The sequence below is a fragment of the Sorex fumeus genome, unplaced genomic scaffold, assembly GCF_029834395.1.
Source record: "Sorex fumeus unplaced genomic scaffold, SorFum_2.1 ptg000050l, whole genome shotgun sequence".
NCBI classification, from domain to species: domain Eukaryota; kingdom Metazoa; phylum Chordata; class Mammalia; order Eulipotyphla; family Soricidae; genus Sorex; species Sorex fumeus.
Genome location: NW_026606107.1, coordinates 18,796,123 through 19,353,189, shown reverse-complemented (window position 1 = coordinate 19,353,189; position 557,067 = coordinate 18,796,123). Strand labels below are relative to the sequence as shown.

Below are 557,067 nucleotides of genomic sequence, written 5' to 3'. Positions count from 1 at the left end.
TAAAAGGAGAAGGAGAAGGAGAATGCGAAGGGGAGAAGGAAGAAGAAGAAAGAAGAAGAAGGGGGAAGAAGAAATAAGAGGAAGGAGAAGGAGTAGTAGAAGAAGGAGTAGGAGGAGAAGGAGTAAGAAGAAGAAGAAGAATGAGAAGGAGTAAATGGAGAAGAGAAGAAGGAGAAGGAGAAGAGGAAACGGAAGAAGAAAGAATAAGGAAGAGGAGAAGAAGGATGTGGAAAAGAATGAGAGGGAGAGTGAAGGAGAAGGAAGAAGATAACAAAGAATCAGCAGAAGGAGAAGAAGGAGGAGGAGGAGAAAGAAGAAAGAAGTAGAAGGAGGAGGAGGAGAAGAAGAAGATGAAGAAGAAGGAGGAGGAGGAGGAAGAAGACAGAAGTGGGAGGAGAAGGAAAGGAAGAAGGATAGGGCGAAGGAGAAGAGACTATGAAGGAAAAAGAAGAAAGAATAAGGAGAAGGAGACGATGAAGAAGAAGGTGGAGAAGGAGAAGAGAAAGAGAAGAAAGAAGAAGGACGATAAGGAGAAGAAGGAGGAGAAAGAAGAAAGAAGAAGGAGAAGAGAAGAATAAGGAGAAGAAAAAGAAGGAGAAAAAGAAGAAGGAGGAGGGGAGGAGGAGGAGGTGGAGGAGGAGGAGGAGGATAAGGTTAAGGAAAAGGAGGAGAAGGAGAAGGAGAAGGAGGATGAAGAAGGAGGAGGACAATGTGAAGGAGAAGAGGAGAAGGAAGGAGAAGTGTAAGGTGGAAATGGAGAAGAATGAGGAGGAGGAGGAGGAGAAGAAGGAGAAAGAAGAAGAAAGAGAAGGAGAACGAGAAGGAGCGGAAGAAGAAAGAAGGATGCAGAGGAGGATGAGGAGAAGGAGAAGGAGAAAAAGAAGAGAAGAAGTAGAAGAAGAATCAAAAAAGGAGGAAAAAAGGAGACGAAGAAGGAAAATGAAAGGTAAGAAAAGGACGAGGAAGATTAAGAATAAAAGGAAGAAGAAGAAGAAGAAGAAGAAGAAGAAGAAGAAGAAGAAGAAGAAGAAGAAGAAGAAGAAGAAGAAGAAGAAGAAGAAGAAGAAGAAGAAGAAGAAAGAAAGAAAAGGAGGAGAATGAGAAGGAGACGGAGTAGGAGGAGGAGGGGAAGAAGAAGAAGGATAACCGGTAGGAGGAGGAGGAGGAGGAGGAGGAGGAGGAGGAGGAGACGGAGGAGGAGGAGGAGAAGAAGAAGAAGAAGAAGAAGAAGAAGAAGAAGAAGAAGAAGAAGAAGAAGAAGGAGGAGGAGGAGGAGGAGGAGGAGGAGGAGGAGGAGGAAGAGGAGGAGGAGGAGGAGGAGGAGGAAGAGGAGGAGGAGGAGGAGGAGGAGGAGGAAGAGGAGAAGGAAAAGGAGAAGGAGAAGGAGGAGAAGGAGAAAGAGAAGGAGAAGGAGAAGGAGGAGGAGGAGGTTGAGGAGGAGGAGGAGGTTGAGAAGGACGAGGAGGTTGAGAAGGACGAGGAGGTTGAGGATGAGGAGGAGGTGGAGAAGGAAGAAGTAGAAATCAGAGGAAGGAGAAAGAAGCTGAAAGAGAAAAAGAATGAGGAGGACAAGAATGAGAAGGAACTTCCCCTTTTCACTCCTCACGCTGCACCGATCTCGTCCCAAACCCCGGTCAGTTCACCTGCCGGTACTTGAACCCGGGATTTGGATGTCTCCCTGCAAGATCCCAGGCGTCCTCCAGACGCCTGGAGATAAGCAGTTCTGAGCGTCTGCTTTCCCCTCTTCACTCCTCATGCTGCGCTGATCTCCTCCCAAACCCAGGTTTCCATGGGGGGTGTGGCCTCTTCACAAGTATGCGTTGTCTTCTGTAGAAGTGAGCGTGGCCTATTTTTCAGCGGGCCAATGCTCACCAGGCAGCAGGTAGTTTAGCCATACTAAAGAACCTGGTCCCCAAGGAACCTAGTCCCCAACCTACACAGCAATATGAAGAAACAACACAAATCCCCACCATAAGGGGAGGACAACGAAAAGAATCCAGAAGACTCTGTCGATACTGCTCACCTAAGGGACCTCTCTGACATAGAATTCAGATACAAAGTCATGAAGATATTCAATCAACTCAATGAAACAGTCAGACAGACATCCAGTAACATGACAGAAAAAATCGACAAATTATGCGAAAAAAATGAGAGCAGAAATGTCACGATTAAAAGATTCCGTGGTCCGCCCTTCACGCCCTACCGAGGCTACCAGTTGCCCCCCCACTAGCGGCTCTCCAGCACGGCCACGACTCCAGAGCACAGAAACCAATTTCTTAACTATCTGACTTTCAGTAGAAATACTTCCAGGGTCAATAAGTAAAATAGCAGAAATCCAAAACCAACATTTAATTCTTGAACCCAGCTGTAGAAAGCAAATCACGTCACAATGCTTTTTCAGCATGTCTGATTGGGGGGGGGGGGGTAAACTCTAAATAATAGTGGTGCATCTTTTATTGAAACAATGAATCTAATCAAAGCAGATAGAGTGTTAACTAGAATTCATCTGCCCCACAGGGACTGGGAGGGGTGGGGGGTGGGGTTTTATTGGGGTTCTTCATGGTAAAAAAAAAAAGTATTGGTAAAGGGAAATGTGTTTGATATTTGCATGACTGAGACCTAAACCTGAAAGCTTTGTAACCTTTCCCACGGTGATTCAATAAATAAATAAATAAATAAATAAAAGATTCCGTAGATGAAAAACTCAGTCTCTTTCCTCAACAATAGAATGACCACTGCTGAAGAGAGAATCAGTGAGCTGGAAGATCAGCTGCACCAAGCCAACAGTCAACAACAAACAGTGGGAAGGGACCTCAAAATAGCTCTACAGAGAATCAGAGTCCTAGCAGATGATTCCAAGAGGAACAACATTAGAATCATTGGACTAACAGAAGCTCAGGGAAACAATCCCAACGAAAAAATAACACGGTTAAACAAATCATTACTGAAAAATTTCCAGAGCTCCACAATGCAGTCATTCAGGTTCAAGAAGCCCGAAGGTTACCAGCTAAAAAAAGACCCTAACAAAAACACAGGAGAAAGTGGCACCTCTAGTGAATTTAGTTCTAATATCTCCTTTGTTTTACTAGCATGTGATAATAGTGTGTTAAATCCTGCTATTATTTATTTATCATCAAATTTTACTTTGTCAACCAACTGGCACTCTACCTTACTTTCTAATGCCCCAGTGCCAATTTTATCTTTGCATGGGTGTTCGAAAGCTTCAAAAATGTTATCTGGATCATAAAATGTACTTGGTTTGGTATCAATAATGTTTAAATCCTTTTCAATACTTTCAGAGAGTTCATCTGTCTCTGGTTTTATATAGAGTATTTTCTGTTGCCCAGCTTTACTACTCGGTTTCTTAATTCCAATATTAGGACTGGAAGGACCACAAGCTCCCTTTATCTCCAGGCCATTTTTCTCATAGGCTGGATCACTATTACTAATCCTAGAATATTTCTTCATTTTCTCATTAATACTTTCACCTTTGCTTTTCACATCAACAATGGCTAAAGGGATATACAAACATCCTTTTTGATGTCTAATATAGCTATCTCCAACACATCTTCTGTTACTATTTTATAAAAATAGTCATTTCCCTCTTGAGGGCAAACACCTTCGGAAATATTAAATCCTGAGAGACAACATGGGAAGGCTTGCATAGGAACTGACAAAAGTTCAGCAGGAATGTTCCAGAGCACTTTTAGGTCTACACAGTCTTCAACATTTCCAAAGTCCACAAGTCTGACAGATACAAGATAATCTTCACAAATGTTGGTAATAAGTGCCCTATAATAATGTCCATCTTCTCTAAATTTTACTATGCATGGATCTCCAATATGAGGACATGAAATGCGACTTTTCAAATCTGTTACATGTTCTACAGCAGTTTTTACTTCTACTTCTAAATACTGAAGTTTCTTAGTATCTGCAAACTGACACCGAAAATATTCAGGCCCATCAGTGACAGTGGCATAAGCTCTTATCATCTTCATTTTTGGATTATACCAGTTAAGAAACACTGAGGTATCAAGGTCTGTTTTGCTGATGGCCTTTGAACAAGCACTTTTAATTATTTGGGTAGAAAGTCCAATTAGAGATTTTTCATTGAGAGCGTACCTACTGATCATATCTTCTGCTATGACTCCACATTCATCTGCAAGAATAACTTCCAATCTGTCCTGAAATTTAACAAATTCACATCTTATTTGAGCCTCATCTGTCCTTTTGGAAAAGGAATGCATCATTTCCTTAGAGTTTAACATCTCTGGAGCCCAGAGTCCCCTTAAAGAACAATGAATGCACAATCCTGGTAATAGTTCATTAGTAACATCAAGCTTGCCTATCTTGTTAGTATGAACAACAGAAACATTGCTATAATCTATAAACTGTACAGAGAGGTAATTGGTTGATTGTTGTTCTCTGACCACAGCACGATACCATAAATTGTCATCTGGGAAAATGGCAAATATTATATCTCCTTTTTGCAAAGGTGGACCTCTGTAATATTAAGGCTTTGATTTTATATCATTTAAACTCTCTGAAAAATGGTTAAGTTTAGCTTCATCTTCAGTTAGTCGGACATAAAAGTCTGAAGGGTCATTTATATGAGAGATATATACAGTTGTTTTAAAGCCAGGCACTATAGTCTTCGGGGGAAATCAGATAGATTTAGAGACAAAGCATCGTTATATGAATCTCTTATTTTTCTCCCCAAATGAGTAACTTGTAGTTTTTCAGCTTTCAAAGATGGATCAAAAAAAAACATTCTTCTTTCTTTTCTGTGAAGTGAGACACTTGGTTATTTTTTTTCCTAGAGAGGCCTCAGGAGACTGCACTGTGCCTGGCTGTCCTCGCCGGGGTCCCTTGGAGGGGAGCGGATTGAGCTTCCCTCCCAGCCCTGACCAGGGCTCCGGCAGCCGAAGACCTCCAGGCCCAGCCACCACCATGCTGAGACCACTCTCCACACACCTGAAGGTACCGGCAAAGGAACAAAGGCAAGCGTGTCCCGGGGCTAAGATCTCCAAGCCTACTCAGATCGGTGCTGAGCATCCTCCACCAAGATCCTCCGAATTCCAGTAAGCAAGGGTCACGCCCAACAACTGGCCCCCTGGCGCCGTGTAATCCCATCAACGGCCAAGACTCAGAGACTATAAAAAACAGCTCCCGGAACCACGCGGCCGCATTCGCGGCCACACAACATCTTATTATAACATCTCATTATCTCATTCCTACTTTGCACAAACTGGCAGGCTACTGAATATGACCTGCCCACACGTCAGAGTCTGGCAAACTCCCCGTGGCATACCCAATATGCCAAATACCAGTAACAATGATGGGTCTCATTCTCCTAAAGAGCCTTGAATATAGCACTTTCTTAAAAATCTCAGGGCTAGGATGAAGGAGACGTTACTGGGGCCTGCTCGAGGCAATCGACAAATAACAGGATGGCAGTGAGGGGCCTCATATTGAGGGACTAAGTTTGAACTTGCTGAACCTTGTAAAAGTTTGAGTTCTGCCGCCATACTCCATGACGATTTCCGGATCCAAGTGGCCGCAAAGTGGCTGCGTGACACATTATAAGACACTAAATACCCATCTTCCAGAATTGCCGTACCATATATGATAGGGTTCAAGTATGGTAACACCTACGAGGGCGATTAGTGGTCGCCCCAAAAGCCTCTATCCCTTTCAGAAAGCCTGGCAAGCTACCGAGAGTATTCTGCCCGCACAGCAGAGCTCAGCAAGCTAATCCATTGTGTACTCAATAAGTCAAAACCAGTAATTACAATGGGTCTCATTCACCTGACCCTGAAGGCTTCACCAACATAGCAGCATTGAGAAAGATGAGAAAGGAGAGGCCGATAAAATCTCAAGGCCGAACAAGGCTGCCACAACGAAGGAAGACAAAAATGATCGTCTGTACTTTCAATGCACGTACGCTAGCATCAGAGGCATCCATCAAGGACCTGATAGTACAAGCGCGAAAGACCAAGTACGACATCATTCATCTGACCGAGACAAGAAGGCACCAATCTCATGCCATTTTGGACACTGGAGAAGAATTGTTCCTCGGAATATGCGATAAAAGAGGTGTCGGAGGGGCCGGTGTCCTTCTAAACACAAACTTGGCCACGAGCATTGATTCATTCAAACACCTAACAACCTGAATCGGACGTTTACATTTGAAATGATGTGGCGCACTGCCAGCAGTTTCTATCTTCGTTGTCTACACACCAACATCTAATTATGATAAAGGAGAAATTGAGAAGTTCTACATGGAACTGGAGAAGTTCTATAAAGAAGACCACACCTTCTACAAGATCATTGTGGGTGATTTTAATGCCAAGATAGGACCGGGAATATCAGCTGAGGAATTTCACATCAGGACCGATGGCCTAGAATGGAACGAACAGGGTGAGAGAGTGTCTGAGTTCATCATGTCGACCAAGACCATCCATGGTAACTCACAGTTCCAGAAGGCCGAATCTAAATGTTGGACATGGGAGTCTCCTGGTGGATGATTCCACAACGAAATAGACCACATAATATTCAATCAACGGTTTTGCCTGACTGATGTCGCTGTTGTCCGAAAATTCCAAATGGTATCGGACCACCGTCTCCTTCGTGCAAAATTCTACTTCACAGAGCGGGGAGAAAGGGCTGCAAAGTTTAAAAAGAGAACTCCCAAAACGACCACCAACTGGGAGCTCTTTGGCACTATTGCGGCAACATGGCAAGATGCCATTTTTGACATTGATCAGGAATACGATCGACTGGTTCAGCGCCTCCATGATTGTGCGAGGAACGCCAAGACAGAGACAGCCACAAAAAAACGCCTGTCTTCGAAAACTCTTGAGCTTATTCGCCAACGTGGTTTGGCGCATGCCTCAGGCAACCGCAAGCAAACATCTGAGCTGTCAAAGCAGTGCAGAGATGCGATCAAGGAAGACCTCAAAGAGAGAAGAGCAGAAGTGTTGGTAGATGCGGCAGAAGCCGGGAAAAGTATTCATAACGCCCGCCTGTCCTTCGCCAACTACAAGACCAAAATGACTGCCCACCAACGTCCTGATGGATCTATCACATCCGCCAGAACGGAAATGGAGAAGATTATCCATGACTTCTACTCAAATCTCTTCGATAGCCATGTTCACTTGCCGACATACCAAATTCCACAGGATGGATATGTCGTCCCCAATGTTCTCCCTTCCGAAATCTGACACGCCATTTCATCAGTAAAGAGACGAACAGCGCCCGGCCCAGACAAGGTCAGGCCTGAACACATGAAGAACCTGCCGTCAGTACTCATCAATACACTGGCTTGGCTCTTCACACGCTACCTGTCTGAATGCAAGGCTCCGTCCCAATGGAAAACCAGCAGGACTGTACTACTGTTCAAGAAGGGAGACATCCATGACATTGGCAACTATCGCCCGATCTGCCTATTGTCTGTCATCTACAAGTTGTTCACTCGAGTCATCCTAAATAGGATTGGCAGAACACTAGATGAAGGACAACCATGCGAGCAAGCCAGGTTCCGCAAAGGATTCAGCACCATCGACCATATCCACACGATAACCAAGCTCATTGAGGTCTCTCGGGAGTTCAAGATACCGCTCTGTCTAACGTTCATTGATTTAAAGAAGGCCTTTGATTCTGTAGAGCGGAAGCGGTCATTGAAACCCTAGCTAATCAGGGCATTCAAGATCAATACATCAAGATCCTCCGTGAGCTGTATTACGGATTCACTGCCAGGATCTCACCATTCTACAAAGAAGTAATCATTGATGTCAAGAGAGGGGTTCGGCAGCATGATACCATTTCACCGAAACTCTTTAGTGCCACCCTCAAGAACATCATGCGATGACTGGAATGGGAAGGAATGGGGGTGAAGATAGATGATCGGCAACTACACCACCTCCGCTTTGCTGATGACAATTTTTTAACAAAAGCAAACATCAGCCAAGCAGCACAAATGCTGGCCGACTTCGACCGTGAGTGTGAAAAGGTCGGACTACAGCTGAATCTTACGAAGACAATGTTTATGAGAAACAGCCTCGTTCCTGATGCCCCATTCACTCTCAATGGAACGATCATCTCCGAATGCAACAGCTATGTGTACCTAGGTCGAGAAGTCAACATGACAAATGACCTGGCACCCGAGCTAAGCAGGAGGAAGAGAGAGGCTAGGAACGCCTTCAAGAGCGTCAAAGAAATAGCTCAGAGGACGAAGAACCTCTGGCTCCGGGTACATCTCTTTGATTCCACTGTTCTTCCTGCATTAACATATGCCTCAGAGACCTGGGCCCTACGCAAACAGGATGAGAACGCTATTCGGGTCTCCCAAAGAGGAATTGAAAGAGCTATGCTTGGAATATCACGTTTCACTCAAATGAGAGAAAAAATCCAGAGTTCCGACCTCCGTCGACGATCAAGAATCAGGGACGTTGCCTCATTTGCCAAGGTGTCAAAAATCAGATGGGCTGGTCATGTAATGACATTTAAAGACGACCACTGGACTAGAGCTGTTACTGACTGCATTCCACGAGATGTCAAAAGACCGCGTGGCTTCCCACCTACCAGATGGTCAGACTTCTTCATCAAGTTCATGAACGATCGGTTTGAGGCTCTTCATGTTCCTAGAGCGAACAGATGCCCTGGGCTACACTAGCATGTGACAGGGACGAATGGAGACGTTAGTGGTTCCCGCTTGAGCAAACCGACGATTAACGGGAAGTCAAGTGATCAAGTGATCAAGTGAACAAAAACACTCCAAGATATATCATAGGTCGAATGATTGATGCTGCAGATAGTGATACAATACTGCAAGCAGCAAGGGCAAAGAAGGAAATCACATACAAAGGAGCACCCCTTACATTCACAGCAGACCTAACCGAGGAATCCCTCCAAGCCTGAAAGCAGTGGCGAGATATAGTGAAAAAACTCACTGAAATGAATGCTTTATCAAGAATACTCTATCCGGCTAAACTCTTACTCAAAATCGAAGGAACAGTACACTTTTTTTCTAGACGAACAGCAGCTCAGGAACTTCATAGACTCAAAACCAAACCTAACTCAAGGGCTAAAGGGGCTACTATAAGACAAGACAAACCCTAAAACCAAAACACACCCTTACAGAAAGATAACACGAAATCCCATAACTATAATCTCTCTCAATGTCAACATTCTAAATTCACCAATTAGGAGACACAGAGTGGCAAAATAGATTAAGAGAGAGAACCCAACATGCTGCTGCCTACAAGAAACTCATCTCAACAGCCAGAGCAAACACAGACTCAAAGTAAAAGGATGAAAAACAATCATGCAAGCAAAGAGCTCCTTCAAAAAAGTTGGGTGGCCATACTAGTAACCAACAGTATTAATTTCGCGTTAAAATATATTAGAAGGGACAGTGAAGGCCATTTTCTCTTTATCAAGGGATACAAACAACAGAAAGAAATCACACTCTTAAATGTATACGCACCTAATGAGGAAACAGCTAAATATTTAAAACAACTGCTAACAGATTTTAAGGAGGACATCGCTAGCAACACAATAGTAGCTGAAGATTTCAACATCGCCTTAATCACCCCTGGATAGATCAACAAGAACAAAAATCAGCAAGGAAAAATTGGCTTTGAAAGAAGAAATAGAAAAGAAAGGGCTTATAGACCTATACAGGGCTTTACATCCCAAAAAGAAAGAATACACGTTCTTCTCCAGTGCACACGGAACATTTTCCAAAATAGACCATGTGCTAGGACACAAAACATACCTCAATAGAATCAGGAAGATAGAAATAGTATCAACAATCTTTTCAGACCATGACGCACTGAGAATAGAAGTGAATCACAGACAGACACGGAGAACCAAATCAAACACCTGGAAATTAAAAAACTCAATGCTTAACAATGAGTGGATCAGGAAGGAATTCAAGGATGAAATCAAAAGATACTTAGAAACAAATGAGAATGAAGACACGAGGCACCAGAACTTATGGGATGCAGCTAAAGCCGTTTTAAGGGGGAAATCTATAGCTCTGCAAGCATATCTCAGGGCATATGAAAGGATGCACATAAACAACTTGACTTCACAGCTCAAGATCTTAGAAAAGGATCAACAAAAAGAGCCCAAATTGTGCAGAAGGAAAGAGATCATAATGCTTAGAGCAGAAATCAACAACATGGAAACCAAAGAAACAATCAATGAAACCAAGAGCTGGTTCTTCGAGAAAATAAATAAGATATATAAACCAATTGTAACACTCACAAATATACAGAGAGAGAGAACCCTAATAAATTGAATCAGAAATAAGAATGGGGACGGCCCGCCCCCCAGCGCCATCTTTACAGCATACAGCCGCAGAGAAGAAGGGCCACATGGAGGGGTGGCTCCACAGCTCCCGGAGAAGACACCAGGTTCCAAAAAGAGTCGAGATCTCTGGGAAGTCCCAGATGGGGTAGGTACTGCATCCTGCCTCCCCCAGATGGAACCCCGGTGACCAGAAGCCTCTACAAGCATAGCTCGAGTATGCTGGAACTAGGACTTTTCCTCCAAACTGCCGGGACCATCCCGGCTCCCAGTAACGTCTGATTCCGGAAAAGTCCCACCCACGGCCCACCCCCCAGCGCCATCTTTACAGCATACAACCTCAGAAAAGAAGGGCCACATGGAGGGCTGGCTCCACAGCTCCCGGAGAAGACACCAGGTTCCAAAAAGATCACCAGGAAGTCCCAGACGGGGTAGGTACCGCATCCCGCCTCCCCCAGATGGAACCCCAGTGACCAGAAGCCTCTACAAGCATAGCTCGAGTATGCGGGAACTAGGACTTTTCCTCCAAACCGCGCAGACGCTTATGCGGCCATGTGACATCTCTGTATATACAAAGTAATCAATGGGAAGTAAATCACCCAATGTTTCTCCCTGAAAATCAAAGTTAAGTTTGGAGCACAGCCACAGCCCCAGAAGCACAAGGACTTAATGCAGAACCCAGCAGCTTGGAGCAGAAAAGTGAATGGACTATGCATTAATCCAGGCCATCATGTCTGCCCGGAGGGGAAAGGGTGTTGCCCCTTTCGCCCTCTCCTCTCTGGAAAGAAAGATAGCGGCCGCATGGGAGGCTTGTGGACAGCAGGTATGAGCCGGGGGTGTGGGGGCGACTAAAACGTCATGGGAAGGGGGGCATTCTGGTCCGTCCTTCACGCCCTACCGAGGCCACCAGTTGCCCCCCACGAGAGGCTCTTCAGCACAGCCACAGCCCCAGAAGCACAAGGACTTAATGCAGAACCCAGCAGCTTAGAGCATAAAAGTGAACGGACTATGCGTTAATAGAGGCCATCATGTCTGCCCGGAGGGGAAAGGGTGTTGCTCCCTTCCGCCCTCCTCCCTCTGGAAAGAAAGATGGCAGCCGCATGGGAGCCTTGTGGTGAGCAGGTATGAGCCGGGGGTGTGGGGGCTACTAAAACCTCATGGGAAGGGGGGCATTCCAGTCCGTCCTTCACGCCCTACCGAGGTCACCAGTTGCCCCCCACGAGCGGCTCTCCAGCACGGCCACGACTCCAGAGCACAGAAACCAATCTCTTAATTATCTGACTTTCAGTAGAAATACTTCCAGGGTTAATAAGTAAAATAGCGGAAATCCAAAACCAACATGTAATTCTTGAACCCAGCTGTAGAAAGCAAATCACTTCACAATGCTTTTTCAGCATGTCTGATTGGGGGGGGGGGGGTAAACTCTAAATAATAGTGGTGCATCTTTTATTGAAACAATGAATCTAATCAAAGCAAATAGAGTGTTAACTAGAATTCATCTGACTCGCAGGCACTGGGAAGGGTGGGGGGTGGGATTTTATTGGGGTTCTTCGTGGTAAAAAATAAGTATTGGTAAAGGGAAATATGTTTGATATTTGCATGACTGAGACCTAAACCTGAAAGCTTTGTAACTTTTCCCACAGTGATTCAATAAATAAATTAATTATTTAAAAAAATAAGAATGGGGATATGACAACAGAAACCAAACAAATTCGAAAGATCATCCGAGACTACTTTGAAAGTCTGTATGCCACGAAACAATTGAACCTAGAAGAAATGGATAAATTCCTGGATTCCTATCATCCCCAAAGCTGAATCAAGAAGATACAGAGCACCTTAATAGACCTATTCACATCAAGGAAATTGAAACTGTAATTAAAGGTCTTCCCCAAAAAAAGTTTGTCTCAAGCTTTTCCAGGAAATTAAAAAAAGACAAACTCTCCCAAACAGTTTCTATGAAGTCCATATCTCTCTAATAGTAAAGGAAACAAAGACACCACAAGAAAAGAAAACTACAGGCCGATATCCTTCATGAACATGGATGCGAAGATTCTCAACAAAATACTAGCAAATATAATTCAACAACTCATCAAAAAGATCACACAACATGACCAAGTGGGATTCATCCTGAGGATGCAAGAATGGTTCAACATTCGGAAATCAATCAACATGATCCCTCATATAATGAAAGAAAAGACAAAAATCATATAATCATATCAATAGATGCAGAGAAAGCATTTGACATAATCCAGCACCCATTTATGATGAAAACCATAGAAGGAGAAGGAGGAGGAGAAGAAGGATAGGAAGAAGAGGAGGAGAAATAAGAACAAGAAGAAATATGGAGGAGAAGAAGGAGGAGGAGGGGAAGGAGAAAGAAGAAAGAAGGAGAAGAAGAAGAAAGAAGAAGAAGAAGAAGAAGAAGAAGAAGAAGAAGAAGAAGAAGAAGAAGAAGAAGTAGAAGAAGGAGGAGGAGGAGGAGAAGGAGGAGCAGGAGGAGGAGGAGGAGCAGGAGGAGGAGGAGGAGCAGGAGGAGGAGGAGCAGGAGGAGGAGGAGAAGAAGAGGAAGAAGAAGAAGGAGGAGGAGGGAGAGGAGGAGCAGGAGGAGGAGGAGGAGCAGTAGGAGGAGGAGAAGAAGAGGAAGAAGAAGAAGAAGAAGAAGGAGGAGGAGGAGGAGGAGGAGGAGGAGAAGAAGAAGAAGGAGGAGGAGGAGGAGAAGTAGAAGGAGAAGGAAAAGGAGGAGAAGTCGAAGGAGGAAGAAGAAGGAGGAGAAGGTGAATGTGAAGAGAAGTATAAAGAAGAAGAAGAATGAGGAGGAGATAGAGTATAAGGAGGAGAAGAGGGAGAAGATAAGGAGTATGAAGAATAAAGAATAAGGAGGGGGATGAGTAGGAGGAGGAGGTTATGGTGAAGTAGAGGAGAAAGAGAAGTGAAATATGGAAAAATAATAATGAGGAGAAAAAGAAGATAGAGGAGGAATAGGAGATCGAAGAGGAAAGAAGGAGGAGGAGGAGACAAAGAACAACAACAACAACAGGGAGAAGGAGAACGAGAAGAAAGAGGAAGGAGAAGAAGGAAGAGGAAGAGAAGGAGATGGAGAAGGAGAAGGAAGAAGAAAGTAGAAGAACAAGGAGGAGGAGAAGGAGTAGGAGGAGGAGGAGGAGAAGAAGAAGAAGAAGAAGAAGAAGAAGAAGAAGAAGAAGAAGGAGAAGAAGAAGAAGAAGAAGAAGAAGAAGAAGAAGAAGAAGAAGAAGAAGAAGAAGAAAAAGAAAAAGAAGAAGGAAGAGGAGGAGGAAGAAGAAGAAGCAGGGGAGGAGAAAGAGAAGGAGAAGAAGGAGCAGGAGAAAAAGGAGAAAGAAGAAGAAAGGAGGTAAAGGAGAACAAGAAAGAGAAGAAGAAAAGAAAAAGAAGAAGAAGGAGGAGGAGGAGGAGGAGGAGGAGGAGGAGGAGGAGGAGGACGAAGATGAGGACGAGGAGGACGAGGACGAGGACGAGGAGGACAAGGAAAAGGAGAAGAGAAGAGGGAAGTAGAAGAAGAAAGAAGAGGAAGGGTAAGAAGAAGGAGGAGGAGGAGACGAAGGAGGAGAAAGAAGAAGAAAGAAGAGGGAGAGAGGAGAAGAGAGAAGAAGGAGAACGAAGAAGGTAGAAGTAAAAGAAAAAGAAGGACGAGGAGCAGGAGAAGGAGAAGGACTTGGAGAAGGAGAAGGAAGAAGAAGTAAAAAGAAGAGGAAGGAGAAAAAAGAAGAATGAGGAGAAGTAGGAGGAGATGACGGATAAGTAGAAGGAGAAAAAAGAAGAAAGAAGGAAACAAGAAGAAGACAAAGAAAAGAAGAAAAAGAAAAAGAAAGAATAAGAGGAGGATGAGGAGAAGGAAAAGGAGAAGCAGGAGGAGAAGAAGGAGAAGGATAAGAGAAGGAGAAGAAAGAAGAAAGAATAAGGAGAAGTTGAAGAAGAAGGATGAGAAGGAGAAGTAAAAGAGAAGGATAAGTAAGAAGAAGAAAGAATAAGGAGGAGAAGAAGAAGATGGAGGAGGAGGAGGAGGAGGAGAAGAAAGATAAAGAAGGAGAAGGAGAAGAAGAATAACAAAGAGAAGAAGGAGACGGAAGAAGGAGAAAAAGAAAGAAGAGGAAGGAGAAGTAGAAAAATGAAGAGAAGAAGGAGAGGTAGAAGGAGAAAGAACAAGAAAGAAGAAGAAAGAGAAGGATAAGGAGGAGGAGTAGAACGAGAAGATAAAGAAGGAAAATAAGTAGAGAAGAAGAAGGAGGAGGGGGGAGGAGGAGGATAAGGAGAAGCATAACAACATGGAAAATGAGAGAGAAGGAAGAAGAAAAGGATAAAAGAGGAAGGAGAATATGAAGGAGGAGGGAGAAGGATGAGGAGAAGAATAAGAAGGAGAAGGAGAAATAAGAAAAAAGAAAGAAAAGAAGGAGAAATGAGGGTCAGAAGAATAAGAAGTTGAAGAAGAAGAAGAACAAGAAGAAGAACAGGGAGAAGGAAGGAGAAGACAGAATTGGGAGGATGAGAAGAAGGAGGAGGAAAAAAGGAAGGAGAAGAGAAGTAGAAGGAAGAGGAAGAAGGAATAAGGAGGATGAGAAGAAAAAGAAGAAGAAGAAGGAGGAGGAGGAGGAGGAGGAGGAGGAGAAAGAGAAGAGGGGAAGAGAAAGAGAAGAAAGAAGAAGAATAAGGACGAGAGGGAGAAGAAAGAGGAGGAGGGGAAAGAGGAGAAAGATGAAAGAAGGAGGAGAAGCGAAGAAAAAGGAGGAGAAGAAGAAGAAGATTATGATGATGATGAACATGAAGGAGGAGGAGAAGGAGAAGAAGAAGAAGAAAGAAAGAAAGAAAGAAAGAAAGAAAGAAAGAAAGAAAGAAAGAAAGAAAGAAAGAGGAGAAGAAGGCGGAGGAGAAGAAGGAGAAGGAGGAGGAGAAGGAGAAGGAGGAGGAGAAGGATAAAGAAGAAGACGGGGATAAAGGATAAAGAGAACAAGGATGGGTAGGAGAAATAAAAGAAGAAGGAGGAGGAGAAGGAAGAATTCGAAAGAAGAAGAAGTATGAGCAGAAGAAGGAGGAGTAGGAGGAAGAAGAAGGAAGAAAGAGGAGTAAGAGAAGTAGGAGGAGGAGGAGGAGAAAGAGGAGGAGGAGGAGGAGGAGAAGGAGAACAGGAGAAGTAAGCAGAATAAGAAGGAATTAGGGGAAAAGAAGAAGAAATGTAGGAAGAGGAGGAGAAGAAGCAGAAGGAGAAGAGAAGGAGAAGAAAGAAGAATTAGAAGGACGGGGCTGGAGTGATAGCACAGCGGGTAGGGCGTTTACCTTGCATGCTGCCAACTCGGGTTCGATTCTCAGTATCCCATTTGATCTCCTGAGCAGCACCAAGGGCAATTTCTGAGTGCAAAGCCAGGAGTAACCCCGGAGCATCGTCAGGTGTGACCCAAAAAGCAAAAAACAGAAAAGAAACAAAGGAAGAAAGAAAGAAAGAAAGAAAGAAAGAAAGAAAGAAAGAAAGAAAGAAAGAATGAATAAGGAGGAGAAGAAGAGGAATGAGGAGGATGAGATAAAGGAGAACGACAAGAGAAATAGAACTAAGAAGAAGAAATAAGCAGGAGAAGAAGGAGGAGGAGAAGGAGGCAGAGTAGAAGGAAAAAAGAGCAAAGAAAGCAAAGGAGAAAAAGAAGAAGAAGAAGAAGAAGAAGAAGAAGAAGAAGGAGGAGGAGGAGGAGGAGGAGGAGGAGGAAGAGGAGGAGAAGGAGAAGGAGCAGGAGGAAAAGGAGAAAAAAGAAGAAAGGAGGTAAAGGAGAATGAGAAGGAGAAGAAGAAGAAAAGAAGAAGAAGAAGAAGAAGAAGAAGAAGAAGAAGAAGAAGAAGAAGAAGAAGAAGAAGAAGATGATGATGATAATGATGAAGAAGGAGAAGGAGAAGGAGAAGAGTAGAGAGAAGTAGAAGAAGAAAGAAGAGGAAGGAAAAGAGGAAGAAGGAGGAGTAGACGAAGGAGAAGGAGAAAGAAGAAAGAAGAGGAAGAAAAGAGAAGAGAAGGAGAAGAAAGAAGGTAGACGGAAAAGGAAAAGAAGTATGAGGAGGAGAAGAAGGAGGAGAAGAAGGAGGAGGAGGAGAAGGAGTAGGACTTGGAGAAGGAGAAGGAAGAAGTATAAAGAAGAGGAAGGAGAAAAAAGAATAACGAGGAGGAGAAGTAGGATGGGATGACGGATAAGGACAAGGAGAAAGAAGAAGAAAGAAGGAAACAGGGAGAAGGAGAAGAAGAAGAAGAAGAAGAAGAAGAAGAAGAAGAAGAAGAAGAAGAAGAAGAAGAAGAAGAAGAAGAAGAAGAAGAAAGAAAAGAAAGAAAGAAAGAAGGAAGAAGGAGGAGGAGAAGAAGAAAAAGGAGAAGAAGCAGGAGGAGGAGAAGGAGTAGGATAAGAGAAGGAAAACAAGAAGAAAGAATATGGAGAAGGTGAAGGAGAAGGATGAGGAGGAGAAGGAGAAATAGAAGAGAAAGATAAGTAAGAAGAAGAAAGATTAAGTAGGAGAAGGAGAAGAAGGTAGAGGATTAAAAGGAGAAGGAAAAGAAGAAGAAGCAGGAGGAGGAGAAGGAAAAGGAGAAGAAGGTAGAGGAGTAAAAGGAGAAGGAAAAGAAGAAGAAGCAGGAGGAGGAGAAGGAAAAGGAGAAAGAGAAGGAAGAAGAAGAATAAGGACGAGAAAGAGAAGAAGTAGGAGTAGGGGAAATAGGAGGAAGAAGAAAGGAGAAGGAGAAGCAAGAAGAAGAATAAGGACGAGAAAGAGAAGAAGGAGGAGGAGGGGAAAGAGGAGAAAGAAGAAAGGAGAAGGAGAAGAGAAGAAAAGGAGAAGAGAAGAAGAAGAAGAAGAAGAAGAAGAAGAAGAAGAAGAAGAAGAAGAAGAAGAAGAAGAAAAGAAGAAGAAGAAATAAAAAGAAGAAGAAAGAGAAGAAGGAGGAGGAGAAGGGGAGGAGGAGAAGAAGTAGAAGGAGGAGAAGGAGAAAGAAGATAGGAGGTAAAGGAGAAAGAGAAGAAGGATGGGCAGGAGAAGTAAATGAAGAAGAAGGAGAAGGAAGAATTCGAAAGAAGAAGGAGGAGCAGAACAAGGAGGAGTAGGAGAAGGAGAAGGAAGAAAAATAAAGAAAGAGGAGTATGAGAAGTAGGAGGAGGAGGAGAACAGAAGTAGAACTAAGCAGAAGAAAAAATTATTAGGGGGAGAAGGAGAAGAAAATGGAGGAGGAGGAGAAGGAGCAGAAGGAGAAGAGAAGGAGAAGAGAAGAACAAGAAAGAAGAAGAAAAATAAGGAGGACGGGGCTGGAGTGATAGCACAGAGGGTAGGGTGTTTTCCTTGCACGCGGCCAACCTGGGTTTGATTCCCAGCATCCCATTTGGTCTCCTGAGCAGTGCCAGGGTTAATTTCTGATGGCAAATCCAGGAGGAGGTACACCTGAGCATCGCCAAGTGTGACCCAAACAGCAAAAAGAAGAAAGAAAGAAAGAAAGAAAGAAAGAAAGAAAGAAAGAAAGAAAGAAAGAAAGAATGAATAAGGAGGAGAAGAGGAATGAGGAGAGATAACGGAGAATGACAAGAGAAATAGAAATAATAAGAAGAAGAAATTAGCAGGACAAGAAGCAGAAGGAAGAGTCGAAGTAGAAGGAGAAAAAGAAAAAGTAGCAGAAGAAGAAGGAGGAGGAGGAGGAGGAGGAGGAGGAGGCGGAGAAGTAGGAGAAGGAGAAGGAAGAAGAAAACCAAGAAAGAAGATGAGGGAGTGGAAGAAGGAGAAGAGGAGATTGAGAAACCAGAAAAAGATAGAAGGAGAAAGAAGTAGGAGAATAATAATAATAATATGAAGAAGAAGAAGAAGAAGAAGAAGAAGAAGAAGAAGAAGAAGAGGAGGAGGAGGAGGAGGAGGAGGAGGAGGAGGAGGAGGAAGTAGTCGAAGAAGAAGAACAAAAAGAAAGAGAAGCAAAAGGAGAAGAGGAAAAGGAAGAAGAAGGGGAGGAAATAAATGGAGGAGTAGAAGAAGAAGGAGAAAGAAGAATAAAGAAGGAAAAGGAAGAATGAAAAGGAAAAGTAGAAGAAGAAAACAAAGAAGAGTAACGAGGAGGAGGAGGGGGAAGAAGGAGAATAAGTAGGAGAAAGAGAAGTAAGAAGAAGAAAGAAGAGGAAGGAGAAGAAGAAGAAGAACGAGGAGGGGAAGTTGGAGGAGAAGAAGGATAAAAAGGAGAAAGAAGAAAGAAGAAGGAATAAGGAGAAGAGAAGATCAAGAAGACAAAGAAGAAAGAAAGAAGGAGGAGGAGGAGACGGAGAAGGAAAAACGAAGGAGAAAGTAGAAGAAGAAAGAATAAGGAGGGGAATGTGAAGAATAAGGAGGAGGAGGAGAACTTGAAGTACAGGAGAAAGAGAAATAAGAAGAATGAAAAAGGAGGAGAAAGAGAAGAAGGTGGACGAGGAGAAAGAGGAGGAAGAGACACAATAAAAAAGGAAAAGGAGAAGCAAAAGAAGAACAAAAAGAAGGAGAAGAATGAGAAGGAATAAGAAGAACAAAGAGGAAGGAGGAGAAGAAAGCGGAGGAGAAATAGGTGAGAAGAAGAAAGCAGAAGAAAGAAGAAGAAGAAGAAGAAGAAGAAGAAGAAGAAGAAGAAGAAGAAGAAGAAGAAGAAGAAGAAGGAGGAGGAGGAGGAGGAGGAGGAGGAGGAGGAGGAGACGAAGGATAAGAGAAGGAGAAGAAAGAAGGAGAAGAGAGAATAAGGAGGAAGAGAAGAATGCTGAAGAGGAAGAGAAGTAGGAGGAGAAGAGAAGGAGAAGTAAGAAGAAGAAATAAGGAGGAGGAGGAGGAGGAAGGAGAAATTAAAAGACAGAAGGAGAAGGAGAAGAAGGAGAAGGAGAAGAAGATGAAGGAGAAGGAGATAAAAGAGAAGGAGATGATGACTATGAAGGAGGAGAAGAGGAGACAGAAGAAGAAGGAGGAAGAGGAAGGAGAATAAGGAGGAGGAAAAGGAGAAGAAGGACAAGAAGAAGAGGAGGAGGAAGAAAAAGGAGGAGAAGCAGACGGAAAAGGAGGAGAAGGAGAAATAGGAAGAAGAATCAGGATGAGCAGGAGGAGGAGAAGGAGAAGAGAAAGAGAAGGAAGAAGACAAATGAGGAGAAGAAGAAGAAGAAGAAAAGATGATGATGAAGAAGAAGGAATAAGGAGGAAGAGGTGGAGAAGGAGGAGGAGAAGATAAAGAAGAAAAAGAAGAGAAGTAGTAGAAGAAATGGAAGAAGTAGATGACAATGAAAAAGAAGAAGGAGAGGAAGAAGGAGAAGGAAGAGGAGAAGTAGAAGGAGGAGAAGGAAAAGGGGAAGGAGAAATGAGGAAGAGGAGGAGGAGCAGAAGAAGAACAAAAAGAAGGAGATGAAATAAGAAAGAGGAGCGGAGAAGGAGAATGAGAAGAGAAGAGAAGGAGAAGGAAGAAGAAGGAGGTAGAACAAGGAGGAGGAGGAGGAGGAAAGGAAGAAGGAGGAGGAGAAGGAAAAATAAGAAGCAAGATGGAGGAGAAGGAGTAGGAGAAGGAGAAGGAGAAGAAGAGGAAGAAGAAGAAGAAGAAGAAGAAGAAGAAGAAGAAGAAGAAGAAGAAGAAGAAGAAGAAGAAGAAGAAGAAGAAGAAGAAGAAGAATGAAGAACGAGGAGAAGGCAAAGAAGGAGGAGAAGGCAAAGAAGGAGGAGGAGGAAATAGAGAAATAAGAATAAAGAATGAGAAGGAGAAGGATAAGGAGATGAAGAAGAAAAACAAATAGACAAAGGACTTGGAGTAGGATAATGAAGAAGAAGAAAGAGAAGAAGAAGAGGAGGGAGAAAGAGAAGGAGTGGGAGCAAAAGGAGGAGAAGCAGAAAGAAGAAGAAAATAGAATGAGGAGGAGGAGAAGGAGAAGAAGAAGGAGAAGAACGACTAGGAGTGGAAGGAGAAGAGAAGGAGAAGGAAGAAAAGAAGAAAGAGTGAGGAGGAGAAGGAGAAGAAGAATAAGGAGAAGGCAGAGTAGCAGAATGAGAAAGAGGAAGCAAGAAGGAGAAAGAGAAGAAGAAGATGAAGAAGAATAAAAAGAAGAAATGGAAGAAGGAGAAGGAGAAGGAGAAGGAGTAAGACCAGGAGAATAGGAGAAGGACTAAGAAGCAGAAAGAAGAGGAAGGAGAAGTAAGAGGAGGAGTAGAAGAAGGAGAGAAGGAGGAGGAGGAAAAGAAGGAGCAGGAGAAGAATGAGAAGGAAAAGGAGAAAGAAGAAAAGGAAAGAAGGAAAAGGAAGAAGGAGAAAGAAGAGAAAGAAGAAAGAAGGAGGAGAAGGAGAAAGAGATGGAGAAGGAGAAAGAAGCAGCAGGAAGAAGAAAGCATAAGGAGGAGAAGAAGAATAAGGAAGAGGAGGAGGAGAAAGAAGAAGAAAGAAGGAGAAGGAGGAAAAGAAGTAGTAGAGACACAGCTGAAGAGAAGAAAGGCCGCGGGGGGTGGGGGGGGGGCTCCACAGCTCACAGAGAAGGCACCAGGTCCCCAAAAGAGCCGAGATCACCGGGAAGTCCCAGATGGGGTAGGTGCCACATCCCGCCTCCTCCAGATGGAACCCCGGTGACCTCTACAACCTCTACAACCATAGCTCGAGTATGCGGGAACTAGAACTTTTCCTCCAAACTGTGCGGCCGCCTACGCGGCTGAACGACATCTCCGTATATACAAAGTGATCAATGGAAAGTAAATCATCCAACGTTTCTCCCTGAAAATCAGGCTTAACTCATATACAAACCACAACACCCAATAGGAGAGAGAGAACAAAAGGGAATGCCCTGCCACAGAGACAGGGTGGGTTGGGGGGGTGGGGGTGGGAGGGATATTGGAATCCACGGTGGTGGGAAATGGTCACTGGTGGAGGGAAGGGCATTCAAAATAGATTTAAAAAATATTAAAAAAGAAAGAAAAAAAGTAAAAGAAAATAAAAAATAAAAAAATAAAAGTCAACACAATGAATAAAAAAAGAAGTAGTAGAAGAAGAAGAGGAAGAAGAAGGAAGAGATGAAGAAGAAAACGAAGAAGGAGGGAGAGGAGGTGAAAAAGGAAAAGAAGCAGCAGCAGCAGCGAGAAGAAGAAGAAGAAGAAGAAGAAGAAGAAGAAGAAGAAGAAGAAGAAGAAGAAGGAGGAGGAGGAGGAGGAGGAGGAGGAGGAGGAGGAGGAGGAGGAGGAGGAGGAGGAGGAGGAGGAGGAGGAGGAGGAGGAGGTGAAAAAGGAAAAGAAGCAGCAGCAGAAGCAGTAACAGAAGAAAAAAGAAGAAGAAGAAGAAGAAGAAGAAGAAGAAGAAGAAGAAGAAGAAGAAGAAGAAGAAGAGGAAGAAGGAGAATGAAGAGGAAGAAGAAGATGATGATGATGATGAAGAAAAGAAGTAGAAGAAGGAGGAGGAGGACGAGGAGGAGGACGAGGATGAGGACGAGGACGAGGAGAAGGAAATGAAGAACGAGAAGGAGAAAGAGGAGAAGGTTAAAGAAGAAAAAGAAAATTGAAAAGGAAGGAGAAGAAGGAAGAGAAAGAGAAGAAGGAGAAGGAGCAGAAGGAGAAAGAAAAAGAAGAAAGAAATATGAAGAGGAGGAGAAGAAGGAGAAGAGAAGGAGAAGGAAGAAGAATAAAGAATAAGGAGGAGAGGAGAAAAAGAAAAGAGGAGGAGGAAGAAGTAGAAAGAGGTAGAAGAAGAGGAAGCAAAAAAAGAGAGAAGAGGAAGGAGAAAAAGAAGGAGGAGGACAAGAAGGAGAAGAAGGAGAAAGAAGGAAGAATGAAGTAGGAGGAGGAAAAGGAGGAGAAAGAAGAACTAGTATAAAGAAGAGGAAGGAGAAAATAAAGGAGGAGGACAAGAGAGAGAAGGAGAAGAAAGAGAAAGAAGAGGAAGAGAGAAGAAGGAGGAGGAGGAGAAGGAGAAGGAGGAAGAAGAAAGAGGAAGGAAGATGGAAGAACTAAAAGGAAAAGTAGAACAAGAAAACAAAGAAAAGGAACGAGGAGGAAGGGGGAGAAAGAGAATGAGTTGGAGAAAGAGAAGGAAGAAGAAGAAAGAAGAGGAAGGAGGAGAAGAAGAAGGAGGAGGAGGAGGAGAAGTTGGAAGAGAAGGATAAAAGGAGAAAGAAGAAGGAATAAGGAGAATAAAAGAACAAGAAGACGAAGAAAAAGAAAGAAGAAGAAAGAAAGAAAGAAAGAAAGAAAGAAAGAAAGAAAGAAAGAAGGAAGGAGAAGACGGAGAAGGAGAAGCGAAGGAGAGAGTAGAAGAAGAACGAATAAGGAGGGTAATGTGAAGAATAAGGAGGAGTAGGAGAAGCTGAAGTAGAGGAGAAGGATAAATAATAAGAAGAACGAAAAAGGAGAAGGAGAAGATGGATGAGGAGAAAGAGGAGAAAGAGAAACAAGAAAAAAGAATGAGAAGTAGACGGAGAAGTAGAAGAAGAACAAAAAGAAGGAGAATAATGAGAAGGAAGAAGAACGAAGAGGAAGGAGGAGAAGAAGGAAGCGGAGGAGAAGAAGGTGAGAAGGAGAAAGCAGAAGAAGGAAAAAGAAAGAGGAGGAAGAAGAAGAAGAAGAAGAAGAAGAAGAAGAAGAAGAAGAAGAAGAAGAAGAAGAAGAAGAAGAAGAAGAAGAAGAAGAAGAAGATGATGATGATGATGATGAGAAGAAGGAAGAGGAGGAGGAGCAGGAGGAAGAGGAGGAGGAGAGGAAAGGGAAGTGAAGGAGAAGAAAGAATAAGGAGGAAGAGAAGAAGAATGCTGAAGAGAAGTAGAAGGAGAAGAAAAGGAGAAGTAAGAAGAAGAAGAAATAAGGAGGAGGAGGAGGAGGAGGAGAAGGAAGGAGAAATTAGAAAACAGAAGGAGAAGGAGAAAGAGAAGGAGAAGGAGAAAGAGAAGAAGAAGAAGAAGAAGAAGAAGAAGAAGAAGAAGAAGAAGAAGAAGAAGAAGAAGAAGAAGAAGAAGAAGAGGAAGAGGAAGAGGAAGAAGAGGAACATGAAGAAGAGGAACATGAAGAAGAGGAACATGAAGAAGAGGAACATGAAGAAGAAGGAGAAGAAGAGGAAGAAGAAGAAGAAGAAGAAGAAGAAGAAGAAGAAGAAGAAGAGGAGGAGGAGGAGGAGGAGGAAGAAGAACATGAAGAAGAGGAACATGAAGAAGAGGAACATGAAGAAGAGGAACATGAAGAAGAGGAACATGAAGAAGAAGGAGAAGAAGAAGAAGAAGAAGAAGAAGAAGAAGAAGAAGAAGAAGAAGAAGAAGAAGAAGAAGAAGAAGAAGAAGAAGAGGAGGAGGAGGAGGAGGAGGAGGAACATGAAGAAGAGGAACATGAAGAAGAAGGAGAAGAAGAAGAAGAAGAAGAAGAAGAAGAAGAAGAAGAAGAAGAAGAAGAAGAAGAGGAGGAGGAGGAGGAACATGAAGAAGAGGAACATAAAGAAGAGGAACATAAAGAAGAAGGAGAAGGAGAAGAAGAGGAAGTAGAAGAAGGAGGAGAAGGAGAAAGTAGAAGAAGGAAGAAGGAAGAAGAGAGGAGAGAGAAGAAGAAGAAGAAGAAGAAGAAGAAGAAGAAGAAGAAGAAGAAGAAGAAGAAGAAGAAGAAGAAGAAGAAGAAGAAGAAGAAGAAGAAGAAGAAGAAGAAGAAGAGAAGAAGAAGAAGAAAGTTTGCCCACCATAGAGGGCAGGCGGTGGAGGGTGTAGCTGGAGTAAAACTGGGAACTACATTCGTTGTGGGAAATGTACAATGGTGAGGGGACAGTTTTTGAAACATTTTATGACTGAAACCCAATCATGAACAACTTTTTAACTGTGTATCTCATAGTCATTCAACAACCAAAAAAATTTTATTTCCAATAAAAATACATTAAATTTTTTTAAAGAAAAAATAAGTGGGGGGGGGGACACCTGCTGCAGCTCCGTGGGACAGTCCATCACCTAATCGGCCCCTCCCCTCCAGGCGGGTAGGGGGAGCCTGAGCAGTGACCGCAGCTCCTTCCCCCAACGCAGCCCAGTGCCTTTTCCCGCTGAACCCGACACCCTCCAGCAGGGGACACCTGCAGCAGCTCCGAGGGTCTGTCCATCACCTAATCGGCCCCTCCCCTCCAGGTGACTAGGGGAAGCCCGAGGCGGAACCACCGCTCTTCCCACCCAGACTCGCGCCTTTTCCTGCGAACCTGACACCCTCCAGTGAGGGACACCTGCCTCAGCTCCGCTGGACTCCCCATCGCCCCTCCTCCATTCCAGGATCCTGGGTGGGAGTGACCTGGGACTGGCCAGAGACGTGGCTAATACGTAGGGGCGTGGCCTTCAAGAAGTGGGCATGGCCTTCTCCTGGGCGGGCAGCAGCCGCAGTTATATTTCCTAATCCAAGCACTCAGGACTTTCATCCCACACATTATCACCTAATACCCACCAAAAATTTCTGACCACCTCTACTACAATACAACAACATCCCAGTCACTTACTCCATTTCTAACAAAAGACCAGTATAAAATAATCTGTACAAGCTCAATACTAAAAAGCACCTACCCCAAAGCTTCACTCAATGTTGGTTATAAAACAAAGAATAATGCCTGATTGAGAAGATGGTTGGACTCTAGAAAGGGAGAAGGGTGGCTATCATCGACCAACCTTATCCAAAATCCTTTCCCATGATAAGAGGGAATAGAACCTGTGATCTCAGGGTTCTACCTCTAAGCAACCAAAACAACATGAGGAAACAGCTCAAATCTCCACTACAAGGAGAATACGAAGAAAAGAATCCCGAATCCTCAACCGAGGTTGTCCACAATTATGCTCTCTTAAATAAAGAAATCCAGGATGAAATGCAGAGGGTGTTCAAGGATCTACTCAAAGAATCAATGGAAGAGATATCCAGAAAACTAAAAGAAGAAATGAAAGAAACAGTAGAACAGATAGTCGAGAAGATATAGGAAGAAATGAGAGCAGAAATTAAAAAGGTACAAAAATAAGTGTCAAAAAGGATTCAGTAGGTGAAATTAAAAAGTCAGTAAGTGCGCTTAGCAATAGGATAAGTGCAGCTGAAAAGAGGATCAGCGACCTTGAAGATGAGCAACAAAAATCCCATAGGGAACAACAAGCTATAGGAAAAGACCTCAAAATGGCTCTAAGGAGATTCAGAGACCTAGGGGATGACGCCAAGAGGAACAACATTAGAGTCATTGGAGTACCAGAAGGACAGGGAGACAACCCCAATGAAAAAGCTACAGTCAAAGAAATCATTGCTGAAAAGTTCCCAGAGTTAAGGAATGCAGACATCCATATCCAAGGAGCCAGAAGGGTGCCAACTAAAAGAGACCCCAGTAAAAACACTCCAAGGCATATCATAGTCAGAACAATGGATGCTGTGGACAGAGACACAATATTACAAGCAGCAAGCTCAAAGAAGGAAATTACATACAAAGGAGCACCCCTTAGATTCACAGCAGACCTATCAGAGGAAACCCTGCAAGGCTGAAGGCAATGGTGGAATATAGTGAAAAAACTCAATGAAATGAACGCCTCACCAAGAATACTCTATCCAGCTAAACTCTCACTCAAATTTGATGGAACGATACACCACTTTGTAGATAAACGACAGCTCAGGAACTTCACAGACTCAAAACCCAATCTGAAAAAAGGACTAAAGGGGCTCCCGTAAGATAAGAAGGAAAACAATCATAAACACAGCCAACTCCTACAGAAAGATGGCACAAAACCCCATGACAATAATCTCCCTTAATGACAATGGCCTAAATACACCTATCAAGAGACACAGAGTGGTAAAATAGATGAAAAAAAAAACCTGAAACCAACATTCTGCTGTCTACAAGAAACTCATCTGAACAATCAGAGCAAATACAGACTCAAAGTTAAAGGATGGAAAACAATCCTGCAAGCAAACAATTCCCTCAAAATAGCTGGGGTGGCCATACTAGTAACCAACAGTATTAATTTCGCGTTAAAAAAGATTAGAAGGGACAGCAAAGGCCATTTTCTCTTCATCAAGGGATACGTACAATAGGAAGAAATCACACTCTTAAATGTGCACGCACCTACTGAAGGAACAGCTAAATACTTAAAAAAAACTGCTAACAGATTTTAAGGAGGACATTGCTAGCAACACAATAGTAGTTGGAGACTTCAACATCGCCAACCCCTGGATAGATCAACAAGAACAAAAATTAGCAAGGAAAAATTGGCTTTGAAAGAAGAAATAGAAGAGAAAGGGCTTATAGACCTATACAGGTCTTTACATCCCAAAAAGAAAGAATACACATTCTTCTCCAGTGCGCACGGAACATTTTCCAAAATAGACCAAGTGCTAGGCCACAAAACATACGTCAATAGAATCAGGAAGATAGAAATAGTATCAACAATCTTTTCAGACCACGAAGCACTGAGTATAGAAGTGAATCACAGACAGACACGGAGAACCAAATCAAACACCTGGAAACAAAAAAACTCACTGCTGAACAACAAGTGGGTCAGGAAGGAACTCAAGGACGAAATCAAAAGGTACCTGGAAACAAATGAGAATGAAGACACGAGCTACCAGAACTTATGGGATGCAGCTAAAGCCGTATTAAGGGGAAATTTATAGCCCTGCAAGCATATCACAGGAGGTAAGAAAGGATGCACATAAGCAACTTGACTTCACAGCTCAAGACCTTAGAAAAGGATCAACAGAAGGAGCCCAAATCGGGCAGAAGGAAAGAGATCATAAAGCTTACAGCAGAAATCAACGACATGGAAACCAAAGAAACAATCCGAAAGATCAATGAACCCAAGAGCTGGTTCTTCGAGAAAATAAACAAGATAGATAAACCACTAGCAACAATCACAAAGAAACAGAGAGACAGAACCCTAAAAAAACGAATCAGAAATAAGAATGGAGATATCACAACGGAAACCAAAGAAATTCAAAAGATCATCAGAGGGGCTGGAGTGATAGCACAGCGGGTAGTGTATTTGCCTTGCACGCGGCCGGCTCGGATTCAATTCCCAGCATCCCATATGGTCCCCTGAGCACCGCTAGGAGAAATTCCTGAGTGCAGAGCCAGGAGTAACCCCTGTCCATCACCGGATGTGGACCAAAAAGCAAAAAAAAAAAAAAAGATCATCAGAGACTACATTGAAAGTCTGTATGCCACAAAACAAGAGAACCTAGAAGAAATGGATAAATTCCTGGATTCCTATAATCTCCCAAAGCTGAGTCAAGAAGTTATAGAATACCTGAATAGACCTATTATCATCAAGGAAATTGAAACTGTAATCAAAAGATATCCCAAAAACAGAAGCCCAGGTCCAGGTGGATTCACTAGAGAATTTTTTCAAACATTTAAAGAGGACCTACTGCAAGTCTTTCTCAAACTTTTCAGTAAATTGGAAAAACAGAAACTCTCCCAAACAGTTTCTATGAAGGTCATATCTCTCTAACACCAAAAGGAAACAAAAACACCACAAAAAAAGAAAACTACAGGCCGATATCCCTGATGAACACGGATGCGAAGATTCTGAACAAAATACTAGCAAGTAGAATTCAACAACTCATCAAAAAGATCATACACCATGAACGAGTGGGATTCATCACCGGGGATGCAAGGATGGTTTAACATTAGGAAATCAATCGACGTAATCCTTCATATCAACAAAAGTAAAGATAAAAATCATATGATCATATCAATAGATGTATAGAAAGCATTTGACAAGATCCCGCACCTGTTTATGATGAAAACCCTAGCTAAATTGGGGATAGAGGGGACTTTTCTCAATATAGTTAAAGCGATCTACCACAACCCTACAGAAAGCATCATCCTCAATGGGGAAAAACTGAAAGCCTTCCCCCTAAAATCAGGAACGAGAAAAGGATGCCCACTGTCTCCACTACTGTTCAACATAGTACTGAAAATATTAGCAATAGCGACTAGGCAAGAAAAAGAGATAAAGGGCATCCAAATAGGAAAGGAAGAAATCAAGCTCTCACTATTTGCAGATGATATGATATTATACTTAGAGAACCCTAAAAACTCTACCAAGAAACTCCTAGAAACAACAGACTTGTATAGTAAAGTTGCAGGCTATAAAATCAATACGCAAAAGTCCATGGCTGAATTCCAACAGGTACAGCCCGCCCCCAAGGGCCTGGGTTTCTTTCTGGGCACGCGCAGCTAGAAACAGCCCCTAGACAGCCGGTTTTCAACCCCTGATCTGCGTGGGACGGGCACAGAGGCCCAGCTCTGGGCAACAAAGCTGAACGGCTCCAATTCCAACAGGTACAGCCCGCCCCCAAGGGCCTGGGTTTCTTTCTGGGCACGCGCAGCTAGAAACAGCCCCTAGACAGCCGGTTTTCAACCCCTGATCTGCGTGGGACGGGCACAGAGGCCCAGCTCTGGGCAACAAAGCTGAACGGCTCCAATTCCAACAGGTACAGCCCGCCCCCAAGGGCCTGGGTTTCTTTCTGGGCACGCGCAGCTAGAAACAGCCCCTAGACAGCCGGTTTTCAACCCCTGATCTGCGTGGGACGGGCACAGAGGCCCAGCTCTGGGCAACAAAGCTGAACGGCTCCAATTCCAACAGGTACAGCCCGCCCCCAAGGGCCTGGGTTTCTTTCTGGGCACGCGCAGCTAGAAACAGCCCCTAGACAGCCGGTTTTCAACCCCTGATCTGCGTGGGACGGGCACAGAGGCCCAGCTCTGGGCAACAAAGCTGAACGGCTCCAATTCCAAACAGGAGACCTTCCCAACTCCTCGCCCAGTGCCAGGGACTTTTTCCGGAGCCGCGGCCGCTTTAGCTAGCGTTAGTTAGTTAGTGGGAAATATTTTCCCACTACATATGCCATAGGAACCATAAGCTACCTTCTTAGATGGAAACTTCTCTATTTTAGCTCAGCCACTAGAAACACAGTAGCCAATAACTCATAAGCCTATCTTAACTCACACTGCATATCAAGCAGAATAGTAACAGTGAACATGAAGGACTAAACCACACCTCTCACAATGGTAAAGCAACGCAAAAGCCCATCAAACTTTCATATTGAAGAGTCTAGCCCAGATGACACCAACAGTACTGTAGTGTTAGACAACCTCTCTGACAAGGAATTCAGAAGGGAGCTACTTAGGATGCTTAGGGAATTAAAAGAAACAATGGAAAACAATGCCAATAGAAGACAAGAGGATCTGAAGGCAGAAACGAGGAAAATGCAATCAGAAATGTCAGACCTGAAAAATCTTGTAGGCGAATTGAAAAGCTCAGTGGAAGGCCTCAGCAGCAGAGTAAGAGCGGCTGAGAACAGAATCAGTGAGCTCGAAGATGAAGTTCAGAGACTATCCAGAAAAGAGCAGAAAATGGAAAAGAGACTCACAATTCGGGAACAGATGGCAAGAGAAGATCGTGATGAAGCCAAGAGGGGTAACATAAGAATTATTGGAGTCCCAGAGGGACAGGAAGAAAACCTCGATGAAGAAGAAACTGTCTAAGAAATCATTGTTACAACATTTCCAGAGCTGAAGAAAACTTGTGACCACATTCAGGAGGCCCGAAGGGTACCAGCTAGAAGAAATCCGAATAAAAATACCCCAAGACACATTCTGATCAAAATGACCAAAACCTTAGACAGACACAAAATTCTGAAAGCAGCAAGATCGAAGAAAGAAATCTCTTACAAAGGAGCATCCTTAAAATTCACAGCTGATTTTTCTGATGAAACCCTCATGGCCCGAAAACAGTGGTGGGACATAGTAAAAAAACTCAATGAAATAAATGCCTCCCCCAAAATACTTTTCCCAGCAAGACTCTCATTCATAATAGAAGGAACAGCACACAGTTTCACAGACAAACAACAGCTCAGGAACTTCATAGACTCAAAACCATGGTTACAAGAACAACTAAATGGGCTACTTTAAGGCAAGAAAGGCCCCCAAATACACCAAATTTTAACAGAACAATGGGACAAAATCCCATAACAATAATCTCTCTCAATGTCAATGGGCTAAACGCACCAATTAAAAGACATAGAGTGGCAGGATGGATTAGAAAATTGAACCCAACATTCTGCTGCCTGCAAGAAACGCATCTCAATAGTCAAAGCAAACACAGACTCAGAGTCAAAGGCTGGAAAACAATCCTACAGGCAAACAGCTCCCATAAAAAAGCTGGGGTAGCCATCCTTATATCAGACCACATCGATTTCAGAGTGAGGAAGGTCATAAGAGACAGTGAAGGCCATTTCTTATTGATCAGAGGATCTGTACAACAGGAAGAACTTACAATAATAAATGCATATGCACCTAATGAGAGACCAGCAAAGTACTTAAAACAACTACTCATAGATTTGGAAAAAGACATCAATAGCAACACAATACTAGTGGGAGACTTCAACACTGCTTTGTCACCTCTTGATAGATCAACCAGACTCAAGCTTAGCAAGGACATACTTCATTTGAGGGAAACAATGGAAGAAAGGGACTTAGTAGATATATACAGGACACTTCATCCACAAAAAGCTGAATACACATTCTTCTCAAGCGTACATGGAACATTCTCCAAGATAGACCACCTGCTGAGCCGCAAAACATGCCTCCATAAAATTAAGAAGGTAGAGATTGTATCAACAATCTTCTCAGACCATAATGCGCTGAAATTAGAAGTAAATCACACACAAAAACAGAAAACTAAATCAAACACCTGGAAATTAAACAGTGCACTATTGAACAACGAGTGGATTAGACAGGAAATCAAAGAGGAAATCAAAAGATTCCTAGAAACGAATGAAAATGAGAACACGAGTTACCAAAACTTATGGGACACAGCAAAGGCTGTGTTAAGAGGAAAGTTTATAGCTCTACAAGCATTCCTCAGGAAGGAGGAGCGAGCACAAATAAGTAACCTAACCTCACAGCTTAAGAGCTTGGAGAAGGACCAAAAAAAGGAGCACAACCCGAACAGGAGAAAGGAAATAATAAAACTCAGAGCAGAGATTAATGAGATGGAAACCCAAAAAACAATCTGAAAGATCAATGAAACCAAAAGCTGGTTCTTCGAGAAAATTAACAAGATCGATAAGCCTCTAGCAAAACTCACAAAGAAAGGGAGAGAGAAAACCCTAATAAACCGAATCAGAAATGAAAAGGGGGTCATTACAACAGAAACCACAGAAATTCAGAGGATCCTCAGGGAGTACTTTGAGAAGCTTTATGCCACGGAACATCAAAACCTCGAGGAAATGGATAAATTCCTAGACTCCTACAGACTCCCAAGGCTGAACCAAGAAGACCTGGAATACCTGAACAGACCTATCACCATCAAGGAAATTGAAATGGTAATAAAAAGTCTCCCCAAGCACAAAAGTCCTGGCCCGGATGGATTCACTAGTGAATTCTTCCAAATCTTTAAAGAGGACTTACTCCCGATGCTCTTTAAGCTTTTCCACGAAATTGAAATATCAAAAACACTTCCGAACAGTTTCTACGAAGCAAATATCACACTGATACCAAACGCAGACAGAGATACCACAAAGAAAGAGAATTACAGGCCGATATCCCTGATGAACACAGATGCAAAGATCCTCAACAAACTACTAGCAAATAGAATCCAACTACTCATCAAAAAGATCATACACCATGACCAAGTAGGATTCATCCCAGGGATGCAAGGATGGTTTAACATTCGGAAATCAATCAACATAATCCACCATATCAACAAAAGAAAAGATAAAAAGCATATGATCATATCAATAGATGCAGAGAAAGCATTTGATAAGATCCAGCACCCCTTTATGATGAAAACCCTAGCCAAAATGGGTATAGAGGGGACCTTCCTCAACATAATTAAAGCCATCTACGACAAGCCTACAGCAAGCATCATCCTCAATGGGGAAAAACTGAGAGCCTTCCCTCTAAGATCAGGGACGAGACAGGGATGCCCACTCTCTCCACTGCTGTTCAATATAGTACTGGAAGTACTTGCAATAGCGATTAGGCAGGAAAAAAATATTAAGGGCATTCAGGTAGGAAAGGAAGAAATCAAGCTCTCACTATTCGCAGATGATATGATACTCTACTTAGAGAACCCAATAACTTCCACCAAAAAACTCCTAGAAACAATAGACTCGTATAGTAAAGTTGCAGGTTATAAAATCAATACCCAAAAGTCCATGGCTTTCCTATACGCAAACAGTGAGAGAGAAAAAGCAACATGAAAAAAACAATCCCATTCACAATTGTGCCCCAGAAAATCAAGTACCTAGGAATCAGCTTAACTAAGGAAGTAAAGGACCTGTACAAAGAAAACTACAAAACGCTACTTCAGGAAATAAAAGAGGACATGAGGAAATGGAAAGATATCCCCTGCTCATGGGTCGGGAGACTTAACATTGTCAAAATGGCAATACTACCGAAAGCATTGTATAAATTCAATGCAATCCCTATAAGGATACCCATGACATTCTTCAAAGAAATGGAGCAAACACTCTTGAAATTTATATGGAACAATAAGCCCCCACGAATAGCTACAGCAATTCTTGGGAAAAAGAAAATGGGAGGAATCAACCTCCCGAACTTCAAACTGTACTACAAAGCAGTAATAATTAAAACAGCATGGTACTGGAACAAAGGCAGAACTGCAGACCAATGGAACAGGGTTGAATACACTGACATCTCTCCTCAATCATATGCTCATCTAATCTTTGATAAAGGTGCACGTAATGTGAAGTGGAGTAAGGAAAGCCTCTTTAATAAATTGTGTTGGCATCACTGGACGGCTACATGCAAAAAAATAGGCTCAGAACTCTGCCTAACACCATGTACAAAAGTAAGATCAAAATGGATTAAAGACCTCAACATCAGACCAGAAACCATAAGGTACATTGAAGATAAAGTTGGCAAAACCCTCCATGACATTGAAGCTAATGGTATCTTCAAAGATGCCACGCCACTGGCCGAGCAAGTGAAAACAGAGATAGATAAGTGGGACTATCTTAAACTAAGAAGCTTCTGCACCTCCAAAGAAACAGTGACCAAAATACAAAGACAGTCTACAGAATGGGAAAGGATATTCACCGAATACACATCTGACAAGGGGTTGATATCCAGGATATACAGAATACTGGTTAAACTCCACAAGAAGAAAACATCCAACCCCATCCAAAAATGGGGCAATGAAATGAACAGAAACTTTCTCAAAGAAGAAATCCGAATGGCAAAAAAGCACATGAGAAAATGCTCTACATCATTAATCATCAGGGAGATGCAGATCAAAACCACAATGAGATACCATATCACACCTCAGAGACTGGCCCACATTCAAAAGAACAAAAGCAACCGATGCTGGCGTGGATGTGGCGAGAAAGGGACACTCCTTCACTGTTGGTGGGAATGTCCACTGGTTCAGCCCTTCTGGAAAACAGTATGGACGATTCTCAAAAAATTAGAAATTGAGCTCCCATTTGACCCAGCAATACCACTCCTGGGAATATATCCCAGAGAGGCAAAAATGTATAGTCGAAGTGACATCTGCACTTGTTTGTTCATTGCAGCGCTCTTTACAATAGCCAGAAACTGGAAGAAACCTGAATGCCCAAGAACAGATGACTGGTTAAAGAAACTTTGGTACATCTACACAATGGAGTACTATGTAGCTCTTAGAAAAGATGAAGTCATGAAATTTACATACAAGTGGTACAATATGGAAAGTATCATGCTAAGCGAAATGAGTCAGAAAGAGAGGGATAGACATAGAAAGATTGCATTCATCTGGGGGATATAAAGTAACAAAGTATGAGATTAATACCCAAGAATAGCTGAGATCAGCACCAGGAGGATTACTCCATAACTTAGAGGCCAGCCAGGTATCCTAGAGGAAAGGGCAGTTCAGATAGAGAAGGGAGCACCAAATAAAGTATGTTTGGAGGATCCTCCCAGGAGGGGAGATGCATGTCGAAAGTAGACTATGGACTGAACATGTTTGCCACTCAATGCCTGTTTTGCAGACCACAACACCCAAAAGGAGAGAGAGAACACAGGGGATTGCCCTGCCACAGAGACAGGGGGGATGGGGGGATGGGGGTGGGAGGGATATTATCCATGGTGGTGGAAAATGGGCACTGGTGGAGGGATGGGTATCTGATCATTGTATAATTGAAACCAAAGCACAAAAAATTGTAAATCTACAACTTTAAAAAATAAAATAAAATAAAGGGGAAAAAAAAGTCCATGGCTTTCCTATATGCAAATAGTGAGAGAAAAGAAAATGACATGAAGAAAGGAATACCGTTCACAATTGTACATCAGAAAATCAAATACCTAGGAATTAGTTTAACTAAGGAGGTAAAGGACCTGTACAAAGAAAACTACAAAACGCTGCTTCAGGAAATAAAAGAGGACGCGAGGAAATGGAAAAATATACCCTGTTCATGGATGAGGAGAATTAACATTGTCAAAATGTCAATGCTTCCCAAAGCACTGTACAAATTCAATGCAGTCCCTATTAGGATACCCATGATATTCTTCAAAGAAATGGAGCAAACACTTCTGAAATTTATATGGAACAATAATCCCCCATGAATAGCTAGAGCAATTCTTGGGAAAAAGAAAATGGGAGGAATTAACCTCCCGAACCTCACACTCTACTACAAAGCTGTAATAATTAAAACAGCACGGTACTGGAACAAAGGCAGAGCTGCAGACTTATGGGAGAGAGTTGAATATACTGACATCTTCCCTCCAACATATGATCATCTAATCTTTGATAAAGGAGCAAGAAATGCGAAGTGGAGTAAGGAAAGCCTTTTTAACAAATGGTGCTGTCAAAACTGGACAACTACACCCAAAAAACTGGGCTTAGATCTCTGACTAACACCATGTACAAAAGTAAGATCAAAATGGATCAAAGACCTCAACATCAGACCGGAATCCATAAGGTACATTGAAGACAAAGTTGGCAAAACCCTCCACGAAGTTGAAGCTAATGGTATCTTCAAAGATGTCACGCCACTGGCCAAGCAAGTGAAAACAAAGATAGACAAATGGGACTATCTTAAACTAAGAAGCTTCTGCACCTCAAAAGAAACAGTGACCAAAATACAAAGACAGTCTACAGAATGGGAAAGGATATTCTCCAAATACACATCCAACAAAGGGTTGATATCAAGGATATACAAAGTACTGGTTGAACTCCACAAGAAGAACACATCAAACCCCATCAAAAAGTGGGGCAACGAAATGAACAGAGATTTTCTCAAAGAAGAAATCCGTATGGCTAAAAGGCACATAAGAAAATGCTCTACATCATTAATCATCAGGGAGATGCAGATCAAAACAACAATGAGATATCATTTCTCACCACAGAGACTGATCCACATTCAAAAGAACAAAAGCAACCTGTGTTTGCGCAGATGTGGCGAGAAAGGGACCCTTCTTCACTGCTGGTGGGAATGCCGACTGGTTCAACCCTTTTGGAAAACAGTATGGACAATTCTCAAAAAAGTAGAAATTGAGCTCCCATTTAACCCATCAATACCACTCCTGGGAATATACCCCGGAGAGGCAAAAAAAGTATAGTCAAAGTGACATCTGCACTTGTTTGTTCATTGCAGCACTGTTTATAATAGCTAGAATATGGGGGAAAAAACGGAGTTCCCAAGAACAGATGACTGGTTAAAGAAAATTTGGTACATCTACACAATGAAGTACTATGTAGCTGTTAGAAAAGATGAAGTCATGAAATTTACATACAAGTGGTACTCCATGGAAAATATCACGCTAAGAGAAATGAGTCAGAAAGAAAGGGACAGACATAGAAAGATTGCATTCATCTGGGGGACATAAAGTAACAAAATAAGAGACTAACACCCACGAACAGCTGTGATAAATACCAGGTTGTTCACTCCATGGCTTAGAGGCCAGCCGCACACTCTTGGTGCGAAGGCAGCTCAGATAGAGAAGGGAGCACCAAATAAAGGATGCTGCGAAGATCCGCCCAGGATGGGAGATGCATGCTGAAAGTAGTCTATAGACAGAACATGATTGCCACCCAATGTGTCTTCTGCAGACCACAGCACCCAAAATGCGAGATAGAACAAAAGGAAGTGCCCTGCCACAGAGGCAGGGTGGGGTGGGGAATGGGGTGGTGGGAGGGATACTGGGATTGGTGGGGGTGGAGAATGGGCACTGGTGGTGGGATGGGTACTCGTTCATTGTATAACTGAAACCCAAGTACAACAACTTGTAAGTCTACAACTGTACCTCATGGTGTTTCACTAATAAAACAAAAACAAACAAATAAACAAAACAAAAAAAAACAAAAATTAAGGATGGGAATCTTCTTTTTTCTTTTTCAGTTTTTGGGACACACCCAGCAATACCCTGGTCTACTCATAGCTCTGCACTCAGGGAACACTTTTGTGGTCCACTACGAGGTACCATGTGGGGTTCCAGGGATCAAACCCTGGTGAGGCACATGCGTGTAAGGCCTACTCACTGTACTATCACTCTGGTTCCTGAATTTTCTTTTTTCAATATAATAGTTTTCCCCCTTATTCTCTCACTTTATTGCCTTTAATGGAACTTCTAATACAATGTCCAGCAGCAGTTATAGAAGAGCTTCTTTCTTTTTCGTGATGGTGGGGAGTTTTCCCAGCAATATTAGGGCCCTTGAGGCTACTATCTTCTATAATCAGCTTGCTTGTGCAGTCCTGGTGGCCGACTCCTCAGACCACAAAACATATTGTAGAACAGGTTCAGTGGTACAGGGCATTACTCAGAAAATCACACATAAGGGGTGTCAAATGCCTTCTCATAGCAAGGATATGAGGTTCAGTGGTATAAGGATATGAGGTTCAGTGGTACAGGGCATTACTCAGGAAATCACGTATCAAGGGTGTCAAATTCCTCCTTATATGAAGGATGAAAAGAATTTAGTAGTGATACGTATAACTGTTTATCAGGAGCACAGGTCTCAGATAAAATTCAACAAGGTGCAGCTCTCCTTTTGTTCAAAATAAATATCATCCATTATCATGATTAATGATGGGACCACTCTTCACACACTTGGATGAGCCTCACGCTAAAAGAACTGGCAGAGGAACCCAGATGTGTGGGACCTGGGGCTGACATCTCCAAGCCTGCACGGTTTGGGACTGGACCTGCCAGTAACTAGACAGTTACACCCACCAACTGCCGTGTAACTCCAACAATGGCCAGGATCCAGAGATTATCACACTCAGCTCAAAGGAGAGAACAAGGCAGAGTCTCCTACCCTGTGCCTGACTGTCTCCACCAGGGCCCAACAGCTGAAGACCTCCGGGGCCCAGCCAAGGCCATGCTGGGACCACTCTCCACACACTTGGATGAGCCTCACGCATAAAAGAACTGGCAGAGGAACCCAGGTGTGTGGGACCCGGGGCTGAGATCTCCAAGCCTGCACGGTTTGGAACTGGACCTGCCAGTAACTAGACAGTTACACCCACCAACTGCCGTGTAACTCCAACAACGGCCAGGATCCAGAGATTATCACTCAGCTCCCTGGAGAGGACAAGGCAGAGTCTCCTACCCTGTGCCTGACTGTCTCCACCAGGGCCCAACAGCTGAAGACCTGCGGGGCCCAGCCAAGGCCATGCTGGGACCACTCTCCACACACTTGGATGAGCCTCATGCATAAAAGAACTGGCAGAGGAACCCAGGTGTGTGGGACCTGGGGCTGACATCTCCAAGCCTGCACGGTTTGGGACTGGACCTGCCAGTAACTAGACAGTTACACCCACCAACTGCCGTGTTAACTCCAACAACGGCCAGGATCCAGAGATTATCACACTCAGCTCCCGGGAGAGAACAAGGCAGATTCTCCTAGGCCGTGCGACATCTTATCATCTCATTCCTACTTTAGACAAACTGGCAGGCTACCAAATGTAACCTGCCCACACGGCAGAGTCTGGCAAACTCCCCGTGGTATACCCAATATGCCAAATACCAGTAACAATGATGGGTCTCATTCTCCTAACCCTGAAAAAGCCTTGAATATGGCACTTTAAAAAAAATCTCAGGGCTAGAACGAAGAAGACGTTACTGGCACCTGCTCGAGGCAATCGACGAACAACAGGGTGGTCGTGATCGTGATCGTGACGTATAACTGTTTATCAGGAGCACAGGTCTCAGATAAAATTCAACAAGGTGCAGCTCTCCTTTTGTTCAAAATAAATATCATCCATTATCATGATTAACATCAACAGGAAGCAACCATATGCTCCATAAGTAACATGAAGCAGGCTTTGGGGAAAAGTTTCTCAAGGAATCTTGTGGGAACTATTCTGCAATACCATTGAACAATCTGTTAAAAGTGGTAGCAAAAGTCATTTGTCTGGGGGTAATGGTGCCGCCAGCAGGTCAATCTTTACCTGTGAGGCAAGTGCATCAGCAGCCTGATGGCGCCTTCAGACTTCCATATACCCCAAAAGTGCTGCTGTACCTTTGATCAGACCCCAAAAACTTGGGGCAAAGTTTACCAAGAAAGTAAATGGCCAAAAGTTAGATATGTGGGAGACACACCCAGAAACCACCTCTGGCTCAGCTATATAATTGAAGGCAAGGCTTCTCTGGTTCCTGATCGAACTGCTTAACAGCAAAGATACCAGAAACTTAGAGACAAAACTTAGAGACAAACCCAGCGGCTTTTGGCAGAGATGCGTCTGGTCCCAGCAGTGGTTTACTGGTGTGGACCACCCCATGGGGGAAAGGGTGTAGTATCTCTGCCTGCTCCCCCTTGGAAGCTCAGTGGCCACTATCCTTCAGAGGCCATTGGACAGTCAGGTTTGGGCCAGCAGTGAAAAGACACTTGGGGTCTCATGGGATGGGGGTGGGAGCCAGCCTTTTGCTGCCAGCCCCAAGGAGACCCTGAGTCGCTGCCCACAAAAAGCCTCTCTAGCTCCTGATCAAGCTGATTAATGGCCATGATCCCAGAGACTCAGAAACAAATCTCGGAACTCATCTGCTTTTAGCAGAAATGCGTCCAGACCCCGCAGTAGGTTACCAGCATTGGGCCACCCATGAGGGGAAAGAGTGCTATCCCTCCACCTGCTCCCCCTTGGCAGCTCAGTGGCCACCATCCTCCAGTGGTCATTGCACAGTCAGGATTGAGCCCACAGTGATGAGACACACGGGGCCTCGCAGGATGGGGGTGGAGCCAGCCCTATCTTCCCCACCCCAATGACATCCCGAGTTGCCACCCACAAACGGCCTCTCTGGTTCCTGATCAAGCTGCTTAATGGCCATGATCCAAGAGACTCAGAAACAAATCTCGGAACCCAACAGGTTTTGGCAAAAATCCCTCCAGATTTAATTGTTAAAATTTTGAAATTTCAAAATTGTGCAGTCACTACTGCAGCTGTGAAACATCATATGTTATTCATAACCAACAATATAAAACAAATTGTCTATGGTTGCCTTTTTGGCATATCTGAGTGTTGGAGTAAAATCCCAAGTAATAATTTTGGGTCTGGTGTTGAAATATTGAATGTAATCAAAGTAGAGAGAGAATAATGTGGAAATCATCTGCCCCACAGGTAAGGGGAGGGCGTGAGATGGGGGGTATACTGGGGATTTTGGTAGTGGAAAATGGGCTCTGGTGAAGGGATGGGTGTTTCATTGTATGACCAAGACTTAAACCTGAAAGCTATGTAACTGCTCTCACAGTGATTCAATAAATAAAATTATAAAAAGAGGGGGGAAATGGATCAAAGACATTGAGATTAAATGTTCAAAATTTTAAGCATTCTCAAACTATTTTTCAAAGTGGCTATAACTTTTCCTTCTCATAAGCAGTATCTGAATATTCCAACTTTTCTATGTGTTCACCAATACTTATATTCTAGTATTTTCAACATGTTATGGTTAACTTCATGGGTGTAAAAAGATATCACATTGTAGTTTTGATTTTTTTATATTTTTATTAGTGAAACACCATGAAGTACAGTTGGAGACTTACAAATATTTGTGCTAGGGTTTCGGTTATACAATGATCAAATAACCATCGCTCCACCTGTGCCCATTTTCCACTACGATGAATCCCAGTATCCCTCCCACCCCCATCCCCCCATCCCACCCTGCCTCTGTGGCAGGGCATTCCCTTTTGTTCTCTCTCTTTTTGGGGGTGTTGTGGTCTGCAAAAGAGGCATTGAGTGGCAATCATGTTCGGTCCATAGTCTACTTTCAGCATGATTCTCCCATCCTGGGAGGATCCTCCCAAAACCCTTTATTTGGTGCTCCCTTCTCTATCTGAGCTGCCCATTCCCCTAGAATGCCCGGCTGGCCTTTAAGCCATGGAGTAATCCTCCTGGCACTGATCTAGGCTACTCTTGAGTATTAATCTCCTATTTTGTTACTTTATGTTCCCCAGATGAATGCAATCTTTTTATGTCTGTCCCTCTCCTTCTGACTCATTTCGCTTAGAATGATACTTTCCAAGTAGTACTACTTGTATGTAAATTTCATGACTTCATCTTTTCTAAAAGCTAAATAGTACTCCATTGTGTAGATATACCAAAGTTTCTTTAACCAGTCATCTGTTCTCGGGCACTCAGGTTTTTTCCAGATTCTGGCTATTGTAAAGAGTACTGCAATGAACAAACAAGTGCATATGTCACTTCGACTATACATTTTTGCTTCTCTGGGATATATTCACAGGAGTAGTATTGCTGGGTCAAATGGGAGCTCAATTTCTACTTTTTTGAGAATTGTCCATACTGTTTTCCAGAAGGGCTGAACCAGTCGGCATTCCCACCAACAGTGAAGGAGTGTCCCCTTCTCGCCACACCCGCGCCAGCATCAGTTGCTTTTGTTCTTTTGGATGTGGGCTAGTCTCTGAGATGTGAGATGGTATCTCATTGTGGTTTTGATCTGCATATCTCTGATGATTAGTCATGTAGAGCATTTTCTCATGTGCTTTTTTACCATTGGATTTCTTCTTTGAGAAAATTTCTGTTCATTTCATTGCCCATTTTTTTATGGGGTTGGATGTTTTCTTCTTGTGGAGTTCAACCAGTACTTTATACATCCTTGATATCAACCCTTTGTTGGATGTGTATTTGGCGAATATCCTTTCCCATTCTGTAGACTGTCTTTGTATTTTGGTCACTGTTTCTTTTGAGGTGCAGAAGCTTCTTAGGTTAATATAGCCCCATTTATCTATCTCTGTTTTCACTTGCTTGGCCAGTGGCGTGACTTCTTTGAAGATCCCATTAACTTCAACTTCGTGGAGGGTTTTGCCAACTTTGTCTTCAATATACCTTATGGTTTCCGGTCTCATGTTGAGGTCTTTGATCCCTTTTGATCTTACTTTTGTACCTGGTGTTACGCAGAGTTCTGAGCCCATTTTTTTTGCATGTAGCTGTCCAGTTTTGCCAGCACAATTTGTTAAAGAGGCTTTCCTTACTCCACTTCACATTACTTGCTCCTTTATTAAAGATTAGATAATCATATGATTGAGGGGAGATATCAGTGTATTCAACCCTCTTCCATATGTCTGCAGTTCTGCCTTTGTTCCAGTATCATGCTGTTTTAATTATTACAGCTTTGTAGTAGAGTTTGAAGTTAGGGAGGTTGATTCCTCCCATTTTCTTTTTCCCAAGAATTGCTTTAGCTATTCGTGGGGGCTTATTGTTCCATATGAATTCCAGGAGTGTTTGCTCCATTTCTTTGAAGAATGTCATGGGTATCCTAATAGGGACCGCATTGAATTAGTACAGTGCTTTGGGAAGTATTGACATTTTGACAATGTTAATTCTCCCCATCCATGAACAGGGGATATTTTTCCATTTCCTCGCATCCTCTTTTATTTCCTGAAGCAGCGTTTTGTAGTTTTCTTTGTACAGTTCCTTTACCTCCTTAGTTAAACTAATTCCTAGGTACTTGATTTTCTGGCGTACAATTGTGAACGGGATTGTTTTTTTCTTGTAGCTTTCTTCTCTCTCTCTGTTTGTGTATAGGAAACCCATGGACTTTTGGGTACTGATTTTATAGCCTGAAACTTCACTATACAAGTCTATTGTTTCTAGGAGTTTCTTGGTGGAGGTTATAGGGTACTCTAAGTATAGTATCATATCATCTGCGAATAGTGAGAGCTTGATTTCTTCCTTTCCTATTTGGATGCCCTTAATAACTTTTTCTTGCCTAATCGCCATTGCAAGTATTTCCAGTACTATATTGAACAGCAGTGGAGAGAGTGGGCATTCTTCTCTCGTCCCTGATCTCAGAGGGAAGGCTCTCAGTTTTTCCCCATTGAGGATGATGCTTACTGTAGGCTTGTGCTAGATGGCTTTAACTATGTTGAGGAAAGTCCCCCCATACCCATTTTTCTAGTGTTTTCATCATAAATGGGTACTGGATCTTGTCAAATGCTTTCTCTGCATCTATTGATATGATCAAATGCCTTTTATCTTTTCTTTTGTTGATATGATGGATTATGATGATTGATTTCCGAACGTTAAACCATCCTTGCATCCCTGGGATGAATCCTACTTGGTCATGGTGTATGATCTTTTTGATGAGTAGTTGGATTCTATTTGCTAGTAGTTTGTTGAGGATCTTTGCATCTGTGTTCATCAGGGATATCGGCCTGTAATTCTCTTTCTTTGTGGTATCTCTGTCTGCTATTGATATCAGGGTAATGTTTACTTCATAGAAACTGTTCGGAAGTGCTTTTGATATTTCAATTTCGTGGAAAAGCTTAAAGAGGATTGGGAGTAAGTCCTCTTTAAAGATTTGGAAGAATTCACTAGTGAATTCATCCAGGCAGGGACTTTTGTGCTTGAGGAGACTTTTTATTACTATTTCAATTTCCTTGATGGTGATAGGTCTTTTCAGGTATTCCAGGTCTGAACCAATGGGAGCCTTGGGAATCTGTAGGAGTCTGGGAATTTATTCATTTCCTTGAGGTTTTCATGTTCTATGGCATAAAGCTTCTCAAAGTACTCCCTGAGGATTCTTTGAATTTCTGTAGTTTCTGTTGTAATGACCCACTTTTCATTTCTGATTCGGTTTATTGTGGTTTTCTCTCTCCCTTTCTTTGTGAGTTTTGCTAGAGGCTTATAGATCTTGTTAATTTTCTCGAAGAACCAGCTCTTGGTTTCATTGATCTTTCAGATTGTTTTTGGGGTTTCCATCTCATTAATCTTTGCTCTCAGTTTTATTATTTCCTTCCTCCTGTTTGGGTTGTACTCCTTTTGTGGTCCTTCTCCAAGCTCTTAATCTGTGAGGTTAGGTTATTTATGTGGGCTCGCTCCTCCTTCCTGAGGAATGCTTGTAGAGTGTAGTTTTAATTTAAGTTTTCTTAATGATGGTGATGTTTATATGCTTTGACTGTAAATTTATTTTTGAGGGAAAATGTATATTTATTGCCTAGTTTTAGTCAGATTTTCCTTATTATTGAGTCTCATTCTTAATATATTTTGGATACAAATTTCTTCTCGGATATAATATTTAGAAACATTTTATAATATGTGTAGTGTAAAGACATTTTCAACCTTAATAGACCTCTTAAAATATTTTAATATTTTAAATTATTTAAATTATTTAATATTTTACTATTATTAATGCTTTAGTGTTTTATGTTTAAAATGTTTTCTTATTCAATGCCACGAAGATGGATTTACCTATCATAGTCTAAGTAGCTCTTATATTTAGTCTATGATTCAACAAAATGAAATTTTACAAATGGTCTCACTGTCACTTTCCTCCTGTTGTTCATTGATTTTGCTCGAGCGGGCCCAGTAACATCTCCATTTTGAGACTTCTTGTTACTGTGTTTGGCATATTGGATACATCATGGGTAGCTTGCCAGGCTTTGCTGTGGGCGAGATAATCTCGGTAGCTTGCCAGGCTCTCCAAGAGGGGCGGAGGAATCGAACCCGGCTCGGCCAGGCTGGTTGCGCACAAGGCAAATGCCCTACCCACTGTGCTATCGCTCCAGGCCACAAATGGTGTAAAATAGTTTAATTTTAATGGTTGCTTATGTGTATATATTTGATTCAGAACTATTTTTATAAACATTTTCTTTTTCCATGAAATATTCTGACAACCAAATCAAAATTCTATAGAAAATAAGGACAACTACTTATGGATCTGGGTGCAATTTTTTTCATTGATATAAATGTACATCCTTCTGTGTGTAGAACTTTGTCTTTACTCCTATAGCTCTTTTATCAAGTATTAGATTCAGGAACTAAGTTGTAAGACTCTTTTCCTGCTCAGTCTTGTTATTAAGATTGCTGATACATTTTTTAATGGACTTACCCTCATGTGGGGCTGGAGCGATAGCACAGTGGTAGGGCATTTGCCTTCCATGCAGCCGGCCCGGTCAAGCCGGTTTGATTCCTCTGCCCCTCTTAGAGAGTCCGGCAAGCTACCGAGAGTATCTCGCCCACGTGGCAAAGCCTGGCAAGCTACCCGTGACGTATTCAATATGCCAAACACAGTAATAACAAGTCCCACAATGGAGACATTACTAGGCCCGCTCAAGCAAATCGATGAACACCGAGAGGACAGTGCAGTGCAGTTCTACCCTCATGTGTTCCTAAAGAGAAAGAAACACTGGCGCTTAATGCATAGCCACTGGGGAAATTAGTTCTGCTTTTTGTGACTAAGATGACAATAAAAACTTTAGTAAACAAAAAAAATTATTTGTCTCAGTTTTCTAGAAATTAGGTAGTTTAGTCCTAGAGTTGTTCCAGATTCTGGCAAGTGCAAGTTGTCCCAGTAATTACTATGCAGGTGTGTTCAGTGTTACAGATGCTATTGGGCACTGGTATCCACAAAATACCACTCACATCCAAGGGCCACTAACTTAAACACCACAGTCACTGCCAGCCTCTGGCATTGTGAAACTAATTTATAGATTAGACCCACAAGATTTTAGTGCCATAACTCATGAACATACATTTTTAGTGATTGTTTGGGTCCACATTGTCTCAAAGCTATTGTCATAGTCTGGAATTTGTGATCATGAACTCTTTTCACTATGTGAGCCAATAACTGCCCCTCCTTTTTCAACACAGACCTCACCTCTAGCCCTCAAATACCAGTGGGAATAATGAAGAAATTAATTGATTCACGTGGACTGATTGGGTAAAGACAAAAGCCTGGAAAAAAGAAGCATAGGCATGTCAGAGTTTTCTAAATTTCTTGATGAAGTTTTCAAGACGTAATCCTAAGGAGGATCACATAAATTAGGAAAACACTGAAAGAGAATTTTAACAATTATAGAGAATGTGTAACAAAAATCTTAACAGGAATGACGGAGCTAAAGAATAGTAATTGATATTTTTAAAAAAAAAAAAAAAGCAAAATACAGACTCAACAACAGATCGAAAAGTCAAGAATAGAAGCACTAAGATTGAGGATAAGAAAGAGGAAACTATCAGAAAAGAACAGAAAAGAAAAGGAATCTTAAAAGACTGAATAAAGTATTTATGGGGGAGCATCGAGAACCATACATCTTAGGGTTTCAGAACGACAGAAACTTGAGAAGGGGGAAGAAGTCATTGGGTGTTTTGATTTTGGGTTTTGCCCAGGAGCATTCCCCAAGCACTGCTAGGAGTGGCCCAAAAGGAAAATAAAAAGGGAGGTGCACAAGTAGGAAAAATTCCCTAGCATCTAAAACTATTTATTCATTACTATAAGAAAAAGAAGCCACAAGAAAATTTCTTATTTCATGGTCATCCACTGGAGATTAGACTTGATCACTTGATCACTTGACTTCCCGTTAATCGTCCATTTGCTCGAGTGGGCGCCAGTAACGTCTCCATTTGTCCCTGTCACGTGCTCGTGTAGCCCAATGGCATCTGTTCACTCTAGGAACACGAAGAACTTCACACTGATCGTTCATGATCTTGATGAAGAAGTCTGACCATCTGGTAGGTGGGCGGCCACATGATCTTTTGACATCCTGTGGAATCCAGTCAGTAACAGCTCTAGTCCAGCGGTCATCTTTAAATCTCATTACATGACCAGCCCATCTGATTTTTGACACCGTGGCAAACGAGACAGCGTCCCTGATTCTTGATCGTCGACGGAGGTCAGAACTCTGGATTTTTTCTCTCATTTGAGTGAAACGTGATATTCCAAGCATAGCTCTTTCAATTCCTCTTTGGAAGACCCGAATAGCATTCTCATCCTGTTTGCGTAGGGCCCAGGTCTCTGAGGCGTATGCTAATGCAGGAAGAACAGTGGAATCAAAGAGATGTACCCGGAGCCAGAGGTTCTTCATCCTCTTAGCTATTTCTTCAACGCTCTTGAAGGCATTCCAAGCCTCTCTCTTCCTCCTGCTTAGCTTGGGTGCCAGGTCATTTGTCATGTTGACTTCTCGACCTAGGTACACATAGCTGTTGCATTCAGAGATGATCGTTCCATTGAGAGTGAATGGGGCATCAGGAACGAGGCTGTTTCTCATAAACATTGTCTTCGTAAGATTCAGCTGTAGTCCGACCTTTCCACACTCATGGTCGAAGTCGGCCAGCATTTGTGCCGCTTGGCTGATGTTTGCTGTTGTTAAAACAATGTCATCAGCAAAGCGGAGGTGGTGTAGTTGCCGACCATCTATCTTCACCCCCATTCCTTCCCATTCCAGTCGTCGCATGATGTTCTCAAGGGTGGCACTAAAGAGTTTCGGTGAAATGGTATCACCCTGCCAAACCCCTCTGTTGACATCAATGATTACTTCTTTGTAGAATGGTGAGATCCTGGTAGTGAATCCGTAATGCAGCACATGGAGGATCTTGATGTATTGAGCTTGAATGCCCTGATTGGCTAGGGCTTCAATGACCGCTTCCGTCTCAACAGAATCAAAGGCCTTCTTTAATCAATGAATGTTAGACAGAGCGGCATCTTGAACTCCCCAGAGACCTCAATGAGCTTGGTTATCGTGTGGATATGGTCGATGGTGCTGAATCCTTTGTGGAACCCGGCTTGCTCGCATGGTTTTCCTTCATCAAGTGTTCTGCAATCCTACTTAGGATGCCTCAGTGAACAACTTGTAGATGACAGACAATAGGCAGATCGGGCAATAGTTGCCAATGTCATGGATGTCTCCCTTCTTGAACAGTATTACAGTCCTGCTGGTTTTCCATTGGGACGGAACCTTGCATTCAGACAGGTAGCGTGTGAAGAGCCAAGCCAACATATTGATGAGTACTGACGGCAGGTTCTTCAGGTGTTCAGGTCTGACCTTGTCTGACGGGCGCTGTTCGTTTCTTTACTGATGAAATGGCGTGTCGGATTTCGCAAGGGAAAACATTGGGGACGACATATCCATCCTGTGGAATTTGGTATGTTGGCAAGTGGACATGGCTATCGAAGAGATTTGAGTAGAAGTCATGGATAATCTTCTCCATTTCTGTTCTGGAGGATGTGATAGATCCATCAGGACATCGGAGGGCAGTCATTTTGGTCTTGTAGTTGGCGAAGGACAGGAGGGAGTTATGAATACTTTTCCCAGCTTCTGCCGCATCTACCAGCAGTTCTGCTCTTCTCTCTTTGAGGTCTTCCTTGATCGCATCTCTGCACTGCTTTGCGAGCTCGGACGTTTGCTTGCGGTTGCCTGAGGTATGCGCCAAACCACGTTGGGAAATAAGCTTAAGAGTTTTCAAAGACAGACTTTTTTTGTGGCTATCTCTCTCTTGGCTTTCCTCGCACAATCATGGAGGTGCTGAACCAGTCGATCGTATTCCTCGTCAATGTTGTCAACAATGGCATCTTGCCATGTTCCCGCAATAGTGCCAAAGAGCTCCCAGTTGGTGGTCGTTCTGGGAGTTCTCTTTCTAAACTTTGCAGCCCTTTCTCCCCACTCTGTGACGTAGAATTTTGCATGAAGGAGACGGTGGTCCGATCCTGTTTGGAATTTCAGGACAACAGTGACATTGGTCAGGCAAAACCGTCGATTGAATACGATGTGGTCTATTTCATTGTGGAATCGTCCACCGGGAGACTCCCATGTCCAACGTTTAGATTCGGCCTTCTGGAACTGTGAGTTACCATGGATGGTCTTGGTCGACATAATGAACTCAGACAGTCTCTCACACTGTTCATTCCATTCTAGGCCATCGGTCCTGATGTGAAGTTCTTCAGCTGATCTTCCCAGTCCTATCTTGGCATTAAAATCACCATAATGATCTTGTAGAAGGTGTGGTCTTCTTTATATAACTTCAGTCTATATTCAGAATATTCAGTCTGGGTCGAAAAGTTAGTTCAACAGGCTGAGAACATGCTTTGTCTGCAGAAAATCCAGATTATATCCCTGGCATTGCATGGTCCCCCAGCACTTTTGGAAGTGACTCCCCAGTACCAATCTGGAACAGCTCCTGAGCACTACTGGGGGCATTTCCAAAACAAAACAATGCCCACTTTTCCCAAAGCATTGCACAAATTCAATGAAATCACTATGAAAACTTAAGAAAAACATTGGTTATGAACAGAGAACACATACTATTAAATTTTCTGTGAAACTACAATATCCTCCCACTATCCAAAGCAATATGGAGAAAAAATTTCCTGATTTTAAACCATACTATAACTATATAATTATCAAAAAAGATTGTGGTACCATAATAAAGGCAAGCACTAAGATCTATAATAGATTAGACTTGAGAACCCAGAAATGAAACCTTAGGTATATAACATCTAGAGGTCAAGAGTATAAAATGAAAAAAATAATTAAAAATTATAAATTAAAGAAAGAATCCTCAATATTCAATATTCAATGCTGGGGAAACTGCATTGTCACAGTTGTCACAGGTAGGATGATTAAATTACACCACTATCACACACCATGCAAAAAATTAAACTCAAGTGGTCCAAAAGGAGAGAGAGAAATTGAGAGAGAGAGAGAGAGAGAGAGAGAGAGAGAGAATAAAAGTGCCTGGCATAGAGACAGGCTGGGGCGGGAGGTGGAGGGGACAAGAGGGATACAGGGAATATTGGTTGTGGGAAAGACACACTGGTGGAAGGATGGGTCTTGGAACATTGTGTGACTGAAACTCGATCATGAAAGCGCAGTGGCAGTATCTCACGGTGATTCAACTAAAAAAATTAAAATAGATTCGACTTAGATGTTAGACAAAATTCCATCAAGTGCATTGAAGAACACATGGGCAAGTAACTCCATGATATAGGTTTCAGTGGTTTCTTCAATGATTTTACTCCATTTACAAAGAAAAAATCAAAACTAAAAGCATCCTTATCAAAAATAATTGGGAGAAGAAATAAACAGAAACTTTACCAAAGAAGTCATACCAATGACCTATAGAGGCACATGAAAAAATAACACCACTGATTATATGGGAAATTCAAACCACAATAGTGAGGTATCTTCCCAAATCAGTTAGAATAACCTATGTAAAAATCTAGACACAGTAAATGCCAATGGGAATATGAAGAAAAATATGATCCAGTTTACTGCTGGTGAGAATATAAACTGGTTCAGTCTTTGTGCGAAACAGTATGGAGATTCTCAAAAAATTAAAAACAAAGCTACCATAGGATCCAGAAATTCCACACTATCTAACTCCCAAATATGAAACACTAAATTTGAAAAGATATATTCACACCTATGTTCACTAAGATGTTATTTATAATTACCAAAATCTGGAAAGAACCCAAATGTCCAACAACAGATGAACGGATAAGATAGTTGTGGTATACTACTTGGCTACAAAATATATAATAATTTGCCTTTTGCCACAGCTTTGATAGAACTAGAAAAGTTATGATAAATAAATAAGTTAGAAAGAGGACAAATGCAGGGTAATCTCACCCCATTCAAACACTGTGATTTACAAAGTTGTCCACAGTTCAGTTATTTCAGGTATCCAATTTTCTAACACCAATACCCCTACCAGTGTGACCCTCCCTCCACAAATATCCCCAGTTTCCCACCCCCTCTCCCAAGCCTGCTCCCTTAGCAGGCACAAAATAATTTACTTTATATTGCTTGTTACAACATATATCTCACAATGTTGTTTCTAAAGTCATTGAGGATTTACTGAGCTGTTTGGTGCTAGTTGCACCTTCTGTGCTATTGCTTTCACTCATTGAGCTTAGTGGGCACAAAATCCCCATCTGCATTCTATACAAATTTCCTGTGCTCTAACTGAGCTATCAGTACAGTGAAATTTCTAGCTATGTGGGACTGTATATGCTGCAGAACTGGATAGAATCAGTAGCAGGGTATCTCTTTGAGATTAGTCCTGGAGCTAGGACTTTTATATGTCAGAGGAAGTCGGGTGTGAGTGGGGTGCTGGGCCTATCAGCAGGCCAAAAATTGCCTTACCCCCATCTCAAGTAGGCTCCAGAGGGCCGGAGCAATAGTATAGTGGGTATATATGGAGCGATAGCACAGCGGTAGGGCATTTACCTTGCAATCTGCCGGCCCGGGCTGAGCCGGGTTCAATTCCTCCGCCACTTTGGGAGGGCCTGGCAAGCTACCGAGAGTATCTCGCCCGCACAGCAAAGCCTGGCAAGCTACCCGTGACGTATTCGATATGCCAAACACAGTAACAAGTCTCACAATTGATTTAAAACAAAATGATAAAATGCTTAGAATAATTAGAGATAACATTATTATTACAAAAATTGAAATGTCAAGTAAATAGATTAAAAAGTGCATTAAACATTTGAAAAAAGTGAAAGTTTATTATGCAAAGTGAAATATTTGATGAATATTCATTAGAAAAATAAAATACTTGCTAAGGAAATATGATTGCTTCTGTGGTGTACAATACAAGTGAATTTAAAAAAATCCCTGGCAACACTTTGATCCACGAGAAATGATCCCTGATCCAGCAGTGATCTGAGTGCAGAGCCAAGAGTAAGGACTGAGCACAGCCAGATTTGGACCAAAAACAAACAAAAATTAATGATATATCTGAAAACAAAAAGAAAATTGGACATTAAATCTAAGTCAAAGAAAGAATTAACATAATCTTTACAAAGAATAACATTTTCAAGATATAACACACAATAATCCTAACATAAAATGTGATGAATATATTAAGTAGGTCTTAAATATACCAAGAATATAAAGAGTTTCTACAAGTCAAAAGTAAGCATGAAACATTTATATTAATAAAACTCATGGGAGATGTGAACACCAATTAAAAATCGCAGGTTTAGAAGATGTAAGGTTCATCTTGCCGACAAAGAAACAGCCCAGCGCCATGTTTCCAAAAGAACACAATACCACTGAACACTCCCAGTAGACTGGTCTGGGCTGTGAACTCTGAGGCCTCCTCAGAATATGGACAGGCAGATTCACTTTTCTTTCAAAGACACAGCAGCCTGCATCCACACCAGACACCTTCCGATGTAGAAATGGTCCAGTTCCAACTTTAATCTCAGAAACATGGTAGAACTTTACAAGAAAAAAATCCAGTCTCAACAAAAAATGGGGAGAAGAAATGAACAGACACTTTCTCAAAGACGAAATTAAAATGGTCAAAAGGCACTTGAAAAAAATACTCTACATCATTAATCATCAGGGAGATTCAAGTGAAAACAACAATGAGATATTATCTTACATCACAGAGATTGACACACATCAAAAAGAACAAGAACAACCAGTGCTGTCAAGGATGAGGAGAGAAAGATATTCTCATTCATTGTTGATTGTACTGTCAACTAGATCTGACATTTTGGAAAACAATGTGGGCAGTTCATAAGAAACTAGAAATTGAACTTCCATATGACTCAGCAATAACACTTCTGGGAATAAAACCTGGAGACCAAAAAACACACAGTAGAAATACCATCTGCACTTCTATGTTCTTTTCAACACTATTCCCAATGGCCAGAATCTGGAAACAACCCAAGTGCTCTAGAACAGATGACTGGATTTTAAAAAATTATAGTACATCTACAGAATGGAATACTATGTAGCTGTTAAGAATAATGAGGTAATGAGATTTGCTTATAAATGAATGGACATGGAGAGCATCAAGCTGAGTGAAAGGAGTCAAAAGGAGAGAGAGAGACAGAATGATTGTACTCATCTATGGGATATTTTTTTTAAAGTAGTATAAGACTAATACCCAAAGACAAGTAAAATAAGGGCCAGGAAGAATGTTCCATGGATGTGATCTTTGCCACAAGTGGAAGGGAGCAGAGAGGGCAGCTGGGATAGAGAAATTACCAGTAAGACAATGATAGTTGGGAATTATCACTCTGGCTAAAAACTGAGTGCTGAAAGTAGGTAAAGGGATATATATATACATATATATATATATATATATATATATATTGCACAGTGGTAGGGTGTGTAAACACACAAAAAATAAAAGGTCGGCGGTTAAGCCGCTTCCCCACTCCAGGGAGGTCGATGGCGATGGTCAGGCGAAGGAAGGAAACGAGGCCAAGCTGGTTGGTCTTAGTAGCCGTTTATTACATGGAAGAGATGTATGTCATGGAGGCCTCAGGAATCCTCGAGCACGTGCGCGCCTGAGAGCCCCAAAGATCCCCTTATATAGATCATAGACCCTCTAAAAGGCGCGGTACAGTGATGTCATCAAAAGGAGTTACAGAAAGAAAGTTGAGGCGGCAAACCATACATTGTTTCTTTACATCCACATTGTTTCCTTACATCCCAGGCCAGTAATACTGGCCTCCGGAAAGAAGATACAAAGCCAAGCTGAACCCTTTCACAAGCACTTTCACAAGCTGCAAGCACCTTGATTTGCATCCCAAAGACCAGCCTGGCTAGAGCTGGGAATCTACATCCCAAAGATCAATCCTGGCTACCACCTGAGATCTGCATATCTAAGACCAGCTAGGGCTCTGAGAGAAAGGGGAAACTGTCTCAATATACTGGAATCATTTACTGAAGACAGTTTGAAGGGGAGAAAGCAGTCTCATCCAAGCTAGTCAGGACACACAGGAAACTGCTTCTAGGACGTGTTTCTCCTCTCCTTGTCCAACCAACGTATAAGCATACATAATATTAATCATTTTGTATGGACACAGTAAGAAATACTTTGGGCTTATAGAATTGCTCTCCTAGGGCCATCTCGATCTCAGACTGCAGTGCTCAGGCCAGATATCTTTCGTATTCCTAGCAGCAGGGCCCTAGTCTCATCGTTACTATTGGATCATGACATAATGCCTATGATCAACCTCTTAACTTATAGTTAAGAATCGTGGCGCCTTGGCCTGGCCCATCGCGATGCCAGGGTAGCACATAACTTACCGGCTTGCCCTGGTTCCATCCAGTCCCACGTCGGGACCCTGCCCTTGGAGTGCTAGGAAGTGAGGGCAACTGAGGCTTAAACTGAGAAGGCAGATGCCCAGGGGTGAATAATATTCAAGGCCAATTAAATTCTAAGTTATAAAGCATAATATTAATTAATTGTCTTCCTGTATCCATACAAAAGGACATTACATTAAGGCAAACTGCTCAAAAGACATAAGGAGAGGAGAAAGGCAATATTAACTTACAGTACAGCTTCAGTGTCTAAGAAGGATGAGACCTTACAAATTGGTTGGGGAAGAGAGGATAGAAGTGGTTACAAGCAGACAAAGTAATGGGAGTGACTCGGGAGCACTGTGATGAGTGTGATTCCGATAAACCTAAGCTCCGTGTACTCCAACAGTAGGGCATTTGCCTTGCACACAGCCAACATCGCCGACTCGAGGTCGATTCCTCCACCCCTATTGGAGAGCCCGGCAAGCTACCAAGAGTATCTCACCCACACGGCAGATCCTGGCAAGCTATCCGTGACGTACTCCATATGCCAAACACAGTAACTACAAGTCTCATGGTGGAGATGTTACTGGGCCCGCTCGAGCAAATCGATAAACAATGGGAGGACTGTGATATATATATATATATATATATATATATATATATATATAAAACAACCTCTCTATGACCATGTTGCAAACCATAATGCCCAGAAGAAAAGAGAGAACCTCAGTCATTAACAAACTTGTAACTGTGTAACTCACAGTGATTCCATTTTTAAAAAAGAACTATGACCACAAAAATAGATGGCAAATCAAATCTGATGGCAAAGTTGAATTGAAGACCAACAAGGTCAATGACCCTAAAGGCTCAAATACCACTAACCAGCATAGTACTTCAGCAGACAATGACTTTAGTAACAACTTTGTGAGATATAACAACTAAAAAAATTGGCTTTTATTGACCTAAGTTTTGAGAATTCCATCTGCATTTGTGTTGTAGCAAAAAAAATGAAGTATATTTGTTTGTACCTTCAAAGTGGAAGACTGGGATAGTGGGTGGGAAACTGGGAACATTGCTGCAGCGAAGATCACACTGGTGGTGGAATTGGTGTTGGAACATTCATGGAATGCCTGGAACATATTATGAACAACTTGGTAAATCACGATCTTATAGTAAAAACGTTTTAAAGAAGATGTTAAATTCAAATTAAGTAGGCAAAGTAATGACCAAGTAAAATTAGAAAAATATTGGTAAAACTACTATTGACTAATAATAGTATACCCTTGATTCCTATTACAAGGCAAAGGAATACAAAGACTCTGACAGAAAGAAATATTTCATGTACAGTGAACACATAGACAATTCTTTAGGAAGTCCCCATATACCACTTTTTAAATATTTGAAATAGTAATATTCTATCTGTACCACTTTAAGATAGAAAAGGTTGAGAAGTTGTTTGAGCAACTCTTCATATACTACGCAGCTCATTATTAGTAATATAGGAAAAATAATATTATTTATTTCACTGTTCTACTTCTTAATTATTTTGTATGGACACAGTAAGAGATACATTAAGCTTATAGGGTGGCTGTCCTGGGGACATCTTGCATATTACAGTGCTCAGGCCAGATTAATATTTCCTAAGCCTATCAGGATCTTAATCTAGTTGTTACTTTTTGAGCTGGAGCAAGAGCACAGCGGGTAGGGCGTTTGCCTTGCATGCAGCTGACCCGGGTTCGATTCCCCTGTCCCTCTCGGAGAGCCTAACAAGCTACGGAGAGTATCCCGCATGCACAGCAGAGCTTGGCAAGCTCCCCGTGGCATATTCAATATGCCAAAAACAGTAACAAGTCTCACAATGGAGACGTTACTGGTGCCCACTTGAGAAAATTGATGAACAACGAGAGGACAGTGCTACAGTGCTATATAAGGGTGGTTGGTCACAACCTTGGTATCTGAGGTTTACTCCAAGCTGTGTATTCAGGGGTCACTTCTGACAGTGCTTAAGGGACCATATGTGGCCATAGATCCAATAGGGTCAGTCAAGGTAATGCAGACACCTTATACCCTATTCTATCTTTCCAGCCCCATATTTATTGCACTTTTAGTTTATACGTATGAGAGCAAATCCTTTTTTCCCTAAAGTTCCACTGAAAAATCTCAAATACAGTTTTTATGTGAGAAAATACTTTTTAAAAAATATTTTATTAGTGAAGCACCAAGAGGTACAGTTGTAGACTTACAAATATTTGTGCTTGGGTTTCAGTTATACAACAATCGAGTACCCATCCCTCCACCAGTGCCCATTTTCCACCACCAATGATCCCAGTATCCCTCCAATGCCCCCAACCCCTTGATCCGAACCCGCCTCTGTGTCAGGGCATTCCCTTTTGTTCTCTCTCTCCTTTTGGGTGCTGTGGTTTTCAAAAGAGGCATTGAGTGGCAATCATGTTCAGTCTATAGTCTACTTTTAACATGCATCTCCCATCCTGGGAGGATCCTCCCAACAACCTTTATTTGGTGCTCCCTTCTCTTTCTGAGCTGCCTTTTCCCCTAGCACGTGCGGCTGACCTCCAAGCCATGGAATAAACCTCCTGGTACTTATCTTGGCTATTCTTGGGTTTTGTCTCCTATTTTGTTACTTTATGTTCCCCAGATGAATGCAGTCTTTCTATGTCTGTCCCTTTCTTTCTGACTCATTTCACTTAGCATGATACTTTCCATGTAATACCACTTGAATGTAAATTTCATGACTTCATCTTTTCTAACATCTACATAGTACCCCATTGTGTAGATGTAACAAAGTTTCTATAACTAGTCATCTGTTCTCGGGTACACAAGTTTTTTCCAGATTCTGGCTATTGTAAACAGTGCTGCAATGAACATAGAAGTGCAGATGTCATTTCGACTGTACTTTTTTGCCTCTCTGGGATAGATACCTAGGAGTGATATTGCTGTGTCAAATGTGAGCTCAATTTCTAATTTTTTGAGAATCGTCCATACTGTTTTCCAAAAGGGCTGAACCAGTAGGCATTCCCACCAGCAGTAAAGGAGGGTCCCTTTCTGGCCACATCCGCACCAACACGTTTCTTTTGTTCTTTTGGTTTTTTTTAATTATTTTTATTAGTGAAACACCATGAGGTACAGTTATAGGCTTATAAATTTTTGTGCTTGGGTTTCAGTTATACAATTATCAAGTACCCATCCCTCCACCAGTGCCCATCCTCCACCACCACGGGTCCCAGTCTCTGTGGTGTGAGATTATATTTCATTGTTGTATTGATCTGCATCTCCCTGATGATTAATTATGTAGAGCATTTTCTCATGTGCCTTTTTGCCATTGGGATTTCTTTGAGAAAGTTTCTGTTCATTTTGTCACCCAATTTTTGATGGGGTTGGATGTTTTCTTCTTGTGGAGTTCAACCAGTACTTTGTATATCCTTCATATAAACACCTTGTCAGATAAATATTGGGCCAATATCCTTTCCCATTCTGTAGACTGTCTTTGTATTTTGGTTACTGTTTCTTTTGAGGTGCAGAAGCTTCTTAGTTTATGATAGTCCCATTTGTCTATCTTTGTTTTCACTTGCTTGGCCAGTGGTGTGACATCTTTGAAGATACCATTAGCTTTAATATCATGAAGGGTTTTGCCAACCTTGTCTTGAATGTACCTTATGGATTCCGGTCTTATGTTGAGGTCTTTAATCCATTTTGATCTTACTTTTGTACATGGTGTTAGGCAGAGATCTGAGCCCATTTATTTGCATGTAGCTGTCCAGTTTTGCCAGCACAATTTGTTAAAGAGGCTTTCCTTGCTCCATTTAACATTTATTGCTCCCTTATCAAAGCTTAGATGTTCATATGTTTGGGGGGAGGTGTCTGTATATTCAACCCTTAGGTTCCATTAGTCTACATCTCTGCCTTTGTTCCAGTACTGTGCTGTTTTAATTATTACTGCTTTGTAATAGTGTTTGAAGTTAGGGAGGTTGATTCCTCCCATTTTCTTTTTCCCAAGAATTGCTTTAGCTATTCGTGGGGGCTTATTGTTCCATATGAATTTCAGGAGTGTTTGCTTCATTTCTTTGAAGAATGTCATGGGTATTATTATAGGGATCGCATTGAATTTGTACAATGTTTTGGGGAGTATAGCCATTTCGGCCATGTTAATTCTCCCGATCCATGAGCAGGGGATATCTTTCCATTTTTTTGTCCTCTTTTATTTCCTTAAGTAGTGTTTTGTAGTTTTCTTTGTACAGGTTCTTTACTTCCTTAGTTAATCTGATTCCTAGGTACTTGATTTTCTAGGGCACAATTGTGAACAGGATTGTTTTTTTTATGTGACTTTCTTCTCTCTCACTATTTGCCTATCGGAACCCATGAGCTTTTGGGTATTGATTTTATAGTCTGAAACTTTACTAGACAAGTCTATTGTTTCTAGGAGTTTCTCGGTAGAGATTTTAGGGTTCTCTGAGTATAGTATCATATCGTCTGTGGAGAGTGAGATCTTGAGATTTTCCTTTCATACCTGAATGCCCTTAATATCTTTTTCTTGCCTAACTACTATTGCAAGTACTTCCAGTACTATATTGAACAGCAATGGAGAGAGTGGGCATCTTTGTCTCAACCTGATCTTAGAGGAAAGGTCCTTAGTTTTTCCCCATTGAGGATAATGCTTGCCATGTGTTTTTCATAGATGGCTTTGACTATCTTGAGGAAAGATTCTTCAAAACCCATTTTGGTGTGCTCACTTCAGCAGCACATACACTAAAATTAGAATGATACAGAGAAGATTAGCATGGCACCTGCGCAAGGATGACCCTCAAATTCGTGAAGTGTTTTATATTTTTAAGGCCACCGCTGAGCACGGAGCAGCGGGGGTAGATGCCTTCTCTTCCTGGTAACGGTACCACCTCTGTCTGAGGCCACCTTCACTGGAGGAAGTGTGGGCTGCCTTGTATGAAACATGGCAAGCATGTAGGCACCTTCTTGATTTTTCTTCAGTTTTAATATTGACTAAAATTTGCTTCCTCTCTTCTGGAGAATACAGACAGATAATGTAGTTTTATATGGAACAAATTGTCAGTGGTCGCCCCTGTCATACTCTATTATTTCTCGAACAAAAAATAAAATTATGTTGCAAAAAAAACCATTTTGGTGAGATTTTTCATCATAAACGGGTGCTGGAACTTGTCGAAAGCTTTCTTTGTATAAAGTAACAAAATATGAGATTAATACCCAAGAATAGCTGAGATCAGCACCAGGAGGATTACTCCATGGCTTAGAGGCCAGCCGGGCATTCTAGGGGAAAGGGCAGCTCAGATAGAGAAGGGAGCACCAAATAAAGGGTGTTTGAAGGATCCTCCCAGGAAGGGAGATCCATGTTGAAAGTAGACTATGGACTGAACATGATTGCCACTCAATACCTCTTTTGCAGACCACAACACCCAAAAGGAGAGAGAGAACAAAAGGGAATGCCCTGCCACAGAGGCAGAGTGGGATGGGGAGGATGGGGGTGGGAGGGATATTATCCATGGTGGTGGAAAATGGACACTGGTGGAGGGATGGGTATTTGATCATTGTATAATCGAAACACAAGCACAAAAAATTGTAAATCTACAACTGTACCTCATGGTGTTTCACTAATAAAAATTTTTAAAAAAGCATTCTCTGCATCTATTGATATGATCATATGGTTTTTACCTTTTCTTTTGTTGATATGATGGATTTTGTTGATTAATTTTAGAATGTTAAACCATTCTTGCATCACTGGGATGAATCCTACTTGGTCATGGTGTATGATCTTTTTGATGAGTTGTTGAATTCTATTTGCTAGTATTTTGTTGAAAACTTTGCATCCATATTCATCAGGGATATCGGCCTATAGTTTTATTTTCTTGTAGTGTCTTTGTTTCCTTTTGGTATTAGAGAGATATTGGTTTCATAGAAACTGTTTGGGAGATTTTCTGTTTCTTCAATTTCTTGGAAAAGCTTGAGAAGAACTGGCAATAGTTCATCTTTTAATGTTTGGAAAAATTTGCTAGTGAATCCATCTGGACCTGGGCTTTTGTTTTTGGGAAGACTCCTGATTACAGTTTCAAGTTCCTTGATGTTAATAAGTCTATTCAGGTACTCTAGAGCTTCTTGATTCAGCCTTGAGAGATTATAGGATTCCAGGAATTTATTTATTTTGTCGAGGTTCTCTTGTTTTGTGGCATAAAGACTTGCAAAGTAGTCTCTGATGATCACTTAAATTTCTTTGGTTTCTGATGTGATATCCCCCTTCTCATTTCTGATTCGGTTTATTAGGGTTCTCCCTCTCTATCTTTGTGAGTCTTGCTAGTGGTTTATCTATGTTATTTATTTTTTCTAAGAACCAGCTCTTGGTTTCATAGATCTTTTGGATTGTTTTTTTGATTTCCATGCCATTGATTTCTGCTCTAAATTTTATGGTCTATTTTCTTCTGCCTGATTTGGGCTCCTTTTGTTGATCCTTTTCTAAGATCTTGAGCTGTGAAGCCAAGTTGTTTATGTGGGCCCTTTCTTCCTTCCTGAGAAATGCTTGCAGAGTTATAAATTTTCCCCTTAACACGGCTTTAGCTGCATCCCCTAGGTTCTGGTACTTCATGTCTTCATTCTCATTTGTTTCTAGGTTATCTTCTGATTTTGTCCTTGTGTCCTTCCTGACCCACTCATTGTTCAACATTGAGCTGTTTAATTTTCAGGTGTTTGATTTGGTTCTCCGTGTCTGTGTGTGATTCACTTCTATTCTAAGTGCATCATGGTCTGAAAAAATTGTTGAAACCATTTCTATCTTCCTGATTCTGTTGAGGTATGTTTTGTGTCATAGCACATGGTCTATTTTGGAAAAAGTTCCGTGTGCACTGGAGAAGAATGTGTATTCTTTCTTTTTGGGATGTAAAGCCCTGTATAGGTCTATAAGCCCTCTCTCTTCTATTTCTTCTTTCAATGCCAATGTTTCCTTACTGGGTTTTGTTCTTGTTGATCTATCCAGAGGAGAAAGGCAATGTTGAAGTCTCCAGCTACTATTGTGTTGCTTGCGATGTCCTCCTTAAAATCTTTTAGCAGTTGTTTTAAATATTTAGCTGTTCCCTCATTAGATGCATATACATTTAAGAATGTGATTTCTTCCTGCTGTACATATTGCTTGATGAATAGAAAATAGCCTTCACTGTTCCTTCTAATCTTTTTCAACCTGAAATTGATGTTGTCGGATACTAGTATGGCCACCCCAGCTTTTTTGAGGGGCTTTTTGCTTGCAGGATTGTTTTCCATCCTGTAACTTTGAGTCTGTATTTGCTCTGAGTGTTGAGATGAGTTTCTTGTAGGCAGCAGAATGTTGGGTTCTGTCTCCGAATCCTATCCAAAGAAATTTCATTCTGAACTTTAACAAAGACTGCCTGTTATTCTGAGAGTATGTGTAAAGCCTCAGAAGCTTCTTAAGGGGAATTACCAGAAGTAAACTTTCCAGGATAATGGTTTACTTGGGACCCAGGTCTGATCTCCAAGTCTAGAGCAGAGCTCCTCAGGCTTCTTGAGTAATTGTGATTCAAAACTCAGGAAAAAAGTAGAAAATTATCAAAGATTGATTTCATATGCTCTGGAGACCTCACAAGAAAGAAGCATCCTGTGTGGTTCTAGAGGTCTTCAGCATTTCCTATATCTCTCATTTTGTATTGTAAAAGTAGGTAACTACCTCACCAGGACAATTTGAGAAATGGCTTAACAGGTGCCTAATATGAAAACCCAGCCCTATGACCATAGGACCTGGATCCACCATTACTTATTTCCACTGAAGCTTGGAAAGTTACATCCTAAAATGTAATGTATCATCCAAATGGCGCCCATTAATTCATTAGTATTGACTATCCAGATTCAGTGATAAATCAGCCTAAAAAAGATTCCAGGTAGACCCAGCCTCCACCAGTCCCAGAGCTTTGAAGCTTTAGCAGAGGATAGAGCAGACTGAGTCCCAATCATGCCAAGGGTCCAGCACTTCACCCATCCACATTAGGCTGTCACAAGTGCTAAAGAAAGGAATCTCTGAGAGATGCCAGCAGTTGAGTTATTCTAAGTAGGCCTGGACACCACCAGGCCCAGATTTCTGGAGTCTTAGATGTGTGGGGTCAGGCTAAGTCCCCACCCTGCCAAAGGCCAAGCACTCTACCCACCCACATCTCAGAGAAATGCCAAAGAGACACTGACAGCTGATCATCCCAGCCCCAAAGCCCCTGAAGCGTGCAGCCATACAACGACTCCAAATTTCATAAGGCTGACATCCCCGTAGAAGCACAGAAAATTAGATAGGAAAATTGAGTAGAAACCCACTAAGCTCAATGAGTGAAAACAATAACACAGAAGGCTCAACTCTCACCTAACAGCTCAGTATATCCTCAGGACATGACTTTAGCAAGAACATTGCGAGATACAAGTTTTAGCAAGCAATATAAAGTAAGTTATTTTGTGCTGCTAAGGAGGTGTGCTTGAGGGGCTGGGAAACTGTGGACATTGGAGGAGGTAAGGGCACATTGGTGGTGGACTGGTGTTGAAATATTTAATACATGAACTGTATTGTGCACGACTTTGTAAATCTGTAGTGCTGCACTGTAGCACTGTCCTCCCGTTGTTCATCGATTTGCTCAAGCAGGGACCAGTAACGTCTCACAACTTGTGAGACTTGTTGTTACTGTTTTTGGCATATCAAATATGTCACGGAGAGCTTGCCAGGCTTTGCCGTGCTTTGTAAATCATGATGTTTGAATAAAGTTTCCTTCAAAAATAAAAGTAGACTTAAAAAGAGAAAAGTTTATGTAAATATTTGGACACTGGGGTTTGGGAAAATAGCTTGAAGAGCATCAACAATCGTTCTCAACATTGTAAAGTCTTGAGCCTCACTATATGGGCAATACCGAGCTCTGTACTCAGGTGGTGCTGAGGGAAACATACACCGTACCTGAATCTAACCAAGGTTAACCACATGCAAGGCAAGTAGCTTAACCCTTGTACTATCTCTTAATTCTTCAAATGTTCTTTATCTATCTTCCTCTTAAAGATTTTGTTATCGAAAAAAAGAACTGAATAAGAGTCGGACTTTACTAGGGAGGATGCCTAGATCACCTTTGATCCCAGAGTATAGGGAAGAGAAGGAAAGAAATTAGTGGGGGTAAGGAAGAAGATGATAAAGAGAAGTAATGGAGAAACATGGGCCAGGGTCCTCTGGTGTACTTCAGATGCAGGAAAGTGGTATAGCTATATATTCAAAGTATAGACTCAGCAACACTCCTAACATGAAATCTAAACTACAGACACTAAACTTTTATATGTGCCTGTAAAGGTGACAGGTAGGAGAGTGGGGGGCTTGGAGGGAATATGGAAACATTCATGAAGATAAATTGACACTGGTGGTGGGATTGGTTTTGGAATGTTGTGTACCTATGATTCATCTATTAATAACTTTGTAAATAATGGCTCTTTAAATTAAAAAACTTTAAAGATAAAAATAGAGACTATACAGAAAGGAAAACAACAAGTTCAGAAGGATATCTACCATCATAGTCTGGAAAACAACTTCCAAGTGAGTGAAAATTGGTCTGGTCTTATGCCCAGCAGAGCTAGGATGATGTAACCATTTATACATATTTACACATATTCTTTTTCAGGAAAATCATGCACATTCATGAGGGGAAAGGGTGAGCATACACTGTTGAGGTCATGAAATGGACATACATCACATGTACAAAAAATGGTTTAAAAATGTGATTGGGGATATGTTTTAGCATGGTAACAAGAAGAGTGGCTGGAGATCAAGACTATGACATAGTCTCCACAAAATGGTACTATCCAGTCAGGGTCCTGGGGTTCAAATCATTACAAAAGTATATTGATGTTCTGTACTGGCCCAGTCAGAGACAAGAGAACACAATGAGATGACTTGTCTGAGCAAGAATCTGTCACATTCTCCAAACTACAGGCCTCAAAGAGTAATCTGCCTTAGTTTTTTCCCAACCTCAGATAATTAACCTTTGAAAGGTTAATCAACTTGCACAAAGGTAATCAGTGACTATGCTCGACAGTACATAAACTCACCATGTGAGTTGAACCTAAACATTTCCTGCACATCTGCTTCACTCAGACAATATGTTTTTCAACTAGAACATAGAAACAGTGAAGACACCATCCTCTCTCTCAAGGATCTCAGGCTACTTTAAATATGTAGATACTGTCAGGAACAAGTGACAGCAGAAGCAAATACTATGATAATGGAAACAAGCACAAAGATAACTCATGTAAAATGAATCTTAACCAGACTGGGAAATGAAATTACAGCAAGATAAAGAGGAGCATCCTGAAGAAATATTTGTTTATTTATTTTTTTACTCTAAACCCCATGCTATCAATATACTCATGATGGTAAACTTCATAATTCTTTGATGCTTTGGATTTAGCAGCCCACGAATAAAATATAGCAGGTTCAAGATTCCAGCCCATCCATCTTTCCCAATTTCTAACTGAGACCCTTACAGCTGTGACTATAATACTGGTCAAGCTTTCAAGCCCTGATCTCATAGTCAAAACCTTAATGGAATTAACTTTGATAATTCTTCCTCTTCAATTTATGGGACATTGGAAAAGAGGGAGACCCAAGTAATCTGGGAGTGTTTAAGTTCAGGTTCTGCCTCACTGAAAATGATATATTCTCGTTGGATTGAAAATACCTAATCAAAATCAAAGATATTAAGTGTTTACTATGTGCTAAATACTTGTTTACTATGTGCTAAATACTGTGCTAAACTTTTTGTAGATATCGTCTCATTTCAGCCTCCAACAGTAGATACTATTAACAATTCTAACTTACAGATAAGGAAATGGAGAGATCATATGACTTAGCAGAGCCTGGGATTCTAATTAACATTCAGATCCTCTATCCTTGAATTGTAAGTTCAATTAATATAAGCTTGTCATTTCTATAAGTGAAAGATTATGTTAACTAACTACTTTATCCTATAATAAGGAAACAGAAGCCCAAAGAGAAAAAGTGAGTCATTCAAAGTACCATAGCTTGTTAGTGGCTGAGCTAAGATTAAGATGAGACTCTTAAATCCCTTCTCTCAAACTCAGTATATCAGAAAGTTTTTTCAAACACATAATCCAGAACCCTAAACCCATACTACATGAGTGATTTAGCATAAGTACCCTAAAAAGATTCCTAGCTCAATTCCCAAATCCAAAATGTCTGACAGGCTGAGACTGTCCTTGCAAACAAAATCAGCTGTTTCCAGAAGACTCTAGCAGTCCCTTTGCAACACAATTCTTAGAACTAATCCAGCTACACTCTCCCTGGTATAGGCTCAATTTCTTTTATATGCATCTCACTTCCTTGTCATGATTGACTCAGAATATTTTCATATACAACTCATTCCCTTTCCAAAATTGGCTACAGGTTTCTTGATCACCCATTTCCCAAAATTAACTTATCTCTAGAAATTAGAAATTTCCCACCTAACAGTACTAGAGACATATAATATTCTATCCCAAGACTTCTCTAGGAGGGCTCTCTCTTTGGAAGCCCCACTATGTCAGTATGACAAGCATACTCCTTTGGGGATGAGTGATTTATGGACCACAAAAAACTGGTAATCAGGGTTTACTTAAGACTCTATTCTCAGGTATCAATCCTGGTGGTGCTCAGGGGACCTTAGGTAGTACTGGGTCTGTCTCAATGCATGGCAAGTGCCTCCAACTCTGTACTATCTCTCAACTTCTACTCTTTTAATAAACTTGCTTTGTTCTTATCTAAACCACCACAAACTGATAAATTCTCTTACCTCCGTAATGTTCAGAATGGTTGCCTGTGTTCAACCTTGTCCCCCTTCACTGCATATTCTAAATCTGTGGAGGTAGTACCTGAGAATATGAATTTAAAGAAGGGGCATTCCCCAGACGCCAGGAGACAAAGCTGATCTGAGCCTCTCTGTCTCTCTCTTTCCGCCACCCAAGCCGAGCTGGTCTCTTCTCCCCACCCAGTCTTTACTTCCCTGACACACACCAGGTATCCGTGGGGGTGTGGCCACTTTAGAAGTGGGCGTGGATTTTAAAGTGGGCGTGGTCTAATTTTCAGTGGGACAATGCTCACGTGGCCGCAGGTAGTTCACTCAAATCAAGAAATCTCACCCCTACTCCTACACAACAACATGAAGAAACAACATAAATCCCCGCCACAGGGAGATGACCAGGAAATAAGTCCAGAAGCCTCCGTAGGTGCTAGCCATCTTAAGGACCTCTCTGACAAGGAATTCAGATATGAAGTCATTAAGATGTTCAATCAACTCGATGAAACAGTCAGACAGATATCCGCTAAATTGAAAGAGGACATGAAAGAAACAATCGGTCGCACAATTGACAAAATACAGCAAGAAATGAGAGCCAAAATTGGAAAGCTTCACACAGAAATGGCACGCATCAAAGATTTCATAGATGAAGTCAAAAATAGAATGCCCTCAAAAATAGAATGACCACAGCTGAGGAAAGAATCAGTGAGCTGGAAGATCAGCTGCACCAAGCCAACATGCAACAACAAGCAGTGGCGAAGGACCTCAAAATTGCTCTACAGAGAATCAGAGTCCTATGAGATGACTCCAAAAGAAGCAACATTAGAATCATTGGACTACCAGAAGCTCAGGGAAACAATCCCAATGAAAAAACCATGGTTAAACAAATCATCGCCGAGAAATTCCCAGAGCTCCACAATACAGCCATTCAGATTCAAGAAGCCTGAAGGGTGCCAGCTAAAAGAGACCCCAACAGAAACACTCCAAGACATATTATAGTTAGAATGATCAATGCTGCTGATAGAGACACAATACTGCAAGCAGCAAAGGCAAAAAAAGGAAATCACACACAAAGGAGCACCCCTGAGATTCACAGCAGACCTATCAGAGGCAACCCTCCAAGCCGAAGGCAGTGGCGAGATATAGTGAAAAAACTCACTGAAATGAATGCTTCACCAAGAATACTCTATCCGGCTAAACTCTCACTCAAAATCGAAGGAAAGCTACACTATTGTCTAGACAAACAGCAGCTCAGGAACTTCATAGACTCAAAACCAAACCTAAAACAAGGCCTAAAGGGGCTACTACAAAACAAGACAAACCCTGCAACCAAAACACACCCGCAAAGAAACATGACACAAAACCCCATAAACATACTCTCTCTCATTGTCAACGGTCTAAATTCACCATTTAAGAGACACAGAGTGGCAAAATGGATACAGAGACAGAACCCAACATTCTGCTGCCTACAAGAAACTCATCTCAACACTCAGAGCAAACACAGACTCAAAGTCAAAGGACGGAAAACAATTCTGCAAGCAAAGAGCTCCTGCAAAAAAGCTGGGGTGGCCATACTAGTATCCGACAACATTAATTTCACCTTGAAAAAGACTAGAAGGGACAGTGAAGGCCATTTTCTCTTCATCAAGGGATACATACAGCAGGAAGAATTCACACTCTTGAATGTACATGCACCTAATGAGGGAACAGCTAAATATTTAAAACAACTGCTAAAACATTTTAAGGAGGACATTGCAAGCAACACAATAGTACTTGGAGACTTCATCATTGCCTTATCACCTCTGGATAGATCAACAAGAACAAAACCCAGCAAGGAATCATTGGCATTGAAAGAAGAAATAGAAGAGAGGGCTTATAGACCTATACAGGGCTTTATACCCCAAAAAGAAAGAATATACATTCTTCTCCAGTGCACACAGAACTTTTTCCAAAATAGACCATGTGCTAGGACACAAAACATACCTCAACAGAATCAGGAAGATAGAAAGAGTATCAGCCATCTTTTCAGACCATGATGCACTGAGGATAGAAGTGAATCACACACAGACACGGAGAACCAAATCAAACACGTAGAAATTAAACAACTCGATGCTGAACAACGAGTGGGTCAGGAATGAAGTCAAGGACAAAATCAAAAGATACTTGGAAACAAATGAGAATGAAGACACGAGCTACCAGAACCTATGGGATGCAGCGAAAGCCGTATTAAGGGGAAAATTTATAGCTCTGCAAGCATATCTTAGGTCTGTAGAAACGATGCACATAAACAACTTGACCTCACAGCTTGAGACCTTAGAAAAGTATCAACAGAAAGAGCCTAAATCAGGCAGAAGGAAAGAGATCATAAAGCTTACAGCAGAAATCAACGATATGGAAACCAAAGAAACAATCCGAAAGATCAATGAAACCAAGAGCTGGTTCTTCGAGAAAATAAACAAGATAGATAAACCACTAGCAACACTCACAAAGAAACAGAGAGAAAACCCTAATAAACCGAATCAGAAATGAGAAGGGATATCACAACAGAAACCAAAGAAGTCCAAAAGATCATCAGAGACTACTTTGAAAGTCTGTATGCCACGAAGCAAGAGAACCTAGAAGAAATGGACAAATTCCTGAACTCCTATAATCTCCCAAAGCTGAATCAAGAAGATCTGGAGTATCTGAATAGACCTATTAACATCAACGAAATAGAAACTGCAATCAAAAATCTTCCCCAAAACAAAAGCCCGGGTCCAGATGTATTCACTAGCGAATTTTTCCAAACATTTAAAGAGGACCTGCTGCCAGTCCTTCTCAAGCCTTTCCAGGAAATTGATAAAACGAAAACTATCCCAAACAGTTTCTATAAGGCCTATATCTCTCTAATACCAAAAGGAAACAAAGACACCACAAGAAAATTACAGGCCGATATCCCTGATGAACAAGGATGCAAAGATTCTCAACAAAATACTAGCAAATAGAATTCAACTACTCATCAAAACGATCATACACCATGACCAAGTAGGATTTATCCCGGGGATGCAAGACTGGTTTAACACTCGGTAATCAATCAACATAATCCACCATATCAACAAAAGAAAAGATAAAAATCATATGATCATATCAATAGACGCAGAGAAGATCCAGTCATTTGACAAGATCCAGTACCCATTAATGATGAAAAACCCTAGCCAAAATGGGGATAGAGGAGACTTTTCTCAATATAGTTAAAGCCATCTACCACAAGCCTACAGCATGCATCGTCCTCAATGGCGAAAAACTGAGAGCCTTCCCTCTAAGATCAGGGACGAGACAAGGATGTCCACTGTCTCCACTGCAGTTCAATATAGTACTGAAAGTGCTTGCAATAGCGATTTGGCAAGAAAAAGATATTAGGGGCATCCAGGTAGGAAAAGAAGAAATCAAGCTCTCACTATTTGCAGATGATATGATACTAAGAAAATCCTAAAACCTCTACCAAGAAACTTCTAGAAACAATCGGCTTGTATAGTAAAGTGGCAGGCTATAAAATCAATGCCCAAAAGTCCATGGTTTTCCTATATGCAAATAGTGAAAGAGAAGAAAGTGACATGAAGAAAACAATCCCATTCACAATTGTGCCCCAGAAAATCAAGTACCTAGAAATCACCTTAACTAAGGAAGTAAAGGACCTGTACAAAGAAAACTACAAAACGCTTCTTCAGGAAATAAAAAAGGATACGAGGAAATGGAAAAATATCCCCTGTTCATGGATCAGGAGAATTAACATTGTCAAAATGGCAATACTTCCCAAAGCACTGTATAAATTCAACGCAATCCCTATTAAGATACCCATGACATTCTTCAAAAAAGTGGAGCAAACATTCCTGAAATTTATATGGGACAATAAGCCCCCACGAATAACTAAAGCAATTCTTGGGAAAAAGAAAATGGGAGGAATCAACCTCCCAAACTTCAAACTCTAATACAAGGCAGTAATAATTAAAACAGCATGATACTAGAACAAAGGCAGAGCTGTAGACCAACGGAACAGGGTTGAGTATACTGACATCTTCCCACAAGCATACGAGCATCTGGTCTTCGATCAGGGGGCAAGAAAAGTGAAGTGGAGCCGGAAAAGCCTCTTTAACAAATTATGCTGGCAAACCTGGACTGCTACATGCAATAAAATGGGCTCAGATCTCTGCCTAACTCCATGTACAAAAGTAAGATCTAAGTGGATTAAAGACCTCAACATCAGAACAGAATCTATAAGGTACATTGAGGAAAAAGTTGGCAAAACCCTTGATGACATAGAAGCTAATGGTGTCTTCAAAGATGTCACACTGCTGGCCAAACAAGTGAAAATAGAGATAGATAAATGGGACTATCTTAAACTAAGAAGCTTCTGCACCTCAAAAGAAACAGTGACCAAAATACAAAGACAGTCTACAGAATGGGAAAGGATATTCGCCAACTACACATCGGATAAGGGGTTAATTTCAAGGATATACAAAGTACTGGTTGAACTCCACAAAAAGAAAACAATCAACCCCATCAAAAAATGGGGAGATGAAATGAATAGAAACTTTCACAAAGAAGAAATCCGAATGGCTAAAAGGCACATGAGAAAATGTTCCACATCATTAATCATCATGGAGATGCAGATCAAAACCACAATGAGATATCACTTCACACCACAGAGACTGGCCCATATCCACAAGAACAAAAGCAACCCGTGTTGGCGCGGATGTGGTGAGAAAGGGACACTCCTTCACTGTTGGTGGAAATGTCGACTGGTTCAGCCCTTTTGGAAAACAGTATGGACGATTCTCAAAAAAAGTAGAAATTGAGCTCCCATTTGATCCAGCAATACCACTCCTGAGAATATATCTCAGAGAGGCAAAATAGTATAGTCGAAGTGACATCTGCACTTGTTTGTTCATTTCAGCACTCTCTACAATAGCTAGAATCTGGAAAAAACCTGAGTGCCTGAGAACAGATGACTGGTTAAAGAAACTTTGGTACTTTTACACAATGGAGTATTATGTAGCTGTTAGAAAAGACTAAGCACAAAATTTACATACAAGTGGTACTACATGGAAAGTATCATGTTAAGCGAAATGACTCAGAAAGAAAGGGATAGACATAGAAAGATTGCATTGATCTGGGGAACATAAAGTAACAAAATAGGAAACTAACACCCAAGAATGGCCGAGATTAGTACCAGGAATTTTACTCTATGACTTGGAGGCCAACCACACATACTAGGGGAAAAGGGAGCTCAGATAAAGAGGGGAACACCAAATCAAAGTGTTGGGAGAATCCTCCCAGGATGGGAGAATCATGCTGAAAGTAGACTATAGACCAAACATGATTGCCACTCAATGTTTCTTTTTCAAACCACAACACCCAAAAGGAAAGAGAGAACAGAGGGGAATGCCCTGCCACAGAGACAGGGTGGGATGGGGGGGTGGGGGTGGGAGGGATACTGGGATCCGTGGTGGTGGGAAATGGGCACTGGTGGAGGGATGAGTATTTGATCATTGTATAATTGAAACCCAAGCACAAAAATGTGTAAGTCTGCAACTGTACCTCGTGATGTCTCACTATTAAAAAAATTTTTAATAAAAAAATATAAATAAATAAATAAAATTTAAAAAATAAAGAAGTTACTTTATTTGCATACGGTTTTTGGACCACACACAGAGAAACTGTTTCATCTGTCCTGTGGCATCATCTATATTACCAAATGAGCACTATGAATCTCATTTTCGTCTGGAGGTGAGACAGACAAGCTGGACCTGATAAAAATTTGGGGGGAAATATGGTCAAATCTCCTTAGAGAGGTAAGACAAATACAAAGGAAATAATTGGTAAGGAATATGAGATACTAATAAAAAATAATCAAATGCATAGCAAAAAAAGACAGTCATGTCTGTAGCCATCAGAATATTAAAGCTCTCTGTGGACTAAGGTGAACAGAAAGACCATTCTGGAAGAAACTGAATTTGACTACAGCATTTTTGGGGGGTAAAGGTGAATAAAAAAGAACACATTCCAGGGATCACAAATATTTTGTGCACAGGTATATAGGAAGAGTGATATGTATGGATTGAATTCAAGAGTTTGAGAAGGGAGCTGCCCAATTCTTTCAGATTGTAAGGATGTAATGAGAGATCAAAAGTAGTTGACCCACACTTTCGTGGAACATACATGAGAAAGGAGATAGGAAAAGGACAAGAAACAATCAGTCAAGGAAAGAGCTGAGATAAATATAGCTGCTGTAAAGACAAAAGTCCGAGCTATATGGAAATGGGAGGAACAGTAAACTAGAAGAGTGAGGAAACCTCTGAGGATGTATCATTCTTGCTACAATTGCTGATAGAAATAAGAAAGCGAAATTCCAACAGGTACAGCCCGCCCCCAAGGGCCTGGGTTCCTCTCTGGGCACGCGCAGCTAGAAGCAGCCCCTAGACAGCCGGTTTTCAACCCCTGATCCGCGTGGGACGGGCACAGAGGCCCAGCTCTGGGCAACAAAGCTGAACGGCTCCAATTCCAACAGGTACAGCCCGCCCCCAAGGGCCTGGGTTCCTCTCTGGGCACGCGCAGCTAGAAGCAGCCCCTAGACAGCCGGTTTTCAACCCCTGATCCGCGTGGGACGGGCACAGAGGCCCAGCTCTGGGCAACAAAGTTGAACGGCTCCAATTCCAAACAGGAGACCTTCCCAACTCCTCGCCCAGTGCCAGGGACTTTTTCCGGAGCCGCGGCCGCTTACGCGGCCGCGAAATATTTTCACACTACAAATGCCATAGGAACCATAAGCTAACTTCTTAGATGGAAACTTCTCTATTTTAGCTCAGCCACTAGAAACACAGTTGCCAATAACTCATAAGCCTATCTTAACTCACACTGCATATCAAGGAGAATAGTAACACTGAAAGTGAAGGACTAAACCACACCTCTCACAATGGTAAAGCAACGCAAAAAGCCCACCAAACATTCATATTGAAGAGTCTAGCCCAGATGACACCAACAGTACTGTAGTGTTAGACAACCTCTCTGACAAAGGAATTCAGAAGGGAGCTACTTAGCATGCTTAGGGAATTAAAAGAAACAATAGAAAGCAATGCCAATAGAAGACAAGAGGATCTGAAGGCAGAAATGAGGAAAATGCAATTAGAAATGTCAGACCTGAAAAATCTCGTAGGCGAATTGAAAAGCTCAGTGGAAGGCCTCAGCAGCAGAGTAAGAGCGGCTGAGAACAGAATCAGTGAGCTCGAAGATGAAGTTCAGAGACTCTCCAGAAAAGAGCAGAAAATGGAAAAGAGACTCACAATTCGGGAACAGATGGCAAGAGAAGATCGTGATGAAGCCAAGAGGGGTAACATAAGAATTATTGGAGTCCCAGAGGGACAGGAAGAAAACCTCGATGAAGAAGAAACTGTCAAAGACATCATTGTTACAACATTTCCAGAGCTGAAGAAAACTTGTGACCACATTCAGGAGGCCCGAAGGGTACCAGCTAGAAGAAATCCGAATAAAAATACCCCAAGACAGATTCTGATCAAAATGACCAAAACCTTAGACAGAGACAAAATTCTGAAAGCAGCAAGATCGAAGAAAGAAATCTCTTACAAAGGAGCATCCTTAAAATTCACAGCTGATTTTTCTGATGAAACCCTCATGGCCCGAAAACAGTGGTGGGACATAGTAAAAAAACTAAATGAAATAAATGCCTCCCCCAAAATACTTTTCCCAGCAAGACTCTCATTCATAATAGAAGGAACAGCACACAGTTTCACAGACAAACAACAGCTCAGGAACTTCATAGACTCAAAACCATGGTTACAAGAACAACTAAATGGGCTACTTTAAGGCAAGAAAGGCCCCCAAATACACCAAATTTTAACAGAACAATGGGACAAAATCCCATAACAATAATCTCTCTCAATGTCAATGGGCTAAACGCACCAATTAAAAGACATAGAGTGGCAGGATGGATTAGAAAATTGAACCCAACATTCTGCTGCCTGCAAGAAACGCATCTCAATAGTCAAAGCAAACACAGACTCAGAGTCAAAGGCTGGAAAACAATCCTACAGGCAAACAGCTCCCATAAAAAAGCTGGGGTAGCCATCCTTATATCAGACCACATCGATTTCAGAGTGAGGAAGGTCATAAGAGACAGTGAAGGCCATTTCTTATTGATCAGACGATCTGTACAACAGGAAGAACTTACAATAATAAATGTATATGCACCTAATGAGAGACCAGCAAAGTACTTAAAACAACTACTCATAGATTTGGAAAAAGACATCAATAGCAACACAATACTAGTGGGAGACTTCAACACTGCTTTGTCACCTCTTGATAGATCAACCAGACTCAAGCTTAGCAAGGACATACTTCATTTGAGGGAAACAATGGAAGAAAGGGACTTAGTAGATATATACAGGACACTTCATCCACAAAAAGCTGAATACCCATTCTTCTCAAGCGTACATGGAACATTCTCCAAGATAGACCACATGCTGAGCCACAAAACATGCCTCCATAAAATTAAGAAGGTAGAGATTGTATCAACAATCTTCTCAGACCATAATGCGCTGAAATTAGAAGTAAATCACACACAAAAACAGAAAACTAAATCAAACACCTGGAAATTAAACAGTGCACTATTGAACAACGAGTGGATTAGAAAGGAAATCAAAGAGGAAATCAAAAGATTCCTAGAAACGAATGAAAATGAGAACACGAGTTACCAAAACTTATGGGACACAGCAAAGGCTGTGTTAAGAGGAAAGTTTATAGCTCTACAAGCATTCCTCAGGAAGGAGGAGCGAGCACACATAAGTAACCTAACCTCACAGCTTAAGAGCTTGGAGAAGGACCAAAAAAAGGAGCACAACCCGAACAGGAGAAAGGAAATAATAAAACTCAGAGCAGAGATTAACGAGATGGAAACCCAAAAAACAATCCGAAAGATCAATGAAACCAAGAGCTGATTCTTCGAGAAAATTAACAAGATTGATAAGCCTCTAGCAAAACTCACAAAGAAAGGGAGAGAGAAAACCCTAATAAACCGAATCAGAAATGAAAAGGGGGTCATTACAACAGAAACCACAGAAATTCAGAGGATCCTCAGGGAGTACTTTGAGAAGCTTTATGCCACGGAACATCAAAACCTCGAGGAAATGGATAAATTCCTAGACTCCTACAGACTCCCAAGGCTGAACCAAGAAGACCTGGAATACCTGAACAGACCTATCACCATCAAGGAAATTGAAATGGTAATAAAAAGTCTCCCCAAGCACAAAAGTCCTGGCCCGGATGGATTCACTAGTGAATTCTTCCAAATCTTTAAAGAGGACTTACTCCCAATGCTCTTTAAGCTTTTCCACGAAATTGAAATATCAAAAATACTTCCAAACAGTTTCTACGAAGCAAATATCACACTGATACCAAAAGCAGACAGAGATACCACAAAGAAAGATAATTACAGGCCGATATCCCTGATGAACACAGATGCAAAGATCCTCAACAAACTACTAGCAAATAGAATCCAACTACTCATTAAAAAGATCATACACCATGACCAAGTAGGATTCATCCCAGGGATGCAAGGATGGTTTAACATTCGGAAATCAATCAACATAATCCACCATATCAACAAAAGAAAAGACAAAAAGCATATGATCATATCAATAGATGCAGAGAAAGCATTTGATAAGATCCAGCACCCCTTTATGATGAAAACCCTAGCCAAAATGGGTATAGAGGGGACCTTCCTCAACATAATTAAAGCCATCTACCACAAGCCTACAGCAAGCATCATCCTCAATGGGGAAAAACTGAGAGCCTTCCCTCTAAGATCAGGGACGAGACAGGGATGCCCACTCTCTCCACTGCTGTTCAATATAGTACTGGAAGTACTTGCAATAGCGATTAGGCAGGAAAAAGATATTAAGGGCATTCAGGTAGGAAAGGAAGAAATCAAGCTCTCACTATTCGCAGATGATATGATACTCTACTTAGAGAACCCAATAACTTCCACCAAAAAACTCCTAGAAACAATAGACTCGTATAGTAAAGTTGCAGGTTATAAAATCAATACCCAAAAGTCCATGGCTTTCCTATACGCAAACAGTGTGAGAGAAGAAAGCAACATGAAAAAAACAATCCCATTCACAATTGTGCCCCAGAAAATCAAGTACCTAGGAATCAGCTTAACTAAGGAAGTAAAGGACCTGTACAAAGAAAACTACAAAACGCTACTTCAGGAAATAAAAGAGGACATGAGGAAATGGAAAGATATCCCCTGCTCATGGGTCGGGAGACTTAACATTGTCAAAATGGCAATACTACCAAAAGCATTGTATAAATTCAATGCAATCCCTATAAGGATACCCATGACATTCTTCAAAGAAATGGAGCAAACACTCTTGAAATTTATATGGAACAATAAGCCCCCACGAATAGCTAAAGCAATTCTTGGGAAAAAGAAAATGGGAGGAATCAACCTCCCGAACTTCAAACTGTACTACAAAGCAGTAATAATTAAAACAGCATGGTACTGGAACAAAGGCAGAACTGCAGACCAATGGAACAGGGTTGAATACACTGACATCTCTCCTCAATCATATGCTCATCTAATCTTTGATAAAGGTGCAAGTAATGTGAAGTGGAGTAAGGAAAGCCTCTTTAATAAATTGTGTTGGCATCACTGGACGGCTACATGCAAAAAAATAGGCTCAGAACTCTGCCTAACACCATGTACAAAAGTAAGATCAAAATGGATTAAAGACCTCAACATCAGACCAGAAACCATAAGGTACATTGAAGATAAAGTTGGCAAAACCCTCCATGACATTGAAGCTAATGGTATCTTCAAGGATGCCACGCCACTGGCCGAGCAAGTGAAAACAGAGATAGATAAATGGGACTATCTTAAACTAAGAAGCTTCTGCACCTCCAAAGAAACAGTGACCAAAGTACAAAGACAGTCTACAGAATGGGAAAGGATATTCACCGAATACACATCTGACAAGGGGTTGATATCCAGGATATACAAAATACTGGTTAAACTCCACAAGAAGAAAACATCCAACCCCATCCAAAAATGGGGCAATGAAATGAACAGAAACTTTCTCAAAGAAGAAATCCGAATGGCAAAAAAGCACATGAGAAAATGCTCTACATCATTAATCATCAGGGAGATGCAGATCAAAACCACAATGAGATACCATCTCACACCTCAGAGACTGGCCCACATTCAAAAGAACAAAAGCAACCGATGCTGGCGTGGATGTGGCGAGAAAGGGACACTCCTTCACTGTTGGTGGGAATGTCCACTGGTTCAGCCCTTCTGGAAAACAGTATGGACGATTCTCAAAAAATTAGAAATTGAGCTCCCATTTGACCCAGCAATACCACTCCTGGGAATATATCCCAGAGAGGCAAAAATGTATAGTCGAAGTGACATCTGCACTTGTTTGTTCATTGCAGCACTCTTTACAATAGCCAGAAACTGGAAGAAACCTGAATGCCCAAGAACAGATGACTGGTTAAAGAAACTTTGGTACATCTACACAATGGAGTACTATGTAGCTCTTAGAAAAGATGAAGTCATGAAATTTACATACAAGTGGTACAATATGGAAAGTATCATGCTAAGCAAAATGAGTCAGAAAGAGAGGGATAGACATAGAAAGATTGCATTCATCTGGGGGATATAAAGTAACAAAGTATGAGATTAATACCCAAGAATAGCTGAGATCAGCACCAGGAGGATTACTCCATAACTTAGAGGCCAGCCGGGTATCCTAGAGGAAAGGGCAGTTCAGATAGAGAAGGGAGCACCAAATAAAGGATATTTGGAGGACCCTCCCAGGAGGGGAGATGCATGTCGAAAGTAGACTATGGACTGAACATGTTTGCCACTCAATGCCTCTTTTGCAGACCACAACACCCAAAAGGAGAGAGAGAACACAGGGGATTTCCCTGCCACAGAGACAGGGGGGATGGGGGGATGGGGGTGGGAGGGATATTATCCATGGTGGTGGAAAATGGGCACTGGTGGAGGGATGGGTATCTGATCATTGTATAATTGAAACCAAAGCACAAAAAATTGTAAATCTACAACTTTAAAAAAAATAAAATAAAATAAAGGGAAAAAAAAAAGAAATAAGAAAGCAGAAAATAATGTTACAGGGGAAAAAAACTATTGTTGATACCATAACCGAGGACTTTCCACCCTAAATTATCTGTATTCTTCTAAGCTCAGGTTAATGACACATAGAACTGAATTGGGCGTGTTCATTGAAAGAGAAACAAGAAAAAGCCAAGACATACTTTTGGGATACTGGGTAAAACTAAGTTGAAGATCTAACCTGACAGAGCAGGCTATAATCTAAGGGCACAATTTGCCCTAATGTTCAGGTTTCTCACTGACCCCAAATCCTGCGTATTCTCTATCTCCTTCAGACACCTAGCAGTTCCCAAGTTGGTTTAGCGCTCTCAGTTCTGTTTTTCTGTTTTTATTTGGTTTTATGACAACACACAGCAGTTCTCAGGAGCCACTTCCCTCAGTGCTCAGGGGACTACATGTTGCCAGATATTGAACCCAGGGCTCCCGCATGCAAAGCCCTTTGAGATAGCTGCATCACCTCATCTTATCACAAGGGAACTGAAGACCCTGCAACTAAGAGCTGACCCACAGACAGTGCCAAGTGCCTAGAGGCTCAGTCTGAAACTGACCAAACACGTGATCAGGAACCTTTTCATTGTGGGGGGGAGGAGGAGTTATTTTTTAATGCAGTGCCAGAGAATGGACTAGGTTTGGTCACGTGAAAGGCAAGTACCATAACACCTGTACAATCGCTATGACCTACACCTCCTTTTTTAAGGATCGAATTTGCTGCTCCAGGACTAAAATCAAACGTCCATGTTGGGAAAAAGGCCCATTAAACTTAAGAAAATCTTCTGACCTCTCCTTTATCTTCTCCTCACCCACCCTACTCTAGCCCCAGCTACAGAAACTCTGCAACAGTAGCCTTAACCTACGGTTTACAAGCGGTCATGGAAAATCTGTTAGGTTGGCTATTTGCTCAATGTTCCCAAACTCCCTCTTTCTATAGAAGCAATCTGGTTCTGCTCATAAATCCAGACTCTCATAGTGTTTCCTTTCATCCCACCTCTTCCTATCAGAAAATAGTAAAGGCCTAGTGTTATTAACATAGAATTAATGAGTCATTTTTGTTGATATGGGGTCACACCCAGTAGTGCACAGAGCTTACTTGTGTCTCTGTGATCAGGAATCACTTTGGGGAGGGGGTTGGGGGACCAATGAAGTAATGGGAATTAAACCCAGATTGGCTGTGTGCAGCACAAGTGCCCTTCCCACTGTACTATTTCTCTGCTCCCCAGAATTAATGAATTTTAAGGAATATTTGCTTTTTGACAGAATGGAGTTGTTGATTTTAATAAATGGATGTGAGTCTTTTTTAAATAGGTATTTTATAGGCATCCTTAAAACATATCAGGAAGTCATTTTGACAATATGGAGTTAAACTCGGGTTTCCCGACACAGAAGCTAAAATAAAGACAATGCAGGGGCAAAGAAGAGCCAAGACAGATTTGTCATAACTGCGGGTTGAGTTTGTTTTTAACCATAATAATGATTAATATTATGGCAACACCCTACATTGCGGGTATAAAAACACAATTCTCTCCCAAAATATGACTCAGCCTCTGTGCTCCAAGATACACTGGAATTCCTTGGAAGGCAGCTTCAGGCCTCGTGGAGGCTCTCAATCTTGTTTCTTTCATAGTTAGGCAAACCAAAGCAGACTCACAACTCCACTGCTAGGTATTCAGTCAAGGAAAGAGGATCTGGGTCCATAAATTCCCACATAGTATATTGCCGAGTATGTCCTGTTCAGACAGTTTACCCGCCCCCAGCTACCACCTGGAAACAAGCCGAAGCTAAACCAGACTCACTGTTTAACTGTCATATGAACACTTCATCCTAGACTTTTGTGAGGAAGAGCTTGGGAAAGTTCAGGAAATTGTTTGCTTTTATCCACAAAATAAATTCTTACACTTCCAGAATCGTATTTTTGTCCTCTAATACTTGGGATATTTTGTGATAATATCTTTCACACTTCGAAGCAAAGAAAATAAAAGCTTTATTCCTCCCACTCAGATCATATACTTGGGTGTGGCTCTTCTGTTAACTCAGTGTTTCCCAACGTGGGTGATATCCCCCCCCTTCTCTGACAGGGGGCAATGGATAAATCTAGGAACATAGTTGAGAAAAATTGGGGGGGGGGGAGTCTGTCTGCTCACTTAGAATAGGAACATTTTCAGGCAGATGTTGAATAAGTTATTTTCTGAGAAGAAAATAACTGGTCAAATAAGTCTGGAAGCTCTGTGTTAACTGCTTTCTGGTAGGAGGAGAGGGAGGAGAAAAGAGGGAGTGGTGCAAGGGCTAGGAAGGTCTTAGAAACCCAAACATTCTAATTAGCATCACTTTTAGTATAAACTTCAAATGTTTCTCTTTCATCTATCATATATATTTAGGGAAGTTAACATCCAAAAGAACTTGCCCAAGATCACACTAAAAGTATAGAGCTTGGGAACAGAAGCCAGGTCCTTTGCCTCCAGCCAAGTGCTCCATCCAAAAAGATGTGTGATTCTCCCCAGTGAGTCAGGGGAAAATACAGAGAAACAGGGTTGTGTTTGGAGAGGAGAAGGTTCTGGTTTGTGGATTTTCATTCAGCTCCCAGAATGAAAAGGAAAGAGAGATACACACATGACCTGGGTGGATGAATTAGAAGTTCCAGAACTGTAAAGAAGGAGGGGCAGCATGATGATGGTCTGTCCCATTTTCAAAGATGCTGTTTCAGTACTAGGTCACTCCAGCTATCCAGTGTCCTTCACTAGGCTTGGAATAGAAAAAGATTGTTGTGAGAAAAGAGAAGGGAGAGAGAAAAAGAGAAGGAAGTGGGAGAGAAAATAAAGGAATAAAGCTAGAGCAAGAGAGATCATTCAGGGGTTAAGGCATATTTGCCTTTTGTGCAGTCAACTCCAGTTCAATCCCCCACACCACAGGTTCCCAAGAAACACCAGGGGAGGCCCAGGTAATATCTCACCAGGAAAGTCCCCCGGGTCCTCTAAACACCACTTAGGAGGCTGCCCCCTGAAAGGAAAGAAGCTGATGAAAATGTATGGGAGGGAAAGGGATAGTTGAGGACTGAGGATGTAGTTCAGTGGTAAAGCACTTGCCTTGCATTTGTGAGACCCTAGATTCAATTCCCAGAACCACAAAGCACTGTAGCACACTGTCCTCCCATTGTTCATCGATTTGCTCGAGCGGGCCCAGTAACGTCTCCATTGTGAGACTTGTTGTTACTGTGTTTGGCATATCAAATACGTCATGGGGAGCTTGCCAGGCTTTGCCATGTGGGTGGAATACTCTCAGTAACTTGCCAGGCTCTCTGAGAGGGGCAGAGGAATCGAACCCAGGTCGGCCTCGTGGAAGGCAAACGCCCTACCACTGTGCTATTGCTCCAGCCCAGAACCACAAAAAAGGAAATAAAAAGTATAGCTGAATTAATGCTTGAAAATGAGTGATCTGCCATACAAAGATGATTTGGGGGTCCTAAGTTATAGTGCTGGTTGGGTTTTCTTCTGTTTTCCCTCCACCCCATTCCAATTCTGCATTCTCTTAATCACAGATGTACACACACATTCATATACTTCTCATTAGTATTTTTTAAATCACTTATCTTTCATCTCAGGCATGCTGATCCAGGCTCTGCAGTCTCTGAGCTTCAACTGCTTGTAAAAGATTTGCAAGGCCAGTCATGCTTATTTTGTGACTTGACTTATATATTTCATATTTATTAGTTACCCAGGAGAAGGGAGCAAAGAGTTTAGCGATAAGATGTGTTTTACAAATGGCTTATTATATTGTAGGGGAACAAAAATCTGCTACTCCAAATTATATCTTAAACAAAATGAAAGACCCAGAAGGTAGAATGGAGATTGGATTTTAAAAAAAGTTTTACATATGAGCCTCGCTCCCTTAAAATTTTTTCTTGGCCAGGAGAGAAACAACCCAGCTCAACTAATCTCAAAAAGAACATGATACCACCATATCTTCCCAGGTAGACTGGTCCAGACTGACAACCCTGCGGCCTTCTCGGAATGAGGGCTGGCAGATTCCCCTTTTGCCTGAAGGCATGGCAGCCCTCCAACCTGAAGGTATGGTAGCCCAGCTCCACACTGAACATCATCAAACTGCCAGGTCATGAAATTGTTCCAGCTCTATAGTTCCTAGACGGCAGTACAAGGTCACAAAATAACTACAAATTTTATAGTGTTGTCAGCCCAGTATTATTCCAGAAAATATGATGAGGAAACTTGGTAGAAGACTACCAAGCTCAGTGAGCAAAAACAACACAGAAGGCTCACAACAATCACAAATTTACTTTTATTGATCTAAGTTCTGATAATCCTAACTGTCTTTGGGTTGTGACAAACAATATAAAGTATATTTGTGCCTGCAAGGAGGGAGACCAGAGTGGTAGGTGGGAAACTGGGAACATTGGTGAAGGGAATTTTGTACAAATGGTGACATTGGTATTGAACTTTAATGACTGAAAAACTGTATTATGAACAACTTGGTTAATCATGGTATTATAATTTTTTTAATTTTAAGGTTTTTCTTACTTGTCTCCCTCACATTTATGTGGAAGACATAATCTTCTTATCTTGACAATGGAGAAGGCAGAACTTAAATCTTCAGAACATTGTTTTATTTTGCTTTCCTTGGAAGTTTTCCTAATTAACCTTTCCATTCTTTCCAAAGTCATCTGCTGTAAATGAGTTAATACCGTCATCCTAGAACCCTTGAGGAGTTTTCTGAGGCCATTGCTTCCATTTTTCCTATTTCATACCTGTGGAAAGGATTTAGAAGTGAAGTTTTGACAAAACATTTAAGCTTACTAGGGAAGAAAAATAAATTTTAAACAAGTCCAAAGATCAATATTAGACAAGGACAACTGTCCTAGCCCCAAAGCCTAACAATCAGCACAATTTGTGCTCATTTTACCCTCCTTACTCAAAAAAGTATAAAAATTTCAAAAGTCTTCATTTTGTCCTTCCCCAAAAGTTTAAACCTTACTTTATTTAGGTTTATAGATTAAATAGGATACGTCTCAATGGACCATTCCAGGAAGGGATTTTTGATTGTTAATTCTGGGACCCACTTGTCTGCAGCCCACCCTTTTTTCCTATTTTTCTTTTAAAATCCCTTCTTGTGACCCTACTCTCAAGATGGTAACTTTGAGAATATGAGTCCCTGATCTTCCGATCTGCGGGCTTGTTGCTGAATTGGTACTCATTACCACCCATTACCTTGTCTCTCTTATTTGATTAGCCCGTTTTCAGTCACACACAGAGAAATAAATAGGGAGTTCTCTTTCCCAACCAAATTTCACGTTATTTAGGTTCCTGGGTTGGTGGATTTGGAGGAAACTAAAAATCAAGGTTTTTGCCTTGTCCATATGTTTACATGCTGAAGACAAGTGGTTAAGGCAGAACTGGTCTTTTGTTCATAGGTAGGGGAGTGTTTGTTGACCATTTAGTAGTAAGGCAGATTATAGTGTTTATAATGTTAGACGGGCAAGATTTTGCTCCTACCATCACAGAATTAAGTGGGAGTAGAACCTTTCTTGATTTTTCCACTTTGCTTAGGACCAAGTCCAACTTTAGCCATTTGTCCTATCTCAAAGAATTCAGTTTGGGGGAGTTTCTCCCATATACTTTATAGGCACTCATTTATTCATAAATTTCTCTTTACTGGAGTTAGTAGGTAGTTCAAAGAGGTGGAGTACATGCTTTGCATGTGGGAGATCAAAGTTTAATCTCTGGTACCCTGAGCACTTCCAGGAGATACACCCAGAGCACAGAACCAGAAGTATCTCCCAGCACCACTGGATGTGACCTAAAACAAAAAATATTTTCTTCTTAGTTTTTCTTATCAATATGTCTGATGCTTATTTGATTATTTTTCCAGCCTCTAAAGAAACAAGAGAAGTACAAAATGGTTGCTTTGTGCCCCAACAATATTCAAAAGAAAAATCCACATTTTCTAACTCTATCTTCATCTAGAACCAAAACACCTTTTCTGAATGCTCCTTTAAACAATCCACATCAAGTAGTTTAGTTGAGTATGTCTACAGCTCTACAACATGACTGCTATGTTTGGCCTATAACAGAGGGATTTGTTTGATTCAGGGAAATGGAGCCTGAGATAATGATAGAAGTGCTGTCACAGGGTGAGAATTATTCTCCAGAATAACTAAATGACATTCTACTCATCCAGAGGTCATTTCTCTGCAAACTAATATATCTAGAACAAATCAGAAGAACGTTCTCTAATAAATAAAGAGGTTAGAAGTGGATGTAGTAGTAAAGCCTCTAGAAAGTCAAGATAAATGTCAACACCCATCCACACAGTAAAATTTTATGGGTTTTATTTATAGTATATCTTTACCAGAACCAATTTACTTAAGAATAGACCCTTATTAATAAGTGTTTTAGGGTCTGAAGAGATATCACTACATGTAGAGTGCTTGCATTGCATGCAGATGATGCAGATTCTGTCCCCGGTACCCCATATGGTCCTTGCAAACACACCAGGAATAAATCCTGAGCACTTCACTGGGTGTGGCCTCCAAAACAAAAAAAAAGTGTTTTTATTTTCATAGTCACAACAAATTAACAACATAGTCACAGCAAATTGTTGGGCAGAAACACTGATAACAGCATAAGTGAATATTTGATATAGTTATAGACAGTGAATCAAAAGTTTAAGATTTCAGGTCTGGCAAGAAAGAAGAGGATGTAAAGCAATTGCCTTGCATGTGACCAACTGTTCAATACCCAGCCATGCATAGGATCCTTCAAGCACTGCCAGCAGTGATCCCTAAGCACAGATACAGGAATAGCACTTGGGCACAACCAGCTGTGGCACACAAAAAAAGAAATATCTTAAGGATTTGTCCTTTAAGAAATATCACAGGACTGATTTCTATTGTGACACATGAAGCATCTTGCTGAGCAATGAGGAACTGTGAAAGTCTTTGGTCTACCTTGCCAAACTATCTGCCTTAGAGCATTGTCAGTTATTATAGGAACCATCCTTTCAGATCGATCATGTGCTTGAAAGCAGTAAGTTATGATTGTTATAGCTCAGTTAGACTCCTTCCTTAAAAACAACAAAAAATCTATAAGTGCAGCTAAAGTAAACTCCATATCCATTGCCAGAAATTATGGGGCACAACGGTGTGATTTAAGATTGTCTAGGCTGGTATTTAGAGCACCAGGCTCTCCTCTCAAGAGAAGGAACTACCACAGATAAAAGTCTTTTCTCTGGATTAGTTCTACCAAATCATTGTTGATCGCTTTTTGGTTTGGTTTGGTTTGGTTTGGTTATTTGGGGACCACATTCTACAGTAATCCAGGCTATTCCTGACTATTTGCTCAGTGATCACTCCTGGCAATGCTCATTAGACCATATATAGTGCCAGAAATTTAAATGGGGTCACAGCTATGGAAGTTTTAACAAGTACAAGTATGGGTGTTTTAACAAGTACCATCTCTCAAGTTCCCATTGTGTTTTCTTGAAGGGAATTTCTCAGGTATTTTCATGGAAAAAATAAGTGCCTTTTGAAAGATGGACCGGGAAATCTCACCTACTTCTCACTCTTCTGTCTATATTACTTTTAGTGTCCAAATCTCATCCGTGGCCACCAAGTTCGACTAGTATCAAAAGTCTGTAGATGTGCTCTTTGCAGTATGGGTAAGGTGGTGAGACTGTCAATTTTAACTATCATTTGTGTGGATTTTGTGTATGAGGACCAGTGGGGAGGAGACAATATGAATAATAGAAATAAGAGCTAGGATACAGGACTGATCATTTGTGCCCTGAGGGAGGAATCATAAATAATAATGCACCCCAGTTAATAAACTCTAGGGCCTGCAAAGGATAAGTTGCAAGGTCTCAGAGGATAGGCAGGTCCTGTAGAAAACCCAAGGTCACAGCCACAAAGTTTAGTAGCATGCAGCAATCTTCCAAATTAAAAAAATGGTAGCGTTGAGTCAATTCATAGCTCCTGGAAGGGGAGGACAAGAAAAAGCATTCAAGCTCCAGGGCAGGAATTTGGCAAGAGCTAGTCAGGGAACAAGTGGTTCTTAATTCAAGATAAAGAGACACAAAGCCCATGAAGATGAACGGGGCCATATAGTATAAAACAGGAAAAGGCTGTGATGAGAGCTGAAAATACCTGTCTTCCTTGTGTCTTACCCCAGTCACCAATGGACTAAGGAAACTGATTCCTAAGCTTCCTTATTCAAATAACTAACAAATTCAATTAGCAAACTAATTCAAGATTGACTCAGGGTAAGAACAAGTGAAAGGCTGAGGGAGGTAGGGAATTAGAGTTATCTTTACAAACAAACAACCAACCAAAAACCCCCACTAATTTCATACTCAGGTATATCCTTTGAGGGACAGAAATTCATCTCTCATTCTTTTTTCTCTATAAAGATCTTTCCACCCATTTGAAAAATAGATCTATTGAATTATCAGAACTCCCACATGACCCAGAAATAACACTTTTTGGCAACTCTTCCCCAAATACAAAAAAAAACATTAATTCTAGGGGCCAGAATAATAGTAGAGTGGGTAGGGCATTTGCTTTGCAAGTGGCTGACCAAGGTTTGATCCCTGGCATCCTTTATGGTCCCCCAAGCACAACATGAGTAACCCCTGAGCATCTCCAGGTATGGCCCAACCTTCCCCTCAAGTAAAATATTAATTTCAGAGGATATATGCACACCTCTGTTCATGTCCGCACTTAGGACAAAAGTCAAGATATGTAAACAACCCAAATGTCCAACTACCAATGAATGGATAAAGAAGTTGTGGTATATTGGGCTGGAGAAATAGTACAGTGGATAGGCTGTTTGCCTTGCACACAGAAAACCTGACTTTCATACACTGTACCAAATATGGTCCCTCAAGCCTACCAGTATTGATCCCTGAGCACAGCACCAGGAATAAGCCTCGGTTACAGCCAGTTGTGGCCCAAAAATCACTGTCACTGTCACTGTCCTACCATTGTTCATCAATTTCCTTGAGCAGGCCCAGTAAAATCTCCACTGTGAGACTTGTTGTTACTGTGCTTGGCATATCCAATGCGTCATGGGTAGCTTGCCAGGCTTTGCTGTGCAGGTGAGATACTCTCGATAGCTTGCCTGGCTCTCTAAGAGGGGCAGAGGAATCAAACCCAGCTCAGCCGGGCTGGCTGTGTGCAAGGCAAACGCCCTACCGCTGTGCTATCGTTCGATAGCACAGTGGGTAAGGCATTTGTCTGGCACGCAGCCTACCCGGGATCGATTCTTCTGCCCCTCTTGGAGAGTCCTGCAAGCTATCGAGAGTATCTCGCCAGCATGGCAAAGCCTGGCAAGCTCCCCGTGACTTATTTGATATGCCCCAAACAGTAACAACAAGTCTCACAATTTGTTGTGAGATGTTACTGGTGCCTGCTTGAGCAAATCGATGAACAATGGGAGGACCCAATATCTAGGCCCAAAAACAGCAACAACAACAAAAAAAAACAACAAAATATAAATTGTGGTATGAATATATGATGGAATACTATGCAACTCTAAGAAAGAATAAAATCATGAGATTTGCCACAACATGGATGAAACTCGAGGATATTATGTTGAGTAAAGTCAGTCAGAAGGAAAGCAATCTGTATCTTACGTAGAACTCAAAGATAAACAGAAAGATAGCAACAAAGGGACAAGGGTAACATAATGGGAGAACTGACACACACAATTTAATTGGGGGTGAAGTTGAAAAAGAGGGACATTGTTTTCCTTGGGTGAGGGAAGTGAGTACACTGGTGATGGGTGTGGTGCTATAATGATGTGCATGGGAAACCATAGTTAACAGTATTGTAAGTCATAGAACCTCAATCAGTAAGAAAAGTTAAATTAAATGAAATAAAACAAAATAGTTTTTGGTTTTGGAATTTTCTTGTTTGGGAGCCACATTCAGTGGTGTTCAGGAGTTACTCTTGGCTCTACACTCAGGAATCACTCCTGGTGGGCTCAGGAAACCAAATGGGGTGAGAGGGATCGAACCTGAGTTGGCTGCATGCAAATCAAGAGCCTTACCCACTATACTATCTTTTCAGCCTAAAACAAAATAGTTTTGTTGAGATATACTCAGTGCCATAAAAATGCCACATAGTTTAATGTGTATAAGATGGAACCAGGAATGTGGCTCAGTTGTTAAATACATGCCTTGAATGTTCGATTTCCTGATTTCCATCCCTGGTGCCACAAAAGAAATAAAATTAAATTTTAAAATAAATTCTACAAGCCAATGTTCTCTAATACATGCATGAGGTTAATCAACCATAGCCATGTTTTCTTTTCTTTATTTCTTTTGTTTTGGGCCCATATCCATCTGTGCTCTGCTATTACAGCTCGGTGCTCAGGAGTCATTCCAGGCATTGCTCAGGGAGGCCCTGTAGTGCCATGGTTCAGACCCAATCTCCATGCATACGAAGCATGTACTCTGGCATTGAGTTATCTCTTTGGCTGTCATTTACTGTTTTAATTAAAATTTTAATTTTGAGATTATTATAGATCAGGGATAGGGAATTTTTTCTCTGTCAAGGGCTATTTTATATTTACAACATTATTTGCAGGCCATACACTAGAGGTAGTCATGCATCAGGTGTCCAAGAGAAAGATATATGTCTATAAGAAGCACCAGGACAAGACCACATGATTTTGTGGGTTTTATATGGACTCGCCCCTGTTAGATAAATGTAATACTTACAATAAATATTAAAGAGACATCTATATATTTTTAGATGCTGAAAGTATATCAAGAATATCCCTTTACCTCTTTACCTACTTTTAACACTCTGATCTTGTCCAGCGTGACCAACAATGAGATATCATCTCACACCACAGAGACTGGTACATATCCAAAATAACAAGAACAACCAGTGCTGGCGTGGATGTGGGAGAAAAGGACTCTTCTTCATTGTTGGTGAGAATGCCGACTGGTCCAGCCATTTTGTAAAACAATATGGACGTTTCTCAAAAAACTAGAAATTGAGATCCCATTTGATCCAGCAATACCACTCATGGAAATATACCCTGGGTCCCCAAAAACACATAGCATAAACACCATCTGCACTCCTATGTTTATTGCAACACTATTCACCATAGCCAGAATCTGGGAAAAACCTGAGTGCCAAAGAACAGACGAATAGATAAACAAAATATGGCATATTTACACAATGGAATACTATGCAGCTGTTAGGGAAAATGAAGTCATTAAATTTACCTATAAATGGATGGACATGGATAGTATCATGCTGAGTGGAATGAGTCAAAAGGAGAGGGACAGATATAAAATGGACTACATTCATTTGTGGTATATAAAATTATAATGGTAGACGTCTAATATCCATGGCCAGGGAACACAGGGGTTAGGAGATCTGGTCAATGGCTGGAAATAACCATAAGCGTGTGTGGACTGAAGGTAGGTAAGATAGAGAAGAGACCAGTATGACAATAATAGCAGAGATCTGTATTTTTGCACAGTTTTCCACAACATCTTACAAAACAAGAATACACATGCCAAACTATTGAAATTGAAGCAGTTCACCTATATTTTCTGATTTCTCCAAGTTTACTTGTATTTATTAGTGTGTGTATTTTCGTGGGGAGCACTCCCAGCAGTTCTCGGGACTTCCTCCTGGGTCTGGACTTGGGGATCAATTGTGGCAAATTTAAGGAAACATATGTAGTGCTGGGGATTGTACTCTGGCAAGAAAAATGAAAAAATGAGACTTGCCAATTATACAATGATTAAAAAATGGATTCTTATTAGTGAAAAATTTTAAGTGACTGGAGAGATAATCCAGCATGTAGGTCACTTTCCTTGAATGTTGCAGAGCCCCAATATAGTACCCCACACCCACCAAGAGTGATCCCTGAAGGCAGAGTCAGGAGGACACCCTAAGCGCAGCAGGGTCTTCCCCAGCAAAATAATTTGCTGGGACTAGAGAGATAGTACAGTGGGTAAGGAAGGTGTTGCTTTGTTTGTTTGCCACCATCCCCTGAGCACCATGAGGAATAATCCCCGAGTGCAGAACCAGGAGTAACCCATGAGCATCATCAGATGTGACCCAAAAAAAAACAGAAAACAAAAATATTTAATATGTGAACAAACTAGATATTTTAGCTTGGCTAAGATATAAAAAGTCAAAGTAGAGGGACACAAAGATAGTGGAAGAGGTAAGGCACTTGCCTTATACATGAGTGATCCTGGTACAATCTCTTGAACCCTGTAGACTCCCAGGAATTGTCCCTGAGCAAAGAGCCAGAAGTAAGTTCAGAGCGTAGCTGGGTGTGGTCCAAAATTCCCCCCAAAAATAAATTTTATAAATAGTCTAAGTGATCTTCCATTTAGGAATGGCACTCCTCTGGGGGTGAGGTTACATACACCATTATTTGCCGCTTCAGGGTAGTGCTTGGAAAACCATGTGGTGCCAGGTATCCAACTTAGGGCTCCAAATACCTAAGCATGTCCTCCAGTCCTTTGAGTCACCTGTCCAGTCTCTAGAAGTGGTATTCATTTTGTTTGTTTTGGGATCAAACCCAGCTATCCATAGGTCTTACTTCTGATTCCAAGCTCAGTGATCACTCCTTGCAAGGTCAGGGAACAATATGGGGTTCCTGGGATCAAACACTGGTCAGTCGCATGCAGGGCAAGCTCCCTACCTCTGTACTATCTCAGGCTCCAGAAATGGTATTCTTGACATGATCGCTATAGAGTTCAGAGACCTGATGCTGTATCTCCAGATAATTATTTATCCTCTAATCTCAATGAACAGTTAGCTGAATCTGTCACAGGAGTATTGTTACGTTTGCCTCCAGTGAATCTTTCATGAAAGACAAACCAAAAAAGACAGAGCTCTGAACCATCACTAAGCTTTTAAAACATATTTCAGGGCTATTTTATACCTGGTTTGCTATATTCATGTGTGGCAACATTTAGTCTGATACTTGTTTTTTTGTTTTGTTTTGTTTATTAATTTTTATTAGTGAAACACCATGAGATACAATTGTAGACTTACAAATTTTTGTGCTAGGGTTTCGATTATACAATGATCAAATACCCATCGCTCCACCAGTGCCCATTTTCCACTACCATGGATCCCAGTATCACTCCCAGCCCCATCCCCCCATCCCACCCTGCCTCTGTGGCAGGGCATTCCCTTTTGTTCTCTCCTTTTGAGTGTTGTGGTCTGCAAAAGAGGCATTGAGTGGCAATCATGTTCGGTCCATAGACTACTTTCAACATGCATCTCCCATCCTGGGAGGATCCTCCAAACACCCTTTATTTGGTGCTCCCTTCTCTATCTGAGCTGCCCTTTCCCCTAGAATGCCTGGCTGGCTGTTAGCCATGGAGTAATCCTCCTGGTACTGATCTCGTGTATTCTTGAGTATTAATCTCCTATTTTGTTACTTTATGTCCCCCAGATGAATGCAATCTTTTTATGTCTGTCCCTCTCTTTCTGACTCATTTCGCTTAGCATGATACTTTCCATGTAGTACCACTTGTATGTAAATTTCATAACTTCATCTTTTCTAAAAGCTACATAGTACTCCATTGTGTAGATGTACCAAAGTTTCTTTAACCAGTCATCTGTTCTCGGGCACTCAGGTTTTTTCCAGATTCTGGCTATTGTAAAGAGTGCTGCAATGAACAAACAAGTGCAGATGTCATTTCGACTATACATTTTTGCCTCGCTGGGATATATTCCCAGGAGTGGTATTGCTGGGTCAAATGGGAGCTCAATTTCCAATTTTTTGAGAATCGTCCATACTGTTTTCCAAAAGAGCTGAACCAGTCGGCATTCCCACCAACAGTGAAGGAGTGTCCCTTTCTCGCCACATCCGTGCCAGCATCAGTTGTTTTTGTTCTTTTGGATGTGGGCCAGTCTCTGAGGTGTGAGATGGTATCTCATTGTGGTTTTGATCTGCATCTCCCTGATGATTAATGATGTAGAGCATTTTCTCTTGTGCTTTCTTACCATTCGGATTTCTTTTATGAGAAAGTTTCTGTTCATTTCATTGCCCCATTTTTTATGGGGTTGGATGTTTTCTTCTTGTGGAGTTCAACCAGTACTTTATATATCCTTGATATCAACCCCTTGTCAAGTGTGTATTCGGCGAATATCCTTTCCCATTCTGTAGACTGTCTTTGAATTTTGGTCACTTTTTCTTTTGAGGTGCAGAAGCTTCTTAGTTAAGATAGTCCCATTTATCTATCTCTGTTTTCGCTTGCTCGGCCAGTGGCGTGACATCTTTGAAGATACCATTAGCTTCAATGTCATGGAGGGTTTTGCCAACTTTGTCTTCAATGTACCTTATGGTTTCCAGTCTGATGTTGAGGTCTTTAATCCATTTTGATCTTACTTTTGTACATGGTGTTAGGCAGAGTTCTGAGCCCATTTCTTTGTATGTAGCCGTCCAGTTTTGCCAGCACAATTTGTTAAAGAGGCTTTCCCTACTCCACTTCACATTTGATGCACCTTTATCAAAGATTAGATGATCATAAGATTGAGGGGAGATGTCAGTGCTGATACTAGTTTTTAATCCCAAAACTTTCATCAGAGTTGTAGGTAACCAACCCCTTACCTTCCTTCACTTTGGTGAATACAAAGACATATTCATAAGGGCCTGTTAGATGGTTACATGTTAAAAGGTCCTGCCTTGCAAGTGTGAGGTTATCAGTTCAACTTCCACTTCTGCTAAATACAGTCTTGTTAGTTCTACTGTCTGGGACATGTTGTATCACAAGAGAGGGTACAACCTCCAGCACCCAAACTGGTATGTGAAAGCAGTGCATCTAGAACATGTACAACTTAAAAAAAAATGATGGGATAGCTGTCATCCCCAACGCTGCAGCTGGTTTTCTCCCTCTCCCGGGTTAGTGAATAATCGACCTCTGGACACCACCTTCCCCGCACACAGGCCCCCCGCGTCCTCTCGGAACCTGGGCCACCCAACCTACCCAGGCACATTCCTGTTTGTCCCCAACACCGGGCCTGTTTTCTCCCTCTCCCAGGTACCCATAGGGGGCGTGCCGCCTGCAGAACTGGGCATGGCCTCTGCAGAAGTCAGCTTGGCCTCCGCAGAAGTGGTAAAGGTAAAGGCCCTCCCGTTGATCGTCGATTTGCTCGAGCGGGCCCAGTAACGTCTCCATTGGAGACTTTGTTGTTACTGTGTTTGGCATATCGAATACTCTCGGTAGCTTGCCGGGCTCTCCAAGAGGGGCAGAGGAATCGAACTCGGGTCGGCCATGTTGGCTGCTTGTAAGGCGAATGCCCTACCATTGTGCTATCGCTCCAGCCTGCAGAAGTGGGTGTGGCTTATTTTGGGGTCGAGGCCACAGTTATTTTATCCATACCCAGAAATCTGGTGTCACATATCAGTCTCCATAACACTACAACAACATGAAGAAACAGCATAAATCCCCCACCACAAGGAGAGGATGATGGAAAGAGTCCAGAAACCTCAACAGGCATTACTCACAAATGTGAGCAGAATTAAAGGAGGACATGGAAGAAACAATGGATTGGAGAATCACGAAATTACAGGAAGAAATGACAGCAGAAATTGAAAATCTATGCACAGAAGTGTCAAGAACAAAGGATTCGGTAGATGAAATTAAAAAAACTCAATGTGTGCCCTCAACAGAAGAATGGCTACAGCCGAAGACAAAATCAGTGACTTGGAAGATGAGCTGCAGGGAGCCTACAGGCAACAACAAACAATGGGAAGAGATCTCAAAATACCTCTAGAGCAAATCAGAGTCCTAGGGGATGGTTTCAAGAGGAACAACATTAGAATCATTGGAGTACCAGAAGTCAGGGAAGCAATACCAGTGAAAAAGTCACAGTTAAATAAATCATTGCTGAAAAGTTCCCAGAGCTGGAGAATGCAGGCATCCAGATTCAAGGAGCCTGAAGGGTGCCAGCTAAAAGAAACCCTAATGAAAACACTCCAAGACATAGTTAGAATGATGGATGCCATGGAGAGAGACATATTACTACAAACAGCAAGGTCAAAGAAGTAAATCACATACAAAGGAGGATCCCATAGATTCACATACAGAGGAAACCCTCCAACCCCGAAGGTAGTGATGGGATATAGTGAAAAAAGTCAATGAAATGAATGCTTCACCAAGAATACTTAATCCGGCTAAACTCAAACTCAAACTCGAAAGAACCGTACACTATTTTGTGGATAAACAGCAGCTCAGTAACTTCATAGACTCAAAAAAACCTAAAAGAAGGGTTAAAGGGGCTACTGTAAGACAAGACAAACCATACAAGCACAACAAACCTTACAGAAAGATAACACAAAACCCCATGAGAATAATCTCTCTCAACGTCAATGGTCTAAATTCACCAATTAAGAGACACAGAGTGACAAAATGGATTCAGACACAAAACCCAACATTTTGGTGCCTATAAGAAACACATCTGAACAGTCAGAACAAACACAGACTCAAAGGCAAAGGATAGAAAACAATCCTGCAAGCAAACAATCCCCTCAAAAAAGCTGGGGTGGCCTTACAAATATCAGACAACATAGATTTCCGGTTAAAAAAGATTAGAAGGAACAGTGAAGGCCATTTTTTATTAATCAAGGGATATGCATGGCTGAAATAAATCACACTCCTAAACGTATATGCACCTAGTGAGGGACCAGCCAGATACCTACAACATCTGCTAACAGACCTTAAGAAGGACATTGCGAGCAACACAATAGTACTTAGAGACTTCAACACCGCCTTATCACCTCTGGATAGATCAAGAAGATTAAAACTCAGCAAGGAAATAATGGCTCTGAAGGAAGAAATAGAAGAGAGAGGGCTAATAGATCTATACAGGACATTATCTCCAAAAAAAAGAATACACATTCTTTTCCACTGCACATGGAACATTTTCTAAAATAGACCATGTGCTGTGCCACAAAGCATACCTCAATAGAATCAAGATGATAGACATTGTATCAACTATCTTTTCAGATCATGATACACTGAAGATAGAAGTTAATCAAGTACAGACTCAGAAAACCAAATCAAATACCTGGAAATTAAACAAGTCAATGTTGAACAATGAATGGGTAAGGAAAGAAATCCAGGAAGAAAACAAAAGATACCTGGAAACAAATGAGAATGAAGACATGAGCTACCAGAACCTGTGGAAAGCAGATAAATCTATGTTAAGGGGAAAATTTATAGCTCTGCAAACATTTCTCAGGAAGGAAGAAAAGGCCCATATAAACAACTTGAATTCACAGCTAAAGATCTCAGAAAAGGACCAACAAAAGGAGCCCAAAGCAGGCAAGAGAAAAGAGATCATAAAACTGAGAGCAGAAATTAATGGCATGGAAACCAAAAAGAAATCCGAAATATCAATGAAACCAAGAGATGTTTCTTCGAGAAAATAAACAAAATTGATAAACCACTAGCAAAACTCACAAAGAAAAAGAGAAAACCCTAATAAACCTAATCGAAATGAGAAGAGGGATATCACAACAGAAACCAAAGAAATTCAAGATATCATCAGAGACTACTTTGAAAGTCTGTATGCCACAAAACAAGAGAACCTAGAAGAAATGGATAAATTCCTGGATTCCTATAATCACTCAAAGTTGAACCAAGAAGATCTGGAATACGTGAATAGACCTATAAATATCAAGGAAATTGAAACTGTAATCAAAATCTTCCCCAAAACAAAAGCCCAGGTCCAGATGAATTCACTAGCGAATTTTACCAAACATTAAAAGAGGAACTATTGCCACTTCTTCTCAAGCTTTTCCAGGAAATTGAAGAAACAGAAACTCTCCCAGTTTCTAGGAGGTTCATATCTCTCTAATACCAAATGGAAACAAAGACACCACAAGAAAAGGAAACTACAGGCTGATATCCCTAATGAACATGAATGCGAACATTCTCAACAAAATACTAACAAATAGAATTCAACAACTCATCAAAAAGATCATACACCATGACCAAGTAGCATTCATTCCGAGGATGCAAGGATGGTTTAACATTCGGAAATCAATCAACATAATGCAACATATCAACAAAAGAAAAGATAAAATATATAGGATCATATCAGTAGATGCAGAGAAAGTTTTTGACAAGATCCAGCACCCGTTTATGATGAAAACTCACCAAAATGGGTTTTGAAGAAACTTTCCTCAAGATAGTCAAAGCCATCTACGAAAAACCCATCGCAAGCATTATCCTCAATGGGGAAAAACTAAGGACCTTTCCTCTAAGATCAGGTATGAGACAAGGATGCCCACAATCTCCGTTGCTGTTCAATATAGTACTGGAAGTACTTGCAATAATAGTTAGGCAAGAAAAAGATATTAAGGGCATTCAGTTATGAAAGGAAAATATCAAGCTCTCACTCTTTGCAGACGATATGATACTATACTTAGAGAAGCCTCTACAAGAAATTCTTAGAGACAATAGACTTGTATGGTTAAGTTGCGGGCTGGAGCAATAGCATAGCGGGTAGGGCGTTTGCCTTGCATGCAGCCAACATGGCTGACCTGAGTTCTATTGCTCCGCCCCTCTCGGAGAGCCCGGCAAGCTACCGAGAGTATCTCACCTGCACGGCAAAGCCTGGCAAGCTACCCGTGACATATTCAATATGCCAAACACAGTAACAATTGTCACAATGGAGATGATTACTGGGCCCACTCGAGAAAATTGATGAACAACTGGAGGATGGTGACAGTGACAGTTAAGTTGCAGGCTATAAAATCAATACCCAAAAGTCCATTATTTTCCTATATGCAAGTAGTGAGAGAGAAGAAAGTGACATAAAAAAATACTGTTCACAATCGTACCTCAGAAAATCAAGTACCTAGGAATCAGCTTAACTAAGGAAGTAAAAGACCTATACAAAGAAAACTACAAAACGCTACTTCAGGAATTAAAAGAAGACGCGAGGAAATGGAAAGATATCTCCTGCTTACGGATAGGGAGAATTAACATTGTTAAAATGGCAATACTCCCCAAAGCATTGTACAAATTCAGTGTGATTCCTATAAGGATTCCCATGACATTCTTCAAATAAATGGAACAAACACTCCTGGAATTCATATGGAACAGTAAGTCCACACGAATAGCTAAAGCAATTCTTGGGAAAAGAAAATGGGAGAAATCAACCTCCCCAACCTCAAACTCTACTATAAAGCAGTAATAATTAAATCAGCATGGTACTGGAACAAATTCAAACCTGCAATGGAACAGGGTTGAATATTCTGACACCTCCCCCCCCCCAAATATATGATCAGCTAATCTTTGATAAGAGAGCAAGAAATGTGAAGTGGAGCAAGGAAAGCCTCTTTAACAGAGTGTGCTGGCAAAACTGGACAGCTACATGCAAAAAAATGGGCTCAGATCTCTGCCTAACACCATGTACAAAAGTAAGATCAAAATGGATTAAAGACCTCAACATCAGACTGGAATCCATAAAGTACATTGAAGACAAGCTTGGCAAAAACCTACACGACATTGAAGCTAACGGTATCTTCAAAGATGACACGGCACTGGCTAAGCAAGTAAAAACAGAGATAGATAAATGGGACTATCTTAAACAAAGAAGTTTATGCACCTCAAAAGAAACAGTGACCAAAATACAAAGACAGTCTACAGAATGGGAAAGAATATTCACCCAATACCCATCCGATAAGGGGTTGATACCAAGGATATAATAAGCACTGGTCGAACTCCACAAGAAGAAAGCATCCAACCCCATCAAAAAATATGGTGACAAAATGAACAGAAACTTTCTCAAAGAAGAAATCCCAATGGCTAAAAGGCACATGAGGAAATGCTCTACGTCACTAATCATCAGGGAAATGCAGATCAAAACAAAAATGAGATATCATTTCACACCACAGACACTGGCCCACATCCACAAGAACAAAAGCAATCTGTGTTTGCGTGGATGTGGCGAGAAAGGGACACTCCTTCACTGCTGGTGGGAATGCCGACTGGTTCAACCCTTTTGGAAAACAGTATGGACGATTCTCAAAGAATTAGAAATTGAGCTCCCATTTGACCCAGCAATACCCACTCCTGAGAATATATCTCAGAGAGGCAAAATAGTATAGTCGAAGTGACATCTGCACTTGTTTGTTCATTGCAGCACTCTTTACAATAGCTAGAATCTGGAAAAAACCTGAGTGCCTGAGAACAGATGACTGGTTAAAGAAACTTTGGTAAATCTACACAATGGAGTACTATGTAGCTGTTAGAAAGGATGATGTCATGAAATTTACATATAAGTGGTACTACATGGAAAGTATCATGCTAAGCGAAATGAGTCATAAAGTGAGGGACAAACATAGAAAGATTGCATTCATCTGGGAAACATGAAGTAAAAAAATAGGAGACTAACACCCAAGAATAGCTGAGATAAGTACCAAGCGATTTACTCCATGGCTTGGAGGCCAGTTGCACACTCTAGGGGTAAAGGCAGCTCAGATAGAGAAGGGAGCACCAAATAAAGGGTGTTGGGAAGAGCTGCCCAGAATGGTAGATGTATGGTGAAAGTAGACTATAGACTGAACATGAATGCCACTCAATTCCTCTTTTGCAAATCATAGCATCCAAAAGGAGAGAGAGAACAAAAGAGAATGCCCTGCCACAGAGGCTTGGAGGCCAGCCGCACACTCTAGGGGTAAAGGTAGCTCAGATAGAGAAGGGAGCACCAAATAAAGGGTGTTGGGAAGATCTGCCCAGAATGGTAGATGTATGATGAAAGTAGACTATAGACTGAACATGAATGCCACTCAATTCCTCTTTTGCAAATCACAGCATTCAAAAGGAGAGAGAGAACAAAAGAGAATGCCCTGCCACAGAGGCTGGGTGGGTTAGGGGGGTGGGGGTGGGAGGGATACTGGGATCAGTGGTGGTGGAGAATGGGCACTGGTGGAGGGATGGATACTCGGTCATTGTATAACTGAAACCCAAGCACAAAAATTTGTAAGTCAACTGCAAATGTAAGACTTCTGTAAATGAAAGTAACTTTGAAGGTAAAAAAAAATTTGTAAGTCTACAACTGTATCTTATGGTGTTTCACTAATAAAAATAAATTTAAAATAAATAAATATATAAATAAAAAGAAAAGATGAAGTCATGAAATTTACATACAAGTGGTTCTACATGGAAAGTATCATGCTAAGTGAAATGACCCAGAAAGAGAAGGACAGACATAGAAAGACTGCACTCATCTGGGAAATATGAAGTAACAGAATGGGAGGCGAATACCCAAGATTAGTTGAGATAAGTACCAGGAGGTCTGTTCCATGGGTTGGAAGCCGGCAGCACATGCTGGGGGAAAAGGCAGCTCAGAATGAGAAGCGAACACCATGTAAAGGATGTTTTGAGAATACGCTCAGGATGCAAGATGCATGCTGAATGTAGACTATAGACTGAACATGATGGCCACTCTATACCTGTATTGCAAACCACAGCATCCTAAAGGAAATTGAGAGCACAAGGGAATGCCCTGCCACAAAGGCGGGGCAGGGTGGTGGCGGATGGGGTGTGGGGGTGGGAGGGCTACTGGGATCATTGGTGGTGGAGAATGGGCACTGGTGGAGGGATCGTTACTCGATCATTGTGTAACTGAAACCCAAGCATGAAAGTTTCTAAGTCTACAACTGTACCTCATGGTGTTTCACTAATAAAAAAATTTTAAAAAATGGAATATGTACTACCTCCTCAAGTACCACTATTAAAAATGTTCTGTAAGAACCAAGAGCAGATAGCAAGCACATGTGCGAGTAGTATTTCATCCATAATAAGCACCATAAACAGAATGTGCACGAGTACAACTAATGAGTACAACCCTGAGCAGACACATGTACAAGCACCACAACTTAAGTGTGAACCCCTCCCCCCACAGCAATGTATGTGAGCACCGTATCTAAGAATTTGAACCACCAGTCATTGCAACAACAACAGCACCAAGGGAAGAAAAGAAAGAGCTAGAAAAAGACATGCCCATAAAACCTAATAGTTGTACATGATCTGTTTAGGTCAGTTCACCAAAGGACTCTAACAAATCTGGGGCCCCTAAAGATAGAAGCTACATAAAACACTGAAAATTCCTGAGTCACAAAACTTCAGAAGATACCAAACTCAGCAGAAAAGGATAATCTTTGCAATGGGAGCAAGCAAGATACCCAGAGGTCAAGTTAGGAAATCTTCAACTTGTCGTTCTGCATCTTCACCGGGAAGGACCTTTTTATGCTGTAATCAATTTCTCAAAGTAAATCTTCTTGAAAAAAATCTACATTTAAATCCTTGAAGTAAAGAAGTATGAAGTCTTTCACAGCCTCATCTAACTCAAACATCTTTACAAAGCTAAAATCTCTGAACAATGGTTGATAGTATAGAACTTATCCAAATATTTAAAGCTTTTGGGGAATAAGCCACCCCTGTTTCTGTACTTAGGGGTCATTTCCTGCAGTGTATGTAATCTACTACATGTAAGGTGTGCATCTTAACCCCTGTGCTATTACTCCATCCTAGTATCTCTTTTAATTAAGAAATGTTTTTAAATGGAATACTTTGCAACTATAAGGAATGATAAAATCATGCCATTTGCAGCAACCTGGATAGAATTGGAGGATATCATGCTAAATCAGAAGGGAAAAGGTCAGATGATCCCACTGATTTGTGATATACAGATCAAGGATATACAGCACAGACAGGACAAGGGAATGCAAGGTATCAAAGGGGCATCATAGACTACCCCAGACCCTAGGTTGCCTAGGTTATAGAAATTAGAAAGACCAGGAAGGAAAAAACTGAGTAAAGAGGAAAAGTAAGAAGTGAACTGGAGCTAAAGTGGCCTTGGATACATCTCTGTTGTAGAAGTAAGGTATATGTGTATATATAAACTGCAGAGCCAACAACACTGTAAGCATGAGACCCAAGCTACAGTAACCAAACCTAAAAGTGTGCCTGTTATGGAGGCAGGCTGGGTAGTCAGAGGGAACCTAGGGACATTACTGGAGGAAATTTGACACTGGTGATGGAATTCGTGTTGGGAATTGTATATCTGAAACTCAACTATGAATAACTTCATAAATCAGTGCCTTAATAATAATAATTTAAAATTTTAAAATAAATAAAAAGTGTCTTGGTTTGGAAAGATATACAAAGGTTAAGGCACTTGCCCAGTATGTGGCTGTGACCTTGCTCATGGTTCAAATCTCAGCACCACATATTGTCCCTTGAGCACTGCCAGGACCACCAGGGTTGGCTGTTGAGCTCAGAACCAGATGTAGTCCCTGGGCAATGCTGGATGTGGCCCAAACACCAAAAAAAGATGAATGAATAAATGAATAAATTACCTTCAAGGGAACTGAACTTCAGTGAAGTTAATGCTATTCATCTGGGGTTCTATGGCCTATGGGTTTCATATGCAGGTTTCAAATATTCTTTGACTCTACACTGACCATATAGCTTTTCTCTCTGTGTTTCTCTGTGTCTCTCTCTGTGTATCTCTCTCTGCATAGTTAGGTCACTCCCAGTGGAGCTCAGAGCTTACACCTGACTCTGCACTCACGGATCATTTCTGTCAATGTTTAGGGGACCATATGTGGTGCTTGGGGTGGAACCAAGATCGTTCATATGCAAGATAAGTGCATTATCCCTTGTACTCTCTCTCTCTCTCGTACTCTCTCTCATACTCTCTCTCTGGCCCTGATACCCATTTTTGAACAGAAAATGGTTGGATAGAAGGTGGAAAATCAGGCAAGGATATAAATAGGCATTCACCAAATAGTTATCTATTGCTGCAAAGTCACTCTGCTTTCAGGGCTAAAGGAGGCTCATAGATAGTGCTCAGGTGGCTCTAGAAACATACTCTGTAATTCTCAGTGAGTAGTTGAATAATTCAGTGAGAAAATATGAGCCTGTGGTGCTGCTCAGAACATGTGGTGCTGGGATTACCCAGGTTTATTGTCCTCTAGAGACACACTCAGCGGTGCTCGGCGGGTCATGTCATGTAAAGGATTGAACTGGGATTCCCTGTACTAGGTCCCTGGCACCTGAAAAATCAATCTAATCCCCCTCAAAATCCAGTTCTATTTGCCCCTCAAAACATTCACAATAATGAGAAATTATAGAAATAAAAATAGAATAGAATCAAAAGACCCACTAATATCTAACCACATGGTCCCTGGCATACTGATGATAACTCACTAGGAGACCCCTCTCTCTCTTACACAGAGAGAGAGAGAAAGAGAGAGAGATTTCAGTCTCACAATTACCTAAGAGCTAGGTACAATTATGTTTCAACCTTATAACTGAAGAGGCAGAATTAGAATTAAATTCCTGATTAAAGGCACAGTGAGTAATAGTGCCAGGAGTCAAAAACAGATCTGTTTGCTTGCAGATCCAGCAAATTCCACTGTTTCACTGATAATTCACACCTTCTATAAATTCATCCCTGAACTCAAAGAGAGCCATACATCCACCACTTGGACTTGGAATTAGTGTGACTAATTCCAAGACTGTCAGCCCTCAGGATGGAATGCCCCACACCTTTGCTGGAGGGTAAATCATCTGCCCTGCAAAGAATAGCCAGCTGACCCCATTATGATTTAACGGCTAAGCAGTATCCTAGGCTCTTTCTTCTATATATATTTTTCCAATTTGGGGTCATTAGGTTAAGCATCCTATGCTTTAGAAATCTTCAGAGTACTTGAATCCAAGCTTTTTACTTCTATAGATAGCATTAAAAGAAATTCTGGGGGCTGAAGCAATAGCACAGCGGGTAGGGCATTTGCCTTGCATGCAGCCGACACGGGTTCGATTCCAAGCATCCCATATGGTCCTCTGAGCACCACCAGGGGTAATTTCTGATGCAGAGCCAGGAGTAACCCCTGTGCATCACCAGGTGTTACCCAAAAAACACTGTTAGCACTGTCCTCCCGTTGTTTATCCATTTGCTCGAGAAGGCCCAGTAACTTCTCCATTGTGAGACTTCATTGTTACTGTGTTTGGCATATCGAATACGCACGGGCTCACAAAATGCCGCCTCCCATCCCTTCATGCAATTGACCCCAAAAGCAACAAAAAAAAAAAAACAGAGAGAGAGAGAGAAATTCTGTAGCATTAGGAGAAACCGTTAAGTTAGCCCCATCCTTGAACTTTTTGGGGTCTTTCTGCCTCTGCCCCCACACTCCTATCACCATCCCCTAGTTCGTACTTGCTTTGGGAGAAAGTCATAATTTTACAAATAATTTCTTTGTTGTTGCTTTGAATTACATAACCCCTTGGGTGAACTATAAAATTACAAAATTTAGCTTTAAAAGCTGTTGTTTTATAACCAGCCAAGTCATGATACTGTCCTCTCATCTCACACCAGGATGACCTCATCCTCCACTGTGGGCCTGAGATGCTAATCAATAAAGGCCTGGACTTAGGGAGGTTCAGACTGTCAAGAGCCAGTGAAGTCAACGCCCTGAAAGAACAATCTTGCATTGCTTTCTTGTGTTCTTGAGGAGGAGGCTATAGTGGAGGCGGAGAGAAAGGGTGGGAACTGAAGAAAAATCTATGCCTCTGGACTCTGATGCAGAGGTTTTGAGCAGTAGTATGGATATTGCATTCCCTCATCCTGACTCCATGGCAAGCACTTCTCCTCCTCCTCCTCCTCCTCCTCCTCCTCCTCCTCCTCCTCCTCCTCCTCCTCCTTCTCCTCCTCCTCCTCTTCTTCTTCCTCTTCTTCCTCTTCTTCCTCTTCTCCTTCTTCTCCTTCTTCTCCTCTTCCTTCTCCTCTTCCTTTTCCTCCTCCTCTTCCTCCTCCTCCTCCTCCTCCTCTTCCCCTTCTCCTTCTTTTCTTCTTTTTCTTCTCTCTCTATCTATCTCTCTCCCTCTCCCTGATCCCCCCCTCTCTCTACTGGGAAATTATGGTTTTCAATACAGGTACTGACAGGTTACCATGTATATCCCTTTCCTACTTTCAGCACTCAGTTCTTATCCAAGTGATCATTTCCAACTATCAATGTCATAGTGGTCCCGTTTCTATCCTAACTGTCTTCCCCCCACCATTCCACTTGTGGCAAGCTTCTGTCAATGGACCAGGCCTCCTGGCCCTTGTTTCTATTGTCTATGGGTATTTGTCTCATACTACTTTTTTATATCCCACAGAGATTTCATTGTTTCATACAGCTGTGTAGTACTCTATTTTGTATATATACCTCATCTTCATGATCCACTTATCTGTAGTTGTACATCTAGGTTGATTCCAAATCTTATCTATTGTACTGAGTGCAGCAATGATTAATGGTGTGCATACACTATTTTGAAAAAAAAAAGGTTTTTTTGTCCTGGGGATAGATACCCCAAAATGGTATTTTTAGGTCATATGGGAGTTCAATTCTGAGTTTACTGAGTACCCTCCATACTCTTTTCCACCGGGGTTGGACCAGATAACATTCTCACCAGCAGTGGATAAGTGTTCCTTTTTCACCACATTCCCACCAACTACGTAACTTTTAATTTTGGATTTATTTCCTTTTTATGTGGGATGAACACCAGCTGTGCTCTCAGGGCTTATACATTACTCTGTGCTCAGAGGTCTTTCCTTGCAGTGTTCAGGGAACTTGTGGTGTCAGGAATAAACCTGGGTAGGCTCATGCAAGATAAGTACGTTACTCTCTATACTATCTCTCTGGCCCTATTTACCTGGATTTTGATCCTACTGGCAACGTGTGTTCCACCCACATACAACTGTCCCTTATTTAAAGTCTTTTGTAGGTAAACCAAGTTTTGCTGAGTTCAAATTATATCCCCTATCAAGTACTGTGATACTCTGCTGCTGTGCTTTCCCAACCTGAGCATAAACCTGACCACCAGTCTACAACCTAGTTTTCCCTGAGCTTTTTGCTTATACATACCCTGCTACCAATTCTGCTCCCCTTGCCTATGTCTCTCACCTTAGGATTCCCTCTGAAGCAGTTTAGCACCACCATTCCCTGACACTAGCAAGTCTTATAATGTTTTTTACCCATCTCCAACTCTACTTTGAGGTAGGAGCAACAGGGGTGCTAGGGGCTCCATTTCCCTATAGGCTGTTATGAATCATATATGCTGAATGGGGATTACCCATGCTCCCTTAAAATGAACTTTTACCAGTAAATTCAAGAAAATCAAAGTAACTGACATTCACAAAAATTAACCTAATAGTTGGGGCTGGATCAATAGCACAGAAGGTAGGGCGTTTGCCTTGCATGCAGCCGACCTGGGTTTGATTCCCAGCACCCCATATGGTCCCCCAAGCACCACCAGGAGTGATTCCTGAGTGCAGAGCCAGGAGTAACCCTTGAGCATCAGCTGGGTGTGACCCAAAAAGAAAAAAAAAGTAACCTAATAGCTTACAGAATTAACCTGCATATAGCTGCATGTTGTATTGAATGACAGTGTATGAAGTAACTCAGATATATTTTGCTTCTTTACTCCCCCCCCCAAATCCCCTTCTGAGAGTTATTTTATTTTATCCCAGGAATTTCCTACTTGATAAAATAAAGTGATTCAATCCTAGCCATAACTTCCCATTTAAAAGACATAATTAACTGCTAGGTAGCTCGTAATTCATACTCATAATTCCATTTTGGCTTTCTGTGCCTTGTGTCACTAAGCAAAACTCTGTGTTAGGCCTAAGCAGGATATGTTTTAATGTCCTCCAGAACACTACCCATTCTCTCTTTCAAGATGAAATGCTGGTACTCTTCTACTTCATTTATTTGAACCATGCACATTTTTCCAAACCTTATTCTCAAAGTCCTATCATCTCCTCCAGAAAGCACATTTGGATTCTGTTTCTCTTCCTTCTACAGTACTTACTATATGTATGTGTATCTGCTTCTCTTCCTTCTAAAGTATTGACTATATATATGTGTGTGTATAAATTATGTGTATATATGTATGTAACAAGCAATATAGTGCTTACCTTAGTAATTTATAAGCCTACCGCTTCATGTATGTCAATTTATGCTTGACAATTGATGCCAAAAACATTCTTGGATGGGAACAGAGAGATAGTACAAGGGTACACCACTTGCCTTGCATGCAGTCAACCCCAGTTGAATTCCTAGTACCACATGTGGTCCCCCAAGCATCTCCAGGAATGATTCCTGGGCACAGAGTCAAGAGTAAACCCTGATCACTGATTGATGTGACTCAATATTCCCCTCGAATCTTCTTGATGGAAAGGAGAGACAGATCAATAGGCTGAGTGTGTGCTTTGCATTCAGGAGGCCTGAGTCCATCCCCAGCACTACACAGTTCCCAAAACACCATCAGTAGTGACTACCAGCACTGAATCAGGTGTAGATCCCAAGTGCTGCTAGGTGTGACTACCAAACCAAAAGAAAATTCCTTGTAGATATCCCCAGGATACTCAACAATATGCCTGAGCCTGTAGTTGGAACTCAGCAAAGACACACTAGAAATACATGTTCTAGAAACAACATAAGTTTCCATTTTTGCATAAACCAATATAAGATATAGTATTCAGGTGGAACCTGTGTTTATATGCAAAAACAAAAAGCCTAAGGACCAGAATGATGGTACAGTGGATGGGGCACTTTCCTTGCTTATGGCCAAACCAGGTTTGATCCCAGCACCCTGTATAGTAACCTGAACTTACCAGGAGTGATCCCTGAGCATAGAGCCAAAAGTAAACCCTGAGCAAATCTGAGTGTAACCTCAAAACAAGCAAACAATAAACTCCAGAGTCATGGAAGCAGCAACCAAAGACATCATAGGTTGAGGCTGAAGCGATAGCACAGCGGGTAGGGCGTTTGCTTTGCACGCGGCCGACCCAGGATCAATTCCCAGAATCCCATATGGTCCCCTGAGCACTGCCAGGAGTAATTCCTGAGTGCAGAGCCAGGAGAAACCCCTGAGCATCGCCGGGTGTGACCCAAAAAGCTAAAAAAGAAAAAAAAACCAAAGACATCATAGGCATGGACAAATCATTGATTCAGGATATTGGGTTGAAAGGAATGTATTTATCCTTCTCTTTTCTTTGTTGTTGTAATGAGTGGGGTCTCATACATGTTTGCTTTTAGTGCCCATGCACTTTTGTTTGCAGATTTCAAAGGCTCACACGCCTGGATGAAGTTTCTCTCCCTCCTCCTCAGTTATTAATGGGAGTCACACATAGTTTGTTAGTTACACATGGCACTTACACATGTGCTTGCCAGCAGTTGAATTCTCTTAGTTGTGGTGCTCTCACATATTCTAGCTATAGTGATTACCAGGGGTAATTGTGATGACTACATAATGACACCAATCCTGGGTGTAATGCTTAGTTGCAGTACTTGTGGGCATTTGCCTTGCACGCAGCTGACCTGGGTTCAATTCCCAGCATCCCATATGGTCCCCTGAGTACCGCCAGGAGTAATTCCTGAGTGCATGAGCTAGAAGTAACCCCTGTGCATTGCCAGGTGTGACCCAAAAAGCCAAAAAAAAGAGAGAAAATAATGTTTGACAACAAGCAGTGTTGTCGTGGATGCAGGGGAAAGCAGACCCTTAATGTCGAGGGAATTTTGACTGGTCATCCTTTTCGGAAAACAATTTGGTCATTCCTCAAAAAAGTTAAAGATTGAACTTCCATTTGACTCAGCAATTCCACTCCTAGGAATATACACCAAGGGCCCAAAATCCCTATTCAGAAAAGACATTTGCATGTTTATATTCATTGCATCACTATTCACAATAGCCCCAAACTGGAAACAATCCAAGTGCTCAAGAGCAGATGACTGGATAAATAAATTATGGTACTTACACATAACGGAATACTACTCAGCCACAAGAAAAGATGAAGTCATGCAATTTGCAGCTACGTAGATAGATCTGGAAAGTATCATGTTCAGTTAAGTTAGACAGAGGGAGGACAGACATAGAATGATCTCTCTCATGTTTGGGGTATAAAGAAACTTAGTTGTGGAATAACAAATGCTCAAGGAAATAGAAATGAAGGGACTTTAATAAGTATCTTACCAATGGAAGGGTGGGGGAGGGAATAGGTCAAGAAAGGGATCACTACAACAATCGTAGAGGGATGTGGTCACCTGGAGGAAGATGGGGTGCTGAAAGGAGATTTACAAAAACATGAATAATATCCTATGTGACAGTATTGTAAATCATAGGCCTTTAAAGGAAAGAGAAAAAAGTGCCTACCATATAGGTAGGTTGAGAGTGGGGGCAGGAGGAAACTGAGTATATTGGTGGAGGGATGTGGACATTGGTGAAGAGGTTGGTGTTGGAACATTGTAAACCTGGGACTCAATCATGAATAACCTTGTAACTTTGTAATTCTGACAGTATCGATGGAATGATGGAATGTTGCATGTCAAAAATCCAAATATGAATAACTTTGTAACTCCCAGTGCTTTAATAAAATAAAATTTGGGGGAAATAATATTTGAGGGCTAAATAAATAATAAAGCAGGTAAGGCATTTACTTTATTGCGGGTGACTGGGTAACATCCCTGTCACTACATATATTCGCTGAACACTGCCAGAAGTGACCCCTGAGCACAGAGTAGAAGCAGGCTCTGACTACAGCCAGGTGTGAAGAAAAGGAAGGAAGGAAGGAAGGAAGGAAGGAAGGAAGGAAGGAAGGAAGGAAGGAAGGGAGGGAGGGAGGGAGGGAGGGAGGGGTGGAGGGAGGGAGGGGAGAGGTGGAGAGAGGGGTGGAGGGAGGGAGGAAGATCAGTCTGGTCCAGTCACACTCTTTTCACAGTAGGAAAATTGTGACCCAGAGACTTAAATCTCTGTGACCCAGAGAGACTTATGTTAAATCTGACATAATTTGCCCAAAGTCCCAGACAATAAAACTTGGACCACTGTCCAACCCTGTCACAATGCACATATTTTCCCAGAGACTTGTTTAGGTGACAACTAACTACCTCACCTCTTATGCCCTTTGTTTTATTTTTTCTTGGCCAAGGATCTTATATAACTAACCCTTTGGGAAATTTGTAGTAGGAGTAATTCAGAGAGCAGGTCAGAATCTTTATTACCTTTCTATAACTTCAAACACAGTGAATAATGTTACATGTACCATAAATCAAAATGCGGTTGAGGAGATTCAACCCCTCACAGAAACAGGATGAAGGTTGAAGCTTCAGGGAGAGAGACAAAGCTAAAAGATATCATAACTAGGAATCAAATGGCTAATTTTTAAGATCTTGCTTTGGGGTTGAAGAAATTGTACAGAGGGCAAAGCTCTTCCTTTGCATGCAGCCAACCTGGGTTCAATCCTTGGCACAGCATAAGATTCCTCCAAAACCACCACCAACCAACCAACCAAGAGTGGTCCCTGAGTGTAGAACCAAAAATAATCCCTGAGCACAGTTTGATGAATCCACAAAAGAAACAAATATCTTTTGGGTTGGGGGGGGAAGAGACAGGGGAGTAACTCAATGACTTAGAATAGCTGCTTTGCAAACAAGGCCGAGAATTCAACCCACAATGAAGATGTGATGTCTATACACACTTGGAATATATGCACAGTTACAAGTAATGACAAAAACACTAAATTTTCTGCAACCTGGATGGAAGATATGTTGAATGAAGTATATATGAAGAAGATATAGAAGATATAGAAGATATGTTGAATGAAGTAATCCAGAAGAAGGACAAATACGGGGTGATGTCACATAACCATAATAGATAGAAAAATTAGATGAAGGAACACAATATTTTAAAGGGCCTGCCTCATCACCCTTGACCCCAAAATAAAGAATAAAGGAAAGAAATCAAGGGGATAAGGAAGAAGATGAGAAAGGGAAGTAACAGGAGAACAGGAGTCAGGAGCCTCAGGTATATCGCCACTATCATCCAGCCATAGCATAACCAGATGAATGTGAGCAGCGCAGAAAAAATGGGATTGGAGTTGGGAACACTGTATGTCTGAAACCATTGTTAACAACTCTGTAAATCACAGTGTCTAAAAATGTGTGGACATCGCTGATCATCAGGGAGATGCAAATCAAAACAACAATGAGATATCATCTCACACCACAGATACTGGCACACATTCAAAAGAACAAAAGCAACCAGTGCTGGCGTGGATGTGGGGGAAAAGGTATGCTCTTTCACTGTTGGTGGGAATGCCCACTAGTCCAGTCTTTCTGAAAAACAATATGCACTGTCCTTCAAAAACTAGAAATTGAGCTTCCATATGACCCCACAATACCACTTCTAGGAATACATCCCGAGGTGGCAAAAAGCACAGTAGAAATGACATCTGGCTAGAGCGATAGCACAGCGGGTAAGGCCTTGCATGCGGCCAACCCGGGTTTGATTCCTTCGCCCCTCTTGGAGAGCCTGGCAAGCTACAGAGAGTAACTCGCCCGCATAGCAAAGCCTGTCAAGCTCCCCATGGTGTATTCGATATGCCAAAAACAGTAACAGCAATTCTCACAATGTGTTGTGAGATGTTACTGGTGCCCATTTGAGCAAAATCAATGAACAGAAGGACAGTGCTACAGTGCAGTGCTACCTATATATTCATTACAGCACTGCAGCACTGTTCACAATAGCCATAATCTGGAAACAACCCAAGTGCCCTAGAACAGATTGCTGGTTAAAGAAACTTTGGTACATCTACACAAAGGAATACTATGCAGCTGTTAGGAGAGATGAAGTCATTTGCTTATAAATGGATAGACATGGAAAGTATTGTGCTGAGTGAAATGAGTTATAAAGAGAGGGACAGAGATAGAAGGACTGCACTCATTTATGGAGCATAATAAAAATAAAATAATAAAATAAAAGGCCCTCCCGTTGATCGTCGATTTGCTCGAGCGGGCCCAGTAACGTCTCCATTGGAGACTTTGTTGTTACTATGTCTGGCATATCGAATACTCTCGGTAGCTTGCCGGGCTCTCCGAGAGGGGTGGAGGAATCAAACTCGGGTCGGCCATGTTGGCTGCGTGTAAGGCGAACGCCCTACCCGCTGTGCTATCGCTCCAGCCCTTATGGAGCATAAAACAACATAACATGAAGATGATTCCTAAGTATAGTAGATACACAGGACAGGAAGATTGCTCCATAGCTGGAAGCCTGCCTCATGAGCGGAGGGTAGAAAGCAGCTGGAATAGAGAAGGGATCACTAAGAAAATGATAGCTTGAGGAACTGGCCGGGATGGGAGATGTGTGCTGAAAGTAGATAAAGGACTAAACATGATAAGCTCTCAGTGTCTGTAATACAAATCATAATGCCCAAAAGTAGAGAGTATGGGGAAATTGTCTCCCATGGAGTCTAGGGGAGGGTGGGAAAGGGGGAGTATACCGGGGACATTGGTGGTGAGGAATGTGCACTGGTGGAGGGATGGGTGTTTGATCATTGTGTGATTGTAACCCAAACATGAAAGCTCACAGTGATTCAATACAATAAAAAATAAAAAATTTAAAAATTTAAAAATAAAAATGTGTGGACCCCAAAACCAGGAAGTGCCTAGTAAGCATCACAGCAACATTAAGTAAGCATTACAATCAGAATATTATGAAGCAGCCAAACTAAAGGAGTGTGACTTCTAGTGAGAGCCACCATGGCTGAGTGTGTTGGCAACAGTGTGCAACCTGATATGCAATGCCCAATGAGCACCACAATGAAAATATTTGAGTTCAGCACTGAAGAGATAATATAGTGCCTTAAGGTGCTTAGTTTGTATATGGCCATCCCTGGTTCAATAACAGGAATCTCCAAGTGCCATCTGGAATAAACTCTAAGCACACAACCAAGAGAAGCACCTGAGCACTGCTGATGTGACCTTATCCACCCCAAAATGTTCAAGCCCTTGAGCCAAGTGTGTAAGTGACCCCTGGTCATTGCAACTATAGAAGGAAGTGAAAGGGAGAAAATAAAATTTTAAAAAGAAGGAGTGCACTGAATCCATAAGGTACATACAGGAAAATGTAGGCAGGACTCTCCATGACATTGAAGCTAAACGCATCTTTAAGGATGAAACATCACTCACTATGCAAGTGGAAACAATCATAAAAAATGGGACTACATTAAATTAAGAAACTTCTGCACCTCAAAAGAAACAGTGACCAAAATACATAGAGAGCCCACGGAATGGAAAATATTATTTAAACAATACCCATCAGATAAGGGTTAATATCCAGGATGTACAAGACATTAGTCGAACTGTACAAGAAAAAAATCACCAATCCCATCAAAAAATGGGGAGAAGAAACTTCCTCAAAAAAGAAATACAAATGGCCAAACGGCACATGGAAAAAATGCTCTACATCACTAATTATCAGGGAGATGCAGATCAAAACAACAATGAGATATTATCTCCCACCACAGAGACTGTTACACATCAAAAAGAACAAGAACAACCAGTGATGGTGCAGATGTGGGGATAAGGGACTCTTTCATTGTTGGTGGGAAGGCCGACTTGTACAGCCTTTCTGGAAAACGATATGGTCGTTCCTCAAAAAGCTAGAAATTGAGCTTCCATATGACTCAGCAGTATCACTTCTGGGAATATACCCTGAGGGTGCAAAAAAAGCAAAGATAAATGACATCTGAACCTGTATACTCATTGTAGCACTGTTCACAATAGCCAGAATCTGAAAACTACCTGAGTGCCTTAGAACAGATGACTAGTTAAAGAAACCTTGGTACATCTACACAATGGAATACTATGCAGCTGTTAGGAAAGATGAAGTCATGAAATTTGCTTATATGTGGATGGTCATGGACAGTATCTTGCTAAGGCAAGATACTGGGTCAGAAAGAGAGGGACAGACATAGAATGACTGCACTCATTTGTGGAATATGAAATAACATAATATGAGACTGACACCCAAGGACAGTAAAGATACGGGCCACAAAGATTGCTCCATAGTTCAAAGCTTGCCTCATGAGCAAGAGGAGAAGGCAGCTGGAATAGAGAAGGGATCACCAAATAAATGATGGTTGGAGGGATCCCTCAGGATTGGAGATGTGTGCTGAAAGTAGATAAAGGATCAAACATAATGGTCTCTCAGTATATGTATTGCAAATCATAATGCCCAAAAGTAGAGAGAGAGTAAGAGGGAAATTATCGAAATTATCTGCCATAGAGGTAAGGAGAGGAGTGGGATGGGGGCGGTGGTGGATACTGGGACATTAGTGGTGAAAAATGTATACTGGTGGAGGGATGGGTGTTCGATCATTGTATAACTGAAACTCAAACATGAAAATTTTGTAACTGTGGCTCAGATGATTCAATAAAAAAGGGGTCCAGAGAGCTAGTATAGGAGTTTAAGAACTTTCCTTGCATGCCCCCAACACTACATCCATCCTCAGCACTCTGAGCAATGTCAGGAGTGTTTCCTGAGCACAGAGTCAGGAGTAAGCCCTGAACACAACTGCATATGGCCTGAAACCAGAAGAAAAAAGAGAATCCTACTTATTCCCTTCATTTATATAAGAAAGAAATGCTTTACGGTGACCTCAGCAAGGATTCAAAGATACTGACCCCACAGAGGAGCTCTATGACTGCTTTCTTTGGTTCCCACGGTGAATATGCCCTTAGGCACTGAACTAAAATCATCATGCATTTAAAGAATTAAATGAGCTTGCAGTAGATGGGGCTGGAGCGATAGCACAGCGGGTAGGGCGTTTGCTTTGAACGTGATCAACCTGGGTTCGATTCCTCCATCCCTCTCGGAGAGCCCGGCAAGCTACCGAGAGTATCCTGCACGCACTGTAGAGCCTGGCAAGCTCCCTGTGACATATTCAATATGCCAAAAACAGTAACAACAAGTCTCACAATAGAGACGTTACTTGTGCCCGCTCTAGCAAATCAATGAACAATGGGAGGACAGTGCTACAGTGCTACAGTGCAGGTAGATGAACTCACTTTCATGTTTTTTCATCACAGAATGAACAGAGACTGCCTTGGCTTCTTTATACCTTAAATCTTGTAATAGTCCAGGACTCTCGCTATTACAAACACCTGCAATTTTTTTCTGAACACTGTCACAAATACAAACCTAGCATACATTTGCACTAAAAACAATAACACAGAAGGGTCAACTCAAACCTAACAGCTCATTAAATCCTGAGGCTATGATTCTAACAATATCATTACAAGATATATGTTGTAATAAGCAATATAAAGTAAATTAATTAGTGCCTGCTAAAGGAGCAGGCTTGGGGGTAGAGTGGGAAAGGCACATTGGTGGTAGAACTGGTGTAGGAATATTGAATGCTTGAAACAATAGTATTGTGAACAATTTTGTAAATCACCATGTTTAAATGAAGATTTAAAAAAGGGAAAAAAGAGAAGTGACAAAGGGGCCAGGAAGAGAGCTCAAAGGGTTAAAGCACATGCTTTGCATATGAGAGACCTAGGCTCAAACCCCAGCACTGCATGATTACTAACATGAGCGACCCCCAAGCAAGGGGTTCTCTGCAGGGATAGCCACAAGTACCACCAGTTGTAGTCCTGCCTCCAAAAAAAGTGAACCTGGTTGCCAGGGTTAGAGCCACATTCAAATGTATCTCATTCGTCTCGAGAACTCACAGATGATTAAATAAAAATATCATCATCTGCTGATTAATGGCAAGTAAAGTCAGAATAAATGTTCCTAATACAGGAACAGTTTCAGGTAGGCCCACAGAAAAATGACAAGAGAAACAAAGGAAACTTGTGGCTCAGTGTCACTGCAAGAGATTATTCAGACACATAAGAAGGAGGCTCATTCTAGCCACAGATATTTCCTTTTTGTTTTAGACCTAGAACTAGGGATGGAGAGTGGAGAATGTAGATTGACATTGGGTAGACTTTTGAAACCAGCAATGAATCATCTAGGGTATTACAAAAGAATAGGAAACATTTTAAAAAGTAACACTGCTCAACTACAACACCCAAAAGGAAAGAGAGAACAAAAGGGAATACCCTGCCACAGAGGCAGGTGGAGAGGGGTTGGGGTGGGGGTGGTGGGAAGGATACTGGAATCATTGGTGGTGATTCCTAAATGCAGAGCCAGGAGTAAGCCCTCAACACCACTGGGTGTGGCCTCAAAATAAACAAGTGAAAAGAAAGTTCCTTTTTGAACAAAATGGGTGGATCTTGAGATGATTATATTAAATGAAATAGTAGGTGAAATAAATTATAAGACTATTTCACTCATATCTGGAATAAGAAAAGCAAAAGCAATGAGTTGGCAAAACAAAACCAAAACAAACTCCTAAATTCAGTAGAAAACTATAGTGGTTACTGGAGAGAAATTGTGGGGGTGGTGGAAAGAATAAGGAGAAGGGTATTTTTGTCAGAGAGTGACACTGGAACTTTGGTTGTGGGTGTAGTGACAGACATATAAAGAGAGGTGTGAAACTAGGGGCTTTAAATTGCATGATGTTGTAAACCAATGATAATAATAATATTAAATGTAAGGAAAGTTTAATAATGTTAATTTTTATACCTTTAGATTTTTTGTTTGTGGGACAATACCCATTGGTTCTCTATGCTTGGGAGTCACACCCAGCAGTACTCAAGTGACCATGAGGCGCCAGCAATCAAACCTGGGCTTCCCACATGCAAGTATGCACTCAGACCATTGAATTACCCTCCAGTCTAACACTGGTGTTAATGTAAGAAAAGTTATTATTGTCACTTATTAATTAGGGAAAAGTGTCTGGCACTTGAGATGCTGATTAAATGGAGTTATGCAAATAAGAAGCTTCCTATTTTTTTTAGACCTCTGCACCCTTACAATCCGCTTTCCTACACAGTGCTGAGAGTTCTTTTATTCCACTTCTGAAACAAGCTTTCTAGAGGCAAAGAGAACAAGATTGGCCCAATATTAAGCAGAAAGAGTAATGGGAATAGAATTGATTGCTTTGGGGTGACTCGGCCAGTGTTCTTATCTATTTCATCTCTCCCTAAGGAAAACATGAGCACAGTTTGAAGAAACCTGGAGAGTAAATATGGTTGGATCTAGACAGGATACAAATAATATTAAAAACAGTAAACATTTTATATGTGTCAGGCAAATTTTTAATTACATTCTGTATATTATTTCATTTAAACCTCATGGCAACCCTATGAGATGATAACTATAATCATCATCTGCATCATAAAGAAGAGAAAACTGAAGCTCCAACACCTTAAATGACCTCCAAATGGGGTCTGAACCCAGGCCCTTGTCAACACAGAATGAGTAAGCAGCCATTATCCTATTCACAGAAAAGCAGGAGATCAGAAGAGGGGAGATAATAATAAAAGACAAAGGATCAGTAAGTTTTTTTCATTTTTCCTAGTATTTGGGCCACAATCCACACTATTCCAGTATTTTCTGGATCATGCTACTAGGGAGGCATGTAATGCTGGAAATCAAATTCAGGACTTCAATAGGCAAAACATGAAACCAAGCCTTTGAAGGTTTCTCTCTCGCCTCTGCAAACTTTATTTTAATTATGGGTGGAAATGATAGTACAGCAGGTAGGGTTTGATCCTAGCACCTCGTATGGTCCCCCAAGGCAGAACAGATCCCTGAATGCAGAGCCAGGACTAAGCCCTGAGTACTGCCTATGTGGCTCCAAAACCAATAACAAAAATAGATGGAAGCAGTGCCGTGGTAAGGTTATGTCCTAATTTAAGATCAAGGGTTTAAGTCCTATTTTTTCTACTAGTTTTTTACACTTCTTTAGTCCTCAATTTCCTCTTATGTAAAAGGGAAATGAAACTATTTCTTAGAGTTGTGATAAGGCTTACAGAAGATAGTTCATATGAAGTTCTTGGTCAGGGTCAAAGATGTAGTAAAGGGCTCACTTTTTATGTATGCTCTTTGATACCTAGCACCACAAATAATTCACTGTCACAGCCACTGTCCTCTCATAAGAATTACTAAAGTGCTCAGGGCAATGCTTAACTGAAGCTAAGTGGTCCCCAAATAGGAGTGACTGATTTTATTACTGGCACTCCCTGCAGGATTTACCTAGAAATACAATTCCATGCTATCTCTTTTGAAGGGGACAAAGGTCAAATTAATTAGAAATGAAAAAACATTTTGAGAGCCAGATAGATAGCACAGGAATTAAGACACTTTCCTTGTATGAAAACAACCCTGGTTTGAATCCCAGCACCACATATGAGCATCATATCCCTGAGCACCACTAAGAATTATCCCTGAAGCACAGAACAAGGAATAAGCTCTGAGCACTGCTGGGTGTGGCCCAAAAGAACAGCAATAAGAATCATAAGTTGTAGGATAAATAAATAAATAAAGAAATAAAGAACTTAAGAAAGCAACCATTCCAATCTTCAAAGATGTCACACCACTGGCCACGCAAGTGAAAACAGAGATAGACAAATGGGACTATCTTAAACTAAGAAACTTCTGCACCTCAAAATAAACAGTTACCAAAATACAAAGACAGTCTACAGAATGGGAAAGGATATTCGCCAAATACACATCTGACAAGGGGTTGATATCAAGGATGTACAAGGTACTGGTTGAACTCCACAAGAAGAAAACATCCAACCCCATCAAAAAATGGGGCAACGAAATGATCAGAAACTTTCTCAAAGAAGAAATCTGAATGGCTAAAAGGCACATGAGGAAATGCTCTACATCATTAATCATCAGGGAGATGCAGATCAAAACAACAGTGAGATATCATCTCACACCACAGACACTGGCCCACATTCACAAGAACAAAAGCAACCGGTGCTGGCACAGATGTGGTGAGAAAGGGACTCTCCTTCACTTCTGGTGGGAATGCTGACTGGTTCAGCCCTTCTGGAAAACAGTATGGACGATTCTCAAAGAATTAGAAATTGAGCTCCCATTTGATCCAGCATTACCACTCCTGGGAATATATCCCAGAGAGGCAAAAAAGTATAGTCGAAATGACATCTGCACTTGTTTGTTCATTGCAGCACTCTTTACAATAACCAGAATCTAGAAAAAACCTGAGTGCCCAAGAACAGATGACTGGTTAAAGAAACTTTGGTACATCTACACAATGGAGTACTATGTAGCTATTAGAAAAGATGAAGTCATGAAATTTACATACAAGTGGTACTACATGGAAAGTATCGTGCTAAGCGAAATGAGTCAGAAAGAGAGGGATAGACATAGAAAGATTGCATTCATCTGGGGGACATAAAGTAACAAAATATGAGATTAATACCCAAGAATAGCTGAGATCAGCACCAGGAGGATTACTCCATAGCTTAGTGGCCAGTCGGGCATTCTAGAGGAAAGGGCAGCTCAGATAGAGAAGGGAACACCAAATAAAGGGTGTTTGGAGGATCCTCCCAGGAGGGGAGATGCATGTCGAAAGTGGACTATGGACTGAACATTTTTGCCACTCAATGCCTCTTTTGCAGACCACAACACCCAAAAGGAGAGAGAGAACACAGGGGATTGCCCTGCCACAGAGGCAGGGGGGATGGGGGGATGGGGGTGGGGGGGATATTATCCATGGTGGTGGAAAATGGGCACTGGTGGAGGGATGGGTATCTGATCATTTTATAATCAAACCCAAGCACAAAAAATTGTAAATCTAGAACTGTACCTCATGGTGTTTCACTAATAAAAAAAATTTTTTTTTTAAATTTTTATTGGTAAAAAAAAAAGTATGTTAAGCGAAATGAGTTAGAAAGAGAGGGATAGACATAGAAAGATTGCATTCATCTGGGGAACATAAAGTAACAAAATAGGAGACTAACACCCAAGAGTGTCTGAGATTAGTACCAGGAATTTTGCTCCATGGCTTGGAGGCCAACCACACATGTTAGGGGAAAAGGGAGCTCAGATAGAGAAGGGAGCACCAAATAAAGGGTGTTGGGATGATCCTCCCAGGATGGGAGAAGCTGCTGAAAGTAGACTATAGACCAAACATGATTGCCACTCAATGCCTCTTTTGCAAACCATATCACCCAGAAGGAGACAGAGAACAAAAGGGAATGACCTTCCACAGAGGCATGGTGGGATGGGGTTGATGGGGGATAGGAGGGATACTGGGACCCGTGGTGGTGGAAAATGTGGACTGGTGGAGGGATGGATACTTGATCATTGTATAACTGAAACCCAAGCACAAAAATTTTTAAGTCTACAACTGTACCTCATGGAGTTTCACTAATAAAAATTAAAAGAAAAGAAAGCAACCATTCCAGACACCTTTCCCCACCTATAAGGTATGCTTATTGGGGTGTGGAGGAGTTACACCAGCACTGTGAACACTACTATAACCTCTCTCAAAAAACAACTCTCGAGGGTTGCCCCTAGACTCTAGCCTCTTACAGCCTGAATCAAAGCTCTCCTTTTATGCGGCATGAGAAATAGTACAACGGCTAAGGTGTTTCCCTCTCAAGTGGCCAACCTGGGTTTGATACCTGGACCCTGTACAGTCCCTAAAGGCCACCAGAAGTGATTCCTATGCCCAGAGCCAGGAATATGCTCTGAGTTTAGCATGTGAGGCCCCAAACTCCCCCTTTTTCTCAAGATGTTTTATTTCCGCATCTTCTTATACATTAACCCTATGAGATATTGAGAAAGGAGACTTGAATTTCAAATATGTCGTGTGTTTCATGTACTAGATGGAATGCTGAGCACTTATCACCTTCACACAGCTGCAAAGAGATACAATTACCTTCATCTTATAAGTGATACCCTGGATCTAGTGAGGATTGCTTTCCTTTCTTATGTACATTTCTCTCTCATGCACATGCCAGCACCGCCTAAGCCTAAAGTATCTTGCTGAGGATTCTCTGAAAACCACAATATTCTGAAATCTCACTATCCTCAATACACTGATCTTTGCATAATCCCAAAGTCAATAAAGTGAGAATAATTTGCTTCCAGTAACTGTGAGATCTAATTATGATTCTGTTTCTTATTAGCTCTATGATTTTGTACTTGTCACTTAACTTCACCTCTAAAATAGGGACAATAGCACCTCCAACTCCACAAGGCTGTGAAATTTAAATCACTTTCATGAAAGTGCTCTGTCCATTAGGACACTTCTTGGAAACATTTTTTATGCTTGCATATTTTAACCATTTTAATTTTATTTTCTCATTAACATTTTCATTGAAGTAGTATTACATTGTAACATTATATTGGCTTCATACATACATCACTGGAAATAAGCATATGTATATATTACATTAAATATGATACTAAAAGTCCATTGATATCTTTTTTACATTTTTAAGTTTATTGAATCATCATAACTGACAACGTTACAATATTATTAATGATTGAGTTTCTGGAATATATTTAAAGACCAATCCTATCACCAATTTCCAATTCCTTCTATCAATGTCCATACTGCCTCTATGGCAGGCAATTCTTTCTTATCATTTTCTTTTTCTCACCCTTTTTTGACATTCTGTTTTACAATAATATTACTGATAGGGTATAAAGATATCACTTTTCTACCTTTCAACACGCAGTTCTTGTCCAGAGTAACCTCTTGCCTCTATCATTGCTGTAGTGGTCCCTGCCCTGACATATCCCCACTCCCCCTTTCTCAGTGGCAAACTTACTACTAAAGACCAATTCTCCTGCTCTTCATTTCTATTGCACTTTTACTTTAATTTTTCCCTATGTTTCTTTATACCACTCATATGAGTAAGATCATTCTATGTCTGTCACTCTCCCTCTGACTCATATCACTCAGCATGATACTCTCTAGATCTATCCATATAACAGCAAGTTGAATGACTTCATCTTTTCTCATGGCTGGATAGTATTCTATTGTGTATATGTACCAAAGCCTCTTTATCCACTCATCAGCTCTTGAGTACTTGGGTTGTTTCTAGATTTTAGCTATCCTTAATTGTACTGCAATGAACACGGGAGTGTAAATGTTCTTTCTACATTGTAATTTTTGGTCCATGGGGCATATTCTCAGAAGTGGAATATCTGGGTTGTATGGAAGCTCAATTCCTAGTTTTTTGAGGAATGTTCATATCATCTTCCAAAAAGGCTGGACCAGTCAACAACCCCACCAGCAGTAGATGAGTAGATGAAGGTCCCTTTTTTCCCCATGCCCATGCCAACACTGGTGGTAGTTGTTCTTTTTGATTAGAAACAGTTTTTATGGTATGAGGTGATATATCGTTGTTGTTTTTATTTGCATTTCCTTAATGATGAGTGATGTAGAGCACTTTTCCTTAGGCCTTTTGTCCATTTCTATTTCTTCTTTGAGGAATTTTCTGTTTATCTCTTCTCCCAACTTTTTTATAGGGTTGGATGTTTTATTTAGATCTTTCACAATGCATGTTTCCCTTCATTCCAGTACCCCTAACCCTACACCTTCACTTCTAGTAACCACTAAGAGGTCTTATAGTCTGAAAGTTTAATTTTGCTTTATTTAGTTAATCTGTTTGCTTACTCTGTACAACAATATGAGAGAAAGCATATGCTAGCTGTTTTTCAACATCTGGCTTATTTCACTAAGTGTGATACCCTCTAGGTTCATCCATGTTGCTACAAGTGGAAGGATTTCATCATTTTTAGTAGTATTCCATTGCCTATATATACCACATCTTCTTTACTCATTTATGATTTCTTGGGATGTCTACTGGAAATATGTGAAACAGAATCATAAATCTGTTTAACCTCAAAAGAACCCCCAGAAAGGCAATGGAATGTGATATCTTTTGCATTAAATCAGGTAGGACTCCAGATCTACAACTGTGGTTGGTGACTTTGAAGTTGTTGGGGAATACAGAAAGCAGAAATCCCATGAAGTAATGATGGTTGGAGGGATTGCTCAAGATGGGAGATATGTGCTAAAAGTAGATAAAGGACCAAACATGATGACCTTTCAGTATCTGTATTGTAAACCATAATGCCCAAAAGTAGAGGGAGTAAGAGGGAAATTGTCTGCCACAGAGTCAGGGGAAGGGGTGGGACGGGGGCATTGGTGGACACTGGGGACATTGGTGGTGGAAAATATACACTGGTGGGGAGATGGGTGTTCTATCATTGTATGACTGAAAGTCAAATATGAAATCTTTGTAACTCACGTTGTTTCAATTTTTAAAAAAGTCCAGTTAGGTACATGCCCTTTCACCTTCATCACTGTGCAATTTATTACATCATAAAGACACATGTATTATTTACTTCCTATCCTTCTGAAACCAATTATATATATTATTTTATTTGACATTCACAAAGCAACCCCAAAGCAGTATGCACTGATTAAAATTATTCACTTGCTTTATCATTATTTTCCTCCTCCCAGAAGTGACCAACTGAATTTGCAGAAGCATTCCCATCTTCTTTTCAAGGTCCATCCCATGTCACCTTGCTCCACAACCCAACCTTATACTCCCCAGATCAGTCTTCTCATTGCTTTCTGAATCCATGTAGCACTGTGCACCTTAAACTACTTTGTGTATAAATACTTAAACTACTTAAACACCTTAAACTACTTTGTGTAAAATACTTTGTGTATTAGTCATTTTGTGTATTAGTATTTGTGTATTAGTCACTTGTATTAACACCTACCCTCTCTGCCACATCTTTTCACTAAATCCAAAAACTCTTCTAAAGGGAAAATGAATGAAGGAATCGTTACTTTGCATTTACAGTCTTATTTTTAAATCTGTTTAATTTGTTATGGAAAATCTTTCTGTGCATGTTTATACGAAGAGAAAAAAGGAATATAAAACCCATCACTCAACTTCAACACATGAACAATATTGTCACATATTTATTCATTCTGACTTCTTGCACTGCATCATTTTATTTATTTGTTATGCTTTTAAAACCTTCCCCTTCATTTTTATAGTTTTGATTATGATATGGTTACACACATACATGACTGTGAAGGTTTCCCATTTAGCTGTGATGCTAGTGAGTGGGGTTAGGTGGTGGAATTTTCAAATCAAGTTGAGGTCGATGAACAGTGAGCTGAGGTGCTCATTGAAGTTTTCATTCCTTTAGTGGTGGTGCTTACAAAATGATACAGGGACTTAAATGGTACTGCTCGGGGGGAGGGGTGTCACAGTGGTTCTCATACATGAGGTTCACAAGGATCACACTTTCTAGCTGTGGTGCTCACACATTTTGTTTGTCTGTTTGTGGATACACATACAACAATGCCTCATGATACTGCCCAGTAGAGCTTGGGGGACCATGTGTTCAAATAGTTTTTGCTGCGTTGCTAGCAGAGAATCACATACCTTTCTACTGCTTACACACATGACTGTAGTAACACCAGAAATTGCTTACAGCACCAAGGATGGAAGACAACAGAGATGCTGAGCTCTTGCTGGGGGGCATGTAGCAGTATAGTGGACTTGAATTAAGCCACTGAGCTATTCCTTCGAACTCCTAAAGAAAGTCACTCCCTTCAGTCCCAATTTACCATGTGTGTTACTACTGAACCACATGTCTGACTCCACTGAATTACTTGGGAAGGAGGTTGTTTGCTTTGGGGGGCACACCCTGTGGTTCTCAAGGCTTACTCCTGACTCTGTGCTCAAGAATAATTCCTAGCAGTAATTGGGATACCATATGTACTCCAGGATTAAATCCTGGTCAGCTGCATACAAGGTAAGCACCCCACCTGTTGTACTACATCTCTAGTTTCATGTATTATTATTATTATTATTATTATTATTATTGTAGCACTGTACTGTCCTCCCATTGTTCATCGATTTTCTCAAGTGGGCCCAGTAACATCTCCATTGTGAGACTTGTTGTTACTGTGTTTGACATATTGAATACCTCTCAGGTAGCTTGCCAGGCTCTGCCGTGTGGGGGAGATACTCTCAGTAGTTTGCCAGGCTCTCCAAGGGGGAGGCGGAGGAATCGAACCCAGGTCAGCCATGTTGGCCGCGTGCAAGGCAAACGCCCTACCAGCTATGCTATTGCTCCAGCCCTTATTATTATTATTATTATTATTATTATTATTATTATTATTAGGGCTGGAGCGATAGCTCAGCAGTAGGGCGTTTGCCTTGCACGCAGTCAACATGGCCGACTCCAGTTCGATTCCTCCGCCCCTCTAGGAGAGCCCGGCAAGCTACCGAGAGGATCTCACCCGCTCGGCAGAGCCTGGCAAGCTACCCCTGACGTATTCGATATGCCAAACACAGTAACAACAAAGTCTCACAATGGAGACATTACTGGGCCCGCTCGAGAAAATCAATGAACAACGGGAGGACTTTATTATTATTATTATTATTATTATTATTATTATTATTATTATTATGCAGAGCCTGGCAAGCTCCCTGTGGTGTATTCGATATGCCAAAAACAGTAACTAGTCTCACAATGGAGATGTTACTGATGCCCGCTCAAGCAAATCGATGAACAATGGGAGAACAGTGTAATGCTATTATTCTTATTAGTTTTGGGGTCACATAAAATAAGCCTGTGCCCCAGCTCATTGAGTTCTCTCCAGTCATCCACTAGATTATTTTAAAGCAAAGTCTAGATTGCCTGCCATTTCATATGTAAATACTCCTATATAGACACTATATTTTGCATTTCTGGGTCCTCCACAATGGGAAAACTATTTGCATCTGTATTCTCTGCTAGTCAGAGCAGTTAGAAGCTGCTTTCTTTGCACCAATTGTGTGGCCGACCTTGTACTTATTCTGGAGGCTCTGATCTAGCAGGGCATATCAGTAACAAGCCATTTTGTTTCAAATCAAGAATAGTTATTTTTCCAAGGTATGAGCACAATGTACATGTAGGAGTAGATGAGAAAGTCCTTAAATTGTTCTAACTCCCTTGAGTTTTTGAGTTCGAACTCACTGGGGTCACGAGTTGTCCAACAGGAGGTACTGTAAAGGCGGGGTGGGTGGGAGTGTGCTGGTACTCCCTAGGCTCAGTTTCTGCAAGAGCCAGGAAATTGGATCAAGGTCGCTGGTCGTGCATATTGCAGTTCAATAGACTGGCTGGATCCTGAGCTCCAGGGCTTAGAGGGGCCCGAGGTTTCTCGTGATCAGCAGCGCTACGGGAGTCGGAACACCTGCCTCCTCAGTCTTCTTGACGCTGCCATTAGCCCTGACTACCGCCAGTTCCCGCCCCAAGTGCTGGTCTCCCTGATAGAAGATCGCTACGCTGGACCTAAAGAGGACCTAGTGAGGAAACACCTGTTTCTAACAAGTAAAGGGGGGGGGAGCCCCCAGCAGGCCTCTCATCGAACTTGCTCCCGAGAACCTTGTAAAAGCGCGCCTAGAAAGCCTTGTGTAGATCGTTTTTCAAAAAGATCGCTTTCAGTGTTTTATCCCCCACCTACTCCCTCCCAGCTGTAAAGTCCCTTTAAAAAAAGTCTTCTGTGGGGGTTCCCCCTCCTCCCAAACCCCTTAAGCGCACCACTCCCGCCTTGGTGCCTGCAGGGACCAGCACCATCTCAATCCTAAATTTTGCAGCTGCATTCGCTTCCGGATTTTTCACTTCCTCAAGTCTCCTGCCGACCTACAGGTGGGGAGTGGGGAGGAGGGTGGGGAGCAATAGAACAAAGAAACCCGGGATCCCCTATCCCAAGCCAGGCACCCCTCCTTCAGACTCAGATGAACTGAGGAAAAAGAGTGGCTCCGCAGCGCGTGTACCGGCCCCCTAGCTGGACCCTCACTCCACTTTCCCAAGACTAGGAACCCAAAGACTGTGAGCGGCGGGGACAGCCCCCGCGCAGCACACAGACCTCCACGCAACAGGCCCGAGTGGCCGTGGACGCCAACAGCCTCCCCGCACTGGGCTCCGTTATTTCATCAGCAGTTTCAGAAAAACCTGCCAAAAGCAGTTATGCCTCACTGCAATGTGTAGCTTTTTCCTGCCATTTTTTCATAATAAAAGGAGTGAAGCTTGTTCGCCCGTTCGCCCCCTCCTTCCTCCACCCCCTCCCAAAAAGAGCCAAAAGGATAGAAGTGGGGGAAGAAACCCACACGCCAATCTCCAAGGGGATGCCAGTGAGGTGTGGCTTGTATTTAAATATCCAATATGTCAATGTAAGGGGAGTGGGTATGTATATAAAGTGCCGTTGCATCCGATAGCGCTATGAGAGGCCTGGGGATGCAGAGGGGACGCGGCACTGTGACTGAGAGCAAGGTCAAGAGCGCGCTGCACCACGCTCCCTACAGCTGAGAAGTTCCTTGGACGCGAACAGACTTCGACTGCTGCTAGGCAGAGCGCGGAGCAAGCCAGCGAGCCAGGAGCACCGCCGCCGAATCGCCCGCGCCCGCTGCGGGGAACGACAGTTCGCGCCCCGTAGTCCCGGCTCAGCCCTGAGCGCCCAGCCATGGCGGAGGTGGGGGGAGTCCTTGCCTCTTTGGACTGGGATCTGCATGGCTTTTCCTCATCTCTGGGGAACGTACCCTTAGCTGACTCCCCAGGTTTCCTGAACGAGCGCCTGGGCCAGATCGAGGGGAAGCTGCAGCGCGGCTCACCCACAGACTTCGCCCACCTGAAGGGGATCCTGCGGCGGCGCCAGCTCTACTGCCGCACCGGCTTCCACCTAGAGATCTTCCCCAACGGCACGGTGCATGGCACTCGCCTCGACCACAGCCGCTTCGGTGAGGACGCGGCCGGGAGGGACTGTAGGCGAGCAAACGGCGCACTCCGCTCTCCCGCTTGGGGCCTGCGGACAGCCCCCCCACCCCCCATTCGGTGCTTTCTGAGTGCGTCGAGGGCGGAGGCCGCTGGGGCGCACCGCAGGAGGGATGCGAAAGTGCGGAGTTGAGCCGCTCGGGTGTCAGGACGCCTGGCACCCCTAGATGCTCTCGGGAGGGGCGGGGGCTCCTAGCGGTGTGACCTCGCGTTTCCCCTTGCACCCTCCCTTCCCCTAAGCCTAGGGGTGAAGGGCTGCTTCTTGGGGACCTGGGCGCTGAGCATTGGGCAAAAGCAGGTGAAACTGGGGGAAGGAGGCCGGCTGGTGAGGACGTCAGGGACCGTGGATGTAGCAGAGGACGGAGCCTCGAGAGCTGCAGGGTTGTCGAGGCCTGTTGCCTGGAGCAGGAGTCTTCAGGGCCATGGACTTGGTGGGTTCGCGGCTTGCTACCAAGTCTCTTTTGGTGGGCAGGGACTCGGCTCCTGGCACATGACTGCTTCTCAGTTCGGGGTTAGGGGGCGGGAGCTCAACAAAGCAGGCAGTGCCACAATAAGGGGTATCAGAATCTAAGAAAGCCTCTCGGTGTCCTCCCTGTAACAGAAAAAGTCTGGAGGCAACTTCTGCTGGGAGCCAACTCTGCACTCCTTGCCTCAGAGAGGAACCGGTCCTCGGTCCACTCCCTAGATAGAACTGGGCCCAGGACATAAAGCCACCAAACTCCACTCAGGATTTTCTCTGCCTGACACTCTGCAGATTGCTCAAAGGTGTCTGTTTCACAGACAACAACAGATTTCAAAGCAAATCTATTTTTCAATTCCTCCAGTAATTTGGCCATTTTTTATTTTCGGTTTTCTATTCTCCAGTTAACTATTATTCTGGTGAAGTGATAGTTACTCTTTCTAGCCCTGTTTACCTCCCAATTCCCTCTCCCTTCTCCCAAGGATCATAAGACCAAGGAAGACCCTTTCTCTCCCAAAGACAGTAAGAGATTTTACCTAGCCACAGGCAGTACACCATTCCTTTTTCTTTCCCACTCCCCCAAATCTCCCCATCCTCCTATTCCCCATGCCTTCCTAAAGCTCCTAATGTGTATCTGGAATGCACAGCAAAAAAAGTGGGAGGGGGAGCACTCAGGACTGTTGCTGGGCAAGGCAAAGTCTAGCAAACAGCTTAGGGCCAGCACTGATCTTCCTAGCTGGGAGCAAGCAGGAAACCTAATGAGGTCTATGTCATCTTGGAAAAATGCACTCACAGAGCTGGAGTACAGTAGGTTGGGTGTGGGGTGTGGGTAATGGAGGGGTTCAGGTGTCTATATAAACTTGCAGCAGGTCCTCAAAAGGGTGATAAGGTGGGGTAAGGGGAGAATATTAACTTGGCTCCCATCCCTCACTCTGTGGTCCCCTTTTGTTCCTCTTCAGAAAGAATGGGAGTTCCACCCAGGCTTTAGAGCCTGGCAGAGGCTTCCAGAAACAGCCTGAATACATTGCAGTAACTTGTTGCTGATCTATAAAAGAAAAGTCATGAAATGATGAAGAAATGTGGGATGGGGGCAATAGAAGGGGAGAAACTATGAGCTTGAGTCCCTTCGGCTACCAGTGTTAGTCTCTCTACCTAACCTCAGCCCAATACCCTACAAGCTCAGTGTAAATCAGTAAAATATTTTGGGAATAAGTGGTCTTTAATTACCACCATAAGGAGGACTGTTCTCTTCTTTCTCTCTTCCTCTCTCTCTCGGCTTGCTAAGGGGGTTATGTTTAGGGAGAAATCAAAAAAATAAAACTGGACAGAAGAGATGTTTCAACTGTTGCTGAACTGGCTACTTATTTTGGGGTTTGTCTTTTAAAAAAAACAGTGCCTGAGACCACCTCTGTATCACCTTTTTCTCTTTCCTCCTTCCCTGACTTCCCAGCAGTTTCATGTCTTTCCTGTAAAGTAAATGATAACCAGTCAAAGCTGTCTCTTTGAAACCCTCCCGACCAACTCTCAAACACACGTTTACTCTTTCTCAGTTTAGCTTTTGGCAGAGAAAGAGGTGGTGTTTGAATTTGCTAACTCTCTCCTCCCTCCACATTTCAGTTAATCAGCCAGGGTATTCAATAAATCGAAACTTTAGCATTCCACGAGTGCTTTAGCAGTCAACATTCCAGCAGGGTAAAGTAGGCCAGACTTAAGAAATAAAATATTATAGATTTCTGCTTGGGGGGAGGAGGTAGTCTCTAAAGGCCATGTAAAGTAAATAGCTATTTGTTGTAATTGGAGAGCAGGGTCCCCAAGGATTACCCTGGAATTCATGTGTTCAGAACAAGTCAGGCTGAGCCCAAGAGCAGCCCCAACTCTAAATAATAACCTGTTGGCACAGCATATACTCCCCCTCCCTCCCATTCTGTATTCAGTAGCCAGAAGTATTTCAATGTCTGCTTGGCTGAGGCATTTACATGAGGTTCACAGGAATACTGACATTCCTGAGGGGGCACCTGTGGACTTAGAATTTGGGAGCCAGACTGGAAGAGAGGCCTCCCGCCAGGTGGGATAGTGCAGGCTCCTGCAGCTGCTTTGATTTTTAAGCAATCTGATTCTTTTTGTTTGTTTGTTTGTTTGTTTGTTTGTTTGTGGGAAGGCACCACCGGTGGTACTCAGGGGTTACTCCTGGCTCTGCACTCAGTGATCACTCCTGGCGTTTCTCAGGGGACCATATAGAGCCATCAAATCTGAGATGGCCGCATGCAAGGCAAGCCCCCTACCCACTGTACTATCATTCCAGCCACAGTGATCTGATTTTTATTTAGCAAGATGCCAAGGTATCATTGCCTTATCCCCAAAAAGTCTGAAAAGATGATTCAAGGAGATCAGGAGAGATTAATTGGAACCAGATTAAATATCACAATACCAAACATTCAGCTAGATTTTTGAGCAGTGGACCCTAGGACAGATCAGTTTTGACTGAGTCCATAGGGAGAAAGGTCTAAGAAAAGTTGTCTGGAAATTGTCCAGCAAAGGTCAAAGCCTAAAGAGGACAGGTGAAGATGAGGCAGAGAAGAGGGAGATCCTGGGCCTTGAAGTGAGAGCACTGAGGATAAACTTTGTCTACTTAATACTGTGTCTCACCGCTTTACTGTTAACACCCTTCTCCAGCTGTAGCTGGGAAAATGTGAAATGGTTGCTTTCTCTCTCCCTTCATGTTGGCTGGGACTCAGAAGGCTTAGGAATATCTGTTCTCTCATCATGTACTACTGGGTTCCCACAGTTCAAATCAAGCTAATAGGAAAGTTGGAAGAGGGAAATAGTGCCCAGAGACAGCTGAGCAGGGATGGTTCCAGCTTTTAGAGACCCCTGTTATTGGACACAACCCAAGTGACTTCCTGTATGATTTGTCCTTTGGCATGAGGGTTAACAGAGAGTTGGAGTAAAAAACTGGTGACTCAAATGGCCACACCTCTTGGGTTTCATGATTTGTTCTCACAGCAGGTCTTGGATGGTGAGATCACAAACTGCTCTTTGCTTCTAAGTGATCTCAGAGTGGTCAGAGATATGAGATAATCAGAGAATGAAAGAACTAAGTTTTGAAGGTCCTGAGTAATCAGTCTAAACAGAACACTGAAGACTCCATCAGGTTGATACTTCTCAACATTTAGCACCCAGAAGTGAGTCATGACCTGATTTCTAATTTTCTTGCTATATTAGTTCCTCTTCTTTGAATATGCTTTTGTTTTTCTATAAGCCCACTCTAAAATATCATTCTTGGGGCTGAAAAGATAATGTTTAAAGTTTTTGCCTTGCATACAACAAAACATGGTTCAATCCCCAGCATCATGTATGGTCCCCTAGGCAGTAGCATGAGTGATCCCTGAATCATAAGTAAGCCCTGAGTCCCACCAGGTATAGGAACTCCCCCCACCCAAAAGGCACACACATACATAATGTTCATTGTGGTCTACCCAAGACAGAACATAGTGGGACAATCCTTTATGCCAGTTACTAGACTTCTGTCAATGCAGTCTTAGATCACCTTAGCTTTTTTCTTACTTTATATTAGTTTATCTTATTTTACATTAATAGTTTAAAAATTATTTTATATGACTAGTTTTACATTAGTTTTTAAATTTGTGCATCAGTCATACTTACCTCATGCCATAAAATCTGTTAAGCCTAAATTTTATGCCCCCACTCTAGAGATGTGCAGACTTGCACTTAATTACAATTCACAGAAACACAAAATAAAATTGCATTTTTCAGAAAATAGAAACATGACTGCCTAAAGTGGGAAGGTGGATGGAAGAAAAATGTGGGAGCAAAAAAAATAGATAAATTGGCCCTTACACAGACCAATTGTGATAGTAGACCATGAACTAAGGAAAATGATTAACTCAACTGCGCACTTGAGGCTCACTCTCCCCCAACAAAACCTCAAACAAAATGTATTGGGTAATTGGTTTGGGAACTAAAATGTTGAACTTTACATTAATTCTATCTCATTTAACTCATTTGGTATAGTCAGCCCATTTTTCCATTCTCTTAAAGTCTCTTTGGATTTTGGTTGTGTCACCCTTCCAGTTATATGTCTTTTGGAACTAAAGTAAATGCTCCCCTTCGTGTCCTCTTACAAGTCATATATTAAAGTCTTGAACAGAGTAGACCAGAAAATAGAACCTTGTGTGCAGTTAGTAAAGGGTTGGTCCATTAAACCAGTAGTTACTTTAATTTTTTCACATTTGGCAATAGATATTTTCTCTTTCCTTCCTATCACCTTTTGTTCATGTCTTTCCCCCAAACTCCTTTCTTTGTCTATAAAACTTAGTAATTGGACTCACAATAAAACTCGAAGCATTTCTATGCTGGAAGCCAAAGGTCACACTCTGAGTGTTCCATACAAAGTCAGCCTTAAGGTTTCATGCAAAGTCGACCTTACATTCTTCCAGTTACATCCCAATCGAAGAAAGATGTGCCCTGAAGCAGCTAGACTCACCCAGCAGCCTCAATCACAGGGATCTTCTGAAGTTTTCCTACTGGAGGTTTTTGCTTTTGTTTTGTTTTGTTTTCATTTTCGTTTTCATTTGTGTCTCTCTATTTTATTTTATTTTTATTAGTGATACACCATGAGGTTCACTTGTAGACTTACAAATTTTGGTGCTTGGATTTCAGTTATACGATGATCAAGTACCCATCCCTCCACCAGTGCCCATTTTCCACCACCAATGATCCCAGTATCCCTCCCACCTCCCCATCCCCCATCCCACCCCACCTCTGTTGCAGGGCATTCACTTTTGTTCTTTCTCTCCTTTTGGGTGCTGTGGTTTGCAAAAGAGGTATTAAGTGGAAATCATGTTCGGTCTATAGTCTACTTTCAGCATGCATCTCCCATCCTGGGAGGATCCTCCCAACACTCTTTACTTGGCGCTCCCTTCTCTGAGCTTCTTTTTCCCCTAGTATGTGCAGCTGGCCTCCAAGCCATGGAGTGAACCTCCTGGTAATTATCACGGCTATTCTTGGGTGTTAGTCTCCTATTTTGTTACTTTATATACTCCCCAGATGAATGCAATCTTTCTATGTTCCTCTCTTTCTGACTCATTTCACTTAGCATGATACTTTCCATGTAGTACCAATTCTATGTAAATTTCATGACTTTATCTTTTCTAAGAGCTGCATAGTACTCCATTGTGTAGATGTACCAAAGTTTCTTTAACCAGTCATCTGTTCTCTGGCATTCAGGTTTTTATTTTCCAGATTTTGGCTATTGTGAACAGTGCAGCAATGAACAAACAAGTGCAGATGTCATTTCGACCGTACTTTTTTGCCTCTCTGGGATATATACCCAGGAGTGATATTGCTGGGTCAAATGGGAGCTCAATTTCTAATTTTTTGAGAATCGTCTATGCTGTTTTCCAAAAGGGCTGAACCAGTTGGTATTCCCACCAGCAGTGAAGGAGGGTCCCTTTCTCACCACACATCCAAAAGAACAAAAGCAACCGGTGTTGGCATGGTTTTGCTTTGTTCTGAAGCCACACCTGACAGTGCTCAGGCCTTACTCCTTGTAATGCTCAAGGGACTATATGTAGTGCCCATGCAAGGGATCAAACCAGGTCTGGCTGTGTACAAGGTAAGTGACTTAACCTCTATTCTATCTCTCTGCCCCCCTTATTGAGTTTTTAAAACTTATTTCAAAATTTGCCATTTTAAAATGGGGGGGGAAGTAAGAAGTGTATGCAAGGTTATAAGGGGCAAGGGTCAGGGCTTTGGATACATCAATGGTGTAGAGGTGACGTATGTGTGTGAAACTAAACCACATTGGCTCTGAGTGAATGAGACCCAAACTACAAATTGGCTCTGAGAATGAGAACCAAACTATAATAGTTAATATTAAAATTTCATCTGTTAAGAAGGAAAACTGGGTCAGGGGAAGGGAAGCGGGGAACATTGGTGGAGGGAGGTTGACACTTATGGCAGGATTGTTGTTGCAACATCATATACCTGAAAATCCAGCATGGACACAATTGTAAATAATGGTACCTAAATAAAAATTTTATTTAAAAAATTAATTAAATATCACTTTATTTTGAGTGAACTTTAAGGAATCAGTCTCACTATATATGTGTGTGTATATATATTATACAGAGTATTATTACCATTACAATTGCATTCTTGGACTAACAAAGAACCAGATATGAGTTCATTTCATGCCTGTTAACTATATCAGGTTTTGGGCTGTATGTTGAAAACATGGCTAGAGCTGGAGCGATATTACAGTGGGTAGGGTATTTGCCTTGCACGCAGTCGATCCGGATTAGACTCCCAGCATCACATATGGTCCCCCGAGCACTGCCAGGAGTAATTCCTGAGTGCAAAGCCAGAAGTAACCCCTATGCATCGCTGGATGTGATCCAAAAAGAAAAAGAAAAAAGAAATAAAAGAAACAGCTGTTTCACTTAATACCTACAATGCAAACCACAACATCCTAAAGGAGAGAGAGAGTAAAAGGAATTTTGTCTGCCACAGGTGGGGGGGGATGGGAAGGGGGTGATGGGAGGGATATTGGGAACATTGGTGGTGGAGAATGGGCACTGGTGGAGAGACGGGTACTCGAACATTGTATGGTTGAAATGTAAGAACAAAAGTGTATAGATCTGTAACTGTATCTCTTATGATTCAATTAAAAAATTTAAAAAAAAGAAAACATGGCTAGAGACCAGAATACCAAAGAAAACTCAAGTTCACCATTATTTCTGTGCCCTTATGATAGGGGTGCTATTTTAGAACAAAATTGTAACGTATTCAGAATCACCAGGATTTCAGTTTGAGCTTCTTTATCCCCTCTTGTTTATTTCTTTTTTTTTCCTCTTGCTGCTAGACAACTGAAACTTTTTTCAAATTCTCACCTCTAACCTTGTCAGTGAGAGGGATAATTCTGAATTTCTTCCCATTCCCTTAAGGTTGCAACATCTAAAATCAGCGTCAAGTCCAATGCTACCTGCCAACTTTTTGCCATAGAAAAACATAAAAGTCTAAAGGGGAAATGACAAGCTTGTCAGCAGTGTGTGGGGTGGGGTTTCGGGGGGTCGGGAGGGAGGCTTACTGGCTGAGAGCATTTTTTAGGAGATAGATCTCACCAGGCCAAGTTTTGCCTCCTGCCACAAGCAGGAGGAACAAACTTAGTGAGTAGCCTGTGTGGCTTTTGTTAGAGTCAGCTGCAGAGAGTTGACAGCCTCATGTGGCTTTAAGGGCACGGGAGCTCAAAAGATACAAAACAAGTTCAGCTTGGAGAACAATAAAGCAATGAATGCTGTGTGCTCTGGATAGAAAGGATGTAACTTTGGGGAGATACAGAACTGGCATTCAATGATATTTAATTTTACCTTGCCCTTATGGAGCTTTTGTAGCCAAAACCAGGTGAAGGCCTCTTCCTAGTGATATACCTGAGTGTTGAGTAGAGACAGATTGTTTCCCCTATTTTACTTAGAGAACTGAGACAGAGTCAGTGACTTTTCCAGTATTCCATTCTTAACTGAAAACAATGGCTTTACCAGGTAATTTACCAAAGGCACATAAGGTCTATCTCCAGCTGGAGATAGATGACTGGGTGATCAAATCACCTGCACAGCTTCCCCTTAGTTTGATGACAGTAATGAAAATGACATTCACTTTATTTTTCCTTCAGGGATCCTGGAATTTATCAGCCTGGCTGTGGGGTTAATAAGCATTCGAGGAGTGGATTCTGGCCTATACTTAGGAATGAACGAGCGAGGAGAGCTCTATGGGTCGGTAAGTTTAAGGTTTTCTTTCATCATAGGATATTACCACCAGTGTTTGGAATACCTAAGGCAAAAGTAGAATAACATTTATTTAGTATTGGAAAGTACTTTTGCCAGTTGCACAAGATTAGTGTCTTCTAGCCACATCTTGGATGCCCAGGAACTTGCCATGTAACACTTTTAGCTCCCAGAAAAACAAGATTTTCTGTATTCCATTTGCTTTTGCCTTTTCCATTAGCTTTCCAGTTAGTCTGATACTAAGAGGAATCTGTACTGGTTTGTCAGTGGCAATGTTTGGGGCAATAACCATCCCAAGGAGCTCTCACCAAGGAAAGTTTTAACACTTGCCCAGACGAGTCACAGGCTATCTGACAAGAAAACAGGCACTGGTTGGGGAGGAGTGATAAGACTGTGGGTAGGTCACACAGCGAACCCTGGTTTGATCTCTTGCATGGGCACTACATATGGTGCCTTGAGCATCTCTAGGAATAAGCCCTGAACACAGTCAGGTATGTCCAAAAGGAAGAAAAAAAACAGGCAAGTGTAATAACTGGCCTTCACATTGAGGGGTTTTATTTCCCTTTTTGACCCACATCTAGCAGTGCTCTGGGTCATGGTACTTGGGGAAACTTGTGGTGCCAGGGATTGAACCTGTGACTCCCGCACACAAAGCACATGCTCTAGTCCTTTGAGCTATCTCCCTGGCCCTACACTAAGGATTCTAAGATTAACAACATAGTCCCTGATTTCCAGATTGCTTCAGCTGAATTCCAAGGGCCAAATGAAATAAACCAATGAAGAATGAGGGTTCCAGGGTCTGTTGACAGTCCTAAGTTCCCAGCTAGGACTGGGCAGGCTGCAGTGCATGTTCTCTATTCTGGAAGCTAGCCCGGAGCTAGGGAATGGTGAGTGATTTTGCTGACCTTAACCCTTTCGGGGTATCCCAATTCCTGGCTTTGACTTTTGAGTCACATAGCATGCTTGTACCCCATGAAATCAGAGCACATTTTTTTCTGACACCTAAGAGATAGGCCTGTCCCCAGCACTCAGTATCGTCAACCCCAGCAAGTAGTATGGCGTCCAGATTAAGTGTGAGAAGGGACAGAGGCAAGAGACCTAGGAGCTGCCAGCTTGAAGTAGCTAGATTGGGGGAACTTTTCAAGGAGATCTTTTCTGAGCTTCCCCTCTGACAGGCCTGAGATCCTTCATTAGGCAAGATCACAGCTCACCTCCCATGGAGCTTTATATAGAACAGGCCTTTGCCTGTCAGTTGACATGGTTGACTGTAATCTCAATGGATTTGAACATCATTAGCCCTAAGTAGGGGGAAGCACAAGGGTGTCAGGGGGGCATTGGGAGGCCAGAGCAGAAATTCTTGAGCCTGAAGGGCCAGGTAAGGCCATATCCCCTAGTCTCCTGCCTTCAAAATACATCTCACCTAAAACATGTTTGTGTCTTCTGAAAGAGGATGAAGGGAATACAGATATTGTCAGTAAAACTGGCAGATACAACTGAAATTTTCTCATTGAAATATGCTGTGCTATTTCAGAGTTTCTCCGCTAGTAGCTGGGATGGGAGAAATTCATATAATGGGCTCTGCTTTATTTTCTCACCCTCACAGAAGAAACTCACACATGAATGTGTTTTCCGGGAACAGTTTGAAGAAAACTGGTACAACACCTATGCTTCCACCTTGTACAAACACACGGATTCGGAGAGACAATATTATGTGGCCCTGAATAAAGACGGCTCACCCCGAGAGGGATACAGGACTAAACGACATCAGAAATTTACTCACTTTTTGCCCAGGCCAGTAGATCCTTCTAAGTTACCTGCCATGTCCAGGGACTTCTTCCGCTATAGGTAACGAACCCCTAGTGTAACCCCTGTGACCCATGTACTGCGGGGCAATGACTGTCTTTACAAGCACCATACTCATAGCTTTGTCTATCAATTTAGATAACTGAGAAGCACTTACTGTTCAAACCAGCTGTTACTCCTGTTCAAAGTGTATATCAGAGTTGGGTTATTTTGGGGAGGGATATGGGGGGAGGGGCGTGCTAAAGGGAATCTTGTATATACTTCTTACTTTACTCATCTTATTTCCTCGGAGGTGGCATGAGAAGGAATAGCCCCCCTGCCAAAGGCCTGGGATGTCTTGCCGCACAATCTACCCAAATACTTTGACAATGGGTAAATGAAAGACCAAAGAATCTGCCATAGATGCTACCTAAAGAGCTTTGGGAAAGTCTCTTTCAAACAATTCTTGAGGCTACAGCCCTGCTGCAAGTCATATCTGCATTGGCTCTGCAGATTTCTCATCTGTCCTGACATGCAGTTTTCCTGCCATTGGAAGTGAGATATGGGTTTGTTGTAAGGAAACAACATTAAAGTGTAAGCATGGATACTGTGCATAAGGACAAACTATTTATGAAATGTATATGCTATTTATTTTATATATTTATTTATTTCAAAATAATTTTATTTTTCAAGAGATGTTATGACTGGATTTTCATCAGAAAGAATAAGGTCCTACTGAAACAGGATAAATGAGTCACTAAAGTCTTCTAATGGCAATAAAATTGTCTTTATACTGTAAACACTGGCTAATTCTATTGATGTGTACATTTTTTATGTAGGAGTACTGCTATTTATTCAGCCACTGATTAGCTGGTTGAATTGGGCACGAACTCCACCTTACTTTTTTTCATAATTTTATTTTTTCTTCTTATATTTATTTATTGAATCACTGTGGGAAAAGTTACAAAGCTTTCAGGTTTAAGTCTCGGTCATACCATGATCAAACACCTTTCTCTTCACTCATTTTTCACCACCAAGAACCACAATATACACCCCCTCCCACCCCTCCCAATGCCTGTGAGGCAGATGATTTCTACTTAACTCTTCTCTACATTGATTATATTCATTATTTCGACAAAAGATGCACCATTATTGTTTAGAATTCCCCCCCCAACAATCAGAATTGCTGAAAAGGTATTGTGAAATACTTTGTTTTCTATAGGTGGTTATGAGAATTATATAATGTTGCGTGGCCACAATAGTGGGCACGCGATTTTGGATTTCTGCAAAGAGCCAGATAATTACGAGATTGGTTTCTGTGCATCTGGTGCCAGAGAGCCACTCGTGGGGGCCAACTCGTGCCCTCAGTAGGGTGTGAAGGATGAGCCGGTACCGCCCCCCCCCTTCCCATGAGACTGCAGTTGCCCCGTCACCATCAGTTCATACCTGGCTTTCCTATAAGCTCTGAGGCAGCAGGCAGCCTGCTGCTGGAGGGGAAAAAGGCAGAAGGGAGCAACACCCTTTCCCTCCCAGGGAGGCATGGCGCCGTAGTTTAATGCATGGTCCATTCACTTTTCTGCCGCAAGCTGCTGGGCTCTGGATTAAAAGCTGGCAAAAGCTGCTGGGCTTTTGCCTGTGGAACCATGGCCGTGCTGAAGAGCCGCTCATGTGGGGCAACTCGCGATCTCGATAGGGCGTGATGGACAAGCCGGTACCGCCCCCCCTTCCCATGAGACTGCAGTTGCCCCGTCACCACCAGCTCATATCTGGCTTTCCAATAAGTTCTGAGGCGGCGGCCACCTTGCTGCTGGGAGGGGGGAGGGTTGATGCGTACATTTAACAGGGTTGAGGGGTGGTTAGCTTCTTTATCTTCAACTACAGCTTTATCATATTGCCTAGGATGGATGACTCATCATCCATAAGGTAAATATTATCTAAAGTCCAATTTTTTTTGGTTCTAGTGAACCAAAGCTTCAGGAAAACTTGGCCCATCAGCTCTTATTGAAGCTCCCATTTGTGATAAGAACTGGGCATAAAAAACCCTCCTTATGGCCCAAAGCCTGAAAATCAGGAGCCCTAATTGTGACCTCTAATTTTAGATATGAAGATGAAAATTAACATCAGTAAAGAGACTGATTATTTAAACCATACAACTTCCTTTGTGGAGGTGTTTTCCCACTCTTTTTTTAACTCCCCACACCCCACCCCCTTTCTATTTTTCTCCTAGAGTGTTCTGGGAAGCTGTCAGTATAACCTTCTGATGTAGTAGTTCTTAGAGTATATGGTTTCAGCATCCTCACCTGGGAACTTGTTAGAAATGTAAATTATCAGGCTTTAACCTGGATCTGTCAAATCAAACTCTGGGGGAGAGAATAGGGGCAACAAATCTTTGTATTATAAATCTTCTGTGGTATTCCTATACAGGGGATTCCATTTCTAAAGGAATAGTTGGTTTTTAAAAATTCTTTTTGAGAGGGCTGGAGAGATGGTATAGGAGGGAAGGTGTTTGCTTGCATGCTGCTGACTATAGCCCAATCCTTGCTACCAAATGTGGTCCCCTGAGCACTGCCAATAGTCACTCCTGAGCACAGAGTGAGGAGTAGCCCCTGAGTGTGCTAAGTGTGGCCCCCGAACCACAATAAATAAAATTATTTTCCAGTTAAATGTATTATAAGTAAAGTTTTAAGATAATTTATAAAACAAAAGTATAATGGTTCTTATTGAGGTCGAGGTGGCACATCTGGAGTTCCCTCTTCCTCAAGAGCCCCTGAGGTAGATTGGTTAAATTCCTTGTCTCTTGATTGATGTTTACTGAGGTTGCAAATTGCATTATTTATATCTTGTATTTTTGGTTTTGGGTCACACCCAGCAGTGCTCAAGTCGTACTCCTGACTCTACACTCAGTTATCTCTCTTGAGAGTGCTTGAGGAACCATATTTGGTGCCAGGGATTGAACCCATGATGGCTACATGCAAGACAAATGCCCTACCCACTGTACTGTAACTCGGACCCATGAAGTTATTTATATTTCAAGGTGAATTCTGTTAGAAAATAATCAAAGGACTAAAACTTCTATTGAGTAGTCAGGTACAGTGAAGGACTATTGGAGGGAAAAGTGGAAGAGACTGTGAAAGGACTATGTAAGTTTGGGATTTGGGTTAGTCCTTCCTTCCTAGTGCTCCTCTGTCAAATTGTGCAGGCAGCCATTACTTTTCCAACTGATTGTAAGAATGGGTGAAGCTAGGTAGATCTTAATTAGGAAATATTAGGTAGAAGCTCACTTAAAAATCAAAACTAAAATATCTATATAAGGAGTCAAGAATATAGCAGGATGATAATGTGTTTGCCTTGCGTGTATGAAGGCCTGAGATTTATCCTCAGTATAGAGAAAATAAGAAAAAATATATGAATAAAAAGCCAGTGCTTTTTATAGAAGTCTACCACAGGTTATCTAAATCTAAGTATCCAAGAGAGAAACCACACAGATGAAAATATATACTTGAGATAGGATATAGACTGTGACTAAAGTAGCATATTGTGTTAGTGAGATAGTACATCAGGTAAGACTCAGCAACACAGGTTGAATCCCTGGCACTGAATATGATCCTGTGAATACCACCAGGTGTGATCCCAAGTAACAATCCAAGAGTAAGAACTGAGCACCACCAACTGTTGTCCAAAGCCCTCTACAAAAGAAGTTACTACATTGCATGGTGTATATAACCACAGACTAGAATGCTCAGCAATGGAACCAACAAAAAAGAGATATCAGAGGACTAGGGTGAGGAGGGGGAAATTTTCTGGAAGGAGTAATACCTACAGTAGAAAACCAACATGATTTGAGGGAGTGACAAACAGATATTTGGTGGCAATATCTGTTTCAGGATATCTAGGCAGCTCTGGGAGAAGGGTAAATAATTAGCAACAATTTTATTATCACATTTTAAGGGTAATAAATCACAACATTTTTATTATCACATATTTAATAAATGTCACATTTATTTACTTAGGTTATAGTTCTGGGGATCAAACTCAGGATTTCACACACATAAGGCAAGTATTCTACCACTGAGCTTCTTCCCTAGCCCCTATCAATCATATCATTTAAAATTAAAATTTTGCCTACCTTGTTTATGTTAAGCTACTTATTTTTTCACAGCAACAAATACTGATGTGCGTGAGATATGCACATTTTTAATCCATAGGATTAAAGCTCTGTTTTAATCTATAAGACGCTAGTACTGCCTTGACAATGTGTCTTGCTAGTGTCATTCTAGTGAGGCATTTGCCATAGGAACCATACTACTAGAGAAAATTTACAAGGAAAATGCCACTGTAACTAGAAAAAGGAAAGACTCCAAATTCTAGAGACAGTTTTTATCTTTTTCAATTATGGTGCAAGAAGAGGGTTAAAGTCTAGAAGAATGAGTACAAGATCCCTAGGGAAGACTGCATAGAGTAAAACAAGTAAGACACTTATCTTGAATATGCACCAGACATGGGTTCAATCCCTGATTCTCAACATCATGTATTGTTCCCCAACCCACCACCAAAAGTTGTTCCTCACTGCAGACAGGGCCAGAAGCAAGCTGTGAGCACTGTGGTGCGTGATCCTAAAACCAACCCCCATGAAAAACCCAGGGTGTGGGGGCAATTTATTAGGGAGGCACTCTTAGAATTGAACTTTGAGAAATAACAATGAGTGAAATGTAGGGCAAGAAGATATCAATGGGCAGCTATTCTCATTTTCAAACATATCAATTCTGGAAATGAAACTGTAAACTGGATGACTTAGTCCCATTACAGCAACTGACAGCTGATTGACACCATATCCCCAAAACACTAAAGAAAAGGATTTTGTTCCAACTTAAAGATAATTTTAGAATATGTTCCAGATCTCTGGTTTTGAATGAAAACGTGCACAGAGACTATTTCTGATTTATCTTTTCATATCCCCTCCTCAGTGCTTAGGAAGCTCCTGGAATAAAGCACTTAGAAAATGTTTGTTGAATAAATAGATTGTTGAAAACACAAATGAGCAACTTAGTGATCAAAAAGTAGACACTTTCAGCAAATGTATACCTATGATACAAATGTTGAATTAGAAAGAAACGCATTATATTAGCAATCACATAAGCTGTTGCTCTGAATGTACTTGTGGGGTCAATGACAAACTCAAACTGCATCTTGGGAAAGAGAGTGAGTTTCCAGTTGGTTTCTCTCTTAGTTGTGTAATTGAATGTGGGTTTTTTTTAATTGGCAGCAGTGAAAGGTTTCTAAATGTACAACCAAAAATTAATTCAAACACAACAGAACACTAAATCTGAGATGTTTCTGGTAGTATTTGATTGTGTTACATTTTCTTCAGTAAAAGGAAGTCCCCAAATGGAAAGTTTAAGCTGTTCTGGGATAGGCAACTCAGTAGCAAGACTCTCACATTACTTAGAGAGGTAGGATAGATGCTAGATTTTATTTTTTTATTTATTTTTTTTAATAATTTATTTATTTATTGAATCACTGTGGGAAAAGTTACAGAGCTTTCAGGTTTAGTTCTCAGTCATGTATATACCAAACACATTTGCCTTTACCAATACTCATTTTTAGCCCCGAACCCCAATAGACCCCCACCTCCCACCCCTCCCAATTCTTGTGAGGCAGATGAGTTCTAGTTAATACTCTATATACTTTGACTAGATAGATTATTTCGATAGAAGATGCACAATTATTGTTTAGAGTTTACGACCCACCCCCCACAATCAGACATGCTGAAACAGCGTTGTGAAATGATTTGCTTTCTACAACTTGGTTTAAGAATAAAATGAGGTCGCGCGGCCGCAATAGCGGCCGCGCGGTTTTGAATTTCTGCTATTTTACTTATTGACCCTGGAAGAATTTCTATTAAAAGTTAGCTAGTTAAGAGATTGGTTTCTGTGCCCTGGAGTCGTGGCCGTGCCGGAGAGCCGCTCGTGGGGGGCAGCTGGCGACCTCGGTGGGGCGTGGGGGACGGCCCACAAAGCCCCCCTTCCCATGAGGTCCCCGCCGCTCCCCCAAGCCCGGCTCAAACCTGCTTTCCACAAGGCTCCCGTGCGGCCGCCATCTTTCTTTCCAGAGAGGAGCGGGCGGGCCGGTCAACGCCCCTTCCCCTCCGGGCAGGCTTGGTGGCGCGTTTTAACACAAGTCCATTTGCTTTTCTGCTCCAAGCGGCTGGTTCTCTGTGCTAAGTCCTTGTGCCTCCGGGGGCCGTGGCCGTGCCGGAGAGCCGCTCGTGGGGGGCAGCTGGCGACCTTGGTGGGGCGTGGGGGACGGCCCACAAAGCCCCCCTTCCCATGAGGTCCCCGCCGCTCCCCCAAGCCCGGCTCAAACCTGCTTTCCACAAGGCTCCCGTGCGGCCGCCATCTTTCTTAGATGCTAGATTTTAAAAGGCAGAATATGACATTAGTTTACGAGCTGTATATTCCATGGGAACTCTAGATTTATCCTGATCACCAACTGTGTTCTGACAAATAATATGTGAGACCTGGAAGTGCTACCCAACCACTCTTCCAGGCCAAGAATAACAGCGTAGGCCAGAGGCCACAAATCTGAGCTTCAAGAGGTCCTCAATGGTACAGAGAAGGGCCTCTGCACCTGAACTCCACAAATAGTATGTAAAGTTTTTATATATACATTTAATCTTTCATTGATTCTCAAAGGGTCCTCCAAAGTGTTAGGTACAATAGAAGTTTCTACAGCATCAAAGCAGCTAGTATAAAACTGGTGACCAGGTTGGAGAGAGAGCTCAAAAAATGCAGTACATTCCTGGGACGCACTCTCCCTGGGTTCAATCCCTAGTACTGCATGTCCTCCAAAGCACTACAAGGCATTGCCTTGAAGTGGCCTCCGAAAGCCTGCTTGCCACTGTGAGCTTTTATGAAAACCCTGACACTCAAAGATATAGACTTTACAAGACTTTACATCAACGATGTAGACTTTACAAGTGAAAAATTTGGTTACTCTCAGCTTCAAATTGGGCAGTAGGGGTGTGGGTGGTAGTGAGAGGAGTTAGAATAGTGCTCAATGATTCTGTTTTTTTCTTATTGACATATAACTTGGTTTAAGATACTGTTAACTTTTATGCTGGAGGTGTATGATGTTTCTGCATCACACTTACCACCAAAGTGCCAGTAGCCCTTCATCTGCTCAGTGATTTGAAACAAAGCTAAACCCTAGCCAGCCACAATAGCAGTTCTGAGAGCAAGAGTTCTCCTTTCTCTCCAAAACCACCCTTCTTTTCACCTCCCTGTAGTGCTCAATATTGCTCAGTTCAAAAAGCAACCTGAAGGCCAGAGCAATAGTACAGTAGGTAGGGCATTTGTCTTGCATGGGGCTGACCTGGGTTTGTTCCTTGGCATCCCATATTGTCCCGCAATCATGGCCAGGAGTAATTCCTGAGTACAAAGCCAGGAGTAACCCCTGAGCATTGCTGGGTATGGCCCAGAAAACAACAAAAAAAGCAACTAGAGACTGAACCCTTTAGGAACAGACACAAAGGAGATTATCAGAACCATCAGGCAGATTCCCTCCCCAATTAAACCTAATCATGCAAATGAGGGCTTTATAAACCTAAGTTTATCTTAATTTCAAGTCACTGTAGTACTCACCCACCCTGGTGTCAGAAATCCTTGCAACTCATAAGGTTATGCCAACGTGGTTTAAGTTGCCCAGAGTTCAAGCCTAACCTTTGTTCTGAAGAGGTTGAATCTTAGGGACTGCTTATAGTCCCTAAGCAGGATCTTGAGTAGTTTGAACTACATTGACATTCACCAGCATTTCAAAAACCGAGATCTGTTGATGAGAGATGGGGGAATCTCAGGAGGAAAGGAGCAGAGAAAAGATAAGTGCTTTTATGGAAGAACTTTTTCACCCTCAGTCATCTAACTCCCTTATTCAGCAAGAAGGATCAGAATTCGATTTAGTTTCTCCTTAGAGCTCCCTCTATTTTCAGAAAATGGATGACCTTTCTAACATGTCTCTCTATGGCCAGAATGATAGTACAGTGGTTAAGGCATTTGTCTTGCACGTTGCCAATAAGGGCTCCATCCTAGGCCCCATATAGGGTTCACTGAGACTTCCAGGAGAGAGAACTGAGCTCAGTCCATGAGTAAGTCCTGAGCACTGCCAGATGTGGCCCAAAATTCAATAAAAATAAATAAATAAATCTAATAGGCCTTTATATACAAGGGGTCTGGTAGCAATTGCAAACTCTATTGTCAGCCTTCAATAGTCTCTTTCCATTCTTCCATCACAATATAGATTGTGTTTGCTTTCTGAATTTATTTCCAGTTCCCAGACAAGGTATGTTATCATTGGCAGTGGAGCAAAGCACATACAGATAATATATTTTCAGGTCCTGGAGTCAGACCAACTTTATTGCACACCCAGATTCTTTTCTATCCTAACTTGATACTGAAGAGATTCAATTAATTCATTCAACAACTTTTTATTTAGTGTATGTCACAGTTTCAAAGCTATAATAGTTAATAGAATATAGTTTCTCTTATGATACATTATAATCTGGAAGAGAGATATAAAAAAGTAAAACTATATATTGTAACAACTGCTGTATAGAATGAGTGCAAGGTGCTATAAGAGTATGACGAGTCTATTAGCTTATTGATCCAGAAAACATTACCTATTTAGGCAGTTAGAAAGGAGTTTCTTGGAAACATGATGCTGGTGCTCAGGGTGAGACCTGAAGGATAAAAAGAGTTAACTTAGTTGAGAATAGGAATAAATTTTAAGAGGAAACAGGAATATTGTGGAGAGAAGAAGTTAATTATCAAAAAGCAATACTAAAGTAATACAGCTGTATTATAGTAACCCAGTGTCCTCAGCTATACGTCAGCAGTGATCATTGTACCTGTTGCCAAGGGCTGTTACTCTCAAGATTAAATAAGAGACTGTATGGGTAGTATGAAGTGCTTATCAGAGTAACTAGTGTAGAGTAAGCACTCAATAAATGGTATCTATTGCTATTAACCTTAGATCATTATCAATAGTAGTATAAATTTGAAAACGTGTCATTTCCTTCGTTCCGCCGAATGTATGATTCAGTTTTCTTTTTTAGGTCACACCAGGGGGCTAGCAAAGGGTACTCCTGGATCTGTGCTGAGACCATGCCTGGCCCTGGGCTCAAGGGTCACATGTGGCAGTGCTCGGTGAGGACCATTTGTGGTAGCAGGATTCAGATCATTGTTACAGCTACAGCCTCACATTTGAGGCAAGCACCTTAACCTCTGTATTATCTCTCCAGTCTTCTGTGGTTTTATAAAGCATAGGTATGAGAAAGCAAGATGACTCATAGGACAGAGAGGCCATACAAATGCCGACCTTTTACTAAAAACAAATTTGGAGAACACACACTTGAAAACTACATTTTCTACTGTACCTGGTATGGAACATCCAGTGAAATCTCTCAGCTCTCTCTCAAATTCCATTTCATTTGTAATTTAGCAATGCATTCTAAGATCCCTAGGATCCTCCCTTCTTCAGACTTCCATAAATACACCATACACAAGGCAATGTACACTGGATCTTATAACCAAAATTTCCAACTATAGTCATCCATATCACTGGTTCTCACAATTTTTGATCGGAAAAACTCTTACACGGTTAAAAATTAAGTACCTAAATGATATTTTATGTGGTTATAGCTTTTATAGACACTTTTCCATCATCACTACAAAACCTTCATCAAATACTGAATTAAATACTGAATTCTGCCTGAGTACAACTGAAAAAGACACTGCAGAGTTCAGTGATTGTCCCAGGAGAGGAACCCCTCTGTGAAACAACCAGCAGTCCTCTAGGAATTAAAAGCTAAGGAATTAAACAGAGCAGCTGAGAGAGAAGGTGGGGAAGAGATGAGAGAGAGGGGGACTGAGAGAGAGAGCATAGAGGTGGAACAAAGTCTAACAGCCTATGAGAGATTTCTAAGATTTTAAAGTCTGTTAAAGGGAGCAGGTGTTTCTAACCAAAAACATGGCACTCCAACCTTACAAATCTACTCTACTCTTACAGCTTAATTCTGCAGCAAGGCACAAGATAGTCATGGGCCTAAGCCCTCTAAGCCTTGCCAGGAGATTCCATCTATGATCCATCTTTGAATAAGATAAAACCAGAGGGCAAATCTTGCCATCCCAAGCCATGAGCTGAACAGTGGGGACCCACTAACTTCTTTTTTTCTTAAAAATTTTTTCTACTGAATCACTTTAAGATACACAGTTACAAAGTTGTTCTTGATTGAGTTTCAGTCGTACTATGTTCCAACACCCATCCCTTCACCAGTGTACATTTCCCTCCAACAATGTTCCCTGTTTTTCCTTCACCCACCCCCAGCCTTCCTCTATGGCAGACACTTTTCTTTTCTTTGTCCTAGTTTTCCTTTTAGGCACTATGGTTTGCAATACTCTTACTGAAAGGGTATCATACATTTCACTTTACCTCCTTTCAGCAACAAGTTCTTGTATAAAGTGCTCATTTTGAAATATCATTCTCATACGGTTCCTTCTCTGTCCAAACTTCACCCCACACACACACACATTCTAGCAACTTTGTAACTAGTCCTACCACAGACCAGTTCTCTGGGCCCTCATTTCTATTGTCTTTGGGTATTATTCTCATACCTTTTTTATAATCCCCAATTGAGTGCAATCTTTCTATGTCTGTCCCTCTCCCTTTTACTCACTTCATTCAGCATGATATTCTACATGTCCCTCCATGCATAAGCAAATTTCATAACTTCGTTTTTTCTAAAGGCTGCATTCTATCCATTGTGTAGAATTATCATAGTTTCTTTATCCAGTCATCTGTTCTCAGGTTGTTTCAAGTTTCTGGCTATTGTGAATCATGCTGCAATGAACATAGGAGTGCAGATACCCTTTCTACATTGTGTTTTAGGGTTTGTAGGCCATATTCCCAGTATTATAGATTCCCACCAGCAGTGAATGAAAGTCCCTTTATCCAGGCATCTGTTCCAACACTGGTTGTTCTTGTGCCAATCTCTGTGGTGTGAGGTGATATCTCATTGGTGTTTTAATTTGCATCTCCCTGATGATTAATGCTGTAGAGCATTTTTGTATTTTGGCCATTTGTATTTATTCTTTGAAGAAGTTTCTATTCATCTATTCTCCCCATTTTTAATGGGGTTGAATGCCTTTTTCTTTTAAAGTGCTAGCAGTGCCTTATATATCTTAGATATTAACCCCTTGTCCAATGAGTAAGTAACTTCTCCCATTCTGTGGGCTGTTTTTCCCGGGTTATATTTTCCTTTGAGGTACAGAAACTTCTTAGTTTCATGTAGCCCCCTTTGTTAATCTTTGCCTTGCATATTCTTGGTGAGTGGTGTTTTGTCCTTGAAGATTTCTTTAGTTTCTTTCTATGCCATGGAGACTTCTGCATACATTTTCCTCTATGTATCTTCAGAATTAAGGTCTGATATCAGGTCTTAAATCCATTTTTATTTATTTTTGTGCATGGTGTTAGAGAGAGTTCTATGTTCTTTTTTTGCACGTAGCTCACCAGTTTTCCCAGCACCACTTGTTGAAGAGGCTTTCTTTGCTCTACTTTATGTTCTTTGCTCCTTTTTCAAAGGCTAACTGATAATATACCTTAAGGCCTGTCCCAGGATATTCCCTTGATCTGAATGTCTGTTTTTATTTCAATAACATACTGCTTTAATTAATACTGTCTCATTTTCTTTTTCTTTTTTTAGAGATGCTTCTCTATATTTTTTTATATTTTTTATTTATTTATTTTTTTAATTTTTATTAATGAGACATCATGAGGTACAGTTGTAGACTTACAAATTTTGTGCCTGGGTTTCAATTATACAATGATCAAATACCCATCCCTCCACCAGTGCCCATTTCCCACCACCACGGATCCCAGTATCCCTCCCACCCCCCATCCCCCCATCCCACCCTGCCTCTGTGGCTGGGCATTCCCTTAACAAGAGAAAAATAAACAAAAAATGGCAGTCTCCCAATCCACATTTGCAAACCTCGCATTGCGTACTGTGCCCACATTCACCCCCTGGTGACTTGTTCTGTGGCTAAAACACCATTTCCTTCTTCAGCACTCCCTTATTACAACACAGTTTACTGAGCTACATTGCATGCCTGAGTGACCATCACATCTTAACAATTAAGGGGCACTGGTGAAGTATTACACCTGACATTATGGACATTAACATTGGTTACAGCCTAGGCCTGTTCTAACTTGAGGTTACAGGCCTTACACCACGCAGCCTCTAGGGCTACAAGATGATTCCCAGGTCTGCATAAGGATAGCAGTATAGTTGCTGCCAAGCACTGGCAAACAAAAATACCCTAATAGTTATGTGGGTCTGCTTGATGCTGCAGTTGCTATTGGGCATTCATGATTGTGACTATGATCAGTGTGATAGTCACTGTCAAACACCAATTGTAACTTCTGGTAAGCAGCCCATGTTTGCCAGATACTGGTACTGTTGCTGCTGCATTACATTTGTGATTACAAATTACCAGCAGTTGTTTGGAGTGACACAAACTCAAAGCAATAATCTCTGTCTGGAAATAGCATGACACCCAAGTGCGCAGAATGAGATTGTCACCCTACCTCCAATCACAATAAAGAAGCAAAGAAACACACCTGCTTTGGGACAGGAATGGTAGTAGTGGGTAGAATACTTGCCTTGCAAATGGCCAATCCAGGTTTTATCCTTAGCACCCCATATGATCCTTGGAGCTTGCCAAAAGTTATCACTGTGCATAGAATCAGGAGTAAGCCATGAGCACAAGACACTGGGTATGGCCAAAACAAAAATGAAATATACCTGCTTTGATGAAGACAAAAGTCCGGAAAGGACCCACAAGATCATCAAAGATTTTTAAAGCCATGATAAATATTTCAATTCAGTGTCAGAATTGAGGAAATTACTATAAGAAAAAAACAAGAAAAGAGAAAATCCAATCAGAAATTACTTAGTTAAATAATATAGTAGTTGAAGTTAAAAAAAAGAACCACAATTGCTAGTAAGGAGACTGTAACAAAAGACTCCCCTTGCTAACAAAACTCAAGTCCAGATGGGCTTACTAATAAACTCTACAAATCTTTCAAGGAGGACCTACAATTACCCTTCTCAAGCTCTTCTACAAAATTGACATATTAGAAATTCATCCAGTTTTTATAAGGACAATATTATTTTAAAAGTAGATTTCATTATCACACTATGATTTACCAAGTTTTTCATAGTCTAGTTGTTTTAGGCATTTAATGTTCCAAAACCAGTTCCACTGCCAGTGTGATCACCCTTCCGCCAATGTTCCAGTTTACCACTCACCACCGAAGCCTGCTCCCTAAGCATGTACAAACATATTTACTTCATATTGCTTGTTACAACACAAAGGCAAGTCCAATTATCATTAATAGATCAATGAAAGTCAATTTTTGATAAATTGTTATTTCTCACCATGATATTACTAAGATCACTGTGGATTTACTGGGCTGATTAGTGTTCATTGAACCTTCTGTGTTATTGTTTTGCTCATTGAGCTTGATGGTCTTCTATGTAACTTCCACATCATATTTGCTGTGGTCATACTGGGATGACAGTATTATGAAATGTGGACGTGTCACACAGCCACATATGCGTGCTCCAGGAGCTATGAAGCAGGAACTATTTGGTGGCTTGGCAACTTGATGAGATTGAATTGTGGAGCTGGACCTTTTCTATATCAGAGAAAGTTGAGTGTAGCTAGAGGCTATTTAGTACTTTCAGGCAGAAAGGGGAATCTGCCTGAACCTATTCTGTGAAGGCTGTAGAGTTTTCAGCCCAGACCAGTCTACCTGAAAAGATTTATCATATTCTTTTATAGATTAGTTGTGGAATTAAGCCATCTCTATGCTGGAAGATGTCTGGGCAGGGGGTACAGGGCTTTCCATAGCCCTTTGAGTGGAGGACTGGTATGGGATAATCTGTCTGCTCCCATTCCAAGAAGTCTCCTAATTTTTCAGTCCCACCTAGGAAGATTCAGTCGTTTATTGTTCATTTGGAGCTAGACTGTTTGTGTGAGGAAAACAATACGTTAATACCAAAAGTAGACCGATATCACTAGGAAAGAAAACTACAGAACAATATATATATAAACATAGATAAAAAGATCCTCAATAAAACTTTAGTTAACTAAATTCAGAAATATATTAAGGACCACACCGTAATCAAATGCTATCTAAAGAGTCGAGACTTCTTCAATATCCACCTATTAATGCATTTGATTCACCACATCAACAAAATAAAAAATTAAAGTCCTATGATCATATCAATAGAAGCAGAAATTTTTTTTACAAAACTCAACACTCATCTGTGAGTTTTAAAAAAACTGTCAAAAGGGGGTATGGTGCCACCAGCAGGTCAATCTTTACCTGTGAGGCGAGTGCATCAGCAGCCTGATGGCACTGTCAGACTTTCAGATACCCCAAAATTGCTGCTGTGCCTTTGGCCAGACCCCAAAAAACTTGGGGCAAAGTTTACCAAGAAAGTAAATGGCCAAAAGTTGGGTATGTGGGAGACACACCCACAACCACCTCCGGCCCAGCTATATAATTGGAGGCATGACCTCTCTGGTTCCTAATCGAACTGCTTAATGGCTATGATCCCAGAGACTCAGAAACGAATCTCGGAACTCAAAGGCTTTTGGCAGAAATGCGTCCTGTTCCTGTAGTAGGTTACTGGCGCTGGGCCACTCCAGGTGGGAATAGGTTTCGTGCCTTGGCCTGTTCCCCCTGGCGGCCCGGTGACCGCCATCCTCCAGAGGCCACAGAACAGTCAGGTTTGGGCCTGCAGTGAGAGACACGAGGGGCCTCACAGATGGGGGTGGAACCAGCCCTTTCCTCCCCATTCCAATGAGACCCCAAGTCGCCGCCTACAAATGGCCTCTCTGGCTCCTGATCAAGCTGCTTAACGGCCAGGATCCCAGAGACTCAGAAAGAAATCTCGAAACCCAGTGGCTTTTGGCAGAAATGCATCTGGACCGCATACAAGGTGGCCGCTGCCTCAGAGTTTATTGGAAAGCCAGGTATGAGCCAGCAGTGACGGCTGATGGGGCAACTGCAGTCTCATGGGAAGGAAGGCGGCACTGGCTTGTCCTTCATGCCCTACCGAGGTCACAAGTTGCCCCCACGAGTGGCTCTCCAGCACAGCAATAACACCAGATGCACAGAAACCAATCTCATAATTATATGGCTCTTCGCAGAAATCCAAAATCGCAAGGCCGCTATTGTGGCCACACAAGATTATATGATTCTCATAACCAGCTATAGAAAACAAAGTATTTCACAATGCCTTTTCAGCAATTCTGATTGTTGGGGGGGAGGGGGAAATTCTAAACAATAATGGCGCATCTTTTGTCGAAATAATGAATGTAATCAATGTAGAGAAGAGTGAAGTGGAAATCATCTGCCTCACAAGCATTGGGAGGGGTGGGAGGGGGTTATATTAGGGTTCTTGGTGGTAAAAATGAGTACTGGTGAAGGGAGAGGTGTTTGATCATTGTATGACCAAGACGTAAACCTGAAAGCTTAGTAACTTTTCCCACAGTTATTCAATAAATAAATATAAGAAGAAAAAATAAATAAAATTATGAAAGAAAAAAATTAAGGTGGAGTTCATGCCCAATTCAATCAGCTAATCAGTGACTGAATAAATAGCATTACTCCTATATAAAAAAAACTGTCTCGATCTCAGACTACAGTGCTCAGACCAGATAGTCTTTCCTCTCCCTAGCAGGGTCCTAGTCTTGTCGTTAGTTTTGGATCATGACAACATTTGTCTATGATCAAGCTCTTAACTTATAGTTAAGAATTGTGGCACTTTGACCTGGCCCATTTTGATGCCAGGGTAGCTAGCTCACAGCTTACTCTGGGTCCATTCAGTCCCTCGTCGGGACCCTGCTTTTGGGGTGTTAGGAACTAAGGGCAACTGAGGCTTAAGTTGAGAAAGCAGATGCCCGGGAGTGAATAATATTCAAAGCCAATTAAATCCTAAGTTACAAAGCATAATATTAATTGTCTTCCTGTATCTATACAAAAAGGACATTGCTTTAAAGTAAACTATTCATAAGGAGAGGAGAAAGGCAATATTAACTTGCAATACAAGTTCAGTGTCCTAGAAGGATCTGACCTTACAAATTAACAGAGTATGATTAGGGGGAAAAGCTGATTAACTGGTTGGGGAGGAGAGCATAGTGAAATGGTTACAGATAAACAAAGGAATAGGAGTGACTCGGGAGCACTGTGATAGGTGTAACCTGATCAACATAAGCTCCTTGTGGCAAGGGAGAAAGGACAAATCAATTGTTATCCTACAGTTTGTATTCAGGAGATCTAGATTCAATCCTTGATACCACATGGTTTTCCAAGTATTGATAGATGTGACCCTGAGCACAGAGCTGGTAATAATCTGTGAACACTGTCAAATGTAGTCTCCCCCCAAATAGTTAAGTTGTGGTTAACCAATTTAACAAAGGAGGTGAGGCCAGAGAAATAGTACAGGGCTTGGGTAAAGCTCTTGCCTTGCACATGACTAACTCAAGCTCAATCCCTGGCACAATCAGAAGTAACCACTAAGCATAGAGCCAGAAATAGACCTAAGAACAGAGCCAGAGTAACCCCTGAGCACTGCCATGTGTGACCCAAACACCCCCACCCCACGAAAGAAAACTATAAGTCACTATGAAAAGAAATAGACTAGAGGGATAGCATAGGGGTTAGGGCACATGATTTGCATGTGGCAGACCTTGGGTTGATTCTCAGAAACATATAGCCCCATAAACATTGCTGGGTGTAGCCTTGGAGGCCCCCAAACTCCACCTAATAACCTGGTAAATCCTCAACACTGCAAGAATTAAGCATCACTACATCCCTGGGCATTTGCATTGAACGACTAGACCAGACTTCATGACCACTGTTTGAGAGCACCCTCCTCAAAAAAAAAAAAGCAAAGTCAATAGGAAAAGATATTAAAAATGAAAAATATTCCATAATAATGGATTGGAATAAATGATATTGTTAAAATAACGATCCAAACCCAAAACACTTTACAGTTTCAATGAAGTGTCTACAATAGAGGTAGGCTGTGGGGGGAGCGTGGGCAGGAGGGAAACTAGGCACATTGGTGGTGGGAAATGTGCACTAATGAAGAAATGAGTGTTGGAACATTGTATGACTGAAACTCAATCATGAACAACTTTGTAACGGTACATCTCGTGATGGTTCAATTTAAAAAAATCCAATGGCATTCTTAAAAAACATAGAATTACTACTAAAATTTCTTTGTTTTTGTTTTATTCTTTGTGCCAAACCTGGCAATGCTCAGGGTTACTCCTGGCTCTGCATTCAGTAGTCAATTCTGGTGGTGATCAGGGGATCATATGGGATGCCGTAAATCAAACCCAGTTTGGCCTTATGCAAGTAAGTGCCTTAGTAAAATTTGTGTGGAATTATAAAACTCCCAAAATTGCTGATAACAATCCTGAGAAAAGGGATGGGATGCATTGCATTCCATTAATTTGAATTATACTATAAAGTTATAGTAATTAAAAAGTGTTGCAATACAATAAAGGCACAGTGATCCCAGAAGTATACCTTTGCTTGTAGGGACAGTTAACTTATGACAAATAGCCAAGAACATAAGTTGGATGAAGGCAAGACTCCAACAAACGACAGAGAGAAACTGGTTGACCACATTAAAAATAAATGGACGCCTATTTTACACCATACCCAAAAATTAATTCAAAGTTAGATTCCTTGTTCCCAAATTCATAAAATGTGTTGAGGAGAACACAGGCAGAACTCTCCATGATATTGACCTGAAAAGTGTTTTTCATGGTTTGACTTCACTAGCAAAAGAAGTAAAAGCAAAAGTAAGCAAGTCAAACCACATCACTTTAAAAAGACACCCTACTGAACCGGAGAAAATATTTGCACGCCACACATCTGACAAAAGACGTATCCAAGATATACAAAGCACTACAAAACTCAACAACAACAAAAAATACAAATTAAAAAATGGGAAGAGCTGAAAAAGAAACTTCACCAAAATAAACACACAGGGTTCAGAGAGATAGTACAAGGGTTAAGGTGCTTACTATGCATACAGCTGACCACAGTTGGATTCCCGGCACCGAATATAATGTCCTGAGCATGCTAGGAGTGATCCCAGATCACAGAGCCAGGAGTAATTCCTAAGCACAGCAGGGTGTGTCCCCAACCTGTCCCTGCTCCCCCCAAAAGGAGATATACAGATGGCCAACAGCCATATAAGAATGCTCATTGTTAGGGAAATGCAAATAAAAATGACATGAGATATTACCTCCGACAACTAGAATGATCTGTATCCAAAAATGGGAAACAAGCAGTATTAGTGGGGTTCAGTGAAAGAGGAACCCTCATCAATGTTGGAATTATAATCTGAATCAGACTTTATATTACTATCAGGAGTTGTCTTAAAATGTTAAAAATATAACTATCATGTTCAAGCACTATCATTCTTTGGCATCCCAATAACACAAAAACACTAATTCTACAAGGCATATATACACTTACACTACTCAGCTATAAGAATAAAATCTTCCTTTTGCTGTAACTTGGATGGATCAAGTTGTTATACTGTTAAGTGAAATAAATCAGAGGAAGAAGGACAAATGCTAGATGTTGTTTTTCACCTAAAGAAACAAATCCAGGGACAAGATAGTGATAAATGAAAACAAACCCTTGAACTCTGACTACAGAACTGAGGTTGCCAGGTGGGAGTGGGGCATCGGTTCATGGGGAAAAAAGGGTAGGAGTGGAAGTGAAGAGAACTAGGAAGAGTTGTGGAAGGATATTGGCAAGTTGGGCACTGGTTTAGTGTATCTAAAGCATCACTGTCACTGTCACTCTCCTCCCTTTGTTCATCAATTCGCTTGAGCGGACCCAGTAACATTGTGAGATTTGTTGTTACTGAGTTTGGCATATCGAATACGTCAGGGGTAGCTTGCCAGGCTTTGCCTTGCAGTTAAGATACTCTCAGTAGCTTGCTGGGCTCTCCAAGAGGGACAGAGGAATCAAACTCGGGTCGGCCCGGTCATCTGCATGCAAGGCAAATGCTCTACCCGCTGTGCTATCGCTCCAGCCCATCTGAAGCATCACTTATCACTTAATCACTTAACTTCCCGTTAGTCGTCGATTTGCTCGAGCAGGCGCCAGTAACGTCTCCATTTGTCCCTGTCGCGTGCTAGTGTAGCCCAATGGCATCTGTTCGCTCCAGGAACATGAAGGGCCTCAAACCGATCGTTCATGATCTTGACGAAGAAGTCTGACCATCTGGTAGGTGGGCGGCCACGCGGTCTTTTGACATCCCGTGGAATCCAGTCGGTAACAGCTCTAGTCCAGCGGTCGTCTTTAAATCTCATTACATGAACAGCCCATCTGATTTTCGACACCTTGGCAAATGAGACAGCGCCCTGATTCTTGATCATCGATGGATGTCAGAACTCCGGATTCTTTCTCTCATTTGAGTGAAACGTGATATTCCAAGCATAGCTCTTTCTATTCTTCTTTGGGAGACCTGAATAGCGTTCTCATCTTGTTTGCATAGGGCCCAGGTCTCTGAGGCATATGTTAATGCAGGAAGAACAGTGGAAGCATAAATATTAATATTACCTGAAGCATAAATATTAATAATATTAATATTAATAAATATTAATATTACCGAAAACTATGTTGCCAGAATAATGATCATAAAAAAGAAATTATCTTGGAAATTACCATAAAAGTAAATTTCATTTAGGTGGCCAGAGAGAGTTACAGAGATTAAGGCACTTAAATGACTTGCTTAAAATTTTTACAGTCAGGGGCCACAGAGACAACCTTGGTCAACCTTGGTTTAATCCCTAGCACACCATATGGTACCCTGAGCATTGCCAAGAATGACCTTTGAGTTCAAAGTCAGATATGGCCCAACCCTCTGCCCTCAAATACCCAATTCAAAAATAAAACTTAGGACTTTTTTTCTGGGTCACACCTGGAAGTGCTTGGCACTACTCCAGGTTTAGTTGTCAGAGGTGATTCCTTATAGTCCCATGGAGGCCATGTGGTAGTGGGGATCAAATAAGGCTTACAGATGCAAAAATGGAGCCATAGCGATAGTACAGCTGGTAGGGTGCTTGTCTTGCATGCAGCCAACCCGAATTTCATCCCAGGCACCACATATGGTCTCCCAAGACCCACAAAGAGTCATCACTAAAAAAAAAAAGAGTCATAACTAAGTGCCTAAGTGCAGAGCCAGGAAGAGTTTACTGAGCAACACTGAGTTTGCCTCCCCTGAAAAAATAAAACTAGCCAAGTGATGTAAAGTATGCATTCCAGCTGAGCAATCTCCCTGACTCCAAAACTAATTTTTATTATCTAATAATTTATTTGTAAAACAATGAATAATGTCCTCCCGTTGTTCATCTATTTGCTCAAGCGGGCCCAATAATGTCTCCATTGTGAGACTTGTTACTGTGTTTGGCATATCGAATACGTCACGGGTAGCTTGCCAGGCTTTGCCGTGCAGGCAAAATACTCTCAATAGTTTGTCAGGCTCTCCGAGAGGGGCGAGAGGGGCAGAGGAATCAAACCCTGCTCGGCCAGGCCAGTGGCTAAACGCCCTACCGCTATTGCTCCAGTCCAATGAATACATTAACATAACAAAATATCTTTATATCCCCCAGATGAATGCAATCTTTCTATGTCTATCCCTCTCTTTCTGACTCATTTCGCTTAGCATGATACTTTCCATATTGTACCACTTGTATGTAAATTTCATGACTTCATCTTTTCTAACAGCTACATAGTACTCCATTGTGTAGATGTACCAAAGTTTCTTTAACCAGTCATCTGTTCTTGGGCATTCAGGTTTCTTCCAGTTTCTGGCTATTGTAAAGAGTGCTGCAATGAACAAACAAGTGCAGATGTCACTTCGACTATACATTTTTGCCTCTCTGGGATATATTCCCAGGAGTGGTATTGCTGGGTCAAATGGGAGCTCAATTTCTAATTTTTTGAGAATCGTCCATACTGTTTTCCAGAAGGGCTGAACCAGTGGACATTCCCACCAACAGTGAAGGAGTGTCCCTTTCTCGCCACATCCACGCCAGCATCGGTTGCTTTTGTTCTTTTGAATGTGGGCCAGTCTCTGAGGTGTGAGATGGTATCTCATTGTGGTTTTGATCTGCATCTCCCTGATGATTAATGATGTAGAGCATTTTCTCATGTGCTTTTTTGCCATTCGGATTTCTTCTTTGAGAAAGTTTCTGTTCATTTCATTGCCCCATTTTTGGATGGGGTTGGATGTTTTCTTCTTGTGGAGTTTAACCAGTATTTTGTATATCCTGGATATCAACCCCTTGTCAGATGTGTATTCGGTGAATATCCTTTCCCATTCTGTAGACTGTCTTTGTATTTTGGTCACTGTTTCTTTGGAGGTGCAGAAGCTTCTTAGTTTAAGATAGTCCCATTTATCTATCTCTGTTTTCACTTGCTCGGCCAGTGGCGTGGCATCTTTGAAGATACCATTAGCTTCAATGGCATGGAGGGTTTTGCCAACTTTATCTTCAATGTACCTTATGGTTTCTGGTCTGATGTTGAGGTCTTTAATCCATTTTGATCTTACTTTTGTACATGGTGTTAGGCAGAGTTCTGAGCCTATTTTTTTGCATGTAGCCGTCCAGTGATGCCAACACAATTTATTAAAGAGGCTTTCCTTACTCCACTTCACATTACTTGCACCTTTATCAAAGATTAGATGAGCATATGATTGAGGAGAGATGTCAGTGTATTCAACCCTGTTCCATTGGTCTGCAGTTCTGCCTTTGTTCCAGTACCATGCTGAGATCAGCACCAGGAGGATTACTCCATAACTTAGAGGCCAGCCGGGTATCCTAGAGGAAAGGGCTGTTCAGATAGAGAAGGGAGCACCAAATAAAGGATGTTTGGAGGATCCTCCCAGGAGGGGAGATGCATGTCGAAAGTAGACTATGGACTGAACATGTTTGCCACTCAATGCCTCTTTTGCAGACCACAACACCCAAAAGGAGAGAGAGAACACAGGGGATTGCCCTGCCACAGAGACAGGGGGGATGGGGGGATGGGGGTGGGAGGGATATTATCCATGGTGGTGGAAAATGGGCACTGGTGGAGGGATGGGTATCTGATCATTGTATAATTGAAACCAAAGCACAAAAAATTGTAAATCTACAACTTTAAAAAAAAATAAAATAAAATAAAGGGAAAAAAAATAACACAGAAAAAAAAAAACATAACAAAATATCTTGCTACAGGGGGTATGGTGCCACCAGCAGGTCAACCTGTACCTGTGAGGTGAGTGCATCAGCAGCCTGATGGTGCCTTCAGACTTCCAGATACCCCCAAATTGCTGCTGTGCCTTTGGCCAGACCCCAAAAACTTGGGGCAAAGTTTACCAAGAAAGTAAACAGCCAAAAGTTGGATATGTGGGAAACACACCCACAAACCACCTGCGGCTTAGCTATATAATTGGAGGCATGGCCTCTCTGGTTCCTGATTGAACTGCTTAATGGCCATGATCCCAGAGACTCAGAAACAAATCTCAAAACCCAGCGGCTTTGGGCAGAAATGCGTCCAGTCCCTGCAGGTTACTGGTGCTGGACCAACCCAGGTGGGAATAGGTTTCGTGCCTTGGCCTGTTTCCCCCGGCGGCCCAGTGGCCGCCATCCTTCAGAAGCCACTGGACAGTCAGATATGGGCCCCCAGTGACGAGACATGCAGGGCCTCACGGGATGGGGATGGAGCTGGTCCTGTCCTCCCCACCCCAATGAGACCCCAAGTCATCGCCCACCAACGGCCTCTCTGGCTCCTGATCAAGCTTCTTAATGGCCATGATCCCAGAGACTCAGAAACAAATCTCAAAACCCAGTGGCATTTTGCAGAAATGCGTCCGAACCCCACAGTACGTTATTGTCGCCGGGCCACCCCAGGGAGGAAGGGTGTTGTCCCTCCGCCTGCTTCCCCTTGGCGGCTTGGTGGCCGTCATCCTCCAGAGGCCATCGGACAGTCAGGCTTGGGCCCACAGTGACGAAACTTGTTGGGCCTCACGGGATGAGGGGGGAGCCGGGCCTGTCCTCCCCACCCCAACATGACCCCAAGTCATCGCCCACGAACGGCCTCTCTGGCCCCTGATCAAGCTGCTCAACGGCCATGATCCCAGAGACTCAGGAGCAAATCTCGAAACCCAGTGGCTTTTGGAAGAAATCCCTCCAGATTTAAGTGTTAAAATTCAGAATTTCAAAATCACATGGCCCTACTGCAGCCATGTGACATCATATGTTATTCATAACCAGCAACAGAACACAAATTGCCTACTGTTGTCTTTTCAGCAGATCTGAGTGTTGGGGTAAAATCTCAATAATGGTGGGTCTGGTGTCGAAATATTGAATGTGATCAAAGTAGAGAGAGAGAGTAATGTGGAAATCATCTGCCCCACAGGTAGGGGGAGGGTGTGGGATGGGGGTATACTGGTGTTTTTGGTGGTGGAGAATGGGCACTGGTGAAGGTACGGGTGTTTCATTGTACAACCGAGACTTAGACCCTAAAGCTTTGTAACTGCTCTCATAGTGATTCAATAAATATAATTATTTTAAAAAATGAAAAAAAATAAGGTGGAATTCATGCACTATTCAATAAGCTAATCAGTGGCTGAATAAATAGCAGCACTCCTACAAAAATAAATAAATAAATAAGTAAAATAAAATAAAATAAAATAAAAGTACAGCAGGCCTCTAGGGGAGGAGAAAGTACCACTGTAGAATGAAGACATTAAGAAGCGACAGACTGGGGCTGGCACAACAGCACAGCAGGTACCGTGTTTGCCTTGCATGCGGCCGACCTGGGTTTGATTCCCAGCATCCCATAGGGTCCCCTGAGCACCGCCAGAGGTAATTCCTGAGTGCAGAGCCAGGAGTAACCCCTGTACATTGCTGGGTGTCACCCAGAAACTTAAAAAAAAAGCGACAGACTGAGTAGCACTACTCCTAGTGGCAGATATAAAGGCTTTATCACTAGTGAGCTGTTTTTGTAATTTTTGCATATACCTGGTAAAATTAAACAGCCTTACACATAAAAAAATCTTGGTGCAAGTAAATATATTTGCAAAAACTTAAGTGAAAAGAGTGGTATTATTTTACACTTTTCCAAACCTCATTGATGTCTGTATAAATAGAAGATAGCTGGATTATTTTTTTCTGCTTTTTGTGTTCAGTCTGCTGTTCTAGGTTTTTTTGTGTGTGTTTTTCCTTTTTTGGTTTTTGGGTCACACCTGGCTGTGCTCAGGGCTAACTCCAGGCTCTATGCTCAGTAAAGCTCTTGCCTTGCACATGACTTGTAATGGACTCTGGGGATGATATGGTGCCAGGGATCGAACACAGTTTGGCTATGTGAAAAGCAAATGCTTTGCCTGCTGTACTGTCACACTGACCCAGCTAGGCAACTCCTTCTGCCTCCCTGCCTTCCTGCCTCCCTCTCTTCCTCCCTTCCTCCCTTCCTTCCTTCCTCTCTCCCTCCCTCCCTCCCTCCCTCCCTCCCTCCCTCCCTCCCTCCCTCCCTTCCTTCATTCGTCACTTGCTCTTTTTTCTCTTATTATCTTTTTCTTTCATCTCTTTTCTTTCTCTTTTTTATTTTTTCTTTCATTTCTTCTTTCTTATGAAGTATAAGGAGGGAATTACATATCTCCTAGATCTCTAATTAGAAAAGACCCTCAAGATCCTTAAACCACACTTTGAAAATCACTGATGTGCATGTTTAACAAGTCCCTTAGTAAATCTTTTCATATTAGGTATCAATGACTGTATTATTTCATGTAAGATGTTGAAAACTCCCATTTATCTCTAGATTTCAGCTCCAATTTGTTCTAGATTAAGTACTCTCTGGCCTTTCAATATGAACTTTCCATCAAGTTTTACCATGACCCAATGCCGCTAACAGTAGCTATTAATAATTTTGGTGTTATAGTTTTGATATATTTCTATAGAAAACATTTAAAAATTTTTGTGTAATATGTGACAAAATTTGTGATTTTTTCCCTTTTCCAAGGGGAGGAGTACATCTGGAAAAACTCAGGGACCACTCCCAGTCGTTCAGTACTTGTGGCACTCCTGACAGTGCTGTGGACCATGTGGTGATGGGGATCTTTGCTTGCAAAAGCAAGTATGCTAGCCCTTTGAACTTTCTCCCAGTCCAATTTTAATCATTTTAAGAGTACAGTTCAAAGGCATTAATTGCACTCACACTGTGCAACTATCACCAGTATTTAGAAAATTCTCATTCTCCCAAATAGTAACTCCCATTATCATTTCTTCCTAGCCTCTGGTGACCAATAATTTACTTTTTTCCTATGTTTTTTCCTATAGACATTTCAATTAAATGTAATCATACAATATCTGGTTTTTTATGAGTGGCTACAAAACAAAACGCTTTGAAAATTCATCTGCATTAAAGCGTATGCTGATACAGTATTTTTAACGGATTAATAATAGCACCCCATTTGGGGCCAGAGAAACAGTATAGCGATTAAGCTACTTGCCTTGCAAGTGGCAGACCCTCGTTCAATTCCTAACACTGCCCAAATACCACCAAGAGTGATTCCTGAGCACCACCTGATTTCGTCCAAAAACAAACCAAAAAATAGTACTTCATTGTATAAATATACCACATTTATTTACTATTTGCTTATTATTATCATTTCTTATCATCTGTAAGATATTGGATTGTTTCCACTTTGAGATTATTATGAATAATAGTCTATGAATATTCTGGAATAAGTCTTTTATGGAATTTGTTATAAACCTGGGTATATATCTAGAAATAGAACTGCTGAGTTATATGGCACTGCTCTGGATAATCATTTGAGAAACTGTCACTTTTTCTTTTCCCTTTTTTGGGGGGAGCACATCCACCCAGCTGTGCTCAGGGTTTACTCCTGGCTCTATGCTCAGAGATCACTCTTGGAAAGTCTCAGGGGAACTATTTGGGGCGCCAGGAATAGAATCAGGGTCGGCTATGAGCAAGGAGAGTGTCCTACCCGTTGTATTGTTTCTCTGGCCAATAAAACTGCCACTTTTTAAAAGAAATGGTGCCATTTAAGGGGTGAAGTGATAGTACAGCCAGCAAGACCCTTCCTTGCATATGGCCAACTTGGGTTTGATTCCAGGAACCCCATATGATTCCTGAGCCCTACCATGAGTGAGCCATGAGTAAGCCCTGAGCATTGTCAGGTGTGGTCCCCCAAACAACAAAAACAAAAACAGTTGAGTAGATGGAGGTTGAGGTATTGGAGAGTATGAGGATAATAAATAAAGTTAGATCTCTAAGGAGAAAGAAGAGACTTGACTTCATAGCACAGGTGGAAGAATTTAAATATTTTGTGTGAAAGGAGAAACATTGAAACACTGGATAAGGGAAAGGGAAAAGTAAGTATGTGAAGGAGACTGGCTGGAATGGGTTCTGATTTGACATAATCATTATCAGCAAATCTGCACTGTCCTCCCGTTGTTCATCGATTTGCTCGAGCGGGCCCAAGAACGTTTCCATCGTGAGACTTATTGTTACTGTGTTTGGCATATTGATGTTTTGCATATTGAATATATAGCTTGCCACGCTTTGCCATGTAGGCGAGATACTCTTGGTAGCTTGCCGGGCTCTCTGAGAGGGGAAGAGGAATCGAAACTGACTCGGCCGGGCAGGCTGCGCCAAGGAAAACGCCCTACTGCTGTGCTATAATAGTTCACTATCACTGGAATGATAGCACAGCAGTAGGGCATTTGCCTTGCACGCGGCCAACTCAGCTGACCTGAGTTCGATTCCTCCGCCCCTCTCGGAGAGCCTGGCAAGCTACCGAAAGTATTTCGCCCCCAAGGCAAGCTACCTGTGAGGTATTTAATATGCCAAACACAGTAACAACAAGTCTCACAGTGGAGACGTTGCTGGGCTGCTTGAGCAAATCAATGAACAATTGGAGGACTGTGCTGTGCTATTATCAACAAATCAGTGAACTGGGAACCAAAGTTATGTAAGCATGGAGAGGAGGGTATCCTCTGGAGGGTGGCCACTTAGAAGATATTTTAGAAAGCTAAGTTTAGAAAGTATGAATCATTTGTAGTTCCAGGCCACGGTCACGGTCCTCCCACTGTTCGTCTATTTGCTCGAGCGGGCCCAGTAACGTCTCCATCTGAGACTTCTTGTTACTGTGTTTGGCATATTGGGAATACGTCACGGATAGCTTGCCAGGCTTTGCCATGCGGGTGAGATACTCTCGGTAGCTTGCTGGACTCTCCAAGAGGGGCGGAGGAATTGAACCCGGCTTGGCCAGGCTGGCTGTGAGCAAGGCAAACGCCCTACTGCTGTGCTATCGCTACAGCCCATTTCCAGGCCATAGTGTAGAATTCTATTTTATTTTTTTCTGGAAGGAAGGGGCTCCTCAGCACTTCAGAGGGGGTCTGGGAATTACACCTTGTGTTGCTTGGACCAAGTGATGATGGGGGGACCTGTGCTACTGTTGTTGGTACTTGAGGGTCATGAAGTCTATTCCTGGAAGTAATTGGGGGTCATGTGGTATTGAGAATTGAACTAGGGACCTCACATATTCAAACTGTAAGTTCTATTCCTGAGCCATATATGTTCCTAGAATGTTTCTTTTTTACAATAACAACAAGTCACATAATGCAGACATTACTGGGCCCGCTCGAGCAAATCGTGAACAATGGGAGGACAATGGCTACAGTGGATACAAGTAGTTTATTCTATTTATTACTGTCACTGTCACTGTCCTCCAGTTGTTCATCGATTTTCTTGAGCGGGCCCAGTAACGTCTCCACTGTGAGATGTGTTGTTACTGTGTTTGGCATATCGAATACATCACGGGTAGCTTGCCAGGCTTTGCCATGTGGGCGAGATACTCTCGGTAGCTTGCTGGGCTCTCCGAGAGGGACAGAGGAATCAAACTCGGGACGGCCATGTTGGCTGCATAAAAGACAAACACCCTACCCGCTGTGCTATGGCTCCAGCCCATTCTATTTATTAATATTATTTAATATTTATTATGATACTGTGACTTACAAAGTTATTCATAGTTGATTCTCAGACATACAATGTTTCAACACCAATGTCAACTTCCTTCCACCAGTGTTCCCAGTTTCTCTCCCACCCTGTGCCTGCCCCCGTAACAGGCACATTTTTAAGTTTGATTGTTGCAGTTTGGAAACATCATAGGTTTGGGTGCTTTCTGTCAACTAAGTATACCTTGAGGGTGAGGGTCAATGATAAGAGGCTAGTGGGCATGGATGGTGGAGGCATAGGTAGACTCTCTAAGACCAATGTATGAATTAAGACCAGAGATAAACCCTCAGATTTATGGAAAACTAGTCTATGACAAAGGAGCTGGGTATGGGAAATGTAGCAAATGTTGGTATCTATCCCCAAACACAAAGACATTAATTCCAAAAGATATATGAAAACTTAAAGTTCATTGTTAGTGGTCAGTATAATAGAATATGGAAGACCAAACATCCAGAGACAGAGGAACAGTTAAAGAGGCTGTGGCATATATATATATATATACATATATATATATATATATATAATGGAATAATAAGCAGTGTAAGAAAGACAAAATCTTGGCTTGCTCTTCAAACCCGTGTTCTCTCTTGAACATGCGTCTTTCTCTTTCCTCACATCATTTTAAGTAAGCTTTGTTCAGTAAAGACTATTTTGCTTCATTGAAAATAAAAGAAAAATGAAATCTTACAATTCTCTACAACTTGGACTGAACTTACAATTCTCTACAACTTGGACTGAACTAGAGGGCATCATATTAAGAGGGAGGGTGGGGCCAGAGGGATAGTACAGTCTTGCATGCTGCCAACCCAAATTCAATCCCCAGTACCACAAATGTTACCTTGAGCTCTACCAGGAGTGAACCCTGAGTAAGTCTAAGAACCACTGGGTGTTGCTCAAAAAGCAAACAGAAAAACAAAGGAGACAAACACTAAATGATCTCACTCATCTGTGGTATATAGTAAAACAAATCAAGAAAATAGCACTAATGACAAATTCTTCAGTTTTGATTTTGGCAAATCAAAACTGAAATTACCTAGCAGTATATGTGTGTGTTGGGGCGGGGGAGAGGTTGACAGTGAGAGAGAAAAGTAGAATAGAAGTAATATTAGGACAGTGGAGTATAAGCGTATGTAATTTGGCGGTAGTAAAAATGCAATACATTTGCACATCAAAAACTTCAAATGGGGCTGGAAGACAGTAGAGCAGCTCAGGAGATAGCCATCTCACATTTGGTCTGGCATCACATACAGTCCCCCAAGCACCACCATGAGTATTAGTGAGAGTGTGGATGGGTGTGACCCCAAAATCAAAAAAGGTATCTTCTGTGGAGTACGAACATAATTTATATTTTTGTGCTTATGAAGTAAAGAGGAGGGTTACCAGAGCTTAGGCAAGCATAAAACACACTCTTGGTTTCTGTTGTTGTTCTTGTTGTTGTTTGTTTGGGGGCCACACCTGGAATTTCTCAGGGCTTACTCCTGGCTCTGTACTGGGATTATTCTTGGCAGGGTTTGAGTAACCATACAGAGTGCCAAGGATTGAACCTGGGTCAGCCACATGCAAAAAAGCACATCTTTATGCGGTTTCAAAAAAAAGAGAAAGTGGACAATAGGGTCATGGTATCAAGAAAAAAAAAGACATTTCATATTTATTTTGAGGGTAGAAGAGACTTTGCAGTCTACTTTAAGAAGAAGCTATGTCACTACTCTCACGAAAGTAATATGAAGTAGTATTTAAGAGCACAGCTCCAGAGCTACCAGTGCCTGGGTTCAACCACTTACATTAAGATAAAAAAAAAAAAACAAAGAGTAGTAGCTTCTCCATGCCTCACTTGCTCAACAACAACTTGGGAAAACTCCAGTACTTATCACAGAATTTTTGTAAGTACAGAAGATATAACAGAAAAACTGCTCTATAGTCTAACTTCTTAAACTATGAGTCACTACCCCACATGGAATCTCAGAGTTAAATTCGGGGGTGGGGAAAATTTTCCAACAATGTGGCTGGAGAGACAGTACAGGGGCTAAGGTACATTTATTGCATGTGGAAAACTCCTAGCTTGATCCTTGGCACTGTATGATCCTAAGCACTGTAAAGGTGGCCTGAGTAATTCCCAGCACCTAAGCCCCCATCTTTAGCAGCTCACACACTGAACCACTAGCCTGATAGGCTTGGAAGTCACCAGGGGCCTCCTAAACACCACTTGGTAGAAAGGCCTGCACACCAAAAAAACAAGTATAAAATTTGGCAACAGAAAAAGTTTTGTGAATGCAAAATGACCAAAAATTAATTCAAAATCAACCACATAATGAATCTAGTGTTTCTGGCAACACTCTCCTGAGTTGCATTTCTCAGGCGAAAACAGGTATCAAGGAAAAAAAGTTTAAGAAGTCTTGGTTTATAGATAAGAGCTACATAAAAGATACCAAAGATACCATTGTTTCAGCAAAAAGCACATGCTGGATATGACTAGATTTTGTTTTTATTTGGGAAAATATTTTTCTTTAAAAAGATATATATATATATATATATATATATATATATATGCCTGTTTCATTTCACTCACTTGCCAAACGAATTCCCTGATAACACTGCTATTGTGAGCACAACTACGTGACCTCCATTGCACTATAACCAAAAACCAAATGTGCTATCCCTGGGCCTGGTAACAATGGAAATGGGAGAGGGAATAAAAAGTAGTTTTTTCACTCACAAAGAAGGGGAGAGAGAAAACCCTAATAAACCGAATCAGAAATGAAAAGGGGGTCATCACAACAGAAATGACAGAAATTCAAAGGATCCTCAGGGAGTACTTTGAGAAGCTTTATGCCACGGAACATCAAAACCTCGAGGAAATGGATAAATTCCTAGACTCCTACAGACTCCCAAGGCTGAACCAAGAAGACCTGGAATACCTGAACAGACCTATCACCATCAAGGAAATTGAAATAGTAATAAAAAGTCTTCCCAAGCACAAAAGCCCTGGCCCGGATGGATTCACTAGTGAATTCTTCCAAATCTTTAAAGAAGACTTACTCCCAATCCTCTTTAAGCTTTTCCACGAAATTGAAATATCAAAAACACTTCCGAATAGTTTCTATGAAGCGAATATCACACTGATACCAAAAGCAGACAGAGATACCACAAAGAAAGAGAATTACAGGCCGATATCCCTGATGAACACAGATGCAAAGATCCTCAACAAACTAGTAGCAAATAGAATCCAACTACTCATCAAAAAGATCATACACCATGACCAAGTAGGATACATCCCAGGGATGCAAGGATGGTTTAACATTCGGAAATAAATCAACATAATCCACCATATCAACAAAAGAAAAGATAAAAAGCATATGATCATATCAATAGATGCAGAGAAAGCATTTGACAAGGTCCAGCACCCCTTTATGATGAAAACCATAGCCAAAATGGGTATAGAGGGGACTTTCCTCAACATAGTTAAAGCCATCTACCACAAGCCTACAGCAAGCATCATCCTCAATGGGAAAAAACTGAGAGCCTTCCCTCTAAGATCAGGGACGAGACAAGGATGCTCACTCTCTCCACTGCTGTTCAATATAGTACTGGAAGTACTTGCAATAGCGATTAGGCAGGAAAAAGATATTAAGGGCATTCAGGTAGGAAAGGAAGAAATCAAGCTCTCACTATTCGCAGATGATATGATACTATACTTAGAGAACCCAATAACCTCCACCAAAAAACTCCTAGAAACAATAGACTCGTATAGTAAAGTTGCAGGCTATACAATCAATACCCAAAAGTCCATGGCTTTCCTATACGCAAACAGTGAGAGAGAAGAAAGCAACATGAAAAAAACAATCCCGTTCACAATTGTGCCCCAGAAAATCAAGTACCTAGGAATCAGCTTAACTAAGGAAGTAAAGGACCTGTACAAAGAAAACTACAAAACGCTACTTCAGGAAATAAAAGAGGACATGAGGAAATGGAAAGATATCCCCTGCTCATGGGTCGGGAGACTTAACATTGTCAAAATGGCAATACTACCGAAAGCATTGTATAAATTCAATGCAATCCCTATAAGGATACCCATGACATTCTTCAAAGAAATGGAACAAACACTCCTGAAATTTATATGGAACAATAAGCCCCCAGGACTAGCTAAAGCAATTCTTGGGAAAAAGAAAATGGAAGGAATCAACCTCCCTAACTTCAAACTCTACTACAAAGCAGTAATAATTAAAACAGCGTGGTACTGGAACAAAAGCAGAACTGCAGACCAATGGAACAGGGTTGAATACACTGACATCTTCCCTCAATCATATGATCATCTAATCTTTGATAAAGGTGCAAGAAATGTGAAGTGGAGTAAGGAAAGCCTCTTTAACAAATTGTGCTGGCATCACTGGACAGCTACATGCAAAAAAATGGGCTCAGAACTCTGCCTAACACCATGTACAAAAATAAGATCAAAATGGATTAAAGACCTCAACATCAGACCAGACACAATAAGGTACATTGAAGACAAAGTTGGCAAAACCCTCCATGACATTGAGGCTAATGGTACTTTCAAAGATGCCACGCCACTGGCCGAGCAAGTGAAAACAGAGATAGATAAATGGGACTATCTTAAACTAAGAAGCTTCTGCACCTCCAAAGAAACAGTGACCAAAATACAAAGACAGTCTACAGAATGGGAAAGGATATTCACCGAATACACGTCTGACAAGGGGTTGATAACAAGGATATACAAAATACTGGTGGAACTCCACAGGAAGAAAACATCCAACCCCATCAAAAAATGGGGCAATGAAATGAACAGAAACTTTCTCAAAGAAGAAATCCGAATGGCAAAAAAACACATGAGAAAATGCTCTACATCATTAATCATCAGGGAGATGCAGATCAAAACCACAATGAGATACCATCTCACACCTCAGAGACTGGCCCACATTCAAAAGAACAAAAGCAACCGATGCTGGTGCAGATGTGGCGAGAAAGGGACACTCCTTCACTGTTGGTGGGAATGTCCACTGGTTCAGCCCTTTTGGAAAACAGTATGGACGTTTCTCAAAAAATTAGAAATTGAGCTCCCATTTGACCCAGCGATACCACTCCTGGGAATATACCCCAGAGAGGCAAAAATGTGTAGTCGAAGTGACATCTGCACTTGTTTGTTCATTGCAGCACTCTTTACAATAGCCAGAAACTGGAAGAAACCTGAGTGCCCAAGAACAGATGACTGGTTAAAGAAACTTTGGTACATCTACACAATGGAGTACTATGTAGCTCTTAGAAAAGATGAAGTCATGAAATTTACATACAAGTGGTACAATATGGAAAGTATCATGCTAAGCGAAATGAGTCAGAAAGAGAGGGATAGACATAGAAAAATTGCATTCATCTGGGGGATATAAAGCAACAAAATATGAGATAAATACCTAAGAATAGCTGAGATCAACACCAGAAGGATTATTCCATAGCTTAGAGGCCAGCCGGATATTCTAGGGGAAAGGGCAGTTCAGATAGAGAAGGGAACGCCAAATAAAGGGTGTTTGGAGGATCCTTCCAGGAGGGGAAATGCATGTTGAAAGTAGACTATGGACTGAACATGTTTGCCACTCAATGCCTCTTTTGCAGACCACAACACCCAAAAGGAGAGAGAGAACAAAGGGGAATGCCCTGCCACAGAGGCAGGGTGGGAGGGGGGTGGGGGGAAATGGGCACTGGTGGAGGGATGGGTATTTGATCATTGTATGACCGAAACTCAAGCACAAAGATTTGTAAATCTACAACTGTAGCTCATGGTGCTTCACTAATAAAAAAAAATGTTATTATAAATAAAAAGTTTTTTCAAGAATCACAGAAGCAGTTTTTATTACAGAAAAAGTTGAAAAATAAAAATAAAGATAAGTAATGGGCAAGAGAGATAGCTGAATTGGCTGGAGCACTTGTTTTACATGCCAGAAACCTGGGTTTGACTCCAAGGTCAGCGGTTTAGCAGCCTGAGTTCTCCTTCGCAATGTAATTGAACAGATTCACAGTTTCTGGGAATTAGAATTGGACATCAACATGTAAAGGATAATTGCCAACCCACTACTTTGCTACAGATTGCACATTACAGAAATGATGGACTTTTCATGCCCAAGAAACATGGAATTGCCCAGAACATTCCTATTTTGACTTCTTTGCATCCCACATGAATTTGTGCTTGCTGTTTCCTCTAAGCCATTCTCTTTAACCTCTACACATCCATATTCTACATATTTTTCCTTTGAGCGGGGATATGCTCCCTAAGAAGTGCTCGGGGAGTCCTGAGAGCCACTCCCTGCAATAATACTTGTCCAACTCGGCCGAAGTTTCAGTGTTCAGACTGGCAGGTGATAAAATGCTGCTTAGGCACAGTGATGCACAGAGGCCACAGGGGTTACACCTCGTCGCGCTGAGTTGAGCTGGAAGGGAGTATAGTGTCAGAGACAAAACTAGAAGTCTAGCACACAAGAACCAGCCCTTTGAATTATTTACATGACCCATCCTTAGCTGTATAAGACTTTGCTCAAATGATACCTTGAGTTTATTAGGTGTGAAATAAAATAACGTAGGTGCTGGAGAGATAGTAAAGCAGGTAGGGTACTTGTCTTACACAAAGCTGGTATAGATTTGATCCCCAGAACTCCATATAGTCTCCTGAGCCCACCAGGAGTGATCCCTTAGCACAGAGCTAGGAGTAAGCCCTGTGTATTGTCAGGTGTGGCCCCAAAAGCCAAAATAAATCTAATGAGATCAGAGAGACAATATAGCTGGTAATGTGCTTGCCTTGCATATTACTGACCTAATCAGATCTTCAGTATCACATATTGTCTCATAAGCACCACTAGGTGTGATCCCTGGGCACAGAGTCAGCAGTAAGCCATGAGCATTGTCAAGTGTGACCCCCAAACCAAAATAAAATTACTTCAAAATGCTTCTGCCTTAAAGATTCTCAATTGGTGCTTAACTGAACTTGAAAGGAATCCATTCATTAAAAAAATGAGTTTCGATCTTTAAACATATCTTTAAAAATTAAGACTGAATTCTTCAGATATTTCTGCTTGAATCACAAAAGCAAAAAGAGAAAGTAAAACCCTCTAGTTACCCCAGAAGAAGAACTGAATTAAATTCCTTGAATACACCAAGAGAATCATTTCTTTAAGTGCTTGCTTAAATTAAAAGCAGACAAGTGAGAGCTGGCATACAAAAGAACAAAATAATAAGGTACTCCAGTGATTTCCAAAAGGCTGGGATAAAATCATGGTTCTAGGAAGAGTTACAGACTTATTCAATGGCAAAAAACATAGAATCAAACACATGCTCTAAAATCCTGCTTCTCTTTAGTTGGGTGACACTGGGAAAATAATGTAATTATTTTGAAACTATTTCCTCACCTGTAAAACAGAAATTATGAAAATGACCATTACAGTGTCTTATGCATAATAGACACCTAATAAATCATTGCTGTGTGATGGAAGATTTAGAGAGCTGAGGGAACTTTTCCAAACTCATAGAGGTAAGTTCATACTAAGCCCTAAATTCTAGCACACCAAAATATTTTGCTTACTGTTCTTCAGTTTTTTGAAAACATGTGAACTGTTCCTGGTTGTCATGGTACATCTCTAAACCTTAATAGTCATCTTGGGGCTGGAGTGATAGCACAGCAGGTAGGGTGCTTGCCTTGCATGTGGCCGACCCGAGTTCAATTCCCAGCATCCCATATGGTCCCCCGAGCATCGTCAGGAATAATTCCTGAGTGCAGAGCCAGGAGTAACCCCTGAGCATTGTTGTGTGTGTGAGACCCAAAAAACAAAAACAAAACCTTAATAGTCATCTCTATTTTGAGTGTTCATAAACTAACACAGAACTTTGTTTTTATGTAAATAAAGCAAACTTTCTAATTTGAAAGAGAATGTCTAAGTATTGGAACATCAACTGGCTTCACCTGAGGAAGGCTGAATGTTTCCAAACTGGGACTGAAGGATACTGAGTTCCAGAAAGTGGAACAGTGCTTTGAAGAGTCCAAGCATGTAAGTTTTAAAGGTTGAAAACCACTAATCTAAACCGCACTGAGCATGATACAAAGAACCTTTTAAAGAAATATCACTCTAAACAAGATCCTGAAGCCACACTCTAGGTATCAAGTTTAAGACTTTGGCTCACTCTCGATTCTCATTTTAATGTTTAATTCAGTATCCATCATTCTAAAACTTTGCTTAATGTAGTCTGGTAGACGGAAAAAAAGATTTGGAAAATAAAGTGAAATAGGAAGGATCTGTATGGAGTGGAATGAGAAATAGTGTCAAAATATAGAAGACTTAGAGACCTTGAACTCTTCCCCTCAAGGAGTTTTTGTTTACCAGATTATTAGGGCCAAGGGCTGGGCTACAGAGTCTCAGCCTCTTATCATATCCAGCATTCTTTGGTTCTATTTTTTCTTTTTTGGTTTTGGAGCACACCCCAGAAGTGCTCAGGGCATACTCCTGGCTCTACATTCAGGGATCACTCCTGGGCTCTGGTGCCAGGGATTGAATCTGGGTTAGACTTGTGCAAAGCAAGCACCTTACCCACTATACTATCCTTAGGCCCCAGCATTCTTTACTTCTAAAAGTTTCCTTTACCTAACTTCTACCACACACTGAGGTATTAGAATATATGGGTATAGAATGTATGAATTTAGGGGGGCAGGCAGGCATTTCATTTGTGTCTAGCACATTCAGGAGTATATACAAGAAATGAAGAGGGTCAGAAAACTTGCTAATAAATGGTTTACATTGCTAAGAAAGACAGGATCCAAGCAAGTCTAACTCACTAGAGCATTTGATGGCCAAACTTTATGCCATAATGTAAATCTACCAAGAAATGGGAATGAACTAGATCTTATGTATTACCCAAGTTTCTTTTTCATAAATTTGGTTTTATTGCCTTTGAAATGTACCAAGCAGGCTAGACATAGGTAACAGGAGTGTGGGGACACACACACACACACACACACACACACACACACACACACACACGTATTTCATTTTCTTTGTTCCAATAAGTTTTTCTTTTTATAAAACTCACATCTCAAAAAATGCCACGTTATTATCTAAATATAAACAAATATTGCTTCCAAATCCAATATAAGGGCTGGAGCGATTGCACAGTGGGTAAGGCGTTTGCCTTACACACGGCAGACCTGGCAGACCCGAGTTTGATTCCTCCGCCCCTCTTGGGGAGCCCGGCAAGCTACCAAGAGTATCTCACCCTCATGGCAAAGCCCGGCAAGCTCCCCGTGATGTATTTGATATGCCAAACATAGTAACAACAAGTCTCACAATGGAGACGTTACTGGGGAGCAAATCGATGAACAATGCGAGGACAGTGCTATAGTGCTAATCCCATATAAACTTCATTCAGACCAATTTAAACATTGACCCAATCTGAGTTTTATAGTTATGAATAGAATGTGAAGTTAAAAATTTATTAAAAATGTGCCATACTGATTTATATTTACCCTTGTGTTTTACATATAATAACCTAATCAGGCAACCAAAATATAAGAATCAAATCCTTAAATGTGTTTTTTCCCCTCAGATTTTCTGCAATGAATTCTAGAAGCAGTAAAGAAACAGCTCTGGGAGTGCCTCTGGGCAAAAGATAAAGGAGCTTACAGAGAGTGGAAGTGGTCATTATAGTCAATTACAACTTGACTTATCTGCTTTGTCATTAAAATGCCTGTCGGACCTTTCATTTTACTAAATCTTGGTAAAGAGAAGATGTGTCTTAGGGGGAGAGGGTTAACCCAAATGCTTTCTAATGCTGCTCACAAATTTACCTTGTAACTTCAGACAAACACATAGCCTTTCATCTTTAAATTGTGTTGCTTCAGTTAAACCCTCTTTGGCTAAAAGGGACCTGAGGAAATCACCTGGTCCAGTCTCCTGACTTCAAGAAAGCAAAGTATTATTATCATTTCCAAATGACATAAAGACTCAGAGAATTGGACATATATCTCAGAGAAATGGACATATATCATTTCCAAATGACATAAAGACTCAGAGAATTGAACTAGAATATGTCCTTCTGCCACTTAAGTGCAATGGATTTTATTTTGGTCTCACTTTAACTATCATGAGAAAAATATAATTATTGTTCTCACAGATATGTTATATACAGGTTAATGTATAATAACTACAAGGCACACTGAAAATGCCAAGGGAAGCTCATAAATATAACATTACCAGCAGAGATACTGGCACTTGGAATGGATGGGTCTCAAGGAAAAGCAGGAACATAGGGTTTAGTCCTGAGCTTGAAGAGCAAAGAATTACACTCAACTTAGTTATATAGAACAAATATCGTTTCTACAAATATGTAAAAAGATATTAAATAGGAATAATCATAAATTGAGAAAGAATAGGACTTATCATTATAAGTTTGAGAATGTAAATAAGAGTAAGATATCTTGACTGCAAAATCAGGAACCCTAAACAGTGGATTTTTCTTCACTGTCACTGTCCTACTGTTGTTTATTGATTTGCTTGAGCGGGCCCAGTAATGTCTCCATTGTGACACTTGTTACTGTGTTTGGCATATCGAATACATCACGGGTAGCTTGCCAGGTGAGCAAGATAGATTGCCATACAAATCTCGGTAGATTGCCATACTCTCCAAGAGGGGCGGAGGAATCAAACCTGGATTTTCTTATAATTAAAAAAAAAATCATGGGAATAATCTTTCAGTAGTAGTATTGCAAACCACAGTGCCTAAAAGGAGAGAGAGAGAGAGAGAGAGGAGGAGGAGGAGGAGAAGGACGAGGAAGAGGAGGATGAGGAGAAAAGAAGTGTAGGCTGAGTAACAGGGCAGGAGGGAAACTGGGACATTGGAGGCTGGAAACATACATTAGTAAAGAGTGTTGGAACACTGTATGACTGAAACCCAATCACGAACAACTTTGTAACTGCACTATCTCATTGTGATTCAGTAAAAATCATGGGGCAAGAGAAATAGTATAGGGAGTAGAGTGTTTGCCTTACATGTGGCCAACTTGGATTTGATCCCTGGCATCCCATATGGTCCCCCGCCAGCAGTTCCTGGGTACAGAGCCAGGAGAAAACCCTGATCATCAGTGGGTATGGCCCCAAAATGCCCAACCCACCAACTCAAATTTTCATCTGTAGCCAGAGAGATAGTAGCAGGACACTTGCCTTGCATGTGGCCAACCTGGGTTTTACCCATAGCACTCCAAAATGTTCCCCAAGCACCATAACCTGATCTTTCCCCTTTTGTCTTTAAACTGTCTGTGGCCGGATTGCTGAATGGCTGAACATGGGACCTATCTCCAACCTTATATTACGAACTATTCAAATTACTACTGCCCAAATCACCATCCATACCTGTACTTTGAACACATCAGCCACCTCATAAACCCTCATTATGCTCCATATTGAATCATTCAGGATTTCAAGGCCTTATGTTCACTCCAATCTAGTCTCTCTCTCAATCCTTCTTACTTTTGTTCTCCTTATTTCAATATTTCTTTCTTCTGAAATACCTGAAACAAGTCTCATTCATGCAGCTGGTAAACCATCTCTCTTCACCTTACTTAAAAGCAAACATGCATCTATGATGAAGACTCTAGAGGATCAGGCCTATTTAATAGGTAGAAGTATTTTAGTCACTTGATAATGATTAGCTAAAGGATACTTAAGTCAAAATTCCCCTCCCTGATAGAGAACATAATGTGAAGTGTGGTGGGCATAGAGATTGCTTAAGATATGTATTAAAGAGTATTAAAAAGGTCATGCATTATTTTAGGATTTCTCTCACCCTTTATTTAAGTTGTATCTTTATTATCCTCAATAAAGGAAGCAATTCATAACGTTTCTGCCTTGTTAAAGGCATACAATAGTTTTTTTTTAAAAGTCCTTATAATCGAGAGGAGGAAGGGTGATTCGCTTAGCCAAGTTAAGAACAATGATGTCAGGAAGGTTATATCCAATGAAAGGGTGAGCAGAATATATCATAAAGGAATTTTATGGCAGAATACACACTGGAGAGTAAAATTCTTTTTCCCCTTTTGATTTAATTTTATTTAAGGCACTGAGAGTAAAACTCTTCGGCAGGGATAGATCAGGGTCAATTTCATTATTAAATCCAACACAAGTGATGTGGACAGAGTTTGGTTTCCTGGCAGATACTAAACTTGGAAACGGTCTGGTTTGGATTTTTAATTTTTATTCACCTCCATATAAAAACATATAAAAAGTTGTGCAGATAAAAAGCATTTTCTGAAAATAGTAAATTCATTGGGACTGGCACAGATTACAGACTTCTAAAAAATTTAATGGTGGAATAATTTTCCTCTTTAAGAAGAGAACTAATTGGAAGTGGACCAAAGTCATTTGAGATAAAGTCTGGTGAAATAAAGGTGGGCAATAACCTGAACTAAATGTTTAGTAAAATCAATTGTAAAAAGTTGACCTATTTTATGTTTTAGAATAAGTATCTATATATCCTGTCACCATCAAAGAAACAATGATTAATGGGATAAGGTTAAGTAATTGCTTTAAAAGTTTTGTTTGGAGAACAGAAATGTGTATTTGATTTTATGATGGGTACTAAAGGGAGAAAAGATATAGTTATGAATGATTACAAATATTCAGAATCTTGAAAGCCAGGTAAGGTTTCCAACACCCTGCTCTGACTTTGGGATGACAGCTTTTTTAAAATCAAGTATTGATTAGTAGCCCTCCTTGACTTGACACAGCAGTTAGGAAGCAAGAAATGATGCTAAACTGCAAAACTAAAAACTAACACAAATGCACACAGGCTTCCTGGTATGTACATTCTTTTTGAGGACAGAACTCTCCTTTACAGAATTCAGCACATAACAGTTTCAGAAATCGAACTTCTTGACCTCCCAATATTAAATAACTAAATGTTGCAAAAGAACCACCATTAAAAGGACATCAAAAGCTATACATTTTATATGAAACAATATGTGCACAGATTTTCAAAGCTGTGAAAATGCAATAAAGAGCACAACACATTTTGGTCACTTTATTAAATGACATTAAATAGTTTCAACTACTAAACAGCACTTTGAATGGTGAAAACACAGATAGTATTATTGTCATACTTGAATGCTTTTCTTTAAAAACACAATTCCAGTCCTCATATATATTATAAAAAAGCCTTAAAGGAAGAAGTGACATATTTTCTACAGTACTTAATATACTCAATACAGAACTAAAAAGCAGTCTAACAGAAATAAAGGCAAGTCTTCACAGCTGTATGATTTCAGCAGCCAAAGCTGGATGATGGACTGAAACATTACTATACAACTGGGACAAAACATATACATCACAATACTAAGCAAAAACGCTTTACACCCCCAAAAATAAAGCAGGTTACAAAATGTGGAGAATTTAGCAGGCAAAACTGTTTTACAAGCAACATTTTAAATCATCATTTAAGCCAATGCAACTATTTAAAGCATCTAAAACAAATATAAAAATGAGTCTTTTAGTATCTTATTGATATGATTTCAACTTTAAATATTTGTTAAAGCTTGATGTTATACTCAAAGTACATATTATGTAGCTAAAATGTCAAGTGAGTAGAGTGTACAGTGGTCCAAGTTTTATTTCAAACTCTAATTTCCAATTAACCCTTCTATGTATTATCTTTTAAGTCATAATTTCATCAAAGGTGAAAAGGCTTAGAAGATTGTGGAAATTTTTCACATCTCTATCTTTGAGCAAGTAAGTAAGTAGACCATATTGAAAATTCCCAAGTCTAGTAAACCAGGTTTAAATTGTTTTGGACTTGTAGAAATACCAACTGATAGCAGCTGGCCAGAGTGTACTGCCTTCAAATAAGTATCTAATAAATGCTGTTTTTTTTCCATTTATTCTAAAACGCAAACACACATCTCCCCCCCACCCACCCATAGCAATTAAATAGATTTTGTTGATTGTATGTCTGCCATAATATCCAAATGTATGGCATCTGTTAGTGATAACTTACCATAAGAAGGTGGGGGTGAAGCCAGCAAACTGCACAAATTCTCTATCACAAACCTAGTGTTTCTGGATGTTATACAATTTTTTCTTTCAAGATAAAAATGGAAATTCAATAATCATATATACAACTCAAAACAATTTTAGCTACTGTTAAATTCACTCTAATCCAGTGATACTTAGAGCAAATCCTCCACCCACCTTCCGTTTTTTTCTGGATTCCTTAGCTCTTTCTACTACCTGTTACTTTATCTCAAAAATGTTTTTGCCATGTTGATCCCTAGAGTTTAACAATCATTCTGAAAGGAAACTCAAGCAATCAAATTGTACATGAATAAAAATAGGTAATTTTTACAGGCCTGGGTTAAAAAAAATGACAATGTAAATCTTTTCTAGTAAAATGTCATTAAGGGTATTGGATAAATTACTCAATCAGAAAATCAAACCACAGATAAAAATCAAATTAAAAGAACTTTGAAACATAACTTAACCAATAAAATACAAGGAAATTGTGGGAAAAGAATATAATGATGAGCTAAAGGAATAACACAAAAGGCCGGTGATCTTTTAAGAGGAATTATTTCACAATACTGACAGTACTGGGAATTGTTAAAGCACATTCCTCATTGAGAACTTAAAGTCAGCAATAGTTCTGCCATTCTGATGTTGTTCATAAAAAAGGGTGTGAACATAACAACCACAAGTCAGCCTTGACCTCCTAAAATGCTAGAACTTGATTTTGTCATCCACATCCCACTGCCAGCAACAGGATGAAGCCTAGCACTGGCACCAAGCAGTTAAAAGTGTCTTTTAATATATTAGTGCCAAGTGAGAGAAAGTTCATGTATAGAAGATAATCCCCAACTCTGAAATTTTACCAGTAATTATTTCAGCACATGAAACTGGAAAAAATGGCAGAAAGACTAAAGTAAAAGGAATTCTCTTCTTAGGCTATACTTAAGGCTGTTTATACAATGCTAAGATAACTGCAAGACTCCTCCAATATTTAGAGCAGTAGTATTTAAGAATATTGCACACAATTTGTGTCAAAGATAACACTTAGTTTCTAACTTTCACAGAGATGATATAGCAGGAGCCCAGTTTCAGATTTCAGTCAAAAGAATATTAAAACCATTTCAATCACTTTAAGCAAGAAATGGATTAAGTACAAAAGTATCTCATAACTTGAGGAATCAACTTTAAGAACTCAGCTGTGCATTTTTATGTAAAGAATGAATATGTAAATCTGCATTCCTTCCTAAATTTATTAATTTTATGACAATTTTATGGTTGCTAAAGCAGGCATAAAAATTTAGAGAGGAAATCTGTAGAGTTGTTACTGTTATGGAAGAACTTGTTTTCACTGAAAACAATTTGAAATATCTTCTGTACTCAATGTGTGTAAGAAGATTCTAGGCAACATCACTGACAAAGGTCAGGAAGAAATGATATGCCTATTAAAAAAATTTTCAAACTAATATGGAAGATTAGCATTTAAGGGGACCAAACTATTTATACAGTTGAGTTCTGTTAAGTCATTGATTCCTAAAAAAATAAAAGATCTTTCTATGATTTTACCAATCCTTTAAGCTTTTAGTGCAAAATCACATTGATTTCCCTTGGGAAGGTCCTGGATTTTTGCTTCTCATTGGTGGTGGTGCACGCTGTAATGGTGGTGGCTGCATACCACCAGCCACTGACTGATACATTCCTCTCATATCAATCTGCTGGTAATTAGAAGGATTCATTATTAAATTTGGTGGCTTTGGCATCATGAGGTGACTCAGTGTCGCTTGTTGGTAAGTCATCTGTTGCTGTTGCTGTTGCTGCTGCTGTTGATTGTACTGCTGCTGAAGCCTTCGGTTCATAAGAATTCGCTGAACACAGCTGATTAACTAAAGAGAAAAAAGGGATCTGTTAGAAGTGCATGACCTGTCTCAAAGAGGCAAGTATCAAGTTTTGGGTTAAAATCAATTTGTTAAGGGGGTACCATACCAAAAGGAAAACATGTTATTGTTATCACCATTACTAATCTTATGGCATCCACAGGACCATTACTGTAGAAACCAGTTAGTAACACCATTTATGGCTAAATTCTCTTAATGATTTGACTATTATATTGCAACCAGCATTTAGGTTAGTTGCCATAGTAACCTGTCCAGCACTGTAATTAGTCTCAAGTATTAGTTACAGCACTTTTTGTCAAGTCTCCTTCCTTTGTCATTCTTTTGAATATTTCACATGATGAAAACTAAATATTTTTAGTGACAAACACCAAAGGGAGAAAGCACTTGCAGTGGGAACAATTCCTACAAAGAATGTCTCAAATTTCCCAAGATAACTTAAAACCACAGTGATTTCTAAGTAAAATTCCTACCACAGGAATGGATTCTCTGGTGTCAAAAGTTGAAATTTCCCAGTTCAAGACAGATGACTGGCAAACAAATGTGCTGGGAAAGATGATTAAAAATGCTGGAATACGCTGCCCTTCTAAAGAATTATGTAATTTAGCAGGAACATGCATCAGATGCTATTTCATTTCTTCGCTTCCAAATCACACCCATTGATACTCATGGCTTACTCCTAGCTCTGTGTTCAGGGATCACTCCTGGAAGTGCTCAGGAGATCATATGTGGTGTCAAAGATAGAACCCAGGTTGACTGTATGCAAAGCCAGTTACCCCTATCAGATACTACTGGTAATTCTATTGTTCATTCTCAAATTAAATACAATAAAATTATACTTATTTGGGAGAGTTGTTCAAAATAGTAAATGGAAAAATAGTAAAATTAAAATGGTAATCAGGGGCCAGAGTGATAGTATAAAGGTCAAGGTGCTTGCCTTGTAGGCAGCTATCCACACCGTTTGATCACCCATATTGCTTATCATTCCCCAGTACCATAGGAATAAACCGAGCACAGAGCCAGGAGTATCCCCAGAGAACCTTTGGCTATAGGCCTAACAACCCACTCCCAAACATAAATGTGTTTTTGTAAAAATAACACCTAGATTCATTTCTGGATGTCCAGAATATACAAAAAAACATTGTATGGAACAGCTCTTCAGGACCATTTGGCAAGTTGTTGCTTATTTTAAACAAAGGATATTACCTTACTAGGCTTTTGTTTTTTATGGGGGGGGATGTGTAATCCACAATCAATGCTCAGACCTTGGAGTCACTCACAGCAATATTCAGCCCAAGATGGCATTTGACAGAACAGTAAGGCCCTGTTGATACAGTGCTGCTGGGGCCTTGTAGACTAGGACACCATCAGGACCACATTTAGTAGTGCTCAATGACTTTCAGGGCTACATCTGATGTGCGTGGGGAGATCATGTGATGTTAAGGCTCTATCTTGGTCCCACAGAGGTAAGGAACGTACCCCAGCTCCTGTGCTAACTTCCTAGTCCTACTTGGTTTTTTTGACAAAATTTCTTCTGGAAATAAATGACCAACCACCTAGATGTCCATATGAGGGATAGTGTGTGTCATTAACAGACATTATACAACACCAACTATTATAAATTCGAGACAATGAAACATAGAAGAGAGAGAGCTTACCATCTGCTGTTTTGTCAAAACATCATTGTAGATTGCTTCTCTTCTTTTAACATCAAGTTCCTGGCTGGCTTGTCTACTTAATGCTAATGCTTGAACTTGGGTCTCTGTGAGACTCATGTTTTCCTTCCACTGAAAAAGAAAGTTTTTATTTACTCTGTGCTGATGTAGAACCAAAGAGCAATAATTAAGGTTTTTAAAGACAGTCAAGGTTTTTTTTCATGGGGAGTTGGGGGGTACACCCAGTGATGCACTCAGGATTTACTCCTGGCTGTGCTCAGAGTACTATATAGGGTATCAGGGATCCAACCAACTTTGCTACATACAAGGCATGCACCCTACTGACTGTATTATCACGCCAACACCAAGATATTCAGGTTTTCAAAAATGTCCTCCCCCATACCCGCTTCATGTCATTCTTTCCCAAAGAAAACAGTGATGCTAAGGAAAAGCAAATGAAAACAATAATGAGATTATCAGCTCACATCACAGAGACTGGTACTAATCAAAAAGAACAACAACTGGCCTTTCTCCCCGCCCAGATGAGAACCGAGTTGCCGCCCATGAACGGCTCCTCCACTCCTGAACGGCCATGATCCCAAAGGTACACAAACCAATCTCAGAACCCAGCGGCTTCTGGCAGAAATGCTTCTGGACTGTGAACTAAGCTACAACCCCGTGCCGCCTTGGGAGGGGAAGGTGTTTGTCTCTCCGCCTTTTCCCCCTTGGCAGCAGCATGGTGACCGGCAATCTTTCAGAGCCTATTGGACAGACAGGTACGAGCTTGCAGTGATGGGGTACTCAGTGCTCTCCGGATTGGGGGGGGGCAGAACCAGCCCTTCTCCCCGCCCGGACGAGACCCCGAGTTGTTGCCCACGAACAGCTTCTCCACTCCTGATCCCAAAGGCACACAAACCGATTTCGGAACCCAGTGGCTTTTGGCAGAAATCTCTTTGGACTTAATTACTAAAATACCAGAAAGCAGCCCTGCGACATCATATGCTCTTCAACATCAGCACTAGAAAACAAATTATCTTAATAATGCCTTTTCGGCAGGTCTGATAGTTTGGGGAGGGGGAGAAATTCCAAATAATAATAGTGGGTCTTCAGTCGAAAAATGGAATGTAATCAAAGTAAAGAGAGAGTAAAGTGAAAATCATCTGCACACAGGCTGGAGGAGGGGGGGATGGGGCATATACTACTACGGTTCTTGGTAGTAGAACATGTGCAATGGTGAAGGGATGGGTGTTTGATGATTGTATGACCGAGACTTAAACCTGAAATCTTTGTAACTGTTCTCATGGTCATTCAATAAAAAAAAAAAAAAGAACAACCACCAATGTTGGTGAGGATATGGGGAAAAAGGGACCCTCATTCACTGCTGGTGAAAATGCTGACTGGTCCACCTTTTGAGAAGACAATATGGAATTTCTAAAAAAAAAAAAAACTAGGAATTAAGCTTACATATGACCCAACAATTCCACTTCTGGAAAATGTATCCCAAGAGTCCCAAAGCACAATGTAGAAAAGACATCAGCATTGCTATTGTTTATTGCAGAACTCCTACACACTCCCATGTTCATTTACACTCCTATGTTTATTGCAGCACTATATGCCAAAATATTGGAACAACCCACATGCCCATGAACAGATGACTGGATAAAGAAAACAATGGAATGCTATACAGTCTTAAGAAAAGATAGTCATGCAATTTGCTGTAATGTAAATGAATCTGGAGAGTATCATGTTGAGTGAAGTCAGACAGATGGAGAGGAACAGATTCAGAATGATCTCTCACATTTGAGAGATACAGAGAAAACTTGCAGGGGAATATTAAATGCCCAATGGCAATAGAAATGAAGAACAGAGCAGGAAAGTTTGGCACTGGGGGAAGGGTGAATGGGAAAAGTTAAGGAATGGAACATGAGGATAGTGGGGGATGGTAAAAGGAAGTCTGGGGGTGAGAGGAAACTGGTGACACTGGTGGAGGGTAGTGGGCATTAGTTAAGGGACTGCTGTTGAAATAGTGTACACCTGAAAAACCAAAAATGTCTTTGTAACTTTTTTCTTCTTTGTAACTTTTTAATTCACAGTGATTTAATTAAAAAAAGGGAAAAAGTGATGTAAAAGGAGGTCTACTGTTGTACATAGGTTGGCTAAATCTAGAAAAAGGTATATGGATTTAATTTGTATAACATATAATTAATATATATTTATATAAATAATGCATACATTCCCTTTCAAGTGTGGTCTTCTTTATAGAACTTCTCTAGCTCCATGTAGAACTTCTCGATTTCTCTTTCATCATAATGAGATGTTGGTGCTTAGACAACGAAGATAGAAACTGCAGGCAGTGAGCCACATCTATTCAAATGTAAACGTCCGATTCGGGTTGTTAGGCATTCGAATGAATCAATGCTCTTGGCCAAGTTTGTGTTGACAAGGACACCGACGCCACCAATGCCTCTTTTATCGCATGTTCCGAGGAACAATTCTTCTCCAGTGTCGAAAACGGCATGGTGAGATTCGTGCCTTCTTGTCTCGGTCAGACCAATGATGTCGTACTTGATCATTCGCGCTTGTACCATCAGGTCCTCGATGGATGCATCTGATGCTAGCGTACGTGCATTGAAAGTGCAGACGATCATTTTTGTCTTCCTTCGTTGTGGCAGCCTAGGTCGGCCTTGAGATTTTGTCGGCCTCTCCTTTCTCATCCTTCTCAGAGCTGCCATGTCGGTGAAGCCTTCAGGGTCAGGTGAATGAGACCAGTTGTAGTTACTGGTTTTGGCATATCGAATACACAGCGGATAGCTTGCCAGGCTCTTCCGTGCGGGCGGAATACTCTCGGTAGCTTGCCAGTCTTTCCGAGAGGGATAGAGGCTTTTAGGGTGACCTCTAATCACCCTTGTAGGTGTTACCATATTTGAACCCTATCAAATATGGTACGACAATTCCAGAAGATGGGTATTTAGTGTCTTATGATGTGTCGCGCGGCCGCGCGGGTCCGGAAAGAGTCCTGGAGTGTGGCGACGGCTGGGTAATGGAAGTAGTGAAGTAGTGCCGTCAGTACTCATCAATACACTGGCTCGGCTCTTCACTCGCTACCTGTCTGAATGCAAGGTTCCGTCCCAATGGAAAACCAGCAGGACCGTACTACTGTTCAAGAAGGGAGACATCCATGACATTGGCAACTATCGCCCGATCTGCCTATTGTCTGTCATCTACAAGTTGTTCACTCGAGTCATCCTAAATAGGATTGGCAGAACACTAGATGAAGGACAACCATGCGAGCAAGCCGGGTTCCGCAAAGGATTCAGCACCATCGACCATATCCACACGATAACCAAGCTCATTGAGGTTTCTCGGGAGTTCAAGATGCCGCTCTGCTTAACGTTCATTGATTTAAAGAAGGCCTTTGATTCTGTTGAGACGGAAGCGGTCATTGAAGCCCTAGCCAATCAGGGCATTCAAGCCCAATACATCAGGATCCTCCGTGAGCTGTATTGCGGATTCACTACCAGGATCTCACCATTCTACAAAGAAGTGATCGTTGATGTCAAGAGAGGGGTGCGGCAGGGTGATACCATTTCACCGAAACTCTTCAGTGCCACCCTTGAGAACATCATGCGACGACTGGAATGGGAAGGAATGGGAGTGAAGATAGATGGCCGGCAACTACACCACCTCCGCTTTGCTGATGACATTGTTTTAATAACACCAAACATCAGCCAAGCGGCACAAATGCTGGCCGACTTTGACCGTGAGTGTGGAAAGGTAGGACTACAGCTAAATCTTACGAAGACAATGTTTATGAGAAACAGCCTTGTTCCTGACACCCCATTCGCTCTCAACGGAACGACCATCTCCGAATGCAACAGCTATGTGTACCTAGGTCGAGAAGTCAACATGACAAATGACCTGGCACCCGAGCTGCGCAGGAGGAAGAGAGCGGCTTGGAACGCCTTCAAGAACGTCGAAGAAATAGCTATGAGGACAAAGAACCTCCGGCTCCAGGCACATCTCTTTGATTCCACTGTTCTTCCTGCATTAACATATGCCTCAGAGACCTGGGCCCTATGCAAACAAGATGAGAACGCTATTCAGGTCTCCCAAAGAAGAATAGAAAGAGCTATGCTTGGAATATCATGTTTCACTCAAATGAGAGAGAGAATCCGGAGTTCTGACATTCGTCGACGATCAAGGATCAGGGACGCTGTCTCATATGCCAAGGTGTCGAAAATCAGATGGGCTGGTCACGTAATGAGATTTAAAGACGACCGTTGGACTAGAGCTGTTACTGATTGGATTCCACGGGATGTCAAAAGACCGCGTGGCCGCCCACCTACCAGATGGTCAGACTTCTTCGTCAAGATCATGAACGATCGGTTTGAGGCCCTTCATGTTCCCGGAGCGAACAGATGCCATTGGGCTACACTAGCATGCGACAGGGACAAATGGAGACGTTACTTGCGCCCGCTCGAGCAAATCGCCGACTAACGGGAAGTTAAGTGATTAAGTGATTAAGTGATCCCTTTCAAAAATTTTTTCAATAAAAAAAAAACAGTGCTAAGGGTTTATTCCTGGCTCTGTGCTAAGGGATCATTTTTGGCAGTGTCAGGGGACTATATGCAGTGCTGGGTACAGAACCAGAGACAGCTGTTTGAATTATATCTTGGCACTACTATCCATATATTATCAGACTATTTGTACTTTGCTATTGCAAATCAAGTTATCAAAATTATGCTCTCAATTGCCCATTAACTTACTACAGCAGAAATGATGTCTTCAAGAGGCTGAATCCTCACGGCTGTTACACTGTTGGTTGCTTCCACAACTTTTTCTCTTCCTTGATTAATGAGGTCCTAGAAAAATATACAGAAAATAAGTTAAAAAGGGCATATAAGGGGCTGGAGCGATAGCACAGCTGGTAGGGTGTTTGCCTTGCAAACAGCCGACCTAGGTTCGAGTCCCAGCATCCCATTATAGTCCCCTGAGCACCGCCCAAGGGTAATTCCTGAGTGCATGAGCCAGGAGTAAACCCTATGCATCGCCAGGTGACCCAAAAAGAAAAAAAAAGGCATATAAAAGAAAGCATGATCTTATTTTTTTCATGTTCTTTTTGAGTCACTCCTGGAGGTGCTCGTAAGTTACTCCTGGCTCTGCACTCAGGAATTAATTACTCCTGGTGGTGTATAGGGGACCATATGGGATGCTGGGGGTGTCAAACCTAGCATGTTGCATGTAGGTCATGTGCAAAGGACAATATGAACTTTAAAACATAGAGAACCCTCATTTTCCCAATTTATAGCAGTTGGTTTAAAACTCTTTAAATAATTGAAAAGAATAGAAAACTTTAACATCAATAAAGCTCAAGGGGCTCGGAATATACAGGGTTTAGGGCTAGAGTGATAGTATAGTGGGTAAGGTATTATTTTCCATTCTGCTGCTCTGGGTTTAATTCCCGATGCCATGTAAACTCACCCCAGCCCAACAGGCGTGATTCCTGAGCACAGAGCCAGGAGTAAGCCCTGATCACTGCCAGGTGTGGCCCCCCCCAAAAAGCACAGGGTTTAAGGTACATGCCTTGTATGCGGTCAACCTTATTGATCTTCAATATCATATTGTATCCTTGTATAACCAGGTGGAGTCCTAAAGGTTTCTGAATACTGATGGTGTGACCTAGGTAATCCCTGGAATGCAGGACCTGCACAGAACTACATCCTTGGGTACTTGCACTAAAAAGTGTGTCTTGTTGGCCAAGAATAGCCAGTGGCACCCACAGACTTCCTGAGCACCATTTTAGTTGGGTGCTCCTAAAAGGTAGAAAACCCCCTTCAAAATTAAAAACTAAAGCTCATTAAGAATTAAATAAAAAATAAAGCTCACTAATAATAGACTTACTAGGAAGATAAAAGTTTGGTATTAATACATCAATAACTTAGTAATTTAAGTGATTCCTTATTTACATTTTAAAAGTACATTACAAAAAATATAAAAAACATAAAAGGACATTACAAATTCAATTAAGTTATTAAATTACTGGCTTAATAAAACTTTCTTTAATTCATAGTTGATGCTAGTTTTCCATCACTTCCATCATTTAATATTTTACATTTCATCTCTATAATTAAATTGCAGATTAAATTTAATGCTGCATCTACACTGTATAACAAAGGTATTTATTTATCCTACTTCTAAATATTAAGAATTTATTTATGATATTTTTAACTGAGAAAACTGCTATTTTCTCTAGATGCTCAGCTGCTCAATTATGCCTTAGCTAAAATAATTCAAATTACATTAATTCAAGGTGTAATTTCCTTGTACTCTGAACAAACCTCATTTTTCTATACTACCTTGGTTCAAATAAGTCAATAAATAACAGGAAAAATCCTTTTTGAATTCAAAGATAATCTATTGGAGATGTGTTATTTCTGTATAGAGAGTCAACAACAACAGGACAACTGATACTGTCTTTAATTTAAACTATTTTTTTTTATTTCACAACTTACCTCCAGCTGTTGATTACTCATTGCTGACAAGGCTCCTAAGTTGAAAGGAATATAAGGAGTTTGAGAGTTGAAACTGACAGGGGGTAAATTGGTCCCAGTTGGTATGTTGAAACGCATGGTCAGTCCCTAAAAACAAAAAATAAAAACTCTGCACTTGTGATTTAAACTTGGAATACTGCCTTACCTAATAGTTTAGAAAAGAAGCACATTCTCAGATCTATGAAAATTTTAACATACTCCCACACACAAACACGTTTTCAGATAAGACCAAGATCTTATGACACAGAAAGCTTTAACCTGTAAAGGTGTACGAAAGTAAACTATTTTTTCGTAGTAACCACAGAATGGAGTTACTTAGATAGTTCTGGTAAGACTACTAACACATTAAGTTTGATACAAGGAATAAGTTTAAATAAAGGAAAAGGTTTTCTAAGCTCAAGCTCATTTTTGCTAAAATGGTCTGATGTTTAAAGCAAAAATGGAAATTTTTGAAATAAAGCGAGTTAACTGGAGATTGACATTAATGTCCAATAACAAAATTATTTTCATGTTCTGATATTCAGCCAAAATTCAGATTTCATGGTACACATACTAAGCAAAAGTTATTTCTATCTCCAAACTCTAAGCTCCCTTATGTCTACCACCATAGTAATGGTACTGATTGGAATTAAATGATGTAAAATATATAGCTTCCCCCTCATCTTTCAATTCATTGAGTACTAGGCAGAAATGGAGTTAACTATTCTTTGAAAGTTATTTTCTTCTTTACTCTACTCTACCACTAAAGTGAGCCAGAATCTGTAAACATACTCTTATATTTGTGTTCCTGAAGAAACACAACCAAACAAGATCATTTCTTCCTCATTCACTTTCATGAGTAGTAACAAAAAAACGCATTTTAAATGAATTACCTTCTTTTCTGCTTCATATTCAGCCCAAGCAGCTTTTCTTTCTTCTTCAGTCAACTCTTCTTCTTCTTTGTGGTCCAAAAGAGAATCATGTTCATGATATCCTACAATGTGTTCTTTATGTATCTGGAGAAGTTCTGCCAGTATGGTGTCCTATTTATAGAGGTTTAAATAATACAGAATTATTTTCCTTTTTGGGTGCCACTATCTTCACATTTCTTTGTAAGAGAAACTTCTGAGAAAACATAAACTAGAAACAGGCTGCTAGCCTGATGGCGCCTTCAGACCTTCAGATACCCCAAAATTGCTGCTGTGCCTTTGGCCAGACCCCAAAAACTTGGGACAAAGTTTACCAAGAAAGTAAACAGCCAAAAGTTAGGTATGTGGCAAGTGGTACAATATGGAAAGTATCATGCTAAGCGAAATGAGTCAGAAAGAGAGGGATAGACATAGAAAGACTGCATTCATCTGGGGGATATAAAGTAACAAAATATGAGATTAATACCCAAGAATAGCTGAGATCAACACCAGGAGGATTACTCCATAGCTTAGAGGCCAGCCGGGTATTCTAGGGGAAAGGGCAGTTCAGATAGAGAAGGGAGCACCAAATAAAGGGTGTTTGGAGGATCCTCCCAGGAGGGGAGATGCATGTTGAAAGTAGACTATGGACTGAACATGTTTGCCACTCAATGCCTCTTTTGCAGACCACAACACCCAAAAGGAGAGAGAGAACAAAAGGGAATGCCCTGCCACAGAGGCAGGGTGGGAGGGGCGGGATGGGGCGGGATATTATCCATGGTGGTGGAAAATGGGCACTGCTGGAGGGATGGGTATTTGATCATTGTATGACCGAAACCCAAGCACAAAGATTTGTAAATCTACAACTGTACCCCATGGTGCTTCACTAATTAAAAAAAAAAAAAACAAAAGTTAGGTATGTGGGAGACACACCCACAAAACACTCCAGGCTCAGCTATATAATTGGAGGCATGGCCTCTCTGGTTCCTGATCAAACTGCTTAACGGCCATGATCCCAGAGACTCAGCAACAAATCTCGGAACCCAACGGCTTTTGGCAGAAATGCGTCCAGTCTCTGCAGTAGGTTACTGGTGCTGGGCCACCCGAGGTGGGAATAGGTTTCGTGCCTTGGCCTGCTCCCCCTGGCAGCCCGCCAAATAGCTCTGCAAGCATTTCTCAGGAAGGAAGAAAGGGCCCACATAAACAACTTGACTTCACAGCTCAAGATCTTAGAAAAGGATCAACAAAAGGAGCCCAAATCAGGCAGAAAGAAAGAGATCATAAAACTTAGAGCATAAATCAACGACATGGAAACCAAAAAAACAATCTGAAAGATCAACAGAACCAAAAACTGGTTCTTCGAGAAAATAAATTAGATAAACTACTAGCAAAACTCACAAAGACAGAGAGAGAGAACCCTAATAAACCGAATCAGAAATGAGAAGGGGGATATCACAACAGAAACCAAAGAAATTCAAAAAATCATCAGAGACTACTTTGAAAGTCTGTATGCCACAAAACAAGAGAACCTAGAAGAAATGGTTAAATTCCTGGATTTCTATCATCTTCCAAAGCTGAATCAAGAAGATCTAGAGTACCTGAATAGAATATTAACATCAAGGAAATTGAAACAGTAATCAAAAGTCTTCCCAAAAACAAAAGCCCAGGTACAGATGGATTCACTAGTGAATTTTTCCAAACATTTAAAGAGGACCTATTGCCAGTTCTTCTCAAGCTTTTCCAGGAAATTGAAGAAACAGAAACTCTCCCAGTGACACTGTAACATGGTAGTAAAGGTAAAGGCCCTCCCGTTGATCATCGATTTGCTCGAGCGGGCCCAGTAACGTCTCCATTGTGAGACTTGTTGTTACTGTGTCTGGCATATCGAATACGTCACGGGGAGCTTGCCAGGCTCTGCCGTGCGGGCGAGATACTCTCGGTAGCTTGCCGGGCTCTCCGAGAGGGGCGGAGGAATCGAACTCGGGTCGGCCATGTTGGCTGCGTGCAAGGCAAACGCCCTACCGCTGTGCCATCACTCCAGTCCTAACATGGTAGTAACTTTCCCAATTCTCTCAACATCTATATGATGTTGAATTTAAGTGCTTGAATTTAAAACAAAAATAATAGCACAAAACCAACCCAGCCAGAATAACCTACCAAAAGGCTTTGCAGATAACAAGAATAAACGAATTTAAAACAAAAATAATAGCACAAAACCAACCCAGCCAGAATAACCTACCAAAAGGCTTTGCAGATAACAAGAATAAACTATATAAATTCTTTTTATCAGATAGAATACAATTTTCTGTTAGGTTCAAACCATTATTTTTACTTAGGAGGAATATGCATAATTTTTGAATTTTTCTTTTTGGCTGTTTGCATGCACAGGCATTACTCCTGGCTCTGCACTCAGGAAATACTCCTGGTGGGGCTCAGGGAACCATATGGTATGCCAAGGATCGAACCCCAATCAATAGTCGATTTGCTCGAGCGGGCCCAGTAATGTCTCCATTGGAGACTTTGTGTGCAAGGCAAATGCCCCACCATCCCTCTGGCCCCTCATTATTTTTTCAAATCAAACAAAAACCATTTCACTGGAAATATTAATACAGTAAGCATCTTGATATATTAAGACAACATTATTCAATAACAATGCAACAGAAGAGACATGTAGGTTCTACAACTTTCTAACTTTAAACAATGGATGATTCACTAAATATCTTTTACCTGAAGATTTACCTATGTATAAAAACAAGAGAGCTTGACTAGATTACTTCTAAGGTCCTTTTCAAGTATTAGTGGAAAAACACCATCAATTAAGAATCTATTTTATTTGTTGATTCTTGATTGCTTCGTGAAACAATGCTAAGACTAAAACAGATTTCATGTAGAATTCCTAAAGTTATAGGAACTTTAGTGAAGGATATTGTTTCCTTTACATATTATCACTTTAAGGTTTCTACTAAGAAACTGGTTCCTGCAGAAATGAAATTTGTCATATTCTGGTGCTTTGTGAAAAATTGACCAATTACACTTTCATTTGAATATGTTTTTGTTCTCTTTTTTGAAAATTTTAATATAGCCTTTCATGACTAGCTTCTATAGTAGTGGTATAGTAGTGTCTTTGGTTCATGTTTAGTTTTTTAAAGCTAATAATCTGAAGATGTTTACCTTTGGCAGCATAGGGGTATCCCTTTTCTTCTTCTTTTCTGAGTTAGGGTCATCTAGCAAGTCTGGCTCAAATGTATAAAGTTCCGTAAGCTCATTCATGGTAAAGTGACGTTCAACCTGTTGTTGATCAACAACTCGAAATGATAGTGACTGCTTAGTCACTTGCCGATCATAAATTTTATCTTCCATGGTTCCCTTTGTAAAAAAGAGTATAAAAAATTATGTTATGTCAACATGTAACAATTAAGGTTGAATATAATTATTCGTTAATTTGAAATGACATGACATCACAGTAATATACTATTAAGCAAATTTTATTAGCAATGCTGTTTAATTTATAACAAATTTTATGTATACATTGTATTTTACCTTAATACAAAAGAAAACTACATTATTGACAATAATTTACATTTGACCAATATGCATACACACAGTACTTCCTATATCTTTGTATTTTCTATATCTTTGTACTGAGCTGTTGATAAGGTAAACAACAAAAAAAGGAATACCTAAAATTATATTTCAGGGGGTAACCAAAATTCCAATGGAACAATATGCTCTGAACAGTCACTATAAAGTGGCTTTATACCAAGGCTTACTTACTTTCTTTGCTCCTTTTTAAATTTCTTTTAATTTTTAAAATAACAGCCAGGGGCAGTTTGTGGGCATGACTGCTAGCTTCCCGGAAGAACAGGGAGATGAAGGGAGTGAGTTTACTGAATAACTCAAGTATGCGGGTTTTGTGACCAAAATCTCCAGGCCTCATAGAATTGGGAATGGGCAAACTTCCATCTCCCTGTTCTTCTGGGAGCCCACCCACGAACTGCCTCTGGTGTCATTTAAGCTCATTAACGGCCCTGATCCAGAAACTCACAAATATCGGAAGAGAGTCACAAACTGCAGAGGTGCCTTGCCTCCAAACCCCAAAGTCTTCATCCACTTAAAAATTTAACTCCAGAGGCTGGAGTGATAACACAGTGGGTAGGGCTTTTGCCCTGCATGCATGCGACCTGACCCAGGTTCGATTCCCAGCATCCCATATGGTCCCCCGAGCATGGCCAGGAGTAATTCCTGAGTGCATGAACCAGGAGTAACCCCTGTGCATCGCTGAGTGTGAACCAAAAAGAAAAAAGAAAAAAATTAACTCCAGTTGTATCACCCTATTTAAAATTTTCAAATTCCTGGAGCATGCAGCTGCATTTGCAGCCATGCGACATCTCACACTCTACACCATTTATGTACCAAGAGTAGGACACCACACTGATAGGGTGTAAAGTAGAAGGCAACGATATCGATCAAAAAAGAAAAAGATTAGCACATGAGGCTCAACCTGTAACAAGATGTCAACAATCTCTTATACAAGGACTTAATGTCTCCAGGGTGAGATACAACAATCTTCACATACTTTCCCCTAAGGAAACTTTTGGATCATGTTTAGCGGCTTATTCCTAAGCAGTAATACAAAATAAATTATTTAGGATATGCCTTTGAGGCAGGCTTTTGTGGTGGTGGGAAAATTCAAAATAATGGTGGTGGGATTGGTATTGGAATAATGAATGTAATAAAGTATTGTGAACAACTTTATAAAAAATTGAAAAAATAAAATAAAATAAAATAGCATGCCAAATCTATTCCATATGTAGCATTCTAAACCAGAATGTTAAGGGTTTCTTTATTTAAATAACAGTAAAAAGTTATAAAGCATAGCTTATCAACCACATCACATATTTAAAAAAAAACAGACTGGGGGCTGGAGCAACGGCATAGCAGATAGGGCGTTTGTCTTGCCTGCAGCTGACCCAGGTTCGATTCCCAGCATCCCCTATTGTCCCCTGAGCACCGCCAGGGGTAATTCCTGAGTGCAAAGCCAAGAGTAACCTTTGTGCATTGACGGGTGTTACTCCCAAAAGCAAACAAAAAATAAAATATAAAAAAATCCAAAGACTCTATCAATAAAACTTAATCTCTGGTTGAGAAGCCAAGATTTGGAGGTAGTTGGGAAAAGCAGCACATGCTCTCAATGGGAAAATCCCAGGTTAAAAGGTCAACTTTGAAATAAATAGGGCAACCTAACTCTATAAATGTACTTTAATACAGGAACAGCATTCCACTTCTTTGATTTGACATATTTTTCTTATATTTGTTTCTAGGTTTTTTGTTTTTATTTTTTGACTAAATGAAGTCATGCTCAGGGCTTACTGTCATCTCTGCTCTATACTCAGGGACTACCATAATGCTCAGGATACTATAATCAGTGCTGGGGATCGAATCCAAGGTCAGCCTCAAGCAAGGTAAGTGCTTTATCCACTGTACTATCTTTCTGGCCTGTTCCTGATTTTTAATACCCAAGTTTATATTTCAAAAAATATTATTTCAGTTATTCTTGCTTAGCATTAAATGTTCTTTGCAATGATTCTCTGTAATCAGTTTCTTTATTGACTTAGTCTTTACATTAATACCTGTTGATCACTAAAATGACCAAAATCAATGATCAGTGGAATTTCATCTATAATCAAACTGATTTTCCTAGGTATACTAACTAAAAATATGTATGTTTAATTTTCTTGAACTACCAAGAAAATGCTAATAAACCTACTTCAGCAATGCAAAATGATCTAATCTGAGAAAGCTGATATTATTAATAAACTACAAAATAGAAAATCATTAGACCAAAATTGACTGATGTACAAAAGGGATATTTTCAACTTGGTTTGTTTGACTATAATGCATGTTATTTTCTATACTCCAAAACATTATCAGTTTTAGTGTGAAAAAGAATATGTTATAAACTTACCTGAGCTAAGAACCTATATACATACACAGGTTTAGTTTGTCCAAAGCGATAAACTCTAAATATACTCTGGATGTCATAAGACGGATTCCAAGAAGCATCAAATATAATCACTCGATTAGCAGCTACCAAATTAATCCCAAGAGATCCCGCTTTGGTAGAAATGATAAACAATCGACCTCTAAAAAAATGAACATATAAAATTTTCAGTAATCAGATAAGTCAATTTTCATTTATTTATTTGTTTGGGGGGGCACACACTCAGCGATGCTCAGGGCTTACTCCAGGCTCTGCACTCAGGCATCACTCTTGGTAAGCTGGGAAACTATATCGGATGCCAGGGATTAAAACCTGGATAGGCCACATGCAAGGTATGGTAACTCTAGGACTCACTTTTCTTTTATTAAAGAAAACAAGACATACAAAAAGAATAGGTTGATGAAGGATATGCCTGCTGGAAAACAATTTAGAAGATAAATATAAAAACATATTTATAATGTTTAAACGCTATTTAAAGATTTCTAAGTATAGAAATATAGCATGGGGAGCTGGAGTGATATCACAGCGGGTAAGGTGTTTGCCTTGCATGCGGCCAACCCGTGTTTGATTCCCAGCATCCCATATGGTCCCCGGGGTACCACCAGGAGTAATTCCTGAGTGCATGAGCAGGAGTAATGCGTGAGCATCACCGGGTGTGACCCAAAAAGAATAAAAAGAGAAACACAGCATGAAAAATGTAAGGATAGTTTAGTTAGACACAAGGTATCAAAATATAATAGGAGCAGAAAGATAAAAACCATGTAAGGCCTTCCATACAGCCAACCCTAGTTTGGATTCAGGGGTCCCCTGAGCACCACCCAGAGTGATTCCTGAGCAGAGTCAGGAGTAAGCCTAGACTCTGTGCTCAGGGAGTAAGCACAGCCAGGTGTGACCCTAGTAACAAAAATAAAAACAAAAAACAAAAAACAAAAACAAAGTAGTTAAAACAGGATCAAGGCGCATATGCTGCTCGAGCCCCTGTGCTGTTTGCACCTGAGTGACTGAGCACATGTGGTACCTTGAGTACATGTGTTGCCCGCATCTCCCCTCTTGACATGTGCACTTTCATGCTTTCCTGTGTAATGTAGTGTGTAGATGTGCGTAGGGGCTCTCTATGCCCTTGAAGAAGCCTGTGTTCTCTCTTGGGCATGTTACTCTGTCTCTCTTACTCTCCACTCTCTCCCACTTTCTCTCCCTTCTTTCCTTCAAAAAACCATCCAAATAAAATATGTTTACTTCAAAAAAAATAAAAAATAAAAATAAAACAGGATCAAGAGTATAACATTCTAGGAAGGCTATACTCAAAACGAAAAATAACTAATACATCATATACTATGTTACACTACAAGAATTTATATTTCCATAAAGATTGGGAATGAATCAATTCAAATAAAACTAAGCATATGGCAAAAACAAACTATTCAACAAAAAACATAAGTGCACCAAAAGAGGGTAAAAGTAATCATGGTACAATAAAGAGATTAAGTATGAATATTTACATTGCTACACTAAAACAAACCCATTAAGTTGATTTGGGCAAATATTGTTAAAGAGTGTCCAGAGAGATACTACATAAAGATCCCCCAAGTACTGCCAAGTGTGGGTCTTGAGCACCACTGGTGTGGTTCCTCCCATCCTCCCACTACAAAACATATTATTAAAGAAAAACTGGGAAAATAAATTGGGAAATATATGTGGATATATACATGTGGGCAGTAAATTCCTACCTTCGATTGTAGAAAGTATATTGAAACTGATTATATGAAGAGTAGAAATGATGGGATGGGTAAAAAGAGGTTGTTCAAGAAGACTAGTTTTTATTTTAAGCCTTGTAAAGTATTTTTAAAATAAAATTAATCAGCTGTTTATAATAAAATGAGGTTGAAAATATGACGTATGTACAACGAAGAAGACTAAACTACATTCTAGCTATTTAACAAGGTCTATTACCATTAAAAATTACAAAATTATGTGAAAAATCTTATTAAAACTGCAAGTGAATTTAAAATAAAGCATATACACATAATGTTAACGCATTATTTATAATATTCTAGCAACCAGTGGGATTACAATAATTATTTTCTTCTTTATACTTTTATAACAATACAAAGTAAATGATATGTTTTCATTAATTAATGAAAACTTTCAAAGGTTTATGGGAAAATGTTTCTCTGGAAGTACTCCCATTATTCACATCTATTTCATAACAGCAATAGGGTTAAGAATACAGATGAGAGCTGTGGTAAAGTATATGACTTGCATGTACAGACATGGGTCTGATCTCTAGGAAAAGGAAAAAAACGAATATGGAATGGTGTTATTATGTAGGTTAAAAAAAGCAAGAAACCTTGCAAAGAACTAAAAAAACCTATTTGGTATCTATCTACTAATGAAGAACTATTAATTAAACATGCTAATTAAAGTGTCATGCATTCCATATAGCCTTTATTGTACTGAGTCAGTACTACAAAAGCTATGTGGTAACTACTATATAGTAACTGTATGTATATTTGTAACTATACATTAGTTAAATTGAAATTAATTAACAATGGGAGGTGTTTGTTTATAAAGCATAGATGTGGTAAACAACATAATTTGATTGATAAAAGCAAATAATTGGGAAAAATGTTTTATTTTCTCCCCAAGAGAAAAAATTCCTTAAGAGACCAATCAGGTATTAAAACTCATCTTCTAACTATCATTAAATATTATTCATTCTGAAACAAAAAATCCATAAAGACTTTATTTTGTTTTATTTTTGGCCATATATGGCAAAGTTTAGAAGGTCCTTTGCAGTGCCAGGTATTAAGCTGAGGTTGGCTGCAAGCAAGGCAAGGGGTCACACCCACCAACTGGTCCCCTGGTGCCGTGTAATCCCATCAACGGCCAAGACTCAGAGACTATAAAACCCAGCTCCTGGAAGAGAACAGCACAGAGTCTCCTGACCCCGCACCTGGCTGTCCTCGCCGGGGCCCCTTGGAGGGGAGCGGGTTGAGTTTCCCTCCCCGCCCCGAACCAGGGTTCTGGCAGCTGAAGACCTCCAGAACCAGCCACCACCATGCTGAGACCACTCTCCACACGCATGAAGGTACCGGCAGAGGAACAAAGGCATGCGGGTCCCAGGGCTGAGATCTCCAAGCCTGCTCACATCAGGGCTGAGCAACCTCCACCCAGATCCTCCAAATTCCAGTAGGCAGGGGTCACACCCACCAACTGCCCCCCTGGCACCATGTAATCCCATCAACGGCCAAGACTCAGAGACTATAAAACGCAGCTCCCGAAAGCACGTGGCCGCAAATGTGGCCGCACAACATCTTGGAGTGATAGCACAGCGGTAGGGCATTTGCCTTGCACGCAGCCAGCCTGGCTGAGCCGGGTTCGATTACTCCGCCCCTCTCGGAGAGCTGGGCAAGCTACCGAGAGTATTCAATATGCCAAACACAGTAACAAGAAGTCTCACAATGGAGACGTTACTGGGCCCGCTCGAGCAAATTGATGAACAACAGGAGGACAGTGACAGTGACAGTGACTTTGGACAAACTGGCAGGCTACTGAATGTAACCTGCCCACATGGTAGAGTCTGGCAAACTCCCCGTGGCGTACCCAATATGCCAAATACCAGTAACAATGAAGGGTCTCATTCTCCTAGCCCTGAAACAGCCTTGAATATGGCACTCTTTAAAAAAAATCTCAGGGCTAGGACGAAGGAGACATTACTGGGGCCTGCTCAAGGCAATCGACAAACAACAGGATGGTCATGATCATGATTTTTGGCCATACGTGGCGAAGTTTAAAAGGTCCTATGCAGTGCCAGGTATTAAGCTGAGGCTGGCTGCAAGCAAGGCAAGCACTGTAACCATTGTACTATCCCTTGTGAGATAAATATATTTTAATATTTTCTTAGTACTAAGCATTAATAGTAAACTATATACTCAAAAAGCAATTAGATATAATCTGAACAGTGTTGTTTATAAACTCTCCTTATAGCCCTTTCACTAGAAACATTAAGTACCTATTAAGCACATACCTAATAGAATTGCTGAGCAAGAGTCTTATATTATCAAATCTAAGCAAATAGATCTTCAAAGTGGTTGTTGCAATTTATACTCCCACCACTAAAGTACTGTTATAGATATTAATACAGTATTTTTATTTATTTATGTATGCATGATGTATGTATATATTTAAGTATGTGTAACTCCCTCCACCCCAATGGCTCTAACTCCCATTTTCCCAACTTCCCTTTCAAACCAGGAATCATTTCCTAATAGTTCTCCAGACAGCTCTAGCAGGAAATATTTTAAAGGTCTAACCCTTACTTATGACTTTATCTGATCTTACACACGGAATGGTGCCTCTGTAAGTTGCCACCTGGTTCTCTATCACTTGTTGTCTTTTTTAAAGACCATAACATTTTCTGGTTCAAACCCTGTCTTACTCTCCATCCAATTTTAACACATATTATGATTCCAACCCTGTATTGTCTCTTAATTCTCTCTCATTTCCATGACCAATGGTAAGGACCACTATGCTAATTTTTTAGGACACCATGGTACTTTTAAAAATGTAACTTTCAAATGGACTTAGTTTCCTGAATATTTCCAATAGTAGTACAGAAAGTCTCCATGTACCCTTCTAAATCCATCTTTTTTGCAAAGGTAAAAACTTATATAACTTAGTATCATACATTATCAAAACTTGAAAATTGTTACTGGAACAATACTATGAACTCAGGTAACTTGTCCACTTGGATTTCACCTGGCACTTCCTCTTTTCTTCACCTGCTTTTTTTTGCATATCATTTACTTAGTGTATACTACATGAACTTTTTTCATGTCATGTGAATATTATATTCAGGGTATGGAACAATCCACTACACAAAAATCACATATATATCCCTCCTCTATTATCTCTTAGTACTTACTATTGTCTCTGTTTTAATCATATAGTATGTAACCTCTTGAGACTGGCACTCAGCAAAACATTCAAGTTGTTATTGGGATCAATAGCAACAGTTCAACTGTTTTTTTATTGTTGAGCAGTATTCTTCATTATAAGTACATACCATACCACAATTTCTAATTCATTCGTTTACTAGTAGACATTTGAGTTGCTTCTAATTTAAAGTTACCATAAATAAGGATACTATAAGAATTTGTTTAAAGGTATCTATTTGAAACTAAGTCTTCGTTTCTTTCTTTTATTAAGGCACCATGACTTGGTTGCACATAATAGGCTTTCAGGCATAAAATAAACAATGATTCCACAACCATTGCCAATTTCCCTCCATCAAAGTCTCCAGGTTCCCTCCCACACCCGTCTTGCTTCCTTGACAGGCACATTTTATTTAATTATTATAGTCTGGGTTTCATGCTTCCACTGTTTTTGGCTCTCTGGTTTAGATATAAACACATTCTTCACATCTACACCACTGATATTCTTAAAGCCACTGCCCTCTGATCCTGCTACTTCTTATCTGCCTCATCTTACTTTCCACCTCAATTTCTTTCCTTCCCTGTCCTTCTCGTATCTCTAATCTAGGGTCCAGAGTTATCTATATATCCCCCCTGGATACTTAAGTTTTCATATCTCTTACATAAATTTCCAAGAGTGTTCTTGCAGGGCTGAATGCAAATGTGCCTAATTTAAAAATTAGGCACTGTAGCACTGTCCTCCCATTGTTCATTGATTTGCTTGAGCGGGCACGTCTCCATTGTGAGACTTGTTGATACTGTTTTTGGCATATTGAATACTTTATAAATAATTTATTAATAAGCAAACAAATACTTTATAGTTAGTGTATTAATAAGCAAATTTTATAAAGTTATAAACCTAATTGATAAAGTGGGGAGAAAGGGATGTTGACTTGAGGAAAGAGTATTTCTCCCTTTCGGCTCGATCCACCTCAGCTATCAGCTTTCAGGAAAATGCCCAGCCTAGATCAAGTCAGTCCAAACTATTGTGGGCTCATAACCTTTCTCTCACAGCAAAGGATTTCAGGAGGAGATGAAATAGTGAAGCAAGGAGATGAACTAGTGAAGCAAGGTAGTTTTATTGAAACTTATTTGGATAGATATGAGGGGGAGAACATAGGCTTCATCAGAGTAGAAATAAGCAAGCAAAGAAATATAGAGACAGGCAAGTGAGATACATGTCTAAAGAAGGCTTGAAGAGAAAGCCTCCATGTATATTCCTAACAGAGTCTTTCATAGGCAAAATGATTAATTTGGTAAGTTCAATAACTTATTTTTCTTTAATGAAATTATATCTCTTACTGTCACAGCTAAAAATTTCTACCACCACCCCTTTTTGAGGCACTATGATTTACAATGTATCCATGATACATTGGTGGTGGTGGTGTGTGTGTGGGGGGGGGGGTTGAAGAGATGGGTGTTGAAACATTCTATGACTGAAAATCACTCACAGTTTGTTACAGTGTATCTCATAGTGATTCACTATAAATAAATGAACAAAAATGTTTCTCATGACTGAGTTTCAGGCATAGAATATTCTAACACCAAACCCTTCTTCATCAATGTCTGTCCCTCTCCTTCTGACTCATTTTACTCAGCAGTATACTCTACACATCCATCCATTTATAAGTGAATTTCATAACTTCATTTTTCCTAATATTTGCATAAGTATTCCATTGTGTAGTTATGCCATTTTTTTTGTCATACCCGATGATACCCAGGGATTACTCCTAGCTCTGCACTCAGGAATCACTTCTGGCAGTGCTCGGAGGACCATATGGGATGCGGAGGATCGAACCCGGGTCGGCCGCATACAAGGCAAACGCCCTACCCACTGTACTATCATTCCAGCCCCTGCCAACTCATTTTTAATGCAATATGCCCTTGATGAGTATGTGTTTCATTCCATTCCTTTTCCTTCTTCCTCCCTCCCTAGTAATCCATTCCACTGCCTCAAACATATGACATATATACTATAACACTGAACCACATTCTGAGCTCTAGTAAAGTAAAATAAAGGCCCTCCCGTTGATCATCGATTTGCCCGAGTGGGCCCAGTAACGTCTCCATGGGAGACTTTGTTGTTGCTGTGTTTGGCATATCGAATATGTCACGGGGAGCTTGCCAGGCTCTGCCGTGCAGGCGAGATACTCTCGGTAGCTTGCCAGGCTCTCCGAGAGGGGCGGAAGAATCGAACTTGGGTCGGCCAAGTTGGCTGCGTGCAAGGCAAACGCCCTACCGCTGTGCTATCGCTCCAGCCCCTGAGCTCTAGAGGTTGCTATTTTTAACAATATTCAATTTATTAAATCTTTCCTTTAATGGGTAGCAGTTGTATTATTTTATTTATAAAATTGTTCTTACTGCAAGTTAAAAAACTCATTTCCTTCAATCTCATTTTAATTTACAATCTATCTGAACATTAGTTACCAGACAATATAGATTAAGACAATGAAATATTGTCACTCCACTCTGGTGTTCCCCATGCTCTTCACTAGGGCACAGATTTTTGTAGGGGGCATTTTGGGGCCATAGTCAGTGATGCTCAGGGTCTACTCCTAGCTCTGTGCTTAGGGGTCCCCACGGTGTTTGTGGTACCATATTTGGTGCCGGGAATCAAACCAGGGTCCGTTTCACCCCTGCGTTTTTGGACTTCCTTTCTCCTTTCACTTTCATTTCCTTCTCCCTACTCTCTCTTCTCTCCCTCCTACATTCTCTTTAGAATTAGTATACTCACTCAAACTAATGACAACCTGAAATTATACCAATTATCATCAAAACGCCTTAAAAGATAAGACAAATGATGAGAGGGCAGAAAACAAATGAAACAAACACATGTACTGTAGGACTGCAACTTGATACAACCATTTATAAATTTTTGTAAATAAACGTTAAAGCTGAATATAGACATGTCCATTACACAACAATCTCACTTCTAAGCATATATACAATAGAAGTATACACACATATAATGCTCACACATACAGATACAGAACTTCTCTGAAATCTGACTACCAAGCCAACAAAAACAAAAAATTTAATTTATGTATGTCTACTTCTGTTAAGATGGAGTAGATTTCCTCATTCCTCACAATTGTTGTAGATATAAAGCTTGAACATTATATATAGAACAAGACTAAAAATTTTCTGTAGAATTGGGAGAAGAGGCCAGAGAGATAGCAAAAAGGGTTAAGGTGTTGGTTTTGCAAGCAGCTGATCCTGATTCAATCCCTGATACCTCACATTGGTCGACCAGCACTCCATGGATCACTCGTAAGGATAGACAGAGTCAGAAACAATCTCTGAGCATTAATGAGTATGGCCCAACAATCCCCCTCTCCCTACAAAAAAGTCAGGAGGAAGTCTTCTCTACTAAGAAACATCATAAAAAGACAATGTGTTTGTTATGTGTGTATGCTTAAGAACAGGTTGTGTGCTAAAGAACTTAAACAGCCTGAAAACAACAGAGGGTATTGTAACAAAAACTCTTCATGAACTAGAGATATGACTAAGTGACAAAGGGAATGAATGCCTTGCATATATAAAGCCCTGGATTCAACACCTGCCATGCAAAACAAGTATCACCAAGAAAAGCTTGCTCTCTCTAGCCAAAGCACCAAGAAAGAGGCAAACTAATAAAACAAGAAATTTCAAAACAACTGTTTCAACTACAGTACAACAGCATAGAAATAACATATCACATCTCCACCCTAGTCACTAAGAGAAGAACTTATCGAACTCCTCTACTAATAATTAAAGCTAGTGTAATAAGTCTATAAGAAATGTATCAAAGTACTCTGAATTATCAAGAATTTCTTTGAATCTAAAAGTGACAATTAAGACCACATAATAAATCCAGGACATCCACAAGCTTCCAAAACTAAACAGAGATATCAAAGGAGGTCTAGTGAGTCAGGATAATACCAGTATTTAAAAAGAAATAAGTCACATCCATTGATATCAGTGAGAAAGGGATATGAAAAGGCAGTACCAGGACTGTGCCAGCTATGGCTAGACTAAACTCCCACTTAAGCTGACAATAATGGGTTGGGGTACCTATGACCCATCAGAATATGTGACTGAAGAGACTTTCTATAACCGTAGATTTCAGTATGATTCAGAGTTTAATGATATAATAACACAAATTTTCAGTTTTCTTTACTGGAAAACTTGTTTTATTGTAAATACTAGAAAAGATATACATAGCTCAGATCTTTTCTAATCATTGCATTATCTTAATTTATTCTTGCACTGCCAAATTTTCATGTTGAGATGCTACACCCTTTTTTCTTATGTTTTTTTAAATTTATTTTTAATTTAGTAAGCATGAAGTTACAAAGCTGTTCATGATTGGGTGTCAGGCATACAATGTTTCAACACATATGCCTTCACCAGTGTCCACTTCCCTCCAGCAATGCCCACTCTACAGATCCATTTCCCTCCTCCTCACCAGTCTGAGTCTATGAGAGACACCATTTTTTTAAATGTAAGTTTTTGCACTGTGGTTTACAGTACTATTTCTGTGGGGTTTCATACATAATACATCTATAAGCAATTATTAACAATCTTGAGAAAAAATTATCTGGAACACATGGAAAATTTAGAACTAAAAAAAAAGAATTAAAAAATGCAATGTCGATCATCGCCACTCAATGCCTCTTTTGCAAACAACAACACCCAAAAGGAGAGAGAGAACAGAGGGGAATGCCCTGTAACAGAGGCAGGGTGGGATGGAGGGGATGGGGGGTGGGAGGGATACTGGGATCCATGGTGGTGGGAAATGGCACTGATGGAGGGATGGGTATTTGATCATTGTATAATTGAAACCCAAGCACAAAATTTGTAAGTCTACAACTGTACCTTATGGTGTCTCACTAATAAAAATTTTTTAAAAATGCAATGTCCAAAGGTTCAACAATGAGGGGCTGGAATGATAGCACAGCAGGTAGGGCGTTTGCCTTGCACGCGGCCGACCCAGGTTCGATTCCCAGAATCCCATATGGACCCCTGAGCACCGCCAGGAATAATTCCTGAGTGCAAAGCCAGGAGTAACCCCTGAGCATCACCGCATGTGACCCCCCCCCAAAAAAAAAGTTCAACACTGAGTCCAAAACAACTGTATTATGAACAATCTTATAACCCAAGATATTTAAGTTGTAAAAATTTTTTTAAAAATTTAAATAGGACCAATGGTAGACTATAAAGAACAATTCAGTTAATGTGAAAGACAGAAAAGCCCAATCTGAATAGCAGATGTAAATAAAATGTGAGAAAAAGAGCTTTTACTTTTTGCTGTTTCTGCTATTTGACACTTGGAGAACTGTAAGAGGAGAAGGAAAGAGGCTACAAAAGTATTTAAAGGAAAATGGCTGAAAAATTTAAGAAAGAAATGCAAGGTTAGGGACCAAAGCAATAAGCGGGTAGGGCATTTGCCTTGCACGCAGCTAACCCGGATTTGATTCCCGCCATCACATATGATCCCCTAAGCACCTCCAGGAGTAATTCCTGAGTGCAGAGTCAGGAGTAACCCCTGAGCATCGCTGGGTGTGACCTAAAAGATAAAAAAATTAAAAATAAAAAATAAATGCAAGGTTATAAATTTTAAAAACTTAGTGTACCACAAACAGGTAAACCCAAAGAAATCCATGCCAAAACAAGCCATAGTTCTAAAACTAAGATAAAGAGAAAAAGTCAAAGAGGAACAAGAGAAAGAGGGCTTTACTGACAGAGAAAATAAATAGTTTAAACAACAATAGGATTTTAAATTAATTTATATTTGATGTACAACACTGTAAAATTATACTTATTACTACCATGACCATTATTTTAGCCTTAATTAGCACTATTACATAACAACTTCTTTTCAGTGTTTGGAATAATTAAGTTGTATTCTCCCAGCAGTTTGATGATTTAATGTAATATTGTTGCCTATATTTATGAACTGACTTAGCTGCTATGGAAATATCAGTCAGTATGGAAAGAACAAAAACAATTAAATAGAGGCTGGGAATGTTTCAGCGGTAAAGCACTTGCCTTATAGGCATGAAACTAGAGTTGGATCCCTGGCAACAAAACATGCCAAGTGCAATCGCAGGGGCCATTTGTGATCTCGAATCTCTAGAGCACCACAACATATGCAAGCACCAAAGGAATAAAAAAAGCCTGTGGCCCCCATCAAGCACATCTAAAAAGTGTATAAGCATAGCAACCAAATGTATACAACACTCAGTCATCACAGCAACAATAAAGGGGGAAATTAAAAATAGATCTAACATTTAATGGAATAGGTCCACATCTGGGTAAGAGGATAAGAAAATAAATGCTGAAGAGATATATGCACGTCCATGTTTATTGTATTATCATCCATAGTAGCCAAAATATGGAATCAATCTTTGTGCCCAACAACTAATGAAATGCAATGGAATATAATAGAATATTTCTCAGCCCTGAGAAAGATCATCCTGACATTTTGTAATAATATGGATGAACCTTGAGCACATTATGCTAAGTGAGGCAAGTCAAACATATAGAGAGACAAGTACTATGTGATATTACTCATATGTGGAATCTGAACAAGTAACACTAAACAACAGCATGTTTTTCATAAAAAATCATGAAGGATGATATGAAGTGTTAACTTTTTCAAGTCCTGAAAGTAAAAAATTGTAAAGGCAGAGTACTATATTCAGCTAAAATGTTCTTTAAAAATGATGCCTTGCACATGGCCAACCCAGATTAGACTGTCTACACTACATATGGTTCCTGGAATACTGCCAACAGTGATTCCTGGGCACAAAATTAGGAATAAGTCCTGAGCACAGCTAGGTGTGGTCCAAAACAGGAAAAAACAAGCAGGGGTAGGGGATCAAGAAGTACTTACTCACATGAAAAAACTCAAGAGAATTAGTTGTCAACTGACCTGTCCTAAAATAATGGCTGTAGGAAGTTCACTAAGGAAAGAAAAATGATAAGAGGCTAGAGAGATATTTAAGTGGGTAGGATGCTTGCCTTGCATGTGGCCTGAACCGGGTTCGATCCTCAGCAACCCACATGGTCCCCTGAGCCCCACCAGGAGTAATTTCTGAGTACAAAACCAGGAGTGCAAAACCTGAGCATCACTGGGCGTAGCCCCCCCCCCAAAAAAAACAAATAAACAAGAAATGATAAAGGTAGGAGTGCTGAAACTTTAATGAAGAAATGGAACAAAAAAGATATCTTTTGCAAAAGATTCAAAAAAGATTTCAAAAAAAGATTGTCCTCTTAAGTTTTCTAACTTTAGTGATGACTGAAGAAAAACATTAATACACTGTTTGATGATGAGATAGTATCAGGGGTAAAGGTGTTTGCCTTGTACATGGCCAACCTCAGTATGATCCCTGGAACCATACAGTGTCCTGAGCACCTCCAACAGTGATCCCTAAGCACAGAGCCCTATGCATAACTACTGGGTGAAGCCCTACAAATATACATTCATATATTATATAAATTATAAAAGTTATATATTATGTAAGTAAAAATATTATATAGATATGTACATATAAATTCAGGAAAGAACTATTTAATCAAAATGGTAAAATTATGACACAAGAAGACCGACCACTATGAAATTATACAAATATACACTACAAAAAAAACATTATAAGCTGAAGCAAAATTTTTATAATAAGTAAAACTGGCCCATAAAAAATGCAGAAAAATCAGAAACAAAGGCCAGGGAGATAGTCAAAAGGGGCTGGGCTAGGCCTGAAATGTAATAGGTCTGGGTTCAACTGAAAACTACTAATCACACAACAGTATTAGACAACACAGTTGTTTTTGTTTTGTTTTGTTTTGGGGACACACATGCCTGTGCTAAGGGTTTCCTCTTGTCTCTGGACTCAGAGGTCACTCCTAATAGGCTAAGGGATTATAGGGGTGCCTGGGATTTAACCCAGATTGGCCTAGTGGAAGGTAAACGCTCTCTAGCTGATATACTATTGCTCTGCCCCCATCCTCCAGGCAATTATCATAATGTGCTTACAAACTGCCTCACCAAAAACAAGGATTAAATTTATATTCTAATTTATGCAAATTACCAAATCGCAAGGAAAAAAGGCTCAATAGCATTAGTGTATTTAAACCAGTAAAAGTTAAAACTCAAGGGAGTATGAGTGATAGTACAGTGGGTAAGGCATTTGCCTTATATGACACAAGTTCAATCCCCAGCACTCCATATGGCCTGGGTAGCTGGCCAGTATTAAGACATGAGCACCAGGTGTGAATCAAAAATGAAATAGTTAAAATAAAAGTTTACTCAAGTAACTGTCCCCACGATCCATGACATATATATATATATATACACACACACATATATATGTATATTTCCGTGATATATATATTCATATGGGCTGGAGCGATAGCACAGTGGGTAGGCATTTGCCTTGTACCCAGCCAACATGGCCGACCCGAGCTTGATTCCTCCACCCCTCTCGGAGAGCCTGGCAAGCTACCAAGAGTATCTTGGCTGCACAGCAAAGCCTGACAAGCTACCCATGATGTGTTCCATATGCCAAACACAGTAACAACAAAGTCTCACAACGGAGACGTTACTGGACCCGCTCGAGCAAATCGATGAACAACGGGAGGACCGTGACCATATAGGACCGTGACCATATATATTCATACATATATATATGAATTTGAACCAGAAACATATTTTTGCACATGTTTAGGGGGGCTGGACTTGCTAGTAGCACTGTCCTGTTGTTCATCGTTTTGCTCGAGCGGGCACCAGTAACATCTTCATTTTGGGACTTGTTACTGTTTTTGGCATATCGAATATGCCATGGGGAGATTGCCAGCCTCTGCCGTGTAGGCGGGATACTCTCGGTAGCTTGCTGGGCTCTCCGAGAGGGACAGAGGAATCAAACACAGGTTGGCCGCATGGAAGGCAAAAAGCCTTACCCGCTGTGCTATCACTCCAACCTGGACTTGCTATTAAGCCAAAATAAACACCTCAACATTCATATTTCAGCTCTCACCTTGTCCATCAGCTGTGTAAAAAATTAGACTAATTACTCAGTTAATAAAACTATTTCACACACATAATTTTTAAAGGACGAACAGTATGAAATGTATTCCTTACAGTAATTTAGACATATGCTTTTGTAACTTTCTGTACTCACACCATCCCTTTGTAAATTTTCCTGGATTACAGGTTTTAAATACCTAACAATAATACCCATACTGTGCTCTAGTGAACTCCTCTAGCCTTTAATCCTTTGTCTGGTTCATGATTATCTTAGAATCTGAACACTTTTCTAGATAGTTTAATACCATTTATATTGTAAAATACTTATTACAGTATTATTACAGCATATCTCAGTCATCTTTTCAATACACTAACCCCACATTTTCATCTTGAAAGGCTGCATCTACATGTGTTATGTGCATATTCATATGTATATTTGTAAATAAATATGTATATTTATTTCTTCCAAATGTAGTTTGAGCCTTTCAATTACTGATAGTTCAGAGGAACATCAACACCATACATACATCATGTCCTGTGCTATAGTACTTTAAAGTCTAGGATTCAAATTTCTACAGCAGAGATGCTTTTTTTTAACTTTTTAATTTTTAAAAACTTTTTTGTTTTGTTTTGTTTTTTTTGTTTTCTGGGTCACACCTGGCAATTCACAGGGGTTACTCCTGGCTCTTCACTCAGGAATTACTCGTGGCAGTGCTCAGGGGACCATATGGAATGCTGGGAGTCGAACCCGGGTCAGCCATGTGCAAGGCAAACGCCCTACCCACTGTGCTATTGCTCCAGCCCCTTAAAAACTTTTTAAAAATCCTCTAACAGATTTATCACTAAAGAGGACATAAGAGTGGACGATGAACAAATGAAAATGTGTCATAGAATAATGAGAAAAATATAAATTAAAATTATACTTGATATGATTATGTACCTATTAGAATGGTTATATTAAAAATACAATATCAAGTACTGTTACATATAAGAAACAAATGCAAATGTCACAGTTTTGGTGGGATGTCAAAATTATACAATGGCTTTGTCAAATAATAATGGTTACTGCTTTGATGTTTTTGGGGGATTTAGAAGTCATACCTAGAGATACTCAGGGTTTTTCCTAGGAGGGCTCAAGAAACACTCCTGGCAGAGCTCGAAGACCAACTGAGGTATGAGGCATTTAACCCATTTTGGCTACATTCAAGAACTATACCTATTGTACTGTCTCTCTGGTGCCAAAAATATTAGTGCTATGTATTATAAGATCATATTATTTCCACGAAACCCAGTAACTACATTCATTCATGGATTTTCATTTCAGTTAGATAATATATATGGGTCACAAGAAATTTAAACATGAATTTTTATAGTAGCTTCACTTTTAATTACAAAATCTAAAATAAAAGTCTTGCGTGTGGAAATGGATAAACTGTGATACATAAATAAAATGGAAAACTAAACAATAAAAAGGAACACATTATAGAAATACACCACAAATGAACTAATCTCAAATGCAATAGTATTATTTCTGTAGTTTGTTTTGTTTTGGGGTCAACACAAAGAATGTTCAGGACTTACTCTTGATTCTGAGGTCAGGAATCATTCCTAGCAGGGCTCAGGGAATCAAATTAGTGATAAGAATCAAATCTGAGTCAGCAGCACACAAAGCATGCACCTTACCCATCTTGCTATCTTCTTCAACCCCCAAAATAGTGTTTTCTAAGTGAACTTTTTGAATGGTAATTAAAATCATTTTATGTATTCAGTTGTCAAATTTTATAGACATGTGCACTAAAAAGTGAATTTTATGGTATACAAACCCTTAATGATTTAAAAAACTTCCTGTCCATACAGATAAGGGCAGGGGAGAACAAGGAATATGGAAACACTGGTAGAGGGAAGTTGACACTGGTGGTGGGATTGGTGTTGAAATATCATATGCGTAAAACTCAACTATCAATAACTTAGTAAATTACTGTTAATTAAATAAAAATTATTTTAAAAACAAAATTTTCCCACCTCACATTAGTTTCATCATTAAATTCTTCAGCCCATTTTTTCCTTGACTGTGCAGTAGTTGATCCATCCAAGCGGTAATAGTCAATGTTTCGGAGCCACTTCCCTTCACCTGAAAATTTAACAAGAAAAAACATACTTGATATTTGATGGATATTCTGCTGAGAGTAACAGATTTTCTTCCTTGATCATTATTTGAATGGTTATATATGTGCATTCTATTTGCCTATAAAATTTAATCATGCTGTAAACTCACTGTATTTCCTTTCAATACACGATCACGATCACGATCCTCCCGTTATTCATCGATTTGCTCGAGCGGGCCCAGTAACATCTCCATCGTAAGACTTGTTGTTACTGTGTTTGGCATATCAAATACGTCACGGGTAGCTTGCCAGGCTTTGCCGTGCGGGCGAGATACTCTCGGTAGCTTGCCGGGCTCTCCGAGAGGGGCGGAGAAATCGAACTCGGGTCAGCCATGTTGGCTGCGTGCAAGGCAAACACCTACCCGCTGTGCTATCGCTCCAGCCCTTTTAATACACAATGAGTAATAAAAGCATATTAAAAAGAAATTTAAAAGTAAAGGGATATACATGATAATCTATCAGTATCTGTACTGCAAACCATGATACCCAAGAGGAAAGAGAGAGAGAAAGAGAGAGAGAGAGAGAGAGAGAGAGAGAGAGAGAGAGAAAAGTGCCTGCCACAGAGATGGCTGGGGATGGGGGCAGAGGAGAGGGCAGGAGGAAAAGGAGACACTGGTGGTGAGAAATGAACACTGATGAAGGGACAAGTGTTATAACATTATATGACTGAAATCCAATTGTCAACAATTTTGTTTGTAACTGTGTATCTCACTGTGATTTAATTAAAAATTGATCTACAATAATGCCAAATCCTTGGCCCCAGATTCCCAAATTGATAGTAATAAGCATGGGGGCAGAGGAAAAATGAAAAGGTGGGCTAGAAGTAATATAAGGACAGTGATGAAAGGTACTGGTCACTCTAGTAGTGGTGAGGTGCATCAAGACCACAAATGTTAACACTATTCTAAAGATGTTACCTTACCTACAATAACAATGAAATTTAATTACTTTGAGGGTGTTTTAGGTCCACACCCCACGATGCTCAGGTATTACTCCTAACACTATACTCACTAATCACTCCTGGAGGTGCACACAGGATGCTGGGAATCGAACCCAGGTTGGCAGTGTGAAGGCAAGTGCCTTACCTGCTGTTCGATGTTTCTGGCCCCCAAATTAATTATTTTTAAAAAGGAATATTATCTATGTGTGAATTTTTAAAAAAGAGTTTCTTATTTACTTATGATCCTTTACATTTCCCAAGAGAATATGATTAAACTGCATTTTGCTCAGTAAGTTTTCATTCTTTTGTTACTGTTTTGCACCATACCCAACAGTGTGCAGGACTTCAATAAGTACTTTAGCAGACTATATCTTTTGTTTCTATGGGGCTGGGAATTGAACCCAGGTCAACCATGTGCAAGGCAAGCATCCTAACAACTCTACTATCATTCCAGACACTCAAGAATCTTGCTTTTAATTAAATCTGTAAATAGTCAGATTTTCCTTTCCTATACCAATAGCGCAGAGGGTAGGGCGTTTGCCTTGCATGTGGCCAACCCAGGTTCGATTCCTCCATCCCTCTTGGAGAGCCTAGCAAGCTATTGAGAGTATCCTGCCCGCACGGCAGAGTCTGTCAAGCTCCGCGTGGTCTATCCGATATGCCAGAAACAGTAACAAGTCTCACAATGGAGATGTAACTGGAGCCCGCTCGAAAAAATAGATAAACAATAGGGCATTGCTATATTGCTATTAATAATTTGATACTAATCAGATAAAATCTGAGATAAGAACGCACTGAACAAATAGACCAAAGCCAAAGACAAATGCTTTCACCACTAATAAAAGTATATGTTCCTATAAAATGATAATTATGTTTATATATGTTATGTTATATATGTTTGTGTTATATATGCATGTGTATCTAAGTATTAGAAGCAAAGGACTATAATTTCATATGTTAATAACACATATCACCTTTCAGAAAGTGAGGTGAAATTTAGTAGGCATATGAGAAAACTTATGATTAGAGCATCACTCTCCAACCAAAATTTAAAAAAAAAAGAAAAAAAAACAGAGAACACCCAAATAATGGTAACATATTATCTTGCCAGTTAACTATGGAGTCACCTGACTACTCTGTCTATCAGCTCGTTCCTGGATTATTGAAATAGTATCTGCTTGACGTGCTCCTATTTTGCTTCCCATTAACTGATTTAACATAGCATCCCAACAGACTCCCTTTAAACCAGGAAACAGCACTCCTCCTTCAAGACTTTAGGTAAATCACAAAGTTTTTATGACGGCCTGCAAAGACCTTTAATCACTTTTCCCCATTTTCCTTTTCACTTACATAACAACAGCAAATAAAATCTTGCAATTCTTTAAACATTATAAGCATGTGATGAAAGCACATCTCACTGCATTTGCCCTTGTTTTCTATGCTTGAAAAGGTTTGTTCTCTTTGGGTAGAGAATGAGCACTGGTGGAAGGATGGGCATTCAATCATTGTATGACTGAAACGTAATCACGAAAGTTTGTAAGTCTGTAACTATATCTCAAGGTGATTAATTTAAAAATATGTATAAAAATTTTAAAGCACACACAAAGAAAATGTTTGTTCTCCAGGTACCTGCATTTAAAATTTGAAGGGATTCACACTCCCTTCAGACTCCAGAAAAGTTTTGGTTGATCATTCAACATACTGTTCTCCAAAATACCCTATTATCTTAATACTATTTCTTATTTTTTATGTCACTTTATTATTGTATAATAATGACATTATTTGCATGCTTAATATTCCCCAGTAAAATGTACCTATATACTTAGAGGTTAGGAATAATTTTACTTTACCTTATTAAGTAGTGGAATGTGTTTCACACATTGTAGATTCCCTATATTTACAAAATGAAATGGAACCTGAAATGCTGCTGATTCTATAAACATTAAATTTAGGAGCTTATTTACGATAAGCTTTTACCAACAATCTTGACCCAAGGTATTAATATTCCATGCCAGACTTCAGTTTGGATAAGTAAGGGCCTGGGAATATACCTAAAAGGGCTGAGTGCATGCTTTGTATGCAGAAGGCTCACGTTCAATCAGTAACATATAACATGGTTATTGTCAGGAGTGACCCCAAGCACATAATGATTTACAGGACAGGACTATGTAAAACTAAAATAGCACTGTAGCACTGTCCTCCCGTTGTTCATCGATTTTCTCGAGCAGGCACCAGTAACGTCTCCATTGTGAGACTTGTTACTGTTTTTGGCATATAGAATACATCATGGTTAGCTTGCCACGCTTTGCCATGGGGGCATGATAATCTCGGTAGTTTGCCATTCTCTCCGACATGTGCAGAGGAATCGAACCAGGGAAGGCCTGGGTTGACTACGTGCCAGGGAAGGACCCTACGCGCTATGCTATCGCTCCAACCCACAGCTAAAATCGCTGTATCACTGTCCTCCTGTTCATCGATTTGCTCGAGCGGTCCCAGTAACATTGTGAGACTTATTACTGTGTTTGGCATATGGAATATGTCATGGGTAGCTTGCCAGGCTTTGCCGTGCGGGCGAGATACTCTTGGTAGCTTGCTGGGCTCTCCAAGAGGTGCGGAGGAATCAAACTCGGGTCGGCCATCTTGGCCCAACCACTGTGCTATGGCTCCAGCCCACAACTAAAATAAATAAATATAAATTATGAATATGTTATAAATATTATATAATTAGAATAGTTATATACTACATGTTATTAATACATAATCACTTGATCACTTGACATCCCTTTACTCATCGATTTGCTATAGCAGGCACCAGTAACATCTCCATTCAATCCTGTCACATGCTAGTGTAGCCCAATGGCGTCTGCTCGCTCCAGGAACACAAAGAGCCTCAAACCGATCGTTCAGGGTACTGACGAAGAAGTCTGACTATCTCGTAGGTGGGCAGCCACACAATCTTTTGATGTCCCATGGAATCCAGTCGGTAATGGCTCTAGTTGAGCAGTCATCTCCAAATCGCATTTACGTGTCCAGCCCATCTGATTTTTAATGCCTTGGCAAATGAGACAACATCCCTCCTTCCTGATCGTTGACAGAGGTCAGCACTCCAGATTCTTTCTCTCACTTGAGTGAAGCGTGATACTCCAAGCATAGCTCTTTCGATTCCTTTTTGGGAGACCCAAACAGCGTTCTCATCCTGTTTTCATAGGGCCCAGGTCTCTGAGGTATATGTTAATACAAGAAGAACAGTGGAATCGAAGAGATGTTCCCGGAGCCAAAGGTTCTTCATCCTCTGAGCTATTTCTTCAATGCTCTTGAAGGCGTTCCAAGCTGCTCTCTTCCTTCTGCATAACTCAGGTGCCAGGTCATTCATCATGTTGACTTCTCGACCTAGATACACATAACTGTTGCATTTGGAGAGGATCGTTCCATTGAGAGCGAATGGAACATCAGGAATGAGTCCATTTCTCATACACATTGTCTTCGTGAGATCAGCTATAGTCCTACCTTTCCACACTCACAGTTGAAGTTGGCCAGCATTTGTGCCCCTTGGCTAATGTTTGGTGTTATTAGAAGGATGTCATCAGCAAAGCGGAGGTGGTGTAGTTGCCGACCATCTATCTTCACTCCAATTCCTTCCTATTCCAGTCATCACATAACATTCTTGAGGGTGGCACTAAAGTGTTTCGGTGAAATGGTATCATCCTGCCAAACCCCTCTCTTGACATGGATGATCACTTCCTTGTAGAATGGTGAGATCCTGGTAGTGAATCCATAATACAGCTCACAGAGGATCCTGACGTATTGAGTTTGAACGCCCTGTTTGGCTGGGGCCTCGATGACCACTTCAGTCTCAACAGAATCAAAAGCCTTCTTTAAATCAATGAATGTTAGAGCAGCATCTCGAACTCCCAAGAAACCTCAATGAGCTTGGTTACAATGTGAATATGGTCAATTGTACTGAATCCTTTTTGGAACCCAGCTTGCTCGCATGGTTGTTCTTCATCTAGTGGTCTGCCAATCCTATTCAGGATGACTCGAGTGAACAGCTTGTAAACGACAGACAACAAGCAGATCGGGCAATAGTTGCCAATGTTGTGGATGCCTCCCTTCTTGAACAGTAGAACAATCTTGCTGGTTTTTCATTGAGACGGAACATTGCATTCAGACAGGTAGCGTGTGAAGAGCCGAGCCAGTGTATTGACAAGAACTGACGGCAGGTTCTTCAGGTGTTTGGGTCTGACCTTGTCTGGGCCAGGTTCTATTCACGTCTTTACAGACGAAATGGTATGTCAGATTTCGGAAGGGAGAACATTGTGAACGACATATCCATCCTGCAGAATTTGGTATGTGGGCAAATAAATAGACGTGGCTATCGAAGAGATCCGAGTAGAAGTCATGGATAATCTTCTCCACTGCCCTTCTAGAAGATGTGATAGATCCATCAGGACATTGGAGGGCAGTCATCTTGGTCTTGTAGTTGGCAAGGGACAGGCAGGCATTGTGAATGCTTTTCCCATCTTCTGCCACATCTGCGAGCACTGCTGCTCTTCTCTCTTTGAGGTCTTCCTTTATCGCTTCTCTGCACTGCTTTGTGAGCTAGGACGTTCACTTGTGGTTGCCTGAGGCTCACGCCAAGCCACATTAGCGAATGAGCTCAGCGAGTTTTCGAAGACAAGCGTCTTTTTGTGGCTATCTTTCTCTCAGCGTTCCTCACATAATCATGGAGATGCTGAACCAGTTGATCATATTCCTCGTCAATGTTGTCAACGACGGCATCTTCCCATGTTGCAGCAATAGTGCCAAAGAGCTCCCAGTTGGTGGTCATTCTGGGATTTCTCCTCTTAAACTTTGAAGCCCTTTCTCCCCGCTCTGTGAAGTAGAATTTTACACGAAGGAGACGGTGGTCTGATCCCATTTGGAATTTTGGACAACACCAACATTGGTCAGGCAAAACCATCAATTGGATATGATGTGGTCAATTTCATTGTGGAAACGTCCACTGGGAGACTCCCATGTCCAACATTTAGATTCAGCCTTCTGGAACTGTAAGTTACCATGGATGGTCTTGGTCGATATGATGAACTTAGACAATCTCTCTCCCAGCTTTTCCATTCTACACCATTGGTTCTGATGTGGAGTTCTTCGGCTGATCTTTTCAGTCCTATCTTGGCATTGATATCACCGACAATGAATGATCTTGTAGAAGGTGTGGTCTTCTTTATAGAACTTCTCCAGCTCCATGTAGAACTTCTCAATTTCTTCTTCATCAGAACTGGATGTTGTTCCGTAGACAATGAAGATAGAAACTGCAGGCAGTGTGCCACATCTATTCAAGTGTAATCATCCAATTCAGGGTGTTAGGCATTGGAATGAATCAATGTTCATGGCCAAGTTCGTGTTGACAAGGACACCACCGATGCTACCTCCAGTACCCAGCTGTCGCCATGCTCCTGGCTGCTTTGTGGACACTCAGGCCAAGACTCACACACAAGTGAAGCCCCACAGAACCAGGTAAGCAGAACTTTTTGACCTTGGATTCCAGGCTCAATGAGATCTAGAAACAGAGATCCTCTGACTGCTCCCACCAATCTCTGGGGACCCAGGGATCAGACCCAGAAGCCCCACCCTGCCCTACCCTGCCTGCTCCCACCAATCTCTGTCAACCCAGGGATCACACCCAGAAGTCCCACCCTACAGGTGCCAGATAAATACCTCATCAGCAGACCTCCATTACCCAGACACTGCGAAGTTCAAGGTCGATTTTAAGACCGCCACTTAATATCCATCTTCCAAGATTACTGTACCATATTTGATGGGGTTCACATATGGTTTGAACCATGGCAACACTTGCAAGGGCGATCAGAAACCACCCTAAAAGCCTCTCTCCCTCTCGGAGAGCCTGGCAAGCTACCGAGAGTACACCGTCTGCACGGCAGAGCCTGGCAAGCTATCTATGGCATATTAGATATGCCAAAAACAGTAAATTAATACATAATAGTTACTTATATTAGTAATTAGTATATTATTAATATATTTATATTAGTGGAACTGGGTAGTGTTTACTTTTATGTAATATACTTGTTACTATTTTAAAACCTATGATATCAAGATAATTGTAACTTACCTTTATAAATAAGGGGTTTATCTTTATCTTCTGTCTTTTCCCTACTAGCTAGTTCAAGAAAATCTTCAATCAAGTCCAGGGATAGGAGAGACTGGCTAAAAACAAGGCTGAAAATAAAAAAGATTAGGATTCATGAATTGTAAGATTCAATAAAGAGTCACTTATTCCAAAACTGACCTACAAAATCAACATCATTCAAATGAAAATCTCAGTAGCATTTTTGTAGAAATTAACAAGTTGAGTCTAAAGTTTATAAGGGAATTCTAAACACAAAATAGCCAAAACAATTCTGAAAAAGAAGAGTTGGAAGCTTAATCACAAGATTGCAAAAACATGGAAAATTAGAGTCATCAAAAACATTGTAGTATTTGCAAAAGGACAAGTAAAAATCAGTCACAGATAGAGAGTCACAAAATACAACTACTTCATTCTGCAAAGGGAGAAAGGCAATTCAATGATAAATGAATAGTCTTGGTACAATTAAACATCTATACACAAACAGAAGGAATTCTGGCCTGACCTTCATACTTTACAAATAAGTAAACATATTACACACTGGAAATGAAAAATATCCTACAAATATCATCCTAGCAATAGAAGAGGAATCTCCCTTATATAGGAAAATATTAGGTAAGTATACAAGGATCTAGAGACACCTGTGACTAGAACTATTATTTTGTTTTGATTCGGTAAACTGTACTGGAAGACAGGCAGGAGCTTATACCTTCTTACAATACTTAAAAACTCATTGATACCTATTTTCAAATTTAGTAGAACTAAAGAAAACAAATGAAATTATGTTTGTCTTTGTCTTTTGGTTGTTTGTTTGCTTTTAGGCTACATATGATGGTGGTCAGGGATTGCTCCTGGTGGTGTTTAATGGACCATGCAATGCCAGAAATTGAATCGAGTCCTCTTCAAGTAAAGCATGTGCTTAGCATATTAAGCTATCTCTCTGGGTCCAAATGAAGTTGTGAAATAGGTACGGGACCTAATCACAGAAACTGTATGAATTACTAAGCCCTGTTCTACGGGACTCTTTCATAGTTTGTGTAGCCTTAGAACACTGGTAAAGACTCCTGATTAGTGCTCAGTATGTCCCAGGGTTATGCCTTGACCCCTCGGTACTATTGGTAATATTTCTCAGCAAAGGGGTTAAGGTCTTAACATTCTATTCATCCTGATTCGACCCACAACACTACATACCCATGAGTGATCCCTGAGCACAGAGCCAGGAATAAGCAAGCTCTGAGCACCACGAGGTATGATCAGAATCCCATGTATTAACTATATTGGTTTTACCTTTCATTAATGAAAACAACCAGTGGATATTTTATTACATTCACACAAAAAATCAGAAATAAAGAATCTATTAAAATTTAGTCATTGGGGCTGAGTACAGCAGATAGGACATTTGCCTTGCATGTGATCATACTGGACTCAATTCCCCAATACTAAGCATCTCATATGGTTCCCTGAGTACCACCTGAAGTGATTCCTGAGTGTAGAACCAGCAGTAAGCCCTCAGCACCATTAGGTGTAGCCCAACAACAACATAATAGTCTTTACTGATACAAAATCAAAATGGCTCAGCTGAGAGTGGTATAAGGCTGTAATTAGCTTGATATCCTAATGCTGATGTTAATGATAATGATCCTAGACTTAACATCCAAGTGCTGATAATGAGAGTTCTATTATTAACATTTATCTACATACCACTGAACAAAAATTACTAAAATCAATTTACTTCATACCCTGCGAAATATCAAGTTTCCAATTTGAATTTAAAATAAATTGCAACAGGGGAAATTGGTGGAGGGCAGTGGACAACGTTGTGAAGGGATCATTTTTTGAAACAATCTACACCTGAAACATAGTCATGAGTACCTTTATGATTTCATGGTGAATAAATTGTAAAAAATTAAATAAACTGCACAAATGGCTAATAGGGGAATCTGACTGACAGCAGTTCTTCTAAAAAAATGAGTCTTAGTCAACTACAATTTAATATGAATAGTGCTAATCTATAATTAAAAACCTCATTCCCCCTCACGTGTATTGACGTACCATGATTTGCAATACTATTAATGATAGTTTCATGCATATATAATTTCAATACCACTCCCACTACTAGAGAGAGTGCCTGCTTCCCTCCACCAGTGTCCCAAGAAGTCTTCCCAATCCCCTCTCCTACCTCCAGCCCCAGGGTAAACCCAGTTCTATAGATCAAGTATCCAGTTTGGCCATTTGTTATTCTACGACTTAATATGTTTCTTTATATTCCACATGAGAGATCAATCTGTACCTGTCACTCTCTGGTTCATTTCACCCAGCATGATACTGTCTACTTCCATCCACATGTGCTGGATTGCAAGATTTGTATTTTTCCTATAATTAAGTAGTATTCCATTGTCTAAATATACCACAATTTATAATCTGCTCAACTGTTCTAGGACACTCAGGTTGTTTCAAGTTGATTTTAGCTACAATGAAAATAGAAACATAAACGTCTTTTTGAAATAGTGTTTTGGGCCTTTGAGAGATGCCAAGAACTGGAATCGCTAGGTCACATGTAAGCCCTTAGATTTTGGAGATGTGTCCATATTGTTTAAAAAATCTATCAGGTAATATGAATGAATGTCTAGGGTCTAGAACAGATAAATAACTGGCTTCACTAGAACTATGTTAATAAATCCTCAACTGAAGTGTTCTGTGCTGTCAGGAACTAAACCCAGGATCGATCTCACACATGCAAGGTAAAGTTTCTTCCACTGTTCTTCAACTCAAGTTTTGGAACTGTATTTTTTTTTTTTTTTGGCTTTTTGAGTCACACCCAGGGAGGCTCAGGGATTACTCCTGGCTCTGCACTCAGGAATCACTTCTGGTGGTGCTCAGGGAACCTTATGGGATACCAGGGACTGAATCCGTGTCGGCCATGTACAAGGCAAACACCTACCTGCTGTACTATCGCTCCGGCCCCCTTGGAACTGTATTTTGAGGTAAATGCCAAAAAACAAGAATACTTAAGATCATGTGATAAGAATTAAAATTATGTCATGCATGGACTACATGGATGAACTAAGCAGAAAAAGCTAAAACTGATGAGATAAACCCACCATTATGTGAGGAGAAGGCACTGGAAATACTACTGGTGATATTTACAACCTACTTGAAAAAGAATCAGGAAAATAAGATGAGTGGAAGGATAGATATGTAATAAAATATAGTAAAATCTAATATATAATCTAGGTAACAAATATATGCATTATTCACTATAAAACTATTCTGATTTTTGTTACATTTAATTTTTCTATAGTGAAATGCTGGTCAAGACTAATAGTAATATTCCTACTTAGTAAAACTACTAATAAATAATATCAGTATTCACAGTTCTGTAAATGTGTAGGCTTGTAGTCAACATTTACAGCATTTATCAAATAAGCTTAAAAATAAACTAAAAAATAAGTTATTTTAAGAATGTTTTAAAAGAATATATTCCATCATAGATGACAGGGTTAACAGCTAGATAGAATATAAACAAAAAAGATACATTTGCTAACATTTTGAGGTAGTCTACTATAACTAGCCTTCTAAAACGGCAGATAATCTACCAAGTGAGAGAACAGAATTACAGTGAACATGGGAGAAGAAATTTCTTTAACTGGTTAGGAAATTAAAAGACCACTAAAATCTCTTCTACATTCTTAAAATTCATATATCATACCCAAAAATAATTTACTGGGGGCAGGGAGGGGCACACTTGACTGTGCTCAAGAATCACTCCTGGGGGCTGGAACTATAGTAGAGTGAGTAGGGCATTTGCCTTGCACGCGGCCGACCCGGGTTCAAATCGCAGGATCCCATATGGTCCCCTGAGCACCGCCAGGAGTAATTCCTGAGTGCAAAGCCAGGAATAACCCCTGTGCATTGCCAGGTGTGACCCAAAAAGAAAAAAAAGTCACTCCTGGTGGTCCTCAAGGATCATATGAGATCAATCCAGGGTTAGCTATGTGCAAAGCAGCACCTTAACTACTGTTTTATCTTTTACTGCAATAAAAACTTATTTTAAACTACAGAATATGACAACAAAAAAACAATAGTCTCTTCTGGCCTTTAACACACCCTGTATTTAGAGATACTTGACTCAGTTAATGTATTTATTTAAATTTAGTCCTCCCACGCGACATATCATAAGACACCCCCTACCCATTCTCCATAAGAACCACACCACATTTGATGGGGATCAAATAGTAGGCAACAAATCATAGACGGAAATACATATATATATATATACATATATATACATATATACATAGTTTCAGACATATATACGAAAGCTCACGTCACTCAACCTTTAACAACATGTGATATTCTAAAGAATGTCTTAATGGCCCCTGCAAAAATAGAACAATCTTCACACTGTCTCCTCTATGGATACTTTCTTTGTAGCATTTTCCATAACAAACAATACAAAATATATTATTTCAGTTGTGCTTTGGGACAGGGATTGGGACTTGGGATGGAAACATCCTAAATTTGGTGGTGGGAAGGCGTAATGGTGGTGGGATTGGTGTTTGAATATTAACTGTAAACAAATATTGTGTACCACCGTATAAAATAAAAATTAAAATAAAGAAAGATATTTAGTCCTCTGCTTGTTTTATCCATATTAATAAGTAATACTATAATCCACTATCCACTTAGGCTGGAAACCTGGGGATCATCTTTTACTGCTCTCTCCTTAATGCTTTATGTTTAGTCTACCAAGTCTTGTTATTTCTACTCAAAAATTACCGTTTATCACCAGTGTCACTCCAAGCCAACATCATTCCCTACCTAAATCATTTGTTTCCCTGTTAATAATAATAATAATGTTAGTAATAAAGAGGAAAAATAGCTTCTACTGAGCAATTATTAAGAAACTGGTACGGTATTTAGTAATCATAAATGAAAGTGTTTCTTCACACAACTCAGGACTGTGTGAAAAAATTAGATATAGGTTTACAGGGTATTTTAAGAGTAGAGGTATAAGACCAGAACAGGACTAGTACAGTGGGTAGGGCATTTGCCTTGCATGTGGTCAAGCCGAGTTCAATCCCCAGCATCCCATATGGTCCCCCAAGCACTACCACAAGTAAGTCCTGAGTGCAGAGCCAGGAGTAACCCCTGAACACTGCTGGGTGTGACCCAAAAAGAACAAAACAAAAAAAGAGTAGAGGTATAATGGCCAGAGAGATACTATAGTGGGTAGGGCTTGTCTTGTACATGGCCAACCAGAGGTTGTCCTCAGCATACCAAATGATCACCTGTTCTTACCAGGAATGATTCCTAAGCTCAGAGGCAGGAATAAACCCTAAAGACAGCTGGGTGTGCCCCTCCCCAAAAAATGTGTAGGTATATATTGGGGCAGGAGAAATAATACAGGAGGTAGGGCAATTTCATTGCACGCTGCCAACCAGTGTTTGATCCCTGTATCCCATATGGTCCCCCAAACCCAACCAGGGGTAATTCCTGAGTACAGATCCAAGAGTTATCCTTCAGCATCACTGGGTATGACCCCACACAAAAATGAGTATAGGATATTAAAAGATGGTATAAAAAAACAGAAAAAGCTTTTTTCTTCATAAAACATTATTTCATTCTTCTCTTATGCCAAATTGCTATTAAAAGCACCACACATATTTAAAAATATTTTATGATTAGATGTTAGGAACCTAACACAGATTAAACAATAAAATTTGATTTTAAAAATCTTAGAAGTATGTTTTTCTGAATAGTAATTTGAAGGACTGAGAAGGGTTAGAGGGGGGTGCAAGGACAGTAATGGGATATAAATGCTAAATGCAAACAAACAAGAACAAGAAATGATGAAGAAAGAAATTCAATGGTAAGATAAAATCCGAGTAGCATCTAATAGATATGGAAATTAGAAAGTCATTTAAAGACTTTATAAAGGGAAAAAAATTCAGTAAAGTGACAGTGTAAGGGATACTGCTAGAATATAAAAATTATGCTGAAGATGGTGAAATATAAATATTAACGAGAGGTTTGGCTCAAGGAACTAAGTTCAGCATGTAATATATGGGAAAGGCAGCAACAGTGAAATAACCAGTGCTGTGAAAAAAAAATAACTAGAATATGCACTGACAATTAGTAAGAAGCTTTAATGAAGATAGCTGTTCACTACACTAAACAGAGAAACTACATATTTAGAAAAGAAGAAAACAAAATATATTTCTTCAAAGAAACTATTTTAAATAGCAATGATTACCAAAATTTCATATTTATATACAAATAATAAACCACTTACACTTTGTCCCCAATTTCCTCTGCCATTCGAAGAATTTCAAAGAGAAGTACCATTTTCCCAGAATGCTCCAAAACCTCAGCATCAGAATCTGTAACAAAATCTTTATACCAGTCTGGAGCAGGGCTGCTTGGATTAGAAGAGGAAGTAGCTTTGCCTAAAAATAAATGAAAACATTAGTAAGCAGACTAATAAGGAAAAAAGATCCCCAAAAGGGATGGAAAAGAAGATTAAGAACTAAAAGTGTTGATACTGTTGTAATCATGTTACCTAAACTATAATGGAAAAGAAAGAGTTATTGAAAAGTAGGTCTATATGAATCCAGTGAAAGAGTTAGAGAGACTGACAGAGAATTGGGAGAGGGGAGGAAAAAAGAGAGATACACACACTCCCACTCTGGGGAATCAAGGGAGGGCTGTACCCAAGTGAATGTAAGAGATCCAGAGAGGTTCTTCAGGCCTGTGTTCTCCCTTGAACACATTATCTTGTATCTTGCTTGACTGTCTCTATATTTCTTTGCTGATCTCTAATATGAAGAAATCTGAGTTCTCTCTTGAATAATTATTTCCACTTTTTCTCTCCTCTCACATCTTCCTAAGCAAATTTCATTCAACAAAAACTATCTTGCATAGGGAAGGGTACCATTAGGACAGAGAAGGGACCACTATGACAATGATTGTTGGAAACGATCACTCTGGACAAGAACTAGGTGCTGAAAGAAAGCAAAGTGATATGCTTGATACCCTTTCAGTGCCTCAAAGGGAAAAAAGCGGGAAGAAGAAAAGTGTCTGCCATAGAGACAGGCCTGGGGTTGAGGGGAGGCTGGGGGACAGGAAACGTAAACTGGTAAAGAGATGGGTGTTGGAATACTATTACTAAAACCCAATCATAAACAACTTTGTAACTGTGTATCTCGTGGTAATTTAATTTTAAAAAACAACCTTCTCTCAGGAATAGGAAAGACAGTACAGAGCTGTATACTTTGTATAAGGCAGACAGGGGCTTGATCCCTGGTACCACATATAGTTCCCCAGTGTGCTAGGAGAGTTCCCAAAGCATAGAGCAGAACTAAGCCCTGAGCATCAAGGGAGAGAGGGAGGGAGCGAGGAAAGGAAGAACCTTGTCTCCAAAAAAAACAACATAAAACCATGAAGACCCTGAGAGAATCCAAGCATCACTCACACACTCATATTTTTTCTCTTTTCTTCTCTCTCTCTCTCTCTCTCTCTCTCTCTCACACACACACACACACAGAGCAGAGAGAGGGTTGCAGTGAGTATAAGAGATAGACCTTTAAAAAATACAAGCATAAGAAATAGAACCTGGGGACAAGAAACTCAGACAGACACAGACCGACCATAAAAGACAAAGACTACACATAGAACTGAAGAGAGAATAACCTAAAACACACTCCAAGAGACCACAAAGCAAAACACAAAGAATGGAGAACAGGAAAAAGAAAAACAGACTGACTCAGAGATCGAGAAAATAGATCACGGAGGCATGAAACATTTCACTGAGTGGACTAGGCTAGGTTTCTGGAAAAACTGATTAATCCTACAATCAGTATTAAATCACTCCATTCTTTGACTATAAAACACAGAAGAAAAAGGTAACAGACAAAAAAAATCTTTGTATCTGCCTGTAAGGCCTAAGACAAGGCAATCAAATGGCATAAGGAACATGGTGGTGGGGGGTGGGGGCGCATGTAAAATCTATTTAAGTCTAAAATTACCCTCTTTGTTGTCCTGACCACGAAATCAAATTAATTCTTTTGGGCAACAGTAGGCTACCTACAATGTTCTTTGTAGAATTATTCAGTTCAACTTCTTTCTAAAAGTTTTGTAACAATTTATTATGAAGTAACTCACAGAACATTGTTGAATGAATGTGTCAAGGTAGAATAATCTAAACAGTTCAATTCATAATAAAGGGGAAACTGGTTTTGACTGTTTTTATACCTTCCCTTACTTTTCTGGGGAGAGGAGTTTTTGGATTATACCTCGTGGTACACAGGGCTTACTCCTGGTTCTGTGCTTAGGGATTATTACTTGTGAGGTTTGGGGGTAGGATCCTAGGGCTTCAGCCCATGTTGGTAGCATGCAATGCAAGACCCTACCCACTGTACTATATATAACTCGGATGAAGTTATTTTTAATATAAATAAAAATTGGTATATACTTCCACTGTAAATATTTAAGTATTTGAAAAATCACAGACTATAATGATTTGCCATATTCATACATCTCATCTTTATCAAATTCTACCACTTCATCTGGAGCTGTTAATGCCTTATATGTAACACTTTGAATTTCATTCTCTTCTTTCCCTCCCTCCTTTCTAAGAAATAACTAAAACTCTACATTCTGTATTTTTCATTTGTGTATATTTTTCTATTTTGTTACATGTGTGTCATATCGGGCTAGAGTGTGCACGCAGCGGCCCCGGGCCAACCGCAGTTTGATTCCTCTGCCCCTCTCGGAGAGCCCAGCGAGCTACTGAGAGTATTGCGCCCTCACAGCAAAGCCAGGCAAGCTAACCGTGACGTATTTGATATGCCAAAAACAGTAACAAGTCTCACAATGGAGACATTACTGGTGCCCACTTGAGCAGATTGATGAACAATGGGAGGACAGTGCTACTGTGCTACAGTGTATCATATCAAACTGCATATTATATTTCATATTAAATCATATGTAAATAATTTCATATCATTCTGTAACTTACTTTTTCACTGAATGTAGTTTTCATTTCTCAAATTAGTTTTTCTTTTTTCAATCCCTTCTTCCATTTCAATTGAATAATCATTTCACTCAAAGGTAAATGAGTAGCCAATCATTTAACTGACATGTAGTATTCAACTGCATGAACATACCATCATTTCTTAGTTCTATTCATAAGCATTTAGTTTAATTTTGGCTGCTAGGAAAGAACTACAATGAATGTTCAATATTATGTTAATTTTAAATGTTTTTATTTCATCTAACTTTCAGATTTTCTACCATAGAGTTGATGCTTTTGACTTGTAAAGTACCACTTTAGATATTTATTCTAAAGTATTAATCAAATCTACTATACTCTACATGAGATTCTTAAGAACTTAATCACAGTTTTTGTCATGTATTTTTACAGGTTAACTCTTTTTATTGGTGGTTTTAATTTTAGGGCCACACCTGGCAGTGCTCAGGGCTTATTTCTGGCAGGACTTGGGGATTGAACTCAGTCAGCCACAACAAGGCAAGCACCCTAGCACCCTACCCATTATAATACTATCTCTCCAGTCCCTCAGTTAATTCCTATTTTATTGCTAATTTCCTATTGTTAATTATTTCTCCAGATAGCCTAAACTTTTCCATCATTTTACTTTCAGTATAGCTGTAACATATGAATAAACTGGGTAGTCTAACCTCAGGTGATGTATTTCCACAGAGACTGAACCTCTGTTTCTGACAAGTACTCCAGAAAATAGCAACCCATACTTACTTTGGGGGATGTTCTATCATATTCCTGGGGATGAAACTCAGAGCATCACACATTGCTTTAGAATAACTTTCAAGATTAGTATTCAAGCTTCAGATTTTTAGACTACGTAAACAATATGAATTTAAATTAAAAAAAAAAAAACCTATGTAACGGAAAACTCATGACAGTGAAGCCAATTAAATCATTTTCCACGGAACCTAAAGGAAATACTTCCTTGTCAATTAATTTTTCTAGTCTATTCTGCCATGAATTATATAACTTTTAAAGTGTCTTGGGCCTTTTCTTTGTTTTTGCTTTCACTTTTTAAGGGTCACACCCAGCGATGCTCAGAAGTTACTCCTGGCTCTTAACTCAGGAATTATACCTGGCAGAGCTTGGGGGACCATATGCAATGCCAGGAATTGAACCCAGGTTGGCTGCATGCAAGGCAAACACTCTACCAGCTATACAAAGTGATTTGGTTTTAAGAAGGGGTTTAAAAACTCTCCAAACTTATAGAATGCTCAAGGATTTGTATCCTGTCCTAGAAATATGTAGGTGAAAAAAAAAGTTAATAAAGACTAGAATATTCTTAGGCCTTACATAGTATGCTTACTTAAATTTACTCTTTAGATTGGTTTCCTCTTTGTGTGGAGGTGTGGAGATTTCTACTACTTTTAGAAAACTTGTGTATTTATATTCAAACCACAATAGACTTACTGCCTAAATGTGTCAATATATTTTGCAGGGGGTTCTTTTTGTTTTCATTTTTTGGGCCACACCAGGTGGTGCTCAGGGCTTACTCTTGGCTCTCTGTGGTTAAAGATCACTCCTGGATCAGCCACATGGGAAAAAATGCCCTGCTTGCTATATTATCACTCTGACCCTCAAATCTTTTCTTCACTATTGTATACATACTACTTTTTCTCCCCACTCTTCTTTAAAAGCAAATTATTTTTGCTTCACAATGCTTGCAGAGTTTATGGAACTCTCTTAATTTCTCAGAAATGCCCCCTTGCAAGGCTGGCCCTGGACTAATGTCTAGGAACTTGAATGTGAGTTCCCTGTACTAATGTAAACATTTCTCTCATAACAGTGATATACTGTGCATATAATAACCTCAGTACAAACAAAATGGCTTGTTCTGAATACCTGTTTTCTCTCTGAGAATGGAATCTGTTAATATTTAGACAGTATCTATGTGACTACTACCCAATGGAAATTTTTGGCACTTAGTCTAGCAAAGAGCATCTCTGATAGACTTCTCTAATAGCACTTCACGTGTAGTGTGATAACTCATTATTGTTGGAGAAATTAATACATCCTCTGTGACATTACTTGGAAGATTTTGCATGGAATCCTCTGACCTTTGCCGTATGGGCCATCTTTTCTTTGCTGATTTTGCTTTTCCGATTTTACTGTAATAAACCAGTCTCAAATATCACTGTTGAGTCCTATCACTGACTTAGGTATACAGTTTGAGACCAAACACCTTTCTATAATTAGTCTACAACTAGCAAATAGCCAGTGGATTAGCAGAATTCTGGTTCCACAGACTACACAACTTATGCAATGTTTCAGTTTTTTGGAGGATGAGGGGAGTGTGGGCCACATCCAATGGTGCCTAGGGCTTACTGCTGACTCTGCATTCAGGGATCATTTCTGGTGGACTCAGAGGACAACATGTGGTGCCAGGGACCTAACCTAAGTTGGCAACATGCAAGGTAAGCACCTTGCCTGCTGTACTATCACTACAGCCCCCAGCTGTACATTTATACACATTTACTAAAATAACTGAAAATTTAGAAATGTTTAAATGCTGCTAATAAATCAATTAAGATGGAGTAAATAGACAAAAAATCCAGAAAGCTTAGGACAGGTAGCAATTTTATGTAAATACAACAGAGTCCATGCTAATTTTGATATTATTGAATACAATTACACATTACAATGTTTTAAAAAATATCCTCCCAAAATAGGCTATTTTCGGTTACTGAAAATCCCAGGGGCTTGAGCAATAGCACAGCAGGTAGGGTGTTTGCCTTGCACGTGGCCAACCTGGGTTCGATTTCCAGCATCTCATATGGTCCCCTGAGCACTGCCAAGGGTGATGATTCCTGAGTGCAGAGCCAGGAGTAACCTCTGTGCATCACTGGGTATGACCCAAAAAGGAAAAAAAAAGAAAGAAAGAAAAAGAAAATCCCAAAATGCGTAACTGAGACTTACAAACAGATATTAAACATTTAATATTATTTTTAGTTAGGCAAGGCTTGTGGGCTGGAGCAGTAGCACAGTGGGTAGGGCGTTTGCCTTGCACGCAGTCAACATGGCCGACCCAAGTTCGATTCCTCCACCCCTCTCGGAGAGCCCGGAAAGCTACCGAGAATATCTTGCCCACATGGCAAAGCCTAGCAAGCTACCCGTGACATAGTCAATATGCCAAACACAGTAACAACAAAGTCTCACGATGGAGACGTTACTGGGCCTGCTCAAGAAAAATCGATGAACAACGGGAGGACAGTGATATAGTGAGGCAAGGCTTGTAAGTGGTGTTCAGTGGGTCAGGGGCCTCTCCATGCAATTCTTGGCCAATCATTCCAGAGATTTTCTGGGAGGGCCCAAGAAGGACTGTGGACTGGGGTTCAATCCCCAAAAGCACATACAGTCCCTGAATACCACTAGGAACAATCACCTGAGCAGAGAGCCAGTAGTAAGGCCTGACCACCACCAGGTGTGACACAAAAACAAACAAAAAAAAACACAGTTTAAATACAGACATGCAAGTAACATTAATTTCTTTAAATGTAAGAGCGTATATAATGTGCTTGCCTATATTTAAATATAGATCAGAATATTTTGATTATCATCTGTAACCTTGATTATTCTAGATACTTATCATTTGAGAAAAGATTATCTGGGATCAAATAATAAGGATAAAAGCTTTAAGAGCACTGACATGAGTATAATCAATACTCTACGACAAATGCAAGATTCATTAGACTTACTTTCTTCCAGCTTTACAGAAACTGATGGATTGTTTCCAGATTCATCCACATTTCCTTCACCACCTCCTCTAGATCTTGAATTCCAGACTTTAATAACTTCAACATCATTGTCACTGCCACTTCCACTTGAACTACTATCTTTTTTTCCTCTTTTCCCTTTTGTTTTCTTCTTTCTATAAGAAGAATTCAAACTATTAAAAAAAAGCCTAGTAAAGATACAGATGTCAATTACCTCAAGTAATCAAGAAATTGGGATCTTAAATGTGTCAACAGAAAATAAAAGGTATTCAATTTACTTTGTACGATCATCAGAGCTTAAACTCATGGAGGTTTCATCGGAATCTGAAGCTAAAAATTCATCCATACTGTCTTCATCAAAATATCCCTAAAGAAAAAAGGAGATGAATATTCAATACTGTATTTATTTGAATTATTTCAACTTATACTGGAAATTACAATAATGTTCATTTCATTTAAAGATAAATTAAAGAATGGAAAAAATGGGGCCAAAGGGATAGTACAGCAAGTAGGGTACTACTGCCTTGCACACAGCCAATCCAGGTTTAATTCTCAGCATCCCATATGGTCCCCTGAACACCTCCTGGAGTAATCCCTGAGTGTAGAGAGGGGTAACCCCTGAGCATCACCAGGTGTGACCCAAAAATCCCCCTGTTCCCCCCCACAAAAAAATGGAGAAACTATCATAGATTACAAAACACAAAGGAGACATGACAAATATTACCAAGTGATGTCTTAGGTTTAATGAATTAAAAAGGACATCACTAGAAGAAAACTAATGAAACCTAATTAAAGTAAGGTGTTTAATACTATTAGCCCAAAGGTAATTTCTAAATTTTGGTAATTTCTAGGAATATGTAAAATTAACAATTAGTACTTCTTCCATAATCATAACTCATTTAAACATACAGAAATGAACAAGAAACAAAATTTGTTGAACCACTGTACTATTAAATAAAAAGGAAAACTGAACATACAATATGTTCTCATAAATCTGCCTTTTCCCAAAAGTTTTTGTTTCAAAGTGACACCATTTTATCAATTTTTGGTTATTTGATTTACCTTATTTTCTTTGCTAATGTAGTCCAGCTGCAAACACCAAGGATGAGTCCAAATTCTACTTAACATCTGAAAATCTTGGAAGAGTTTTGCACCTGCCTTACCTCTTCCACCTTCATTGCTATTACCTACACCTGTTCAAAAGAATACAATAATAAGAATAAAATAGTATCTCTTTGTTAATACATTAAATAACATGTTAAGTCTTTCAATCAACTAAATTTCTGAACTTTATAGTTTTGTGATCTCAATAACAATAACATATAGAACATATAGAAATATTTCTGATTTCTATTGATACCAAAGTTGCCCTCATTAACAGCATACTTTGTCACCTACATTTATAAAAATAAAAAACTTTAAAGCTCTACTTTTGTTGTGCTATCACTCCAGCAAAGCCTGGCAGGCTACCCGTGACATATTCAATATGCCAAACACAGTAACAACTGTCACCATGGAGACGTTACTGGGCCCGCTCAAGCAAATTGATGAACAATGGGAGGACAGTGACAGTGACAGTGACAGTACTTTTGTTAGAGATAAGTAAAAATTTAAGATTGCCTTTTAAGTTTATAAATGACCATAAACTCTATTACAAAATTGTTTTATAAAAAGCCTGTTACTTTATATAGCACTTTAACAACTTTTTCCAATTCTTTTAAGGTGTCCCACCAACAATGCTCAGGAGCTATCAAAGTTATATCCACTGGTTGTAGACAAAATTTAACAATACTACGAAATACTAATAAAAACTCATAAATACATGGTACGGCTTATTTTTTCTGTTGAAGAGTTATTTCCATGTTGAATAACAGAATTCATAGCTGTTAAAATGATGTATTTAGGGCCAGAGAGATAGTATAGGATTTAAGGTGCTTGTAATTTATGTTGAGTTAAGCCAAGAGACAATCCAGTGAGGTAGAAATGATCTCAGGTACAATTGTGGGGTGCTTCCTGTTTGTTCGCTTAAAGAAGGTAGATTTCTAGGGTGCTCTAAATAATATTATCCAAAACAGGAGTGAAGGGTCAGGCCTATAAGCATGAGAAAGCCTGTTGTAAATCATTAAATTTGTAGTAATTTTTTACAGAAGAAGTAGGAAACTAATACAGCATCCTAATGAAATACGTATCATTTTGTATATACACCATATCTTTCTGATTCACGCAAACTTAACAATGCGTCTGTACAAATGGTAGCTGGGAGTCGAAGAAAACAGGCTAGCTGGGTGCACTGGGAAATCTAGTGGAGGGAAGATGACACTCGAGATGGGTTTGGTGCTGGAACATAATATGTCTCAAGCCCAACTACAAATAACTTTATAAATCAGTTCATATATATGTATATATATGTGTGTGTATATATACAAATATATACATATATACATATATATGTGTGTGTGTATATATATATACATATATATATTGCTTTTTGGGTCACATCCGGTGATGCACAAGGGTTGCTTGGGGGACCATATGGGATGTTGGGAATCAAACCCAGTTGGCCATGTGCAAGGCAAACAAACACCCTACCCACTGTGCTATCACTCCAGCCCCAAATATTTTTAAAGTTAGAACTATACAGATCAATTTAGAGAGTTCCAGTGGTATTTAATTTTAGTCAATTCAGAGTTTCCAAGTCCATATATAGTTAAGCTAGCTAAGTGTTCTATTTTTATCAAAAGAAAGAGGGTAGGGAAAATTGGATGAATCTTAAATAATAATAATAAAGAATTAAGAGAATTATTAATAATTATTCATAAGAATTTATTATTAATTACTATAAGCAAAATAAATTTGCTCGAGCGGGCCCAGTAACGTCTCCATTGGAGATAATCTCTTTTGGTCATTCATGTCTGGAGATGAGTTGGTAAGATAATGCATCACCACAGGCCAACACTAAACTTCTTCAGAATATCACACGGTCAATCTAGTAACTCAACAGAAACAAGCTTAATCTTTATAATAAATGATGCTAATAATTAATAATAAATTTTTAAATATTTCTGTGTTTGAAAATAAATTTTTAAACATTTTTGCTAATAATGGTAGCATAATATAACCCGCTTATATTTTCCTATATTTTTCCTTTGAAATTTTATGAATTTGATAACAAAAATGGTTTCATAATTTTGGGGGACCCAATGGTGCATGCTCTGGGCTTACTACTCCTGGCTTTAAGCTCAGAGATCACTCCTGGCAGTGTTGGGGGGGATAGGTGCATATGGGATGCTGGGGACTGAAACCAGATCAGACATAAACAAGGCATTGCCATAAACACTGTAATATCTATCCCACAAGGCAAATGCCATACCAGCTCCAGTCTCACAGATTTTTATTTGCATGTCTTTTAATATAAATATTAAATACTGAACATTGACACAATAGAATTTTATGTATTTTTGATTAGTTTATCCACATTATTTTACTCAAATGAAAGCTATTTATTTACAGGGACTGGAGCAATAGTACAGCAGGTACGGCACTTGCATTACACACGGCTGACCTGGGTTTGGTTCCCAGCATCCCATATGGTCCCCTGAGCACCGCCAGGGGTGATTCCTAATTGCAAAGCCAGAAGTAACCCCGTAACCCCTGCTGTGCATCGCTGGCTGTGACCCAAAGAGCAAAAAAAAAAAACCAAAAACCTATTTACAAATTAAGGGACTATTCACTTATGAGTTTGTTGTGTTTTGGGTTTTTAAAATTTTTTTTGGCCAAACCTCAAATGGTAGTGCTCAATACATACTCCTGGATAAACACTCAGAGATCATCCCTGGCGGGCTCAAGGGGCCATATGTGGTCCCAGGGAACAAACCCAGGTCGGCCATGTGAAGGCAAGCATCCAACCCACTGTGCTATCACTCCAGCCCAAGTTTACTTTTTTCCAAAACAATATGTTCCTTAGCTGATTTAAATAATACTAGTGGTTTCAAAGTTAAAGCTGGTTCAGAGTTAGAAAAGATAAAGGAAATGTGTGAAGTTCTGGGCTTCAATTTTTATAAAAGCTTTTTAAAAATTTCATACGCAGTCAAGGAAAAGATGATCCAAATGGGAGAACTAGTGCTTACCTCTTCTCACAATCACAACAAATATAGACCAAAGTGTGAACATGTAAACAAATCTAAATCCCCAATGAGCAAATATTTACAGGAGAAACAGGAGGACATTCAGACAGATTGGAGACAGACATTCTCACAAAACAAAAACCATATCACAGAGGAATAAGGTAAAATGGAAAGGATATTTTTCCAAGGTGCAGCATTTTACTTTGGGAAGTAAATACACTGTACCCAAATACTATACTCCTAATATGAGACAAAAAACATGGAGCAATAAACAAGAAGATGAATTAATACAAGTGTCTTGGGATAAATGAGTGGCAAAAAGAGGCTAACATGCAAGCAGGAGGCTATGAGGCCATGAATTCAGTCCTCCTCACACCATATCTCATGGTTAAGAACAATTATAGCAACTCTGTGGTTCAGGGTCCCCAGAACTAGTCTTATTTCTCATTTCCAGCACAATACAACGAAGAATACGCATGCACCACAACTGAAGTCTGGGAACTCTGTAAGTATTAAAACTAAATTATGCCAGGGCTGGAGAGATAGCGCAGCGGGTAGGGCATTTGCCTTGCATGCGGCCGACCCGGGTTCGATTCCCAGCATCTCATATGGTCCTCCGAGCACCGCCAGGAGTAACTCCTGAGTGCAGAACCAGGAGTAACCCCTGTGCATCGCGGGGTGTGACCCAAAAAGCAAAAAAAAAAAAGTAAGTTATGCCATGACATACACAATCATGGCAACCAAAAAAACTAAGTGACCTCCCCCAACCAACACAAGAATAAAAAGGGAAAGAAAAGGAAACAAAGTCAAACCACAAAAAAATGAAAACAAGGTGTATACATTACCTGTTAAGTGATCTAAGTAGTACTGATAAAGCTTGCACTGAATCGAAGTCATTCTTACAGCTAATACATATTCATGTTTTGGAGGCAAGAACTTTGTTAATGCTGTATAATCTTTCCTCTGTAATTAAGAAATAAAATAGTTAACATAAATATGGCAAAATTAACTGTTCTAAGAATTATTGTTGTTTATAATTAAAATAGGCATATAAATAAGTACCAGATAAAAATTATGAAAACATTTTCGTAAATGTATTCCCCCTCTTTGTTTTTGCATTTTGATTTGTATTGGGGCTACAACTGAATGTTGTGTTCAGGGCTTATGTTTGGTGGGGCTCAGAGTACCATAGGTGATGCCAGAGATTGAACCCAGGTTGGTCATGTGCAAGGCAAATATGCTACTCATTGTCCTATCTCTCATACTCCCTATTTCCACTTTTAATCACATATATTTTATATGTATATAAAATATAAAGTACTGGTAAAAAGTCATTGCAACACTTAGATATGTATTAAGATAAAGCAGTTATATTACCAACTAAGCGATTTCAGTCTCTCTATACAGAAAAAGGAAAATATGGTAAGAGATAGAGTATAAAGAGCTAGCTACATTTGCCTTATGCCTACAGTGAAGCCTATAAATCAAAGAGATGCTGTCTGACTGTCCTTTTGGTAATATATGCCAATATCCCAGAGGATAATATGGAACTGCAGGGAGTATGTTTATCCAACTGAGAAAGCAAGCTTGTAAAATGATAAAAGTAGTACTGATAAAGCACGCAGTGAACTGAAGTTATTCTTACAGCCGGCTTAAAGTGCTTACATGAGCACTTTTAAAATTATTTTTGTTGTTGCATGTTGGGGAGGGAGGCATACCCAGCAGTGCTCTGGACCTAAACAGTGCAGGGGATCAAAGCCAGGACCTAAAGCATGTGCACTACCACTTGAGCCATATGCCCTGTTCTGAAACTATATAAAAGTAAGAACACTAATTTGCTAAGTATGCCTACTTACACTAGAAAAATGCTGCCTAGGTTGTACAATGAAAACAAACAGAGTACTTTCTACTGCCTGGTGGGCAAACAAAAATACATTTGTCTTACCTGATCATAATATATTCAGCCAGAAAGAGAGCCCATTTTATTTTTTACATGTATGAGGCTACACTACTACTACTACTTAGTCTCTGAAGAAAAAGTGAAGATCTTGAAATCCATTATTTTTTTAGCTCAGTCTCTATAAAAACCTAGTTTATATAAGTAGTGTATTTTATGAGTAGTGCTCACTGCAGATTCAGTAATCACCTATACGTAAACATCATTAGCCCATTTAAACTATTGTATATACTCAAAAATAAATGCTTTCTTCAGAATTACATTAAAAATAATTCCTCCAGAATTCATAGTTGCCTTTCTTACAGCCAGTTAAAATAAATGAGTTTTTGTGGAGTTCATGCCCAATTCAATCAGCTAATCAGTGGCTGAATAAATAGCAGTACTCCTACATTTTAAAAAATGTACAGTTTCTGAAAATAAGCCTTCCAAGAAGCATCCTGCCCCACTCCTGTTTTTGCTCAGCAAACACCTGAGCCTATTAAAAAATGCTATTGATTGTCATTTTCTGACAGTGTTTGGCACCTCATTGAAACTCTCGTCATTAAAATGTCCAGCAGGTGAACCAAAGACTGATTTTAAATTTGTTATAAATAAAATATTCTGTTTGCAAAAAAAATGAGTTTTTAAATGCCCTATTAAAATAAATATAAAAAGTGCTATATTACGCAATTAGGATTGGCTTAGGAATTTCCTAATCATAATAGCTATGTTCTTTTAGTGTTCCTTATCTTAATGATGAAGAATTACGATATAAATTTGCTAAGAGAAAAAATACTAGATAAATGTATTCTAAACTTCCTAATGGAACATCTAGTTAAGAAATTAAATACTGTGGCAGAGTGATAGTACAGTGGGGAGGGCATTTGCCCTGCATGCAGCTAACCCAGGTTTAATCCCCTGCATCCCATAAGGTCCCCCAGGGCCCTACCAGGAGTAATTCCTGAGTGAAGAACCAGGAGTAACCTCTGAACATCACTGGGTGTGACCCAAAAAGCAAAAAAAAAAAAATTGACACACTGAGACAGAAAAATGGTCCAGTGGTAAAGCACATGCCTTGTACATGTGTGGCCCTAGATATGATCCAGAGCACCACCCCACCACACAAACATTAAATATTGTGCTAACTTCCACAACTTACCTACCACCATCCTGAGCTGGAAGCTGAACCCAGGGCCTCACACGTACAAAATCCATGCTTTACTACAAATCAAGGGACCAAAGAGATAGTAAAGCAGGCACTTGCCCTACATGTGGCTAACCAGGGTTTGAGTACTGCCCTAAGCACTACCAAATTTAGCCACAAACTAAAAAAAAACACGATTCAAGGCACTTACGCAAAACTACATAAAGGGAGAAAGAAAGCACTAACGTTTAAATTCAGAAAATATTTTGGAGTTAAAATACAATACAGAAATAAGCTTTAATTACTGTGGAATGTATTTGTACCTGAACACATCCAGCTAACATCTCATAGAGAATGTGAGCACGCTTTTTCATCACTCTGACATCTACCATGGTAGAATCAGCACACTGACCATTTTGAATCGGATTTATAAATCTATTCCTGAACTCCTTAATAGATCCAAGCAAATTTTCCTTGATGAAGTTAACCATGCAGTGATCTATAAGACATAAAATTTATTGATAATGGCTAAGAGTACTCATAAGTTCTCTGGTAAAATGCTTGTCTCAAAAACACAGGCTACAGAATCATTAAAATTAAGCTATAAAGGAAAAAAGTCAAACTGAATACAGAACACTGGTTACAAGCCTAATCTATAACAAGATAGCCTAATCTGATGAGAAATTAAAATGAGCCATCCCTAAATATTAAACACAAATGTTTTACAAAATATGAAAATAGATTTGCTTTGTTTTGGGCCACACTCAAATATTCTCAGGGCTCACTCCTAGTTCTGTGCTCAGGAATCACTCCTGGCGGGTTCAGGAGACCAAATAGGGTGCTGGGAATTGAACCTGGGTTGGCCACATGCAAGGCAAATGCCCTACCCATTTTACTATCGCTCCAGGCCCTGAAAATAGTTTAACTCAATATTCTCTATAATAGATATAAAGCAAAAAATCAAGCATTTTTATGATCAAGCACATCTGATGACAAAATTATACTTAATCAAAATATTAAATCAAGTTGTGAGCTATTACAAAAATGTTGTTAACTGATTTAGTACCATAATTCTGTAGCAAAGTTAACATTTATTCTACATAGGGCTATAATGTGAAATGGTATTTGTATAAATAGGGTAATAGAGAAGGACGAATCTAGAATAAAGTAAAATAAAGGCTTTAATAAAATAATAACTAGTGTTATAAATAAAAACATTCAAGTTATTATAAAATGACACAAAAAGCACATAAATAACAAAAACAAAAACAAAAGGCTATCACAGTGGATTATAATGAGAAACTTCTAATCATTATATGCTCAGTAAATCATGCTCTCTATTTCATGTCACCACCAAACAGATATAAAAATGAGAGAAATTCACAAATCACATCTCTGAGTTCATATCACCTCTACTCAGTCTCATCTCAGCAAATTCTATTCTGACATGGACTAAACAGTTTTCCTTCCATCTCCAGCTTCCTAAAATATTCGATTTTGTTATTTTTTATCTCTCTATAACCCAAACTTTTATTTGGTTACAATGTTTCCTGAATAGACAGAAATAAAATGGTATTTTTAAAGGTAATCATGAAGATACTTTGTACATCTCAACTACAGTACTTAATTTCCAACATTCATAATGACTATTTTATAATTTATTATTTTTAAACACGCTAATTGGAAAGTATATTATTTCACAATAGACAAAGACCTATTAATTACATAATCAGAGACTACAGTAAAGAGAAGAAAATGGCAAAGTAGCAATAATATATATAAGGAAATGGTAATACTCTACAGTAAAATTGCAGATAAGTAACTTACATTCAATCAGGTTATTTTGAAGTGGTGTTCCTGTTAAAATAATCCTTCTCCTTGATCGTATAGAATTCATAGCCTTTGAAACAGCAGATGCTTCATTTTTTAAAATATGGCCTTCATCACAAACAACAAAGTCAGGGCCTATTAAAATGTGTGGAAAAACAACACTTAACACATAATGAACTGAAAAAGAAATTCAATTAAGTAAAAATCTTAAGTTTTTTACAGCACTGCACTTGTGCAAAGGTGACACAAAAATCTAAGAGTGATCATATTTGGGATCAAAAACCTTTAGGCTATAAAGGTTTGCCTTCAATATAACTGTCCTTGTTTTGATCCCCTTAACTACATAATGAGGTAACAAAATCTTGTAGAATTCAATGATAGTTAGACAATGTTGGATTTAACATTGGTTTGTCCTTTCTCTTCCACTGCAAGGAGCGAAGATTTATTGAATTACACCCATCATAGTGCTCCTAAGACACTCCCATTCCTCTGCTTATCTTTAATTTTTCCTTCGTGCTCTGCTTCCCCTATCTGTTAATCACTCATATCCCCAAATCAGACCCTGTGGCTTATAAAGTCAGATTCCTCTGGATTTTGTATATGAAAGTGAAGTATTGCTTTTCTCTTTCTTTCCCTTGTATACTTTGCATAATTTACTTCAGAGCGATGTCCTTTTTGTATAAACACAGTAAGACAGTTAATGTTATGCTTTTGTGACTTGGGAATTAATTGACTCTGAAAAATATTTACTCCTGGGCATGTCATTATTTACTCAACTTAAGTCTCAGTTGCTCTTAGTGCCTAACACCCTAAAAGGAGGGTTCCGACTGTTTGCCATAGAGGCCGGGTGAGTGGTGGGATGGGGGGGTAGGGATACTGGGGACATCAGTGGTGGAAAATGTACGCTGGTGGAGGGATGGGTATTCGATTATTATATGACTGAAAATCAAACATGAAAGTTTTGTAAGTGTAAAAAAAAAAGAGGGTTCCGATGAGGGACTTGGATGGACCCAGGGCAAGATGTAAGCTACCCAAGCATTGAAAAGCGACAAGCTGTAAGCTACCCTGGCATCAGAAAGGGACAAGCTATAAGCTACCCTAATATCAAAAAGGGACAGTCCAAGCACCATAAAAATTATAAGAGCAGGGTCATGGACATGGTCATGACCCAAAAAGAAGTAACTGGATAAGGACCCTGCTCGGAAGGACTAACCTGGTCTGAAGACTGTAGTCTTGGATGTGTTGTGAGATGTCCCAGGAGAGCCATTCTTTAAGCTTAATATATCTCTTACTGTGTCCATACAAAATGACTAGAAATATTATTAAGAAGTAAATTTAAGATGACCATTTAAATGGATCTGGACTAAGGAAAGGGGAAAATAATACATCATAGATGGAATTTCACTGGGCTGATCTCCTTGTAGGATACTTTGTCCTAGAAGAATCTTCTGAGGGAAGGGCTTGACATCTGTTGATTAGATAACCATACCTATGTGCAATTTCTACCCCCAACCCTTCATGATTTCTATATTACTAAGGCTGTGAGCCTGGGCAGTGGGAGACTGGAATGAGGGACAGTGTAAGACAGGGTGCTCAGTGAGAATGTAATACATAACAGGACAGAGATTGGAATAAACGGAAATATATCACCAGCCAGCTTGGTCCCCACTTCCTCCTTCATTTGTCTGTCACCTTAGGCCAGCCAGGGTGGGGAAGTGGCTCCTGACCACCAAAGGCACACAGTACGCCTTCACACATTTTGAACTCACAACACAACAGCATATAAATTAAATGTAACTACATGTACACTTAAACTGGCTAAATGGTAAATTTTATGCTATGTATATCTAGCCATCAAAAGTTCTTGTATTTTCCCAACCAATTTGCCAAAATAAATAAATACTTAGAATGACTTAAGGCAATAAATCATTTTATAAAATCTGCAAAACATTCATCATTGTAATAAGATCATATTTTTAAAATAAGGTAGTGTAAGCCCTGAAACTACGTCAGAAAAATAAACTTTAATCCATGGGCTGGAGTGATAGCACAGCGGTAGGGCGTTCGCCTTACATGCGGCCAACATGGCCGACCCGAGTTCGATTCCTCCGCCCCTCTTGGAGAGCCCGGCAAGCTACTGAGAGTATTCGATATGCCAGACACAGTAACAACAAAGTCTCCAATGGAGACGTTACTGGGCCCGCTCAAGCAATCCATGTGAAAAATAAAGGAGATAAAATAGCATTGTAACTATAAGTTATAGTTGCTGGCAAAAAAAACAACCATACATAAACACTATTCTCCAATAGTAAATTTGTTATAGATCACTAATTATCATACCACAAGTGTATGGAGACTGAACAAATATTTAAATGGATGAGGGAGTGTTGGAGTACACGGAGCTTAGGTTTATCAGGTTGCACCCATCACAGTGCTTCCGAGTCATTTCTATTATTTTGTCTGTAACTACTTCTTTGTGCTCTCTTCCCCAACAAATTTGTAAGGTCTCATCCTTCTTAGACACTGAAGCTGTACTGTAAGTTATTATTGCCTTTCTCCTCTCCTTAGGTCTTTTGAATAGTTTATTTTAATACAATGTCCTTTTTGTATAGATACAGGAAGACAATTAGTATTATGCTTTATAACTTAGGATTTAATTGACTTTGAATATTATTCACTCCTGGGCATCTGCTTTCTCAACTTAAGCCTCAGATGCCCTCACTTCCTAGCACCCCAAGGGCAGGGTCCCGACATGGGACTGGATGGAACCAGGGCAAGACGGCAAGTTATGTGCTATCCTGGCATCGTAATAAGCCAGGCCAAGGTGCCACGATTCTTAACTGTAGGTTAAGAGTTAGAGCATAGGCAAATGCTGTCATGATCCAAAAGTAATGACGAGACTAGGACCCTGCTGCTAGGAATAGGAAAGATATCTGGCCTGAGCACTGCAGTCTGAGATTGAGATGGCCCTGGGAGAGCAATTCTATAAGTTTAAAGTATTTCTTACTGTGCCCGTACAAAATGATTTATATTATGTATGCTTATATGTTGGTCAGACAAGGAGAGGAGAAACACATCCAGGGAAATCTGTTCTAGTGTGAGTTGATCTGCTAAATGAGAATCTGCCCTAGAAACTGCTTTCCCATGTGTCCTGACTAACTTGGATGAGACTGAACTTTCTCTCCTTCAAAGTGCCTTCAGTAAATGATTTCAGTATATTGACGCAGTTTCCCTTATCTCACAGGAACCTAGCTGATTTTAGGTATGCAGATCCCAGGTGCTAAGCCAGGCCTGATCTTTGGGATATAGACGCCTGGCTCCAGGCATGCTGAGCTCTAACAGACTGGTCTTTGTTGTGCTAATCGAAGTGCTTGTAGCTTATAAAAGGTGAGGCCAGGATTACTGGCCTAGGGATGTAAAGAAACAATGTATAGTTTGCTGCCTCAATGTTCTTTCTGTAACTCCTTTTGATGACATCACTGTATTGCCCCCTTTAGAGGTACTATGATCTATATAAGGGAGATTTCAGGGCTCTCTGGGGGGACACATCAGAGAACCTGGGAAGATGGGGCTGTGGACAGAAGCTGAGAGAACAAAGGTGCACATGCTTGAGAGATCCTGGGGCCTCCATGACATACATCTCTTCCATGTAATAAACTGCTGCTAAGACCAACCAGCCTGGTCCTCGTTTCTTTCCTTCGCCTGACCTCCCTGACATCGACCTCCCTGGAGTGGGGAAACGGCCTGAGACTACCTAACGCGGGCGGCGGGAGAGATAGGCCGCTGCTGTCCCCTTGCCTGTCCTTTTTTGTGTGTTTGCACAGGGGAGCTAAAAATCTCACTGTTGGAAAGACAAGAAAACCGATTTTAAAAATCTAATATGAACCTAAGACAATGAGAATGAAAAACATCATATGGTAGTGGATTTAGAGTTGAAAACATTCTATACTAAAAAAAAAATGCAAATACCTGAAGGAAGAATGAAAAAAAAAAACAAATACTTGGTAGTTGCTGAATTAGTATTTGTTAAATAAAACATAAAGTTTAATCTCAACACCTATAAATATCTTACCAGGATCAACCAAAGCTTTGTTGAATATTTCTTTAAGTTTCCTACTTTTCACATTCCTTCCTTGAGCAAGATTCCTGTACATCTCATAGCCTATGATCATAACACCACCATCTTCTTGCCATCTCTGTAGCATGTAGCTTCTATCCTGAGGACGTTTCACAGTCGCTAACTCAGAAACCTTTTATGGAAAAATAAAAATATTAAGTAGTTATTAGAAAGTCATGAATACAAAATATTTAAATACTGAAACATGCTCACTGGTAATTAAAAATATAATTTTCTTTTATTACATGAATGTAATGGACTAATTTCAATAATAAAAACATTTAAAATATGGTACCTCAAGTTTTTCATCATCTTTTAATCCCTCTTGCCACTTCTCAAATTCATTCATCCAATTCAATGCAGTATTAAGAGGACAAACGACTAAAGCAGTGCTGAAATCCAATTTCTTACATAAAAGAACTGTATGAAGAAAACTTACCACCTACAAGAAAATAAATAAAGTTGCCATCTTCATTTAAATATCTGTGAAAAAGTTAAAAAAGAATTCAGCTATCTTACTATTTAGAAGTTAGACTTTTTTGTCTTTTCTTTCTTTCCTTCTCCCCACCCCACCGTACCATACCTGATGATGCTCAGGGGTTATTTTATTCCTAGCTCAGGAATTACTGCTAGCAGGCTTGGGGACCATATGGGATACAGGGATTGAAAGCAAGTTGGTCACATCACGGCAAACACTCTACCTACTACATAATCTCTCAGGGCCCTTTTGTCTTCTTTTTTCTTTAAACAAAGCATAAATCTAAAAAAAATCAGAACTTCCAAACTAGTTTAAGTGCAAAGAAAATATACAATAACTAAAAGTTATAACTAAAAGTTCAAGTACATTCATTTTGGTTACAACTCTAAAATGCCTTAGTTTTTTGATAAATAACAATACTATGAACATGGATTTCAAAATAACTAGTAAGTCTCTTGTCTCAACAAAATACACATATAACTTTTTAGAAAACACTGGTGTCTATTCAGAAGAAAATTATGTTGAAATTTATATTCAGGTTTCTTCCCTTGACAGGAAGAGGGTGGCGATGGGGACAAAGCTGATAAAAGAAGGTTTGGACTATACTCAGAAGTGCTCAGACTACTCCTTGCACTGTGCTCAGGTGGCACTCCTAGTGGTGCTCAAAGGATTGCTTCCAAGTATTGAACTGGGATTGGTTGTGTGTGTGGTTAGCACCTTAACCCTGATATGATCCCTCTGATCCCTTTCCAGTTTGAAAATGTTCTGATTCTCTAAACCTACAATTATCGTGTCGATTAATTATATATATGACTCAATGAAATCCTATTCAGCTATTTTAAAACACGAAATCCTGGAGCTGGAGAAATAATACATCATTTAATAATGATGTTAATAATAATAATACAAGTAGAGCACTTGTCTTGAATATAGCCTGCCCAGGTTCGATCCCCAACATCACATATGCTCGCCTCAAGCACCAGCAGGAGTGATTCCTGAGTGCAGAGCCAGGAATAAGATCAGAGTTAGGACCAAAAAAAAATTACATCTGGCTATTGTGACAATGTAATTGAACCTGAGGTGATTATGTTAAGCAGAGTTAAGTCAAAAAATGAAAGACTTTTTTTTTGAACTAAAGACATATTAAAGGAGGTAAGGCACTCACCTTGCATGCAGCCAACCCAGATTGAATCCCCATTACCACAAATGGTCCATTAATCCCCACCATGAGTGATCCCTGAACACAATCCAAGAGAATGCCTTAAGCACTGCCAGGTAGAAGCCAAAACCCCACCCACAAAACAATAAGTGGAAAATGGGCACTGGTGGAGGGATGAGTATTTGATCATTGTATAATTGAAACCCAAGCACAAAAATTTGTAAGTCTACAACTGTACCTGATGGTGTCTCACTAATAAAAATTTAAAAAATTAAAAAAGACATCTTTCATATGTGGAATACAACAACCAAAACTAAAAACAATAACAAAACACAACAAAAAGAAATCTTAGAACCTATAAAAATAAGATGCTTACCAAAGAGCAAAGGGAAAGGAAGTGATATATATAGAAATAGCAGAGGGATTAATTTGGCTGGCAATGAACATGGCACAAGAATTTTGGTGGTGGGTATAATGAGGCATATATGCATCCCAATAGGGAACGGAAATGCCCAGATTTACTAATCTATTCATTTATGTATTCTCTTTCCTCCTCCTCTCCAGGAACTCTCAAAGGAAAACTGAAAACGAAATTACTGGATTTTGAGCAAACATGTCTCAGCATCCTGTGCTGCATATTTTTTATGAAAATCTGGTGTTTTACTCAAGTGAAAATCCAAAATTTAAATAGTATTACAAAATTAATATATAAATTTTATTTAAAAAAAGCTATACCACAAACATATAAATTCACTAATTTTACATCTCTGCTACAACTCCTGCCATTAGGAAATAGTAAGATTTCCACGTCAGAATTCTTGAAATTGGGGCGAGATAGACCGATCAGCAGGTACGGCACTTCCCTTGCACACGACCAAGTCAGCATCCTCATTCGGTACCTCAAGTACCACAAAGAGTAATTCCTGAGTGCAGAACCAGGAATAACTACTGAGCATTGATGGGTGTGCCTCCCACCAAGAAAATTTTTGCAGTTAGGGACTGGACAGATAATAGAGTAGATAGGCTGCTTGGCCTTGCACACAGCTAACCTGGGTTCAATCCCCAGCATTGCCAATAAAAATTCTTAACTGCAAAGCCTGGAGTAACCACTACGCATTGCTGGGTATGGACCCAAAACAAAAACAAGCAAACAATAAAAAGGATTTTTGCAGGTTTTACCAGTCCTATTATAGCATTCCTTTATTTCAGTGGAAATTTCTCATCTAACAGAACCTCCTTAAAAACTGCTTTCCTAGGGCTGGAGTGACAGCACAGCAGGTAGGGCATTTGCCTTGCACACAGCCAACCCAGGTTCAATTCCCAACATCCCATATGGTCCCCTGAGCACTGTCAGGAGTAATTCCTGAGTGCATGAGCCCAGAGTAAGCCCTGTGAAATGCCAGGTGTGACCCAAAAAGAAAAAAAAAACAACCCTGTGGCAGTGTCATAGTACAGTGGAAACTTGCTTTCTTGTGGCAGTGTCATAGTACAGTGGGTAGGGCATTTGCCTTGCACAGGGCCAAGGTGGCCATCCCATATGGTCCCCCCAAGCATTGTCAGGAGTAACTTCTGAGGGCAGAAGAACCAGGAGTAACCACCACCCCAGCCTCCCTGCTCCCCCATCCCCCTCACTCACCCCCACCATTCCCCACCACCAGTATGGCAGATAAACAAACCAAAAAATGCGTTTCTTCCCAAGCCCCATTAACCTTGATTATCGGAAAACAAATACATATTTTAAAATATCTCTCTTCCATTACAATATAAGCTTCTTGAGATTAAGATCTCATTACTCTTGCGCATCTCTTTATTCTATGCACCTAATGTTCCTGGGGCATAATAGAATCTCATGAATTATCTTCAATAAATCAGTAAGAACACTTCAGAGCTCTTGAGTTCTTACCTGTAAAGTCTTACCAAGGCCCATGCAGTGGGCAAGAATACATCCTGAACCTGGAGATTTCTTTGTTTTTTTTACAGATTCACAACAGCAATCCCACATAAACTGAACACCTAAAAATTAAAATTTCATTAAGTTCAATTTATATGCCAAGTTAAAAATCCTTCACAGGTACAAAAAAAAACCCAAACTTCTAAGAAAACAAACTGAAAAAAAGGTCTTAATTATCTTTTAAAAAAAAGGAAATTCCCCCACATGCCCAAAGTTAACAAGGCTGAACATGAGTACATAACAAAGTTACTTTCCTTTACTCATCTTAGCTACCAAATATGTTCTAAAGTTCCCTAAAATGGTCCCAAGAGACATGAACAGTTTAAAATAAAAACTAAAGAAAGATTCCTATCAAATGTGCACTCAGGTTTGTTTATTCATTTAGGAGGAACACTATTATATGATTTATCATTTCTATTTTTATTAAAAAGCAAAGACTGAACACTAATATACATAAGGATTAGGATTTAGAGAATTTCTCTTATCAATCAAGTCACATATGTAAACAAAATTGACTTACTGATTTTATGCTAGCAAAGTCCAAGAGAGCAATAATTTGGAATTTATAATACCAACATAGAAACATTTTATTAACAAGCACATCTGAAAAATGCTGAAATAGCATTTCCTGAAGGCTTTTAACCAACTACACCTCTTTCCGCACCAAATCATAGCCGTGACTAGCCTATACATACCAATTTAAGTGGTATCTAATTTTCCATTTTCCATCTCTCATTGTTTCTGATGGTTCAGTTTTGTTGTTCCTCATCCAGTCATGTGCTCCCATGACAGGGATCTTGTCTATACTGTTCACTAACATAACATCCTTTACTTAGCAAAATGTGAGGGACACTGAGACACCAAAAACAGGCAACATGAACCAAAATTCTTTAATCAAAGATCTTCTTACCATCTACTTGATGAGGCTTCAATTTGATAACCATATTTCTATGAACCTGCACTAAAGGTTCTTTAGTTTCCTCATCTTCATCTAAAACCAACTTTGTTGTTATTGGACACTGGGTAGGTGAAGCATCTTCAATTTCTATCACCTAGAAAAAGGTAGGGGTAATGAAAGAGACAGTAAAGTTCACAAAGGTTTTAAAGCAATGAGATCATGATCTTAGGCAAACTGTCTAAAGATAGAAGTATTTACTTCAAAACTACATACCCAGTGTTGGATCAACAAAACCAGTAAAGATCACAAGTTTAGATTTTTTTTCCAAATTCAAAACATTAATACACAAGACTTTTGATCACTACAAAAATCAGTAACTTTAGCTCGCTCACTAATTGTGAGAATACAAACTTTCAGTCTCTATGAAAAGCAGTATGAACTTTAAATTCAGAAACATCTACAATTCAAATAAATGGATAACCAGAATAAAAAGACATCCAAAAGGATAGGAAAAATCATTTGCCCACCAATCATCTGATGGAGGGTTAATATCCAAGATATATAAAGTACAGGTAGAACTTTACAAGGAAAAAATATCCAACCCCATCAAAAAATGGGGATAAGAGATTAATAGAAATGTCCTCAAAAACAAAATACAAATGGTCAGAGGCATATGAAAAAATGCTCCACATCAGTAATCATCATGGAAATGAAAATCAAAACAATGAGATCCTCCCAGGATGGAAGAAGCATGCTGAAAGTAGACTATACACCAAACATGATTGCCACCCACTGCCTCTTTTTGCAAACCACAACACCCAATAGGAGAGAGAGAACAAAAGGGAATGCCCTGCCACATAGGCAGGGTAGGATGGGGGGATGGGAGGTGGGAGGGATATGGGATCCGGGGTGGTGGGAAATGGGCACTGGTGGAGGGATGGGTATTTGATCATTGTATAATTGAAACCCAAGCACAAAAATTTGTAAGTCTATAACTATACCTCATGGTGTCTCACTAATAAAAATTTAAAAAAAAATAAAGCACTGAACCTCACTAAAAAAAAAAAAAGAACAACAACGGGGGGGGGGCTAGAGTGATAGCACAGCAGGTAGGGTGTTTGCTTTCAATGCAACCGACCCGGGTTCGATTCCCAGCAGACAATATGGTCTCCTGAGCATCGCCAAGAGTAATTCCTAAGCACAGAGCCAGGAGTAACCCCTGTGCATCACTGGGTGTGACCCAAAATGCTTAAAGAGAAAAATAAATAAATAAATAAATAAATAAATAAAAAGAACAACAACCAATGTTGGTCAGGATGCACTGGAGGAAGGGAAAAGAAGGAATGTCATTGTGGGAATGTCAACTAGTCCAAAAAGGAAAACAGTATTTTCAATCCCTTAAATAATAGGAATTGTGTATCAGTATCATTTTGCAATTCCACTCCTCGAAGTATATCACAAGGGCTCAGATGTACAGATGTACAATGCAGAATAGACATGCTCATTGCAGCACTATGCACAGTAGCCAAAATTTGGAAACAAACCAAGTGCACAGGAACTGGTAACTGGATAAAAACTATGGTATGTATACATAATGGAACACAAATCAGGCATAAGAAACCATGAAGTGGAAAGTTTTTCATGCCTCTCTGGTAGAGATGCAGCAACATGTGGGAAGCCAAGAGCCCTCTCATAGACCCTGGCCGTGGTTCCCATGTTAGGAACTGCTTGGGACAGACATTGGTGACAGTCTCCCAGGATTTCCTGATCTCAGTGGATTCCTGATCTATAGCCACATACATCAAGCTGACAGCTATCTTATCTGGCCTTATCTATAGTGACCTCCAGGATGCATCTACTGCCATAAGACCCTTTGATATACAAATGTAAAGCTCAGGATGCAGCTACTGCCATAAGATCCTTTGACCTACAAATGTTTACCTTGAATGCTATGTAAAGCTCTTGTTGCTGACCTTACCATGTATGGTTATATTGCTTCTGTTCTGACTGGACTGCCCCAGACCCTATATAAACAGCCTGCATCCCTCAATAAAGTCTGTCCCTTTTTCTCTCTGTTTCTAAACTGTACTCTGTCTCTTGTGTCTTGTGTTCATTCGGTTGGGCCCTCCTTGCACTAGCGGATCAATCCCCAGGGCCACCTCCGCGGCACGGAGAGTGGTTAGCGGGGCCCCCCGCAGTAAGATAGCATACCAAAAGCATAAATATTAAACATCCCATATTACCTCAATAATTAACTTCAATTTTAAAGAATATATGAGAATGCAAATGGTGATAAAGCTTATGGAAATAAATAATGTGACACAGCTTTCAGGAGTCCTCAACCCTTTTAAGAACACATGAGAGTCTGCACTTCTATGTTCATTGCATCACTATTCAAAATAGCCAGAATCTAGAAACAACCTGAGTGCCTGAGAACAGACAACTGGATAAAGAAACTATGTTACATCTACACGATAGAAAACTATACAGATCTACATAATAGAAAACTATACAGCTGTTAGGAAAAATGATGTCATGAAATTTGCCTATAAATGGATGGACTTGGAGAGTATCATGCTGAGTGAAATGAGTCAGAAGGAGAGAGACAGGAATAGAATGACTGCATTCATTTCTGGGATATTAAAAAAAAACAGGATGAAACTAATATCCAAGGCCAGGGAAAACGAGCCAGGAAGACTGGTCAATGGTTGGAAATTACCACAAGTAAGTGGGGGATTGAGGGTAATTAAGATAGAGGAGGATAAATTATGATAATATTAGTTGGAAATTATCATTCTGGACAAAAACAGTACTGAAAGTAGATGAAAGGATATACATGATAACCTTTTATCATCTGCATTGCAATCCACAATGTCTAAAATGAGAAAAAGAAAGAGAGAGAGGTGCCTGACATAGTGGCAGGCAGGGGTAGGAGGTGCTTTGGGTGCTGGAAAGGAAAAAAGAGGACATTGGTGTTTGAAAATTACACTGGTGGAGGGATGGGTATTGGAAGAGTATATGATTGAAACCCAACCATGAACACCTCATGGTGATTCAATAAATTGTTTATTTTTTTAAATTTTCATTAGTGAAACACCGTGAGGTACAGTTGTAGACTTACAAACTTTCGTGCTTGGGTTTCAGTTACACAATGATCGAGTAATGATCCCTCCACCAGTGCCCATTCTCCACCACCACTAATCCCAGTATCCCTCCCACCCCCCATCCCCCCATCCCACCTTGCCTCTGTGGCAGGGCACTCCCTTTTGTTCTCTCTCTCCTTTTGGGTGCTGTGGTTTGCAAAAGAGGAATTGAGTGGCAATCGTGTTCTGTCTCTAGTCTACTTTCAGCATGCATCTCCCATCCTGGGCGGATCTTCCCAACACCCTTTAATTGGTGCTCCCTTCATTGCAGCACTGTTTACAATAGCTAGAATCTGGAAAAAACCTGAGTGCCCAAGAACAAATGACTGGTTTAAGAAACTCTGGTACATCTACACAATGGAGTACTATGTAGCTGTTAGAAAGGATGAAGTCATGAAATTTACATACAAGTGGTACTACATGGAAAGTATCATGCTAAGCGAAATGAGTCAGAAAGAGAGGGACAGACATAGAAAGATTGCATTCATCTAGGGAACATAAAGTCTCAATAAATTGTTATCAAAAATTAAAAAAAATTAACACAGAAGGCTTAACTTGTAACATTTTAGTAATCGCTCATATATTTAATGTCTCCAAGGTGAGATACAACCATTTTCACTAATTTTCTAATAAATATTTTTCAATCATTCCATTAGCAATGTATTATTAACAAGCAATATAAAATAAACTATTATGAGCCTGGTATGGAGGGCAGCTTGAGGGACTGCTGGGAAAATTGGAGATAATAGCAGAGAGAAGGTGACAGTGGTGGTGTAATTGGTGATAGAATACTGAATGTTGAATATCTGTAATAAATCATCATGAACAACTTTGTAAACTCTAGTATTTAAATAAAGTGTAGGAGAAAAGAAAAAAAGAAAGTAAGCACTGTAAGATGCCTTAGATCTTCCAAACAACTGCAAACCATACTAGGACATATACTGTGGAGAAACTCTTGAACATATGGCTATTGAAGGCTTTATCTTCCTTCTGGAGATAGTAGGCCTCCAAGTGATCCAGAACCAGGAGTAACCCTGAGCACCAGTGGGTATGGCAAAAAAAAATCCCTTTATATTCCATTATCTGCCACTACATATGTTATGCTGTTTATTTTTATAAAGCCGTTCACAATAATTACATTTAATATTCCAACACCAATCCCACCACAATTACACCTTTCCACCACCATATTACAAATGATTCCACCCTGTCCCCCAAAGTCTGCCCCCAAAGCAGAATCTAAATAATTTTGTATTGCTTGTTATGAACAATTGGCTAAAAATAATTTGAAGAGTTTCCTTAGAGGAAAGTGTGTGAAGATTGTTTTTTTTCACCCTGGAGCCATTAAACCATTGCCTTGGTACATTAGTGGTGTAGAATATTGGACGTCATGCGGCTGTATTTGTGGCCATGTACTCCAGGACTTCAGCCGTGAGCATGGCAGTGATTGAGTGCTGGAGGTTTTTGGCTGCTTGGAGCTCTACTGGGGTGAGTGGGGGGCAGGTGAGTCCCCCTCCAAGTGGTCCCAGATGAGACAGCCTGGAGCAGGGCCTGGAGACATCTTTGCAGCATTACATTTTGCTGATATTTTTGTAAAACTGTATAGCTCTAGGGCCCGAAAGAGAGCACAAGAGGTAAAGCACATGCCCTCCTTGTTGCCTACCAATGTGCAAATCAATGACACCACATAATGTACCCTCAGTACTTACAGTGGCCTCTTCACTAGAAACAGAGCCAAGAGTGGCCCCTAAGCAGCACAAGCTCTGGCTCCAAAACCCACACACTCCGACTCCTTCCAAAAATTGTAGAAGCAACAAAAACTACTTAATTTCCATTATAAAGTGGTTGTACACTGAGACAATTAAGTCAATTTTTAGGTTTTGTTTATTTTATGGAAATTGATATTAAAAGTATTAAATATTATTTTGATTAGTAAATAAAAATTATTTCCCATGATATTTGATATTTGCTCGAGCGGGCCCAGTAACGTCTCCATTGGAGACTTTGTTGTTACTGTGTTTGGCATATCAAATACTCTCGGTAGCTTGCCAGGCTCTCGGAGAGGGGTGGAGGAATCGAACTCGGGTTGGCCATGTTAGCCGCTTGTAAGGCAAACGCCCTACCGCTGTGCTATACCAAACACAGTAACAAATGTCACAATGGAGACGTTACTGGGCCCACTCGAGCAAATACAACAATGGGAGGATAGTGACAGTGACAGTGACAGATATTCCTTGCATATAATCATGATATAAGATTAATATTTTATTTCTGGTTCACAAGAAGAAGGCCTTGGCACTCCTGAGCCTGGCTTGGGAGACCAAAAAATAAATAAAACTGATTAACAATGAAACATCATAAATATTAAAATGAGAAAGTATCTCATTTCACTGAAAGGATGTGGAGTAACTGGGAACTCCCAAACACTACTCATGGGAACCCAAAATGCAACAGCCACATGAGAAAATAATTGGACAGACTGTAAAGTTAAACATTAAGCTAAGAAATTATTTTTAAGAAATAAAATATATTATCCTTATCACTCATAAAGTACCAGGCAAGGTAGCAAATTTGAAATAGTATTGTTCCACGTGTAGATATGCTTGAAAAAATTGTACTTAAAATCTGCTTATTTTTTATTGTAATTCAAAATATAATTAAAATTGCGCAAATTCAAGATGCGGCACCTCAAAGGAAACAATGAGCAGAACACAAAAACAGCCCACAGATTGGGAGAAATTATTTGGTTCATTGAACCAACAGAGGGTTAATATGGAAGATATATAAAGCACTGGTGAAACTATATCAAAATAATAATTAAAAAACCACCCCAGGGGAGGAGCGATAGTACAGCAGGTAGGGCATTTGCCTGGCATATGGCTGACCTAGTTTGGATCCCCAGTATTCCATATGGTCCAGAGTACCACTAGGATTGATTCCTGAGTGCAGAGTCAGTAAACCCTGAGCATCACCGGGTATGACCCAAAAGCAAAAAGAGAAAAATAACACTCAAACCTACCAAAACATGGGGAGAAGTGATAAACAGGAGCTTCTAAGAAAAAAGCTAATGGCAAAATAAGCATATGAAAACAAGCATATGAAAAGAAGGTAACTATCACTAATAATCAGGGAAATGCAAATCAAAACAATAATAAGATCTCACCACACATCACAGAGACACATCAAAAAGAACAGCCATCAGTGTTAGAGAGGATGTGGGGAAATGTCAACTGGACAAGACTTTTGGAGGACAATGTGAACATTGCTCAAAATATTAGGAATTGAGCTTGACCCAGCAATTCCACTCCTCAGGATATACCCTAAAGGCCACAAAGCACAAATCAGAAAGGACATCTGTACTCCTATGCTCACTGCAGCACTATACACTATAGCTTAAGGAAACAATACAAATTCCCATGAACCGATGACTGGATAAAGAGACTATGGTAAATTTACACAATGGAATATAATGCAGCCTTACAAAAATATAAAGTCGAGCAATTTGCTGCACCATGAATGGATATGGAGAGTATCAAGTTGAGTGAAATCAGCCAGAGGAAAAGAACAGACTTAGATTGATCTCTCACATATGAGATATAAAGAAGCCTAGTAAGAAAATACCAAATGCCCAGTAGTAATAAAAATGAAGAGCGGGAAAACTGCTTTTCAGTAGGAAGCTTGGCACTGGGGCAGAGATAAGGGAAATAAGTTAGGGAAGGGAACACTAAAACAATAGAGGAGGTGAAAAGTGCCTGATGGGAGGGAAATGGTTATCAACTGTAGAGGATAGTGGGCTAGAGGATAGAAGGAATTGTTGGAACAATATACACCTGAAACTCCATCATAAATATCTCTGTAATTTTATAATTCATGGTGATCCAATAAAAATAAATTAAAATTAATAAATACAAGAACAAACCAAAAATATTAAATCCTATTGAATTTAAGTAATTTTGTTTTGGTTTTTTTGTGTCACACCTGGTGATGCACAGGGGTTAGTTACTCCTGGCTCTGCACTCAGGTGGTGCTCAGGGGACCATATGGGATGCTGGGAATTGAACCTGGGTTGGCCGCGTGCCAGGCAAACGCCCTACCCACTGTGCTATTGCTCCATATATAATTATTTTAATATTCTTACCCCAAATAAGCTATAATCAGCCTGTAACTAACTGCACCAACATTGCCAAATGAGGTGGGTATTTTTGTTTTGTTTTGTTTTGTTTGTTCTTTCCCAAACAAGAATTTTTAGTTGCAATTAAAAAGCAAACATAACCAGAAATTTTTGGTAGATCACAGCATTCAGTACTTGAACTACTGACAAATCTATGAATCTTGAAAATCATAAGTAAATGGTTTTACCTCTCTCAATTTCTCTCGTTCCCGTTCCCTCTCAGCAATACGTTTTCGTCTCTCTTCTTCTTCCTTAAGAGCATTCTGTGTTTCTGTTCTTAGTTTATCATCCTTAATAATCTTTCTAATTTTCTTTCTGCCTTTTCCAGGGGATTTAGAATCATCATTTTCATCTTCTTCCTCTTCCTCTTCATCCTCCTCCTCTTCTTTATCTTCTTCAGAATTACTCTATGGAATTTAAATTATCAGAGGTAAATACTAAAATTGTCTATCTTAGTACTCTATTTCATATACCAATAATAAACACACCAAAATGATAAAATTAACACGAAAATCTTTAAAAGTATATTTTACAATAAATAAAAGTATTTTAAAAAATAACCAGCAACAAAAACAAAAATTGACTAGACGAAACATTTTTTAAAAGAAACTATTAGAAGTTTGTTGTTCCTATTATTATGAGAGGAGTTTTGGGGACAATGATGGAAGTGCGTAATGAAATAATATATGCAGGAAACTATCATTAACAATACTGTAAATTATGGAGGTTAAATAAAAATGGGAGAATTTACTCATCTGTAAAAAGATTAAAAAAGCAATGAACGAATGAATCAAAAATGAACCCAAGACACTAAGACAAAAAATAGTGGTTACCAGAAGGGAAGGGGAGGGCTGAGTAAAACATATAAAAGAGGTCAAGGTTGGACCAGAGAGAATACTCATGTTTTTGACATGGGAAGCTAAGGTTTAATCCCCAGCACTCCAGGTTTGAGCAGAACACCTCCAGGAGTAAACCCTAATTATCAAACAAAGGAAAGAAAACAAAATCCCATAACCAAAGGAAAAACAAGTCAAAAAAGGAAGTCAGCATAAAAGAGGTTAGCTGAAGAATGGAAACCAGACTTTGTGGTAGTAAACACAGAATAGAATAAACAGATGTTCAATATAGTGTTTATACCTGAAATCTATAAGTTATAATAATGCTATGCCAATAAATTTTTTAAACAAAAGAAAATAACAAGTGTTATTAAGACTGCAAGAATGTGTAGAAATTGGAGACCTTTGGCCAAGATTTGACTCAAAGTGTTGAAACACATGGTTGCATAGAGATCCCCCCAAGTCCAATCTACAGCACAGCAAGTGTCTTCACCCCTTCACCTGCATCACAGAACCCCAAGCAGCACATAATAACCTGGTTTTATATTACAGTAGTGACACCCAAGTCAACTGAAAACTACTTGGGAGGCAGATCTACAAACACTGAAGACCCAGTGCATTGGAAAAACAGTGACACTTCTCAGAAAATTTAAACCAGGGTCAGAAATATAACTAAGCAGCTGTGCCACTGCCTTGCATGCATGGTGCCCTGTGTTCTAGTCCCAGTACCAAAGAAAGAAAAAAAAGTTAAGAATATAATCACTACACAGTCCACTTTTCCGATTACAGCCAAAAGAATCAAAATCATTGATTCAAGAAGGTATTTTTCCAGCAACATACTTAAAATAGCCAAAGGGAGAAACAATAAATACAACCTTCAATAAATGAACACAGGACATATATACAATGAAATACTATACAGTCTTAACAAAAGAAAAAAAGGGGGGAAAGAAGAAAAAAAAACTTTTTGGTACCTGGAGAAAATCTTTCCTATGCTGAAATTATTTTATAAAGGACTCCTTGTTTTTCCTTTTTTTTTGGGGGCGGGGAACCAGTACTCAGGGCTGACTCCTGGCTCTGCACTCAGGGATAAATCCTGACAGATGTGAAGAGAGATCAAACCCATAAGGAGATCAAACCCAGGTCAGCCAGATAAAGACAAGTGCCCTACCCATTTTACTATCATTTGGACCCTTAAGGAGTTCCTCTTCATCTCAAGTTTCAACTGTAGGCATTGTGAACACATTGTTCATAAAACTTGCAATTATAAATCCACCCAAACTCTAAGCCAAATGTCAAAGTGAAAAAGATATTCAGGAGTCAAGCAAGAGTACAGCAGGAAAGGCACTTTTCTGAGAAGCAAAAGACCCGGGTTTAATCTGTAGCACCCCATATGATCCCCTGAGCCTCAGCAGGATGATTCCCTGAGTGCAGAGGCAGGAGTAATGCCATCCATCATGGCCCAAAAACAAAACAAAACAAAGTATTCAACTAAGTTTATTATAATTTAATCACTGATTACTTTATTTCAGAGATTCTTTTAAACATTTACTAACCAGAATTTTAAAACAATTAACAAAGATATGATTTTAAAAAATTGGGTGTGCATAGGCAGAAGATATTTCAGTTAAAATGCTTCTCTCAAAGTGCAAGATCGTAAGTTCACTCTGCTGTAGTACCACTTGCACTGAATGCAATTCTGGCAGCTCTGCAGTTTGTGATACCTGGCACTATGAGTGATTTTTAACCAGACTGCAGCCAGGAGAGAGCATCAAAACTGAAGTAGAAGACCTCTGCTGAGTATCACTAAAAAATAATGTACAAGCACAAAGGCCAGGAAGTGCCCCTTGCAAACATCTGTGTGAGTATTACTGTGATCATTTCAAGCAGAATGTGTCTCAAGCACCAAAACTAAAGAGTTTCTTTTAAAAGACAAACTCTTGGATCAAAAACCTCATTATCAGACCTGAATCCATAAATTATATTGAGGAAACCATAGGGAATACTTCACAATAATGAATCTAGAGACATCTTTAGTAATTCAATGCCATTGGCAAAGCAATTGGGAACAAAGATAAACAAACAGAACCCATCAAATTGAGAGGCTTCTGCATTCAAATAGAAATAATAACCAGAATAAAGACATTTCACAGAGTGGGAAGAATATTTGCCTACCTATCACATGACAAAGGGTCAACATGAAGACATATAAAGCACTGGTAGCACTTTACAAAAGAAAAATAAAACAATATCATCCAAAAATGGGGATAAGAAAGGCTAGAGAGATAGTACAACGGGTAGGGTACATGCATTACATGCAGCTGAACCAGGTTCAATTCAGGACACCCTATACTGTCCCCCAAGCACCACCAAGAATAATTCCTTAGTGCACAGCAAGGAGGGAAAAAAAACTGTGTACCACCAGATGCGGCCACAAAACAAAAAGAAAAAAACTGGGGCTAAAGGTGAATAGAAACTTTCTCAAAGACATACAAATGGCCAAAAGGTATATGAAAAATGTGCTATACCACTAGTCATCAGGGAACTACAAATCTAAACAATGAGATGCCATCTCACATAAATGAGACCAGCATACACCACAAAGAACAACCAGTGTTGGCATAAATGTGGGGGGAAAGCCACCCTCATTCATTGTTCCTGGGAATGCTGACTGGCCCAGTATTTTTGGAGAACAGCATGGACAGTTCTCAAAAAGATAGGAAATATGCTTCCATACAACTCAGCAATTCCATTCTTGGCATCTACCCCTAGGACCTAAAAACTCTATTTAGAAAAGACATCTGCACTTTTATGATCACTGCAGCACTATTCACAATAGCCAAAATCTGGAAACAGCCCAAATGTCCAAAAACAGATGACTGGATAAAGAAACAATGGTACATATACACAATAGAATAAATATTTAGCAATAAGAAAAGATGAATCATGCAATTTTGCTGCTACCTGGATGACTCTGGAGAGTATCATGCTGAGTGAAGTTAGAAGAGGGAGAGACACAGAATGATCTACAGAATAACAGATACACAAAGGAAACAAAAACTGAAAACTGGTTTCTAGCAGGAAGCTTACCACAGGAAAAAATGGGCGTGGGAATGGGAAGAGACATTGAGATAATGATAAAAGGAAACAAACTCTGGTGGAGGGTGTAGTAATGGAAGTTTTATGTATGAAACCATTACCCATAACAGTTTGTTAGCCATGGTGCTTAAAATAATATTCTTTCAAAAGTTTGACTCTGTAGCAAGCACATGTGTGACCTGCTTTGAACACTATGCCTTAGTGTGCAAGCACTACAATCTGATATGTGACGAAAGTTGAGGATTATCAGCAGTAAAATGTGTAGCACCACAGCCAAGGTGTGTGACATCTGGTAAAATTTTAAAATAAGAACAAATATTTTTTGAATATACCAATTGTAATCTTTTTTTTCTTAAATTAAAGAACAAATATTTCAGACTACATTTACATGAGGTAGTTTAAAAGGGCAACTTTACAGACACTGAAATTAGACTAGAGGGTGAATAAAAGTTGGAAATGAGGAATTATTGTTTAATGCATAGTTTCCAATTGTCTGTGTAATTAAGAGCACTAAATTTTACACTTAAAATGGCTACAAAGCTCATTTTTAAAAAATAGAATAAACTTTTAAAAACGTCCCCCAGCAGGGATCAAAGAGAGTCAGGTACATATGTGGTGCTCAGGAATGACAGAGCTAAGTAGCCAAAGCAAATAGTCAACAACACTGAAATCATGAGACAAAATCTTAACAATTGAACTTACAAAAGTGTCTGTCAAGATGGCAAACTGGATAGAGGTGGGGATATGGGAGAGAAACTGGGAAGGTTGGTGAAGGGAAGTTGACAGTGGTGGTGGGATTGGTGCTGGAATATTGTATGTCTAAAAGTATCAATAACATTTCTAAACTGTCTAAACTATGAATAACATTGTAAATCAGGGTACATTAAAATTTTTAAAATCAAAAATTAAAATTCCCCCAAATGGAAAAGTGGGAAAAGAATAAAACATTCTTGGGCCAAAGCAAATACAGAACAAGTAGGGTATTTTCTTTGCATGCAGCTGAACCAGGTTCAATCATCCCATATGGTCCCTCAAGAACTGACAGAAGTAATTACTGAGTGCAAAGCCAGGAGTAACCCCTGAGCATTGCCAGGTGTGCCCCCTCAAAAAAAACATATTTTATAACATTTGTATTTTACATAATACTGCTGATTTATAAGAAACTCAAACAGGGGGAGCTGAAGTACAATAGGTAGGGCACTTGCCTTGCATACACTCAACCTGGGTTGTATCTCCGGGTATGATAGCACTGCCAGGAATGATCCTGAACTCAGAGCCAGAAGTATCACCTGAACACAGCCAGGTGTGACCCAAAAACAAAAAAAAGCAATGAAAGAAAGAAAATACACTTAAATGGGCTAACTTCACTACAAGATGAAATTTCTTCACATGAACTCATTTCGGGTGAAAGGTTTTATGTCATAAAAATAGAAGATTATAGAACTGGACAACAGTACAATGGGTAGGGCATTTGCCTTGCTTGCACCCAAACTGGGTTCAATTCCAAGACCCCAATATGACAATTGAGATCAGAGACAGTATTTAGCCCTGAGCACAGCTGGGTATAGCCCAAAAACCAAAAACGAAAAAAAAATATTTCAAATAAATTCTATAGTCCCAAGAATGTAACTAATGAACTGGAACAGCTTAAAAATTACATTAAAGAAAAAAACTGGCAAAATATCAACATAAATAATTCTGCACATTATTTATACATTAAATCAATCTGTCCATAAGCATAGAATTTAAGTCTGAAGAATTCAATTAATGAATAGAATGCAGAGAAGGTATACCATTTATTACAGTATACTCTATTAATTATCATTCACGCTAAATGCCTTTACCTTGTTTTCACTGGATGAATCTTCTTGGACCTTAATTCGTCGCCTTTTCTTTTTCTGTTTATAACTCCGCTGATTTTCTTCTAACTCTGCTTTCTTTGCAGACCTAAAGAACATTTACAATGCAAAATGAGAGTGAGAGAGATAATACAGGGGTTAAGGTGCTTGTTTTGCACTGAGCCAAAACCAATTCAAATACCCAGCATCACATATAGTGACCAGCAACCTGACCACATCTTTAGGATTGGTCCTAAAAGGTAAAGGTAAAGGTAAAGGCCCTCCCATTGATCGTCGATTTGCTCGAGCGGGCCCAGTAACGTCTCCATTGGAGACTTTGTTGTTACTGTGTCTGGCATATCGAATACTCTCGGTAGCTTGCAGGGCTCTCTGAGAGGGGCAGAGGAATCGAACTCGGGTCGGCCATGTTGGCCGCTTGTAAGGCGAATGCCCTACCCGCTGTGCTATCGCTCCAGCCCAGGATTGGTCCTAAAATTTCCTTAAATTAATTATGTACTATTTCAGAAATGTGTTTTATATACATTCCTTAAAAAGATAAATGATTTCGAGTAGCACTGTAGCACTGTCCTTCCATTGTTCATCTATTTGCTCGAGCGGGCCCAGTAACGTCTCTGTTGTGAGACTTGTTATTACTGTATTTGGCATATCGAATATGTCACGGGTAGCTTGCCAGGCTCTGCCGTGCGGGCGATACACTCTCGGTAGCTTGCCAGGCTCTCCGAGAGGGGCGGAGGAATGGAACTCAGTTCGGCCAAGTTGGCCGCATGCAAGGCAAACACCCTACCGCTGTACTATCGCTCCAGCCCTAAAAAGAAAACAAAAAACAAAAAACAAAAAACAAAAAAACAAAAAAAAATTCACTACAGTAAAACAGGAAAATCCTCATTCCAATGATAAACAGTTTAAGTTACTTAGAGGAGGGAGAGGAGAAATTGTATACCAGGCTGGGTGCTTGCCATCTACACAGCCTATCCACAACCCCCGGCACTACAGAGTCCTATGAGCCTCTCCAAGAGAGATCCCTGAAAGTAGAGCAAGGAGTAAACCACTGCCACGTGTGGCCCAAGAATCAAAAATATATATATAAGTTACTCAACGGGGAGGTTTAGTAGCTGATTAACACTAAACTGAATGGAGGGATTTTCTTTTTTGATTCTTTGGTTTGGGCCCATACGGGATGCTGGGGGCAAGCGTCCTACCTACTAAAATAACATTCCAGTCCCGATGAAAGAACTCTAGATAAATGGCCAATATATACAAATTATTCATCACCTCTTTAAAATTTTTGTTCATATCAGGTCATTTTTTAAGTAACAATAACAAAAATATTAGTGAGAACAGTACTTCTGGTCTTAGAAACCATCAAAGTTACATTGATATATTAAATTTCTGGAAAAAGGACAGATCAATGAAAGGAAAAGTCAGACCATAAGCTTTAGATTTATGGTTAACTGATACTGCTATAATAGAAGGTGGTCATAAAGCATTCGAGGGGTGAAAAATAACAGTATTTTTATGGTAATGAGGCAATAGATGCTAGAGAAGTTGTATGGACCCCAATTATATACTAAATTTAAAAATGACTGTAAGTCTTCCTCCAAGTATCTATGTTCCAGGTAACATATGAAATACTCATTGTTTTACTGATACAAGAGTGAGAAAAAATGATTATGTAGCTATTTTGCTGAGACAATAAACTATCTTCTCTATGAGCTAGTTTTAAAATATGTACGATTAAGTCATAAAATTTAAAAACTTAAACAGAAAAATGTCTCTTTTACAAATTTGTTTTAAGGTAATATTCAGGCAAATACAAGAACATACATAGATGCACTATTATATATGCTTGTATACATGCATTTCCATGTGCATTACAAGTTTTACAATAAAATTTCTGTATGTCTGCAAATATTCTATGACAAAAGCATTTGTCAATAAAGAAAAACTACACATGGGCATTTAATGGAAGTTCATTTTGTTGAGGACACACAACTCTATATATACTTTTTGGGAAACAAGTTTATATATACGTTTAAAATAGTTTCAAATCAAAATATTTATCTTCACTTTATTAGTGACAGGAATCATTTTGCAAATAAATCATAGCATGGTGATCCAGATTAATTGCTTACACTGAAAAAAACCTTATATTTACCTTGTTCTAGGTCGCTGTTCATCTTCAGACTCACTAACTTCTTCACTAACTCCAGATTCCTGAAAATCAGAATCTTCAGAATCTTCACTGCTCACTTAAATTAAAAAAAATTGCTATTAAATACTTCCAACTAAGAAATGCAACTCATTAAATTTATCAATCACTTTACATTAAAATTTAAGTCTTGTAAGAATATCTCCAATATTAGCATTAACAGATAATGCATTATAAACATTAACCACTTTACGTTTTAAATGTTATTTACAAATATGTCTAAAATGCACTTAAATTATATTTATAAAACTAAAGTTCTACATTAAAATATAAGTATGAATTGTACATGAACTGACAAAATAAGAATTTACTTCTCAGCAAAATAATTTAGCAATTATCAAAGATAAATATACTATGATGTTGCTTAGCCACAAAACATACCTCCATAAAATTAAGAAGATAGAGACTGTATCACAATCTTCTCAGACCACAGTGCACTGAAATTAGAAGTAAATCACACACACAAACAGAAAACTAAATCAAACACCTGGAAATTAAACTGCTCACTATTGGACAACCAGTGGCTTAGAAAGGAAATCAAAGAAGAAATCAAAAGATTCCTCAAAAAGAACAAAACTGAGGACATGAGTTACCAAAACTTATGGAACACAGCAAAAGCTGTGTTAAGAGGAATGTTTATAGCTCTACAAGCATTCCTCAGGAAGGAGGAGCGAGCCCACATAAGTAACCTAACCTCACAGCTTAAGAGCTTGGAGAAGTACCAACTAAAGGAGCCCAACCCGAACAGGAGGAAGGAAATAATAAAACTCAGAGCAGAGAGATTAATGAGATGGAAACCCAAAAAAAAATCCAAAAAAATCAATGAAACCAAGAGATGGTTCTTCGAGAAAATTAACAATAATGATAAGCCTCTAGCAAAACTCATAAAGAAAGGGAGAGAGAAAACCCTAATAAACCAAATCAGAAATGAAAAAGGGGTCATTACAACAGAAACTACAGAAATTCAAAGGATCCTCAGGGAGTACTTTGAGAAGCTTTATGCCATGGAACACGAAAACCTCGAGGAAATGGATAAATTCCTAGATTCCTATAGTCTCCCAAGGCTGAATCAAGAAGACCTGGAATACGTGAAAAGACCTATCACCATCAAGGAAATCGAAACGGTAATGAAAAGTCTCCCCAAGCACAAAAGTCCTGGCCCAAATGGATTCACTAGTGAATTCTTCCAAATCATAAAAAGAAGACTTACTCCCACTCCTCTTTAAGCTTTACCACAAAATTGAAATATCAAAAACACTTCTGAACAGTTTCTATGAAGCAAATATCACCCTGCTACCAAAAGAAGACAGAGATACCACCAAGAAAATTATAGGTCAATATCCCTGATAAACATAGAGGCAAAGATCCTCAACAAATTATTAGCAAATAGAATCTACCAGCTCATCAAAAAGATCATACACCATGACAAAGTAAAGTAAAGTAAAGGCCCTCCCGTTGATCGTCGATTTGCTCGAGCGGGCCCAGTAACGTCTCCATTGGAGACTTTGTTGTTACTGTGTCTGGCATATCGAATACTCTCGGTAGCTTGCCGGGCTCTCCGAGAGGGGCAGAGGAATCGAACTCGGGTCGGCCATGTTGGCCGCTTGTAAGGCGAACGCCCTACCCGCTGTGCTATCGCACACCATGACAAAGTAGGATTCATTCCAGGGACACAAGGATGGTTTAACATGATCAACATTATCCATCATATCAACAAAAGAAAGGATAAAAACCATATGGTCACATCAATAGATGCAGAGAAAGCATTTGACAAGATCCAGCAACCATTTATGATGAAAACTCTCAGCAAAATAGGCATTGAAGGAACTTTCCTCAATATAGTCAAAGCCATCTACCACAAGCCCACGGCAAGTATCATTCTCAGTAGGGAAAAACTAAAAGCTTTCCTTCTAAGATCAGGCACAAGACAAGGATGCCCACTTTCGCCACTCCTATTCAATGTAGTACTGAAAGTCTTGGAAATTGCAGTTAGGCAAGACAAAGGTATCAAGGGAAAACAGGAAAGGAAGAGGTCAAACTATCACTATTTGCAGACCATATGATACTATACTTAGAAAACCCGAAAAATTCTACAGAAAAGCTCCTAGAAATAGGCTGGTTTAGTAAAGTGACAGACTACAAAATCAACACCCAAAAGCCCATGGCTTTCTTATATACAAAAACGAAAGAGAAGAAATAGATATTAAAAAAAACAATTCCCTTCACAATAGTACCTCAGAAAATCAAGTACCTTGGAATCAGCTTAACCAAAGAGGTGAAGGACCTAAACAAGGAAAAGTTACAAACACTACTTCAAGAAATAAAAGAAGACACTAGGAAATGGAGAAACATCCCCTGCTCATGGATAGGGAGAAGTAACATTATCAAAATGGCAATACTGCCCAAAGCACTACACAAATTCAATGTGGTCCCTATCAGGATACCCATGACATTTTTCATAGAAATAGACAAAACACTCCTGAAATTCATATGGAACAATCACGATCACCACCATCCTGTTGTTCGTCAATTGCCTCGAGCAGGCCCCAGTAACGTCTCTTTCATCCTAGCCCTGAGATTTTTTTTAAAAAGTGCCATATTCAAGGCTCTTTCAGGGTTAGGAGAATGAGACCTATCACTGTTACTGGTATTTGGCATACTGGGTACACCACGGGGAGTTTGCCAGACTCTGCCGTGTGGGCAGGTTATGTTCAGTGGGGAATATAATGTACAAAAATAAGAGACTAACACCCAAAAATAACTGAGATAAGTACCAGGAGGTTCACTCCATGGCTTGGAGGCCAGCCACACATGCTAGGGGAAAAGGCAGCTCAGATAGAGAAGTGCGCACCAAACAAAAGGTGTTGGGAGGAGCCTCCCAGTATGGGAGATGCATAGTAGACTAGAGCCCGAACATGATTGCCACTCAATACCTCCTTTGCAAACCATAGGACCCAAAAGGAGAGAGAAAACAAAAGGGAATACCCTGTCACAGGGATGGGGTGGGATGGGGGGGATGGAGGGGTGGGAGGGATACTGAGATCAGTGGTGGTGGAGAATGGGCACTGGTGGAAGGATGAGTATTCTATCATTGCATAACTGAAACCCAAGCACAAAAAATTGTAAGTCTACAACTGTACCACATGGTGTTTCACTAATAAAAAGGCCCTCCCGTTGATCGTCGATTTGCTCGAGCAGGCCCAGTAACGTCTCCATTGGAGACTTTGTTGTTACTGTGTCTGGCATATCGAATACTCTCGGCAGCTTGCCGGGCTCTCCGGAGGAATCGAACTCGGGTCGGCCATGTTGGCCGCGTGTAAGGCGAGAGCCCTACCCGCTGTGCTATCGCTTCACTAATAAAAAGTAAAAGGTAAAGGTAAAGGTAAAGGCCCTCCCGTTGATCGTCGATTTGCTCGAGCGGGCCCAGTAACGTCTCCATTGGAGACTTGGTTGTTACTGTGTCTGGCATATCGAATACTCTCGGTAGCTTGCCGGGCTCTCCGAGAGGGGCGGAGGAATCGAACTTGGGTCGGCCATGTTGGCCGCTTGTAAGGCGAACACCCTACCCGCTGTGCTATCGCTCCAGCCCTAATAAATAAAAAGTAAAAAAATAAAAATAAAATAAAAAGCTCAACAGAAGGGTTAAGACCCTTGCCTTGCTCATGGCTCAATGACACCAGTTCAATTCTTGGTACAAAACAGGGTCCCCCGAGCACCTTTAGGAATGAGCCCTGAATATAGATCCAGGACTAAGCCCTGACCACTTCCAAGTGTGGCCTTCGTCCACCTCTCGAAAGACAAATAAAAATGCGTGTGGAGGGATATGGTGCCGCAAGCAGGTCAACCTACAGGGTGAGTGCATCAGTATCCTGATGGTGCCTCCAGGCTTCCTGATACCCCAAAATTGCCACTGTGCCTTTGGCCAGACCCCAAAAACTTGGGAACAAATTTACCAAGAAATTAAATGGCCAAAAGCTAGGTATGTGGGAGCCACACCCAGAAATCACCTATGGCTCAGCTATAGAAGCTCATTTATTGGCCTTATTTCAGAGACCCATAGAAAGATCTCGAAAGAGATACAAAGCCACAGTTATTCTCAGACCCGCACATTGCTGAACAGACTGGGCTAGTCAGAGGGGGACAAGCTGGCCTGGTAGCCTGCCCAAGCAGAGCCTCAGCAGCTGCTTGCTTCCACAATCCAAAACCGCCACCATATCCCCAGCCTGACTCCACCGTCTCAGGAAGGACCTCATCAAGATAAAATCTGCTGAAAATTCTGGTATGCGGGTTTTGTGACTGAAATCTCCAGGCTTCCTCAGAGTTGGGGTGGGCTACCTCCCCGCACTTCCAAATACACATGGAAGCACTGGCAGTCACCCCCAGTGCCACCCTGTAAGTTCTACTACCAGCCTTGCTTCAGAGACCCCTAAATAAATCCCGAAAGAGATCAAAAGCTGTAGTTAAGCTTGGACCCATGCATGTCTGAACAGACAGGGATGAACTGGAGGGGAACGGGATGGCCTACGCCCACCCAAGCAGAGCCCCTGGCAGCCACTTACTTCCACAATCCAAAATCACCACCATACTCCTAGCTTGACTCGACCTTCTAAGGATGGACCTCACCAAGATATTATCTGCTGAAAATTTCGTAATGTGGATCTTAACGCACCAACAGCCCTGCCCCAGAGACACAGCAGCAAGTCCCGGAAGACACCACAGCACCAGAGATCTCTCCGGGCCCCATACCAAGCCAATCTCACGGGGTACCCCAGATGGAGCAGGTGCAGTCTCCCCACCTACTCCAGATGGAATCCTGATGATCAAGAGCTTCCACAACAAGTATGCAGGTTCCAGGAATAAATCCCTAGGCCACATGGTGGCAGAGGACCCGGGCTGTCCCTCCCCTGGTCCCCATCTGCCCAGCAGACTGGTTGTCATGCTCACAATTTGCCTCCAGGAGCCATCTTAGCGCACCAATAGCCCTGGCCCAGAGACTCCCAATAGATTCCCAAAATGGATTAATGCCATACAGAGATGTCTCTGGAACCCAATCATTTACAATCTAGAAAATTGCATTTACAATCGTGGCTGGCCGCACGAGCTCTCATGATGTTCAAAATGAGCAATAGAAAATAAATTATCTAGTGTCTGCCCCTGGCAGGTAGGCTTAAATAGTGATGGGAAAATTCAAGTAAAACATAGTGCCCAAAATTAGAGACTATTGGGCAAATTCTCTGCCATAGAGGCAGGGTGAGGACTGGAATATGTGTGTGTGTGTGGCGGGGGGGTATACTGGGGACATTGGTGGTGGAAGGTGTGCACTAGTGGAGGGATGAGTGTTCTATCATTATATGGCTGAATCTCAAACATGAAAGCTTTGTAACTATCCCACGGCAATGCAAAAAAATAAAATAAAAGTAGCACTGTAGCACTGTCCTCCCATTGTTCATCAATTTGCTCGAGCGGGCACCAGTAACATCTCCATTGTGAGACTTGTTGTTACTATTTTTGGCATATCGAATACACCAAGTGGGGAGCTTGCCAGGCTCTGCGATGCAGGCATGCAGGCGGGATACTATCGGTAGCCTGCTGGGCTCTCTGAGAGGGACAGAGGAATCAAACGCGGTGGGTGGCATGCAAGGCGAATGCCCTACCTGCTGTGTTATCGCTCCAGCACAGCAAAATAAAAGTAAAAAAAAAAAGTTAAAAAATGCTGGTTGTGCCAGAAAATTTAAGCAATGCTCAAAAGGATGGGAGAAAATACTCAAAGGACATGTGATTCAACTTGACAGAGCTAACACTATCCAAAGTTAAAGCATCTCAAAGCAAAAGATTAACTTCTCGGTGGCTCTCAAATGTATAGCATCTATGGTTATTTCTCAAACCCAAAAATGCTTTCCCGTGGCTGGAGGGATAGAAGGGACTTGCATCACACACAGGCAACCTCTGTTTGATACCCCACATCCCATAAGGTTCTCCAGGATCACCAGGAGCAATTCTTGAGTTCAGAGACAGAAGTCATCCCTGAGTACCACTGGACATGGCCCAAAACCCATCCTAAGCGTTCCTATTCTAACAAGCAAATGTTAGCCTGCCCTCCAAGAGTTGGAGAATTGAGCAGAATCTTAATAAACGTCTCAGGTAAAAGTGGATGCTTTGCATGCCGGCAGCCTAGTTTCTATTCCTGGCATCTCATGGTTTCCCAAGCACTCATTGCCAAGAGAACAGAACCAGAACCAAGAGAACAGAACCAAAAATCTGATAGGCCCAACCCACCAAAAATATCCGTAGATTGACATGTAATTTCTCAAAGTACATATGACTACTTTATATAATGTTGCTCTACCACATCTCTCATACAGAATAAACATACAAAAAAATATGTACCATATTTATAGCAACATATGCCCAAAGTTCCACAAGAGAATTCCTATTTGACAAACATATGAGCCCGTAAGGGTATCCCATTATCTTTTCTCTGTTTCATAGTCCCAATCTTATTTCCTGTTTTTCATTTTATGTTCCCTCCTATAGTCCAACTACACTATATTGCATGCATCCCTTTTATCATGGCGAGACAAATATTTTATAATGGAATATTTTAAAAGTTTTACAGCACATTCAAATCCACATGTTCCACATAGGTTAAGACCTATCTGGTAAAAGTTCATCTATTTGAAATCTTCTCTGAGGATAACTCCCGACCACCCAAGAAGCCAGAACAGTTTTATCTTTTGTCCCATGCTGTAAGATATTAATCCTAGTATTATGGTATCTTGAATTAATTACAATAGCACAGTGGGTAGGGGGTTCGCCTTACAAGCGGCCAACATGGCCGACCCGAGTTCGATTCCTCTGCCCCTCTCGGAGAGCCCGGCAAGTTACCGAGAGTATTTGATATGCCAGACACAGTAACAACAAAGTCTCCAATGGAGACGTTACTGGGCCTGCTCGAGCAAATCGACGATCAACGGGAGGACCTTTACCTTTACCTTTACCTTCCTAAATTAGTGACTGCGAAACCTGGTTAAATATCAGAAGTACTGGGATCCTTTGTTAGTGGGTTGGGGGTGCCCACACCCAACAATGTTCAAGGCTTAATCCAGGCTCTGTACTTAGAGATTATTCATGGCAGGGTTCAGGGTTCAGGGAACCATATGCAATACTAGAGAATCAAACACAGGTTGTCTACATTCAAGCAAGTGATGAGACCACTGTATTATTTCTCTAACTCCAACACTGAAATCCTTTTAAAATTTACAAATACCTAGAACCTATAATCTCCAATTATATTGTAACTGGAATAATATTAGGTATATTTTTAAAATTCCTCAAGTCATCCACAAGCACAGCAAGGTTGAAAACTACCATACAATGGCCAGAGCAATAACACAGAGGGCAGAACATATACCTTGTATGCAGCTGACCCAGGCTGAATCCCTGGCATCCCCTATGGTCCCCTAAGCACTAGCAGGAATGCAGAGCCATGAGTAACATCAGATCATGGCCAAGGGTGCCCCCTACCAAAAGAAAACTACCATACAAAATAATAATTTACTTCATGTTTTTGTTCTCAATAGTGATTCTAGAAATAACTAAATACTAAGTAAAGATGAATTCAAACTTTGTTTGGTTTTGTGTCACTCTTTATTATGCTCAGGAATTATTCCTGGCTCTGTGCTCATGGGTCACTCTTTGTTGTGCTCAGGAGATCATTACGTGGTACTCAGGAGAGTACATAGGTCAGCTGTGTGCAAGTCAAGTGCTTAACCCACTGTACTATCTCTACAACCAGGATTCAGACATTTAATTTAATAAAAATTTAATATAACCACAGTAACAACAAAGTCTCCAATGGAGACGTTCCTGGGCCCGCTCGAGCAAATCGATGATCAACGGGAGGGCCTTTACCTTTACCTTACCTTATAACTACAAAAGTGTTGCATATAAAATCTATATTAATTGATCCATATTAATGGCATGTTACCTTACCTTGGGAAAGCATTTTTACTTTAACATATTTTCTCCAGAGCCTTTATACTTTATTTGCAATCAGGCCAGGGATAAAAAGTCACTAAGCTGCCAAACTGTTCCAGCAGAGGTGCTGAAGCTACAGAACAGCAGGTAGGGCATTTGCCTTGCAGGCAACCAACATGGGTTTGATACCAGGCATCCCATATGGGCCCCGGGCATCTCCATGATTGATTCCTGAGTATAAAGACAGGAATAGCTCTTGAGCATCATTGGATGCAAACCCAACGCAAAAAACAACTGTACAAGCTGAATTTCCAAGCTGAAAACTCTGACATCTTCAGACTAGGGTTAGGAAGATTATGTAACTTCCCCTGAGCTAGGCCCACCAGCTGACACAATGACCTTCTCCAACACTTAAAAAGTCCCAGTTGTACAACTCCTGACACCTCCAAATGTCACAGTATTTACAGCCCAGTAGAAGTGGACCAAATTATGGGGCCAGAGAGGTAGCACAGTTGGCAGGCCTTACACACAGCCAAACCGGGTCCCATCCTCAGCACCATCCCGTAAGGTCCCTGAGCATCTCCAGGAGGAATTCCTAAGAATTACAGAGTAATTTTCTATAGAACCAGGAGTAACCCCCTGAGTACTGCTGGGTGCGGACCCCCAAAAAAGTACAGCAAATCTGATAGAAAAGTTGTGTACAAGCCCACCAAGTTCAATGAATGAAAACTGTAACACTGTCCTCCCATTGTTCATCGATTTGCTGGAGCGGGCACCAGTAACATCTCCATTATGAGACTTGCTATTACTGTTTTTGGCATACCAAATACGTCACGGGTAGCTTGCCAGGCTTTGCCGTGTGAGTGGGATACTTTCGGTAGCTTGCTGGGCTCTCTGAGAGAAGCAGAGGAATCGAACTTGGGTCAGCCGCATGCAAGGCAATTGCCCTACCTGCTGTGCTATCCCTCCAGCCCATGAATGAAAACAGTAACACCAAAGGCTCAAACTGCACCAACAAACTCAGTGAATCTTCAGACAATGACTTTAAGAACACCATTGTGAAATATAAAAATCATCAAAAAATAGACTCATTAATCTATTTTCTGATAATTCCATTTGCCATTATGTTATAGTAAGCAATATGAAGTAAAACTGCTCTGTGCCTGCTAAGTGTGCAGACTTTATGGATAGGACGGAAACTGGGGACACTTATGTGGTGTTTGAACACTGTATGCCTAAAACAACTGCATAAAGAACAACTTTCTAAATTATGGTGTTATAATTAAAAACTTAAGGCTGATGAGCTGGAATGACACTAAAGATAGTAGGGCATCTGTCTTACACGTGGCCAATCCAGGTTCAATCCCCACACCCTATATGGTACTCTGAGCTCTCCAGGAATGACCCCTCACTGCTTCGCCAGTATAAAGTACTGAGCAAGGCTGGTTTTGACCCCCAAACAAAAAATTTAAAATTAAAAAAATTCTAAAAAGACAGGGCCCACAGAGGTAGTACTTTGAGTAATAGGGTGCCTGTCTTGCACAACGCTGACTCAGGCTCAATCTCCGACAACCCATATGGTCCCCCACGTCTGCCAGGAGTGATCCCTGAGTATAGAACAAGGAGTAAGCCCTGAACACTACTGTTATGACAAAAATAAATAAAAATTTAAAAACTAAAGAAAAAATAAGGCCAGAGAGGTATTTGTAAGGGCTGAAGAACATGTCACATACATGTGCACGGCAACCCCAACACTGGGCTGGAGCGATAGCACAATGATAGGGCATTTGCCTTGCACGCAACCAGCCTGGCCAAGCCAGGTTCGATTCCTCTGCCCCTCTCAGACAGCCCGGCAAGCTACCGAGAGTATCTCGCCCACACGGCAAAGCCTGGCAAGGTACCCATGACGTATACAATATGCCAAACACAGTAACAACAAGTCTCACAATGGAGACGTTACTGGGCCCGCTCAAGCAAATCGATGAACAACGCGAGGACTGTGCTACAATGCCATCCCAACACTACTGAATGTGGCCCTATTTGCCCCCCAAAATACTGAGTTACACCTGTTCTGCATTGTAACTACAAAGAAATGAACACTCAGACCGGCAGAGCCGGGTCTAATACCACAGGATGTGGCCCGGGGCTTTCTAAGCACTGCTTATAAGTCCTCCTAAACACCCTAAACACAAACACCCTACCAAAATTACGCCCTCTCTCAAAGTTATTTTCATACTGTAATTTTTATTCTGTTCTCATATAAGAAAATAATAGTTACCGTTATGCTTATGTAAACTTACATCAGTGGTCAAACTGTTAGAGCAGGTGTACAGATACTTCATTACTACAGTAAGTTTACAAACCGAGTATGGTTACTTATAATCAAAATTAAAACATCTTACCCTTCCGTCTATTTCTAACTTTTGCTTCTTTGTGTTCTTTCGGTTTTGTCTTTTTTTCCTCTCCAGATTCTCCATCACTCACTGTCAGCTTGTGCCTCAAAAGCCTATGTCTGTATCTTGGTTTCTTAGATTCTTCAGAATCTGAATCTGATTCAGAATTGACCTGATTTTTTGTTTCTAAATGAAAAAATATATCAATAAAACCTTCAGATATTATTTCTTTAAACAGTTTTACAAAAACTATTTATTGAAAATTATCATGGGTTCTGAAAAATATCAGAACTACACACTTACTGTGGCATCACTGGTAACAGCAATATAATACAAAAGACCTTATTTATTTATTATTTAAGTAACAAAAAAGTAATTATAGATTTAGTTAAAGAATAAAGATCCTGCACAATCATGTTTATTGGAATTAAAGGACAAAACATGAACAGTTAATTCCAGATACTCAAAAAGAGTAAAGATAATACACACCAAAACACTGTAATACACTTCTAATGCATTTTTAAAAAGACATCAAGAGATTCAATGGAACTAACAACATAAGACCTAAGAAGCAACCACTGAAACTTTGTTGTGTGCCTGTCAAATTGACAGGAAGGTGTGGGAGTTAGGGTGGGAAGGGAATCTGGAAACAGTGGTTGAGGGATTGGTGTTAAACTATTATATGCCTAAAACTCAACTACCAGTAACTTTGTAAATCATGGTTCTTTAATAAACATTTTAAAATCATACATTTTTTAAAACATAAGTGTCTAGGGGCTGGAGCAATAGCACAGCGGGTAGGCCGTTTGACCTGCATGCAGCCAACCCAGGTTCGAATCCCAGCATACCATATGGTCCCTTGAGCACCGCCAGGAGTAATTCCTGAGTGCAGAGCCAGGAGTAACCCCTGAGCATCGCCAGGCGTGACCCCCCCCAAAGAGTAAATAAATAAAACACAAGTGTCTAAGCTTTAGATATACAGTACTAGATGCAAAATACTAGAAAATAATTAAATTTCATTATATTATACTTCTCTTTTAGACACTAACCCTCAATAGTTTCTTCATTGTGTTTTCCGGTTCTTTTTTTTCCTACTTCAGCTTCATCATCTGATGATCCATCTTCATCAGAGGAGAGATTGGCTTTGATTTCATCTAAAAGCATCTTCTTGGCAATTCTTGAGCAAAAACACAATAAAAGTACTTAGTAACAAAGTATAACAAATAATTCTACATCAAAATGTCCCAACAGATTTCATATTGCAAAATGACAACCAAAACCATGTTTTAACCTAAACCACCAATTGAAACTTTTAATATTAACACTGATTTGTCCCCAATTCTCCATATTGAAATTTATCCAGGAAAATTTCTAATGAGTTATCAACTGGAACACTGTATTAGCTAACACTGATCCTAAACTCACTCTGCTATCACCATTCTATTATTATGATACAAAGACTCTAAACAAAATAGGATCTCAAGAGTGGCTGAGATTAGTACCAGGAGGTTTGCTCCATGGCTTGGAGGCCAGCCACACAAGCTAGGGGAAAAGGGAGCTCAGATAGAGAAGGGAGCACCAAATAAAGGGTGTTGGGAGGATCATCCCACGATGAGAGAAGCATGCTGAAAGTAGACTATAGACCAAACATGACTGCCACTCAATGCCTCTTTTGCAAACCACAACACCCAAAAGGAGAGAGAGAACAAAAGGGAATGCCCTGCCACAGGGGCAGGGTGGGATGAGGGGGATGGGGAGGTGGGAGGGATAGTGGTATCCGTGGTGGTGGGAAATGGGCACTGGTGGAGGGATGGGTATTTGATCGTTGTATAATTGAAATCCAAGCACAAAAATTTGTACGTCTACAACTGTACCTCATCGTGTTTCACTAATAAAAATTTTTAAAAAAGAATAAACTACTAGGAGTAGCTACAAATGTAGGTACCCTCTCTGCGTGAAAGCCACAACCCTGTGGGAAGAAAGTCAACTAGTACCAGTGCCCAGTAGAAGGCATACCTGCACGAATACGCTATGGGAAAGAATTTTCCTTCGAGCAAGTTGACTGTGAAATTTGAACACTTACTCTGTATCTGACCCTGAAAACCAGTAATGCTTGGCTCATTCCACAGTTTAGACAAGGAGAACATGTGGTTCTCTAAGCTGTCAGTTATCTCCCGCTCCATATCCCATAAGATCCACATCTTGGCCTCCGATACTGAACTTTCACTAGGGCAGCCTGGCTACCCCAAACACAGTAGGTCAAGAGTCAATTAGTCCCTACTCCATTCAACATTCCCCCAAAGCCCACAAAAGTATTGGTGACCAAGAAACAATAGAACCTTAATTAAAAACTAGACAGGAACACCAAGTTGGAAGGGAATATCTTTTACAGGGAAAGAAAAAACGTTACCCACTGAATTCGCCCAGAATCATCCCTGGCAAAGAGGGATCGATGCTGATAGTTATTGGAAAAAAATCACCTCCATATTACCACAGAAACCATGGGGAAACAACGCAGAATCCTACCACAGTAAGTAGACAAAGAGAGGAGTTCTGAAATCTCAACAAGTAATATCCACCAACACAGTCTCTCTGATAAAGAATTCAGAAATGAAATGGTTAATGAGCTCACAGAAACAAATTAGCACTGCACTGTATAACTCTTCTCCCGTTGTTCATCAATTTACTCGAGTGGGCACTAGTAACGTCTCTATCATGAGACTTGTTGTTACTGTTTTTGGGATATCGAATACACCAAAGGCAGTGTTCCAGGCTCTGCCGTGCAGGTGAAGATACTCTCGGTAGCTTGCCAAGATACTCTCGGTAGCTGAGAGGGACAGAGGAATCAAACCTGGGTCGGTCGTGTGACAGAAACAAAGTACATCCAATAAAACAAATGAGGCTATGAGAGCAGAAGTAAACTACAAGCAGAAATGTAATCATTAAAATAATTGGCAGTACAATGGAATACTATGCAGCTGTCAGGAAAATAAAGTTATGAAAGTTGTTTATAAACGGATGGACATTGAGAATATCACGCTGACTGAAATAAGTCAGAGCGGAACAGACATAGAATGATTGCACTCATTTCTGGGATATAAAAAACACAGTATGAGACTATTACCCATAGAAAATGAAGGCTAGGAGGCCTGTTCCTCAGTTAGAAACTTGTCACAAGTGATGGTTATGGGGAGAGGGTAGTTAAGACTAGAGAAGGGAACACTATCACAATGACAATTGGAAATAATCACTCTGGACAAGAACTAAGTGATAAAAGTAGGTAAAAGGATATATATGATAACAAAACAGTACCAATTTCACAAACCATTTATGTCCAAAATCCACTATACTCGGGGCCAAGGAGATCTTACAGCGGGTAGGGTGATTGCGTTGCACATGACCAACCTGGGTTCAATCCCCGGCATCCCATCTGGTCCCCCATGCACTGCCAGGAGTAATTATTCAGTGAAGAGCCAGGAGTGACCCCTGAACATTGCTGGGTGTGACCCAAAAAACAAAAAAAGGTGCACTATACACTTGAGAGAAAAAAAAGTATTGCCATAGAGGCAGTGAGAGAGTGAGAGCGAGAGAGGGAAAAAGACAGAGAGTGAGAGCAAGAGAGGGAGAAAGAGAGAGAGCGAGAGAGGGAGAGAAGTGTCTAACATAGAAGCAAGCTGAGAGGGGGTGACAGGAAGCAAACTGGGGACATTGGTGGTGGGAAATGTACACTGGTTAAGGGTTGGTGTTGGAACATTGTGCAAATAAAACCCAATCATGAACAACTTTGTAAATGTATATCTCAAAGTGATTCAATAAAAAAGAATAAGTTGTTATATAGACTAATGCTAAGACAAAATTGAACATAATTTTTTTATTCATCAGCAATACACATTCTAAGTAAATTAATGTAATAAACCCCTTTATTTAAAAATACTGGGAGGATTAAATCTTGCAGACTTCACAGCAACTTGAATAAAATGGGAAAGAAAGAGAAAGGCAAATATTGTATGATACAGAGCAAAAGGAAGGAAATTTTTTGTAAGGTAATAAAAAGCAGTCAATTAAAGTCAAACCCTGAGATTCTGCCAACAGAACTAACTGAGGACGAAAAATGATAACAAAGGACCTAGATGGAGAGATATTGGTACAGGTACAGATCATGGTGCATTAACACTGCATGCTGTAAAAATTAGCATCAATGCTACTGCAAATCATGAAATCTTAGCTTAAACAATAAGGAGGGGAACAGTACAGTGGATAAGGCATTTGCCTTGCATGCGGCAAAACCAGTTTCTATCCCCAGCATCCTATATGGACCAATGAGCACTGACAGGAATGACTCTTGAGTACAGAGCCAGGAGTAATCCTTGTGCATCGTTGGGTCTGGCCCGCAAACAAGAGCAACACTAAAAAAAGCAGAAAAAATATGAAGAAGGGACTCAAACAGCATTTTGTCCTTTTACTTTAACTTCTTTCTAAATTTTTTTAAACAAATGAAAGCATTCTCCAACTTCTACATAGAGAAGCAACCAGAAATCCTTAACAAATTCAAGCAGAAAAGGACAGGAATCAAAATATATTAACAACACATATGGAAAAAATGTACAAACTAACACATATGTATTCAATATTCAAATTAAGTTGATAATGCAAATAGTCTCACTTACAATAAAATTTCTCATCAAGCACCTCAAAGGATATCTTACTAATTAAAAATCAGCTGCAATACGGCTTTAGATTACACTATTTTGGGGGAAGAAATAGTTAAAAGGGCCAATTGAAAACTTTGTATGTGTGAGGACTAGTTTTGATCACCACTACCCTAGAGTCACCCCGAAAAAGGTCTAAAACAACCTGAGAACAAAGTCAGTATCCCCTAAGAATCAGCAGTTGTGGCCTAAAGCCAAAACCAAAACAGATTTTAATTGTGATTAAAAAAAAACATATCCAATATAAATTTCCATGTTTGCATCTGAAAAATGCCTGGATTTTAATTAACTGGGTAATGCCAGGGATCAAACCAAATCTAGAACCTGATATACCCAAGTAAGTACTGAGCCACATACCTGAATAAAAATACAAAAGAAGCCATGAAACATTTGTGCAAAATAAAGTATTCTGATATACCTGGAACCTTTTTCATTGAAATTTTGAAGAAACACTGTACAAAGCAAAAAAGAGGCTGGAAAAAAATGTGGCATGCAAGAGTGATAAATAAATCTCAAAAGATATCAGCAAACTGCATAGATGCCTCCAGACTACAAAAGCAGGTTGAGTATCATACTTGGGACATGCTCAAGTCCAATCTCCACAGGCTCGGACAAGCCTCATCCAGGAATGAATCTGCTGAAAAACTCAGGTATGTGCGTTTTGTGACCAAAATCCCCAGGCTCTCTTGGAGTTGGGGATGGACGACCGCCCTGCATCCCTCTTTTCTTCCAGGAGTCTGGCAGTCACACCGATGAACTGCCTTCGGCACCATATAAGCTCATTTTATAGGCCATGATCCGAACACTCATAAATAAATCTCGAAAGAGATCAGCAAGCTGCAGAGATGTTTCTGTACCATCCAGTTAAAAATTTAACTCAGCTATATCACCATTATCAAAATTTTAGAATTCCTGGAGCAGCCTGTGGTTGCATGACATTTGATACACTGCACCACTAATATACCAGGAGTAGCAAACTACATTGGGTAGAATGTAAAGTAGAAAGCAACCAATCTTGATTAAGAAAATATTAACACACAAGCGTTAAACTGTAATAACATGTTAGTAAGCTCTTACACAAGAGCTTAAGGGATTCAGAATGAGATACAAAAATCCTCACATACCTTTCACTAAGGAAGTCTTTTTTGATCATTTTTAGCGAATTACAACAAACAATTAGAAACAAATCATTTAGGGCCTGCTTGGGTGGTGGTAGGGAAAATTGGAAATAATGGTGCTGGGAAGGTGCAATCGTGGGGGTATTTGTTGTTGGAATACGGAATGTAATAAATCACTATGAGCAACCATAAAAATCAATTTAAATTTTAAAAACTAAAAATTTAAGAGGCATTAAAAATGTGGCATGTTTCTAAATTTTTCACAAACTAACTTCTATGGGGTAAACACACATTCTGCAATTAAAGATGGCTGAATCTCTAGCTCAGTCAAAAATCTGCAGCAGTAATTACAGAATTCTATTAGTTTTAGATTTGAAGACACAGTTACTATGACATAATATGGATTAGATTTCAAAAAAAGCATCATTATGGTCCCCTAAACAATGGTAGGAGTGAGACTCCTGCAAGTAGAGCCAGCAGTAAGCCCTGAACAACACTGGGTGTAACCCAAAAATAAAACAAAAAGATTTTCTTTTAATGACAGGATTTAATGCATGCTAAGGTCTTCTCATTTTGATTTGAAAAGAATATGGCTTTTGGTAATTTGCCTTCCAGGATACAGCAAAGGGAGATTGAAGCATATAGGTAATAACGTCGACACAGAGGTACCATACACCACTTGGCACTTCACCAAAACAAACTGCTCAGAGTAATAGAAAACATAGTGTTACCAGCTGTTAAAAGAAATCATACCCACATCCAAAAGAACAAAAGCAACCGGTGTTGGCATGGATGGGGGGAGAAAGGGACTCTCCTTCACTGCTGGTGAGAATGCTGACTAGAAAACAGAATGGACGATTCTCAAAAAATTAGAAATTGAGCTTCCATTTGACCCAGCAATACCACTTCTGGGAATATACCCCGGAGAGGAAAAAAAGTATAGTAGAAATGACATCTGCACTTGTATAATATTCATTGCTACACTATTTACAATTGCCAAAATCTGGAAAAAACCTGAGTGCCCAAGAACATATGACTGGTTAAGGAAACTCTGGTACATCTACACAATGGAATGCTATGTAGCTGTTAGAAAAGATGAAGTCATGAAATTTTCATATGGAAAGTATCATGTTAAGTGAAATGAGTCAGAAAGAGAGGGACAGACACAAAAGATTGCACTCATCTGTGGAATATAAAGTAACAGAATAGGAGACTAACACCCAAGAATAGTAGAGATAAGGACCAGGAGGTTTGCCCCACAGCTTGAAAGCCAGTCTCACATGCTGGAGAAAAAAGCAGCTCAGACAGAGAAGGGAACACCAAGTAAAGGGTGCTGGGAGGACCCACTCGGGTTGGGAACTACCAAAAATAGACTATAAACCAAACACGATAGCCACTTGATACCTTTACTGCAAACCACAATACCCAAAAGGAGAGAGAGAACAAAAGGAAATGCCCTGCCACTGAGGCAAGGGAGGGCGGAGGGGGAAAGGGGGAGGGATGCTGAGATTATTGGTGGTGGAGAATGGGCACTGGTGGAGGGATGGGTAAACGATCATTGTATTACTGAAACACAAACACGAATATTTGTAAGTATGTAACAGTATCTCACAGTGATTCACTAAGAAAAAAATTTTTTAAAAAAATAAATTAAATTCAGGTTTTTTCCAGAAACTTTGGTACATTTACACAATGGAGTACTATGTAGCTGTCAGAAAGGATGAAGTCATGAAATTTACATACAAGTGGTACTACATGGAAAGTATCATGTTAAACGAAATGAGTCAGAAAGAAAGAGATAGACATAGAAAGATTGCATTGATCTGGGGAACATAAAGTAACAAAATAGGAGACTAACACCCAAGAATGGCCGAGATTAATTAGTACCAGGAATTTTGCTCCATGGCTTGGAGGCCAGCCACACATGCTAGGGGAAAAGGCAGCTCAGATAGAAAAGGGAGCACCAAATAAAGGGTGTTGGGAGGAGCCTCCCAGGATGGGAGAAGCATACTGAAAGTAGACTATAGACCAAACATGACTGCCACTCAATGCCTCTTTTGCAAACCACAGCACCCAAAAGGAGAGAGAGAACAAAAGGGATTGCACTGCCACAGAGGCAGGGTGGGATGGGGGAGGTTGGGGGTGGGAGGGATACTGGGATCCATGGTGGTGGGAAATGGGCACTGGTGGAGGGATGGGTATTTGGTCATTGTATAATTAAAACCCAAGTACAAAATTTGTAAGTCTACAACTGTACCTCATGGTGTCTCACTCGATTTTTGTCGATTTTGCTCGAGCGGGCCCAGTAACGTCTCCGTTGGAGACTTTGTTGTTACTGTGTCTGGCATATCGAATACTCTCAGTAGCTTGCCGGGCTCTCCGAGAGGGGCGGAGGAATCGAACTCGGGTCGGCCATGCTGGCTGCGTGCAAGGCAAACGCCCTACCGCTGTGCTATCGCTCCAGGCCGACCCGGTGTCTCACTAATAAAATTTTTTTAAATTAAATTAAAAAAAGGTAAAGGCCCTCCCGTTGATCGTCGATTTGCTCGAGCGGGCCCAGTAACGTCTCCATTGGAAAAAGAAATCATAGGTGTGTTTACTGTCTTGAAATTTTCTGTCCTATTGTGTATTCAAATAAAAATGGATAATTTAAATTTAAACCCTATGAAGGTACACCTATAAAGCTCTTAAATTTCTAAATATAAACCTGTTTATTAGAATTACAGATTATCTTTTATTTATTAATGTAGGGCTTTGGGCAGGAGATAAAGTACGGACATTATGGTGCTTGCCTTGCATCCAGCTGATCACAGTTGAATTCCTGGCACCACATATGTTCCTCCAAGCACTGTCAGGAATGATTCCTGAGCATAGAGCCAGTAGGAGCAAGTCCTAAGCAATGACAGATGCCAGCCAAATAAAGGGTAAGGGATTAATTTAAGTTTGCCGCTTTTCATTTTGTTCAGAAAAAATACGTAAACCAAATTTTTACTTTACAAAACTTTATAAACTATTTTGACATACATGCTGGAGAGATTGTACAGAGATAAACTATTTTGAAATACATGCTGGAGAGATAGTACAGTGAGAACGTACATGAGTACCACCAGGTGTGACTCCTAAGCACAGAGCTGAAAATAATTCACCTGGACTTACAATCTCTTAAATCACCAGTGGGGGGTAAAATAGCCACCAAAAATACATTATTTATTCACTCTAGTTAGTTCAATCAACTGATGTTTGTATTTAAATTTTTTTTTAATTTTAAATTACCTTTAAATACTTACTAGTTCTAAGAAATCACTTAATTTTCTTCCTTTCAAACTCAAGACATGCTCGAAAAATATATATAGTAAGTACTAACTCCTAACACAAAAGATGAGGGGTTGCGCAGACATAGTATAGTGGGTAATTTGATACCCAGTACCCCATATGGCCCCCCAAGCCTCATCAACGGTGATCCTTCAGTGCAGAACCAGGATTAAACCCTGAGCACCACCAGGTGTGGCAAAAAAAGACCTTACGTGGATACTGGAAAGTACCAATCCAAGTAATACTGAATATACGATTTTTTTCCTATTCACACATTCAGTAATGCAAACTTATAATTTATAAATTAAAATAGCAAAAGATCAATAACTAATGATGAAAAAAGGTCTAAAAATACATGCCAATACAAATTATATGGGGGGCTAGAGCCATAGGATAGCGGGTAGGGTGTTTGCCTTGCATGCAGCCAACCCAGGTTCGATTCCCAGCATCCCAAATGGTTCCCCGAGCACCGCCAGGAGTAATTCTGAGTGCATGAGACAGGAGTAGTCCCTGTGGATCGCCAGGTGTTACCCAAAGAGCAAAAAAAAAAAAAATAGAAAAGTTAGTTGGATGGGGTTTCTTAAAGTATCCTGTAAAACATTTTCGGACCACGTTAACCACAGATAACTGTGACTATAATGCAAAACTACAGAAACCAAAACCATCTTGTACACACAAGTAAAATCAATCTCGAAAAATAAAATGATATCCACACTGAAGAATTATACAATTTATCAACAACTTTCAGTGAAATCATAAAATATAGGACAGTCAAAAGTACAAACTTCAGAAGCATTTTTAGTATTTTTCTCCAAATTTATACACAACCATGAGTACGTTCCCTAAGCTTTATTTTGCTAAGATACTTTAGATTGCATTCTAATAATACCTTTTAGTGAAAACAAAATCTAATGAAGAGCTGTTATAAAACAAAAAAAATAAGTCATTTTATGTAAATTATGTAGGTTGGCTCAAATATAATATGTCAAAGATCCAGTATGTAATAAACTAAGTCTATCTTCTAAACAACACCTAAAAGTTAGAATTTGCTTTGAAGGACTTGAAAATTAATGCTGACTTGTCACCTGTGTTGTTATCAACATGTTGAGGTGAAGTGTGTGCAATCTACAAATACTCCTGGGACATATTTTATGGAATATCTCACAACTTTAATTCTTAAGTTAGAGGACACAGAAACATGATGTATGTCAGCATTTCAGAATAAGCAGAAGCTGTCAAAATCATCATTTTGAAGGCCCCATAGGGACGCACAGTGGTGTTCACATGATAGGTAAATCATAATCCCTAGCTGATTCCTTTTTTTTTGTTTTTTGGGTCACACCCGGCAATGCACAGTGGTTACTCCTGGCTCTGCACTCAGGAATCACCCCTGGCGGTGCACAGGGGACCATATGGGATGCTGGGAACCGAACTCGGGTCGGTAGCATGCAAGGCAAACGCCCTACCCGCTGTGCCATTGCTCCAGCCCCATAGCTGATTGCTCTTAAGTTTCTGTTCTTCTTAAGAGCTTTTCAGAATGTTTCAGAGAAAGTTTATAAACTTTCTAAAGGGTAATGCCCTCTGGACTCACACTGCTCACTATTACACTTTGAGGAAGGTGCTACATCAAAAGTAGTTATAACTCCATCATTAAGCATCAGGAGCACAAGCTGTGCCACATTGTTAGACAAAACAGCATCACTGGAAACAATGGTGCGACTCACTTTTCTATTTTCCTGAAAGGAAAAGAGCAAAACAACATGGGAGCAAAACAATATGTAAAACCCCACAAATAAACAATGACTGGTAATAATGAAATAGAGAATAACAGGATCACAATACTCAATAAAATGTTTAAATCGAGCCAGATTGATTATAGCAGGGAAGGCTTTACACACAGCTAAACCAGGTTCCACACCCAGCATCCTATATGGTCCCCCAAGCACTGCCAGGAGTAATTCCTGAGTACAGAGCCAGGAGTAACCCCTTTCAGCATCGCTGTGTTTAGCCAAAAAAAATGTCTTAAATCACATTAAATTGCCTCCTGTGAGCAAACAGATCATTCGAATTACTGAAGTGCTTTATATTTTTAAAAAAATATATAGAACATACAAGAGAGAGATAGCTCCAGCAACTGGAGTACATGGTTTGCATAAAGGAGCCAAAGAACCCAAGCACTGCCAGGAGTATCTCCAAGAAACCAAGCACCACTGTGGCTGTGATCCAAACAAACCTTCAATAAATAAATAAATAAGTAAACAAGAGATTGATCTCCCACCTGGGAAGTTGAGAAAAAGTCACTAAAAAGTAACAAAAACCATTAGAACCAGAAAAAAAGAACTTTAAGAGTCAAATTCTGTCATTTTTACAGATAAAAAGATGAGAAAACAAGCTTATAGAAGGGAAATTACTTGTCCGAAGAAGGAAAAGTAATTAGTGACAAAGTCAGAAGTAAAGACTATGATCCTGAAACACAATCTGCTACTACATCTACTAAGGTGGGTGGTGATGGGACGGAGAGAAAGTACTGCAGGTAGTGACTTTACCTTTTACAGACCAACTTGAGTTCTATCCTCTGCACCACATATGGTCCCCCGATCACTACCAGGAGGGATCCCTGAGCACAGAGCCAGGAGTAATTTCTGAGTACCATGGCCCAAAAGTGCCCCCAAAGAAGAAAAATGAACTAATTTACTATTCTAGTGCTATATTCTCTATTCCTTAACTATTACAGTGCAAATGGGAAAATGATCAAATATACTATATAGTCTCATTCTTTAAAATATTTGTATTATACTTATTTCTAAAGAGTATTTCAAAATGAAAGAATTTAAGCATTCAAATGTTTACAGTTAATACAAGAGCCAGAATAATAGTATAGCAGGTAAGGCCTTGGACATAGTCAGTCCACGTTCAAAAGCCAGTATACAATCCAAGGTGCATCACTAGAAATGATGCCTGACATATCCAGGTATGGCTGAAAAATAACCAAAAAATTGTATAATTTTAAAAAGGGCCAGAGTACATAAAGTAGAGCACTTGCTTTGCATGAGGACAACTGGGGTTCAATCCCTAGTATCCCATACAGTCCAGTGAGTCCCACCAGGAGTGATCCCTGAGCACAGACCCAGGAGTAAGGCCTGAGCACCACCAGATGTGGACCCAAAACAAAAAAAAATCTAAAAAGAGTTCTAAAGAACTTTAATCAGAGTAAGTATGTTCCATCCCTAAAATGGAAAGGGGTTACTCCTGGCTCTGCATTCAGGAATTACTTGGGGTGAGCAGGGGACCATATGGAATGACCAGGATTGAACCTGGGTTGGTTGCATGCAAAATAAGCACCCTACACACTGCACTATCGCTCCAATCCCCTCAACAAGAAATGTTTAAAGAAAAAAATTAAATTTAGGGAATCCAATGATATTAAAGAATTAATTTTTTGTATTTGAAAGTACAGATAATTTGGACATCTCAATTTTATGCTTAAACTTGATTTTAAGTGTAAAGTTAAAATATATCTACAAATACTAGCAGAGAAATGAGTCATTTTTGCTAATAGCACTAGAAAATTCAAAATCCTTTGGGCTCAGGGTTTTTCATTTCCTAAAAGTCTCCAAATCAACAAAGAACAGAAAACAGAAAAGAAATAGGCTGGATATTAGACAAAGAGATCACCAGTAGTGATCACAACAGTTTTTGCTTTTAGTTAACAACCAGTGATGATCAATGGTTATTCCTGACTATGCACTCAGGAATCAATCCGGGTGGGCTCAGGGAATCATGCAGGATGCCGGGTATCAAATCCAGGTCAGCTGCATGCTAGGCAACAACTTTACCTACAGTACTATCTCCCTAGCCCCAGTACCATTTTTATGGAAATTCCAGCAATGAAAAAATGAAACCTGGTAGCAAATGAAATCAAATTACGTATCTATTGGGGCTGGAGTGATAGCACAGCAGGTAGGGCATTTGCCTTGCATGTGGCCGACCCAGGTTCGATTCCCAGCATCCTATATGGTCCCCTGAGCACCGCCAGGGATAATTCCTGAGTGCAGATCCAGGAGTGACCCCTGTGCATCACCTGGTGTCACCCAAAAAGCAAAGAAAAAAATTATGTATCTATTATAGGATCCTATCTACTTGTTAAGCACCAGTGGTGTAGTTGAACGTGTCACAATAATTCACGTTTTAAAAAGGCACCTTAAAATTTTCAGACACTAAAATCATTATTCTAACATAAAAATAAGACAAAGATTTCACTGAAAATTCTATCATTAAATACAAGAAATAAGAAAAGTAGCAAGTTTACAGGACCAAAACAAAATAACTGTAGGAAACAAGACCAAGAAAAAAATTTGCAGAAAATGTTCAAGGAGATTTAGAAAATACCTACTAATGAGGTATTGTAGAAAAAGTCCAAAAGAGTGAAGTACATGCCAGATTCAATCTCTGGAACCAGTTTCCAAACAAGCACCACTAGGCTGAGTATCAACAAGAAAGCCCATGAGTCCCAGAGATCCAGCTGGGGAAACCCTCAAAACAAATGAAAATGATGAAAAAAGCTCTTCAGAATCTTCAGGGCACACAAACTTCTCACCCATGAGAACTGCGATATTTCATGCAGTGAGAAAGAAGATAAAGGAAAGGTAAAGAAGGAAGTTCGAAAAGTGAAGCAGGGTTAAAACTGACCCTGGCTTGATTCCTCGTACCACAAGCTGGGAATGTGGCTCAGTGTATATTATATACCTCGTATGTTTGACACTACTTCCACTACCCAGCCGTCGCCACACTCCAGGACGCTTTCCGGACCCACGCGGCAGCTCCGGCCGAGACCCACGCACAACTGAAGACCCACAGAACAAGGGATCGAATTGTGCACAGGAGACCCACCCTACCCAGATAAATACCCCACTGGCAGATTTCCACTCTCGACACTACTTCCACTACCCAGCCGTCGCCACACTCCAGGACGCTTTCCGGACCCACGCGGCAGCTCCGGCCGAGACCCACGCACAACTGAAGACCCACAGAACAAGGTAAGTGGAACTCTCTGAGACCTTGGACTCCAGGCTCGGCGGACCCAGGGACAGAGCTTCTCTGCTTGCTCCCACCACCACAGGTGACAAAGGGATTCTAATCAGGAGCCCCACCCTACCCTGCCCTGTCTGCTTCCATCAACCACCCAGGGATCGAATTGTGCACAGGAGACCCACCCTACCCAGATAAATACTCCACTGGCAGATTTCCACTCTCGACACTACTTCCACTACCCAGCCGTCGCCACACTCCAGGACGCTTTCCGGACCCACGCGGCAGCTCCGGCCGAGACCCACGCACAACTGAAGACCCACAGAACAAGGGATCGAATTGTGCACAGGAGACCCACCCTACCCAGATAAATACCCCACTGGCAGATTTCCACTCTCGACACTACTTCCACTACCCAGCCGTCACCACACTCCAGGACGCTTTCCGGACCCACGCGGCAGCTCCGGCCGAGACCCACGCACAACTGAAGACCCACAGAACAAGCCGTCGCCACACTCCAGGACGCTTTTCGGACCCACGCGGCAGCTCCGGCCGAGACCCACGCACAACTGAAGACCCACAGAACAAGGTAAGCGGAACTCTCTGAGACCTTGGACTCCAGGCTCGGCGGACCCAGGGACAGAGCTTCTCTGCTTGCTCCCACCACCACAGGTGACAAAGGGATTCTAATCAGGAGCCCCACCCTACCCTGCCCTGTCTGCTTCCATCAACCACCCAGGGATCGAATTGTGCACAGGAGACCCACCCTACCCAGATAAATACTCCACTGGCAGATTTCCACTCTCGACACTACTTCCACTACCCAGCCGTCGCCACACTCCAGGACGCTTTCCGGACCCACGCGGCAGCTCCGGCCGAGACCCACGTACAACTGAAGACCCACAGAACAAGGGATCGAATTGTGCACAGGAGACCCACCCTACCCAGATAAATACCCCACTGGCAGATTTCCACTCTCGACACTACTTCCACTACCCAGCCGTCGCCACACTCCAGGACGCTTTCCGGACCCACGCGGCAGCTCCGGCCGAGACCCACGCACAACTGAAGACCCACAGAACAAGCCGTCGCCACACTCCAGGATGCTTTTCGGACCCACGCGGCCGCTTGCGGCCGCGCGACACATCATAACACACTAAATACCCATCTTCTGGAATTGTCGTACCATATTTGATAGGGTTCAAATATGGTAACACCTACAAGGGTGATTAGAGGCCACCCCAAAAGCCTCTATACCTCTCGGAAAGACTGGCAAACTACCGAGAGTATTCCGCCCGCAAGGAAGAGCCTGGCAAGCTATCCGCTGTGTATTCGATATGCCAAAACCAGTAACTACAAATGGTCTCATTCACCTGACCCTGAAGGCTTCACCGACATGGCAGCACTGAGAAGGATGAGAAAGGAGAGGCCGACAAAATCTCAAGGCCGACCTAGGCTGCCACAACGAAGGAAGACAAAAATGATCGTCTGTACTTTCAATGCACGTACGCTAGCATCAGATGCATCCATCGAGGACCTGATGGTACAAGCGCGAATGATCAAGTACGACATCATTGGTCTGACCGAGACAAGAAGGCACGAATCTCACCATGCTGTTTTCGACACCGGAGAATTGTTCCTCGGAACATGCGATAAAAGAGGTGTTGGAGGCGTCGGTGTCCTTGTCAACACAAACTTGGCCAAGAGCATTGATTCATTCGAATGCCTAACAACCCGAATCGGACGTTTACATTTGAATAGATGTGGCTCACTGCCTGCAGTTTCTATCTTCGTTGTCTACGCACCAACATCTCATTATGATGAAAGAGAAATCGAGAAGTTCTACATGGAGCTAGAGAAGTTCTATAAAGAAGACCACACCTTCTACAAGATCATTGTGGGTGATTTTAATGCCAAGATAGGACCGAGAAGATCAGCTGAAGAACTTCACATCGGGACCCATGGCCTAGAATGGAACGAACAGGGTGAGAGACTGTCTGAGTTCATCATGTCGACCAAGACCATTCATGGTAACTCACAGTTCCAGAAGGCAGAATCTAAACGATGGACATGGGAGTCTCCCGATGGACGATTCCACAACGAAATAGACCACATCACATTCAATCGACGGTTTTGCCTGACTGATGTCGCTGTTGTCCCAAAATTTCGAACGGGATCGGACCACCGTCTCCTTCGTGCAAAATTCTACTTCACAGAGCGGGGAGAAAGGGCTGCAAAGTTCAAAAAGAGAACTCCCAGAATGACCACCAACTGGGAACTCTTTGGTACTATTGCGGCAACATGGGAAGATGCCATTGTTGACAACATTGACGAGGAATATGATCGACTGGTTCAGCACCTCCATGAATGTGCGAGGAACGCCAAGAGAGAGATAGCCACAAAAAGTCGCCTATCTTCAAAAACTCTTGAGCTAATTCGCCAGCGTGGTTTGGCGCATGCCTCAGGCAACCGCAAGCTAACGTCCGAGCTTGCAAAGCAGTGCAGAGATGCGATCAAGGAAGACCTCAAAGAGAGAAGAGCAGAAGTACTGGTAGATGCGGCAGAAGCCGGGAAAAGTATTCGTAACACCCGCCTGTCCTTCGCCAACTATAAGACCAAGATGACTGCCCTCCGACGTCCTGATGGATCCATCACATCCTCCAGAACGGCAATGGAGAAGATTATCCATGACTTCTACTCAAATCTCTTCGATAGCCATGTCCACTTGCCGACATACCAAATTCCACAGGATGGGTATGTCGTTCCTAACGTTCTCCCTTCCGAAATCCGACATGCCATTTCGTTGGTAAAGAAGCAAACAGCACCCGGCCCAGACAAGGTCAGACCTGAACACCTGAAGAACCTGCCGTCAGTACTCATCAATACACTGGCTCGGCTCTTCACTCGCTACCTGTCTGAATGCAAGGTTCCGTCCCAATGGAAAACCAGCAGGACCGTACTACTGTTCAAGAAGGGAGACATCCATGACATTGGCAACTATCGCCCGATCTGCCTATTGTCTGTCATCTACAAGCTGTTCACTCGAGTCATCCTGAATAGGATTGGCAGAACACTAGATGAAGGACAACCATGCGAGCAAGCAGGGTTCCGCAAAGGATTCAGCACCATCGACCATATCCACACGGTAACCAAGCTCATTGAGGTTTCTCGGGAGTTCAAGATGCCGCTCTGCTTAACGTTCATTGATTTAAAGAAGGCCTTTGATTCTGTTGAGACGGAAGCGGTCATTGAAGCCCTAGCCAATCAGGGCATTCAAGCCCAATACATCAGGATCCTCCGTGAGCTGTATTGCGGATTCACTACCAGGATCTCACCATTCTACAAAGAAGTGATCGTTGATGTCAAGAGAGGGGTGCGGCAGGGTGATACCATTTCACCGAAACTCTTCAGTGCCACCCTCGAGAACATCATGCGACGACTGGAATGGGAAGGAATGGGAGTGAAGATAGATGGTCGGCAACTACACCACCTCCGCTTTGCTGATGACATTGTTTTAATAACACCAAACATCAGCCAAGCGGCACAAATGCTGGCCGACTATGACCGTGAGTGTGGAAAGGTAGGACTACAGCTGAATCTTACGAAGACAATGTTTATGAGAAACAGCCTTGTTCCTGATGCCCCATTCGCTCTCAATGGAACAACCATCTCCGAATGCAACAGCTATGTGTACCTAGGTCGAGAGGTCAACATGAGAAATGACCTGGCACCCGAGCTGCGCAGGAGGAAGAGAGCGGCTTGGAACGCCTTCAAGAACGTCGAAGAAATAGCTAAGAGGACGAAGAACCTCCGGCTCCGGGCACATCTCTTTGATTCCACTGTTCTTCCTGCATTAACATATGCCTCAGAGACCTGGGCCCTACGCAAACAAGATGAGAACGCCATTCAGGTCTCCCAAAGAAGAATAGAAAGAGCTATGCTTGGAATAACACGTTTCACTCAAATGAGAGAACGAATCCGGAGTTCTGACATCCGTCGACGATCAAGGATCAGGGACGCTGTCTCATATGCCAAGGTGTCGAAAATCAGATGGGCTGGTCACGTAATGAGATTTAAAGACGACCGTTGGACTAGAGCTGTTACTGATTGGATTCCACGGGATGTCAAGAGACCGCGTGGCCGCCCACCTACCAGATGGTCAGACTTCTTTGTCAAGATCATGAACAATCGGTTTGAGGCCCTCCATGTTCCCAGAACGAAGAGATGCCATTGGGCTACACTAGCACGCGACAGGGACAAATGGAGACGTTACTGGCGCCCGCTCGAGCAAATCGACGACTAACGGGAAGTTAAGTGATTAAGTGATTAAGTGATGTTTGAAAACCTGGAATGGATTACCGGAGGGAGGGAAGGAGGGAGGGAGGGAGGGAGGGAGGGAGGGAGGGAGGGAGGGAGGGAGGGAGAAGGAAAAGGAATGGAACATCTACTCATCAAGGGCACACTGCATTAATGAAATGATCTACACAATGGAATACACATAGCTGTTAGGGAAAATTTAGTTATAAAATTCACTTATGAATGGATGAACATGCAGAATATGCTGAGTAAAATGAGTCAGAAGAGGGACAGACATAGAATGATTGGACTCATTTATGGGTTATAAAAATTAAACATAGTAAAAAAAATTAAACATAGTATGAGACTAGTACCCAAGGACAGTAGAAACAAGGGCAGGACTATTGGTCCACAGTTGGAAGCCTGCCTCAAGTGCTGGAGAAGAAGGTAGTTGGGACAGAGAAGGGACCACTATGACAAAGATAGCTGGAAATGATCACTCTAAATAAGAACTGTGCCAAAAATATGTAAAGGGACAAATATAATAACCTCTCAGTATCTGTATTGCAAACCATAGTGCCCAAAAGGAGGGGGTAAGGAGGAAAATGCCTGTCATAGAGACAGGACAGGGGATAGGAGGGAAACTGGGGACACTGGTAATGGGAAATGTACACTGGTGAAGGGATGCGTGTTGGGATACTGTATGACTGAAACCTGATCATAAACAGCCTTGTAACTATCCCACGGTGATTCAATTATAAAAATCCCCGAAAACTTAACTCAATTTAAGCTATTTTTAAAAAGTAAATGATGTGAAAGAATAGGGTATGTATGATAAAATTTTGGTATTAAGAAATCCAGAGATTTCTCAATATTAATGTTAACACTGTTAACATTAATAAAGTCTTGAGTTCAAGTTCAGGCACAAATCTACATTCCCAACACCAGTGGAGTGACAAAAGTACAACCAGGCATTGCAAGGCCCAAAACATAAAGGAACAGGCCCACACTGCACAGCTAAGTATCAACACTTATGGCCACTGAGAAAAAGAAATTCTAAAGACTGTGCCTCTGGTTTAAATGTGTTGTCATTCCTGTATCTGGTTTAAAATAATTAAGGTAAAAGGTAAAGGCCCTCCCGTTGATCGTCGATTTGCTCGAGCGGGCCCAGTAGCATCTCCATTGGAGACTTTGTTGTTACTGTGTCTGGCATACCGAATACTCTCGGTAGCTTGCCGGGCTCTCCGAGAGGGGCGGAGGAATCGAACTCAGGTCGGCCATGTTGGCCGCTTGTAAGGCGAACGCCCTACCCGCTGTGCTAAGTTTATAAAAATCTATCAATGGGGTGGGAGTGTTAAAATTTTTGTTTAGTTGGTTTTGGGCCACACCTAGCAAAGGTCAGGAGCTAATCTAGACCAGTGCTCAGATCTGGTCATGCTTGGGGGATCATACATGGTATCTAATATTTGAACTCACAGGATACAAAGTGAACATCTTAACTCATGAACTAGCTCTGATCCAGAATCTCAACTTTTGTCTTGAGATTTTATATTTGATAAAATTTCATAAAAATATAATGCTTAATTATATTCTGAATATGCTCCAAATTATAAGGCAATAGAAATTAAAATCATATGAAGGCCAGAGAGAGAGTATAGTAGGGTAAGATGTTTTTCCTGCCTGCAGCAGACCCAGGCTCATAGCATACAGTCCCCAGATATATGGCCCCCAAGCATCGCCAGGAGTAATTCCTGAGAGCAGAGCCAGACTAACCTGAACACCACTATTGTGGCCCAAAAATAAGACAACAGAAAGATAGAACCTTGTAGGAGAATTATGAACAAGGAGAAGAGATATAGTACAGTAAGTAGGATTCTTGCCTTGCATGTGTTTGACACAAGGGTATGCTCTCTAGCACCCCATATGGTTCCCCATTCCCTGTCCAGAGTGAGCCCTGAGCAATGCTGGGCTTTTAAATTTTCTTTTAAAACCTACATTTCTGGGAGTTAGATAGATAATAATACAGAGGTTAAGACCATTGTTTTGCATGCACTGCAACTCCCAAGGATTACCAGGAATGGCCCTAATTTTAAAATTGTGAATGAGTCTTTCTAAGGTAAGCAGGAACTCCTGAATCTTTCCAAACTGCATGCAAATAGGTCGTTGCTGTTAAAATGTCTATACCAAGACATTAGTGGGTGCTATACAATCTTTAATTTTAAAATCCTTACAATTGGAATCATACCTATTCTCAGGATCGTTGTCATCATCATCATCATCCACCGTGACAGTCACTGATTTAGATAACGTTTCATCTCCTTGAGAGGAAAAAGTATACTTAAAATTAGCTTTAAATTATCTGTAAGTAAAAGTACATAAAATAAGACTAAAAACCAAAAACTTTAGAACTACCAGATTCTAAACTGTACCTTGAGATTCAAAATAAGAGTAATAAGAAATTATAAGGGGAAAAGAAACAAAACAATTCTAATAAATACCAACTGTAAAATGATAAAATAGTTGAATCTTAGATATTTTCAAGTTCTTTCCAAATCATAAAAGCTTAAAGATTGTCCTACCCAATTTACAAGTCATTGTCACATTAGCATATGTTTTTTACTGAAATAGTTTTGTAGTGATTCAGTATATGTTTAAAGGAAGCAGGTATATGATTTTTTCTCTATTATAAACAGAAAAGCAATTACTACTTGGTAGTACCAAGTAATTTCTAAACAGATTTGAATTTGTATGATATCCCTGATATTCAAGTAGAGCAATGCTTCTTAAACTTTTACCATTCATGATTCATTGTTTCCGATGAAATTTTTAAACACCAGAATATACAAAATAGATATTTAAATATTTATTGAAATATTTTTTTTAAAGTTTTGATAACTCCCACCTTTAGTTAAGTAATTTCACATGGGTGATTAATGTTATTAATAAGTTGTAACTGCGACGTTAAGCAAAACAACATTTAACAAAATAGGTCTTCAAACAAAGTTTTGTTTATTTTTTAGTAAGTCAAGGCAGTTTTACTGAAAGAATTTTATTTAGAGAAATGTGAGGCAAGAGAAAGATGTATTCAGGAGAGAACATAGGGTTCACCATAGCAGAAAAGAACCTAAAACTTTGTTTTATGTAATGTATGCTGGGATTGTAGTTTTCTTATCTTATAATGAATGAGTGAAATGAGATTATGCTAAGACCAATAAAAATTTAAGTACAATAAAAATTTTCTTTTAAAAGCTACATTCTAGGAGCTATAGAAATAACACAGAGATTAAGGCAATTAACCTAATTGTTCGCCCTAATCCTCTCCCCTAAAGGATTTTGCACACAGGGGGTTAAGACAACTGTTTTGCATACACTCCAACTCCCAAGCACTACCAGGCATGTCCTTAATCCTCTCCCCCAAATCAAAGCTACATTTCTTGAGCAGGGATACAGCTCAATTGTGCAAATCATTATTTATATGTATGAAGGACCTGGGTTCAATCCCTAGCATCAAAACTGAATAAAAATGAAACTACAACTCAATATTTGGATTCAAAATCTAAAGAGATCAAGGGGAGAAGAGCTAGTACAGTAGGTAGAGTGCTTGCCTTGCACAGGGCTGACCCAGGTTCAATCCCAGGCATTCTATATGGTCCCCAGAGCACCAAGAGGAATGATTCTTGAGTGCAGAGCCACAAGAAACCCCTGAGCATTGTTGGGTGTAGCTCCGAAAGTTAAAAAAAAATATTGTGCATTTCAAGGCTGTGGAAAAAACCCTCAATAGGCTGGAGTGTATGTTCTCAACAAGCCCTGGGCGTTCGGATTCAATCCCCAAGTAGAATCATTAATGGCCCAAAAACAGAATTATTTTTAAAATTTGTGCAATTAACCGCATGGAGAATGCCACACAAAAACAAAGTTAAATATTGAATAGTAATACTATAAGATGCTGACATATTGACGGAGAATACACTGGTGTTTATACTTTACTTTGAAATGCATCAAATATGTCAAAGGCATTACACTGAGTGTGGGGGAAAGCCGGTATCAAAAAGCTGTGCACTCCATGATTACATCTCAAGGTAATAAAATATAGAGATGAAAGACAAATTAACAGCTGTCACAGATTAAGAATGGGAATAAGGGGCTGGAGAGAAAGTAGAGCAGGTAGGGCATTTGACCTTGAATGTGGCTGACCAAAATTCAATCCCTGACATCCCATAGGTCCTCCATGCCCTGCTATTAGTGATCCCTCAGTGCAGAGTCAGCAGTAAGCCCTGAGCACAGTCGGGTATGCTGCCCCACCCCCCCAAAAAAAAACACAGCAAAGGTTAAGGCATACACCTAGCTTTGCTAGGATGCAGCTAGCTGTGACTGTGATCCTGGTCCTAATCCCAGCACTGCCAGACATGGCCCCTGAACACAAAGCTAGAAGTGGCTACTGAGCACCATGTGATAGATAACATTACACAGAACTGTATTTACTTATAAACACACGTACATACAAATGAATGTGAGTATGAGCAAAACTGGTGAAATCTGAAGAAATCTTTGAATTTGCAGATTTGACAAAGTACTACAGATGTCACTGAAAAAAACTGAACGAAACTGAAAAAAACTTAAAAAAATTCATGTATATTTTTCTTAAGTTCTGTGAATCTGTATTTCAAAGCAAACAGTCAAAAGGGGTTAGGCACATTATTGAATATAGAAAGTACATTATTGAATATAGAAGGATATATATAATCAGGAAGATAATAAAAGATATACAATGTTAATGGTAAAAACTTTCTGTATATTTTTGTCATAATAAATACTGGGGGGACATATCACAGGAAAAAGTCCATAAAGAACAGACACTTACAGGTTCAGAACAGAAATATTCCAAGTTTAGAAAAAATAATAATTTTTACAATATTCCAGTAAAGACAGTTGGCCTTTCAACAATGTGGGGTTTTAGGGATGACAACCTCTCCACATAAATTAGTATTTGCAATCAAGCATAATGATTTCACTAGGAAAGCTGGTTTCCAAAATGTGAATAAGAATATTCAATATAACTAATTCTAATTTATAATTCTTATGCTCTAATGTGAAATATAATTTTCTTAACTAAAACACTGATTTGATATTAAAGTTAACTATTAGATTCTGAGATTTGAATACAAGCTCAGAATTCTGAAAACCCAGAAACTAAAATTTTGTGATGCAATGCCAAATTTTATTTGGTAGCAAAAGCTGATCTGAACCATTTATTCTTGTAAGTATGAATGTTTATATGCTTTGCTGTGAAATTACTAATGTGTTTGATTATGAGGAATTACCTTTTTGGGGCTATTATGTAATATACAGTAACTATATATTACAAAAAAGCCATAAAGGTCAACTTTTGAAACACATTAGATCCAAGAATTTAAGACAAGGAACTGCAGATTTATAGTTAGTTACATACAATAGCCACAACATTCATCTACCAACTATTACAGCAGAGGATAAAAATGAGTAACTCAGGCATATACAGTTGGGTTTCAAATCAACTCATGAGATGTGTACTTCACAAAAGGATTTAAATTTTTATTTTAAACCAAGTTTCAAGTTAAATTCCACTAGAAAACTAAACTGAAATAAAGGAAACGTTCTAAACAATGAAAAAAAAAATTTAACATTCTTCCTCATTTCTCCTGTGCTGAAACACCAATTACATAAGAAATCTAGTTTCTAAAAGTTTTTATATAAAATCAAGTGTCACTGGCTAACTCACAGATCTAACTGGCTTATGAAATAATAACACAAGACTGGAGAGATAACTCAATAGGCTGAGTGCATGCTTTCCATATGGGAAGTCTGAGTTCAATCCCAAATCCCTGGCACACAATGCATGGATCCCCAAGTAATGCAAGGAGCAACCCCCAAGCATCAAGCCAAGAGTAACCTACAGGAGTGTCCAAGAGTAAGCAAACAAAAACATAATACAGGGCTGGGAAGATGGTGTGACAAGATGGTGACACAAGATAGCCCCACTATCACTATTAGGAATGGTCCTAGTGGGCCGCAGCACTGTTGGAGCCATGGTACACTGTATCACCAGTCCAAAGTACTGAACCATTCAGTGTTCCACAGCTGGGTCAAGTTTCCAAGTATTATCAAGAGTCACCCAGGAGGGAAGTGGGGACACGGTAATACACAGGTAGGGCATTTGCCTTCCACATGACCAACTCAGGCTCAATCCCCAGCATCCCATATGGTCTCACTGCCACCTTGAGCATTGCTGTGCATGACCCCCAAAAATATATATATACTTTTATATACATATGTGTGTATGTGTATATATATGTGTGTGTGTGTGTGTGTGTGTGTATATATTAGCCCTGAGGATACATATATATATATAAAGTAGCCCTGAGGATACTGATCACCACTGGACAGGAGACCCACCAAAAGCATAATAAAAGTACAAAGTACTTATAATACAACTGGATTTTTAAAACTATAATAATGACAATATTTATGCTTTTGTATTAATCACCAGTTGTCCTAGTGCTGACTCATCATGGCAGGATAATCCACCAATTTTGGTTTTTTGTTGCAGCTTTTGAGGTGTGACTCAGTGATGCTGAGGGCATACTCCTGGCACTACACTCAGTTTATACTACTGGCAATGCTCAGGAGACCACATAGGGTGTCAGGGATAAAATTCAGGTCAGCCACATGAAAGTCAAGTTCCCTATGTACTATATTATCTCTCTGGCGCCTAACCCACCAATTTTTAATTTTTTTTTGTTGAATCACCCTGAGATACAGTTATAAAGTTTTCATGTTTGAGTTTCAGTCATAAAATGATTAAACACCCCATCCCTCCACCAGTGCACATTTTCCACCACCAATGTCCCCAGTATCTCCCCATCCCAAAACTCACCTTTTTTTTTTTTTTTGCTTTTTGGTTCACACCCGGCGATACTCAGGGGTTACTCCTGGCTCATGTACTCAGGAACTACTCCTGGCGGTGCTCAGGGGACCATATGGGATGCTGGGAATCGAACCTGGGTCGGCCATGTTGGCTGTGTGCAAGGAAAACACCCTACCCACTGTGCTATCGCTCCAGCCCCATCACCAATTTTTAAGACATAGTTGTTAATGTATTTTATTGGTTTTAAAGAAAGAACCATCTGTTTGTGCCATCAGAAAAAAGGTGATGAGCATCAGCAAAGGTCTTCAATAGAGTAAATTTAAATTTTTAGAAAATTTGAGGATTTCCAGTCAAGATGGGAGCAGCACGGCAGCAAGTGGCAAAGCAGGCGGAGGGATGGCAGCTCTCAATGCTCTGAATAGCCAATGGGGGTCACAGAATTTCTACATGACTGAATGTGGGTGTCCCTTCAATATTCTGTCTCAGGGAGAGAGTCATTAAAAAAACCGGCCAAATATGATGGCCTCTCAGTATCTATATTGTGAACCATTGTGCCCAAAAGTAGAGAGTAGAGAGAAAGAAGAAAAGTGCCTGCCATAGAGGCATGTGGGGATGAGGGGAGGAGTGGGAGAGATACTGGGGGGACATGGTGATGTGAAATGTACACTGGTGAAGCCATGGGTGTTGGAACATCACATGACCAAAACCCGATCATGAAAGTTTTCAATAAAGGGCAGATCATTTGCCTTGTGCGCAGCCGGCCGGCCAAGACGGGTTCGATTCCTCTGCCCCTCTCAGAAAGCCTGGCATGCTACTGAGACTATCTCGCCTGCACAGCAAAGCCTGGCAAGCTACCTGTGACACACTCAATATGCCAAACACAGTAACAACAAGTCTCACGATAAAGACACTACTGGGCCCGCTCAAGCAAATCGATGAACAACGGGAGGACAGTGACAGTGACAATTCAATAAAAATTTTTATTTAAAAAAATTAAAAATAAAAATGGCCAGTCATACAACACTGAGCAACAAACAGTCCAGAGTGGGACTTGTGAGGATGGCAGAGGTGGAGCTACTGCAGCTCCTGGTACTATGGGCAGTGGCAGAGTTTTAACATAAGGCTGCACAGGGCTCTTTGTGTCCAACCCAGTACCACCATGAAGTGTGGATGCCAGAGTTGAGGGGGCACACAAGGTTTCCACTATGAGGCCCTGGAGATTTACCAGTCCATGCCACCAGCATATTATTATGGGGGAAAACATCACTGAGTGCCAACTGTTTGGAGGCTCAGGGTGGGGGAGTATACTCCACTGGTCAGGCTCTGCTGGACTAGTGGCTACATCCCACCCAGACTGCCCAGGCCGCGGATGGTAGCAGTGTTGCTCCTGCCCTGGTCCCTACCAGTGCCACTGCTCCCACTGCCACTGCCACTGAGTATCAGAGGGTGCCAGCAGGCCAACCTGGACCTGGACCAAGGGCGACTGCATCAGCAGCCTGGTGGTGTCTTCAGGCTTCCTGATACCCCCAAATTGCTGCTGTGCCTCTGGCCAGACTCTAACAATTCAGTATCAGGATTTCTGAGAAATAAAATAGCCAAATGTTAGGTATGTGGGACCACGCCCACAAACCACCTGCTGCTTAGCTATACAAGCTCATTTATGGGCCTTGCTTTAGAGTCATAAATAAATCTCAAAAGAGATCAAAAGCCACAGTTAATTTTAGATTCTTATAAGGCTGAACAGATCAGGGTAGATTGGAGGAGGGCAAGTGAGCCCACTGCCAGCCCAAACAGAGCCCCTGGCAGCTGCTTGTTCCGACAATCCAAAATCACTGGTGTACCCCCAGCTGGATTCCACCATCTTGAGATGGACCTGAGATATTTGTCTATTCAGTGTTTACAATACTTTTCTTGTGACTGAAATCTCGAAGCTTTCTCAGGAGTTGAAATGGGATACCTCCCTCCACTTCCCTATACTGCTGGAAGCACCAGCAGTCACCCCTACGAACCAACTCCAGCACCATCGTGTAAACTCTTCTATTGGCCTCACTTCAGAGACCCATAAACAAATCTCGAAAGAGATCAAAAGTCACAATTAATCTTCGACCCACGCAAGGCTGAAAGGACTGGGTAGGTTGAAGGGGGGTGATTTAGCCGGTGCTGCCCAAACAGAGCCCCCCAAAGCTGCTTGCTCCCACAATTCAAAATACTGCCACGCCCCCAGCCAAACTCTACCATCTCAGGACAGGACTCACCAAGATTTTCTGCTGAACTCACCAAGATTTTCTGCTGAAAATTCAGGTATGCGAGTTTTGTGACAAACCTCCAAGCTTTCTCGGAATTGGGATGGGCTATTCCTACCCACAACTCCCTATACACCCAGAAGCCCTGGTAGTTGCATCCATACCCAAAAGCCACAACCCAGTGAAGAAAAGCCACTTCAGCTGTACCTTCCTGACAAAAATACTGAATGCCCTGAACAAACACATATCTGTAGAGGTACCTGTTATTACCTGTACTGCAAACCATAATGCACAAAAGGAGAAAGAGAAAAAAGGTGCCTGCTATGGAGGCAGACGGAGGGTAGCATAAGAAAGGAGGTGATGTGAGGAATCGTGTGGACATTGGTGGTGGGAAATGTACACTGGTTTACACTTTACCAGTGTGCAATGTAAAGAGATGGGTGACAGAATATTGTATAACTGAAACCCAATAATGAAAAGCTTTGTGATGGTCTATTTCACGGTGATTCAATTTTTCAAAAATTAGAAAATTTAATCGAATGCATAGCTGAATTAATTTTTAAAGTTATATGCAAAAAATGTCATATGCATGGCAAAGTAATTAGAACAAACAACACACTGTACCAGCAGCAAGCATTCAGCTCCATGCATGAATTACGTACTAAACTAGGTGGCATCAGTCAATTTTCCTTCACAAACAACTGTTCCTTTTTTATCTAATGAACTTGGATTGGCTGATATAGATAACTTGCGATGTTTGAAATAACTCTCAATGATAGCAAAATAAGAAAGACTTTCTAGTTGATTTGTTTTTTTAATTTTTTTTGGTTTGGTTTTCAGTGTTTTTTCTTTTTAAAAATTGTAAGCGTCTGATCCTAAACAGTAGTCCTGTATTGGACTGGCCTCAGGAACAGTGTAGTTATTAAAGAGGGAAAGAACACAAATTATACATTTTTATTTGTACATACCTGAAGACTGGCAAAATCCAGTATGTGCAGTCAGCACTAAATTTTCAGTCACGGGCTTAATTTTCTGTTCATCACTGCTTCCCTCACCTGCAGAATTCTGATCATCATCTCCTATATCAGAAGATGATGAAGTAATGTCAGCTTGTTTCCGTTTAGTGCTTGTTCTTAGTGAGTTTCTCATTTTCTCCTTAACTCCACTTCCCTTCTTTTTCGCTCCACTTCTTTGTTTCTTCAACTTTTTATTATCTTCAGAGCTTTCTTCTGCATCAGATGATGATGAACCACTTTGCACTCTCTTGGTATTTCTCTTTAAATTTAAATTTCTTCTTTCCCTTAATTCAATTCTTTTCGTTCTCTTATCAGAAGAATTACAACCCTCCTCTTTTACAGAATATCTCTCAGTATCAGATGATGAACAATCTTGTCTCTTCTTTGAACGCTTTTCAGACAAGTTGCTTCTTTTCTTCTCTCTACCAGATGCTGCATTTTTACTTCTTTTATCTTCAGAAGAATCACAACTATCTCGCTTCCCTGGTAACTTCTCAGCATTATCAGATAATTCATCCTTCTTTTTAGAAGATTTAACTTTGCCTTTTTTACTTTTCTTTTCTACAGTTGAGTTCTTATTTTTCATGCCCACTGAAAAGTTAGATATTTCTTCTCCCTCAGGTAATTTCTCCATGCCATCAGATGATGATTCATAGTGTTGTTCCACTTTAACTACTTTTTTCAAGTCTATAGTTTTCGTTTCTTTTTCTTCAGCTCCCTTTTTGCTCTGCTTTTTGTCATCATCAGAGGACTCATCATTCTGTCGTTTCTCTGCGAATTTCTCAGCAACATCAGATAAGCCACCTTGCATTTCCTTACACATTTTGGTTTTCAGATGCTTACTCTTCTCTTTACCTCCATCAACCTTTTTGTCATCTGGAGAATTAAAATGGTCCTCTTTCCCAGAAGAAAGTTTATCAGAACCATCAGAGGAAACACCTGGTTGCTGCTTCTTGGAGAGTGGATCACTTAATTCTATGATTTTGTCTTTATCAACTGTGCCTTCGGTAGAAGAGACATTTTTGCTCTCTTGTTTCATTTCACCTTCATCAGATGACTCCTCTTGTACAGTTTTCACACTTTTCTGCCCCTGTTCATCCAATACCTTTTTGCTACTCTTCTCATCTTCGGAAGAATCATGATTTTGTTTATTCGAAACTCTTTTTCTAGTTGTTTTGGTAGTCCCAATTTTGCTCATGCTCTTTATCTCTTTTTCTAATTCTGAATCATAATTAGAAGATTCAGATTGGTTCTGACGTTTCTTTTTGGAAATTATAGACCTTTTAGCTGATTTGCCCTTTTTAATATCAAATTCTGAGCCAGAAGTAGAACTTTTTCGTTTCCTTTTCCCTTTCTCAGCTTCCCTTGGAGTTTTTAAATCATATAAAGTGCTCTCATTATTTGTATGGGTATCATTAATATCAGTATCTGAAGAAGAGCCACGTCTCATCCTAGTTACCTCTTTGAGGATAGATAGCATTTCATCAGAATCTGAATTCTGATCTACACTCACTGACTGTTTAGATTTAGGTGATTTATTCGGTTTAGGATTATTCATAGCACTACCAGAAGAATTACGCTTATCCTTTTTTCTATCTGGAATGGATAGTTTTTGTTTTTCATTACTTTCTTCATCTGAATTAGATGTTGCAGGGTTGGTTTCTGTCTGTCGCCTTAATGGTGTAGTCTTTACACGTGGGGATCTTCGAAGGTCAGAGTCTTCTGAAAGTAATGGAGCTTCACTTTCAACTAAACGCTCATTACCATCATTTTCCTGTTCCAGTCCACAGTTCTCTGGCTTGGGGTTCAGATTAGAACTTTTATAGCCATCTTTATCTTGTGGAGCCTCCTGACAATCAGTACCCTTAACTGGAGAATTAGAAAGAGAAACAGGGGTGAGTTTGACATATAATTCTTTTGTTACTTTAGCTGTAGTTTTTGACTTAATACATCCTCTGTTGTCTTTTGAAGTAACATTTAATTTTACAGAAGAACTCTCCAGTTCTTGCTCAGTTCCACTGTTTCCATCTCCCTGATAATTAGCTGAGCTCTGAACTTCCATAGCAGTCTCAAGATTCTCAAAAATGTCTTCTGGAACTGAGGAAGGAACTGACACAATATCCATGTCTAAGTCTTCAGAAGTGTTAGCAGGTTCATACTGAGGTTCATTTTTATCAGTTTTCTTATTTTCACTATTTGTGCTTTTATTTTCTCTTTGTTCCTTCACTGGAACATTCTGATCCATCTGTTCACTATCTACCTGCTTTCTTAGCAATTTAGCTTCTGACTTTGAAATATCCTTCCTCTCCATAACCAAGGGTTTTTCTCCTTTACGTACTTTTGCTTCACACTTAGCATACACGATTTTATGCTCTTTGGTATTTTTCTCTTTGTTTATAACATCCAAAGCTTGAATTTCTGAATTTAAATCTTCTTCTAGTGCAAGATGAGCTTTCTTAATATCAGCTAACACAGATTTAAAAGCCTTAAACTGACGTAATTTTGTAGCAGAATTGATTTCTGAATGATCTGTTGCCTGCCTCAAAAACTTAACATAACTGGAATTCATGTTTGCTGTTGTCTCAATCAGCTTTTTAGCTTTCTTAATCATCTCTTTGGGCACAATTAGTGCTGAGTAAGAGTAAGTTACCGAACCAGAACATGAATCATCTAATTTCTTTTCTTCCCCATTACAATTTGAATTATTTTTCTTTGGAGAAAATCTGGATGTATGGTCATACACTTTATTACTCTTTTCATTATCAATTTTTATCTTCTTCTTATTTTGTTGCAACAACTGCTCTAAATTTTCAAATACGCTGTTACAAGCAGTGACCAAGTCCAACAAAGGCTCAGGGTGACAGATGTAGCAATACCATTGGCTGTTTTCATCCATTATTGTAGACAGCTCCTTTCGACCAAGGTTGCGCAGAATGCATTTCTTGCAGAAAGCATTATGGCAAAAATCACAACAGATCAAGTTTCCGCCTTCTGCACACCACCTGAAATCAGTTAAAGATTAAAATATTATTACAAAATGAATCCTACATTACTTTCAGTATTAAAGAAAAATTATCCTGCCAGCAATTTTATTAGTAATTTGTATCATATCCTGTTCTTCTGTGATTAAAACAACCTTCAATTAATATTAGTGATGATACTACAAAATACGAGAACTGTAACAGGCTACATAAGAAATAGCCCCCGCCCCAGTCCATCTTGACTTATTACCTACCTACATTGTTCATCCATTCCATCTGAGTCACGGCTAATATCATCACTCATGTAATATTTAAAGCAATTCTATTAAGAGAAAAGGGAAGTGACAACTTTAATGCAAAATTGAGATTATTCATAAAGAAAACTACTAAGTCATTAAAATTCTTTAAATCCTCAAAAAATGTGTGTGTTTGTGTATCAATGCAAATATACAACCCCAGTGGTTTTCAATCTTTTTATACCTGAAAACCAGTAATGATTAAACATTAACTACTGAATCACTACATAAAACTTAATGTTGCAAATACTTACCATATTTAATCATCACATATAAATTGTCACTATGTAGATAACCAGACAACTTTATCCTATGTTAACCTATATTATCTTTAAATCTCAAAATACCTATTACCAAGGTTAAAAATAAGCCAAATTTGAAAAGACTAATGAGCTAATAATTATGTAAATAAATCTCCCAACTTATGCAATAAGAGGCAAAGCTCATGTTCAAAATCCAAGTCTGAGCAAATAAATTCCTTATCACTGGGCTAGAAGATTTCATGCTTATTGAAGAAAATTACTGACTACTGAAATAGGGCAAAATCAATAGATGATCCTCTAGAGAGAAAATATATAAGGATGCATGTTTTATAATGTACATTCCCAAAACAAAGGGAATACACATTAGAAGCTCAGCAATATGAAATTTAGCGATCACCATTTAAAACTAGAAGGTGTAACGTGTAGCCTAGATAGGCTGATCTATTAGACAAAAGGAGGAACACAACTTTCTTTTGATTTTTGGGCCACAACTAACAATGCTTAGGGGTTACTCCTGGTTCTAAACTCAGGAATCATTCTTGGCGGCTCTGCAAAGACCATATGGGTTGCAGTGGACTGAACCTGAATCAGCCATGTGCAAGGCAAGCATCCTAACCTCTGTACTATCTCTTTATCCTCAGGACACAAATTTCAAAAGGACAGAAAGTATTGCAGCTAACGCATTTGTGCTGAATCAATTCAACTGCACCAGGCTAATTCGCATCTAGATTTCAGATACCTGTTTACATCATCTCCATTATAAAGATCCTCTGCTCAACACCAAGTATTTTGCCTTCATGCTCCCACTCTACACACTATCTATCATGGCACATACTGGCTTTTATATATGTCTCTCTTCTCCAGTACAACAATATAATTCCTCTTTGGGCAGAGACCATTTCTGTATATTTCATCACTGTGCACCCGAAAAAGTCTGACACATGGCATTCAAATTTTTGTGCAGTGAATTATCAACAGATCGTTACTTACCTTACAAATAAGTACTTGCAGAGAAGGATGTCTATAAATGGAATCTTTTTGAAAATGATTGACCTGCTGTCCACAAGCTGTGCAGCTCACAATCCCATGAAGCCCATCTTCTAGGAGAAAGATGTGACCATTATTCACACATACACACTCAAAATATATTTGTTTCAGTTAGCCCTTTTCAACTGTCATATTGCTAATATTTCAAAAATCCTTGGGAAAATGATATTTTGTACACAAGTAAAAATACTAATAATTTAATGGATTTAAAACATAACAACCATGGCAAATTACAGAACAACAAATCCTAACCTGTTTAATAGTTTCAAATGCTATTTCTAATAACCTGATATAACTTGAATAGTCTTTATTAAAGTCGTTCTAAAAATAGGGTTCAAAAGTTCATTTTCATTTTGTTATTGCTTGGCAAATAAATTCTCTATTGATTCTCTTAAAGAATGCAGGGCAAGTGGGATACATGAAAAAAGATTTCTTTTGTAACTCTATACAGAACACTAGTGTGTCATACAATTTTATTCTCAGGAAGGAATTGTCTGCACAGATATTTTCAATTTAGTATGTAAAAACCTATTTCCTTCTTAAGATTTACTTCTATCAGGCCAGAGCAATAGTATAGTGGGTAGGAGTTTGCCTTGCATGCGGCTGACCTGCGTTCAATCCCGGAATCCCATATGGTCCCCTGAGCACTACCATGAGTGATTCCTGAGTGCAGAGCCAGGAGTAACACCTGAGCATTGCCGGGTGCGACCCAAAAAAGCCAAAAATAAAAGATTTACTTTTATCCTATCCAAACTCCACATTAACCTGACTTCTCTTAGGTTTATGCCACTCTCCACTCTATATTAATACCATTTGCTCATTCCAAATAAAAACAAATGAGACTTGAAGGAACATCTACTTGGAATCATTCTGCAGTGTCTGTAGGGAAATAAATGAAAAATAACCTATGCAAAAAAAAAGACATAGGAAAATCTCTCCTGTTCTGTTTAAGGTAATGCCAAGATGAAAATTAAAATCATCTGAAGAATCTTTAAAAATAAGAGACAGTCATTGCTACCCTTAAACCAATTAATGGAAATCACCGAGATATGTTTCTAAGCTTGAGAACAGATGATTCTGATGTGCAGTCAAGAACTTAATCCAAATAACAGATTACGATTCAAAAATTCAGCAATGGAAAGAACCCTCCAATTTTATCTCTAAATAAAAACCAAGACAGCACATATATTTCTCACCTTTTAAATTTCTATTTTGTGTTTTTCTCAACTTTAAGGTCCAAAGCAACTTGGACCCGAACTTGGTGACAGATTTTTAGAATTGAAAAAAACATACCTTTCCTGAAAATATAGTATAATTAATATTTACTATAAACACTTATGGTTTATTTTAAATCATACTGTCCTACATTAGAGCTCAATTTGGAATATTTATATATTCTGCATTTGTTTTCAAAGATACACAATGTACCTCTTCACAAATACACAATGTACCTCTTGGTTTCAAATGACTGCATTCAGAAAAACTAACAATAAATAAAAACTACAGTTTGACTATCTAATCTTAGATAATATTTATTAAGCATTCTATGTACTATTGCATACATATCACTCAAGAAAGAAAACTACATGATTCTTTGGAGAATTTCTACCCCCTGTGCACAAAAATTGCATCAAGGATATTCACTGCATCATACATTTGAAAAACTAGAAAACAAATTGGTAGTAACTTTACATTTGGGAAATAGTGGTTTTTTCATACAAAAAAATCTGTACATTAACAAAAAGTAAAAATTAGATACACATTAACTGACATGGACACATTTCAAAACAAATTTGAATAAAAAATGTTGCAAACAGATATAATTTATATATTTAAAGAAAAAAACAAATGCATTCTAATTTACGTATAAAAACATGCATGAAAACCACACATATATACATGCACACAAACTTTAGGAAAATCATTACCTGGGGGATAGAAGGAAGGGGGATGGATGAGAATAAGACTAAACTTATTTTATTTGAGATCTGAAGCAAATATTATAAAATGCTACAATCACACTTCAAGTAATTCTTTATATGTATGTTTTAGTCTTTTATTTTTAGTTATGAAATATTCTGTACTGCATAGAAATATGAAAGAGGCATGTTCATTTCTGAGCTTAATACATTTCAAAAGTTTAAAAGTGAGAACAAAATTATTATGCCATATAAAAATAGATGTAAAATTTATTTTCTAATAAACGAGGAAAGGATGCCACAACAGTCATGACATTTAAAAAACAGTGTGTCCCAAAATGGTCAAAATGATTTTTTTGTGTTTGAATACTGTTTCAAGTATATACAATGTTTTAGTTTCCCTTCTTGACATTTTCTAAATTTGGCCTCAATTTTAAAACTTTCCTAGGATGTTTGAATATTAAGTCAATTTAGTGCTTCAGATCACTAGTTTATTCAATACATGTATATGTAACCAGACATTGTTCGATTTATTATGTTATTTCTGACAGCTTAAAGATGTAGCAAACTGTAAAGACAAGAATTAATATGAGGGCCAGGGAGATAGCTGAAAAGGCTGGAGTGCATGCTTTGCATGCAGGAGTCCCGGGTTCAATACCCAGCATCACATGATTCCCTGAGCACTGCCAGGTGTGGCCCAAAAAACCAAAACAAAAAATTAGTATGAAATATTTAAATGCCACAATAAAGTTATAAATATACATAGTAAGATATAAACATTCTTAGAACACACAATAGGATGTTCCTAAAATCTACTAGCTCAGAGCAAATAGCAGAAGTATACCAAAGTGGCATTAAGAACACTCTTCCCAACAACTATAGTACTTTTTACATGCCCTTCCAATCCTTGTCCATTTTTCAAATGTTGACTACTCCAGATTACCTCCCCAAAATACAGCATCTATGTAAAATACTTTAGTTATTTGTATATCTAGAGGACACATGATCATTAGAAAGAAGTTCTAACTCCTTATTTCTACAATCACCACCTGCTTACTTATTCTCTTAACTTTTAAAAATACTACTTAGCAATGGTGTGTTCTGTTCCCAGATTGGCAGTTTCCCAATAATCAACTAGAGTCTCAGGAAGTCTTTCTTATGCTTGAAAGGGAAAGAACATCTTGTGGACATAAGACTAAACAACATTTTCTTGATTTTCTCCAACAACCTAGAAAGTTATTTAATCTGAATAACATATATATATATAAAATGTTCTATAAGTACAGATGTAATGTGCTAATTCTACCAAGATAACAGTATACCACTGAAATCAAAATGTACTAAAAATTACCAACATAAGAACTGTGTTATAATTTCACAACACTTTAAACAGAGGCATCCATTATATTTCTACTTAGAAATTTAGAAGCAGATTCTATCTTTCAGAGATTCATTCTTTTTATAACTGAGATTCTTGTTCTGCTAATCTGCCAAAATACATAAACATAGGTGCTATTTAATCACACGCAAACATATACCCCATTGTCAGAAATTTCAAAATGACTCCTCCCTTATGCTAACTTTCTGCAGATGGTAAGTCAATATGGTTATTTATATAAGTAAGAATAGAGAGACAAAAGGAGAGACAACTCATACAAATGGCAGAAGAGTTACTAGTTCTAGTTCCCTACCTCTTCCTACTCATCATTTTCATTGCTAACCTTGGATCAACAGATCCCTAATTTTAACATAAGAAAAAAGAGGATATTCTTGATAACAACCCCAGAAATTCTAATTTGTTAGAAATAGAAACAAGGGAGTTCCGTCTTTAATAAGTACTCCATAGAGCACTAATTCAGATGCCCATCATTCTATGAAACGATGTTCTAGGAAAGTATCAAATTACCTGAAGGATACAGGCAAGATTTTGTCCAAATCTGATATTCTTTCCCAGAGAAGGGAAAAGATCACATGATATTCTGGCATATAGGCATTACAGAACTTACATGTGCAAGAAGGAATTCCTACATTTCTTGAGAATACATAATAGCCACTGAAGGCAAAGGTGTTTTGATAATGGTGTTTAACCTTTTTTTTTCTGCTTCAAAGCTCAGAGAAACAGAAGTTATTTTTAAGTGGTGCTTTTAAAAAACAATGGGCAGAAAAGTGGAGGTATTTTTAGTAAGCACATAAGATTTTCAATATGGTCATATACAGCAACTTAAACTCATGTTTTCATTTTCACTTGTATTTACCTCCGCGTTTTTTGAGACTTTCAGTTTTCATTTTACTTCTGCTTCTAAATTCAGGCCCTTTAAAATCATCTTTGTCTTCATTCAGCACTGGCTCTGGTTGTACAATCACTGTACCTAGAATGATTTCATTTAAAACACCATTACACATATTAAATGTGCAAGTGAAGTACAAGACTTCAGTTCAGATAAAGCTAACATTTCTGGTACATAGTTTTGTCTCTTTCAAGCTTCCAATACTGTGTAAGCACCTCTCAAGACTAAATAAAACAGGGAAGTAATTAAAAAGGGCCAGGTTTCAACAACTGAACTACTTTTTAGAATATATAATTCATAAAAGGGGGTATATTACGAACTGGTTGTAACAAATGTATACATAAAGTAGAAAGCCTCAACCCAGTTCTAAATTGTATAGTTCCTAGCAGTAAAGTTGTTTTTAATAACAGAATCCATCCTAAATTTCAAAAAGAGTTTAGAAATTAAAAAGACCAGAAAGGGAAAAAGTTTTAAAGATACCATATTGTTCTCATCATCCAAAGTGCAAACTCAGAAAGAAAGAGTTGTGTTATTGCTTTGAGGGAGTATGTTACAGGAAAGCAATGCAAGTTCTTTCAGCTATTACTACTATATCTATTCTGCAGCATTTCCCAACAAGTATGCCAAAACTTCAGTATTCTTCAAGGATGTTTTAATGTTTTAAAAATTAAACAAAAGACTATCTTAAAATACTTTAGCTCAAGTACTCAAATGAACTGTAGAACAAGATCAACTGCTGATCTATGAAAGTATTCAAAAAGAATGTACTTTCTTAGCTATAAAACATGTAAATTAAGGATAAAAGTTGATAATTTGAGATTATGATTTCACAAGCAAATAAAACCAACATACAAAATGTGTCCAAGTCTCAAGTTTATCTACATTGCTGGACTTAATAAAGGCATTATTGACAACAATTAATAAAGCAAAATCCAGTAGATGTCAGAGGCTATCTTGAAGTAGTACAAGCCTATGCAATTCAGCAAGCCAATTTTGACAAGGTATAATATAGGGTAAACAAATTTCTGAGTCTAAAAATAGGGTAAAAGAGGTCACAGAGAATAGAAATTTTACAAAATGCTTTACTTAAATAATCTTCACCCAAATGCTTTATTCACATCAATCATTTCACCCATGTACTCTCAAGGAAACACCAACAATTTAAAAGCTTTCACAATTTTTAAAAATCCAAAGATTTTTCTCTAAATGGAAGCATGACAGCAGAGGGCGAAGAGCACTCACTAGAGCTTTGGATTCAGGCAGTCTTAGCTTCTCAATTTAAAGCTGAAAAAGTTCACCAAGTTCTGAACTTGTTCCATCAAAAGGAAATCTGAACTACCTTATAACAATATAAAAATCTGACAATTAAATGAGTTAATTTCTAAAAGTATGATTATCTACTCAATACTAACAAAAACTACAATCATCCAAATTTAACCTTGGATGAAAGGTCTATTTTTAATTTGAAGGGAGAGAACTACAATTTGTTCAAATTTAATATTATACTATACTTTCTTCTAAAGTATTATTTAAAAACTTTAGTCCCTACTTCTAGGCTCTCTCCATCTGAATCATAAAGTAACCCCAGGGATAACAACTGAGAAGATAACCAAAAAGAATCAACTGCTTTTGGAATTAAACACCCATGTTGGTTGTTTCTGCTCTTGGCCAACAAATAACTACGTAAAAATGTCACAGATGATTTGCAAAACCAAGTAAACACACTCATAAATTTTCCTTCTGTTTCCTCTTTCTCTTATTAGTTCCTATTCATCATTTCATTTATCACTTATTGTAGTTCCAAATCATTCCTAGTAATGTCTTATACTCTTATCCATCACTTTTACACAACTCAGAATCAAACAATGTGTCATAGGGCACAAATAATAGGCTCACACAGGACATTAACAATGTGTTATAGGGTCATATATCATCGGGTCAAACACACGATGTAGGCGAATACAAGGCCCTGGGTTAGTTCTCTGGCACAACTAAATTAAAAACTGTCATAAAAACTTCAGTACAAGGCCAGAGAGATAGTACAGAGAATAAGAAGAATGCCGTATGTGTGTCTGACCCCAGGCGAATCTATACATCACATGGTTTTCTGAGCACTGCTAGATGTGGTTCTGGAGGCCCCAAGAACCTTTAGGGTGACCTGGTTAATGATCCCTGTCATGACCCAGTCCTTTTAGCATCTCATCCTCAGACCCTTGCACAGAAACACCAGGTCTAAGAACCACTGGGTGGGGTCCATGGCCTCCTGAGCACCACATGAGAGGTCCAAATAAAAATATACCTAAGTACAGACATAAAAGAAAGTTTGGTGAACACTGTTGTATATTCAAATTGAAAACTCTTCTAAGACCTTAAGTCATATTAATCATATTAATAAAGAAAAAATCCAAATATTGGGTCTGAAACATTGGGGACTAACCAAATCTCTTCTAATCCTCTCACCTTATAATCAAACTGCTTGTTCTTGACCTGGGATATGTAAAACCCCCAAGCTTTTCATTTGGCTTTTTCCCGCTAATTAATAAAGTTTGTAACTACAACAGTTGAGAGGCTTCTAAAGAGATAATCACAAGAAATACAACTAAACATACCTTTGATATTTAACTGTATAAAAGTTATAGGGAATTTAAGGCTAACCCAACTTAAATTTTAAGTTTTCAAAAAACCCAATCACTATGATTTTCTATAAAGCATATTAAAATTGATTGAACAAAAACTTAATATGTTAACTTCTATACCAACTTCCACATTCCAATATAATATGAGACCTAAAATCTTTTCTAAAGCCAAATGGAGACAATAACTTTTGCTCTTATCCAAACCAACTAAATACTGTATATTTTAATCTCAGAGACATATTACTATAATTCTAATACATTTCCAGATATCACTATTATTGAAATGCCATTATCTTTACACACAGCTAATAATAATTGATTTCCAATTTCAAAATAATGACATCTAAAAATATACGTCAACATACACTTGATATGAAAAATTAGTGCACGTTACCTTTTGGCAAGCTTTGCATAGTAATATCATTTTCTGAATTTTCATTAGAAGCATCTTCATTTACAGTTTCATCCAAAGGTTTCTCATCATCAGATTCTACATACTTCGTTACTACAGAAGGTTTCCTATGAAAGAATTAAGTACATAAAATTATGGACATTTCTGATCATTGTATCAAATTATAAACAACATATTTAGATTGAATAGTGACTCAACAAGGGATACACATCAGAATCACCTCAAGGCCTGAGAGATAGTAAAGTGTGCCTTGCACATGCCAGACCTGGGTTCAATTCCATGTACTTGTTATGGTCCTCTGACAGGAGTGATTCCTGAGCAGAGTCAGGAATAAGTTCTGAGTACCACTGGGTATGCCAAAAAATAAAAATAAAATCAACAAAGAAAAAACAGAATCATCCAGGAAGTATACATCTCTATGGCATATTACTCAAGAAAGTGAATCAGTGGGTTTGAGTAGGATCAGGGCATGTGCATTCTGAAAAAGTCATTAGAGGGTTTGTTAAGGGATCTCCTACTTTAGGACCAGAGAGACAGCTCAAAGGATCAAGTACTTGCCTAGCATATGGCTGCAGCCATGAACCCAACACAAATCCTGACATGATGTACGGTCACCCAGCACCACAGGACGAGACCCCCGATCATAGAGCCAGGCACAGAGCCCTCTGAGAACCAGAAATCCCTTCCCACCAAGAAAAAGGAGTATGGATGATGTGGTTCAAGTTACAAAATACATGACTTGCCATGTATAGGGGCCTGGATTCAATCCCCAGAATTGCATCCCGCCCTTCTCCCCCAGGTGTGACACCTAGAACTTTAGGAAAAAAAACACTAGATTTAAAAACTTAAGCTAATAATGAACAGGCTGTGTTTATTAAGATATTCCCAATGGTTAAAAACAACACACGTTCAATAAAATAAACTGTAAACGTCTAATACTTCAAATAGAGTTCACAGTAATTACACACTACAGAATGTCTCAACATAGTTTCAAGTCCTGTATACAATTCACTTTCACTGCTTAAGAGAAAGGTTTTTATTTTTGTTTTTCCCCATTTTGAAAGGAGTACATAACCTAAAAAAATGATCCATAATTGCAAGGGCTACTAAAACATAATAAATCCTTCTCAAAAGATTCCATTAAAATTTCAAGTCAAAATTAATAATTGCTATATCCAAGTGATAGACACATGAGAATTCAACTATATCAAGCTGTATGATTTAAGATTAAAATCTGTAGAATTTACTTAGATGATGTTATGTTTGAAATTTAGAAAAAGACAAAAAAAAACAACCTGGAAAATAAAAACTTTTTTCCCAAAATCAACCAACCTCTTTGATCGTGATGATCCTGAAGATTTGGATTTTTCAGAAGAGCTAGCTCCCTAAATGTGAAAAAAATATAAAAATGAGTAAGAATACTCTAAGTGATACTGTCAAAGCAATACTCTACAATTAACTGTTTTCCAATAGCAAGATCTCCAACGTGAAATTCTGTTTATGACTAAATTATTTTTCTAGAATGAATTTAAAAGCTAATTCCCATGCACTATCATGTATCCTTGATTTAAGATTAATCTTCTTGGGGGCTGGATTGATACTGCAGCAGATAGTTTCGATTCCTGGCATACCATATGGTTTCCAAGCACCGCCAATGGTAATTCCTGAGTGTAGAGCTAGAAGTAGCCCCTAAGCATCACGGAGTGTGACCCAAAAAGCAAAAAAAAAAAAAAACCGAGATTAATTTTGTTTTCTTCTAAATTGTTATAGAAGGCTTTGTGGTAAATAGAAGAAAATGCGCTACTATATAATGATCCTGGCCCAAATCAATAAAGACAAAACAAAGGTGTAGAAGTAAACATATTCCTTAAGGAACTAAAACTGTGTCCTTAGGGTCAGAAAGATAGCTCAATAGGCTGAGAGCATAAAGAACAAGCGCCACATGTACAAGACCCAGGTTCAATGTCTGGCAACCCTAAGAAAGTAGTAGGTCCCAGGCAACACTGAGTGTGGCCCCAAAACCAATCATAATAATGAAAATAATAATTTTTAATGTACCATTTTCTCTATCCTAGCAAACGGCACCAAGTTTCTCCTGCAACTTGCTTTTAGAGACCAAATTTTCCCTCATTTTAGATTAAAAATTTTGTACTACATGGGGACCAGGAGAGAGTACAGGAATTGAGTCATTTATCTTGCATGTGGCCAATCTGAGTTTGATGACTGGCACTGCATATTGTACCTCAAGCACCACCAGAAGTGAAAACAGAACAGTCAAGAGCAGCTCTGAGTACTGCTATACTGTTATACGTGACCCCAAACCAAATATAAATGAAAATAAATACTTTGTACATTACATTAGAGAATTTGTACAATACATTAGAGAATTCCCACCATAGTGGAGGCCTGGGAATCAGGTAGAATATACACTTTCGAGAGATTTCAGTGCTGTAAAGTCATGTTTAAAACAACTAACCACAAAGATCAGTGTTACAATAGAATATCTAAGTCCCTATCTGTTAATTAAAATTTCAGATATATAACTAAATAATACTACTGAATGAACCACAATATCAACAAAAACAATGAGAACCTTCTATGAATGGACAACTACCCAAGTTGTAATATCAGTAATTCTTAGGTATAAACTTGCAGATATAAACATATGCTTGTATTGAGTAAAACCAATCAAATGCATAAATCTCTTAATGCTTCAAATTATTCTTACCTCTTCTTTGCTGCTTTCCATCATATCCAAGTTAGTGCCAGAACCACTAATTTTATCTTAAAAGAGAAGAAATAAAAATATTTTACCTCTTCAATGCATTATCACATGGAACACAAATGCTGAAAATTTACTTTTTCAGGCTAATATGCAATTACTCATACTAAAATATTCTTAAATTTTTCATAACTAGATGCTGGAAAGACAGTACAGTGGATAGGGTGCTTGCCTTACACACCTAATCCAGGTTCAATCTCCAGCATCCCATGTGCTCCAAGCGCTACCAGGAGTAATTCCTGAGTCCAAGAATAACCACTGACCACCACAGGGTGTGCACTGACTCCCTCACCAAAAAGCTTTTTGTCTAGAATCACTCTCTTTTGATACATTAATCCATTTCACTTAAAAAGTATTAAATTTTGGGGAACCAGAGCATTAGTACAAAGGTAGGGTGTTTGCCTTGAATACTAGCTAGCCCAGGTTTGATTCAGGCATCTCATATGGTCACCTGATTCCTGAACTCAGAGCCAGAAGTAACCTCTCAGCATCACCAGATTTAACAAAAAAAATTAAATTTTGGACTGAGGAGGTAGCAAGAGGGTTAAGGTGCTTCCTTTGCAAAATACAAACTCCAGTTTTCACCCCTAAAACCACAGAAGTCCCACAAATACCATGTTTAGTAAGGCCTTAGCAAAGAGCCAAGAGTAATCCCTAAACACAATATAATGGGAACCAAAACAAAACAGCAGCATTCCTTTTTTATTTTATTTGGTCAGCATGGATTACAAAGTCATTTAACTGCATTTCAGCCATATAAAGTTCCAACACCAATCCCTTCTCAAGTGTCCACTTCCCTCCCACCCACAAGTCTACTCTATGGCAGGCACATTTAAAAATAACTTTGGCATTGTGGTTTATAGTATTGTTAGTGATAGGATTTCATGAGAAATATTTTATTCCCTCCTTTCAGCACCCCCTCCTCCTCCCAGTTGACCACTTCCCTCCACCACTGCTGTAGTGTTCTCTTCCCTGTCCAACTTCTCCCCATCCCCTCGCAAGAGAAGCCTAAATTTCTAAAGAGTACTTTTGTATCAAAACACCTATTGTAATCTTATAGCCATCCCCCCCACACACACCCACACACATAAACCCCTCCTAGATAGTGGAAGACAATCAGATCACCTGGATGCAAGTGGCAGCACAGGGAACTAAACTGACCTCACACTTTCCTGGATACCTTTTTTTTCTTTTTATTTAGGTACAGAGGTTTACAACTATGGCATCACAAGCGTAAACTTCCTACCACCAATGCCCCCACTTTTCCTCCAAGCTCCCAGTCAGCCTCCTGGACCAGCAAGTTTTTAAGTTTGGTTATTGTCATTCAGATCTCCTGCTTTCAGCTTTGTTGGTTCATGGTTCAGATACATAGTTACATAATGCCTCTTCATAACTAGTGTGCCTGGGGTCCCCTATTAGTCTCCACCAGCCTTTTCTTGCTTTCCCCCTTCACTTTCTTTCCTTCCCTAATCTTAGTTCTATAGTTCAGCTTCCAATCTAGATAACCCAACTTTGAAGCCAGTTTTCCTTTCTTCTTCTATTATTCTACAGACTACAGATAAGTGAGTTAATCTGGTATAGTAACTCTTGGCTTGTCCCTATGCAGGCAGACAAGGCCTTGCACGCCACCAACCTGGGTTCAATCCCTGGCACCCATATGGTGCCCCAAGCATTGCCGGGAGCAATTCCTAGTGCAGAGCCAGGAGTAAGCCCTGAACATAACTGGGTGTGATACCAAAACCAAAAATATCTCCTGTCCTTCCTCCCGTTGTTCATCGATTTTTGATTTGCTTGAGCGGGCACCCATAACATCTCACAAGAAATTGTGAGTCTTGTTGTTACTGTTTTTGGCATATCGAATACGTCACAGGTAGCTTGCCAGGATTTGCCGTGCGGGAAAGATACTCTCGGTAGCTTTCTGGGCTCTCCAAGGGGGGCGAAGGAATCAAACCTGAGTTGGCTACATGCAAGGAAAACGCCCTACCAGCTGTGCTATCGTTCCAGCCCCACAGTATACCTAATAAAGATTACGAAAACAAAAAGAGGGACCGGAGTGACAGTAAAGGTAGGGTGCTTGCCTGCACACGGCTGACCAGGTTTGATCATGGCATCATATATGGTCCCCCTGAGCCCTCCAGGAGTAATCCTTAAGTGCAAACCAGCAATTAAGCCCTGAGGACTGCTGGGTGTGACCACAAAAAATGATCAAAAGAGTTCATAAAGCATAACAATATAAAATGAACGTGATCAAAATTCAGAAGACACCAAAGAATATACAGATTGCAAATAATATGAAGAGATGCTATACACTATTGTATTAGAGAACTGTAAACTAAAAATCTGTACACCAAAACCAGTGTATGGACCCCAGCGGCCAAGGACACCCATTCCCCAGCCTGAACCCTGGCTCCCCACCAAAAGGCAAGTTCCGCTTCCCAGCATCCCATCAGGAATTGCCCTCCCCCACTAGTCATGACCCCCAAACGCGACGATCTAACTTATCAAACCAGGTGTGTGGACCCCCAATGTCGCACCCTGATACACCCTTCATGGCATACCTTTAAAATCTCTAACCCCATAAAGGCAGCTCAAAGAGAGAAGGGAGCACCAAATAAAGAGTGCTGGGAAGATCCGCCCTGGATGGGAGATGCATGCTGAAAGTAGACTATAGACCGAACATGATTGCCACTCAATGCCTCTCTTGCAAACCACAGCGCCCAAAAGGAGAGAGAGAACAAAAGGGAGTGCCCTGCCACAGAGGCAGGGTGGGATGGGGGGATGGGGGGTGGGAGGGATACTGGGATTGGTGGGGGTGGAGAATGGTGAAGGGGGTGGAGAATGGTGAAGGGATGGGTACTTGATCATTGTATAACTGAAATCCAAGCACAAAAATTTGTAAATCTACAACTGTACCTCATGGTGTTTCACTAATAAAAATTAAAAAATAATAAAAATAAAGAAAAAAACCTCTAACCCCATCAAAAAATGGGGAGAAGAGATGAACAGAAGCTTCCTCAAAAAAGAAATACCAATGGACAAAAGGCACATGAAAAAATGCTCCACATCGCTAATCATCAGAGAGATGCAAATCAAAACAACAATGAGATATCATCTCACACCACAGAGACTGGCACGCATTCAAAAGAACAAAAGCAACCAGTGCTGGCATGGATGTGGGGGGAAAAGGAACACTCTTTCACTATTGGTAGGAATGTCGACTGATCCAGCCTTTTTGGAAAACAATATGGGCATTCCTTCAAAAACTAGAAATTGAGCTTCCATATGACCCATAATACGACCTCTGGGAATATAACGAGGGTGCAAAAAAGCACAGTAGAAATGACATCTACACCTGTATATTCATTGCAGCCCTGTTCACAATAGCCAGAATCTGGAAACAACCCGAGTGCCTGAGAACAGACAATTGGTTAAAGAAACTTTGCTACATTTACACAATGGAATACTATGCAGCTATTAGGAGAGATGAAGTCATAAAATTTGCTTCTGAGTGGATAGTCATGGAGAGTATCATGCTAAGTGAAATGAGTCAGAAAGAGAGGGACAGAAATAGAATGACTGCACTCATTTGTGGAATATAAAATAACATAATATGAGACTGACACCAATACTGCCCCATACTTGTAACCCTGTCTCATGAGTTGGAAGAGAAGGCAGCTGGAATAGAGAAGGGATAACTAAGACAATGATGGTTGGAAGAATCATTTGAGATGGAAGATGTGTGCTGAAAATAGATATAAGACCAAACATGACAACCTCTCAGTATCTGTACTGCAAACCATAATGCCCCAAAGTAAAGAAGAGTATGGGGGAAATTGTCTGCCATAGAGGCAGGTGGAGGGGTTACATGGGGAGGGATACTGGGGACATTGGTGGTGGAGAATGTGCACTGGTGGAGGGATGGGTGTTAGATCATTCTATGAGTGGAACTCAAACATGACAGCTTTGTAACTGTATCTCACGGTGGTTCCAATTTTTTTTAAAAAAAGCCATGATCAAAAGACCACAAAATGTGTTCTTCTATCTATCCAGAATTTAATAAAATAAGTAAAATTTTAAAAAAAAATGAAAAACTCAGTAAAAGGCACAGTTACAGCTGCTTAGGACAGAGTCAGTGAGCTCCAAGATGATATGCAGAGAATCTTCAGACAACAGCAAAAAATGAAAAAGAGCCCAAAAATAAACCAAAAGGTATCAAGAGAAAATCAGCATGAAGGGACCGAGCAATAGTTCAACAGATAGGGCATTTGCCTTGCATGCAGCCAAACCAGGTTCGATTCCCACCATCCCATATGGTCCCCCAAGTACCACCAGGAGTAATTCCTGAGTGCAGAGCCACCCATGAGCACCTCTGGGTGTGTCCAAAAAAATCAAAATGAAGCTAAGAAGAATAACATAAGAATCACTGGAGTCCCAGAGAACCGGAGGAAAACCCTGATGAAGCAATTGTCAAAGACATCATTGCTGAGACATTCCCAGAGCTGAAGAGCACATGCACCCAGATTCAGGAGGCCTGAAATGTACCAGTTAAAAGAAATCAAAATAGAAATACTCCAAGACACAACCTAATCAGAATGACAAAAAACTATAATAGAGATAAAATTCTGTAAACAGCAAGATCAAAGAAAGAAATTAGTTATAAAGGTGCATCCTTAAGATTTACAGCAGATTTATTTAACAAAACTCTCTGGGTCCAAAGACAATGGGGAGATACAGTGAAAAAACTCAATGAAATGAGTTTTGCCTCACCAATAAAACACTCTACCCAGCTAGACTCTCATTCATACTTGAAGGAACAACACATAGCTTCAGAAACATGAGCTAAGGAATTTCATAGATTTAAAACCATGGCTGCAGGAAAAACTAAATGGGCTACTTTAAGACTAGAAAAGCCCTCCAAACACACAAAAATTACTATAGAAACATGGGCCAAAACCAACCCCTTAACAATAATCTCTCTCAAAACACACCAATTAAAAAGACATAGAGTAACTGGATCCAAAAAATGAACCCAACATTCTACTGCCTGCAAGAAACACATCTGAACAGTCACAGGAAACACAGACTCAAAGTGAAAGGATGGAAAACAATTCTACAAGCAAACAACTCCCTCAAAAAGGGTGGGGTGTTATTAACATTAACAGACTACAAGTAGGTCAGCTGCCTTCATGGAGCAATGCCTAAGTCAAAAGAACTTCTTTCTTCAAGCTTTTCTGGCAGTGACTCTGACAGTGAAGTGGACAAAAAGTTGAAGAGTAAAAAGCAAGTTACTCCAGAAAAACCTGTGAAAAAGCAAAAGACTGGTAAAACTTCCCATGCCCTGACCTCGTCCAAGCAGAGCAGCAGCAGACATGACAACATGCTACAGATTGGGAAAATGCAGTAGTGAGTGTCCAGGACTTTAAAGGGAAAGTCCTCATTGACATTAGAGAATACTGGATGGATACAGAAGGTGAAATGGAGCCAGGAATGAAAGGTATTTCTTTAAATCCTGAGCCAGCTGAAGAAACAGATTTCTGACACTGATGATGCAGCAAGAAAACGGTAAACACAGTGCCATATAATGCCTGTACTGTTCTAGTTGTTTTACTCTGTCTTTCTACACTGGCTTTTGTTTTCTAAATATTGTTTTCCAAGCAATTGTAGATTTGGATTGCAGAATACTATGTAAGATGAAAACCTTTTTTTAAAGATACGTAAGAATCTCTTACATTTATTTTGTGACTAGTATTTGTATATATATTTTTTATTTTTTTATTACTGAAATACCATGAGGTACAGTTATAGAGTTAATAAATTTTTGTGCTTGGGTTTTAGTTCTACAATGATCAAGTACCCATCCCTCCACCAATGCCCATCCTCCACCACCACGGGTCCCAGCAACCCTCCCACCCCCAATTCCCCCCATCCCACCCTGCCTCTGTGGCAGGGCATTCCCCCTTGTTCTCTCTCTCTTCTTTTGGGCACTGTGTTTTGAAAGAGAGGCATTGAGTGGCAATCATGTTTGGTCTATAGTCTACTTTCAGCATGCTTCTCCCACCCTGGGAGGATCCTCACAACACCCTTTATTTGGTGCTCTCTTCTCTATCTGAGCTTTCTTTTCCCCTAGCACGTGTGGCTGCCCTCCAAGTCATGGAGCAAAATTCCTGGTACTAATCTCAGCCATTCCTGGGTGTTAGTCTCCCATTTTGTTGCTTTATGTTCCCCAGATGAATACAACCTTTCTGTGTCTATCCCGCTCTTTCCGACTCATTTTGCTTAACATGATACTTTCCATGTAGTACCACTTGTATGTAAATTTCATAACTTCATCTTTTCTAACAGCTACATAGTACTCCACTGTGTAAATGTACCAAAGTTTCTTTAAAAAGTATAGTCGAAAACCTTTTTTTTAACATGCACTATTAAAAATGTTCTGAATGAAGCTGTCACCTTTTTTAAGGATTGCTTTGTGTCCACCATGTAGTGTAAAATAAAATCACATAACACAATCTTAAAAAAAAAGCTGGGGTGTCCATGCTAGTATAAGATCACATAGATTTCAGATAGAAGAAAGTTACAAGAAATAGTGAAGGTCATTTCTTAATGATCAAAGGATCCATACATCAGGAAGGCTTCACATTTCTAAATGCACATGCACCTAATGAGGGACCAGCAAAATACTTAAAACAACTGCCCACAGAATTGAAGAAACACATTGATAGCAACACAATATTAGTTGGAGATTTCAACACCGCTTTATCACCTCTCTACAAATCAACCAGACTCAAGCTCAGCAACGACATACTTTATCTGAAGGAAGAAATGGAAAACAGGTTTAGTAGATGTATATATGTTTGAATCCCCCCAAAAGCTGAATACAAATTATTCTCAGGCATTCTCCAAGATCACATGCTGGGCCACAAAACATATATCCATAAAATTAAGAGGATAGAAATTCTATCAACGAACTTTTCAGATCATGATGCACTGAAAATAGAAGTGAATCACACACAGAAACAGAAATTCAAATCAAACATCTGGAAATTAAACAGCTCACTACTGAACAACCAGTGGCTTAGACAAGAAATCAAAGAGGAAATCAAAAAATTCCTTGAAACAAATGAGAATGAAGACATGAGTTACCAGAACTTACAGGAAATGGCAAAAGCAGTGTTAAGAGGAAAGTCTGTAACTCTACAAGCATTCCTCAGGAAGGAAGAGCGAGTCCACATAAGTAACTTAACTTTACAGCTTAAGATCTTGGAAAATAAATGACAAACAAAAGGAGCCTAAACCTTCAAGAAATAATAAAACTTAGAGTGGAAATTAATGACATGGAAACCCAAAAAAACCAATCCAAAAGATAAAAGACAAGAGCTGATTCTTTGAGAAAATAAAAAAAGCAAGATTCAGAGAGAGAGAGACCCCTAATAAATACAATCACAAATGGAAAGGGGAACGATCACGATCACGATCATCCTGTTGTTCGTCTATTGCCTTGAGCAGGCCCCAGAAACGTCACCTTCATCCTAGCCCTGAGATTTAAAGTGCCATATTCAAGACTCCTTCAGGATTAGGAGAATGAGACCCATCATTGTTACTGGTATTTGGCATATTGGGTTCGCCACAGGGAGTTTGCCAGACTCTGCCGTGTGAGGAAAGGGGAACATCACAATAGAAACCACAGAAATTCAAAGGTTAATCTCACAGAGGTTATTTTGAGAATCTTTTTGGCACTAAACAAGAGAACCTCAAAAAATAGATAAATTCCTTGATCACTATCAAGGAAATTGAAATAGTAATCAAAAAGTCTCCCAAAAAACAAAAGCCCTTGCCCAAATGGATTCACTAGTGAATTCTTCCAAACCTTTAAAGAGGACCTACTCTCAATCCTGCTCAAGCTTTTCCAGGAAACTGAAGAAACAGAAACACTTCCAAACAGTTTCTATGAGGCAAATATCACCCTAATACCAAAAGCAGACAGAGACATCACAAAAAAAGATAATTACAGGCTGATATCCCTGATGAACACAGACACAAAGATCCTCAACAAAATACTAGCCAAAAGAATCCAACCACTCATAAAAAATACCATACACCACGAGCAAAAAGGATTCATCCTGGAGATGTGAGAATGGTTCAACACTAGTAAGCATATCAAAACAATACACCATATCAATAAAAGAAAAGATAAAAACCACATGACCATATCAATAAAGGTAAAGGTAAAGGCCCTCCCACTGATCATCGATTTGCTCGAGCGGGCCCAGTAACGTCTCCATTGGAGACTTTGCTGTTACTGTGTCTGGCATATCGAATACGTCACGGGGAGCTTCCCAGGCTCTGCCGTGCGGGTGAGATACTCTCGGTAGCTTGCCGGGCTCTCCGAGAGGGGCGGAGGAATCGAACTCGGCCATGTTGGCTGTGTGCAAGGTAAACACCCTACCGCTGTGCTATCGCTCCGGCCCAATAGATGCAGGGAAAGCATTTGACGTGATCCAGCATCCATTTATGACAAAAACTCTCAACAAAATGGGGGCTGAAGGAACTTTCCTCAGTATAGCCAAAACCATTTACAAGTGCACAGCAACCATTATTCACAATGGGGAAAAACTAAAAGCATTTCCACTAAGATCAAAGACAATACAAGGATGCCTACTCTCACCACTTCTATTCAATTTAGTACTGGAAGTACCTGCCATAACAGTTAGGCAAGAAAAAGATATCACAGGCATCCAGATAGTAAGGGAAGAAGTCAAGCTATTACTATTTCCAGATGACATACTATACTTAGAAAATCCTAAAAACTACCCAAAAAAGCTCCTAGATACAATAGCTTTGTATAGTAAAGTAGCAGGTTACAAAATCAGTACCCAAAAGTCCATGGCTTTCCTATATACTAATAATGAAAGAGACGAGATATTAAATAAACAATCCTGTTCACAACAGTGCCTCAGAAAATCAGGTACCTTGGAATCAGCTTAGTTAAAGAGGTGAAGGACCTATGTAAAGCACACTACAAAAAGCTACTTCAAGAAATTAAAGAGGATAGGAGGAAATGGAAACGCATCCCCTGTTCATAGAGTGGGAGAATTAACATTGTCAAAATGGCAATATTCCCCAAAGCATTATACAGATTCAATGCGGTCCTTGTAAGGCTACTCATGACATTTTTCAAAGAAACTAATCAAAAGTCCTGCAATTCATATGGAGCAATGAACTATAGCACAGCGGTAGGGCATTTGCCTTGCGCGCAGCCAGCCCAGCCGAGCTGGGTTCAATTCCTCCACCCCTCTCACAGAGCCTGGCAAGCTATCAAGAGTATTCAATATGCCAAACAGTAACAAGAAGTCTCACAATGGAGAGGTTACTGGGCCCGCTCGAGCAAATCGATAAACAACGAGAGGACAGTGTTTGTTTGTTGGTCTGTTTGTTTGTTGAATAGCTAAAGCAATCCTTGGGGAGAAAAAGATGGGAGGCATCACTTTCCCCAACTTCAAATTGTACTACAAAGAGGTAATAATTAAAACAGCATGGTATTAGAATAAAGACAGATCCAAAGACCAATGGAATAGAGTTGAATATTCTGACAGACTCTCAAGTATATGATCACTTAATCTTTGACAAAGGAGTAAGTAATGTGAAGTGGAGCAAGGAACACTGCTTCAACAAGTGGTGCTGGGAACGCTGGACAGCTACATTAAAAAAAATTGGGGCTGGAGTGATAGCACAGCAGGTAGGGCGTTTGCCTTGCACGCAGCTGACCCAGGCTCAATCCCCAGCATCCCACATGGTCCCCCGAGCACCACCAGGAGTAATTCCTGAGTGCAGAGCCAGGAGTCACCCCTGAGCATCGTCAGGTGTGACCCAAAAAGCAAAAAGAAAAAAAACCTAAATAAAAATTTTTAAAAAATGGACTCAGACCTCTACCTAACACCAGGCACAAAAGTCAGATCAAAATGGATTAAAGACCTCAACATCAGACCAGAATTCATAAGGTACATGGAGGAAAATGCAGGCAGAATCCTCCATGATATTGAAGCTAAAGGTGTCTTTAAAGATGACACAACAGGACGGGAGCGATAGCACAGCAGGTAGGGCATTTTCCTTGCATGCAGCCAACCCAGGTTCAATTCCCAGCATCCCATATGGTCCCCCATGCACTGCCAGGAGTAATTCCTGACTGCATGAGCCAGGAGTAACCCCTGTGCAAGGCCGGGTGTGACCCTCCCAAAAAAAGATGAAATGCCACTGAACAAGCAAGTGGAGGTAAAGTTAAACAAATGGGACTATGTTAAACTAAGAAGTTTCTGCACCTCAAAAGAAATAGTGAGGGGCTGGAGCGATGTCACAGCGAGTAGGGCATTTGCCTTGCACACAGCCTACCCAGGTTTGATTCCCAGTATCCCATATGGTCCCCTGAGCACCGCCAGGGGTGATTCCTGAGTGCAGAGCCAGGAGTGACCCCTGTGCATCACTGGGTGTGACCCAGAAAGCAAAAAAAAAAAAATAGTGACTAGGATACAAAGACAGCCTACAGTATGGGAAAGGATATTCATCCAGTACTCTTCTGATAAGGGGTTAATTTCTAGGATATACAAGACATTAGCTGAAATCTACAAGAAAAACACACCCAATCCCATCAGAAAATAGGGTGATGAATACAAACGTCCTCAAAAAAGAAATACAACCAGCCAAGGGCACAGAAAATGCTAATCGTCAAGGATATGCAGATCAAAACAACAATGAGATATCTTACACCACAGAGACAATGACATATATCAAAAACAACAAAAGTAACTAGTGTTGGCAGGATGGAATTGGCAGTGGGGAGAAAGGGATTTTTCTTCATTGTTGATGGGAATGCCGACTGGTCCAGCCTTTGTGGAAAACAATATGGACATTATTCAAAAAACTAGAAATTGAGCTTTCATACTACCCAGCAATACCACTCTGGGAATATATCCCAAGGGTGCAAAAAAAGTACAGTATAAATGACATCTGCACCTGTATGTTCATTACAGCACTGTTTACACAAGCCACAATCTGGAAACAATCCAAATGTCTAAGAACATATGACTGGTTAAAGAAACTATGGTACATCTACACAATTAAATATAATGCAGCTATTAGAAAAGATGAAGTAATGAAATTTACTTATAATTGTATGGACATGGAGAGTATCATGCTAACCAAAATGAGCCAAAAAGAGAGGGACAGGGGCTGGAGAGATAGCACAGCGGGTAGGGCATTTGCCTTGCACGCAGCCAACCCGGGTTCGATTCCCAGCATCCCATATGGTCCCCTGAGCACCGCCAGGAGTAACTCCTGAGTGCAGAGTCAGGAGTAACCCATGTACATCACCAGGTGTGACCCAAAAAGCAAAAAAAAAAAAAGAGAGAGAGGGACAGACACAGAATGACTACACTTGTTTGTGGAATACAGAATAACATAGCATGAGACTAACACCCAAAGACAGTAGAGACAAGAGCCAGGAGGATGGCTACATGATTTTAAAGTCTGCCTCATGTGCTGGGGAAGAAGGCAGTTGGGATAGAAAAGGCACCAGTAAGTCAATGATGGCTGGAGGGATCATTTGGGATGGGAGATGTGTGCTGAAAGTAGACTAAGGATCAAACATGATGGCCTCTCGGTGTCTGTATTGCAAACCACAATGCCCAAAAATAGAGTGAGTGTAAGAAGGAAGGTGCCTGCCACAGAGGTAGGGGTAGCAGGAGGGATACTGGGGACATTGGTGGTAGAAAATGTACACTGGTGGAGGGATGGGTGTATGACTCATCATTGATAGATCATTGTGTGACTAAAATTCAATCATGAAACCTCTGTAACTATCTCGCAGTGATTCTTAAAAAAATTGGGGCACCCCTATATACCTATAAAGCATGAACTAAATGCAGAACACTAATACTACCAAATCTTGAGGAGAAAGAACGTGAGGTAAAAGCAACTCATTTATAGCTGGTGTGAATGAAAAAAGGTGACCACATTGAAAGCCATTTATTTGGCAGATTCTTAAAAAGACTGAACAAATTCTTGCCATATTACTCAGCAAACATTCATATTAATACTTATGCAAATACAGTGACTCACAAATAAATCTCAGAAGAGATCAACACACTGCAGAGATGCCCTCATCACTCCTTGCCAGACTGACTTCATCCACGGTACATCAGAGTGGGGCAGGTGAGACCTTCTGCCTGCCCCAACAGAACCCAGGCAGCCACAAATTCCAGAATCCAATTCCTGCCATGCTCACAGCCGATCTTCATAGGCTCTGGACAAGCCCCTCACACATGAGAATGAATCTACTATAACACCCAGGTATGTGGGCTTGGTGGCTGAAAACTCCAGGCTAACACAGAGTAGGGAATGGGCACCTTCCCAACATCTCCCTATGCTTCTGGATGCTTGGCTGCCACACCCATGAACTGCCTCTGGGCGCCAAATAAACTAATGATCCAGAGACTCACAAATAAATCTCAGAAGAGAGAAATATGCTGCATAGATGCCTCTGGACTCCAAAATCACTATCTAGTTAAAATTTTTACTCCAGCTCTAGCACCTTACTTAAAATTTTAGAATTCCTGGAGGGCACAGCCACACATCATCTCATACTTTATACCACTGATATACCAAGAGTTTCATTTTTCATTTCATTTCATCATCCTGTTATTCGTCGATTGGCTCGAGCAGGCCCCAGTAACGTCTCTTTCATCCTAGCCCTGAGATTATATTCAAGGCTATTTATTCTCCTAAATACCAAGAGTAGCACAACATATTTGATGGCGTATAAAGTAGAAGATAACCAATTTTGATAAAAAAAAAATGTGTGTGGGGCTGGAGGGATAGCACAGCAGGTAGGGCGTTTGCCTTGCACGCGGCTGACCCAGGTTCAATTCCCAGCATCCCATATATTCCCCCAGGCAGTGCCAGGAGAAATTCCTGAATGCAGAGCCAGGAGGAACCTCTGAGCATCACCAGGTGTGACCCAAAAAGGGAAAAATAAGTGTGTGTGTGTGTGTGTGTGTGTATTACAATACAAGGCTATACCTGTAGCAACAGCTTAGTGGTCTTTTATACAGGGCCTTAACGGCTCCAAGATGAGAAGATGAGATACAACAATTTTCACACACTTTCCTTTTTGGATCATTCATAACAAACAATACAAAATAAATTTAGTATGTGCCTTTGGGGCAGGTTTGGGTGGTGGTGGGAAAATTCGAAAAAATGGTGGTGGGAGTAGCATTGAAATATTAAATGTAATAAATTATTGTGTACAACTTTATAAAAATAAAATTAAAAATATTTATGCAAATATGCTCAAAACTTTTTTAAAAGATAAATGCAGGCAATGAAATGTTATTTTGGTCTAAAATGAAATGAGCAGAGCTGAAGTAATAGTACAGCAGTTAGGGGGGCCGTACCGACCAGAAGTACCGACTAGGAGTACGGACCAGGAGTAATTCCTGAGTGCAGAGCCAGGAAGAACCCCTGAGCATAATACTCAGTTAAGAGTCAAACTGAAAAACTATTAACTTTTAGATTCCAATTGTATGACATTCTGGAAAAGGCAAAACTTGGGAAACAGCAAACCTGTTTGAAAGAGAAATGAATAAATTGAACAGCAAAACTAATAGGTATGCCACTATAATAGTAGATACATGCCAATATACATTATGTCACAGTCCCTAGAAAGTACGACAACAACAGTGAAATCTGCTGTAAAATATGGGTTTTCATAGGTTGGGGAGATAGTACACCAGATAGGGTGTTTGCCTTGCATGTGGCTAACCCAGATTCGATCCCTGGCATCCCATATGGTCCCTCTGAGCACTACCAGGTGTAATTTCTGAGCCCAGAGTCAGGAGTAACCCCCTGAGCATTTCAAGGTGTAGTACAAAACAAACAAAAATAATATGGGTTTTCAGTGATAATGTTTATCAATCTACTTTCATAAATTTTAAAAGATGTAAAGGAGAAGTTAAGATATTATCTTATATAGAAAATACTAGGACATCAGGCTTAATTATCTCAATATGATCATTTTTTTTTACAAATTTCTGCTAATGATATATCTCCTCTACTAATGAGTTAGCTAAAACACTGCTATCAATGACACACAGAGGCATAGGTTTTTAAACGTATATTTCTGAATATCAGTTTAAAAGACAAGTCTGAACTATACCATAGCCTGACTAGTAAAGAATTTACAAGCAATATTTGCCCCTCTATCTCACTAGGCTAAATTTTATTTATTTACTTTTGGTTGGGGAGGGGCACACCCAGCTGTACTCAGGCCTCACTACTGGCTTTGTGTTCAAGGATCACTCCTGGCAAGCTCCTGAGGGACCATAAGAGGTGCCAGCGATCAACCCCAGGTTGGCTGTGTGCAAGACCTTTCACCGTACTATCACTCCTGCCCAATCAGGTTAAATTTCTCTTTGCATTGGGACACACTTGGTGATGATCAGGATTTAAACCTGGTTCTGCACTCAAGAATCACTCCTAGCAGTGCTCTGGGAACAATCTGAGAAGGGATGACTAAACCAGTGTCAGCCTGTGCAAGGCAATCATCCTACCCACTCTCCACCCCCAATCAGGCTAAATTTTAAGATCATCTAATAGATGTGAGAAGTGTAAGACATTCTTTATTTAATATTTTACATACTGTATCACTGTCCTCCCATTGTTCATCGATTTTCTTGAGCAGGCCCAGTAACGTCTCCATCGTGAGACTTTGTTGTTACTGTGTTTGGCATATCGAATACCTCACGGGTAGCTTGCCAGGCTTCGCCGTGCAGGCGAGATACTCTCGGTAACTTGCCGGGCTCTCCGAGAGGGGCGAAGGAATCGAACTTGGGTCGGCCATGTTGGCTGCATGCAAGGCAAACACCCTACATGCTGTGCTATCACTCCACATTACACTAAAATACTTTTCATTAAGTGAAAAGAAACATTATTTAGATACAGGGAATTTTTAATTAAATTGGCATAATTAAGACTAAAACATATAGGTGTCACTGCTCATCCTCATCTTTTGGCTTTACTACGTTAATAATCACAAATGAAACATAGGTTATTCTATGTTCTAGAAACAGTGATTTCCTCAATATTTAGATGTATTAATATAGCCAGTTATATAAATCCAAATAGAAAACCCTTCTCCCACAGATTTGAGTTGGCAATTCCTCCCTCTGAATAGGTTAATTTAATGAGTTAAATTCAGTCATATCTTTAGAAGGGACAACAGTGATTGCACTTGCTGACCCAGAATATCAAAATTTTACAACACAATCATACTCATTTAAATACAAGCCAATCAGGGCCACAGACCATGGTACAGTAGGCAGGGTGCTTGCCTTGCATGCAGCCAACCCAGGTTGGAGTTCCTGGCACCCTTTATGGTCCCCCCAATTACAGCCAGGAGTGATCCCTAAGTGAAGGGCCAGGAGAAAGCCCTGAGCATAGTCCAGTGTGGGTACTCCCTTAAAAAAAACAAAAAAGAATTAAGATAGTTACAAAAAAAACTAACAGAAAAACATTATTGTGTAGATAGGAAATACAAAGAAATCAATTATAAATCACTTAAACTAATAAATGTGCTCAGAAATATTGTAAGATACAGGGCAATAAACAAAAATCAACTTTACTTTAATATACCTCTCCAAAATCTGGGGGTCAGGATGTTATTTGAAGGTGTGCAGGAAATGCCTAATACAAACAAGGCCACAAGTTTCATCCCTGGCACCACCTGGCTATCCTCAAGTACTGCCAGCTGTGTTCTTAATGAATCCTGAACATCACCAGTGTGACCACAATGGTTCCCAGCCACCGTGGTGCTGCTCTTTTTGAGCCTGAGCTGCACCACCATGCCAGGTCTGAGTATTTAGCCATCTGTCCTACTAGGCTGAGTATCACCAGAAATAACCCTGAGCATTTGCTGGGAAGACCACCAAAATTATTTTTAATCTAAATAAACAAACAATAATCTGAAAATAAAATTAAAACAATCCACTTAGGATAACATCAAAAAAGAAAATACTTGGGAAATATTTTAACAAAGGAAATGAAAAAATTACATACTGAAAACTAAAATATCACTCAAAAGCATCAAAGATTTAATGCAATAGAAGGGCTAGACAGACAGTACAGTGGGAATAGGGCACTTGCCTTTCACACAGCAGACCTGGCTTCAATCCTGGCACCCCATATGGTCCCCTGAACACCACCAAGAGTAATTCCTGAATGCACAGCCAGGAGTAAGTCCTGAGCATCACCAGTGTGACCCCAAAAAACAAACAAACAAACAAACAAAAAAGAGTTAGAATCCTGCATTTACCAAAGAGATTCTGGGAATAAGAAGACAATGGAGTGACACCTTGAAAATTCTAGAGGGACCTTCTGCTTGTTGATCCACCATCCCTAGTGAGGCTAGTATCACTGGGCCTATTCCAGAAAGGATGCAGAGCCCCTCCCTACTGGGTGGAACCCAGCCGACTCCACACCTGAACTGTGCCATATGAAGGACCAACATCACGGTTCCTGAAGCTACGAAGATCTCCTCAAGAAATTACATGCTGCTCACAGTTATTTTTCCAGTCATTCTGTGAGGATGGACAGAGAACAATCTCTGATCTCTCAGAATTGGTAGTAAGTACAAAGACTCATCCCTCAGCACCACAAGAATACTAGAAAACCAGTGGAGAAAACACATAGAAGCCCACCAAGCTCAACAGTATCTCAAAGACATAAAGAACACCAGTAAATCCTCAGTGTCTTTAGTGACACTACGATGAGGATGTTCAATGAGTTCAAAAATGATAGCATAGACAGCAAAGCACAGGAAAGAATGAAAGTCTAAATGAAAAAACTACTATAGTCAGAAATGAAAAACATGGTAGGTGATACTAAAAAGTCAACAGAAGCTCTGAAAAGCAAAATAACAGAAGCTGGGCAAAAGATCAAGGAGCTCCAAGATGAGGAGGAAACTGCTAGGAAACAGCGGAAAGTGGAAAAATAGCCTGAAAAGAAATATTTGAACAGTGCACCATAGAACTACGGGATAATTTCAAAAGGAGCGATATAAGAATCATGGGAGTGCCTGAAGAACAGTTAGGCTAATGTGATAAAGAAACATGAGTTGAAACAAAAGCAACCGATGCTGGCGTGGATGTGGCGAGAAAGGGACACTCCTTCACTGTTGGTGGGAATGTCCACTGGTTCAGCCCTTCTGGAAAACAGTATGGACGATTCTCAAAAAATTAGAAATTGAGCTCCCATTTGACCCAGCAATACCACTCCTGAGAATATATCCCAGAGAGGCAAAAATATATAGTCGAAGTGACATCTGCACTTGTTTGTTCATTGCAGCACTCTTTACAATAGCCAGAAACTGGAAGAAACCTGAATGCCCAAGAACAGATGACTGGTTAAAGAAACTTTGGTACATCTACACAATGGAGTACTATGTAGCTCTTAGAAAAGATGAAGTCATGAAATTTACATACAAGTGGTACAACATGGAAAGTATCATGCTAAGCAAAATGAGTCAGAAAGAGAGGGATAGACATAGAAAGATTGCATTCATCTGGGGGATATAAAGTAACAAAATATGAGATTAATACCCAAGAATAGCTGAGATCAGCACCAGGAGGATTACTCCATAGCTTAGTGGCCAGTCGGGCATTCTAGAGGAAAGGGCAGCTCAGATAGAGAAGGGAACACCAAATAAAGGGTGTTTGGAGGACCCTCCCAGGAGGGGAGATGCATGTTGAAAGTGGACTATGGACTGAACATGTTTGCCACTCAATGCCTCTTTTGCAGACCACAACACCCAAAAGGAGAGAGAGAACACAGGGGATTGCCCTGCCACAGAGGCAGGGGGGCGATGGGGGGATGGGGGTGGGGGGGATATTATCCATGGTGGTGGAAAATGGGCACTGGTGAAGGGATGGGTATCTGATCATTGTATAATCAAACCCAAGCACGAAAAATTGTAAATCTACAACTGTACCTCATGGTGTTTCACTAATTAAAAAAAAAAAACATGAGTTGAAGAAATCATCAATAAGGGCCAGAATCAGAGTACAATGGGGTGCTTGCCTTGCACATGGCCAAGCTGTTGGGTTCAATCCCCACCATCCCATATGGTCCCCCAAGCACCACCAGGAGTATTACCTGCACACAGAGCCAGGAGTAACCCATGAGCATGGCTGGATGTGGACCAAAAAACAAATAAAATTCACAGGTAAGAACTTCCCAGAATTAAGGATTATGGGCACCAAGATCCAAGAGGCCTGACAGGTCCCAGTGAAAACAGACCCAATTACAAAACTCTAAGATACCTATTATACTCAACAATGATAAAATCCAAAGATAGACACAGAATACTGAACACAGCAAGACGAAAACAGAAATTAAGGAACACCCATTAGATGTACAGCAACTCTATCAAATGAGACTCTATGAGCCAAAAAAATATGAAAGGGTACAGTACAAAAACTCAATGAAATGAACACTTTACCAAAAATAATTAATCCAGCTAGATTATCATTCAGGTTTGAAGGAACAACTATACAGTGCTTCAAGGACAGAAAACAGCTTAGGGAACTCATAGCCTTGAAATCAGTTTAGCAAGAAGCATTAAAAGAGCTCCTTTAAAGGACAGGAGAAACTTCCTATGTGTGACATAGGGTATGGCACTCACGAATGGTGCATACTGTAGCACTGCAGCACTGTCCTCCCATTTTTCACCAATTTGCTAGAGTGGGCCCAGTAACGTCTCCACTGTGACACTTGTTACTGTATTTGGTATATTGAATATATCACGGGTAGCTTGCCAGGCTTTGCCATGCAGGCGAGACACTCTCAGTAGCTTGCCAGGCTCTCTGAGAGGGGCAGAGGAATTGAAGCCTGGTCAGCCGCATGCAAAACAAATGCCCTACCCACTGTGCTATCACTTCAGTCCATGGACCAAGTAACAGGAAATAAATTGTTTATATGCCAGCCAAGGGGGTAAGCTGGGGAATGGGAGGGAACCTGGGACACTGATGGTAGGAGCTGTTGGAATGTTGTATGTCTGAAACAATTCTATTATGATCAACTGTGTAAATCACGGTGCCTCAATAAACATTCCTGGAAAAAATGATTTTAATAAATTAATCAGGTGCTGGAGCAATAGCACAGCGAATAGGGCGTTTGCCTTGCACGTGGCCAAACTGGGTTCGATCCCCAACATCCCATATGGTCCCCCGAGCACTGTCAGGAATAATTCATGAATGCAGAGCCAGGAGTAACCCCTGTGCATGGCTGGGTGTGACCCAAGAAGCAAATCATCATCATCATCATCATCATCATCATCATCATCATCATCATCAAATTAAATTCTGGAGGAGTGTAGGATAACACTGTTTTGCCCTTCCTCAGGGAGCTTAGGTTTATCTGGTCACACCCACCCCAGTCACTCCCATTCTTTTGTTTATTTGTAACTACTTCTCTATGCTCTCTTCCTCAAACAGTTAATCAGCTTATTCCTCTAATCAGATTGTTAATTTGTAAGGTCAGATCTTTCTAGGACACTGAACTTGTATTATAAGTTAATATTGCCTTTCTCCTCTCCTCCCAGGATGGGAGAAGCATGCTGAAAGTAGACTATAGACCAAACATAATTGCCACTCAATGCCTCTCTTGCAAACCACAGGACCCAAAAGGAGAGGGAGAGAACAAAAGGGAATGCCCTGCCACAGAGGCAGGGTGGGATGGTGGGATGGGGGGTGGGAGGGATGCTGGAACCTGTGGTGGTGGAGGATGGGCGCTGGTGGAGGGATGGGTACTTGATCATTGTATAACTGAAATCCAAGCACAAAAATTTGTAAGTCTATAACTGTACCTCATGGTGTTTCAATAAAAAAATATATTGTCTTTCTCCTCTCCTTATGTCTTTTGAATAGTTTACTTTAAGTCCTTTTGTATAGACACAAGAAGACAATATTATGCTTTTGTAACTTGGAATTTAATTGGCTTCGAGTATTATTCATTCCCGGGCATCTGCTTTCTCAACATAAGCCTCAGTTGCCCTCACTTCCTAGCGCCCCCAAAAGCAGGGTCCCGCCAAGGGACTGGATGGAACCAGGGCAAGTGGTAAGCTATGTGCTATCCTGGCATCAAGATGGGCCTGGCCAAAGTGCCACAATCCTTAACTATAAAAGCTTGATCATGACAAATGCTGTCATGATCCAAAAGTAATGACCAGACTAGGACCCTGCTAGGGATAGGAAAGACTAATCTGGCCTGAGCACTGTACTCTGAGATCGGGATAATCCCAGGAGAGCAATTCTATAAGCTTAATGCATCTCTTACTGTGCCCATACAAAATGATTAATATTATGAATGCTTATATGTTTGTTGGACAAGGAGAGGAGAAACACACCCATGGGATTTCACCCTTGGGTGGGTGGTCCTGCTAAAGGGAATCTTAGAGGCAGCACCCCCTGAGGGGAAGAACTTTAACCCTATTGACTGTGACCACACCTATGTGTAAGCCCAGCCCCTCGTGGTTTAGAGATTTAACTAGAATGTGAAAGTGAGTTGGGGGAGAGAAGATCAGGGTAGATCCAGAGTCTGAGCCAGAAGGAGGAAGGGGTTTCAGATTGATGTAGGCAGGTAGATAGGGAAAGGCCCTTTGCAATGAAACAAAGTTTCATGGAAGAAGAATTCTAGGAATGACCCACCTTGTGGATACAGAAAACAAAGGCCTGATAAGACCATCTGCAGACCCTGAGGATATAGGCCTCCCCATGAAATTCCTCTTTTTGGACCTCCCCTTTACTCCCAACCTCCCTGGTAACCTCCTTAGCAATGGACTTTTACCTGGAAAGAAGCCCCACGTGGGGGCAGGCTGGAGAAACCCTATAAAGGCCACCTGGAACAAAGGAAGGGCGCGCATATGCTGCCTGAGCCCATGTGCTGCTTGCGCCCACGTGGCCGAGCACATGTGGTGCCCGAGCACGTGTCGCCCGCATCTCCCCTCTTGAGATGTGTACTTTCAGGCTTTCGTGTCTAATCTCTCTCTCTCTCTCTCTCTCTCTCTCTCTCTCTCTCTCTCTCTCTCTCTCTCTCTCTCTCTCTCTCTCTCTTTCCCCCTCCGCACCTAAAAATCCTCCAAATAAAATCTATTTACTTCACTGCTTGTCTACTCCTGAAATTTCTTTCTGCGAGGCAAGACAAGAACACAGTAACCCTGGGTCCCGGGTGGCAGAGGCGGGTGGGGAGAAAGTGACCATCTTTCTCCTCCCCACTTCACATAAGTCACCGACATCAAGATTGGGGACCGGGAGAAGAGAGAGAGAAAGGAGTGAATGGGGATGAGAATGGAATAAACAGCATCTGATCAATCCACCAGCTTGACCCTCGTCTCCTCTGCCATCTGCCCCAGGGCCTGGGCCGCCCTGGCCAGGGAAAGAGCCATGAGGCCACCCCCTGGCTGCCCTTGGAGTTTTTTACAGAGGCAGGCCAAAATGATAATAAAGCAGGAAAGGGGCTTATCCTGGATGCAGCTGACCCAGGTACATTCCCCAGAACCACATATGCCTCCTGGACTATTTTCAGGAGTGATCCAAGAATGCAGAGCAGGCAAAAACTCTGTGTACTGCCAGGTGTCCCCTCAAAAATATTTAATGCAATAGAAAACTCTACATGTTTGGGACAACAGCAATAGTATAGCATGGGCATTTGCCTTACAAACAGCCAACCTGGGTTCAATCCCTGGCACCCCATATGGTCCCCTGAGCCAGACAGAAGTAATCCCTGAGTAAAGAACAAGAGTAAGCATTGAATACAACCAAGTGTGGGTGGGATAAAGGGAACGGAGATAGGGGCAAAAGGAAGAAGAAGGAAGGGAGGAACAATGGAAGAAAGGAAGGTAGGTCTACATGTTCATGAACTGGAAGCTTTAATTAACATTATTACGATTGCAATACTCTCCCAATTTATCTACAAACACAATGCCAGGATGGCAGGATGCAGCTGGCTTCTTTGTAGACTAATGAGCTCATTCAAAAATTTACATAGAATTAAAAAGAACCCAGAATAACCAAAACAAGTTTCGAAGAAAGGAGAAAACAGTAGTAGAAAATAGCTTAAGTGGTACAGTACATACTTAGTATGTATGAGGCACTGAATTCTATCACTTGCATTGCATGACCCTGGTAGCATCTGTGCTATAGCACTGCTGGATTCAAGCAACACCAGGTGTGGCCCCTAGAAAAGGAAGAACACAAATCCTCCACCACCTTAAACTTCCTGTAAAACAATTATAACAAAGAAAATGAAGCACTAGCAAAACGATTCACATGGAAAATTACTGACAAACGAAAATTAAGACACAAACCCAGAAGCCAGACATAGTACAGCAGGTAAGCTGCTTGCCTTTGCACACAGACAACCCAGGTTCAATCCCCAGTGTAGTATATGGTCACTAAGCACTGCCAGAAGTGAACCATGAGCAAAGAGTCAGGAGTGAGTCCCGAGCACCACTACATGTGCCCACCCATACCCGTACCCCCCAAAAAGGAAAAAAAGAGAAAAGGAAATACAGCAGCTTTCAACATGAGTGGATTTTGAGGATATTATGCTTAGTGAAGTAAGCCTATAGAGACAGTACAGAGAGGGTAAGGTGCTTGCTTGCCTTGCATGTGGCTCACCAGAATTCAATCCCCACACAATATATGGTCCCCAGAGCAGAGCCAGGATTAATTCCTCAGTGAGATGCCAGGAGTAATTGCTGAACATTGTTCGGTGTATTAGAAAAACAAAAGAAGGATGGAATCAAGTTGTACTTATTCTACTTCAGGAAGTGATATTGTGGTGGAAGATGGATTTCTGATGAGTGGATGAAGAGGTAGACTTATAGAAACTCATGAATTTATTCCTTATGAATTTATTCATTTTCAAGAAATTTAAGTAATTAGTGATAAAGTCTTCTAACAGAAAAATTATGTCCCAAAGGAACAGTACTTAATTATACACGTTATTGATTGGTTGGTTTTTAGGCCACACCTGGCAGTGTTCAGGGCTTACTCCTAGCTCTGTACTCACTCTTGGTGAGGCTGCAGTGCTGGGAATTCAATCTGGTTGGATTCATGCAAATTAAGTGCCTGAGCCACTGTATTATTGCACCAGCCTTATATACTTTAAATGGGTGAATTGGATCTTTTATAAATTCACTGTAACGGTTCATCGATATGCTCAAGCAGGCCCAGTAACGTCTCCATTGTGACACTTGTTACCGTCCTTGGCATATCGAGTACATCACGAGTAGCTTTCCAGGCTTCGCCAGGTGGGCAAGATACTCTTGGTAGCTTGCCGGGCTCTCTGAGAGGGGCGGAGGAATCGAACCTGGGTTGGCCAGGTTGGCTGCATGCAAGGCAAATGCCTTCCCCGCTGTGCTATCGCTCCAACCCCTTTTGTAAATTACATCACAATAATGATGCTAATTTTTATTAGTCATTAGGAAAATTCATATTAAAACTACAATGAAGGGGCTGGAGCAATAGCACAGCAGTTAAGGCATTTGCCTTGCATGCGGCCAACCTGAGTTGGATACCCATCATCCCATATGGTCCCCCGAGCACCGCAGGAGTAATTCCTGAGGGCAGAGCCAGGATTAACCCCTGTGCATCGCTGGGTGTGATCTAAAAAGAAAAAAAATTCTAAAACTTAAATTTAAATAGCAAGTGTTATTTAAATTTAATACCAAATCCTGCAAGGGTGCAGAGATAGGATCAGTAATACATTTTCGTATAAGTATGAGATGATGTGACCATTCTGGAAAAGTTTATGTAATTGGGTTTTCTTCTAATAGTGAACAGAGGTTCTGATCCCATGCCTGGCCATGAAAAATCATGTGTTTTCATCTACATACCCACTTCCTCCTATGATGACCTCAGAGAGCACATGGTTAAGATGATAAAATCACAAATATGTAAAGATTCTGGAGTCTCCAGCTGAAAAATGTTGCATAACAAAATTTGTAAAAAGTAGCCACTATTTTTATAAAAAAGGAATATTATTGAATTTTATTCTTTGATAAAACTGCATGTGACTGTTAAGTCACAGAAACTTTGTAGGTTTATAGGTTATTTTTTACTACAACACATCTTAGCTTACCATAATATAGTTCTATTTAATAATGAGTTCTTAGGAGCTATTTAATTTTGAAAACCAATGGGTAAGTTTATTTTCAATTATACATAGTTTGCAAAGCACATATGCCCATTACTTAGCAGATAAACATCTTTAAATATAGCACTGTAGCACTGTCCTCCCGTTGTTCATCGATTTGCTCGAGCAGGCCCAATAACATCTCCATTGTGAGACTTGTTGTTACTGTTGTTACTGTGTTTGGCATATCGAATACATCACGGGGAGCTTACCAGGCTCTTCCATGAGGGCGGGATACTCTTGGTAGTTTGCCGGACTCTCTGAGAGGGGTGGAGGAATCGAACCCGGGTCAGCTGAGTTGGCCGCGTACAAGGCAAACGCCCTACCGCTGTGCTATCACTCCAGCCCATAATATATAAATATATAAGTATTTTATATTTATAATATATGTATTGTATTTTATAAAGCCAGAATCATAGCCAACAGTCAACATCCCCAAGTAAATTGTTAGCCTCACCGAGATTTTAAACCCCCTAGCACTATCCCGAGTGGAGCTGCAAGGGCCAACTTGGGTGGGGTCTGCATGGGCGGCTCTTAAGAAACACTTGTCCCTTCTGTTCTCTGGGCTCTCTGTGGTGCTCAGGGGATCACGAGGTGCTGAAAACTGGTCTTCCACATGCCAAGCATCTGTTCAGCTCTCTGAACCTCTCTCCCTCTCTGCGTAATCAAAGGGGATGCTTGGGACAGAAACTGTGTGGCATGTCAGAGGCTTCCAGGATCTCGAAGCCGCCTGGGGTCCTGGTAGGAGCCTTGTCCCTGCATACTCAGCCTTCCGGAAGAATCGGACCTGACCCTTCTCAGGAACAAGGAGCAGCAGTCAGGGATATCCCAGCCTGGTTCTGTGCTCCCCCCACCAATGGTGTTTAAGGACAGTCTAATATAAAAAGTATGAACAGTCCACATGTCCATCATGGAAGGTATGACCTCATAAACTTATCTCAAATGTATGAGTAATGTTAATATAGTTTTATAGTTTACTGATCTACCAGAAGCTGGAATCTTCTAAGTCCCAAACAAGTAAAAATAGCACTTATCCTAGGAAGGGGCAATGTCTATGGTATAGAGGATGATTCAACAGGGAGGAGGAGGTGGAGCTACTAGATGGTAGTGTTATACATGAAACCCTATCAGCAAGAGTACTGTAAACTATAGTACAAAACATACATACATACACACACAAATAGAAAGTGTCTCTCATAGAAGGTGACTGGTGGATGGGAGGCAAGTGGTGGGAGGAAACTGGTGAAAGGAAGCGGACAGTATTGAAACACTGCATGCCTGAAAACACAATCACGAATAACTTTATAATTTCACAGTGCCTAAATAAAATTAAGTAAATAACACATCTCTTGTTTCTTTTCAAAACAATTGTATAACCATCATGTAACTCACTGACTGCATTCCTGGGCATTTATTCCAGAAAAATATACCATGGTCACCCAAATACAAGAATGTTCAGGAGCAGCTTTACTTATAATAGCACAAATCTGAAACCGGTGCACATATCCTTTAACTGATAAATGTTTCTGGGGCATTTGGAGTTTGGGGTAGAGTTGGGTTTTGCTTTTTGTGTCACATCCAGTGGTGCTTAGTAATCACTCCTGGCTCTGGTCTAAGGTATCACTCCTGGCTGGCCCAGAGGACCATATAGGGTGATAGTTATCAAACCCAGGTCAACCACATGCAAGGCAAACACCCTAATTGCTGTACTATTGCTCCAACCCCTAGCTGGTGAATGGTTAAACAAACTTAAGTATAACCACACCAATGAATACAATCCTGCAATTGTAAAGTACTAACAAAAGCAACAATTTGAATTACTGTCCAGAAAATTATGCTTAGTAGAAAAAAACTAACTCCAGGTCTATAACTTCTTTGTAAACTTTCATGGCCTGTCTTTTTTGTTCAATTTCGTTTGGTTTCTATGCCACACCAGGTGGTATTCAGAGTTTACTCCTGACTCTGCACTAAGGGATCCAGTCAACCTCGGGGACCATATATGATGCCAGGACCAACCCTGGGCCAGTTGTATGAAAGACAAGGACCATATCTGTTGTAATAACCCAAGCACCTTGAGCACCACAAGGTACCACCCAAACCCCTCCCCGAAAAATAAAACAAGCAACTCAAACTCATTCCAGGAGACTCCAATTTTACTCTCCTTCTTGTACACGTATTATATTTTTTTATGTATCTAATTACTTCACAGAAGTTTCTTTGCCTTTTATGGAATATCATTTAGTACTTCTCACAAAGATCTAAAGAAATACTATAATACAATAAAATTTTAACACCCTTACCACTGGACTGATCAAACAAACAGAAAAATCAATAAGAAAACAGCAGCCTTAAATGAGGAGTTGGAAGAGATGAGATTAGGTTGAGCTTAGTAGGGATTTACCGTACTTGAAAAAGCAGAATAAACACTGTTATCCAGTGCAAAAGAAACACTGTCCAGGATAGAACACATACTATGACACAAAATAACCCCCCAAACTGGCAAGCTACCAAGAGTATCTCGCCCTCACGGCAAAGCCTGGCGAGCTACCCATGACGTATTCGATATGCCAAACACAGTAACAAGTCTCACAATGTTACTGGGCCCGCTTGAGCAAATCGATGAACAATGGGAGGACAGTGACAGTGATGTCTTAAAAGACTGGAATCATGGGCCAGGAGAGATAGCACAGCATGTATGGTGCTTACCTTGCACATAACCAAGCCAGGTTTGCTCCCCAGCACCACACATTGTCCCTTGCAGAAGAAATCTCTGTGAGCCAGAAGTAATCCCTGAGCACTACCAGGTGCAGCCCAAAACCAAAAAGGATGAAATCATATCAAGCCATCTTTTCAGATAATAATGCCCTAAAAAATTAACCATAGAGAGAATATGGCAAGATTCATTTTGAGACAAAACAACACATTATTGAATAACTGCTAGGTCAAGGAGGAAATAGAAGAAATTAATATTGGGAACAAAAATGAAAACAGGAGCTTTCAGAACAAAAGGAAGTAGCAAAAGCAATACTAAGAGGAAATTTCACAGCAATACAGGTTTATAACCAATAACAAAACACTCAAATATCAATAAACCTATAGAATAAGCTAGCAGGCTATATAATATACAGAAATCTGTTGTATTTCTAAACACAATGAATCAGAAATCAGGAAAAATCCTATTTGAGCCAGGAGAGACAGAGCAGGTAGGGAGCTTGTCTTGTGTGCAAGTTCAATCCCAGCTCCACGTATGGCCCCCAACTCCTCCCCAGAAGTGATGTCTGAGTGCAGAATCAGGAATGAGTCCTGGGCATATCTGGGCCCAGCTCAAAGACAAATAAACTATACACAAATTATAGGACCCGAAAACTTATATACCTAAGAATCAATACACGGTATGGAAACACATATATTAAAAACAGTAACTTGTTAAAGAAATAGAAGACACCAGAAATATAAGACATATTCCAAGTTTATAAGTATAAGTAATATTGTTAAAAAGACCATTCTACACAAAGCATTATATAGATTCAAAGTAATCTAAGTTCCAATGCCATTCTTTGATGATATATTTCAAATTTATATGAAACCACAAAACCACTCTCTACCACCAAATATACAAGGCAATGCTGGAAAAAAAGGAGGTATCATTTTTCCTGACTTTATACTATAAAACTATAAAATATGATAATGGAATAAAGACTGACAAAGGTTAAGGTACTTGGCTAGCATGTGGATGTAGTCATAACCGTGGTTCAAATCCCAGCACCACATGTGGTCCTCCAAGCACCACCAGGCGTGGTCCCTGAGCTGAGCCAGGAGGGAAACTTGAGCAGAGGCCAGTGTGGCTCCTAAGCACCACTGAACACGGCCCAATACCTCACCCAACAAAAAAAAAGCTGACATACAGACCAATAAAATTGAAAACCCAGAGATAAACTCTCAGGTAAGCAATGAACAAAGAAGCCAAGAGCATAAAACGGAGAAAGGAAAGTTTCCAAACTGAATCGTGTCAGGAAAGTCATTATGAAAATGAAAAAAATTAGACCACTAACACTATGCACAAAAGTTGAATGAAAAATTGTTTTAAAGAAACCAGATACAGTGGGTAGGGTATTCACGTTGCACACAGCTGACCAAGGTTCAATGCCCAGCATCCTAAATGGTCCACCAAGCATAGCCAGGATTAATTCCTGAGTGCAGAGCCAGAAATATCTGCTGAGCACCACCAGGTACAGCCCCAAAATAAAATAAATATGATTTAAAGAGTATAGTCTGGAATCCATAAAACATATGAAAGAAAATACAGACATAAGCAACCCTTCATGATATTAATTAACTTCAAGTGTCCACAATGATTCAACCCTACTGGCAAGAAAGCCCAAACTAAAAATAAATAAATGACATTTCAAACTAAAGTTTCTGCACTGCAAATGAAACAAAAATGTTCTACTAAAATAAAATACATTGAACTAAATATATTCTACCAAATGGGACTGAAGAAGGCAGATAGGGAAGGGACACCAATGGCAATAAAGTCCTTGGAAGTAATAAAACCAATAGCCCAAGGCTGCAAAAACCCACCTTGTGAGACAGAAACTAAGGCCTGTTAAGATGGTTCTTTTATGGCAACACAGACCCAGAGAAGACTGGACTTACCCTAGAGATTAACTCCAACAGGAACAAAGGCCAGGAAAGTAATATCAAAAGACCATCAACTACTCCCAATTCTAACACCCTAACAATGGACTCTTACCGAGGTAGAGAGTCCAACATGGGACAGGTTGGGAAAACCTTGTAAAAGCCAACTTTAACAAAGAAACTGCACATGCTGCGAGCCCATGTTCTGCTCAAGCCCATATGCTACTGCAAAGCACACGTGGTGCCCGAGAATATGTGTTGCCCTCATCTACCCTCTTGAGATGTGTACTTTCATACTTTCATATCTATTGCTGGAATGTGCATTTGGGTTCCCTTTCCACTCTCAAGAAGTGTTTGTTCTCTCTTGACAGCATTCTCTCTCCTCTCTCTACCCTTCCTCTCTTTCTCCTCTCTCCTCCCCCACTCCTTTTTCCCCCACTTCCCCCTCCTACCTCACTCCCTCCCTTTCTCCCTTCTTTCCTCCCTTCCTGAAAAATCCAAATCAAATCTGTTATACTTCATTGCTTGTCTCTTCCTGAAATTCCTTTCTGTGAGGGAAAGCTGAGGACCCTAAAGGCCTGAGTAAGTTCTAAAACTGACTTTCCTTTTCCTGTAAACAGCAAGGCTTACAGCAGATTATCAGTCCTAGATTTTCCTAGCCATTCTCCAGATATCAGAAGTGGATACTGAGAAAACAGTAGGTTCCCTTCTCAAGACTGCTGCCTCTCTCCTCCATGCTTCACATTAGTCACATGAGGACGCCACTGGCATCAGTAGGAAATAGCTGCAAATAAAACTCCTAATAGCTAAGAACTTACAAATTCAGTGCATGTGATGCCTGTGCCCATGTGTTGCCCATGCACATGCTAATCACATCTCCCCTCTTGAAACGTGTACTCTGGGGTTCTTTCCACTCTAGCGAAGCCCATGTTCTCTCTCGAGCACATATCTATCTTACTTCTCTCCTTACCTCCCTTTATTTCCCAATACACTTGTTATAATTCACTGTTCGTCTCCTCTTGAAATTCTTTTCTGTGAAAGAAAGGCAACAAACCTGAAAGGTCTGGGTAAGGACTAGGACTAACTTTCACTTCCGTCAAAGGCAATTCCTTGCTCTAGCCTGAATACAAAGCCATCCCTGAGAAATCAGGTGGTAGGGATCAACTCTCAAGGCAAGCGGATCAAGTGGATGTCAGGTGCAACTTGACAGCTGCCTTGTAGAGCTGGCGGGAAGTGAACTACATGCTACATAGGGGCTCACAGACATACAATCAGACCTAAGCCTCCCAGGGAATCTCACTTTGCATAAGTCACACAGGAACCTCCACTGGCAACATTAAAGGGCGACCACAAAAGAACAGCAGTGAAAAACTGCAAGAGGAGAATTTGTAGAGACTCTCAGAATAACATCTCTGAACCCAATAAACCCACTGCCTGGGCCCATTTATACTAAGTTAGCATGAGATTTCACATTCCTACAAAGGCAGGGTCTGTGCCCATTTGTCAACATGAAGAAAATACAGAAGGCAGACCTTCACACATATGCCCCTTAATGTTTTAAGGAAAAGAATCTGAAAGGGGAGAATTGCTGCAGCCAATAATGTGAGTTTTGGGGATATCTTTGAGTCTGAAACTGGAACCAGCATGGAGGCCTTAGACACAAACGACGCATCTCAGGAGCCCAGACAGTCACTGAGATGCAGAATTCCAGGCCAAGTGAGATGCAGAATTGTCAGACTTTCTGAGAAGAGAGATGGCTGGAGCCCCTGGGAGGAGACTCCAGCCCTGCAACAAAGGCCAGGTAGACAATCAAAAGAGACTATAAACTGCCTCAAAATCCCTTGGCAGCTACCCTGCAACATATGTTGGAGGGAGACAGTTTGGGAGAAGTGCATTTAAAGCCATTGTGAACAATAGAAGAGCACACATGCAATACCTGTACCCATGTGTTGCTGTAGAGAACGTATGTCGTTCTTACATATGCCACCGTCATACTCCCTCTTTAGATGTGTACTTTTGGGCTTCCTCCACTCTGGAGAAGTCATTTTCACATTTGAGCATGCGCACTAATTTACTACTTCCTTACCTCCCTTTATTTCCTAATAAACTTGTAATACTTCTAAAAAAGAACAAGTAAAAATTCACTTGCATCACTTGTCATCCCGTTGCTCATCGAGTTGCTTGAGCAGGTGCCAGTAACGTCTCCATTTGTTCTTGTCGTGTGCTAGTGTAGTGCATTTTTAAGGGTGTTAATTTTTACTTATCTTACTTATCTTGTTAGATAAGTAAAAATTAACCCCCTTAAAAACGAAGATAAAAGGAATTAGAGAGATAGTTTAGAAGGCAAGGCACTTGCCTTGCATGGGGGGCAGGCTAACCCAGATTTAATCCTGCCATTCCATATGGTCCTCCAAGCATCACTCAAGAGCCACTCCTGAGCAAATAGTCAAGAATAGCTCTTGAGCAACTGGCTCAGGAGGGACTCAAAGTGCAGCCCAAGCTCCCCACCTCCCCCCGCTTTTCAGGAGAAGAGCTGAACACACAATTTTTGAAAAGCATCATTGAGGTATAGAGCAAGAGTACAGTGGGTATGGATGGAGCTTGCCTTGCACATGCTGACCCAGGTTCGATCCCCAGCATCTCATATGGTCCCCCAAGCACCGCCAGGAGTGATTCCTGAATGCAGAAGAATCTCGAAGCACTGTCAGATATGACCAAAATGCAAAATAAACAAATAAATGAATAACATAAAATCACAGAGACGATCAAGAGGCACATGAAAACTTTCTCACCACTGATTACAAGTGAAAAGGATTACCAAGTGAATCTCATCACTAGAGAATTCTTCCAAACATTTACAGGGGACCTACTGCCAGTTCTTTTTAAGCTTTTCCAGTAAATTGAAGAAACAGAAACTCTCCCAGTTTCTATGAGGCATTTATCATCCTAATACCAAAAGCAAACAAAGACACCACAAAAAAAGAAAATCACAGGCAATTACCCCTTATGAACACAGATGCGAAGATCCTTAACAAAATATTAGCAAATAAAATCCAACAACTCATCAAAAAGATCATACACCACTAACAAATGAGATTCATCCCGGCGAGGAAAGGATGGTTTAACATTTGGGAACCAATCAACATAATCCATCATATCTGTAGCACTGTCCTCCCACTGTTCACTGATTTGCTCGAGCAGGCCCAGTAACATCTCCATTGTGAGACTTGTTGTTACTGTGTTTGGTATACCGAATATGTCATGGGTAGCTTGCCTGGCTCTCTGAGAGGGGCGGAGGAATTGAACCTGGCTCGGCCTGGCTGGCTGCACACAAGGCAAATGCCCTACCCACTGTGCTATTGCTCCAGCCCATCATATCAACAAAAGAATATATAAAACCCATATGATCATATCAATAGACACAGAGAAAGCATTTCACAAGATCCAGCATCCATTTATGATGAAAACTCTGACCAAAATGGGTAGTGAGGGAACTTTCCTCAATATAGTCAAAGCCATCTACTACAAGGCTATGGCAAGGATTATCTTCGATGGGGAAAAATTAAGATCTTCCCTCTAAGATCAGGGACAAGACAAGAATGCCCAATCTTACCACTTCTGTTCAATATAGTACTGAAAGTACTTGCAATAGTGGTTAGGCAAGAAAAAGATATTAAGTGCATCCAAATAGGAATAGAAGAAATCAAGCTCTCACAGATGATATGATACTATATTTAGAGAACCCTAAAGCCTCTACCAAAAAACTCCTACAAACAATAGACTTGTATAGTAAAGTTGCAGGCTATAAAATCAATACCCAAAAGCCCATGGCTTTCCTATATGCAAATAATGAGAGAGAAGAAAGTGACATGAAAAAAAGCAATCCTGTTCACAATCATGCCTCAGAAAATCAAGTACCGGAAGCGTTCAGAATAAGAGAAGGAACACATGGAGGGTGCGGGATCCCGGAGGAAAAGAAAAAAGAAAAAACAGGTTCCAAAAAGAGCCGAGAGCACCGGCAAGTTCCAGATGGAGTAGGCGCCGCATCTCGCCTCCCCCAGATGGAACCCTGGTGACCAGAAGCCTCTACAAACACAGCTCGAGTATGCGGGAACGAGGACTTTTTCTCAAATCTGCCGGACTAAACCTCCCAGGAAACCTCTGATTCCGGAAGTCACGCCCACAGCCCGCCCCCCAGCGCCATCTTTGAAGCGTTCAGAATAAGAGAAGGAACACATGGAGGGTGCGGGATCCCGGAGGAAAAGAAAAAAGAAAAAACAGGTTCCAAAAAGAGCCGAGAGCACCGGCAAGTTCCAGATGGAGTAGGCGCCACATCTCGCCTCCCCCAGATGGAACCCTGGTGACCAGAAGCCTCTACAAACACAGCTCGAGTATGCGGGAACGAGGACTTTTTCTCAAAACCGCGCGGCCGCTTACACGGCCGCGAGACATCTCTCTGTATACAAAGTGATCAATGAGAAGTAAACCACCCAATCTTTCTCCCTGAAAATCAGAGTTAAGTTTGGAGCATGGCCACAGCCCCAGAAACACAAGGACTTAATGCAGAAACCAGCAGCTTAGAGCAGAAAAGTGAACGGACGATGAGTTAACCCAGGCCATCATTTCTGCCCAGAGGGGAAAGGGTGTTGCCCCATTCGCCCTCTCTTCTCTGGAAAGAAGGATGGCGGCCGCATGGGAGCCTTGTGGACAGCAGGTATGAGCCGGGGGTGTGGGGGCGACTAAAACCTCATGGGAAGAGGGGCGTTTCGCTCCGCCCTTCACGCCCTACCGAGGCCACCAGTCACCCCTCACGAGCGGCTCCCCAGCACAGCCACGGCCCCAGAAGCACAAGGACTTAATGCAGAACCCAGCAGCTTGGAGCAGAAAAGTGAACAGACTATGTGTTAATCCAGGCCATCAAGTCTGCCGGAGGGGAAAGGGTGTTGCCCCATTCGCCCTCTCTTCTCTGGAAAGAAGGATGGCGGCCGCATGGGAGCCTTGTGGACAGCAGGTATGAGCCGGGGGTGTGGGGGCGACTAAAACCTCATGGGAAGGGGGGCGTTCCGGTCCGTCCTTCACGCCCTACCGAGGTCACCGGTTGCCCCCCACGAGAGGCTCTCCAGCACGGCCACAGCCCCAGAAGCACAAGGGCTTAATGCAGAACCCAGCAGCTTGGAGCAGAAAAGTGAAAGGACTATGCGTTAATCCAGGCAATCATTTCTGCCCAGAGGGGAAAGGGTGTTGCTCCCTTCCGCCCTCCTCCCTCTGGAAAGAAAGATGGCGGCCACATGGGAGCCTTGTGGACAGCAGGTATGAGCCGGGGGTGTGGGGGCGACTAAAACCTCATGGGAAGGGGGGCGTTCCAGTCCGTCCTTCACGCCCTACCGAGGTCACCAGTCACCCCTCACGAGCGGCTCTCCAGCACGGCCACGGCCCCAGAAGCACAAGGACTTAATGCAGAACCCAGAGGCTTAGAGCAGAAAAGTGAACGGACTATGCATTGATCCAGGCCATCAAGTCTGCCGGAGGGGAAAGGGTGTTGCCCCATTCGCCCTCTCCTCTCTGGAAAGAAAGATGGCGGCCACATGGGAGCCTTGTGGACAGCAGGTATGAGCCGGGAGTGTGGGGGCGACTAAAACCTCATGGGAAGGGGGGCGTTCCGGTCCGTCCTTCACGCCCTACCGAGGTCACCAGTTGCCCCCCACGAGCGGCTCTCCAGCACGGCCACAGCCCCAGAAGCACAAGGGCTTAATGCAGAACCCAGAAGCTTGGAGCAGAAAAGTGAACGGACTATGCATTGATCCAGGCCATCAAGTCTGCCGGAGGGGAAAGGGTGTTGCCCCATTCGCCCTCTCCTCTCTGGAAAGAAAGATGGCGGCCACATGGGAGCCTTGTGGACAGCAGGTATGAGCCGGGAGTGTGGGGGCGATTAAAACCTCATGGGAAGGGGGGCGTTTCGGACCGCCCTTCATGCCCTACCGAGGCCACCAGTTGCCCCCACTAGCAGCTCTCCAGCACGGTCACAGCCCCAGAAGCACAATGACCTAATGCAGAACCCAGCAGCTTGGAGCAGAAAAGTGAAAGGACTATGCGTTAATCCAGGCAATCATTTCTGCCCAGAGGGGAAAGGGTGTTGCTCCCTTCCGCTCTCCTCCCTCTGGAAAGAAAGATGGCGGCCACATGGGAGCCTTGTGGACAGCAGGTATGAGCCGGGGGTGTGGGGGCGACTAAAACCTCATGGGAAGGGGGGCGTTCTGGTTTGTCCTTCACGCCCTACCGAGGTCACCAGTTGCCCCCCGCGAGCGGCTCTCCAGCACGGCCACGGCCCCAGAAGCACAAGGACTTAATGCAGAACCCAGCAGCTTGGAGCAGAAAAATGAACGGACTATGCATTGATCCAGGCCATCAAGTCTGCCGGAGGGGAAAGGGTGTTGCCCCATTCGCCCTCTCCTCTCTGGAAAGAAAGATGGCGGCCACATGGGAGCCTTGTGGACAGCAGGTATGAGCCGGGAGTGTGGGGGCGACTAAAACCTCATGGGAAGGGGGGCGTTTCGCTCCGCCCTTCACGCCCTACCGAGGCCACCGGTTGCCCCCCGCGAGCGGCTCTCCAGCACGGCCAGGACTCCAGAACACAGAAACCAATTTCTTAACTATCTGACTTTCAGTAGAAATACTTCCAGGGTCAATAGGTAAAAGAGCAGAAATCCAAAACCAACATTTAATTCTTGAACCCAGCCGTAGAAAGCAAATCACTTCACAATGCTTTTTCAGCATGTCTGATTTGGGGGGGGGGGTAAACTCTAAATAATAGTGGTGAATCTTTTATTGAAACAATGAATCTAATCAAAGCAGATAGAGTGTTAACTAGAATTCATCTGCCTCACAGGGACGGGGAGGGGTGGGGGGTGGGGTTTTATTGGGGTTCTTCATGGTAAAAAATAAGTATTGGTAAAGGGAAATGTGTTTGATATTTACATGACTGAGACATAAACCTGAAAGCTTTGTAACCTTTCCCACAGTGATTCAATAAATAAATAAAAAAAAAATAAAAAAAAAAAAAAAGAAAATCAAGTACCTCAGAATCAGCTTAACTAAGGAGGTAAAGGATCTGGACAAAGAAAACCACAAAACTACCAGAATACAAAGACAGTTACAAAATAGGAAAGGATATTCACCCAATACACATCTGATAAGGGGTTGATATCAAGGATATACAAAGCACTTGTTGAACTCTATAGCACTATAGCATTATCTTCCCATTGTTCATCGATTTTCTAAAGTAGGCACCAGTAAAGTCTCCATTGTGAGACTTGTTGTTGCTGTTTTTGGCATATACGTCACAGAGAGCTTGCCAGGCTTTGCCATGTGGTTGGGATACTCTCAGTAGCTTGCCAGGCTCTCCAAGGGGGGAGGAGGAATCAAATCCAGGTCAGCTTCATGCAAAGCAAACGCCCTACCTGATGTGCTATTACTACAAGAAGAAAACATCCAGGGGTATGGTGCCGCCAGCAGGTCAATCTGTACCTGTGAGGCGAGTGAATCAGCAGCATGATGGCACCATCAGGTCTTGAGATACCCCAAAATTGCTGCTGTGCCTTTGGCCAGACCCAAAAAAACTTGGGGCAAAGTTTACCAAGAAAGCAAACGGCCAAAAGTTAGGTATGTGGGAGACACACCCACAAACCACCTCTGGCTCAGCTATAAAATTGGAGGCATGGCCTCTCTGGTTCCTGATCGAACTGCTTAACGGCCATGATCCCAGAGGCTCAGAAACGAATCTCGGAACCCAAAGGCTTTTGGCAGAAATGCGTCCTGTTCCTGCAGTAGGTTACTGGCGCTGGGCCACTCCAGGTGGGAAAAGGTTTCGTGCCTTGGCCTGTTCCCCTTGACAGCCTGTGACCGTCATCCTCCAGAGGCCACAGGACAGTCAGGTTTGGGCCGGCAGTGACGAGACATGCAGGGCCTCACCAGATGGGGGTGGAACCAGCCCTTTCCTCCCCATCCCAGCGAGACCTTGAGTCGCTGCCTACAAACAGCCTCTCTGGCTCCTGATCAAGCTGATTAATGACCATGATCCCAGAGACTCAGAAACAAATCTCGAAACCCAGTGGCTTTTGGCAGAAATGCATCTGGACCATATACACGCCATGGCTCCAGAGGCAAAAGGACTTAATCCAGAGCCCAGCAGCTTATGGCAGAAAAGTGAATGGACCATGCATTAAACTACATCACCATGCCTCCCCAGGAAAGAAAGGGTACTGCTCCCTTCTGCCTTTCTCCCCCCAGCAGCAAGGTGGCCACCGCCTCAGAGCTTATTGGGAAGCCAGGTATGAGTCGGCAGTGATGGGGCAACTGCAGACACATGGGAAAGGGGACAGTACCAGCTCGTCCTTCATGCCCTGCCGAGGTCACAAGTTGCGCCCCACAAGCAGCTCTCTGGCACGGCCATGGCTCCAGATGCAAAAGGACTTAATCCAGAGCCCAGAAGCTTGAAGCAGAAAAATGAATGGACCATGCATTTAACTATGGTGCCATGCCTCCCCAGGAGGGAAAGGGTGTTGCTCACTTCCGCCTTTCTCCCCACCGTCAGCAAGGTGGCCGCCGCCTCAGAGCTTAATGGAAAGCCAGGTATGAGCCCGCGGTAACGGGGCAACTGCAGTCTCATGGGAAGAGGGGCGGTACTGGCCCGTCCTTCACTCCCTACTGTGGTCACGAGTTGCCCCCCACGAGCAGGTCTCCAGCACGGCCATGGCTCCAGAGGCAAAAGGACTTAACCAAAGAGCCCGGCAGCTTGCGACAGAAAAGTGAATGGACCATGTGTTAAACTATGGCTCCATGCCTCCCCGGGAGGGAAAGGGTGTTGCTCCCTTCTAACTTTTCTACCCCCACCCCACCCACCCCACCCCCCGCAGCAAGGTGGCCGCTGCCTCAGAGCTTATAGGAAAGCCAGGTATGAGTTGGCGGTGACGGGGCAACTGCAGTCTCATGGGAAGGGGGGTGGTACAGGCTCATCCTTCACACCCTACCGAGGTCCTGAGTTACCCCCCAAGAGCGGTTGCCCAGCAGAGCCATAACACCAGACACACAGAAACCAATCTCTAAATTATCTGGCTCTTTGCAGAAATCCAAAATTGAGTGGCCGCAATAGTGGCCGAGCAACATTATATGATTCTCATAACCAGCCATAGAAAACAAAATATTTCACCATGCCTTTTCATCAGTTCTGATTCTGGGGGGGGGGGGGGAATTCTAAACAATAATGGTGCATCTTTTGTCGAAATGATGAATGTAATCAATGTAGAGAAGAGTTAAGTAGAAATCATCTGCCTCACAGGCATTGGGTGGGGTGGGAGGGGGGTATATTGGGGTTCTTGGTGGTGAAATGTGAGTACTGGTGAAGGGAAAGATGTTTGATCATTGTATGACCGAGACTTAAACCTGAAAGCTTAGTAACTTTTCCCACAGTGATTCAGTAAATAAATATAAGACGAAAAATAAAGAAATAAAACTATGAAAAAGGTAAGGAAGTTCATGCCAAATTCAATCAGCTAATCAATGGCTGAATAAATAGCAGTACTCCTACATTTAAAAAAAATAAGAAAACATCCAACCCTATTACAAAATATGGTGATGAAATGAACAGAAACTTTCTCAAAGAAGAAATGTGAATGGCTAAAAGGCACATGAAAAATGCTCTTCATCAGGGAGATGCAGTTCAAAACAATGAGATATCATCTCACACCACAGAGACTGGCCCACATCCAAAGAAACAAAAGCAACAAAAGCAACCGGTGTTGGCATGGATGTGGGGAGAAAGGGACTTTCTTTCCCTGCTGGTTGGAACGCCAACTGGTTCAGCCCTTTTGGAAGACAGTATGTACGCTTCTCAAAAAATTAGAAACTTGGCTCCCATTTGACCCTGCAATACCACTTCTGGGAATATATCCCGGAGATGCAAAAAAGTATAGTAGAAATAACATTTGCACTTGTATGTTCATTGCAGCACTGTTTACAATATCCAGGATCTGGAAAAAACCCGAGTGCCAGAGAACAGATGTCTGGTTAAATAAACTTTGGTACATCTACCCAATGGAATACTATGTATCTGTTAGACAAGATGAAGTCATGAAATTTGCATATAAGTGGATCAACATGGATAGTATCATACATATAAGTGGATCAACATGGACAGTATCATGCTAAGTGAAACGTGTCAGAAAGAGAGGGACAGACATAGAAGGACTGAACTCATTTGTGGAATATAAAGTAACAGAATGGGAGACCAACACCCAAGGACAGTAGAGATAAGGACCAGGAAGATGGCTCACCAGGAGGATGGCTCCCTAACTTGGAAGCCAGCCTCACACACTGGGGGGAAAGGCAGCTCAGAGAAGGGACCATAGAGTAAAGGGTGCTTGGAGGGTCCACTCGGGATGGGAGATGCATTCTGAAAGTACACTATAGACCAAACATGATGGCCACTTAATACCTGCATTGCAAACCACAACACCCTAAAGGAGAGAGAGTAAAAGGGAATGCCCTGCCACAGAGGCTGGTTGGGGGGGGTCAGGGTGGGGGTGAGAAGGATACTGGAACACTAGTGTTGGAGAATGGGCACTGGTGCAGGGATGGGTACTAGATCATTGTATGACTGAAATGTAAGCACTTAAGTTTGTAATTCTATAACTGTACCTCATGGTGATTCATTAAAAAAATTAAAAAATTTAAACCCCCCCCCAAAAAAAAAAATCAAGGACACAGAAGAATATCCATTGAACTGGAAAACAAACACAATGTTTCCTCAAGTAAATAAATAATGAAATACTGAGAACACATGGAGGGTGCGGGATCCCGGAGGAAAAAAAAAAAGAAAAAACAGGTTCCAAAAAGAGCCAAGTTCACCCGCAAGTTCCAGATGGAGTAGGCGCCGCATCTCGCCTCCCCCAGATGGAACCCCGGTGACCAGAAGCCTCTACAAACACAGCTCGAGTATGCGGGAACGAGGACTTTTTCTCAAATCTGCCGGACTACACCTCCCAGGTAACCTCTGATTCCGGAAGTCATGCCCACAGCCCGCCCCCCAGCGCCATCTTTGAAGCCTTAAGCATAAGAGAAAGAACACATGGAGGGTGCGGGATCCCGGAGGAAAAAAAAAAAGAAAAAACAGGTTCCAAAAAGAGCCAAGTTCACCCACAAGTTCCAGATGGAGTAGGCGCCGCATCTCGCCTCCCCCAGATGGAACCCCGGTGACCAGAAGCCTCTACAAACACAGCTCGAGTATGCGGGAACGAGGACTTTTTCTCAAAACCGCGCGGCCGCTTACACGGCCGCGAGACATCTCTCTGTATACAAAGTGATCAATGAGAAGTAAACCACCCAATCTTTCTCCCTGAAAATCAGAGTTAAGTTTGGAGCATGGCCACAGCCCCAGAAACACAAGGACTTAATGCAGAAACCAGCAGCTTAGAGCAGAAAAGTGAACGGACGATGAGTTAACCCAGGCCATCATTTCTGCCCAGAGGGGAAAGGGTGTTGCCCCATTCGCCCTCTCTTCTCTGGAAAGAAGGATGGCGGCCGCATGGGAGCCTTGTGGACAGCAGGTATGAGCCGGGGGTGTGGGGGCGACTAAAACCTCATGGGAAGGGGGGCGTTCCGGTCCGTCCTTCACGCCCTACCGAGGTCACCAGTTGCCCCCCACGAGCGGCTCTCCAGCACGGCCACAGCCCCAGAAGCACAAGGGCTTAATGCAGAGCCCAGCAGCTTGGAGCAGAAAAGTGAAAGGACTATGCGTTAATCCAGGCAGTCATTTCTGCCCAGAGGGGAAAGGGTGTTGCTCCCTTCCGCCCTCCTCCCTCTGGAAAGAAAGATGGCGGCCACATGGGAGCCTTGTGGACAGCAGGTATGAGCCGGGGGTGTGGGGGCGACTAAAACCTCATGGGAAGGGGGGCGTTCCGGTCCGTCCTTCACGCCCTACCGAGGTCACCAGTCACCCCCCACGAGCGGCTCTCCAGCACAGCCACGGCCCCAGAAGCACAAGGACTTAATGCAGAACCCAGCAGCTTGGAGCAGAAAAGTGAACGGACTATGCATTGACCCAGGCCATCAAGTCTGCCGGAGGGGAAAGGGTGTTGCCCCATTCGCCCTCTCCTCTCTGGAAAGAAAGATGGCGGCCACATGGGAGCCTTGTGGACAGCAGGTATGAGCCGGGAGTGTGGGGGCGACTAAAACCTCATGGGAAGGGGGGCGTTCCGGTCCGTCCTTCACGCCCTACCGAGGTCACCAGTCGCCCCCCGCGAGCGGCTCTCCAGCACGGCCATGGCCCCAGAAGCACAAGGACTTAATGCAGAACCCAGCAGCTTGGAGCAGAAAAGTGAATGGACTATGCGTTGATCCAGCCCATCAAGTCTGCCGGAGGGGAAAGGGTGTTGCCCCATTCGCCCTCTCCTCTCTGGAAAGAAAGATGGCGGCCACATGGGAGCCTTGTGGACAGCAGGTATGAGCCGGGAGTGTGGGGGCGACTAAAACCTCATGGGAAGGGGGGCGTTTCGCTCCGCCCTTCACGCCCTACCGAGGCCACCAGTTGCCCCCCACGAGCGGCTCTCCAGCACGGCCACGACTCCAGAACACAGAAACCAATTTCTTAACTATCTGACTTTCAGTAGAAATACTTCCAGGGTCAATAGGTAAAATAGCAGAAATCCAAAACCAACATTTAATTCTTGAACCCAGCTGTAGAAAGCAAATCACTTCACAATGCTTTTTCAGCATGTCTGATTTGGGGGGGGGGGTAAACTCTAAATAATAGTGGCGAATCTTTTATTGAAACAATCTAATCAAAGCGGATAGAGTGTTAACTAGAATTCATCTGCCTCACAGGGACGGCGAGGGGTGGGGGGTGGGGTTTTATTGGGGTTCTTCATGGGAAAAAATAAGTATTGGTAAAGGGAAATGTGTTTGATATTTGCATGACTGAGACATAAACCTGAAAGCTTTGTAACCTTTCCCACAGTGATTCAATAAATAAATAAAAAAAAAAAATAAAAAAAAATAAAAAAAAAAAATAAAAAAAAAAAAATAATGAAATACTGAAATTTTAAAAAAGCAAATAAAATGACAGTCAAAAAAATTTAAAAGGCTACATATGGCATGATTCCATTATTAAAATATGTTTGGGGCAGGAGTGACAGTACACCAGATAGGGCATCTGACTTGCCGATAACATTCCACTGTTCAATTCATGGCATCCCATATGGTCTCCCAAGTCCGCAACGAATAATCCCTGAGCACAAAGCCAAAAGTATGCACTGAGCACCACCAGGTATAGCACCCAAACCAATAAAAATGTATGTTTGAAACTGACAAAATTTCAGAATTGCAAGACAGATTAGAGATTACCAAGTATTAAACATGGTAAGACTAAGGATAGGAGCTAACTGTGATTACATAAGGGCAAACTGAGGAACATGTAACCTGTCTATGGGTGTGATGATATGATAATTAAACACAATTATTAATAATAGTTAATAAATATGAATTAGATTGGTAAGTATCAATAACCGTGTGGTAAACTTGTGAAAATTTTTACCAATGTGGGAAACTGGGCAGAGAATTAAAACTTCTTTCTGAATTAACAATTGTATGTGATTCTACAATTATCATAACTAAAATGTAAATTTGAAAAACTTTTAGAAGGGGGGCTGGAGAGCGAATACGGTGTGTTGGGCACTTTCCTTTATGTAGCAGGACTGGTTTTATCCCTGGCATCCCTGCCAAGAGTGATCTCTGAGCACAGAACCAGCATTAGCTCCATTACCACCCCCAGCACTGCAAGAGACATTACTGGTGCCCGCTCTAGCAAATCGATGAACAAAGGGAGGACAGTGCTACAGTGCTACCTCAAATAGTTTCTCTTTTTTTGCTTTTTGGGTCAAACCCAGCGATGCTCAGGGGTTACTCCTGGCTCTGTGCTCAAATACTCCTGGCGGTGCTTGGGGGACCATATGGGATGCTGGGGATTGAACCCAGGTTGGCCGCGTGTAAGGCAAACACCCTACCCACTGTACTATAGCTCCGGCCCCAAATAGTTTATTTTTTACAGATTCAGATTCAGAGTTAGTACTGAGACTAGTATGTGTCCAATAATAAGTTTGTTTTTTGTACTTGAGCACTATTGTAATAATACCTAATTTAATATTCTAGTCTGCTAATTTTAACAGCTGGGCGGACTGTGGGTTTTCTCTACTGATTGACTGCCCTTCTCTGAGCATGGGTCCCATTTCCTTTATTGAACTATCTTATATTTCCAATTAAATACTAGACGGGCTGGAGTGATAGCACAGCGGTAGGGCGTTTGCCTTGCACGCAGCCAACATGGCCGACCCAAGTTCGATTCCTCCGCCCCTCTCAGAGAGCCCGGCAAGCTACCGAGAGTATCTCGCCTGCATGGCAGAGCCTGGCAAGCTCCCCGTGACGTATTCGATATGCCAGACACAGTAACAACAAAGTCTCCAATGGAGACGTTACTGGGCCCGCTCGAGCAAATCAATGATCAACGGGAGGGCCTTTAAATACTAGATGTTTTTAAGAGAGTTTCTTCAAACCAAATGGCCAGTGACAGATATATGGATACGTGAATGTATGTCATATATGTACATAATGGAATATTACACAAATGTAAAAAATGATGAACTCATGGAGTTTGCTTCAACTTAGAACAGAAGGGTACCATATTTTTAAAATGAATCATATAAATGACAAAGACTGGATGATGTCATTCACCGTTGTATACAGAGAGACAAAACAAGGAAGTAAATTATATCAAACAGTGACAAACCCTTGGCCTTGGATTACAAAACTCAAAATTATCAAAATGCAAGGACTAGGAAAGAATTAAGAGTTGAACTGGAAGTAGCAAAAGGCACTAGTGGCTAGAGTACATATTTTGCATATGGAAGCCCCAATTTTGACCCCCAGTACAAGGTACTCAGAACAGCATCTTGTGTGGACATGTTGGGCTCCCCATGGAGTATTGCACTGCTGGACTCTACCACTGAATGGTCGGCCTTTATCCACCAGGAGACTTGAACCTCCAGGACCCAAGCACTGATGGGAAATCCCCATTTAACAAAGGCAAAAAGGTTGCCCCCCACGAGCGGCTCTCCAGCACGGCCATGGCAGCAGAAGCACAAGGACGTAATACAGAGCCCAGCAGCTTGCAGCAGAAATGTGAATGGACTATGCGTTAAACTAAGGTGCCTTGCCCAGCCTCCCCCACCCCGGGAGGGAAAGGGCGTCTGTCTCTTCTGCGTTTTTCCCTCCTAGCAGCATGGTGGCCACCTCAGAGCTTATTGGAAAGCCAGGTATGAGCCGGCAGTGACGGGGCAACTGCAACCTCATGGGGAAGGGGGCAAAAACGGCTTGTCCTTCATACCCAACTGAGGCCACAAGTTGCCCCCCACGAGCGGTTCTCTGGCACAGCCATGGCTCCAGAGTCACAGAAACCAATCTCGTAACTATCCGGCTCTTGGCAGAAATTCCTCCAGACTTAATTAGTAAAATATCAGAAATCCAAAACTGCGTGGCCGCAATAGACATCATATGGTTTTCATAACAGCAATAGAAAGCAAATTATTTCACAATTTCTTTTCAGTAGTTCTGATTTTGGGGGAGAAATTCTAAACAATAATGGTGCATCTTTTGTCGAAATAATGAATGTAATCAAAGTAGAGTTAAGAAGTAGAAATCATCTGCCTCACAGGCATTGGGAGGGGTGAAAGGGGGTATATTGGACTTCTTGGTGGTGAAAAATAATTGCTGGTGAAAGGAAGGGTGTTTGATCATTGTATGACCAAGACTTAAATTTGAAAGCTTTATAACTTTTCTCACCGTGATTCAATAAATAAATTTAAAATAAATTAATTAAATTAAATTAAAAAGGCAGAAAACGCTGGAATGACAGCACAGCGGGTAGGGCATTTGCCTTGCATGCGACCTACCCAGGTTCAATTCTCAGCATCCCAAATGTTCCCCCAAGCGACGCCAGGAGTAATTCCTAAGTGCAGAGCTAGGGGTAACCCCTGTGTATCATTCGCTGTGCCCCCACACACACACACAAAAAAAGCAGAAATAGGAATATTAAGGGAAGTACTATGTGTTTGGGTGGTTTTCTGTTTGATTCTGATTTGGGGTCCACACCCACCTGTGTTCAGGGCTCATCCCTGGCTCTCCACTCAGGGATCATACCTGGTGGTGGTCAGGGGACCAAACCCAGATAGGCTACATTCAAGACAGGCACTCTAACTGCTGTACTATCACTACAGTCTCCCTGTTTTTATGTAAAACTTATGTACCAAATCTACTCAGAGAATTTATCAAACATTATTAGAAAATTTAAGGAGCCAGTGAGATAGTACAGGGATTAAGCACTTGATGTGCATGTGGCCAACTCAGCTTCAGTTCCCAGCACAATGTATGATTTCCCAAATCCCCCAGAAGTGATCCTTGAGTAAAAGGAAGGAATAATCCCTAAGTACTGCCAGGTGTGTCCCCCCCCAAAAAATTAAATCCACCTTATCAAATATTAGCAAATTACTACATGCATAAAGGGCCATTAAAGTCTTTATTAGCTTGTCCCTTAATAAAAAACATGAAAAAATAAACCATAAGGTTCTACATATTCACTTTCAATTACCTGTGCTTTGGTTCATCACAAGCCTTGGAGGTGAACTTGTTTCTTCAGATTCTTCTGATGAGTGTGCTAGAAAGTCATGAAGCTTCTGCACCAATGTATTCAACTTGCTCTCACTATCAAAATAAAAATGTAAAACTAAATTACATTGTTATGTATGTAATAGTAATAGAAAACTAAAAAGTATCTCTATTATGAGAGAATATATATTAAAAATAAAAACTAATTGGAGGCTGGAGCAATACCACAGCAGGTAGGGAGTTTGCCTTGTATGCGGCTGACCCGGGTTCAATTTCCAGCATCCCATATGGTCCCCTGAGCACCGCCAGGAGTAATTCCTGAGTGCTGAGCCAGGAGTAACCCTTGTGCATTGCCAGGTGTGACCCAAAAGGCAAATTAAATTAAATTAAATTAAAATTTAAAATAATAATAAAACTAAAAGGTAAGGTAAAGGTAAAGGCCCTCCCGTTGATCGTCGATTTGCTCGAGCGGGCCCAGTAACGTCTCCATTGGAGACTTTGTTGTTACTGTGTCTGGCATATCCAATACTCTCGGTAGCTTGCCAGGCTCTCCGAGAGGGGCGGAGGAATCGAACTCGGGTCGGCCATGTTGGCCGCTTGTAAGGCGAACGCCCTACCCGCTGTGCTATCGCTCTAATTTTCTATTTCACTAAGGATACAAAAACATGAGCAATACAATATTTATCAAGGATCAAAGTATAATCCAAAACATGGAGTATTAGACCTCAATAAAGAAAAAGATCACTTAAAAAACCAAAACGGATATGAACTACCTATCATGTTTATCACCTGAAGACTTCTGATAAATCCCACACTTAATATCCTGAGAAAACATAATCCTCAAACCAAGAGTAAGAGAGCCTCCTAGTGGGGGAAAAAAGCACATGCAGAACAAAGTTAAATCCAAAGGCCTGGAGATAGCTCAAAGGGATGGAACCCGTACCTAATATGGGCAACACCATGAACTGATCTACTGATCTGAGCACTCCCTGCCCACCCCCAGAACCACCAGGTGTGGACCATGGTGCCTCCTGAGCACTGCACTACCAGAATATCACTAGATGTGGCCCCTACAAAATTTATATACAGTGACTTGAAAGCCAGTGAATGAGCAAAAAGGAAAGCTCTTCAGATATAATCTAAATGTCAAGAAAACTGACTGGGTCTCAAACAATAAACAGAATACAACTAGTACAAAGAAAACCAAAGAACCATATATCTAATACATGGAAGCACAGAATGTAACATCAGAAATAAGAAAGAGGCTTACTCTTCAAGCCCAAGTTCTCCCTTGAACACATACCTCACTTTCTTGTTTCTACCTCTATCTTTGCTTGCTGGCCTTTCTACTCTGAAGAAGACCATATTCTCTTGAATGTAATGCTCTCTCCTCTCATATCTTTCTCAGTAAATTTCAATAAAAACTATGTTGCTTCACCTCCTCCTGAAATTCCTTTCTGTGAGGGAAAAGCAATGAACCCAGAACACCTGTGCCAAAGTTAGGACTGATTTTCCTTTCCTGCAAAGAGCAATTCCCTCTTCCAGCCTGAGTCCATGGCTCCAGTAAGTAGTCAATTGGCAGACATCATTTTCCACTCCAGATGGATGGGTATTTGATCATTGTATAATTGAAACCCAAGCACAAAAATTTGTAAGTCTACAACTGTACCTCATGGTGTCTCACCAATAAAAATTTAAAATTTTTTTAAAAAAAATAAAAGAAACCCACATAAAAAGAACAAATGGACCCCAGGCATAGCTTAACAACTCAAGAATCACTTGAACAATTGTGCTGTGTGGGTCCTCGAAGAAGACATTATCAGTCCTGATACAAGCCAGGAAATTCCCTGAGAATTGGTGGCCAAGGTGGGTCAAGCAGAGGAATGGAAGCACTTTCGAGTTTAACTCCCTCACTCCCCACTCTATCCAGTCACTGGCAACATTAAGTTGCAACCACATAGGGATTATGGTGAAGAACAACTTTAAGAGAAAGGAGGAAATCCCACGAAAATCTGCAGTGCAGGGATGCTCCCCTGGAAAAATGTCCTTTATGGTCTTTATGGGAAATTTCAGCCCCAGACCAGTATTCCTCATGGTGTCACTTAACAGTCCTGAAAGTTCAATTGATACTTACAAATCTCTAGCTAGGAACTGAGATGCTACTGAACCAAGACACAACATAGTCCCAGAATGAATATAAACAGAGGCAACAGAATCTCGTGAGCAGAAATAAATGCAGGCAGCCGAATATAGTGGGAAAAGACAGGATATTAGATAGAAGCATACCAACCTGTGAATGAGAATGTTAGAAACTCCCAGCTATAGTGTTTTTCTCACCTCATAGTAAAGATGCTACTAGAAAGGATGCAAAAGTATGAAAAGCTAAGCCTCAAGTCCTAAATACTCCCCTCTAGAGGGTGTTTGGGAAAGACACATATGACATTAATGCCTGGGGCTTAACCAGAGAGCTATTTTCAGCTCCAGTTCCAAGGTTACCCTCCCTCCTGGAAACATTCATCTTAGAGAATTCGTCTGCTTACCAATGTAGTTGCTGAAACAGACTGGGGTGAGCGGTGGGGTGTAAAGGACAAATTTTTAAAAAATAAGAAAGAAAATTAGGAAAGTAAGATAAGAAATAGAGGGTAAGAGGGAGTTCTCCAACAAAAAGATTCAAGACTCTGCCAGAGAATGTGACTCAATAGTACAGAATATGATTAACATGAACAAAACCCTAGGTTTGATCCCTAGTACTGCAGAAAAAGTAAAAGATAAGAAAATAAGAGTCAACAAGTGGAACCACATGAAATCAAAATGTTTCTAAGGAGCCTGTAATGATAGTATAGTGGATAGGGGTTTGGTTTGCATGCAGGCGACCTGGGTTCAATCCCCAGCACCCCATAATGTCCCCCAAGCCCCGCAAGGAGCCATGTAGAGCCAGTAGTAAGCTCTGCACACCGCCATGAGTGGCAAAATAAATGTGGGTCATGAGGAGAGTTAAATGTTATGGGACACGAAGAGAGCTCAGTGTTATGTCTTGCATGTGCAAGGAACCAAGTCTGGCCTTGGCACCAGCACCCATACCCACCCCAAACACCAAGTATAGACCTGATGACCCACAGCACTGTCAGATCTGAACAGCACCACATTGCTGGACACAAGCACTGTATGCTCCAGTTAGTTGGCCAATTATCATCGAAGTAACCTCTGTGCACCCTGAGCATTCCTTGGAAAGCCCACCAAAATGAAGGAAAGAGCCAGCAATTAAGGGGAAGTCCATCCAGCACTCTTCTGTGGCAAAATTAACACTAAGGGTTGAACTGAAAGCAAAGTTATACCCCCAGGGGAAAAGATCCATCATAGAATTGCTGGCAGTAAAGTAGACGCAGGAAAAGGAAGCACTGAGTTAACGCAAGAGGCTAGGATGAGTATGGCTCTCCAGATGCTCAGCTGTTCCACTGAGTAGGGAAGGAGGTGTCAGGAAATTGAACTCTAGCTCACAGTGGCAGGCACTGTCTCAATTGTCATTGGCAATCTGGCCACAAGCCACTATACCAAAGGCAAGCCCCATCCATCCAAGCAAGTTGCAGAACAAGCTGACACTTGCTTATGCAGGCCAACAGACTGAGTCAGCCCCACCCAGCAGACTGTGGTCAGCAAGCCAGCAGATCAAGCTTTCCAAAGCATTTCCAGATAGAAAGGAGTTCACGCCCAGACCAGTTCATACTGGAACACAGCAAAGCATATGGGAATCAGCCAAGCTCTGGAAGCATAGCACCCCTAATGCCAAACAGGTCCTCCCAGGGTAAGTGCTCAAGCACCTTGGGATACTCTGATCTAAAGTGTAATACACAGATACTGAACAAATTTTTCTTACAGCTATTTCTGGCCAGAATAAAGGCCCAAATTCCCTGATCACAGTCATCCATGTCCTTTAAAAGTACCTGTGGCTGTCAGAAATCTAGTTCATCAGACCTGTTCAAACTCTGTGTATGCCCCCAGACATCCTTCAAACCTCTAACATAGCACTTGGCATTCTGGGTCACAAAGGAGAATTAATTCGTTGACTTGGTAGCAATAAATACTAACCAAACTTGATACCAGATGTCTACCCAAACAACCACAGCATCATACCACAGGTCACTTCCCAGGTCTGCTCAACTTTGGCTCTACTAGTATACCCAAGCGCTGGAAAATCAAAAACTTATGAAGATAGTTCAATGAAAAGCTGTTACTGGGTACACAAATCCACAATCTCTAATCAACACCCGAGTCAGCCATATTTTCACTTCATATTAGTTACCAGGAGTGTGATGTATGGTAAATATATGCGTGAACACCACACTCACTGTGCAAATCCCAGCAAACGCCACAGCCAAGTTTGCAAGCACTACATCCAAGGATTTGACTGCTATCCATCACAAAAATGAAAGGTCAGAGAAATGATAGTACAACAGATAAGTTACAAGTTACACTTGCAAGAGCTCTACCCAGGTTCAATCCCTAGCATCACATTGGCTCCCATGAGCCCCGCAAGTACTGATTCCCTGAGTGCAGAACCAGGAAAAAGTCCTGAGCACAACCAGTTCTGGCCACCCCTCCCAACAAAGACAAATTTAAATAAAATAATTTTAAGAAGGGAAAGGTAATAAATGATGATAATAAGTATAATCATAATAGTTTTTAAAACAGGAAAAAACAATGAAAAAGTCATGATTGGCACTGGAAACATAGAAGAGAGTAATGTGGTTTAATTGGGTTTGAGGCTTTGCACCACATATGGTCCCCTGAGCACTGCCAGGTAAGGGCCCTTGAGCATAGAGCCAGGAAAAAGCCCTGAGCACCACGGGGTTTGGCCCAAAAATAAAAATAAAAGAGGGGCTGGAGGGATAGCACAGCGGGTAGGGCATTTGCCTTGCACGTGGCCTACCTGGGTTAGATTCCCAGCATCCCATGTAGTTCCCCCGAACACCACCAGGAGTAATTCCTGAGTGCAAAGCCAGGAGTAACACCTGAGCACCGCCGGGTGTGACCCAAAAAAGCACTGTACACTGTAGCACTGTCCTCCCGTTGTTTATCGATTTGCTCGTGCGGGCCCAGTAACATCTTCATTGTGAGACTTGTTACTGTGTTTGGCGTATCGAATACGTCATGGAGAGCTTGCCAGGCTTTGCCGGGTGAGATACTCTCGGTAGCTTGCTGGGCTCTCCGAGAGGGGCGGAGGAATCAAACCTGGGTCAGCCAGGTCAGCCGCAAGCTGAGTCAAACCTGGGTCAGCCGGTGCAAGGCAAACACCCTACCCACTGTGCTATCGCTCCAGCCCAACCCAAAAAGAAAAAAAGATAAAAGTATCTGTAATAAAAAACTAATAGTCTATTACATAGCATCCAGAGACGTTGCTCAAAAGACTGGCATGTATGCATTGCATGCAGAAGTCCAAGATTAAATCCCAGCAAGCACTGCATGATCCCCACGTACAACTAAGAGCAACCCCAAAGAATACACTAGGAATAGCACCTGTGCATCACTGGGTATGGATAACAACCAAAAATAATCAGATAAAAATAAATACAACATTAACATTAGAAAAAATCATGCCATAAAAATATGGAAAAAATAGTAATTACTCTGGAAAAATGCAATTTATAAAACACACTAAACTATCTTTAACTTCATTATAGCAATTTTATACACTACAAAAGAAATAATGATGATGTACCGTAATAAAAGGTACAAAGAAATGGGTACTCTTACATATAATGTGCTGAGTATAAACCCTTTAGAAAGCCATTGGTAAATGACCCAAGAACCATAAACATTCATAAACTTTACTCATCTTTTAGAAATATGTTTTTGCATATAGATGTAATATTTTGGGAGCCGGAGCAATAGTACAGCAATCAGGGCACTTGCCTTGTATGTGGCCCACTTAGATTTAATCCCCAGCATCCCATGTGGTCCCACAAGCCTGCCAGGATTGATTCCTAAGTGCAGAGCCAGGAAAACCCATGAACACTACCAGGTGTGGCCCCAAAACATATAAACTTAATTAGTGGCCAGGGTTGTAGTACAACAATTTGCCTTGCATGTATGAGGCCTTTAGTTTGATCTTGGCACACAAAAAAAATAAATAAATAAAACAAAAACTGGGGCCAGAGAGACAGTACAGCAGGTAAGGCACTTTCCTTGCATGCAGTTGACCTAGGTTTGATCTTCACCACTATACATGTCCTACTGAACACAACCACGAGTAATCTCTAACCACTGATAACTAAAGATTATCATGCATGGAGCTGGAAATATAGTACATTGGTTAGGGAGCTTGTCTTCCATACTTCCCAGTTGGATTCGATTCCGGGCACCCCATATGGTTCCCCACAAGCCCACCAGCAATGATCCCTGAGCACAGAACCAGGAGTCAGTCCTCATCGTCACCAGGTGTAGCTCCAAAACAAAAGTTACAATGCTTGGGGCCAAACTGGCCCTCACAATCCATTTTTGGCCATCCCCCAAAAAAAGAAATAGGTGAGAAACCAAAGGACAAAAAGGCAAAAAAGTATCAAAGTATTAATAATTTGTTTTCTGGTACAGCAGGTAGGAAGCTTTCCTTACACAGAGCAAATCTGGGCTCAATTTCCAGCACCCATATGGACTCCTGGGCACCAGGAGTAATTCCTGAGTGCAGAGCCAGGAGTAAATCCTTAGCATTGCCAGGTGTGTTCCAAAAATGAGACCAAAAATTGGTTTTCTGGGCCAGAGAGTACAGTGAATAACGCGCTTGCCTTGCATAGGGCTGACCCAAGTTTGATCCATGGCACCCCATATGGTCCACCAAACACCACCAGGAAGGATCCCTGGGGAAAGAGCCAAGAGTGAACCCAGATCACCACAAGATGAGGTCCCCAAACCAAAAAAAATTAGTTTAAATTTAAAATATTTAAATAAAATTACTATTTTTAAAGTCATAGAAACAAGGCTAGAGAGACAGTATGTGTTAAGAATATAGAAACCAAGTTCAATCCCAAATTCAATCCCTGGTATTACATATGCTCCTTCAAGCATCACCAAGAGTGATCCCTGAGCACAAAACCAGGAGTAAATTTCCTAGGAGTAAATGAATTTTATAGAGTACAATCTGGTAGATATCAATTTATCCAAGAAAGCAGATTATCACCAGTTAACAAAAACTGATATAAGGTTATTACTAAAATGCACTTAAAAGAACACACAATACTTTGCTATTTTATTCCTAACAAAAATCTGTAACATTAATCTAATTATAAGAAAGCATTATACAAACTCATATTAACGGAAATTCTGAGAAAAGAATTGGACTGTAATTTCAAGTGTGAAGTTACGGAGAACAGAATATCAAACTCATGTTTATGTGAAAAAAGTTCTGATTTCAGGCTTCCTCTTCAAGCTCAGGTTCTCCCTTCAAAATATATCTCATGGGACCCGAGTTATAGTACAGAGGATATGAAGTTTGACTGACATCGCTGACCTGAGTTCGCTGATCAGCATACCAGCGAACCATTGACCCAGCATCCCATATGGTCCCCTGAGCAACGAAGGGAGTAATAATTCCTGAGTGCTGAGCCACGAATGCTCAGGACTCTGAGCACTGTCAGTGTGGCACCCAAACAAAAAACAAACAAAAATGTATCTCACTTGTCTATTTCTACTTTGGAGAAGCCTGTGTTCTCTCTCTCTAACCTCCCTCCCTCCCTCCCTCTCTCCCTCCCTCTATCCCTCTTCCCAGATCACATCTTTCTAAATAATTTTCAATAAAACCTACCTTCCATTATCAAAAAAATTCTGGTTTCAGTTCTCTGTATGAAATAAACTGTTAAAAGCAGAAAAAGCAAGATGGTAGAAGAACTTTTTGAAATCAATGAACATTACTAGTGTAACTGGAAACTTTTAACTATGGATTTTGTATTATATAAGAATATTGTATATTTGGCGGTCATAACAATAGTACAGCATGTATTGCACTTGCCTTGCTTGAGGCTAACATTGGTTCAACTCCTAGCACCACACATGGTACCCTGAGTCCTACCAGGAGTGCTCCCTGAGAATAGAGCAAGGAGAAAGCCCTGAGCACAGCTGTTGTGTCCCCTCCCCATGGCAAAAAATGGCAATTTTCAACAAGAAATTACAAGTCTTCAAGTAAACAAGACAATATACCACATTCATGGGGAAAAAAACTGCACTTTAAATCAACTTTTAAACACAAAGCACTGAAGCCATGGATCTAAAATTAAGGAAATCAGACTACCTTCTCCCCAAGAACAACCAGGTGGAACCAAACATTCCTGCAAGCAACCCAACATGACCCAAACCCTCTACGAGTGACCCAGCAGGACCTGGCAGGAGCCCTAGCCTTTACTCCAATCAGCATCCCCTCAAAAACCCACAACAGTAGCTGTGGGAACAAGAAACAATAGAACCCTAATCACAGAGTAGCATTAAATTCAGGTCAAAGAGGCAAGAGGCTCCACACAATTACACAGGAACACCAAATTGGAAGGGAGTATCTATGACATCTTATTATCTTATTCCTACTTTGGACAAACTGGCAGGCTACCGAATGTAGCCTGCCCACACGGCAGAGTCTGGCAAACTCCCTGTGTCGTACCCAATGCCAAATACCAGTACCAATTATGGGTCTCATTCTCCTAAAGAGCCTTGAATATAATCTCAGGGCTAGGATGAAGGAGACGTTACTGGGGCCTGCTCGAGGCAATCGATGATTAACAGGATGATTTGTGATTTTTGTGATTGTGATCTTTCACAGTCAAAGAAGAGACCACCACCCATCGAATCCCCCAGAGTACTCCCCAGCAGTGAGGGGGACACCAATAGCATATGGAAAGAATCCCTTAGGCTACCACAGGGACCATGGAGAAACAGCACAGAACCCCACCATGAAAAGTGAACAAAGACAGGAGCTCTGAAGTCTCAACCATGAATAAATATCCATCTATTTAATTTCTCTGAAAAAGATTTCAGAGAGGAAAAGTTGAGGATATTTAATGAGCTCAAAGATACAATGAAATTGACAGTCAATAAAACACAGGATATAAAAGCAAAAATGTGAAAAATGTAAGCAAAAATGTCAGAATTAAAAAATTTGGCAGGTGAAAGGAAAAACTCAAAGGAAGGCCTCATCTGCAGAATAACCACAGCTAAGAACAGAATCAGTGAGCCCAAGATGAGAAGCAGAAGACCTCCAGGCAAGAGAAGATGGAAAAAGAACTCAAAAGAAATGAGCAGCAGATGAGAGAACTTTCAGATGAATTCAAGAGGAAAAATATAAGAATCATCAATCCCAGAGGGCAGGAAGGCAACACCAATGAGGAAATAGCAGTCAAAGACATCATTGCTTATAAAACCCCAGTTCCAGGAAGCCAGATGGGTCCTAGCTAAGAGACTCAAATAAAAAGCCTCCAAGACATATCCTAATCAGAATGAGGAAAATTACATAATACAATGCTGAAGGCAGTGAAATCAAAGGGAAAAAATGCATGCAAAGGAGGTATCTAAGATTCACAACAGATCTACCAAATAAGACCCTCCAGGTAGAAGACAATGGTGGGATATAGTAACAATAACTCAATGAAATCAAGGCCTCTCACCAAGAATTATTTAGCAAGGCAGAGACTCATTCAGATTTGAAGATATGATACACAACTTCACAGGAAAAAAATAAGGAAATCAGGTCTGAAAAGACAGCACTTGCTTTTGTTTCTTAGGCTTTTGTTTTTGGGTAACATCAGGTAGTGCTCAGACCTTACTCCATGCTCTGCACCCAGGGATCACTCCAGGTGGGCTGGGAGACCTTATGGGATGCCAAGGATGAAACCCGGTTTAGCCATTTGCAAGGTAAATGCCCTAGCCACAGTATTCTGTCACTCCAGCTTGGAACTTGCTTTTTATATAGCCATGTTTTGCGACCCTAGTTGGAATCCTGACACCACATACACTTCCTTGAGCAACGTCAGGTATCATTCCTGAGCACAGAGCAGAACAGCCCCTGAGCACCATTGGCTGCGGGTAAACTCCTCCACCTCAAAAAGAAAGAAAGAAAGAAAGAAAGAAAGAAAGAAAGAAAGAAAGAAAGAAAGAAAGAAAATCAGTGTGTCCCAACAGGATAACAATATCAAAACAAGAAATTCCAAAAAAGAACCAAGTTGGAGCTGGAGCAATAGTGCTGTGGGTAAGGTGTTTGCATTGGTTGTAACCAATCCTTGTTTGATCCCAGGCACACTCAGCCCCCTGAGTCCACCAGTAAGCCCACCAGAAATGATCCTTGAGTACAAAGCCAGGAAAAGCCCTAGCACTGCCAGGTGTGGACCCCCACAAAAAAGGAATCAAGTAAAATTCTGGAGCTGAGTGGCTGGAGAAAGAATACAGCAAATAAGGTGCTTGCCTTGCATGCAGCCAACCTGGGTTTGATCCATGACATGCCGTAAGTTCACTGACCACTGCTAGGAGTGAATCCTGAGCACAGAGCCAGGAGTAACTTCTGTGCACTGTTGGGTGTGGTAAAAAAATTAGAGCTAAAAAAAGTACAACAGATAAATAAAATCAAATATAGAGACTAAAACGATCAGAAGAAGAAGAAGAATCAACAAAATAGCCCCATTCAGATTACCTTGCATGAGGATGAGAATGAATAAATGAATAATACATGACCAGAGACTTGCAAAATACCACCAAACACACCAACTCATACACAGTGAGTCACAGAAAAAAGCAGAACATTTGAATAGACAAAATTTCACAAATTTCACGAAATATGTGTTTCTACACAACCCAGACACACATGGTCTCCAAACAGGATAAAAATATCTAAAGATAAATAAACTGTCAATAGAAGAAACTCAAAATTAACAAAAGTGACAATGGCCAGGGATGTTGCACAACAATAGACCCCTCATGTGTTAATCCCTCAGTTTCATTCCAACAAAACAAAACGAATCAAAAAAAAAGAAAGAAAAATGACAAGAAAAAGAAAATAATGCAGAGGGCATGTAGGTCACTGTAAACTGGAGCTGGGCAAGATAGGCTGCCTTGCAAGCATAAGGCCATGAGCTCAATCCCTGGAAACACTCAAAATCAAACAATTCCAGAACAAACATGAGAATCCCTGTCCACTGAAACCAACGAAACTAAAGGCTAGCATTACAACCAAGTTTGTGACCTCAGGCTAGCATCACAAACAAGTGTGTTAAGTGGATGCATGCAATCATATAAACCCCAGTCATTGCAAGAAATAAAGAAAATTAAATTAAACAATTAAGTGAACCGTATACACAGTATAGTGGATTAAGGCACTTGCCTTGTAATGAAGCCTACACCATTCAATGCAGGCCCTGCAGTACACTCCTAAACCCTGCAGAGTGGCCTACAAGAACTGCTAGGTGTAGGAGCCGGAGAGATAGTACAGCAGGTAAATTATCTGCCTTTGCACGTGGCCTATCCAGGTTTAATCCCTAGCACTCCATCTAGTCCCAGAGTCTGCCAGGAGTGATCCCTAAACCCTGAGCACTGCTGGGCATAACTTCCCTAAAAAGAAAACTGCTAGGTATAGCCCAACTTCCCCAAAAATCTATCTAAATTGTTAAGCAATATGTAGGAAAATTTAATCAATTAAGTAAAAAACTTGAACAATAAAAAACAATAAATACTACTCTAAAAACTTAAAACATCTAAAAATGTAAAACATCTTGGTAAGGGCTAGGAATGTGGCTCAATGGAAAGCTTTGCTTTGCCTGCATGAGGCCCTGGGTCAAAAAACTTAAACAAATGGAATTCTGTTTTGTTTTGGGGTCACATCGGAAATTCTAAGGGGTTACTTCTGGCTTTACCCTCAGGAATTACTACTGGCTGTACTCAAGGGACAATATGGGATACCAGGGATCGAACTTAGATCAGCAGTTGCATGCAAGGCATACACCCTACCCCCTGGTACTATCTCTCCAACCCCTTAAATGGAATGAATTCTATGTTCACAAAACAAAAGACAATATTGCTAAGAGGGCAGTAATTCCAAAAATTATTTTCACATTCAAGATAATACCTACCAAAATTTGAAGAGCCATTAATGAAGAAGTGGAAAATTCTGGGAATGGGAATATACCTCAGTGGTAGAGCACAGAACTTTCATGCATGAGGTCTATGCATGGACCCCAGAATCCCCAAAAAAGACAAGTAAAAATGAATCCCAAAATCCATAAGGAAATTAAAGGAAGCCCAATTTCCCACACTAATTATAAAGAAACAACATGAAATTCTGACTCCACATTTCCTTTCTTAAGTTGGTTTTGGAGCCACATTGGGGGTGCTCAGGACCTACTCCTAGCTCTATGCTCAGAGATTACTTCTGGCAGGGCTCATGGGACCATATGCGTTTCCAGGGATTGAACCAGGTTAGCCTCCTACAAGGCAAGTGCCCTGCCTACTGTACTACTCTCTGGCCCCCTTGACTTCCCATTTTCAATACTTGCTATAAAGTAGGTGCTCAAACAATATGGTACTGACATAAACATACATACATACACACATGTGCATATACACAAACAGAATAAAAAAGAAAGCCCAAAAATAAACTCATGTGTTATGGTCAACTGATATTGTACAAGAATGCCAAGACCACTGAATGGGGAAAGAACTATCTCCTCAAAACATTGGATCATGAGAACCATAGATTGATATCCAATACAAATGAATAAAGTTGGCTATCCCAAAATATGTCGTCATTCTATGAAATTCCAGTAATATTCCTCAAGGACATAGAGCAAACACTACTGAATTTGTACAGTCACAAAAGTCCCTGAATAGTCAAAACAACTGTGAGGAGGAAAAGAGAATACTTAAGACACTGCAGTTAATAATACTTTAAACAGGTGCTGGAGTGACAGTACAGTGGGTAGGGCACTTGCATTGCACATGGCCGACCTGGGTCCAATTCCCAGTATCCCATATGGTCCCCCAAACCCTGCCAGCAGAGATCCATGAGCACAGAACCAGAAGTAAAGCCTGAGCACTGCTGGGTGTGAGCTAAAAACCTAAAATAATAATAATACTTTAAGCAATAGTTTAAAACTACACTAATCAAAACAGGGTAATGTGGATTCAATCATTAATATTAATATAGTAAGAACTGAGAATCTAGCCATAAATCCTGAGTTAATTTATTACAAAGGAGTTAGTTTTAATAGGTGAAGAAAGGTAAAACTTCAACAAATTGTGCTTGGAAATCTGCACAGCCACATGCAAAAAACTGAAATTTATTCCTGTCTCAACATCATAAACTAAAGTGGATACAAAATGGATCAAAGACCTTGACTATGAGTTCTAAATCCATAAAATACATCAAAGAAAATCTAGACAGAAGTATCAGTTATAATAACTCAGACATATCTTCAGTAAGGCCAGAGCAATAGTGCAGCAGGTAGGGCATTTGCCTTGCACACAGCCAACCCAGGTTCCATCCTTGGCATCCCATACAGTCCTAAGTCTGCCAGGAGTGGTCCCTGAGCATAGAGCCAGGAATAAGCCCCAAGTACTGTGCCAGGTGTGTCCCAATAGCCAAATATATATATATATATATATATATATATATATATATATATATTTAAAGAAGTTATCTTCAATGAATCTACTTCACTGGCAAAGAAAATGAAAATAAACAAGTGGGACTACATCAAATTCAGTAGTTTCTGTGGTGCAAAAGGAATAATGGGTAAAATTAAGACACCCCACTGAACGGAAAAATATTTGCACAACATAAAGAGTATCTGCACATCACATAAATAACTAATATCAAAGATATATAAAGCACTCAACAACAAAAAATAAACATATCCATTAAAAATGGGGAGACATGAAATACCATTAACAGTATTTATTGTAAGTAATGGTGCCTAAAATAATTTTTAAATGGAGATAAGATTCAAAAAAGCTTAATACGGTAATAAAATAAAACTGGGGGAGATACCCAGTTTGATCCCTGGTACCACCTATGGTCCCCTAAGCACTGCCAGGAGTAATCCTTGAGCAGAATCAGACACAAACCCTGAGCATCATGGGTGTGCATACCCCCAAAAAGGAGAGTAAAGAAATGTGTTGGAGTTATTGACAACAGGTAAGGCACTTGCTTTGCACTTGGCTGATCCGGGTTCAATCCCCAGTATCTCATATCGTTCCCCCACGCCCATGAGGAGTGATCCCTTAGCACCAAGTCAGGGGTAAGTCCTAGGTGTGGCCCAAAAATAAAATAAAGAAAGAAATTGTGATACACACCCAATCAACAAAATGACATACTGCTCAGCTATAAGATGAAGGACTGTAGTGGAGGGTCTTGGATACTTTAGTGGTAGTGGTAGAGTAATTGTGTACACCATAAACATTAACACTACCACAAAGATATGACCTCAAATACATGAAATAGATAACAAACTGCAAGAAAAGGTGTAATCTTTCCCTTTGCTACAATCTGGATGGAACTAAAGTGCCATGTTAAGCAAAGTCAAAAAGGACAAATGTCAGATGATTCCACTCATATGAAATATAAAGAAACACACCAAGGAGGGAGGTGAAGAGATAGTACAATGGTTAGGGTACTTGCCTTGCATATGGCTGACCTACGTTCAGTCCCAAACACTCCCAGGGATGGGAGAAGTGGAGGAGGGGAGGTGGAGGAGAAGTAGCAGATACAGAAGCAACAATACACCAAGGGAATAGACAGTAACCAATTAAAACAAACCTTTGGACTCTGATAACAAAACTGAATTATACAAGCAAGGAAAAGAATGTGGGGAGGGATACTGGGAAGAGTGGGGAGTACTGCAACAGACAAAAGGACTTAATGACAGTGGTGAAGGGTTTTTTGCACGTTGGTGGTGGTGAAGGTGCAGTAACTCTACATCAAAAGTATAAGTATCTACATTGTAATAAACCATGTTAGCTTTTTATTACAGTTTAGGCAACCTGGTTACAATAGTGTTAAAGTTTATGGTACTGATATATAAAGTTGTCTACTGCTGTCCCTATGTTATCTCTCATCCAGTCTTCATTCCCTGCCCCTCCCCACACTGCTTGGTAATCAATTCAGTAATCCAAAGTCAAGGGTTTATGACTGTTCCACACCACTAACTTCACTTAACATGTTACCTTCCAGTTCCATCCATGTTTCAATGAACTGCATTTCACCTTTTTTAGAGTTGCATATTAGTCCATTGTGTCTATATACCACAACTTCTTTATATATATATATCAATCATTACACATTTGGCTTGTTTACATATACTGGATACTGTATTAAGCACTATAATGTGCTTAGTTGTGCATATATGCTTTCTAATTAACATCTTTGTGTTTTGGGAGTAGATGCCAAGAAGTAGAATTGCTGGGTCACATGGCAGTCCCATTCTTACTTTGAGAACTTTTTATACTATTTTACATACAGGCTAAATCACAAGTGTTCTCACCAAGAGCAAATACGGATTCCTTTTTCACATTATCCATAACAATGGTTCTTTTCAGACACTCTTTTTGGTGGGGAGGACATACCCAGTGGTGCTCAGAGCTTACTTCTGGCTCTGCACTCAGGGATCACTCTTGGATCAGACAACCAAATGGGGTGCCAGTGATGCCAGGATGTCCAAGTGAAGGCAAGTGCCCTAATCACTGTAGTATCTCTCCAGTCGTTTCTAGACTGTTTTGATACATGCCATTCTCACTGGTTTGAGGGGATATCTTAATGTTGCTATTATTTGCATTTTCCTGATAAGAAACAGACATGTCTTCATATGCCTACTGGCCATACATGTTTTTCTTTGGCAAAATTTCTGTTCATTTTCTCTCCCCTTTTATATGGGATTATTTGGTTTTTGGCTGTTGAACTCTGAGGATTTTATACATACTGAATATTGATCCTTTGTCTGCTATATTGTGTGCAAATATTTTCTGCCATTCAGAATAATATCCTATTACTTTAGCCCATGTTTCCTTAGACATGCAAAAACATTTTTGTTTGATTTAGTCCCATTTATTTTTGTTTTGTTATCTTTGCCACTGGAATAAAACCTTTGAAGAAACCTCTAATAACCACTATTGGCAAGTTTTCCCTATGTCTATTATCAGTATATTTCATGGAACCATGGTACTCTGCTAATAATAAAAGAGGATACACCAGGTAAAGCAAATGCCTGGCAGCAAATATGATCCTCTGATCCTCTGATCACCTCCAAGAGTGATACCTGAGCCAAGCCAGAAATCCTGAACACCAATGTATGCCCTTAAAAATCAATAAAAACAACAATAACAGTAATAATAACAAATGAAGTGGAACGGTCATCACAGACCACATACAAATGTTATTCCAAATAGATTAAAGACGTAAATACCTAATAATAAAATTCTTAGAAGAGAGAAATCTTCATGGCTTTAGATTTGTTAATGACTTTTTAGATGCCACAAAACACCTAAAACAAAGAGAAAAATTAGATTAACCCGAACATCATCAAAATTAAATACTTTCATGCATCAAATGACAACCAAGAGTGAAAAAACAGAAACCAAGAAATTGACTTAAAGAGCTGAAAGAAATGCTTTGCATGCAGTAGCCCAGGTTCAATAGTCCCCACATAGTCCCCAGAATAATCATCCCCTATGCACAGGTCAGAAATAGCCCTTAAATTCCACTGAGTGGAACCTAAAACAGAGTGAAAATAAAATATTTTTAAAATCACATATTCAACAGAGGTTAATAGCGAGACATTATAAATGACTCCTACAAGTGAACAAAAAATTAGACCAGGGAGATATCTCAAAGGGTAGTGCATATGCTTGGCATGCAAATAGCTCAGGTTCTTGATTCCTGGTAATGCATGCTCTCCTGTGCACCAAACTCGGAAGTGACTCCTGAGCACAAATGGGTACTGTCCAAAAATAAAAGCAAGGATTTTTTAAAATTAGGGAAAATATTTCAACAGGCATTTCTTTTAAAAAGATAATTAGCCAATAAGCACATGGAAAATATTCTATATCATTAGCCATTATGGAAACGCAAATCAAAACTGTAAGAAGGTTAACATTTCACATCCATTAGAAAAAAGAAACCATAATGATGGTATATAAATTGATGCAGCCTTTAAGGAAAATATAGAGTTCCTTATAAAATTAAAAGGGAGGCATGGGGCCAGGGAGATAGTAAACTGGCTAAGTTCCTTGCATTGCATGTGCCAACCCTAGATGGATCTCTGGAATCCCATATGGTTCCCTGAGCACCAACAGGAGTGATTCCCGAGTGCAGAACCAGGAGTAACCCCTGAGCATCTCCAGGTTTGGGGGAAAAAGCACAAAACATAAAAATTCAAAGGGGGCATGGGCTCGAGCAATAGTACAGCAAATAGAGCATTTGCCTTATATGCAACTGACCCAGGTTTTATCCCCAACCCCAACATGCCACATGGTTCCCTAAGACTGCCAAGAAGGATACCTGACCTGAGTGGAGAACCAGGAATAAGCACTGACACCATCAGGTATAGCACAAAAATAAAAGCAATATTAAAAGTCAGGGAAACTTGGGGCTGGAGAGGTAGTAAAGCATGTGGGACACGTGCCCTGCACGCAACTGACCCGGGTTCAATCTCTGGGAGCCCATATGGTCTTCTGAGGACTGCAAGGAGTGATCCCTGAGAGCAAAACTGGAATAAGCACTGAACACCTCTGGCTGTGACCCACCAAAAATAGGAAACAGAACAATATTACAGCAGGTAGTGTGACTCAGGTAGGGCACCTTGCACATGGTCAACCCAGGTTCAATTCCCAGCATCCCATATGGCCTCCTGATCACCGCCAGGAGTGCTTCCTGAGTGTAGAGCCAGGAGAATCCCTTAGCATCGCTGGGTATGGCCCCCAAATAAAAAATATACTAAGGAAACCCAAGAGATAGTACAGCAGGTAAGAAAGATAGTAAACTGGCTAAGGCATTGCACACATTGCACACAGCCAACCCAGGTTCAATCCCTGGCACCCCCATAAGGTCTCCCTGGCCCTCCCTCAATTAGTGCAGAGTCAGGAGTAAGAAAGCTCTGAGCACAGCCAGGTGTGGTTCCAAAAAACTAATAAAAGAAAATGAAATAATAAATGGGGTGAAGGAGTGAAAGTACAATACACTTGTCATGCAAGCAGCTAACCAGATGTTTGACTTCCAGTACTGCACATAGTTCCCCAAGCAACACTAGTGGATAAAGAACCAGGGAACCTTACCTCCATTGCTTCTCATCTGTCTCTTCATCCCATCCCCATCTTTTCTGCCCCTTCCCTTCACTCTTTTTTCCTTTTCCTCCCCATACTCTGTGTCCAAGGTTGACCTGGGATCCCCACTGTAAAACACTGCATTTCCTCATCTATAAATATCACATGGAATGATGAAATCACACAATTTGCTCTAACATGGATAATAAGTGAATGACAAATTCAAACAATAGATGTTCTCATTAACCTGTGGTATTACAAAATTGGTAGCACAGTGGGTAGGGCGTTTGCATTGCACACGGCTGACCGGGGTTCGATTCCTTCGTCCCTCTCAGAGAGCCCAGCAAACTACCGAGAGTATCCCGCCCGTATGGCAGAGCCTGGCAAGCTCCCCGTGGCGTGTTTGATATGTCAAAAACAGTAACAAGTCTCACAATGGAAATGTTACTGGTGCCCACTCGAGCAAATCTATAAACAACAGGAGGACAGTGCTACAGTGCATACAGAATAACATGGTAGGTAGTAAAGGTAGGTAAAACACTAGCTGTAGATTACAGAAACAAAATTACTCCAAAAAGAGAGAAATGATGGAAAGAAGCAAGACGAAGAGGTCTGGGGACAAGAACGATAGTACAGTGGTAGGGTGCTTGCTTTGCATGTGGCTGACCCAGGTTTGATCCCTGGCATCCCATACGGTCCCCCAAGCACTTCCAGCAGTAACTCCTGAGTGCAACGTGAAGAATAAAGACAAGGAGATCTGAAAGTAATATAGCGGCAAGGGTAAGAGGCCAAATTTTTGTATATGTCTAAAGCAATAGATTCAACACTTCCATAAGCATGGACCCATACTATATTTAAACTTAAAAATGGGGGCGGGGCAGAGTGACAGTACAGCAGATAGGGCATTTGCCTTGCACATGGCCAACCCAGATTCGATCCCTGACACCCCAGATGGTCCCCCAAGCACCACAAGGTGTAATTCCCAAGTGTAGAGCTAGGAGTAACTCCTGAGCATTGCCGGGTGTGACCTAAAAAGCCAAAAAACATGTATAGGGGCCAGAAACATAGGACTGTGGATAGGGCACTTGCCAGGTTCAATATACAGTGCACACATGGTCCCCAGAGACCCTAAAAATGATGCCCAAGCACAGGGACAGGAGAAAACCTTGAATACAGCCTGGTGTGGCCCAAAAACCAAAAAAAGGTGAATTTAACCCCTATCAAGCACAACTTTATAGAAAGATGTGCACACACAGATAGGAACTGTGACCTCTTTTAAGTATGTGTATGATCTCCACAATAATCCCTGATGGGTAACCCAACCAGAATTTGTGTGCCTCAACTAACAGTGCTCACCTCAGTGAGCACATGTGCAAGCATCACAACTACAGAAGTACAAACTTACAAACCAAACTTGGAGAAATACAGCACTTGCCTTGCAAACAGCCAACCCTGATTTGATCCCCAACAGCAAACATGGTTCCAAGCCCTATACACAAAGTGATCCCTGTACAAAAAGCCAGGAGTAAGCCCTGAGCACCGCTGGTTGTGTTCCCCCACAAAAGAAACTCTGTATTGTGGACTAGTGATTTGGTTCAAAAGGCTGGAACATATGCTTTGCATTTGGGAGCCCCAATTTCAATTGTTAACATTGCATGGTACTCCAGGCACCACCAGGAACAACCCACACACAATACTTGGTGTCGCCCCCCAAAACCCAACTAAAAATTGTAAATTGACCTAACTCCAAATAAAAAACACTAATATATAAACATTCCTTTGCTCTAGGTGCAAATCCTCACACCTAGAATTCTCCCTCAATCTTGCCAAAACTGTACCTAAAGCAAGGTAAATTGTACCAATCCCTGGCACCACACAGTTGCCCAACACCTCTGGGTACAATCCCTGAGCACAACCCACAAGCACCATGTGACCAAAACATATACACACACCCAAAAAACTGTACCTGCGGGCCAGAGAGATCATATAGGAGAAAGGCACTTGCTTTGCATGCAGCCAACCCCTAGCACCACATAAGATTCTCTGTTCACCACCAGGGATCAGTCATGAACTGAGCTAGGCATGGTCCCTGAGCACCACCAACTGACTTTATGCATGCTTTGTAAGCTAGAAGTCTGAGTTCAATCCCTAGCACCACATAGTCCCGAGTAGCACTGTAATTGTCTCCAGATCACAGAGCTGGAAGTAGCCCCTGAGTAGCCTGAATACTAAAAGAAAAAAACTGTACCTTGGGGTCAGAGAGGTAGTACAGCAGGTATGGTGCTTACCCTGAAGACAGCCAAATTGAGTTTACAACCAACCCTTAACCACTAACTCATCTTTAAGACTCAACATAAATCCCTCTCTTGTGCTAAACTTTCCTAGACATGCCCCCAAAATCGAACTTCCTTTCTTTCTGATCCATTTTTTAATGTTTTTTATTTATAAAGTTGTCCACAATATTTGATTACATTTAATATTCAAACACCAATCCCACCACCATTACACGCGGCCAACATGGCCGACCCGAGTTCGATTCCTCCGCTCCTCTCGGAGAGCCCGGCAAGCTACCAAGAGTATTCGATATGCCAGACACAGTAACAACAAAGTCTCCAATGGAGACGTTACTGGGCCCACTCGAGCAAATCGACGATCAACGGGAGGGCCTTTACCTTTACCTTACCTTTTACCACCATATTTAGAATGTTTCCATCCTGAACCCCAATCCCTGCCCCAAAGAAGAACCAAAAAAATTATTTTGTATAGTTTGTTATGAAAAACCACTGAAAATGCTCCAAAAAGTTTCCTTAGAATGTGAAGATTGTTGTATGTCACCCAGGGGCCATTAAGCCCTTCTATAAGAGATCACTAACATGTTGTTGAAGGCTGAGCCTTGTGTTATGTGTGTGTGTGAAAATATTTTACTTTAAACCCCATCAAGTGTGGTGTGGTACTCTTAGAGTATGGGTAGTGTGAGGTATGAGTTGTCATGCGGCCACAAATGCAGCTGCATGGTTCAGGAATAGGTTCACTCGTGGGTGAGGCTTGCCTAGTGTGTGGAGAGCAGCCGTGAGCACGGTGGCGGTTGAGTTCTGGAGGTTTTTGTCTGTCACGGCTGGGTCCCTTGGGTGGGAAGGGGTCTCACCTGCTCCCCTCCAGGGCACCCCAAGTGAAACAGCCTGGCACAGGGTCTCGCAGCATGGTTATGGTGTGTGTAATGTTATGCTCCCTTCCAGGAGAGAAGGACATGTGATCTGGATGGTGGCCAATGACAAGATTATCTGGCGCCAGGCAGAGGTGGCGTGACTGCTGAGTTGCCAGAAGTAGGGGGATACGGGCAGAGGATCCCCATTCCCAGTTCCATTGAAACCAGAGTTTTCAGTCACAAAGTCCCACATACCTGGGTTTTCTGCGGATTCACTAGTGGGTGAGGCTCAGCCCAAGTATGTGGAGAGTGGTAAGCTATATACCTTCACAGTGGCAATCCTTTGTAACAGCTTATTTGGGATATACCTGGCAGTGGTCAGGGCTTACTCCTCGGCTCTGCACTCAGGGATCATTGCTGGTGAGGCTTAAGGTACTGGGACTGAACACAAGTAGGCCACATGGAAGGAAACTGCCTTACCAATTCTAGTATCACTCTAGCCACCCAAACTATGTAAGTTTTAAGGTAAAAAAAGATATGCATCCACAGAATAAAGAAACATCCCCATTGACCCCAAAGAAAATGTAATCAAGGTTTTAGTATCAACAAAATTGGTTTCTTTAAAAACAAGAAAAAGAGGGGCTGGAGCAATAGTATAGCGGGTAGGGCATTTGCCTTGCATGCAGCCGACCCAGGTTCGATTCCCAGCATCCCACATGGTCCCCCGAGCACCGCCAGGAGTAATTCCTGAGTGCATAAGCCAGGAGTAACCCCTGTGCAATGCCGGGTGTGACCCAAAAAGAAAAAAAAACAAGAAAAAAGAAAAGCCATAGAGACAGTACAGCAGTAGGGCACTTGCCTTACATGCAAGTCAACTGGGGTTCAACCCCTGACATCCCATATGGTCCCCGAGTACTGCCAGGAGTGATCACTGAGCACAGAACAGTGTCAGGGATAAACCCTGAGCACGGTTGGGTGTGGCACAACAACCAAAAAACTAAGAAATAAAAACAAGGAAAGGAGCCAGAGAAATAGTACAGTGGGTAGGGTACTTGTCTTGCACACAGCTGACCCAGGTTTGATTCCTAGAACTCCATTGATCCCCTCAGCACCATGCCATGAGTGATCCTTAAGCAAAGAGCCAGGAGTAAGCCCTGAGCAGTATCAGGTGCAGCCCAAACACTAAAATAAATACAAAAAGGCAGCCAGGAGTCCAGAGAGAGATAGCACAATGAGCTAGAATGCACACTTTGCATGCATGAGGACTGGATCAGATCCCCCACATGGCAAAATTCCCCCTAGCACCGCTAGAAGCAATCCCTAAACTAAGAAGTAGCCCCCAGTCACTGCTTGGTGTTTATCCAAATCACTCACCATCCCCCTCAAATAACCAGGAGTTTGTTATGTGCAAGTCTCATAGAACTATTCATGTGTTCTTTATTTTTTATTTTTTATTGAATATCCATGAGATGGACCATTACAAGGCTGTTTATGATTAAGTTTCAGTCATACAATGATTCAACACCCATCCCTCCACCAGTGTACATTTCCCACCACCAATGCACACTGTTACCCTCCCACAATACTCCAACACCATACCTCCCAGTCTGCCTGTATGGCAGGCAATTTTCTTCTTTCTCTCTCTGCCTGTATGGAAGGCAATTTTTTTTCTTTCTCTCTCTCTTGTGCATTATGGTTTGCAATACAGGTACTAAGAGGTCATTGCGTTTGTTAAAGGCATTCAGTATTTTTACCAGGAAGGTAAGGCTGGAGCAGCTTTTTTAACTGGGTGGAAGCTTTGGAGTGTAGGCATGTCTGCCCAGACTTCCGGTGGGGGGAGGTAGCTCATTCTGACACGGAGAAAGCCTGGAGATTGCAGTCACAAAACCCGCATATCCAAATTTTCAACAGGTTAATACCATGGTGAGGTCTGTTGTGAGACGGTGGAATCCAACTGGGGACATGGAGGCGATTTTGGACTGTGGGAGCAAGCGGCTGCCAAGGGCTCTGCTTGGGTGGCACCAGGCTGACCCATTTCCCCCCCCCCCCCCCACACACACAGGTCTGAGGTTCTTTTGATCTCTTTTGAGATTTATTTATAGGTCTCTGAAGCAAGGCAAATAAATGAGTTTATATAGCTGATCCAGAGGTGGTTTGTGGGAGTGGCTCCCACATACTTACAGCTGTTTAATTTCTCAGGAAAGTTGGTCCCAAGTTGTTCAGGTCTGGCCAGAAGCACAGCAGCAATTTTAAGGTAACAGAAAGCCTGAAGGCACCATCAGGCTGCTCATGCACTTGCCCCATGGGTACAGGTTGACCTGCTGGTGGCACCAAACCCCCATCACGTGTTCTTTAATCAAAGCTTAGCAACCCCTTATTAACAGCCTCTGTTAGGACTTTCTTCTTCCTTCTGGTGGGTTTAGGAAGCGGTATCACTTAACAAAGACATAAGGTATCTTGGGTCTAATAGTACATAGGCTTCAAGTCTCAGTCTTCACCAGTTCATTTAAATAGTGTTTCTGTATATTAACTTGACACCCTTATCATTAGTCTTCTACACTACAAAGAAACAATGTTAAATTTATCAACAGTTCAAAAATCTAGATTTCATTTTTGGTTTTTGTTTCTGGGCCACACTAAGCCATGCTCAGAGCTTACTCCTGGTTCTGTACTAAGGGATCATTACATAGGGAGTTCTGGAGACCATGTGGGGTATTGGGAATAGAACCTTGGTCAGCTACTTACAAGTCAAGTGCCCTAGCCACTGTATTATTTCCCTAGCTCTTAAACTAGATTATTCTTTTAAAAAAAACAACTTTATATGTCAGAAATGATCCGAGTTCAGGGCCAGGGGCAAGCCCTGAGCACTACAGTGTTTGGCCCGAAAACAAAACAAACTTTATAAATCATTTAGCACAAATTCATTTTGCAGAGGACCAATAGAAGTTATTTGCCCAAAGTCATACAATCAGTTAAGTAACAATGGTTTGGCTCATAATTCAGCATCAATTTCACTATACCAGTTATTCTCAAACTTTTAGTCTCAGGACCTCTTTGTATTGTTAAAATTTAACAACCAAGCTAGGAAAATAGCTCAAAGGACTGGAATGCAGACATTGGAAACAGAGGAGTTAGATCTTGGAAATAGCATGAGCCCCCTAAGCACAACAGGAAACAGCCCCATCCCCCCACCCCTTCCACCACTGGGTGTAGCCCAAGAAACCAAAAAAAATCACCCCAGAGCTTTGGTTTATTTGTGTTTTTTTTTTTTGAGAGGGGGTACACCCAGCACCCAGCAGTGCTCAGAGTTTACTCCTGGCTCTGTGCTCAGGAATCAGTCCAGCAGGGCCCATTTTTGGTGCCAAAAGCAAACCCAGGTTGGCTGTGTGCAAGGAATGTACCCGACCAGGTGTACTCTACTATTCCTGAGCTCCCAGTTAATTGTTTTTAAGAACTGCTGATAGAGGGGCCAGATCAATAGTACAGCAAGTAGGGTGTTTGCCTTGCATGTGGCCAACCTGGGTTCGATCCCCAGCATCCCATATGGTCCGCCAGGAGTAATTGCTGAGTGCAGAGTCAGAGTAACTCTGAGAATCGCCAGGTGTGACCCAAAAAGGAAAAAAAAAGTTTTGTTAGGGCCAGAAACAGCTCAGATGGCTGAGCATATGTTCTGCATGCAAAAGGCTTGAGTTTAATCAATCCCAAGCAAAACCTGACACTTCAAAGCATAAAGCCAGTAGTAGCCTCTGAGCACCACAGGATGTAGACCCCAAAAATAGACCCACTGTTATAACCATGCTCTCTTCTTTCAAACCTTAGGCTTGTTGTACCTAGTAAATTTATTATCATTTTACAGATGGAAAAAGGTTAAATATCTTTCTTGCATGTGCATAATCAAGCAAATCATAGCATAAGCATTAGGATAAAAGGTACAGAGAGAGCCTACTTAAGACTCCTTTTACTGCCTTGTAGTCAACAATCCTAGAGAAAACTATGCATACATTTGCACATAAGAACCTTTTGGAGGAAAGTGAAAGGCAAACTATCATTACGGGAAATTAAAAGCTGAGTCAAGGGGCCAGAGCAACATTATACATCAGGTACAGGGTTTTGCTGTTCCATCTCAGGTATCTCATATGGTGCCCGAGCCCACCCAGAGTAATTCCTAAGCACAGAGCAAGGAGTTACAGAGCACTGCTGACTGTGGCCAAAAAAGAGTGAGTCAAAGGGTCAAAGGGCCAAAGATTTAAACAATTTGAACAATTTTTGCCAATACCTAATGGAATATTCAAGGTCTGGGAATTAACTTCATATAAACCAAAGGACTGTTCATCTCCTGTCTCTCAATTCAATTTGTTAAGGCTCTCAAGTGCACATAAATACACACAGTATATTAGGGAAAAAGAAAATTTCATACATATATTTACATTAAAATTCCATTTTAGTATTACATTTATCTTATATACTACCTGCCAGAGGTCAGGCTTAATGATTTTCACATAGTAAGAATGCAGGTATTTTACAGAAAACTTGGTTTTATTAAAGCACCATGATTTACAAAGTAATTCATAGTTGGGTTTTAGTGATACTATGTTCAAACATCAATCCCACCACCAGTGTCTTCATCCCTCCACCAGGGTTCTTAGGTTCCCTTTCACCCATCCCCCTGTGCAGAAAACTTTCCACAATTTTGGCCAATGGGCTGGAGAGATAGTACAGTGGGCAAGGTGCTAGCCTTCCATGCAGATGACCTGGGCTCAATCCCTAACACTCCATGTGGCACCCCAAACCCTGCCAGGAGTGATCCCTGAGCACGAAGCCAGGAGGGTAAGCAAGCCCTGAGCACTGACAGGTGTGGCCCCTCAAAATTTGGCTAGTACACAATATTTAAGATATTAACTTTATTTGTATAAGTAAATACAATTTTTCATGGAATTTGCAAGTATAAAATCAATTTGTCAATCATAAATAGACTAGTCGAGATATTTCAGAGATTTAAAATATGGGGGCGGAAGTGGAGCAATAGTACAGGGATCAGAAAACTTATTTTGCACCCACATTTTTTCCCCAGCAACGCCCCATATGGTAGCCAAAACCATGCCAATAATAATCCCTGAACAGAGTTAGGAGTAAGCACTAAGCAATACTGGATGTGGCCACAGGAAAAAAATAAGTTAAATATTGGGGAAGGAAAAAAAAATATTGGGGAAGGAGTTTGGGGCCACACACAGCTGTGCTCAATTCATACTCCTAGCTCTGCTCAGGGATCACTTCTAGAGGGGCTCAAAGAGACTCCACAAGAAGGATCAAAGCAGGTCAGCCTTGGCTGCATGCAAAGCAAGTGCTTTATAGGCTATAGTATCTCTCTAGTCCCATTCCAGTAATTTAAAAACATGTTCTCTGCGGATTAAACAGGATTTCTTTCCTCAAACTGAACATCTAACTTCTCAGTGAGCTCTTAAGAGTCTATTTAAAACAGTAACTGATCAAAACCAAAGGGAACTACTCTAAATTCCCACTATGCATACATTTGCACATAAGAACCTTTTGGAGGAAAGTGAAGGGCAAACTATCCTTATGGGAAATTAAAAGCTGAGTCAAGGGGCCAGAGCAACATTATACATCAGGTACAAGGTTTTGCTGTTCCATCTCAGGTATCTCATATGGTGCCCGAGCCCACCCAAAGTAATTCCTAAGCACAGAGCAAGGAGTTACAGAGCACTGCTGACTGTGGCCAAAAAAAAGTGAGTCAAAGGGTCAAAGGGCCAGAGAGATAAGTACAGCTGGTAGCGCATTTGTCTTGCATGCAGAAGACCTGGGGTTTGATCCCAGGCACCCATAGGGGTATACAAGCACCTCCTGGAGTAATTTCTGAATGCAAAGCCAGGAGTAACCCCTGAACACCACAGGGTATAGCCAAAAAAAAGTGAGTGAAAGTAGAACACAATTTAAAATGTTTTCCAGTTTAGGAGCTGAAGAGATAGTACAGCAGGTAGGGTGCTTGCCTTGCATGTAGCTAACCTGGATCCAAACCCTTGGCATCACATATGGTTTTGCTAGCAAGGCCATAAGTGATCTGAATGCAGAGTTAGGAATAAGCCCTGAACCTATCTGGGTGTGGTCCCAAAACAAAAGAAAAAATGTTTACCCTTCTTTTTTGTTTTCTGTCCATACCCATCAGTTTGTAGGGATCATTCCTGGGTGTGCTAAGGGAACCATATGGAGTGCTGGGAATCAAACCCAGGTCAGCTGTGTGTGTTTCCACTTATAATTTTAAAATTGTGTTTTTTCTTTCAAAGTATTTTTTTTGTTTTGGGGCCACACCTGGAGGTGATCAGGGCTTAAACCTGGCACTGCACTCAGGAATCAGTCCTGACAGTGCTCAGGAGACCATATAGGATGTCGGGGGTAGAATCTGGGTCAGCCATGTGCAAAGCAAAGTACCTGCTGTACTATCACCCAGGCCTCAAATGTTTTCCATTTTAAACACACTGAAAATACAGAACCAATCTGAGGGTGCTAAGGGGTAGGGAGAAAGGACCTTGAGTTAATAATAAAGGAATCATGGTACTTTGGTGGTGGGCATGTATAAAATAAATATGGTAAGAATGCTTTAAAAATATTTTAAAAGAAAGGGAAAAGAAAAATGCCTGAACAAACCATAGCTCTAACTAGAAGGTGACTACAAAGTTCAGCAAGAGGCAACCAAAGAACCTCCCAGCTCTGCTGTTGCCTTTCCTTACTTTGTTCATTGGTAGTAATCCACATTATGTGCAGGGGAACATAACTTGCCTTTGTAACTTCTGATAGGTGAGTTGGGGTTACAGGCTGCCCCAGTGCCCATCATCCTCCAACTCACTCAGCAGGGCACCTGCAAACACACTGGGGATGTCAGCACTTGCAGCAATGACCCTCTCTGAGATCCAAGGACTCCTTCCTTCCCTCTCTGAAAGTTTCTCCATCCTAGAGCCCATCCCATGATTCTTGAAATCTGATTGTTAGCAAACACTCAAGAAAATAATTCTAAAATATTTTCACACAAACACCCCAAGTTGAAATTCTGCATACTGGAGCCAGAGAGTTAATATAGTGGGCAAGGTGACTGTCTTGCACGCAGCCAACCCAAGTTTGATCCCCAGCACCACATATGGTACTGAGCCCTCCAGGAGTGATCCCTGAACATAGAGGCAAGAGTCAGCACTGGACACAGCCAGATGTGGTCCAAAACCAAAAAATATGTGCATAGAAAGGCTGAATAAAATACAGTGGGTAAGGCATTTTCCTTGTATGCAGCCAATGCAGATTCCATCCCTTAGGGCAAAGCCAGAAGTTAGCCCTGAGCAATGCAGGCATAGCCTTCAAACAAAATAATAATAATAATAATAATAGTAATTGTCATCATCTGTACACAGAACACAGTCCACCTTTGTATCCTAAGGTTCCAAATCTATGGATGGTTGAGTTTATGAATGTGAAATAGGCGACAGAAAAAATGAGTGCATTTCAAGCACCAAAAGTTAAAGCTTATTAGGGCTGGATAGTACAGCAGGAAGGGCGTTTGCCTTGCATGCAACCAACCCGAGTTTGATTCCTGGCATCCCACAAGGTGTTCTGAGCACTGCCAGGTGTGATTCCTGAGTGCAGAGTAGAAAGTAACCCATGAGCATCGCTGGATGTGACCCGAAAAGCCAAAAAAAGAAAAAAGTTACACGTATCAATCAGAAAAGCTAATCTTCAAAAATACCAAAAACTGTAGAAACAAGTCAATCTCACTTAAAATAGAAAACAAAATAAACCTTTAAAAACAGTAATAAGGGAGCCGGAGAGATGGCAGAGTGGGCAAGGCACTTGACTTGCATGCGGCCAACACAAGTTTGATTCCCAGTATCCCATATTGTTCTTTGAGCCCCACCAAGGGTGATCCCTGAAAGCAGAGCCAGAAGTAAACCCTATGTCAACAAGTGTGGCCCATAAACAAAAAAGAAAATAGTCAAGCACACCAAAGAGAGAGTAGTTTTAAGGCATCTGCTTTACATGAGGCTGACCTCAGTACAACCCTTGGCACAAAATACAGTCCCCTGAACACCATATACAAAACCAGGAGTAGCACTCAAGCAACACAAGATATGGCCCAAACCAACGGCCCCTCAAAAAGGATAGTACCAAAACTCAAAAACTGTGCCACTGAATTTTCAGTGTATGATTTAGCCAAGAAAATAGTGTATTTTCGGTCAACCTGTGAGGCGAGTTCATCAGCAGCCTCATGGCACCATCAGACTTTCAGATACCCCAAAATTGCTGCTGTGCCTTTGGTCAGATCCCAAAAACTTGGGGCAAAGTTTACCAAGAAAGTAAACGGCCAAAAGTTAGGTATGTGGGGGACACACCCACAAACCACCTCCAGCTCAGCTATATAAATGGAGGCAAGGCCTCTCTGGTTCCTGATCGAACTGCCTAATGGCCATGATCCCAGAGACTCAGAAACGAATCTTGGAACCCAAAGGCTTTGGGCAGAAATGCGTCCTGTTCCTGCAGTAGGTTACTGGCACTGGGCCACTCCAGGTGGGAATATGTTTCGTGCCTTGGCCTGTTCCCCTGGCGACCCAGTGACCACCATCCTCCAGAGGCCACGGGACAGTCAGGTCTGGGCCTGCAGTGACGAGACACGTGGGGCCTCACCAGATGGGGGTGGAACTGGCCCTTTCCTCCCCATCCCAACGAGACCCCGAGTCACCGCCTACAAACGGCCTCTCTGGCTCCTGATCAAGCAGATTAACGGCCATGATCCCAGAGACTCAGAAACAAATCTCGAAACCCAGCAGCTTTTGGCAGAAATGCATCTGGATCGCATACAAGGTGGCCGCCACCTCAGAGCTTATTGGAAAGCCAGGTATGAACCAGTGGTGATAGGGCAACTGCAGTTTCATGGGAAGGGGGACAATACCGGCTTGTCCTTCACACCCTACCGAGGTCACGAGTTGCCCCCCATAAGCAGCTTTCCGGCACGGCCATGGCTCCTGAGGCAAAAGGATTTAATCCAGAACCCGGCAACTTGCAGCAGAAAAGTGAATGGACCATGCGTTAAACTATGGCACCATGCCTCCCCAGGAGGGAAAGGGTATTGCTCCCTTCCGCCTTCCCCACCCCCATCCCCAGCAGCAAGGTGGCCACTGCTTCAGAGCTTATAGAAAAGCCAGGTAAGAGCCGGGGGTGACGGGGCAACTGCAGTCTCATGGGAAGGGGGCGGTACTGGCTCGTCCTTCACACCCTACCGAGGTCACAAGTTGCCCCCCACGAGCAGCTCTCCAGCACAGCCATGGCTCCAGAGCTAAAAGCACTTAATTCAGAGCCCAGCAGCTTGCAGCAGAAAAGTGAATGGACCATGCGTTAAACTACAGCACCATGTCTCCCCAGGAGGGAAAGGGTGTTGCTCCCTTCTGCCTCCCCCCCCCCCAGCAGCAAGGTGGCCGCTGCCTCAGAACTTATAGGAAAGCCAGGTATGAGCCGGGTGTGACGGGGCAACTGCAGTCTCATGGGAAGGGGGGGTGGTACCGGCTCATCCTTCACGGCCTACCAAGGTCACGAGTTAGTTGCCCCCCACGAGTGGCTCTCCAGCACAGGCTTAACACCAGACTCACAGAAACCAATCTCGTAATTATCTGGCTCTTTGCAGAAATCCAAAATCATTATATGACATTATATGATTCTCATATCAGCTATAGAAAACAAAGTATTTCACAATGCCTTTTCAGCAATTCTGATTGTTGGGGCGAAATTCTAAACAATAATGGTGCATCTTTTGTCGAAATAATGAATGTAATCAATGTAGAGAAGAGTTAAGTAGAAATCATCTGCCTCACAGGCATTGGGAGGGGTGGGAGGGGGCTATATTGGGGTTCTTGGTGGTGAAATGTGAGTACTGGTGAAGGGAAAGGTGTTTGATCATTGTATGACCGAGACTTAAACCTGAAAGCTTTGTAACTTTTCCCACAGTGATTCAATAAATAAATATAAGCAGAAAAAAAAAAGAAAATAGTGTATTTTCTCCCTCATATCTTTTGTTATTTTTTACCCCAGAATCGTTGGAAATTTCTTCTCTTTCTTTCTTTTCAGTTTTGGGGCCACACCCAGCGGTGCTTAGGGTTTACTCCTGCCTGTGCTCTGAGATCACTCCTGAGGGGATTCAGGGGGAACATATGGGATGCCAGGCAGGGACTGACTGGGTCAGTCAACTGCAAGACAAGCGCCCTACCCGCTTTCCTACTTCTACAGCCCTATAAGTTTTTTTTCACATCAACACAAGGAAAATGCAGAATTAACCTTTGCTCTTAGTGCTCAAGAACATACAGAGATGTAGCTATAGTACAATGGGTAGGGCACTTACCCTTGCATACAGCTGACACAGGTTCAATCCACAGTACCAAATAAACAAAACACTAACTCTAGGGCCCAGGAAATAATTCAAGTGGTAGAGCTCAGACCCAGTATGTCAAAGCCCTCAGTTTGATCCTTAGCACTTCACAGTTCCCCAACACTACCAGCTGTGTTCCCAGTGGCTCCCATGCAATATAAAATGTTTCAAAAAATGTAATCAAAGTAGAGAGAGAGAGAAATGTGGAAATCATCTGCCCCACAGGTAGGGGGAAGGTGTGCGATGGGGGTATACTGGGGCTTTTGGGGGTGGAGAATGGGCACTGGTGAAGGTACAGGTGTTTCATTGTATGACCAAGACTTAAACCCGAAAGCTTTGTAACTGCTCTCATGGTGATTCAATAAATAAAATTTTTTTAAAAATGTTTCAAAAAATATCCTGGGCCTGGATGTGGCTCAGTGATAGAGAGCACTAGCCTCATGTGAGTGAGGCCCTGACTTCAATCCCAGCACAACAACAAAAAAGTTGGGGGAGGGGGAGGATTTAACCCCAGAACCACACAAATTTAGTTTAAAATATTTTTTTTTTTGCCTTTTGGGTCACACCCGGCAATGCACAGGGGTTACTCCTGGCTCTGCACTCAGGAATTACTCCTGGCGTGCTCAGGGGACCATATGGGATGCTGGGGATCGAACCCGGGTTGACCGCGTACAAGGCAAATGCCCTACACGCTGTGCTATCGCTCCAGCCCCGAGTTTAAAATATCTTTAAATAACATAAATTCCTAAATTCTTAGACAAGGACTTAACCCTGCAATCAGATATAAAAATGTTCACATGAATTCATTTTCTAGATCTATTGATTTTAATATTGCAACTTTGTTATCTAATCAATTTTAATTCTAGAATTATATAAACAATTTTGGCTTTATTCTACATTAAAATAAATATAAAACAAATATCACGATCACAATCACGATCATCCTATTGTTCGTCAATTGCCTCGAGCAGGTACCAGTAACGTCACCTTCGTCCTAGCCCTGAGATTTAAAGTGGCATATTCAAGGCTCTTTCAGGGTTAGGAGAATGAGACCCATCATTGTTACTGGTATTTGGCATATTGGGTACGCCACGGGGAGTTTGCCAGACTCTGCCGTGTGGGCAGGTTACATTCGGTAGCCTGCCAGATTGTCCAAAGTAAGAATGAGATAAGATGTCGCGCGGCCACAAATGCAGCTGCATGCTTCCAGGAGCTGGGTTTTATAGTCTCTGGGTCTTGGCTGTTGATGGGATTACATGGCATGGGGGTGGGGGGGGGTCAGTTGGTGGGTGTCACCCCTGCCTACTGGAAGATGGAGGATCTGGGTGAGAGGATGCTCAGCCCCGATCCAAGCAGGCTTGGAGATCTCAGCCCCGGGACCCACATGCCTTTGTTCCTCTGCCAGTACCTTCATGCGTGTGGAGAGTGGTCTCAGCATGGTTGGGGCTTTATATTTTTATATAAAAATAAATAAAAATAAATTCCTGTAGCATTGTCCCCCCGTTGCTCATTGATTTGCTCAAGTGGGCAAATGTCTCCATTTTGAGACTTCTTGTTACTGTTTGGCATACCGAATATGTCACAGGTAGCTTCCAGGCTTTGCCGTGCGGACGAGATATTCTTGGTAGCTTGCCAGGCTCTCTGAGAGGGGAGGAGGAATCGAACCCGGCTCGGCTGGGCTCAATTCCTCTGTGGCGAACGATATAACTCAACAGGCAGAACTTTGCATGCTGGAGGCCCAGGTTTGATTCCTGGGTACATGGCAGTTTCACTGCTGGGTGTAGCTCAAAAAAAATAGCAAACTCTGGAGTCAAGACTAAATTCAGGGCAAAGATACACAGAACAGGGGCTGGAGCGATAGCACAGAGGGTAGGGCGTTTGTTTGCCTTGCATGTGGCTGACCCAGGTTCAATTCCCAGCATCCCAAAAGTCCCTCGAGCACCACCAACTGTAATTCCTGAGTAGAGAGCCAGGAGCAACCCCTGTGCACCGCGGGTGTGACTCCCCCCAGAAAAGATACACAGAACAAAGATTAAAGCACTTTTCTTGCTTGATGCAGGTATCCATGGGCCAGGGGAGCTGGGAATAGCCTCTGAGCACTGTCGAGTGTGGCCCAAAAACAAGCAACCATAAGAAAATACACTAAATTTAATTCTCTCTCCAACAACTAAAAGTTATGCCATTTGTGGCCACATTATTTGATCTCTACCTCATATTTCTTTTTCACCTTAACATTTAACACTGAACAATGTTAATGGTACCCCAAAGGGTTATTTTGTGAACTAATCAAGATTACAAATCAAAGGTCAACAATAAACACTCAACCTTAGTTAAAATTATTGCTGTTATCACCATAAGAAAGTTAACAAAATACACTGAACTTCTGTTGAAATGTTAATGTTACCAACATGATAAACAAAAGGTTTCAAGACCTTTAAGAAACACATGAAATGAATGAGTCTATTCAGAAATTCTACATACACAAACTTTGTTCACCCTAACTAAAGGGAGAAAATTCAAGTTCAACCAATGGTTTTCAAAGCACACTTCATGAGAGTAAAATCGAGACGTCAGTCATATTTAACCAAAAAGTATACCCTTGATGTATTAGAACATGAGTACTAACAAGTTATATGGGTACCTTTTTTGTGCCAAATATCCTGTAAAAATTTTCTGTACTGAGCATAAATTCAGAAAATAAGGTCACAATCTTTACACAACAAGGTATCCATTATCTAAAACTAGGGGGTTTTCCCCTCAAGGGAAGAAAACATCTACCAGTCGTTAACGCAGGAAAATAATAAGAATTAAAGGCTCTTTCACAATTTTACATGCTAGCTTAAGTGCTGTAAAAATTCCGCAAGGCCACGGTACTTCCCAACTCCAGTGGTATACCATCTACTAGTTACTTAAAAACACATTTGGCCAAGTACAAATGCATTGTCGTGATCCATGCTCCCTCATCAATAGGAGCCAAGAATGCACTTCGAAATAGAAAAATTACTTAATTCACAAGGGACCAAATGTCAAAGGCCCTCAAAAGCAGTGCTACACTTTCAATGCAAAGTAGTACAGTTTCAGTATTAGTCACTCATCTTTTAAGACACTATCAAGAGGCAAATCAAAAGCACAAAAACAACATCAATCTAATAAACGTGCTTGACTACTGAGCCAAGCACGTCTTCCCCTGCAATAAATCTCACTTCCCATCAATCCGTATTAACCGGCTCCCCAATCCCGCATGAAATAAAGAACAAAAAACAGGGTCTAATTACTTTCGCTTTAATTTTACCCACATAGTAAAACATTGGAAATCTGTCTTATAACCAATTAAAGCTGGCTTTAACCCCCCACCCCAAAATGTAATATAGGGGGCTGGAGCGATAACCTTGCTGGGTTCGATCCCCGGCATCCCATATGGTCCCCGGGCACCGACAGGAGTAATTCCTGAGTGCAGAGCCAGGAGTAACCCCTGTGCATAGCCGAGTATGACACAAAAAGGAAAGAAAAGTAGGAGATTGGGGTCCTCCGGAAGGCCATCCCCCTGCCAGAGGAAATTCCATGGATATTTTTCAGAATCTCAAGTTTTTTAAGATCTGGTCAGATCCACCCTCTCACCACTTTAAAAATGCCTGTCCTCCTCGGGGTTAACGGAAAGAAAAATTCCGCAAGGCCGGGGTACTTCCCGTGTCCAGCGGTCTTAACGCCACCAACCCGTCCCAGGATTTCACATCCTCCCGTCCACCCCTCCCCCTCTTCCCACCCCGCCCTCCCCCCCGCCCCTCTGCCCCTCCCGCCCCGGGCCAGCTTCTTCCCCCACGCAGCGTCTAGGCCTAAAGCTTGCAAACAATGATCGCGCTAGCAAAGCCGGCGCCGACTTGGGCGTTTCGAGCCCGCGGGCGCCGGAGAATACACGGAAGCAACCAGCAACCGGTCAAGCTTCACCGATTCCGGGGCGGTTGCAAGAGGGGCCCCGTGCGCCAGGTCGCGCGCCATTTTCGCCCCGCCATTTTCGCCCCACCCCCACCCCCACCCGGCTGAAGCCTTCCGTCGAAAGCTTTCTCACCTAAAGAGAAAAGGATGTCTCTTTCCGCTAAGTCACACACTGACCTAACCCACCACGGCAAAGTCTTCCCCAGCACCAGACACCGAGGAGCGCGGGCCAGAATGCTGGGATCGGTGTTTTACCTCATGGGCTCAGCAGTCATGTTTTCGCTTCAACGCCTTGTCGACTTCTGCGACCGTCAGGCGTCGTGCAGCGCTCCCCGACGCCCGGTTATGAGAGTAATGCACTGGCCTCTTAGTCGGCACTAGAAATGGAACTAGAACCTCCCCACACCTCCAACACCGTTACCACCGCCACCGCCGCAGAAGCCGCGGAAACAAAGCTACGCCGCCGCCGCCGCCATTTTGTTGGGCCGAGGCTCAGGCGGGAGAATTGGAGCGTCCTTCTCCTTCCTCTTTCCGTCACTCATTGGCTGTCGCCTTTGCAATGGAGCCGCCTATTGGCTACGAAAATTCACCTTCTCGAGGGGCCTGTTGCTAAGGCGGTCTACGTCATTCGATCCCCTCCACCTTTTCCAAGGGGTCTAATTCCATCCCGTTGACCCAAAAGTGCAGTGACGTAATTTGACTCTATTCTGAAAATACTTTTGAGCCAGCCTTTTGTCTTTGATAGATTTACAAAGCACTACGGTGACACGTTTATTGAGAGTTTACTATGAACCCATCACTATACTAATCCTTTATCCAAAACATCTCATGCAATTCTTGACATCCTTTGGGCGGCCGTGCCATCATCTACGTTTTCCAGATGAGGAAACCAAAACACAGAAGTGGCAGGCCAAATTCAGACCAGACATGGCACTCTTACCCACGAATCTGGAGAGCTATTCTATATATTTTCTTTCCTACATTCCAACTTGTAACAACCTTGAATATGTCAACCATATTCCAGGTTTGTTGCTTTTCTGGAATGTTTTCTGTATAATATTTAGCATAACGACATACTTGCATACATAATGTATGTATGCGTATAACAAACAAGATCTGCATACAATTTTTTTAATATTGAATAACTCTACCTTTGGGGAACACACAAACGTATCAACTATTACCCAGGTCTGAGATTTAATGTTTAATTGTCAGACCAACCAACCTGGATCTATTTTGTTCTCATAACAGTAAGATCGGAGGATCTCTAAAAATTTTTCCAGTATTCATGTTTTATCAGTTGATTGCCAACTAGTAATCTCTGCAAATCATAATTCCATTCTTTAAAGTTAATTTGTTTCTGGATCCGGAAAGAGTACAGTTGGCTTCGCAGGTAGCCGACCTGGGTAAGGTGCTTGCTTAGCACATAACCAAACTTGGATCGAGACCAGCATCCCATTTGCACCCAGAGTGACTCCGTAGTGAAGAAACAGGAGTAATACCTGCATGGCCACAGGTGTGATCCCGAAACCTAAATTTAAAGTTAAGTCAAAGAGTTTCACTATTTTTCCCCACTTTAGTTAATAAACACGGTGGTTTAGAAAGTTGTTCATGATAAAAGTTTCGAGTTTTGTTCTGAACTATGCCAGCTTCAGTCGTTCTGTTAGCGTTAAATTGAAGTTTGCAAGTTTATTGCAGTTGAGTCACTTGTGTTGCTACTTTTTACTGGAATAGGAGGAGATGAGCCTTTTCAAGTAAACTTTGATAGACTTTTTCTGTTAAGAAAGATGTAAGGGGGTTGGAGGACACATCCTGCTGTTTTCAAGGCTATTCCTGGCTCTGTGCTCAGGAATCACTCCTGGCAATCCTTGGGGGATCAAATTCTGTGGAGCCCTTTCATATGCAGTGTTATTTCTGCCAGATGCAAGGCAAATTGCCTTAACCTCTCCACTATCTCCATTTTTTGGTTTTTGTTGTGTGTGTTTTTTTTTCTTAATAAGAGCCACACCAAGCCATGTTGTGTTCTGGGGATTGTACTTGGGGCCTTATGCTTGTATTCTGCTATTTGAGATAAGTCCCTAGCAGGAGATTTAGGCAGTTTTGTTTCTTTTATTTTAATTTTTGCAGTGTTGGGGATAAAACACAGGTCTCATGTATACAAGGCATACACCTTATCATTGAACTATATTTCCCGATCATTGGGCATTTTTTTCCTTTTTGGGTCACATCCTGAAGTGCTCAGGGCTGCTTCCAGCTCCAAGCTCAAAAGTTACTCTCTACCATATTTGAGGGGACCTTAAGGTGTATGGATCAAACCTGATGCCACTACAAGCAAAACATGAGCTCAGCATACTGAGTTAATTCTCTGGCCCCATTTTTTTAAAAACAGAGCAACTTTTTAAAATATATTGAGGGATTGGAGATGTTACAGCAGATAGGGAGCTAGTCTTTCGCTTGGCCAACCCAGTTCCTACCCACGGTGTCCTATATGGTCCCATGAGTACTACTAGAAGTGATTCCTGAGTGCAGGACCAGGAGTTACACTTGAGTGTTGCCAGGTGTGGCCAACAAACAAAAAATATTTATTGAGATTCTGTGGCTTAAAACACTATTGATAATAGTTGCTCATGCAAAAATTTCAACACCATATCCATCACCAGTATACCAAACTCCCTCCCTCAAGGACTTCAATGCTCCTCCCATTCTAGCTCTCTCCCACAAACTCAATTGTGTGGATCAGTTATGTTGCCTTTGAACCTTTGTTTTTAACTAAAATTTTTTGTTTTTGTTTTTATTTTTGGACCACACCTGCTCAGGGTCGAAATCAGATCAACTGCATGCAAGGCAAGTGCCCTACCTGCTATACTATCTCTCTAGTCCCTCTTATATTCAAGAGAAGCATGTATACATTCAAGGTCATCTTTCAAATATTCAAGGAATTCTGCCAACAATAGAACCAGACATTTGTATCAGCTATGTGGATTTTCAGTTTTTCTTCTTCTCTTACAAACACAAAATATATTTTGTGAGGAGTGGTTATATCCTGGAATGCTCAGGGCTTCCTCCTGGAAAGTTTAAGTGGACTATATGTGGTACTGGGGAATAAACCAAGGTCACCCACAAACCTGGCAAGTACCTTAACCCCCCTACACTCTCTCTGGGCCCCATACATGAAATATCATTTAAATATACCATTTATAGTATTACTGAGACTTAATCTTGAAAGCTTTGTAAATTTTCCCACAGTGATTCAATAAATAAATATAAGAAAAGAAAAAAATAAAAATACAATTTAAAGAAGTCATACTTCCCTCTAGGGTAAGTGCAGTTAATTCAGGGTGTCTCTGTGTGGGTTTGGATGCCCCAAGCAGTGCTCAAGGATGCTGATGGAACCCTCTCAGCAATACTCAGCCATCTGAGCCAGTGGTTTAATGCAAGGGTCAAGAATGTAATGCTACTCTTGTTCAGTGATGACAGGAATCACTAGGATCACAACAATATTCAGGGGCCCTCAAAACTATTAGTCAGCAATGTACCTAAAATCATATGGTACAAAGGAGAATCTCAGGTTTACATAGCATGTACCTAAACAGCCCTTATTGCTGTTAATTTTAAAGGAAGTACACATCTTATAAGAGAGCACCAATGGGTTTTGTATTGTTTTTGTTGGTTTATTTTTTCTTATTTTGGACCACACCCCAACTGTGACTCTTCAGGGATTGCTCTTGGTAATGCTCAGGAACAATGCATTGCCAGAGGTCTAATAGGAAAAAAAATATTCTAACATTCACTTGGAACCTCAAGGAAACCAGACTAGCCAACACAATATTGGAAAAGTAGAGCAATGTTGGAAACTGCACATTTCTGAACTTTAAAACACACTAGAGAGGGCTGGAGCGATAGCACAGCAGGTAGGGCATTTGCCTTGCATGCGGCCTGACCCAGGTTCAATTCCCAGCATCCCATATGGTCCCCCGAGCTTGGCCAGGAGTAATTACTGAGTGCATGAACCAGGAGTAACCCCTGTGCATCGCTGGGTGTGACCCCCCAAAAAAAAACACACTAGAAAGTGATAGTAATCAAGATTATTTGATATTATCACAAAAACAGATCTATAAATAATGGTGCAAAAAGGAAAGTCCAGGAATAGACCCTTGTATATATGCCCAAATGACTTTCAGCAAGGGTGTGAATACTATAAATGTCTACTGATGAAAGAACAGTATCTTCAGAAATAAGGTTGGATAAATTTTATTAAAACCTTATCATACACCATATATAAAAATTAATTCAAAATTGAGCTAAAGACCTAGGGCCAGAGAGACAGTCCAAAGGTTAAGGTGCTTGCCTTGCATCCAGTTGACCCCAGTTGGAATCTTTGGCACCTCATATGATACCCCGAGTACTTCTAGAGTTCACTCCTTGGCAGAGAGGCAGGGATAAACACTGAGCACCACTGGGTGTGACCGAGGGAAAATACCAAAAAATGGATTGGAGAACTGAAAAATAAAAATCTGGGACTAGAGTCATAGTATAGAAGGTAGGACACTTGCCTTGCATGTAGCAGACCTGGGTTCAATCCCTGGCAGTATGTTCAGAGTACCACTGGGTATGACCCAATAAAACAGAAATCCCTGAAGAAAATGTAGGAGAATTAGCTTGAAGACACTGAGTTTGGTAGTAGTTTCTTGATTGCCAAAATCACAGAAAACAAAAGTAAAATAGACCCTATTTTACTTATTAAACTGTAGGTCATGGCACTCTGTTGAGTAACTTTAAAGTGTTTTGTTTTTAAAATAAATTTCTTTGTGTTTTATTATCGGCAAAAGTTTGGTTTGTATGCCTACCTTTTATTCCTATATACCTAGGATCATGTAAAAATTCATCAGCCTAAAAGGTATCACTAGTGGAGAAAGTTTAAGAAGCCCTGAAAAAGGGCTGGAAAGATAATACAGCAGGTATAGCACTCGCTTGCATGCTGCTGACCTGGATACAATCCTCAGCATCCCATATGGTACCCTGAGCACCACCAGGAGTAATTCCTAAGTGTGCTGCCAGGGCTAAGCCTTGAGCACTGCTGCTGTGGCCCAGATTTTTTAAAAACGCCCTCAAAGAAATGAAAAGAACTTTATCAAATTTCAAATTCTCTGCACATGGATGGAATCTATTAACAGAATGAAAAGGCAACCAATATAATGGGAGAATTTTTCCAAATCATTTATCTGAAAAGGGGTTAATATCTAGAAAGTATAAGGAACTTCTCTTTTTGTAAGGTGCCATACCCAGTGGTGCTACAAACAGGCTTGGAGTTACTCCCACTGAAGCTCTGCCGGGTAGTAGGGACCTGAGTATTCAGTTTTCAAGCCACACAGTGAAGTTTCCACACCCAGTGATGCTACAAGGTCACCAGGGCCACACTTGGGTGCACACGGAGGGCATATGATGCTTGGAGACAAAGATAAGACATGGGAAATGCTAGGCATGTGTTCTACCGCTTGTGCTATGGTTCCATCCCTGCAAGGAACCTCTGAACAACAGCAAAATAACAAAAGTGTGTTAAAAATTAGTCAAAGGACTTAAGTAGACTATTCTCCAGAGAATACATACAGAGGGCTAGAAAAATACTACAGCAAGTAAGTCACTTGCCTTGCACAGGACTGACCTGGGCCAACCTTGGCACACCATATCTGAGCCCCACCTGGAGTGAATGCTAAGTGCACAACCAGGAATAAGCCTATGGTACAACTGAGTCTGGACCTCTAAAAAATACATGCAAATAACAAGCAAACATGTAGAAAAGTACGAAATACCACTAATCACAAGAAATTAAAATTGAAACCATAATATATCAACTCATATTTCTACTTTAAATAATTGAAAGCAGAGTCTCAAAGACAATTCTTTTTCTGTTTTGTTTTCTTTTGCTTTTTGGGTCACACCCAGAGATGCTCAGGGGTTACTCCTGGCTCTGAACTCAGGAATTACTCCTGGTGGTGCCTTGGGAACCCCATGGGATGCCAGAAATCGAACCCAGGTCAGCTGCTTGCAAGACAATCGCCCTACCCACTGTATTATTGCTTTGGCCCCTCAAAGACAACTCTTCACGCTGATTTTCACTTTTTCCTTCACAATCACAAGTAGAAATCAGCATATGAATTCTGACAGAAAATGGTATGTGTGAGTGTATTTCATACAATGAAGTATTATGCATCATTTTAAAAGGGGATAATTTAGAGACCAGAAAAATAGTACAGTGGGCAAGTTACTTATCTTGTATGTGGTTGGCCTGAGTTCTATTTCTGGCACCTCATTGTTACTGTTTTTGGCATATCGATCTGGCACCTCATATGGTCTCCAAAATCCTGCCAGGAGTCATCCCTGAACACAGAGTCAGGAGTAAGCCCTGACCATCACCAGGTATGACCCTAAAACACAAAACTAGGGAGGATCTTAGTTCAGAGAGAGCTCAATGGACTGAATGCATTTTCTGACATTGTATTGTTCCTGAAACATTGAGAGTAGTAACCCCAGAGCACCTCCAGATGTGCCTCCCACCCAAAAAGGAAAGGAATCTATTCACATGCTTCAATATAGTTAATCTTTGGGGGATAATTTCCTAAATGAAATAAACCAGTCACAAAAAATCATCTACTGGGCTGGAAAGAAATTATAGCAGGTAGGACACTCACCTTGCACGCAGCTGACCCAACTTTGATACCAGCATCCCATATGGTCCCCTGAGCAGCACCAGGAATAATTCCTGAGTGCAGAGACAGGAATAATCCCAGGATCATGTCTGGGTGCAACCCAAAAATGAAAAAAAAATCAAATACTGAGACTAGAGAGATAGAACAGTGGGTAAGATACTTGCCTTACATGCAGCTGACCTGGACTTGAACTCAGCACCTCATAAGGTTCCTCTGAGCAATAATAGGAGTAATCCCTGAGCACAGAGTTAGAAGTAAACCCTGAGCACAGCTAGGGGTGGCCTCCAAACAAACAAAATTCAAATACTAATGATCCCACTCACATCAAATGTCTATATTGGCTAAAATATAGACACTAACTATTAAGGGGCTGGAAAGAGAGTACAGTGGGCAGGGTGCTTGGTTTTCATGTGGCTGACCCAGGTTGGATGTTGTTACTTCATATACCCCCTGAGCACCACCAAGACTGATCACTGAGCACAGAACCAGAAGTAGTCCCTGAACACAAGTATGGCCCAAAAACCAAAAATAAAATACTATACACAGGGTCAAGGAGAAACTCAAAGAACTAGTGTGCACACTTTGTATACTGGAGACCTGAGTCATCTGAGGCTAGGTTGTACCAGAACCAGTGCACACAGGATTTAAGACAGGGTTCCATGAATGCTTAATGCTCAACATCTGAGTGGTTGCAGTAAGGCTCAGCTTCAGAGGAAAACATCAAGAAGAGATATGCTAAAATTATTTGGTGTTCTAATGAACCATAAATAGTAGATAGAAAACTGAAGAAGGGAAGTGGAATTTTTCTATCCTTTGCAACTAGTTTGGAATCCAATGTCACATATGCTAAGATAAAACAAACCTATGAACAATAATCTGTTTGCAAGTGACACTGCAGTTTAAAAAAAATAGCTGCCCTTGAAGAAGAGCTAGCTTTTCTTTCCTCTCGGATTGCTGCAACTGTGGAAACACAAGAACTGAAAATAGTTTGGGACCAATGCCATCTTTGGGGACCCGCTCAACTGACTGTCACATCAGATCCATTTTCAAGTTCAGGGCTTCCACCACTTCCACCATCCCTCTTCCACCACTCTCTTTGCCCTCATGGTTTTCTTCTCTGCAGTCTCCACATTCATTCCAACCTGGGTCTAATAATATATGTGACTCATAATTCAACAACTAAAACGAAAAAAATTGAACCCCTGCTAGCATGACCAATTATAGTTGATAATAAAACTAGAAAACAAAAATCTTCCAAATATGTGGGATATTTTGAAGGATATGAATAAGATTGAGCTTGGTGCTATTGAAAGTCATCTGGAAGTAGGCCCATTCATAAGCAGACCCATATTTTGAAAAGACAAAATACACAGTGGGATTTAGAGAAGAAATTTACATTTCAAGATGATTCCTTTGAGAAAGAAAATAGGTGATGGAAATCTCCATTTTCTAGTCCAGAAACTTTAAGGTTTAAACGTCACATTTTACAGTCAGAAGCACTGTGAGCTAGAGGAAGAATTGAGATATATCAGGGTGTGAGTAATACAAGCCACGTCTCTCCTTATAAAAGAAGATTATAGAGACAGGAGAGATAGTACAGTGGGTAGGGCATTTACTTCACACAGCTTTTATTCCCAGTAACACATATGGTCTCTTGTGAGCACTTTAGGAGGATAATTCTGAGTGCAGAGCTGGGAGTAACTCCTAAGCATCAGTGGGTGTGGCACAAAGGCAAAAAGAAATTTAATTTAATATTTTTAAAAAGAGCTGGAGTGATAGCACAGCAGGTAGGGCATTTGCCTTGCACGCGGTGGCCGACCCAGCTTCGATTCCTCCACCCCTCTCAAAGAGCCCAGCAAGCTACCAAGAGTATCTCACCCACACGGCAAGGCCTGACAAGTTACCCGTGACATATTCGATATGCCAAACACAGTAACAAGTGTCACAATGAAGATATTATTGGGCCCCCTCGAGCAAATCGGTGAACAACGGGAGGACAGTGAGAGTGACAGTGATTTTTAAAAACATTTGAGGGGCTGGAGAAATAGCACAGCGGGTAGGGCATTTGCCTTGCACGCAGCCGACCCAGGTTCGATTCACAGTATCCCATATGGTCCCCAGAGCACCACCAGGAGTAACTCCTGAGTGCAGAGCCAGGAGCAACCCCCGTGCATCGCCAGGTGTGACCCAGAAAGCAAAATAAATAAATAAATAAATAAATAAATAAATAACATTTGAAAAATAGTGAGAAGATTGTAGAATTATGCCTTCCCTGTATAAAAAGACCTCAGTTTCTGTCAAATTAAGTTAAATGAAGTCCATACACTAGAGAATCTTAGTGTGGAGATCTGAAGTGTTTCTTCTTAAGAACACCTATATCTGGGACCAAAGAGATAGTACAAAGCTGAAGGTATTTTCTTTGCATAAGCAACCCTAGATCAACTCCCAGCACAGCGTATGGTTCCCTGAGCATCTCCAGGAGTGATTCCTGAGCACAGAGCCAGATTGGAAACTATCACTGGGTGTGACAAAAAAAAAAGAAAAGAAAAAAGAAAGAAAAAAAAAACCTATCTCAGGCTGGAGATTGGCACAACGGTTTAAAAAGCATGCCTGGTCTCACGAAGGTGGGAATGGGCGACCTCCACTCATTTCCCTGTCTTTCCCAGAGTCATGCCCACGAATTGCCTCTGGCACCATATAATCTCATTAACATCCATGATCCAGAGACTCACGAATAAATCTTCGAAGAGAGCCACAATTTGCAGAGATACTGTTTCAGTTGTATCATCCTATTTAAAATTTTAGAATCTCTGTGATTGTGCAATATTTCATACTCTACTCCACTGATGTACCTAGAGTAGCACACCACATTGAATGGGATGTAGACACCAACCTATCTCAATTAAAAAAATATTAGCACACAATGCTCAACATGTAACAACATGTTAGTAATATCTTATACAAGGTCTTAATGACTCTAAGGTGAGATACAACAATCTTCACACACTTTCCTCTGAGGAAACTTTCTTGGATCATTTTTTTTCAAATAGGAAAGTCTTTTTTTTAATTGAATCACCGTGAGATACAGTTACAAAGCTTTCATGTTTGAGTTTCAGTCATACAATGATCAAACACCCTCTGGCTGCTATTTGGTCTATTTTTAACAAGCATTATTCATAACAAGCCATACAAAATAAATTACTTAGGACCTACTTTTGGGGCAGGCTTGGATGGTGGTGGGAAAATTTTAAATAATAGTAGTGGGAAGGTGATATGGTGCTGGGATTTGTGTTGGAATATTGAATGTAATAAATTATTGTGAACTGTCCTGTCACTGTCCTGTCCTCCCGTTGTTCATTGATTTGCTCGAGCGGGCCCAGTAACATCTCCATTGTGAGACTTGTTGTTACTGTGTTTAGCATAAGGGTAGCTTGCCAGGCTTTACTGTGCAGGCGAGATACTCTTGGTAGCTTGCCGGGCTCTCGGAGAGGGGTGGAGGAATCAGGCCGACCAGGTCGGCCACGTGCAAGGCAAATGCCCTACCCACTGTGCTATCGCTCCAGCCCTTATTCTGAACAACTTTATAAAATAAAATTGGGGGAAAATAAAAATAAAATAAATAAATAAATAAAAAGCATCCTACTTGCCTTTTATAGCAGGTGGAATGTCAGTCTGACCCAGGTTCAATCCTTAGCATCACATGTGGTCCAAACCTCACCAAGAGTGATCCCTGAAAAAAAGATTCGGGAGTAAGTGGGTGTGGCCCCCAAATTAAATTAAAATGGAATATAATAAAATGAAAAACTTGTCTTGCATGTAGTCAACCCAGTACCATGTGGTCCCTTGAGAACCACATACAGAGTCACTATCCCCTAAGCACCAATGACTGTATTCCAACACTCCCCCTTCCTCAAAAAAAGAATACATGTTTTGCATGCTGGAGGTCCAGGATCAATCCCCTACATTGCACATTCCAGGTGTAGTCCCCAGTCACCACCATATCTGCTCCCCTACCCAAAATTCTTCATAGGTGATAATTATAAGAGGAAATTGATTTTGATTGCTAAATGCTAGATGTAGAAGCATTTCTTTGTTTATTGAATTTTGGGTCACATCATGTGGTGCTCAGGGCTTACTCTTGCTCTGTGCTCAAGAATCATTCTTGACAGTGCTCAGGGGACCATATGAAGTGCCAGAGATCAAACACAATTGTCTGCATGCAAAGCAAGAGGCTTAGCTTCTGTACTGTCTCTCCAGTCCATCAGTGTAGAGGTATTTAAAGAATCTGCTTGGGCCTGTACAGATAGTAGACCGGGGAAGGTGTTTGTGTAGCATGCAGCTGACCTGGTTGGATTCCTGGCACTGCATATGGTACCTTGGGCGAGCCTCACCAGGAGTGATTCCTGAGTGCAGAATCAGAAATAAGCCCTAAACACAGCCGGGGGCAACACTGGCTATGTAAATAATGTATGTATATTATTTTATTTCCTTTTGCTTATTGTATTTATGCTCTCTTGCTTTGTAAGTAAATGTATTTTAAACTTGAAAACAGGGCTGTAAGGATAGTACAATGGGTAAGGCACTTACCTTATTCAACCTGGATTTGGTGACAGGAATTGAACTCATAACCTAATATTTGTAAAACAAGTAATATACCTTACATTCCCAATCCCCTACATAATGTTTCTTTTATCCCATTTAGCCATTTTTGGCTTCAAATTGATTTTTTTGATATCAGTAAAGTTATTCCAGCTATCTTTGGTTACTATTATATGTGATACCTTTTGGGGGAGGATGGGTGTTTGAGTCACACCTGATGATGCTGGAGATGCTAGAGGTTGAACCCGGGTCAGCCACATGCAGAGCAAGCGCCCTATTCACTGCACTATTGCTCCAGCCCCGGAATACCTTTTTCTATGTTTAAATTTTCTATTTATTTGTATATCTGTACCACTCTCCACACGCATGAAGGTGCTGGCAGAGGAACAAAGGCATGCGGGTCCCAGAGCTGAGATCTCCAAGCTTGCTCGGATTGGGGCTGAGCATCCTCCACCCAGATCCTCCTTCTTCCAAGTAGGCAGGGGTCACACTCACCAACTGGCCCCCTGGCGCCGTGTAATCCCATTAACGGCCAAGACCCAGAGACTACAAAAACCCAGCTCCTGGCTTTCACGGCCACGCGACATCTTATTATCTCATTCTTACTTTGGACAACCTGGCAGGCTACCGAATGTAACCTTCCCACACGGCAGAGTCTGGCAAACTCTCCATGGTGTATCTAATATGCCAAATACCAGTAACAATGATGGATCTCATTCTCTTAACCCTGAAAGAGCCTTGAATATGGCACTTTTTAAAATCTCAGGGCTAGGAGGAAGGAAAGTTACTGGTACCTGCTCGAGGAAATCGAGGAACAACAGGAAGATCGTGATCGTGATTGTATATCTGTTGGTAAAGTGAATCTCTTGGGGCCAGAGAGATAGTTCAATGAACTCAGTGTATGCTTTGCATGCAGGATGCCTTGGCTTGATACCTGAAATTTGCATGGTCCACTGAACTCTGCCAGGAGTCACCCCTAAGTACTAAACCAGGAGCAGCTCCTTAACACTACAAGATGTGCCTCTCACCTCAATCTTTTTTTTTTTTTAATAAAGTGAAAGCTTTAGAGATGGAACAGGATTTAGGCACTTGCCTTACACGCGGCCTATTGCGGTTAGTACGGCACCACATATGATACCCTGAGTACTCCCAGGAGTAAGCACAGAGCCAGGAGTAAGCTCTATTAACAGCCGCATATGTACCCATAACTAAAAACAAAAACATTTGCCTTTCAGGGTCTTTAAGTTGGAGAATATAATCCATTTATATTTAAGTAATTAGTGAAACTTTCTTCTGCTATGTTGCTATTCGCTTTCTATACGGTATCTAATTTGTTGATTTCTTGTGTTACTGCTCTCTCTTGTGTTAATTTTCTGTAGTGCATAATTTTAATGACATTTTATTTCTGAATGTTTTATTTTATTTTTTGGTGTGTGAAGATGGAAAAACATTTTATTTTAGTAATCTTTTTGTTTTGTTTTGTTTGGGGGACATACCCAACAATACTCAGGGGTTACTCTTAGTTTGCCCTCAGGAATTACACCTGGCCATGCTCTTGCGACCATATGGGATGCTGGGATCAAACCCAGGTTTGCAGAGTACAATACAAATGCCATACCTGCTATACTGCCCCCATGAATTTTATTATTATTGAAGTATCATACCTTATAAAAGTACTGATATTATTGTGTATTTGCAGTACTGCTACATCATGCCCAACATCAGAGTATCAATATTCCTACAGCCTTCTACCTAGGTCTCTACTGCCCCACCTTTGACTCTCTAGTTCACAGTTCTTGTTTTTTTTGGGGGGGGGGTCACACCCAGCAATGCATAAGGGTTACTCCTGGCTCTGCGCTCAGGAATTACCCCTGGTGGTGCTCAAGGGACCATATGGGATGCTGAACTCGAACCCTGGTTGGCGGCGTGCAAGGCAAATGCCCTACCCGCTGTGCTATTGCTCCAGCCCCAATGTAGTTCACAGTTCTTATGACAGCATCTCAGGATTTGAGTCAATTAGGGATTGTCTATTCCTGTTTTCTGTTTCTGACTTAGTTCCCTTAACATAACACCCTCCAATTTCATTCAAGTGTGTAACAAACGCATTTTTTTCCTTATAGCTAAGTATATTCCAATATGTACATATAACACATTGCTTCATCCTCTCATCTGTTGTTGGTTACTTGAGAAGTTTCCAGATCTTGGCTGTTGTAAATAGTGCTTCAGTGAACTAGCTGTGCCTATGTCCTTTCAAATTAATGTTTTTGTGTTCTTAGAGTATAACTTATTTTCTTTTGGGTAGTGGAAAGGGGGCCACACATGGCAGTGATCAAAAGGCTACTCCCAGCTTGGAGATTGCTTTAATAGTTCTTGGGGGACCATGTGGTTCGAGGAATAGAATTCAGGTCTACAGAATCCGGAGAATTCATTCCAGCCCATTGATTTATCATTCAGTCCCTATACCTTCTTTTTTTTGTTGGGGGTGGGTTGTTTGAATACCACCCAAAGGTGCTCAAGGGCCATTCCTCTCTGGGTTCAGAAGTGAGTCCTGGTGGTGCTTGGGGAACTATATGTGGTGCCAAGGATCAAATTCAGGTCAGCAGAATGCAGGCAAGCACATTAACTCCTTTACTATCACGCCAGTCCATACCTATTTTCTTAATCATGAATGTGAGAACTATTTTAAGTAACTTAAATTTAGGAAATCTGCTATAGGGGTTAAATAGTACAGTAGGTCAAGTGCTTGTCTTGCACAGGTTCAATTCTCGATATCCCATATGATTCTCGAGCACTGCTAGGAGTGATTCCTGAATGTAGAGCCAAGAATGACCCCAGAGCATCATGATGTGGCCCAAAATTAAAAAAAGAACAATGATGATCTACAACTATATCCTTTATCTTCAAACATATTTACATACATGTGATTATTAATATAGGTTATAATTGCTGCTTTTATATTTATTTTAAATAATAGGAAACTAAAGAGAATTTATTAACAAAAATACAATCAGACTTTTTTATTATTTGTCTACATAATCTTATTATATTTTTTAGTGTCCTTTTTTTAAATTTTTTTATTTTTATTAGTGGAACACCATGAGGTACACTTGTAGATTTACAAATTTTTGTGCTTGGGTTTTGATTATACAATGATCAAGTACCCAGCCCTCCACCAGTGCCCATTTTCCACCACCATGGAACCCAGTATCCCTCCCACACCCATCCCCCCATCCAACCCTGCCTCTGTGGCAGGGCATTCCCTTTTGTTCTCTCTCTCCTTTGCTGAACATTATTAGTGTTCTTTATTTCTTTTATTTTTTTAGGATTTTTGGACTACAACCGTCAATGCTCAGAGATTCCTCCGGGCTTTGCACTCAGGAATTGCTCCTGGCAGTGCTCCAGAACAATAGGGAATGTCAGTATCAAACCTTAGTCCATCATAAGCAAGGCCAATGGCCTACCTGCTGCACTATCACTTTGGCCCCTAGTGTTCTTTATTGCTGTTTTGAGGACCTGGTTCACATTAGAATAGGTATCTACAGATACATGAATATATTGATATGTTTAGAGCTCTTCATAATAAGTGACATTTATTTGCCATAAATTATTTAGCGACTGACTCCTTGGGTTAGTTCCCTGAATGAATGAAATAGAATTAATTTGGAAATCTTGGCAGGCCCTAAAAATTTCTTTTGCACCTGATTGGGCAATATCAAATGTTTTATAAATAGCATTCCAAATTTGACACCACAGGTTGTTGATGTTGAAATGGGGTACAACAGGCTTGTTCTGCTTTACTAGTGCCCTTAGCTATTTCTCTTGGACAATTTAGAATGTCTTGTTATGAGTAATATTGATGGGCTAAGAAACCCACAAAGTATGCTGCAGAGAAGTTAACACAGTAACAAATTCAGGTATATTATTGGGATTTTCTCAGGAAATTGAATTAATGTATTTCTAATTCCAGATGTTGAACAGAATCTGAAGTCCTAAATATAACAGATTATCAAAAAGTTTTTTTAAATTTTGTTTCTGGGCTAGATCTAGTGATACTTGGATTATTAACCCCTGGTACTGCACTCAAGAATTACTCCTGGCAGTGCTCAGGTGACCATATGGATTGCCTGGGTTTGAGACCAGATCAACCTCGTGCAAGGCAAGATAGTACGCTGTACACTCTCTGGCCTCAAATTACCAAAATTTTTTATCTTTAGTTTGTTTGGCTTGGTTTGGTGCCAACCCAGTGATGCTCATAGTGATTTTTATTTTATTATTTTATTTTATTTTATTTTTTGCTTTTTGGGTCACACCCGGCGATGCACAGGGGTTACTCCTGGCTTTGCGCTCAGGAGTTACTCCTGGCGGTGCTCAGGGGACCATATGGGATGCCGGGTCAGTCGCGTGCAAGGCAAACGTCCCACCCGCTGTGCTATCTCTCCTGCCCCTCATTGTGATTTTATAGAGGCTAGGGTGCTTCCTTTCATGTGGCAGATCTTGATTCTATCAGCAGCAACATGTGGTTCCCTGCGCCTGGTGCTCCACCACAGGTGAGCCTTAAGCTCTGCAAAGCCAGGAGAATAAGCCTTGGGGGGTTACTCCTGGGGGTGCTCAGAGGACCATACAGGATACTGAGGATTGAACCCAGGATGACCAAATGCCCAACCAGCATTACTATCACTCCTGCCCCTGGCGATTATTTATTAGATGATCCACACCTAATAAGCTCAGGAATAGCTCCTGGCTTGGTGCTTGGGGGTCGCTCCTTCCAGGATTCAAATTAGGACTCCTAAATGCAGAGCATGTTCTCACTGAGTTCTTTCTTAGACTCCTAGGAACAACATTTTTAAAATGTTTTATTGACTCATGGTGTTATAGCCCATTACAAAGCCATTCATGATTGGGATTCAGGCACACAGTGTTCCAACACCCATTGCTCCACTAGTGTGCATTTTCCAATGCCAATGTCCCCAGTTTCCCTCCCACCAATGTCCCCCAGTTTTCATCTTACCCCCGCCAACTCTTCGCCCCAACCTGCCTCCATGGCAGGCACTTTTCTTCTCTCTCTCTCTCTCTCTCTCTCTCTCTCTCTCTCTCTCTCTCTCTCTCCCTCACCCTTCCTCCTCTCTCTTTCTCTCTTTCCTTTTGGCATTGTGGTGTGGTTTGCAATACAGATAATGAAAGGATATCGTCTGGCAAATTAAAACAACAATGAGATATCATCTCACACCACAGAGACTGACACACATCAAAAAGAACAAGAACAACCAGTACTGGCCCAGACGTGGGGAGAAAGGGATTCTCTTTTATTGTTGTGGGAATGCCAACCAGTACAGCCTTTTTGGAAAACAATATGGGCATTCCTTAAAAAACTAGACATAGAGCTTACATATGACCCAGCAATACCACTTCTGGGAATATATCCCGAGGGTGCAAAAGAACACAGTAGAAATGACATCTGCACCTGTATTGAACATACAGCACTATTGCAGCACTATTCACAATAGCCAAGTGCCCGAGAACAGATGACTGGTTAAAGAAACTTGGTACATCTACACAATGAAATTTTATGCAGCAGTTAGGAAAGATGAAGTCATGAAATATGCTTACAAGTGGATGGACATGGAGAGTATCATGCTAAGTGAAATGAGTAAGAAAGAGAGGGACAGACATAGATAGACTGTACTCATTTGTGAAATAAAATAACATGAGACTGACAACCAAGGTCAGTAGAGACAAGGGACAGGGATATTGCTCCATGGTTAGAAGCCTGCCTTATGAGCTGGGGGAGAAGGCATCTGGGATAGAGAAGGGATCACTAAGTCAATGATGGTTGGAGAGATCGTTCGGGATGGGAGATGTGTGCTGAAAGTAGATAAAGGACAAAATGTGATGGTTTCTCAGTATCTGTATTGCAAACCATAATGCCCCAAAGTAGAGAGCGAGTATGGGGTAAATTGTTTGCCATAGAGGCAGGGGGAGGGGTGGGATGGGGGATATACTGGGGACATTGGTGGTGGAAAATGTGCACTGGCGGAGGGTTGGGAGTTCAATCATTTTATGACTGACATCCCAACATGAAAGCTTTGTAACTGTATCTAACAGTGATTCAATAAAAATATTTTTTAAAAGGTTATCATCTGTATTCCTTTATCTACTTTCAATACTCGGTTCTTATTCAGTGTGCAATGACTTTTTAAACTTTCTTTTTTGTTTTGTTTTTGTTTTGGGGTGACACCCAGTGGTACCCATGTACATTCCTTGAATAGCTTTGTGCTCAAGGGTCACTCCTGGCAGAGCTCAGGGGTACACATTTGGTGTCGGGCATCAAAATTGGATAAGTGTCATACAAGGCAAACCCTTTACCCTCTGTATTATACTGTTCAGTACCCTCTTTTAGCTGTTGGGACACACCGGCCTAAGTTCTTGGCTTATTCCTGGATCTGTGCTCAGGAATTACTCCGTTTTTTGGCTTTTGGGGTCACACCTGGCGATGCTCAGAGGGGGACCATATGGGATGCTGGGTATTGAACCCGCGTCGGCTTGTAAAGTCAAATGCCCTCCCTGCTGTACTATTGCTCTGGCCCAGGAATAGGAACTACTCCTGACAGCTCGGCAGAACATATGGGATGCTAAGTATGAAACCGAGGTTGGCTCTGTGCAAAGTAAGATTCCTACCTGCTATGGTATCCCTCCATCCACTGCCCAGCCCACTTTTTACTTTCTGTCTCTAGGAATTTGATTAGTATAGGTACATTACACATGCAATCATATGGTATTTGTTTTATTGTGGATGGCTTATTTTAATTTATATAATATGCTCAAAGTTTATTATTATTATTATATAATATCATATATATTAATACCATATATCAGAATAGCCTTTCTTCCCTTTTTTAGGGCCACATCTGTCAGTGCTCAGTGCTGACTCATGGCTCTGCACTCAGGGATCACTCCTGGAAGTGCTCGGAGGAACATGGGATGACGGAGATCAAATCCAGGTTGGCCATGTGCAATGAAAACTCCCTACCAGCTGTACTATCATGCCAGCTCCCCACCCTTATTTCTATTCTTTATCCCTTCACCACCAATCACCAACACCCTTGGGAGAGCCTTTTTATTATTTTTTTTCTGGCTTTTTTAAGTCACACCCAGTGATGCTCAGCAGTTACTCCTGGCTCTGCACTCAGGAACTACATCTGGTGGTGCTTGGGCAACCATATGAGATGATGGGGAATGAACTTGGGTCGGCCAACTGCAATACAAATGCCCTATCCACTGTACTATCACTGTGTCCCCAATTTTTTTAATTTTAAACTTTTGTATTTAATTTTTTTTTCTTTTTTGGGTGATGCACAACCCGGTTCTCTTTTTTTTTTTTGCTTTTTGGATCACACCCGGCGATGCACAGGGGTTGCTCCTGGTTCTGTACTCAGAAATTACTCCTGGCGGTGCCCCGGGGACCGTATGGGATGCTGGGAATAGAACCCGGGTCAGCCACATGCAAGGCAAACGCCCTACTCTCTGTGCTATTGCTCCAGTCCCCACCCTGGTTCTGCACTCAAGAATTACTACTGGCGGTGCTCAGGGGACCAAAAGGGATGCTGGGAATCAAACCCGGTCAGCCACATACAAGGCAAAAGCCCTATCTGCTGTGCTATCGATTCAGCCTCTTACATTTTTTAAAATTTTTTGAATTGTAATAAGATACAAAGTTACAAAGTTGTTCATGACTGTATTTCAGTCTGTTGGACTTCCCATCCCTTCACCTATGTTCACTCCCCCCCCCAATGTTCCCAGTTTTCCTTCCTTCCTCCAAGCCTGACTCTATAACAGATACTTTTCATTTTACCTTTTAGGAACTGTGGTTTGCAATACTGTTACTGAAAGGGTATCACACATATCATTTTACCTTCTTTCAGCACAGAGTGATTACTTCCCCACTTCCCGCTATCATTGCCATAATCTCTCTCTCTCTGTCTCTCTCTCTGTCTCTCTCTCTGTCTCTCTGTCTCTCTCTGTCTCTCTCTCTCTCTCTCTCTCCCTCTTTCCCTCTTTGGTTTTAGAGCCACACCTGGCAGTGCTCAGGGCCTACTCCTGGATCTGTATCCAGGAATTACTCCTGATGGGCTGAAAGATTATACGGGATGCCAGGAATCAAACCCAGGTTGGCTGCGTGCTCTCAGGCCCCAGTGGTCCCTTCTCTTACCTAACCTCCCTCCCCACATTGTGGCAATTTCTGTTAAGGACCAGTCCTCTTGACCTTAATTCTTTTGTCTTTTTTTGCCAGATCCTGTGATGCTCAGGGGTTATTCCTGGCTCTACATTCAGGAATCACTCCTGGTAGTGCTCGGAGTATGCGATGTTAGGGGTCAAATTGGCCATGTGAAAGGCAAACACCTTAACCACTGTACTATCTCTCCAAACCCTGTCTTTGGGTTTTATTCTCCTACTACGTTTCTTTATATTTAGCAAAATGGCTGTGATCGTTCTGTCTGTTGCTCTTTCTTTTACTTGTTTCACTAAACATGATACTCTCCATGTGCATACATGTATCAGCAATTTTTTTCTAACTGCTCTTGAGTAGATAGAACACCATTGCTTCTTTTTTAATATGTGTGTATGTGTGTGTGCATTTTGTTTGTTTGTTGGCAATTCTTTGAAGTACTCAGGGCATACTCCTAGCCCCTCACTCCTGGTTTTGCTGGAGAGACCATATGGGATACCTGGGATCAAACTGGGGTCTGCTGTGTACAAGGCAAGTGCCTTATTTGTTGTACTATTGCCCTTGCCCCACCCAAATATCATAGTTTATTTATTCACTCATCTTTTGTCAAGCATTTGTTTCCTGACTTTGGCTATTGTGAATAACCATGAACGTAGGAGTGGAGAAACTTTTTCTGTGTTGTGTTTTGTGGCTGTTAGTGTATATTCCCAAGGAGCAGATTTGTTGGATCATATGAAAGCTCAATTCCTAGTTGTTTTTGCTTTTGGGGGATTTGAGGGGAGGTGAGGAAGGACACCTAACTGTGCTCAAGGCTCACTCCTAGCTATGTGCTCAGGGGTCACTCCTGCTGATCCCTGTGGGGTGTTGGGGATTAAATCCAGGTTGGCTGCATACAAGGGAAATGCCCTACCTGTTATGCTATTGCTTCGGTCGCTCAATTCCTAGTTTATTGAGGAATGTTTATATTCTTTTTTAAAAAAGACTGGCCCAGTTGATATTCCCATCAGCAGTGAATGAGTGTCCCTGATCACCCTCACACTCGGGCATTCTCGTCAGCACTAATTGTTTTTTGTTCGTTGTGATGAGTGTCAGTCTCTTTGGTGTGAGGTGGTATTTCATTGTTGTTATAATTTGCAATTTCCCTGGTGATTACTGATACGGAGCCTTTTTTGTTTGTTTTGGGGCCACAACTGGTGATGCCTAGGGGAAATTCCTGGCTCTGCACTCAAGAATTACTCCTGGAGGTCGTTGGGAGACCATGAGATGCTGGGAACAAACACAGGCTGCTTGTGTACAAGGCGAGTATTCCATCTTTTAATGTGCTTTTTGGCCACTTATGTTTCTTTTTTGAGGGTTTCCGTTCAACTCTTCTCCCCATTTTTTAATGGGGTCGGATTTTTTTTTCTTGTAAAGTTTTACCAGTGCCTTACATCTCTTGGATATTAACCCTTCATCACATGAGTGGTGGGCAAACAATTTCTCCAAGTCTGTGGACTGTCTTTGTATTCTGGTCTTTATTTCCTTTCAAGAGAAGCCTTTTAATTTAATGTAGTCTCATTTGTTTATGTTTGCTACCAGTTGATCCTTAAAGATGAAATGTCACTGACCAAATGCCAAATGGTACTCTAATTTCAATGTCATGGAGAGATCTACCTATGTTTTCTTCTGTGTACCTTATGGGTTTGGATCCGATATTGAGGTCTTTAATCAATTTTGATTTTACTTTTGTGCATGGTCTCAGGAAGCCTAAGTTCATTTTTTTGCATGCAACTGACAAGTTTTCCCAAAACCACATTATTTTAGGGGTTTTCCTTGCTCCAATTTACAGTTTTTGCTCTTGTGTTGAAGATTAACTGATCATATAGTTGAAAACAGAGTATTTATTTGGTTTCTGAGCCACTCTTGGCTCTGTGCTCAGGGATCATTCCTAGAAGTACTCAAGGGACTACATATGGTGCCCAAAACTGAACCTGTGTTAGCTGCTTGCAAGGTAAGCTAGCCTTACCTGCTGCACTGTCTCTCTAGGCTCATCACTTGTTCTATGCATTATTCTCACTGGTTTGCGGTATTTCACTGTTTTATTTATGTATTTATTTTTGCTTTTTGGGTCACACCCAGCAATGCACAGGGGTTACTCCTGGCTCTGCACTCAGGAATTACTCCTGGCGGTGCTCAGGGGACCATATGGGATGCTGAGAATCAAATCCAGGTCGGCCACATGCAAGGCAAACATCCTACCTATATTAGCTGGTGCTAATATAGGGGTTAAGGTGCTTACCTTGAATGTGACTGATTTCAGTTTGATCTCAGGCACTGTATATAGTTCCCTGAATGCAGAGTCAGAAGTAAGCCCTGAGGATGATGATCAAGTGTGACCCAAATCCCACACCTCCACATAGTATTCTGTTTGTTTGTTTTTGAACCCATCTGGCAGTGCTCAGGACTTACTCCTAGCTCTGCCCTCAATGATCACTCCTGAAGGTGCTCAGGGGGCCATGTGGGGTGTCATAAATGGAACCTGGGTTAGCCACATGCAAAGCAAGTTCCCTTCCCATTGTACTATCTCTCCAGCCCCAAATAGGTCTTTGATCTTCTTTATTATGATGATTCCTATGTACTTTATAATTTTAGAGAAACAGTAATTTTCTTTTTAATTTTTTTTGCACATGTCACTTTTTTGGCAAATAAGATGCAATAGAGGCTGGTTCTTTAAGTCCATGTTCTCCTTTAAACACGTTTTGCTTTCTTGTCTCGATATTTCTTTGCTTTCCTATGTTCAATCCAGAGAAGCTTGTGTTCTTTCTCAACACACACTTCTCCGTCTCCCCCCACATCTTTCTAACTAAGTTTCAATTAAAAAGATAAGGGTCTAACTCACGGTGATTCAATTAAAAAGTTTTGTAAAAAAGCCCTGGGCAGCAAGATGGCGGCCACCTCGGAACTTTTTGGAAAGCCAGGTATGAGCCGGCGGACAACTGCAACCTCATGGGAAGGGGGCGTTCCCGGCTCGTCCTTCATGCCCTACCGAGGGCACAAGTTGCCCCCCACGAGCGGCTCTCCGGCACGGCTATGGCTCCAGAGGCACAAGGACTTAATGCAGAGCCCAGCAGCTTGAGGCAGAAAAGTGAATGGACTATGTGTTAATCCATGGTACCATGCCTCCCCAGGAGGCAAGGGGTGTCGCCCCCTTCTGGCCTCTTTCCCCCTGTGCAGCAAGATGGCGGCTGCCTCGGAACTTTTTGGAAAGCCAGGTATGAGCCAGTGGTGACGGGGCAACTGCAACCTCATGGGAAGGGGGGCATTCCCGGTTCATCCTTCATGCCCTACTGAGTCACGAGTTGCCCCCCCCCCCCCCCGAGCAGCTCTCTGGCATGGCCATGGCTCCAGAGTCACAGAAACCAATCGTAATTATCTGGCTCTTGGAAGAAATCCTTCCAGAATTAATAAGTAAAATATCAGAAATCCAAAATCACATGGCTGCCGCGTGACATCATATGGTTCTCATAACCAGCTGTAGAAAATAAATTATTTCACAATGCCTTTTCAAAAGTTCTGATTGTTGGGTGTAAACTCTAAACAATAATGATGCATCTTTTGTCGAAATAAAAAATGCTTTGTAGAAAAGATCTTGTTTCACACTTAGCTCCTCCTGAAATTCTTTTTTGTGAGGGAAAGGTGACAGACACATAATGCCTGTGTCAATATTAGGACTGATGTGATGGAGGTTGGAAATCTCCCCGAGCACTGACAGATGATGTGGGTTGAGCACATAGGTGGAAATACTCTTCCCAGGTCTATTTTCCATACTCCCTACTTTACTGAACCAACAGAAAGACTACCTTCTCACCTGCAGGTTACAACCTTCCCTTCCTTTAACTAACCATGGGGGTCACAAAAATGTTGGCAACAGTCAAAGTTCTCTACATGTGCAACAATCAGAATTGAATTCAAATGCCACTGCATCAGGAATCCGGAGATATTTTGGCAACACTCACCCAGGTTGAGTTTCTGGGCTGAAAAGGGATTAGCATAGAAACCAGTTTCAGATGCTCAGGCCTAGACCAGGGTTTTCAAACTTACTTCTTGCACTTACTTGCAACCTGACCAACTTCTTTCTAAACTCTTCATACCTTTTTCAATCTTTTGTTTGTTTTTCTTGTTTTTAGTCACACCTGGTGGTGCTCAGGGCTTACTCTTGGGTCTCCTCTGAAGGATCACTCCTGCCCCTGCGCCTGGGTGTTCTCACCAGGGCCCCTTGGAGGGGGTCGGGTTGAGTTTCCCTCCCCGCCCCTAGCAGAGCCCTGGAAGCCGAAGACCTCTGGAACCAGCCACAGCCCCCTGTGCTTAAGACCACTCTCCACACATTCGGACAAGCCTCACGCATGAAGCAACCGGCAGAGGAACAAAGGCATGCGGGACCTGGGGCTGAAATCTCCAAGCCTGCTCAGATCGGGACTGGGCCGCCTCCATCCAGATCCCCCATCTTCCAGTAAGCTAGGCGTTACACCCACCAACTGCCCCTGGCGCTGTGTTATCCCATCAACGGTCAAGACCCAGAGGCTATAAAACCCAGCTCCCGAAAGTGCGCGGCCACATTTGCAGCCACACAACCTCTTATTATCTAGTTCTTACTCTTGGAGAACCCAGCAGGCTACCGAGAGTAGCCTGCCCACATGGCAGAGTCTGGCAAACTCCCCGTGGCGTATTCGATATGCCAAAACCCAGTAACAATGATGAGTTTCATTCCCCTGACCCTGAAAGAGCCTTGAATGTAGCACTATCTAAAATCTCAGGGCTAAGACAAAGGAGACATTACTAGTGCCTGCTCGAGATAATTGATGAACAACAGGATGATAGTGATATAGTGACAGTGAGTCAACCTGGTGGTCTCAGGGCTTACTCTTGGCTCTCCTCTTTAAGGATCACTCCTGACGGGCTTGGGTGACCATATAGAGTGCTGGAGATAGAACAAGGTTGACCTCATACAGACAAAACCCTAACTGATGTACTATCATTCCAGCCAAAACACTTGCTTCTCTAATCTGCATCTCCATCAAAAGTCACCAGGCCTGGCAAGCAGACATGAAATACTCTGGAACAAGCTATGTGGTGAGAACATTAACTTCCTTCATCCATTCGGTTTGATGTGGGTCTGTCTGCACTGCTCACTCCCAATACCCAATTCTACTCTCCACCCTTACAGCACTGAAACTGGATCTTCCCACAACTTGCTGATCCCTGGCTCTACAAAGCTGGAGGAAAAGGGATGGGATGTTCAGGGGAGGTGTTCAAAGTGATTACCATATTCAAAATTGTTCAAAATTGTTACCATATGTATTCTTATTTCTAATGATTCATCTGATAAATAATTGCTACAAAATAAATAAACCCATGGGATCCCCATGCCTTGGTATGCAAAAGATAAATAAAACGCAATAGATTTCTATTCATTAATTAAAAAATTTTTTATTGAATCACCGTTTTCAGTTTCACCACTGAATATGTATGTTATCTGTGGTTTGTGGTATATGGCATTTACTATATTAAAGTAAGTTCCTTCTATCTACATTCTAAGATGGATTTTTTAAAAAATTATAAATGGTCATTGAATCTTGTTGAATGCTTTCTCTGCATCTATTGATATGATCATATACTATTATTTGATTTGTGGGCCACAATCAGTAGTGTTCAGGGCTTACTCTGAAGGGTATGCCCCACCCTGAAAGGAGATCAAGAGCAATCTCTAGATGTTGTTGCTGCTTACCTTCTGAATAAAATGCTAGTCTCTCTACCCAAATTCTAGTTACGTGGATTAAAAGGGATAAATCAAAACTCAATTCCTCTCTACCTTTTATTTATTTTTTGATTTTGGGCCAAACCTGGCAGATGTCCAGGGGCTTCTCCTGACTTTGAACTTAGAAATCACTCCTGGTAGGTCTTACAGGACCCAGGACCAAACTGAGGACCATATAAGGTGGGCAAAGCAAGCATAGTCTTATCTACTGTGCTATTGCTGCAGCCCCTTCTCCCTTCTTTTGAAACCTGAATTAGTTTTAGGGGGAGAAGAGGGAAGTCTCTCTTTAGAATCCTGTTCCCAGAAATCTACAGGTCAGAAAGCAATCTGGTAAACAAAAATTTCTCTTTCTCTGGGGAATAATTTGCATTTCCAAGTGAAACCTATCATTTGATAGGCAATTTGCAGCAACATATGAAACTTGTGGATATTTCATTCAAATGAAATTCAACCTCTGTAGGGCAGGTGTTTTGTTGTTGTTGTCTTTTTTTGCGTAGGAAATGGAAGGACTAATTAAATCTTATATCAAAGTGCCTTTTTGCTTTGACTTTTCCATAATATTAGATTAAAATTACAGTTAATCTCATTTTTCTTGCTCAGAAGTGGGCAGAACTGACTTAAGATGTGATATTAACATATTTCCAAGAAAACCCTTACGAAAGATGATTTCAATGCATTTGTTTAATCAATTGGTAGCTATGATGGCCTCAAACATTTCACAGCTTCTTTAGAAATCTAGTGAACATCTTATATTTCAACTTAATTCAAAACTATACTGATTATCATAAATGGAATCTATTCGAAAATTCAAGATCTTTAAGGCAATTTCCCTGCAAATGGCAACTGAGTGTCCTGAGCACCCCTAAAATAAATAAGCATATCTTAAAATATTTGTTTCATAGAACAGTAGTGCTAGAAGGAACACAGATGACTCAATGATTCCAGGAGCTGGGTTTTATAGTCTCTGGGTCTTGGCCGTTGATGGGAGTACATGGCGCCAGGGGCCCAGTTGGTGGGTGTGACCCCTGTCTACTGGAGGATAGAGGATCTGGGTGGAGGATGCTCAGCCCCAATGCGAGCAGGCTTGGAGATCTCAGCCCCGGGACCCGCATGCCTTTGTTCCTCTGCCAGTACCTTCATGTGTGTGGAGAGTGGTCTCAGCATGGTGGTGGCTGGTTCTGGAGATCTTCGGCTGCCAGAACCCTGGTCGGGGCGGGGAGGGAAACTCAACCCACTCCCTCCAAGGGGCCCCGGTGAGGACGGCCAGGTGCGGGGGCAGGAGACTCTGTGCTGTTCTCTTCCGAAGGTATGGGCGATGGCCTCCGTTGCCCTCGGCCGATCGAAAGGGGTTAATATCAAGGATACACAAGGCACTGGTTGAACTCTACAAGAAGAAAACATCAAATCCCACCAGAAAATGGGGCGATGAAATGAACAGAAACTTTCTCAAAGAAGAAATCCAAATGGCCAACAGGCACATGAAAAAATGTTCTTCATCACTAATCATCAGGGAGATACAGGTCAAAACAACAGTGAGATATCATATCATACCATGAAGTCTGGCACACATCCAGAACCAAAGCAACCAGTGTTGGCATGAATGTGGGAAGAAGGGGACTCTCCTTCACTGCTGGTGGGAATGCCGAATGGTCCAGCCTTTTTGGAAAACAATATGGACATTTCTCAAAAAACTAGAAATTGAGCTCCCATTTGACCCAGCAATACCACTTCTGGGAATATATCCTGGAGATGCAAAAAAAGCACAGTAGAAATGACATCTGCACTTGTATGTTTACTGCACCACTATTTATAATAGCAAGAACCTGGAAAAAAACCTATATGCCTGAGAACAGACGACTGGTTAAAGAAACGTTGGTACATCTACACAATGGAATACTGTGCAGCTGTTGGAAAAGATGAAGTCATAAAATTTGCATATAAGTGGATCAACATGGAGAGTATCATGCTAAGTGAAACGAGTCAAAGAGAGAGGGACAGACATAGAAGGACTGCACTCATTTGTGGAATATAAAGTAACATAATGGGAGACTAACACCCAAGAATAGCATAGATAAGGGCCAGGAGGATCGCTCCATGGCTTGGAAGCTGGCCTCCCATGCTGGGGGAAAAGGCAGCTGAGATAGAAAAGGGATCACCAAGACAATAATGGTTGGAGGGCTCACTCAGGATGGGAGATGTGTGCTGAAAGTAGACTATGGACCAAACATGATGACCACTTAGTACCTGTATTGTAAACCATAAAACCCAAAAGGAGAGAGAGTAAAAGAGAATGTGCCTGCCACAGAGGCAGGAGGGGATGGGGGTGGCGGGAGGGATACTGATAACATTGGTGGCGGAGAATGGGCACTGGTGGAGGGATGGGTACTCAATCATGAAACATAATCACGAAAGTTTGTAAGTCTGTAACTGTACCTCACAGTGATTCATTAAAAATAAAAAGAATAAAAAGAAAAGATGTTCAGATCTAACCTTGTCTGGGCCAGGTGCTGTTTGTTTCTTTACCAATGAAATGGCGTGTCGTATTTCAGAATGGAGAACATTGGGAACGACATATCCATCCTGCGGAATTTGGTATGTGGGCAGGTGGACGTGGCTATCAAAGAGATCTGAGTAGAAGTAATGGATAATCTTCTCCATTGCCCTTCTGGAAGATGTGATAGATCCATCAGGATGTCGGAGGACAGTTATCTTGGTCTTGTAGTTGGCGAAGGACAGGCGGGCATTGTGAATGCTTTTCCCAGCTTCTGCAGCATCTACCAGCACTGCTGCTCCTCTCTCTTTGAGATTTTTCTTTATTGCATCTCTGCACTGCTTTGCAAGCTCGGACATTTATTTGCGGTTGCCTGAGGCATGCGCCAAGCCACACCTGAAGAACCTGCCATCTGTACTCATCAATACACTGGCTTGGCTCTTCACATGCTGCCTGTCTGAATGCAAGGTTTCGTCCCAATGGAAAACAAGCAAGGAGACATCCACAACATTGGCAACTATCGCCCAATCTGCCTATTGCCCGTCATCTACAAGCTGTTCACTCGAGTCATCCTGAACAGGATTGGCAGAAGACTAGGTGAAGGACAACCATGCGAGCAAGCCTGGTTCCACAAAGGATTCAGCATGATTGACCATATCCACATGATAACCAAGCTCATTGAGGTTTCTCAGGAGTTCACGATGCCACTCTGTCTAACGTTCATTGATTTAAAGAAGGCCTTTGATTCTGTTGAAAATGAAGCGGTCATTGAAGCCCTAGCCAATCAGGGCATTCAAACTCAATACATCAGGATCCTCCATGAGCTGTATTGTGGATTCACTACCAGGATCTCACCATTCTACAAAGAAGTGATCACCCATGTCAAGACAAGATAGGGGTTCAGCAGGGTGATACCAGTTCAACGAAACTCTTCAGTGTCACCCTCGAGAACATCATGTGACGATTCTAATGGGAAGGAATGGGAGTGAAGATAGGCAGTCGGCAACTGCACCACCTCTCCTTTGCTGATGACATCGTTCTAATAACACCAAACAATAGCCAAACGGCACAAATGCTGGCCGACTTCGACCGTGAGTGAGAAAAGGTCGGACTCTAGCTGAATCTCATGAAGACAATGTTGATGAGAAACAGTCTCGTTCCTGACGTTCCATTCACTCTCAATGAAACGACTATCTCCAAATGCAACAGTTATGTGTACCTAGGTCGAGAAGTCAACATGACAAATGACCTGGCCCCTGAGTTGCGCAGGAGGAAGAGAGCGGCTTGGAATGCCTTCAAGAGCATTGAAGAAATAGCTAAGAGGACAAAAAAATCTCTGGCTCCAGGCACATCTCTTCGATTCCACTGTTCTTCCTGCATTGACATATGCCTCAGAGACCTGGGCCCTACAAAAACAGGATGAGAACGCTATTTGGGTCTCCCAAACAGGAATCAAAAAAGCTTTGCTTGGAGTATCACATTTTACTCAAAAAAATCCAGAGTTCCGACCTCCATCGATGGTCAAGAATCAGGGACAATGTCTCGTTTGCCAAGGCGTCGAAAATCAGATGGCTGGACACGTAATGATATTTGAAACGACCGCTGGACTAGAGCCCTTCCCTACTGGATTCCACAGGACGTCAAAAGACCGTGTGGCTGCCCACCTACAAGATGGTCAGACTTCTTTGTCAAGACCCTGAATGATTGGTTTGAGGCTCTTCGTGTTCCTAGAACGAACAGACACCATTGGGCTACAGTAGCATGCGACAGGGACGAATGGAGACATTATTGGCGCCTGCTCGAGCAAACTGATGAGTAATGGGAAGTCAAGTGATCAAGTGAAAAAGAAAAAATAAATAAACTGAAAAAAATGGATGAAAGACATCAACGTCAGACCCGAATCCATAAGGTACATGGAAGAAAATGTTTGTAAACTGAAGCTCCATGATATTGAAGCTAAATGTATATTCAAAGATGAAACGGCACTGGCCAATCAAGTGGAAGCAAAGACAAACAAATGGGACTGTATTTAATTAAGAAACTTTTGCTGGGGCTGGAGCAATAGCACAGTGGGTAGGGCATTTGCTTTGCACGTGGCCGATCCGGGTTCAATTCCCAGCATCCCATATGGTGCCCCAAGCACCACCAGGAGTAATTCCTGAGTGCAGAACCAGGAAAAACCCCTGAGCATGGCCGGGTGTGACCTAAAAACAAAGAAGCTTTTGCACCTCAACAGAAAGTGACCAAGATACAGAGACAGCCTACGTAATGGGAAAGGTTATTCATCCAAAACCCTTTGGATACGGGGTTAATATCAAAGATGTACAAGGCACTGGTTGAACTTTACAAGAAAAACATCCAAGTTCATTTAAAAATTGAGAGAAGAAATGAACAAAAACTTTCTAAAAGAAGAAATTCAAATGGCCAAAAGACACATGAAAAAATGTTCTTCATCAGTAATCATCAGGGAGATGCAAATCAAAACAACAATGAGATATCATCTCATACCACAGGGACTGGCACACATCCCAAAGTATAAGAGCAACCAGTGCTGGCATGGATATGGGAGAAATGGCTCTCCTTCATCGCTGATAGGAATGCTGACCGGTCCAGCCATTTTGGAAAACAATATGGACATTCCTCAAAAAACTAGAAATTGAGCTCCCATTTGACCCAGCAATACCACTTCTAGGAATATACCCTGGGCGCCCAAAACCATACCGTAGAAACACCATTTGCACTCTGATGTTCATTGCAGTACCATTCACAATAGCCAGAATCTAGTAACAACCTGAGTGCCCCAGAACAGACCAATGGATAAAGAAACTACTGTACATTTACACAATGGAATACTACTCATCTGTTAGGAAAAATGAAGTCATGAAATTTGCCTATAAATGGATGAACTTGAAAAGTATCACACTGAATAATATGAGTCAGAAAGAGAGGGATAGATATAAAACAATTGCATTCACTTGTGGTATTTAAAATAAAAAATAAACTATATAAAATATATATAGTAGGAGAAATATCCACCAATAGGGAAAACAGCGTCTAGGACTGGTCAATGATTGGAATCAACCACAAGTGTGTCAGGGGCAGAGGGTAGGTAAGAGAGAAGGGGTCAGGATGACAATAATAGCTGGAAATGATCACGCTGGACAAGAACTGAGTGTTAAAAGTAGATAAAGGGATATACAAAATAACTTTTCAGTATCTGTATTGCAAATCACAATGTCAAAAAGGGGGAGAAGAAAGAGAAGAGAGAGAAGAAAAGTACTTGCCATAGAAGCAGGCTGGGAGGTGAGGTGGGGGGTGATGGGAGGGAAACTGGGGACACTGGTGCTGGGAAACACACACTGGTGGAAGGATGGGTGTTGGAACACTATGACTGAAACCTAATCATGTACACCTTTGTAAAGATGTCACAGTGATTCAATAATAAAATATTTAAAAAATAATACAATATGCCATAGCTATGATGTCAGACCCCGTGCCAGGATGTTTCATTCAGGGAAACCCTCAGTGGGGTGGGTGAGGCCCCTCCCCGCCCCAACCAAGCCAGCCCCAGAAGCTGAAAATCTCCAGAACTCAACGACCATTATGCTCATGACCGCCCTCCACGTGCTTGGATGAGCCTCACCCATGAGGGAACCTATTCCTAGACATCTTGTACTTTACACCACCAATATACCAAGAGTACTATACCACATTTGATGGGGTTTAAAGTAGCAGTCAGGGGCTGGAGTGATAGCACAGTGGGTACGGTGTTTGCTTTGCACGCAGCCGACCCGAGTTCAATTCCCTGCATCCTATATGGTCCCCTGAGCACCACCAGGAATGATTCTTGAATGCAGAGCCAGGAGTGACCCCTGAGCATCGCCAGGTGTGACCCAAAAAGCAAAAAAATAAATACATAAAGTAGCATGCAGCCAATCTTTGGGGGAAACATATTTACACAGATATAGATATAAGCATACAAGGCTCAACGTTTAACAATGTTACTAATCTTATGGCTCCTGGGTGAAATTCAACAACCTTCACACAGTTTCCTCTAAGAAAGCATTTTTGAATCATTTTAGTGGATTATTCATAACAAGCAATACAAAATAAATTATTTTGGTTCTGCTTTAGGAGCAGGGTTTGGGGTTTGGGATGAAAACATGGTGGTGGGAAGGTATAATGGGATAATTGGTGGTGGGATTGGTGTTTGAATATTAAATGTAATCAAATATTGTGGAAGATGGGGGATCTGGGTGGAGGAGGCCAAGTCCCGAAACGAACAGGCTTGGAGATCTCAGCCCCGGGTCCCGCACACCTAGGTTCCTTTGCTGGTTCCTTCATGTGTGAGGCTCGTCCGAACATGTGGAGAATGGTCTTAAGCATGGCTGTGGCTGGTACTGGAGGTCTTCGGCTGCGAGGCTCTGCTCAGGGCAGGGAGGGAAACTCAACCCAGGGACTATAAAACCCAGCTCCCGTAAGAGAACAGCACAGAGTCTCCTGTTCCCACACCTGGCTGTCCTCACCGGGGCCCCTTGGAGGGGGGCGGGTTGAGTTTCCCTCCCCGCACCGAGCAGAGCCCTGGAAGCCGAAGACCTCTGGAACCAGCCACAGCCATGCTTAAGACCACTCTCCACACGTTCGGACAAGCTTCATGCATGAAGGAACCGGCAGAGGAACCCAGGCATGTGGAACCAAGGGCTGAGATTCTAAGACTGCTTGGATTGGGAATGGGCCTCCTCCGCCCAGATCCCCCACATTCCAGTAGCTAGGCGTTACACCCACCAACTGCCCCCGCACTGTTATCCCATCAACAGCCAAGACCCAGGGACTATAAAACCCAGCTCCCGAAAGTGTGCAGCCGCATTTGTGGCCACGTGACCTCTTTGTCTAGTTCTCACTCTTGGAGAACCCGACAGGCTACTGAGTGTGTCCTGCCTGCATGGCAGCTCCCCGTGGCGTATTCGATATGCCAAAACCCAGTAACAATGATGGGTCTCATTCCCCTGACCCTGAAGGAGCCTCCAATGTGGCACTTGCTAAAATCTCAGGGCTAGGACGAATGGAGACGTTACTGGTGCCTGCTTGAGGAAACTGATGAACAACAGGATGACAGTGATACAAATATTGTGAACTTTATAAACAGAAAATAAAAATTAAAAGAAAAGAAATAGCAATACTAAATACTTCCAGGGTTAATTAGCAAAATAGCGGAAATCCAAAACCAACATTTAATTCTTGAACCCAGCTGTAGAAAGCGAATTTCTTCACAATGCTTTCTCAGCATGTCTGATGTGGGGGGAGGGGGTAAACTCTAAATAATAGTGGTGCATCTTTTATTGAAACAATGAATCTAATCAAAGCAGATAGAGTGTCAACTAGAATTCATCTGCCTCGTAGGCATTGGGAGGGGTGGGGGTGGGGTTTAATTGGGGTTCTTCGTGGTAAAAAATAAGTATTGGTAAAGGGAAAGGTGTTTGATATTTGCATGACTGAGACCTAAACCTGAAAGCTTTGTAACTTTTCCCACAGTGATTCAATAAATAAATAAATTATTTTAAAAAAAGAAAGAAATAGCAATATTCCCCAAAGCATTGTAGAGATTGAATGTGGTCCCTATAAGGATACCAATGACATTTTTCAAAGAAATAGACAGAACACTCCTGATATTCATATGGAACAATAAACTCCCATGGATAGCTAAAGCAATCCTTGGGGGAAAGAGATGGGTGGCATCACCTTACCCAATTTCAAACTATACTACAAAGCAATATACATCATGTTATTGGAATAGAAACAGATCCACAGACCAAGGGAATAGAGTTGGATATCCTAACACCTCATATATATGATTACTTAATCTTTGATAAAGGAGCAAGTAATGTGAAGTGGAACAAGGAAAGTCTCTTCAACAAATGGTGCTGGGAAAACTGGACAGTTAGATGCAAAAAAGTGAACTCAGACCTCCGTCTTATGCCAAGCACAAAAGTCAGATCAAAATGGATGAAAGACTTCAATATCAGACCTGAATCCATAAGGTACGTGGAGGAAAATGTAGGCAGAACCTTCCATGACATTGAAGCCAAAGGCATCTTTAAGGAAGAAACACTACTGACCAAGCAGTTGAAAACAAATATAAGAAGTCTCTGCACCTCAAAAGAAACAGTGGAGCTGGAATGATAGCACAGCAGGTAGGGCGTTTGCCTTGCACACAGCCGACCCGGGTTTGATTCCCAGTTTCCCATATGATCCCCCAAGCACTGCAGGGAGTAATTCCTGAGTGCATGAGCCAGGAGTATCCCCTGTGCATTGCTGGGTGTGACACAAAAAGCAAAAAAATAAATAAATAAATAAATAAAAAGAAACACTGATCAAAATACAGAGACAGCCCACAGAATTGGAAAACTTATTTTCCCAATACCCATCAGATTAATACCCAGGATATAAAAGACACTGGTAGAACTTCATAAGAAAAAATCCTCCACCCCCAACCAAAAAATGGGGAGAAGAAATGAACAGAAACTTTCTTTAGAAAGAAATACAAATGGTCAAAAGGCATATGAAAAAGTACTCTATATAACTAATACTCAGGGAGATGTATATCAAAACAATGAGATAGTATCTTACACCACTGAGACTGGCACACATCAAAAAGAATGAGAACAACCAGTGCAGGTGCAGATGATGGTAGGAAGTGACTCTCATTCATTGTCAGTGGGAATGCCAACTGCTCCGGTCTGTTTGCAAAACAATATGGGTATTCCTCAAAAAACTACAAATTGATCTTCCATATGACTCAGAATACCACTGCTTGGAATATACCCCTGGGGTATAAAAGCACACAAGAAATGACACCTGCACCTGTATGATCATTGCAGCACTGTTCACAATAGCCAGAATCTGGAAACAGCTTGAGTGCCCGAAAACAGATGACTCGTTAAAAAAACTTTGGTACATCTACACAATGGAATACTATGCAGCTGTTAGAAAAAATAAAGTCATGAAATTTGCTTATAACATGGATGGACATGGAGAGTATCGTGCTAAGTGAAATGAGTCAGAGAGGGACAGACAGAATGACTGTACTCATTTGTGGAATATAAAATAAAATGAGACTAACACTCAAAGACAGTATAGACAAGGGCCAGGAGGATTGGTCCATGGTTGGAAGCCTGCCTCAAGTGCCGTGGGAGAAGGCAGTTGAGATAGAGAGGGAATCACTAAGTCAATGATGGTTGGAGGGATTGCTTGGGGTGGAAGGTGTGCTGAAAATACATAAAGAACCAAACATGATGGCCTCTTAGCATCTGTGTTGTAAACCATAATGCCCCAAAGTTGAGAGAAAGAAGGAGAGTGCCTGCCATAAGTGCCTGCCATAGAGGCATGGGGTGGGGACGGGGGGAGGGAGGTGTCGGGAGGAGTATTGGGGACGTTGTTGGTGGGGAATGTATACTGGTGGAGGAATGGATGTTTGATCATTGTATGACTGAAACTCAATCATTAAAGCTTTGTAACAGTATCTCATAGAGATTCAATTAAAAAGTACTACTTACATTTTGCATGCATTAAAAAATAAAACAAACAAAAGAAAATCCATTCCAAGTCCAAGTGTAAATAAAAGTTATCTCAGTCTCCCCTCCCCCCAACTTAATCAGGGTCACAACACTTCCCTTTACTGTGCCAGGGGAGAACTGAATTTTTCCATTCTTATATAAGCTTTTTGTTCCTCTTGAAGCTTTTTTTCCCCTGAGGAGGTTCACCTCTTTGCCAGTCAGTCTGATAAAGCCCCAGTTTCTGCATCTTCAAAGGGATTCTGGGTTTGGGATACTTTAGGGCTGCTGAAAGAACTACTTCCCTAGAACACATCTTGGTTCTATTTCTTGCCAAGAAATTCATCGCCATAGGTTCCCTATATATCTTCCTGCTTCTATGTTAATAACATACTCAAAAAATTAGATTGTAAAAGTTTATTGATATGGTCAAAAGGCAAATACTTAGACATCTGGTTATGTGACTATAGTGGGTCATTCTGAATACTGATTTCAAAATATATAACACATGGTATTAAAACCATTACTAGAAAAGTAAATTTAGGGTCTACTTAAGGCACTAAGATGAAAGCTACTTTTAAATTTTCTATAAAAGTATCACTAACTGCTTTCTAAAATTTTAGCCAGAACAAAAAACTGTCTCCTTACCAAAAAAAGTGCTCTCAGGGAGATAAAAATAAATTTTAAAAAACGTGATTTTTTTTTGATACCCATGGCAAATTTTCTGAAGCAATACAGATCACATGGCAAAATACTTCCTGTGATCAATCTACACAAATCAAGGCATCTCCAAACATGTCTGATAAAAATAACAAATAAATCTATTTGGCATGAGGTGGTCATGTAATGAGATTTAAAGACGACCGCTGGACTAGCGCTGTTACCGACTGGATTCCACGGGATGTCAAAAGACCGCGTGGCCGCCCACCTACCAGATGGTCAGACTTCTTCGTCAAGATCATGAACAATCGGTTTGAGGCTCTTCATGTTCCCAGAGCGAACAGATGCCATTGGGCTACACTAGCACGCGACAGGGACAAATGGAGATGTTACTGGCACCCGCTCGAGCAAATTGATGACTAACGGGAAGTTAAGTGATTAAGAGATTAAGTGGCTCGAGGCAATTGTAAGACTAGCAGATTTGGAACCTGGAATCATACAATTTGGAGGGAGGTAATTAACAAAAAGTGGGCTCATTAAAAAAAAAAGATATATTCTCCTCAGAACCAAATTTACTAACCAAAACAAAATAAAAATTCGTAACCCATTTTAGGTAACTATATACAATGTTTTCCCTGAAAAGCTATAACACTTTTGGATCAACTAGGAGTTATTCTATAATAAAAAAAGCAGGCAGTAAGAATATTTTAATGTAATAATTCTAATCTTTCTTAAAATCTTTTTCCACAAGCACAATCCTCTTATTTCCATAATTGTGGCAATTTTGGGTTACTTGTAATAACTATTGGGAAGTCATAGCTAAATGTAATGATAACTATTAACTTTCATCGTTCACATAAATTTGGTTAGCACATATGGTTATTTCTGCTGGCAGAAAAAAAAGACAAAACTCAAACAAAGACTCTTTAAGTGTTTACTCTGCTAATTCTCCACTTATAGGGAGAGAATGAAGGTTAAAATAATAGCAAAACCAAAACAGTTTTCAAGAAACATTTACCTTTTCCTCACAGGCAACAACTCAGTATTACATTTTTCACAGGTATTTTTTGTCAATATAGAGGAGCCCTTTTCCTCAATATAAGAGGAAATGAAATATGTTACAATTCTAATACAGAAATCAACTGAATAAGCCTATTTTTTCTCTCTTGTTACAAATACATGATATCTCTAATTTGCAGAACCATTTTAGGTCATTTAAAAGTTACACTGATTTTAATACTAGGCTACATTTTTTTATTAAAGACAGATCCACCTTAAATAACATAGGTGACTGAATCAAAAATCTTCCTCAGCATAAGACAGTCAAAAACACACTCATGCAGAAATCATATTCCTGTATTTAGAGATACTTTTCAACTTTCACAGCTACCAAAAAGCATGGATAGCAATGTAATTCAGTAGAGAGCAGGGAGAGGAAGAGGAAGAGAGGAGGACTGGCTAGTTTTTTCCTAAAGGCTTGGCATTGTACTCTGAAGAATGGTGTCCCATTTTCAGAAGAACACATTGCACATGATTTCTCTTCCCAAAAGGAAGTATGTGCAAAATACATACATCCATGCAAAGATGAAAAAGCTAAGAATAGATTCGTGATGTAGTTATTTGTAACAGGTACATGCAAGCACAACTGGTCAGGATTTTCCCCCTATTTATGGGTAACACAACATAAAATCAGATGACCAAAAGTTAACTAAAACAGTTTTGAACCTTGATTTAATTAAAGGAATATTTAAAAAATTTTTTAGACTATGGTTAATACTACTACACTAAATATTTCCATAAAATTTTCTGTGAAGGAAGTGTTAAAAGGAAAATGGTATTCAAATACTTCATGAGTTTGACAGGAAACTGCATGTTAAGGCACTACACATCTTCTTTGGTTAAATGATCAACTATTTAAATCACTTGCAAAACAGAGGTAATACAAAATGCACAACTTGTATTCTTCTTTTCAAAAACACACATATGGTTTTCATTTTTCGATTTATATTACTCCAATGTCTAGATATCACTGGTATCCCTTTAACTCATCAGAAAGCTGAAAAGAAAAAAAAACAGTAATTAGTCCCAATGAGTAGTGTTTACTTCTAATATGTTGTATCTTTTAAACTTTTATATTTAAATTTGTTTTACATATTTTCACTAAATGTGAAGAAGCGGTTTCATTATCATGTGCAAAATATGTACACAGGGCCCAAGAGATAGTATAGATGGGAGGGCACTTGCCTTACACATGGTTTTGACTCAAGTTTGATCCCAGGCACTACATATGGTTCCTTGAGCCCTAGTCAAGTCTCTCTGATTTCTGAGTCAGAGTCAGGAATAAGCCCTGAATACTGCCAACACTATCCCCATCTCACACACACATACACAAAAGAATAAGGTCTAGCTCTTACATCTATTTCTCTTTTGGCAGGGAGGCCATAGCCGACTCTGCTCAGGGGTTATTCCTAGCTCTGCACTCAGGAATCACTCCTGATAGTGCTCAGAGGAACCAATGGGATACTGAGGATTGAACCAGGGTTGGCCACGTGCAAGGCAAACGCTCTACCCCCTGCACTATTGCTCTGGCCCCATTCCATATATTTCCATGACTGGTGCCAGGTAGTATGGTGCAAATTGTATTCCTACAAGCACACTCTGCAGGGGGTCTCAAATCAGGGAAAAACTTCAGTGAAGCCCCAAAGCCCTGTCTGACCACAGAGAATAAGCCTTGAGTACAGCCAGGTGTGATCCCAAAACCAAAATAAATAACATTAGGGCTGGGGAGATGGCACAGTGGTCAGGGGCATATGGTTCATTTGTGTGAGACATTGGACTCCAACCTCAGCATAACATATGACCCTAGTGGTCCCTGTCATCACAGGGTCTGAGCAGCACCACTTTCTTAGGATCCAGCTTGGAGCTGTTTGACCTACTTATCAGAGAACTGATGGGAATGAGACCTGGATCTCCTGAGCACTACTTTGGTGTCCCTGCAAAAAGGACATAAAATCTAGGAGCTGAGAGGCTGGAGCGATAGCACAACGGGTAGGGCGTATGCCTTGCAAGCGGCCAATCCGGGTTTGATTCCCAGTATCCCATATGGTCCCCAAGCACCGCAAGGAGTAATTACTGAGTGCATGAGCCAGGAGTAACCCCTGTGCAAAGCTGGGTGTGACTCAAAAAGAAAAAAAAATTAGGAGCTGGATGGGGCCAGAGTGATAGTACAGTGGGTAAGACATTTGTCATGCAAATGACCAACCTGGATTCAGTCCCCAGCACCCTATATGGTTCCCTGAATCCTGTCAAAAGTGACCCTTGCTGGAGCGCAGAATCAGAAGTAAGCCCTGACCACTGCCAGGTGTGACCCCAAAACAAAACAAAACCAAAGATATAAAATGTAAAAACAGAGACCTCAGCTAACCAATTACTCTTAGCAGAAGCAATTAAACAGCACAGTAATTGTCCCTCTGGCTCTTATTGTCAAAAGGAATATGCTTGTACTGAACAGTTTTTAGAACATTTCAAATTACTGTAGAACAAATTTTAAAGTGTTTCTTTTACTCTACATACCACCCCTTACCTAAAAAATTTTGGTTTGGGGTCACACCCAGTGATGTTGAGGGATTATTCCTGGCACTGTGATGGTGCTCAGGGGACCATACAGAGTGCTAGGGATTGAATCTGGGTTCACTGCATGCAAGACAATCCCCCTACTTACTGTACTATCTCTCCAGTCCAATAGCATTATTTTTTAAAACTGAGGTATAACCTATGTATTTCATTATTTTTTTAAACTGAGGTTTAAATGTATACATTTATACATATGTATAATAATGTATACATGTATACATTATACATGTATACATTATATTCATTTCAGTTTTATAACATAATAGATATTTGTATACCTTATGTAATAAACACAATATATAGTTAATAACTACTACCATATAGAGTTAAAAATTTCTATTCTGTGGCTGGAGCGATAGTACAGCGGGTAGGGCATTGCCTTGCATGTGGCCGACCCGGGTTCGATTACCAGCATCCCATATGGTCCCCCAAGCCAGGAGTAATTCCTGAGTGCATGATCCAGGAGTAACCCCTGTGCATCTCTGGGTATGACCCAAAAAGAAAAAAAAATTATTTTCTTTAATGGGACCTTTTCTGGTTTTTTTTTTTGTGTGTGAGGGGCTTTCTGGGTCACACCCAGTGATACTCAGGGGTTATTCCTGGCTCTGCACTCAGGAATTACTCCTGGTGGTGCGTAGGGCACAATATGGGATGCTGGGAATATAATCTAGTTTGGCCACGTGACAAACTCCCGATCCGCTGTACAATCGCTCCAGGACTATTTTATGAAACATTTTCAAGATCTATCCTCTAAGAGGGGATGTAGTTCAGTGGTAGTGCACAGGCTTCACATATATAAACCCTGGATTTGATTTGATCTCTGGCACCGAAGGAATCAAAGGAAAAGAAATCTACTCTCTTAGCAAGTTTCAAATACATACCTACATACACACACACACGCATTAGTTTTAGGCCCATGCTGGGCAATGGTAAGAGATTACTCCTGGCTTTGTACTTTGATCTCTAGTATCAAAGGAATAAAAGGAAAAGAATTTACTCTCCTAGCAAGCTTCAAATAACACACACACATAAACACACACACACACACTCAATAATTTTAGCGCCATACAGGGCAATGGTAAGAGGTTACTCCTGGTTTTGTACCATCTGTCCAGCCCCAGATTTTCTTTTTGGTTTTCTTTTATGGACGACACCAAGATGTGCTCAGGGCTTATTCCTGGATCTAGGCTCAGTGATGACTCCTGTTGGTGCTTGGAGAACCACATAAAGTGCTGGGGATTGAACCTGGGTCAGATTCAGGCAAGTCAAGTGCCTGACTTGCTGTACTCTCTCTCAGGTCCCTAATTTTGATTTTTTTTGTTTTGAGACCACACCCAGAGATGTTCAGGGATTACTCCTGGCTCTGTGCTCAGGGAACACTCCTAGCAGGCTTGGGTGTTGAACCTGGTTAGGCAGAGTGCAAGGCCCTACCTGGTACGCTATTGCCACAGTCCCTACTGTTTGATTTTAATAGAAGTTAAAATCATGCATGTATCTTGATTTTTTTTAACATAGGAATACTGCTATTTATTCAGCCACTGATTAGCTGATTGAATTTGGCATGAACTCCACCTTACATTTTTTATCATTTTATTTGGGCTGGAGCGATAGAACAGTGGGTAGGGCGTTTGCTTTGCATGCAGCCAACATGGCTGACCTGAGTTTGATTCCTCTGTCCCTCTCGGAGAGCCCGGCAAGCTACTGAGAGTATCTCGCCCGCACGGCAAAGCCTGGCAAGCTACCTATGATGTATTCGATATGCCAAAAACAGTAACAACAAGTCTCACAATTTGTTGTGAAATGTTACTGATGCCCGCTCGAGCAAATCGATGAACAACAGGAGGACAGTGCTATAATTTTATTTATTGAATCACCCTGAGAGTAGTTACAAAGCTTTCGGGTTTGAGACTCGGTCATACAATTAAACACCTGTACCTTCACCAGTGCGCATTCTCCACCACCAAAAACCCCAGTATACCCCCATCCCACACCCTACCTCTACCTGTAGGAGAGATGATTTCCACATTACTCTCTCTCTACTTTGATTACATTCAATATTTTGACACCAGACCCACCATTATTATTTAGGATTTTACCCCAACACTCAGATCTGCTGAAAAGGCAACAGTAGACAATTTGTTTTCTATTTCTGGTTATGAATAACATATGACGTCGCATGGCTGCAGTAGTGGCTGCATGATTTTGAAATTCCAAAATTTTAACACTTAAATCTGGAGGGATTTCTGCCAAAACCACCCAGTGCCGGTAACCTACTGCAGGGACCAGACGCATTTCTGCCAAAAGCCGTTGGGTTTCAAGATTTGATTCTGAATCTCTGGGATCATGGCCATTAAACAGCTTGATCAGGAGCCAGAGAGGCCATCCGTGGGTGGCCACTCAGGGTCTCGTTGGGATGGGGATGAAACGGCCGGCTCCACCCCCATCCCGTGAGGCCCCTCGTGTCTTTGTCACTGAGGGCCCAAACCTAACTGTCCAATGGCCTCTGGTGGATGGCGGCCACTGAGCCACCAACAGTGAGCAGGCGGAGGGACAGTACCCTTTCCCCCCTGGGGTGGCCCGGAGACAGTAACCTACTGCGGTGTCCGGATGTGTTTCTACCAACAGTTGCTGGGTTTTGAGATTTGTTTCTGAGTCTCTGGGATCATGGCCGTTAAGCAGCTTGATCAGGAGCCAGAGAGGCTGTTTGTGGGTGGCGACTCGGGGTCTCATTGGGGTGGGGAGGAAAGGGCCGGCTCCACCCCTATACCGTGAGGCCCCGCGTGTCTCGTCACTGCGGGCCCAAACCTGACTGTCCAGTGGCCTCTGGAGGATGGCAGCCACTGGGCCGCCTGGGGGTACAGGCCAAGGCACGAAACCTATTCCCACCTGGGTTGGCCCAGTGCCAGTAACCTACTGCAGGGACCGGACGCATTTCTGCCAAAAGCCGTTGGGTTTCAAGACTTGTTTCTGAGTCTCTGGGATCATGGCCATTAAGCAGTTCAATCAGGAACCAGAGAGGCCATGCCTCCAATTATATAGCTGAGCCTGAGTTGGTTTGTGGTTGTGTCTCCCACATACCTAACTTTTGGCCGTTTAGTTTCTTGGTAAACTTTGCCCCAAGTTTTTGGGGTCTGGCCAAAGGCACAGCAGCAATTTTGGGGTATCTGAAAGTGAAGGCACCATGAGGCTGCTGATGCACTTGCCTCACAGGTACAGATTGACCTGTTGGCGGCACCATACCCCCGTATCTTGATTTTAGTGGAAGAGCACGTTTTATAGTGAAACACGCCGGCAGGCAGAGAGGGAAGCCCTGCCCCACCATGTTGCAATGGGTTCTTGGGAATAAATTATAATAATAACAGAAACAATAATAGTTAATAACAATAATTAATAATAATAATAAAGACAACAGGCTGGAGCGATAGCACAGTGGGTAGAGTGTTTGCCTTGCATGTGGCCGACCCGGGTTCAATTTCTTCGTCCATCTCAGAAAGCTAGGCAAGCTACCCAGAATATTCTGCCTGCAAAGCAGAGCCTGGCAAGCTCCCCGTGGCGTATCCGATATGCCAAAAACAGTAACAACAAGTCTCACTTCGTGTTCCTGGAATAAGCAGACGCCATTGAGCTACACGAGCATGCAACAGGGATGAATGGATACGTTACTTGTGCCCACTAGAACAAATCGATGAACAATGAGAGGACAGTGCTACAGTTCTAATAAAGACAACTAGTCTTAATGCTGCTAAAAGTCTACCTTGTGGACACAGGAACTAAGGCCTAATGACATTTAATAGGGGCCACAGCACAAACCCAGAGAGAGAAAGCCAGACCCCTTATGGAGAGAAGCTCCTACAAGAACAAAGGCCAGGCAAAAAATATAAAAGGAGGCTCATTAAGTTTCAAACTCTCCTTGGCAACCACCTCTAGCATCTGACTATTACCTAAGTAGAAAGTCCAACCTGGGGGTGGCTTGGGTGAAACACTATATAAACTAAGTTGGATAAAAGATGGCACATGTGTTGCCAGCCCAGGCTGCCCTTGTCCGCTGAGCACCAACTAGGTGTGGTCCCCAAACAAAGTCTATGAACATTTCAAGCCAATTAGACCTTTTATAGTGGGGGCACGGGGCTCTGTGCTCTGGCATTACATCTGCAGGGGCCCAGGGCACCATATGCAGTATTAGGGATCAAAACCAGGTTGGCTGTGTGCAAGGCAAACACCTTGCCTGCTGTACTAACTCTCTGAATCACAATTAGATTGTCTCAAAAGCAAATATTCTTTTTGTTGGAGGGGGTGCACACCTGGAGATGCTTAGGGATTACTCCTGGCTCTGCACTCAGGAATTACTCCTGGTGGTGCTCAGGGGACCATATAGGATGCCAGGGACCAAAACCGGGTCACTCACATGCAAGGCAAACATCCTACCCTCTGTACTATTTTCTGGCCCAATTCTATTCAAACATTATTTTATTATTTTGGGGCTCAAAATCAGGGGTATTCAGGGCTTACTTCTGCCTCTGTGCTCATGGATCTCCTGGAGGTGACTCAGAAGACAATATGCAGTACCAGAGATTGAACAAAGATCAGCCACATGGAAAACAAGGGCCTAAACCACTGTACCATCTCAGTGATGCTAAATTTACTCTTAAGAGAATTTCATCTTTTTTTTTGGCCTTTGGGTCATACTCAGAGGTTGTCAGGACTTACTCCTGGCTCCACATTCAGGGATCACTCTTGGCAAGGCTTGCGGGACCATATGGGATGTCAGAAATCAAACCCAGGTTGGCCATGAGCAAAGCAAGAGCCCTTCCTGCAGTATTACTGTTCCAATTCTCATCAAATTTTTTATTTCTTAATTAACAGTTTGCAATACTAACCAGATGTATTTAAAAGGATCACAGAAGTATGCAACTTCTTTTACATTCACTTTTTGGATAGCAATAAATAGAACTTTTTGTTAAAAATATTTAAAATGCGATCAAATAAGAACCATACCTGTATGGATATCCATGATATTTAGATCTAAAAATAGATAGCATCCAACTGAAAAATAATACAACAAGTCCAATACCAGCCACACACATTACTAAAGAAAAGCAAAAGGAGAGAAAAATTAACAATGGAAGCAAAATCACAAAAATAAAAGGCTATAATTTACTGGCAAACCTCAACTTTTCAACAAATTTCAACCCCACTCTTATTTTCAGAACTGTTTTTCAGGACTTTCAGAACTTTTCAGAAATTTCCCCTTTAACTTGTTCCATTACAGCTGACAACCGTAACATATTATAAAAAGCAAGAAAACAATTTCTTTCATTACATTATGAGTACCTTAATTTACATACTTTTGTAATTCAACTGAATAATGTATTCTTTTAAACTGGACAAAGAATTTAGTGTTCACTTATCAACTTTAATTTTTTAAAATTTAATTTTCACTTATTAAAACTTCTTTTAGGCTCTTAAGCTTACTATTAAGAATCATTGTACTGTATCCCTAAAACAAACATTGTAAACTTAAGACAATTTTAAAATAGAGACCATATAAATTAATATCAACTAAAAAGATAGTGGATGACATCCTTATTACTGCCTCACTTGAACGTGTTTTATTCATGCACGTTATAAAATATATATAAGGAATTTACATGACACGAATTTCTCAATTTGAATAATGAGGGGAGACCCTCATACTTGACATTTAACCAACTCTCTAGATATTGATCACACAATGTGCAAGAATGGATTCCATCTTTTTTGTTGTTTTTGAGTCACACCTGGCAATGCTCAGGGGTTATTCCTGGCTCTGTACTCAGGCATCACTCCTGGTGGTGCTCAGGAACCATATGGAATGCTGGGAATAGAACCCAGGTCAGATGTGTATAAGGCAAACCCTGGCCACTATACTATCTTTCCAGTCACATAATTTTTTAATGTATAGAAAAATACCAAGTATTTTATTCCAGTTGAAAAACCAGAAGCAGGAGCCAGAGAAACAGTATAGTGGGTAGGGTGCTTGCCTTCTACATGGCAGACTAAGGGTCGATCCAGGGCATTCCATATGATCTCCTCAAGCACCGCCAGGATTAATTTGAGTGCAGAGCCAGGAGTAACCCCTGAGCACTGCTGGGTATGAAACCCCCAAACCCAAACAAAAATAAACAGAATCAAAAGAGAAAAAAGGACAAATATCTAATTTTTTTTGGCTTTTGGTGCCACGCCCACTGATGATCAGGGGTTATTCCTGGATCTGCACTCAAGAATACTGGCGGTGCTGGGGGACATATGGGGTGCCAGGGATTGAACCTAGGTCAGCCATGTGCAAAGCAAATGCCCTATTCACTGCGCTGTCACTTGAGCTCAGGAAAAATATTTTTAAATTGAAGTGTAATAGTCACATTTTAATTTTAAATTTTAAAATATTTATTGTACTTCAAATTTTAACCTATATTTTTGACCTCCCCAGCAGTCGTGCTTGGGGACTCAAGTCCACTACTCCCTTTGACACTCAGTCCAAAGAACCTGATGTTTTGGTGCTCAGGCCCAGTGATGCAAAGGGTCATCAGGGCCATTCCCAGTAGAGCTTGGGAGCCACCAAAGCTAGAATTGCCAGTGCTCTAGGAGCCACTTGGTACCAGGCATCATGCCCAGGGCTGCATGTATACTAGGCATATATTCCACCCATCTGTGATTCCCCTGGCCCAAGAATCAAAATATCCTTTTAGATTTTTTTTTTTTGGCTTTTTGGGTCACACCGGCGATTCATAGGGAATACTCCTGGCTCATGCATTCAGGATTACTCCTAGCAGTGCTCGGGGGACCATACGGGTACTGGGAATCAAACCAGGGTCGGTTGCGTGCAAGGCAAACACCCTACCCACTGTGCTATCACTCCAGCCCCTTCTTTTAGTTTAGTTTTTTTTTTTTTACTTTGGGCCACACTAAATGGTATTTAGGGTGTACTCCTGGCTCTCTGGTTAAGAGGCTTACTCCCAGAGGTGCTTGGGGTACAATGTGGTGCTAGGGACTGAATCCTAGCCTCCCACATGCAAAAAATTGAGCTGCAATCTTTTGAGTTATCCCCCTGACTCAAGATTCAAAATTTTATACATACAGCTTTACAAATAGAAGAAACTATATCATAGCATTTAAACTACTAGTTTTCCAACAGCACAATGAGGTTACTATTCTATCAAAAGTTTCATACTCCCATCTTTTGCTACATTTTCTACTACAAGCATAACCTATAACTGAATGTAAGGTGATTAACAGGCATATTTTTCTGTATGAAAAGGAGCAGTGTTACATTTTGGAATATTATGAATACTTACTCTTTCGCTTTCCAATATCCATGTCAGATGTAGCAGCTTCACATAAAAGCACCATTCCTAAGGTAACTCCACCATCTTAGAAAAATTATTTAAGGAGAAATACAAATACACAAAATATATACTTTACTATTCTGAGACTTTGATGGAGAAAATTTTAAAATATATATATATAAGCTGTTTTTGTTTGGGGGGCCATATTCTGCAGTGCTCAAGGCTTACTCCTGCTCTGCTCTCAGAGATTACCCTGGAGGTACCCAGGAAACTATACTGAAGGAGACCAAACCTGAGTCAGCTACATGCAAAGCAGATGCCTAAGCTGCTGGACGACCTCACTAGCCTCAAAATATAATTTTTCACCAGACAGTTTGTGGTGCTCAAAGCTTACTCCTGGCTTTGTGCTCAGGGATCACTCCTAGCAGGATTTACACCTGACCATATGGGGTGCCTGACATCAAACCCAGGTGGGCAGACAACTACCCTGCTTGCTGCACTATCTCTCCAGCCCCAAAACCTTAAAATTTTAATTAAAATAACTAAGTTAAGTAATCCTGTGTATATGTGGTCTGACAACAATTTATTTACTATGAAGACAGAAAAATATGGATTTTTAAATTTGATTTTGAGACTACAACTAACTGTACTCATGGTTTATTCCTGGCTCTTTGCTCAGGGATCATTTCTGTTGGTGCTTAGGAATTGAACTCAGGTCAGCAACATACAAGACTTACCTGCTGAACAATCTCTTTGGCCCCTTAAAACATAATTTTAAAAGCTGCTTAGCAGATCAGAGACCTCATTATAGCTTATTAACACATTGATACCAGACTACCAATGGTGGCTCAGACTTAAATGTGGTTTAATAAACACAAATTGCAGTGCCAACATACTAATCATGTAGTAAATCATACAATATATAATTTAATCTTCATGACATGTTTTGTTTTTTGGGAGGTCACATCTTGCTATGCTCAGGGCTTACACCTGGATCTGCACTCAGTGATCACTCCTGGCAGGTTGGGGACCATATAGGGTCCCAGGAATCGAAGGCATGTGAGCAGTGTGCAAGGCAAGTGCTGTGCCCATTGTATCACTTGAGCCCTAATCTCCATGATTCATAATACTATCAATATTCTTTCAAAATATGTAATGTGAATAGTTTCCAAAAATACATGTCTTTTTGCCCACATACTATGAATATCTTAGAAAAATTATGCATTCATGTCACTGTCACTGTCCTCCCGTTGTTCACTGAATTGCTCGAGCAGGCCCAGTAACATCTCCATTTTGAGACTTGTTGTTACTGTGTTTGGCATATTGAATACACTCGGTAGCTTGCCAGGCTCTCTGAGAGGGGCGGAGGAATCGAACCTGGCTCTGCTGGGCTGGATGCGCACAAGGCAAACGCCCTACAGCTGTGATATCGCTCCAGCTCCAGCCCATGCATTCATAGCACTTAGAAAAATAATTACTTAGAAAATATTGCCTAAGGGCTAAAGCAATAGTACAGTGGGTACTATTGTCTTTCACACAGCTGATCCAGGTTTGATCCCCTCTGTGCTGCCAGGAGTGATCCCTGAGTGCACACCCAGGAGTAACCCCTTAGCACCTCTGAATGTGACCCCACTCCAAAAACAAAGAAAAAGAAAATACTGCCTAGAGTTTGTAAATTAGACCCAGCCAGGATATTCCAAGGTAGCTGTAGGTAGAAACAGACTACATGGGAACATAGCATGAAAGTAGGGGGCACACTGGTTGGCGGGGTGGTGAAAGTAAATTTGGAAGGATATAATGGTTGAAAATTCCCATTTTTCTATTAATTAAGTGTATAAGCCAATTCTATATTCCAGGCCAGAGAGATGGTTCAAAGAGTTGAAGCATGTGCTCTGCATATGGGAACCCTGGTTTTAATCCCTGATACCATACCACATGGTTCCTCAGCACTGCCAGGATCAGGCCCTGACATGTTACAGCTGTAAAACATCAAAATAACTCACTGCCACTGTCCTCCCGTTGTTCATTGATTTTCTTGAGCAGGCCCAGTAACATTGTGAGACTTGTTACTGTGTTTGGCATATCAAATACATCAAGGATAGCTTGCCAGGATTTGCTATGCTGATGACATACTCTTGGTAGCTTGCGGGGCTCTCCAAGAAGGGCGGAGGAATCAAACTCTGGTTGGCCAAGTCGGCCGCGTGCAAGGCAAACGCCCTACCCACTGTGCTATTGCTCCAGCCCAAAATAACTCATGTCTTTGAATAACTACTTTTATTTTTTTGCATTCACTAAGGAATAATTCTCGAAAATCATAGACTGCTGGAAATGTTTGTACCAGTAAGAAGGAAACACTATTCTGTTCATTTCGGGGGCCACACCCGGCAGTGCTCAGGCTTTCTCCCAGAAAGCAAGGCAAGCTCTCAACCAATCTCTCATAGCCCAAGCTCAGGTTCCAATCTTGTGCAGAATATCTAAATTACTTAATTTACAAGTATAATTTCTAAGTCAACTAAATTTACATACAAAGTACAGAGTTTCAAATAAGGAGATTCTTGGGGGATAGCAGATAAGAGGATTGCATTGCACATGGCTGATTCAGACACCCCATTTGGTCCCCCAATCCTCCCCAGGAAAGATCCCCGAGTGCAGAGCCAGGAATAAACCCTAAGTATTGCCAGCTGTGGGCCAAAATAACTAAAATAAATAAATAAAGCAACTAAGGAGATTATAAAGACAAATACCTACCCCACATTTATCTGAATTTTAAGACTTCAGGAAAAAAGAACCTGAGTCAACTTCAAAATCCAGACCTGATGTTGACCCCTTTATACTCAGCCTGGCTCTACTGTAAGGTTATCAATAGAACCAGTGATTTAAATAAATCACTTTAAGTGAACTCAGTTAAAGTGAATATAAATCACTGCATTTACATTTTACCTAAGCTCCACTCTTCCTCCCAAATCCTATACATCTCTTTCTTCCCTTACATAAACTCTACTATGATTCCTCTGGTGTGCAATATTTTAATAAACACTGTTTTATCAGACTGCAGGTTTATTTCTGGTGTGTTTTAGCTGACTGGGCTAAGACTGATGACACAAACAATAAGATTTCCGAAGACATTATGACACCTGCATTAACAACCTAACCAATACTGTAGTATGAATAGTAGAATGAGAGAAAACAGACAAATGCAGCACCAAGGACTTATAAAGAGGATACTAAACAGAAGAACAATGTGTGTTTCAGCAACAAATTGGGCTTGGCTGCTTCCATGGATATAATTCTAGGGGAAAAAAAGAAAACATCAAATGAAAACATCAAATGTTTAAGTATATATTTTGGCACCCTAGTCCTAAAATGGGTTAAACTCTATGAATGTATTATTTCATCTGGTTTATGTATATTAGGCTTATGGAATTTATTTCACTCAAGACTTACGTTTATTCTCAGCTACCTTATTCCAAAGGATCTACCAAATTAGATAATAAAATGCCCACATTTTCTGTGGTGGACAAAACCTGTCAGTGCTCAGGGGACCATAAGAGGTGCCAGGTCAGCCGCGTGTAAGCAAGCATCTTATCCATTATACTATTACTCTGGCTCCATTAAATTATTTTATGGTGGAGTTGGAGAGATAATACAGCAGGTAGGGCATTTGCAGGGATCTTCAGCAACCCATAAGGTTCCCTGAGCAATGCTAGGAGTAATTCCTTAGTGCAGAGCCAGGAGTTACCCCTGAGGATTGCTTGTTGTAGCCCAAAAACAAAAGACTTGGTTTTGGGTCACACTCCACTGTGCTCAGGGCTTACTCCTGGCTCAGTGCTCAGGGATTATTCCTAAAGGGGCCTCAGGGGACCATATAAAGTGCCAGGGATTGAACCAAGGTTGGCTGTGTGATAGGGAAGAACGACAATCCCTGCACTATCTCACTGGCCCCAGTACTTCCCCTTTTTTTTGGCTTTTTGGGTCACACCCGATGGTACACAGGGGTTACTCCTGGCTCTGCACTCAGGAATTACCCCTGGTGGTGCTCAGAGGACCATATGGGATGCTGGGAATCGAACCCGGGTTGGCCGCATGCAAGGCAAATGCCCTACCCGCTGTGCTATTGCTCCAGCCCAGTACTTCCCATTAAGAACACAGCATCATTAACTGAAGGCTATTAATACAGAGAACAATAAATCATAACTGAATCTAGTTCCTTCATTTTCTGGCACTAGTCTTACAGGATAACTGAAATTACAGTTAACTTTGTTATACAGTGGATAGAATTCCTTTACTTTCCTTACCACATGTCCTGTGTGGGGATTCTTATGAGCATATGGTGGTCCTCTTATATGGTTCCACATTTGACCAGATGTCATTGCAAGCACAAAGCACTAGGAAACAAAAAATAATGAAACGCTTATATAACATGGCAAAGGTGTTCATCTAGATTAACATACATTTAAAAGTGTACCATCTGTGGGTTCCAGGACTAAGTCTGCAGGCCTCATGGCGGCAGAGGAGCCTGGCTGTCTCTCCCTGACTCCCCACCCTCTCAGCAGCCTGGCAGTTATGCCCACAATCTGCCTTCGGGCAACTTCTTAGTGCACCAACAGCCCTAGTCCAGAGATGCCCAATTGAATCCCAAAACGGATTAGTGCCCTACAGAGATGTCTCTGGAACCCAACCATTTACAATCTAGAATTCCAGAAGTGCACGGCCACTTTTGCAGCCGTGCTAACTCTCAGGATATTCAAAATGAGCAATAAGAAAAAAAAATCTAGTGTCTACCCCTGGCAGACAGACTTGAATGGTGGTGGGAAAATCCAAGCAAAACATAATGTCCCAAAGAAGAGAGAGAGTATTGGGGAAAATGTCTGCCATAGAGGCAGGGTGAGGACTGGGATGGGGGGGGGGGGCAGGGGGATACTGAGGACATTGGTGGTGGATAATGTGCACTGGTAGAGGGATGGGTGTTCGATCATTGTATGGCTTAATCTCAAACATGAAAGTTTTGTAACTGTATCTCACAATGATTCAATTAAAAATAAATAAATAAATAAATAAAAGTGTACCATCTTCTGCCAGGAGTGATCTCTGAACAAATCCAGGAGTAAGTCCTGAGCTCTGTAAACTGTGGCCCAACCAACCTTTTCTTCCCAAACCCTGCACTATTCTGGGCTGGGGAGATGTCTCAGGGGCCAGGGGCACATGGCTTGCATGTGCAAGGAATGAAATTCAGTCCCTGGCATTGCATGACTCCTTAAACACCTTGAATATACCCCTGACTGCTCCAGAGCATTACTGGGATAGCTCTTATAGCCCAACCCCTACCAGTGGGTCTCAGCAGCACTGCATCACTGGGCCATAGCATTGAATCTTTCAGCCTGATTGGGAGTTCTATTGGGAGAATCTCCTGAGTCCAAGCTAGACAGCTTTTTCTGCCTCCCCCCCCCCACCTCCCCGCAAAGGGACCAGAATCTTTGGTTCACTATCTCAAGTAATATGAAGGAACAATTCTTCTCATAAAATTATTTCTTTGTTAAGATTTGTATTTTAGAAAGGTGCAATGGTGGTGAAGAGTCAATGTAATTAATTATGAACAACTTTATTAAAAAATTGTGTTTCATTGCCCTGCCACAGAGGCAGGGGGGGATGGGGGGATGGGGGTGGGGGGGATATTATCCATGGTGGTGGAAAATGGGCACTGGTGGAGGGATGGGTATCTGATCATTGTATAATCAAACCCAAGCACAAAAAATTGTAAATCTACAACTGTACCTCATGGTGTTTCACTAATAAAAAAATTTTTTTAAAAAAAGTTGTGTTTCACAAAGATCACAAAATTGAATACAATATCCATTTAAGGGTACTGGGAAATAGGTCAGTGGCTTTGAACACCTGCCTTCCAAGTCAATCAATCACTAGTTCAATAGTCTAGTTTAATGCCTGGCATTGTCATATGGTCAGGCAGCTCCACTTTCTGAGTTTGGAAGATCTGCTGTCTGATTAGCTGTACTGCAAGGGATTTCCAACTGTATCAGTCAGGATGTCTGAGCACTGCACTCTCTGGTGAGCACCACAGCAACCCTTGCAGGCATTTACAAAAGCAGAATGTGGGGCAAGAGAGATAGTACAAGGTGCTTGTCTTGCACACGGCTGATCCTGGTTCAATTCCCAGCACTGCATATGGTCCCGCAAGTACCAAGAGGAATGATCCCTGAGCATAGGCCTAGGATTAAGTGCTGAGTGTGGCTCCAAAAGAAACAAAACAAATACATACACAGGGAAAAAATCCAAGAAAAAAAATCCATGAGTAAATATGTGAGAACCACAGCTGAGCATGTGAGTGCTTTGTCACACTTTATGTGTGCTTCACACTTTTAAGTGCTATATCACAACAAAGGCCAGGGAAGGAACAAAAGCAAAGATTAGAAAATTTACTTTGAAAGAAAAAAACACTATTTTAAAATTATAAATGGGGCCAGAGTGATAGTACAGCAAGGAAGGTATTTGCCTCACACGTGGTCATCCCGGGTTTGGTCCCTAGCACTCCATATGGTGCCTCAAGAAATGCCAGGAGTAAGCCTCTGAGCACTGATGACTATGATCCCCCCAAAAATCATAAGTAAGTTCACAGATTTCAAAACTAAAGAGTGAAAGTCTTTTAGGAGAATGTTTTCAAATGAATTGCTGATTTACATAAATCTATCATAATAACAGAATCTATCATTAAAATAAAAATTGACTAGAATCATTTCCTTCAAGTTCAGGTCATCTAATTGAGATAATGGAGGAAACAAATTGCTTAATGCATAAAATTAAAAAAATATTATATGGAATTCTTTTCCTCAAGAAACCAACAAAATGTTATATAACACTGTATTAGGAGTTTCATTCTAACAACTTCTGAAAAATCCACTCACCAAAGCTGCAAAAGCCCATCCAGTTTTATTGAAGAGAAATTCCATATTGCTTCTTCGAAGATACACAAGTCCACCAATAACAGCCAAAAGCAATCCCAACATAAGGGGACCAATATAATTTGGGGGTCTGATTACTCTAATCTAACAAAAAGGAAAGAACAATATGTTCAAATATTACATCTATTCATTAATGATACAGGCAAAATTATTTGAAATGAGATAAACATTATTACGGTTCTTTCATGAAAATGACATCTCATCTTAATCAACATAATCCACAAATATTATTAAAATGTAATCAAGAGACTAGAGAGTTAGTACAGTGGATAAGATGCTTGTCTTACATGTGGATGACCCAAGGTTGACTGAACCCCAGCATCCCATATGATACACCACACACTGCCAGGTATAATTCCTGGGTGTAGAGCCGGGAATAACCCCTGAGCATTGCAGGGTATAAACAAAATAAAACAAAATGGAGTAAGCACAATATTCTGTTTAACCACAATAGAACAAGTTTCCAAAGCATTTTCAAGTTCAGCTAGATGTTCCATGTACTTATTAATAAAGTCAAAGACTGATTTTTATGATGAATTTGATAACAGAGCATGCCTTAAAATTTTACTTTCATCAAGATGATTCGGTTGAATGCTACTTATGAATAGACTGCCAAATTACCACACCTGAGTGATGTGGGGAATGCCATTTATAACCTTTAAGATTTGAAAAGAAAAATCAATTTCTACAAAGGAGAAAAACTTACATTGACATCAGTTCTGTCAGCAATCCACCGGGCAATCTGCTCAGCTGAAAAGCCACGCACCTGCAACTCATATGTATCACCCCGTTTGGGTTTTCCCTTTGCAGGAAAGTTGATGAAAGTTGGAGCTGAATTCATATTAAGCTACATAAAAAACAATTGATGAAAATGTTATCAAGAATATAACTTTTTGGGGGTGCATTGGGGTCACACGCTGTGATGCTCAGGGCTTACTCCTGACTTTGCATTCAGGGATCAGCAGGCCTGATTAGAGGCTTGTCTTGCATGCAGCAATTCGATCTTTGGCACCACATGGTTCCCTGAACAACATCTGGAGCACTCCCTAAGCAAACAGCTGGGAATAGAAGCAATGCTTTACTTTACATCACAGGAGTAATCCCTGAGCACCACCATGTATGAATAGATACAAATCCCACCAAACGCCCTGCCCCCAAAAGAAACTTAATTTAATCCCTATAGAATGGAAACTCCACCACATTGCAAAATTTCTAATCTTTTCAGAGATTATACAAGAAACCCCAAATACATTTATGAGGACTTCAATTGTCTTCTGTAGCTGAGGCAAGTCTGTAGCTGAGGCAAGTTCCAAATAGTGGATATTTTCAATTCGAAGGGCACAAGTTCAGGATAAGACACAAACACCAAAAATTTAACTTAAAAAATTTGCAAATCACCTATCTTACAACGCAATAACAAAAAAGTGATTAAAAACCAGATAATTACTCTGGACACAAACTGAGTGCTGAAAAGAGGTAAAGCGATATATTTGACACCCATTCAGTAATAGTATTGTAGACCACAGTGCCTAAAAGGAAAACAAGAGAGAGAGAAGAAAATTGTCTACCATAAAGGCAGGCTGCAGGGACGGGGGTGGGGGGTAGGCGGGAAAGAAACTAGGAGCTGGAGACACTGGTGGCAGAAATGTACACTGCTGAAAGATGGATGCTGACTGTATGACTAAAATTGAATCACGAACAACTTTGTAACTGTATATCTCAGTGATTCAATAAAAACATTTTTAAAAAACCAAAATAAAAATTAAGAAGTGGGAAAAAAAACAGATAAACAGGGGCTAAAGAGATAATACAGTGGGTATGATGGTTGTCTTGTACGTGGTTGACCAAGATTCCATCTCTGGCACCCTGTAGGGTGCTCCAAGCCCTGAGGGATAATCCCTGAATACAGAGCCAGGAATAAACCCTTAGCACTGCTGAGTGTGCCCCCAAAACAAAACCAAAAGAGAAAATTATGACAAATTCTACAAATATAAACTTTGAGAATTTTATGATAAGTGGATATAAGTCAGTCAAAAATTGCTTTCAAGAGAAGCCATCTTATTCACTGTACTATCTCTCTGGTTCCTATGTTTTACAAGTTTTTAGAAAATTTTGTCACCTTCAAAACTTCTTAAATGTGACTGAATCAAAATAAGATGTGCTATTTTCTGTAGATCACTTTTCAATCATAGTTATCCTTTTATATAACATGGCATATAATACTATTATTTGAAAAAGATGTTAATCATGTCACAAATGGATATATTACATCCCTTATACTAATTTTAAATATAGCTCTAAAACTGGAATTAAGTGATGCCAGAAAGGTAGTACAGGTATAAGGTGCTGCCTTGTATGCAGCTGACCTGGTTTGATTCTGGGTCCCTCATAAGGTCCCTTGAATATTGCCTAGGGATGACCGAGGATTAAGTCCTGAACACCACTGTGTGGGCCCAAAATAAAATCTAAGAAATCTTAAAGCTAAACAAATCACAGTATCTGAATAAATTGAAGGATAGGCCCCCTGGGGGCTATAGTGGGCAGGCGCTTGCCACGAACACGGCCACTTCAGGTCTAATTCCCAACACTAATATGGTGCTGGAGCCCTACTAGGAGTGATCCCTTAGCACAGAGCCAGAAGTAAGCCCTGGTCACCACTAGGTGTGACTCAAAAACAAACAAAAAGTCCCAAACCAAAAAAAAGCCTATTAAATTGGCCCACATGGTGTAGATCAGTGGTAAAGAAGATGCCTTGCATGTATGGGGCCTTGGAATCAATTTCTAGATATCACAATTGAAAGAAAGACTTCAGCACTGTAACACGCATCTCACCATGGAAGATAGACGGATGTCAAATAAGTACTTGAAAAGATGTCTACAAATGTTAACAAATTAAATTTAAACAGGATTCCCCTATACAACTGTAAAAATGAAAATCAAGAACATCAAATGATGGTGAGGATGTGGAGCTTGCTTATTCCTTGTTAGTGGATATACAAAATGATACAATTACTTAAGTTTCCTGTTTCTCACAAAACTTAACACAGTTTTATATGAAAGACCATTCATACTCCTTGGTATCTGTATAAATAAGTTGAAGGTGCCAGAGTGATAATACAGTGGGTAGGGTACTTGTCTTGCACATGTCTGACTTGAATTCAACCTCTGGCACCATATATGGTCCCCCAAGAGCTTCTGGGTGTGCCCCCCAAAAAGAACAAAAAACTTAAACCAAAAACTGAGTTGAAAAATTAGCACAAAAAGAAAACTATTAGAAAAACCTAATCTCAATATGAATGTTTATAGCAGTTATATTTACCAAGTATCAACACTTAGAAGCAACTAAGATGTCCTTAAATAGTTGACTGAATGTATTGTCAAACATAAGGGGAAAAGCTATTATTCATTGTTAAGAAGAAATTAAAATGCCAGAGAGATGGGTCCGGAGCAATAGTACAGTGAGGAGGGCCTTGCACACGGCTGACCCCGGTTCATTCCCCAGCATTTCACATGGTCCCCGAGCACCGCCAGGAGTACCAAGTGGAGAGCCAAGTGTAACCCCTGAGCATCACTGGGTGTAACCCCAAAAGCAAAAAAAAATGAGAGAAAAAAGAAAGTGTCAAATAGATAACACAAAATGTAAAGAGCTTGCCTTGCACACATGGCTAACCCTGATTTGAATCCCCAGCACCATGGTCCCCCAAGCACTGCCAGGAATCACTCCGGAGCACAGAGCCAGGAATAGTCCTGGAGAACTTCTGGGTATAGCCTAACACTTATGTCCCCCTTTAAAAAAGGAAAAATGAGGGATAGATCAATGGGCTGGAACACATTGCATCAGGAGACCAAGATTGGATCCTGGGCACTGCATATTACCAAGTACAATACTTGGAAGCAACTAAGATGTCCTTAAGTAGTTGAATGAATAAATTACTAAACATAAGGGGAAAAGATATTATTCATTGCTAAAAAATACCTGGACTACTGATACCTGGACTACTTCTAAAGTACTATCACCAACCAGGTGAGGCAGAAAGAGAAAGAAAGAGAAGGGGTGGGGAGGGGAAGGAAATATGGACCCATACAAATATGTGGAACAACTTTAAATTTATATTAAGTAAAAGAGATAAACCTGAATCCACACACTGTATGGAAAAGTAAACTGTGGAAACAGTAACAGTTCAATAGCTACCAAGGGTTAGGGGACAGAAATTGACTGGCTTAGGGCGGGGGGCTGAAGAAATAGTACAGCAGGTAGGGCATTTGCCTTAAACACAGCCGGCCTGGGTTTGATCCCCAGCATCCCTTATGGTCTCCTGAGCACCGCCAGAAGTAATTCCTGAGTGCAGAGTCAGGAGTAACCCCTGAGCATCACTGGGTGTAACCCAAAAAAGCAAAAAATAGATATATAAATTTAAAAAAATGGCAGTGGAAATATTATTTATGCTATGTTGATGGATACAGATCATTATATGATTGCCCAAACCAAGATAAAGTATAAGACCAAGAATGAACTATAATTTAAACTGGGTTATTATGTCAATGTAGGTTCATCAACTGTAACAAATGTACCTCTCTAAAGGGGATATTGGTAACAGAGGTACTCTCCATGTTCAGTGATAGGAAATATGAATATTTTTTTTATCTATCTCTTAATTCTCTTGTGAACCTTTAACTGCTCTTAAAAAAATCTTGGGGCTGGAGCGATAGCATAGTGGGTAGGGCGTTTGCCTTGCATGAGGCCAACTCGGGTTTGATTCCCAGTATCCCACATGGTTCCCTGAGCACTTCCAGGGATAATTCCCTAGTGCAGAGCCAGGACTAACCCCTGTGCATTGCCAGGTGTGACCCAAAAAGCAAAAAAAAAAATCTTATTTAAAAAGTACAGGTGAAAGGGGTCATGAGTGATACAGCTGGTGGTATATTGGATCCAAAGCACTAAAAAAGGGTTAAGCTTTAAAGAGGCAGCAGCAGTTTTTTGTAGGACGAGAAATAAGGGAGTAAAGTCACCAGTATTTAGCTCTACTAAAAATTTCGATGTTACAGAATGGTGTCATAATGGTGGAGTTCAGACTATAATTTTAAAAGCTATGCAGTAAATTGCTCACTGAAATAGCAAATTTTAATGATATTTTTACCACAATAAAAATACAAAAATTTAACTGATTACTGTCTGATTTCTCTATCCTTTTTTTTTGATTCACACCTGGTGATGTTACTCCTGGCTCTGTGCTCAGGGATCACTCTTGGTGGTGCTTGGGGGACCATATGGGATGCCAGGAATAGAGCCCAGATCAGGAGTGTGCAAGGCAAGCATCTTACTGCTGTATTATCTCTCCAGGCCCCCTAATTTATGTATTTTAAAAGGTTAACACTGACCACTACATATCATGGTTAGCCTTTATTTCACTACCATTTAACTTCTTGGGTGTTTAAAAAGGATGTTTTCCAACTTGTCTGTACTTAATGCATTCCAATTAAAATTACAGCAAAAATAAAAGAACTTACCATCTGAAATACATCAGAACCTTCATCAAAGTCCACCATAGCAAAAAATATCCTGTTCGTAAACGCACTGGAGTATCGCCAGGAGTTTGCCAGGATCTGAAATTCTTCATCAGCTTGCCTGGATGCAATCACATTTGTGAAATAACAGAAAACAATTAATAGTAATCTACTTTAACAGGAGTAAAATATATCCAAAGATATATATATATATATATATTTATACACACATATATGTACACAACTATAAAGTAACTACAGTTTTATTCAATGGAAGGAAATACTATTTTCAAAAAGTACAAGCTTTGGGGGGGATGGAGAGACAAGACTAAGGTAAGGTACCTGCCGTGCATATGGCTGTAGTAGCTATGATCCAAGTTCAAATCTTCAGCATCTGACCCCAGATCTCCTGAGTATAGCTGGCCCAAACCGCCCTCCAGAAAAAAAATGAGCCAGAAAAATAGCACAGGGGTTAAGGTGCTTGTCCAGCACACAGTCAACTGTGGTTTAATCCCCAGCACCACATATGGTCTCCTGAGTATCGCCAGAAATGATCCAAACCCACTAACCCCCCAAAAAAAACTGAAAAAAAATACAGAATACTGGGGTTAAACACATGCATGACTTGCATACAGTCAATCCAGTTCGATCTCTGGCACATGGTTCCATGAGTATTACCTGGTCGAGGCCTGGAGTAATTCTAAGTCCCAGGACTGTGGGTCCTGAGCAGCATTTCAGGGACTGAGTGGCACCAGATCCTTGTGCCCTTGCACTGAACACCCATCCCAGTTGGCTGAGAATCGCCAGTTTGCAGTATCTGGACATATTAAGCATCACCCAAAATGTCCAAAAATAAAAACAAAGGAGAAGCTTTACTTAATTCTTTAGTTGTTGACAATTCCCTTGATGAAAAAAATATCAAAACTGCAACAAAACAAACAACAAAAAAGGATAATAATGCAGCCAGTGAGATAGGGCTGGAGTTCACACCTGTCACTATTTGACCTCCCTCACAAGGCTGGAAACCCTCCATCCAAAAAGAGCTAAGCAGAAGCTGGGGAGATAGCTCAGGAGTTAGAACATGCCTTACATGCGTAAGAACCCAAATTCAATCCCTAGCATCACACAGCCCCACAAGCATTTTCAGGTGTGGTCCTGGTTACTGATACATGTAGTTAGGGTGTCTCCAGTACCACAGAGCCCAAGCAGTGTTGCATCACTGGAAGTGGCTCTCTGGAAGCTCGTTGAACACTTGTTGAACAGTTCCCCCTTAAATAAATCAATAAGCAAATAGGATTCTGATGACAGTATTAGTTTGAACCTTGAAAAACACAGACATTCATACAAGCTCATTCACTGACCATGAACCAGAGACTCATAAATCTCGAAAGAGATTAACAAGTTGCACAAGGCACAGTCGTCCAGGGTACCCCAAAGGGGGGAGGGTTGAGCCCAAGACCCACCCAAACAGAGCTCTGGCAACCGAAAACCTCCACACTGCACAATCACCACCAGGCTCCTGGCTGGATTCCACTGCTTGGGAGAAGCCTCACCCAGAAATTAACCTGTTGAAACTCAGGTATTGGGTTTTGTGACTCAAATCGCCAGGCTCTCATGGAGTTGGGGAGGGACTACTTCCCGACATCTCCCTGTATTTAAGGAAGCCCTGGCAGTCATGCACATGGCCCAAATCTGCCACTCAGTTAAAAATTTAACTTCACTTGTATCACCTCATTAAAAATTTTTAACTTCCTGGAGGCTTGGCCACATTCACAGCTACGTGACACCTCAAACTCTACAACACTGGATAAACCAGGAGTACCACAACAGATTGGATGGGATGTAATTTACAAGATATCCAATCTCACAAAATATAAACACAGAAGGCTTAACCTGTAACAGCATCTAAGTAATCCCTTATACAAGGGCTGAATAGCTGCATGATGAGATACAACAATTGTCACTAACTTTCTATTGAAGAAACATTCCTTATGGACCCCCAAGCCTACCAGAGGTGATCCCTGAGCACAGAACAAGGAGCACTACTGAGTATGACTCAAAACACAACAAAAAAATTGGGGTTAAGGTGCTTGCCTTACATGCAGCCATTCACAACCCCATCCCCGGTATCACAGACAGGCTTCAGAGCACCACTGGGAGTGATCCGTGAGCACCAGCAGGTGGAGCTCACTGCCCAACCCAAAGTGAAAATTTCTCTTGATGAAGCAAAGAGATAAAACAGAGCGCAAGGCACTTGCTTTGCTTTGCATGCAGTCAACCTTAGTTCAATCCCCAGCACTTCATTAGGGTCCCCAAGCAGCTGCACCAGAAGTGACCCCTGAGCACAGAACTAGGAGTCGTCCTTGAATACCACCAGGTGTGGTCCAAACCAACCTCCTCAAAAATTCTCTTATAGGGCCTAGAGCAATAGCACAGCGGGTAGGGCATTTGTCTTGCATGTGGCTGACCAAGGTCCGATTCCCAGCATCCCATATGGTCCCCTGAGCACCGCCAGGAGTGATTCCTGAGTGCAGAGCCAGGAGTAACCCTTGTGCATCACTGGGCGTAACCCAAAAAGCAAAAAAAATAAATAAAATAAAATAAAAAATAAAAAATGAATAAAAATTATCTTATAATTCCAAATTTGACATAGTCAATACCACTGCATTAAAAGTATCTCCAGGGGCTGGAGAGATAGCACAGCAGGTAGGGTGTTTGCCTTGCACGTGGCCGACCCGGGTTCAATTCCCAGCATCCCATGTGGTCCCCCAAGCACTGCCAGGAGTAATTTCTGAGCGCAGAGCCAGGAGTAACCCCTGTGCATCGCCAGGTGTGACCCCAAAAAGCAAAAAAAAAAGTATCTCTAGCTGTAGGTAAGATAATTCAACTTCTGGAACCTAGATAATACCATCTATTATTCCTTCCTTCCAAAAAAGAAAACTTTTCTTAACCTACCTTCTGAGGTTGTGCTAAAACAAGAACAAACTGAAAATACAAATAATACTACAAGGTACTCCTGTTAGCATATATTTATATCAATGGATACCAATTCATAGGATAGCTAGAGCCTATGAATTGGTATCCACTTATATAAGTATAAACTTACATAAATGTAACTGACCAGTACAGTACTTTATTCTTGTTCTTTGTCCCTATACTAAATAGGCGACCAACATGTTACTATAAGGAGTAGTTGCATTATATAACAAGTAGTGGTATTATGAGTTATTGCAAATATCCTAAAGTATACATCTTAGTTATATGCCCATGGAACTTATTTGTCTTCATATTGAGAAACAGTTAAAATCTTATTATTTTAAAGTGTAGTTGTAAGTTCATACTTGCACACGACACACTGTCTATGAAGCTGGAGAGCAGTGAACATGACAATAACGGAGTAGTTTCTTGGTGGGGCTTTAACAAGACGACGAAATTTGTCTCCATTCATTCTTATTACCGGTCTTTTATTAGTCCATTCCATCAGCTGACTAACCTTTTCAGATAATACCATCTAAAAAAAAGACAAAAAGAGCGTGTTATTAACACTCTCAACTTAGCATTTGAAGATACTTTAAACTAAGTCACTTAAAATCAAGACTAGCAAGCATAGGTACATAAAAAAGTAAGTGCCATAAAAACAAAATCTGATAGTTGGGGCTGGTAATCATTCTTTTTCTTTTGTTTCTAGGCCACACCTGGTGGTGCTCAGGGCTTACTCCTGGGTCTTCTCTCAGGGATAACTCCTTTGGGGGCGTGGAGGACCATATGTGGTGCTCGTAATCAAACCTGGATTGGTTGCATACCAAGAAAATGCCTTACCCACTATACTATCTCTCTGGCCCCATTCTTAAAATTTTATTATTTAATGATGAGATTTAATCAAACATTATACTTCTGATGTGAATTACTTATATATTAATAAAATATACTGCCAGAAAAGTTTTTATTGCCCAACAATTTCAAAAATCATGAGATAAAACCAAGAGTGAGGTGGGCACAGATATAGTTGAAATGGTAGATTATATTCCTTTTTATGTGCAAAGTTCTGGGTTCAGTGGCTGACACCATATGCTGCCCAGTCTCCTGCCCAGATGTGGTCCACTAACAAAAAAAATCAACTAATTTTATATAAAATTTTGCTTCAGGGACCAGAGAGATAGTACAGTGGATAGGGCAGTTGCCTTGCACACAGATGACCCAGATTTGGTCCTAAACGTCCCATATGGTCTCCTGAGTACTGCAAGGAGTTAAGTTCTGAGTGCAGAGCCAGGAGTAACCCCTGAGCATTGTTGGATGTGACCCAAAAAGCCAAACAAACAAAAAACAAAATTTTGCTTCAAGAACAAACATAACTAGAAAAAACTTAATTTTTAACGTTTTAATTGAATCACTGTGAAATAGACCCTTACAAAGCTGTTCATGATTGGATTTCAGTCATACAGTATTCCAACACCCTTCCACGAGTGTACATTTCCCAGTCACGTGCAAGGTAAGCACCCTAGCTACTGTACTATCTCTTCGGCCCCCAGAAATGAAAACGTCTATCTACAGAAAGAGTGAGCTAGAGAACAGTGGGGAGAGTGTTTGCCTTTCTTGCGGCTGACCCAGGTTCCATCCCCAGCATTCCATATGGACGCCGAAGTACTGCCAGGAGTGATTTCTGAGTACAGCGCTAGAAGTAATCCCTGAGGATTGCAAGGTGTGGCCCAAAAAGCAAAAAAAAAGAAAAGAAAGAGCTCTAATTTATTTCTTTTTATTAGGCAGTCATCATGAGGCAGTGGAAAAGAAGCATGTTAGTCAAATTTCAGATTTAAATTCAACTCAAATTCATATTTAAGTATGAATTTACTCATATTTATTTTTCCTGCCCCTAATTTCCACCATCAATCTTCAAATTTTGCAAAAGTAGTAATAAAGAAAAGGAGACTAACAGCTCATTGATTTAGAGTGCCTGCCTTTGAGTCTGGAGTGATAGCACAACAGGTAGGGTGTTTGCCTTGGATGCAGCCAACCCGGGTTCGATTCCCAGCATCCCATATGGTCCACCGGGCACCGCCAGGAGTAATTCCTGAGTGCATGAGCCAGGAGTGACCCCTGTGCATTGCTGGGTGTGATCCAAAAAGCAAAATAAATAAATAAATAAATATGAGTGCCTGCCTTGAAAATATATGGTAAGTTCAAATGCCTGGTGACCCACATATGCAAAATGCAACACTGGAAGCTCTGCTGTATGATCCTGGCAGTTCTAATGTCTACAATGCCCAGGACCACAAGAACTTCTTGTCACAACACAGCCAGGTGTATGCAAGCACTACACATAGGGTATTCCCCCTTTTGTGTAAGTGCCAAGATCAGGAAGTTTAACCCCTGGAAAGCATGTGTGTGAGCACCACAATCAGAAGTTTGCACGCTTCAACTAAAAGTGTGGGACCAGAAAGATAGTATAGTGGGCAGGGCATTTTTTCTTGCAAGTGACTAACTTGGGTTCGATCACTGGCCACTCATTTGGTCTTTCAAGCCATGCCAAGAGATCCCTAAGAACAGAGCCAGTAGTATGCACAGAGCATCACTGGGTGTGGCCTGAAAAAGTATGGTGCCCAGTGACCATGTGTGCAAGTACTGAAACTAAAGGAGTGCAAACCTCAGCAACCACAGCAACTGGCAGTGCAAGCAAGCACTGCAACCTGAAGTGTGGCCCCTGGAAAGCACAACAGCTATGCATGTCTGCAACCTCCATCATCACAACATCATCAACAATGAAGGCCAGGGGGAGGGAGGAAATTAAAAAGAAAGAAACAGATTTTTAATGCAAAAACTGAAGAGCTCAATACAGTCGATTCTAATTTATGGTTTTGTTCTTTACAGTAATCTATTTATAAAGGGCTGAGAAACCATGTAGTGGTTCATCATTCTGAAAAATTTCATCAGCTATACTTCCTATTTCTTCTGCTAAAATATAGTTCTATTTATGGGCTGGAGTGAGAGTGCAGAGAGTTGGGTGCTTGCCTTGCACATGGCTAACCGGGCTCAATCCCTGGCACCACATATGGTCCCCTGAGCTTCACCAGGAGTGATCCCTGAGCACATAGTTAGCCCTGAGTGGAAAGCCAGGAATAATCCCTGGGCATTGCTATGACACCCCACCAAAACAAAAACTTAGTTCTGCCTGTCCCATCAAAATCATCATTTGGGAATAATCTCATCTGATTAAATGTAAAAATAAGTTAGCAATGAGCGTCTCAAATTCAGGCTAAGAAGCTAATACCTAAAACCAGTAACAACAGTTTTTGTGACTTTAGTAACCTCAATAAAATTCTCAAAGAATATTATCAGGGCTGGAGGGATGGCACAGCGGGTGGGGCGTTTGCTTTGCACATGGCCGACCCAGGTTCGATTCCCAGCATCCCATATGGTCGCCTGAGCACCACCAGGAGTAATTCCTGAATGCAGATCCAGAGTAACCCCTGTGCAATGCCAGGTGTGACCCGGAAAGAAAAAAAAAGAATATTTATCTACTGGGTTCTAACCTAGATCCTCAAATTTTTGTCAAGGAGTGTTAAGAAGCAAGGATTCAAACATACTAATCTTCAACTCTGCAAAACGTTTCAATTAATTTTTTAGTGTTTTTTTTTCTGGGGGCACACTTGGCAAAGTGCTCAGAGGATACTCCTGGCTCTGCCCTCAGAAATCACTTTTGGCAGGCTCAGGGGACCATCTGGATGCCAGGGATTGAATCTGGGTCAGCCATATGCAAGCCAAGTGCCCTAACTGCTGTACTATTTCTCTGTCCCTTTTGTTTCATTTTGGGGCTAAGCTCAGGGGACCATAAGCAGTGCCAGGGATAGGACTGGACTCAGTTGCATGCAAGGCAAGTGCCCTTCCCTTTGTACTATTTCTGGCCCTCACATACTTTAAATACTTATAGTGTCAATTCCTGGAGTTGGGGAGATAGTACAGCAAGTAGAGTGCTTGCCTTGCATGTGGCCAACTAGGGTTTGATCCCCATCATCTCATATGGTCCCCTGTGCACCGCCAGGAGAAATTCCTAACTGCAGAGCCCTGGCTTATTATTATTCCTGAATAATCACTGATCATCACCAAGTGTGGCTCCAAAATAAAAACAAATCAAAAAGTGTTAATTTCCTTTTAAATTTGTTTTGGGGATGAGGAGTTGGACCATACCCAGATGTGTTCAGGGATCACTCCTGGGGATCATATGTGGTGCTGAGGAATGAACCTGGACTGGCTGTGTGTAAGGCAATCACCCTACCCACTATATTATATCTCTTTAAGTTTATGTTGTTGAACTTACATTCTAAGACACTATGACATGTTTCCTTATCTAAACTACTTGCTATTAGAGAGTAAACACATAAGAGTTTGCACTCCTAAGTGGGTACAAAATTTCTACTTAACAGAATTGTAAACAGACTCATTTTCACATATAATACATATAGAATAGGGGCCAGAGAAATAGTACAGTGGTTAAGACACTTACCTTTCATTCAACCAAGGTTCCATTTGTGCCCCTACATATGGCCCTCCGAGCCCACCAGGAATGATCCTTGAGCACAGAGCCAGGAATAAGCCCTGAACACAACTGGATGTGACCCCAAAACCCAAAAAATCATAAACAGAATAAAAGATGAATGTATACAAAAAAGATGACTGCACAAATAAAAATATAGAAATGAAACTGTATTTTATTTTATTATTTTATTTACAAGTGGAATGCATGCTTTGTATGTGGGATGCCTCTCCAGCACCACATGGTTCTCCAAGCATAACCAGGAGCAATCCACAGAGCCAACAGTAGCTGCTAAGCCATGTCAGTGTTATCCCAAAATTCAAAACAAAAGTAAATCTACCACATGACCCAGCAACTTCACTCCTTGGTATCTATCCAACACCATGGATACATTAATTCAAAATGATCTGAAAACAATTCAAATGACCAAGAACAGATGAGTGAATAGAGAAATTTGTGTCATATATACACAACAAGACAAAATTCTGCATTTTGATAATTCTTGGGTGGAACTAGAGGGTATGATTTTGTTAAGTCAGAGGGAGATGGACAGATACTAAATGATCTCATTCATAAATGATATATTGGGGTATTGGGTCCTCCCATTATTCATCGATTTGCTCAAGTAGGCACCAGTAACGTCTCACAACAAATTGTGAGACTTGTTGTTACTGTTTTTGGCATATCGAATACATCACGGGAAGCTTGCTAGGCTTTGCTGAACGGGCGAGATACTCTCGGTAGTTTGCCGGGCTCTCCGAGAGAGGCGGAGGAATTGAACCCAGGTCGGCCGTGTGCAAGACAAACACCTTACCCGCTGTGCTATCGCTCCAGCTTATATATATGACATGCAAGCAAAATAAAGGAATGAACAATAGTGAAAGAAGATAATTTCTTGTAACCTGACAAAACTGATGTTACTAGGCAGAAGACAAGGGGCAGAGTGAGATAAGGACAGTGGAGGAGTTTTTTTGTTTATTTTGGGGTCACACTTGGCTATGCTTAGGGGTTATCCTTGGCTCTTCACTTAGGAATTACTCCTGGTGTTGCTTGGATAACCATATGGGATGAAGGGAATTGAACCAGAGTTGGCCGCATGCAAAGTAAATGCCCTAACCTCTGCACTATCACTCATACCCCAGTGGAGGTTTTTTGGTACTTTGGTGGTAGTGAGCATGCAATAATTTTGTACACTGAAAGCATAAATATTAATACTATAGTATACCATGTTAACAGTAATAATAAGAAACAAACAGGAAGGAAGTTACAGGGACCAGATAAACAGAACAGTGGTAAGGCCTTGTTGATCCAAGTCTGATTCCTGGAACCCTATATGGTCCTCTAAGCACCATAAGCAGTAAGCCCTGAAGAGACAAATGTCCCCAAAACAAACAAAAAATGTACAATTAACAATACTGTAGGGGCTGGAGCAATAGCACAGCAGGTAGGGCGTTTGCCTTGCACGCGGCCAACCCGGGTTTGATTCCCAGCATCCCATATGGTCCCCTGAGCACCTCCAGGGGTAATTCCTGAGCGCAGAGCCAGGAGGAACCCCTGTGCATTGCCGGGTGTGACCCAAAAAGCAAAAAAAACAAAAAACAATACTTTAGACGCTAAAGCAATATTGCAGAGGGTAGGACACTTGCCTTACATGATCTCCGAGTCTCTTTTTTTGGCTTCCTGGGTCACAACCAGCAATGCTCAAGGGTTACTCCTGACTCTGCACTCACCAATTACTCCTGGAGTTGCTTGGAGGATCTTATGGGATGCTGGGGATAGAACCTGGGTCGGCCGCAAGCAAGGCAAATGCTGTACTCGCTATACTATCACCCTGGCCACTGAGTAATTTTTTTGATGAGACTAAATCATGATTTCTGAAAACTTATTCCTTGAGGTGCCTCTCATTGTCAATTGCTCTGAGCTATGATTCAGAAAAAAGAAAGCAAAGGAGGTAAGGAACTTCTTCTGCATGTGGCTATGATCTTGGCCCTGACATCATATGAGAACTGTCAGGTATCACACCTGAGCACAAAGCCAGGAATAACACCTGAGCACCTAAAAGTGGAACCCAAACCCCTTCCCTCAGACCCCACCCCCACTGGAGATATAGTATAGTGCGTAGTGTTTACCTTGCTTGTGACCTGGATTTGCTCTCCAATACCTCATATAGTCTCCCAAGCCAACCAGGAGTGATTACTGAGTGTAGAGCAGGAATAAGCCCTGAGCACTACTGGGTGTGGCAAAAACAAAAAATGACAATAAAAGTAAATATTTGCAACAACTAGGGATCAGGGGTGTAGTTCAGTGGTAGAACACTTTCCTTGCATGTCTATGGTCAATTCCAGGTACCACAAAAAATGCAACAAACTCCTAGACTTGGTGAAAACTGATGACTGTTAACAAAATAGGAGACTAACACCCAAGAATTGCCGAGATAAGTACCAGGAGGTTCACTCCATGGCTTGGAGGCTAGCTGCACATGCTAGGGGAAAAGGCAGCTCAGATAGAGAAGAGATCACCCAAAAAAAAGGATGTTGGGAGGATCCTCCCAGGATGGAAGATGCATGCTGAAAGTAGACTATAGACTGAACATGATTTCTACTTAATGCCTCTTTTGCAAACCACAGCACCCAAAAGGAGAGAGAGAACAAAAGGGAATGCCCTGCCACAGAGGCAGGATGGGATGGGGGGATGGGGGGTGGGAGGGATACTGGATCAGTGGTGGTGGAAAATGGGCACTGGTGGAGGGATGGGTACTCGAACACTGTACAATTAAAACCCAAGCACAAAAATTTGTAAGTCTACAACTGTACCTTATGGTATTTCACTAATAAAAATTTAAAAAAAGAAAACTAATGGTTGTTTCTCTACATATAAACAGACATGTTTTGTTAAACATTAAACCATCCCTAAAACTTAACACTTATATTTCTCTGGATCTTATTTTCCACATAATAATGGCCTGAAATCCTTCAAAAGCACATCAATTGCTAGTTCTAGTGTTTTTAGCTTGCTCACCTTTGAAAAACAATTTTTAGGGGTCAGAGAGATAAGCACAATGCTTGTCTTGCATGCAACCAACATGGGTTCAATCCCCAGCACCCCACATGATCCCCCAAGCACCGCCAGGAGTGATCTCTGAGCACTGCCAGACTCCCCCATTTTTTAACTTTTCACCAACAGCACAATAACTTGTTTAAATTTAGTAGATTACTAGATTATTTTTTCCCCAAATATTCAGTAAAAGAGAGGGCACCTTCTTTTAAATTTCAGCCCAATTGACAAGCACCTGAGATGTTCAAATTACTTTCATTTTTCACTCACCTGGGGCATCATGCATACAAGGCAAGTACTCTATCTTTGAACCACATTCCCAGTCCCTAGATTGCATTTGTGTGTGTGGGGGGGGGAGGGGGGCTGGGATTCACACTGAGCAGTGCTCAGGAAACTATAAGCAGTTCAGAGATTTGAACCAGGGTTGCAGCCACAAGGTAGTCAAGTGCCTTAACCTATGTACTCTCTCTGTCTCTCTAAATGACATTTTAAAAATGTGTGTGGGTCTGGAGCAATAGCACAGCAGGTAGGGCGTTTGCCTTCCTCGCGGCCGACCCAGGGTTTGATTCCCAGCATCCCATATGGTCCCCTGAGCACTGCCAGGGGTAATTCCTGAGTGCAGAGCCAGGAGTAACCCCTGTGTATCGCCAGGTGTGACCCAAAAAAGAACAAAAAGTGTGTGTGCAGATACTGTGCACTGGAGGAAGCACAGAATTCAGAGTAAAATCTCTGCTCTGCAACAGCTTAGGGCTCGTGGGCTGGAGAGATACTATAGCAGGTAGAGCGTTTGCCTTGCTCGCAGCCGACCCGGGGTTCGATTCCCAGCATCCCATATGGTCCCCTGAGCACTGCCAGGGTAATTCCTGAGTGCAGAGCCAGGAGTAACCCCTGTGCATCGCCAGGTGTAACCCCAAAAGCAAAAAAAAAAAAAAAGCTTAGGGCTCGTTCTTAATCTATAAAATTAGAGCATAAATAATAGTAATCTTTTAAAGCTCTAAATCACAAATTTCATAATCACAAGTTTCATAACAGATGTTAAAGATAAGCTCTGAATACCATCAGGTGTGCCTCCCCCCAAAAAAAAAACCCAAATAAATTCTCTGCTTGAGGTCTGGGGATATAGCTCAGAGGTAGGTATGCAGATATGCATGCTTCGTTTGTATGAGGCCCTGGATTCAATTCCCAGCACCAACCCCTCCTCCAAAAAGAAAAAAAACAACCTTCACTGCTGGCTCGTATCTGAATTGTGAGTAAAAAAATACTGTAGAATCTCCACTTGCCATACCTGCAAAATTCTACAAGGATTTGCTACTTGGCTTGCTCAACTATACATCAAGCGGCTAAAAAAAGCAGAACTATATATACGCTTGGTATTTGGTGAACGATTGGAAATTATTTAAGAGCTTGAACACTCAGGCAATATTTTTTAATCATTTGAGCAATGTAATGAACCTGGCAGTTTCTCTCTTTGGTTTAACTCTCACACTCCTGAAGAGAAAATGCTAAAGCATATATAGCGTGCATCCGTGTGTGTGTATGAGTTGCAGCTACTGGCAGCAAAAATAATTTATATTCTACAACCTAGACCCAAAGCCGAACTTCTCACCACCTGATAGAACAGATACTCAAAGTGTCAAAACTCGCAGCTATATACATTCACAAGAGCGTACAAATCGCCCCTAATCCACTCAGCTTCTACATAACCAGAATGCAAGGAGTTACCGTTTTTTTCTCTCTCCCGAACCCCACAACTTCAAAAACGGAATAGGAGCCCCCACAGGACACGGAATCAACGGGTAAAGGAAAGGAAAGAAGAGACCCTCTCAAAAGCCTCATTCATTGGGAAAAGTTCCGAGTTGTTGGAAACAGCATCCTCACCTCTTTCTTTCTTTGGGCAGAGGCCGAGGGAACCCTATAAATGAGCAGCAGCGCCACCACCATGATGGCAGAAACACACCGGAGCCACCAACACGCTGCCATATTCGCTTCTCTCTCTCCTAGAAGGGAAACTTTCCTGGGGCTGGGTCTGAGGGAGGAGCTTGAGAACAGCAAACCAGCCCACGGCTCGGCTCCATTGGTCCAGCTCGGCCTGCCGGGCGACCCCTCGCATTACATCACAGCGCGCGAGTCTCGCCAGTCCGCCAATAGAGACGGTCCACTTCTGATTGGTCTTCGTTAGCCAATAGGAAATAAGAGCATCTGGATGTTTTTCATTGGTCCGCTAAGGATAATAGACTGCCTCTTTTATCCTACGTAAAGCTGATTTGTCCGTGGGTCTCCTGACGCGCCTGCGCCTGCGCAGTTATGGCGCCTTCCGGCGAGAACGGCTTTTTCTTTTTCCTTTTTTTTTTTTTTCTGACTGTCATTGAACCAAGGGCTTCACACGCCCAAGGCAAATGTTCTGCAGCTAAGCCAAATCTCAGACCCAAAACAAATTTCTTCAGGTTTATTTGTAAGTCTTTGAAGTTCACCTCTTCCGTGTCACATTCTAGAAATAGTGTATCCTAGCTTCACGTTTTATAGGCCCTATCTCAGTCCTTCATTTTGCCTCCATGTTGTTTCCAAATAAGTTAAAAGCGGGGCTGGAGAGGTAGTAAGGACCTTGCCTTCCATGCAGCCGACCCTGGTTCTATCATCAGTACCCCATACGACACCCCCCCCCACACACACACACACAGCACCACCAGGAATGAGCCTGGAGTAACCCCTGAGCGCCACCGGATGTAGCCCAAAAACAAAAAAAATAAACGCTGGGGCTGGAGAATAGTGCAGCAGCTAAGGCGCTTGCCTTGACGGCGGCAGACTCAGGTTCCTATATGGTATCCTCCCAACCGCTCCCCCGCCCCCGATTAATTTCTAAGTACAGAGGCAAGAGTAATCCCTGAGCATCAACGAGTGTTCCCCCCTCAATAAATAAAAGTAAAAGCAAGAAGGAAAAATGTACATGGATATTTTAAAAATGAAACCGGGGCAAGAGCTATTATAGCACATTGTTTAGGGCGCTTGCCTTTCACGCAGTCAAACCTGGTTCAGTTCCTATTATCCCATGTGGTCCCCTGAGCCTGTCAAAAATGATCCCTGAGTTCAGAGCCAGGAGACCCTGAGTGTTTTTTTGGGTGTGCTCCCTACACAAAAATAAATTCACATGTTTTGGGAAAGTGAAAACATTTCTAGAGATGGATAGTGATCATGATTTCACAGAAATGTAAAATGTACTTCATACCACTGACCTGTATAGCGTAAAGTGATGAAAAGAGACCTATGGAGATAGTGCAAGGGCTGGAACACATGTATTACATATGGGAGCCCTGGCTTTGATCCCCAGAACTATACATGGTACTAGAAACACTTTTAATAGCAGCACTGAGCCAGGAGTCGCCTCTGAGCACTAACCAGTATGCCCAAAGCAAAACTAAATAAGAAAAAGCTAAACTGTGAAAGTAAAGGTGGGACCAATAAGATAGCTCAGAAATAAAGAACATATGGATATGCAAGGCATCAATTTTGATCCCCAGCACAATGTGCCCTATCCCAACAATACCTCTGACCCCCAACTGTAGCACATTTGTCAGCCAGATTACTGAACCATCCAGCCCAGGAGATTGAATATACTGAGGCACATAGATACCAATGAGTATTTAATGATAATAAAAACAATATGAAATAATTATGACATGGGCTTTAGGAGTTGGGGTTATGTCTAGAATGACTGAAGCTCTAGGTTCAATACCCAATATGGTTAAAAATATAAAAGGTAACGTGGTAATGTGGCCTGAATTTTGTTGGTAGTGAGCCCAGGGCCTCCTGAGCACTGCTTGGGAGGCCCTCCCCCCAAAAGTGTTAACTAGCAAATTTTATTTCATATATGTTTTACTACGGGATTTTTGGGGAGTGGGGTGATTGGAGGGCTATATCCAGTGATGTGCAGATGGTACTCCCAAGTCTGCTTGAGGCACCAAATGGTGCCAGGGATCAAATCCAGTTCTTGCACATGCAAAGCATGTTTTGTATGCAGTTAGCCTGTTCTCCCCATCCCTATTTTATCACAATTTTAAAAATAGGGGTCAGATAAATGGATGAACATGGAGAGTATCATGCTGAGTGAAACAAGTCAGAAGAAGAGGGACAGAGAGATTACACTCATTTGTGGGATATAAGAAACAGAGTATGAGACTATTACCCACGGAGAGTAGAAACAAGGATCAGAAGAACTGGCCCATGGTTGGAAGCTTGCCTAGATTCCCAAAAGTTTGGGGAAGAAAGCACTTAGGATAGAGAAAGGACTACTATGACAATGGTAGTAGGGAATGATCATTCTGGACAAGAATTGAGTGCTCAAAGTAGGTAAAGGGATATACATGATAATCTTTCAGATCCTGTATTGCAAACCTAATGCCCAAAAGGAAACAGAAAGAGCAAGAGAGAAAGGAGTGTCTGCCCTAGAGGGAGTGTCTGCCCTAGAGGCAGACGGGGGATGGGGATTATTGGAGGGAGAGAAACTGGGGACATGGGTGTTGGGAAATTGCTGAAGGGACAGGTGTTGGAAAATTGTATGACTGAAACAGAGTCATGAACAACTTTGTAAATGTGCATCTTACAGTGATTCAAATAAAAAAAAATAGGGGCCAGAGCAATTGTGACTGCCTTACACGCAGCTGATCCAGTTTGATCCCAATCACCCTTGAACACTGCCAGGAGTGATTCCTGAGAACAGCACCAGGAGTAAGCCCTGAGCACCTGTAGATGTAGCCCCCTTCTCCCCCCAAAATTTAAAATTTTAGTAATAATTTAAAAAAACTAAATGAAATATAAACCAAAAAATAGACTGCTTTTCAAATTAAAAAATATAAGCACACTAAAGAAAATAGAAATAATTTAGAAATACATTATTATGATTATATTCCATTAGTCTAAAGGGGAAAAGTAACTACATGCAACTTTTTGGTTTTTGGGCCACACCAGGTGCTACTTGGGACTTATTCCAGGAATCACTCCTGAAGGTGTCCATGGGACAATATGAATATGTGGTGCAAGAGAAGAAAATGGGATTGTCCATGTGCAAGTCAGGCACCTTCACCCCTGTACAACCTCTTCATCTTTGAGAGAGGACATGCAACTCATGAACTCTACTATATTTTCCATAGTCATATGATTGTAGGTATTCTGAAAATATAGTGCATGTAATGTAACATGTTAAAATATTGATGTTAACCGCTAGAATTATCACTGTAGAATAAGCATGATACAACTCTGAAGTGAGGGGTCTGAGAGATAGTACTGTGGATAAGGCACTTGCTTTGCATGTGGCCAACCCAAGTTCAATCCCAAGCATCCCATATGGCCCCCTGAGCACCATCAGAAGTTATTCTGAAAGGAGCTAGGAAGGCTAGGAAGGAGTTAAAATCCTTGCTTGCTTGAATTAACTTGCAAAATTGCTTTCTGTAAACAGTTCAGCAGCCTTGGGGTTACAAAATTGGATTGAATCCAGTAGATGTGTAAGGTATGGGTTAGACATAACTATTTAAAGATAGAGTGTTTTGACCATTCTGGAAACTGAAACTATGTGACCGGGTCAAGATGTTTGGGTCGAGATACACCAAGAAAAACCGCAAGGAACCCAGCAAAACACGTATTGGCAAAATATTGGCAAAATATGTGGTCTTTGTTGTCAAACTGTATAAAAGATGACCTGTTTCTGAGTTCGGGGCTCCCAGCCTCTGCCCGTTCTTGGGTACGTTGTGGAGCCCCAGCATGCTGGTCTGAATAAAACCCCCGCTTAAATTCCTGCAGGAACGTTGTCTGTCTGGTCTCTCCATGCCTCCCGGGGCTAGGGAACTCCCGACCCCAACAATTCCTGAGTGCAAATCCAGGAGTAACCCCTGAGTTTCGCCAGATGTGCATCCCCCTCAAAAAAAAAGCAACTATGACATGAGAGGAAATAGAAAAATTTTGGAGTATCCACTGGAATTGGGGATGTAAGTATACATTTATTATTTATAACATATATTGTTAGCTCTAGTTGTTGAAAAAGTTCTTGGGCTTATATTCACACTACAATATCAATTGGCATAGCTAGTGCCAAATCTAGATTAATTTCAAATTGTCACCCTAAAAAATACATAAAAAACGAAACCCCCCCAAAATTGTCATCCTATAAGAAATTGCTGTTTTGTGTGTAACTGGCTGATTTCCAGTGCTACAGTAGACAAAGTACAAGATGAGCTTTGAACATTTTTGTGTCAGAAAATAAAGATGTACTCAAAAAAAGATGGAAACATAAAAAAGCATATAAGGTAGCTTAAGGGGAACCTACTGATCACACCTAGGACTACCGATCATTAAAATACATCATGATGGCGGTAAGATATAATCTATTGGGCTGGACGATAGTAAAGTGGGTAGGGTGTTGTCCTTGCCCACAGCCGACCCAAGTTCGATCACCACCATTTTATATGATCCTCCAAGCACCACGAGGAGAAATTCCTGTGTGCAGAGCCAGTAATAACCCCTGAGTATCGCCGGGTGTGGCCCCAAAACAACCAAGCAACCAAACAGAAAAGATAGAAGTGAATTAATGAATACAGTTTGATTATGAACAAAGTTTCCTCTGCAATAGAATACTCACTATTAAATATAGAAGGAATATATAGATTTTTACATACTAATAATTGATTTATGAGAGCATTATCAGAGCACACAGAAAGTATTGGGTAAAATTTTGATGAACAGGATATTCACATATTCTGATTAATGATTAATATTGGCATCATCAGTAACAGTGTGTATTAGCATATATGCATTTTTAATAAAATGCCCTTCAAAGACATATCAGTTGCTAGTGGAGCAAGTAATATGAAGTAAATTTATTATGTGCCTACTGAGGGAGCAGGCTGGGTGGTGGGAGGGAAACTGGGGACATTGGTAGGTGAAGATCCACATTGGTATTGATTCGTGTTGGAACATTGTACACCTGAGAGATTGTATTATAAATAATTTTTAAATCATCTTGCTTATTTATATTTAAATTTAAATGTTTATTTAAAGACATGTGATTTATAAAGTTACTGGTTTTAGATATACAATGTTCTAGCAATAATCGTACCACCAATGTCAACTTCCACTAGTCTTGTCAAGTTCCTTCCCATCCCCTAAGACTGTCATCTTGACAGGCATATTTTAAAGTTTAATGATTGCATTTTGCATCTCATGTTCTCTGTGTTGTTCTCACAGCTGTCATTTGGCTATATAGCTATAACACTCCCCCACATTAGCAATATACCTGAGGCTCCTGACCCCTGCTCCCCAGTTACTTTCTTTTCATGACTTCTTCCTCCCCACTATAGATTTCTTTTCTTCTCTGTCTTCCTCCCTATTACTCTGGGATTAAGGGTGGTCTAGGCATCTCCACCTTACTACGTTGCATTCCCTTGTTCAGTTATTTTATATACCACAGGTGAATGAGATTATCCTGTTTGTCCTTCTTCAGGCTCACTTCATTCAACATGATATCTTCCTATTCCATCCGGTTTGTAGCAAGTTGCATAATTCCTTGAGAGGCATAATATTTCATTGTGTATATATACTACATATTTATGACCCATTCATCTGTTATTGGACACCTACATTGATTTCATATTTTAGCTATTGTACTAAGTGCCACAATGAATAATGATGTGTGTATGTCCTTATGAATTAACAATAATCACAGTGTGTTAATTGTTCTGGGGTATATATCCCAAAGTGGAATCGCTGCATCATATGGCAGCTCAATTTTAAGTTTACTGAGAACTCTTTATACTATTTCCACAGGGGTTGAATCAGCAGTGGATGAGTTTCCTTTGCACCACACCCCTGCCAATAGACTCTCCTACTGTTTTTGATGTGAATCAGTGTTTTAATAAAAATAAAATTAAAAAATTCAATCTAATCATGACAAAACATCAATCACACGCAACTTGAGGGAATGTTACAAAATAACTTGCCTGTTCTATTTAAAAAATATAGAACACAAACTCATGGTATCAGAAGATCCATCACCAATTTTGTCATTTACAAAGGCCTAATCTTGATTTTCTACAATTTACTTAAGGATTCTTCACTTCAGTGTAAAATTGCAAAATTGAGAGACTAAGGTTTACTTGTAGTGATAAAAAAGCAAAAGTTGCAAATTCAATACAAGGAACTAGATTAAACTATGAATAAAGACATTGACAAACTGGTGTAATTCTAATATGAGTTGTGCCGTATCAATACTAAATTTCTGAATTCGAGTTCTTACCTCCCATGCCAACATTATGAATATACCCAAACATACAGGAAATGTGAAAGAATTGTACTGTGCACCTATTAAGATATTACAGTAAAAAATTTGTTAGATTTACTTCACATGTTTATGCACATGCTATGAAGTTCTTTATATTATTGTAAATTTTCTCCAAATTTGAAGTTATTTCAAAAGTAAAAGCTAAATTAGTATGTAATAACATAAGGCAAGGGCTGGATCCATAGCACAGTGGGTAGGGCGTTTGCCTTGCATACGGCCAACCCGGGTTCGGTTCCTCCGTCTCTCTCCTAGAGCCCTGCAAACTACCGAGAGGATCCTGCCCGCAAGGCAGAGCCTGACAAGCTCCCCATGGCGTATTCGGTATGCCAAAAACAGTAACAAGTCCCACAGTGGAGACGTTACTGGTGCCTGCTCGAGCAAATCAATGAACAACAGGAGGACAGTGCTAAAATATAAGGAAAACCGCTTTTAAAAACGTGAGGAAATTTTGAGGGGAATAGAAGGAATTGATGTTATGTGATGGCACAATCATATTTTTAAAAGATATATATGTGCTTTTCTGGGGGGGGCCACACCCGGCGGTGCTCAGGGTTTACTTCTGACTTTGTGCTCAGGAATCATTCCTGGCAGTGCTCCGGGAACAAGCATGGGTTGGCTATGTGCAAGCTACGTGCCCTACCCATTGTACAGTAGCTCTGGCGAGGGGCAAAATCATATTATCTAGGATTTTTACATAAAATTCTTTCCCTCTGATGTTTATTTTGTTTACTTTTTTGTTTTGGGCCACACCAGGCGATACTCAGGGCTTTCTGCTGTCTCTGTGCTCAGGGATCACGTGAGGCGGGGCTCGCGGGATAGCCATACAGGCGGTGGGAAATCATGACCAGGTCTTCCACGTCGAAGACAAGCGATTTATCCGCTATCCTATAGCTGAGGCCTCCTGAATTTATCCCTTTGACATCTCAACCTAAAAGCTTTGCTGTCTTCTATAGGTATCTAAAATTAGCTTCTAAGGTGTGGAGGCGGGGAAGCCGTCCCTTATACTTCAGTACGAGGGTCCATGACGCTTATAAAGCATGAAACTACATTTCCCAGTGTGCCTTTAGAGTCAATCCTAGTGAGGATTACAATTTCCATGGAGTTTTACAGATCTCGCGAGATTTTTTAAATCTCATTAAGGAGCCCTTCAGGAAGCCATTTTGTTTTTCAGGGTTCTTTGCAAGGATACTGGGTTGCAACTACTGTTCCTGTTGTCTTGCCTGTCTTCAGCTTCACGATGTTTCCTCTGGGCAAAAACGTACTGAGTCGTCTCCGAGGTGAGCAGAAACTGTGAGCGAATAGTTTCCTATCGTTTCCCCCCCCCAATTGTCCTTTTAATCGCCCTTTCCTCCCACAAGCACCCTGACCTTGTAACTCTAAATGTTTTGAACCCTTTCTCGCTAAAAGTAATTGGTAAGGGGTCCTTAGCTTCTTAGTCACCCAATGTTTCTGTTTTGCTTTCCTACTCTGCTGCTGGAATTAGTTGCTAACCTTACGTTTTTATTCAGTAACATAGGATTTCCGGGAGGACACGCTAATGGGCACCTTACGTTAAATTTCAGTTTTGGGGGTATATTTCACTCCAAATAGAAGAGTATCCTCAATTACTGTAAGTGTAACAGAAAGATCTAAATCTAGCTCTTTTGAGAAGATAATTTATTGGTGGACCTGCAGCTTTTGCCATTTGTGATTATCACTGGAATATTAGCTGCAGTGATAGCATTGTGGTGTGTGTGTGTGTGTGTGTGTGTGCGCGCGCGCGCGCATGCTTGTGTAAACCATGCCGTATCATGAATGGAGGGAGCCCGGGCCTCCAGCATGTTCTCAACCCACCGAGCTATCCTCGGCCCTTATTGTGAACATTCCTTGTTGATCTAAAAGTTAGGCAGGTACAGGAAATTGTGAAATAACATCGTTATTGGGAATGCATTCGATTGGAGATAAAGAATTCAATTTTATCTTTTGTTGGTGCTGAAGGTGACCTTGAGTAATGAGTTGTTTTAAAGTGAAAGTGACCTTAAGGCGTTACCATCCAACTTCTTAGTGGTTTTTTTAATTTTCCCTTTACAAAGTCTCTGTGGAGGTATTGTTTCCTAAACACTCAAGCACCTTTGATAACACAAAAATAATCAAAATGGTTTTTCTTCTTCCCAATACCTACTTTAAGCTCATGTTTTAACCTCTCTAGACATCATTTTCCCCCTTTCTACAATAGGGGATTAGTAGATAATACATATGATTGCCAATAGATGTTAAATCGTTTATTATCCTAGAAGTTTAAAAATCCACTTGGTCACAAGGTGTTGCAGAATTGTTTGGTAATAGTAATTTCTTTGCCATTTCAGTGGGTGTCTTGTACTTAAAGAAAGCAATATTTTTTTAACTTTGATACAGTTACAGACTTACAAACTTTTATGTGTGTGTTTCAGTCATACAATGCTCAAGTACCCATCCTTCCACCAGTGCCCATTCTCTACCATCGATGATCCCAGTATCCCCCCACCCCACATTTCTCCCCCCTTTACCATCCCCCCCAAACCCAGCTCTGTGGCAGGGCATTCCCTTTTGTTCTCTCTCTCCTTTTGGGTGTTGTGGTTTGCAATAGAGATGTTGAGTGGCCATGGTGTTTGATCTATAGTCTACTTACAGGGCGCATCTCCCATCCCAAGTGGATTCTCCAAACACATTTTACCTTGTGTTCCCTTCTCTATCTGAGCTGCCTTTTCCTCCAGTGTGTTTTTTTAATTGATTCACAGTGAGATAGACAGAAGATTGTTCATGATTGAGTTTCAGTTACATAATGTTCCAACACCCATCCCTTTACCAGTTTAGGTACTCCCTGAAGTAAGGACTTGCAGCTTAATTATGAGAGGAAGGCAAAACAGCTCAAAAGCTGTTTACTCTTTTTTCTGTTTGTTTTTGTTTTTGTTTGGGGGCTATATCCCTTGAGGCTCAGGGCTTAAAACCGACTCCTCCGAAATCAGGAATTACTTTTGGCAGTGCTTGGGTGACAATATGGGATGCTGGGAATGAAACCAGGGTCAGCCACTTGCAAGTCAAGCTCCCTACACTAAGCTTATTATCCTGTGGCACATGAGCTTATTACCGCTGTGGCACATTATATTCAATTCTTGGCTCCTTCCCAAGCCCTCCTTGTTCTTCTGATACAATTTGAAAGCAATTGTTTTACTTTATATCACTGCAAAGCGGCAAGCTACCCAAGACGTATTCAATATGCCAAACACAGTAACACCAAGTCTCAAAATGGAGACTTTACTGGGCCCGCTGGAGCAAATCGATGAACAAAGGGAGGACAGTGCTACAGTGTTTTTCTTGCTAGGAAAAAATGAGTAAAACAAAAGGGTTTTTAAAAAGTAAAACAATTTTTTTAATGTAGTCTTTGCTAGCTTCAGATCATTTCCAGTTTAGCCTTCATACACCTCATCATTCAGCCATGAGAATATACACGTAATTGGTTTTTATGTATCAAGTTCGTGTAATTTATTGGTTTTCCAGTATACTAGGCTTTTCCATTCCGGCCCTTTTTCAAATTCCTCTTCCCCACATCTACATAATCAAATAATTTCTATTCAAAATGCTTGGCTAACCTTGTATTTAGTAATTTGTGTTTGTGTGGCTTATGTTCTCTAAACTGGACATTTTTTAAGTACAGCTTACACCTTTTTGTGTATACCATTTATTTTAATGTGGTGCTGTATTCATTGGTAAATTGGTAAGGGGTTGTTGGGCCACACTTGGTTGGGCTACTCCCTACTCTGCTTAGGATCACTCTGCTCAGTGGACCATTTTGTATTGGGGATCAAATCAAGGCATCATGAATGTAAAGCATGTGATCATCTCCTTGAGTAATCTTTGAATGGCTATCAATTAGTTTGGTTTTGGGGCCATGCACGGTGGTGCTCAGGGGTTACTCCTGACTCAGCAATCAGGAATTACTCCTAGCAGTGCTCCAGGAGACAATATGGGGTGCCAAGGATCAAACCTGGTCTGCCAAAGGTCAAACCAGGTCAGCTGCTTGTAAGGCAAGCATCTTACCCACTGTACTATCACTACAGCCCCTCATTGAGTAACCTTTAAATGAAATTTAAGTTGCAAGTATTCAAAGTAATTAATAGGAGCTAAATTCTAGAAATTATACAAATATCAATTTGGTTTTGTGCCACATCTGACACTCAGTCCACAAATTTAATACGTCTCTCTCCAGTCCAGAAATGTTAATATGTAAAGACTATTATTTACGTCACTGTGCTATATTTGTTTTAGGCACGTCTGCCCATCTGTCAGTTCATCCACTATGCCAAGTATGGTACTTTCCCTTTTTAAAAAAAAATTTTGGGCCACATCTAGCAGTGCTCAGTGGTGCTGGGGATTGAAGCTGGGTCAGCTACGTGCACTGCTAATGCCCTATATGCTATACTATTTCTCAGGTTTATGCCATATATATATAAAACCTATATATATGTCCATTTACTATCTCTTGATCCATTTACTATCTCTCCACCCACTACTTTGCTTTTAGCTACAATATGTTTTAACATTTTATTGAACTGCATAATACTGTATAGTTAACTTCCTTGATGTCCCTGTTTGGCAGTATCATTTACATATGTTCTGCTTCCGATAATAACTTTGTTTTTGTTGTTTTGTCCTTAGTTCAAAGTATTCAGCAGGCAGTGGCAAGGCAGAGCCACCAGAAACGAACTCCTGATTTCCATGATAAGTATGGTAATGCTGTATTAGCTAGTGGAGCTGCTTTTTGTATTGCTGTATGGACTTATGTAAGTACTGTTGATTGAAATTTTCTGTTTTCATTCCCACTTTGACCATGTATTCAAAATGTTTTCACTTAGTAGATGGAATTTAGAGATTTTCAAATGTAATCACCTTATCAGTGTAGTAATCTCTTATTTAGGATTCCACATTCTTTTGTCATCTGTTCTTAATATTTTCAATAACAAGTTGCATATTGGATTACAAGCCAGCTCTTTCTCTATTGTGTGTCTGAATATTATGTTTAGTTAAACTGTTCTCTTGATATATTTTTTTAATTATTCATTTTATTGCCTGAAGACTAGCACAAAGAGCAAGTTCTGAAGACTAAAACAAAGTTGTAAACTGCCTGGTAGAATATTGAAGATATTTGTTCTCTTCATATTTTACCTCCATTTAATGCAGCATAGAAATCCTGATCCCATTTTGTGTTGAAAGTTGTCACGTTTTCTGGATATTCTTTTTTTTCCCTTTTAAGTCCACTTCTGGCAGGGCTTACACTGGCTCTTCTGAGGGATCACTCCTAGTAGTGCTCAGGGAACCATATGTGGTGCTAGGAATCAAACAAGGGTCTGCAGTGTGTAAGACAAGTGCTTTAACTGTGTACTGTCTCTGGGCCAGAGAGATACTATAATGGAGGGTTCTTGTTTTGCACAAGGCTAACTGAAGTTTGATCTGTGGCATCCTATTTTGTCCCCTGAGCATCATCAGTTGTTATTCCTGAGTGTATAGCCAGGAACAGCCCAGAGCATCACCAGATATGGCCCCAAAAGGAAAAAAAAATCTCAGAAATACCTGTTTTACTCTGTTGCTCTACAGAATTAAGATTGCCATTAGGTTTGCCCTACCTGGAGGACACTATCCCAGGTGAATTTCAAAGTGATTTTATCCTATACTTTAGCAAACTTTGGTCATTTTTAGAAACAGCCTCCGAGAGAGTGGATACTGGTTTTAACAAACATAACTGATGACATTTAATTCTTACAGACAGCAACACAAATTGGAGTAGAATGGAACCTGTCTCCAGTTGGCAGAGTCACCCCAAAGGAATGGAGAGATCAGTAATCATCTCGACTGGTGTAATAATGAGTTGTCTCAACATCAAGTCATAATTTATGCCAAATAAAAGCACTGTGTACCCATTAAATATACGATGTGATTGAAAACAATAAAGTAATTTGAGACTCTCATTGTAGGTTTGTGTCTTGTAAATGAAACCAAACTTGATCATTTATGTAAAGTTAATATCAAAATGCAAGGCTGTGGGAGTGAATGGGTGTTGCACACTGAGACAGTGGTGCAGGGAAATGGACACCTGGTGAAGGATGTGGTGGTTGAACATTGTATGCATGAAACCTTGTCATTAACAGTATTGTAAATCTCGGTGCCTAATTAAACCTGCTTTTGTTTGAGGCCACATCCAGCAGTGCTCGGGGTTTACTCTTGGCTCTTTGTTCAGGTGTCATTCTTGATGAAGCTCAGGGGACCATATGGAGTGCTTAGATTGAACCTGGATCTGCCCCATGCAAGACAAACACCTTACATGCTGTACTATCACTCTGACCCCATCAGTGCCTAAGATAAAACAAAATGCAGGGCTAAGGAGATAGTTTCAAGGACAACTATGTAAGCATCATATACAGGGGGGACTGAATTTGATCCCCAGCATCATGTTTTCCACTGAGCTCTGCTGGGTATGACCCACAAACAAACAAAATACAATAAAATCAAATGCTACAAAAACCCTTTTTTGTTGGGAAGGAAACAACCTGGCTGTGCTCAGGGCTTACTCCTGCCTCTGCAGTTAATGATCATTCCTGCTGAGCTTTGGGGCCCATATGTGTTGCCAGGGATTCAATCTGGGTCTGCCTTGTGAAAAGGAAGCTCCCACCCAATGTACTGAGACTTTAGTCCCCTATAAAACTTCTTATGTTTTGGGCCACATCTGGCATTGCTTCATGACTTACTTGTGGCTCTGCCTGGAGGTATAACTCTTGGCTGGCCTCGGGGGGACCCTGTGGGATACTGGGGATTCAACTTGGATAGGCCATGTACAAGACAAGTGCAAGAGAGCAAGGGAAACCTGAAGTTGAAAATAAACTACACTTGACAACTTCTTTAATAACATCATAGACGGAGTGATAGTACAGTGGGAGGGCATTTGCCTTCATTGTGGCCAACCCTAGCTAGTTCTTGGCACCTTGTACCCCAAATATGCAGGAGTGACACCTAAGGATAGTAGATACACAGGACAGAGAGATTGCTCCATAGCTGGAAGCCTGAAGGCAGCTGGAATAGAGAAGGGTTCACTAAGAAAAAGATGGCTTGAGGAATCGGTCGGGATGGGAGATGTGTGCAGAAAGTAGAGGATCTCTCAGGGTCTGTATTGCAAACCATAATGCCCAAAAGTAGAGAGATTATAGGGAATCATGTCTGCCATGGAGGCAGGGGGAGGGTGGGAAAGGACGGGTATACCGGGGATATTGGTGGTGGGGAATGTGCACTGGTGAAGGGATGGGTGTTTGATCATTGTGTGATTGTAACCCAAACATGAAAGCTTATAACTATCTCACGGTGATTCAATAAAATTTAAAAAAATATGCAGGAGTGATCCAAGTGCAGAGCCAAGAGTAAGACACCAGAACTGCATGGGTGTGCCCTCCCCCACAAACACAATCATAAATATTCCAAATAAATAAAATGAAAAGCCAAAATTCTATAGGGTGTGTTCCAAGGAAATCAAGGAGCTAGGAGATATTCTAGAAGTCCATTTGATAGCACTGTTCCTTCCACCTGCTAAAAGCTTACATCCTCTTGACAGGAGTAATATTTCATGGCAATTCAAAATACAAACGTAAATGAAATGTAGAAGGTTAATAGAATAGCATTTGCCTTTCATGTGTCAAGCCCTGGGTTCCATACCTGGCACCACATAACAGTAGTCATAAGCAAGTTCTGAACACCAATTTTTTTGCTGAAAGATGAGTTCAAATAGTGTTACAAACTATTCATAAATTATAGTGTACTATAAGCTAAACTTCCAGGTAATAGCCAAATTTTCCTTTCATATTTCCTTATAGCAAAAACCTACTTTAAATTTTACATGTAGGCTGGAGTGGTATCTACTATATACTAAAGTGGGCTTGGCACTTGTCTTGTACATGGCCTATCCAAGTTGAATCCCCAGTATCCCACAGGGTCCCCCGAGGCCAGCCAAGAGTTATACCTCCAGGCAGAGCCACAAGTAAGTTATGAAGCAATGCCAGATGTGGCCCAGGAATGGCCTTTGAAAACAGCTGGGTATGGTGCAAAGGCCAATGAAGCAATCTTTCTAGTGGAATCAAACCAGTCCTAAACTTTTTTTTTGACCCCGTAGGGATTGCAAAAGTGAACGTAGGATTTGTGAAAAATTTGGCAAAAGTAGAAGTTTCCTGAAAGTTCAACAACCAAAAATGAATCAAAGTGAATAATTAATACAAGGCATTCCTGGCAGGAGTCACCTACAGTACTCTTCTTTTAAAATTATTTTTTTATTATAACCCTGTTGTTTACCAAATTGTTTGTAATACAGTTGTTTCAAGCACTCAATATTCCAACACAGGTCCCACCATCATTGTAACCTTCCCTTCACCAAAATCCTCAGTTTCCCCCTCACCTCCCAAACCTTCCCCTTAGCAGGCACAAACATATGTTATATTGTTTGGATAACAAAGGGTCTGTAGTGTAAAAGTTTAAGAAACCCTACTATAGAGCACCTTCCTTGCAAGTGGAAGGCCATGAGTTTAATTCTAGGTGTTGTCACATGCACCTACCATAATCCTGGCAGCTTTGCTGTCTGTAATGCTTGGTTCTGCAACAGATTTCTGTGTAAGCAACACAACTAAAAGGGGTGCAATCCCTGTTGAGTACACCAAAAGATGTTACAAGAAAGAGCAACCCTTATTGAACACGTTTGTGTACACTGCAGCAATTCTCAGAGCACTACAACCAGAATGTTTGCAAGTACCAGAATTAAAGGAGTTTGTGGGACTGGAGCAATAGTCCAGATAGCACTACAATTAAAGGACTTCAACCTCTGGCAATAATCTCAGCTGAGTAAGCCCGGCAACCAGATGTGTGGTCCCAGTGAGCACCACAATGTGCATGCAATCCCCATATTTCAGCGGCATTAAAAAGACAACAACGGGAGAAAAAATGTGGGGGAACCTACAAGAAACAATACATGCTTGTGAGGGTGTAGAGAAAAAAGAACACTCATAAACTGTTGGTGGGAATGTAAACTGATTCATGTTATGTGAAAAAAGTATGGACACTTCCCAAAATACTTTTAAAAATGTATCTGTTTTATTTATTTATTTAAAAATTTTTAAATTATTTTTAATTTTGTATCTGTTTTATGTTCTAGCAATTCTGCTCTTTATTGTCTACAAAGAATACAAAAATAAATAAAAAGAGGCATGCACATCTAGGTTCATTGTTTCTTTATTTACAATAGACAAGATAGGGAAATGAGCTGCAGCAAGTACAACAGGTAAGGTGCTTGCCTTGCATGGGTTGTCAACCTGGGCTTGATTCCCAGAACTCTATATTGTTCCTCAAGCCCACAAGTGATCACTATCCCTGAATGCAGAGCCAGGATTAAGCCGTGAACACCACTGGGTATGGTCCCCAAACCAAAATTTTTGAAAAAAGAATTTAAGATATGAAAGCAACACAAATGTCCAGTGATAGATGGATTACTGAATAAAGAAGTTGTGCTATATATGCACAATGGAATTATTCTCAGCTCTAAGACAGAACATTTAAAAATTATTTATTTATTTAATGGAACCACTATGAGATAGTTACAAATCTTTCATAATTGAGTTTCAGTCATGCAATGATTTTAACACCCATCCCTCAACAAGTGTGCATTTTGTACCACCAATGTCTCTAGTATTCCTTCCACCACCCCCACCCCATCCCACCCCCTGACTCTGTGGCAGGCACCTCCCTTCTTTCTATTTTTGGCATTATGGTTTGCAATACAGATACTGAGAGGCCATCATGTTAGGTCCTTTCAGCACACATCTCCCATCCCGAGCGATTCTTCCAACCATCTTTGACTGAGTGTTGCCTTCTCCATCCCAACTACCTTTTCCCCTAGCATATGAGGCAGGCTTCCAAACTGTGGAGGGATCCTCCTGGGCCTTGTCTCTACTGTCCTTGGATATTAGTCTCATATTATGCTATTTTATATTCCACAAATGAGTGCAGTCATTCTATGTCTGGTCTTCTCTTTCTGACTCATTTCACTTAGCATGATACTCTCCATGTCTATCCACTTATAAGCAAATTTCATGACTTCATCTTTTTAACAGCTGCATAGTATTCCTTTATGTAGGTGTGCCATGTTTTTTTAACCAGTTGTCCTCAGGCACTCGGGTTGTTTCCAGATTCTGGGTATTGTGAACAGTGCTACAATGAACACACAAGTGCAGATGTCATTTCTACTGTGCTTTTATGCATCCCTGGGATATATTCTCAGAACTGGTCAGTGCTGGGTCATATGGAAGCTCAATTTCTAGTTTTTTGAGGAATGTCCATATTGTTTTCCAAAAAGACTGGACCAGTCGACATTCATGAACAATGAATGAGAGTCAAAAAAGATGAAATCTTGGCATTTGTGACAATATTGATGAAAATGGAAATGGTTATATGAAGCAACAGACAATAATAGGGTTACTTATGTGTTACTTAAAGCAAGGTAACAATGCCAAAAACCAAAAAAACCCCTACCATTCTGACTGCAGAACTGAAGTTACTAAGGAGAAAAGGGAGTATATATAAAATTGCTGTAACATTTGTTATTTGTTATTTATTCAGTTGTCAATTTTTGATTTATTTGGCATGTCACTTATATTCCTATAGAAAATTAAGGGAAAAAAACAATTCAGCCTGAGAGATAGTATAGTGGGCAGGGTGCTTGCCTTGGGTTTGATACTTGGTATTCCATATGTATTTTATTTTTCATTTTATATATTTTTTGCTTTTTGGGTCACACCCAGTGATGATCAGAGGTTACTCCTGGCTCTTCACTCAAGAATTACTCCTGGTGGTGCTTGGGGGACCATATGGATAGCCAGGGGTCAAACCTGGGCTGGCCGCGTGCAAGGCAAATGCCCTACCTGATGTAGTATTACTCTGGCCCTCCATATGTATTTTAATGTATGAAATTGGGTAAGCTACTTGCCTTACATGACAACCTTGGGTTTGATCCCCACCAACCCAAATGATCTCCCAAGCACCACCAGGGAAAGTAACCTATATAACTTGAACTATTCAACTATCTTTATTTGTGTCATCATATCTTTAAAGTTTATTCATTTATTTATTGAATCACTGTGAGATACACAGTTACAAAGTTGATCATGATGAGGTTTCAGTCATACAATGTTCCAATACCCATCCTTTCTCTAGTGTACATATTTTTTAACTAGGAATAAGTTAACTTTTCAATGTTTGGCTAAATAAATCTTTATAACTGTTTAAAAATGCATTTTCCTCGTAAGCTTTCTATACCACTTATTTACTGCATTGTATTGTATTATTGTACTTTATTTCTACATAAACTCAGTGATAAATACCCCAATATCTACATACTTGATTCCCCTCTAAAATTTTTGGGGGAGTGGCAACACCCAGTGCTGCTCAGGAGCTAGTCCTGGATCTGTAGAGCTTAGGATACAGAACAAGTACCTTAGCCCCTGTATTTTCTCAGCAGTCCCAATTCTCTAGGTTTATAAGATGACGGATGATTAATAAATGAGTGAAAAAGTAGTTGGTTCAGAGTTTGTAATAACTATGTAAAGGTAGTGACAGGTGAGATTCACATATAAAGATTAGGGATTTAAGGATCAGGAATGTGGCTTAAGTGGTAAAGTACTTGCTTTAAGTCCTTGAGTTTGATCCACTACCTCTATAAAAAATGTAAAAAATATGGATTTAAAAGCATGAATAAAAAGTCATTTCTGAATTAAACATTTGTTTGGCCACACCTGGCAATGCTCAGGGGTTACTCCAGGTTCTGCACACAGGAATTACTCCTGGCAGTCCTCTGGGGACCAAATGGGATGCTGGTGATCGAACTCCGTTCAGCCTCTTGCAAGGTAATCGCCCTCCCTGCTGCGGTCAATGAATTAAAATTTTGAGATACTGCTTTTTCTCTCCTTACAGGCTATCCTGTAATTTTGGTTTTATGTACTGAATTATATTTTAAAGTAAATGGAGACTTCCAGTAAAGATAGACACTTTAATGCTGATAGCTTTTTGTAATTTTTTTCAATTTTTATTTTGTTATTAGTTTTAAATTTATATTTCAGGCACTATGATTTACAATATTGAAAATGGAAGGGTTTCATGCCAAAAAACATTCCAACATCACACCCTCCACCGGCGTGTCAGTTTCCTGCCACTGTGTCCGTGTCCCCAACCCCCTACGGTGGCCCCCCCATCCTCCCTACAGTGATAGGCTTCCTATTAAAGACCACTTCTGGGTCTTTGTTGTCTCTAAAGACAAGGCATTAGAGCACGTTCATGCATTTCCATCTGTAGTTAGGTGACACCGTCTACCACATTAATTTCATGTTGGGAAAGAATGAACTCTGCACAATATGATTTACGGGGAGCTCTATTGTACTGATTGAAGTCTGAGTTTAAGAAGCTACTGGGGACAGTTAGTTTTTTGTTTTGATGGGAGAAGCGGTGACCAGAGCGCAGAAAAGGAACACTTGGGCCTAAGGCCGCGAGGCTGCGAGTCAGCTTGGGAGCAGCAGGGGGCGAAAGAGCCGGACCGTAGCCGCTGAGCTCCCATCACGTGACCGCCCCTCCCACGGCCTTGCCAGCCCGGCTTCCGGTGGGACATCACCCGGAAGTGGGGGGGTGGGGAGGGAGGGATAAAGCGGCGGGCTCCGCGTCGGGGGGTGGAGGAGCTGAGGCGACACTAGGAGGAGTCGCTTCTCTCCCCGTCGTCGTTGCCGCCGTAGTCACAGCCGGAGCCACAGCTCCCGCCTCCGCTGTGTCTTCTGGTGTGTGAGAGTGGAGCCTGCGCCCGAGTTGTCGCTGCCGCCGGCTGCGTAGCTCGGGCAGATTTATTCAGAGGACGAGAGAACCAGGTGAGTCCTATATCGGTTTCCCGTCGTCCTTTTCTACCGGAGGGCTCATCTGTTTTGTCCCTCTTTTTACTGGAGGAATCTTCTGTTTTGTCAGCCTTACTCCTCAAGTGTGGCGAGAAGGTCATTTTAGTCTGTAGGGGACTCTCCAACTCTTCACAACTAGGCTGTTTACCACACTCATGTTTTTACCGCTCCGGCTAGGGGACAGAGCAGGAGGTTATGTCTTGACCCGTGTCACTTTCGTGTATCCTCCTTGGAAAGTGCTCCAGTCATCCCTGGCCTCTATGAATTAATTGAATGTACTAGAAAGTCCGAGACAGGCACTCGAAGTCACATTAACTTACCACTGTTATTAATAAAGGAAATAAAAAGTTGTCTTTTGACTCACTTTGGGAGCAAAACTAAACCCCAACTAAACTGAGCACTCTTGTTTCTATTTCATTTTGTTCATTCCACCCCCTTCCCAGAAAAGTTATTTTCCATCCACTTTGAAACTTGTGGCATTTTACACTTTTTGTTGTAGACGCTGACTTATCCTAACAACTTTTTTATTGTTTCGCACGCCTATATTTTCCAGAATCTAATCTTTGTTTTAATCCGATATTTTATCTACAATAGTAAGGGTTCGCATTAAGATTTAATTGTGTGCAGAATGTTGAATTAGGGGATATTGAGGTGTGGAGATTGTAGGCAGCATACACAAGTTATAGGACTGAGTGAGTTAGTTCTGGTCTCAGAGGGGTTTGTTAGTAGGCTGGGTTCATTTATGAAAATACGGGTGTTTGCAGCCTCACTGTTGAAATAACTAGGAGGATTATTTCATTCTTTTTAAAGACTGCTTTGAAATTTTATTTATACTTTCGTGAGGATGGTTGGACCACACCTGGTGCTGCACAGGGCTTACTCCTGGCTCTGTGCTCTAGGATCACTTCTGGTGGTGCTGGGGGCACCATATGCAGTGCAGAGAACTTTGCACCACAAAAATAAATAAGCAAAAATTAATTTGAGAAAGAGAAACAAAATGTATTCAGAATGCAGGAAGTGAGCATTTGAGCAGGGCCATTGGAAAATGGATATGATTTAGCTTTGCAGTAATGGAGGAAGTGAAGAAATAATGTAAATAAATGCTTGGGGGACTGGAACAATGGAGGTCATCCAACAACACACTGTGCATCACAATTCTTCTTTCATTTTTTGTGTGTTTTCAGCCACATCTGACTGTACTTAGGCTTACTCCTGACTCTGCACAGTGATAACTTTTGACAGTACTTAGAGGACCATATGGGGTGCTGGATATAAAACCTGAGGCTGCGGTGTGTAAAGCAAGCTCTGTACCCTCTGCACTATCTTTTTTGTCCCCAAATTCTAGCTACATTTAATATGCACTGATGAAAGGAAAAATATATATGTAGAATAACAAATTGATAAGTTTACAGCTATATTTTCCAGTCCATAAAAAGCTTGTATAAAGTAAATATATGTGAAATGACAAACACTGTTAATGTTTGAGGTTGAATTTTTATGTAAACTCAAATCTGAAGAAGAAAGTAAAGCTTGGGGTGCTGTGAATGGGCCTTCTCTCATGCAAAGGAAGTGTGTGCTATACTACTTTGGGCCTGTATTTCATTGATTGTTGTGTCTAAAATACAATTTGGAGTCATTATATATAACTTTTTACTTTGTAATTGTTTTAAATTTTTTGGGTCATACCCAGCTATGCTTAGGGCTTACTCCTGGTTCTGTACTCAGGGATTGTTTCTGCCATTGCTTGGGGGACCATATGTAGTGCCAGGGATTGAACTTGTGCTGGCTGCTTGCAGTGCAAGTGCGTAACCCCCTGTACTGTCTCTCCTGTCCACTTTGTAGTTTTTTAATTAATATACTCTGAACAGTTTTTCATGTCACTGAGTTTATTCTGAAGAATCACCTTTACTCATCTTTGTTCTTTGACCTGCGTGAGATTAAATTCAGGACCTCACACAGGCAAGGAAAGTACTTTGTGACTGCTCTCATCCAGCTCACTCTTTGCTGTCTTTCTTGGGTGAGTGGGATTGAGCCACACCCAGCAGTTCTCAGGGCCTATTCATAGCTCTGCTCAGGGGACCTATGTGGTGCCAGGGGCTGGAATCAGAGTCACAGCTACAGCTGCATACAAGGCCAAATGTCTTATCTTCTTTACTATCTCTTCACCTTCTTTGCTATTAATTTTTTAATTTTGTTTTTGAGACGCAAATTGTGGTGCTCAGAGCTTATTCAAGGCTCTCTGCTCAGGGATCATTCCTGGTGGGGCTCCAGGACTATATAGAATGCCAGGCATTGAACCTGGGTCTACCACATGTGAGGCAAATGCCTTACATACAGTATTTTTGCTCTAACCCCTCTCTTTGCTATTTTTTTTTTTTGCTTTTTGGGTCACACCTGGCGATGTACAGGGGTTACTGCTGGCTCTGCACTCAGGAGTTACTCCTGGCGGTGCTCAGGGGACCATATGGGATGCTGGGAATCGAACTCGGGTCGTTCACATGCAAGGCAAACGCCCTACCTGCTGTGCTATCTCTCCAGACCCTCTTTGCTATTATTTGTTTTGTTTTGTTTCTGGGCCACATCTGGTGGTGCTCAGGGATTAGTACTAGCCCTGCACTCAGAAATTACTCTGGAAGGGAATTAGTTCATATGGGATGCTAGGGATCGAACCCAGGTCAGCTGTGTGCAAGGCAAGTGTGTACTAGCTCTCTGGCCCATCTTTGCTATTCTTATATATTTCATTGCTGCAAATTATTCTAGATACTTCTTTGATCTACACATTTCTTTGTGAATATTTGTGATCATATCCTTTAGATACTTTCTTACAAGTAGAATTGGTGAATATAAGGCATGTGTATTTTTAGAGGTTGTTATAATTCCTTCAGATTTTATATGAATAAGTCACTGTCACTGTCCTCCCGTTGTTCATCGATTTGCTCCAACAGGCCCAGTAACATCTCCATTGTGAGACTTTATTGTTACTGTGTTTGGCATATCGGATACGCCACGGGTAGCTTGCCAGGCTCTGCCGTGCGGGCGAGATACTCTCGGTAGCTTGCCCGGTTCTCTGAGAGGGACGGAGGAATCGAACTCGGGTCGGCCATGTTGGCTGTGTGCAGGGCAAACTCCCTACCCGCTGTGCTATTGCTCCAGCCCATATGAATATAAGTGAAAACTTAAAAGTACTTTTCATTTTTAAAGTCAGAATGAAGCAGAGGCTGGATTTGACCTGGGTCTGTGACTCTCAAAAACCTGTGATTTTAGTTTCTACTATGATAAACTAATTTTTTTCCAGTTTTTGTGTCATTCTCAGTGGTGCTCAGTGGCTTGTCATAGCCCTGTACTTGGTTGTCATGCCTGGAGATTCTCAGGGTGTGTTTATTCTCAGGGGACCTTGAGCTACATGGGATTGAACCAGGGGAGGCTGCATGCAGGGAAAATGCCCTAATTCCTGTATTGTCTCTCTGACCCCATGATAAATACATTTTGATAAAAAAATGAATATCAATAATTTTCTTTCATTGCTCTAACCAAAGCTATTTGTGTGTGTGTGTGTGTGTGTGTGTGTGTGTGTGGTGCTAGGGATTGAACCCAGGGCCTCACATGAGCGAGGCAAGTTACATCTCCATACTTCCCTAAATGTCTTTTTGTGTGTGTGTTTTGGGCCACCCTTGGCTATTCTCAGGGGTAGTTACTCCTGGTCCAGCACTCAGAAATTACTCCCGGCAGTGCTCACAGGAACATATGGGATACTGGGGATGAAACCGGGGTTGGACACATGCAAGGCAAGTGCCTTACCAACTGTATTATCTTTCCTCCTCCACTTCTAACCATTTTTCATTTGCCTTTATATTTTATTTAATTTTTATTTATTTATTTATTTTTTTGCTTTTTGGGTTACACCCGGCAATGCTCAGGGGTTACTTCTGGCTCATGCACTCAGGAATTACTCCTGGCAGTGCTCGGGGGACCATATGGGATGCTGGGAATCGAACCTGGGTCGGCCATGTTGGCTACGTGCAAGGCAAATGCCCTACCCGCTGTGCTATCGCTCCAGCCCCTATTTTATTTAATTTTTAATTTTTAAATTTTATGAAGTAGTTCACAATATTTGATTAAATTTACTATTCAAACACCAATCCCACCACCATTACACCTTCCCATCACCATATTTCAAATGTTTCCATCCTGAATCCCAACCCCCGCCCCAAAGCAAAACCGAAATAATGTATTTTGTATTGTTTGTTATGAAAAAACTGCTGAAAATACTACAAAAAAGTTTCCTTAGAGGAAAGAGTGTGAAGATTGTTGTATTTCACCGAGGGGCCATAAGCCCCTTCTATAAGAGATCACTAACATGTTAAAGGTTGAGCTTTCTGTGCTCATATATATATGTATATATGTATATATTATCTGTAAAAAAATATTTCCCTCTAAGATTGGTTGCTTCCTACTTTGAACCTCATTAAATGTGGTGCAGTACTCTTGGAGTATGGGTAGGGTATGTGGTATGAAGTTTCCAGGAATAAGTTTACTCATGGGTGAGGCTTGGTCTGAGCGTGTGGAGAGTGGCTGTGAGCATGGCAGCAGTTGAGTTCTGGAGGTTTTTGGCTGCCAGGGCTGGGTCCCTTGTTGCGGGGAGGGGTCTCACCCCCCCGCCCCCGTTGGGGACTCCCCAAGTGAAACAGCCTGGCATAGAATCTGGTGGCATGGTTATGGCAAGTGCACTTCTGACCATTTTTTTTTTTTTTGCATTTTGGGTCACACCTGGCGATGCACAGGGGTTACTCCTGGCTCTGCACTCAGGAATTACCCCTGGCGGTGCTCAGGAGAACATATGGAATGCTGGCAATCAAACCCAGGTCGGCTGTGTGCAAGGCAAGCGCCCTACCTGCTGTGCTATTGCTCCAACCCCCCCCCCCCCTTTTTGTTTACTTCTGACCATTTTTAATAGAATTGTTTACTTTTATTTATGGTTGAATTTTATGAGTTCCTTGTAGATTTTTAATTAGATTTGGGTGGGGCCTCCTAATCAATGTGCTTAGTGGCCACTCAGCCAAATGGGTGAGATGGCTTGGATACGGCTTTATTTTATTTTATTTTATTTATTTATTTATTTTGCTTTTTGGGTCACACCCAGTGATGCTCACGGGTTACTCCTGGCTGTGCACTCAGGAATTACTCCTGGCGGTGCTTGGGGGACCATATGGATGCTGGGGATTGAACCCGGGTCTTCCACGTGCAAGGCAAATGCTCCAGCCCCTTGGTTGCTGCTTTAGACCAGCAGTGTCTCAGTGATGCTCAGGGGCCTCCAGTGTTATACCTGGAGGATCTTGGAGGTGGGGTTGCAGTGCCAGGAATTTATTACATGAAGTTATTGAGTTGAATTGAGTGCACAGCCAAGAGTATTTACTTGAAGATAGCCCTTTGAGCTCCCTGGCCATGTATATTTTTAATGTTAACTAGTCAATGCCTGATATGAAAATAACTTCTCCCATTCAGTAGGATGTCATTTTGATGCAGGTTTCTTTGTGTAGAAGCATTTTAGTGTGCTTTTGATCTAGTCCCATTTGGCTTATGGAATCATTTTCAAATTGCTGGGAGTGAATATGAGGTTGTCTGAAACCTGCATCTGCTCCGGGTTTCTTCTAAGGAATTTCTTCATAATCTTCTTCAAGTTATTTTTCCTACTTGGTTTTCTTAACCTGATTAGAACTATTCTGGTCTCTAATGTAGAAGGTTGTTTTTCTTTGAAAAAATGCACTTCTACAAAAGCAGTAAAATTTGTTTCAAAAAAGAGGGTGAGTAAGCAAAAATAACTTCAACATGATGAACTGTTACTTCTGTGAGGGCTCTCAAGTAATATATTTGCCTTTCTATAAATTCTTCACTAGTACTGGTTTTATGTATATATTTACAAATACTTGGCAAACTAATGAGTACTTTTGATATCTCAGTGATTGAAATAATCTTTGGTTGCCACTTGGGTAAGTTGTGATGGTAGATGTATGCTAGCATAGATGAGTTTTGTTTTAAAAAACCCTCAGTTTATCTTTGTTAAAGGGTAGAACTGTAGCACTGTCCTTCTGTTGTTCATCGATTTGCTCAAGTGGGCACCAGTAATGTCTCCATTGTGAGACTTGTTACTGTTTTTGGCATGTCAAATGTGCCACGGTGAGCTTGCCAGGCTCTGCCCTGCGGGTGGGATACTCTCCGTAGCTTGCTGGGCTCTCTGAGAGGGACGGAGGAATTGAACCCGGGTCGGCCACATGCAAGGCAAACACCCTACCCGCTTGTGCTATCGCTCCAGCCCAAAGGGTAGAACAGATCTTTAAATTTTTTAAATTTTATTTTGATAAAGTTGTTCACAATAATTGATTACATTCAGTATTTCAACACCAATCCCACCGTGATTACCTTCCCACCACCATTATTTCGAATTTTCCCACCACCACAGGCAGATGCTATATAATTTATTTTGTATTGCTTGGTAGAACAGATTTTGTGGACTTTTTCCCCCAGTACTGGCAAGTACTGCCAATATTGAAACCAGAGCCTCACCCATATGAAGCATGTATTCTATGAGGTAAGCTACATCTGCAGCCCATACTTTGATTTTCAAATGGTGATCTTTTTGTGTGTGTGTGTTTTGTTTTTGGGGAGTAGGGCTACACATGGCAGTACTCAGGGGTTATTCCTGGCAGTACTCAGAAGACCATATGTGGTGCCTGGGACCAAATTGGGGTTAGTTGCAAGCAAAATAATGGTGATCTTTCTTTTCCTTTTTTTCTTTTGGTTTCTGAGCCACACCTGGCTGTACTCAGGGCTTTCTCCTGATTCTATGCTCAGAGATAACTCCCGGTGGGGCTCAGGGAACTACATAGAATGCTGTGGATTGAATTGAGGTGTGCAGGGCATACATATTAATTCCTGTACTCTCTTCTCTCCCCCATAGTTTTTGCTTTTATATCTTTGTCTTAAGGTTGATTAATACGATAGAACATTTTTCTTATGGAGAGACAGTATTCTTTTCTAGTGCCAGGGTTGAATCCACTTTATCCCTATTTTGAGATGGGCTGGAGCAATAGCACAGTGGTAGGGTGTTTGCCTTGCACGCAGCCAACATGGCCGTCCCGAGTTTGATTCCTCCGCCCCTCTCGGAGAGCCCGGAAAGCTACCGAGAGTATCTCGCCCGCATGGCAGAGCCTGGCAAGCTACCTGTGACGTATTGGATATGCCAAACACAGTAACAAGTCTCATGATAGAGGGGCCCGCTCGAGCAAATTGATGAACAATGGGAGGACCGTGATACCGTGATTTTGAGATAATTTATTGCCCTTTTTTCTATGTTTTCTGTTCATATTAAAAATAAAAAGATTTGGCATAAGGATTAAAATTGTTGTTGTTACATTAGAGTCATATCTGGCAGTATAGAGGGTGAGTTTTATCACTCAGTCACAGCCCCTAAATACTTTTTAAAATTTTTTAAATTAAAAGTAGTTTTTAAAAAACTTTACTTTTCACCATACTCAGCGCTTCTCCCAGGAGTGACCCCTGCTGTTACTTGGGGGAGCCCTCTGTAGTGCTGGGGATTGAACTAGGGTCAGTACTACTTAAGAGGGCAGGATCTGGGGCTGGAGAGATAGCACAGTGGGTAGGACTCTTGCCTTACATGAGGCTATCTTGGGTTTGCTTTCCAGCATCCCTTATGGTCCCCCTAGCTTGGCCAGGAGTAATTCCTGGGTGCAGAGCCAGAAGTAACCCCCGAGCATCGCTTGGTATGCCCACACCCCCCCCCAAAAAAAACCTAATCGAAAAAAAGGGTAGGATCCTGGATGGGAACCCCCACCCCCAACAATAAGATCTATCAGTGTTTGGAAATCTCTCAATAGAGATATAAGATTAGAGAAAGAATTCCAAAGTGGAGAGTGTCTAAAGAAAATTCTTAAGACTATTTTGGATAAGGGCTGGAGCGATAGCACAGTGGTAGGGCGTTCGCCTTACAAGCGGTCAACATGGCCAACCCAAGTTCGATTCCTCCGCCCCTCTCGGAGAGCCCGGCAAGCTACCGAGAGTATTTGATATGCCAAACACAGTAACAACAAAGTCTCCAATGGAGACGTTACTGGGCCCGCTCGAGCAAATCGACGATCAACGGGAGGGCCTTTACCTTTACCTTTACCTATTTCGGATAAAATTATTTATTACCCTTTTTTGTGGGGACTCTCAAGCAGTGCTCAGGAAACCCAGGGGTCACTCCCAGTGATACTGGGCCTATTGTGTGTGCCTGATGTCCTTGGCCTACTCGTGTGGTGCTGCTCTGCCCTTGCTGTGCTTCGGACCTTTAGGGCCACTGTGGTGCTGCTACTGGGGATCTTATGGTGCTAGTGCTGGTAGTCATGTGCCAGGCATGTGCTCTAACATTTGAGCTATCTCCATGCTAGTTCAGAATAAATTTAGAGCCAGCCTCTAGTCACGAGGATGCTCAAAGAGCTGACTTTTAGCTAATAAAAGGTTAATGATGAGATTTCCAAGTATTCTCTACTGTGTTGCCCTTTGCACCTACAGCAGTAGGGAAACAGCTTTAATTTTTTTTGGTGGTGATTATTTGCTCTAAGAATTCTGATTGAAATGTCCAGTTAGAAATATAATAGTATATTGTTGGTGGGAATGTCCACTGGTTCAGCCCTTCTGGAAAACAGTATGGACGATTCTCAAAAAATTAGAAATTGAGCTCCCATTTGACCCAGCAATACCACTCCTGGGAATATATCCCAGAGAGGCAAAAATGTGTAGTCGAAGTGACATCTGCACTTGTTTGTTCATTGCAGCACTCTTTACAATAGCCAGAAACTGGAAGAAACCTGAATGCCCAAGAACAGATGACTGGTTAAAGAAACTTTGGTACATCTACACAATGGAGTACTATGTAGCTCTTAGAAAAGATGAAGTCATGAAATTTACATACAAGTGGTACAATATGGAAAGTATCATGCTAAGCGAAATGAGTCAGAAAGAGGGATAGACATAGAAAGATTGCATTCATCTGGGGGATATAAAGTAACAAAGTATGAGATTAATACCCAAGAATAGCTGAGATCAGCACCAGGAGGACTATTCCATAACTTAGAGGCCAGCCGGGTATCCTAGAGGAAAGGGCAGTTCAGATAGAGAAGGGAGCACCAAATAAAGGATGTTTGGAGGATCCTCCCAGGAGGGGAGATGCATGTCGAAAGTAGACTATGGACTGAACATGTTTGCCACTCAATGCCTCTTTTGCAGACCACAACACCCAAAAGGAGAGAGAGAACACAGGGGATTGCCCTGCCACAGAGACAGGGGGGATGGGGGGATGGGGGTGGGAGGGATATTATCCATGGTGGTGGAAAATGGGCACTGGTGGAGGGATGGGTATCTGATCATTGTATAATTGAAACCAAAGCACAAAAAATTGTAAATCTACAACTTAAAAAAAATAAAATAAAATAAAGGGGAAAAAAAAGAAATATAATAGTATTAAATTAATATAAAATTTATATCAGGTTAGTTTTTAGTAAATAGTTATTAAAGCAACAACATTATCTTATTTGTATACAGCCAGTTTCTTTTCTTTCTGTTTTTCTACCACACACAGTGTTGTGGCAAGTGCTAAGTCTTGTAATCTTGAATTTTTTACATTCTTTCTGATGTATGTAAGTGAAGGAGACCAGAGTTATCATTGCTGTATGAAAAATAAATCTGGTATTTTACCTATTATTTGCACATAATCTTAAGGTAACATTTTATTCCTAGATCTAGGAAGTGGCTAAACTGAGATTTGAAACCAACTTAGTAGTTTTCCTTGCATTGCATGTTGCCAACCCTGGTTCAATCACAGTGGGGAGAGATCCTCAAACATCATCACATGTGGCCCAGTACTCCTCTCCCAATACCCAATTAAGCCAGTTAGTTTGGTTTCAGAATTTATGCTCATAAACTAGAGATCTCAGTAACAGAGAACAAGCTTTAAATGTAGGAGATCCAGGTCCAGTCCCTACCATTGTATAGTTCCCCAAGAACCACTAGAAAAATTGGTGCGCCCCATCAGGTTTGGCTCCAAACCCAACTCCTATCCCAAATAAAACGAATTTAAGCTCTTATCTAACGTAGGGGCTGGAGCAATAGCATAGCGGGTAGGGCATTTGCCTTGCACGTAGCCAACCTGGGCTACCCGGGTTCGATTCGTCTGCCCCTCTCGGAGAGCCTGGTAAGCTACCGAGAGTATGCCACCCGCATGGCAGAACCTGGCAAGTTACCCGTGGCGTATTTGATATGCCAATCACAGTAACAACAAGTCTCACAATGAAGACGTTACTGGGCCCGCTTGAGCAAATCGATGAACAACGGGAGGACAGTGCTGCAGTGCTACCTAACATAGAAGAATGATTATTCTTAGTACTTTATTTTTAAATCTAAAAATGTAAACTTTTTATTAAAAAATACATAGATTTTTTTTGGCTTTTGGGGCACACCTGGTGATGCTAAGTAGTTACTCCTGACTCTACACTTAGGAGTTGCACCGCTACACTTAGGAATTACTCCTGGTGTGATTGGGGACCATATGGGATGCCGGGGATGGAACACAGGTTGGTCGCATGCAAGGCAAACCCCCTACCTGTTGTACTGTTGCTCTGGTCCCCTCTTTACATAGTTTTATAGTAATCGCCCTACATAGTAGGAAAATAATTATATTTATTTGGAGGGGTTTTGGGGTCACATCTGGGCATGTTCAGGGCTTACTCCTGGCTCTATGCTCAGGGATCATTCCTGGCAGTACTCAGGGCACCAGAAGTGGTGCTGGGAATTGAAACCAGGTTGACTGCATGCAATACAAGCACCCTACCCACTGTACTATCATTTTGCTTCTGTATTTTGATTAAAAAATTATCTTGAGGTGCACTGGCAATGTTCAGGAGTTACTCCTGGCTCTGCACTCAGGAATCACTTTTGGTGGTGCTAGGGAGACCATATGGGATGCTGGGGATTGATCCTTAGTTGGCTCTGTGCAAGGGAAGCTCCCTACTCGATATACTATTTCTCCCTCAGGACAATATATATATTTAATTTGCTATTTGGGACACACCCGGCTCCACTCAGGACTTAATCCTGGTTCTGTCCTCAGGAATTACTCCTGAAGGTACATGGGAGGCCATATGGTTTGCTGGGGATTGAACCCTGGTTGGCTACATTATAAGGCAAGCACCCTACCCGCTGTATGCCAGCCTGACTAAAAAGATCTTGAAGTGATTATCCTCAGTAATCTAAAAAAGGCAGTGAAGAATAATTACAGTGTCTTCTCATTCATGTAGACAATAAGTAATGCCAATGAACTGACAAGGTACAAACCTAACTTAGATTTAGTAAGAACTGTGGTGGATACCCAAAGGAATTGGGAAAGAATGAGGTAAGTGTCTTTTCTGAGTGCGGCTGTCCATGCATGCTCAGGGATCCCAGGGGCTACTCTGTGTGATAACATGACGAACTGGACTGGATGGTTCAATGCTATAGTCTTGCAGGGTGGTGCTGCTTCAGCCTAGTGCTGTTGGGGACAACTAGGGTTGCCACATCCAGCAATTCTTGGATGTGTTATGTAGCACTGGGGTCACACTTGGATCCTTGCACATGCAAGACAGTATCTTTTGTTGTTGTTTTGTGTGACATCTGGCCATGCTCAGGGTTTACCTTTGTTCTCTGCTCAGGGACCATGATACTCCTGGCAGATGGGTGGGGGGAACCTTATGGGGTGAGGTACATATATGGCTAGTGCCTTAATTTCTATACTATTTTTCTGATTCCATGCATGCATTATTAACAATGATTAATTACAGACACATAGAGGCATTTGAAGCCCCTTGAAATCCCTTAAGACTGTAAACTGATAAGTCATACAGTAAAAATTTAAAAAAGGAATAACTTAAGTTTTTTTTTGGCTTTTTTGGGTCATATTTGGCAATGTTCAGGGGTTACTCCTGGCTCTGCACTCAGGAATCACTCCTGGTAGTGCTCAGGGAACCATATGGGATGCCTGGGATCAAACCTGGGTCGGCCACGTGCAAGGCAAATACCCTACCCACTGTACTATTGCTCCGGCCCCAATTTAAGATAATTTAAACATTAAAAACATTAAATAATCTGATGTTGGACAGGGGATGTGACTCACTGGTAAAGCATATACCTTACATGAGACCTGTGTTTGATAATCCTGGCAATGCAACAAAAACCCCCACAGAAGGAAAAAAAATGCCAAGCCCAAAACTGACTTGAAATGACCTAGTGTTTAAATTTGTGTCAGTCTCTCTTTTTTTTTTTTTTGCTTTTTGGGTCACACCCGGCGATGCACAGGGGTTACTCCTGGCTCTGCACTCAGGAGTTACTCCTGGCGGTGCTCAGGGGACCATATGGGATGCTGGGAATCGAATCCGGGTCGGCTGCGTGTAAGGCAAACGCCCTACCTGCTGTGCTATCGCTCCAGCCCCGTCAGTCTTTTTTTCTCACTTTGAACTCTGTGGTTTATAAAGTTGTTCATAATACAGTTTTGAGCGTTCATTGTTCCACCACCAGTCCCACCACCAATGTGTCTTTCCTTCTACCATTGTCCCTAGTTCCCCACCCATCCCCCCAACCCTGCTCCCTTACCAGGCACAATGCAATTTAGTTTATATTGCTTGTTAGAACAAAATGGTAAATGGAATTATCAAAAATAGTTCAGTAAAAGAAGATTTGTGAAAATTGTTATATCTCACAGTGGTATTAATGCCATTATCTGAGGATTTGCTGAGCTGTTCGTTGCTATTTGAGCCTCCTGTGTTATATTGAGTCTAGTGATCTTCTATGCTACTTTCCCATCTAATTTGCTGTGCTCCTACTGGAATGTTGGTATTGTGTAAGTTGGAGATGCTGTGCTCCAAGAGCTCCAGGATATGTAGAACTGGAATATGTAGAACTAGCCTCCTGAGGAGGCCCCAGAGATTTCAGCCTGAAGACTGGAGTACCTTGGAGTGTCACAGGCTTGACATCTCTTCTGAAATTCCTTATGAAGCTGGACCATTTATATGATAGAGGATATGGGATGTGAGTTGTCAGTCTTATTTTTTTTTCAGAATTTCCAAGGAAAATAAAAGATACATTTTATTTGGATATTTATGTATTTTTGTATCTTTACAGTAAATTCATCTTTGAAATTAGACTTTGTTTTGTTTTTGGGCCACACCTAGTAGCACTGGGGCAGTGGTGGGGTTGAGGGGGACTCCCCATACTTAAATGATCACTTGATCACTTGACATCCTGTTACTCATTGATTTGCTTGAGCAGGCACCAGTAATGTCTCCATTCCTGTCACGTGCTAGTGTAGCCCAATGGTGTCTGCTCATTCTAGGAACATGAAGAGCCTCAAACCAGTCTTCAGGGTCTTGATGAAGAAGGCTGACCATTTCGTAGGTGGGCGGCCACGTGATCTTGACATCCCGTGGAATCCAGTTGGTAATGGCTCTAGTCCAGCGGTCATCTCCAAATCTTATTACGTGTCCAGCCCATCTGATTTTCCATGCCTTGGCAAACAAGACAGCGTCTCTGATTCTTGATCGTCGATGTAGGTTGGAACTCCGGATTCTTTCTCTCACTTGAGTGAAGCGTGATACTCCAAGCATAGCTCTTTCGATTCCTCTTCGGGAGACCTGAATAGTGTTCTTATCCTGTTTTCATAGGGCCTAAGTCTCTGAGGCTTATTTTAATACAGGAAGAACAGTGGAATTGAAGAGATATGCCTGGAGCTGGAGGTTCTCCAGTAAATACTTAATTTAAAAAAGTCTTATTTATCCTGGAGAGATAGTATAGCAGGTAAGGTTTTTGTCACACTCAGACAACCCAGGTTTGATCTCTAGCCCCACATTAGATCTCCTGAACCCTCCCAGGTCTCTGAATGCAGTCACTAGCCATGAATGTTTTTTTTTTGTTTAGATTGGGAAGCTAGTTCAAAAAAATCGAGTATGCATTCTTTACATGCTGGAACCCTGGATTTTATCTTTGGCACTGCATGGTCCCCTTAGCATCATTGAGTGTGCCCCCCGCCCAAAACAAAACAAAACAAAACAAAAAACCTTACTTGTTCATTCATTTACTCATTAATTTGTTCATTTATACTTCCATAGTGGTCCTCACTGAGAGCCTTGGTTACTGCCAGAAATACTCCTTAAGGAAGATACTTAGTCCAGCAATATGTGTCTGCCAGTTTAGTGATAGAACCTAGTGATACAGTGCTGTTTAGGCCTACATCCAGCAGTGCTTGGGGTTACCATGACCATACCCAGTGATGAGCTGGTGATGAAACTTGTGCCAGGGGTGGAATTTGGATCTTTGAATATGAAAGGTCTGTCTTCCAGACCCTTGAACTATCTTTCTGGCCCCAGACTTTTTGTTTTTATTTTGTGTCATACCTGGTTGTGTTCAGATGCTACTCTCTTTTATTTTTTATTTTTATTTTTTGCTTTTGGGGTCACACCCGGCAATACACAGGGGTTACTCCTGGCTCTGCACTCAGGAATTACTCCTGGTGGTGCTCAGGGGACTATATGGGATTCTGGAAATTGAACCTGAGTTGGCCGCATGCAAGGCAAATGCCCTACTCACTGTGCTATTGCTCCAGCCCCCACAGATGCTACTCTTTTTTTTTTTTGCTTTTTGGGTCACACCCTGCGATGCTCAGGCGTTACTCCTGGCTCATGCACTCAGAAATCACTCCTGGCGGTGCTTGGGGGACCATATGGAATGCTGGGAATCGAACCTGTGTCGGCCATGTTGGCTGCATGTAAGGCAAACGCCCTACCCGCTGTGCTATTGCTCCAGCCCCCAGATGCCACTCTTGATATGTGCTTGGGAGTCGTTGCTGGGGTACTTGGGACCATGCTGTAATAGAGATTGAATCCAAGCCTCCAGCATACAAAGAGATGAGTGATCACAGGCACTTCTGGTCTGTGCTCAGAGGCCATTCCTGGTGTTGCTCAGGGGACCAGATCTCTGGTGGTTCTGGTGATCAAACTGGGATGTGTTGCATTCAAGAAGGGTGACTTATTCCTTGTACTCTCTTTGCAGTTCTTAGAATCTAAACTATTAAGCGAATATACAGTAAATGTTCATAAGCAGAAGAAATTGGAACATTGCTCATTAAATTTTCTGGATTGATGGATATGACTCTCTTGATACCTAGGGATGTTAACTTTATTTATTTTCTTTTTGGGTCACACCCAGCGATGCACAGTGGTTACTCCTGGCTTTGTACTCAGGAATTATTCCTGGCGGTGCTCGGGGGACCATATGGGATGCTGGGAATCGAACCTGGGTTGGCCATGTGCAAGGCAAACGCCCTACCTGCTGTACAATTGCTCCAGCCCCCATAGGGATGTTAACTTTTTTTTTCTTTTTGGGTCACAGCTGGCGATGCACAGGGGTTGCTCCTGGCTCATGCACTCAGGAATTACTCCTGGCGGTGCTCAGGGGACCATTATGGGATGCTGGGAATCGAACCTAGGTCAGCCGCGTGCAAAGCAAATGCCCTACCCGCTGTGCTATCGCTCCAGCCCCAGAGATGTTAACTTTATGATTTAAATAAGATATGCTCTTTTGGGAGGCAGTATTATACTTAGGATTTACAATGGGGACACTGATGTCAGACTCTCTGGTTGGAATTTCAGTTCCTTTATATAATACTTGATTGACTGAACATATTTCTTACCTTTTGTATTTTTCTTTCTTTAATTTGTAAAATTGGGTCTGTAATAGTGCCTATCCTGTGGATTGTCAATGAGTTAATACATAAAAAGTTCTCTCAGAGTGGTGCATGGCTGGTAGTAAACAGTAAAATTTAGTTACTAAATCTGTCATTAACATGTTGATGCTGGTGTGTACCACCAATGTCTCGCACGTGAATGTAGTTTAATTAAAACAAGTTGAAGTGTCAGCATCAACATATTAGTGTTTATTATAAAAATGTTTTTGCAACCTGTGTAATAAAATTCTAAATTATAGTTTTGCTGTTCTATAAATTGTTGATTGTATATATGATGTAATAAATTACTGCCTGTAGGAAATATTTAATATCCCAATTACATCACAGAAAATGGAAAAGTCAGGTTGGTATGACACAGTAATTTATGGTATGCCTACATTTGTTAACATGGTAGCTCTGAACTCAAGTAAGATAAATCATCCTGATGTACTCATTCACCACCATGAAAATTCATGACAGCTGTGCTTGTGTAAGTAATGAGCTACACACTATGGATCATTGAGACTTTCTGGATTATTTCTCTAGGGCCAAGGCTCTAATACAGCAAGTAGGGTGTTTGCCTTGCTCGTGGCCAGCCCAGGTTCAATCCCTGGCATCCCATACGGTCCCATGAGCACTGCCAGGCGTAATTCCTGAGTGCAGAGCCAGGAGTTACTCCTGAACATCACTGGGTGTGACCCCAAAACAAAGCCAAAATAAATAATTTCTCTAACTGCAAAATGCTAGGTTATGGATTTTTTAATTTTTTTGTTTCTCTTTGTTGTCTTTGCCTTCGTGGTCTTCTCATTGAAGACACCTATCGTCAGTTTCCTGAAGAGTTCTGTCAACATTTTCTTCGATGTATTTTATATATTCTGTTCTGATCTTAAGGTCCTTAATCCACTTTGAATTTACTTTTGTGAATGGTGTGAAGTACAATTCTAATTCCATTTTTCACATATCACCATCCTGTTTTCCCAGCACCATTTGTTGAAGAGATTTTCTTTGCTCCACTTTATATACTTAGCTTCTTTGTCATAGACTGAATGATGATCCAGGAGTTTAACTCAGGACTCTGTATTCTGTTTCATTGGTCTTTAGGTCTATATTTATTCCAGGACCATGCAGTTTTTAGGGATGTAGCTATAGCACAGCGGTAGAGTGTTTGCCTTGAGCGCAGCCGGCCCGGCCGAGCCGGGTTCAATTCCTCCGCCCCGCTTGGAGAGCCTGGCAAGCTACTGAGAGTATCTAGCCCGCACGGCAAAGCTTGGCAAGCTCCCTGAGACGTATTCAATATGCCAAACACAGTAACAACAAGTCTGATGTTAGAGATGTTACTGTGTCCGCTCAAGCAAATCGATGAACAATGGGAGGACAGTGCTATAGTGCTACAATGCAGTTTTTATTATTATAGCTTTGTAATGCAGTTCAAATTTGGTATGCAATGCCTCCCACTTTTTCCTCCCTTAGGATTGCTTTGGCTCTTCAGGGGTTTTATGGTTTTTATTTTTATTTTTTAGGGATCCAGTTTACTGGATTTGTTTATTTTTTATTATTTTTTTATTTTTTAATTTTTATTAGTGAAACACCATGAGGTACAGTTGTAGACTTACGAATTTTTGTGCTTGGGTTTCAATTATACAATGAGGGGTTTTATGGTTCTATGCAAATTTTAGTAGAGTTTGTTGAATCCCTGTACTGTATTTCTGTCCTCTAGATTATGTTTTTACTGTACAATTTCTGGAATATAAAATGTAGGTAATTAAACACATTTATTTTAAATATATTCATTTGTACAAAATTGCATAAATCAATTTTTAAAAAAATTGCATCAGCATTCCAATTAATAATTTTTTTTCTTGTATATTGTTGATTTTGGTTTTGGGTTACATTTGGCAGTGTTCAGGGCTTACTCCTGGCTCTGTGCTCAGGGATCACTTCTGGAAGTGTTTGGGAACCATATGCTGTGTTGGGGATCAAACTGGGTTTAGCCACATGTAAGACTGTCACTGTCCTCCCATTGTTCATCGATTTGCTCGAGTGAGCCCAGTAACGTCTCCATTGTGAGGCTTTGTTGTTACTGTGTTTGGCATATTGAATACGTCACGGGTAGCTTGTCAGGTTTTGCCGTGCGGGCAAGATACTCTCTGTAGTTTTCCGGGCTCTCCGAGAGGGGCGGAGGAATCGAACTTGGGTCGGCCATGTTGGCTGTGTGCAAGGCAAATGCCCTACCCGTTGTGCGATCGCTCCAGCCCACATGTAAGGCAAGCATCTTTTTTGATTCTGAACATTTTTCACTACCAGCGTCTTCAGTTTCCCTCCTGCCCAGCCCCCACAACCTGCCTCTATGGCAGACACTTTCCTTCTCTCTCTCTTTCTCTCTCACTTTCTCTCTCACTCTTATTTTCCTTTTAGGCACTGACTGTAATTTGCAATACTGTTGCTATAAGGGCATCGTGCTTATCACTTTACCTCCTTTTAGCACTCAGTTTTTGTTTAGAGAGATAATTTTCAACAATCATTGTCATAGTTGTCCCTTCTCTGTCCTAACTACACACTCCTTCTTCCTTTGTGGCAAGCTTCCTACCAAGGATCAGTTCTCCTGGCCTTTGTTTCTATTGTTTTTGGGTGTTATTCACTATGTACTATACTATTATACTATGTTATTTTTATACTGGAAATAGGGCTGGAGCAATAGCACAGTGGGTAGGATGTTTGCCTTGCAAGCTGCTGACCTGGCCGAGCCGGGTTCGATTCCTCCGCCTCTTTTGGAGAGCCTGGCAAGCTACCAAGAGTATCTCACCTACATGGCAAAGCCTGGCAAGCTACCCATGACGTATTCGATATGCCAAACACAATAACAAGTCTCACAATGGAGACGTTACTGGGCCCGTTCAAGCAAATCAATGAACAACGGGAGGACAGTGCTACAGTGCTATGTTTGTCCCTCTCCCTCTAACTCATTTCACTCAGCGTGGTACTCTTTATGTCCATCCATATATAAGCAAATTTCTTGAATTAATTTTTCCTAATAGCTGCAAAGTGTTCCATTGTGTAGATGTACCATGATTTCTTTTTTAAAATCTCTCTAGTTCTTTATTAACATCATTATTTATTATTATTTTGTCTTCATCCTAGTCAGAAAGCAGAGGGAAGTTGTATATAGAACACTCCAACAAATGTAGCACTGTAGCACTGTCCTCCTGTTGTTCATCAATTTGCTCGAGTGGGCACCAGTAACATCTCTACAGTATCTACAGTAGTAGATATTTGAAGTATAACTAAAGTCTATTTGAATCAGTCTTCTAAATTATAAGTCTGTGGACTGATGTACTGTGATAAATGGATTCTGTACATTTTTATGTGCATTTATTTTATTTTATTTTTTAAAATTTTTATTAGTGAAACACCATGAGGTACAGTTGTAGACGTACAAATTTTTGTGCTTGGGTTTCAATTTTACAATAATCAAATACCCATCCCTCCACCAGTTCCCATTTTCTACCACCACGGATCCCAGTATCCCTCCCACTCCCCATCCCCCCATCCCACCCTGCCTCTGTAGAAGGGCATTCCCTTTTCTTCTCTCTCTCCTTTTGGGTGTTGTGGTTTGCAAAAAGAGGCATTGAGTGGCAATCATGTTTGGTCTATAGTCTACTTTCAGCATGCTTCTCCCATCCTGGGAGGATCCTCCCAACACCCTTTATTTGGTGCTCCCTTCTCTATCTGAACTGCCTTTTCCCCTAGCATGTGTGGCTGGCCTCCAAGCCATGGAGTAAACCTCCTGGTACTAATCTCGGCTATTCTTAGGTGTTAGTCTCCTATTTTGTTGCTTTATGTTTCCCAGATGAATGCAGTCTTTCTATGTCTGTCCTTCTCTTTCTGACTCATTTCGCTTAGCTTGATACTTTCCATGTAATACCACTTGTATGTAAATTTCATGACTTCATCTTTTCTAATAGCTATATAGTACTCCATTGTGTAGATGTACCAAAGTTTCTTTAACCAGTCATCTGTTCTTGGGCACTCAGGTTTTTTCCAGATTCTGGCTATTGTAAAACCATGATTTCTTTATCCACTGATCTGTTCTCGGACAGTTGGGTTGTTTCCAGATTCTGGCTACTGTGAATAGTGCTGCAATGAACATAGGAGTGCAGGCAGCTTTTCTGCATTATGCTTTTTGCCAACTAGGGTATATTCCCAGGAGTGGTATTGCTGGGTTTTATGGAAACGCAATTTCTACTTTTTTGAGGAATTTCCATATTGTTTTCCAGAAAGGCTGGACCATTTGGCATTGCCACCAGCAGTGAATGAGAGTCCCTTTCTCTCCATTCACTCCAGCACTGGTGGTTCTTTTTGATGTGTGCCAATCTCTATGTTGTGAGATAATACCTCATTGTTGTTTTGATTTGCATCTCCCTAAATAATTGGTGGGGCTGGAGCAATAGCACAGTGGTAGGGCGTTTGCGTTGCACGCAGCCAACATGGCCGACCCGAGTTTGATTCCTCTGCCCCTCTCGGAGAGCCCGGTAAGCTACCGAGAGTATCTCGCCTGCACGGCAGAGCCTGGCAAGCTGCCTGTGATGTATTTGATATGCCAAACACAGTAACAACAAAGTCTCCAATGTAGACGTTACTGGGCCCACTCGAGCAAATCGATGAACAATGGGAGGACAGTGACAGTGAAATAATTGGTGATGTATTGCACTTAAATTTTTTAAATTGAATATCCATGAGATAGACCATTATAAAGCTGTTTTTTTTCCTTTTTGGGTCATACCTGGCGATGCTCAGGGGTTACTCCTGGCTCTGCACTCAGGAATTACTCCTGGCAGTGCTCAGAGGACCATATGGGATGCTGGGAATTGAACCTGGGTCGGCCGTGTGCAAGGCAAAAGCCCTACCTGCTGTGCTATGGCTCCAGCCCTATAAATCTGTTACTGATTTGGCTTCAGTAATACAGTGATCCAACATCTGTCCTTCCACCAGTGTAAATTTCCCACCACCAGTGTCCCTTGTTTCCCTTCCAGCATGCCCCAGCACTCCCTGTCCCCAGCCTGCCTCTATGACAGGCACTTTTTTTTCTCTCATTCTCTTTCCTTTTGTGCATTATGGTTGCAATATAGGTACAATAGAAGTGATCATGTTTGTTCAGGGCATTTGGTATTTTTTATTGGAAGGTAGGACTGAAGTAGCTGTTTTAACTGGGTGGCAGCTTAGGGGTGTGGACATGACTGCCCAGATTTCCGGAAATCCAGGGAGATGGGGGAAGGTAGGCCATCCTGACCCCAAGAAAACATGGAGATTTCAGTCACAAAACCCGCATATCTGAATTTTCAGAAGATTATATCTCAGTGAAGTCTGTACTGAGAGGTACTGTACTGAGGTCTGTCTGGGGCATGGCGGTGATTTTGGATTGTGAAAGCAAGTTACTGCCAGAAACTGTGTTTGAGTGAAACCAGGCTGACTCTTCCTCCATCTGATCTTCCCCAGTCTGTTCAGCCTTGCATGGGTCCAAGATTTACTGCAGCTTTTGAAATTTATTTATTTGTCTCTGAATCAAGGCTGGTAGAAGAGCTTACATGGTGGTGCTGGAGTTGGTACGTGGGGATGACTGCTGGTGATTCCAGGAGTATAGAGAAGTGGGGGCAGGTAGCCCATCCCAACTCGAGCAAGGCGGGAGATTTCAGTCACAAAACCCGCATATCCAAATTTTCAACAGGTTAATATTTTGGTGAGGTCTATCCTGAAACAGTGGGGTCTGGGGGGCATGGCGGTGATTTTGGTTTGTGGGATCAAGCAACTGCCAGGGGCTCTGCTTGGGCAGGCACCAGGCTGATCCCCTGCCTCCCAATTTATCTTGGTCTGTTCAGCCTTTTGCGGGTCCAAGTTTAACTGTGACTTTTGTCTCTTTTGAGATTTATTTATGGGTCTCTGAAGTAAGGCTGTAAATAAGCTTGTATAGCTGCACTGGAGGCCAAATTAACTTGGCCATTTAATTTCTTGGGAAACTTGGTCCAGACCAGAGGCACAGCGGCCAATTTTGGGGTATCAGGAAGCTTGAGGGCACTATCAGGCTGCTGATACACTCACCCCCGCGGGTACAGGCTGACCTCATAATGCTGTAACCCCTGTAGAGCACCTTTTCACGAGCCTTTTGACCATTTTTTTCTTCTTGGAGGAAGTTTCAGTTCATCTCTTCTCCCCATTTTTTGATGGGGTTGTATGTTTTTTTTTCTTGTAAAGTTCTATAAGTTCCTTATATATCTTGGGTATCAGATTAGTGTTGGGTAAATAATTTTCCCATTGTGTGGACTGACTTTGTATTCTAACCATTGTGTCCTTTGAAGTACAGAAGCTTCTTAGTTTAATGTAGTCAAATTTGTTTAGTTTTGCACCTCTTGCTTGGTCAGTGGTGTTTCATCCTTGAAGATGTTTTAGCTTCAATGACATGAAAAGTTCTATAAGGCAAGCATTTTAATTCCCATAAAATCCCATTAGCACTGTATATCTATTGTTTACCTAAACTCTGAGAAATAAAAAAAAAGAAAACGTATTCTGTAATATCTAGACAGAAATAAATGTAATACCAAATACTTACAGAGAAATTAGGTACTAAGTTAATTATGAAGATTGCAAGGATATTCAGAATTCATAAATAAAGTTGGTAGAATTATTTGTCATGTTTATCATTGGAGAGGTATGTCATGGGTTCGTGTACTTAGTTGTTTGTGTGGTGACTAGGTGCGAGGCATTGTGACTATGATGTTGAGCATTGCAGATAAGAACCTTGCTTTATGGAGTATATAGACTGGTAAGATTTAAATATGGATTTGATATTTGATAACTGTGAAAGGATTTCTTAGGCAAGTGGGCCAGTTTAAATAAAGTTATAGAAAAGGGAAGCATGAAAATAGATAAAGGACAAACATGATGTTCTCTCATTAACTGTATTGCAAACCATAATACCCATAAGTAGAGTGAGGTAAGAGGGAAATTGTCTGCCGTAGAGGCAGGGGGAGGGGTGAGACAGGGGTGGAGGAGGTATACTGGGGACACTGGTGATGGAAAATGTACACTCATAGAGGGATGGTTGTTTGATCATTGTATAACTTAAACTGAAATGTGAAAGTTTTTGATTGTAGTTCACGGTGATTCAATAAAAAAGGGAATAAAAAGACAAGAGAAGCATGTTGTGAGGACACTTGCCTATTTGTCACTGTCACTGTCACTGTCCTCCTGTTGTTCATTGATTTGCTGGAGCAGGTCCAGTAACATTGTGAGACTTGTTACTGTGTTGGCATATCGAGTATGTCACAGGTAGCTTGCCAGGCTTTGCTGTGTGGGCGAGATACTCTCGGTAGCTTGCTGGACTCTCTGAGAGGGGGAGTGGAATCGAACTCGGGTTGGCCGTGTCAGCCGAGTGCAAGGCAAACGCCCTACCCGCTGTGCTGTAGAGATTTTATGTTGGAGAGGGGTACTAAAAGTGAGGGATGTGGGTCATCTTCTGAATGTATTTAACAGTTGTTTACATTTGTAAAAGTGTGGTGGGAGCAATATTGTGGCACTCCTTCCTTATCATGTAAGCGTGATACAACATACCAGGGAAGATAGTATCAGAAGTGAATTCAGTTGTAGGACTTCTGATTGGTATTGTAGAGAATTGTATTTTGGGGGGAGGGGCGGGGAAGGGCTTTACACATCTGGAATCAGAAGTATTGTAAGTGTGGTAGTTATGTGAGAGGAAAGGAGAAACACCTGAAGGAAGACTGTGCTTCCCAGTCTAGCTGAATATGTTGAACAGCTATTTTCATTTGTGGTAAGTATCTTTGTATACACTGTTTTGGCAAGGATTAGGTGCATGTGCTTTGAAGTCAAGTACTGTTAAATACTGCTTCCATTGGTTCCTATCACTATGCTAATTTTTTTCCTGGGTTTGGAGTTTTGTATTGAGTTTTCCCAGTGACACAACTTTAGAGACAAATAATGGTATTTTCACAAAGTGGCTTGAGGTCAGTAACCTTAGAGAATAATGTGCATATGAAGTGCCTTTGGGAAGTTTAAGAACAAGTAAGGAGAAGTAGAAGAAAGAAAAACAAATAATTTTGTGATGGTTGGTGGGGTATCATAAAATGTCTTCAGCAAAACAGTACTTGTGTTTCTATATGAATAATGTGTTTCTCATGTGAAAATATAAGAAAGAGAAACTTAAGTGCAGTAAATTTACTTGGCCCTTTGAGGTCTACCAGTGGCTGTTTGAGGTTCTGTTCTACATATTCTTCTGGTTATTTTGCGCAGTTTTAAAAGGCTATCTTCTACATTAGACATCTGATTAGACCCTTTGTGTTCCAATTTTTTTGTTTCATCTAAACATAACTTATTGAAAAGTTTGTGAAGTAAGTTTTGTTTGTAATCTATGTTGGTATTCTCTTACTGGCTTAAGATAAGAGATTTCCAAGTCAGGACTTGCTGAGACTTGCCTTTTATCTCCTAATCTTTGGAATTAAGTATGTTATGTTCTAAGAAGATTTAACAGTATTTCCTGGCACTTTCTGCTGTATTTTTGCTACCAGACATGTAGATATTTTTACACAAGATCATTTTGTTTCCTCCCAATCCTTCATTATAGTGGTCACCAATCTAATTTTATTTTGAATCAGTGTTTTTTTTGGGAGCACATGGAGGTACTCCGGGGCTATTCACAGCTCAGTGCTTGGGGATTTATCTCAGTGGTGCTTGGGAGACCATGTGATGCTGGAGATTGAACCCAGACCATCTGCATCCTGTGCATGTATTCAAGCTCATTGGGTTATCTCCCTTGCTCCTATTTTGTATCTTGAGACAGAATATATAGACACTGTACCTCTTGAGTAGTTGCTGTCTGAATTGTTCACTTCTCTCTGGAAATGTCAGCTGGGCCATGTGGCTAAAAGTGGATAAGAGAAGACATTATTGGAAATCAGTTTGGGTTCTACAACGGATAGATTCTAGATTTACCAGAAGATCCTGCTCTGCAGGTTGAAGACTCCTACTTTCATCCAGGGCTGTGTTCTTACACAACTTCAGGAAGCAGCAGTCACATTGTTTATAAAAATTGTGACATGATTTACACAATATTGTATCCGTGAAACCTACTGAAAGCACTTCTATTTATTTTTTTATTTTTACTTTTTTTTGGTGTCACACCTGGCAGTGCTCAGAGATCATTCCTAACCTTGCTCAGGGGACAATATGGGGTGCTTGGGATTGAACCTGGGTCTATCTCCTGTAAGACTAGTGCTCTGCGCATTGCACTATCACTCTTGTCCCAAAAAGCACTTCTATTTCTCATCCCTTTTCTACCCTCAGTACCTCCTGCATGAGAAGCTGTAGAACCAAATTCATCACTGGAATCCCACCTCCCATCTTAAGAGATTTTCTGTAATCCCTCAGATGAAATTTATATCTTTGAGAATTTCAAGTAGTTGCATCCTTTTTTTTTCCATTTGAATGTACTCATCAGAAAAAGTGATAATTCCTGCTCTAATTCATATGTTGTTGAATGTTGAGTGAAATAATATGTACAAAAGTACTTTAATGTGCTATCCAAATGTAATCAATATTCTTTTTGGGGAGGTGGTGCTGGGAATTGAATTTAGGGCCTCACATATGCAAGACAAGTGTTCTATTGCTGAGTCACATCTCCAGACTTTAAGTAATATTATTTCTGGATATGTTGTACAAAAAAATAATAGATTTGAGCCAGAGAGATAGTACAGTGGGTAGGGTGCTTGCCTGCATGCAACTGACCCAGATTCAATTCCCAGAACCACATATGGTCCCCTGAGTCACACAAGAAGTGATCCCTAAGGCAGCAGTAAACCTTGAGCACCTCTGGGTATGGTCCCAAAGCAAAACAAGAAAAGAGTACTGAATTTGAGTCACAAGTCTGGGTTTTAAATTCCAATTCTGTTATTAAATAACTGATCTTGTACAAATTACTTTATGTTTCTGTGAAAGAAAACTAAAAAGGTTACTTCTTTCTATCCAGTAACCTGAGTTATTATCATTATTATATTTTTTACATTTTGTGCTATACCTGGTGGCACTCAGGGTCCATTTCTAGCCTTGTATTCATGCCTTTTTGTGGCTTTTAAGCCACACCTGGTGGTGCCTGGGGCTTACTCTGCCTCTTCACTCAGCGATCATACCTGGTGGGCTCAGGCACCATATATGGTGCCCAGGATCAAACTAAGGTCAACTACATATAAAACCTTTACCCATGTTCTCTCTCTCTGACCTAGGACTGGCTTTCAACCAGATTTCAGTTTTTTTTTTGGTCTTTTTGGGTCACACTTGGTGATACTTCGGGGTTATTCTGGCTCTGTACTCAAGAATTACTCCTGGTGGTGCTTAGAAACCATGTGGGATGCTGGGGATCAAACCTGGGTCGGTCGTGTGCAAGGCAAACACCCTACCTGCTGTACTACCACTCTGGCCCCTCAACCAGATTTCTTGGTAGTACTTTTGCCCTATATGCTCATATCTCCAGTCAACTAAAAGTACTACTTCATTGTGCCGTGTTGTCTCTGATACTTCGTAATTTTTTTCAAGGCCATTTTGTTTTAAATTTCTTCTTATTTTTCTGAAGAATTTATACTCTACTTTTCAGGCCCAGTATACCTAACAATGGTTTATTGGTTAAATTATGCTACGTTCATATACTTGACCTCTATTTAGCCTTTAAAACCTGTGGCATACATAGCAGTTATTAAAATATAGCCTCTGTATCTTAATTACCATCCATCTCCTATACCATTGACCAACCATTGGCCAGTGCTCCTGGCTCGTTTTCCATGGTGTTGATTACTATACTGATTTTTTTAAAAATATCCCACAAATAAATGCAGTCATTCTAAATCTATTCTCTTTCTGACTCATTTTACTCAGCATGATACTCTCCAAGTCTATCCATTTATAGGCATATTTCATGACCTCGTTTTTCCTAACAGCTGTGTAGTATTTCGTTGTGATGGAAGGGTGTTGGAACATTGTATAGCTAAAACACAATCATGAACAATTTTGTAATGATATATCTCATGGTGATTCAGTTAAAAAGTATAGATTTTGGATAGGATTTACTAGATTCAAAATTCAATTATATCTTTGTATGGAGCAGAAAAATATTTATTAAAAGTCACAGAACCTGTTAGTGTTGAAATCTGGATTCAGGTCCAAGTATGTCTGATGCTGGAGGTTCTTTATAATGTATATTGAATTAACGAATTGCCTAATGAACATACCTGCTGTTGCCAGTGAAAATATTTATTAAAAACTCCTTTGTAAACAGAAATGTCCTATATAAGGATATATTACTGTTATTTCTTTCTTGCTAATTTTATGTACACTCTTGGTTCTGACCAGGCAAACCTGCTTTCCTGCTCCCACGCACTATATTCCTTTCTTCATGCAGCTGGTGATCTAATTCTTTACGTCTTTTTTTCCCCACACCCAGTGGCACTCTGGGGCTTAGTGCTGGGTGGACTATGTGGTGCTGGAGGTCAAACTTGTTGTTGTAGCATGCAAAGCATGTACTCCAGGGGCAGGAAAGGTAGTACAGTAGACAAGGCCACTTGATGTGCATGTGGCTGATCTGGGTTCTTTTAAATTTTTTTAAAACTTTATTATTTAAATACCTTGATTTACAAAGTTGCTCATAATTCACTTGTTTCAGGCATTCAGTTTTCCAACACCAGTGTGACCTTCTCTCATTCAATGTCCCCACTTTTCTATCCCCCTCAAGCCTGCTTCCTTAGCAGGTACAAAATCATTTTTTCCCACTTTTATTTAAACGCCATTGTTTACAAAGTTGCTCATGATGATTTGCTACTGGCATTCAATATTCCAACACATCCCACCACCACTGTCACCTTCCCTCAACCACTCTCTCCATTTTCCCAACCACCCCTTAAACCTGTCTATGTAGCAGGCCCACAATATTTTATTTTGTATTGTTTGTTACCATTAAATCACTAATGGAATGATCAAAATATTTCTGTAGAAGAAAATATGTGAAAATTATTATATCTCATCAGGGGCATTAAGTCCTTGTGTGAGGGTTTACTAAGCTGTTGTTGCAAGTTAAGCCTCCTGTTTAAAGAGTTTTTCTTAGTTGGAATCTATGTTACATCCCATTCAATTTGGTGTGTTGCTACTGGGATGCCAGTGTGGCACAAAATAATTTACTTGTTATTGCCTATTACAAGAAAAAGACAAATGGAATTATCAAAAGCATATGGGGTTCAGTACCCAGCACCCCATATGGTATTACTGTTTCCACTCATTGAGGTTAGTGGGCTTCTACACAACTTCCCCATCAAGCTTTCTGCGCTTAAACTAGAGTGTTAGTACTGTGAAATCATGGCCACATGCTCCAGGAGCTGTGGAGCTGGTATGATTCAGTGGCTTGGCATCTCTTTGAGATATTTGTGGAGCTGGGCTGTTTATATGCATGGGATGTTGGTTGTGGGCAGCGTCTGCTGGACCTTTTTGTGGGGGGGATTGACCCGCCCTCATTTGTAGAAGGCCCCGAAATTCTCAGCACAGAGATTGGTCTTCTTTGGACGATACACCTGCTTAGTGTCTCTTTGAGATTAGTTTGACCTGGATTCTTTCCCTGAGTTGACTGTAAAGACATGCGCCCTACCCAAAGTACTATCTTTCTGGCCCCATCCTACTATTTTTAAAGAAAGTATAGAAATACAGATCTGAGGAATGGATTCTGGAAAACATTCTAATACAAATTCTAATGGCTTGCATGGAAAATAATTTGTACTTTACTCTAAAAATAGTAAATATTGTTGTCTATAGCTATTTGTTTTAATTTCTTTTTAACAAATATGCACTGGATTTATTGTTATTGTCATTATTTTGGTTTTTGGGCCACACCCAGCAGTATTTAGGGATTATATTTGGTAGTCAAGAAGGCAGTTCCCACATTATGCTTTGGGGGTTACTTCTATGTTGCTCAGGACATCATGTATACTGCAGATAGAACCTTGGTTGTTTTCAGGACTTACTGCTAACTCTGCACTCAGAGATCACTCCACTCTCTATGGGACCCCTTCTTACCCTCCTCTCTCTGTCCTAAAGACCAACCACCCCTAAAAGCTGAACCCCCAGCAAAAATGAGTTCCCCATATTTCTGGTATATATATTTGGCCACTTCCAACTTAGTGTTCAAGACTCATTCTTGGTAGTGCAGTTGGTGAGAGAATGACACCATGTGTTGTTAGGAATTGATTTCTGAAATTGTTATGGTTGATTATTGCATACAAATCATGTGTTCCACCCTGTTGAGCTATTTCCCCGGCCTCCCTTAGTCTGTTTTGATAATGATTTAACTTGGAACTAGAGAGAATGTTATTAAATTTTGACCTTTATTAATTAACCTTTGTAACACAGGGCATTAAAAGAGTTAAGGGGGGGGTGGGTATATAGATCTGGATTATATGAGTGTTTGCTTACATCATGCTGAAAGTTGTTCTTTGAACCTTGGTTTGGTAAAAAGAAAATTTATGGAAAACAAGGTGCCAGGAAAGAGACAGTATTCTAAAGAATAGATTTGTATGTTAAAAAACTTTTTTCGGTCATACCTGGCAGTACTCAGGGCTTACTCCTGGCTCTGCACTCAAGGAATCACTCCCTGATAGTACTCAGGAGACCATTTGTGATACTGCGAGTCTAACCAGGATAACTAGCTGCATCCAAGGCAATTGACAACCTTTATACTATCTCTCTGATTCTCTTTATATTACATGTTTTAAAATTTATTTTGGGGCCTCCCAAGAAGTGTTCAGGGGGCCTGGAGGCTCCTCCCAGTGATTCTTGGCTAATCTGACCTCTGTGTACGCCTGAGGATGTGGTGCTGCCTGGGCTCTGTGCTGTAGGGGAGGATCATCCTAGTGGTGCTTGGGGGCTTTCAGGACTGCATCCTATGATGTTTGGGTGACCAGGTGGTGCTGGTAGTCAGATTGGGATCTATCTTCCTTCAAGACATGTCCCTTAACCACTGTACCATCTTTCTGAACCCCACTGTATCATCTTTCTGAAACACATGCACCTTTGAACTATAAAAATTAAGACATTGGGGGGGGGGGGCTGGAGTGATAGCACAGTGGGTAGGGTGTTTGCCTTGTATGTGGTTGGCCCGGGTTTGATTCCCAACATCCCATATAGTCCCCCGAGCACCACCAGGAGTAATTCCTGAATGAATGAGCCAGGAGTAACCCCTGTGCATTGACAAGTGTGATCACAAAAGCAAAAAAAAAAAAAGCCAGGTAAGCCCTACCTCCCCCACCCCCTGAAGAAAAGAAGAAAGAAAAAAAAATCCAATTTTTTTTACCAGACTATTGCCTGTATATTTGGTATTTTACCAGTGTAACATGCCAATATATTTTTATGGATACACTAATGTTTTTGTTTGTTTCAGGGGACATTCTTTTTTTAAATCTCAACCAAGAAGGTATTAAAAATTTTTTTAATCACCGTGATATACACAGTTACAAGGTTGTTTATGATTGAGCTTTAGTTACATAATGTTCACCAGTGTACATTTCTTATCACCAGTGTCCTCAGTTACCCTCCTGCCACTCCCCACACCCCCCCGCTGCCTCTGTGCCAGATACTTTTTTCTTTCTCTCTCTCCCTTTTTCTTTTTCCTTTTGGGCATTATGGGTTGCAATATAGATACTGAAAGGTTTTAATGCATATCCCTGTACCTACTTTCATCACTCAGTTCTTGTCCAGAGGATCATTTCTAACTATTATTGTCATACTGATCTCTTCTTTCTCCTAACTGCCCTTTGCTCCCCACACACTTATGGCAGTCTTCCAAACATTGACCAGTCCTCCTGGCCCATTTTTCCTGATGTTGCATGTTAGTCCCATAGTATTTTTTATATCCCACAAATGAGTGCAGTCATTCTATATCTCTCTGTCCCTCTCCTTATGACTCATTTCACTCAGCATGATATTCTCCATACCCATCCATTTATAAGCCGATTTCATGACCTAATTTTTGCTGACAGCTGCATACTATTCCATTATGTAGATGTACCATAGTTTCTTTGTCAGGTCATCTCTTCTCGGGCACTCAGGTTTTTTCCAGATTCTGTCTATTGTGAATAGAGCCACAATGAGCATAGAAGTGAAGATGGGTGTTTCTGCTGTGGTTCTTTTGAGTCCCCAGGGTATATTCCCAGAAGTGGTATTACTGGGTCAGATGGAAGTTCAGTTTCTAGTTTTTTGAGGAATGCCCATATTGTTTTTCCAAGAAGGATGAACCAGTCGACATTCCCACCTACAATGAAAAAGAGTTCAGGGATCACTCTTTTTTTTTTGAAATTTTTATTAGTGAAACACCATGAGGTACAGTTGTAGACATACAAATTTTTGTGCTTAGGTTTCAGTTATACAATGATTGAGTACCCATCCCTCCACCAGTGCCCATTCTCTACCTCCAATGCTCCCAGTATCCCTCCCCACCCCCCATACTCCCCATCCCACCCCACCACTGTGGCAGGGCATTCCCTTTTGTTTTCTCTCTCCTTTTTTTTGTGCTGTGGTTTGCAAAAGAGGCATTGAGTGGCAGTCATGTTCGGTCTATAGTCCAATTTCAGCATGCATCTCATCCTGGGAGGATCCTCCAAACACTCAGGGATCACTCTTGAAGGAGCTCTGGAACTGCATGTGATACCAGGATTAGAACCTGGATTGGCCACATGTAAGGAGAGTGCCCTATCCCCCACCCCCCAACTGCTGTTCTATCACTCTGGCATCCTGCAGTGCTCAGGGCTTACTCCTGAGTCTGTGCTCAGGGATCACTCCTGTTGGGCTCAGGAGACCATGGGTATGCTGGGAAGTGATGGAACCCAGCTCAGCTGTGTGCAAGGAAAACATCCTACCCTATTGCTCCAGGCTGCTGAGCTGTTTTGAAAGTGTTTTCTGTTTTCTTTCTTTCCCTTTTCCTTTTCTTTTACCACACCCAGTGGTATTCAAGGGGCTGTTCCAGGCTCTGTGCTGGGGAATGGGGGTTGCTGCTGGTGGTGCTGTTGGACCATGTGGTGCTGCTGATCAACCCAGGACCTCTGCTCTCATTCTTTTTTTTTAAATTTATTGACACTGTGGGGCTGGAGCGATAGCACAGTGGTAAGGTGTTTGCCTTGCACGCAGCCAACATGGCCGACCCGAGTTTGATTCCTCCGTCCCTCTCAGAGAGCCCAGCAAGCTACCGAGAGTATCTCGCCTGCATGGCAAAGCCTGGCAAGCTACCTGTGACGTATTCGATATGTCAAACACAGTAACAATTGTCACAATGGAGATGTTACTGGACCCTCTCGAACAAATCGATGAACAACGGGAGAACAGTGACTGTGACACTGACACTGTGATTTACAAAGTTACTCATGATTGAGCCCTTCACCAGTGTCCAGTGTTTCTCTCCTACCTACCACCCTATCCCTAAGAACAGAATCTTTATTTTGGGTTTTTTGAGCCACACCCAGTGATGCTCGGGGGTTACTCCAGTTTCTGCATGCGGGAATTTCTCCAGTGGTGCTTGGGAGGCTGACCATTTGGGGGCCAGGGATTAATCCTGGGTCAGCTGCATGCCTTACCCATCGTACTATTTCCTCAGCCCTGTGACAGAAACTTTTAAAAAAAGGTTCTGTGGTTTACAGTACTGTTATTGATAGGGCTTTATGTGCTCAGTCTGTGGAGTTATCTCTCCTCCCTGCAGTGTTTATTTCTTTCCATGATAGTGGTTTTTGTTGTTGGTTTGGTTTGGTTTTGGGCCACACCTAAGCAGTGCTCTGGGGCTACTCCTGACTCTGTGCTCAGAAGTCACGCAGTACTGCTGGGGTTGGGAACCATGTGATGCTCGTGTGGGGGATTGAACAAGCTTGCACTCAGCTTTTTTGAGCTCTCCTCCCCAGCTGTTCTGGACTCTGGCATGCAAACCATGTGCACTAGCCCTTTGGACTATTTCCCTGACCCCAGACCTCTTTTAATATCACAATACTTATAAGAGAGGGTCAGAACTTGAAGATTATTGTTTTTTTCCTGAAACTTAAAGAGAAGTTCAGGGCTGAAAATAAAGGAAATTAAAAAAAACCTGACAGAATAGAGTTGACATCTCAGACCTTCCCCTTTGTGCTTTGGAGTGGTAATGCTTCCTCCCCACCTGCCCTGGTGGTTGGAGACTTGGAGGAGTCTTGGTCTTAGTGAATCTGAAAGACTTGAACTTCTCTGACAGTGGCAGAGTGGAGGTCACTGAAGCACAGTGCTGAGAACTGAGGTGTCTGTAGAAGTCCGAAGACTGAATGATCAGCCCTTTTAGCTCACCTTGGGCAACTTGGTATATGCTCTCCTACACAATTATTTTACTGAAAGGCAAATCGCAGGCCAGGGGGAAACTCAAAGGGCTAGAACACATGCCTGACATGCTGAGGCCTTAGTTTGATCTTTTGAGCACTGCAGGGTTTGACCTTGTAACCACTAACACTGCTTGCTGGACACTGAGCAAAAATACTTGCTCCTAGTATTGAAATACCTGGCCTGAATATCACCAGGAATAGTCCTGGCTCCCCCAGCCTCAGAGCATGCTTTGGATACCTACCCCTAACTCAAGAAAAGAAATTATGAATGCTGCAACTAGAAATATGTCTGAATCGTGGCTCTGTGTTCAGGAGTAACTCCTGACAGGGCATGGGGGACCTAATTTGAATTCATATATGCAAAGAACTGGTCAGAGGGCCATTTAGTGAACATTTAGTGAACACAACAGTGACCCTGGAGAGCACCACAGCCATAGGTTATATGCCTTATCTAAGCATGTAAATCCTGGTGAATATGTTTACAAGTACCACAGTACCTCGTTTACTGTAGTACTCATGGAGAAACACAGCTGATGGTGGAAGCACCAAAACCTAATATGATCCCCAGCACGTCACAACTAGACTATGAATATGTGAACACCACAACCAGGCTGGTGTGCCGCCTCAGTCATCACAAAGAAATCAGCAACAATCACAGATGGGAGGAGGACGTGGGGAGGGAATTTAAAAAAATACTTGAAAAGAAAGACAATTGAGCCTAGAGACGAGAATTCTGAACATTGAGATTTCATGTTTCCATAATGAAACAAAGCCTGCTGCCATTTACCCTGTGCTGCAGCACATAGCAGTTTAAAGCATGGGCTCTAGAAGTAGACTTCTTGCCTTTGAGTTTAGACTTACTTACGTTGGTCAAGTTGGCTAACATTGTATCTTGGTGTTCCTATGTGTAAGAAAAGGGTAATTTTGTTTATTTTAATTATTTTTTGCTTTGGGGGCAAAAAATAAGTGCCGCCAGCATTGCTTAGGGCTTAGTCTTGGCTCTATGTTTAGGGATCACTACTGACAGGGCATGGGGGACATAATTTGAATTCATATATGCAAAGAACTGGCCGTAGTAACCTTTTGGTAAATAGTAGCTGTTAGAAAAAAGTGATGCCTAGGGACTGAAATTCAGATCATGTCTCATAAGTGACCCTCAGCCTATTTTCCTACTTAGGGTGTAAAATGGAATCTGAATAGGAGTGTTAACCCCAAAGTGGGAACCTTTCCATACTTCATCTCCCTTGTTTCAACTGTTTCCCAGCCTCACTTTCTCTTGTTTGTCGTGATGACTAGGATTTGAATAGACTTGGTTGTGGTGCACTGGAGATCACACACACTTTGTTATGGTACTGAGGATCTCAAATTGTAGGATCATTTAGATTACACTTGGTGTGTGGAGTGGTTTCAGGATTTAACTCTGGCTTCAAGCCTGCTACGCAGGTGCTTGATGATTGAGATATCCCCATCCCACCCTTCAGTTCTAACTTTTAGGACTGTTCTGGAACTCTTGAATTTTCCATTTTTGTGGGGAAAGGGTTGGCTTACATCCATTTGTGTTCAAGGGGCTCTTCCTGCTCCATGCTTGAGTGTCATTTCTGGGGGTGCTTAGGGACATTTTGGCTCCAGGAATTGAAACTGGGTCTCTTGAATATAAAGCATCTTTCAGTTCATTGAGTGATTTCTTTGGCTTGGAACATTGCATACTTACTATTCATTTTCTCAGTATATATTTATTATTAAGTGCCTGCTCTATGCCAAGCATTCTTTAACTTGCTGGTTTGACAACAGTCAGCCAGGTCATTAATACTAGCATTTTTTTTCTTTTTGGGTCACACCCGGCAATGCACAGTGGTTACTCTTGACTTCGTACTCATGAATTACCCCTGGTGGTGCTCAGGGGACCATATGGGATGCTGGGAATCGAACCTGGGTCAGCTGCGCTATTGCTCCAGCCCCATACTAGCTTTTACCTAGTCCTCAGTTTGCTACTTTTTTCCTTCTTGTTCCCCACACCCAGCTCAGATTTTGTAAATACTTTACATATATTACATCATTAAATTCTCATAAACAACTTTATCAAACTGATTCTGTTATTGTCCTTTTTTGTTGTTGTTTGGTTTTTGGGCCACACCTGGCTGAGCTCAGGGTTTTCTCCTGGCCCTATGCTCAGAGATCACTCTTGGCAGGGCTGGGGGTGGGGTGGGGGTGGGCCATGCTTGTGATTGAACCAGGGTCTGCTGCATGCAAGGAAAGCTCTCTACCCCCTGTGCTATCATTCTGTTTCTATCTTTGCCTTTGTTTCACAGTTAAGGAAACTGAAGGTCACATAGCTATCAAGCAGCAGAGATGAGAATCAAATAAATGCTGGCTGACTGACTTTTAAATCTTTGCTTTTAAATGTTATCCCTCATTCTCATGGAACTAGAATTTGGAAGGGGAAGGCAGATAGTAAATAAAGAAAATAGATATAAAATGGTGACAAATGGTGGACAAAAGATAAAGCATAAGATTGTGATCTGACTGAGTAGCTTTTGGTGGAGCCGTTATCAGATGAGCACCAGATGAGATGTTATAGTTCTCTAGGGATTACTTAGAGCAATATTTCTCAACTGGGACCCATATGCCCCTGTGGGTATCATGGGATATCTTAGAGTAAGGTACAGATGAAATAGCATAAATAAGATTAAGGGGCCAATAAGGACAGAGGAAGAAAATAAGGCTAGAAAGGGGCCACAGGCAGAAAAAGATGGAGAAAAACTTTTATTTATTTATTTAAATTGAACCATCTTGAGTTACAAAGTTGTTCATGATTGGGTTTCTATCATACAATACTTCAACACTTGTACTTTCACCAATGAACATATTTCACCACCAATGTCCCCAGTTTTCCTATTTCCACTCCCACCCTGAGTCTGCCTTTAAGGCAGACATCTCTCCCTCTCCTTCTCCCTCCTCCCTCCTCCCCCTCCCCCTCCCTCTTCTTTTGGGTATTATGCAGTACAGATAATGAAAGGTTATCATGTATATCTCTTTGCCTACTTTCAGCATTTAGTTCTTGTTTAGAGTGATCATTTCCAGCTATCATTGTCATAAAAATACTGATTTTTAGAGTATTGTTCTTTTTGCAGATTTACAAAATACATTTATTTTATTTTTATTTTTTTTAATTTTTAATAGACATCATGAGGTACAGTTACAGACTTACACATTTTTGTGCTTGGGTTTCAATTATACAATGATCAAATACCCATCCCTCCACCAGTGCCCATTTCCCACTACCACGGATCCCAGTATCCCTCCCACCCTCCCATCCCCCCCATCCCACCCTGCCTCTGTGGCAGGGCATTCCCTTTTGTTCTCTCTCTCTCTTACTGGGTGTTGTGGTTTGCAAAAGAGGCAATGGCTGACTATCATGTACAAAATGCATTTTTGATGATCTTATTATCTAGTTCTTCCAACATCTTATTACCTAGTTCTTACTCTGGAGAAACTGGCAGGCTACCAAAAGTATCCTGCCCACATGGCAGAGTCTGGAAAACTCCCCGTGGCATATTCAGTTTGCCAAAAGCCAGTAACAATGATGGATCTCATTCTCCTGACCCTGAAAGAGCCTCGAATGTGGCACTTTTTAAAATCTCAGGACTAGGACGAAGGAGACGTTACTGGTGCCTGCTTGAGGCAATCAATGAACAACAGGATGACTGATACAGTGATACTTTTGATGATTAGATTCTTAATGCTACTGCAATTTTAATATTGCTAAAACATTCGCCAGCAGTTCATAAGCACTGACTTACTGTGTATGAAGGACTATAGTTAGTAATTTGCACAGACAATCTCATTTTATCATCCCAGCAATGCTCTATTATTATTATTATTATTATTATTATTATTATTTTGCTTTTTGAGTCACACCTGGCAATGCTTAGGGGTTACTCCTGGCTCTGCGACTCAAGAATTAGGGTATGCCCTGCCACAGAAGCAGGGTGGGGGTGGGGGGGTGAGGTGGGGGTTGGGGGAGGCACACTGGGATCATTGGTGGTAAATGGGCACTGGTGGAGGGGTGGGTACTGAACATCGTATGATTGAAACGTAGCCACGAAAATTTGTAAGCCTGTAACTGCATTCCACGGGGATCCATTACAAAACATAAAAAAAAAAATAAAAAAAAAGACTTACTCCTGGTGGTGCTTGGGGAACATATGGGATGACGGGGATCGAACCCAGGTCGGCTGAATGCAAGGCAAATGCCATATTCTCTGTATTATTGCTTTGGCCTCTATTTCTTACCTTTAACCAAAAAACTGAAGCTTAAATTAGGTAACTGATAGGCCCAAGACTTTAAATTCAGGAAGTGACAGAGTCATGATTCTAACAAAGGTAGCCTCATTTTTGAACAACAGTGCTTGAGCTATTCTTTGCTCAGTGCTTGGGAGACTCTGAATTGACAGGTGTCTGATTTGGGCCTTTTGCATGTAAAGCATGTGCTTCAGCCCTTGAGCTGGCTTCTTAATTTAGATATGTAAAATTTTATAAATGAAGATGAAGTTTGTCCCAAGAATTCTTTATTAATAGTGACAACTAATTTTTTGGTTTTGTTTTTGTGTTTTTGGCCATGCCCAGTGGTGCTCCGGGCTTACTTCTGATTCTGTGCTCAGGGATCACTCCTGTTGGGATCTGGCAGACCATAATGGAGTGTCATAGATAGAACCCCAGTCAGCCACGTGCAAGACAAGTGCTCTACCCACTTATTATCTCTCAATCCCCTTACACCTAACTTTTACAGAGATTCAAAATATTCTAAGTGTTACTGAATCTTAATAAATTTTTTTTTGTTTTTTGATTTTTGATCATACCTGGCAATGCTCAGGGTTCACTCCTGGCTCTGCGCTCAGGGATCCTTCCTCGTGGGCCTGGAGGACCATATGTGGTGTGGGGATTAAACCTGGGCCAGCCATGTGTACGACAAGTGCCCTGTCTGCTGTACTACTGCTCTGGCCCACAGATCTTTGTAATTTCAGTGAAGCTTACCTTGACAGCTTCAGTTAGGATAGCACTGTATAGCACTGTCCTCCCATTGTTCATCGATTTGCTGGAGCGGGCCCAGTAACGCCTCCATTGTGACACTTGTTGTTACTGTGTTTGGCCTATCGAATACGTCACGGGTAGCTTGCAAGACTTTGCCGTGCAGATGAGATACTCTTGGTAGCTTGCCGGGCTCTCCAAGAGAGGTAGGGGAATCGAACCCGGGTCAGCTGGGCTGGCTGTGCACAAGGCAAGTGCCCTACCACTGTGCTATTACTCCAGCCCTTCAGTTAGGATAAACAAAATATTTGGAGTAAACAAGCTTCTAGTATAATATGATTTTGTCACCCCAAATTTGAATTTTATTTGCATGAATTAAACACATAGGGTACCTCACCCTGGCAAGTGTCAGGAATTGACATCTCTAGAACCTGGATCTAGTTACCCAATCCACTGCAAAGTTAACTTTTTTGGTGTGTGATGGGGAATAAATTACTGAAACTACATTTAATTCCTGAGAAATAGTTATGATGTTTACCTAAACTTTTTTTGGCCACACCCATTTGTGCTTAGGGCTTACTCCTGGTTCTGTGCTCAGGGATACTCCTGGCGTTGTTCCCAAGATCCTATGTATGACCAGGTATCGAACCCACTGTACAGTCTCTCCTGCCCCCTATATTCTCCTAAACTTTAAAATTTCTTAAAAGATGAATTATTCTGTGGATTTGGAGGTGATATAGGGAAATGGTTCAGAGTACAGGCCTGGGGTTAGATTTCTCACATCTTTACTCCTTGTTTTATTTACTCAAGTATGATCTTGAACAGGTAGTTTTGTCTCCCTTTCTTAGTTTTCTTAATTGTATAAGAATCTTGATATTTAATTTTCTTCATGAATATGAACAAAAAAGTGTTTTACAAAGTGATAGTTATGGAATCAGAGAGATAGTACAGTGGATAAGGCCCTTGATTTGCATGAGGCTGATGCTGGTTTGATCAAGATACTGTATATGATTTCCCCAGTACCTCCAGGAGTAGACCCTGAACACTGCTGGGTGTGTTCCGCCCCCCAAACAAAACAATTACAAAGTGCTAGTTATGGTCCCTTTTGACCAACTACCCCGCTTCTTATAAATGAACCAATTTATTGTCCATGGATCCAAAATGAAGCTTTGACTTCTTTGGTTTCACTGGGACTTGGACTATTCTTTAAACAGAGAGTGTATATGAACTTCATAATTTTTTTTCCTAACATACTTTCGCTCAATGAAAGTTTCTCTTTTCATTCTGGAAAAATTATTTGGAAAACTTACTCTTTGATCATTTTCAGTGTACAGTAGAGGCACTGAAGTGTATTCATATTGGGTTTTTTATTTGTTTTTAGCCACACCTGGCTGTACTCAGGACTTACTCTTAGCTCTGCACTCAGAAATCACTCCTGGATGGGCTTGGACATATGGAGTGCTTGGGATCAAACCTCTTTGGTGGCTTGCAAGCCACTTTTTTCCTCTTTATTTATTTATGGATTTTGGGCCACACCCAGTGATGCTTAGGGGTTACTCCTGGCTCTGTGCTCAGGAACTACTCCTGGCGGTGCTCAGAAGACCTTACGGGGTGCCATGGATCAAAGCTGGGTTGGCCACAGGCAAGGCAAATACTCTACCTGCTGTACTATCTCTCCAACCCAAACCATTTTATTTAGATTAAAACTTTTGTTCAGTGAAAGAAAATGAAAAGACAATATACATTGTACAACAAAAAGTTGTACCATTTTAAAATTTAAAAATCTTCAAGGTTAGGACCAGATATCTGATAGTACAACAGGTTGGGCACTTGTCTTGCACGTGGCTGACCTGAGTTTGATCCCCAGAACACTATGTGGTTCCCGAGCCCCATCAGGAGTGATTCCTGAGTATAGAGCCAGGAGTAAGCAGTAAGCACAGCTGGGTGTGGTTCAAAAACCAACCAAACAAACAGAATCTTCAAAGTTCAAACAGTGCCTGATTAAAATCAGTTGCTCAAGTATGTTTTCTGAATAAGTGAGTAATTGCACAGAAAAAAACTCTTCAAATTCAATAATGGGAAAATAACACAATGACAAAAGAGCAGAAAGATTTGAATAGGCAATTGCAAATAAAGGAAATATAAATGGAGGCCCATGTAAATTGAAATCACAATGATAATTGTGACAAATTTACCCATCTGATTCAGGGTATTGGTAGTGGGGGAGGTTGTGCAGGGGAAAAGCAAGGAGGTATATAGAAAATATCTGTACTTGATACTTTATTTTACTGTGATCCTAAATAGGAGGGCTAGAGAGAGTACAGTACAGAGGGTAAGGCATTTTCTTTTTATGTAACCTATCTGGGTATGATTGCTGGTAGCACATATGGTCCCTGGAGCTCTATAGGAGTGATATCTGAGTGCAGAGCCAGGACACAGTTGGATGGGGGTCCCAAAACAAAAAAAAATCCCAAATAAAAATACTGTAAAGAGTAAAACAAATTAGACCCAGAGAGATATTACTGGAGGTAAGGAGCTTGCCTTGCATGTGCTCAACCCAGGTTCTAGCCCCAGCACCACATATGAACTTCTGAGCACTTCCAGGAGTGATTCCTGAGCACAGACCCAGAAGTAAGCCCTGAGCAATGCTGGGTATGATCCCCAACTCCCCACCAAATAACCTCCTGAAAAGACTACAATAAATCATAATCAAAGTGAGTAATAAGCTTCTTATTAGAATGTTAAAGCAAAACAAAACCGGCAGTATCATTATTAGCAAGAGAGCAGTTGGAACTTTCATACATTGCTGATAATTTGAAATTATTCATTGATTTTTAATGATTTTTAATGAAATTAAAACACCAATCCCACCACCATTACACCTTCCCACCACCATATTTGGGATGTTCCCATCCCGAACCCTGACCCCTGCCCCAAGACAGAACTGTATTTATTTTGTTTTTGTTTTTGGGTCGGACTGACTTTGGTTAGGGCTTATTCCTGGCTCTATATACTCCGGGATCATTCCTGGCAGTCTTCAGGGACCGTGTGTGGTGCCTGGGATCAAACCTGGTTTGGCTGCATGTAAGACAAATCAGGCTGTACTAGTTCTCCAGCCCAGGACATACTGTTTTGGAAATTAATTTGTTGGATTGGCGAGGTAGTACAGGAGGTAAGGCACTTGTCTCATGTGCATCTGGCTTTTATACTAATCCTTGAATAGTTTTTGAACCATATCTGGCTGTGCTCAGGGCTTATTTGTGGAAGGATTGGGGGACCCTTATGCAGTGTTGGGAATCAAACCTGGGTTGGTCTTATGCAAGGCAAGTGCCCTACCCACTGTACTCTTTCTAGCTTAAACAGAAATATTTTAAATTTCATTTGTCTTCTGTTTGTTTTTAGGGTATTGATTTGTGATTTTTAAAAAATCATCTTATGTTGGTGATTTTAGGTATTTTTATTTGATACAATTTTAAGTGGAACTTAAATTAAAATTTTTTCCTTCAGGAAATCTACCATTTATTTATTAAAATTTTATTGAATCACTATGAGATAGACCCTTACAAAGCTGTTCATGATTAGGTTTCGGTCATACAGTGTTACCTCCACCAGTGCATGTTTCCTAGCACCAGTGTTCCCAGTTTCTCTCCTGTCCCCCCACAAATAAATTAAATTTTTGTAGCTCTACATGCTGAGCGTATAATATGCTTTGGATCACAGAGGACCGGCATCACATTCTCCCCTGTTCACTGCTAGGAGTGACTGCTAAACACTGTTGAATATGGCCTCCGGACCAATAAAAAAATTACAAAAAAGTTTATTTCTCCTTGTTTTCCCCCCTTTTGCAGGAGGCATATAGGGGAAGCTCATAAGTGGTTCTCAGATAGCCAGGGGATTAGTCTTGCAATTCCTGGCCAAATGGGTCAGAGTTGCCCAAGGATGTACTGCTATTCAGACCCTGCACTGTCAAGCAACACCAAGGCCACTTTGATGATGCTTGGGATCCTCCGGGGCTATACCTGGTTGCACTTTGGAGCTATGTAGTGCCAGGTATAAAACAGGCTTCCTATCCATGCAAGACATGCACTGTAACCTCTATTATTCCCTGGTCCCTCGTTCATCTTCTGAATATGTATATAGACTGGATTTTTCAAATCGACTCTAGTTTTCTACTTTACTGTATTGATTTATAGTTTCCAATAGATTCTTGGTGGAATCTTTGGGATTTTCAATGTATATTATTGTGTCATTATGCAAATAGTGATGTTTTATGACCATTCTAATTTGAATCACCTCATATTTCTTTTTCTTGCCTAATTTCTGTGACTTTAGGACTATACTTATTAGCTGTGCTAATAATGGACATCCTTATTTGGTACCTGATCTTAGAGAAAAAGCTTTCAATTTTTTGCTGTTGAATATGTTGTTAGATATGGGTTTGTTGTATATGGCCTTGGACTGTATACTCTGGGGTCAGTAATTTGGTGACGTTTTCAGCACTATTTGGGGGACCATGTGGAGCTAGTGATCAAACCTGGGGCTTCTGGGTCTAGAGAAATAATACAGTAGGTATGGTGCTTGTGTTAACTTGTGGCCAATACAGGTTTGATTCCCAACATCTCATATGGCCCCCCAGGCCTGCCAGAACTGATCTCTTAAAGTAGAGTCAAGTGTGCCTCAATTAATATATATGTGCGTATTATTATGGAACAATATCCCTGATGAACATCTATGCAAAAACACTCAACAATATCTTAACAAACCAAATTCAAAGTACATTAACAAGATCCTATCTTATGACCAAGTGAGATTTACTCCAGAAATGTGAGGATGTTGGCTGTGTGCAAGGAAAACATGTTACCTGCTTATGTTATCACTCCAGTCCAATATGATTTTCTTTTTGTGATGTCTCTTGTCTGATTTTTGTTTCGTAGAAACTATATGAAAGAATTCTTGTTTTGTCACTTTTGGGAAGAACTTGAGAAAGATAAGTCCTCTGAGAGTACGGTGGAACTCATTCGTAATGTATATGGATCTGTACTTTTGTTTTGGGAGAGATGTTTGATTAATTTTTAATTGGACAGTTCAGGTTTTCTTTTCCTTTTTGACTCAGGCTTGGGAGCTTATATGATTCTAGATTTTATCCATCTGTTCCAGGCTCCTGATTTCCTGGCTTAAAAGTTGTTCACGTGACTGCACTCATTTGTGGAATATAAAATAGCATAATATAAGACTGAAACCTAAAGACAGTAGAGACAAGGGCCAGGAATATTGGAGCGTAGTTGGAAGCCTGTCTCATGAACTCAGGAGAATACAGCTAGAATAGAGAAGGGATCATTAAATCAATGATGGTTGGAGGGATAGTTCAGGATGGAGATGTGTGCTGAAGGTAGATAAAGGACCAAATGTCTCAGTATCTATATTGCAAACCATAATGCCCCAAAGTAAAGAGAGAGTATTGGGGAAATTGTCTGCCATAGAGGTAGAGGGAGAGTTGAGATGTGGGGGATACTGGGTGGAGGAACGGGTGTTCGATCATTGTATGACTGAAACTCAAACATGAAAGCTTTGTAACTGTATCTCACGGTGATTCAATAAAAAAAGTTGTTCATGTTAGTGTTTTATGATTCTTTGTATTTTTGTGATATCAGTTGCATTTTGCGACTTTCAGATTTGATTTGTTAGAGTTTTCTATTTTTTTCTTCATAAGCCTAACTAAGAATTTATACGTCTTTAAAACAATCATATTCTGGATTTATTTATCTTTTGTATTATATTTTAATTTATATTTTATTTCCACTCATTAACAATTATTTATTTTTCTAATTTTGCCCTTATACTATATAAATACTGTGGTTTACAAAGTTGTTCATGATGTTATAGGCATTCACTATTCCAGCACTGATTCCATCACCCTTACACCCTTACACTTTTCCTCCACTGTTGTTCTGCAAATTTCCCAACCACCCCTTTTAAGCCCACCATCTCAATAGTAGTTTGTTTTTGGACCACACCTGAAAATGCTTAGGTGTTATTCTTGTATCTGCATTCAGGAATCACTCCTGGTGGTTCTCAGAGGACCATTTGATATGAAGGAGATCAAACCCAAGTCAGCTTCATGCAAAGCAAGTGTCTAGTCCACTGGAGTATCTCTGCCCTCTTCATGACTTTATTGACACTTGTTTACCAGCATATATTCTCTCCTGGTGAAGATATGTATGCATTGGAGAAGAATGTGTATTTTACTTTTTGACTCTGTAGATTGATAGATAATTCTGTTAAGCTCAGCTCTTCCCAGATTGCATTTACTACTTTTTGTTTACTTGGTGGAGCTGGAGCGATAGCACAGCGGTAGAGCATTTGCCTTGCGTGCGGCTGACTTGGCTAAGCCAGGTTCAATTCCTCCGCCCCTCTCGGAGAACCTGGCAAGCTACCGAGAGTATCTCGCCTGCACGGCAAAGCCTGGCAAGCTACCCGTGACATATTCGATATGCCAAACACAGTAACAACAAAGTCTCACAATGGAGACCTTACTGGGCCCGCTCGAGCAAATCAGTGAACAACGGGAGGACAATGACAGTGTTTACTTGGTTAATTTTTGTGTAATGGTGAGAGTGGAATGTAAAGTCTCCTAGTGTTGTCTTGTTAAAATGTATTTTCAGTCCTGTTGTTGGTTGCTTTATTATTTTGCTATCACTACTTCTTTTGCTGCATGAATAAGTTAATGAGTATCATTAGGTTCTTGATGTAGTGATCCACTAATCATTATATGATACCCATTTTTGTCTCTCTATCATTTTTTGCTTTTACTTTTTGCAGTGCTGGGAATCATCCCAGGGTCTCACACATGCCAAACAGTAATCCATTACTGAGCTACTAGTCCATTTTTTTTAACCTATTTTAGTTGCAAATCTGTTTTCTTATAGTAAGTATGGTGATTCCTGCCTTTTTATGGCTATTGTTGTCTGTGGGAATGTTTTCTAGCTTTCCAATTTGAATCTGTGTTTACCAGTGAAGTTCAAGTGGGTATCCTGTAAGCAGCAAAAAGATGTTTTTTGCTTCCTAATCTGTCTGGTCTAGTTACTCTGTGCCATTTGATTGGTAAATTCAAAACATTGATGTTTAATGAAATATATGAAATAAAACAAGATTTTGCAAGTTTTCTATATGGATTATGGTTTTTATGAAGTTTATTTTTGTTTATTTTATTTTCTTTGCCAAACCTTGATCAGATTATGTAGTAATCTGGTTCTGTTTACCTCTTCTTGTTAGTTTCTCTTATTATTTTGCCTTGAGATTACCATGAAGTTTACATCTAGATTTCTTTTTTGTGGAGGTGGGGTTGGTACTTGGGCTTGTGAGCTACTCCTTGATATTTGCTCAGGCCTCACTCCCGGCAATGCTTTGGGGGAACATGTGGTGCCAGGGGTTGAATCGCCATTGACTGCATGCATGAAAAGTGCCATAACAGCCACCCCTTCATACTATCTCTCTGATCCTACACCTAGAACTCTAAGCTTATATCCCCTATTACATCTGGAGTTCATTCTTAGAGACCCCATTGTTATTTTCCTTTTTGCTTACATTTTCATTTTTAAATATCTTACTCCAAGTGGAATTTCTTTGCCTTTTACAGAGGTACATTTAATATTTATTGCAAGATTGTCTCATGAATATGGATTTTTAAAAAATTTTTTTATCTGAGGAAGCAGAATAGGGAGAATATATTCTACATTCTTCCAATTAGATTAATTCAGAATTTGTTCAGGGGATCTCCAGAAGAGGAACCCTACTGTGGAGCCATAAGAGGCAGCCCTGAATACATGGCTGAGGGCTACAACCCCATTGTGTAAAACCAGTGTGTAGGAGCAGTGATAAATACTTTGGGAGAGATCTATAACTTATTAATGTACCTGGGAAAGGGCAGGTTAAGCCAGCAACCTGTCTCTCCAACCCTGCAATTACACTCTTACAACATTGTAATGGGAGCAGAATACACAAGGCAAGATATTCAGGGGCCTAAATCAGAAGCCTACTTTACTTCATTGCCTCTTGCAACCTTGTTGGGAGTTACCATCTTTGATTCATCTTTGAAACAAACATATTGAGGACAAATTCCTGAGATGATCTCCACCTATCCTAAGCTATGGGTTGAAGAACTACAGGAGTGACATTTACTTATGCCTAGCTAAACTCTAGCTACTTAAACTGTTGGTGGCAACCAGGTATGTAATGTTAAAATTTTTTAAAGTAAATTTCTTTATGATTTATTATCAGTAAATATTTTATTTGTATACGTATCTTTTATATTCGTGTATTCTGGGGTCACGTAAAAGTTCTTGGGTGAAAAGGGATAACTTGGGGCCAGAGCAGTATTACAGCGGGTAGGGCCTTTCCCTTGCACGTGGTTGACCCAGATTCGATCCCCGGCATCCCATATGGTCTCTCGAGCACTACCAGGAGTAATTCCTGAGTGGAGAGTCAGTAGTAATCCCTGAGCATAGCTGGGTGTGACCCAAAAATAAAAAAAAATAAAAGTGATCACTTGAGTGAGTGGTAAAGTTTCAGAAGCTCTTAGCCAAATCAACGCAGCAACTCTCAGTTAAAGTCTTACTGATAGTGTAAATTTGAATGAATGCCTAGAGTCAGAAAGCATTTCTCAAGTCTCCCAAATCATACCCTATCAGTGGGGGAAACCCCTTTATCTGCTTTGTCCTGTTCAGTCCTGGAGGACATGCACTGTGACTAAAGCCTAGTCTCTTATTATGCTTGTCTTCCTAATCTCTTAAGAGTTACCAAGTGACTTGCAGGTCTATGTGACAACCACATGGTAGCTTAGGGACTGCCAGGAACTGTGAGCTGGTATGCCCATTATTTTAGACACTTGGTTGCAGCCAGACCTGCTAACTCTTGGTGCCACTAACCTTTCCAACACTGCAATATTGAGCCACCTAATGCTTTTCAGGTCTGCTTGAACTTGGCACACAATTACTTCCAGACACTAACAAATGCAAAAATCCTGGGAGCTACATAGGTCTGCTAGGTACTGTAATTGCTCTTGGGCACTCATGACTTTGAACCCCCACTTGCTATCCAGGAATGTTGGACTTTGCCACAGTAGTCAGTGTCAGACACCAGCAACTATGAACCCTAGGTTTCAGTCCAGATCTGATACACCTTGGTACTTTAGCTGCGCAGTATTGTCATGACTTTTAAAATCTGGCAAACAAGACCTGCACTGATAACTGAAATAAAGTCTGGCAAGTACCCTTAACTTTCTAAATGCCCTGGTGTAGAATTCAGGCAACTATCCTAAAGATGTCCACTGAAATGAGGAAATTAAAGGAGAACTTCACCAAGAGAAAATAAAGTAAAAGAAAAACTTAAAAAATACTAAGATAAAGATACAGTAATTAGGGCCAGAGATATGGTATGGTGGGTAGGGCGCTTGCCTTGCACATGGCTGACCCAGGTCCAATCCTTGGTATTCCATATGGTTCCATGAGCCACACCAGGAGTGATCCCATAGCCAGGAGTAAGCCTGGCTCCAAAACAAAAAAAAGAATGTGGTAATTGGATTAAAAGTATAATAGAAAGGCTTGAGTAGAATGTCAGAAGCTGAGGATTGAATCAATGAGCTTGAATGCATAGTAGAGGAAATTTTTGATAAAAATAGTATTAAAAAATTAAAAATGAAGAAAACCTGAGATACTTATGGCTGTGCAGCAAGAGGAATAACTTTACCATCACAGGGCCTTTGGAAGGAGGGGAGGAAAGAGGGAAAGTTTTTTTTTTTTGGCTTTTTGGTCACACCCGGCAATGCACAGGGGTTACTCCTGGCTCTGTGCTCAGGAATTACCCCTGGCGGTGCTCAGGGGACCATATGGGGTGCTGGGAATCGAACCTGGGTTGGCTGCGTGCAAGGCAAACGCCCTACCTGCTGTGCTATTGCTCCAGCCCCTATTTTTTCTTTTTTTCTTTTTTTTTAAAGAGGAAAAGTATTAATAGTAATAATTGAATGAACAATAGCAGAGAACTTCCTTAATCTAAGAAAGGATACAATATATACAGATCGAGGAAACACAAAATTTAACAAAATAAACCCAAATAGGTGACTACTAAGATATGTTTTAATTCACTGTATCACTGTATCACTGTCATCCCATTGTTCATTGATTTCCTCGAGCAGGCACCAGTAACATCCCCATTCGTCCTATCCCTGATATTTTAGCAAGTGCCACATTGGAGGCTCTTTCAGGGTTGGAATGAGATCCATCATTGTTACTTGGTTTTGGCATATTGAATACGCCACGGGGATCTTGCCAGACTGCTATGAGGGCAGGATACTCTTGGTAGCCTGGATTTAATCCCCAATATCCTATATGGTCCCCTGAGCACCACTAGGAGTGATCTCTAAGTGCCGAGCCAGGTGTGAGCCCTGAGAACTGCTAGGTGTGATCCAAAAACCAAATAAAATAAATAAAACAGACTTTTGTGTAAGGTGTGAGTTAGCTCTCTGAGTTCATTTTCTTTACATGTGGCTAACTAGTTTTTCCAAAATCATTTGTTGAAGATGCTCTTATTGCCCTACTCCCTACACCTGGACCTTTTGTTGAAGATCAGCTGTCAACATACCTGAGGGTTTATTTGCAAACACTCCGTTCTGTTCCATTGCTGAGAGACTGTCTATTACAGTACCACTCTGTTTTGATATTATAGCTTTACAGAACAATTTAAAAAGAGGGGGTGTAAAACTTCCCACATTCCTTTTATTAGGGATCACTTCTGGCAGGATTTGGGAACCATGTGGGATGCTGGGGGTTGAACCAGGCTCAGCCATGTCCAAGGCAAGTGTCACTACTTGCTACACTGTTTTTGCAGACCCATGTATTCATAAAAATGTGTTTGATTTTAAAGACTTTTGTATAAAGAACATGTTTTGATTAACCCGTATGCTGTAATTTCTGTTTCTTAGCCTGATTAATATGTTGGGCTAGAATTTTTTTAATTTTAATTTTATTTTGGGTGGCTTCATACCTGGCTCTTCCCAGGGCTTACTTCTGGATACCGCTTGGCCTCCCAGGAACTACCAGGTGTTCCTGGTGGTTCCTGACCCCAGCACTGCTGGGAAGGGACCCTCTTCCCAAAAGTTCTAAGTTAAGGTGGAAGATAATGAACCAGAGAGGCATGTTGTAAATTTTGTAGTATAGTAGCACGGTCATCCCATTGTTCATCGATTTGCTCGGTCGGGCACCAGTAATGTCTCCATTGTTAGACTTGTTACTGTTTTTGGCATATCAAATACGTCACAGGGGGCTTGCCAGGCTCTGCTCTGCCGGGTAGTATAGTAAAGGAATAATAACAATATGTAGCAAACGGGGTGCTAAAGGATAGTTCGTTGACAGGGCACCTACTTTTTAAGTGTAATTGTCATTATTTCCCTCTTACTTTGTCCTCCTTTTGTTCCTCTTTTTCTTCCTATGGGGTTAGGTTATTTATTTGAAACTTTTCTGGTTTCTTGATGTAAGCCCATGCTGTTACCAACTTCCCTCTTAGTCCATCTTTTGTTCTGTCCCTTGTGTTATGGTGCTCATATGTTTGTTCTAGAAAATAGAAAAGTTTATCGGAAAGTAGAAGAGAAAGAAACCCCCATGTGGGGAGAAACTTAGTAGTTTCTGGTTTCTTTTCTTTTATTTCTTTGGAAATTTTAAATTTTCTTTTATATAATCTTTCATATAAATCTATGTCATTTCTGATTTTATTTATTTTTTAATTTTGGGGCCACACCCACCGATGCTTAGGCTCTGCACTCAGGGATTACTCCTGTTAGGCTTGTGGGACCACCACATGGGATACCCAGGATTGAACTCGGGTCATCCGTGTGTAAGGCAAATGTCTTATCTGCTATGCTATTGCTCTGACCCCATTCTTTGATTTTCTTTTTTTCCACTGGTTGTTCAGTAGTAGTTGTTTAATTTTCAAATGTTTGGATTTTATCTTCATTTTGTTTATATTTTATATCTACCTTCAAAACGTAGTGGTCTGAGAAGATCCTTGTTATGGTTTCTGTCTTCTTGGGTTTATTTGGAAAGGGTAAGTGGGTTATTCTGGCTTTCTACTTAGGGGTCCTTATTGCTAGCATTTAAGGGATGTTATGGTACAAGGATATACACTAGAGTTAGTCACCTGCAATGAAGGCACCTTAGTCCCTGTAATATCTCTCCAATCCCCACCTTCTTGGCTTTATGGACACTTTTAAAACTGTCTAGTGTGTAGTCTGTATTGGAGTATGTCTTCTGCACTGGAAAGCAATGTGTGCTTGGCTGTTTTGAATGTGGAGAGCCCTATACATGCCTATCAATCCCAGGTTTTCCATTTCTGTAAGAACATTTTTACCTGATTGATGTTTTTTTTGTCTACTTGGTCTATCTAATAATGATAGCAGAGTGTTAAAAAATCTCCTACTGGAACCAGAATGATAGTACAGCAGGTAGGGCATTTGTTTCATACGTGGCATACCTGGGTTTGATCCCCGGCATCCCATATGGTCCCCCGTGTACCTCCAGGAGTAATTCCTGAATGCAGAGCCAGGAGTAACCCGTGAGCATCACTGGGTGTGACCCCAAAACAAACAAAAATCTCCTACTGCTGTTGTATTTCCATCAATAATTTTCTTCATGCCCATCGGTAGCTGTTTATATAGTTTGATGCTCCTTTGGTGCATATATACTTATGAATGTTAACTTTTCTTTATCTATAGCTCTCTTGAATATAATATAATATCTATCTCATTCCCAATATAACTTTAAAATTTGTGGTATATTTTGCTTTATATAGATGCCCCAGCCTCTTTTTTGACTACTACTGGCATTTGTAAGTGCTTTCTAGTCTTTTACTTTAAGCCTTTTTTTGTCATGACAGCTTAGGTGTGTTTCATGAAAACAGCAGAAGGTTGGGTTAAGTTTCTTGATTTGTCCAGGTAGTCTGTATTTTTTGATTAGTGAATCCAGACCCTTGACTTTAACACTTTAATGATGTTGCTGTAATTTGTGTTTCTTGCCATCTGGTGGCTTCATTAATAATACTGCTTTGCTTTGTTAAATGGTGCTGAGCTAAAGTGTAATTATGCATTTTTTGTAACAATAGACCATTTCTGTTAGTACTGCCTGGGCTGGAGCGATAGCACAGCAGGTAGGGCGTTTGCCTTGCACGCAGCCAACATGGCCAACCCGAGTTCGATTCCTCTGCCCCTCTCAGAGAGCCCGGCAAGCTACTGTGAGTGTCTTGCCCGCACAGCAAAGCCTGGCAAGCTACCCGTGACATATTCAATATGCCAAATACAGTAACAATTGTCACAGTGGAGATGTTACTGGGCCCCCTCGAGCAAATTGATGAACAACGGGAGGACAGTGACAGTGACAGTTGGTACTGCTTATGTGACATCCAGATGTTAGTCATTAGTGGTATATGCCATCCAATGGGACATCCAAGTGTGAACTACTGGTGGTGTCAAGTGGAACCATGGAAATAAAATATTTTATTGCTGTCTTTTTGTATGGATTTTGTGTGCTTCTGAAACTTGTATTTGCTTTTCCGAGAGCTTGTTTGGCAGTTCTTGCAGGGAACCACAGTTAACTTGTATACCCTTGATTGAAGAATGGTTATTAGGGGAAGGCCATACTGTGACCTAGTGCACAGCTTAGGGAAAGACACACATGGATCCTTGAGGGAGGAAGGGGAAACCCACCCAGCCAGCCAGATCAGCTGATTCAACATTGGCAATCAACGGGGTGGCAGATGTTTCAACCAGATCACCCTTACATCCTTTGTTTGCTTCTTTGGCCTCTTTTTCCCTTATCCCTGTACTTTGATGTCTTTGGGTAGTGGTGCTTGAGCTTTGTTGTGTCTCCTAGGTATATTTGTCTTGAATGCCTTGCAGTTTTTCTCTGAAGTCTTTATCTTTGAGATCATATCCTTTCTTTTGCTCAAAGTAAGTGAGCCTTGAGGACATCAAATGGGACTCATTATTACTCCCCTTGCCCACATTATAATATCTTACTACTTCACATAAAATTTTCTTTGATTTTAATAGAAGAGCATTTTAGTGCTTCTTAAGAGATGGCTTAGTGGTCATAAATTTCTTTAGTTGTCTGTAAAACTGTCATTCCTTCAAATCTGAGTGATACCTAGCTAGGTTGAATATTCTTTTTAGGGTATTGATTTAATTCAGTGTGTTAGCTATATCATTCCATTGCCTTATTTCATGTAGGGTTTCATTTAAAGATCTACTGTGTTATAGGGTTTCCCTTATATGTAAATAATTTGTCTTTGTTGCTTTCTAGATTTTATCTCTGCTGTGTATATTTTATTTTATTTTTTATTTTTATTTTTTACTTTTGGGGTCACACCTGGCGATGCACAGGGGTTACTCATGGCTCTGCATTTAGGAATTACTCCTGGTGGTGCTCGGGGGACCATATGGGATCTGGGAATCAAACCTGGGTTGGCCGCATGCAAGGCAAATGCCATACCTGCTGTGCTATTGCTCCAGCCCCGTGATTGACTTTTTCTCATACTTTTTTGTTCCCTGTTGGATCTCTCTTCAATTGCTGCCCTTAGTTCAGTGAACATCCTTACTATTGTCACTTTGAAGTCTTCATCAGGTAGATTTGAGAGGTCTTTTTTTGTTTCTTTACCTTTCTGTGCTTTTATTTTTGCCCATCAATGAAGGTTATTTTCTCTGCTTCGTCATTGTGTTTGGGATGCTGTCTGGTTTTGTTCAGGCCTGGTGACTGTCAAGGGTTCATGCTTATCAATTAGACACAGTTATTGTGGAGTTGAGTTTTGTTGCTTAAGACCATTTCTGGGAATTTGCAGTGTAGAACAGTGTTGTATCCCAGCGCTTGCAGTTGCCACTGCCTCACCATGACTGTGTTGTCAAAGTCATATATATGTTTGAGCATGTCAAAATGTTTTTTTCCTTTGTATTTGGTAAAACCTCCTTTCTGATTCTTGGGAAAAATATGCACGTAGTCAGATGCAATCAGCTGTAAGGGGTGGCCTTTGTTTTCTTCTTGACAGGGAACTATTTGCTTGTTCACGCTTGGCTTGAAATGGTCAAGGGTTACTTTCCTGATTCTTTTCAGGAGGGACACAGATAAATTACCCACTCTGGAAATCTCACATGACCTAGCTTTTGCCTGCTCATCATATTTTCTGAGGGTGAAATTTTACCTTTTATTCTTTTGTATGTGTGTGGGGGGGCACACCCAGCTGTGCTCAGGGAACCATATGGGATGTTGGAGATTGAACCTGGGTCGGACACATGCAAGGCAAGTTCCTTACCCAATCTGCTAATTCTGCATCCACTTAAATTTAACTTTTAAAGTTTATTTTAGTTTTAAAATTTTTATTTTATTTTAGGCACCATGGTTTACAATAAGTACTGTTAACATTAGGTTTTCTTGCATAAATTGTTCTAGCACTGTACCCTCCACCAGATTGTCCACTTCTTCCAACATTAGAAGGTGGAATTAAGAAAAAAACTGAAGTTTAGGTTTTCACCCTGAGTATATTCTGTACCACAGAGTCTTCTATTCTGCCCCTCCACTCTCCATGGGACTGGACTTCTTATCTAATATGCTTTTTGTTATGCTATAGAGAATATCCATTAGCTGATTGCTGGGCTGCAGATTGTAGAACATCTGCGATGTGCACTTGGGATCCTGTGTTTAATTGTTTTGTTTCTTTGCCCTGCCTCTTCAATTCTCCTTTTTTCTTATACAAAGCACATTCATATAGTTTCATTCAAGATTTCTATTTTTCCAAGGCTGGGGGTGGAGGAGGCGCTCCTTAGCTGGGCTCAGTTGATTGAACTGGAAGTTCAGTGTGAGAGCCCAAGGATGCAGTGATGTGATGGCCCTACAGTGCCAAGGATGACTCAGATAACCCTGGTTGTGCTCTTCTGAGACCTCTAGAACCTCCAAGACTTCACCCAGCTGTGTACTCAGGATTAAGCAAAGTTCTACTGCTTTCAAGTGATGCACCTTCACATCTGTATTCCAGATTTCCATATGTTTGGTTCCTGGTTTGGGTTAATGCAAGTGGTGAGCAGAATTATTTTATCTTTTGATTTTCCCCAGTCTATTAAAATTGCCTTGTGTATATACAGCTATTGTGGCAGTTTACTTTGTTACCTTTATTGAACTCTAACAATTTACCATTTTAATTTTTTTTGTGTGTGGGACCACATTCAGAGGCTATTCCTGGGTCTGTGCTTGGGGATTGCTTCAGGTGGTGCTTGCAGGAACTTTCTTTGTTGGGTTTCAGGCCTCCAGCATGCAAAGCAAGAGCTCCAGCCATTGAGCTGTAATCTTTATTTCTTGTTTTTTGTTCCCCCCCTGGTTTTGTCTTTTGATTTTCCCCAGTCTATTAAAATTGCTTTATGTATGTACAGCTGTTGTGGCAGTTTACTTTTTTACCTGAATTAGTCATGGCTTACTCTTGACTCTGTGCTCAGAGAATACACCTGTTGGAGTTTGCTCACTTGCAACTTTGGCCCTCTGGTCTTTGTTTTTTATAGGAAAAAATAAGTATTTACACTTAAATTTGATAAGAAGTTGGCATAACATTTAAATAACATGATTTTAAGGTGTACAGTGGGTATAAACAGCAAACACAGCTGAATTTAAATAGGACTGAAAGAAAGAAATAATGTATAAGCAGTTCTGTGCATATTGTGTTAGTCATAGACTAAAGATTATCAGTAATCCATCAGCAGTAGATTAGAAGAACTTTTTATAAAGTGAGTATTTTTTCCTTAATGTATTGGGAACATTTCCTAGTTTGTAAATGAAGACTTGCATCATTGTTTTTAATGTCCACATTGTATTTATTATAAATATATTTGGATGAATTCTTACTTGCGAGTAACAGCATTAAGCAGTTATTACTTGATTAATCAGACAAGGCATTTATTGGCTGACAGTAAAGATTGCTTATGGTTTCAACAGGAATGATGGCCAATTATGATTGGAAAATAGGCAGAAACTCTATGAGACTAAAACAATCCAAGGTCATGCCCCTGAAATAGTCTAGTTGTATCTTTTCACTGTGGAAGAGGCTTACTTAGGACTTTTGTCATTCCAGCTATTAGCATTTCGATTTTGCTGATGCAGTTGCCATAATTTCTCTTCAAATGTCACACTGTGTATGTGTGCCACTTTCCTATTCAAAAACTGGGAAGAAGCATCTGCCTAGCAGAATCTAGGATCACTGAGAGGCAGATTAAGAAAAGGGGCTATATTATAATCTCATTGCCAGCAATGATCCAGAGACTAAATATAAATCTCTTGGAAGAGATCATAGAATGATACACCATAGTCATATCGCCGACCCCATGCTGGGCTGTTTCATTTGGGGCAACCCAGAGAGGAATCGGTGAGGCCCCTCCTCACCCAATGGAGCCAGCCCCAGCAGCCGAAAACCTCCAGAACTCAACAGCTGCTGTGCTTACGGCCACTATCCACGTGCTCAGATGATCCTCACCCATGAGGGAACCTATTTCTGGACTTCTCGTACTTTATACCACCAATATACCAAGAGTAGCGCACCACATTTGATTGGCTTTAAAGAAGCAGGCAACCAATCTTAGGGAGAAATATATTTGTACAGATATAGATACAAGCACATAGGCTCAACATTTAACAACATGTTACTAATCTCTTATAGAAGGGCTTAATGGCTCCTGGATGAAATACAACAATCTTCACGCATTTTTCTTTAAGAAACCTTTTTTGTCTCATTTTTAGCGGCTTATTCATAACAAGCAACACTAAATAATTTCGATTCTGCTTTGGGGGCAGGGTTTGGGGTTAGGGATGGAAATGTAGTGGGAAGGTGTAGTGGTGGTGGGATTGGTGTTCAAATATTAAATGTAATAAAATACTGTGAACAGCTTTATAAAAATAAAATAAAAATTAAAAAAAAAGAAAAGGGGCAATATCCCACACACTTTTGTTTAATAGTGGGGAAAGGTATTATTGCCTATTACTAAAACTTTCACAGGAGGGGATTTCCTTAATTTATGATGACTGGATAGTGGGTAGCCACAAATATGACAACTTTTTGTAATAGTGTGAATAGAGTTTCTTTAATACCCTGTTGTATAGAAATGGGGCCTGAAGTGGGAGGTAGAAGGGGCTTTGGGATAATGGTGGGGCATCTTGAAATACTGGTGGAAAAATTGATGTAGTAGTTCTACAACTATAAGATGGAGACATTTTTTATTGTTGTTGTTTTTATTATTTTGCTTTCTGTGTCAACCCAGCCTTGCTCAGGGTTTATTCCTGACTTTATTCTCAGGGCTCACTCCTGGAGATGCTGGGATCAAACTGGGTTTGGTCATGCACAAGGAAAGTACCTTACCCCCTGCACTGTCTTTCTGGTGCAAAATAATGACTTTAATACTATTGTAAACTATGATACTTCAATTAAAATTATAAAACAGTCAGCAAGATATAAAGAAATATATTTGGATTCCATTGAGGAAAAATAGATTTGTTTTCTATTATTATTGGTGTTAAGGACATTATATTTCTTTTGTATTGCTTTGAGTTCTATGTTAATAAACACCTATGAAATAAAAAATTATTTCTAATAAAATTATACACTTAACTGAATGCATACTTTGCATGATTGGGTTTGTTATCTAGCACTATGAACCCCTAAACACCTCCTAGAATTGCCCTGGCCCAAACCTCAGGTACATTTGGGCCTCCCTCCAATTCAGTAGCAAAAACAACAAATAACAAGCAAAATCATACCATGCTCCAGCTTTCACCTGGCATTTAATTCTGTTTGTATAATGACAATTGTTTGATAAAGGAGAATAGGCAATCAGTATTTTGAAAACAGGTTAAGTAATAAGATAATTTTATTTCTTCCTCTTCCCGTTCTCTCTTTTGGTAATGTTTTGATGGCGGGGGGCGGGGATGGCTAGGGGACATACATGTACTTGGCTGTAGTACTTGTTTGGGGTGACATATTTGTTTGACGTACTCACACACTTGAACACAATGTTCTCCTTTTTTCTGGTACTTGCACACATGCTTGCCAGACTGTGGTCCACGTATATCTTTTTGTATTTGTTTGGGCCATACCTAGCAGTACTTAAGGATCACTCCTGGCTCTATGCTCAGAGATCTCTCCTGGCGGGCTCTGTGAAACCAACCATATGGGGCTGGGAATTGAATCCAGGTCAGCTATGTGCAAGGGAAATGCTCTACCTGCTGCACTATTGCTCTAGCTCCTTTTGTAACTTATCTTTTAAAATAAGTTATTTTGGGGATGGAGTGGTAAAATGGCAGGTATTTGCCTTGCCCGTGGCCAACCTGGGTTCGATCCCTGGCATCCCATATGGGGTTCCAATCACTGCCAATAGTAACCCTTGAGCATCACGGGTGTCGCCCAACAGACAAAACCAGAAGTCATTTTTTTGTATTCCATCTCTTGTTTTTCATCTATTTATTTAATATTGTTGGTATTGCTGGAGATTGCACATGTGCCTGGCTGTGGTGTTCACTAAATGTTTTTAGTTATGGCACTTACCACAATTATGCATCAGGTTATGCTGGGCTTACTTTTAGTTGAAGCACAGAAATTATGGTTGTGCTACTTTACCCTAGAACCTTATGATAAAATACTATTAATTATACTCACTGAGCTATACATTAGATCCCCAGAGCTTCAGTCATCCTATGTAACTGAAACTTTGTACTCTGTGATCAGTATTTTTTGGTTTCTATTACCATCAACTTCTGGTAATCACCATTTTACTTTTTGCTTCCAAGAGTTTGAATTTTTATTTTATTTTATTTGGTTTTGGGGCCACACATGGCGCTGCTCAGGGCTTAGTCCTGAATCTGGGCTCAGGTGTCACTCTTGGAAGGCTTGGGGGAACATACATGATGCTGGGGATTTAACCCTCTCCAGGCAAATAAAAGGCAAGCGCTGTACTTAATCCCTGGCCCAAGAGTTTGATTTTTTTAAAAATAGGAGTCTCCTGCTGGAGTGATAGCACAGCGGGTAGGGCATTTGCCTTGCATGTGGCCGACCCGGGTTCGATTCCTCCATCCTGCTGGGAGAGCCTGGCAAGCTACCAAGAGTATCCTGCCCACACAGAAGAGCCTGGTAAGCTCCCCATGGTGTATTTGATATGCCAAAAACAGTAACAAGAAGTCTCACAACGGAGATGTGACTGATGTCTGCTTGAACAAATTGATGAACAGTGAGAGGATAATGCTACAGGAGTCTCCTAAGTGGTTCTTGAGTTCTTGGGTGCACTCTTGACAATACTGGGCCCATCTGAACTCTAATTTGGTTCTTGGGCTTGGTGATACGTTGTTGCTTGGGCCCAGAAATTCTGGAAGCCACCAGGGCCACACTTGGGAGACCATGTAGTTATGGGAATCAACTCGGTGCTTCACACACATGCAAGGAATGTTCTCTGCCTCTTTCAGCTACCTTCTTGGCTGCTAAGAATTCAGCACTTTAGGAGCTGGAGCCTTGCATGTGGCCGACCCGGGTTCGATTCCCAGCATCTCATATGGTTCCCCCCCGAGCACTGCCAGGAGTAATTTCTGAGTGCAAAGCTAGGAGTAACCCCTGTGCATAGCCGGGTGTGACCCAAAAAGCAAAAATAAAAAAAATTCAGCACTTTAAAATTCTATTTGTAAAAACATGCAATTTTCTTTAGTATTTATTGAAGTATTGTAATTCACAATGCTGCTAATGATTGTTTCATGTGTCGATCATTTTTCTTTCTTATTTTGGCTTTTTGGGTCACACCCGGCAATGCACAGGGGTTACTCCTGGCTTTGCACTTAGGAGTTACTCCTGACAGTGCTCAGGGGACCATATGGGATGCTGAGAATCGAACCTGGGTCAGCCATGTGCAAGTCAAATGCCCTACTCGCTGTACTATCGCTCCAGCCCCGTGGATCATTTTTTAACACCACATCTATACCTTATATATCACATTTATCCACTAAGGTCCCAAAGGCCTCTCTTTCCTTTCAAATCTCCACTTCACACCAGCACTCCAGTTCTGTTGCCTTTGGCATCTCTGTTGCTTCTTTATTATGAATCTTTAAATCCCACATATGAGTGAGATCATTCTGTATCTATCCCCTTCCTTCTTCCCAGCATCACTCAGCACAATACCCTGTAGTTCCATTCGTATTGTGGCAAATTGCATGATTTTGTTCTTAGAGCAGCATGGTCTTCAAGTTTGTATATCTAACTATCTAACACAACTTCTTCATCCATTCAACTGTAGTTGGTCATTTAGGTTGTTTCCAGATCTTGGATATTTTACTAAGTGCTGCAGGTATAATATGAATACAGGTAGAAAAATATGCTTTTGAATTAATGTTTTTGTGTTTTGGGGTTAGATGCCAGGATGTATGTATTATTGGGTTGTATGGGATTTCTCGTCATATATATTTTTAGAGATCTCTGTATGGTAGCATGCAGTTTTTATATTTATGTTCCAGGTTTATTTCACATAGCATAGTGCCCTCCAGGTTCTCTATTTTTTTCTTTTTTTTCCTCTATTCTCTATTCGTTTGCTTATAGGCCACACCCAGCTGTGCTCAGAGCTTACTTCTGGCCCTGCACCCAGAGATCACTGGTGGGGCTTGGGAGACCATATGGGATGACAAGGAATGAAGCTGAAGTTCCCAGCTGCCTACAGGGAATCACCTTATCCACTCTCTATATCTCCAGCTTCATCTTTAAAAATTTTTTTAAATTTAAAATTAATTTATCCCTTTTTTCCTTTCATTGTTGTTACGGTGACTGAGAATCACCCACTGCTGATTATGATACTTACACATTTGCTTGTGGTGCTCGCCGGAGGTTGCACATCTGGTTGTGATACACCTGCACTCAGTCACAGTGCTTGGTGGGGGTCACATAGTTGTTGCAGTTCTTGGGCTGGAGAGATAGCTCAGTGGGTGGAGTGTATGTAAATCATGCTCTATATGTGGGAGGCCTGGATTTGAGTCCCTACACTGCATGGTCTCTGTGCACTTCCAGGAGTAACCCCTGAGCACAGAATTGGTAGCAGTCCCAAGCACTGCTAAATGTGGCCACCAGATCAGAAAATGAAAAATAGTTGTGGAGCTCAGCATATATGTTTGCCTGTAGTTGCAGTCCTTTAGTTATGGTGCTTTAGTACTTTCTATTTGTGGTACTCACCGCTCTCTGGAATTGCATTTCTAGTTGTGGTTCTCACACATCTTTTAGTTGCAGTGCTTGCAAGTGATTGTATACTTTAGTTGCAGTGGTTGCACACACCTGGCTATATAATGTGCCAAAGATTGCATACTTTCTGTGGTGTTCTGCATCCCAAACAGCAGAACTTGCAGGACTACCATATTGAATTTTGGCAGCACCGGGGTTGAGCATGTGGGCTCATGTTTCTTTTTATTATTTTTATTTTTTTGCTCTTTGTGTCACATTCTTGCTATGCACAGGGGTTACTCCTGACTCAGGCATTCAGGAATTACTCCTGGTGGTGCTTGGGGGATCATATGGGATTCTGGGAATTGGACCGGGGTCGGCCACATGCAAAGCAAACGCCCTACCTGCTGTGCTATCGCTCCAGCCCCTGGGCTCATGTTTCTTAAGGCATGTGCTTATGTCACTGAGCTGTCTTTTATGATTTTAGAATTTTTCAATTTTTACCCCCGACCTTACCCTTTCCTCTGTTGATATTATTTTGTCTGTGGGAAAGGGGTGACACATATGCTTGGTTGTGGTGCTTCTTGTTGGGCGTCACATAACAGGCTATGATGCTTGCACACTCACTTATGATGCTTACCAGAGGTTTCTACAGTGACCACACACCTAGATATGGTACCCCACGTCTTTTAGTTGGTGAACTTGTGTGGGGAATGTCACACTTTTTAGCTGAGATGCTAGTGTATTGCATTAATGATTGATTTGCATATATTCAACATTTCTTGTATCCCTGGAATACATTCCACACAGTAATGATGAAAATATCTTTAATGTATTGAATTTGGTTTGCTGACATTTTTGGGGAAAAGTTTTGCCTTTTTTGTTCATGTATAGGGATAGTATTGGCATACAGTTTTCCTTTTCAGTCATGTTTTCGTCTGCTTTTGGTATCGGGATAATGTTGACTGCATAAAAATTATAAGAATTCATTTCTTCAATTTTTGAAAATGCTTGGGGAGGATGGTTGGCAATCTCAAGTTTTAATAGAATTCACTTATAGAACTGGCTGTTAGGTTGCCTTTTTCTTTGGGGAGGGGGACAGTTTTTGATAAAAATTTAAATTTGATCACCTTATTTACTGTTTTCTTCCCCATTTTTTCAGGGCCACACCTGGTGGTGCTCAGGAGTCACTCCACTCTCTGCACACAGGTGAACCAACGTGCAAGGCAAGTGCCTTACCTACTGTACTATTGCCCTCGCCCCTTATTTACTATTTTATTTCTTCCAACTGTCCCCTTTTCCTTTATTGTTGCTGATGTTTTTATTGTTATGACCAGGGGTGGCACACCCCTGGCTTTGGTACTGGCACATCTCTAGCTCTAGTGCTTATCAGGGATTACATAGCAGATTGTGGTGCTCACACACTTGATTGTGGCACTCTTTGAAATTCTCACTTCTTTATTTTTTTTAAAAAAATAAAATTTTATTATTTTTAGGGGGCCTGGAAGAATACTATAGAAGGTAAGGCACTTAGGTTTGTTTTTTCTTTTTGGGTCATACTTGGCAATGCACAGGGGTTACTCCTGACTCTGCACTCAGGAATTGCCCCTGACAGTGTTCGGGGGACCATATGGGATGCTGGGAATTGAACCCAGGTTGGCTGTGTGCAAGGCAAATACCCTACCCACTGTGCTATTGCTCCAGCCCCAGAGGTTTTATCCCCTATGAATTCCCGAGCCCTGTCAAGAATGATCCTTGAGCACAGAGACAGGAGTAATCCCTGAGCACTGCTTGGTGTGACCCAAAACAAAAATAATAAAAAAATTGAGAAGTATTGTTATTTGTTGTGAGAGCACACGTGGTAAATGTTCAGTGGCCTGGGACTACTCTCCATGTTGTTCAGGAATACCAGAACCACATCTGCCAATTCTCTGGGGGTTAAGCATCCCAGTAATTAAGCCCAGGAGTTTGCACATGCAAAGCATGTGCTTTTGGAACATATTTCTGGTCTCTATTTTAAATTTTTTGAGAATCTTTATACTGCTTTCCATCATGACTGATTTACATTCCAACTAACATAAGCATGGGTTTCCTTTATTCCCCACATTCTCTAATAATTTTTTTTGTTTTTTAGATAATAGACATTCTCACAGATGGAAGTTCATACCTCACTGTTGTTGTTGTTGTTGTTGTTGTTGTTGTTGATTTTACTTCACTGTTGTTTTAATTTAAACTTACCTTAAAACAGGTGATGAACAACTTTCTGTGTGCCTATTAGCCAATCTGTATGTCTTCTAGAAAAATGTCTATTTTTATCTTCTACTCATTTGGTGGTTTTTTTTTTGCTTCTTGGGTCACACCTGGCGTTGCACAGGGTTTACTCCTGGCTCATGCACTCAGGAATTACTCCTGGCGGTACTTGGGAAACCAAATGGATGCTGGGAATTGAACCTGGGTCGGCCATGTGCAAGGCAAATGCCCTACCTGCTGTGCTATCACTTCAGCCCCTCTTCTACTCATTTGGGCAGGGGATTTTGTGCCATACCTGAAAGTGTTCAGGGCTTACTCCTAGCTGTGCTCAGGAATCACTCCTGGCAGTGCTGGAGGAGGGGGCATGTGCAGTGATAGGGACAGAACCTGGGTTGTCCACTTGCTAGGCAAGCATCTTACCCTCTGGCCACACACTATCATTTTAAAATCGGATTGCTTGTGTGAGGTTGTCATTATTGTTCGGTTTTGTAAGTTGTTTATATATTCTGGTTATTAAACCCTTATCAGATATATAATGTGCAAACATCTTGACATTTGTACTCCTTTAGTTGTGCTCACATAATATTTAGTTTGGTGCTCATAGGGGGTTGCATCCCTCTTTTGTTTTTATTTATTTTTTGTTGGGAGAGCATACCCATGGAGCTCAGAGTTTATTCCTGGTTCTGCACTTATAGATCATTCCTGACTGGGAATTGAACCCAGTAGGTCAGCCACATGCAACTCAAGTACCTTACCCGCTGTACAGTCTCTCTGCCACCCCTACATCGTCCCCATTTTTATGATGTTCACACACATCTGACTGTGGTACAATTGGAAAGTGCTCGTAGTCTTGGGGATCTCAGGCAGCATAGCTGCTAGAGTCCTGCTCAATGCATCTTTTCAACGGCCTAGTCAGTGTTGATCAGGAATTTGGGTTTGTGAGTGCCTAAGGGCACTTGTGCACTGAGATTTACACTTTTGAGGTAATGATATTACCATCTAGATTGTGACCTCCCTTAGTTGCCTTTTGCACTACATGGAGAGGACCAGAGTGGCAGGCAAACGATTGTTCAAGTTTGACAGAACCTGACAGTCTCCAGGTTTTGCTTCTTTAGTCACAGAGGTCTGGGCATGATGTACACTGTAGGGAGCTAAGTAAGAGGAGGGTGGTTTCTCCCTCACAGAAAGAAGCAGATCAGGAAAGTTAGCCTTTTTTTCTTTGGCTATGCTTTGCCTTATATGACTTGCTTTGGAGCAGTCATCTATGCACTGGGGAAGAGCTTTATTTGCCCTTGCTAAGAAATTGGTTACTCAGCATCCAAGCTCACCCCTAGTTGTTCTGCTTTTACTTTAGTGTGGGAGGAGTTCACCTCAGGAATGTGCCCTCAGGATCTGTTTCTAAGAAGAGGGAACAGAATTGGTGTGTATAGAAAATATTGGGATGGATACTGAGATGGTATCTGTGGTTGATGCTGACCATGTCTATAAATATTTTACCTCCTGTTTTGGTGTTGTAAGAGTAGGACAATAGCATTGTTTTGTCCGGAGTTCTGTTCTTTCCCAGGTCAGTGTTTACTACTTTTTTTTTTCTTTTTGGGTCACACCCGGCGATGCTCAGGGGTTTCTCCTGGCTCATGCACCCAGGAATTACTCCTGGCGGTGGTTGGGGGACCACATGGGATGCTGGGAATCGAACCTGGGTCGGCCATGTTGGCTGCGTGCAAGGCAAACGCCCTACCCGCTGTGCTATCACTCCAGCTCCAGTGTTTACTACTTTTGAAGTGCCACTTATTTCCCAGGACAGGAAGCCACAGTTTAAAGTTCAAGTCTGGTCTGTAAGTGGATTTCTTTCCTGGAGAGAGGCTCTGACATCATTTGATTCTGTTTCCGATCTGAGCACCCCCCCATTTTTCCGCACGAAGAGGCCTTTCGCACAATTCTGATTCAGGGCCTCATAAAAGTTGTAGTCTGCAGACTGCAGATATCCAAAGGACTGAGAGTGAAGGCCAACTTCCAAGATGGCTTACTCACCTGGCTAGTGGCAGGAAACTTCAAATCTTAGCTGGATATTGATAGGAAGCCTCAGTTCCTTACTGATGCATGAACCTTGTCATGCAGCTACTTGAGTATTTTTATGGCATGGCACATGCCAGTCCCCAGATCTAGTGATTCAAGAGAGAGGCTAAGGAAGAACCCAAAATATCTCTATATCAATGGTCCTCAGCAGTGCCTTTTATGATTTAGTCTTATAAGTCATACCAGAAAGCAAATCATTGAGTTCAAATCACACACGAAGGGGATTGAGTTATAGTTCACCATCTGAAAAAGAAGTAGAGGGCTGGAGAGATAGTATAGGAGGCAAGACACTTGCCTTACATATAACTGACCCTTGTACAATCCCTTGCATTGTGTATGGTCCCTTGAGCACAGCCAGGCGTAATCCTGAACATGGAGCCAGGATTAGGTTCCATACACCCTGGGTTTGGTCCAAGAACCAAAAAAAGCAGTAGTAAAGAATTTGTGAACACATTTTAAAGCCACAGGAAGAGAAGTTATTAGCAATAAACATAATGAGTAAATATGATATATTAGTCATACAGTCTATGAAAAACTAGAGCATAGGTAAGAGGTATCAAAGTATATGGGTGTATGAAAGGAATTTGTGTTGCAGTTTGTGGGGGGAGGGGTGATTGGGGGCCATACCTGACTCTGTGCTTGGTAGACCCATATGTAGAACTGGTTACCAAACCTGGTTAGTCCACATTAAGGAAAGTACCCTACTTACTTTACTATCTCTCTAGCTTCTGGGTTGCAATTTTAAACAAGATGGTCAGTATAGGACTCATTAATAAGGTTAGATTTTGGAACTTGAGGGGTAGTGTCTTGCATGTGACTGACCCAGATTTGATCTTTGTAATTGTATATGGTCCCCTAAACCCCTCTAGGAGTGACCCCTGAGCACCATTGTGTATGACCTGAAGCTAAAAAAGGGTTAAATTTCAAGCGCAGGTATTGTACCTGCCTTGGAAGCTTGTGAGGCTGTGAGTTCAACCCTGGCACTGCCCCCAGATGCCCAAGTATAATCCCAGAAGCTCTGTTGTTTAGGTATTTCACCCTCCACCTACCCCCTATGCCACAACAGAGTGTTTGTGTATATAAGCTCTGGAACATTGCAGTCAGGTTTGTGTGAGCACTCCAAGTAAGTGCTGGAGTACATTGCAACTAAAGATGTGTGAGCTCCATGATCAGGAGTGCGACCCCTGCTAAGCATGTTTGTGAGAACTTCAGTGGCCTCCAGCAAGCCCTGCAACCAAAATTTGTGTGAGCACCACAACTAAATGTGCAGTCCCTAGCAACTACTTATGTAGACACTGCAACCAGGTTTGCCATCCCTGGCAAGCACCATGACTAGATGTGTGTAACTCTTGATCATTTCAGTAATAAAAAGGAAGGGAAAGGTGGAAAATAAAAATGTAAGAGCCAGAGAGATTGTATGGGGTTGGGTGCTTGCCTTGCACATGACTGTCCCTGGTTTGATTCCTGGCACTACACAGAGCCAGGAATAAACCCTGAGTACAGCTGCTGGCATGGCCCTCAAATCCTAATAAACAAATAAAAACTGGTTAAATTTGAAGCAAATGCTTGCTTGGGTGCAAGAAAGAATTTAGTTAAGCAGATCACTGTATCACTGTCATCCTTTTGTTCATCAGTTGCCTTGAGCA

The 557,067-nt window shown here is 41.1% G+C and overlaps 4 protein-coding genes, 1 non-coding gene and 2 pseudogenes across 10 annotated transcripts; 4 read left to right on the top strand and 3 right to left on the bottom strand.

The window, feature by feature from the left end:
• Positions 1–3,000: 3,000 nt before the first annotated feature.
• LOC130032612 (tudor domain-containing protein 6-like) lies at positions 3,001–4,771 on the bottom strand (annotated as a pseudogene).
• Positions 4,772–58,244: 53,473 nt separating this feature from the next.
• Positions 58,245–58,351, top strand: LOC130032692 (U6 spliceosomal RNA). The gene has a single exon (XR_008793868.1). It is a non-coding gene; the product is annotated as a U6 spliceosomal RNA (small nuclear RNA).
• A 67,386-nt stretch (positions 58,352–125,737) lies between these two features.
• On the top strand, positions 125,738–136,277 carry FGF16 (fibroblast growth factor 16). Its single transcript, XM_056124209.1, has 3 exons — positions 125,738–126,076; positions 134,261–134,364; positions 135,976–136,277. Exons 1-3 carry the CDS (start codon positions 125,803–125,805, stop codon positions 136,219–136,221), a joined length of 624 nt encoding a protein of 207 aa, XP_055980184.1. The 5' UTR covers positions 125,738–125,802; the 3' UTR covers positions 136,222–136,277.
• Positions 136,278–177,357: 41,080 nt separating this feature from the next.
• On the bottom strand, positions 177,358–399,683 carry ATRX (ATRX chromatin remodeler). 6 transcript variants are annotated; one of them, XM_056124207.1, is made up of 36 exons: positions 399,533–399,590; positions 379,934–380,011; positions 363,502–363,614; positions 317,880–317,935; positions 316,484–316,536; positions 315,134–315,258; positions 312,071–312,184; positions 307,840–307,949; positions 306,545–306,612; positions 303,262–306,311; positions 295,392–295,464; positions 275,733–275,860; positions 274,693–274,869; positions 264,260–264,353; positions 262,090–262,192; positions 256,499–256,717; positions 249,009–249,150; positions 248,051–248,160; positions 244,806–244,952; positions 244,466–244,643; positions 240,391–240,528; positions 238,887–239,062; positions 236,329–236,446; positions 232,422–232,552; positions 231,638–231,726; positions 231,342–231,514; positions 224,878–225,031; positions 218,568–218,674; positions 211,358–211,466; positions 195,320–195,497; positions 192,526–192,720; positions 189,340–189,489; positions 188,429–188,554; positions 186,683–186,778; positions 181,920–182,048; positions 177,358–180,252 (listed from the first exon to the last, which is right to left on the bottom strand). In XM_056124207.1, the coding sequence occupies exons 3-36, from the start codon at positions 363,515–363,517 to the stop codon at positions 179,962–179,964; spliced, it is 7,323 nt and encodes a 2,440-aa protein (XP_055980182.1). In that variant the 5' UTR covers positions 363,518–363,614; positions 379,934–380,011; positions 399,533–399,590; the 3' UTR covers positions 177,358–179,961. The 6 variants fall into 6 exon arrangements, with proteins under 6 accessions (XP_055980182.1, XP_055980178.1, XP_055980179.1 ...); XM_056124203.1 differs by lacking the exon at positions 379,934–380,011 and having other exon boundaries at positions 399,533–399,683; XM_056124204.1 differs by lacking the exon at positions 379,934–380,011 and having other exon boundaries at positions 307,840–307,946; positions 399,533–399,683.
• On the top strand, positions 323,099–323,499 carry LOC130032573 (activated RNA polymerase II transcriptional coactivator p15-like; annotated as a pseudogene).
• Positions 399,684–436,222: 36,539 nt separating the features above from the next.
• MAGT1 (magnesium transporter 1) lies at positions 436,223–471,334 on the bottom strand. The gene is made up of 10 exons (XM_056124114.1): positions 471,197–471,334; positions 462,078–462,247; positions 458,740–458,857; positions 453,938–454,078; positions 453,175–453,315; positions 450,553–450,642; positions 449,483–449,546; positions 446,267–446,341; positions 443,931–444,021; positions 436,223–437,358 (listed from the first exon to the last, which is right to left on the bottom strand). The coding sequence occupies exons 1-10, from the start codon at positions 471,296–471,298 to the stop codon at positions 437,343–437,345; spliced, it is 1,008 nt and encodes a 335-aa protein (XP_055980089.1). The 5' UTR covers positions 471,299–471,334; the 3' UTR covers positions 436,223–437,342.
• A 7,455-nt stretch (positions 471,335–478,789) lies between these two features.
• LOC130032641 (cytochrome c oxidase subunit 7B, mitochondrial) lies at positions 478,790–483,622 on the top strand. The gene is made up of 3 exons (XM_056124189.1): positions 478,790–478,918; positions 482,316–482,440; positions 483,420–483,622. Exons 1-3 carry the CDS (start codon positions 478,879–478,881, stop codon positions 483,495–483,497), a joined length of 243 nt encoding a protein of 80 aa, XP_055980164.1. The 5' UTR covers positions 478,790–478,878; the 3' UTR covers positions 483,498–483,622.
• Positions 483,623–557,067: the final 73,445 nt, after the last annotated feature.

What these genes read in the sequence shown, in the direction of transcription:
- FGF16 (XM_056124209.1), top strand. Translation starts at nt 125,803, where the DNA reads ATGGCGGAGGTGGGGGGAGTCCTTGCCTCTTTGGACTGGGATCTGCAT. An exon ending in CCTCGACCACAGCCGCTTCG is followed by an intron (nt 126,077 to 134,260) that starts GTGAGGACGCGG and finishes TTTTTCCTTCAG; the next exon opens with GGATCCTGGAATTTATCAGC. An exon ending in GAGGAGAGCTCTATGGGTCG is followed by an intron (nt 134,365 to 135,975) that starts GTAAGTTTAAGG and finishes TCACCCTCACAG; the next exon opens with AAGAAACTCACACATGAATG.
- ATRX (XM_056124203.1), bottom strand. Translation starts at nt 399,552, where the DNA reads ATGACTGCTGAGCCCATGAG. An exon ending in TGCAAGTACTTATTTGTAAG is followed by an intron (nt 306,613 to 307,839) that starts GTAAGTAACGAT and finishes TTCTCTTAATAG; the next exon opens with AATTGCTTTAAATATTACAT. An exon ending in TGTTAGCTGGATGTGTTCAG is followed by an intron (nt 236,447 to 238,886) that starts GTACAAATACAT and finishes TCTTAATTACAG; the next exon opens with AGGAAAGATTATACAGCATT.
- MAGT1 (XM_056124114.1), bottom strand. Translation starts at nt 471,298, where the DNA reads ATGGCAGCGTGTTGGTGGCTCCGGTGTGTTTCTGCCATCATGGTGGTG. An exon ending in CTGACAGAACTGATGTCAAT is followed by an intron (nt 453,316 to 453,937) that starts GTAAGTTTTTCT and finishes CCTTTTTGTTAG; the next exon opens with ATTAGAGTAATCAGACCCCC. An exon ending in ACACATTGTTCTTCTGTTTA is followed by an intron (nt 446,342 to 449,482) that starts GTATCCTCTTTA and finishes AATTTTTCTAAG; the next exon opens with ATGGTGGAGTTACCTTAGGA.
- LOC130032641 (XM_056124189.1), top strand. Translation starts at nt 478,879, where the DNA reads ATGTTTCCTCTGGGCAAAAACGTACTGAGTCGTCTCCGAG. An exon ending in CGTACTGAGTCGTCTCCGAG is followed by an intron (nt 478,919 to 482,315) that starts GTGAGCAGAAAC and finishes TTTTGTCCTTAG; the next exon opens with TTCAAAGTATTCAGCAGGCA. An exon ending in GTATTGCTGTATGGACTTAT is followed by an intron (nt 482,441 to 483,419) that starts GTAAGTACTGTT and finishes TAATTCTTACAG; the next exon opens with ACAGCAACACAAATTGGAGT.